Source organism: Gavia stellata, chromosome 6 (assembly GCF_030936135.1).
Source record: "Gavia stellata isolate bGavSte3 chromosome 6, bGavSte3.hap2, whole genome shotgun sequence".
Classification (NCBI taxonomy): domain Eukaryota; kingdom Metazoa; phylum Chordata; class Aves; order Gaviiformes; family Gaviidae; genus Gavia; species Gavia stellata.
Window position 1 is genome coordinate 24554999 of NC_082599.1, and position 576716 is coordinate 25131714.

General features: G+C 39.4%; 1 protein-coding gene across 1 annotated transcript; it reads left to right on the top strand.

Annotated features, from left to right (window-relative positions):
- Nucleotides 1–91548: 91548 nt before the first annotated feature.
- Nucleotides 91549–330035, top strand: ZNF804B (zinc finger protein 804B). Its single transcript, XM_059819058.1, has 4 exons — nucleotides 91549–91955; nucleotides 301897–302040; nucleotides 323611–323741; nucleotides 326348–330035. The coding sequence occupies exons 1-4, from the start codon at nucleotides 91803–91805 to the stop codon at nucleotides 330033–330035; spliced, it is 4116 nt and encodes a 1371-aa protein (XP_059675041.1). The 5' UTR covers nucleotides 91549–91802.
- Nucleotides 330036–576716: the final 246681 nt, after the last annotated feature.

Genomic DNA, 576716 nt, shown 5'->3' on the forward strand with positions numbered 1-576716 from the left:
CCCATTTTAACACACTTAACATGCAAACAGCTAATGGAATATATGAATGTAGTCTCACATAAAACCAGTGGGATTTTTTTACTGTTTCTTGAACATATATGTAATACATGAGGTAGATACGGAGAAGTTGTTCTAATGCTAGACATGAGAAGTCTGGATTTGCTTTTGAAAATAATTGTTTCTTGAAGGAACTGCAGCATGTATAGATTTATCTGAAAATTAATAGAAACATTCCAGAATGCAGATAACTGAAACACCGTTAATTTTCTACTGATTGGGAAAACCAGTTAGCTATCTTTCCACTTAATACTTGTTATAACATGATTTCTTCTTAGAAATGAGCTGAAACATTTCAATGAAGTGCAGCTCCTACTAAGCATCGGCGTGCTTGCAGAAGAACAGAATCATTTGCGGTAGAAAAGATGCCTCTTGGGTCATCTCTGTCCATCAGCCTGAATCATTGGTGGATGGATTTCATTATTCTTAAAATAGCTTTGGCTATCTTCAGTGATGGAAATGCTGTAACCTTCACTGGCAGGTTGTTCCATTATATAACTGTTCCTCTAGCTATAAATTTTCTCTGCTGCTTTTTAATCTAGTTATTAGTATTTCTTGATCAACCTCATTGACAAATGAGACTAATTGATCCTTATTCTCTTTATAGTGTTCTGTTAAGTACTTGTACATTCTTTGTCTCTCTTCAGCCTACTTCTCCTTAGTTTTACATACCCATTTCTTTTAATCTTTCTCACATGCCTGATTATCCATCTTTTCTCATACACATTTGTATACTCTTTTAATCCCTCCCTTTTTGGGGGGCTTTTTTTATTAAAATAAAACTGAAGAAGAACTCCTGCGGAGACTGTAATAGTGTGGAATTCAGTAACGCGGCACAAATCATTTAGTCTGGATATATGGTATATTTAATAAAAGCAGCTCAAGGCATAGGACTGGAGGGACTCCTGGGAGTCAGTGAACCAAACAATTCCGTAGTCTTTTATGGGATGGGTAATCTTATTCGTAAGTTTATCGAGAACCATCTTAAAACCACGTATGTTTCTTGCACTCCTACTGAAAAGCTGCTTCATCATTTCTGAAACAGAAAACTTTGAAAAATTTCCATTCCTGGGTGGTTTATATCCATTTGTTCTCCTGCCAGCATTACCCCATATTTTAAATATCTTTTTGCTTTGCTCTATCCTCCTTCCTCCATCCCTTCCAAATCCCTTCCTGCTTATTTCCCGCATATACATACAGAAAAACCCCATGTCCTGGTTTTAAACTCCCCTTTTACTGAGGTCTTTCAGCCTTGTACTGCAAGTTGGTCTGCCCATTCACCCAGTGGTCCTAGCAGCCCTCCTTTCTGCGATTGCAACTGCATTCAATTTCCCTTGAGTACAGGCAATGGGAGGTGTGTTCCACATTCGCGATGAGATCGCACTGGTTCTTGTGCAATAATTCTCTCACCTGGTAGAAGGACCTCGCTCAGTGCTTCCTGGGATCACTGCTTGTATTTCATGGCCCCTCTGTAGTGAGGGGTCACTGTGATCTTGGCTCTCCCTAGTGCCGGTCTTTCACTTCCTCCATTATTTCTGGAGGATAAGCTTCTCCCGTATTTCAGAAATTCTTGCTCTTAGGTCTTGGTGCATGATCTTGTGCTGCATGCTGTTAATTTCACCTCACTCCACATATTCCAGTCCTGAAGGTCTCTTTATATTTCAGGCACAAGGTTTGGTATGAGATGGCAGGTGACTGAGGTCTGCTACCTGCTTGCAAAACAATTCAGTAATTTTCAGTCCCCTTATCTTCCTGCAGGGATGTGCTCTGCAGCAACAGCTGCATAGGTATGGTGGGTTGACCTTGGCTGGCTGCCAGATGCCCACTGAGCTGCTCTTTCACTCCCTCTCCTCAGCAAGACAGAAGGAAAAAATTAGATGAAAAAGCTTGTGGGTCAAGATAAGGACAGGGAGATCACTCACCAGTTATCGTCATGGGCAAAACAGACTCAGCTTGGGGAAGATTAACTTAATTTATTGCCAATTAAAAATAGAGATAGTGAGAAACAGAAACAAAATTAAAACCACCTTCTCCCCATGCCTCTCTCCCCAGGCTCAACTTCACTCCCAACTCCTCTACCTCTTCCGCCTCCTCCCTGCTGAGCCGTGCAGGGTGATGGGGAATGGGGGTTGCAGTCAGTTCATAACACTTTGTCTCTGCTGCTCCTTCCTCCTCACGCTCTTCCCCTGTTCCAGTGTAAGGTCCCACCCACAGTATACAGTCCTTCATGAACTTCTCCAACGTGGGTCCTTCACATGGGCTGCAGTTCTTCAAGAACTGGTCTATGGGTCCCCCATGGGCTACACGTCTTGCCAGAAATCCTGATCCTGCCTGGGCTCCTCTCCATGGACCGCAGCTCCTGCCAGGAGCCTGCTCCAGCATGGGCTGTCCACAGGCTTCAGTTTCCTTCACGACACGTCCACCTGCTGTGGTGTGGGGTCCTCCGTGGGCTGCAGGGGACAACCTGTGTCACCATGGTCTTCACCACAGGCTGCAGAGGAATCTGCTCCAGTGACTGGCGCACCTCCTGCCCATTTTTTTTCACTGACCTTGGTGTCTGCATAGTTTCTCTCACTTTTTTCTCGCTTCTCTCTCTCACAGCTGCTGTGTAGCATTTTTTACCCTTTCTTAACCAGGTTATCAACAAGGTGCCACCAGCGTCACTGATGAGCTCAGCTTTGGGCAGCGGTGGGTGTGTTTTGGAGCTGGCTGGCACTGGCTCTGTCCAATACAGCGGCAGCTTCTGGTGTCTTCTCACAGAGGCCACCCCTGCAGCACCCCCCACTACCAAAACATGGCCATGTAAACCCTGTACAGTAGGGAATGCTCCTGGCTCTTGCAGTGGATCTGCCTGCAGCCTTTGGTTGAGGTCCCCTAAGCAAACTGGCCTAACAGCTTTTTTCCCTCCTCTAATTCCTGTGATTCAGGTACACGGTCACTTCAGCAATTTGCACACTATGAGCGAGGTTAGTCCCAGCCTGATACATACCAGCCACAGCAGTTCCGCTGAGCACCCTGAACACCCTCTGTTGTGCTTGCTGGGCTCTGAGGGTTTATTGCAATCAAGCACAAATATCTTCATAAGAGGAATCAGTGATTCCAGCACTGATTGTGGTTTATGCTGAGAGGCATGAAGATGTGAAAACTCGTATGTCATGTAGCCCTCATTGCTTTCTGGTTTTAATACTGCATTTGCAACCCTCCTGGAAGGGACAGCTGATGCACAAGATGCTTTCCCGCACCCTTTGCTGGGATGCTGAGTGCCCCTTCCCTTGTCGTGATTTCTGTTTTGATCCCGCGTGCAGGTGTTTGGGGCATACTTGGTGGGGTGCCCTGTGTGGGAGGAGGCCATGAGCTGCTCTGGGCCAGTTGCAGATGGTTCCAAATGGCTCCAAAATGGTGGAAAACCCCACTGTCCACCAAAACTGGAGCCGGGCAGGGGAGCCTGCAGCAGCTCTGCATGGACATGCTTAGGAAAGGATGTTAACTGCTGGGGCAAGAGACACCAGAGGACACCTGTGAGGAGGCACAAAAGGAGATGCAAAACGGGAGAAGGCACAAGAAGGAGGCATGTGAGGAGGCACAGGAGGACACACAAAAAGGGGACAGATGAGGAGAAATATGAGGGGACACATTTGGAAAAACAAAATGGAGATGTGGAACGGGACATTGTTGGGGACATGGCTGGAGGCATACTCATGGAAGGAGGTGCTCCATCCTGGAGGAGGTACAGCTCTGAGAGGACTGGGGCTGTAGGCAACCCATGCAGGGACAGGAACACCCCTGAGGGAGTGTGGCCTGTGGGTGAGCCACACTGGAGCTGAGAGCAATAACAAGTGAGGAGAAGGTAAAGAGAAGAGTGAGCAACAGAGAGTGGCAGAAGAAACCATTATGCACTGACACCAATCGCCTGCACTGCCTATCACCTCGCCAATGGGATTGGGAAGGACTAAGCAAAAAGTAGTGAAAATAAGGCTATGGAATGGGGAGTAGGTGTGTTGGACTGAAGTCAAACCTGGGGAAGGGGGTTGAAAGGTGATTTCCTTTGTTGTTTGTTTAATTGTCTATGTATTCTTTGTTTCTCAATATCTAAATCAGTAAAGAAAAGATTATGTTAACAGGAAATAAATTAGCTGAAATTCCCTGGGTTGAGACCATTTTGCCCGCAACAGCAGGTCAGAGTATTAAGGTTTGCCAAAGGGTGTAATGAGCACATTATGATACATCGTGTATCCCGTCACATAAAAGGACAGCCCTGCTCTTCTGTATTTTCTCTGGGGGACCATCCCTTTGCAATTTTTCTCCTTTCCGGTTCTTGAGGACGTGAGGCTCGTGAGTATTAGTTTGTAATATAGGAGTTACTTGTTTGTCTGTTTGTTATTTAATCTTTGCATTTTCATTGATAGTACTGTGCTTAGCTTAATTAAACATTCCTAGAAGGAGCTCATTGCTGAAAGAGCCTACAGTTAGAAAAGGCCACATGTTGCTTCTACTGTGGCTACACAAGGTCCTTTGTTGTGTCACCGGAGAAGAGGAGAGCTTGGGGACATCTGACACACCACAAAAAGAAAAGGATATCCTGGAGCAGTGTGCAGCTGCAGTGTTGTCAACAGTGTTGAGGTAAGTCCAAAGCTGCTTTTGAACACAGAAACACAGTAAGGAGGATTCATTCTGCTCATTTCCAGCTATGCATTAACTCCTACTGAAGCAGCTGCTTATATCCCTCAGTGGGATGTAGGTTGTAGTAACTTTTCCAAGTTTGCTTTTCAGCTTGTAGAATTTAGCCAGTCTAGATGTGACTTCGATCTCATTCATGCTATTTCCTAATTGTCAGGAAAGCATTTAGAATGATGAAAGGCTGTTTGGATGTCTGGAAGAAGAAGATCACTGCTCTTTATTTCAGAATAAAGCCTTCCCAAATAACTGCTGAAATCACACTGAGATGTTCAAAACACTTTTTGGCTCTAAATTTTTTAATAAAATACTAACATTAATAGATGAACTACATCGGGTGTATTTTAAAGTACTTGTTAACTTCCCAATAGTGGTTGTGAGTGCGAGCTATTGTGTCAGCAGATAAAACTTAGATCAAATGGCAAGACTTCTCTATTCTTTCCTTTCAAAAGGGAATATCTCAGTGCTCATTCTTCTGTAAAGAAATAACCTTCTCCTGTGGCTGGGAGGTAATTTGGTAGAGGACCACATTAGCAGAATTCATCCTGCCCAGCTGTGCTGGGGCTTAACAAAAGGCAAGGCATTTACAGAATAGCTGTGCAGCATTTTTGATACTCAGCTCACGGTTTGGAAGGGCCTTTTTAAAATAATGCGCAGGCTGGCTTTTGTCTTCTGCATCATAAAGTTGTGTGGTTTGTTTCTTCCCTGTGGTCAAATACCCTGGGGATCAAATGTCCTGCTGTCACTCTAGACATGTCCTTACAGCACTGAACCTATTACAAGGTGGACAATCAACTGAAAATACTAAGATTATTACCAAAAAGACTCACATAAAAATATAGTCTGTATTACAAATATTATTTCCTAGTTTCTTAGAAATGCTCCTGTGTTAATATACTATGTCAAGTAAAACATCCTGAATGACATATTTCATTTGAGCTCTCTAAGTAAGCGGGGGAATCAGATGAAACATGGCTTACAGCCTAGTTTTTGAGTTTAGCATCATCTCTTATTCTATCCTTCCAAGTGTTGCAGCCTTCTGAATACATGAAGGCTCAAATAGTTTGTGTAACTAGAGATGTCGCTAGAGATGGACCTCAGCCTCACTGCAGCACTCAGCCAGCAGCAAGTGCCATGAAATTCTCATACAAGTGAGATACCCAAATTACTCTCTAAACAGTTGAATTCATGAGAAGTTCATAATTTATGTGTGCTGTGGGAAAGAGGATGTTGATTGTTGGCTTCTGTTAGTTATAAACAATTTCTGGGGTTTTGTAAATGAAATATATTTGAGGAATCAGTTTTATTATTACTGAGAAAAATCCTATCCTTATCAGTCCGCAAATCATTGTAGAAAAGTAGACTGGCAAAACTGTCTGAATGAACTTATCCAATTAACCCAGAATATTTTATTCCTTCGTTGTATTCTGTTATTCATCTGACAGTTTTGCGGCTCCTCTGATCCAGTTGAGGATTTTTGGCAAGCATCACAGTGTTATAAATTTTGAAAATGTGAACCAAACCTGGCTCACAGCACTTGCTTCAAATCAAGAGGAGAGCTGAACTTTCATTTACTTCTTGAACTGACAGATGAGTTTTCATGAGAAACGTTGACTTCTGTTTAGCTTGTATATTGTGGTGGGTTGACCTTGGCTGGACACCAGGTGCCATTAAGCTACTCTATCACTCCCATCCTCAACAGGACATGGGGGGAGAAAATAAGATGGAAAAAACCTTGTGGGCCAAGATAAAGGCAGTTTGATACAGCAAAAGTGAAGGCTGCACATAGAAGCAAAGGAAAACAAAAGATTTATTCTCTACTTCCCATCAGCAGGCTATGTCCAGCCACTTTCTGGGAAGTAGGGCTTTAGTCCACGTAGTGGTTGCTCCAGAAGACAAACGTCATAATAACGAATATACCCTCCCAAGATCTTGCCCACTCCCAGCCTGCTGGTGACGGGAGAATGTTGGAGAGACAGCCTTGATGCTGCGTGAGCACTGCTCAGCAGCAGCTAAAACACTGGTGTGTTATCAACACCTTTCTAGCTACCAATACAAAGCACAGCACTATGAGGGCTGCTATTGGGAAAATAAACTCCACCTCAGCCAGACCAAATACAATCTGAAAATATATTTATTTATGTATTTATGAATACACATATATATATTTAATCTTCCTTGATCATGTTATAAATGCTTGTTTCTTCCTCAGAGTTTATTTTTATCTGGTTTTATTAATGGGGAAATCACTTCATGATGAAAATAAAAACTAATGGCAGTTCTGGCTTTTAAATTTGTAAGTGTCAAAACACGACACTTCAGTCTTCCACTCAGCAAACTGGGGGTTTATGACTAGGCTATGATAAGCCAACCAATTTTTCTGGGTCAGAGGATGGCAGGCATGAAAAGAGCAGTATTCATCCCTTCTCTGAGAAAATCAGGTAGAAATGAAAGTTTTAACCTGTTCCAGGCTGCTTTTCTAGTATTATATGGTGTTTGCAAGTTCAGTGGCTCCACAGATGTAGAGGTTTTCCTATGAGATGAGCCTCTAATGTCCTCTATGTTTTCTAGAAAGAAATGCTGGCAGATCCTCTGGCGCTCCTTCCACAGCCCCCTTCCTTCTCTGACTCCTGTAGCTTATACAGAAACAGTTGGAAGAGAGTGAGGTATTGCTTCAAATGCCTTTTGAGGTGAGGTGGATCCCTGTCCACCCCTAGCTGCAAACCCCACACAGGCTCCAGGCTGATGGCAGCAGGAGCATCATGCCTCTACTCAGGAGCAGAGGTCCAAGCCAGCACTGTGGGCAGGTCTCCCCTGTGCCTCTCAGCCCCACACAGACCCTCCGCCTGCCGGAGCCCACCCTGGGACTGCAGTGCTTGCCTGGCATCCAGCAGATGAGTCCTAGGAACCCCTGGCTTCATGTGTCTCGCAGCACTATGGGGACTGGCCCCAGCTGCAGTCTGAGACTAGCTGGCATCCATCAGGTCTTTGATGGCTGGCTTTGGCAGAAAACCAGGCTCCTTATCTTCCTTTTATCCTGAAATTCATTTGAGGCAGAAACCATTATTTTGTGTGATACAGCACCAATACATTGTTAAGGTTTATCAAACACTGATGTTATTCCTCTGTAAGTATTTACCTGTCACTGTGTTCTAGAAATGTATTAGTAAGCTACTCAGTGAAGCTGGTTGTAATAGCTACTGTGTAATAATGACTATGAGTATGTCTGTTACCTCTCACCTTCTCTGATTTTACTTAATAGACAGAAACTTGAGTAACTCTACTTCTCACGTCTGGCTGTACAAATCAACGGCTATAAAAGATTTAAATACAGATTACAGCTATGTGAAAAACATCCCCCCTGTTTTTTTTCCTGAATCCCAGTCCCTAAGACACCACAGAGGCAAGGCTGATCTGCTGTACGATGTTTAGGAAAGCAGCTGGTAGTTGAGCCATGGAGTTGGGCAGTCCCTAGTATTAGCCCAGAGCAAGTGGTTTTACAGGCATCTTTCACTAAGTGAAAGCCTTTGGTCTTTGTAGTAAGTATATTTAATACACTACCGCTTCTCCATGAAAATGCATCCATTATTTTGACACAAAGAGGAGACTTCCCTAAGAGACTCAGTGTCTGTTTCAGCGGAAAACATACATTTGTCAAACCCTCTAAAACAACAGAGAAGCTGGTGAAAACTCACATCTCCTGCCACAAGGGGAAAGTTACAAAGAAGAGGATGTATATTTTAATTAAGTAATTGCCACAGAGCTCTGTTACTGATGGTGTTAATGAGAATGGATTGTGTTAATGTACAATAATGTACAATAATTTTTATGTTGTCAGCAGTGTGGAGGAGACCTTCCACAAATTTTCAGAGTGATACCAGCTTCTAATTAGTAGTGACCTCAGAGAAAAGCTCCAGAAGTTTGCCACCAAGAAAGATAAACACTGTTAATTGCCATATTCAAAAGCACTTAGTATTGCTTTAGAACTAGTCTGTTATGAGGCTTATTGGAGTTTTACCAATGATTTCAGTGGAAAAAGGTTAGGACCAACAGCAAAAGTTAAAAGAATACAATTATAAACTAGTTTTCTGAAAGACATTCTTTCTAAACAAGAAATGAGGATGACTTCAAGCACATTTGCACAAGCTGGCTTTTCTAATCAGTGTATTCTTTTAGAAGGCTATTTCCTTTTTAAAAATAATCCAACCATAAGGAGCCACTGACTTTTTACTAGCTGTATTTTCTTAAAAGTTTTCGATTATCTATATTCTGAACAAGTAAAACGAATTAATTTTTAGGGCTGAGATGTTCTCATTGTTGGTATACAAATGCACATCTCAAGTTTAGTGCTTCTTGGTATATCCACATCTGTAATCAATATTTGAGGTGCTCCATCTTAGTGCTTAGATATTTATATCTATTAAAAGATAATCAGATATTCAATTTGAAGTGAAAAAATAGAGAACAGACAGATTAGGTTATGGCAACCTTTTCTCCATCTGCTTTAATCTGAAGTTTGCTAAACCTACTAGTGAACTTTCCTGCATTTTAAAAAGAGTTGCTAACTTAGAAACTGCAGATTCTCTGACGTGACACCTTCAGTTCTGGTTAGAAATAAGAGTTACAATTTATCTTTATGAAGTGGTTGTTTGAATTGGGGAGGAGGAGGAGGTTTCCTCAGAGGCTGAATATTGGAAGACTGCACTCTGCAGCACCTGTTTCATTATAAATGCAAAGGCTAAGGGTAGATTAGCAGAATTCATTAGACTTTGCTGGTCTATGTGGAGCAAGACTGAGCTTGAGGACAACAACATAGTTTGAGTAGCAACATACTTTTTTCTCCTTATCAGTCAGAATAAGTAGGTGTCAGTGTCAGACAGAAGAGCTGTGTATTGGCGAAAAGCAAAATAAACTATGGGAGGAGTGGCTGATTTGCCAGCAGGTTGTGCTGCCATCCGTACGGACCTTGACAGGCAAAGTCCTGCACCTGGGCAGGAAAAACCCCAGGCACCAAGATACGCTGGGGGCCACGCAGCTGGAAAACAGCTTGGCATAAAAGGACCTCAGGGTCTTGGTGGACACCAAGTTGAACATGAGCCAGCAGTGTGCCCTTGCAGGAAAGAAGGCAAATGGTATCCTTAGCTGCATTAGACAAAATATTGTTAGCAGGTCAAGGGAGGTGATCCTTCTCCTCCACTTAGCACTGGTGAGGCCACACCTGGAGTACTGTGACCAGTTCTGGGCTTCCCAGTACAAAAGAGACATGGACATACTGGAGATTGTCCAATGAAGGGCCACAAAGATGATTAAGGGAGTGGAGCATCTCTTCTATGAGGAAAGGCTGAGAGAGCTGAGACTGTTTAGCCTGAAGAAGAGAAGGCTCAGGGGGGATCTTTCAATATATATAAGCACCTGAAGGGAGGGTGCAAAGGGGATGGAGCCAGGCTCTTTTCAGTGGTGCCCAGTGACAGGATAAGAGGCAATAGACACAAACAGAAATACAGGAGGTTCCATCTGAACATCAGGAAACACTGTTTTTACTGTGAGCATGAAGGAGCACTGGCACAGGTTGCCCAGGGAGGTTGTGGAATCTCCATCCTTGGAGATATTCAAAAGCCGTACATGGTCCTGGGCAACTGGCTCTAGGTGGCCCTGCTTGAGCAGGGCGGTTGGACCAGAAGATCTCTAGAGCTCCCTTCCAACCTCAACTATTCTGTGATTCTGTGAAGATGATGGTAAAGGATTTTATACAAGACATGTCAGCCATGCAGTGGGCACAAGAAGTTGGGAAGTGGCTGTGGAAAGCCTCGGTCATCCTACACAAGTAGCAATCACGCTACATTAGTCCCAGCGCTCAGGGCAGACTGACCGTATAAAGTATTTCAAAGCAGCTGTGTCATGGCTTGAGACCTATACTGAAAACACAGTGGGAGAAGTTATACTGTGGAGAACAAGCTACTCCTTTGGAAACTTGACTGGAAGATATCATACCTACCCATTGCTCCTGCAAGCATGAGGTCTGGTCCTGTATCACATGCATAGGTAAGGATTCAACTCTCCTAACATTAATCACCTCTACACTAAGCACCACCTTCAAGCCAGACATCAAGGTTCCTCCTGTAATCAACACAAAGAGATAAACTGCCCCAATCTGTCCTCAGAAGGGTGTTTGAGGCAGGTAGGATAGATGGATCTGGTAGTGACCATCAGACATTTAAGGCAAGTAAGCTGGATTGTACTCTCAGTCTCCAGCCAGCAATTCCTGTCCCTTACTTCTCAAGTGGGCCAGTACAGCTGTATCTTTGGCAGCCCTACATTACCTTCCACTGATTACTTTCGGTTCAGTGCTGCTTACCATTTTAAAACAGATGTTTAAAGAGTCTTTTCCAGACTTGTCACTGTTTTTTGGAAACTTTCTTTCCAAACAGAACTCATGATCATGGAGCAAAACATTTATAGCTGGATAAATACACAAACTGTTCAGTTTAAAGCTGTGTAAATCATCTTGGCTTCAGTTAAGTTTATTCCATCTGCTTTTATCATCTGTTGTTACAATAATTTATAATTCCCTCATAATATTAAAATGTCAGTGAATCAAAAAAAGAAACACATCTATGGACCTCTAGTAGCTAATGGCATTGCATTCAGCAAGAGAACCAAGTTATATAATTAATCATATTTCATCACCATAGATGCTTGTAATTGTGTAATTAACTTGTATTTGCATAATCACATAATGAGATCTTTATGATTCATGCTTTATGATAATCTGGATGCACAAATTTCTATCTCAGAATTGTAACCACTTGCAAAGCTGTTACCGTTGTTTCTTTTTTTCTCATTGAAGAAATATAAGGACCCAATGAACGATCTGGTCTTGCTATCTCAGGCCTCTTCTGTGAGTTATCCATAGAAACAGCTTACCATGCTTACTAGTTACTTACAAAGAAGTTTCTAATGATAAAAAAGTTATCAAATATTTGAGTGGACAAATCTATTACTTATATTAGGAAAACATATAATGTAATTTTACGGAGTTTCTGAATTTTTATTAACGAACTTATCTGTTTTCAGTCTTTTTCAATAATTGAAGAGAGGATTTTCTTTGTAGATGAAGTTTGTTGGAAAGGAATGTGTGTATTGTAAAACTACAGACTTCTGTCCAGCTTGGTAAAAATGATTTTTTATTAACTTACTGAGAGCTTTTTATTGAATTTAACATTCAATTCACAGTGCTTAATTACATCTCATTCCAGACAAGATGAGCCAATCTGGGAAGCTGGGTGGTATTCAAATAAATGTAACGACCTTAAAATATCTTTTTTTTCCCAAGATATTGTTTGTCAGGATTCAACCCCAAAAAATGTATTTTTAAAGCAATGTTTAAAAGAGACAAAATATGCTCAGCTTTTAGAGATATTTTATACAGCTATAAACTTTTGTATTTATAAATAATCCAAGTTGCTAAGCAGAATAAAAAAAGTGGTATAAATCATGATTATGATCACTACTTTATTCCTCAACAACTTAGACCAAGCAAAGATCTATGGACACCTGTGTGGTGACCATGCAGTCAGGAGCAGTAAAGACGACAGTATCTCTAAGCATTTACAAAGGTTGACGTTATGTGTTAATGACAAACCTGTTCAAAATTGTAAAAGAACGTAAACAAACTCAGAGCTGGACTTGGATGTTAACGCTGGCCTCCCTGTGCATGGCTCCAATGTCCATGCACTTCAGAGGGAGATTTATTACGACAGCCAGGAACCACACAGATTGGCCCTGTTACCTTACAGCTTTGAACATCAATTTTGTTCTTGCCTACTCTACTTTTGAAGGTCTTTTGAGTTTTGTTTCAAACACTGGAGTTTTTGGTTTCTTTGCACTCAGGAGCTTCATTTTCAACCTGATACATGGTTCAGGCCAGTGGTTTTTATACCACCTGTTTGTTGAGACAATGACACAAAAACCAAGGACAGAAGTTTTTGAGAGGGGCTGCAGATTGCCAGTGTGAGAGAAATGGGGTGTCCCTACACTTAGCTGTGCATAACACCAAAATGAACCAAACCCAAGGAGCTTCAAAAGCTGCAACAGTGATTTGAATGGTTTAGATTCTAATAGCAAGGTATTAAAACTCTTTGGCTCATTCATAATGAGTATTTTGCTTCTCTTCACAAGGGCATTGTCCAAATAGAATTCACATTTTAAACAATGTCCCTAAGAATAGCTAATATAATGAAGGATAATTAAAAGAACTGCAAAATCTGATTTTCCCAAATCTCCTATACACTACTCAATTATTACTCACATTTGATTTCAGTCCTGCCAGCTACTGCAGTCAGATTATCTTTTGTTTACTCTGTCACTCCATCCCGAATCTCTGTCATTTGTACAATATTTCAGAGGTAAATTATAAAATACATTTCTGCTCATTAAGGTCCTGAAAAGACTCCTCTTAAAATCAGTGGAATTATACCAGCTGACATCAGGAGCAGGCATCATGTCTCCTAACTTTGGTCAAGCCAAAACTTTAATTATGGGGTTAGGCAAAAATTCTAATAGTGACATTTTGACCCACTTTTCATTTTTATTACAGTGTTACATTACATACCTAAAAAATTTACTTTGGCAAAAGCTGTGTGACCATTATTTAAAACAGAACAAGATGGGAAAACTTTGAGAAGGCAATGCTTTTATTTGGGAATAAAGTGGAGATAAATTTACATGCCAAAACAGGTTTTTTTGCTGCATCACAGATGTACTGTTTTACTCTTTTTTTTTTGGTTGTTCTATCTCCAGGCTGTTAGTGGGTCACTTCCTAGAAAAAATAAAAAAGCAGCACACATCAAATCCTTCAGTGAAAAGTCAGATGACTGAACCACTGAAGATTCTGGGGACTTAATACACAAATCTGTCAAGCCCTGTACTCACAGCCTAGCAAAGATTCATCTTTCTTTGGCACCTTTTTTGATAAGCTACCAGACCTACATTTATTTAACCCTGACACAGTCACAGTTGGAAGCCCATTTTACACACAGAGAAATTAGACAAGCAATAACTCTGCTAAAGCTCAGAAAGCCTCAGGCTCAGATGGGTACGACTGACTTTTGTATAACAGCCAGACTTCTTCTCATGATACCATGCAATCCTCAAACTCCTGCTCCTTCAGTTCCGTCTCTCATAATATCTTCTATCTAAGACAAAGCAAAACAGATTTTCTAGCAAATATTTATCATTTCTCATCTGTAGATGTGAAAGCAATTTATAAAGTAGATAAGTATCACCCTCCTTTACTCTTGTGATAAATCCGGGGGCAGCTGGCATCATGAGCTCTTAAAGAAATTAAGCTGCCTGTGGGAGAGAGGTAAGTCATATTATTGATTAACAACAAGTTAACAGGTAAGAAACAAAGAGAAGAAATAAATGGTTGGGCTTTACCATGGAGGGAAGCCATAGATCACAGGGATCTTTGTTGAGTCTGTAGAGCATATAGAAATGAAAAAGGATGGAGAACGAGGAGACTAATGATGATGCCAAATTATTGAGGGTAATAAAAATGAAAGCTGGTTGCAAAGAGCTGGGGAGAAATGTCATGGTACCAAGCAGGCAATAGGATGACAGATGAAATTCTATGTAATAAATGTGAAGTGATGCACAAAGGGAAAAACAATCCATGACAATGGGTTCTAAACTACCTATTTGCATTCAGGAAAGAGAAACTTTGGTTATAATAATAGATATTTTCAAACATCAGGACAATTCTCAATAGTGGACAAAAAACCAATGTGTATTGTAGCAATTACTGGGAAAGAAATAGAAAACAAAGCAGAAAAAAATTCTTATGCTATTAATCCATGTTGTGATTACATTGAAATGCGATGTAGAACTGGTCCTCTTCATCTCAAATGGACCTTAGTGGTGCTAGAAGAAGCTCACAGAGGAGAAATAAAGTCAAAGGTTTGGAGCACTTCTTTATGAGCAATGAAACTAAGCAGGGAGCTGTGATAGGAATCCACAACATTACAGATGACATGGGTAAGTGGAGAAGGAACAGTTACTCACTGATTCTTGTTACCTCAAAAACAAAAAAGGCAGAATCAAATTAAATGGAGAGATTATATGTTCAAAATAATCAACAGGAGGCATTTTTTTCATGCTGCTTCTATTTAAACCATGTATCTCCCCACCCCAAGATGTGGTAACACAAAGTGGACTTGACAAATTCGTGGAAGAAACATCCATCAACAGCTATTAAGAACAACCATACCACATCTGACTCAGAAACCCCTTACTTACAGGTCACTGGAACCTGGGAATGTGTCATGGCATTTTTCTGGCTCATACACTGCCCGTTACTACTGGCCATTGTCAGAGGCAGGACAGATAGACTTTTAGTTTATTCTAATGAACTGTCCTTCGAAGCCTTATGTTTCCAGAAGGATGATGGTTTAGACCAACAAGCAAAATCTTTGTGAAACGCAGGACTGGCAGCGCAAACCTTCACACTGCCTCTTGCAGCTGGGTGGGAGACAACGGTTTTCCTGAAGATACTGATATTCATCCTAGCTGGCAGGTTCTGCAAAAAGTGGTTTGTACACCCTGCCGTCTCTTGATCTTTCATTTTTAGAAAACCAACAGTAAAGAATATATAGCTTTGCTCAATCAAACAGCAGTAAAGCTTATGGGTAAGAGGTAAAACCAAATACAAAAAGCTAAGGCTTTAGTTACATAGTCCTAGAAGTCTGTCCCCTCGGAAAAAAAAAAAAAAGGAACACAACAAAAACAAAATAGGAAAAAACCCCACAAATCCAAAATAATGATCAAAAGCAGTTCTAGACTATACTTCACGAAGCATTGCTTCTTTAGCTGCTTTAGAGCACTGGTGAACAGACAGCTGTAATATATGCCCCCTTCCCCCCTTCCCCACACGCCCCGCCCCCCCCCCCCCCCCGCCCCGCCATGGTGGCTTACGGTTCTCCTCAGTTTTCTGAAACTAAAACTCCTCAAAAAGGGGTCTCCTAAGCATTTCTGGCTTTATTTTGCAACTTCATTTTTCATTATTACTTTATTCACTAAGCATTTACTTTTGATAATGCTTTGTTTTCTTACAACTGTCTATTAAATATGGCTAGAATAGCTTCAATTCCTTTCATTCTCTTGCTCTTTGCAGTTGGATTTCTTTCTCCAGCCCTCTTTTTACGTAAATGAAGCCTCTACTGGCAGATTGTAGAAGCAATGAAGTACAAATCTTTATTTGTACTTCAAGCATTCAAGGTTGTCCCATAGGGGAACATGACAGTGTCTTCAAGGCTGTTGTAACAGGGTATGTGCCACTTAAGAAGAATTCACTATATGAACATCTTACCAAAACAGCTGATAGCTGGCAATTAGTTCTTCAAGAACCACATATAAAATACTAATAATACAATTTATGGGTCTGAAAAATCCCCATCCTGCCTCCATATTTGGTCAAGTTTAAACATTTTAACCATTCTTACAGAACTCCACTTAAAAATGGAGAAATGAAGGCATAGAAAATTAAGTGAGCTGCCCTGGTTGTGCCAGAGACATGGGCTGTAATTCTCCTGTCTTCTGGTACTTTTTCAGGATCCCATTCTGGGTGAAGCTTGCATCTTAGTCTCAATTTTATAAGGTTTTATTTTCCATTAAAAACCAAAACACAAAAATACTTTTTTTCCATAATGGTAGATGCCAAATCAGCTGTTTGTGTCCATGAGAAAGGTGCCGATGATGGTAAAGTACCTGATTTATGTCAGCATTTGAGTACTTCACTATCCAAATGACCCAAACTTCAAAATTGTTATGGGGTAAAATGATCCCAGCAATTAATGGTACCTAGAATGACTGCAGGCACAATGTTTGTGAAAACACAGCTTTTCTATATTTCTCTTCAGGTGAATCTATTTTTCCCCTTTTATATTTTTAAAACCTCTATATTTTTCTAGGCACTTTTACCTTTACTGCAAGCACTTTAGTGGTAACTTCTTTCAGCTGTTTCCACATCCAAGCCCTCAATATCAAGATCACAATCAAGGTCTGTTCTTACATTCTAGCTCTTGTGAATATATTCAAGGCCCTCATAATCTCTACATCACTATTCTGTCTAGTCTAGCAGACTAGGATTTCTTCCAGAAATGCCTCATTCTAATATGTAGTTTAGTGTCTCACACTAGGAAAAATGCTGTGTAAAAAGGATTTTTCAGGATTAGCTCCTTCAAATGGAATGTTCTTAATCTATGGAATGTGTCCGGCTGCTTTAGGAAGCAGCAAATGCAATATACTGCAGTCGTCATTAAAACCAAAAAGAGGAATTACAGCATAACTGAAAACATATGAAAATACTAGAATTTCCTCTACCACTTTAAAATTATACTCACTCTTTTCATTGCACTGTGCTGCAAGGATACACATTCCTTCTGCTGACAGATAAAAGCCTTTTATATTTTCCTCGGGTGTAATGCAGACTGCACATTGAATGAGTGAGATGATAGAGAATCATCAATTACTGCAAATAAAGAGATTTATGGAATGTTTTTTAATAAATTCAAGTGTCAGACTATTTCTAATTAAAAGAACAGATCCCCTAAGTACTGCCTGGTGATGTTAGTCATCTTTACTAGTTCCAGCAACACACCTAAAATGTTTCAGAGGTATTTTGTTGTACAATTACTTAGTATACAAGGTACCACAGCCAGTAACATGGTCTTCTTTCCCTCCTTAGTTACATCACTGTGTTCTAGGCTTTAGTGTTAAATCACAGGAGTTAAACAAGTGTCAGAGAAAGAGAGCAAAATAAGATTTGTAAATTAGACTTTGGACACAGTCATGACCAAACAGGGAGATGAAGGCAAAATTCAGACTGAACTTTCAAACTGCACACAGGATTTTAGTCAAACAACATCCATTAAAGCCAACACAAATCACAGAACTTAAATCATCCAAAGCTCTCTGAGGGCCAGATTCAAGTCTGTGCCAAGGTCCACCCATCTGAGGAACATAAAGGGACCTTGAAGCAGCCTTTAATGTGCAGCGGAGGATTGCTCTAGAATGGAGAAATCTGCAGCTGGCATAAAACTGATGTTGCTATCTCTTCATCAGTCCCTCTGGCCCACAACATATAAGAGGCATGTCAAGGACAAAAGGGAGAGCAGCCAGAATATATTGTGCACTGCAGAGTCTTGCCAGCATAATGGGAATTTTGGATATCAGGCACTAAAGAAGCACAGACAGGTGTTATGATGGAAGTTCTCTCGTTCCCCATATTTCTCCCTTTAAGAAACACCTCAGCTTCCAAAATGGCCCCTGCCACTTGCTGGGGAGAAATAGTTTAAGGGTTTGCAACAGGAGAAGGAGTGCCACCAAAAATCTCAAAGGTTAAATAACAGAGGTTTATAGCTGTTAAAAAACAACAACTTGTAACCTTGTAGACATCTTTCACTATATAAAAGTCAGGATCATTTTTGTTTCTGCTACGGCTGTTTTCCAGCTGATCATTCAGACAAATTAATGAGCCTACTGCTATGTAAAACAGCTTTCTAGCAAAGTGAGTTTGGCTGCAGCTGGCCCGGTGGTGGGGGTCAGGATGGGCTGGCGAATTTGGCTCTGTGTAGAGTCAATGGGGAGTTCATCCTTCATTCTTCTGAGAGTGTGCCGAAGTCAAACGGCAGTACTGAAGGCCTTGGTTTATTAACACTCTCAGGCCTCCTGGCAAGACAGACTGGATTCAGATCAAGTGCCAGTCTCTGATTGTATTTCTGTCAAATTAACCATAACACATCATGTTGTTTATGTCAGCCGGTTGCATAAAGATGGATGATGCCTGATACAGCATGGAATGAGATCTATTTTGATAAAAGATACTTGCCCACCACAAATCTCTGGGTTAAAGCTATCTTTCACGATTTTTTAAACTCATTTTAAGTGGAAGAAGGTGATTTCATTACTTTCACTCAGGTGACTGTGCTTAGTCTTGTGTGTGTAGGTACCCTAAAACTAGACGTACTATCTCTAGGAACCACAGGGTAAGTATAAGTGGAGCTGACTGATGGCACCTTAAATAAAAGGTCATTTCCCACCTAGAAAGCCCTGTTGTGCAGGGTAACAGGTCATAAGGATCATATGTGTATCTCAATGTATACGATAACATTAATCTTCCACCAGCAGCAAAACCAGTGAAAACATGTTCTCCTCTTGCCCCATGATTTCTGAACACTGCTCCCAAGCCACTCCACTCCCTCAATTATGGCAGTGCAACCACCTGACTGTAGCCCTGTATCCATGAACACTGAAAAATAGAAAAAACCTCTATTTTCTCACTGATGCAGCACAAACAACGGCTTCATCATCTAAAGGAGTCAGGAAAATCTGCACAAGAATAGGAATGGTTAGCCAGGCCAGGTGAGGGTGAAAATGCCTTAGACTAGTTTTGCCGCTAAATAAAACATATTTTTGAAGTGTTCCCTGAGGCACTCAAGTGCAGCCAAGCTTGCTTTGTCTTAGAGCCCTTTAAAAATTGCCATGCTGTTTTCAAGGCATTGAAAAAAAATTGGTAGGTGAGTAGCCAGAATCACAGATTCTGATGACACGATTATGTTGTTTTAGTGTGCAAAGACACTGAGGTACATGAAGGTAGTATACCCAGAAACTGCTACTTGAGGGCTTTTTGGTTACACAGAACAAATAAGATAGACAAATAGACAGATCTGCAGATTCACAAATCCGTAAGTAAACAATAAGCCAGAAAAAAGTTTGATTTGCTTAGTCTGAGACTTCTGTTGTGTTTTCCTCAAGGATCTAGCTCTACTTCTGCTAATAATTTAGATGTAAGCTAGAGTACAGTACAGTATTTTAGCAATAATCATTGTGATAAAACTAACAAGGGGTTCACTTCACCTAACATTAGCTGTAAGGCATTACATCCCCAGTTGGAGCTGGTTATCAAGACTCCTCCTTCACATAGCAGAGAGAGAAAGACACATCCAGCATGAGTCATTCCATCCCAAGACACCTGATAGGAAGAGAGATAGCATGAATATCCTCTGGAGGTGTCTCCATCTCTTCATTGACTGTAGAGGGAGGCTAGACAAATACCTTAGACTAAGATGTAAATGTTGGACAAACAGCTTAGAGTAACTTTAAATGGTGGAAGTTAGGAAAGATAAATCCTACTCTTCACACTTTCCCTTTGTCGTCTTTTTGTCATACAATGATTTCATTGGGTGTCTTTTCAGCACAAATTCTTTAAATCAAAGCACTGAAACTCATTAATGATGGATGCCTGTAATTACAGCCATATCTGCATGGCACAAATATGCACGCAGCAGTCATCCAAATCCCCAGAGCCCTTTCCAGTTCTGAACCAGGAGGGAGTCCTTTAGCTCTGGAGGCTTCTTGTGAGCAGGGAAGACACCTTGGGGGAACAGGCTGTGGCCGATATTTCCAATACGTATTTTAATTCAGATGGTTTGCTGTTGCCCAAAACGAAAGCCCTAAAAGGTGTTATTCAGAAGCTAAAGCCAGCACTTAATGTGTTTGGCTGCTTAGTGCGCAGGTCGTTAGTGTATATAACTTCTCTTTCTGCTGTGCACAGTCACAGGCTTGTAGCTCCCTCAGTAGTGCTGCACTGACCAGTGCTAATACAACATTGCCACTGAAACCATTTTCGCTGAAAACAACTCTTTAGATCATAAAAATGGCTTTCTGATGGACACTTGTGTGGTGGTCTTCAATTTATTGCTTTTGAGTAGATTCTTTAAAATCTGGAGGTGAAAATATTCTTTTTAGACTTTTAAGAATATTTTTATTTGATACCTATAGCTTCTTGTATTTCTTGAATTCTTTTTTACTGAAAATGGTTTTGAAAACACAGTATCTTTTAAATTCAGAAAACGTTTCCAAGAAATGGAAACAGAAAGGATAAAGAAACCTCCTTTTTTGTGAATTGCTATGAAAAATAGGGCAAGATTTCTGTTTAAGCCAGTTTTAAGATCTGCGATTAATAAAAAGAATAGAAAAAATGATTGTGAGATGCTATTTTCACATTAGGGCTACTAAAATGTCATAAAATATCCCCCCTTTCCAGAAATCCTTTCCAGTGATGTATAAAAAATAGTAAATTTTATGTATTATGATCATTATCACATAAAGTAATTTATGTAATGGCTACAAGAAAAGGTAAATACATTTCCAGCTAAGGAAATGGAGGGAAATTCATTCTGCTGCTGCCAGTAGAGCACCGTCTAGATAACTGGAGCTCTGCTGCCCTCCTCAAGATAACAAGCACCAAGTGAGAAAGGATGTTCCATAAACTTAGAAAAAAATATGAAATATGGTGATTTCTTCAGAAATCTGAATAAATAACAATTTTTGGAACGTGTACACTAGAGCTCTCACCTCTGCTGTAATATATCACTACCTCTTTCAGAATAAGGTTATGATTTTCTTTGTTTCCTTCTTCAGCACTGTGACAACTTTTGTTCCCCTTTGATGTCAATCAGCTGAAACTCACTTCAGATTCCATTAGAAAATCAATACTGTTAGTGAATTGAATCAAAAAAGGTCACAATTCCAGTGTTTTTACTTTCCAATGAATACATCAATGACAAATTCTTTCTGTCCGGCACATGTGGGAGATAAAAATTAAAAAGCAGAGCTGCACGCTGATACATGGGTAGACTGAACACGTGTAATGAGCTGCGACTGCTAGCTTTTAGCTATTCCACTGCTACCAGATTTCACTCAGTGCAGATGAGGTGTAGGGTCAGGTTCACCGTGCTACACAAGCGCAGATGTGGGGTGACTCCAAATTTGTGTTTTTCTCTCACATTTGTAGAGTGCCTATTACTGTAATAGTGAAGCACTCACTGGCAGCAGAATTTTAATGCATTTAATGAAACATGGAAATCAATAACAAGAACTTCAGTGAGAATATTTTTCTGTCAATAGATTTCTTACAGATTCCTGGGATGCGTAATGTGGCTTGCACTTCCAAAGGCTTACTTTGGAAAGTTAAAAGTTACTGAACACATTAAGTTCCTAGTCTTATCTGCACTGAAATTATTTCCAAGATGTCATTGATTCTCATCTGTTATGCTTACCTGGAAGTTCTGAAGTAATTTTCTCCCTCTGTCCCCCAGTACGTATCAAGAAAACACAGTTATTTGCATGATAAAGTACAATATGCAATTAAATTTGACTAGTTTAAAGAATTAGTGTAGTTTTAATGTAAATTCAAAGAGGTCTTGCTATATTGCCTACAACTGTAGAAGTCCAGCACATTTATTTGCAGAGGCATTTGATTAATTCTCTTCCTGGAGGCTAATTCTGCTCTCAGCACTTACTTATGATTGCCCATCTAGCAACATCTTTAGACAAAAGCATATACTTTCTAATTTGCACAAAGCCGATCCTTTCCTAGGTTGGAAATTGGCTCTGATTTCACAGTAACTTGGAGCAACACAGAGGACAAACTGCAGCGACCACTGTTTCCACATGGGAATTTATATTGGTTACAAGCTGCAGCTGGGGTCAAACTCCAGCCTAGACAAGACCTTAGCAGAGTATCTGCTGACCGGGCTAAAGCCTCTGCATATGCACAGAAACTCTTCTTTGTGATTTAACCCCAAATTCCCTCAAAGGCCTCTTGTCCCTGTATAATGTGCTCTTTGCCCTGTACTCCCTGAAATCTCCCTCACTGTTGAAAATCTCATGCCATGTTTCAGTGTGAATTAGGATGTTGTGGTCTAAAACCATCACAAAGATTTTGGTGGTGCTATTCCCATCTGCCTTCGCTTTTTTCTCCTCTTTAAACATAGATTTTAGCTCCTTTTCCCTCCCTCTGTGTGTTACCAACTGGCTTCCTGAGTCCAAGCAAGCAAAATGTTCTCTTCTCATTTTCTCCCTTCTCCATTACTGGCAAAAAGAAAGCGTAAAAGCTGCAACTCCAAGTGCAGGGCAGAAGATCTCATTGCCTGAGGAAAAGGAAAGGCTGCAGGGAAAGCTTGGTCCCTGCCAGGCAGTGAGAAAAGAGGTCCTTCTGTATGAAAAAATTCTGCCTGATTGTCCTTCACAGGAAGAAGAAAAAGACAGGCAGGCAACACAGATTGGACCATTTTCCTTGCGGAGAGGCCTGAAAGCCTCCAGCCAAAGTGAGAGCCCTACAGTGCTGGCAGCCCTCTACCTCCCACCGGTCTCTCAGTAAAATGCACTCACGTAACTGAGGGGTGAACTGACATCCTTTGAAAGACATGGGTATCTCAGGGCAGCAGATGCTTTTCCTTAGCGATGGTGCATCACAAAGGTGATATAAATCCAAATTCAAAATCTGTATCCATAAAACCTACCTAGGCAAAAGCTCCAGTCTTTCTAACAGGAACTTTGAATGAGTAAAGCTGGTATTGTTAGGACTAATACAGCCAGTCACGCAGAGAGCAAATCAAAGCTTCCAATCTACTCTTTTAGTAACTCTAGGACCTGTAAGGCAAACCATGAACTTCTACTGGAAGAAACTCATTTGATTTTCATGAATTTCCTACCCTTGAAATCCAATTTCTGAGGTTTCTTACATGTTAAGAATGGTCACTTCTGTCTCTGCTAGTACTGTGGGCTTGATTACCCTGGCAAGCTTCATTGCCTACAAGGAGGAAGGTATGAGATAGTGTGGTTGTATGCATGAGACTCACTTAATAATTTAGTGGAATTGCTAATTGATCTTATTCAGTTAATGCTGGAAGGCTTGTGAAATCTGGTTTAATTTCCCTGCTCCCTGGATTCAAATTGGTAGGAACGTTTTTTATTGCCAAGAATCATCAATGTTTACAGACTTGTATATTCACAAATATCTGAAAGGTTTTAGCTTCAGCATCCTTCCGCTCTGTTGTTTGGTCTTTCATCTCCCCTCAAACATGGACAGAATGATTGATGTTTGGTCTGTAGAGACTAAAAATAAGATATGTATCGCATTCAAGTCTCATTCTGGAAGTTAAATACAATTTTGACTGTTAAAGTGCCCTTCAAGGAAAAAATAAAATTCAGTTCCTATCTTTGTGTGAAACCAAAAATTCACAACAAATATATATTAGCTTGATTGTTTTCGCCTATGCTCCAGTCTCTTTCTATTGTAAGTAGTACCTATATGCAGGCTCACACATAGGCAGTTTTAAGAGTTTCCTTTCTTTTGTCCTTGTGGTTTGTACACAATATACATTTTAGACTTTTTTGAGTGCTCAGCTGTTAAACCTCAATGCAGGCTTGATGAGCAGAACATATAATAATATCATCTGCACTAGAAGTCAAAATATATGAAGCATGTTATAAGTAGGTTAGACTAATGAAGACAAATTCAGGAATACTTGTGTAAATTCTAGATGAGGGGGAAGTTGTTAAGGTATGACGTTGGTTGCTATATTATTATTTTTTCCTTTTACTCTTATTTCCACCCAGGCAAAACTCTCAGAGACTGTCTGAACACAAGGAACTATTGTCTTAATAGCCAGTGCCCCACATAAGGAGAATCACTCTCAGCAACAGGGTGACCAAACAATTGCAGTTTAATTGTTCTTTTCACCTGTGAACTCAGGGAGTGACAACTGCATTTCTGGTGTACTAGAATGAAGGGACTTTGGTGATGAACAAGGAAGGAAATTCCCTGCAAAAGCATGAGAAAATCATATTTAAGCCCAAACTGTGCTTTTTCTTTTCTTCTTTTTTTTTTTTTTTAAGAAAGAAGAGGTAATAGTTGCACGCTTCATAAAGAGATGAGGAATAGAGAAGAGCCTTTGTAAATACACTTGAAAGAATGGTTTCTGTGAGAATCCACTCTGTGAATGTGTCAATGAAAAGAAATTCATATGCATGGAAAAAATGCATTGCATTTATTGGACTCCAGCACAGCCTGAATCTAAGTTGTGGCAGTTAGGAAAATATTCTAAAACCTCTCTGTTTTGTACATAAGTAGATATGAGTATATGCGTCGGTTCAAATGACCTTGCATTTACCCCAGGTAAGAACATATATATGGGCAATTACTATGAAGTAGCTGATGAAAACTACTGACTACCAGCAAACTCTCACCGCATGGTAAATGCACGGTAATTTGAAGAAGATCATACCAGACAGCTGACCTTGCACACTGAACCAGTAAATACAAGAATGACTTTCTACCATGCTCCTTTGTCTCAAATGTTTGTAAGCTCCTCTGTAGTAAGAGCAGGACAAGAGGAGCATCTTATGACAGAGAAAAATGTGCCCAAGCTTTACTAGCTTCTGCTGCTGAAAGTCCTTGATGAGCAGGATGCAACAGAAATGAATGGAAGGAGCTTCAGCAAGTGAATGAGGGGATGGAGTTCAAAGAGAGATTCCCTCGACAAAGCTTGTTTGTAAGCATAATAGCTGCTTAGCTGTGAGTTCTTTACATCTGCATCTGTCTTATATGCGTGTTAAAGATCATTCACAATGAGATTTCACTCAGAGCTTCCTCTTGGAAAGGGAGAGATCACGTTTTATCCTGATGTATACAGACATATCAAAGACAGTTCTTTTCTCTCTCTATGTATTATTTTATGCTTATTTATGTTAAATTTAATTTCATATTATTTCAATTATCTTTTCACAATTTTTAGACTCTCTCTAAGTTCCTCACTGTCTTCCATTGTTTTGACTGCCACAAATACTTTAGTCAAGAATTTATGTCACCTAGTAGTATAAGCCTAATAATGACACAGCTCCATGGCAAAGTTATCTTACACAGTTGAGAAACAGAATTTGGCAGTTTTTTTTTTCTTCCTGCTATGTAGAAAACACCTAATGATTCTATCTAGAAAGCCCACATTTAGATAGATAAATGACTGTTTAATCAGTTGAGAAATGTTTCAGTGTGAGTGAGATCTTCACAATCAATCATTTTTTAATTTTGAGATGCTGCAGAATTACCTCATATCTCTCATAAATTTTGGTGTAACTGTTGTGTTCCAGAGTAACCATTGCAGTGTAGCTCACCAACAGTAACCACGTACAAAATCTTGCTATGTTATATTTTCAATAACCTGAACAACAATAGTTTCCTATTGAAAATCCTGTTTTCAAGATTAGTATATAATGTTACTACCCTTTTTGAATGAATGTGGTAAAGGTACATTGTCCTAGAGCAAGACAGAGAGCAGCATCTGATGACAGCAGATCCTGGGCTAGCTTTGATCTGGCTTGTTCATGAACTGATGGTTCATGCACCATCTCCTGCTGGGGCAAGAGAGAGCTCAAGGCAGACTCTAGGATCCTAGACATCGTTTGGATCCTACTGTGGCCAGTATGCTGCCCATGCTACGGTGCCCAAGATAGTTTAGATTTAATGAGCGTAGTGGTTCTCTTGGACCCCAGTGTGAGCACACGCTTTGTGCAGCCAGCTTCTCTGGTCGGTTAGTAACAAAATGCAGAGATGACTGTACACATTCTTCCTCTCTATTTCCCCTCCTGTTTGCTTACAGGACAAGACAATAGAAAGGGACTTGACAGGATTTAAGCACTGTAGAAGTGGGAAGGCACTGCTGCACTCCATCCCACCAGGGACTGGGCATCCTTAACTTCCACCGATATGAAGCTGAAGCTCATGAAAAACCTAAAGCTGGTGCTTCACGCTTTCCTGGTCCTAGATGCTTTTCCTGTCTCCTTTTATCAGGTCACATATTTGGAGACAATGGGTTTCCTAATTAATGTTGACAGCTAAATTTAGAATAGTTAATTAGTGGAGGCACCAGACTCACAGCCTGGGCACAGGTTCAAGGTTTGGAGGACATTGGTGTAGTCTGATTACAGTGTTCCCATCAGGCAATAATGCCTGCTGCTGTGGGCAGAAATATGAGAGAGAAATTGATTGTGAGGTGGACTGTGTACTCTGAGCTGAAAGAGAAAGTGAACGATGTCAATAAGGTCAATAATCTCCCCATAAAGTAACAATGAGGGAACTGATTCTTAGAGCTGCCCAAAATTTCCTCAGTAGTCAGTGGGATTTGGGGTGTTAGGTGCTTCTGAAAATCAGGCCATTTCAGCTGGTTTTTTAAACCTTATTTTTATTTATCTTCTCAACAGAAATGAAATCCACTCAAACAGTCATATTATACAATTGACTGTATAATTTATCTGTATTATATATACAGCAATATTTTTTTCCTCCTATTAACAAGCTTAACATTAAAGAAATGAATTCCCCAGGGAGAATAAATTAAAACAAAAACATCTATAAAAAGCAGATGGTACCACATATAAAATGCTGTCAATTTTTATGCATCTGTATAAAAAGGCTGAGATGTTCCCAGCCTTGACATAAATTCTACCCATCAACCCCATCAAGATATCACAACTGTATTAATGATTGCAACAAATGATTTTCTACTCACCAATCCAAAAACATCACACTCACCTCAGCAAAGAGACTAGGAGGGATTGTGCATACTCATATCTAACAGTAAGCCTTCAGTGGACCCTATAGCTCTTTACATCAGATGTAAGCTTTTAAATTCATGACTTTGCTCATGTTTTCTACCTCTATGGTCACTGAAATTTCTCCCATGTATCTGATTTTTATTTGGGAACCAGTGGTTCAAGCAGGTTGAGCAAAGAGGAAGAACCCCTAATGATTACCCCTGGGTTCAGTTTAACGATGAATCTTTAAGAAGCTTTTGCCATTCACCTTCCAATTCATTTTTTTCAAAAGCCATCTGTCACAGTCTGGACCCTAGATTCCCTCTTTCTCAGTTCAGTGTTTTAATCACAGAAAAAATTAACGTAATTAGCTTGGGCAGAAGAATATATTAACACATTAAATATGTGGCCAAACCCAGGTTCACGTACCCCCAGACCAGAATTAGCACATGAGACTGAATTCCAGTGTGCCCGGAACAGTTCCAGTGCTCAAAATCACATTCTTCTACATCAAAACGAGGAGTTGATGGAGCTGATATACCTTGCCATCCATCCATCCCAAAATTAGCACTGCTAGGCTATATCTTAGCATGACTTTAAAAGCATTTAAAACTGAAATCTCCAGTAAACACTAAAGAGAAAGATGCTCATGGCTTTAGAATTAACAGTTAATGACAACTTGCTCCCAGAGATAGAGCTTGTTAAAGAAAATAGACTACAGCATTTAAGCATAAAATTAACAGCATGGAAAATAAAATATGCACATAGGTTCTGCAAAAGTAGAGTTTCTAAGTGTGAACTCCAAAATCTTAATGGGAAAGATAATTTTCAAGCAACTGGACACCATGGGGGTTACACTAACCTTTCTCAGTTACGACTTGGGTCAGTAATAACTTTATAACTCTTAGAGGAGAGTATGGCTCAGTTCATCGGGTACGATTTGTGGACACCATTAGCTTAAAACCAATGAAAAGAAAACTTTCTTCTATTGTTTCCTTATTATCATAGAATCATAGAAAGTTTTGGGTTGGAAGGGACCTTGAAGATCATCTAGTTCCAACCCCCCTGCCATGGGCAGGGACACCTTCCACTAGACCAGGTTGCTCAAAGCCCCATCCAGCCTGGCCTTGAACACTTCCAGGGTTGGGGCATCCACAACTTCTCTGGGCAACCTGTTCCAGTGCCTCACCACCCTCATGGTGAAGAATTTCTTCCTCATATCTCATCTAAATCTACCCTCTTTCAGCTTAAAGCCATTACCCCTTCTCCTATCACTACATGCCCTTGTAAAAAGTCCCTGTCCAGCTTTCTTGTAGGCTTCAGGTACTGGAAGGCTGCTGTAAAGTCTCCCCAGAGCCTTCTCTTCTCCAGGCTGATATTCTTAGCTACAGCAATTTTACAGTACTTTGCATATAGTCAGCTTCACTTGTGCCCTGTACAGTAAGGTATTTCTGTTATTACTGTGATTCAAAGCCTTGTAGTAGAACTAAACACCTTTTAAAGAGTATGGCCAGCCACAACTGAAGCTGAAGATACATATAGTGCATATACTTTATATTTAGACTTTCAAAAGACAGGGAAAGCCCTCCTGTATCATCAAACCTTTTTTTTTCTTTCTGTAGTGATGATGTCATCAACTTAATTTATTTTGTTACCAAGTTCTGCTGCACACAGGTGTTTTTTCAGGTATCTGGGGGTTTCTTTCTCTCTATAAATTGAAAACAAACTTGGATCTCATGAAAACCTAGTAAGAATAATCAGATACTCATCTCTTTTTAACAGAAGGAGGAACTGCAAAGTACCTAAGCAGGGATGCTCCATGAAAAAATGGAAACATTTCAAATGAAAGTTGACAATAGGTATTTAATATCTCAGTCTGTCCAGGTGATTGGATTTTTCTGCAACCTATGTAGGGGGCCAAGTCCTGGATTTTTACTCAGTTTTGATTCAGGTGAACTCACACTGAACTGAGATGAATAACTGGCCATTTTCGTATGTCAATTTAACCTCCATCATGCATTACATGTGCAAACAGGAGTACATGTTCACATGCCTAGTTGCATGTCTGACCTTTTGAAAACTTGTCCTTAAACAATTTGCCCAAGGACACAGAATGAATCAGTGATTTGTGTAAATCATAATTTACTGCCATTTCCATTTTGGTAATTCAGCTTTTTTGTACGCAATACTCCAGTCATAGTACAGTAACAGCAACCTAACATGTTAGATTAGAGTACACCTAATTTTATTTTCTGTCGTCTGTCATCCATCTGTGAGGTTTTAATGTCTTATTTTCATCACATTTAAACCAGAAAACTTACATCTCTTTCTATACTGTAATTATAGTTCTCTTATCATTCCCTCCAGTATAATGTCACAAGGAATTTTCTTCTGCTTCATGTACAATTTAATTTCCTTTTTGATTGGCATTGTGTAGTATTGTGTTTGTCAGGAATATCCACATTTGCATTTTTATACCTGCATATATTTTCAGAGCAAGAAAAATTAGAAGCCAGCAAAGTGATTAATGCAAATATTGTTTGACTGGGAGATCTTTAGGTCTCAGACTCTGTCTCTCCATACAGGACTATTGTATCTGCCTGACCTCAAAAACCTAAAAAAACCCATGACCCTGGCTCTTTCCTCAGCAGGCATATGGTGAATTAGACCTGCCTCACTTTCTTTTCTGCACTGGCTGAGTGAACCACAACCTAGTACCATATCTCAGATAGTCTTGATAAACTGTCTTTATATTAAGTAAGTTTTTTATCCAAGTTAATCTATATATAGGAGGCAAAATTCAAAACATACTGAGTTAAAATCTGCTAAACTCCAGATGTAGTAGTGTTTCATATTCAACACAAGATGATGCATCTTCTACTATTGCAAAACTCAAACAAAACCATGGAGATCGGTCTTGGATACCATGTTTCACTCAAAAAAGCCATTTGATTGTCTTTGCCTGCCAGTGAAAACTTTGCAGAGCAAAAGATACTTCTTCAAAAGGACATTAAGGATCCTTTCTTTCCAGCTCACTTCTAGGGTTTCACATAATTTTAGCTGCCATCATGATACGGTGGAGCTTGAATTGCTAAAAGTGAGGGGTTCCCAGGGCTGGCTTAAGCCTTGTCTCTCTCAGGTGTTCAGTGGAGGCCTGGGTCTGGCTCCATGGGCTGAACAGCTGATGGGGGGACACCTGATATCATGACAGAGTGTTTAAAGCCCCGTTCACAAATCACAAATTTGATACCTATTTCCTTAATTCTGCAGTTTCAAGCGAAGCCATCGTGTCCCATGAGGACCATAGCTTGAGACAGTCAGGAAACTGGAGTGAAAACATAGCTAACTTCCCACAGTTACAAGCAACAGGGACAGGAATCAGCAGAGTCAGTATTTTAAGAATTTGCCTTTTGACTAAAGGCACCTTATTTGGCAATGAGACAACGAAGTCTTTGGCTGAGCATCAGCATCCAAGAGGCAGAGGGCTGTCTTTTGTGTCTGGTTCCGTCTGGGAGTGAATAGCAGTCACAGGGGCTTCTGGGTTCAAAAAAGACTCTTTGTCTGGGATGCTTTAAAGACACTTTCTCCATCATCATACACACTCTCATGATCCCATGGTTATTATTCTTATTTATATTTTACCTCAGAAGTCTGGTTTCAGAGTAGTGATCTTTTGTATGTTATTTAAAAAATGCAAACATAGAAGAAAAGCAGTAAAAAGTAAAACACAGAAACAAACTTCTGTCAACAGGTTCTCTAGCTGAAGCATGACCATTGACCTTTGGGTCATATCTGGGGGCTAATGTGTAATGCTAGTTTTTGAGTGAACAAAGAAATCTGCAATCTGTTTTTAACCCAGATAAAATGGAAAGCAAGAATAATAATGTTGTCTACAGCTCCATAAAAGTATGAGGTAATTAAGGTAAGTTCTGTTTAATTAACATACCTATTGAGTTTTTAATTTTATTTTGTTTGCTAGTCAGGTGAGGCACTAGATTTGAGTAGAACACCTACAGCTGGTAAGAGAGAAGAAAATGAGAGAACCTATTCTGATTAGTGAAATGCAACTCATTGAACTAAATAATGCAGTGCAGTCTGATTTCTTAGTCCAGAACATCATCTTGTGTAAAATCTGAAACCCATCCAACTTCCATTTTGGAACTGAATACATGTGTTAATTGTAGGTTGCAGATTTTATAACTGGATGAAATTCCAGTATATTCATTTGGAAAAACAAAATATTGATATTCTATACTTAAAAATGTAATTAGTTTTCTATAACCTAAAGAAAAGCATACTTATATAAATAATGAAAGATTTAAGTTCCTGGGGTCAAATTTATAATGTGGTGGGTGTGTGTATTTGCATGCAACTGTAACTAAAAATCTGTCTTACTGAGGATAAGTAAGAGGGTTTTGATTATTTTCAAACTAAAACCCAATTAGTACCAGGGAAAAAATAGAAGAGATCTTATTTATTATTAAGTTTCTTCTATGGAAGACGTTAATAACAAGAAGTTCTCTTTTAAAATAATGATGCTGGAAATGGTAATTTAAGAGTGAGCACATCATTTCCTTATGCATTAAAGTATAAAATAATTTAAAAACTCCTAGTCAAACGCGTTAAAGTGGCAGTGTGGCAGCAGTATAATCCATGGTCCAAAAACTAATTACATTGACTCTCAATTTTCCCCAAAGGCAGAGAACTTCTGGGTGACCTGGTACTGCTGCTGTGACCCTTTACCACATCTACACTCACAGAGTTCTCTGTGTGTTTTGGGTAGATAAAAATGGGTTATTATATCAGTATGCATTTATCTGTTGATCACTGTGTAAAGGCTCCTGGCAATGAGGATAAATTAGCATAAGCTTTTGGCCCTTCTGTTTTGTGAATGCAACTGTACCAAGACTGCATGTCTCAACAGCAGGAGGACGCACAGGGCACATCGTCTCTTATTCTTGCTTTGCCTTACCTGGAGTCTAGATCAGGACCAAAGACTGAAAATGTCACACAACATGCAATGTGATGGCCCCGCTGTAAGGAAGGAGAAGCAGATCACAGACTTGCACCTGAAGGCACCTGGCGAGTACTACTCTTCAAGGGATCAGGACCAAATCCTTTGCTCAGTATATCTCTTGCAAACACTAGAGAGAGATCAGTGGTAAGTCTGGGGTTAATAGAGGAGGGGGCTCTGGAAAGTGATCTTTCTTTTGGTCTCTCAGCTCCAAGATATGGCTATGTGGGAGATGTGTTGGTCTAGTTTAATTAAACATGCTGTGGGAACTATGTGATTACTGGACCATTAACTGATGTTATCTCCATGTAGCAGAGATCAGTTTCAGGGCTAGACAGGTCTTCTTCCCCTTACGATTTCTTCGCATTCCCACTTCACTGCTCATCAAATTTAGCATGGGGACAGAAACCAAACATAAGAGAGCAGGGGGAAGATGCCTGGAATCCAGCCCTTGTGCTGAGATCCACTGGGAATTTCTCTTTCTCTTCCCTCAACTTTTCCTAACGTCCTGTTTGCCTCAAACTGAAAAGTTCCTATTCCTAATTAGGTGAGGACAAATCCCTGTAGTTCTCTGACCCTTGTCACTCTCCTCCTGGCGTTGAACTTCCTATGATCCAAGGCCAACTCCGATTCAGCACAGCTGCATAACCGCAGCTTATACTCCTAAGCAGTCTGCTGGGTTGTGAGAGAACTGAGAGAAAGCACGTAGCCTGAAGCCATGCGAGATAAGAAAGGTAAAACTGCAGACAGAGGTAAGATTGTTGAGGTGGGGACAGGCAGCCGTTCAAAGATTCAAGAGGAAAAATGTTGACATGAAAAGGTATAAAATCCTAAGGGACAAAACAAAGAATAGGAAGCTGCCAGCTCAGCAACATCAAGGGTCAGCCCATTCCAAGGAGCATTGGAGACCAACCCTTCTCCATCTGGCTGACGACTGCTTGTCCAGCAAAGACTCACTGGGTGTGGTGAGCCTATTAATGCCTAGCCTAGTAGTCCTCATCAGTCCTAGCTATTTGTTATGTCTATTAAGAAACAAATAACTGTGGAGTCTCTTTGCATGTGGCAAAAGTTGCCTGATCAAACCTGGGAGGGTCACGGAGGAGGTTTATCCCCAGCTTCATCTTCAGTTTCCCCCAAAGCTCTCTTGCTAGAGCTACTTATTTGTCAAAAGTCTGCTTTCCTCCTGCAAACACAGATTGCTCATTTGGGTTTGAGCAACAGACTTTGATTCTTCAGTTACACTTAAGGAGAAGTAAGGCATCATTTTGCCTTCCTAGCCCCTTGACCAGCACCTTTCCTTGTTTTTATGAACTTCAGGCATGATTATGATTTAAGTATTTCTATTTGATCCCTTAGTTAAAACGGTACTGGAAAATACTCAAGCTACAACCTGGGTAATAGTGCCAAAACTGAGATGAAATAATGTTTTCTATTTCAATATATATCCAAAGATTTCCCGTCTTCATTTCCCACCTATGTTTTTAAATGACACATTTACAGAGAAGCTGCAAAACAAGGTCAGTCTATTCGCTAGATTTTCACAGCAGAGGAAACTTAGCACTGACACACTCAACAGTTTCTACCTGATTTTTTTTTTAGACAACATAATATCATTTTGTTAATGTGAATTTAGCAGTGAATGTCATTCAGGCTGGTATTCCAGTGATCGAGAATGATCACAGATGTCAGGTTGTTGATGCAGATAAACATGAATATTACATACACTTCAGGTACCTGAAGCAGTTGAATCTGATTTTTAGTTAATATAACAAGTCCACTCAGTATTTATTGGAGTAGGAAAAGCATGAAGAAGGGAACATGTCTGATGTCAGTCCTATCACTTGTCAGTGAGTAAAATAAGTACACACTTGTCACTTCACTTGCTGGGGGAAGGCATAATCCTTGCTTGTTAATGGATTACTGAAGAGTGCCCCTTCTGCTTTGCAGCCTTTATGCTTCATTCATCTGTCAAAATGAGAATGCTAACAGTAGATAGGTGCACAGCCTATGGAGTTGCTCTCATCCATCTTATTCTTTAATGAATGAGCAACAAAATATACATACAAGATGTACACAGTATTGTGTTCAAAATACTGTATCATTTGCAAAAGTGCACCTGATAAGGCACGGAACATGTTATAAATGACTGCTGAAGGCATGTGAATAGATGGGCCTGCAGGGATTTGTGATAGCTTTCCTCCTCTACTTCTTTTCATGATAAATAGTGTATATAATCTAAATCCCTGAGAATACGTTCTTTGCAGGCCGTTGTCAGCAGTCCTGAGGAATCTGCGGATTTGAATAGTGACCTTGAAAAGTGCCTTTGGAAAGCACACCATTAAAAGCCAGTTGAGACTATACAGGATTCTCACTAATCAAATCAGGATTTCTTAGCCTTCATGGGAAGGTGTCATCTGCTTATGTGGATACAGAATGAGGAATTTAAATGTTATTGTACACATTCAGCTGCCAACAGTATTTAAAGAAAAATACGTAGGATAATTACTTGGTACTATTTATTCTGGAGACTTCATTCAGACTGGTAACTATCATTCACATTTCTAAGAGAAGAATTAAAGTACAGCCTAGCTTCTTTACTTTCTTTTTGAAATCATTAGTTTTTAAAATTACTTTCCAGTGAAGTACCAAGGAGAAGCCTCCTTTAGTTAAAGAGGAAAATTTCTGGTGTATTGGATACTCAGTCAAAATGTTAGAAATCTAGGGTTTGTATCAGGTTATCTTAGACAGTGACATCCTTCACAAAACAAAAACTACAAACACAACAAAATGAAAAAACAAACCCCAAACCTCACCAAATACACAGTGAGCTATCTTATGAACTTGATCCAAAGCCTTCACTGAAGACAACAAAGACGTCCTAATTCATGGTATTTCTACATGACTTTTGCAGACAGACCTGCATCCTGAGCTCCTCTTCCAAAAGCAATTTAGCTACTTGGGCTTAGAGGTAATAAACCCACCGATAATACATTGACCTGGCTTCTGGTTTAGAGGTGGCCTACACAAAACCAACTCGGAGCCTGGTCAGCTTTGTATTCTGGATATATATAAAAAAGCATCTGACCTAACTTTGAAACACTTGAAACCAGGATTCCTGATATAAAACCACAGGTATAATATTGATAAAATCACAGGTATAATCTTTCTCCTGCTTTAAGCAGGGCAGCAACACACCTACTCTGCAGAAGGTGTTGGTTATACACTGTATAATAGAACACAGGTGTTGGTAGTCTTTAATACCTTCCCACAGCTCCCACTAGTACTATGTTTTTTCACCTTTGCACTTCTTGATTATTCTTTTCCATGATCATTTTCCAGTTTACCTTTCAGATATTCTCAACAGCTGTATTTCTAACTAGAATTTGAAGCAACAGATGCCTGGAGATGCCATCTAGAAAAGCCAACACTTACATGTCTAGCTGTTACACATGGAAACTAGTTCTTTGGGAGATTGCTGAGATGAAGCCAATCGGTATATCTTGAGCAGGTGTGTCTAAAGATCAGCAGACTACTGGATGGGGGAAGTATTTCTATGTAGTAATGTTGGGTAAGGAATAATCTCAGTTCTGCTAATTGAGAGAAGCTAGAAATTATTGGAACTACTTTCACTTTCCACCCTGGCTAGGGTATACTGCAAGGTCAGCACATGCTAGAGAAAATGGTGAGCCTGTGATCAGTGTTTACAAGTTACTGTGATAATGTTACTCAAAGTCTGTAGCTGCTGTACAGGAAACTATTCAGTAACACAATCTTTCCAGGGTTTTTGTCCTTTTAATTTTTTTTAAAAATTTTTTTCCCCTCTTAATACTGAAAAGAGATGGTCGTCACTGAAAGTTGAGAGTTTCAACAGCATGCTAGTATTAGGTTGTGGTTATGTATGACTTTCTACCAACACAGCTAACCAGAGACATCTATAATTCATTGGTTTAGGCACCTTTTACCTTCACATCTAAAAGCAGATCTACCAATATGCTAATATATACCTTACACTAATGTAACTAACTGATATGAAGAACTACGTTGTACTTCTACAACTGTACCAGAAGAGTGAAACTACTAAAAACTTCTCAGTGACTTTAAATTAAAATTTAAAGTACAATTTTCTCAAGCAGTTCTGATGTTTGAAAAAAGTTGTCTGAGCTTCTTATACAAAGGAAGACAAGAAGAAAAAACTTGGTCATTTGCGTACTACGTTTTTGATTGTGAATGCGTAAAGATGGGTTGGAAGAATGTTTTCCTTTGAAACTTTCTCTAGCCTTTTGCTGGGGAAAGAAGAAGAAACTCCCACAGGTATTTCACAGCATGTAAAAATGTCTCGGAAACTCCAAAACTCCAAACTACATGAATCCAAGTTGCTGAGACAAGAGCTTAGGCATACTTACAGCTTTAAAAGAGACAAGGACCTCTGGGTCAGGCATGTTATGTTCATCTATAGGAATTTATAGCTCTAATCTGAGTTGGGAAAAAGAGACATGGCCACAGTCTAAAAACAGAATCTTCTTTTAGCTTTGACATTGTGCTATTCACGGTGTTCAATGAATAATTCTAATGAAGATTTTGATCAAGTCAGAGTATTCAGAAAGTCAACAACAATTATAGAACTCAATTGCTTCTACTAAATCTTCAAAAATCACTGTGGCAATATCATATCAGGTGGTCATATAGACAGCTACTTAATTGTCTCTAGTTAAATTTTGAGGCAACATTTTGGTTTTTTAGTGGAAAAATCCTTCTTTCTATGGGTATATATGGGAATGTGGTTGTTGGACTTTGAAATAAAGAACACAGGTTTTAAATGTTAAGAATTTTTTTTTTTAACTAACATTGCCATTGTCTTTAGCACAGTGAATGTCAATTCTATGTTTTAAAACAAACTTATTGTTAGGTTTGTTCTGAAAGTCTTTTACCTGAAATTGGGAATTAACAAACAGCCCAGCTATAATCAAGTGTCCAGAGGGATTGATTTGTTCCAGTGAGTACATTGCAAACTTCCAAAATTTTAAAACACTTCTTCAGGAAGAGTTGGTGGAAATTCAGAAAGGGAATGTAAGGTAGCAGAAATCAGGCATGGCAAATACGGGGAAGAGAAATAATGATTCTTGGTCAATTCTGTGCATGCTGGATCTGTAAAAATCAGACACTCAGGAGCACTGAGGGTCTGAAGGGACTGGTGATCAGGTGGACGATAAAGTAATTGGTTCTAGAGCAACTGATTTTGCTAAAACCTTAGTCTATGTGTAAAACTTAGAATTAGGAACAAGAAGAATTGTCTAACAATAAACTAGTAGATGGCAATGACTGACATCCTGAAGAGCGTAGAAGACCCCAGTGTGGTCAGGATGCTATTCTTCAGGTTATATCATTTGATTGTCGCTTCTCCTACAACAGAGAGTCCTGAAAAGACCATGTTGCTGTCTGTAAGAGCTTCTTCTAGCCTGTGTCTTCATGCAACTGTGACATACTGCCTCTTTGTCTCCCTTTCTTGGCTACAATTCATATGTATGTTAATGCCATAATCTATCTGGAACCAATTTCAAGCTATTAAATCTGAGTGCTGTGTATATGGCACTGCTTTCACTCTTTTTGGAGATGTCACACCAGTTGGTGGTTTGGAGGTGAATATCTATGACTAGCTGTAGCTCAGCATGTCTCCTTTGTCCAGGTCTGGATATCTAGAAGGCATGTATAGCCTTCAGATTCATAAATGTATTCTTACCTCTAAATTAGTAAATTTCATCCTTCAACTCAGATCACCTTGGTTTTTGTCTTGGGAATTGTAAATGAAATCCCCATGCATAATCTGACTGATTATTGTTATGTTTCAGTCTGGAAAATTTCCTTGTATCTATGTTCTGTTCTGTGCCTGCCATTCTTGCTTGTTTGGCAAGTTTTGTGCCATTAAGTTGGGAAAGTTAACATGAGAAGTTCTTAAATTCCATTCTTTGAGACAAATTTTGCAAAGTGCTGAATGACCTAACCCGTATTTAGCATGGCCCTAAATGATAGCACTTTGAAAGCACAAGATGTACAAGAAACAACTTTTCTGTAAGTGCCTTTCTGGTAATAGTGCTCAGTGTCAGCATTTTAGCTTCACAAGGTCCCTATTTCAAAAGGAGTTAAAGAATTTTTGCAATGGCTTGTCAGCTCTATTTAGCCTTAAGAGTTTCAATTTCTCTGTCTATCAATATATTACCTCCCTGTTGATATATCATCACCTTATGAAGGGTCTCACTGTGATGCACTTAACACTTCAAATGATGACTGAAGGCAGTGGAAGTTGGTGACAAATGACATTTTTCAGGATCTATATCGGAGAGAAAGGAGCAAGAGAAGAATGACTTGAAACAGTTATTCTCAGGATGACACTATATATACCAGTGCATGTGTAGGTATAGACAGATAGATGCATACACATGTTATATACCTTTTAATATATTTATATTGTCATGTAAGGGATCATTGGTTAAATATATGTAGATAAAAGTGTGTTAAACACATTAAAAAAATACAATTTCATGTTTTGGAATAAGAAGTGTATGTACCTTGTATTCTCTTCAACTCAAAAAATTTAGTATAAAATTGAAGTCTGTGATAATTTGAATGTTTGATGGGCTGATGATGTAGTATGAATTTAATCAAGCAACAGTATAAAGAGGGTTGCGTAACTTGGCTCTCAACTCATGTAGGCTGTTACTAATATCTTCTTCTGATTCCTTTCCTCTCTTTACCAATTACACCAACAATTTGGCATGCATAGTAAGAAGTTATTATGGATTCTGCAGCAGCCTTCCTGTTGCATGGTGCAGATAACACAAATCTTGTTAAGAGTCTGACAAAATATAAATGGCTTCATAATAAACTGCCACCCTTTTAATATCTCAACAACTTCAGAAATGTTATTTGGCAACAGCAGGGGGCTAAAGTTATGCTTTCAGAAGGCTGAATTTTAGCACCATACTTTTATATATCGCCCCCTTGCCAAAAATGTTTTTCATAGCACAAAGCAGTCATTAAACTTAATCTTCTGTATCAAACACAGGCATGTCCATCCATTTAATTATGGTTATGTGGGGAATGTGGTAAAGCATGGCTTTTAAAACTGATAATATTTTACAGTTTTTAGAGGAATCAGCAAAACTCAAACTGCTTCTAATTCTCCATACTTTTGTGACTAACGGTGTTGAAATAATCTCACAATCTTATGCACATCTTGCCAGTGTATACCCTATTGTAAGGTGCCCTCATCAGGCAGGTCTGGGTCCCCCCAGGCACAGGCAGGGTGTAGGAAAGCTGCAGGCTGGGGCTCACAGGCATGCTCATGTGGGGGAAGAGCAGGGAGCATCTCATGAAACTACTCTCTAGAGAGGAAAGAGAGGAAATCTGTACTGGGAGAGAAGACAAAACATATTCTCAAACGGTAGTAATGCGTAGATGTAGGCTCTTTGTGTGTGGTCACTCTCTGACTGCTAGAGAGGTAAGCAGGACCAGCTGGAGGTAGAGAGGACTGGGAAGTGAGGCTGCAGGAGCTATGGGACAGGGAGGCAGATACTGAGAAAAGGGGTTTATAAGCTGCTTCTCCAATTCCAGAAAGAGGAAAACAAGATTAGAGATATCAACAAACACTCACAATTTCATTTACTTGGCTCCAAATTATAAAGTCAAAAATATTCCCAAAGTGCAAAACTGACTTTTCCTTAATAGTACCTTTTTATATGCAAAGTATCTTTTTATATGCAAACTATTTTGCCCCTAGGAAGAAGGAGACTGAAGTCTTTGCAGTGAGGATTTTGGGTAGGGAATGAATGTTGAAGTAAGAAAGAGGTTGCAGATGCCCCACTCCTCTTCAGCATCGGACCCTGGATTTCATTCACCATAAAATGAGATTTTTCAACAGGTTACATCTCAAATTCTGTCATTTCCTCACTTGCATCCTTTGTTTAATGTTTCTAGTTTCATATAAACTTTAAGTATGGCAGAAGGTGACATTGGTGCTTTAAGGATTGTTGTCTCTTGGGAAAAAAAAGGAAGGATAACAGAGCTTGTGATGTTATTTATGGCAGACGAATGTTCTATGAATGTACAAAGTTTTGCTGCTGCATGGAGACTGCTTACAAAATGAGACTGACATTCTGAAAAAAAAAACGTCCTTAGGTATTTACCACAGAGCTTGAGTGGCTGAATTTTGCAGGCAGTCTACAGGTTTTTCTGATTTGGGCTAGATTCTATGGCTTTAACTGGTGGAGTAATGCTTTATTTTGAATTGTCCCACTGAGGTCAATAGAGCTGTTCATGAGATATTACTCATCCTAAGCAGGAGTGCCAGAATCTACTGACATTTTAGTTTTGGCACATGACTGGCCATCTAATTTCCAGGCATTTTTTCTTAAAATGCGTGATGGCAACTTTTAGAACATGAGAATAAGAATAAGCGAATAACAAGAAATAGCAACTATTCTTGCTCTGAGTGAATACCCTTGTTTCCTTCTGAGTGGAGGTATTCATATGAAAAATAGCCCTTCAGCAAGCATTTGTGTGAACAAAAAGCCTGTTTGTATGAATGCTCATAAATAAAAATTCGTAAGAGTTGTAAACATGGTTGAACCGAATGGTCACTTGGCATTCAAATGAGTGTTAGCAAACACTGAGCAAAGGGGAAGCTGCCCTAAGAGTTTTCTTGCTCAGGGAATTTCTCAGCAAGCATAGAAGGTATTTCAGGGTAGGTTGTGAGGACAGAGTAGTCTTCTTTGAGAAGTGTATAAAGCACTGTAGACTTCTGACCTTGAATGACTCGGATGCTCCTATTCCCTTCTTCTACTGCACACTGGTAGAAAATTCACAGTCCCATCTGAAGTCATCAGCAGTGGCTAACCAGCTCCAGGAACTGGACACTAGTCAAAGAGGGTTCTGACTGTGAGGAATCTATGGGGTGTTTATGTAGTAAGTATGACTTGTGTCCATTTCTGTGCACCTGTACTACAGCTTTGGAGTTGTTGCTGAGGAAATGGGATGATAATTGTGTCACTTTAGGAGATGCCTTGATCAAAAGGTAATGTTGGGTGTTTTGGTTCTCCTCTAAGAAAGTAACATCTCTGGTAATTGTGTTGCCTTTAGATCAAAAGTGAGGTAGAATATTTCTGACTTGGTTTCCAAGGAGACAAATACATTTCAGGCTAGGAGAATGACAAATAGTATGCCGGAACTAAATGTTGGTTTTGACTCTTAGCAAAGAAACTTCATTTACTTTGCAAGCCCTGCTAGATGGGAAACCTCATGTGTTGAGCACGTAACACAAGCTTGCCAGACTTCTCAGAATTCCTTTGGTTTCAACAGGCCATGGTTCTGCCCAGTTCTCCTGAGCTACATTGATACTGGTGAACCAGCAAGCCAAAGGACAAAATAGTGACACAATTGCCTATACAATTAATTATTGGCACATTCTTCACCACAGTTCTGATCTAGGCCAATCAGCAGTCATCCAGCCATTGAACCTTGAACCTCAGTTCAAGTGCATTAATACAGTCTGGGAATCATTTCCAATAGGAAAATGTGTATGAATTGGACTTGGAGAAATATGTCAACAAAGACTGTCCCATGTCACTTATTTTCAAGGCCAGAGGATGAATAGGCCTTAGTGTGATTTATTTATTAGTATTAAAATAGCTTTTAGAAATAGTCCCTAAGTATTTCTTTTCCTGCTAGTTCAATTCCCAAATTCTCCCCACTGGAGTTCACACAAACTATTCTAACTGGTATCTGGCCAACAGCAGTCCCAGCAAGTCTACAGGTGACTTCAAGACAAGCATGAAGCAATGGCCTCTGTCCTCAGCAACGTCCCCTGAGAAAACTTCCAGCCTATAACAATTGACCTAACCATAGTAAAGACCATGTAGTTCTGTGCTTTTGATATGCAATTCCACTAAACACCATTTCTGTTTAGAACAGAACTAAACTTGCAGTTTTTAAGGAGCTGGACTGGGTTTGTTCTTTAGGTTAACTGCTGCAGGCACAGAAGCAGTGTAAGCTTCTAAGAAGAAGGAGCAAATATCAGTAGTGTTTTTTATACTAGAATTTATACTAGATGAAGTTGGAGAAGTTTTATTTTCTGGGAAAAAATTTTGATTAAAAATGTTTGTCAATGTTTTGCAAAAGGAAGTGACCCACTGTTATTTTTCTTCATCTCTTAGCAGGTGAACAAATAGCTTCCATTTCCAGCAAAAAAACCCTGTGTATATGCAAAATAGCTGTCTGGTGATGGTTTTGAACCAGCACATATACTACGTGCATTCTGCAATTATTGCAGAATGCTAGATTAAAGTGTCGGTTGTGTTGTGAGTAAGCAAGTAGTGATGCTACTTTGCTTTACCAATAAATTCAAACAGTCTTGGAGATTGACCTGTTTACTCAAGGTGTTGAGAGAAAATATTGCCTAAGAGTTTTCCTTTATCTCTTCCAGCAATGGTTACATATTAACAACTCCTCAGTCAGCAATGAGAAATGAAAGACCGCTGCCTGTAAATTAATCTCTTCATGTGGCTTTTTACTGAGCTGGCTGATCATGGGAGCGGTTTTTGAGGTGTCTCAGGAACAGCCTGTAAATGCATCAGCCTTGGTAATGCCGATGCATTTACAGGCATCGGTAGGGTTTTCCTCAGAAAGGTGCTGGGGTGATCTTCATCTGCAGAGGTTGTCCACAAGGGCAGATAAAGCATGTGGAGGCGGGCGGGCAGGAGTAGCTTGGGCAACAGGAGAGCAAGCCTTTGGGCTCATGTTGGTGAGCAGGTTGCTCTTGGTGTCCCTGGGAAAAGCTGTCTCGCAGCTGGTGGCTTCCAGTGGCTTCTACTGGATGAACAATGGGCAGCCAGGAAGTTTAGCCTCCTGGCCATGTCTTCATCTCTGTGTAAAGATAGTGACTGTTTCCTCTTGGGTTCAGCATCTGCTCCATACCTTCCTCCCTCTGTCCCAACCCACAGGTTTTGCCTATATTTTCAAAAAAGGCCTTTGTACAACAACGAAATTTACTTGAAGCAGAAATGGTTCTGCCTCGCACTTCACGTGCTTCAGAATATGAACCTGTCCGCAGCCAAAATAAAATGTTTATAGACTTACTTGTCTTGTTTAGGGAAGACAAGCAGTTTCTGGAATATTCTAGATGCTAATGAGAAAGGCATATCATCAATTTACCAGGGATATTCTATTACAAAATTACCAATTATGTGAACAGGTATTTTTGTGGGTAGAGAGAGCGAGTGAAATTTTAGATAAATTGAAGTTGTGACTAAATAATTCCAGCCCTTTCTAGGTACTTGTTAATGAGATGACTCCAATCCAGTTTTAGCTCGCTAAAGTTTGGGTTTCTGTTAAAAATTCAAATAGAAAGAATCACCTTCTGAGGCTACTTATCCCTTTCCATTTTAAGAAGCCTACGTCATTTCATTTAGACAGCTAATGTACCCAAGATGGATCTCACTCTGTCATATCTAACCCCTTGGACTGGAAAGATTGGCAAGCTTATGTGTTTTTTCCAACTATTGAGTAGCATTTTACTATAACATTTTTATAGATTACTGTCTTGCATAATTAACTTCTTGATCTAGAGGTTATTAAAAAGGTATTTGTGCATGCACAACAAGATGAGGTCCTTGAAATAATGAAAGTTAGCCTAAAACTACTTGCTACAATTTATTGCTACTGCTGAATATATCCTGAGAATATGAATGCTACAACTGGAAAGCAGTTGTCTGATGCCTGTTGTGCTAAGTCACTTTTGCTATTTAATTAACTACTGTAATTAAATAGGAAAACAGGCCCATGGAAAAGATTTTCTTCCAAACCAGTATGTAGCATGTGGTTAACATCACTTTAAAGCCAACGATCTAGGATATGAGAGCTACCAAATGAGAAAACACCTTGTTTTCCTATAAAGATGTTTCTTGCTCTGCGTTATTAGACCCCAGGCAAAACTGTGAAATGAGGGGTAATCTACAGATTTAGTTTAATATGTAAAAATACGGAAAACAGTCTGTTTTCTGATCAAACTTGCAAAGGCAGCTTTAAATATCCGCAATCTCAAAAAAAGAAAACACTGCATGGGCACAAATGTGATGCACAAAGACAACCAGTTTAAAAACTATGCATTAGTTCTCAGTATTTAAAACTAAATACTTCCTAGATTCAAATTACTGATATCAGATTTTCATTTAGGACACCAGGGAAAAAAAATAACAAACAACAAAACCACTCAAATTATCTTTTGGCTAAGTTATCTATTCACAGAAATAAAAAAGGATCCTGCTTTCCTGACGCGAAATTATACTGCATCATGAATCATTCAGCATTAAAACAAATCAGGCATTGGATAAAAGTTAAACTTCATGCTGGCCTCTAATGGAGGAGGAGTACTCAAAACCAAATCTCCTTAAATTGCCCTTCTGTTAGACACAAAAAAGTAATTCCTGCACTTGTGCAGACATGATAGATGATGTTGCCTGCAAATATCTGGGGTTTTTAGTAAAACATCTGAGGTTTAAAGCTTTTCATCCTTAGCTCTCTACATGATACAACCTTGTTTTACAAACTTCTATTTTTTTTTAAGTCAATCAGATGCAGAACTCTTTAGAAAGCTGCCAGTATTATTCCAATATTGTTATGGTTTTTAGCCTTCAAGCTAAAGTGTAATTTCAGCAAATATCTTATTGATAGTGATTTATCTTTGTTGTGATAACACACTCTGGAGGTCTTGTCTGAAGGCACTTCCTAAAGTCTCTGCCCCAGTGAGCTCACAGGGTCTAAAAGATACAGGAAAAGGTGAATATATAGTTGGGTTGGAGAAAGGTTAGAGCACATTAAATGTGTCTATGATAGGTAAACCTGCCAAAATACTGCTCTCAATGGTCACAAGCTTATTTTGTAATGGAAATCAAATAGGATTTTGTCAGGAAAAATATACTAGCAGTGCTGATACTAAATTATTGAAAAACTGCAGGGGAAAAATAAAATCCAAGGCTATAATATATTTTTAAGCTACTTTTGGCTGCAGAGAAACAAAAGGCAAAGATTGCAACCATGGGACCTGGCAAATTTCCTCCTGCTTTCACTGAATTTGGTAGCAAACTCCACTGGTCTAGTGGGAACATCATTTAATCCCTGGATATTGGATCTTTGTGCCTGAATTTGGTTTGCTTCACAAAACATTGCTGGTGATCAGATAAGTCCTGAGGTTTTTTATTGATCTAAAGCCAAGCTAATTGCTGGCGGTCATATTGGCAACTCGATTTTCTTCAGCAGAGTTTAAGAGCTAAGCCTTCTGATCACATACTTTCCCTTTTTTGATGATTTAAGTATGATTGTAGCCAAGAGAAGTCTTTATATACAGTGATCTTCTGTGTGGAGCACTTCCAGAGAACTGGCAGAGCCTCTTACTCCTACTTCATGAGCTATATCATTGGCACATCCTTCTGTGTAATAGTTGCAAAAGAATAACACAGCTTTATTAGCTAAACATAATTGCAATTCACTGTATCTTAAACTCTGGCTCAGATTGCTGGCTGTATCTCAGAAACATAGAATAAACCCAAGAAGAGGCTCTGGACCACTTTTATTTGTTTCTGTGCAGGCAAGAACCAGTCTTGCCCATTTTATCTGGCCATGACACTGTTATTCTCCCCATATGCAGCTTCCTGGTTATGTTCTCTTCTTGGCTACAAGCATACAGAAGAGCAAATTTGAATCCAGGCTTCCAAGTCTTATTTCTTTGTGGAAAAATGTAACAGAAGGGACAACATTCACCAGTATGTGCACATGCAGGGCCAGGGTAAAGAAGGAGTGCTCAAGCCAGGCCTTAGCCTGCCAGAGGAATATGCACAGTAGTAGAGAGAGGTTGGAGTTTCTCCTTTGAACTAATGCTTGTCAGCTGCCTGGGGCAATTAAGGTTTACAGCCAGTAATCTGGGCTGTAGTCGCTCACCTGGCCTCCTAAAGAGCTAAGGGCAAGATAAACCTAACTCACTGGCCAGCAAGACTACTGAGGGTGGGGGGTTCTCCCTTGGCTTGGCTGCTCACTGCGTGTTTACCTGAGCTGGTGCTCTGGGGCTTGCTGCTGCCTTGCCCTGTCCCAGACCTGACTTATTCCTTCTGATGAGTCTGCCTGGCATTTTTCCCAATGCCATGATACAGTCTGGGGTGAGCATTAGGCACCAGAAACAATCAGACATCTATTGCTGGGTTCATCTGCAACATGATGAGCATTGAAATAGCATTAGTGACTTGATACCCGAAAGGAACACAGAAAAGTAGCTTTTGCAGAAACTCAAGAATATTACCCTATTAGAAAGAAATACTCTTTTCATGAATACGCCAGAGGGAAATTTTAGCTTTTCACAAGCCGGATAACTTAGCAAATCTCCAAGTGTTATTGTCAATGGTTCTGTGGGTAAAAGAGAAAAATATGTACTTTTATTTGTGAAGTCTCTTACGTATATGCATTACTGCCCGGAAATATTTTATCTTCCCAGTTAAACTGTGTCAGTAAAATTCTCCTGTTGTGATAAACACTAACATTCCTTCAAACGGGAATTAGAAACTGTAAAAAGAGTATTTTCAATAAATTTTCAATCTGCAGACCTGATGGTACTACAGACAGAAAGCCTTCTTAGAATGGGAAAGTGACTGCTTATAGAGATGTGTCATTTTTCTGCACTTATCTATTTGATTAACATGGTCTACATCATTAAAATTCTCATAGAGTCCCATAGCAAAGGAATTGAATAAATGCAGAGATATTAGCATGGTTATATTAAATTGCAGACATTTCCCATTTTGCTTTTATTGAATGTTTTATTAATTACAATGATATCATTAATTTTTTGTGTTGAGGCCAGTCTGTACTGTGTGCTTTTCTCCATCAAGCGGAACTTGGGAATGCTGTTCTTTATTGTTTGACATGAGCAAAGCTGTAAAAGCATAAATGTTTGATACAGCTCTGCTGGGAAATATATTTCTACTTAGCTGGTTTTTCAAAGTTATAATGGAAGAGCAATTCCCTGTTAAGTTATTCTTTTTTGTCACAAACACCAAACATAAGCTTCCATTACCATTCCATTAACAGCATGGTTAAAATGATTAGCCAGGTTGCTCTGTTTTTTTTCCTACTCTGACCTATTTTCCCCTGCTTAGACCTGGTTGGTAGCACTTGTATTTTGTTTAGGTGTTTTGCAAATAGAACACTTATTTGCCTACCTGCAGTCCTTGTCTAGAAGCAGTGTGGAGGAGGTGAAGTGTTCATGCAAAGTACTTGAGTAAGAGAACTGGAAACAAAAGCTCTCTTCCCACCTCCCGTTCCAATATGAAAAGATTAGCAAAAAAATTTAAAGTATTACTCTGCCTTTCTTTGGGAAACTCTAACAGCAAGTGATAAAACTAGCCTTCTTGCAGGCATTTTTTTTGATTAATTTCATTTTGTTGTTTGAAAAGGCGACTCCGTTCTCTTCAGTAGCGCTAGCTGTCTTTACAGCTACAGGATCCTTCCCTTTAGCCTTGCAGTCTTATAAGGCAATTGATTCAAGCTTGTCTCCGTCAGGAATCTTTCATGGTAAATCACATCAGTTAGTGAACCTTGGAGGAAAGGGCTGCTAAGATAAGTTGGGATCTTTTTCAGGCTGTCAGACAACCAGCTAATTGGTGCTAACCACAGCAATGAACTCTCCTTACCAACAGCAGCTGCACTCTTACTGCTCTTTTTGTTACCTTAGGGAGAGCAACCTCAGAAGAACAGTCTCCGATCTTCTGTTGTTCTCCATGCATTGTTGAACATCACAAACCTAGACCAGCTCTTCTACATCAGGTTTTTACCCTTCTCTGCTCCTACTAAGGACTGAAAGAATGTTTTCCCAAACCATTGCTGACACGTGGTCTTCCCACTGCAAAGCAGGAGGGGAGAAAAATTTCTCCTTTTCATAGATAGGGAATCTGAGTCAAATAAGCCATTAACATTTCCTTAGCATTTGTGGTCAGATTTGCAACAATTGTCCCTAAATTACAACTGATGCAATAAGAAACTGCAGACACTGTTTTTCTGTACAAATTTATCTTGATTTACTCTGACCCATAAAAAGAGAGTCACTTATATTTGGCAAAATGATCTCTTTATGATATTCCTGAATGCTGGTCTCTTTCTCTTAGAGTTGAGAGAAGCATGCAAGCTTCAGATGAGAAATCGGGGAGTAGACTCTGCAGTCCTTATTCAAGGGAAAGCAATCGAAACTTAATAATGTATTCTACCACGGACTGCATGCAGTCCCCAGTCCCCAGGAATCAGTCAGTCGCTCCAGTTGGCTCTGTTAGCCATATGAGGATGGCAATTTCATTTCTGTGGAAAAACAAACGCAAACAATTCTTCAGCCATCTTCTGCTGATTGAAATGTTGCCCTTGACTAACCCAGTGGGGCTCCTCCTGCACTGAATAGGAGCTGTAAAATTATTGGAGGGAAGAATTTCTACCTCTGAATTGAAGGAATTAACTTTAACTGTTTTCCATACTGATTCTGCACCAAGTTGTGCTGCCTCTGTTCTTACCAACCCCACTGAAGTAACTGAAGTAACTGCTGTGAGGAGAGAGCTGTGAGTTTGAATACCAGTTTGACATGCTGTTTAGACATTTTGGGGTTCTGTAAAACATAATGTTTTATTAATAATGCATTATTACCATCATATGAGGCACTAGTCCTGCTCTTTATAAGTTAGTGGATAAGACTAGGATTGGACCCATCATGTCTTATTTTTATGTTAGCTTTTGATCTAAAAAAAAAAAAAAAAAGAGATGTCAAAATGGTTTTCTGCTTTTGTGTTCCCCTGTATTAATGTATTGCGTGTTGACTTCTAAGTTGTTGTCTTATGGACTCCATTGATCTCTCTTCTTTTGTACCTCAAAAATAAAGGCCCTTAAAATAAAACAAATAACTTCTGTATTTTGTATATGATATTTCGAAGGTGAAATATTCCCCTACAATAGTGCCAAACACCTTAATAACTGACTAGTGTTAAAGAATAATCAATACCCCATGGAAACTTCAGTGCATCCAGTGACCAACACTGAAGAACACTAATCAGCAGAGAGTGGGAAAACACTGCTCACATATTTTGGTCTGTTTTGAACAGGCTACCTGTTGCACTTAATCGCTCCAAGTTACAATACCTAGAGAACATAGTCCTGCAGATGGTAGTCATCTAAATCTAATTTTGTTATCCTCAGGCAAGAGGAAAAACTGATGCCCCTCAGATTGTAAGAAGCCCCAAGAATACCCCTACCAGCTGGAGGAAAAGGACAGAAGATTGGAAAGCTGTCTTTTGCATCCTATCCCATTCCTTTAAGACAGAAGTAGCTAACCTCTTCCCAACTGAGCTGCCAGCACACTTGTTGTATGCCCCGTACTGGGGCTGCTGAAGGAGCAGCTTTGGAGCCACATTGCTTTGGGGGCTCTTGGGTAGTAAGAGCCTCCAGAGAAGCCAGAACTGCTGGATGGGGCTAGGATTCAACAGCACTGCCAGCCTAGACTCATGTCACAACAGAGTTGTGATGCCATTGCTCTAACAGTGTCCCTGCTGAGAGATGTACCCCTGATCTCCCACCTGCTAAGCTCTCTGTGATGCACAGTTTGTGTCCTGAGGCTCTGTGGAGAATTTTAGTGCCCTGGGCTTAGGAAAGGTGGCCTCTACTGCTCTAAAATTGTGCTAAGAAAAGGTCTTTGCCATTTCGTTTGTTGCTCATCTCTGGAGATAAAGGACAGTCCTTTATGCTGTACTTTGCCCAGATCTTTAACTGCTGTGAGGGAAGAAGTTGTTGAAAGTTCTCTGTGTGACATTTTTGGGTTGTACTCTGCCAGTGTGTATGGGTGGGGGGGAAGAGGTAAAGAACAAGAGCAAGAAAGAATAAAAACATTGAAAAGAGTATGTTGCAGCCTCAGTACACAGGCTTGACCATTTTGCCAGCATGTATCTTTTAAGTCATTCAAGACTTGAGCCAGGATTGGTTTCCTCCAAGCCCTCAGGAAAACCAGCTGCATAAAATAACATGTAACATCATGTGCAAAGTGGAAAAGGCAGTACGAAGAACCACTGCAGCATTTGAAGAGTCAAAACTACGAAGTAGGTGGCTTTGTCCTTTTGTCATGGCTTTCTAGCCAGTGAATTCTCTAGTGCAATGGTTTTCTAATGGAAAATGTGACTGAAGCACATTCAAAATCTTCATTAGGGAAAATGTTGACACCAAAAGACAGCCTTCCTATTTTTAATGGAGGACATTGAAGTAAAACATTTGATTTGTTGTGGGCTAGGCTCAAATGGGAATGCACTGATGAACTGGCCTGCGGTGTTATTTTAAACATACTGTTGCACTGCTTTCCAAAAGCTGCTTCATAGGATTCTGTTTTCTGTTATTGGCCAAGTTCCTCAGATGATTAAATTTCACAAAATTTCTACAAACTTCCCTCTGTTTAAGCTCCAGGATTGGCCATGGTGATGGCACCCAAACCACAGAGGCTCAGGCTGCTGAAGACATAACAGTGCCAGTTTGGAAAGTGACTTGAAATGGGACATTAAGCTGAATTCAGGGAACTCGACTTGAGGAACGCAGAAGCAGCTGATCTGGGGTTTCCACAGCAAGCCTTGATTTTCTGTGAAGAGCTGTGCAAAATCCAGACCCTCAGCCCATCATGGGGTGGCAGCAAAATGCGCCTGATGTGCTGTGAGCAGGGTAAGTGTCGAAGGCCTGGAGCAGGTGTCAGCACAGGCTGAAGGTTTGTCATGGTAGGGAAGAAAACTAATTGATCTTACTGCCCTATTGAGAAGAGTGGCGGAGGAAACAAAGCACTTTCCTTCTGCATGAGCAATTGGAGAGCCAAGAGCCAGCAGCTTGTGTGACAGCTGGTGCTGCTAGTTGTCCTGAAGGGCAATGCCAGCCTCCTCCTCTCCTCCCCCCTGCTCTGGACTAAGCTCTAATTAACTGGGCAAAAAAGAGCTCTGAGCAACAGTCTGGAAAACACCCCAAGACCCAAATGTTGAAATAATTTTATTATAAGTGGCTAAATTAAAACTATCATGTGTTCTTTGTGAAAGCAATGATGATGCGTTTTCTGTGAACAGTTATAATAAGGGACCAAAATGTTGCTCTCCTTGTCAGTGTCCATGGTTAAATTACTTATTTGCTTTCACTTTTTTTCCACTGGTGTGTTCAGTTGGTCTTGGTATAACTTGGTTTTAATAGTTAATCTAGTTGCCCATGTTAAAATTACAACCACAGGTGAAAACAAGAAAATTAAATATGTGCTGCAAGAAAGGAAAAAGAAAAAACCTCCAATGCTGTTTGATACTCTCATTTGTAACTGCATATACTATTTTATCAAAAAGTAAATATTTGAGCAAAGTGAAAAGAAGAACTTGCTAGTTATAACCTTCACTTTTGCTATTCTAAGAGGTTTAGGATATTCCTAAAAGTAATCTTTTCAAAATTTAAAATATCTGGTTTGAGGCATGTACTCTGTATGATTGGATATATATTCATAGTACAAATACAGGACAAAAGGAGGGAAAAAAAGTAGTAGAGTGAATGCATCTTCCCACAAATTTAAGAAATAAAGTATTCTTGATATTGTTAAAATGTGAACACAAAAATCTCTTTTACTGAGGCATAATAAGGTCAAAATCGGTTTGCTTTAGCATGGCTAAATCTTCCCAAAGGGAAATGTAGTATTGATGACGTTAAAGCTCAAATAGGTAGAACACCCTTGACTTCATTAAACTTAAGTCAGTTGGGTTTTCTTCATCCCACGTACGCAAAGGGAGAGAAACCATCGTGCCTGCTGCTAAAACTGTTTATCGGGGCCTATAGTAATAACTCTTTTTGTGCTGGTTTTTAAAGTTAGGATTGGGGTTTTACCCTAAAAACCAACTGACCCCACCAAAAAAGAAGTTCATTATAGAAGCTTAATTTGTTATACAAGTCTTTAAATGGACCCAGGCCTTTTACTTTCCTAAAAACTTCAAGGTGGCATCGTGCAACTTCCATGAATATTAATGCAGATTGCAAACTGAGGATATTATTCCTTGTTTAGTTTTCCTAGTTAGCTTGGTGTTTCACAGCCTTTTGCTTTATGACTGCAGATACAGTTAACATTTCACTAGAGAGAGAAATGTCTGCAGATCACTCATGGACTTAATAAAAGTTTTGAGGAGGCATTCTTCATAACTGAAAGAACCTGCTTTGCTAGGACAAGGGGGCATACCTTAGGGACTTACTGACTAGCTTGGGAGGGGTGTTGAAGAAATCCTGCTGGAATTAGATGACCCTCCCTAGAAGAACAGACCTTGCCAGAAAAGACTGTGGCAGAGGAAATTTTTACTATGTCAGCCTTTTCTGTCTCCTTCATCACTGTTCCCTCCATTCAGCAGTCGTCAAAATTTTCCTTGGTCTTCCTTTTGTTGCTGACATAGCTATCAAAAGTCCTTCTTGCTGCCCTTCACATTCCTTTTCAATTTCAGCTGAGCTTTAACTCCATCCCTGCATGCTGAGGCAATGTCACTACATTAATCTTGGCTACCTGTCCCTGCTTCTGCAGTCCATGCTTGGGCGCAGTCCGGAGTTTCCAGCTGAGGCAACCCCATCTCCTGCCTTGTCTGCTTGACTTCCTGCATATTGAGATGGATTTTTTTTCATGCTTTGAGGAGACTGTCCTTCAGCATCAACCAACTCTCCTAAGACTTATGGCACTTTGGGACTATTGCTGACAGGATCCTACCTACTTGTCCCCTGAACAAGCAAAAGTCTGCTTGCCTGAACTCCAAGGTGTTTATTCTGATACTTGTCTTCCTTGCTACTCTCAGGATTCTCCACCCAGGACTACTCTACCACCTCATAAATAGTCATTGCAGCCAACATGGCTGCTGATTATCACATCTTTGACCAGTTCTTTATTTGCAAACTGCCTCGTTTTATTAGCCTGTTCTGCACTTACACTGAAAACCGGTCCCCAACCCACACTGGAGATATCCAATATTGCTTGTACCCAAAAAAATATCAGTGTGGTTAGATGGTCCCATGAGCACTAAGGCTTGCATTCTATTTTTTTTTTTTTCTAAATGGCCATGTCCATTGTTTGTGCTTGATTTGATGATCTGTAGCAGATGCCTGCCAAGATGTTCTGTTTGTTGACGTCCTGGATCAGACGATTTTTACTCAGTGACTATTGACAGTCATGTCACCCATCCCATAATAGAGTTCAGCATTTGAGTCACTCTTTTGCACAGAGTATACCTGCCCCACTCATCTTCCCTGCCTGGCCTTCCTGAAAAGCCTCTATCCATCCATCCATCACAACACTCCGGTTTCATGCTGTCTCACACTGTATCTCTGAATTTGCATTCATATCACTGCTCTGCATCTGCATACAGATGTTTGTTTTCTGTGCTGTGTGCATTTGTATACAGCCATGTGAGACGGGCCGCTGATCATCCTGCTTTCTCCTTGTGATTGTACCCCCCACTACATGCTCTTCCACCTCATCACCTCTTGCTCTGTTATCTGTAGGCTTTAATCTCCGTCTCCCAATGAAGCCAGAAGAAGCTGTTGATTGGGGCAGAATCGGTCCAGTTGGTTTCCTGTTGGTCATATTTGAACTGTCAGGTAATTTTACATGGGGGACCAGGACATTATTTTGAAGTATCACACTGAAACCTGGGGGGAACAAAGCTATACTATAATCTGAAGAACAGGAAATTGGGAAGACCTGATCAAAAGATGGCAAAATAATTGTATCACAGCACCAATTTTTCTGCAGAGACTAGAATGGAAGCAGAAATTTTAGTCTACTGTTTCCTTATCTTCAGCAAAAAATTCCTGCTATCTTTGCTATTAATAAAATATTTGTCATCCCTGTAGTTCTGGTTCACATACAAACTGTAAAACAGGGATTGCAGTGAATTACTATGTTTCCCATGGCTTAAATGAGAGAAGTGTGTACAGTGGTTCTCAGAGTTTAATCTGCTGATGATACGTACGTGTCAGTGTGAGGCCACATGGTGGAGTTAAAGCCATGTTCAGTTTGCAGGCTTGTGCATGCAAGAGCCCCAAGAAGCTGAAGCTGTCTTTGCAGAGCTGTCCTTGCAAATGCAGTCTGGTAACTTTTTAATATAGATGGTCATTATGGAGACGTTATGGGCTTCTTGTTGCTGTTGTTATTATTAATTATTATTAAGAGCAAAACTCACAAACACTCCCCTCCCACTTTTGGCTGGCGTGAATGAATCTGTATTCAAAAACCTGTGAATGGATCAAATTTAACACTTCTTTGTCCCAAGCAAATAGAAAGTCATAACTGTTTTGGGTTGAATCAAACAGCTGAATTCCAAATTAACTTTGGAATTAATTTTTCTCTAAAAAGCCAAAACTGTGGAAGTAAAGAACTAGTCAAAAAAAGGTTGTGATTCAGCTCTCCTCCAGCAGGCTTGATGGTTTCCCTGATGGGAGAGCCTTGAGCACTTTTGGTGATGGGGGAGCCCCGAGTAGTTCAGTTCTTTCTGCCTGAGGGGATCCAAACTATCCCCTACTGTAATATAGTTAAGTGCTTTAAGCCCTAGCCTGTAGTCTCAGGTTGAATGAATGGTTAAATGCCTCTTAAGTGGAATATAAATAATTGATTCTTGCTAACACACATATGTATCTCCAACTTTGTGATTTAAGCCTTTTCTTGTCGTTCATTTCCAGTCTCCTTCATTTCAGGAATACTAGGATGAAAGAAAGATATCTGCTTGTGTTCATTGTGTATTATCAATGAATAATTAATTGTAAACAAAACCAGTGTGGCTAAATATTACATCCAAATATTAATTTAACTCATCAAGACTCCCAGCAGGACTTAGTGACTCCTTAGAGAGAAACTTCATGAAAAGTTACAGGTTCAGTCTGAGGGGAAAAAAGACCTCCATTTTTAGAAGGGGCTGGGAGAGAGCAGGTGGGGATTTGAAGAAGTATGGGGGGGAAAAGGGATGAAGAAGGTTAAAAAGGAGCTCTGAACACATTTACACACAAGACATTTCTTACACACAGGCTTAAAGCTTTGCTCCATGAGCTTTCACAGCTGCTTACTGTTGTTTACAGTGTGTTTACAGGAGTGATGCTTTATTCATCATCAGAAAATCCCCATAAATTCTTATTAAAATAATGGAAATCAACAAAATCCCTATAAATCTATAGTGCCAGATAATCACAGTATACACCCAGAAATCCTATTATTTTTCCAAAAGAAAACATGGAGTCACAACTCTTCCAAAGATATTTTGAAAGGAACTTTCACATACAAAAATTATATTACTTAAATATCTACCAGGATTTATAATAAAGATTACTGTAGTTCCTGATGGATTTTTCCATCTTTAATAAAATACTAGGGCTTTGACGAAGAAGTAGCGATTTGTTTCAAAAGCACTCATTTTTTTAAAAAAAATTTTTTTTTTGCTATTTTGAATTAATTTATTTCATTCTGGACCATAACTACCTACCATTAATGTCTCCTGGTGTCTGGATTGCAACCTAGAACTGAAGTACCTAATGAGTGTCTAATTTCTTTGTGAAACTACAAATACACCAAACTCCTGAGAAGTTTAATTTGGCTCTGGATCCAGATTTCAACATCAGGATGCGAGGCATTGCTAATAGTGAAAGATTGCAAGTTAAAACAGAATAGTTCTGGGTACCTTACAAAGGTCACTGTTATCAAATATTTTCAGAATATCCCACCTCCCTTGTGTAGTATCCCGAAACTTGCCAATTAGTCTGTTAAACCTGAAGTTGTTAGGTTCTCAGAACTGTTTTGATCCTCCCCCGTGCTATTTTTTTTACCTTTTTAGCACACCCCAGCAACATTTTAAGGAATTTGAAAGAGATACTGTAGTGTAGTTACTTTTTGCAGGGTCTGGACTAAGCAAGTAAACAGGTGTCTTCCATTTCAACCTCTGCAGTTCTACCTATATATATATGTGTGTGTGTGTGTGTGTATTGGGTTTGCATGGCAAAGTTTTGGTAGCGGGGGGGAGCTACAGGGGTGGCTTCTGTGAGAAGCTGCTAGAAGCTTCCCCTATGTCCGACAAAGCCAATGGCAGCCGGCTCCAGGATGGACCCCCCACTGGCCGAGGCCGAGCCCATCAGCGACAGTGGTAGCACCTCTGGGATAACATATTTAAAAAGGGGGGAAAAAATGCTGCACAACAGCAGCCAGAGAAGAGAGGAGTGAGAATATGTGAGAGAAACAACTCTGCAGACACCAAGGTCAGTGAAGAAGGAGGGGGAGGAGGTGCTCCAGGCGCTGGAGCAGAGATTCCCCTGCAGCCCGTGGTGAAGACCATGGTGAGGCAGGCTGTGCCATTGCAGTCCATGGAGGTCCATGGTGGAGCAGATATCCACCTGCAGCCCGTGGAGGACCCCATGCTGGAGCAGGTGGATGCCTGAAGGAGGCTGTGATCCTGTGGGAAGCCCATGCTGGAGCAGGCTCCTGGCAGGACCTGTGGACCCGTGGAGAGAGGAGCCCACGCTGGAGCAGGTTTGCTGGCAGGACTTGTGACCCCATGGGGGACCCACGGTGGAGCAGTCTGTTCCTGAAGGACTGCACCATGTGGAAAAGACCCATGCTGGAGCAGTTCTTGAAGAACTGCAGCCCATGGGAAGGACTAATGTTGGACAAGTTCATGGAGAACTGTCTCCCATGGGAGGGACCCCACGCTGGAGCAGGGGAAGAGTGTGAGGAGGAAGGAGTGGCAGAAACGACGTGTGATGAACTGACCGCAACCCCCATTCCCCGTCCCCCTGTGCCACTGTCAGGGAGGAGGTAAAGAATTTGGCAGTAAAGTTGAGCCTGGGAAGAAGGAAAGAGTGGGGGAAGGTGTTTTTAAGATTTAGGTTTTATTTCTCATTATCCTACTCTGATTTGATTGGTAATAAATTAAACTAATTTCCCCAAGTCAAGTTTGTTTTGTCCATTATAGCAATTGATGAATCATCTCTCCCTGTCTTTATCTTGACCCGTGAGCCTTTCGTTATATTTTCTCTCCCCTGTGCAGCTGAGGAGGGGAGTGACAGAGCAGCTTTGGTGGGCACCTGGTGTCCAGACGGGGTCAACCCACCACAGTGTGTTTGTATCTAAATATATGTATATAGTATATACAACCACATATACATAAAGTCAAACTTTCTTACACTTAGGTTAATCAAAATAAATTTTATCATATTATTTTCTTTTAAATAAAATATAAAACATTGTGTTAGCTTTTTTATAATTTTCATTCTTAGAAACAATTATTCCTGTGTTTATTAAAAAATATGTTAAATAAATATTTGTCTTTGCAAAAATCTTATAATGAAGTTAACAGTTTGTAACTTCTTCTAGATAATAAGCAATAAAGAGTGCCTTAAAATACAACCTGGTCATGCCACTGATTTTTTCCCCTTTGATCCATATCAAAAATTAAATGTCATTTTCATGCTTCAGCTGACTTCCCCCAAAGAGCTGAAAGTGTGATTAAAGCAAACATGCTTAGTATAAAGTTTTTTTAAATTAAACTGACAAAGTTCTTACTGGAACTTGAAGAAATTACATCTATTCTTATATGCAAAACACATGAAAGATTAATTATTTAAGCAGTCTACTTTCTTAAAGGTTTTAGCTGTAACATCTGCTTTCAGAAAGAAGAGTATTAAGTAGGTTTAATCTTAGACGTGACAAAGTATAATCCTGCTGGTTGCTTTTATCTGATAGTGCATTCAGTTGGCTGAGTGATGGCCCAGTGAAAACCACTGACATTCACGGCCTTGCCCCTGGCTTCTGTTGTTTGACTTTTGTCAGTCACATATTCCCCGGGTCAGCAAAACACTCTCACCATACTTCCAAGTTGTAAATTTATATTTCTTATGTGTATGAAAGGAAAAAAATGCCCATCTTCTAACAACACTGTTAATTGAATGATTGTTCAACTGAAGTGTTGGTGGTATGTTGATGTCAATTGTTAACTGAAGCATAGATACAATGAATGCAACACTTTAACACCATTTTTGTCTCGATCCCATTTTAATCTCTCAACGTTGCTTGACTCAGACTCCAGACTATTACTGCAAAGAGCTCAGTCTCTAAAAATAAACTGTCATGAATTAAAAGGGAAAAAGAGACAGTTATAGGCAATCTAATGAACCACACCATTATTTAGAGATTTATAAGTATGTGTATGTGTGTTCAGACATACATGTATATACACACAAATAATAGATCACATTTCTGTATGTACTCTATGTGAAAAAAAGTCTTTTCCTGTTTCAACATCCTTTGGCAAAATAATATTATAATTGTTAATATCATATTTTGAGGGACTGCTTTTGGGGAAAGAGTAGAAGTACATGCTATTGTTCCAGACATTGTACTTGCAGTTAGCCTTGTATTTTGTGGACTATATTCTGTTAAGCAGCAAATCCAATACAGAAGAGAATTTTACAGGGTGTGGGAATTTTTGTCATAACAGACGAGAGATGTTAATCACATGCCTGCTAATGATTCATCATGCTAAAGATCAGCAGAAGGATAGCAAATAATTTTGGATCAAGAACCAACTTAAGCAGAAAATGTTCTTTTTAGTAGGACTGTCCTTGCCATTTAAAACCTTGATTTATGTAACATGATAATCATGTTAGCCAAGAGGCTGATCTACCACAGGACTATAAAAGCCACCTAGGAAGCATGAGAAGTGTATGGGAGCTTGCAGGACCACCTCTACAGATGCTGTCGGATTGCTGCTAGTACCTTAGCTAGCCAGTATGTCCACATATTTCCCTACTGTTTTGCGCTCCCTGTAGTGGATGTTTCTGAACTCTTTTGTACGGTGAATAAGAGACACGTTTTCAGGGATTCCCAATGAGACAGAATTTTAAAACTAATTTGGAAGTCCCCCTTGCAGCTTCCAAGTACAATTACGCCAAAAGCTGGAAAAAGAAAGCATCAAGCTCCACAAGGAAGAGAAACCCTCCAGCATAGAAATTAGTCTCTTCTGACAATGAAGATAGGAAGAGACAAATTATAGCTCAACAGGGAATGGCACAAATGAGATCAGGATATGCTGATGCCTTTTTTTTGCTTGCATAATGAGTTTCCTTCCCAGCTGACTTTTTCTCCATCAGTTTGAGAAAGGAAAAGAAGGTTTTGATGTATGGTTTGGTTTTCCACAGTCTTAACGACTGTGAAAAACTAAAAGGCAAAGGCAGCAAAACAGGAGGGAACTGGAAACGATTAATGATGCTACCAATACATTTAAATTAAGACTATGTTTTGGGGTATCTGCATTTTGGGTATTTTTTTCTTGAAGCATGTGGTTGACCAGCATTTGCCTAGCACATGACATGTTCCTTAAGCTTAATAATTCACTCTACTGTGTACGATAAACGGCTCATCTGATCACTCATGTTGTTTCTTACTGAAGTACAGAAGTAGGATGCTGCCCTAGGTTAATAGATGACAACCAGTCCCATTGATTTAGTCAGTAAGTGCTACTTAAAAAATGATTTATGTTGATGGCATTAGCATGTGAACTGTGTTTCTCTGAGTGTTCACGTATGTAATTGAAGTTCATAATAATAATGAGGAAAAGACTGCTATGGATCTTAAAGCCAGCATTCTGGAAATATGAATCCCTTAAAAGTTTTAGGCAAGGTTTTGGGTTATATTTCGTTGTATGCTCAAACCCACATTTTTTATTTTCTTATGCTGAATAAACCAAAGTTAATTGCACCTATCTTCTCTTTTTTTTTCACAATGGTTGTGGTGGGTTGACCATGGTTGGCTGCCAGGTGCCTACCAAGCCACTCTCTCACTCCCCCTCCATCAACAGGATGGGAGAGAAAATACAAAAAAAGCTCAAGAGATAAGGACAGAGAGATCACCCAGCAATTACCATCATGGGCAAAACAGATTTGACTCAGGGAAGATTAATACAATTTATTGCCAATTAAACAGAGTAGGATAATGAGAAATAAGAACGAATCTGAAACCACCTTCCCTGCACCGCTGTCTTCTTCCTAGGCTCAGCTTCACTCCCAGCTCTTCTACCTCCTCCACCTAAGCAGTGCAGGGGGTTGGGAAATGGGCACTGCAGTCTCTGCTGCTCCTTCCTCCTCACAGTCCTCCTCTGCTCCAGCATGGGGTCCCTCCCATGGGATACAGTACTCCACAAACTTCTCCAGTGTAGATCCTTCCCATGGGCTGCAGTTCTTCAAGAACTGCTCCAGCATGGGTCTTTTCTATATCGTACAGTCCTTCAGGAATGGACTGTTCCCTTGTGGGTCCCCCACGGGTCCACAGGTCCTGCCAGAAATCCTGCTCTTGTGTCAGTTTTCCACAAGGTCACAGCTTCCTTTGGGGCACATCCACCTGCATGGGGTTGTCCACGGGCTGCAGTGTGGACATCTGCTCCGCCATGGACCTCCATGGGCTGCAGGGGCACAGCCTGCCTCACTATAGTCTTCACCACGGGCTGCAGGGGTGAAGGTGCTCTGGCGCCTGGAGCACCTCATCCCCTCCTCCTTCACTGACCTTGGTGTCTGCAGGGCTGTTTCTTTCACATATTCTCACTCCTCTCTCCCAGTTGCTGTTGTGCAGCATTTTTTCCCCTTTCTTAAATATGTTATCACAGAGGCGCTGCCAGCATTGCTGAGGGGTTCAGCTTTGGCCAGCAGCAAGCCATCTTAGAGCCAGCTGGAATAGGCTCTGCTTGACATGGGGGCAGCTCCTGGTATTTTCTCACAGAAGCCACTCCCACAGCTCCCCTGCTACCAAAACCTTGCCAGGTAAACCCAAGACAATGGTACATGTAATAGGTTAGACAAAAAAAAAAAAAAATCTCTGAGAGGATACAGACAGAAGAACTGATTAAAAGGTCTCACTTTCCTACAAATAACCACCTTTTTGTCCCCTGGACTACTGCAGTTGTAGAGATAGCTTTGCTGATGGCTAAAGTCATATTTAGGTTGATATTTGGTTAGCAGAATTTGCACCAGGGAGTTGCAGCACTTGTCTGGAAATTCTTCACGTGGCCATGGGCTTTGCAGGCAGACAACAACTTTCACAATCAGTAGCAACAGAAACATCTACAACTAGCTGCTTTGCAGCTTTTTTCACTTGTCCTTTTCTCCCAGAAAACAATTAAATTTTGGCTAAGATTGTGTGAAAATGTAGTAAGATATTACCGGTTACATTGGTTGCTACTGCACTGCTGTTGGAAAGACATGTACAGACCCTTCATTCTAACGCTGCCTTTGGAAAATGAATGTTTTATTGCTCATCAAGAGGAACGTTGCAATTAAAGGTATAAGTGGTGTACTTCAGCCTTTATTTTTCACTGGCAAGAAGAGATAAGGGGATTGTGCAGAGCAATGAAGGTGGCTAACATGGTTAATCTTATCTTCAGTTTGGGCAAGGTAGTAATTTATGATGTAGTGGATCACAACTGGTCTTGCTTCCATTACTTACACATATTACTTAGTAGTACAGGGGAACTTTTCATTATTTTACACTGGCATCATATCACCCTTCTGCCTTGTATTTGTGTTCTACGTTGTATCACCTTTTTCCCCACATAGGTCTTTCCCTTTGGTTGTACTTGGTCTGTCTGGGATGGAGTTAATTTTCTCCATTGCAGCCTGTATAGTGCTGTGTTTTGCATTTGTGACTGAAAACTGTTGATAACACACCAGTTTTGGTGAACAGTGCTTGCACAGCATTGAGGCTTTCTATTCTTCCCCCTCAGTGAGTAGGCTGGGGGTGCACAAGAAGTTGGGAGAGGACACAGCTGGGACAGTTGACCCCAATTGACCAAAGGGACCTGAACCACACCACATGATGTCCTGCTCAGCAATAAAAGCTCAAGAAAGAGAGGAGGAAAGGTGGGACATTTGTGGTTTGGTGTTTGTCTTTCCACATAGCCCTTACCAGTGCTGAGGCTCTTGCTTTCAGGAAGTGGCAGGACACCTGCCTGCCAATGGGAAGTAATGAATAAATTCCTCTTTGCACTGCTTACACACGCTGCTTTTGCTTCACCTATTAAATTGTCTTTATCTCAATCCATGAGTCTTCTCACCTTTCTTCTATTTTCTCCCTGTCCCACAGGAGGGGGAAGTGAGCAAGCGGCTGGGTGGTGCCCAGATGCTGGCCAACAACACCTCCCCCATCATTCTGCCTTCAGCCCTCCACAGCTCTCCAGACTCCTCTTTCTTTCTGCATATCAATCTCTCTGCTACCAGCACAATTATAGTTTCCCTTTTCCATCACCACGTGCAAAGGTCAAAGCTTAAAACAAAGAGATAAGAACTGTTCAAGTTCTGTGAAAGCTGCTTCTAGATACCAAAAGGTGAAAGTTTGCTCTTCTTTAATAGATTGTTTATCTCAATGTCAATGGGACTTCGGCAAGTGCTCAAGTGCTTTTCTGAGCCAAGGCTTGCATTCATAATTAAATTTAAAGACATTTGTAGTTGCAAGTTGTTATTTTAGCTTGGAGAACACCTTGATACTTAAACCAAACCTTCAGAAAAACATAACAAAACATGCATTTCATGTAATTAAGCTAACAGAGCCTTTATATCTATAAGTAGACAAAAGGCATTTTAGATCGCCTAATCACATTTCTGCGTGAGCAGAATGAAGTTGCCTGCTGTAATGCATGCAGGTAGATTGATGTTAATGAAAACAGTCATCAAAAAGGGAGGTCTCTTTTAAATGGTTAAAAATAATTTTAGTGACTGTCTACAGCATTTCAGTCAATGTTTGTCAGGACTGTTAATTTATGTTTAGAAATGTTAGTTTCACTGAATAGAACTGCGTGACCCTGTGGTGTTCAGAAATCAGTTGGAATGAATGAGGAATCACCTCTTTCTCCAGGTCAGACAGCAGCAGGTGTAGTCAGCAGGACAAATGGAGCTGGATCACTTTAGTTATTTTTTTAAAGATGACTGGCAGGACATCCTCTGAGATGGCTTCAGACTCTGGAACAAGCTCTTCCACAGGTTGCTCCAAAGCACACTGAATTTCGTGACCTGGGCATGCTGCAAAGAACATCTGTTTGACAGGGCTTTCAGAGGATGTTAAGGGTGAAGGCACTGGACAGACCTTTCTGGATGTGGCTGGCTGGATTCTTGCTGAACTGATCACTTAATTCTGCTGAGATTGTATTTCACTCTTAATTGTGTTAGAGCACCTCAGACCTGAGGTAGGCATCTTCTGGTTTTTTGGTTGCTTTGTTTTGTTTTGTTCTGTTTTGTTTTTTAAAGTGAAGTGAATGGGATTAGCTTGAGTGTTTTGCTGAATAGGAATGAAGATAAATACTGTATCATCTATTACTTTAATGTTATTTTGGTCCTAAATAGAAAAAATTACAGGATTAATTGAGTTTTCTTTTTTACGTGCCCCAGAAAACCTGGTTGTTTTGCAAACTTCAGACTTTGAACAAAAGAACACAAAGAACTTTGTTGTTTACTAAACTGTTGAGGAAATAGGAAAACTTAAAATCTGAAGCTAAGACTTTCAAGACACTATTTGTAATTCAGATGAAAGAAAACACTCAGTACAACATTAAAAAGAGAAAAATTAAGAATGAGAAATCAATATTTTAGGCTTATTAAAAAGCAGAGAACTTGCTCCTCACATATACAGCTAATACCTATTGATATAAAAACACTTGGATAATATTTTTTCTGGTTTTAGTTAATGTCCTTCAGTTTTCCCCTGTATTGTATTATCTGTTCTCATAGGTTGTCCTTGGCCCGGATCTCACATCACTTTGAATTTAAATAGAACACTGCACATTCTTGGTCTAACAATGTTAGTTATAACTTTTTAGAAAAGCTCATTATGTTAACTTGCTAAAGTAAACTTGAAACCTCATAAACGCTCGAAGAGGCTGGTGATGCCCCTCCACTTGAGTGGTGATTCAGAGCAGCCGTAGGTCAGAGCTCTGCAGATGTGAGTACCAGCCCTGACCCACATCCTGCCTTACCTGGAGCCTTTGGTGGGAGAATCCATGCTTACACTAAGCTTGAGAATCCCGGTTTGAAATACATTTTACAAGATCATGTTCCTACAGAAAACTCAGGGGAGAAACAGCTCCTTATTTGGTAGTTATTCACTCTTCTGTTTTCCAAGTGTGTAGGCAAGCCAACGGGGGTGAAGAAATAATACTATGAGACTGTGAAACCTCAGGAGCTGTGAAGTGCAAAGATACTACTACTGCCTTAAGAAATCCCTAAACCACAGATATGTGGGGCTGGAAGATTAGGGGGAAATATTGTTATATCCTTCCTCTCTTTTTATTCCCTGGTCATTCATTATCAGCCATTGTCAGAGACAGGATGCGATGAGATGAACCTTTGATCTGACCAAGTATTGCCATTTTTGTTCAATTGTATTGTGTAAGCAAATGCTCGGTATTGCTCTAATACCAGCATACACTGATGCAACTGAGTAGATTTTGGTCTGGTAACCTTGTTTTGTCATTCCCTATATTGTCATGAACTTACCCTTTAATCAAAATTTGTATGTGTTGCTTGAATACATAGTTGGGCTCATCATATCACTGGGTATATATTTTTCTTCTGTATAAGGCTGTGACTGTTGCAGGTAAGAACGGTATTTTTAGTGCATGCTTTCTTTCAGCCTGTACTGTAGTGTGCCAAGGTCATCTTTATTACAAACACTGCATAATGCTCCTAAAAAAGTCTGTGTACGTTTGTGCATTCATAGTTTTTTTTGTAAAAAGATTGCTCTGCATAAGTCTGTAAAGCATCAGCATGCAACAATCTTTACTTGTGAAATTGCCTTTCCCTTTGCTAGTCATCCTTTTGACACATAAATGATCATTTTAGATTTTTTAATAATTGTGCTGCACCATTTACTTCAGCCTGAACCATTTCACCAAATAATAGTCAACTTTTAGCAGTCTTCAAAGATGATTTATGAAATAATAGTTTGAATGTTCTTTGCATTTTGCAATTTATCCATTAATTCAGAGTATTTTATTTTTATCCATTTTTAGTATTTTTATTTTATTTAGGTTTTGTGCTTTAACCCATTCATTTGCCCACTTTTAGCACATAACAGGCACTTGTTCATTGCCAAGAAAGTAACTACAAACTCTGGGATTTCTAAATACGTATCGGGCCTCAAAAACACACCTGTGACCACAGCTGACTGCTGGGATCCAGTGCCTAGAAGCTACTAACTCTTAGCATCATGTTGACACAGTACATAGGATCTTGTAAGTTTGCAAGGGATTAATGAAGACCCCTAGAGATATCAAATGCCAAAAAGGCCTAAGATATGAACTGACTCATACTTGTAAAGACGCGGACCAAATTTTGCCCTCACACGGTCCTACGTTATAAACTATAAGGCAATCACCTTTCTTTTAGCTGTCCTTGCTTTCAGATTCAAACTCCATGAAGAAAGTGAAGACCATGACTCTAGTTTTAATACAACTGACATTGGTTTTTTTCTACTACTTCAGAATTTAAAAACCCACACCTATTGCTTTAGAAAAAAATAATAGAAAAGGGATTAGAACTGGGTTAATCAGTGATTCACTGCACTCTCCCACTGGTGATAAGGTAATCTTCTGACCTCCTCTTGTTGCTCTGTCTTGTCATCTGTGGCGGTGCAACCTGCTTTGAGAGGGGAAGAGAATATGTGACCAGGACTTACAGCTTGCTTCACAGTGTGCTGAGTCACAATGCTGTGTTTTATAACAGCATTGCCTTTGAGACATTCATTTTTTCATCTGCAGCAGTTTTCATGAATAAATTACTTTAAAAAAAAAAAAAGTGAATTTGTGAAAAGGTCTTTTTGTGCCCTGTAATTATCTCATAGAATTTAATCTGGGAAGGTACTGACTGAAATGTTTAATGCAATGATGTAGAAAATGTTTAACTTATGCTCATTTTTAACAAAATCTGTTTTCTGATATTTACAATAATGATGAGGTGTATTTTTAATATACTGTGTATTGTCCATGCTTAAATAGTCTTTCTCTGACAGGACCATTATTCTACCTAAAACTAGCAGAATGACATTTTTTAACTTGTAAAAAATTGAATTGCTACTTTCTAGTTCCTATACCAAAGGAAAAGACCCTAGAATGTATCACTTTTTAAACAATAGACCTCTGTCTGAATTGAAATTAAAAAGAAACCACCCCTGTGAATTTCTGTCATGTAAATTTTAATTTGGCACTTTAAAGACTGGCTACATAACTTTCATATTATGAAAACTACCTACTTAAAAGATACCTATTTGTATTACAATAAATGCTTAGCAAAGTGAAGGCTGTACTAGCAGTTCTATTAAAGCAACGTATTTTCAGAAAGTTGTAAATTAAGTTTCCTATATCTTTGAGTGTGAGAATGTAACACTCATAATTAATGTCTTTTAAAAGCTGAAACTCATTTAGTTTTGGGGTTTTTTTTATGTAGGTATAATTACTGAAATAATCTTCAGATGCTGTTATGTTCTACCTTCAGACTGAATTCTGCCATGTACCTCTGGAATGTGACATCATCCTTCAGTGTTTTTTGGAAGACTTCATTGGTTGTTGTGGTGATAGTTGATTTCTTTTTCCCTCTGGACAAAGATCATTACAACTATCTTCTCTGAGCTTCTTCATTCTGGGAGGGTTTTGCATTGAAGAAGGATTGATAGAAAGCTGTAACTAAGTTATAGCTGCTATTATGTACATGCTCTTTCACATGCCATTTACCTGTCAGTACCAGAAGGCAGTCCTTCATAGAGTATGGCTCACCTGGGATTTAGTCCACCCAATCTACATTTGGATTTTTTTAGCTTTTGTCTAATTATGAAGACTGCAAGCTGAAGGCAGGATAACCAAAACAGGATCAGTTTTTGCATGGGACAGACACTGCTTGTGTGACTTGAAGACAGAAAAGATCTTGATGATCTTACAGGTCTTTTCCAACCTTAATCATTCTGCAATTCTGTGATTCTGTGAATTTTTCAACATCATCAAAGTTTGGTATTGTAGAGAGGATTTCGCTGTCTCATTAACATCTGCAATGATTAATTCATTGACTACCTTGAAAGATGTGGACATTGGAAATTAATGTCCATAGAGCCTTAAACAAAAAAGCTTTATGGGACTAGTGATAGGCCATATTTTTCGAAACCCAGCCTTCACTTCCACATGCACAGTTCTGCCCATTAAGTCACTACCATGCAGTTATTATCACTAATCTTTGTTTATGCAAGTAATGCATGACTAGCAGCGTGCAAAGCTTGCATGCACCAGTAACTGCATGTGTAAAGTTGTTCATGCACCAACTAAACGGTGAAATCTGTGGGAATCAAATGCACAAACTAACTGCTTCAGACTCATTTTAAGTGAAAACTATGCAAAAATTACATTAGTATAGTAAGCAAATATTAGCAATTATGTTTGAACTTTAATAAAGCTGTAACCTAGTCCACAGAACTGTTGCAACTATTCAGTGGTTTTAGTAATTACGTGTAGTGCACAATGACTTAATATCATCTGTCAAACTCAGCATAGTTGTTTATTCCATTATTGCCTACTCCTGAGCACGTCGCATTATGTGAGGTGATGTGCAAGCACAGAATAAATAAAACTCCTCACTCTAAAGTTCCATCCATTTCTGTATAACACAGCCACACAGGAGAAACTGCAAGGAAACAATGAGATCATGCTGAATGGCAATGATCTTGGCATACCTGCAACTTGATCTAAATAAAGTTATTTTCTTATGCGTTGTGACCAAGTTTAGACAAAAGACTGGGATGTATTCAAGTATTCAGTGACATAGTTCCCTGGAAATTATAGGGAATTGCTATTGTGGCATGAGTGATAACATAAATAAAACCACCAAAGTCTTTTTTGGAAATGCAGGTGGGCACAGTGATTTTTCTTTGGATGCAGAGTTTATTGATCTATAAAGGTAAGCACAAAACTTCAGTAGATATTATGGGAAGAGAAGAAAAAGAGAGAAAGATTAAAGAAATATTGAAAATGTTCATTTGGAATTTTTACGTTAGATTTGGAAGTAGATTTAAGAGACGTTCAGGAAACTGAAGTCTTTGTGCCCAGTAATTACAATGCGTACAATCCTTGTGCTGGCCAAGTCTTTCCTCAATTCACCCCATAGGTAAATGCTCAAGGGGTCATTCTCTTTTTTTTTCTTTCTTTTTTTTCCTTTGTCTAAGAGAGTATTTAACTCTTCTGTGAAAATGCAACTGTGAAACTGAAAGACATCATACCCAGAATATCACGTAGACTAATGGCTAAGTCTTATTCCAGCAATGAGATATGGAAGGGTGAAACTGATTTTCTGTATATGATGGATACTTATATGCTGGAGAAGATTCACAGCTGCTAAACTGCAGAGCCTGCTTTCACTGCTGGGTTTGTAAATACTGTTTAAATTGCCTTGTCAGCTTAGCCTTTTGCTTTATTAAAATGTCTAGTTGGGAACACGCTTTCTTCAATTCAAAATTATTTCCTTCCATTTAAATGTCTTGGTTGTGGGTTTTTTTCTTTAAATTGCTTTGCATCAACCCTAAATTGAAATTAGTTGCCTTCTGTTTGTTTCCCTCACTGAACAGAACAACCAGCTCTTCTTAGAAGTCAACATCTGTATGGTGTTTCTCATCCATGTAAGACATAAACAAGGTAGTGATAATCCATGAGGGCATGAGAAAGGAGGATTTAACTTATGTCTGAGCATGGAGGGGGAGCAGTGGAGGGAAACCAAGAGCTAAAGCTCGGCGAGAAGAAAGGCCTTAATACCAATGTTCCCAGAGGGCATGAGCAAGGCAAAAAGAAAGCCAGAGGAAAGGCCATTGTGGTAATGAGAATCTGGGTGAGATGAGAGTTTAATGGGTGAATAGGAAATGCTGGGCTTAGCGATTATACATAGCGGGAGTGGTCCAGATTTACCTTCAGTCAATGTATAAGGAACATGGGAAAGTTTCAAGCTCCCAGTTATGTGAGGGAAACAGAAGGGGTCTGTTTTCCCTTTCCTCTGTTTATAGGTTGCCCTTGCATGCTACTTAGTTCAGAAGTACAGAAAAATACCAGTGAGTGGAGATTTTCAGAAGCCTCACTGACAGTTTCTGTCCCTGGCTGTTCTTTTTCTGTGAGGCTGTGAATGGCTTTGGTTAGAGGCATGAGAGATGCTTGAATTTTCAAAGCTCTGCAAACTAAACATACAGAGCTGGTAACAGCATTTGTAAATTAAAGATTACTTTAATCTTCAGTGACAGATTTATGAAATATTGCTTTAAATTCTGCTTCATGCTGCGCAGCCAACTGAGTTTATTTTGGAGACAAAAGCAATTTAAAAGAACTCATAGATTGCTTTGGCTACTGAAGAGTATAAATTATCCCTAACTAAATTTTGTCAGTAGAGTATGTTGAGCTATTTAGATAAAATATGCTTTTTGACATTTCTTACAGAATGATCCCATCCCATAGACTGCTAGTCACAAAAGGGGGACATGGGATGAATCATTAAGGGGCTGGTAATCTTTTTGCTGACATAAATGATATTGGTTAAGGATGAAAAAATTAGGCTGTTTTTTCTTTTTTTTTTTACTATGGTACAGTGCTATGCAATCAGACAGCAATGCATTCAAATTCCAATGGTAAAAATACTGCAAACATGTAAAAATGTATCTTGATGTGGCAGATGCTGTTGCTAAATATATATTTACTAGGATGCAGAAGAAATCTTTCTGAGGTAAAAGCAAGAAATCTCTTGCCTAAGTTAAATGCCTAGCAATGAATCTTGCCCCAAATTCTTCACAAGTCAACAGTTTTTGAACGCATAGTCTCAGCAAAACATTGTTTCCAGTCACAGCCTTCTGTGGACATACGTTTTTTAGGGTAGAATTGCGATTTACGCAACTGATATTGCTTTCTCACATAGATATCCTTATTATCCCCAAGACTAGCCACACAAATTAATACAGGGAATAAAATATTTTTCACTAACTAAAATACACCTGTGGCAGCTATCAATAGTATGCACTGCTATGCATATGCCAAGAAACCTGTGAGTGAACCTACCCTGGAGACACGGACTGTTTTGCTTACAAGCTGGCGGGACCAGACTCTCTGCGAGCCACCCTCACGTTTCACATCTAGGCTGCTGGGAATGCATGCCAGGCACGTCCCCCAGCCCTTGCTACAGAGATGGCTCCACCTCCCAATTTATCTCACTCACCCCAGAGTGTCTGGAACAGCTTTCTGGAACACGTGCATACCATCAGTGTCCTATAGGGCCCATCTGTATCTGTCCATATGTTTTGGCTGGAGATAGTAGCTAATCTAGATTTGCTGCTGTCTGGGCTGAAAAAAGAAAACTAATGCACTTAGCAAACTGTTAACAAGCTATTAGCAAATATTTCCCTTTATTTTATTAAATGTAATTACATATCATATTCTTTCTCCTGATCCTCATTCTTTTAGGCTCAAAACAGAAAAAGAAAAAAACAATAACTCCTTAAAAAATATATAAATATACTCCCTTGAGTTCGTGCCTAATGCATGTCTCTGCAAATTGCCAGATGTGAGGGGAGAGAGTAGTTACTGTCTACAAGCTCTACTTTATTTCTGTTTATGCAAATGAGTAGGCAAATAAAGATGGCTTTGGAGTGGGAAAGGAGAAAAATCATTTCCAAATCAAAGCTGTTTCTCTAAGATATGTACAAATCCATACTGTCTCTTACCATGGGTTAGAGAAGACTGAACTGCCCAGTCCACTAAGCTCAAATTTTCAGGGTTCTTCTTGTTTTCAAAGTACAGGTTTAACTGGAGAGCACTGCTTGGTCTCCAACTAAAACAGCATTTCCCCAGTTTCAGTCAAGATTGGCCTTTTAAACAGTAAAGCAATTAAGAAGACTATGGTTTGCTCCTCTGTCCCTTTACTTTCCAGTTTGCCAGGTCTCTTGCTTTTACCATGAGATTTTGAGAGCTGGTGTTCTCTTTGGTCTCTGCCATGTAGCTTTCTTGGTTTGAGGGGGTCTGTTCTTCATAGTGACATATAGAGTAAGTAAGTACATACTCTACCAGCTCTGTCTTTGTATACGTGCAGGTTCCATTACATGTCCACTGCTCTTAGTAGTGGATAACAGCTCTCAAATAGCCCTGGAAGTCCGTAATGTCTGCCTGTACAAGGCAGATGAGGAAGCCTGGATCTTTGATATACTATTTTTACTCAATCACTTTTTTGTTTCATTTTGTTGCTTTACTTCCTTTCCTTGCTTTGTCATTGAGCTATATGTTTTCTTCTTGGAGCTGGAATGGGCCACATGTAAGCAAGAGATGCCTTGGAAGTTGTCCTTCTGAGAGGACCTCCATCACTTGTGTGTGGCATGGTACGGTCATGCTCTGAACCTTGACGGGGGTCTGTATGTGATGCTGTACTATGAATGGAAAATTATAATTTGCTATATTTACTATAAAACATCATCTAGTCATCTGCATGTTGCTAACAAAAGGTGCCAACAATTACCCAACACAGCCCTTCAGGACAATTCATCGGGGGCTTTGGTTAAATCTAACACAGTTTTCAGTAGGAAATTCAGTCCTTTTTCAGTGCAGGCTGTTCCCCTGCTAAATTTATTTCTTCATTCTGGAGCTTCTCTCTTTAATGTCATTCCTTTTTCTGTGCAAGAGGAATCACACATAATACTTCTGTCCTTGATTTTCCAGTTTTGCATAGCACATACAAAAGCCACCTTAATCCCATTAATATTCATATTCATATTTTGTACCTGAAAGAATTGAAGAAAACAGACTAAAGAGTTACTTGGTTACCTTTGAGATTTCTACTTCTTCAGTTTATAAAAATGTGCCCTTTCTAACGACTGGCTGAGTATGTGTAGAAACTCAAATTCTGTACTGTGGAAAAAAAAAGCAATCTAAAGTCCTACCACAATTGCAGAGTAAAATACCATCCTGTGGTACTACTAATATTGCACATGACTTCTTCAGACGGAAGACTTCCTGACGTTGTTCCCTAATTTAAACAAGGATGGTGTCTCATAATTCAATAAGGAAGAACTATTTCTGCTGCAGAACTGCTTCCATTTCAGAAAAAAACCCCACCACCCTCTGCAGGTCTCGTCTTTATTAGCACAGTGCCTGTGAAATCCTCAAAATACTCTTGTATACTGTGAACAACCACTTAATTTTAAAAGCTCATTATAAAGTGTAAATAAATCCATATCCACTGCATAATGATACTTTACTGTCAATTTGAGTAAAGCAGAAATCTAATCTTCACAATCAAACAGTTGTTGAGCTGCCTAACACAGTGGCATCTTGTTCTTGGCAAGGGCTTTGGTCATCTTGGTGGTAAACATAACAGCATTAAGGCTTAACATATGTGCCAAAGGAAAACTGTAGTAATACACAGTTTCTTTTGTGCTAAAATATTTCCTTAACTACTAATAATATTATATAAGCCTTATAAACAATCATGCCCTTTGTTCGTGGAATGTTATTTAGCATATTTTTGTCAAAGGAGTTGCACAAACACTAATTATATTAAGGTTTTCAGCAACTGGTCTTCAAAGAGTGACTTGGGATTTGTTCATTTGCAGTAGGTGAGCTTGGGAGGCCCTCAGCACCTTTCCTTGGAGCCTACGTGCAGCTTATCAAAGCAGTCGTTCACACGTAATATGTTTCGATGGGGGCAGTGCTAGGAGGTCTGCACACGCTTTTCCAACTGCTGTCAGCTGTAGCTCTAGGACACAAAGGTCTCTAAACATGTTCTGCTTTTTTCCTTTGTAACCTTGTGCTCTTTGGGTCTCATCTGGCTTATTCCATAAATAATTTTAACATCAGGCTTTGGATTTCAGACCCAGAATTCTAAGTAACAAACTTTCAAAGAGTTTAGAATCAAAATTCTTCCTGAATTATCTCCCAGATTGACTGATCATCAATACTTTTATTTATCTCATAGGAATGAACAGAATTTTCTGGAAACCTGTGTCAAATGCCGGTCTCATGTTGAATCTATTCCCATGCTAATTCTAAGTGATATTTCGCTGCTGTAACTGCAAAAGAATGTAGAGAAAAGTACCAAATCTTTCTTATCCCGCTTAAGTGAAAAGTAAGTGTGATGGCGTATCTTTTTTCGTGGTGCGTCAGAATAAAGGGATGATACCTGAATTCTATTCTTTCAGAGCTGTGGTAAAGAAAAAATTTTAAAACTATCTACAGATGAAGACATAAATCTCTTGACCTTTAAAAACTGACAAAAACATCAGTGACATGATATTTTAAACTGTGTCTCAAGTTAGTACAAATGTGTACCAATAATAAAAAAGAAATCAATAAAAGAAATCTACAGGATCTATAATTCCATTTTGGATTACAGCTGGTGAAACAACTGGAGCTGGCCAACACACTACAAACATTTGTGTTGAACATCACAAATATTTTCAGCAAAAAGGGGGATATATATCTAAAAAAATAATAAATGTATAATATAATATATATTACGTAATTTTGACCGTTCCCAAACAAAATTATTTGTTTTGCTTTGGACAAAATTCATTTTACAAAGATATAATGTCCCCAAAGAAATGGAACATTTTGTTCAGTTCACAATTAAAGTTTAAGTATCACATCAAAAATCAATTTCTAGATAGGCTGCTGCTCCAATTCGCTACCTAATGTTTTTCATTTTCCTGAAAGTGGACCAATGTTGATTCCTCCTGCTTCATTCTTCCTCAAGCCCTTTTAGGATGAAGTTTGCAGAAACTTCTACTGAAAACTGCATAAAAATGGGAAAGAATGTTAGGATTTAGCTCACTTCTTCAGTCATCAAAACCGTAATTATGTAACTTGTGGTGTTTGATGCTCACCTGTGGTTGCCAGGAGCTGCAATTTACATTAGTGTGTGGGGTTTTTGATGGCAAAGGGGAGGCTGTGCATTTTTTTTCAGAGATGAGCAACTTGTGCAACTCATGAGAAACTGCTGATGCAGACAGCTTAGCAAGCTTCAAGGAAGGGATTGCGTATTTATGCAGAGTAGAAGAATGTTCACATTTGCATTAGGTAGGATACAAATAAATCTGAAGGGCTTGTCTTCCCCTAATTGTATAGCATTTTAACTTTATCAGTAGAATTTAAGTAATATAACCCTCAATTTAGAGTGCATGAAAATCTTGATGCAAAAAATACACAGTACCTATTTCATGGGATAATCAAACCCATAGTAGTCTCCTTCTCAACTATATCCTTGTGCCCATGCATATGGTTTTATAATTTGTTAATTGTCAAGTGACTGTGGATTAACAAGCTACTTGCCGTCTCTGTAACTGACCACATGTATTAAGGTTTTCAGCAGCTTATGAACTTTATGAAATTCAAAAAGGCAAGTGCAGGGTACTGCACCTGGGGCAGAATAACCCCATGCATCAGTACAGGTTAGGGGCTGACCTGCTGGAGAGCAGCTCTGTGGAAAGGGACCTGGGAGTCCTGGTGGACAACAGGATGACCACGAGCCAGCAATGTGCCTGTGGGGCCAAGAAGGCCAAAGGCATCCTGGGGTGCATCAAGAAGAGTGTGGCTAGCAGGTTGAGGGAGGTTATCCTCCCCCTCTACTCTGCCCTGGTGAGGCCGCATCTGGAGTAGTGTGTCCAGTTCTGGGCTCCCCAGTTCAAGAAGGAGAGGGAGCTGCTGGAGAGGGTACAGCAAAGGGCTACAAAGATGATGAGGGGACTGGAACATCTTTCTGATGAGGAAAGGCTGAGGGACTTGGGTCTTCTTAGTCTGGAGAAGACTGAGGGGGGATCTTATTAATGCTTCTAAATACTTAAGGGGTGGGTGCCAGGAGGATGGGGCCAGTCTTTTTTCAGTGGTGCCCAGTGACAGGACAAGAGGTAACAGGCACAAACTTGATCATAGGAACTTAGATCTAGACATGAAGAGGAACTTGTTTACTTTGAGGGTGGCAGAGCACTGGAACAGGCTGCCCAGAGAGGTTGTGGAGTCTCCTTCTCTGGAGATATTCAAAACTCGCCTGGACACATTCCTGTGCAACCTGCTCTGGGTGAACCTGCTCTGGCGGGGGGGTTGGACTAGATGATCTCCAGAGGCCCCTTCCAACCCCTATCCTGTGATTCTGTGATTCTGTGATTTTTGCAGACTACCCAATTGCAGAACACAAAAGTATTAAATTACTTCAGGTCATGATACTGACAGAGTCACAGTCACAAAAAACCAAGTTTTGTCTCCAAATCAGCTGGGTCTTTTTATGAAAATCTTAATATTAGTTGAAGGAGCTGTTACTATATCACAAAGCATGTTCCTGCTGAGCTATGCAGCTGCCGCAGGAGTGGACTTCTTGAGCCTGTTTGACAGTTCAGTGGTGAGGGGCATCTGTATAAACCAAGAAGAGTTTTGGGGAGACACAGTGGTTGTATTCAGCACCTGAACAACTGGCATCCTTGTCTTTGCTACAGATTTCCTCTGATACAAAACATGGACAAAAGGAAATGGCCTGAAGTTGCGCCAGGGGAGGTTCAGGCTGGATATTAGGAAAAAGTTATTTACTGAGAGAGTGGTGAGACACTGGAATAAGCTGCCTAGGGAAGTGGTGGAGTCACCATCCCTGGAGGTGTTCAAGGAACGTGTGGACGAGGCATTGTGGGACATGGTTTAATGGGCATGGTGGTGTTTGTTGGTTGATGGTTGGACTTGATGATCTTGCAGGTCATTTCCAACCGTAGTGATTCTGTGATTCTGTGATGTCCCACTTCACTACTATAAATCCATTTATATGCTATCAGTTTCAGATGAGGAACAACAGCAAATATCTGCAGGTCAAAAATCAGTGTTATGTTTTGCCCTTTCTTCTAAACAACACAAAAAGGAGTCTGCCAACTACTTCCTGAAAAACAAGCAGCAATGTCAAAAATGTAGTGTGTAAAAATCTGCTATGATGAAGAATGGCCTTTTGTAATTAGACAATTATATGGCCTACAATGTTCATCTATTTTTAATATAATTATCTTGCTGTTAACTATGGTTTGTAATTTTAAAGAGAGACTAGAAGCACTTGGATGTAGACCTTTCTGGCTAAGTTTTTTTGGTTATTCTTTGGAAACATTTTTTGAATCAATAAATGCAGATTCCGCCTCAATGAATTACTTTACTAATATTTGTAGGTTGCAAAATTATTCAATTTGTCAGAACATATTTTAATGTGAAATGTTTTGTTGTGATAGCAATGAAGTCTACAGAATTTAATTTGGAAACTCACTTAAAATAAATAGTGAAAAAATAAAAAGACAGTTACTGTCTTGTTTTTATTTTATTTTTTGGAATTAGGAGAAATTAAACCCAATTACTTATGGTATGTGCTAAATCACAAACTTGCTCAGCAACAATCTGTCATTGTGAATAGTACACGTATTACAACTGAAATTCCTGATACATTTTTACTTCTTTATTCCCTAACCATGTGAGTTTCGTCTGCTATACATCTCTGGCAATTTACCTAACATTTTTAAGAATAAATTGAAAATGAAAGATAATGTGGATCCTATAGCAGTTCTATAATGATATATCAAATATTATTTCAATCTATTATGTACACTTGTTTTCTAAAGACCTTCAGCATTCACTATTTTCTCATGTACAATGAGAACTATTTTAGGAACTTCAAATTTAATTCATCCTCACTTGTGAAGCTGTATAGTAATTGTTCTGCCTTCAGATACTGTCTACAACTGTTATACAGTTCCTCCTCACACTCTTATTGTTCCTTTGGCTTTTCGTGCTATGGAAATATACTTTATTTTACATTAGGGGCATATCTACATGCTTTCAGATCTTGAATCATAATTTGTGTAAATTAATCTGACTAAAACCAAGTAAACTGTGGTCGCATGAACTGTGCAACCAGTAGATCATGGGGTGTGGTTGCTCTGAGCAAGAAAGGGATGATGTGCAGATGAAGGCAGTATTTGCATAGTGGGACCTAGAGAGATTGTTTCTCCACGGCTTAGGTGCACACCTAAAGAGATTCACTTCTCTCTATTGTCGTTATTTGTTTAATGCAAACATAGCTTCACTGAACATTAAAAGTACCCAACTGGTACAAAACTATCAAAATTTAGGTCTTCGTAGTGCTCTCCTTTCTGATTGTTTCTATTTCTGTGTTATTGTAACGTAACCGGGACCAACCAATTTCACTTATGTTTCAAATTCTCCTTAAAACAGCAAAATAACCAGTAGCAAAGAAGATGTGAGGGGAAATATGGAGCAGCAGAAAAAAATGTTTAACCTTTTGGCTTTGAAGTTTTAAATAAAAGAAGAAGAAAGCACAGGACAAGAACCTATCCATGTCATAAGACAAAGCTTTTGGAGGAGAGGAAGAGCTCATCTCCATGGTCTGCTGGGCTTGTGCAGAAAGCCTGAATGAGGGGTCCCTTATTTGTCTCTGCTTCAGCAACATTTATTACAAGCAAGTGAACTGTACTATAATCGTGTCTTAATAAGTGGTTTCAAAGCCTTTTGATGGCAAACACCTTCTGATGGAGGTCAGAGTGAATGCCTGTGAGAACAATCAAACCTACATTTGTTACAGACAAAAGCATCCTTTATCACCTCTTTTGGTTGGTACCAAACTCCAGAAGTCTCAGTTTAGGGAAAGATCATCTCAGGATAATGTGTCTGGGAAGGTGGCACCCATCTGACTCTGGCAACCATCACTTTGGATACTTTTGGAAAACTTACATTATCAGTCATCTCCACCTCCAATAGTTACGTGATTCAGAATAGTATCTGCAGCATTCAGTAATTCAAATGCAAATTTGAAGCTGCTGCATTTTGGAATAATGCTGGTTCAGAGACAGTTGGTTGTGTCATTACACATTTTGCTTAAAATATTTTAATAAAATAATATGGCACAGTTGCATACAATTATTTTTGATTACTTTCTTAAATATGTCCATAAAATTTTACAGTGCCCTTTGTACAACACCCACCATTTTCCTGATAGCTTAATGAATGGTTCTGAGCTACAGTACCTCCATCTTGTGGTAAACTTGAGAAACAGATCTTCCTTAATGCTATCTGGCAAAAAACACCTCTGAAAAAATTATGATAATATAGATCTATCCAGATTTGCATTTGGCTTCAGGTCCTTCAGGGAGTTTGTTTTAGTGTGATTTCTCTCTGCCTCCATTTTGCACTTGTCAGCTGGGACAGTCCTCTTTGTCCATGCAGAAACCTTGTTTCTTACAGGCTGACAGCAGGACGAGCTTGTCTTCCCCTAAGGAGTCAGGGAGGTACTGTGCTTCTATGAAGTGAGAGATAATGCTATCAATGAATAGCAGTATTTAGGCATTGAGAATTTTAAAGGTTTGTAAATACCTGTCATGGAGGAAACTTTCAATTATCATCATTCCATTGCAATTGTAAAGGTTTTTTCTTAAGGCTAAAACATCAGAGCAGAAGTTTTCCACTGCCACGGTTGACTAGGAGCATGAACGCGTGCCTCTGTGTGTGTGTGTCTGTATTTTGGGTTTAAAATTAAATTTTATAATATGGATAAATTTAATCTAAAAAAAGAAATGTTTTTCAAGCCCAAGAAAAGATCCTTCATGACTAGTACTGCACAAAACCTAGCTGATGGCTGGTCCCTGTCTGCACTCTTGGTAGCCACTGAGCACAGCTCAGACACCTACACTGAGCTATCAGATGAAAGTCTAATTTCAAAGTCTGTTACTTTTTCTTCTTTGTTTCCATTGGTCTTTCTGGTTTTCTATCACTGAAATGCTGTGTGCTATGAATGCAGAAAGTGAGACATTTAGCAAGCAAGTCAGCTAGATGCCAAATATGAAGTTCCTCCCACTTTGTACCCTGATATTGCAGCAGTGCTCTGTTTTACGGAACAGCTGTAGATAATTAGGGTCAATATACCCAGCTCCCTCACCCTCTCCTTGTGTCTACTGTGCTACAGTCCCATAACTGTCTTGGATTTACTCCAGTGTATCAAATTCTTGCTTATTCTGGGAAGCTCAAACCTGGGCACAGTACTCGGGTGTGGTCTCACAAGTGCAGAGTAGAAGGAATTAATCACATCCATTGACCTGTTGCCTGCAATCTTGCTAGGAGAGAAGTATGCTGTTAGCCTTCATCAGGAACACACTGATGACTCAATTCAGCTTTCCTTGCTAGGACCCTCAGGTCCTTTTCTGGAGAGCTCCTTTTCAGCCTGTTGGTATCCAGTCTGTGCTATTGCATGGGGTTACTGTGTCCTGACTGTGGGAGGTTGTTTTTGCTGCTGTTGAAATTCATGAGGTTTCTATGAGCTCATTTTTCCAGTCTATCAAAGCCACTTTGAATGCCAATTCTACCCAGGATTTAAATAAGGAGTAGTACATCATCTGGACCAGAAATTATAACTTCATTGTAATTTACGAACATAAAAAGTTCTGTGCTGAGCTGTCTAATATCTTCTCTCTGACAACAGTCAGCAGAGAAAAGTACCATAAACCAAGAGAATTTAAACTTGTCCTTGTTCTCCTATGAACTACTACTCTAGCAAGTCAGTATTTTAGGGACTTCTTAACTTTGAATGTGCATTTCAACCTTTCTCTTCAATAGCAGGAAAGGAATCTAGTCCATTTATATTTTTTGCTGACAAATATCTTGTAGCAATGAATTCATAACCTGATGATGGATTATGCAACGAAACTCTGTTTGTTTGTTTTAAGCTTGCTTCCTCATAATGTTTTTGTTATACTTGCATATTGAGAAATTGGAAAGAGCAGCTTGTGCACCATTCCTACTTCTCTAGTCCCAGTCTATTTCACCTTTGCTTTCAGAGCAGAGTGTGTTGAAATGTTTTCTGGTTTGTTCTTCAATGCTTTCCTAGCAGTTTCTAACATTTGACTGGCATTTTTGACTGTTGCTGAGCAATGAGCTGGCATTTTTGGATAATCCTGTCCAGGAACTTTAACATTTCTTCCATGAGTGGCAATAGGTAATTAACCAACATCATGGATGTGTAGTTTGAGTTATTTTTCCCATACATGTTATTTTGTGTTTATTGACATTGAGTTTCATCTGCCATTTTACTGCCCTGTCACCTGTAAGATCCTCCTGCAGCTCTCTGCAGCCAGCTTTTCTTTAGACTACGCTGAGCAATCCTGTATGAGGAAGGGTGTGCCACAGCAAAGCCTTTACAGGCAAAAATTGGTTTGACTGAAACGCACTTCATTCAAAATCATAGGCTGAAAAGATTTTTATCCTTAAACGTAGCTTCCTATCCGTAACTGCATACCATGGTCCCCATTTATACAGCTCCTGTTTGAGTCTCGGGGTCTTGGGGCGATGGAACACAAAACACAGCATTATAATTGGCACATACACTGTCTGTATTTCTGAAAGGTGAAAGCTTCTTGCTTACCTGGATTCAGTGTGGTTCCAGCAACTGCTGCTGGCTTTGGATTGCTCTTGTGTCATCCACACTCATACATGCTTTCTTAGCAGCAACTTCCAAAGGTACAGAGGCTTGTGAGTAATCTAATACATCCACATATCCACGGCCACTCCCGCAGTCACGGATGGCTGGAGCAGAGAAGCTCCTCTCCACATCCCTTTCTGCAGTTCTACATTCCTGGTACCACAGCAATTTTATGCTAAGTCCTGGTCAACTGAACTGACTTGAAATCCAGTTTGTGCTCCTGGAGTGGCCCTCAACAACCACCAGAGTGTGTCAAGAAGGAAGCTGATAATATTTACTAAGCATGAGGTGGGGTGAAATCCAGAAAAGAAGAATGTTCCACAAGCCGTTTCCTAGCTAGACAGGATGCAAGCGTTTTCATGGATTAGCAATAGCAACTGATATTAGACTTGAAGTACCTCTAGCAGTCAGTGGGTGTCTTGCCTTTGTCAGCCATGGCTGTGGCTTTTGAAGTGTTATTTTAAAACTCAGACTCTAGAGGAAATGGATTAAGTATGGTAGCCGGATTTGGACTTTCTGTCAATCAAAAATCACTGCAGCATAAGGACCCTTGGGTTAGGAACACTCCATGAGCACTTAGAGACATGTGAAAAGCAGGTAAGTTGAAGAGAAATTTAGTGTGTTTATTTTTGGAATTAATGCTTACAGGTTTGCAGAATGTATTGAATCAGCTTTCAGAATATTAATTTCTTTAGTTCTGTGCTGAAAACGAAAGAGTGTCATCACAGCAACCTGCTGCTTTATGTTGGGTTGCACACTAGCCGCAGAGCTACTTCCCTCCAGGAACTCCAGTCCTGCAAAATGTTATATACATGTATGTATGTAAAATGTAATGTATCAAAAATGTTGTACATACATGTACATACGTGAACAATCCTGCTCACAAAAGTAGTTTGAAACAAAGCAAAGGGGAAAATGTATGTGTGTGGAATTAGACACTTGGAGAATTTCAAAGATAGCACCTTAGTTCTTCAATTCCTTTCATTTCAACAGGACATACAGAATGATAGAAAGTAGAAACTACTAATCATAAAAGTTAATGGTGATACTGTAATACTTTGTATCTTCTATATGGAGCCCTTTGGCAGTTATTACTTTAGATTAGCACTTGAATGATGACATGTAAACTGCTAATATCTCTATCTGATTTTATGCCTGTGTTACCATTTGCAAATCATATTTTAAAAAATTGCACACCTTTGCCTGCAAGTGAGTGGACTCCAATGACTGGATCTCAATCTCTGCCCATCCATTTTTGTTACCTACACCCAAAAAGGTTCAGTCAGTGCTGGGCCAAAAAAAACACCAAACCCAACTTTGATTATAAAATAAGAATTAATTTCCATGTTACTTCCACCTCTCTTTTTTAAAATCAATTTCCCTAAAATCAGTTTGTTGTATACATAAATCCTTAGTGAATTTTGCATGTCCTTCATAAAATGCTAATATGTTTTCAGGAAAATTGTATGCTTAATTCAGAAAAAAATATTGCCCATCTGCATAAGTTTGACAAAATATTTTATTCCCTTCCATTTTCACCTCAGGTTCACTACCTCTTGCACTTCTAAGTAAAAAAAAAATAAAAATACCAACATTACCATTTCAAATATTACTTAATCTAACACTCTACATATGAAATATGTTTTCTCTTACAGAAGTTAGATTCTAGCATGGGGCATTAAAAAGTAGCACACAGTTTCTTGTCTTAAATTAATTAATCCTTACACTCTGGGTTTGCATAAATTATATATAGAAACCCTACACCACCAAATCTTGGGAGTGTTAAGTATCTGGAATTTATATGGAGGTCAATTAATATTCTAACATTTCTGCCTGCCTGAGAGAAGGATCAGGTCATCAGTCTGGAAAACTCTAGGGTTTTTTTATGTTTTTATATGTGTTTTTATTACATTTTGCTCTCAAAATCTGAAGGTGCAAAGGGAAGTGTGTTGGTGAGGATCATGGGAGGAAAAGCAAAATTATTGATTGTTTTCTCTTATTTACCTAAAAAGACAATACTTTTGGTATTATTCAGCAGTCTTTGGCTTGTTTCCCCCTTATAATTGTATCTGTTTCTCATTGTTAAAGAATTCCTCATCCAAGCTAGTCTATTATTTCTGGAATTTGTAGAAAGGTTAGTGAGTCTCTAGAGTTGTGATTATTTTTCTAGCTGACATTTATTGATCTCATTACCTTCATGCTCATATTTCAAAAACTTTTTTTTTACATTTTGTTACCATTTCAAAGATGACAGAAATGCTGCAGTGCTCACTGTATTAGAACTGTATGTAATTAAAATTTGTATTCTGTGTTTCATCAGAAATTCACTGTCAAAACCTCAGCATGTGTTGTTTACAAATTAGATTGTTATAATTAGAACACAAAATGACTGCATAAATAAAGACTGAATTTATATTTGAAACAAACATCTATTTCATTTCTGTACAGAAAACTGTGACATTTTTGGCTATAAGCAAGTTGCTACAATACCATACATCGGATGAAATCAGATGAAATCCACACCTGTGCAGGTGCCAACAAACCCATGAACCACTTAAGCACATTTTAGGAGATACCAAGGCGGGGCTCGGAGCTGTGCAATTCTTGTGCTAGCTTTTTATTTGGAAGTGAATTTCACCTTTTGATTTTATTGCACATTTTCTTTTTCTATTATTATTTTCACTGAAATTTACATCATTACAACAGTATTCTGAATTTTCTTCAAGGTACAAGGAAAATTTGCAGTGACTTGGATGGAATTTACAAAATGCTTGAAAAGTTTTAACCTATTAAGGAACAAAACTAGGCCATAATACACTCCAAAAACTCTTAGTATACTTGTCTGTTTTAGAGAAACTATGTAGCTGTCAGTCTTAAAAAGAACTATTGTTTCATAGACACCTAATAATGTGAAGGACACCACGTTCACTAAACATCTGAATTCCAGAAGATAACAGCTGACAAATGCTGTTGTCAGTTTGAAATTTCTCCTGTGCCTTTCATATCTTTCTTTGTAAAGTCTTTTTAAAGGTTGCCTGCCGAAGTACTAACATGGACAGATGATGAAATGCTGGCAACAGGTTATATACAGAACTAACAGGGTGATCTTGTGGTAATGCATAATAAGTACTTCCATGGAAACATGCATATCTGAGATAGCTTAGGTAGTACAGTGGTTTAATGGGTGTGAACATCTCAGACTCAAGTTCTGTACCGCTTTGCTGAAGATTCCTAAATCATCTCCCTGTCATTGAGTTTCCTGAAAAAAAAAATAAATTGTCACTTCACTGAAGTGGGTAAAAAGACAAAAACAGCACAGGAAATAAATTGGTATAGGGGTTGTCATTTTAAACATTTAAATATGTATTTCTATACTATTCCATTAATATATGGACACCAGACACATTTACACATATGTAAGAATAATATATATGTGACATGTATATATATTTATATATTTTATATGTATATATTTAAAATACATTTTATTGCTGGCACTTCAACAGACTTTACATTCTTTTACTTCTTCTCAAGTTATACAAGAGAGTTGCTTTCTCCTTGTCATTTTCTATCTGGAGGGGCTTAGTGTACTACCATACTAGGTGGCCCCCTCCATACAGAAACTACCTGTAGTTACTTGTCATTTCTTTCTTATGAACAGAGTATATAGAGTTCCCAGGTCAGTGATCTTTATCTAACTTGTGCGATATCTCAAGCATTCCCCCTCAATCCTCTCTTTTCTCAAGCTGAATTCTCATTCACTTTGTAAAAAGTAATGTGACTTCTTTTCTGACAAACATGACTTGAGAGTCCTTTGTAAACTGTACGTGATCTTACACCAATTAATAAGTCTCACAGGCTGAAGATGTAGCCAGAGGAAAAACAGCGTATCTGTGGTGACAGTGTATGGGTGCCTTATGGCAATGCTAGTGCAAGACAAAAAGAGTGATACTAGCTTGTCAAGCTGAAATTGTCTTATATGTCATTGTTTAACCCCAGCCGGCAACTAAGCACCACACAGCCGCTCTCTCGCTCCCCCCAGGTAGGATGGGGGAGAGAATCAGAAAGGTAAAAGTGAGAGAACTCATGGGTTGAGATAAAGACTGTTTAATAGGTAAAGCAAAAGCCACGCATGCAAGCCAAGCAAAACAAGGAATTAATTCACTGCTTCCCATCAGCAGGCAGGTGTTCAGCTATCTGCAGGAAAGCAGGGCTCCGTCACGCGTAACGGTTACTTGGAAGGACAAAATGTCGTAACTCTAAACATCCCCCCTTCCTTCTTCTTCCCCCAGCTTTTTATTGCTGAGCATGACATCATATGGTATGGAATATCCCTTTGGTCAGTTGGGGTCAGCTGTCCCGGCTGTGTCCCCTCCCAGCTTCTTGCACACCCCCAGCCTACTCACTGGTGGGGTGGTGTAAGAAGCATAAAAAACCTTGACTCTGTGTAAGCACTGCTCAGCAGTAACAAAAACATCTCTGTATTATCAAAACTGTTTTCATCACAAATCCAGAGCATAGTCCCATACTGAATTAACTCTATGCCAGCCAAAACCAGCACATTATGGAAGTCATTGTAGGTGTTGTGTGTATTAGCACACAGCGAGTGCAAGCATGTAAGTATGTTCTTTGAGGCAATGTAAGATAAGCCACCATTGCAGGTAATACCAAGAGAAAGGAGACGCCTTACTCTGCCAATGGAAAAACTTACATGATGGAAGTTGCCTTCATCGTTGCTTTGCAATGGGAGTCCTCTCCTGTTCCTACACTGCTTCATTATGGTTGTCCTTGGAGCACTCCTTGAAACAAATTAGTATGAGTAGGAAAAGGGATTGACAGCTGTGGTTATGTTGGTTATTGAAATTAATATATCTGTGGCTGAAACATATGCGACAGCCACTCTGGCTATCCGTGGATATCACGGCTATCTATGGAGAGCTTAAGCAATGTTTTCCTTCTCTTTACATTCTTTTAAAGTAATTTAAAAATAGCTGTTCTCCAGTTAATATTCAATTCTGGTTCTTAATAATAAAATACAATAACTTTACTCACCTTGTAGATATTAAAACCACTAGCACATACAGTGCTAACCCCAGGAGATCAGCCTGATGACCACTGATGAGCAATGAAAAACATGAATCACCTCTCTTGTGGATGTCCAGCCAGTAGTTAAAGTTTTGGTGGAATTTAGCAGTAAGAAAATGTAAGAAAACTACAAGACTTGAAATGCAAACTATATTCTTCCTTTAGGAAGAGATTGATGTATTAAATATTTATGCAAACATAATAAATTGGCAAGTGTATGAAAACACTGCTACACCTTCATCTCTTTCATATATCATCTTTCTGAAAAAAAGGATTTGCTACTAAAATACAATTGGAGCTCTGATATATAATTTTCATATCAGTGGCTACTTGCCATTATTCTTTCTATGTCCATCCTGATTTAGGTAAGAAGAAACCAATTAATATTATTCCTGAAGAGAAAATGGAAGATATCTTTACATCATTGGACGCATACTCTGGAAGTATTGAGCTCTTGTTAACACAGAGTTAAAGTCCTATTTGTACTACTGACCTATTAATTTAAGTGAATGGCATGTCCAGCAACCTTCTGAAAATAATAAATTTCTTGAATATTTTTAGCTAATCATTAAATCAGCAGTCTTCCCCAATATCACCTAGTAATACTTAGCATTCTCCATTATGGCTCTTGTTACACTATTGGGCAATTCTCACAATAACTGAAGGAAACATTATATTGTCTTTTTTTAGTGATAGAGAAAGTAATGCAGAGAGGTTGCTGAATGTTGCATAAGAGATATATCAAAGAAAAGTTAGAGTAAGGATGAATTATTTGAATGAGATTTTTGTTCAACTATATGACTTTCTTAAAACCAATGGAGCATGAACCTGTAAGAAAAGTAGGCCATGATTTACCACTCTTCACTGATGTATAAACACACACTCAGTTTGATTATCATGAAGACTGCTGTATTTGCTGGCTACAAAATTAATAGCAAGGTGTAGACTATAAAGTGATTGTTCAGCACTTAGACATTCCAAAAAGCTCCAGCCAAAGTAAAATGGTGTCATTGATTCTGCATGGACTAGGGAGTAGAGTAACTTAGCCGTCAATGTTTCAGATATATAAACCTTGACAGATTCAAGTTTTGGGTAGTAGAAAGCTGCTTGCGTAAGTGAGTCACAAGAGGAATGTAACTAGTATTTAGATAAAAAGAGGCAGCCTGGGATTAAAAATGTTTGGATAAGCAGTATTATGTTTACTTCAAATGGAATAAAGTAGGGAAGGACTAAAATAAACTAAATTAATTAAGAAATAAAGACAGATATAATTAAGATTTTACTACTACTTACTTCAGGAAAAAATGTAATTGGTGTCTTTTAAGATTCAGGAAAAAGGACCAGAGATTTGAAGTTGCCATTTCACTGAAAGCAAAACGAAGCTTTATGCAGACCAGCTCACCTTTTATTTTTACATTCACCAGGAACTCTAAATAAGAATCAAACTTTACCAAACGTTCCCCAAAATATATGCTGCACTGAGAAAAACAAATCAAACATTCAGGCTAAAATTTATTCGCATGACCTACAGAAATGTTGACTATTTCTAATATATAGTTCTAATTTTAAAAGATTTAGGACTCTTTTGGGATATTAGGTAATGTCTTCAGGTAGAATAATAGGACAACTAATGTTGTAATAGTATATTCTAGGCTTTTGTAAGAGTTTGTTACCATACGTGAACATATTTAAGAGGTGAAAGTTTCTAGAGAAACTGATTCTGTTGACCTCAAAAACTGTCATTAGTTTTAGTGGGGCAGGACTTCTCTTTTCATGTGAACCCTGAGGAATCAGCTGTAGTTATGGACCACTAGAATGGAGAAGAGTTAGAGGTTGGGTGGATGGGTTAGAGGAACTGAGGGTGGATGAATATGTAGTTTAAGCAGTTATAATCAAAGAACTGCATATATTGCCAGGACTTGATTGATAGCTTTAAAATCTTCATTATGTCTGAAGGTAACATATACTGTAAAGCTGCACTAAGGCATTGATTGCTGTTATGTGTCAGGAACCTGACACATATTATACAATTATACAATTTATACCTGAATTGTCTTGCCAAGATGTTGACCTCACTCACTCACTCACTCAGTACTTTGAGGAAGACCACTTGTAAAAATTATGTCAGTATTAAGGTATGTTCTTACTGTAGAGTTCACTTGGGTTCTTCTGCATTGGAAAACATCTCATGTTAAAGTAACTCAAGTGAGAATAACCAGACTGTGAAACAGTATTCAAGCTGTGTGTCTACACACCCTCTGTTCTTGTTTGATTGCTAAAGTAAAATTTCTAGAGGTGGAGTGCCAGAAGATTCTTTGTACTCTTTGAATTTTCTCATGTCTGGAGGCATGGGGAAGGATGTCTTTGTTCTTTCTGAGCACGGTAAGGGGATTGTGGAAAACGTTTTAGGACTGGGGCCCTTGAGCGGATCCAGCCTGTATCCACACTGAGGAATGGTTATGTTAGCAGACAGCGAATCATGCTAACTGTAGTTTTTACCTACACAGCGGAGAATATCAGTATAATGGACTTCATGTGCAGATGGAATTCATATTAGGAGCAATACCTGAATTACAATTTAAATAAAATTCACAGTGTACACATGGTTTTAAGGGTATGTCTAATGTACTGTCTAACGCCACAAAGAAGCACACGAATTAGCTCAACCATTAAAAGTACTATGACTGCATTAATACGGTTCTCTGCTGCCCGATTTTCAGAGTGTATTTATGTCAGAACTAGGGACTTTAGAGCTAGGCTGGGTATTTCAGTTTGACTCTACATTGTGCAATAAGATTCGCTACAAAGAATAATTAGAAAATGCATACAGACTTTTTTTGGGGGGAATAAATGCTAAGTAATCTTTATTAATGATAAAAACCTGTGTAAACTGAGAGGATAGATGAACTGGAGAACATTTAATTATTCTAATCATCACCTCTTAGTGACAGCTGACCTGCTTCTCCATTTCCTTGCATCTTGAAAAGTCACTAACACTTTGCAAAGAAAGCATGTTCTGAAAGGTAGTATTTTACATCCACTGTGCTCAGCCGAAAATTACTTTATGAGATCTAAGGTAGTGAAGGATTGGACCCAGATGAAACTACTAATAGTTAAGGCTCATATTTCTATGTGGCCTGTGTTGAAAGAGAAGAAGGTGCAGCATCTCCAGATTCTTGGGGGAATATTGAGGGAGTGCTATAATTAATATCTAATCATTCCATTTGACACCTCTTAATCTCATTTTCTCAGGCTTGTGTCCTACAGATTGTTTATAAATTAGATTGGTGGTCATAGTAACTATTCACAACGGAAAAGGCACTGAGACCTCTATGCAAATTGTTGAGATGAGACGTAAATTCTCTTTCTGTTCCGAGAAACAACAGCTGCATCATAGAGAAGCAAAGTTTTGGGAAGTTCATTGCATCACCAGAGAGAAAAGATGCTTGTCTTTACTTCCAGAACTGCATATTCAGTGCAGAGTCAGAAAGTCAAGTTGCAGACCAAAATTCAAGCTGAAGTTAATACTTTTATCTTTAACAGGATTGCAGTGGAATAATTTCAGAAAGAACCTGTAGTTGACAAAGTATATAAATTATATGGCAACAAGAATAAATTTCAAGTCACTCTCACAACTGTGACTTGTAGGAGGAAATCATTATAAAAAGCTCTTTTTTGCCACTGAATTAACAGTGGATAACTTTTTGCAGTATGGTAGTGTAATTTCTCAAAAGCCACTTTCCAATGTAAATTCTTACTTCAGAAAAGTCCTCCCCAGGTCTGTTGTGGGCATTGTATTGCTCTCAGCCCCAAAGTCTGATTTGTGCAGCTCATGTGACTGTTTAATCTATCACCCACAATACCCTTTGGCAAGGAGTCCCACAGCTCAATCACACGTTACGGAGAGAGCCAAGTCCTTTTATTTATTTCACACCTGGGGTTTACCAGCTTTATTTGACCCCCACCCCCCAGTGTTCTACATTGCAAAACACTGTATTATGGTTAACATAAGGGTGTTCTTCAAATGTTACTTCCAGCTTTGGTTATTCCAAGTTTAGATACATTTTGTTTTCTCTGTAACATTATGTATTTGTTAATAAAATATATAATAGATCTGACCATTTGTATATATGTGCATATACGTACATCTAACAAAATTTTATACTATATGTGAAGCATTCTATACAAAGACTGTACAACACTATTTTACATATACAGCCAAAAAAAGGACATTCGGTTTGTCATGACCTTTTTATTCATACCGTTCGGTGGCTTGTGTGAGATTTTCGTTTTAATTTACGTTGGGTTCATAGAAAGATAGTTCTTGAGAGGCTAAAATTAGAATAAGTGTGGCTTATCTGTTTCATTCACTAAATGTCTGAAAACATAGGCTTTTACAGGATTAAATGAAAAATTTGAAAAAAATCTTATTTCCAGTTTAAAGTAATCTACTTAGAAGAAATGAAAGATCTGCAGGTGACTACTAAGGCCGTGTGATTTATTGATTTATTGATTTATTTTTATCGACTTAGTAAGTAACAGAGCAGAGACAATACTTGTGACCTGGTGAAAAGAAGCTGAGCGTGCCCCGCCGGGCCCGGGGCACATCGCGCCTGTCTCTCGCAGAGGGGGAAAAGAGCAACCTGTTTCAGCTATTCAGTGGTGGGAGAATTTCATACCTGCGGTTCTGTGTAGATCATTTAGGTCGTAAATGACACCACACACCTAAATTCACGAGCTTTCAGGGGGGACGATCGAGACAAGCACAGGCACAAGCTGGGGGGTGTCGGGGCAGGCTGGCCAGCCGCGCGCAGCCCTGGCCGCGGTCCTGGGCGAATTTGCGCTTCCAGCCAGCAGCGGAACCGGAGCGGCAACGTTTCCCGTTAACCGGCTCCGCGGCTGGCTGCGGGGGGCCGGTGCCCGCTGACATCCCCGGCACGGCCGCGGGTGGGTGCTCCCCGCCCCGCTCCGCACCCCTGAGGGCGGGGAAGGGCCGCAGTCCCTGCCGGGGGACAGCCTGGGGGACAGCGGAGGGGAGGGGAGAGGAGGAGATGTGATGGAATGCGGGGAGAGGTGGAAGCGCAGCCAGAGGCAGGCGGCGAAGGGACGTTACCTCCCCGCCATCGAAGGCGGGAAAGTTGGGCCAAGAGGAGGAGAAGGGCGGCCAGCGCGCCCCGCCGCCTTCCCGCCTTCCCCCCTTCCCCGGCCCGCTCCGCCCGGGGCTGCCGGCCGCGGCCCGCTCCCCTCCCCGGAGCGGCGAGGGGCAACGTCCTCTCACCCGCCGCCACCGCCCCCCCGGCCGGCTGCCGCCCCCGCTCCGGCCCTACCTCTCCTCCGCCCCCCTCGCACCACGCGCCGCCCCCCCCCGCCGGCGGAGGTGAGGCGAGGCGCGGCGCCGACTGCAGCGGCGGCACGGGAGGACCGGGGCGGCGAGGGCTCTCCGCGGCGGCCGGCTGCATCCACCACCCAGCCCAGCGGAGGGAAGAGCCATGGGGAGCAGCCGCCGCTGGAGCTGCCGCGGAGAAACTCCCCTCCGGATGTCTGCTGCCGGTGGCCTGGTCTGAGGAGGAGGGAGGGAAGGGGCCGTAGCAGCGGCGGACTGTGCAAGTTGCGCTCTGCCCTTCTTCTTCCCGGGCCCGTCTCCTACCCGCGGAGCAGCATGCGGACTGGCCTCCGCGCTCCCTCAGATGCGCTCTGGCTGCCGCCGCTGCTGCCGCCTTCAGTGCATCCTGCTGCTGGCAGCGCTAACCCGGGCGCTGGATGAGACGGGAGGGGGGAGATCGCTGCTGCGGTTCCGCCCGCTCCTTCATGCGGGCTTCTGCTCCGGCGGGGGTAGCACCGCCGCCGCCGCCGCCGCCGCCGAGGAGGAGCCGGCCTGCCTTCCCCCCCGCCACCCGCCGGGCTGGGGCGCTCCCCGCGCTCGCCCGCCCGGGGGGCCCGCATGGCGTGCTACCTGGTCATCAGCTCCCGGCACCTCAGCAACGGGCACTACCGCGGCATCAAAGGCGTCTTCAGGGGACCGCTCTGCAAGAAGGGCGCCCGCTCGCCGGTAACTGCCACCTCCTCGCTCCCTCCCTCACTTGCCCCCCGCACGGTAGGAGCGGTGCGGGCGGACGGGTGCGCGCGGGGCCGTGGGTGCCCACGCGGCGGGATGGCCGGCGCGGGGCGGCCCGCGGGGGGCGGCGTTGGCCCGCCGGGCTCGCGGTGCGTGGGTCCCGCTCTGCGGCTTGGTCCCGCTCTGCGGGGCGGCCGGCGTGGGCGCTTCCTCGCCGGGCGGCTCGGAAAAGTTTCTCCGCCGGCGGCTGCCTGCGTGGGGCCGAGGGGACGGGGCTGGGGAGGCGGTGCTGGCGCTTTGCGGTGGGGCAGAGGGGTTGCCCTTTGGTCGCGGTTCTCCGTGGACCGCGTCTCGGGCTCATGCCGAGGGAAAGGTTAATTTCTGACGCTCTGCTGGAAAGTTGGAGGCTGCTAGATGGGAAGGCGCGGTGTCGCCGTCGGCTCCAGGTGTCGCGGTTTAGTCCCTTGTCCAAGGTTTTGACGCTGCGGAGGACGGGGATCCACCGACCTTCTGTTTTCGGCTGCAAAAAAAGGAACTCGCGCGTTTGGCTGCGGCGTGTTGTGAACTACCTGTCGAGACCGACATCTAGGCAGAACACGCGTGAAGTTTGGGGAGGTCCTGCGGAGACCAGAGGCCCGTCGAGCTACCGTAGACGGTCTCTGTGAGTCGCTAAAGGCGTTTCGTGGGGGCGAGCGGGTGTCCGGCTGCGGGCGGGTCTCCGCCGTGCCGCTGCCGCCGCCGGGGCGAGGGCAGCGGGGTGCCCGGGGGCAGCCGCCGTGCGGAGGGCGCCCGGGCAGCGCCGGAGCGTTGTAGCCTCTCCTCCGCCTGTCGATGGTGGTAGTGGTATTGTAAGGGCTTCGGTAGCCGCGAATGGACTTTCCCTGTCAAGGTGTCCGATCTCAACATGTGAAATACTGAGGGGTACCGACCTGCCGTCCTCCGTACTGGACTTGCGCAGGTACCACCAGGAGCGACTTGGTCCCACTGGTGGGACTCGCTCCGCCTGCAGCAGTGTCGGGCTGTGCCCCGTAACACACCTGCACCCCGAACACCTTTTGGAAACTGCATGCGATGACAAAGCCTCTGCTTTCTATTTCTTGACTTTCAATGACGAAAGTGACAAATATTTCGTTATGTTTCCAAAATCCCTCCTGTGTTGTACACCAGCACTCTGATACAGCACCTACAGGTTCTTCTCTTGTACTGCTGTATCTTTCACGTGCAATGTAACACAGCTGCACTGTAGGTATCATCGATCAGACGTTGGCTGAGCTGTGTTTATGTTCTCTGACCCGTGGAGCTGATCCATCCTTGCGTGTTGAACCTCCCAAAATGCAGGAGATTTTAACTGAGATTTCTGTACAAAATTATAGAGATAAAAAGGAAAAGACCTCAAGGATCTAAAGTGGGAAGAAGCTTGATTGTAAATACGTTGTATTTAGTAGAACTTTAACAACTGATGTTCAAGTCGAGGAATATCAGAAGTATCAGAAAATATTACCCTCCAAATACTGTTATGTTCCAAATCCTTCACTTTCCAACTTCTTTCCCTTTCTTTCTAGCTACCTATTGAGTATGCGTACCACTCCTCTCAGTCTAAATACTTAATGAAATAAATGTAATTGTCTGACTCCATTAACAAATCATCATTTTTAATATAGTTTTGCTACCAGCTGGGAGTAATTTTTTTTTTAAAAAATGGAAATATCAGAGAAAAAGACCAACAAACAATTGTATTGAGATGTTTCTTATTGCTTAAAGGCCGTATTTTTTTTTTTTTAAAAAGGATTTTGCTTTAAATTGAAGCATCTTAGTCTGAAGCCAACTATCTAGAGTTTAGTGGAAAAGGGGAAAAAATTACAAAGTTGAAAATAACCTCAGGTTTCTTTCACTACATAGAAGCATTCTTTCATGTGAGCTTTCCAGAGTTTGAAACAAGTAGCAAGAACACTTTGTATTGCTTTTCGCTAGGGTAGAACCTCTTGTTTCTGAGGTTCACAGGACCAGGAGTTGGGATGCTTTGGGACCATTTCTATAGAAAGGACCGAATTTTAGCAATCCTTAGCTTTCACTCTGAATTCTTGAGGGAGAACTTTCACTTCTCCACACACATTTCTTTTTTTTTCTTTATTTCCTTTTGCTTTTTTTTTTCTTTATTTCCTTTTGCTTTTTTTAGTGGCTACTCTTTGAAGCTAGTCAGGCTTTTGCGGTGATAGGCTAAGCCCTGTGGAGAGGGAGTGGTGGGCATCTCATGGAAATAAAGGTACATGATAAATTAATGTTTTATTAATGCTGGATAATTGTAGCTCTAGAACTCTCTTACTTTTATGTGTTTGATATTTAGCATTTACTACTGGTTTATATTTGCTGTTTTCATATTTTCATATGGGAGTCCAGATTTTAGGACAAAAATAAGGGATGCTTAGTTAGCAAAATAGATAATAGTTTGCTATTAAATACTGAAAGCAGTGATTGTCTAGAGTAATCTGCATGTGCCTGCAAACTTGTAACTTTCCAGACCGTATCCTTGCTCATCAGTGTGTATGAAGTTGGGAACAGTGAACAGCAAACACCACCACCTGGATTCGTTTTTGTATTATGGATGTGGGAGTCATGCACATTGAGATTTAGTATTGACTGAGCTAATAAGATTGTTTTAAGCATGAAAAAAAGCCTCACACAATGCAAACCAACCCTCCAACTATTTGTATTTTCAGTAAGCTATCACTTGAACTTGGGACCACTTCTTATACTTAAGAAGGAAGTCTTAAGCAAGTGACATTTATATGTATTCCCTGTGCTGTGTTTGTGCTTTTATTTAATACCTCTTGATTATAACTTTGAAAGATACAGGTTATGTATTGTAGTAATTTTTAAAATGCTGAGCTTGGAAGCAGCCTTGAAGATTCGATTTTATAGTTTGTACCATTAAACAATCTTATATTTGTACACTGTAAGCTATCCTATGCATGAGTCTACATAGTCTTTAATGGATAACATGTACCTTTCTATATTTGAAGTGTTCTGTATTAACAGCCCATGAAATGTCAGTAGACTTAAGGCTATGCTTTAAGAAATGAGAACAGTGGTGAATATTTTAAATACCTTTATCAAATTTCATGGCTATATGAACAAGGATTTTTCAGTCTGGATGTTTCTGTGGTATTTATTTACCATACTTTGCTATTATTGTATCAGAAACAATTCTGGTCCTTCTTCCTGGTATGCAGAGAGACCTTTAGCTGTAGTAGTACTAAGAAGAACAAGATGTGGAGGACTACAAAGATAATGCACTGCATTCGTGCATGTCAATGTGCGGTGACATTGTCATAAAATCTTTTAAAAATTCTACTTTTCCTTTGCCCACTTTCACATGTTGGAAAATGGACTAGCTATGAATGCGCTGAAGCTGGGATATGAAGTTAGTGGTAATGAATTCAGAAAGAGTGGAATTAGAAGCAGTCACCAGTGAATCATATATCAATGGAGTTGTGATAGACTTGACGGGGAAGGGAATGCTGAGTTTGAACGTGGTGACAACATTACTCAGGATAATGGACAGTAAGATGAAGAAGAAAGCTGCTTATTTTAGAGACCTGATTCTGTGCTTTAAGCTTTTTTATTTTACCTGGAAAGTTATGTTTATGAACATATTACGAGCAAGTTTTCTGCCTCTGAAAATTTCTGTTTAATGAAATGCATTATGATACAGAGATACTGAATATACTTCAGACTGATGATACTGTCTACAGGATTTTTGAGTCCTGAATAGATTACATTGATCAGCAGACTGTTTTTAGTTTTTGCAGTCATGGTAGATATGCTGTAATAATCACCTGCAGCGAAACCTGCTCAGAGGTTTACTGCCACACCTCACAGGCCTAGCAAAGCTGGCACTGAAAAGGACTCGGCTGTGAAACTTTCAAAGAAAATCTTCCGGGATACTGGAGAAAATGGTACTGGGAATTCAGCAGATGGCCCCCTTGCTTCTGAATAATTTCTGAGCCAAGGTTATTAGGGTGCACTGTTCTGCTTGTGGCTTTTTAAGGTGAGATATAAACAGAGTCTCATTTACTACTTGTTATTTAAAGATCCCTTTGTCTTTTGAAGGAAATAGAAGGCTTGGAAGACCCAGTGCCTCAGCCAATTTCTGACTTGGCTAATTATTTTTCTTCCGTTGTTCCCTGCAGCTTCAGCTGAATACAGTATTTTTCACGTACTTCTCTAAGCTATTTTCTAATAAGGCTGTCAAACAGCTGCTCTGTTGCATTTAGTGCTTGCCTAATTTCTTTGGGGTGTGGGGGTGTGGGAAATGCTTCTCTGTTACACTGAGCTACCTTTCAAAAAGCACAGCTCTCACCCCATGTCCAGAGGCTCCAGTAGTTCTAAATAAGTACATTGCAGATACTTAGAAATAATGACTATTTAGTTGATACCGAGCCACAAGCATGCTGTTCCAGCACTAAAGCAAGAGTAACCAGGACTGAGTAGCACCTTGTTGCTCTCTGTAGCAGATAACAACACTGGGCACTTGGAAATCTAAGCGTGTTTGAGGACTGAGGGACCATAAATAGAGAACAGGAGGGCCATGGCATGAGCAGCTCTCTCCATCTGCCTGAGCCTAATGGGGAAATGCTAGCACAACCAAGTCTGCCACAAAGAATGCCAGTTTTGTGTTTGCCACCAGTGAGGAGAGACGTGTGCCAAGCACAGTTGTCAGAAAGCAATTTAAAGGCTAGACATGGTGAATGTGTATCATGTGATATGTAGTCTAGGTGGCAGCAGGTTAAAAGGGATGCACCATATATATGGGTGATTAGATGGAAGACCAAATAACTCATGAGTTTCTGATCATAAGCAACTCATCCCTCAGCACTGTGGCTGTACCCTCAACAGCACTGGAAGCAGAGAGGAAGGGTATGCTCTAGGCATTACCAAAGAAAATGCATGGGAAGTAAAATTTCAGTTAAGAAATATAGTATAAAAGGACCAATAATGAACCAGCAGCTCCAATAAATAATCTGGTTTGCGTAGTTCCTATGAAAGGAAAGGGAGAAACCCCCCCAACTGTACTAACAAAATAATGCAGAAAGAAAAGGAGGGAGAAATAGGAAAGAAAATGGAAAGTGGTACTTTCACTTTTCTGTGCCAAAAGTCTCTGGCAGCTGCCTCCAGCAGAAGTGGCCACCTGCCAGGGGGAATCCTGTGGGCTCTGCTGAAAGCGTGGAGCTGGCTTATCAAGGTACCTGCCTTACACAAACTAAGGGAAGGCACTCCTGCTTAACTATTTCTAATCTCATTGATTCCAGGCACTTCATGTCTCAGAGTGGGCTGAGTGTGTTTCCTACCAACTCTAATGCCTCCACCGTGCTGGAGAATATGAGCATTCATGCAACCCACACTCAACCTTATGGTGACCTTACTTCCTAATTTTGTGGGTCCTATTACTGTGCTCTCTGTGCATTTCTGCAACATGTGAGAGATGGAAAGAACTTTCAGAAAATATGAAAGTGTTTTTAGCCACGTGTAACCTTGCTGCTCATGCCTTGTATTAAACCTAGTTTTATGGTAAGTATCACTTTTGAGCATATTTTTTTTTCTAATTCAGTCAGTGGGTAGCACTTTGCATATAGCACTGCAATTAAATTTAATCATCTTCAACCAATTTCTACTGGGCCCATTTCCTTCGCCCACAATTAGCAGCAATTTTAAACAGGTGCTTTATGTTTGACAGCGCCTTTCCAGCATTCTGATATTTTTATTGGTCCCTCAATTGAGTTCTTAAAACCAGATCGATTTCTCTCTTATTTTGCATGTGGCAATGTTTGTTTGTCCATTACTTCCAGAATTATTGCTGTTACATCCATTTGCACTCTTGCTTTCAGTTCATACACATTTTATTTATCTGAAGTATAGCAGTTTGCGTTTCTTTTTATTCTGCACTGTGTACAAGTCTGAAAATGGATGTGGAGACCTAGTTTTTGTGAAACAGGTGCTCCCTCGGATAGTGGGTTGAGCTGTTAACCAGGCTCTAAGGATTAAAGGCTGTTCCTCTGCCTGTTGCTGCCCTGCTTTTTGGACTCCTGCCCACACGTGCTGCACCACAGTAAGCGCTTGCCTGCCTGTGCTGGGGAGGATGCTCCAGCTCCTTCCTCTGGCTAAATGAACGTTTTGTTTTGACCACTTAATGACTAAATAAAGTGAGTAACTTTGTTTATGGAAATACTTTCATTTGATATTAGATTCCTTGCATAAAAACTGTGGTCAAAAGAATCTCATAATCTGAATCTACTTATTCCCTGCCAAAAAGGGTTTGCAAGAGCTCCCTGGAAAAGGTTGCTAAATGGAGAAGGAAAAGAAAGCTTTTCCTTCTGGAAAGGAAAGACTGGCCAGAGTGTAGGCATTTTTTTCCTATTTGGGTTTCCCTGATGGACTGTATAGCCCTTGGCTACAAGGCTTGGAGCTTTTTTGGTTTGCGTTTTTTTTTTTGACATTTGACACCAAGAACCTTTGTTAAGTCTTTTTATTATATCTCAACTGATTACTTTAGAAGACTTAAGTCATCACTACCTGCAAATGTCATTTTTATCACTTGTATTGGAAATCTGTGGGGTGTATTAAGAAGAGTGTGGAAAAATATTCCCCTGTGGAAAATTTTGACTATTCTGTGGAAAAAAATAGAAATTCAAAATGTTTTTATCTGCCTGCTGAAATACTGTTATTTTAAAATGCCACTGTGGTGCACTGCAAGAGATTTAGTTTTACCATTTTATGTGTCTATCCACTTGTATAAGCCTGGCTTCTTATATGGACACATCTTCCATGATGCCCTCAAGGTCTTCACTCTGGAAGACAGCGCATCACATTTGTTACAACACACAGCAGAAGCTGTAATCCTTCTTTTAGAGCTCAAGATTTAGGATCTTACTGTGAAAGTTTTTTACACCTACAACAGTAAAAAAAAAAAAAATCATGGATTAGGGATAATTTATTTAAAAGGTCAAATTACATTTATTACAGGGTTAAGTCAATGTCAAAGAGATGTACAGATGCATACATGGGCCTGTAGGAACCACAATTCCCAACTTAACGTGCAGCACCATTAAAATCCAGTTTGTCCCTCCAAGGAATTCAGTGGTCTTCACTGGGGAAAACCTGTCATTTTGCAAAGATATGTGCATGCAGCAGTCCATGCATGCAAACATTTCTGAATAGCAATAAGATCCTTTAAAAGAGCTTTTTAGCATTCACATCAACAGTTGCAAACACTGTTTTTTCAAGATTCAACCAGCTCTGTTGTTAGCCTTTGAACCTTCAAAACTCCGAATGAACAGTATTAAAATAACTTGATTTATAATGATAATCTGCATAGGTGATACCAGAGGCAGCTACTGTAATATTAGAGCTAGATATCCAGAGTTCACTCCTGCATTTCTGTATTTTATCTGGGCACATATCACTGCTTGTCTTGTACAATCAACTACTGCACATGAGTAATAAGATTTGTCATGGGGCATGTACACATGCCTGAAAATACTGTTCACTGCTCAGAACGTATTGTTCTGTACCCAGTCCTAAGACACTTTAATGACAGCTTTTTGTTTTTTTATACTAGACTAAATTTATGTGCATACTGGATAAGATGTAAACATCATCATCAAAATTTTGTCCCAGTTTCATAGTTATGCATAATGATAATTGGCAAGCTGGTTCAAGTAAAGAAATAGAACTATTGCTGGGAGATTGCACGCAGCTCTGAAACAATTCATACATTAATCAACTCTAGTTGATATCAATTTTTCAATTGATGTTTTCCCTGGAACACATTCTAAAATATATTTAGTGCATTTGTGTCAACAGAAATATTCTATCTATATTCTGCTCAGACTGAACTGGAGAGATGTATTTGATGCTGTTGAGAAAATTCTCAGTTGTAATCGGCTGTAAATCTGCAGCCTGCATTTCCAACTTAGATTGTAACACGTTAGGGAGGCTTGTGAAACTAGATTGGAAAGTGTAAGGACAGAACTTCCTAAAATACACCCTTTGATAGCAAAATATTCAGTAGATGGGATTTTTGGGTTAAAATTGTAAATGAAATCTGTACGAATACTATGATCAGAGGGTCTGCTAGAAATGCAAACTCATAGTTATTAAGCTGTTCTATGTATTTTTTATTTTCAAAGAAAATTTTTCATATTCTGATTTTTATAATTCTAATTTTAGTATTTTTTTGTGCATTTCAGAAGTGATCAGTACAAATTATTTGTCTGTACTATTCTTCATTTTTCTATGCTAATCATTACAACTTCAGTGGAAGTATGACTTTCTGTGAGGTGTGAAAAGCCCTGACCACTGATTTTTTTTTTTTTTGGGGGGGAGGGGTGAGTCTAAGAAGAAGCAAAAGGTGTATATTCATGCCGCCCTATTTTAGACACTGGAAAACTGAGTTCAGATTTTGATATTTTGAGCCTGTTCTTGAGCCCTTGTCTATGATTACAAGAAGCTTCTGGTGATGTGTTACAGGTTGACAGGGAAAGAATCTGCCATGATACTTGCATCGGTTGCTTGGTGAATATTGTGGTCCAAATGCTGGCTAAGGCAGGCGATAAGTGGACTGGATAATAATAAGGATTTCTCTGTGTGGGAAAGGCACTGCTTATTTCCAGATGCTGCTCTGACTGCCCCACTGTGCTGGAAGGCATTACGGTGTAGGAACAGAATATCCAGGATGGCCACAACCTTCATGGCCACAGGTCTCTGCCAAACAGCAGCCAAGAGGCATACCCATCATCTCAACACAGGGAGTGGCTGCCTGGTCTGATGATCACCAGATCAGAAATTGTCACATAGCTATTGAGAACTTGTTTAGAAAATAAAATTAAAAAGCACAGTCATGTAGGTCCCCACAGACCAAAAGACAAAAACTCACAATGTGATGTGTATGCAAGTAGTTTGTGTGTACCAAATAATAAATACACATCCCGTAAATGTCTCTGAATACTTATGCAGCTTCTCCTACCTGTCTGAATGCTCAACTGCAGTCCTTATAAAGCTGTACTACTGCTCTTCCTTGGTGGAAGTCTAAGGTTAGTATGTTGTATGCATCTACATGAATGGACACTAACATTTCCTTTCTTCCATGTTTCAGTACATGCTTACTTCACTTTAAAGAAAAGATAGCAAAAGCTATGTGAAAAAATAGTCTCGTGAGCCAAAAGAAGAAAGATTACATTGGTACTATACACAAAGATTTCAAATTTTCCTTGGAATGATAAATATATCCTTGGCTATTCAGTGTGGCAAACAGGCAACTTAAGGAAGGATGAGCAATGTTGGAGACAGTGATTTACTCAAAAAAGAAACAGCACTTTAAAACATTCTGTTTCTGGGAGTGAGTGATAATTTTTTGTGATTACTAATAAGCGACAGAAAAATCACAGATGTGTGGTCTTTGATGCAGCCTTGTATTCATATCCTATAAAACAAAAAATGATATTGAAATAAGTGTTGAATATGTAAACTTGCTGGTTTTATATTTTGTTAATCTCTTTCTGCTGAAGACCTGTTTATCAGCAGTGTATTGTATACCAAGTGGAACAGGAGTTTTTTATTGGGTATATGCTGTACAATATGTGTGGTTCATTGCTTAACATTGTAAGTGTATTTTAAAAGTTAAACTTCAAAAAATACATATGTAACATTGTGGTTATTTATCTCAGAAGTTAACACTCCCCTCAACATAAACAAAAAATGGTCTCTAAATTTATTCCCTAGAGGACATGTCTTATTGGAAAATTATAACACTTGGTGGAGAAAGATATGCCTTTCATTTTGGCTAGGTTAATAAATCTGTGCAGCACAGGTTTAGAGCTCTCTTGTTATTATTGGGGAATAAGTTTTCATTCTGTGATATTTAAAAAAAAAGTATTGACAGCATTGGGCTTTTTATTATACAAAGCAGATGTGATGGCTGAAATAGAAGGTTATATCCATGTGCCATGTTATGACTTCTAATGGGGAAAGGAAAACAGCAAATAAATTTGGGTTGGGTTTTGTTGGTTTTTCTTAGTTTCTTTTTTGACAGCTGTCTACTAGTCTGGGTATCTATTCATATTATTATTTCTTCACCTTAAAGAATCACTGACATTGTAGGTGATTGAATTTGATATCTGTGGGTTGTGGGATCCGCCTTTAAATGTTTGGTGTTGATTTGCATACATGACAACTTTCATCAGTAGAGATCATTATAAAGAGCAAATTGGAAGAAGTTAAACAATTTGTTTCCTTGAAAGGGGTTTAAACAAGTTTACAGAATGACTTAACAGAGCCTGCATAATCTTCACAGTCAATAAAACCAAAGGCAGAGAAATGTGCATAAAATCCACAGCAAAAATATTTTGTTTCCACTGTCTGTTCTTGAAGACTCACTCTTTAAGCTATAGCAAATGAGGCTTATTAAGTATGTACATGTAGAAATATTCCAGTAGAAAAACAGTTTTCAAGGCTTTTCTTTTTAAATCTGGAGTTCATCTGTAAACTTAAGTAATAAGGACCTTGAATGCCTTTTCCCTCTATCCAAATACAGTTGCTTAGCCCAAGCTTTTGCCAAAATATGTCTAACTGCAGTAATACTGTCTTCCTGATGCTTTGACTAGTTCTTTGACAAGTACTTGAAATATGTATTTTTATAAACTATTTTAACTACTGCAATTTATCATGGTACCAAGCAATACTATAACTTTGGATAATTCCAAAAAAATCCCAGACCCACCAACACCCCAAACTGACCCAAACCATTTCCCCAAACATAGCAAAATAATCAGAGTTAGCAGGTGAGATTGCCATGAACCTCATGAATCACTCGCAGCCTTTCTTCATATGTCTACTCAGGTAACATTCGGATCTTTACCTTCCGCTTGCCTGGGAGCCGTTATAGAAATCCTAATTGGCTTCCTGATTGACTGTTAAGAATAATAACTGATTAAGTAATTGTAGCACCTTACACTGAAGAATTTTAAAACATCATAGAATCATAGAATGGTTTGGGTTGGAAGGGACCTTAAAGATCATCTAGTTCCAACCCCCCTGCCATGGGCAGGGACACCTTCCACTAGACCAGGCTGCTCAAAGCCACGTCCAGCCTGGCCTTGAACACTTCCAGGGTTGGGGCATCCACAACTTCTCTGGGCAACCTGTTCCAGTGCCTCACCACCCTCATGGTGAAGAATTTCTTCCTCATATCTCATCTAAATCTACCCTCTTTCAGCTTAAAGCCATTTACCCCTTGTCCTATCACTACATGCCCTTGTAAAAAGTCCCTCTCCAGCCTTCCTGTAGGCTCCCTTCAGGTACTGGAAGGCTGCTATGAGGTCTCCCTGGAGCCTTCTCTTCTCCAGGATGAACAACGCCAACTCTCTCAGCCTGTCCTCATAGGAGAGGTGCTCCAGCCCTCTGATCATCTTCATGGCCCTCCTCTGGACTCACTCCAACAGGTCCATGTCCTTCTTATGCTGGGGGCCCCAGAGCTGAACACAGTACTCCAGGTGGGGTCTCAAGAGAGCAGAGTAGTGGGGGAGAATCACCTCCCTCGACCTGCTAGTCACGCTTCTTTTGATGCACCCCAGGATACAGTTGGCTTTCTGGGCTGCAAGTGCGCACTGCCAGCTTATGTTGAGCTTCTTGTCAACCAACACAAGTACATAAATCATTCTGATCTCCTTACAATAGAAGCTATGGCTGCTCATGTTATAAGTTATAAAAGAAACTCTGTTCTTTTCTATCATTGTTATGTACTTACTTAGCTATGTTTATACTTCTAACCTCTGGCTAATAAGGATGGTGACTGTAGGCATTAGGCGTTAGACAGCCTTAAAAAGGCTTTTGGTGCTTTTGATTACAGCATACTATAGGATAAATTGTAGGGTTCAAACCTCTTACAGAGTTAAAATGGATATGTGGTATCTGAAGAAACATAGAGGTGTCAATTTTCTACTTGATAGTGCTAATATATTCGAAAAGATCTGCATATTAAGAATGAACCCTCAAGTACAGTGATTTAGTACTGCAATTTTACACTGTACTTCACAGTGAGTAGAACAAACAATAAAAATGTGAATCCTTGCCTCTACTCTGAAGGACAGTGAACAAAGACATGCAGGCATTACAGCTGGCAGGCATGGAGAGAAGCTGGTTTTCAGAAGTGACTGGGAAGAAGGAAGGGGGATAGCAAATGTGAACAGGGAGAATAATTGCAAAGTAAATGAGTTTGGTACAGAAAGCGCTGAGGCTCAGATCCTCAAAGGCTATGTGTGTATTAGTAAACACCACCAGGGAATACGCCAGGCACTGGAGTTTAATCAGCTAAACTATGAAACTGTGAGCATTGTTTCTAGTATGCTTGTGGTCCCGACCAAGTAGCACTGTCCTGAACATATCTTGGAGAGCGTTTGGGAACTAGGATAGGGAAGGGACCATTACCAGCATGTAGTTTCCATTCCAAGAGAATTTAACAGCACTGACATGAGCTGCTCAGTAAAGGCAGGTAAAAGCCTCCCTTCTTTTTTTATCAGGCTTTGAAATCCCTCCCCTATATGGAACTCCAGACCACCTACCGGGAACATTGCCCATCCACTGTTATTCCCCCAAGTATAACTGGGCATAGAGAGAATGGTGGGTGCCATAAGTCAAAATTGTGCTGGGGAGCATTGTAAAAAAGCCGACGTTGACAGCTGTGTACCAGTGCTTGAGCCCATGTCCTGGCTCTGTTTAGTTACTAGTATGAGTGTAGCCTGGGCTCCAGCTCAATTAAGGGTATGCAGAAGACAGGACTGTATCTTGGAATGTGTTGGGACATCCGAAGATTGAAGGGTGGTGACTGGATCTCCTGACAACAATCTGGTGGGTAGATCAGATGGAGCGGCTGGATTTCCTCACAAATACCATTACAAATATGTCTCGTGCTCCTGACAGGAAGAGTCCCAGTAAGTGTGATATGCATATGCTGACTGAATGAGAGAAAGCTCAGCTTCACCACTTGGGCAACGAACTTCAAAGATAAAGAGCAGGTGAGAGGATACTGGAGAATCATAACGAGCTTCTTGGAGTGTTTTCTGTAGTTCTTACAAGCATCCTTAAAATTCACAGGGAGCAGAAGTGCCCAGTGACTGTCTGTTCAGGGCAGGATTTTAGTTTGTGTGAATCAATGTATTTAATTGATTGCGTTTTCCATGGCTGATTTATGCCAGCATGGGTCTGGTCCTCAGATTTTATTTAGATTTTATTTAGTAAGTAATCTAGCTAAAGTTAGTGAATACTAGTTGCTGGAACCTCCAGAGTTGAGGCATCACTGAGATTCAGTCACAGAATTTCAATTAGAAGGGAAATGCAACTATGCTCCAAAAATGAAACCTTGTATATTTTTGCTGGACTTTATACAGTGACTGTCTTTTCTGTGCTACTGAAACACAAACAATGCTGGTTAATTACAAACAATGCTGCTATAGCGTATATATTCATACAGTAAGTGTAACACCTTTCTTGTTATGGAGCACCGCTTTGATTTGCATACTTCCCTGAGAGCACACAGTTTGACTCAGAACTTGCTTCCACTTTCCTTATCCTCATAGCAGATAGATGTTCATTAAGAAGGACCATTCTGGGGTTATTCACTGTGCGATGGTGTTATACTATACATTTTAGATGCTCATCATAGTAACATCAGTGCCACTTGCTTGCAGGATCCAGATTTCTGGTTGGAATAAATCAGATCTAAGTAAAAGACACATACAAAGCACTTTCTGTCTTTCCAGCAGAGAAAAAGCTCCACAGAAGTCAGTTGCAACTTTTGCTGAATTAGAAATGCAGAGCAGTGCTTTTTTGAAATGTGAATTAGTGATCAGCCTTAATATCCCAATACTAATTAATATTAATCACTAACCTAGTATTATCTTAAGCTAGTATCTTGTTCTCTGCTGTTACAATTTTTGTGCATAAGTGAGTTAGTGACTAGGCCAGTTAACACCAGCTGTTGACGTAGTGAAGTGATTCATTTCCTATGGAGGACAAGTGTCATTTTCAGGTTTCTTTTGGAATCAAATGCACAATATTTTATTAACAGTATAAGATGGATTTTCTGGGTTTGTATGTTTATCTGCCCTATTAGGGATTTCTGTTTGTTTCTTTTCCTCTTAGATTACAGTCTTGCCATGCTGGTAATTTCCTCTAACATAATATGTACCAGAAACTTGCCAACAGTCATTATCTGTAAGGCTGCTCGAGGAGGAATCCTGCTCTTTAATGACTTCAGTGGGACCCTGCCCTGGGATGAAATAGGAGGGCTGGCATTTATTTCCACATAAGATATTCTCTCTTTCACAAGAGCAGAGAGTCACTCTGCTGCTTTGGTTCTGCAGGTGAGTGCACACCAGGGATGCTGTGGGGATCTGGGTGAATGCAGGTCACTGAGTGTGGGGAAACTTTTGAGCTTGGTGCTTTGCTGGACAAAAGGGATTCACCTTCGGGTAGTCTTATTCCTTCATGTTGTTGATGCCACCATTAGGCAAGTGAGAGATGGAGGTATCTTGCTTTATTACCTGGAGCTAGTAAATATTTCCATTATGTTACTAAGTGATGATCTGATGAGTCTGGAAAATTACTACTAGAAAATGAAGTCTGGAAAAACGACATCTATGGGGATGCCAGAGGTTTTGTGAGGCTGCTTCAGTTTCTCTAACTGGGGTGAATATATATGATAACTCTCTGCTGGCCTTCTTCTGGGTATTTCAATAGCAGTGCTACGCTACGTCCACTGCGGTAACTACTCGCTGTCTCTGTCCAAATGTTCAGGAGGAAACTTGCAAGAGAACATGGAAGATGGAGCTCTGAAGGGCTGGATTGTTCATCCTGCCTTTCTGAGATGCGCTTGGAGTTCATCATAGGTCAGCAGGCCAGGGGTGATGTGGAGAACTGCCTCGGGAAGGTGAAAGGGATAGAAAAAAAGGGGAAGCTAAATATGGGAAAATACATGTTTTTTCCATTGGTTTTGTTTTGATGCTGATAGCATGCTAGAGAAAAGGTATTCATCCATGGCCAAAGGTCTGCAACGTGACAGTAGATCTAAAATAATTGACACAATGGAGTAAAAGCTTTGGAAAACAGAATTTTGGCAATTGTGTGTGAGGATATTTTTTCTCTCTGTAGCTGATTAATGAACTAGTCTGTAACTGCAACTGGAAATGGATGCTGGTCCCTCACTGTGATATTTAGTCTGCTGGCACTGGTTTAATCCCATCCTGAAAACAACTGAAACACAGATGGAGGTTACACAGGATTTTAGTTAATTTATGTGTAGTTAGTCTACATGTACGTATGGGTTACAGGCAATGTAATGGAAGAAGGGTTGGTTTTAGTATGCAGATAAGTGAACTGCCTCCCTTGCATGACTGTAATTCCAGTGTTTTTACTAGTGTGTGTAAACTATAAACTGTTGCTCTGTTAGCACACTGAGTGTATTTATCACAAACAGAAAGTCTGAGAAAATGCAGCTTTTGTCAAGAAAAAATGAAGAGTTGCCCTCTTCAGGTACGTTGCGGAGAATGATTTTGCGTAAAGGAGGGAATGAATCAATAGCTTTTTCAGTTGCAAGAGCACAACTTTTCATGGTAGGTACGTCCCTAGGAAGCATAGTTTTAAGGCAGGCATGTGCAATAATTTATGTCTGAGCCATTTGTTAATATTGGCAAAGCGTCACAGGTGCTCTGAGTGCTTATGGCAGGCTGGGGAGAAGAATGCAGCAGCAGGTTGCTGCTTCATCCCTGCACCAAGAGCTGGCATTTGTACACAGCAAGAGGTCGGAAAGGTACATTATTTTCCCCTGTAACTAGTACAGGAATTAATCTGTGCTTCTCATAGTAGTTTCAAGGAGTTTTACTGAGCTCAGCTTTTATGATTTTCGGCAAAATCTCTTGTAAAAATGTTTATAGAAAATCCTGTCTACCATGCAATTACTCTGCCATATGCAGTGGCACATCTTACTCATTCTTTGAACATTTTATGCTCCCAGGGGGATTTAAAAATAAATACTACCACAGAGTACAAAATTAACATATCAAATTAATTTTGTGTTACACACACAGAGTGATAGATAATGTCAATTCAGGGCTTGATCCTGCATATGCTGAAGTTGAGAAGATTTCTTGGTGTTATTTTGGTTTATGATTGGTGCATAAAGGTCTTGATTTTTTTCTAGTTGTATAAAAACCCATGTTATTAAATAAATATATGCATAGCATATTACCAAAATACAATGGTAAATAAAGAATACATTAGGTTCTTCTGTAAGGAACATAATACCAAATTTCTACCAACATTTTTGTTTTTCATGAAGAACAGATACATTTGCAGTCCTATAATCATTTTCTGAAGCAGAAAGATAGTCAGGTTACTTTCAGATCATTATATCAGTTGTGTTAGAAAGTGGTAATCGGGGATTACTGACAGTTTCTATCAGGTTTGGCTTGGCAGCAAACAAGGTTAACCTAGGTGGTCATACAGGTGAGTTCATTTTAAATGATCTTTAAGGTTGAGATGTTAAGATTGAAATGCCTTTAAAGTAAGTTAAACGCTGCTTGTGTTTGGAATGTGATCTGATGTATAATTAGGTTTCTCCTATGGAAAGGTTAGAAGTTGTAATCCAATGTTTAGAATTAACAGCAGAAATGTGTCTTTTTAAAGTTTAGAAATGTATAAAACTTAATATAAGCTGATTTTCCAGATTTATATGCATGTAATGGTGTGGGCATGGAAGATACTGGATTTTAAGCGAAGAAAATTTTGGATTATGCAGGGTATTGTAAGTGATGTGAGTTCACACTCTGGGTGGTGGGGCTGTTAAAGAATGTGGATTTGAGCAGTTGGTATCATATATTAAAAATAAATAAGTAGAGAATTTATCAGGGTGAAGGACTGTGTGAAAGACTTGGGATACCCAATACTATCCATTATACTGCTTTTAAAGCCTGTCATGCCTTTGTTAATATTTTGTCATTTTTCAAAATTGAACAAGCTTAACACATTGCAGAGGCTAGTTAATTAATTTATTTAGAGTTTTTGTGACAAATAACGGGATGTTTCTCTTTCCCCTTAATAAAGAGATTTTTGCACCTAGTTTTTTTTGTTCTCTCAAAAGAAGAAAGGATCAAAATGATGGCAGTGTTAGATAGCTCAAAATTTAGGCCAGCATCTTTTGGTTGTTTTGGAAATACAGTGTTGCTGTGTTCTCTCTTGAAGGAAAAAAAAAGTCTTTTTCACATGCACAATGACTTCCCATGCTAAGTCAGCTTGAATTAAAGTCACTGAATGTTCTATGGCAGAAAGAGCTTTGAATCTAAATTTGATTTTAGCCTTCATCACTGCAGTCTGAGGACAGGAGGAGGAACATGTAGTGTTTTCACAGAATACTGGAAATCTTGTGGACATCTGACCTCCTCCCTTTCCTCCTGTTTTATGCATTAATGTGGTAAAAGTACATTCAGCAAGCCTGCAGAAGGGAAGGACAGAAGAAAAGGAAGGTAGTAATGAATGCTGTATGAAGGAATGCTTTCCTTGCTTCCGTTATGTCTCCCTGGTTGTTCCTAGAAAGCTAGGATGTGCTTTGCTGAAGTATGATGTATGATGGCTCAGTGCAGAGTGTACACACATGGTGAGCCAGCTAAATGGAGAAGGGCAAAGCATAGAAGGTGAGGAAAGGGAGGTACAAGGAGGCAAAGGCGACTGTGGCCTCTCCCTCCAGGAAGCACCCTGTGCAGGCAGGGCTGTGTGATGCAGCAGCAGCAGTTGTGAAGCTCCTCCATCAGTCCTGGGGGGAAGTGGTGCAAGTAAGACGCAAATTGCGGGGGTAGTTTGCTTCCTCATTATGAACTGGTTGCAGAAAGGAAAGGGACAGTCCTTGACGTCAGAGCAGATTAATGCATAGCGCATGTAGACTCTTTATATGATCCAGTTTCTAAGCCACAATATGTAAGTACTGCTGCCATCTTTAAAAGATATGTAAATAGAGAAAGAAAAGTACATTTTCACTAAAGCTGGAGAAGATGGGGTCTAGTATTCTCCTGATAAAATGTGATGCTGTTATTGGAGAGGGAAGGAATGTGTGTGGGGAAATGAATGTGTGAGTTAAAAATGTATATTACATTTCTATAAATTCATTTTATGTTAATATGAACAAGACTAATAATACCTCACATTAATATATGAGAAAAGTGTCAGTAATTTTTTCCTGGGTCCAGTGGCGGCATACCTATATACTTCACTTGACACATCTTGGCTCTGAAAATTTTAATGAGATTTCTTCCTTTTCCAATCTGTGAAGCTCTCTGGGTACTTAAATGCCTAGCTGGTACCTGACTTTAGAAAAAAATAATACTATATTGACCTTGTTAATGAAGGAGAAAATTCTAGCAGAAGTTAGGTGGTAGTCATCTGTATCAAGCTCAGGATAGTCTAAAAATGGCAGGCTGCTGATACCTTTATGTATTATTCAAAATAATTAGTGCGAGCAGTCAGTCTCACATCAGCTGCTTTGAGTTTACAAGGTGAGGCACAGTCCCAGGCTGGGACTATACAGCCTGCCTCAGCACAGGACTGTGCTTGAACTCAGAAGTTGGATTCGCAGGTGGGACTCACTTGTACGAGTGCATTTATCAGTGAGCGTCTTTGAGCAGCTCACTGGCTGAGATAGTATGGAGCCGGTGGCATGTGATTGTTCCTGACCATATAGGCATAATTTTATGTTATTTAAAAAAAAAAAATAAAATCCACTGTCTCTTAATCAATGGGAAAAAGAGAAAGTTAGATTAGATTAGATTGTGTAGTGTTTGCATGAGAATAAATGAGTAAATTTCATTAAGAAAACTCCCTCTAATCAGAAGTACTTCTTTCAAGAAACAATATTAATAAGCGTAAGTAAGAATAACAAAATCTGGGTGTTGGTTTCTAGAACCACAAAGAATACAGATAGTTTTATTTACAGTTTCTGTTTTTGTAAAATCTACCAAAATATTTTTTTTGTTGTGATAGGCTATACTTCATTTCTTCACCAAAACAGTAAAAAAAGAACAAGGAGAATAAATATTAATGGATATTACTACATGTAAATGGATTATGCATGTAATGCTACCTGACACCTATCCTGGAAATGAAGGGACAAGGGTATATTTGCTAGTGTGGTGTCCTTAATTCTGTCATTTATAATGACAGGAAAGGTAATGAAAACTACTTGTTGAAGACAGCTCCCAAAAATGATAAGCGAGAGCAAATAGGTGACACATTGGGAAGAAGAATTCCTGGTGGTTAGAGATGACAGAGGAGGTCTTATGTGTGCTATCTATTGTGGCTCTGTGCCTGCCTCGTGGATAACTTCAGCAATTCAATTAACCGCTATGAGCCTGTGTTTCATCATCTATAAAAGGTAGGTAATACTTACCCACCTCACAGTATCTTAATAATTGATTTGTGTAAAGTGCTTCATGATTCTCAGATGGAAGGCACTATACAAGTGTCAAGTATTATTATTACTGCTACTAGTAGTAGTAACAGTACTTGGCATTTATACTGCTTTTGCCTGTTCACAATGCTTTAACATTAACTAATGCATTCCTGCAGTGCCTCTGTGAAGTAGATCCCTGTATACTTTTAGAGATGAAGCAATTCAACAATCATCTAGTTTTTGCATTTTCATGGTGGTTGTAAGATTTAAAAAAAAAAAAAGGTGAGAAAAATCCTAAAGTACATGCACCTGTGTGATGATTAGAGCACTTGTGGGAGGTTGTAGATTAGGTTTGGAGTTCGATCACGCTTAGAAGGACACAGAACATGGCACTCACAATTTCTGGACAAGTTCTTTTACCACTGAACTCTGTAAAAGCCTTCCTCCTCTAGCTGTGTTTCTGAATGCAAAAGCCTAATCATGTTGCTGTGTGTTTATCAGGCTCTGACCAAGCCTGTTCTTCCAGGCACTTCTGAGGAATTGTACCTGGTTTTGACAAAGCCGGGGAGCTCGGCTGAGAGGTCAGTGCTGGCTAACAGGGAGTCCTGGGCATGTTTAGAACTCTTGGTGCTGCTCTTAGACCTTCTTTCATTTCAAACACAGTTTTGGTATCTCCAGGCTTAGATTGGTCAGGACGTTTTGGATCGTATTTTGGTTGAAAGGCTTAAAATCTCCTAAACTCTGTTTTAGGTGCTTAAGAGTTTGTGTAGGGCTTGGGGTTTTTGCTTGGTTTTAACTTCACTGAAACTGTCTTATAATAATAATCTGAGATTTTAGATTTGTCTTTTTTTCCCTGTCTAACCGCACACGTTTCTTTAATCTGTGATATCTTGGAAAACTGGAACTCTAAATTGCTCACCCATCTTTTTCGGATCAAATTCCACAGTAAGAAATAAATATTTACCCATGGTTCCATTGCTGCTTTTGGTGTGGGCTCAACAGCTACAGATATCATCGTGTCTGGAGGTACTCTCTTCAAAATCAGCTGATTTTCAAGATGGCAAAATGTCTTTGATTCACAGCAGCAACAGGCTCCAAAGCTCAGGCATTCTTTCCAAGTTCAGCAGGTGTCTAAATGTCACTTACTGGAAATGACATGTATCTGTTGCTGCACATATAGGCAGAGATGGTAGGAATGTGTGGTGTGGACTCAAGCAGCAAGCCACAACTTTAATGCACTGAAGATATTACCATAATCAGACATAAACTGTTCACCTTATGTAGGTATAGCATGATTATACTAACACACTGTACAGGGTGCTAAGGTATTCTGGTCTGTGCAGAGACCCCTTTAAGCAAAGAATTGGGATATGTGATCTTTTGTTCAGCAGTGTTTTCCTAATGCTTCACAGGACGAGAGCTGCAGTGTGATCACGGGCTACAGCTTAAGGCCTTATCCCATGGTTTGCCGCTGAGGACTGCGCTGAACCTTTCCCCCTATGGACATGCTCCAGTGGACTTCTACTTGCAACAGAATGAGGTGTAAATAGTTTTCGTTGCAAACAGCTTTCAGGGTTTTTTTGTGCAATCAAAAGCTGAAATCAGATTTGTCAAGAAAACTCCTTATTGGCCACTGTGACCCAGAAGACAAGTTACAGCTCAGAATCGCGTATTTGGAGTATGTGTGGTTTTGGGAGTGGGGAAGACTTGGCTTTGAAAGCAGAAGTTCAATTGTTATTTATACGCAGATAATCTCAATGAATCATTTATATAGCACATGTGTAAATGAGAGCAAAATGTGACTCAGCGTTTTGTGATGAAAAGCAGATACCCAGAGACATCTCGTTTTGTTAAGTGTCACATTCCCAGGCCATCACTAATGAGAGCCTTGGAAATCTGTAAGCAAATGTTTCTTCTTTGTGTCCTAGACATTAATGGTTATCAATAGCAGCAGGCTGCTGAAGTCAGCTTACATGGCAAGAACACTTTTCAGGAAAACAGTAATGGGTAAATACAGATTGAGTTTGAAATTCAGTGCAGGCACATGCTTCAGGTTTGCCTGAGAGGTGAGCTGTCTAGAGACCTCTGCGTGGCTCATGATGGTGAAAAACTGGAAAATGACTAATCACAGAGCTGGTTAAATGTGCAACAGGCAGGCTTGGGTTCTGTATTGAGACAGCCTTTTTGTTTTCTGCAGACTAGCAGTTACAGGGTCCCACTGCCTCCCTCAGTAGAGGGAAGGCTCGAAGAATTAATGAAGTATTATCTACAGAAATCATAATATAGGCATAAACAGCAAGACTGTCTTGTGCCCCATACGTGCTCTGCATCTTCCTGCTTCTGTGCTTTAGCTCGCCAGTGGATCAGCTCCATCATTTGTACTGCCACAGTACTGTGCAGAAAAGGATATTTCTATTACAGGTGATTTTCATATACTGTCTATCCCTAGTTTTAGGGATACTATTTCAAGATCTTATTGCGCCGTTTGAAAATAACATTGAGTCTCGCAAGCATTAACTAAATCAGAGGATTACCTGCACGAATAAAAGTTAAAGCATTACTTAGAAGCACATAATCAATGCAAGAAATCATTAGTTTTGATATTGCTACTTTTAACTTTCTCGATAATTTATTTTTTGGAAAGATTATCCCCTGTCTTCAAATGAGCTATGTGCAAAAATATTTTTTAAACAAACTTTAAAACATCTTTTTTCCATATAGATAAAAATTATCTGAGCTATAAAACATCATGCAAGTGTTCTAACTTAAACGAAATTTCACTTTCAAGCTTGTACAGTAAGAGATTTTAAAATTTTCTGTATATATGGATATACAATGTAAGGGTGTGTCATTAAACTACGGAAAAATTGTGTTTAATATTTTCCTGAGGCCACAAAAGAGGTTTTAAAACTTGTTTAATTATCTTAAACCTCCTTTCAGGTTTAAACTTTTGAGGACTGTTTGGTGCATTAGAAGATCCCATTTTATGGGGTTAGGTGAAACGTAGCTGCACCAGGACATATTTCTATGGTTATATTCTGTGGTGGTTTATATATATTTTTTTTTTAATTTGACCCCTCCTCCATATTATCCAAGCAAGTTAAATTAAGGCACATATTTCTGGGTAATTATTTTTAAAATGTACACCTTGAAGGAAACCTCATGCAGGCAAGATTTTAACATATGAGTGCTGGTAGTCATCTGAACGTTGAATTTTGTATTTTTGGTTTTAAGTCGTGTAAGATTTTGGGGCAGCTTTCAATTTACTATATGATAAAGATAATTTGGCTTTTGCTTGTAATACAATTCCTAACTTAGCTCATCATCTTTCTCTAGCTTAACCAACAGTGTATCTGCCTTATATTGGTGGAGTCTGAGTGCTTCTTAGGAGAAAAAAAAATGTGTCTGTGACGTTTTGTACCTTTTTCCTTTCCAGCAAGATTCTTCTTAGGAGAAAAAAAAATGTGTCTGTGACGTTTTGTACCTTTTTCCTTTCCAGCAAGATTCAAAACAGGGACTCACTCATCATTTAAAAAAATAATTGCTGAACATACAGAATATTGAAGGTTACAAATAAGGAAAGTTCTTTGTTCCAAATGGCCTGGACACTTACAGGCAGGATATTTGGTGGTTAATAGGTTCTTAGAAATGAACAGATGTCTAGATAGAAAATACACATCCAGAATCTCACCTTGGCTCTTCCAGGTTTATACTCATGTAGCCCTGTTGATGTCACTGCTGTTTTTCAACAATATTATTACCGTCTCTTCAGTTTGGAGAGTGTGCCTTGCACCTTACTGATATAACTTACATCAGGGTATTGTCACCTGTCTTTTAATCTGACATACTTATGCCCATGTAGCATATGAAATATGGGGTGATGCTGCTGTACGATCATAGTGGGCATTTTTCCATTTTCATGTAGCTTTAATTTCAGCATCTCAAATTTGAAATATTGTAATCCATGAATGAGGTTTTTTTGGAGATGTTACATCGTTGTGTAAGACAATTGGTATTTAAAATGTAATCTTTAAAGAATTGTAGTGCATTGTGTAACTACGTAAAATAGGTGATTTCTGGGGTCTACATTTGGCTTGCCTCAAGGGTAGCCCATGTGTTGTTTCTATTTTGCTGTAGCTCTGTCCATCCTACAGCTGTGGCCGTGCTTGTAATGACAATCAGGAATTCCATTAAGATGCTTAATTTTTTTCACCCATGACAAAGAATACCTAGAACCCTGAAAAAGTGGCAATAGTCACAGAGCTCCTCAGGACTTAGATATCACATAATGAGTTTATATCAGCTAGTTACATCCATATACACAAAGCACTCCTGATTGTAGATACATTTTCTCTGGGTGTGTGTAAATCTCCTGCACACTATCTGTAACTCTTAGCGGGTACCAGGCAGGAGAAGAGCAATAAGGAGGTACACTAAAGGATTTAAGTTGCTCTGGAGCTGGGAAAGGAGCCTGCTTCTGCCTGTGGACATAATTTGAGAACTGTACAATTTACTTTTACTGATTCTTTGTGAGGCATGAGATGGAGGAAGAATATCCAAACTTTTAAGACAGGGTAACATACCAGGAATCTTCAGGTGATTCAGCCAGAGAATTTTTCCTTGTAGAGTTAAGAGCTGCTCCTCACACTATTTATTGCCAAGGATTTATAACAGATATGATATAACCAATTGGTGTTTTCAAGATGCAGCTTCCACTATTTTAAAAAAATGCACTAGACCCAACAGAGTCATGCATGTAATTAAAAATTACTGTCTGTATTAAATATGTTCTATTAGAAGAAGCAGTTTCAGCTAAGTTTGTCATCATCTGCTAGATGCTGTGTAGTTTACATAAAATGGTATAGTAAGTGCAGGTTGATTCTTGTGGACAAATGCTTAAAGCTCTAGATCAATGTGCAGCATAATTTGTCCTCTGCCTGGAATACTGTTGGGAAGAAAATAAATGGGAATGAGGAGTAAAATCATCTCTCATCTCTATAGGTGGTTCCTAATATTCACATCTTTATTGCTATCTTTTCTGTGGTGGGATAGGCAAATTTCCAGGCTATTCACTGAAATAATTTACATCTGCTTTAAATGCTTACATAGAGGAAATAAAAATGTTGAGGTTAGTTATAAGAATCCATATGCCTAATACAAAGCAATGTAATATTAAAATGCACATAGATCTTTTTTCCTTTTTCTTTTTTTCTTTTCATCCAACTCAAGGGATGTTTATCTGACTTGTTGTTATAAGAATCCATATGCCTAATACAAAGCAATGTACTATTAAAATGCACATAAATCTTTTTTCCTTTTTCTTTTTTTTCTTTTCATCCAACTCAAGGGATGTTTATCTGACTTGTTGCGTATAGACTGATATGAAAAGCTGTAGAAGTTACTTAAGGTCAGTCTGATTTTTTTTTTTTTTTTCCTTCTGTGACTCAACTCTAATTGTTCAAAATCTATCTCTAGTTACATGCTTGAGAACAAGGTTACTAACCAGTGCTTTAGAAGAACCGACTCCAAGACATGTTTAGGGTCATTAGCAATCAAACTCTTAAGTGAACACCTGTCCTTCCTCTCCCCGATGCTCAGTGTAAGCCAAAAATCCAGCCTGCCCCTTCCTAGTCTCCACTTCCCTTATGTTCACTGTGGGTTACTACACTCCGTCCACCCCAGTTCCTCCAGACAGGCAATGGATGGTGCATGAGAAAGGTTGTTGTCATGTGCATAAAGGTCTCTGCCAGCTGATTTTCCCTTCTTACTGGTGGTCCTCTGCCCTGCTGCCCTCATTTGCAGGCCACAGTCCTCTGAGGGTTCCCCACAGGCTGCGTCAAGGTCCCTCAGGGGTGGTTCTGCTCCTTTATCATGGAGCGCCTCCTTCCAAGACTGCATCTCCAGCTGTGCCCTTGTGGGTCTTCTCTGCAGCATGTCTCCTGCCCCCAGCAGCTGCTGCCTGAGCAGAGCTGCTGTGTGCTCCCCTGACCGGTTGCAGTTTTGGTGTGTGAGGGGAATTGTGTGTCTGCCATTGGTTTTTATTGGCACATGGCAGTTCATGGCCTCCTCTCACACATCACCACTGCAGCACTCTGCTAATTAAATGCTGCCATTTATGCCCAGTAGAGTGACATACCTCAAATTCCTTCTTAAATAAGTATCTTTCAGAAATAAACTGTACGGTTAAGTCCGTATCGGACTTCCCATCCCTTCCCTTGCAGAAGGCATGGCTATTGCAGTGTCTGGCAGCATTGTTCAAGGTAAAACAGAAACCTGCACCTGGACTGTTGCAAGGTGCTTGGTTGGCAAACACGTCTTGTTGAGGCTGCGGTATTTGGTGTCTGTTTGGGTGCTATAAATTGCTTTTTCCATGGAATAAAATAAAGCAGATTTGAGAATTTTTCATTAATTTCTTTGGTTGGTAAAGTCATTGTAACCATGTTTTCCCAAAAGCATAGTGTTTTTTGTTGTTTTGGGTTTTTTTTTTTAACCACCCCCACCACCCCCACCCCCGCCTTTTTTTGCTAGATCTCAAATGTATTTGTGTGGTGAATGAAGCTCTAGCTTTGCCTGATCCTATCTTCCTTTCCTCCCTTCTCCTCCACGTCCACCCTGGCTTGCTGAATGAATTAATTGTTTATGGTGAGTGGGATAGTTCCCACAGACAGAGGAATAGAGATACAGACTCCACTTGGGATACTTAGCTGTGGAGTGACAGATGCCATTTGCTCTAAACCCGGTAGGGTTTTCAAGGATGTGCAGCCTTTTAAGACTGAGCCATTAGCTTTTCTAGAAGGTGTCTTTTTAAAAAAATATATTTTACCATGGAACAAATTCATAGTCTTGTTTTGGAGCACTGAAAAAAAATATGCAAGATTCTTCTTTCTGTGTCTTTATCTATTTTTCGTGTCTGGTAAGTCCCATGATCATTATGAAATCACATATGTTTTCAGTTTGGTATGTTGTACTTTCTTTACATTTTTAAAAATTCTTCCAAGTGATCCCATTATACACCTGTAGACAGAGTTAAGCTCTATGTTATTTGCTAGCAAACCAAGAAATTGAAGTGGGATGAAATCAGAATAACATGAGTTTAAAGTTTATGTATTAAAATAAATAGGAAACATTTTTTGTCTATTAGGCCGATGGCAGAAGTAAAATTAAATTCAGCCACAGAGTACAGAAGAGCAAGATTAAATCTGTGATGCACTGTGGTTTGTGAGTGGAAAAGAATGATTCCAGCATACGTTTTACAACATCTGAGTGGAAACACTGATTCTGCAGCTTGGGATAGGAAATACAATCAGTGCAGCTGAAGCCAGCATCTATTTATCTTAAATTAATCATTCTCCAAGTAGGCAGTTGATATCCTAGTACTGTGTGCCATCTTTTTTACATTCATGCAGCACACATTAAACCAAAGAACTGTTATTGTAGGAGCTGAAATATATTGCAGCACACAGATTGTAAATGTTTAAAAACACACTAACTCTTTCCTGTATGTTCAGTTGACAATTAAGCTGTATTAATAATTTTTCTTTTAATACTTGCAATTATTAGACACTGGGAAACAGATATACTTACAAAATTCTTACAGTTTTTACAAATATAAAAATTGGTTTTATGATCTTTAAATACAGGAGAAGAAAAAGAAGCTACAGGTAGATTTCAGGCTAGAATATTTTTTAGTTTATTTGAGGTTTTTAATTCAATTAGGTTTATTTCTGATTTTCTCCAATATGGAGACAAGCAAAAATCTCAGTGTTGTTTCTAGTTGCTTTTGAATTTACAGGGAATTTGATAGGTCAGGTCTGAATCTCACAATCTGGATTGAATAACAGGAGGAAAGTTACTATTTTTTGCATTTCAGTTCGGATACATATAGTTGAATTCAAGAACAGAAGAATTCAGGCGATAGCAACACTAAAGAGAGACCTGCCTTTGGGGCACAGATTCTCCAAGGCATTTAAGTGTTTCATTTCATTCTAGGACAGAGCTTGAGGTTTTGTTGGATTTGACCTCAAATGTCATAAGAGCAATGAAATAAAAAGATAATTTACTGTTTCTTTCTGAAGAAGTAGTAATTAGAAGAAACTAAAAGGAAAAGGAGGGTCAGTCATTACGCAAAAAGCAGGAAATGAAGCAGGTAAAATTTTCTCTTATAGCCATAATTTTTTTCTCCTAAGAATTGATGAAGTCTGACAGTAATTGCCTGTCCACCCAAGTACTGCAACTGGAATCTTAATTTATTTATTTTTGTTGATTCTCATATTATCACATCTTTTCTTAATTCTTCCTCCTCCAAGTATTCTTTGTTTCTGGTTTTAAATCAAAGCTACTTTAAAATAAAAAAAAAGATAGTAGGATTTAGAAATCCTATATTGCAACTTTTTAATGTTGTTTTAGCTTTTAATGTTTCCAGCAGCCTTTGTTTTATCTGTAGTGACATGCAGTATGTATACAGACAAATACCAGCTTTACAGCAAAGTTTGCATTTGGACTCTGTAAACTGGTATAGACTATTCACTCTCTTCATATGCTGATCACTCTTCAGACACACCATGCTAAAGCAGTTGTGAAGGACTTGCCACCCTCACCCTTAAGCTGGGCTATGAAATGACTTCTTGTCTGCTGTGATGTGGTGGTTCAAACTAAATTGACATCCCGTGTACTGAAGTGTGGGTAAGAGTGCATTCCCTATCTGTAACCGTAGCTTAACTTCGAGGGGTGACAACATGCAAGTGGTGGGCAGTCACATCTTAAATCACTATTTCTGAAGCAGATAGTTTGACCCTAATGCTTCCCCAGGACAAATGCTAGATGCCAGTACAGAACCAGGAGGAATTCATTTCTGCTTAATCGAAATAGCAAAAAAAATCACTTAGACTCACCGTAAGGTGTTCAGGGTGCCAGTCTGGCATCTGGCATACATGAGAAGAGGCTCGCTGGCACTTACCCCAGGCACAAACCCTGTGCTAGCAGTGCCAAGGACTGCTGTGTGGTCACTGTGGTTGCTCTGAGCTACCTGAGGTTTCCTGTCTGCAGAGAAGCCCTCCTGCTGCAATGCTGTGGTAGTTCTGTCTATTTTCAGAACTCAATTTATACAGTACAAATGCTTAGTTATTTCCTTCGTATATGGTGAACTGGCAGCTAGATGAACAATGGCAAGAACAATCCTAAACAGAGAAAACAATAACATTATTTCAAATTCATCATTGTATTGGTCAACTTTTAAAAAAAATCTGCCTGGTTACCTTCTTAAATCAAGAGACAGGCTTTTAATTTAATGAGCTGATTTTTAACCTTCCAGGTGAGGTTTAGACTGGACATTAGGAAGCATTTCTGTACTGAGAGGGTGGTCAAACACTGGAACAGGGTTCCTAGAGAGGTGGTCAATGCCCCAAGCCTGTCAGTGGTTAAGAGGCATTTGGACATTGCCCTTAATAACATGCTTTAACTTTTGGTCAACCCTGAAGTGGTCAGGCAGTTGGACTAGATGATCGTTGTAGGTCCCTCCCAACTGAAGAATATTCTGTTCTGTTCTATTCTATTCTATTCTATTCTATTCTATTCTATTCTATTCTATTCTGATGTTAAGTATCCAGAGTTTGGAAGTAAGTGGAGCTATAAGTGGAACTACTCTATCTTCAAAGTATTTGACAAAATAGGTTGTTTAGAGTTTGATGAAAAACCTAATTAAGCCAATGAGGTAGGTGCCTTTATTTTGACTGCTGGGTTTACATCAAGAGGATGTTGTTGAAGAAACTGAATAGGGACAAAAGGAGTACAAATTCCCATTTGTTAGGAGCAGGTGCCAAGGAAGCCACCCTTTGGAAGAGGACAAGTCTACGCTGGAATTGTATCATCCAGACAACAGGCAGGAGAAGTAGGACTGAAAGCACAAAGCCACTTAAAGCCTGTCATTCTGTAACTGCTCACTGTGGTATTTCGTGTGCTTATGTTGGAGGCCACTGTCAGAAAAGGTAGAAAACTGCACCCATCATCGGGCTGGTCTGCTCTGGTTCTGCTACCTATATGAAGACTCCATATAGTTGATTGAGGCAGAGCACAAAATCTAGATGTACTCAAATTATTATTGCAATGGCCAAGTACACTTACAGTTGTTGTGAATGAGAGGTTTAGGCCACTTAAAGAATCACTATCAAGGGTATTGGCAAAAGTGATTTTAATGGAAGTTTATAAAAATGCGGCTTAACAGAATTCGATGGCAAGGTTCACTCTATTACTTACTAGAACACACAAAGGAAAATTGAATTAGGATTGAATCAGAATGATTTCTACAGAGAGACTGGAGAAAGAAAAAGGTAAAGAGGATCCTCCCGTTGAGTCATGAGGTTTAGTATGGATTCCCTTGCTTTCTAAACTTCTCAAAGAGGAGTTCAGGTGCAGCTGAATCCAGGCTTAGTCTCAGACTTGGTCAACGGTTCATGTCTAAGGGAACGGAGAGGGTACAAGGAACGAAAAAAATCCTCCTGTTGAGTCACGAGGTTCAGAGAAGACCGGCTAGGTCCACTCCTAGACCCAGTCTTGGAGAGCAGTTTATGTCTGGTGAAAGAAATACCAAGGCTAGGGGATACCCTCCCATTGAGTCATGAGGTTCAAAGTAGACTCCCTTGCTTTCTAAACTTCTCAGAGAAGAGTTTAGGTGGGCTAGGTCCAATCCTAGTCTCAGACTTGGTCAACGGTTTATAACTAAAGGCTTATATGTATTTAGCAGCGGTCTAAGGTTCATTCACAGTTTAAGGCGGATCAAAAGATTTTAGCAACTCCTAATCATTGGTTAGTTTAACATTTGCAAAGTGAGTTAATAGAATTTACTACAATCACAACAGTGGCTGGGTTACAGATTTGAAATGATAGTACTATACTTGCTATCGAGTACTCCAATTGATTCACACACTCAAGCACACAGACACAAAGATAAATCTATATGTACAAAGGTATACGTCTTAAAAATTCCTCTCAAGTTCTGTGAAATATTCACTTCAAATGTATCTGCATTTCTCAACAGATGAGGGTTGAGCCTTGAGGAGGAGAGGGTTTTAGCCCAGGTCCCGTCGCCAGGTTTCGGCAGTGGTTCTCCAACTTTCGCAAACTGGAGAGTTTGCGAACTCTGAGAGGCATCCCACTGAGAGGAAGATGCTGGTCACAGCCCTCTGTGGGCTTATTGCACCACCCAACTCATTACACAAAGGCCAAGGCCTAGGTGGAATTCCTGAGATTGTAGAATGGCCCGGGGTGGGGGGGAAGGAATGTACTATCGTTAAGATACAAGAGGTCTGATTTATAAAGATCTACTTGCTCAAAAGAAAGTAATAATGAAAACCCTTTTACCAGACTTGAGACTTTCGAAAACAGACTTAAATGGAAATGCTGACAGACTTAACTATAGCAGGCTTGAGTGGACCTACTAAGAAATAACGTGTTTCAGAAGTCTGTAAGGGGTTATTATGAACAGTGATCCAAAGAACAAACTTTTATTTTCCGTCTCAAGGAAATTCTTTATCCATTGTTAGAATGAAAATCACTTAGTTTTTCATGTCCCTAGAAGCAAACTTTGTTTTGGTGATGAAAACATAGATTGAATGTGTCTTGCTTAACACTGGCACTTAGAAAGCAAAGGTAAATGTTTAGAAGTACTTTTTACTAGTAAGAATACCCTTGCCTGTGTGTGCATTGCACTGTATATAATGAAAGATTTATACCTCCATGCTGTTTGGTGCATACAGGACATAATGTACATAGAAGACTGCAATACGTCAAAGCAAGACAAAGTTCTGCAAGACTAGGGAGCTTAGATAGCTCAAGTTAGAGTAACTGCATGGCCACAGGCAAGTCTTACATTTCCAGGGCAACTGCTTATGAAGTTATAGCAGAAGTCAATATATTAATTGAAGACTTTTTCCTTGTAAGTCACTGAAGTATAAGTAAAGGCCTGTGCTATCAACAGATGGAAATGAAAGCTTACACAAATTTACTTCCTCAAGTGTTCATTTCAACTGTAACACTCATTTGTAATTTTACATCTGAAGGGGAGGCAAGACAGGTTTATTTTGAAAGCACCATATTTACTTTTTGTCCTCTACTATGTACCTTTTAGGCAAGCACTAGGTAAGGCTTTATACATCCACAGCCCAATTTTCAGAACCAGTGAGCACTGTAGATTCCTGTGGTAACATCTGGAGCTGTATATCTTAACACCTCTGAAAAATCAGGCCTTCAGACATTATTGCTTCATTTCCCCAGGCAAATTGTCTCACAGTACCTGACAAAATGAATGAGAAGTGCAGAGTGCTGCAGTTCAATTTATACTAACATTTATAGCTTTTGAATGTCAGGATGGCTTTTTAAATGTTTCCTCATAAAACTAAGTCCACTGTCAACAGTATTCCTCACTCTGATTAGAGGAAGTACTCTACAGCTTAATAAAATCCTAAACCAAGCAGAGAGCTGCCAGAGTTTTGGAAGAAAACACATGAAGCCAGCTCAGCCTTTCTCTGAGCTACAGAAAAGGCATGGAGTGGTTAGGCATGTAGGTGAGGGCTGTCCTTTTGTTCACCTTGATGTGCAAAACAGCATTTCATGATACATATGCATGTTTTCCTCTCTCACCACCTGTGGACAGGAAAGGGCAGATGGAGCTTTCTTCGCTAAATCTTTGTGATGCTTGAGTGGAGCGTTTTCCTAATTTTCACAATTTCTGTTTCTCCTCCTCCTTGTTTGATCCTTCTGATATTCCATGGCGGGTTTTTTGTTGTTGTTTGTTTGTTTGTTTGTCTGTTTATTTGTTTTGAGAAAGCAGTAAAGGGATTCTTCATGAATAATTGTTCCTGTAATTTCTTCCTAGTCCAGGTTCTTTCAGAAGAACAAACTCTTTCCTCAAACAGCGTAAAATGCTTCAGGAGATGTCAGGCTCTCCAGCTGTCCTAAGCTTGTGATTCCCTGAAGAAGGATGAGAAGTTCTGACTTCTGCATCCTGCTCAAGTCAGTGCCACCCATGCAGTGATGGACGCTTTTACTTATATAAGCCCTCTGCCTTCTGCTAAGGGGAAAAGAAAAGTAACAGAAGTCCCCAAATCCCTGTGAAATATCTTTCTGAAAGATTAGGATTTACCAGTTTACTTACTTGCGCTTGCTTTGACGGTGACTTTACTGCACAGAAAAGCTCTTCTTGGGTGGCATTTACATTTTCCTGTCTGGTGGCCCAGCTTTACTTGAAACGATACGGGAAATAATGTCTTTGTGGTCGTTACTCCAAGTATGGTTTTCATCCCAAGTATGTCACAGCCTTTGGTACAGAAACTTCAATGTCATGGTGTAAACACGCCCCTATCCTGGGATCATCTCACACTGTAATATTGTATTGTGTAGGTTACAGTCAGTCTGCTATTGTCTGACTGTTGTCTGGAAAACAACTTTTTCCATTAAATGATCAGTGTAATAGCTGTTTCCATTCTCTCTCTTTCTTTCAAATGAGTACTTTCTGTTATGGTACCCTTTTCTGTTGAAAGTCTTCCACTTCTCATTCACCAAGTTCCCTCTTCTTCTGCATGGTCCTGTTCAGAGCCCCTTTTGAGAACACTTCCAGTCCTGGTATCAGCATCAGTAATACTGCCATTGCTTCTGATGCTGCTTCTGCACTGCACTAATTTTTTCAGAGTTGCAGGGTATTCTAGGTATTACACTTAAGTGGTCTGCAAAGACTCAGGGACACTTTGGCGCTGTACCAATAATCATTGTAATGGTAACAGTCACTTCGTTCTGTTAAGTTTCTCTGTTTATTTATTCCTTTCCATGTGTGATATAGTCACTATACATCAAGCACTGTAGCAAAACTCTTGTTGTTTGCAACATTCAGTTTATAATACACTTATTTTCAGGCTTGAATCCGGAAATACATGCCTATGTTTTTGTATGTATATACCTGTATTGTCATATATATAGACATAGACTATGTATTTGCTAAGGGTAGAGAGGGAAGAGCACTAGAGCAGTAGAGCGGAGATGAAAATGCTGCTGTTGTTTATATGACTGAGCATAATGTACTCCAACTTATGAGACTATGTTACTCTGCTTGTGGCAGAGAATGTGTAATGAATATAATGCAAATATTGTATGAAGGAAAAACTGTACAACAGTACAATGGTACAACTCCTGTACAACAGTAAGGAGCCACTGTACTTACAGCTGAATAAAACAGCCAGAAAGAATTATTCTCTGGTAAATCAGTGCCTGTGCAAGGGCAAAATGAGCAGCGTTAGGGAGAGAGGGAGAAAGCTCACACCCTTTGTGAGCTTCTCTGGCAAGGTAAATACCAGACTATGATTTATCTTGTCAAACAGGAGTAAGGTTCAGCCTGAAAAATGTCAAAAACATGATCACAGTTCACATCAACTTAAGAGAAATAAAGAAACATGGTAAAGATCGTACTAATCAGTTTATGAGGTGGGAAAAAGCAGATAATGTTGCTGGTTGGGGTCTTGGGGGGAGGTCTGTCTTGAATGTCTTCTGCTGACAAATCTAAGGCATAACGTAGATTTAGACAATGGGGCAACTAGAAAAAACAAAATCTCCATCATCTGGCCAGTCAAGTGAACTCACCAGAGACTTATTTCTTAGGTAAGGTCTCCAAAAAATAGTAAGTGTTCCTTTCTTGTAACATGTGGTTGTGTAGGTTAATATGTGTATGGCACTGAGTCCTTTAGGAGTCTCTGTGACTCTCTACATACGTAAAAGAACATTTATTTGTTCATGCAAAATCTAAGATGGCAGGTTGAAGAAGGTGGATGCAGTTATTTTTCCAGGTGCTATCTGTGTTCTGCACTGTTAGCAGTAAGGGATTGCTGACTCTGGTTAGGTTGCCTCCATTTAAACTATCTATTGTAATACTGAATTATAAAGAAAAAAGTATGCAGATCTATCCCACCTTTTGAAAATACGATTTTAAATTATAATTGCTTGAATTATCTGAAAGTCTCATATGAGGCAAAAAGATTAACTTAGGGGATAGAGACGTAGAATTGAAATACCCACCTGTCAAGTCTCATGAGGCATAACAGTTAGTGGTAGTGCACACTGTGATGCCTTCAGGGTGAATGGCTGCACAGAAAGATTCGGTCCCATAAAATGGGCCTATACTGCATGTACCAAAGATATTCCTCTGCCCAGATGCTCAAAAGCATTCCCTGGATTTTGGTTTGTTTTTTTTTTTTTCCTCCCACGTACTGTTTAAGGAATTGAAACATACGCTGCAAAACGGTAGCATACAGGAGGTGGAAAAGGGACAGGATTCAAAAGAGGAGTATAGAAAGATTGTCCAGGCATATAGGAGGATTTTAGGAAAGGCAACACTCAACTGGAATTGAGACTTGTCAAGGGCAGTGAGCAGAGCTTCTACTGCTATATTAATAATAAAGGACTAAGTAAGGACAATGTGGGCCTGTTGCTAAATGGGGTGGGTGAGTTAAAAACAGCAGACAGTCTCAGTCCTCACCAACTCAGTGCTAGTGAAATCTAACTAACTTGACTTTGATAAATGAAAGTTCAGAGTGCAGCTGATGTGAAAGGGTTTTCTACTGTGAAGAAGCTCCTACTTTCAGAAGTCACTGTTAGTTGGTAGCTCACACTTACCTCTTTAATAGTGGTGTTTTGGTGGATTTTTGTTATAAAGTTATTGGCAGATCATGGGAATATCCAAATGCTTCAGAAACTGGCACACCTGCCAAGGATGTACTCAAAGAAAAAAGCTTTGATTGTTGAAATCTACCATGATCCACTAACCAGAGTATTAGCAGTTTGAGTCCTTAGCATAGATTCTCTGTATGATTATTAACACTGTTCTTCTACTTCATGCTCAGCCTAATGTACTACTAAGTAAACATGTATTTCTGTTATTCTTTATGGAGCATGATAAGCAATGCACTTGACGTTTTAATAGGTATCGAAGAGGTATGTCTTCCAGACACCAATGGCATGTGGTATGTCCTCCAAATGCCTAACTGAATCCAGTCTGAGGACCAACAATGTGAATTTGTTGGCATAGCTGTGGAGTTAACTCACTTTAGAGACATGTGATTTTTGTTCTTTATTGGAGGTCACTGATTCAGTCCCAGATTTTCTGATCACAGTGATTGCTGTCGCAAATACACAGAAGAATGAATAGACTCATAGAGCCTACTGGGTAAATCAAGTACAAATGATTCAGCTTCGGCACATATGATACATATATAGAGGGTTAAAAACCACTTCACAGAAGTAGTGAGCTCTCAGAAAAGATTGAGTTGAAAAGACAGATCATTTGCAGGAAAAAAGCATTTTCAAGTAAAAGAAAAAATACAGGGAAAGAGGCATTAAAATCACAACATAAGGAAGAAACAGGAAAAAAGATATTAGGAATACACAGAAATGTAAAAATAGCAGAAGAAAAGAGCAGAGACTTTGGAAGGAGCAAAGCTGCTGTAGGAAGCGCTGTGATGAAAACACTCACCTCATACGTGTGCACGGCTTTTTCTAATTTGAATGGCTTGCTGAGCTTGGTGTTAAAAGCAAGAACTTTTGTACTGAGTTTTCAACAGCAAAGGGAAGTTTTTCTGTTCATATAGGTAAGGCTTTGAGGATTAATAGTTCAGGAAGTCCTCTGAAAGGTGAATGCAGATGTTTTACAAGATGTGGGTCAATGCCTGTTTTAGAACTTGAAATCCTGAAATCTGCTGTTAGGCTCAAACATAGCAAAACACAGGAAAAAATACAATTACTTTTTCTTAATGCCCCACAAAGTTTTCAATGGATTTGTTCAATTTGCTTTATGTTTTTAAAAATTAAATGGAGCCTACTCTTGTGATAGTTTTGTAGTTTGCATAGGAGTCATTAATAACTTATGCACCTTCCAGCCTAACTTCTTTGTCTGACACCTATTCAGCTGTAACTATGACAAATTACTCACACACAAAGGCTTTCCAGTCTCTGGAAGTGAAGATTGAAGTTGAAACCATTAATTTTTCAGAAAATTTAAACTGACTACTTGGTCATTGCCAGATGTATTTTGTCAGGAAGGCTTTTTGCATGACAAGTCTAGTCTTACTTGTTCCTTTTTTGCTTCTAGAGTGCTTTTTAGCACCTACGTTACTGGGCTGATGCTAAAAAAAATAAGGGAATTTTTTATTTCTTTCTGTAAAGTATTTAATAAAAAAATCTTTCTGAATGTGTCTCATTCTTTGCTGACGGTATTATTTGGCAGAGGAGTGTCGCTCCAAGGTCTAAACATTATTCTGAATCCATCTTGTCTTCAGGTTTGACCTAAACTATTACAAAAGATGAAATGGTCAAAAATACAGCAGCATCAGCACTGATATAATAATTTCTCCCATTCCTTTTCCCTCTGGCAAAGAATTGTATAAAATGACCACCCCGTTGTTCAGGTCTTGAAAAGACCTGGAGCCTCGTTTTCTGCTTCAAAATCTTTTTTCCCTTGAAAACTTCTGATACTTACTTTTGACTACTTCTTTTTATTGTTGGTCAAGAAATCTTTAAATTTAGGATTAGAGGCTGTAAAGCTGAAATATCTCAGAAAGAACAAGTGCAGGATCATTTCAAAACCTGTTGACCATGAATGATACCTTAAGAAATAAACAAGGATATCTCCTTTCTCCTTTCTTTGATGTGATTTACAAAGGTCTCCAGAAAACCTTTATATTGCTCTGCAGCTCAGAAAGTATATTAAAAAAATATTTTTTCTAATAACAAAGTTTGTACTTCATTTAAGTTCACTTTTTCTCCACTTTTTAAAGTTACTTTCCACTTCAAAGGTTTTCCCATGTTGTAATTAGTCTTAGAATAAAAAGGTAAGATGATGTCAAATACTGATTTTTCAGAATTACTACTTTAACACTTTTCTTATGTTAACTGTTGTGTCAACCCCTTTGAAAAGGGATAATTTTGTGAACTTTGCACTAACTCTCCATAAGCTTTACTTAGCAAATTACTGTACGTGTCATAATTTCCCTTACTTATATCTTGATTTCAAAGACTATGAAGTTGAATCCACTTTAGAACAGTGCTGATGTTCTGTGGTACTCTGTGGACTAGCACTGCATGATGTGTTTAGGTGGTTTGGTTCAAAAGAGGCTAGAAATAAAATATTGCAGTAATCTCAAAACTTTAACTGCTGGGTGACAGAGATTAAATCGAGTTTTGGTTGGGGAAGTGTTGAAAAGCAATGCCCAAATGTGTCTTAATAGAGTTGATCCTCACCATGTTCTGATGAAACAGATATCACTTTTTGGTTTTATTTTTTAGGGGTTCCTCCCTCCCCGCCCCAAGTTTTGGCTGACTGCATGAGATGTCCCAACCCTACGTTTTGATAGTCAGAAGTAAAATAGTCCATTTAAAGTTTTAAATGCTAGATTATATATTCAAGAACAAGCTGGTCTTGGAGGGGTCTTTTTGTTTATTTCTTCTTTTTTTCCTAAAATCTTCTGAATTTTTACTAAGAACACATACAGTCCTTTTATTTAAACATAGGGTATGATTTGTACTTTCTCTAGGCTTTTGACCTTCCCCCACAGCCATCTTAACCAAGTCCTGTATGTCTTTTTTTTTTTTTTAATAATGTCAGCCTCAGCACATATTGGGTGGTGCCAGGGTTAGAGAGATGTGCCAGGTGAAAACAGCAAAGCTGTGCTTATCTTACTGTCCCGTGGAAAGGCTTCTCACATGTGTTAAGTCAGAAGAGCAGGCTAGGGGAGTAATTGCCTAAAAGCATCTCAACTATCATCTAGACTTGATCAGAAAAAAAAGCTACTGAAATGCTACTCTGTCTGTCCTGCTGAGATCTGAAAATCTGTGAGGAAAAACCTGTGGTCAAGGCCTCAGAACCCAGAAAGAGTTCTGATAAATCTTCTGCATTAATTCACTGCAAAAGGAAGCCACTGACCAAAGGGATCAGCATGGTCTTTGAACTGAAGAGTTACAAATCAGATCAACTTGGAATCAGTGAAATCTTAAAATTGTAACTTTCTCAGTGTTCCTATCTCTGGAAAAGGGAGAAAAAAAATCAGAATTACAGCCTCAGAAATATTTCTGAAGTGTTAGCAAAATAGGCGCTTTAGTCTAAATACACCAGTGCTTAATAGAAGCCGTAGGAATGATTGGCATAGGGCTTTTTGTTTAAAAAGCTCATAAAAATATAAAAGAAATAAGGGTACCATGTCAGGATATAAATCCTCTTTAAAATAGGGAGGAAGGTACACCAAATATTAACATTTTTTTTAAAAAAAAATCTTCCAGTGCACAAGGGACTTTTGTTTTTTTTTTCTTTTCCTTTTTTTTTCACATTACCATAGTTATCAAGTAATGCCAGAGATTAGTATCTCATTCAAAGGCAAGCAAGACAGGATTCAAGTAATTCTGGGGCAAATTATGACGATAATGCTTTTCAAAGTTGTCTAATTTTTCAAATGCACTTATTTTATCAATGCTGTAATTCATTATTTAAAGGTTATTCAAGCAAATGAACACTTTTAATACTCAATTTGGCTCCTCCTTCTGAAACTTTTGAAATATTTCAACAGTGGCAGTATACAGTGGAAGTAATGACATGAAAACAGTTCTACAGTAGCACTGTAAAACAACATATAAAATATCATTTTGCTCTTAGAAGGCAATACAACATAGCTGTGACTAAGAAATACAAAACATCAAACTTGTATGTAAAAAGAAACTGTATCCTTGAGAAGCAGTATACCTTGGTGTGCCAAACTATGTGTGAAGATACCTCTAAAAAACACTTAGTTTCTTAAAGAGCATTCCACCCAGTGTTCACTTGGTATCTCGCAGGGCTCAGTCCTGGATAACAAAGAAATGAAGCTGAAAATAATGGGCAGAGCAGAGTTCAGAGGAACTTGGCCAGACACTAATGATGCTGCTCAACAAGTAAGAGCAGTGAGGTTTGCATACAAGAGAAAGACCTGATTTGCCTGCAGGAGCTTAGAATCCCTCTAAGACATTTGTCTGCTTAGATGCATCCTGCTCATGTTGTAACCACTGCTTGACAGGTAATGAGTGGGAATGCAAGAAACCCAAGGCACTCTCGGTGCAGAGAAATATGGCTGGGGCTCATCCCCTTCGGGCTCGCCCTGAGCTTGAAACCACATCTTCACTGGCGCCTAACAACTTTGTTGCCTTTTTGGTTGGTAGGACCGCAGTCTAAAAGTAATAAGAGAATGGCTTGCTCTTCAGTGCTTTCCATTACTTTTCACACAGATCTCTTTAAATATTACATAGGTACTTTAGATAGATAGGAATCTTCAATATAAAAAGTAATGGAATCCAGTTTCTAGCGAGAACACTAAGGGTGAAAAGGAAATGAACTCAATTGTTTAGAATTAAGTATTTTGTCTGAGAGTTGTATTTTTGACCTAATACAAGGAAAGAAGAAATAAAAGACCCGTTTAAACTTTTAGGATGTAAAGCTTAAACAGAAATCTCAATAAATTTAAAAATTTTTGATTTAAAAAATAATGAATAAATGTAAATAAAGCCAAAGCTATAGTTCATGTAAAAAGTACTTGAAATCTGTTTGCATACATACAACTGATTTCTTGTTGAAATATTCAAACTGTGAAAAGTGTCACGTTTACGATTTTACTTGTCTGATGCAACTGTACTGTGATGAAAGTATAATAACAAGAATATTCAGCAATGAAGCAAGTGAGAATTTGCTTATATAGAAAAAGACCTATGCTCATATATGTATCATATGTATTTATTTCTACACTATACATGTATCACACGACAAAGTTAGTATGACCTTGAAGAGGTCTGAGGAACAATTCTGGTAGTGTGATAGAAGAACTAGTGTAATTTGATTTACTGCTTTTACTTTTTATGGCTGTAGGGACATCTGCCTTGTCTGTGTAGTTCTCAATGTGGCTTTTAGTGGCAAAATAAGTAATAAAATTAACGTCCCCCTCAGGACAGTGCTGCTTAGTGCGTTGTGCAGAAAAGCACTTCAAGGCAGATCCACCTTTTCATTTTGACTATCTCTTTCTTATACTTTTGAACATCACATCTCTGGTGGCATGTTAATTCTATTTGTAGCTTCTAGACTGCTTTTCCACAGCATCTACATGTGTGGGGCAGCGTGCACAGTGATCCTGTTACTAATTCTGTAGGTAGTGTGGCTTCTGTTATGGCAGTACCTATGCACCCTCATCATGGGTTCTGTCTGTACTGGATATTATACAGACATCGCCCTGATTTAGCCACTAGTTTGATACCATTGCTAATGCTCATGGAAGTGTATGTATAGAAAGTAGGAATTGGATGAAAGATAAGAATATCATACATTTCTTGTCAGATTGAGGAAATTAAAGATTAATGAATTTTCGGGTGCATCCTTTATTTTTTTCCTTTAAGAGGCAAGAGTAAAAATATATGTGCTTTGTCCTTTTGTGCCTGTTGAACATAGGTACTTCAATTACAGCTTTTTCTAGTAAAATAAGTGAGTAAATGGAAGCTTACTTTTTTGACTTAGCTCTGTCAGCATGGCTGTACTTGATACTATGTAAATTCAACATCAGATCACTAAGTGATTTTCCTGGATTAGTAATGCGAGTTTATGCTATGCTTTTACCAGAGCAATTGGGGAAGAATTGATATAAGAGGCCCAATGTTAAAGGGTCAAATGAGTGAGATAAAAAATAAGCTTCTGGCAAATGTGGAATTATTTAGTGCACTTTGTTGCATGAGAAATATGCCAAAGGCTGTAATTTTTGGTGTTGCCAAAATATGTGAAATCTTAAATCACTACTCGTAAGTCAGAATCATCTTACTAGCCAAAATCTTTGAAGCCAAACAAAAGACCTGCAAGTTCAAGCTACATCAAAAACTGACAGTTTCTTCCTAAGCATCTTAAAATAGTGAAATAGATTCTAAATAAACTGTTGTGCTAGGACAATTTTGTCAATATTAAGGGCTTTCAGTGTAATCTCAAATGGTTATTGTTCCAGGTTACTTTAGGGATGGTGTTTGATACACCAAATATATTATATTCACTGTGAAATGTCTGTCTGTTCCATTTGTTTATTAAGAATCAATGGCTGTGGCAGACCCTGTTACTCATACCTATGTTGAATTGTATTTAAAATTTATGAATTTATTTATTTGTTGTATTTATTATATTTAAAAAACTTTATTTAAAATTTATTTATTTCACTTGCCCAGCATTTTCTGTCAAAAATTTTTTTTTTTTTTTTGACAATTTTTAAACATACAGAAAGAAAATCATCTTGCTCAGGTTTGGAAATCACTGCTACAATATGACAAAAAATTGCTCCCAAATCTATAATCATATCTGATAAAGTTTAGCTATTTTAATAGTTCTCATAAACATTCAAGCTTCATGCCTAACACTATGTACTCGTTGGGTACATTTTCAACTTCTTGCATCATCCTTCCATCAAGGGACATGTTCATACTTTGTGTATTGTACCAATTGTGGTACATATTTTGCCAAAACTAGGGGAACTGAATTTCCCTTATAATGAAATTAGCAGATAATTATATATTGTGATACTGACTCTGTTATGACTTTCATTTATGAAAGGGATCATATACTGTCTGTTTGTGCTGAAAGAAGTGTCTGCCAGAATCTTTTCTTTCAAATGATTAGGTATTAATGCTTTTTTTTTCACATCTACTCTTATCCACTAGGCTCATGACATGTAGATACTAACATTTATTCTTTTTAGAAAAAGTACCAGCATAAAATCTGATCTCCTTCTAACTTCACTCAGCAGAACTTCAATAGTCACATGTTGTTTGTTTTCCTAAGAAGTAGGTAGCAGGGAGTCATCTTGTGTAGTTTGTTACCTTGCTGATAGCATTGCATCATACACTTGAAACTTGCATTAATGCAAGGCCTTTAAAGTATGAAGAAAGCGTAATAAGAAAGGTTTTTCCTCTTCAAGCTTATTATTAAGCCACTGAAGCCATTTGTGCTTTCAGTTCAAATTTCAGCACAAACAGAAAAGTAGGGTTCTCTTCAAAGCTGTTGAAATAGCACCTTCTTGGCTTTTTAACTCTTCTTTGCAAAATTAAAAATTGTTGTTCAAATTCTGGATGACACTTTTCCTGCTCCTTACTCCTTATTTGTTAGACATTGTTCCTGTCTTACTTTGTCCCATTGCATTCTGAAGTTCACACTGACATGGTAAGCAAGGCCAGCAATCTCTTGAAGTATTTGAAAGCATTAAACTGCTTTAGATTTGTTTTCAGTTCAGGTGGGATAAAACCTTTCTGTACCTTCTCCACAATTAGCCCTCATCCTTGGGCACTGTGCTCAGTAGCATTGTTGATATCGAAACCCAATGGACATGTTCATTCGGATCTGGGATTATCCTTTATTCATGTTATGCCTTCTCATGTACTGTCATGTCAATAAATTACAATGCTATCTTACAGTATAATATTTTTCTCTTTCATGGGAGAAATTTGTCTTTCACTAACAGCGCCTTTCCACAATGCTTTTTGTTCCAGCCAGGACTGCCCTAATATTTCTGTTAAGCTTATACTAGCTGCCTTCAGGTCTCTATCAGTAATTTTAATACCTACATTTTGTTGCCTTTGCCTTTCAGCAGTTCAGTTACTTCCTTTAGGAACTAGTGGATCTAGCCTTCTTTTAGACTGTGCAGGCTAGACTGACATGTTCCTTTCATTATCTGTTTTGATTGCATATTTACTGTTCTCATCAACATTAATATTTTCATTCCCCTTATTGTACTTTCAAATTTTCTCTGATAATCATTCTTCTACTGTCGTATTCTTACCTACTCATTTTCTTCTTCCTGTAAACTACAGCCATGCACAGACCTTTGTCTGCTTTCAGAGCTTCATCTGTTTTCCTTTTTTCCACCACACTGAATAACCGAGCTAATGCAAATGAGTCAAATCTCCTTCTGACTTCCCCCTGTAATTCTTAATTTAAAACTCATCTCATCAACCATGCTAGCATTCGTCTCAGCTTGATTCACACTTCTCTGGAGCCCATTCATAGAGCAGATACCCATTTGATCACGAGTAGTCATTCTAATGCTTTCCTATCCAATGCTGTATTTTTCCCACAGCACTAATTCTTGATCTTCATTATTTTGCTGTGCTTTTTCCTTCTTTTGAGAAAAATGACAAGAATTTCAATGAAAATTGCCCAAGATTCCTTTTCTCTGAGATCTTCAGAGGCATCATCCATAGTCCCTTTCACGTGAGTTTTATGTTGTCAGCTTTGCTGATATGAGGGATGGTCAGTGGGGTCTTCCTGACTCTCATGAGGGTGTTTTTCAGACTCCCATCCTCCTCTCACAGCCCTGTTTTTGTCAGACAAAACATCCTTCTTTCTTCTAGGTGCATTATAATGACAGACCCACTTATTCCTCCTTGTAATTAGGCAGAGCAGAAAACTGATTGTTTTACCTTATTTTTTTAACCAACCTCCTAGTCTTTTAATCATATTGTTCTTCTTGACTTCCTAAAACTCAGGGGCTCATTCTTGTTTCCCCACACACGCGTTGTCCTTTCCAGTTCTATTTCCAAGGCAGGGATTTGGGCAGGAACATGTTAAAATATTGTCTGTCTGGTATATCTTAGAAATTAGATGTTTTCAGTTGTTCTTCAAGAGAAGAAAAGGAAAGGGAGGATTTAATTAATGACAGAGGCATTTTTATGATTCGCGTTCATTCTATAGAATGTCGTATTTGTGCCATAGTCTTCATTAGGAGCCACAGAAACCCTTTGTAGGGAATGGGTTGTTTTCCAAAGGAATAACTGAAGAGTTAAAAAAGATGTAAAATCCACATCTTTATCAGCTTTATGAAAAGGTTTGCCTGACACTGCAACTGCAGCAGCAGCTGATTAAGAAGACGTTATTTCAAGTTAAATAAGTATTTTTCCATTTACAGACCTTCTTATTTTATTTTTTATTTTGATTTGATTTGATTTTATAAATGATTTTATTTTATTTTATTCTATTCTATTTATTTTTATTTCTTCCACACTCAATAGCTGAACAAACAGTAAACACGCCTTCTCCTGTAAGTAATGCTCCAGTATGGCAAATTGCAGAAAACCAAGATGTTTCTTTTGGTCTTTACCAAACATACAAATCATATTAAGTTTAGTGGGAGATATGCTTATATATCTTAGCATTTTGGTAAAAAAACACCCATAGGAAAACTGATTTATTGTGTAAAGTACTTTTAAACTCGATACAAACCCAAAGATGTTTTCTTTATCAATCAAAAAATTTTAAAACAGAATATTTCTTGAGGTGAGGCAGACAGTGCAAAAATGTGAAGAGAGATTAGTATTTATACTCCAGCATTGATGTCGGTAAAATTTTGGAAGGTGAAATTTCCTCTCTCATGCTTTTTGTTACAGATGGTGTTTAAGTGTACGATTACATAAAAATTGTTCAGTTGCTGGTGTTTTTTCAGTTTTGACAGAAAGGAGTCACTGCTTTTACATTTTTTTCCATTCTTTTAACTTAATCGTTACATGTATTTGCATAGAACTTGTAGCTACAGCACCTAGCAATTTCAAAACCCAGAAAATGCCATGTAGCGTGTGCAGTATATGATATTATTCATTATCTTGGTGGCTGAAGATTTTCCAAACTTCACATCTCAAGAAAAATCTAGCATTTGATGACCCATTTGAGGTGCTGATTTAGAGAGGGAACTGCAGCTAATGTAGTATGAGTGTGATGAAGAGATTGTAGAGGAAGATTTCAAAGTGGCTGGCCAAGTTAAGAGAAACAAACTGCAGGAATAGTGTCCCCTGATTCCCAGTTGTCAGGAAAACTTTATTCCTTTAAGGTACAGAGATTTTCTGCCATTTCATGCTTGGAATATTGCTTTGGGCTTGTTCTTCTGAAGTGTAATTTTTTTTTCATTTTTATCTGGTTGGCTAGGCAGAAAGCGCAAAAATCCAATTTTCAATGGATGAGAGTAATGTTGTACAAGTAGAAAGTTATACCTGCTTCATTAGAGGAGTAAGGACTAAGTTTTTTATTTGTATCCTTTGGGAGAGAGAATCACACAGTGAGTGTTTCTTGTCCTTGTTTAGGGTCCTGTTCTTATTCAGGCTCCATCTGTAGTCTGGGGAGAGGGATGTCATTTGGGATGGAGGGAATGAACACCTCTGCCGATGTGACTGTCTCCCTTCAATAATGCTTACGATTCTAAACAGCTACACTTCAGGGAGGTGATTCTCAGACTTGGTGCTTAACTTAGTGACTGCCCCTAAACACCCAAATCTGCTCTGGAGCATGACAGAGCTGTGTTTTCTGCTGTATGCTTCAAAACGACTTTTGGTGTCAAGATATTACGGCAAACATGTCAGGACCCTCAGCTGAGTGTGAATTCAACTTGGCATAAGCATTGCAAGGAGAAGGAGCCAAAGAAATGTTCTTATATATACATAGAGATGATGTTTTTTTACCTGAACATCGAGCAAGCACACAGTAGAGACTCAATTGTTCTGTCATTTACTTAATATTATTTACCTCCTCTGCATTATCAGCAAATCAACAAATCTAAGGATTGGCAAGACATCTGTTCTTACCCCATAAGAATTGATTACCATCTGCTTAGAGAGGGTACCAGATCACGAAGTTGGGATCTTCTGTAACATGCTGGTGTGAAAACTGCTGGAATATGTATGCGCACTTCCTTATCCACCAACAGGTATCGTTAAGAGAGTGGACAGACAGAACTGAAAGGAAAAAAGCAAAAACTGCAAATGTATAGTTTGGCTAATTAATGAGTAATGGCAATATGACAGCCACCTAGAGAAACAAGAATGATGTGAGTACCTGGGAGGTAGCAAAAGTGTAGTTAAATTCTTTGCATTGATTAGGGTAAGACTCTCTTGGTACTGCATGTAAAATGTACCAAAGGGAATGTGTCTGGGTTTAATGGGATATAATTTAGTAAAGAGACAGTTTAGATCAACAAGACAACTACCTGACATGGAGATCTATACAATTGTGGAAGAGCTTTCTTAAAGAAATTTTAAAAGCTTCATCCTTTAAGACATTTAAAATTAGAGTAGGAAACATTGGGGAAAATATCTATTTTGACAGATGTCTCTTTCTCTCACTTTCTTTTCTAAAGCACCCACAAGTACTGCTGTAATACTTGGGTGCTTCAAGATGGACTAATGGGACTTTTATCTGTAATTTGTATGATTATCTGATATGTTCAGTCCTCTGAGTAGCCTGAGTACTTTTGTGATATGGCCTATCGATAATGGGTTTTGTCCATCACTTCCTAAGTGAACCCTATCTTGGGAGCTACAACAGTATGTTTTCATAATTTTATATCAGTGTATTTTCTTGATAAAATTTATAGTTTATGTGTTGTTTTAATTTGTTGCCAGATTTATTTTTGTAAGCATGTCAGTTTTGCACTTACAAGCACTGTGAAAAACAGTCATCTTCCTTTCTTCTTTTTCTTTCTTTTTTTTTTTTCTTTTTATATGTCGGGGTCTAGTACATGTAAGTTAGTAATGTTTAAATGTCAGCATGAACTACCATTTACTGAAAGGTAATAATTTACAACAGTCTTATCTTAGGAAGAACTGAAATGTGCAGAGTATTGGTACTATGAGGTTAATGGTTGGACTCGATGATCTTAAGGGTCTTTTCCATCCTAAATGATTCTATGATTCTATGGAAAAGTAAGAGGAGGGACAACTTCTGTTTATTTCCACTAGGTTTGAGAAAATGAATAAATAAGTTTATATCCTGAGTTTGTTTGGTATTACTGTGTTTTCATGCATCTCTGACAACTTGCCTTCCTTTGGAGATACTGACAATTGAAAATAAATCCCCAGGTAACTCTCATTTCCAGAAAACATGAAGAAAACCAGAAGCAGACATAAGGAGAACTTGAACATAAGAGGACTGATGATATGGAAGGAAGGCAATGGCAGCATGAAGCGAGGGGCTTGGGAGGGGGATAACAAATGTTCTGGGGAAATCTCCCCTTGTGTTAATGATGCATGCATACAATCCAAACCGCTGCTTAATCAAAGGATGTTTTTAATACAAATGAAAATATGGTAATGTTATGACTTCTGTAAACACTGGAAACTTCCAAAGTACGAGGTTTAAACTCAGGTTGGGCCGTTCCATCTTAGCAAACAAGGCTTGCATCCACCCCCGGAACAGTTCCACCGCTCTGAGCTTCAGCAGGCAGTGGAGCAGCCTGCCTCCTTCCCGGCCCTTGGGTCTCACGCCTCAGCAATCCGCTCGCTCTCAAGCCATGCTTGCAGCCATCTTCTTCTTGTTTCCGTGTTCAGCAACTTTTCCTTCCAGCCACTCTTGCTCCTTGGCCAGGTGGTTATCACAGTAAATTGTGCCTCTGTCTCTCTTCCTTCTGTTCAGTCCCTGTCCAGCCCCTTCAGCCTGTTGAAAGGGCGACAGCAATTCTGTTCTCCTTTTCAAAAACACATAATGCCACTTCTTCCTTGGTTCTTAAATCCTACCCAGATGATCAGAATATTGCAAGGATTCCTTATACGGTAGTAAACAGTATACTTTCTCAAATATTCTTAGGAGGATTAGATTTAGTATGGGAACTCTATTAAGCTCTGAAGAAAGGTGGAGAGAGCTCACTAGTTAGTGTAATGATTATAAAACATGTAGTTTAGAAAAATACAGGTTAACAAAATTCAGTTTTTTCATTTCACTTTCTGCCTTTGTTAAAAAATCTTGATTTTGCTGCTGCTTCTTTTTTTTGTTGTTGTTTGTTTGGTTTTTTTGTAGTTTTTCTTCTGGCATAGACTTCATCTAGGTTACTGCTACCTGAAGAGTGAAAGGAGAACGTGTCTGTAATTTCTGAGTCTTAACCTTGAGTCCTAATACTGTTCTGCCTGGTCTGTGCAGCATTATTTCTAACATTGCAATAATCTCACTATGATTAGGTAATCAAAGAAATGGTGTACACTTGACATACTGTGTTATTATTTTATGCAGTAACACTACCATATCTTCTGATTCACTCCTGCTTGTGGAATCCAATTCTCCATTACTTATTTTTTTATTTTGTTTGCTCATCTAAAGGTCCTAACATTTTCTTCTAGCTATGTTTATGTGTATCTTCTTGGACTTAAGATATATCATTGCCTACTGTATGTTTTCTATGTTTCATTTCTTTGGCTTAGGTTTTGTGTTCTGTCTTCCTTCATTAAGCTCTCTACTGTGGGTGCCTTGTAGCTTGCTTTGGATCTGAATGTATTTCTGTTTCAGTAATATAATATTTTTTATTTTGATGCTACTAAAGTTAACTGCAGATATTTTCTATAGAATGGTTAATATGCCTGTCTACTTGGTCTAAAGATTTAATTCCCTCCTAGAATAGGATGTTTAGAGAAAATCAGGATTTCCTGCTTGCTAGCCATTTTGTTTAACCTTTACACTATTAAGGCAGAATGTTGTTTATCTAGTATTAATAAGGTGTGTTTGGTTTTCAGTTGATAATAAATTATTGATCAAATTAGAAGCACAAATTGAAGAAAGAAGTTGAAACTTTATGACTTTTAATTAGAGCTCAGCAAATATTGATACTATAATTAGATATGAACAGATTTCTAACTCATGGTAATGCAAGTCAGGCCCTGGGTTTGCATGTTTGCTTTATAAGCTTTTACAAAACCTGTGTCTAGGAGTACTTTGTTAACTCACAATTTTATATTTGTTTGAAACCCATGGATTTACTAACCCACAGAGACGACCTTTTATTTTCCTTTTGTTCTGTCTGCGAAATCTCTAGCGTGTCTTAACAGAAAGTCCTGTTGGAAGGATTTACTGATAACTAGCAATGAACAAAGCTCTGATCAGTTATTCCAGCTAAGATCTGGTCTATACTCTGCTGTCCAGTAGGCAGATTTTTTATTACACCTCTAAAAAAGAAGTATGACATGGAAAGAGCAGCTGAACATTTTTCTCTTTTCCTGTTTCTGTGGTTCTTTCAAGGGACAGCAAGGGCTGAGGAGTAGAAATTCTGTCATAAAACTTGCTTTTTTTTTCTCTCCTACATAGAAATACCTTTGCAGCTTCATGGTGAGAACTGTTGAATGTATTTTATACTCTGTATTTTTATTATTTTTCAATAATACAGGGCAAAATATTTTTTTAAAGATAAAACTATCTGTACACTGTAATGTTTCACTGTTTTCATCTATTTATGAAATTTGAGCCTACCCAAATTTAATCATAAGGAGGTCTTTTTTGTTGCTGGAGGGATTTTTTTATCTTGGTTTGTTGTTTTTCTAAAAAGCAACTTTAGTATATCGCCATTCTAACTGAGCATCACCGATGTTGGTTGTAAAACTTTTCACAGCATTGTCAAGGTTGGAGAGGCCTATTGATTTTAAAAGTTTCAGTCTGTTGTCCAAGCAAAAATGTTTAATAAGCTTCATTTTTTTTATCCTTTTGAATCCATTTGCTTTAAAAGCTTAGCTTTTTCAAAGCTAAGGCTTTCAGAGGTATGTAAAATAATTTGCATCAACTCTTCAGTTGAATTCATTGTCAGCTTTTTAAGTGCAAGGTACATGATCACTACACACAGTTTTCTGTGCTATTTTCAGTGAATGGTTAATTCAGTCCCTAATAGACTAGCGAAACAGCTACTAATATCTTTAAGGGCACTGTCATTTACATAAATACTTAGAGGATAGCTGAACCAGTACTGGCATAGGTTTTTAAGAAAGAAAGAAACCAGAACAAACAAACCATGATCAAATTATAAAATTAATGGAGGAAAGGAGTACAATAGAGACAATGTATTTACATTTTAATAGAACATTTGATGGTGTCTTTCGCAAAAGCTTGTTTTAAAAGAGTTCATTTCAGTCTCCCTCCTGCATTTAAACCTAGGAGTGTGGAAATACATTGTCGGTTGTTAATGAATTGAAGGGAAGTGTTAATGAATTGAAGATGAGTGCCACAGGGCCTTGTGTTGGGTTTATTTTCACCTGCTCTCTGTATTGGCTCTTTGAAAAGAGGGAGACGATGCCCTAGGGACTGCGGAGAGAGCAGAAGTCATATTGCAGTGCAGTGCTTACTGTGTTAGCAAGCGGCTCCCCTGCCCTGCTCCGGAACCGGAGAAGGGAGAGCATTCTGTGCCACATCCAGACGGTCCAGCGGATGTTGGGGGCTCCTGGCTGGTACAGAGCTGCTGTCTCCCTGGCAAGGCAGGAGAGGAAAAGAAAGGAAACCAGAGCAGCGCTTCGGGCTATGGCAGAGCAGCGCTGTGTATGAAGGTAACAGGCTGAAGGCATGAACATTAGGACAGGCTTTGGAGGACAGACAGGTCAAAGGCAGCCTGAGTGTTGGGTATGAAGACCAGGGAGCTGGGCAGGGAGCGGACTATTGCTGACAGCAGCGGAAGGAGGATGCTGGCAGTCCTTTGCAGAGCCTATGATTAGGCTCTGCTAGTGAGACAGAGGAGGAAGGAGCTCTCTTGAGTTCACAGAGTCTGTAAATGGGCCTGAGCTTAATGGAACAATAAATAAGCTATGGCAGATGCTTTATACATGGCAGATTACCCTGGGAAAATAGCAGTGTATTACCTGACTCTCAGTGCTTATAAAAAGTTAGTAAAAGGCATACATAGTCAACCTAGCCCTCAGGGTATGGTTTGCAGTGTGATTGTTGCCAGCTGATGGGTGTTCAGCACGCAGGAGTTGTTCTGTCCAGATAATCCGAGTGAGCAACCCCAAAAAGCTGCACTTAGGGGCAGATCTATAATTGGCCTCTAAACAGGGAAATGAGGGATCAGAAGAGGAAACTAGGTATTAGAAAAAGAATGCTAGTTGGATATGAATGTCTGGTAACTAGTACTGTAAATGCTGGTAGGAGTTACATCAATAATCACTTCTTATTTTCTTGCTTTACTTGCTATTATCTCACATTTAAGTCTGAGACAATTGGTCTCAGGTGCCAAGAGGTCAAAGTAGGTGAAACATACTTCAAGTCCCATTCAAGATCTATGTAAAGTATCCCAGGCCTTCCCCACAAAACTTCAGGTCAGCATCAGCACCTGGGAGGAGTAAATGATAAATTCAGAGTTTTAAAGCAGAGGTGCCAAATGCAGCTGGATAAACAGCCAAGAACATTTTCTATTTATTGTGATCTAGCCTGTAGTTGACAAGTGTCAGAAAGCAGAGAGAGGCCATTTCAGAGAGAATTTTTATAGTCATCTGAAAATGAAACATATCTGGTACTTACACTTTTTCTCCGAGTACCTGTAAAATCAAATGGAATTAAAAATCCCTGGAATATTTATTGATACACAAGACAGCTGGAACCTGTGGTATGGACAAGAGCTGATCATCACATAGGTGCTATTCCTTTCCTTTTGTCCATCCAAAAGGGGCAAGACTGGAAACATCAAACTTCAGAGAGCTGGAGAATAGAATACTTGGAGGGAAGCCAGGATTTCCAGAGAGCTATCTTTCCTAAGTGAATTCAAGTTCAAAGTTTTATAAGCTTGAAAGTAATAAGAGATTCTTTTCTAAAATTTTATTTCTCTTATAGTCTATCACTCTGTAATTCTTGGCTATTTTTCAAAGAGGCAGCAGCTTTGTGTTGTGTACAAAGACTTTATAATTGCACTGGTTTGCTGATAGAGCTTCAGTTCTTTTTTAGCAAAGCTGGACCTGTGATTTTTTCAAAAAAACTGAACTTAACTACATTGTCCATATTTTACTACAGATAGAAAATGCAGAATGTGGCCTAAAGCAAAAATTGGAATTGAGATGACGACAACTTTTCTATGGCAATGCCATAGAAAGACTGTGATGTTGAGTTTTTTAAATTTATGTGAAAGCACATAAATATTATAATCACAAACAACTAAAATATAATTGAAGTAATTGTATATAATATGAACTTTTTACTTCTAACATTGATCATGTATTTCCGAAATGGGTTAGTAAAAATAAACATTCTGGAAAAATCTTCAAGTGGGAAGTGAAAGGCAAAAACGATTTAAAAAGTGCTATAGGGTTCATCGCAAGGCATCATTGATGTAGATATCTACTAGCTGAGCTCATCATCTTGGGTTGCCTTTTTAGTTGTTGGAAAGGAAGAACAACTTTAAGGGCCTATATCCACCTGATTTGTTTAACTCCTACATGAAAGGAATTTCATCTTAGATAACATGATTTTATTTACTAGGTCTTCAATGACTACAAAGGATGCCTTGGGGTGACAGGGTAAGATAGATATCTGGACTGTAGAAACCTACTCTTCACTGACCCACTGCACTTTAGATATTATTTATAGAATTTGTTCAAAGCCAACATAAAGTGCTACTGTTCATACTTGGGCACAGTCTTACTGTCTGTAAATTTGAGCAAGATTTGTCTGGGGATCTCTGAAAGTTGGCTTAGAGACCTGTAAGATATTATTTGAGCTTTTTATCTAGTGCCTCTATTCAGAAGGTACACATGAAACTTAGATACAGAATGCCCCACATTTATACATATATATTATTTTCCCCCCAAGCAGATAATCTGCTGTTTTGAGTTCAAATCTTGTGGATTGCTCAAGATTTGTGTCACGAGACTTAGCCAAGCAATCTTATTTTTTCTTTTTGCATTACTTTTGAGTTCTCTACTACTTTGTTTTTTCACAACTGCTTTTCTGTTAATATAAATTATTCTAAGTAGGGGAACGTAGCTGGCTGACAACCTCAGAATAACCTTCCTTTGAGGATCAGCTTAATGAAATGAAGGGGAACAAAGTCACACTTTTCTAACATTTTGTAATAAGAAAATACATTACTGAACATTACTGGATATAGTATATTAATTTCTAATTTTGTCTTAAATTTTTCTTGTAGGTCAGTTGTTTCATATATAACAATTCCCACGCAACATAAAAGTACTTCATATAGTGATGTTTTTAATGTTTTCCCTGGAAAATTGTCTTGCTTTTGAATTAGCAGTTATAATTTGCATGTGTCTTTCCATTTATCAGAGAAACAGTCTGCTTTGTCATGCTGATAAACTTCAAAAAATTTACACCTCCATGAAACTCCAGACAGTAATTTTCTTTTGCTTTTAGAGTCAGAATACATTTTAAAATACTGATGTTTAATATAAATTGGTCACTTATGATGGAGGTAAAACAGATTTCAGTCAACCTGATTTACCTTACATCTGTAACTTAAAAATTGCTGTTAAAGTCTAAAGAGACACAGGCATGTAAAAATGGAATACATGGGCAGAGGCTCATGCATCATTCAGTGAAATAATCTGATTTTGAGTCCTAGTGTTTGTGGATAAGGGTGTAGGTTCCTGATCATACATTTCCTGGAAAAGCCAACAAAACCAAACTTGAATATGTTAAGAACTACTTCATGTGGTCTCCAGTTCTCATGGTTGGTGATAGAACCTGAAAGTTTTCACTAGGACTGTTCATTTGTCATTAATACTGTCACACTGAAACGTCCCATTTCTCCCGCACCATACGTCTTCCAGAGTTTAGTAAAGCCTCAGCCCCTGGCCTGCAGCACAGATCCATTGAGACTTCTACAGTGACAGTTCCCAGCTGTCAATGAGGACAGTATAAATGACAACCTTTGTGGTTTTTTCTCTGTGTTTTATGGTACAGTGCTGAGGTTACTATTAAAAGGTAGATATTTGTTTGCAGCTGTGATTGCACAGTAGCATTATAGATATCCTAACCATTTCCTGTACTAAATTTGGGGAAACAATATGGTTTCATTTAGTGTGTTGCAATTTTAGGTAAAAGGCTTTAGTGCTGTCATTTTAGCATGCTTATGTTTGGGGGTCTGTACACATATATGTGTAAAATTAGTTAAATATGCTTTTAAAAATATTTAAAAAGTTTATTAGTTTCCCCATTTAAAAAGTGTATTATATACATCTTTTGAGTCCTTGAACACCAGGTTTCTGCCAAAGGCAAGATTTTATGGTTAAGTTATAATATGCTGAAATGGGAGACTGCAATGGAAATGCATATGCATGCTTATCAGTTGTGGCCAGAAGGTGCACACACAATTAATTAACAAACCAAGAAAAAAGAAAAATAAGGTCACTGACTAAACAACACCTAATCTATGTAACTGAGCCCTGTTGCTCATTGCTAGCTGAGCTGGTCACTTGTTAAACTGGCCATATTGTTCCTTGGGTGGTAAATTGTACAGATCCCCTTGGCTTAGTGGTTCAAAAAATATGTTTGGAAGGGTTAGCCTGTGATAAGCACACTCGATCCATCTAGATAGGGGAAATTAATCCTGAATTTTAAAAATATGTTTGGAAGTTAGTTATGAAAATTGAACATCTAACATTTGTAACTTTTTATTCAAAGACCAGTAAAATACACGATTTGAAAGTAATTGTTCTTGAGGTAATAATTGCTACAAATTTGGTTCAATATCTTACAATATTTCTGTCTAAAATAATTTATCAAAAATCCCATACCATCTTTTACATGTAAATGACATATTGCAAGTGTCCGCTTGAAAAACCTAAGCCTACAAAATGACAGACAACAGATCTGTGTGAAAATTGCAACTCCATCCCCAATTTGAGACAGTATAAGAGAAGTGATGATCAGGTGCCTTTTCCTAAGGTCTCTTTCCCAACAGGCAGAATTCCATTCCTCCATTCCCCTCCTTCTCCTTCCCTCCATTCCTGTCCTTCTTCTTCCTGTCTCCCCCCATTCCTCCATTCCCAGCATCACAGCTGACGATACAAATATACAACTCTAAACTATATTTCTCCTGGCTATGAAGTGTGGAAGCGCACAGATTCTGCAAAAGGCATGACCCCAGGAGTAATATCTCTGCTTGCTGTCTTTCCTCCCAAGTAACCTCCACATTGAACTCCCAGGACGAATGCCCTAAAGAAAGGGGCTAGTTCTACACATGTGGTGTTGACCTTCTTGCCCTACAGAGGATAGACCACTCTAAACTAATAGCCGTTATACCTGCAGTGCTGCATACTAAGTGTGTACAGAGGTATTTCCTCATGGCCATGCTGCTGCAAGAGTCCTTCCAGTAAGGGTGTGTATAATTGAGTCATATATCATGATGAAATGATGAGGGGGAGATATTAGTTCTTGGGGAAGACGCAGTGTATTCCCTTGAAAAAGCCCGTCTGGTTACATCTCCAAGGATGTGAGGTAGGTGGGTGATGTGTAAGAAATCTAGGTGTATACCACATTCTGTGTTACCTGCTCTCGCAATATTATATATCAATATGCAGTGTTTCTCCTAGAGCTCCAGCTATGGAATCAGGTTATTTTCTGAGAAGCCAAACTTCCCTAGAAAACAAATTACCCTTGCTATTGTGGAAAAAGCTTGGAAGTAAGAATTGTAAGCTCTTTCTTGAGAAGACAAAGGATAGAATTTATTATTATCTTTAAAACTCATTATATTTAGGCCTATTTTTTAGGAACTGCAGGGGACTTGATAATATTTTTGAGCACAGGGGACTGGTAATGTTGCAGTCCCTTGATTCTTGAGGGTCTCTTGAGGTCTGTAGAGAGGTAATATTGTATTACTTCTGCAGAAGCAGAAGTTTTTAAGCTCTGTGTCATAATCCATGTCGATGTTTGAGGTTTAGTGATATATATTGTTGTGGTGTTGTACAAGATTTATTGGGAGCTATTCTGTGAAGCCTGCTTTACCCCTGTCTAATGCATAGTACAAAATACAGTTACTTCAAAATGGCACAAATGAACTTGTATGCAGTTGGTCTGGGGGTATTCAGCATTATATGCTATTTGGGTTTTTTATTAATCACCTACTAATAATACAGCATAAATGAGTAACAGCACTTTCTAAAATAACAAGAGTTTTCAAGAAAGCTAGACTTTTGTCACTTGTAGTTTTAATAATGAGATTTTTCACTGAGATTATTGTTCCATCAGCTAAATAGAAATAAGAAAGAAAATTTAGTGTTCTTCCTTTCGACTACCTGAAATTCTTTATATTGTTTTCTGGCTGCATTGGTAAAAGAAAAACTACTTTCTACTAGAGGGGTAATGCACTGGAATAAATGGTCTAACTAGTTTTAATAGTTCAGATGTCACAGAAGAGCCTACTTTGCTGTGTGCAATAGTTGGACACTGACTGTGAAATGTACACTTCATGTCTTTACACTCTGAGATAAAAATAGCTGTTCAAGTCAACTTGCTTGTACCTTAGAAAGAGATGAAACTCTGAGCAGCATCATGTTGTGCAGTACCAGTGACAATGACAGGGGCAAATTAGGTAGAAATTAGCTAGTAACTGCATATTATTGCTAATTTGTTAGCTGCACTAACAAATCTTGAACTTACTTTGGTTACCCAAAGAAGGAGGAGTTGGGAACAGGGTAGGAGGAAAGAGGCTGTGGAGTGGAAGTTCCCAGTAGAACGAAATGTTTCAACTTAAAATAGTAGAGTCTTTAACCAGCATAACGCTAACATTATACATCAGTCTCACCAAAAAGTCTGCTGTGTGCCCTAGCAGCTTTTTAAGGCTGAATGTCGCATGCTTGTATTGTAACTAAATATGTATCTCTTTACAACTTGTACGCAGATAGTCAATGGTGGTGTACTGCTTAGCTCTTCGTATAATGTTGTATTTCAGTATCCTGCTTTGTGTAGACTTACTAAATAAGAATTCCTGGATGTATTCTTACGACTTTATTTGGACTTCCTATGTTATTTCTCCCAAGGTGGAAGGGAAATGAAATTTTCCTAGAAGAGCTGTGGAGTGTCATCTGGGGTCTTTAAGAACAGTTTCCACAACCACCCCCTTTTCCCCCCATGCTCTGTAGGTTTAAACATCCTGCCCATCTTAAACTCAGCCTGCACTGCCAACTTTATATTTGTGGGCTGAAATTTTTACTGCACTTCATTTTTCCTTCCTCACCCCCTTGACCCTCCACAGCTTTTGAGAGGGTTTTATACCGGCATCATGGTTAGGTCTTGGGAGAGGCAGAGAAACTGGTTGTCCCTTGACAGTGCTGTTTGTATCCTAAACAGTAGCCATTGCGGTGGCACAGGCATTCTTATGGTTAGGTTGTTGTTCTGCTCACTCTGTGCTATGGACCTCTTGTAAAGACTAAAACACCTCCCTAACCCCTTTTCACTCTGCTGCTGCTGGAGACACATTTGTATTTCTACAAAACTGGTGACTAACCTCCATGGACTCTGCCCAATTTCTGTGCTGCTGCTTCCTGGGCAAGGTTGTACAATCCCTAAACCATTGATTTTTCAAGGTTTGCACACCTTTCTAGAGAACAGGAGCTGAATGAAGATTGTATTGGACCTGGCTGTGAGTAATTCTTATAGCACTGCCAGATGTCAGCATATTAATTTTCCTGCCCATGTAAATTTTAACTCATGCAAGTCAGCTGTATGTTTTGGAAATTATTCCAAGCTTATTTTTATCATCTGGCCTAGTGGTTAGTTGAATGTGTAATGTTCACGTGCAGTCCTGCAGCTTCTTGAATCCCTTTGTCCCTGATCCTTTTGCAAACCAGTGAAAATATGCACCTGTGTGGGCCAAATCCTGCCCACGTGAGCAATGAATGTATATAGACTAGCCTTGAGTGAGCTTCAATCATTAAGATTCCTCCCCGATCATCTACATGATATGTAAATCACAGTGAAAATAGGGTCTGATATTTAAAAGGCCAGACATGCAAATGTGCATGCAAAGATGTATGTGAATTTGCTTTTGTAACTTAATGATATTTTGCTAAGGATCTGCTGCACAAATGATCGATTTGATAAATGAATGGTTGGTTGACTGCAATCATGGACATTGTGTATGCAAGGTAAGCGTATAAATATGTGTACATTTTCTGTCCATACATTTTCTGCCAAACATTATGGAAACCAGAAAATTTTATTTCTCTCATATTCAGATTTCTATTTCTGGTCTTGAAGCAGTTTCTCCCTTGCAATTCAAGACACTTATAAAGGAGGTTATAAAATTTTAAAGAGCATAAAAAAACTATTATAATGGCATGAAATAGAATTAGAACAATTGATTGAAAAAGTTATTTTCTTATGTCTTCTACTTCACCATTAACAGCATTACTCGTATTATCTGTTAAAAATGGACAAAGGTTGTTATGCATCTTTAAACAGTGGAAAAGATGTTCTGAATCTTACTTATTTTTACTTTTGAGAAGTTAAGGTCTGACTGCAGATCGGTGTGTAGATTTCACTGAACTAGCTTTCCTCCTTTGTAGGAATGTAGGTAAGTGAATAAAAGCAAGCTCTAAGCGATGAGCAAACAAAGTCTAATATTCTGTAGGTTGTAATAGGACTATTTTTATGTAAAAATCAGGGTCAGGTAAAGTTGATCTCTCAGGAATGGCATTTCTGTTAGACTACAAGTGTTTCTTCTTTTTCCCATTCCATATTTCTTTATCAGTTGGATATCCCATACATCAGGTGAAGATCATAGAAGAATTTTTAGAATAATATAGAATGAGCTCCAGACATTGCTTATGTTCTAATATATCTTTTGGAGAATGAATCAGATTTACATATTTGCTCAAATATTGTTTCCAGTAGTTAGTGTTCCTGTAGGAGTATGTCTAGACTTCTTGATGTATAGGATTTATTTGTATAGGACTTATATTTAAATACATTTGCATATTGTCAAGATACGTTGGGTCATGCTATCTGGCATGATTTTTCATCCAGTACAGCTGTGTAAATTGAAGTCAGTAAGAAGCAAAGGGGATAAAGTTCTTATTTTCTTTTCCTATGTCTGCATTTTTTTTAAAAGTCTGATTAGAACTGGAGAGTTTTTTTCAGTGACTAAGAAATTCAAAGAAGCAAAAATTACATAATGACCTAGATTTGTCTAAACATGAAGCAAGACATTTTATTCATGTCAAATGAAATCCTACAAGTTTACTCCTAAATAATTTTTGCAGGGTGTAGAGTATTTTAGTTAAAAACCTTTGGAAACATCTGTTTTGATTCTAAATTTTTGCCCTGAATTTTTCTTTCACAAGTGAACGAGAAGAACATTGTTTGCCAAGCTATAACCTGATCCTCTTCTGGTTATTGCAGATAAGCCAGACTAGAAAGCCCTCAAAAACTGCTTAACCAAATTTTATAATCTGGAGTCTATTTTTTTACTTTTTTGCCTTGCCAAAACGTGCCACTCTACATATTTGAATGCACCCTTGCTAGCTTTGTTAATTTTTACATAGCAAAAGTGATCAGATATGATTTGAGCCAATAAACATGTGAGAGCCAAATGTACGAAAACCAGTGATGGTCCACAGCGTAAAAATTTGGTTATTTTATTACAGAACTATCACATGAATCATAACCTTTTTTTCTTGTCCATCCAAAAAATGTTATATAATGGTGTGTATTCAGATGTAGAATTTAAATTGAAGATGATTTCTATCACAGAATCATAGAATATCTGGAGTTGGAAGGGACCCATTAAGGATCATTGAGTCCAACTCCCTGCTCCTCTCAGGACTATGTAAAACTATGAGCTGGTTTTGAGAACTATCAGTTAATTCTAAGGTAAAAAAGGAAGTAGAGACAATTAACTTTACACCTCTTGAGTTACTGAGTTTCATCAGTCTACCTGAAAATATCCATTTTATTTTATTGGTAACTATGACTTCATATATTAATTTGTTTACTGAATTTGACATAACACCTTATGGGAAACCCACATTATCTTTTCTCTGGCTGATGTATCTGATACTTGATAGAAATAGTTGCCTTTCCTTTTATCCTCATAAAACTAATAAAAAACTTTTGCATGTTTTGATATGATGTGGCACTTTCACTTTCCTCTTCATTTTCAAAATTTTTGTTTGTGGAGCTACGAACAACTGAAGCTGCTTTGAGAAATCCAGCTAGGAACTGATGGTGAGCAGCACTGGGGAAGTGGACCAGACCACATGAAGCACAGAGTCCTGCAATATGAAGTGAAGAAATAATAAGCATCTGAATATAATCTAGTCTCTTAAAGCTTGTGAAGAATGCTTAGGAGTTTAAACTGAACAAGCTGGTGAAGACAATGAAGTTCTCAGATTTGTATAACAGATGATGGAAAGGTTTGTGTCATTTAAGTCAAGTTCCTCTGAGCTGTCTGTGTTTGCAGTTTTGATCAATAAAATTATGATATTCTTCTATAATAAAGGTAGTTGTGTATGCATCTGTCTTGACCCATTCTGAACAACAAACCCCACTAGTTTTGTCCTCACAGATGGTCTAGTTGAGGAAAAACTGGATCTTCAGGAAGTATTGCATGATCAGTCCTCGGATGCCATTCCTTATGCATTAGTATTCATGAAAAGGACTGAACACAGTTGTGTTAAATGAAACAAGTGGTGGAGAAATCAGCATTTGGATGCATTGATGATCGAGCTTATATGCTGTACATGATTCACTGAGTATATTTTATATACATAATTAGATACCATGAATAAAGCTGGCCTGTAACTTCAGCTTCATTGTCTTCATAGCTTCTTAGCTTTTGTCTTGTGCTATTTTCAAATTTTCAGTATTCTTTCTGAAAAGAATATTAGGCATTTGGCTGTTAAAGTTATGTTTAAAATTTCAAATTTAAGGTGTTATAATTGTTTGTTCATTGGATCTGAAAAATAATAATGCAATAATAACTATTGTCTTCATTGTTTGATGTATTTAGGAATGCCCTTATATGATACTTTTGAAAATAACTAAACACATATGTTAAGTGCCTTTTTAGTTTTGCATTGTGCATCAGGTAGGTGAAACTGTAACTTACAACTTTTGAGTAGAATACCAAAGAAAGTAGCTGGCTCTTTTTCAGATCTTGGTGTTCACTAATGACTTAAAATTAATCTACTGCTATAATCAATTGCTTTATCAAGTTGCAAATCCTGTCATTACGTACTCTAATCTAGATGTGGTCTCCCAGGATGCTTCCTCTTCTTTAATTTGTTGTTTGCTCCTCTGTTCAGATATGCTTCGGCTTTGTTTGCTTTTGAAGCTTTTAACATTGTCCACTGTCAGCACCTTGATTCTTTTTTCAAATCAGTTTTCATGAGCATGTTTATCTCTAAGGCGTAGTTCCTCTTGCCGTTTGTTCATCCAATCCTTGTCTACTTATATTGTGTACATTAAATGCATAAATGAACATAATATAGTCACCCATTCTTCGTTACCATTTCTGGACCTTTTAAGATATGTTTCTCACCTGCTTGGTCCTCAGTAGTTTAACTGGTTGCAGACATAAATATCCAAGTGTATTTTCTCTCTATCTGCAGGCTACTGAATGTATATATTTTTCCTATGTCAGTTCATAAGTTACCTACCAAATCTTTCAGTTAATTGAGAAGAAATATAAAAAGCAGTAGTCACAATTAAACCATTCTGAACAAGTCCATCAAAGAAGAGCTAATATTATATTATAATTACAATTCTGTCAAAATTTGTTATTATTGTAGAATGTATGAAAGAGCTGTTTTTTCTTTGTGAGGTAATAGTACAAACATTAGAGAATCATCCTTTCAGAGTTAAGGAAAAGGATTTATCAGTTCATAAGCTGTGAAATGCTAAGTGTTCTTTCTTCAGTGTGAATGAAAAGGAAAAGCTATCAACTGTCAGGGCTCAGTCTACTCTCTTTGCTTTCAAGTTTTACTGCCATGTGAAAAAATTATGCTCTCAGTCCTTGGGTCTGAAAGCCAGCTATAAAGGGACGGAGCAACCGTTTCACCTTGTGTTTCCGTTCCTCCAGATCAAACTAGCTCAAAATGTCAGTGCCTTCAAAATAAGCCAGTCTGTTCCTGGTTCTTAAAAAGACATCCCATTCAAGGGATGATCGGTTCACCTGAGTCCTGAAGATAAGAAAATGTTTCAGGAATTGGAGATTTAGCATTTAAGATTTATACGAAAGCCAGCGTTAACAAGCTGCAGAAAATCAGTGATAATATTGGAAAATTATGCACCCATCACACAGTTTCAATGAAGACATTTTAATTCCAGATTAAAGTAAGCAAACTGTTAAAGACACTTTTTTCATGTACTTTATACATGTGACAACAATGCTAGATTGAATTATGATTGTTTGCGTATCTGAACTATTTTTTTTTCATTTTAAATACTTGATTTATTTTTTTTTAGTGTTGGTTTTGTGTATATATTAGATTTTCCCCAGTATATAATACCTGAGCCTGAGATGATTTGATTGTCCTACTGCCACCCTTGAAGATCAGAAAATTTCCTGACAGAAAACTGCATTAAAATGAAGTTAGGAATGTTTGCCTTACATCTATAAAAAGCTAAAACTGCAAGCAGAATGATACTCTGTGGTACTTGTAATGATTTGAAGATGTGAGGTATCTAACTGCAATGAGGGTTCTATGAAATGTTAATTTTGAAGCCCATCTGCACCTCAGCAAGAGAAAATGCCACACTACAGCAGCCTGGTGCACTGTGTTTATGAGGTGCTTTGCAACCCCAGTGGAACGCAAAATAAGGCCAGTGTATGGTGACCGTCTTTTTTTAATTTACAGTTGTGTCACTGTCTCTGAGCATCATCACTTTGCCAAAAGGGAGCTGATGGAGGAAACGCAGTCCCCGAGTCCAGGTACCTCAGTCCTCTAGGGGCTGTTCTTGCACTTTGTGAGGTGGCCTGGCCAGGCTGGAGCTTGGGGAGCAGCGCCCGGCGGAGTCCTGTGGCTGCTCTCCTCCCGGACCCCTGCAGCACAACACAAGCCTTCTTCAAACTGTCCATGTACCGCAACGGAGAGAGTGGTTGGAAGAACGTTTCTGTGGAAAAGGCATGAATGAGGTTGTCTTTGACACCACGTAGCTCTACTTAAACCACCTGAACTACTGGCTTGAACTGCTGCAACGTATCTGGTCTTGATACGGTCCTTCTAAATAACTTCATTTACTTGGGGTCGCACTTCTTCATATACAGTCTCTAAGTTTTCAGTTAATACAAATATACAGTTATAACTGCATCGTTACAATAATTAGGGCTCTGCTGACATAAGTTGGTTTTAAATGTATATGTTTAAACACATTATTTTTACACTGTTTTGATCTTTTTTACCTCCGTGTCTCTTTTCATGACACTTGTAGGAGGTTAATAGCTTTGACACCTTTACCACTGTGTCAAATTCTGTTGAACTTGATCTCTGAGTTCAATTTTGTTGCTAACAGACAAAAAGTGATATGACAGCGTAAGTTTGCCTCCTGTAGGAAGCTGAACTAAAAATCCATGTTGAAAATACATTCAGGTTGTAAAAAGAGGCACTCAGAGCAAGGACATCGTGGTACTAAGGTTGTTGGGGAATCTGCAGAAGGAGCTGGATGTTTTATTCAGTCATTCAAATCTGGCCCTCTTTTAATGTAATAATAGGATGAAGAAAAGTGGATGCCTCACCAAAAGCGAGTCTTTCAAAGGGATAGTGTTATAAGAAAAGCCTTTTCAAATACAGTTCTGTATCATTCCTGTTGATACCTTTCCATAACTAACATTCTCAAATGTGTAGAAAGATTCTGAAATGCGATTATATTTTCCTTCAATTATTGTCTCTTTACTATCAATATTTTAATAAAAAATCCCATATTTTGGGAAGAAAATATATCTATTCAACAATATATGTGTTTGTGGTAATTTATTTTATTCTTTGGTGGAAAAATTCCATGTGCATTTTAGCAAAGCCCAAAACATCAACTGCATAGTCAGAGATCATGTATTTAGTCACCTGTATTCAATAGATTGTTCTATTTTTGCTAAATCTTAAGTGAAAATGGGGAAGCATAAAATGAAAAATACCGCTTTCTTTTCACTTTTTGCCTCACATGGATTTCACCCCCTTTGAAGAGGCCAAATCTTCCCCAGGGAGACTCAGATAATAGTATGAGAAATGTTATTTATTAGCTGCAGCCTTCTGTCTTTTACATATGGTGTAAATAAACAATAATGGTATTTATAACAGTTTTAGGAAAGACTTTACAAATTAACCTGTTAGCTGCAGAATGGATTTTTCTGTTTCAATGTAAAAGTATAAGTTACATGGAAATTGGTTTTGTTTTGACAGAGCATTTCTCCCAGTGTTAGACCAGATCCCCAGCACCACAAACACCTGCTCATACTTGATTTCACACACATTAGGCTCATGTCTTTGAGACCACCTGTCTGCATAAACTTAAGCATATGTGTAATTGTTTGCACTTTTGCGTGTAAGTGATCTTTTGAAAATAGTTTAATTCTAAAATATTCCTGCATTTTTCTTTACCTCTGATTAATGTTTCACTGAGTCCAAAACCAGCAAAATATGAAGCAGAGAAAGATGTTGGGATTAAACTTTGCAGCTGCGGTACAAAGTTATACACTTTGTATTTAGTCTTTGTTGCAAGTTTCTTTACTGTTGCTGAACGTTAAGTTTCCTGGAGGAAATTTTAAAGGAAATTAAGCCTGTGGCCACGAAAAGGGATGATACGTTCTCTCAGAACTTCTAGGATTGTTGGAGGACCTCTGGGGACACTGTGAAGCACTTTCTAGTGACTCCTATATCCAAAGGTACCCACAGGAGGCTTTGACTTCTAGCAAAAGCTCTGTCAGCTCTAAGGAGCTCTGTCAGCTGTCCCTGATCAGAGTGTGTTTGAGGTTTTTGTTCCAGCTGCCTCCTGATTAGGGAGGGTGGAGTGCACTTGCAGACGGTGCTGGGGAGCAGCCAATATAAGAGCCACGACTTGAGGGCAGCTCCTAGTACCCATCTGGCAGATGCAGGAGTGTGTACAGGAGGGGGTTTGAAACTGGTCCTCTACTTGGTGGTGATGCACCACAGGGCAGGGTCCCCAGCACCCATGGAGTGACTTAGCCTGGCACAGCAGAGGCCTTGACCCAGACTGAGCTCTGGAGGGAGGATGCAGCCCTGCAGGTCTGAGGCTGTGGGGATGCCTGATCCCTTGGGCTGGGCTGGGAAGATGGGCTCCTTGCCTGCAGGAGGTGTGTGCCTGGGGGGAAGTCTGTGTTGCCAAGCATGGTGCTGCAGAAGGTTAGCAGCCTGTGTGGCAGTGGGCGTGTTGAAAAGGAGATTGACTGGATCTTCTATGAGATCCTGCAGGTTCAAAACCTTGACACCCCTCACCCTCCAGATGTACTGAAGGAGGTGTAGACAGAGCCTGTGCTTATGTTGGGAAATGGAGACTCCCCTGATGGTGAAGGCTGGGAGCTTGTGACTCCTGGTGATGGAGGACAGTTCTCGTCTGCCTGTGGATCTGTGTCTACAGAGCAGATTCAGTACTCTGGTTGCAGGTGAGGGGCTGGGAGCTGTATGGCATCAGGAAGAAGTGGCAAGGGTAGTTGTGGGTGATTCCCTGCTGTGCAGGATGGAGGCCCACACTGGCTGACTTGATCTGCTGTCTAGGGAAGTTTGCTGCTTGCCTGGGACTCAGACCAGGATGTTGTGGAGAGACTGCACAGGTTTGTTTGAGCCACGGACTATTACCCCTGCTGGTCTTCCATGGGGCCACAAGTGATGCTGCCAGAAAAGACCTGGACTGTATAAAGCATGACTACATGGCTCTAGAGTGGTTTTCAAGGGCATGGGTGCCCAGGTGGTCTCTCCTTGATCCTGTTGGTGGGGAGCAAGGGTTTCAGATCTTGAAAGCTAGTAACTGGCTGCACAGCTGCTGCTGACAACAAATATTTGGGGTTTATAACCGTGGGACCATCTTTGAGGATCAAGGACTGCTATGAAGAGACAGGACTGATAATCTTAGGTCATAGTGACTGAGGGAGGCTTCTGGGGAATCAAAGAAAGTAAGTGTCGCTCATTCAAGACAGGCAACTGGGACCTACAAGCCAGTCAGCCTCACTTGACCTCTGGGAAGCTGATGGAGCAAATAATCCTGGAAACCATTTCCAAGCACATGAAAGACAGGAAGGTGATTGGGAGCAGTGAGCATGAATTTATAAAGGGCAAATCATGCTTAACCAACCTGATAGCCTTCCATGATGAGGTGACTGGCTTGATGGATGAGGGAAGAGTAGTGGATGTTTTTTTATCTTGACTTCGGCTAGACTTTTATCATCCTCATAGACAAGCTGATGAAGTACAGGCTAGAGAAATGGATAATGTTTCTATGTATTTAGTTCAGGTAAATATGAGCAAGTAGAAACACTGTGATACCTTGACAATATTGAAATTGTATGTGTGGAACCTGAATTTCCAGTGATCCTGCACCATCTTGTATAGCTAGATTTGCTTTAATGTTAGAAATTGCAGGAATACAAATGGATCCTGTAGTATTTTATGCTATTTCCTTTGGATTGACTTATTCTCCAATATGTTCACTACTCTAAGTTGTGCCTGAGGAATATTGCTGAGTTCAGTCCTCATACAGGATCAAGTATGGAGCAGAATTCTACCCTTGCCTGAAGACATGTACACGGTGACGTGTGACAGCTTCGCCTACCTTATTTGTGCTCTGCATCCTGTATTTTTGATATACTGACACTAGCCTTGATACTTCTGACTGTATGGTATTAATACATGACCAGCAGACACATATTTCATCTTAACAGTCAGCTGTGGAAATGAGTATGCTTAACCATTCCACCCCAGTAAGAAAAGACCAGGATTTATGGTTTGATAGACATAGAGATCTTCATGTTATCTGGAGAAAACTCATAGACATATTCCAAGAAATGTGGGGTTTTTCAGTCATAAAGGATTATCATTGCATTGCATTCTCATTGCTGGAGATATGGTGTCATTGTGGAAGTCTTTAGAGTATATGTCTGAAGATGATAGCAATTTTGACTTCTCTTCAAAGATAAGGGAGTTTTCCATTATTAGTCTTTAATGTGAATGTCCACTTATTTTCAATAAGTGATGCTCAAAATACTTATGTTGTTGACGTGCTGAATTCAGTCAAAGTATTTAAGCACAGAAACTACTAATTCACTGTGTAAACTCTACCATTAGCTTGTCTTTCTATCTGTTACCGTTGAAAGTTGAAAACTACAGGGTTCTGTGGTTCTGAATTACAAAACACATTTCCTTTTTGGCCTGGTGTCGCTCATTTAAACAAAGCCATCATCAGCTGCAGTAGAGAACTTTGTCTTTTGCAACATACTGACAGAGGCCAACAACAATACATTTCTTTGGTTATCACTTAATTTGCCATGTCCCTAGTTGCTTTTTCTTACCTGCATTTGTTCCTTCAGATAACTGTTGTTGTCTGTTTGCAAAATTCTTCAGAGAGAACATGGAGAGTCTCAGGTGGCCTCATGGAATCCCTTCAATGTGAGAACTGCAAGATCTCCAGGAATTCCCCTCCCAGTTGGGCTGGACAGAGTTGTGATACCAGTTTGGGTGGGGGTGCCTGCAGGGTTTGGGGTTTTCCTGAGGTTTCTTTTTTCTCCCTGCTTTTTATCAGCTTGTTACTTGAAATCACAAAAGGTATCATTGTTGGAGAGTACAGATTACAGAATTTACTTAACAATAAGAGTAAGCCAAGGGTATCTTCTCAAATATTCTCATAAGCTGAATGCTATTTAGCTGACTTGAGTCAATTGCCTCTTACTTGCATTTAAGTCTAGGTGCCTGAGAGTGTACTGGATTTTCAATATTAAGCCTTCCTTTGGATTCTGCTCTTCTTAGGGTCACAAATGATTTTGTATTGCTTTTGATTGGGTTTAATGAATCATTCTGGTGATTTGGTTCCTTGTGTTTTTAATATGACTAAGCACAGAAAGTTGTTTCGACAACATAGAGAGGTTGCCTGGTGGTGTTCCAGGGTCCACTTAGTAGTCAGTTGATAGTGATGGATAATTCCATCAGCAGCTGTGAAGTGTCCTACCCACTTGTGGATTTTGATTTAAAATAGGTGGTATCAGCAATGATATTTATATGAATTCCAGTTCTGAATTTATTGTTGTGGAAGAGACTGAAATCTTCCCTGTATCAAGCCGTCTTTAATACAAGCTTCAAAGTACAGTCCAATTCCTTTCAGTTGCCATTGTGCATCTGCAACATTCAGAAGAAACAACAGACTGACTGTTCAGTTTGCTTTCCATGGCGAATGCCAGGCTGGGCCACAGAACACTCTGCATCTGAATCACTACCAGCTTTGCGTGTATGTATGCGTGGGGAAATGCAGCTCTGGCTTGCACATTTGGTGAAACCAGCAGGGCTTCTTTCATCCAGATCTATGCTCTGCCTTTCTTCTGCCTCTGCATAGGATTCCTCACTTAAGCCTGCTTTTAGGCTGGTCACTTGCCAGCCTGAAAGGACTCAGATTTGTGCTTGAACTGCTTGTCTGGTACTAATCTTTTGAGTTTAGTGCCCTTGTGAACAAACTTCAAAATTGTGGGGGTCTCATATGGATAAGCAGCCAGAAAGTTTGATGCTCTAGCCAGGCTTTGGAGATTTCTTTGATCTCTTCACATGCCCTTCATTTTTTTGTAGCACGCCCAAATCCCTTTAGTGACTTTGGACCCAATTTTTTTTCTTCCTTTTTACAGATAGTTCCTTCCTTTCCTCCAAGAGCAACCAGCTTTCATCATCTGGTCACAGAATTGCTCTCTGCCTCTGTTGGAGGCAAGATGTTCAGGGATCTCCTGCTTTTCCCTCTGGAGAAAAGAAAACATGAGAGGGTAGATGTTCTGTAGTAACCAAAGATGGCAGTTAACCTGAAAGTCTCCAGCAACCCTGACAGCCAGTGTGCCAGCTGTCACAATGATGTGTACCTTTGATCATACTTTATTTACATTCTTCTTTAATTGGTTTTTGAGTCCATATAGTTTGGAAAGACTGAAATTTATAATTCTGAGTCACAGTGAGGAATGTCTTACTGGGTGGATGATTGGACCAATTTTAGACTTTGTCTCTTGGCTATATTTAGAAATAATTCCAGTGCTGGATTCTGTGACCTGTGGTATGGAAGACAGGAGCCAGAGGATCATTCAGTGGCCTTTAATCAGAATGTCAAACTAGATTATCTAAGAATTCCTTCTGCATTTAAAATGAAAGGGAGGAGTAACCTCTAGTCCTATAGAAATGTAAAACTTTTTTCTGGATGCATCTTAAATCATTCTGTTTCAGTACATACTTTTGCAATGCCACTGCAGTGAAAGATGCTGGTGTAGTCCAAATGAGAGCAAAATTTTACCTTGCATTCATTGCTTAACTCGATTGCAATTCAGTCTCCACCCTCTGTGTATGGTCTCTGTCACATCTAATGCATTAGTGTCGCATGTGTTACATTAGTATTCTAGAAGTCAAATAATTCTTGTTAGATTTTTCAAGCTAACCTCTTGCAGCAGTGCTCATTTTATGTCAACAGGGCAGAGGATTTAATAAGAATTCTGGCACTTTGACTAATACAGTTTTTATTTCTTTCCACTAGTTTAATGAAGACAACCATTGTAGCCTTTTAGCAGACATGCTCAGCCTTAGGTGACCTTAAAAGTATGAGTAGATTGTCAAGTATGAAACCAAAGAGGGGAAAAGAGTTTGCATATTTGGCTTGCAAATCGGGAAGATTGGACAGTGCTTTGAATAAGCATCCATAATATCTGTGCAACAAAGAAATAGATGGGCAAGAGAAAAGATCAGTGTCTACTCAAAGTTGTGTCCAGCTTTCATGGTTGGAAGCTATAGAGAAAGAACTGGGATTGCAGAGAGGTCTAACATAGCTGCAGAAGGTAGCCATTTGAAGCAGACAGAGAAGTGTGTAAGTCCAATTTCCTCCCCAGCACCTACAGTCATGGTGGTTGATGACAGTTCATTTAGACAGATTCCTTTGAATTTCAGCAGTCCTTTGCCTAGCAAAAGTCAAATCTTAAGGATACAGTCTTATGGTAGGACTAAATCCATTTAGAGGGAAAGCATTCAGTAGAGTAGAGCACCACTGTTGAAAGAAGTAGTGGGAAGTAATGCTAATGGTTGCACAGTGATGAAAAACAATCTGCTAAACTTAAACATATATATGGAACAGGTGTTAAATCACAAAGTTTCTTTAAATGTCCAAATTCCTCTGAAGCTGTGGCTTGGGTGGCAAGATGAAATTTTTGAGTCTGACTGTGAGGGATTTTTTTTATAGAAACACTGACTTTCAAGTTCAAGATCATGGAGTTGGCTCAGGTTAAAAATAACTTTTTTTTTTTGCCAGGTCCAATTCAACTACGATTCAATCCTTGATCACAGCACAGCTTCACAAATGCTTGTGCCAGCACAAAAGAGAAGGGCATATAAGGTGGGAGAACGCTGAGAGAGGAGTTGATGCCATACACTTGCAGGGATGTTGCAGGCTTTGTGCCCTCCAGGCATCACCTCACATGCAAATCTCAAGCCACAAATGGCTGGAGTAAGTGCTTTACTGGGCTGGCTTGTGCCTATATGACCTCAGACTTGTCCAGATTCCATATAGGAAGAGGAATGCTTTTCTGCATCTCACAGGATTTCTCATAGAACCTTGTCTTACAGCCTCAAGTGAGGGAATTCACACTGTCCAGCTCTGAAGATCACCTAAGTGTCTACAGCAGCCTAAAAGGTATGATGTGTTATGTCTCAAAGCACCACTTACATTAAAAAATAATATGGAGGGCCAACAACATTACAAACATGATAAAACAAGTGGTCACAAAATGATTGTTATTGTAATGCTTCTGTACATCAGAACAGAATTAAGACTATATTCAACTTCAGGCATTTTCTGACTGTGGGATTTAACTGTGCATCCAGCAGTGGAGTGCAGTTGGTATGCTCCAGTATGACTCATCAGTGTAGAAAAATACCCAAAGAAAGGATCAAACTGGTTTTTATTTTAATGTCTATTTGCATTTTCCTAGAATGGAAATGAATACTTAAGGATTCACTGCCTTCATTGTAATAAACCATTTTTCATTACAACTTATACTGTCAAGAAATTGATGTTATTGATTCCTGGTTATTGTCTCCAACAGCAGGTAATATGGCATGTATTTAAAATGATAGGTTTTCAGTTATTTATCCCTGAAAACCTAAAACAAATATTAAACATGAAGCTAATTTGTTATGAAAAGTCTTGCATTTCTAGTTGTCTGCAACTATAGAATGGAAAAAACCCCAGACAATATAAAAAAATTTTCCAGAGCTTTTGCTATTCAGTCACAGTGCAGTAGTTCTTAAGCTGAATTATTGCATACAGCTTTCAAATAACTCTGGGTTTTTATCAACAGTATCTGTTTAACTTGGCTTTTTATTGTGCCTTGAAATTCTGAGCACATACAGATCATTTTGCAAAATAAGACATAATAACAATGCATTTGACAGAGTACTTCCATTCATACTATGGTTCTCATGGTCTAGGATCCATCTGAAATGATAGTAGAAAACTCCTTTTAGAGGGTAAGAAAATGTTGATTGTACTAGTGCCAGCTGAAGACAACCAGCTGCAATAAACAAGTTATGTCAGTTTGCAATGGGATTTCTTATGTGACAAGATTGCTTAGGTGCATAGGACATCTCCTGTGAAGCCATAAATATTTGCATTTTAAAATGAAACCATGATTAGAAGTGCTCTTCAACAAGTCAGCAATAACACATTTGTTTCTAGATGGGCTTTGTCTGATACATCAGGCTTTTGTTGTGAGATTTTGGGTATTTTAATACAGTGATTTCACAGGCATGTAGCTGTAGTCCACAGGAAATGACTAAATGGCCCAAACTTTGAAAAATAAGGCATTATGTACCCTAATGATTAAAAGATTTTTGAGGTAGAGCTAATGAAATGAAAATGATTGCTAAATAAACTTTTTCCTTCCTGAATTAAATATATCTGTTTGAAGAAGAATGACCTTAAGCCATAGATCATCTTAGAATAGGTTAACTTGATTAACCAAGATATTTCAAAATGCCATTTATTCCTGTAACAGCCAAAAATCTTTAGAATTTAAGGTTAGATTTTCCAACACAAAAGGCCTAAGCTATTCATGAAGTATCAAAAGGAAAATAAGTGGTGGTGTACATGGTAATTTATAATATAATCAACCCTCCAAACTTGCATATGCAAGAAGAACTGGCATGACTGGACATTTAAAGATCATCTGGTCCAACCCCCTGCCATGGACAGGGTCATCTTTCACTAGATCAGGTTACTTCAAAGCCCCATCCAGCCTGACCTTGAACACTTCCAGGGATGGGGCATCTAAAACTTCTCTGGGGAGCCTGTTCCAGTGTCTCACCACCCTCATCATAAAAATTTCTTCTTTATGTCCAATCTAACTCTACCCTCTTTCAGTTCAAAACCATTGCCCCTTGTCACAGCTTTTTTGGTGCTTTGTTTTGTTCTTCTGGCTGGTCTTACAAAGGATTCTAGGAATGAAGGAGTGCACCATCTGTTCTTGCGTGTGCTTTCCTTCTGTACAAGTTCCCCAGATTTCAGAGATTCTGCTTTCCAAGTCGAGGTTCAAATGCCTGGATGCTTTTGAGGGGGATTTTAAACCTTGCAGGTTTCAACCACTTTGATCAAAGTTGGACAAATCTAGTCTCAAATACAACATGATCATGTTATCTTAAGTTTTTCCTATTTGAATGGATAATCATTAATATTTAATGGACTTTGCTTATTCCAGCCCTTGAAGATATGTGACACTGGATGGCCTGTGATTGACATGTGCAATGAGGCACTAAGTGACACAATTTCTTTGAGAACAACTAAAATTCAGAAGGTGAACAAATAAAATGTTGTAAATTCTGATAGAAAGCAGGCACCTAATATTTGAGGCAATTTCTAATAATAGGAAGAAAAAACATTAAAATTAGGTCAAATGAAACAAGTCTCACAGCTTTTCTTCAGTGTAACTAGTAATGGGAAATTAAAGAGAAAGCATTAGATGTAGTCCATTTTAAATTTCAGTTAAGAAGACAATACTGTGGCACATAGGATTAAAATAATTGGTTAATGACAACTAGGAAAAAAAACATATCCCAGGACCAAATGGATTCATAAAAAGAAGCCCACACATAGAACAGTTATTTATTATTTGTGTCATGGTATTGTTAAATGCTCAAGTGCTGAGTTAGTGCTGAACACTGTACAACATAATGAACAAAAATAATTCAAGTCCCCGAATACTTACATCTGGTGGTTTCCAAGGTGTCCCAGCCATCATTATTCCATGTGACTGATGCCTCACTGCATATCTTCTTTTTACCACAGTTTTCTGGTTAAGCTACTAGTGGGAATATAGCAGTATCACATATAAATGTATTTATATATAGTCTTATGTATGTATTTGTGTAACAATGTTTCTGTTGGCTGAAAGGGAAAAAAATCTTTGAGGAGAAAGAAAGTAGGGAGAGTAAAAGGAGAGCAAGTGATGAGATGGAGGAACTTAAAACAGAGAATGAAGGTAAAGAGGCAGTATGGTTAGTACTTAAAACCATATAAATTTTACTCAGAAGACCTACTTTTATTTGCTACCAGCAGTTTGTGTAAACAAAGTTTCCTTGTACTTCTGTTTGCCAGTTTGTAAACTGGAAATACTTAGTGACCACCTTTGAAATCTACTGATTAAAAAAAGTTCATAACGTCTTGTTCATAAAAAAAACATTTCTTTATGAGGAGAAATTAAATGACAGCGCATAGGACCTATAGGAAGATGGCTAATGAGTTAAGTGAGTAGGAATAGATAAGTGGTACTAGAGAGACATGGAGAACAAGATCATAAAACAGGCAAGAGAAAATGAGGAAAACAAAAGAAAAAAGAGATGAGAAAAACTGGGAAATAGAAACAGATAGAAGATGCAGAGAGGAGACTGAACAAGGAAAACAAAGGAGGGAGTAGGGAAAGGTCAAAATACATCTTCCCAGCTGGTTTATTTTATTTAGACTATTCACATTTGTTCTAGTCTGCCTTCCTGGGCTGCTTTCAGGAAGTGATTTATTGTACACTCTTGTATTTTTAACAGTTTTTCTATTCACTTTCCGAGTAGCAAAGCTTCTAAAAATGCTTCACCTCTAAAGATCCAGTGCACTAAAGGCTAGCCTTGTCCTCTGAAACATGCCATGAGAGCAGGACTGAGTAATGCTGTAGAGAGATTCTCAGCCCTGTGGCCTGTTTGAGGCATGTTAGCTTGTGAAATTTGCATAAACACAGTCTGCAAGAATTTCATGTTCTATAATAGTAGTAGGGTTTTCAAGAAAAATAAAACATTAGAAGAAGTAAAAATTATTTTTTCTCACATGAAAATATTGGGTGGGTCAAAAAATATTTCCTATTAGTAAAAATTTCTCTTCATGCTTTCATCAGTTCAAACATCATGTTGGGTGGCACGGGATTTACTCTGTGGCATTTACACTTCCTTAAATATGTAGAGATGTGTCACCCTCAACATCCCACTGTTGCTGTCATTCAGTCTTTGTGAGGTTAGCAAATCCAGTCTTTCTTCATAAATTAATCCTGCTAGCTCTGTAATGTCTTCTGGATGCTTTTTATCAACAACTTTCTTGGAAGGGTATATTCATTCCCAGCCCTGTGGCTTCATCTTCCTTGCCCTAATAGCTCTCTTTGGGGTAACATCATATTTCAGATTTAAATCTGAATCAGCTGGATACTGTTTGATCTGTTTATTGCATGGTTGCCTTCACATTGTCACTGTCCCCTGTACCTGCCCTTTTTCATTTTCTTCATGGAGTTTAACTTTTTTTCTATCATCAGAATAGGCTTTTTCAAATCTCTACTCTTGAAAACAGAGATTTTTTTTTTTTTCAGTATTACCATGATTACCCCTGGCCTCTCGTCTTCCTGAATCCCAATTTCTGTTAGTCAGCCACAAGGCCCTCAAGGCTTCCCTCTCTGTATCACATACATATATTTTCTCATTTATCATGCACCTTGCACTTAGATATTGAAATTCCAGTAAATTGTAGTCCTATATTTAATTGGCTGCTTTTAATTTGCATGTGGAAAGTCAGGCTAGCATATAGTGTGTCAGGCAATGTGTCATCCACTCTGTTTGTAGTTCATTAAGGTTCTCCCTTGTCCTTTAGCTATACTACTTCCGTATCTTTTCATGGACACAAATGTCAAATTCACCTGTCTTTCCCTACTGAATCCTCAATGTGTTTTCACGGCAAAGTTTTGAATCACAAGGAGTTCCTTGTATGTTAAGCAGCCAGACCAACTGGTTAAAAGCCAGTAAGTCTCTTTCAAAGAGTCTAATTCTGCAAAGGAGCTGAGCAATATTAGGCTGTAGTGGAGGTACTGGGAACTATGGTTCTCAGGACCTCTGGGCATATGTTCAGTATCCTGCAAGGTCATCTAAATATTTCAAGATCTGTCATGAAAAATGCAACCTGTCAAGTGTTGTAGGATGTTGGTATGAGCTTCTAAACCACTTTTGATCAGTTGGATCAAATTCTCTACGATATCTTTTACTTAGTTGGAACATTGTTAATAGATGAGAACTCAGTAGCATGAGGCACAGCACAGACCCAGAGCAAGCCCTACCTGGATGACTTACATGTGAAGACAACGGTAATGAGGACAGATGAGAAGTACCAGGAGGCAAGAGATGGATGCTGAGCAGCATGAGAAACAGCAGCCTTGGTGTGACAATGGCCCAGTCACTGTCGGCATTTGGTGGCATCCTTGTCAAAGGAGAGTGGGTGCTGCTGCACTGCTTTGTGTGCGTGGGTCCATCAGCCTTATGCAGCACGTGGCAGGGTGTCTGGCCACTACACGGTGGCAGTTGGCCTCTCCATACCCAGTGACAGATGACCAGGTAACATGTGTTTATTGTGGTAGAGACAGAGGAGGTTATGGAGCCATACAGTGGCCTTACATTTTTCCATGATAATGGAGAAAAGAGCTACATGAGGATGGGAGAGAACACTAAGCAGTCAGCTCCAGCCTTGCAAGTTTTAATTGTCAGCGAGGCAGTCAAAAGGAAATACCAGAGAGTGTGGGCCTTGGACAGATACAGACCTGTCCCATAAAGAAAGTTGCCTCTGTGAATTGTCTGCCCAGAAATCAACTTAATGCACTTAATTTCACAGTGAACACATGAAGTAGAGCCAGAAAAACAAGCGTCTCCTTCCATGTAGCATTATTCAGATTCTCAAGAACTCTGATGTGACACCATGCTGAATAAATGTCATTTTTTTTTCCTCAAATCATTTGGCTGGTATTAAGGCCCCAGGGTATGTGTCCATGGCACAATACCATGCCTTGTGAGGTATGGGAAACAGCTGTCCATGGATGAGGCTGAGTGCTGGAATGAGCTTGTTGCTCTATGCGGCTGCTGGGGCTTTGCTGAGCACAGCAGTCAGGTGGCCCTTCTGCCTCTGCTAGCCCAGCTAGCGTCTGCAGAGCCAGCTGTGTACCTTTACAGCATAGCATTGCATTGCTGTCACCTCCAACACAATCCTGTGTATTTGTGAGAGCAGAGGTGGGCCAAGAGGTAGCTCAAAAGAGGAAAAGTAGGCCAAGTCTAGTCAGTACCATTGCTGCACCTATGTGAAAGTGAGCAATCACACATGAACGTCTCAGGCAAATGAAAACATAGGCTGGAGGGTTTTGGGTTATGTGATGTTTCTTTGTAGAGGCTGATGCTGGAAAAAAAAAATATTTTCTTACACATAGTTGGCATCTTTAACTAACGTTGCTGTCGCTCACAATCCTGCACATGGGGAGAAAATCTCAATAGAAGTACAAAATGCATACACAACAAAGGGAAAACTAAACTATTGATTTTTCATCAGGGAAAATGCTTCAGAAGGATACTTGATGCAAATAAGATACATCTCTGTCACAGGCAACTATTTTTTTTTTCATCATAACATTTTCCTGCTAGAAGACCATGAAAACAGATAAGTTATAAAACTTCTGTTTAAAAAAAAAAAAAAATCCAAAATTTCATTAAGACCTTGCTGTTTTAGATGGCTGGATGAAAGAGCTTTTATATATTTTTCCAAGGTATATGTTTCCACTAAAGTCCAGATGTGAGAAAGTGTGCATGTTGCCACATATGTAAAAATGTGACTAATATTCTTGCATAACAGTATCTTGGCAGCCAGTGAGATATTATCCAATTTCTTACGCATTGTCCTTTACAAATGCTGCAGGAAATTCCAGATTTTTTCCTTGGTTCACCTAGAAATTTAATTTTGTATCTCTATTTGGTTCTCTATTTGCAAATGTTTCAAATTGGAGGGGAAAAAAGCATCATTGGAGATTTGCATTTTCTAAGGGCACCTTTTCTATTCCAGACCTGTAATTGTTCATCATTCATCTAGAGGGCACTCACAGGGCATGTGCAGGACAGCCAATGGATCAGGCCAAGCCAGCATGGGTTAATGAAAAGCAGGTCCTGCTTGACCAACCTGATCTCCTTCTGCACTCTATACATTTCTATACTCTTCGCTGGGTAAAAAACTGGCTGGACGGCTGAGCCCAGATTGTCATGGTGAATGGAGTTAAATCCAGTCGGTGGCCGGTCACAAGCAGAGTCCCCCAGGCCTCAGTACTGGGACCGGTCTTATTTAGTATATTTATCGATGACCTGGATGAGGGGAGTAAGTGCACCTTCAATAAGTTGAAGATGACACCAAGTTGGGCAGGAGTGTTGGTCTGCTTGAGGGTAGGAAGGCACTGCAGAGGGATCTGGACAGGCTGGATTGATGGGCCGAGGCCAATTGTATGAGGTTCAACAAGGCCAAGTGCCGGGTCCTGCACTTTGGTCACAACAACCCCATGCAACGCTACAGGCTTGGGGACGAGTGGCTGGAAAGCTGCCCTGCAGAAAAGGACCTGGGGGTGTTGATTGACAGCCGGCTGAAGATGAGCCAGCAGTGTGCCCAGGTGGCCAAGAAGGCCAACGGCATCCTGGCCTGTATCAGAAACAGTGTGGCCAGCAGGAGTAGGGAGGTGATCGTGCCCCTGTACTCGGCGCTGTTGAGGCCGCACCTCGAATCCTGTGTTCAGTTTTGGGCCCCTCACTACAAGAAGGCCATTGAGGTGCTGGAGCGTGTCCAGAGAAGGGCGACGAAGCTGGTGAGGGGTCTGGAGCACAAGTCTTATGAGGAGTGGCTGAGGGAAGTGGGGTTGTTCAGCTTGGAGAAGAGGAGGCTGAGGGGAGACCTGATCGCCCTCTACAATTACCTGAAAGGAGGTTGCAGAGAGGTGGGTGTTGGTCTCTTCTCCCAAGTGACAAATGATAGGACAAGAAGAAATGGCCTCAAGTTGCGCCAGGGGAGGTTCAGGTTGGATATTAGGAAAAATTTCTTTACTGAGAGAGTGGTGAAGCATTGGAACAGGCTGCCCAGGGAGGTGGTGGAGTCACCATCCCTGGAGGTGTTCAAGGAACGTGTGGATGTGGCACTGCGGGACATGGTTTATTGGGCATGGTGGTGTTGGGTTGATGGTTGGACTTGATGATCTTACAGGTCTTCTCCAACCTTAATGATTGTGTGATTCCTAATTACAGATTGTAAATTATATGAATAACTACCTATTTTATTCACAAAATCACATGTTCTGTTCAACTGAAATGCACATTTTTGGGACTGAACCCCACATCTATAAATGAATGTAATTTTGCATACTGAATAACTTGGTTTTCTTGTTGAGATTTTGATTCTCCTCACAAAATACTCATGTAGTCTATACTGAAGCTTTTAATTGAGTGTGAGACATCCTCTACCAACTGTGTAGAATATTTGGAAGATATATTCCTTGAAAGAAGAGCTGTACCTTAAATTCATACGTTTTGAGCTGTATGTAGGAACCAGAGTTCTTTTTTAAAGCTTCATCTAACATTGCAGCAGTTTGAGATTTCTGATGGCTCTTCAGATCAACAAGGTATAGGTTTAAAAAAATCCATTTCAGAGCAACAAGATTACCCCAAAAATTTGCTTTAGGTTTAGAGCTGTAGCTTTCCCTTTGATCTAAGTATCTGAGACTTGGTGTATGAGGGAACACAGATGCTGCTTGAATATTTTTGAAGTGAAATACTTAGTGGATTAGGAAAGGAACCAAGTTGTGGCACCAAAATTAGCAGTGTAATGTACATTTAAATAAACTGTGAGCTAAATTCAACAGGGAGAGACATTTATCAAGTCGCTTTTTTGTTAAATTGGGCTAGTTTAGAAAAATGAAACAACACACAATTTTCATCAAGGAGTAGTGAGGGAAAAGGCACTTGTCTTTCCCAGGCCAGTAGCTGTTAATTATTGCGCCTTTCTATAGTATGTTTATAAAATGTACTCTGGGCAAATGCAAGCTCTCTTTGAGCTGGCCTGAAGTTGTGCAATTGCCAAGATTAATCTAATAATTACTGCCAGGAGAGTTTATCTCAGTTTATTGGCTTGAGTTTGGAGTTGCATTACAGTGGTTGCATGGGCTTTTTTTGGCTCACGACCAATTCAGATAAGGTAGTGACCCCCTTGGTGGGCAATGACATCAGATGTTCTACCTTGGCGGTGTGCGTATGCACCAAGAAACTTTTAAAATCTCTGAAATAATGACATGTGCTGCAGGAAAACAGAATCAGCTTTCATTGCTAGCATCTTTGAATGCTGTGTTTACATGATTGTAATGCTAAACTAAACATAATATAGTGAACATATAAAACCATAAGAGGACATGATCCTAAATGTAACCTCCCCTTTTCGAGGGCATTAGCCGTCCCTACAGGTAGCAGTGAGACTGGAGCTATGGGGATGAAATTAAGCAAGCCTCTGCTTAAGCCCTGGGACTGTGCTGCTGCAGCACTGAGCATCTGCTTTGTGGGCACAGGAGAGGCACCTACCACGTGCAGGAGATGTTGGATCCCATCCTGCAGGAGGGAGCCGACCACCGGGCTGGGGGTGTGACACAAAAGCCCTCGCTGGCTTCACACCGCTCTGTGATCAAGTAGTGCTGCCTGAATACTTGTTTGTAAGAAGTGGAGGTGAAACCTGACGTGACCCTTTTTATGTATTTGCAGATATGGCTCACACAAAAGTAGAGAACTAGGCTTTTTGAAAATCCTCACTTCTTGAAAACTTACTGTATTGGTTACACTGTATTGATGATTATTATGTCTCTCTAACGTGAATATAATTTATTAGACGTATGCTTTGACACTGCATATTGTAAAGCCCAGCTTTTAGGAAATCAGGATCAGATGTTGTTTAGGTCAAAGTTTTGACCAGGTCATTAGGAAAAGCATCACAATTTTCCAAACGACAGATAATCCTTGTCTGGAAGTTGTCACCTAAATTTGCCATATCTAACATTGTCATATGAGATTGATAGAATGAATGTGTTTGGGTAATAAATTTTATAAAGATATTGCTCTAATTTTACTAGTAATTGGTGCTAATTTATTTATTAAATAAATTCAGTAGCATAATGGTGAAAAAAATGAAGAAAATTAATTATGATTGTTTTCATTCATGTAATCTCATTGCTTTCTTTAATGCTGAGGACTAAAGAATGATATGGTGAGTCTCACAATCAAACCAGCCCAAAAATGATGGCAGAATTTTATCTGGTTTTAGCTTAGAATTATTTCATTTTTGAAGCCTTGAGTCTTCCACCAGTGAGAAAAGAATATAATGTGTACCATCCTGCCATTATTTGCTATGGCCTGTCTCTCAGACAGCCAAAATTCCATGTTAATGTGTCTGTAATGCTGAAATGTCAGCTTAGATGTGTTTTTCTTCTGCCTTATGTCCCTTGAATAATAAAAATATTGGTATTAATATAATGGTATCACTAAAAGTGCCATCCCTTTTAGCTGACTAAAATGAGTTACTGATTTTTCTTTTATACACTGGACATCATATAGCTCTAGAGATCAGCTTACATGACAAATTAGTTGTCATTCGAGTAAAAATAAATCTTGCCAGAAATACCTTCCATGCTCTTATCCATGTTGACAAATAATATGACAGAGATGACGGATAATGTGGGTTCCCATTAGATTTTGATGATGTAGTTGTATCTTATCTTTGGACTTTCTTGGGTAATTTTATCCTGTATTCAAATCAGGTTTTACTGTCTCTTCAATATCTGCAGCTGCCTGGCTTCAGTCCCTGAGGTCCAAGAGGAGAGTCAAGAATTACTGGCAACTTAAGCTAAATGCTAAACTTCATAGTAAAATTGCATCTGGCTTTACCCAAGACATAGGAAGTGAAGACCTGAGCTCCTATAGGCGGGATAGCAACTTTGTGCATGAAAATTGCAGTAGGGCAGTACTGCTCTCTGTGAAAGAAATGCTGAGGTGTGGCTACAGCTTCCCCACAGCTTCCAGACTTTATTCTGGGGTGAACAGAGCTTCGCTGGCCTTCCTTGTCTGGATTATATTTATCTTTCTATAGTGAATTTCACTCAACAATATTAAACGGTGTCAGGATGAGAGCACTGAGAAAAATATGTCCTTTAACAGCCAGAAATCATTGGTCAGATGGCAAGATACCCTCCCTATCAGCGTGGTACAGGAATCGGCAGAGAACAGACCTGTATGTAGCAGTGGTGGACAAACCAATGTCAGAGGTTTCCATTATGATGATATGGTTGAGGTATGGACAGAGATCCCTCAAGCCTGGCCTTGATCCATCTGTTTTACCTGGGCTGTAGGAGAAATGGCCAGCACTCAATCTGAAGTTTAACTTGTTATCTAGAGATAAAGTGGAACAGATCATCGATTAAAATTATTTATCTTTAAGAAAGAGGAATAAAAAACTAAATCTTGTAAGGCACAGGCCAGAAGATGTAGTTAAAGTACTAGAACAAACAATGAGGTGGACATTCTGCAAGTTTTTAAAAGAGATTAATGCAAAAAGGTGGTATGGATTCACAAAAATAAATCATGTCAAGCTAACTTGGTTTCTGCCTTTGATGAGATAATAAGCTTCATATAAAAGTGGAATAAAGGGGACATATCTCTTGACTTCAGCAAAGCATTTGACATTACTCCACATCAGAAAAAAAGTGCTGTGGTTAATGCTTTTGAAATTGTTAGACAGATGGCTGACTAACCACAATTGAAGAGTAATTATTAATGCAGCTCAGGCAAACTGCAAAGTTCACTCACATCATAGAAGGACTGGTGCTTTATCTAGCATTAAACAGATACAGATATTCACCATATCCCCACAAAAATGGCTGTAAAATGTGCTAGTATGGGCCAGAGATTTTATGCCATGCTGTATGTCCGGTCAAGTCCAGTCTGTATGGCAGCATGCTGCTTGGCATGGCAGAGGCAGTGGAGGGCAGGTTAGTGAGAAAGAACTAATTAATTACTAACATAATTACCAACTAATATTTCCTAAGTTGCAGGAGACTATGGTACAAATTACTATAGATTCCCTTGGCAGCAGTCCTAAATCACTCTTCTGGTTTGCCTATCAACTCGCTTTAGTCTGCTCTTCTGCCTTACCTGTTATCTCAGACCCACCATGAGTTCCCATGAGTTCCTCTCCTTTCCTTGCTGTATCACCATATATTGTACGTTCTTTCCTCACCCTTCACTAACCTACCATATTCTTCCATCCTAACTTTGTTTGCACTTAGTCCTCCCGAAATTCTTCTGTTCCATGGATTCACACCATCGGTGGTATGCAAGCCTCCCTGCTGCTCCAGTGTGTCCTTATGCTCATGCCTTTCCAGCTCCATTTCCCTTCATTATCTCTGGCACTCCTGAATCTCCACATGGCTGAAACATGGGTCAGTGCCTCGTGCCTTCAAGTAATGTTTCTTTTACCTGTCCATGTAATCACTTTATATTATGATCCCCACTCTTACACCCTGTAAGGCTTTAGGACCAGGAAAACTGTTTTTCTGGCATCTGTTGTGGTTGAACCCCAGCCAGCAATTAAGCATCACACAGCCACTTGCTCACTTCCCCCAGGTAGGATGGGGGAGAGAATCAGAAGGGTAAATGTGAGAACACTCATGGGTTGAGATAAAGACAGTTTAAAAGGTAAAGCAAAAGCCATGCAAGGAAGCAAAGCAAAACAAGGAATTCATTCACTGCTTCCCATCGGCAGGCAGATGTTCAGCCATCCCCAGGAAAGCAGGGCTCCGTCACGCGTAATGGTTATTTGGGAAGACCAACGCCATCACTCCGAACGTCGCCCCCTTCCTTCTTCTTCTCCCAGCTTTTATTGTGAAGCAATGACATCATATGGTATGGGATATCCCTCTGGTCAGTTGGGGTCAGCTGTCCCGGCTGTGTCCCCTCCCAACTTCTTGTGCACCCCCAGCCTACTCGCTGGTGGGGCGGTGTGAGAAGCAGAAAAAGCCTTGACTCTGTGTAAGCACTGCTCAGTAGTAACTAAAACATCTCTGTGTGATCAACACTGTTTTCATCACAAATCCAAAACATAGCCCCATACTAGCTACTATAAAGAAAATTTAATTCTATCCCAGCCAAAACCAGAACATATCCCACCTCTTTTTTACCTTAAGTCAATCTGTCATTTTATTCTCATAACACATAGAACATCTCCCCCATAAAATATCTCAATTAAAGGGTAGGAAGTTTTAATCCTCATCAACAGATACTTTTCCCTGAACACATAAAAAGGTCAAATATCAAAGATTCTTTTCATAAGCCTCTCTTTATTGTTCATTTTTATACAACTCTTTATAATTAAATATTTTTCCCCAGTAATACAGCACTACGATATTGTTTTACTTTTTGTATTCTCCCTCATCTCCTGTTATTTCCTGCACCTCAGCTGTAAATTCATTAAAATAACTGGATATGCAGTGATATAAATTTGTACTTTTTCCCCTGTAGGAGTCTTTTTCATGCCACTGCCCTCCTGAAGATCCAATTTACATACTTATGTTACAGCATTAGATTTTGATTGAAATGATTGATTCACACATATTCCAAGACAGATAGCTGAAAGACTAAGAGTTGGAGAGCAATATTGAAGAAGAAGTCAACCTTAATTAAATCCTCTGGACCTTTACACCTATGCAGTTATCAGACAAGAGAGATGTGTGCAGGAATGATGTGGTGCTCAACAGATACTCTAAATAGCTGTTCTGCAGCTGTGAAGGAGGCAAATAGCTTCTGTGTGTCTGTGAACTGAACCCACCAGAGATTAAGAGAAAAACATAATCTATGCACTTAGACAATCCTGTAGGCACAACAGCTCTGTGGTAGAGGAGCAAAGGTTCCTTATATTCTGGTAATATGTCAAATACAGACTCTGTATTCCTGTTATCACTGACAGTTGAAGAGATATTTGGCTCTTGGATCAGATTTGAGAAGAATATGTTTTTAAACGTATTAAAAAATAAAAACCTGTTCATGTTCTGTGAAAATATTGCCCTATCAACAACAGCATGAATAAATTTGTATAAAGAATTATGTAATGGGTTTTGTTTAAAGATTATTTGTAAGTATTCCCAGTATTCTATGCAAGTTTTCAATGTATTTTCATTGATTAACATAATTTCATTATGCTTTATCAATAAACTGCTCATCGCTGAATGTTGATCCTTCTGCTTGCAATACCCTTGAGATTTAGCCCTCTGAAAAGGATTTATGAAATTACATGACTTTATAGAACTTGTTCTGTGCATTAGCTAATTTAAGCTAGTTTAAACTGAATTCAGGATTGAAAAGGGACTAGAATTTCACATAGTATTATCTTGATTCTCTTTTTACTCATTTTGCCAGAACTTACAGGCTTGTATTCTCCTGCCTGAAGCATGTGTCTTCTTTCTCATCTGTTTTAAGTAAGAGATATTTACCGTATCATTTTTTATGGAAGTATCTTTAAACAAACATTCGATAGAGCAGCTCATATAGCTTTTATAATTTTTTGTCCTTTGCTGATGAAGTTTTCCCCAAATAAGAAAATCTTTTTAAGGGTAAATGCTTACTATTCCACCAACTGTGCTGGCGTCATTCAAGAAAGGCTTTTGTTGCCTGAACCAAATTCAGCTTGCTAGATGAAGTGCTAAAGTAGACAATTGCTTCCTGGGATATTGGTTGATTACCGCTTTGAGAATTTGTCACTTGTCAAAGTAACTTGATTGACAGACCAAATATTTGAACAGCACTTAAACACCCTATGTCCGAAGTTTCATAATGCTCACGTATCCAACTGTCATATAGCAAAGTAGCAATTTATGTTTTTACTTTGTGCTTAGGATCATATTATTGATTTATGTTCAATTCTTCACTAACTGCCTAGTAGCAAATGAAATATGGGAATTTTAATGTAGTAAAAACTGCATTTTAAACATTTCTTGAGAGTTCAATTCACCTTAACTCAAATGCATTTATTGGAAACTTTGGGAATGCTCAGACCTTGTAAAAAGATTGAACTGTCATTCATGTGATAGTTGCAGTTCAGCTTCACATTTTCTGCCCACAAACAAGTAGCCACTGGCATGAACAACATTATTTTCTGAGAAAACTGTCATTTCAGTATTATCAAGGCAAATCAAATTATTATTAATTATATTAAATATTAAAATATTTATTAAATTATAACATGTAATTTCAAAGATGCAAGACAAATAAGGACATGGAAACTTAGATAGATGAGGTTATTACTTAGATTAATACAATCAATTTGATAACGTCTGCATGGTAAACTCTGGTGAGAAAGGCTTAACAGTTAAGGTTCCTGGCAAAATAGGTCACAGATGACCATTTCCACCAGGAAAGTTCAGAAAATTTTCTTTTTAATTGTTGTAATTTATTTTAAACAGTTAGTCTTATATATTGCTTTTGCATGTAACAACTAAGTAAAATACCCTAAGAGAGATACAGCAAGAGAGTAATAAGTGCTTCAGCTCAGAGAAAGGAGAGATGGTCAAATATCTGACCTTTTTCTGAAATCCATTTGTCCAGGTTACAATATTGTCAACCCACTTCCCTGTGAGCTAGTCCTCTTTCTTTGTTCAAAATGAGAAGTTAATTAGGAGCAGAACTTCTAATCAAGATACGATATCTAGGGGAGCTTGGAGAAAAGCAAGGATTGAAGCTGACTGAAGTTCCTTCTGATTCATCCTGCCCTATTGCAAGTGGCACAGACAGGAACAGGTCAGCCACTTGCAACTTCAAAAATGGATTGCAGCCTTAGCTTCCTGGACCACACACAAAAACTGATGACAGGGAGAGGGAAATTTGAGGATGCTGAAGGGGAAGCCTGGCCAGGGACTAGGCCATGCCAGCGTCATGCCGGGTCCTGGCCAGAGAGAAGATTGAGGTGGTGGAGCAGTTGACAGAGGGACTCACTTAAGAGAGGCCTGGGTTTGCTGGCCACAGATCTCAGCTTGTGGGACAAGAACCAGCAGTTTAAACACCTTCTTACAGTGCCTCCTCCCTACCCCAACATCTCCTCTACCCACTTGTCCTGAGCCTTCCCTCCTGCCCGGCACTTTCCCTCCTTTGCTCCCTGCTCCGTTGTAGGCAGGGCAGAGTAAGGACTGTGTGACCACTTGGGAAGCACGATATTTCTATTGTATTACATTTCCCTACCCTGGCCTAAAGAGTACAGTGAGATTTCAGGAATTATGGGTGTTTGGCAAATAAGACTAAGGAGGCTTATAAAAGATAGAGGGTGGCTGGGATTATAGGGTGAAAAAGACAAGATGGAATTGGATCCTGATCTCCAGAGAATTTAAACTTACTCCTTGTAGCCATCAATGATTCAAGCCTGTTTTTCTGTCTCAGTAGCAGAGCAATGGGAGAAATGTTCTGGGGAACATTTAAATTTTTTTCCTTGTCACATATGAATACATTGATTTTATATTTGAGTCTGATTTGATTAAATTCTTCTTAATGCTTAACTACACCGCCTGAACTGTACTGAGGAGAGAAGCTGATCTCTTCCTGTGATTATAAACTACAACTCTGTAGCATCCTTTTCGCACCATTAAATTCTGGCTGGTGACTGGTGCTTTTCCATCTTAGTCCCAGTACCTGTACTGTCATTTATTTTTACCACTTACTGTTTTTTTCACAGAATGATGTATGTGGATGATTTTGTTTTGATATGAAGTCAGAAGACTGCAGTCTCTGTTCAACCAAGTAGGTTGCTCCCTTTATTTGAAGAACTGGAAGTTGCTGAATACAGACTTATTTGTCGGATAACATATTTGCTGTCTGTACATACAGTTAAAAAAAATCTGGGGCCTTTGCAATAGTAATTTTTTATTTCAGCCCAGTAATTCCTTTCCAGATGCATGTATTATTATCACAGCCAGAAACAGACCCATTTTCATTTAATCTCTCTCTAACCGTACATTATCTTAGCCTGGAATAAATCAATTTCATATAGTTTTCCCTAAAGCAATGCAGAAATGAGACCCTCGCTTCCTGCTTTTGGGTTCTGCACTACACCTTGCAGCACAAAGAGAAGAAGAACGTTAAAATTATTACTATAGTCAAAACTATGAAAATGAGGAATTGGGGGTAAAAGCTATCATCTCATCTATTCATGAGAACTGCAATGTGTGTTCCAGTTTCCATATATTGGGAAAGAAGCTGGAAATACATAATCTTATAACTTACATCCCACTCTGAGTCTCTAATTCCACAAGTGCATCCAGTCCTGGTTTCTAAAACACCTCTTCTTCTGGCCATTTATTCTCTTGGTAGAACGCAGCCACCATTGGAGAAAAAGCACAGAAAATGTGAACATTATGTCATGGAGGTTTGAGAGCCAAGTCAAACCACGCAAGGGCAGATCTTGCTTAAGGTTACCTTCAGGTCTGTCTATGAGGATGAATCCTGTTTTCCAACAGATCATTAGCTTCCTTCAGGGTTTAAGCATCTAACCTAACCTTTGCACAGCTATATGCTGTGTCTACGTTAGCAAGCAGTGAAACCAATGGGAGTGGATTAGTAGAGTAAAACCGTTGGTACTAAGGACACAATGTCCACACTACATATATTTCAGGAATTTTAAGGCAAAACCCCCATAGTCTGGTCCAGTAGACTGGTGTTCACCCACTACACGTTGGAGTACAATGCAGGCACTCCTGGAGAGTGTCTTCAGGTCCATGTGCTTTAAGACTATAACATGAACCAAAGCTCATTAAGTGACCAGGAGATTTGTTTCAAAAATGCACTCCTGATCTGAATGAAAATGCTAACGTAGATGCACGGTATGAAATCTTCTACCAGGTCATGAGCCTCATAAAGTTTGAGGGCTAATGACATCCCAGTATTTTGGGTTGATGGTGTAGTCTATAATATAGAAGAAATTGAGAATATACCTTAAATCATGCCACCTCATGGGTTTCAAGAGCACTTTAAAAGCTGTACAGTTCATAAGATGTATTTTGTATTGTGCTATATTTTAAGGCCTCATCCATTTCTCCATGGGCGATTTTTAAGCAGGCAGGGTAATTATGCTAAAGTGCTAGTAGTATTTGAATCACACACTAGACATTTTCATGTTTTTATGCAAATACAGATCACTGCTTATCTCTATAATTTAGAAAACTGTTTTCTTTGCCAGAGTGGTTTGGAAATCTGTGACTCCTAACGGTACATTTTGTTTGTAATTTGCATTGGGTGTGTATTGCATTTTCAAGCTGAAGAAAGAGGGAAGCACAATGCTGAGGGCCATCTGAAAAGCTGCTCATTTGTGCATATGTTCACATCAGAAGCGTGCCCACCCCCTCTTCCCTGGTAGGTGAAGGCGCACAGCTTATTCCTCTAACACAGGAACTAACACTGTTATGACTCTAGTATTTTCTTGTTTAGAGTGCAAATGTGTTATATTTACAGGTGGTCTCTCCCCAGCAGTTTATACCAAGTAGCTTTTATTTCCAAAGCCCTCTGTGAGCCAACTACCATTCTTCCCTTGCACCTCAGCCACTCTCACAGCCAGTATTTGGATTTTCTTTTATTCCTATTCATGGGGTGAGGACTGTGGGAGGTCAGTCATGAAGGTCAGTCATCAAGCTCAGTCATGCTAAAGTCTGTGAACTGCACAATTTAAAATCAGGAGCAAGGCCTGGAGGGCACAGGGCTTTTCAGAGCTGTAAGGCACATGGAGGGGATGTGTCGGTTCATGCACTTAGGAGCCACAGCGATTGCTTCCTCTCATGGCCCCATGCTCAGCGCTAGCAGACACGGCTACCAGTTGAATCCCAGTGCCAGAGATAAGGTGTGTAGGGTCGTGGAAGAAATGCTGAGGGGCATGTGTGTTGGGTATTGAGAACAGTTTTCACCCGGGACTGTTACACTTTAAATGTTTGTAATGAATCATGTGATGTTTTTCCTTCTGGGAAGCCAGTGAGCCTGCGTCTGGGTGGGTGCAGGTTTGGTTCTGCACTGCATGTATTGATGGTGAAGAGGGGAAGGATAAGGTACATGAAGCATCCTTTCAGGAGACGTGTTAGTTTCATGGTAGATGCATGAGACTTGTCTGCTAATGTAAAGTCTTTTCAGCCTATGTCGGTTTTAAGATTTCTCTTCTGGCTGGTTCCGGTGTTGGATGAGTTTAGGAGATGTTTCCCTCTATTCTTCAATGAGTCAGTAGCAATATCCCATATTTCCTCTTCTTTCAGTCCAGAACATTTCAACCTCTGCTATGACAAGGATAAGAGGGGGAACATTTCTTGTTCCCTATTCCATGTTTCACATTCTATTGTGGGCATTTGTACTTGGGGTGCAGTGTGAGCTATGGTCCTTTAAGCCTTGTCTTTGATGAAAATGCATTCTGCCTTACACTGAGAATTCCTGTCTTTCCTCACACTGTTACCCAGTGCTGTATGGATTTTGCTTTTTTTGCATTTATAGCTAAGATAATAATGTGAGTTTTTCTGTCAAATACATTACTGCTGCACAATTCCACCCAGTAACCTCAAACTTAGATACAATGGGATTTGAGCACTTCAATGATAACTTGATTGCTGTAGTTATTCCTGTCCTTGAGCCTCCAAAATTGTGTTTTTCTTTCCAACCATGACCTTGAGGCTCAAAAGGATGTTGAAGATAGTTTTCTTGCTGTTAGGAGAAGGTTTTCTGGAGAGGGTTATTTTTCAAGTTTTTCATGCCATGCTACTATTTTGAGGTTTTGTCTACATTGACCACTGTGACTGTTTATTTCCAGTGGTGCTCTGTTACAGCAGAAGACACATCCTAGTTTGATAAGTTTTTCCAGCTTTGTGTGTGAACTATCATAGCTTTATGTGAAAGCTTATGTAGCTTTCATGTGTTATTTTGGCTGAATGGGGAGCTTTTGCTGGGACTGAGGAAAAAAAGGAGAGTTTATCACCTTGGGAAGAAGGGGCAGGCAACTGAAGAAGAGTACAAGGACCTCGTTAGGTCATGCAGAGAGGGAATTAGAAAGGCAAAAGCCCAGCTAGAGCTCAATCTGGACACGGTCGTAAGGCATAACAAAAAATGTTTTTACAAATACATTAACAACAACAAGAGAGCCAAGGAGAATCTCCATCCTTTACTGGATGCAGGAGGGAACATTGTCACCAAGGGTGAGGAAAAGGCTGAGGTACTTAATGCCTTCTTTGCCTCAGTCTTTGATAGCCAGACCAGGTATCCTCAGGGAATCCAGCTCCCTGAGCTGGAAGACAAGGATGGAGAGCAAAATAAACTCCCCATGATCCAGGAGGAAGCAGTTAACGACCTGCTGTGCCACCTGGACACTCACAAGTCTATGGGACCTGATGGCATCCACCCAAGGGTGCTGAGGGAGCTGGCAGAGGAGCTTGCCAAGCCACTCTCCATCATTTACCAACAGTCCTGGTTAACAGGGGAGGTCCCAGATGACTGGAGGCTTGCCAACGTGACGCCCATCTACAAGAAGGGCTGGAAGGAGGATCCGGGGAACTACAGGCCTGTCAGCCTGACCTCGGTGCCGGGGAAGATTATGGAGAGGTTCATCTTGAGGGCGTTCACAGGCCACGTGCAGGACAACCAAGGGATCAGGCCCAGCCAGCACAGGGTCATGAAAGGCAGGTCCTGCTTGACCAACCTGATGTCCTTCCATGACCAGGTGACCCACTTAGTGGATGAGGGAAAGGCTGTGGATGTTGTCTACCTGGACTTTAGTAAAGCCTTCGATACTGTCTCCCACGGTATTCTCCTGGAGAAGCTGGCAAATCATGGCTTAGACAGGTGCACTCTTTGCTGGGTAAAAAAACTGGCTGGACGGCCGAGCCCAGAGAGTTGTGGTGAATGGAGTTAAATCCAGTTGGTGGCCGGTCACAAGCGGAGTCCTGCAGGGCTCAGTTTTGGGGCCGGTCTTGTTTAATATATTTATCAATGATCTGGATGAGGGGATTGAGTGCTCCCTCAGCAAGTTTGCAGATGACACCAAGTTGGGAGGGAGTGTTGATCTGCTCGGGGGTAGGAAGACTCTGCAGAGGGATCTGGACAGGCTGGATCGATGGGCTGAGGTCAATTGTATGAGGTTCAACAAGGCCAAGTGCCAGGTCCTGCACTTTGGCCACAACAACCCCATGCAATGCTACAGGCTTGGGGACGAGTGACTGGAAAGCTGCCCTGCAGAAAAGGACCTGGGGGTGTTGATTGACAGCCGGCTGAAGATGAGCCAGCAGTGTGCCCAGGTGGCCAAGAAGGCCAACGGCATCCTGGCCTGTATCAGAAACAGTGTGGCCAGCAGGAGCAGGGAGGTGATTGTGCCCCTGTACTCGGCAGTGGTGAGGCCGCACCTCGAATCCTGTGTTCAGTTTTGGGCCCCTCACTACAAGAAGGACATTGAGGTGCTGGAGCATGTCCAGAGAAGGGCGACAAAGCTGGTGAGGGGTCTGGAACACAAGTCTTATGAGGAGCGGCTGAGGGAACTGGGGTTGTTCAGCCTGGAGAAGAGGAGGCTGAGGGGAGACCTTATCACTCTCTACAATTACCTGAAAGGAGGTTGCAGAGAAGTGGGTGTTGGTCTCTTCTCCCAAGTGACAAGTGACAGGACAAGAAGAAATGGCCTCAAGTTGCGTTAGGGGAGGTTTAGGTTGGATATTAGGAAAAATTTCTTTACTGAGAGAGTGGTCAAGCATTGGAACAGGCTGCCCAGGGAGGTGGTGGAGTCACCATCCCTGGAGGTGTTCAAGGAACGTGTGGATGAGGCATTGTGGGACATGGTTGTGTTGGTTGATGGTTAGACTTGATGATCTTACAGGTCTTTTCCAATCTTAGTGATTCTGTGATTCTGTGATTTAGTTGGTTGATTTCACATATCTTGACCAGTATTAAGCTTTTCCAGACACTTCAGGAACAGAACATTTGAAACTGGGCTCAACAATTCTGATTCATACGTGCCTTTGCTAAAAAGATTTTTGTTTTGTATTGTGATACTCTATGGATAGTACTTACTAATTTTGATGTTGCTTAACTATGTCAGGCAAATTAAGGCTTGGGAAGATGCATGTAAAGGTATCACAGGCTTCTAAATTCTTAGGGTAAAGCCTTTTGTGTGTAAGACAGAGTAACCCTGACTGCTGACATAGCACCAGGTTCTTTTGCAGTGTGTTATTGCCCAAGATGATTTTCAGCTTCTAAGGTAAGCAAAAAATGTTGAAAAGCTCTTCAGAAAATTACCTCAGAATTTGCTCTTTTATGGCCACATTATCCAATGAAAAAGTAACACTCTTTGCAATCTATTTTGGAGACATAATAATGATAATTGATGGTCTCTAATTGTGGTCCATTCATTCCACAGTGTAGCTTATAAAAAGAGAAAACCACCCTATTCTGGTTCATTTTATTTGCAGTCTTTTAAGATTCAGTCCTGAAGAAAATGAAAAGGACAACACAGTGAACGGGACTGTGTAGAGTGAACACAGCTAGGCCTTTTTTTTTTTCAGGTATTCAGATTTAGGTCAGGTGAAATGTTTTGGAAATGTACGCTTTGGCAAATTGTTTTGATTTAAATAGCCCAAATATTTTGTTAAAGTATTTTCTAAATAAAATGCTTGTATTTTACTGTTAAGAAATATTTTATGCTTTAAAAGTAACTGCTGAATAATGCTGACATGCACTAGAAAGTGTAAACATTGAAAATGCAGTGTTTTGGGTAAGGTAAATTGTTTCCTTTGACTTGATTGTGTTTTAAAATTGTCAGCTAATCAAAGTAATATTCATTGGTCAACCAGAAACAAATTGTTTTTATTATTTCCCCTCCTTGTTCAAAATGGTGTTGTTCAATTCCGGGTTAAAGAAGAGACCTGAGTGCTGTTGAACAAGACATATAATTTCTTTTCATCACTTCTTTCTTCTGTTTTTAAGAGGGAAAATTCCAAGAATCCCTAACTGTCAAGAATATTGAACACAGTAATCTCTTAATTCTGTTAACATTTTGAGATTCTTAGCTATTAAATCAAGCGGTAGTATATAATACCCAAAGAAATGCTTTACTCTGCAAACTACAGTCTATGCTATTTGAGTGAGGTAAAAAAAAACAATTAAAACGCATTTGCTTATTTGGCCTTCAGGAAGATTACATTACTTCTAGGAGAAAAGGAGTTCACAAAATGACATGCAGAGAGGAGAAAGATGGTAATAATAACACTGGGACATTCTTTTAAAGGCAGTGGGAAAGCTTCTACATTTTTTCCCCAAGAACAGAGTTTCAAGTGCTTTCTTTCATACCCAGTACTGGATCTGATATTGTTCTTATTTATTTGAACTAGTTTTATCAGAGAAGGTTGATGAGATACAGATAATCCAGAAGACTGTGTGATGATGTCTACTGTTTGCCCTTTTGCATAGCTACACTGCCATCTCTTCTGCCCTTCCTTTCCCATTGCCCAGGAGAAGCACTGAAACCATCTGAGGAAGAAATAGATGGAAGTTGTGATCATGGTGAAAAGTGTCCTGGGAGGCTGCTACTCATGCTTGGTTATGCCTCAGATACTTCAGCACCATGCTCAAAACATGTCAGTTTTTCTCCATCTATTGTAGAATATTGATATACTTCCAAAACACCTCTTTTGTTTATGTATCCAGGAATACATGTGACAGATCTTCCCTGAAGAGGATTTTTCTTTTGCTTTTAGTTGTGTCAAAGAGTAAAATCAATAAGCCTTATTGCTCCCAAAATCGATGGATGCTGGCCCCTACTGCTTTGTGGAACCCTAATGCTGCTGGTGTTATTGCTGCCCTTGTGACTTCAGGAGCTCTCTACCAGCAGGATATTGACTGCCCTTCCCAGTGTGAAGAGCAGGAGAGCCTTGCTAATTAAACCTGGAAGCTTATTCTGAAAAATTTTCTGTTGATGTAAAATATATATTTTTTTTTTACTGAAAAATTCTGCAAAAAGTTTCATCCCTCCCTCCATCTAGATTTTTCCATTGGAAGTAACATTATTAGCTTTAAAGTTCTCTTGCTCCCTCAGCCCTTGGTTTTCCCCACTTTCATTAAATAAAACAGAATTCATATATTTGAGGTGGAGTTTTCATTTTCATAATCACCACTTTTTTAGCTTTGTCATTCTCGGGCTTTCTTTGCTACTGGAAAGAACACAAGACTTTCAACATATCTTATTTTATTCTGTATTATTCCTCAAGTTCTCAAAATCGAGGAATTCTTAAAAGTTGGTAATACAGCAAGGGAGGGAATTAGCTGGGCCAATGAGTTCATTCCCTGTCAATCACAGAATCGTAGAATGGTTTGGGTTGGAAGGGACCTTAAAGATGATTTAGTTCCAAGCCCCCTGCCATGGGCAGGGACACCTTCCACTAGACCAGGCTGCTCAAAGCCACGTCCAGCCTGGCCTTGAACACTTCCAGGGTTGGGGCATCCACAACTTCTCTGGGCAGCCTGTTTCAGTGCCTCACCACCCTCATGGTGAAGAATTTCTTCCTCATATCTAATCTAAATCTACCCTCTTTCAGCTTAAAGCCATTACCCCTTGTCCTATCACCACATGCCCTTGTAAAAAGTCCCTCTCCAGCCTTCTTGAAGGCCCCCTTCAGGTACTGGAAGGCTGCTATGAGGTTTCCCCAGAGCCTTCTCTTCTCCAGGATGAACAACCCCAACTCTCTCAGCCTGTCTTCATAGGTAACTGTGCAAGAAGGGTCTAGTCCAGAAGGGGCTGCAGGGTGTAATGTGCCACCAGCTACACTGTAGTGAAAGGAAAATGAAGGAATGATGGTGAAATCATCCTATAAGGACATTGTCCAGCCTTTTATGTCACTCATTAGCAAAGAGATGTAAAAAAGGATCAGGGTTTCCATGAATGAAAGGAAAAAATTAATTTGAGGTTTATTTCCTGAATAATTTTAAAAGCGTAGGATGTTTTTTTCTTAATCTCAGGCTTTTCTTGAATTTACTTTAGGTTTTGCTTCAAAGTTACCATGATCTGGCTTGAGCTACAGTATCACTGTGCAAGCTGGGCAGGGTTTAAAGCACTTTGAGTCTCGTGTAAGGTGCTTTCCCATGTGTTCCATAAGGACATGAGGTCTGGGTAACCGCTCTATTAATTGGGCAGTGAGCATTGCAGAACACTTCCAATCCTTCCAAGGCTGAGTCATGACAGCAGGAAAGGGAATAAGGATCCTGTCCCCATTAGTCAGAAGGCAGAAGTCTTGAGATGAATTATGACTGCAAGGAAAAAATGTGTACTTGCAATGTAAACTGCGAAGCTGATGTCCTGCTGGGAAATGTGAATGCCATTACAATGCTACCTTCTGTACATAATACATAAATTAATGGATTAATTTAATTATTTATCTTTCAACATTTTCTCACTTGGCAGAATGGAAATGCTGGTAGAAGCTTTGATAAGCACAAAAAAATCTATGCTACTGTTCCGTTATTAATTATTTTAGTCACTGGAAAGTCTCAGACTATTAGAATATACAGACTTCTCTTAATAAGAGACAAGACAGGAACACATGGGATTGTTATCCATTCATTGGCTCAGTCTAAGGCTGAAACAGGGTCTCACATGAAATTACTGCTAAGACTGATTTCTGTTTGAGCTTTCTAGAAATGTTGCTACAATTTTCTCCTTTCCACTATATTGGGAAAATTGCAAGGTACCAGAAATAACCAATGACACAAGGAAAAAAAAAAAAAAACCAAACCCATTATGGTTCTGTTCATTTGTTGGAGATTTTGATTGCTGTTTTTCATTTACCCATTCTCCCTCTGCACGTTGCAAATCTTGGAGTCATTACTCAGTCATTCAGTCGTCCATTGACTCCTAATGGGGTAATTAGCCAGTGTAAAAGGACTTTGGACACAAACTAACTTGGATGGTGATCTCATTGTGTCAAATTAATAATGGTCTATTGTCATTTCTCAGGCATACTCTGAAGGTTTCCACCAGAGTTAAAATCTAAAGGGTATTTTTTGTTCATTTCTTCTGCATGACCATGACTTTGTTAATATTCTATGCAGTATGCAATATCCAATAACTGTCTTGGACTGTATAAATAATGGAAGGCATTTGCATGCTGACCTGCAGTTATGTCTGTTTAGAGCAGACAGTGAACTTGCTTGCTTGCCTTGTTAATATTCTAGTTCCCTAGCAATCAATCTGCTTTGATATTTATGTGACCCAGTAAAGTATATTTTTCTTGGGGTTTAAATTATGTTGTTTCATCTCCCTTTATATGTCTAAAATTCAGTCTGGCTTGATTGCCATTTGAACCATAATATGTGGATAGTATGCCTTTACCTAGCCCCTGTAGTCACTTGACTCTGCAGGCATGGAGGTCTTGCTTTGCTTTTGCAGGCACTGCAGAGATGGTTAATCATTACACAAATACAATCTGCTGTCCTCCATGTATCCCTTGGGTTTGTCTTTCTAAGGATACTTTTCCCTTCTTTGTATTTATAGAATTTAAAGATCAGTTCCTATATAGAGAAATTAACATTTTGATATAAAAATGCTGCTGTTATAAAAAAATACCTCTGCTACTATGAAACAAACAGAGAAAAAGAGTAAACATACTGAGTCAGAGGAAGCTGATAAAGTGCAGACACTGCCTTAGGCTATCTTTGCACAGTGCAAACTTAACTACACATCAGCTTCAGCTTTATCTCCTTCCCCCCCCAAGCCCTTTTTTTTTTTTTACGAGGTCACTAAAGACATTCTCTGTGTCTAAAGGTAATTTTTGGTCACCAGTGATAAGCAGAGTATTTTTTCCCAGTATTTCTGGTAGTTTGGGACTTTAACTTGAGGTGGTAGGATGAAGCGAGCAGACCAGACCCGCTCCTGCTCACTGAGTGGCAAACCACTGCCTTTCCATGGTCTGTAAGCTCATGAGCAGGTGAGGAGGATCCCTTTCCAGATCTTGTACTTTTAATAGTTCCGGAAGGTGCTTGAGTAACTGTCTTCCTGTCTGTTAGATGAGATAAATGCTGTGTTTATCTCATTGCAATGTCATCTGTGTTTATAATAAGTATTTAAACGTGCCAACAGCACCAAAGAATAGGTTGGAGAGATGTACTACTGTGATGCAAAAAACATTTGTATCATATATTGAAGCATCTTATTAAGTGTTTTAGACTAGGACAACAGGTTGCAAATTGTCCCTGCTGCCCATCTGAGGCCTGTGTAATGCTCCTCCTGCACCTCCTCTGCAGTTACAGACAGCCTTTCCAGGGATGCTTGCTTCTGTCACCCTGGGGCTTTGAAAGGGAAGGTCCTTGGTTTGATCCAGTCTCAGACTTTTCACCTTTCTTCTCTTCAGTGCACAAGTGTGTGCAGGGGATTAAGCAACAGCAGAGACACCTCTACAGACGGGCTGTGTTGGTGGCCATGGTGGGAACACTCATCTGGGCTGGGCACTCCTTGGAGCTCGTGCTTTTGTGCAGCAAGCAGCTTCTGCCCTTCATGCCTCATAGAGCCAGTCACAGGCCTGCTGTGTCTAGTGTCTCGGGCTGAGAGGTAGCTACTCGGAAAACATACGAGACAGAGGAGCTAGTGAGCTTGAGGTGGGATGAAAATGGGCACCCCATCAACATGAGGAAAATGCATTTGTGGAAGAGACGAAGCAGGTCTGCAGGTCGTCACAATGCTGACAATATTGTCCAGGGTCCTCCCAGCCCCCTCTGTACCATCATCTATCAGGCCACCTGTGATTCTTCAGCAGGAAACCAAGTCATTGCAGCCTTTCTGGGTCTTGCTTCCCCATTTTCCAGGCTTGTATTGCAAATTGGCAATAGACGAGGCATTGGGGAACTGTTGCTGTCTTAAACAGAATTTTCTAAAAGTTGTTTTGATCTCCTTTGGACAACTTCAGGAGGATTTATTCTTCCTTTTATACCCATCCAGAGTTATATATCACACCTTCTCTCAGAGAATTTCTGCTTCCCATTTTTTTTTTAAACTTTTTTTTTTAGCTGTGGAATGACTGAACTGCCATTAAAATCAATGAAAAGTTCCCCCAGCAGTTTACTAGAGCAAGGTACGGTCCTTAGCATCTATTCAAAGACCACAGAAATCACTGATGTCAGTAAAAAGCCTCCTACTTGCATTGCTTAGCCCCTAAACCCCTCCTGGAGAGGAGGGACTGGACACTCAGCTAACGTGTATGTAGCCTGTCAGGGAAGAAAAGGTTGTCATAGCATTACAGTTTTCCCTCTTTTTCATGCCGACTCATTAATTTGCTAAACCAGATGCTTCTGAGCCTGGCAGATCTATTAATCTGTATATTTTCCAGTTTGCCAAACATTAAATTACCAGAAAAGTAAATGAAAACTCTCATTTACTTCTAGTGCTTAAGATCTCCTAACATAATCTAAAAGTGCTTCAAGCAAGAAGCAAAAGGGAATAACCAAAGCCTACATCATCCTTGAGCTTCCATTCATCTCCCTGTAAGGGAGCAGCCTTCCTCTTCTGGAGGAGCTCTGTGCACATGTATTAGAGTAATTGCCTCCGACAGTTCTCCTGATAGAGAGGGATATTCCTCCAGTTATCGTATCTCCAGAGGCATCCCTGCATAAAAAGCATGTCTGCACTATTAGAGGAATCATGTTAATGGGCCTAAAATGTTTCAGTCAGGGAACTGAAAAATTTAGTGAGAATATTACAGTGAAGAAGCGTTTTGTTGTTGGGATGTGGGCTATTGACTCATCTGTATTTAACTTCTCACAGCCTTTGACTTGACCTTTCACTTGACTCCCTTTCCTGTCATTTTCTTGGTATGAAAAATTTTAGCCTTCCGTTTGACCTCTGTGAACTCATAAATTCTGGGTGCTCACACATGTAATCACAGAGCCAACAAAGCAGATGGAAAAAAGCTCCTGCTGAAGGAAGCAAAGTTGTTACAGTGCAGCCAGAGGAGACTCTGCAGCATCCTGCTCCACTCCTGCCAACTCTCATTTCTCTCACAAATACTTTTACACTATGTGGTATGCCAGGTGTAGCTTGAAACAGGCCATGAGCTCCCAGTAACTTGGTCAATACTTGAGTATGTCCCATTTTAGCCATTTTAGACTGAAATATCTCTGGGAAAGCTGCTGGGAGTTCATTCATCTTTGTGGGTCCTGTTCTACATCCATACCCTAGATGAAAACCCAGGAAAATCACTCTTTAAGAAGACATTAGTGGGTCTGGTGCCTTCTTAATTCTTAAAATAGAAAGCTATCCTCTTATTCTGAATTCACTTTTCCTACCTAATGAAATTTTATACAGTCAGGAGCAAAAAATTTTTGCATAAAGGATTCACAAAGGTTCAGAAACAACTTTTAGAAAAGCTGGTTGGGTTTTCTTCTGGTCAGAAAATTCAGCTTGACCGTACTGGATAGGGCTAGTTCAGTCATGCTGACAGGAAAGAATTTCTAGGTTCCAAAAAGGGATTTCTGGAGAAATGCAGTGTGGTCCATACTTGTCACTCTCATAATATCTTACATTTTTAAGTACCAACTTATATTATGAGTAGCCTTACTACTGCTCTTTCCTTTAAAAGAAATTGGTAGCTTCTCACTCTTCCAAATACTTCAGTTGTCAGTGTCTCAAAAACAATCCTTACAATTAGCACTTTTGAACTCTCAGCAGATGATTGCTCTCTCATCCTAAGGGTGGCATATTCTCCTCATGGTGATAATTTCCCCTATTTCTGTATTGCATTTCTGCATTGCATGTCTTACATGCATTGCATTTCTTCAGACACAGAGGGGTCTAAAAGTCAAAACTGTCATTGTGGTATCTGTGTGATCACTGAACTTATTGGAAACTTATAGGTGAAAAGAAGTTCCAGGAAGTATTTGTAGCTACCTGCTTAACTTCCAGCTTTTTTTATGACCCTTTTAAATGACAGTTTGAAACTTTGGTTATTTCTGCACCTACAGAAATGACTTTCCTTTGAAAGTAACACTTCAGACAGGTGTAAATGGAAGGGTTGGTATATTCAGACCATAAAAATATTCTTATCATAAATTAAAAATCAAAAGCCCCTTCCCTTTTTTTAAAAAAAAAAAAAAGTGGAAAAAATACGCTGACTAATGGACTCTTCATTCTTGTATCTCTGCTGCCCAAAATAATAACTAAGATTAGACTAGGCTTTGTGTATTGGTTGTCTTGAACTTGCTTGGCAAGGATGGAAACTTGGGATTCATATAACAAGAAAACTGATTCTGGGTCCATCATTTGTATTATGTTGTTGATGTTCATTCTATAAAAGCAGAAGGCTCATGAACTGTGCAACACTGGTCAGAAAAATTATGGCAGGACTGCCTTGACCACCTAGTGGTAGTGAAGTGAATGGAGATATGGAGAATTCAGTTTAGCATGCACCTTGCTCTTTTTCTGAATGAGGCTGCTGGTAAGGACACAAGATTAGTTTTGGCTGTTGCTCTGTAAAATATGCGGATGTCGAAGCCTTAACTTACAATGGGCATTACTGGTTAATTAAGGAGATTCATTGATTTATTCTTAGCAAAGGACTGTTAGCCAGTGTTCACTGCTAGGCAATTATTGGGTTCAGACAGAGCATAAGTTAGGTGAGAAGAAATAATTTTCTTCCCTAGAATAATGTTCTGTCTGATTCAAAAAATAGGAATTATATATATCTTCTGTTGTTAAATTAATATAATTTCTAAATTATTGTAATCTTTAAATAACTGGCTGCAATTTTATAGCAAAAATATTAATTACCAGATTTAATAAAGCATTTATCATTGCTTAACAAAATATTACTGAAATTTGGGTTTGGAAGTAAGAAGTTCAAAGATGAGAGTTCAATAGATTTGGATCTTGCCTGAGGAATTCTTTTTAAAGTAATGCTTGGCATTTATTTGACAGCTTGCCATTAAATGTATGCTTTCGAATCATCTGCTGGTGGCATGGATTTTCAGATCACATTGTAACAACACAAGTGCCTGGAACCCTAACCCTCCTGATGCAAAGATTCAAAAATAGAGCCGATGCTATTTATACTACCTATTTGGCTATGCATGAAATGATATTGAATAAAAGGCTTGTGTAGAAATCTCTTTCACATTTTCATAGCAAATAATGAGCATACATTAAGAACAAATTACATGTATCTGAACTTAATGGGTGAGGTGTCCCAGACTTCTGCAAATGAATACTAATGGAAGGAAGCTGTAATAGTACTGAACATTTAATTAACTTTTGGGGCAAGACTGTCAGTGCATGACACAGTGGCAGCACGTGTAAGAAAAGCAAACAAATAAATAACCCCCCAACTTGTATTTACAAGTACAGTTCCAGAATGGGAAGCAAGAGACACTTTAGCAGCAGTTTTTCTGCAGAAGAATCCTGATGCCTCCATGCTGCAGTGGCTGGTACACATGGAAGGAATCCAAATGGGAGAGATCAAATTCAGTCATCAAATTAAGGAGTCCTCCTTTGGCCCCTGCTTGTGTGGCTTTCTGTTTTCTTTTTCACTAGCATTCGAGTGAACTATGATTGAGATGGCCATGGGTTTACTGTGCTGTGTCAGAAACAAAATTGAAGTGTCTGTAATTGGTGCGTGATCGGGGTCTCTGTGCACGTGCATGTATGTGTGTGCAGCCAGAGTGAACCTACATGCAGCGGCCCGAGGTTTTGTAAACCTGCACTGACTGCTGATATGTGGCTGATATTTTCATCCTGTACAAGTTGGTATCACCTGTAAACAGAGGAGAACTGGAGTTCTGTGTTTGCAGTTCCCCTAAATCACTGTGAATATGTTACATTATCACATTAAGAAATGTATATAAAATAGAACTTTGGTCAACGCATTTGACTTTCTGGAAAAACTGCCAAAATATTTGTATCTCAGTGAAATCAGAGTAATAGCAGGAAATAATCAGCTAGGCTATTTTCTCATCGGCTAGGATATTTCCTCATCATACAAACAGTTCCTGGCAAAATCAACTACTGCAGGCTATGACAATTCAGTCTGAGAAATTTCTTTGTGTTGTGAGCAGCACATTAAGATATAGTATATATGTAGTGATGCTAGTGATCCTTGTAGTCTTTGCTAGGATGCTATTAAACAGCTTTTAGTCAGATAATTACAAAGTAGAGAAGGTGCTGCTTATGTGATTGTTATTCAAGAGGTTTCTTTTACAGTCCATGCAATATTTGGCTTAACTACCATTTTTAGAGTTCATTGGTGCAGTAGTGAAATAGTACCATGTGTTTCTAAGGAACTGTGAAGATGTGAGAGACCAAATAGACTGATTACTCTGTATCAAAGCTGAGTTAATCTCCGGATGTTTAGTTGGTGTACAGCTGAGAGTTGATCAGCTGGGGAACTGCAAACAAATGATAAATAGCATCTATTCCTAGGAGCTAAATTTCCTCTCCATGTTGAATTTTGTGAGTAGGATTGCTTTCGCCATGAGTAGCTGTCGATTGCATCTTGGCTCATTTTGCTACATTTGGGAGCTCTGATTCGTGATTTGGGAGAACAGCTACATTTTGTCAAGCATTTCTGAGTGTATGGATTTCTGGTATACAGTTTGACCTTTGAATGTAGGGTAAATTTCCCATTAAGTGTAAGCGCGGTGTTTGTTGTCACTGAATACACATTTTTGCTCAAAGAGATTTTTGTCGTTTGGGCTCAAAATACCGTGTTTTTTGGTTGTGATGACTCTGACTTACTGCTAATTCATCAGTAAGTCCTATGTCTCACCCAGCCACATCCTGGCCCCCCTCCATCTCCTGTAGAAATGCTGTGGAGGTGTGGGGACAGAGAGGCACAGCAAGGCTCTCCAGCCTCCAAGGTCCTGTGTCCTTCGAGGTCACCTGGTACTTCAAGGACTTGCAGATTTTGGGTATCTGACCCTTTGCCCTGTTGAGGCTGAGGAGAGCCAAGCCTAGCTTTCTGCACTTGTTCCGCTTTGCAAACACAAGCACCAATGCATGCACACACAATCACATACCACCACTCTTTCCAGTTGCTGCATAGGGAATAATTGGACCAGGGACAAATTGCTCTTAACAATCGCTTTTACGTCTGTATGTAATCTACCTAGCCTTCTCTCTTGCCCAAAGTGCAGTTACCTGGATTCACTTTGTGATGTCTGGAGCTTGAGCTGAATCTCAGGAAATGTTCACCTCTACTGTTCACATACCCCAGACATGGCAGGTGCCATGGCAGGTCACTGTGGGAAGCAATCTCCTCCCCCAGAGCAGCGCTTTCTGCCTAGAAATGTGTGTTTGGGTTTGACACAGTTGTAAGCCTGGACAGTTGCTGGTTCTCTGTTCTCCTAACTCAAAAAACAAAGAAAGGTTTTACTTTCTGGTGTTAACCAAAACAAGTCAGAGATGGGATAATACTCTTCAGATTTTGCCTGGGGTAGGGGAAGGAGCTAGTAATTTGCTGAAACAGCGTTATTCTCACCATCAGAAACAAGCCTCTACATACCAGTACAGGAGCTGGCCTCATCATTTTCCCATTAGCACATGAGTGTTTGATGGAGGCGGAGAGGGAGAGTTTCAGAGAGAGCAAAGGGAATGTTACAGCTGAAGGAGATCACAGCCTCACCACCCAAAAGGTGAATTACATCTTATCAAACTGTCAGAAAAGCCAGCAAGTAGTAAGTCGCATCCTGTTTTATTTAGCTGGCAGGCAATAAACAGTGGTCAACCTGCTTCCTCGTATCACTCACTTTCCTCAAGATCTGTGGCTTGACTGCCTTTTATTACCCACTGGCGTTTCTGCTGGTTCCATAAAATGTGATTTTAAGAGCTTGCACGACCTCCTTAATTCATCTTGCAGTGCTTGTGGGTTTCAGGGACTTCACTATGTATATGTGATCTAACTTGATCAAATACAATGAACTGTAGATGCTGTGGCACTTGTGAAGTGTGTAGAAAAACAAATATTGAATGGAAAAGAAGGTAAATCAAGAAGCCCCGGCTAAACCGACAAGGGAGTACAGAAAGGAAAGAGAAGAAAAACAGTAAAAGGTCACTAAAAATGCAAAACTTACATTTATAATCTGCCACAGAGGTCAAGAGAGCAATGATATTTTGATGTGTAAAAATACACAAAAAATTATAGCATAGAAGCTTATGTATTTTAGATAACCTTGTACATGTTACTCTGGCCAACACACTGGTAGGAAGATTTCTCTGTCAGCAAATCTTCTGCAGTTACCAGCTGTGCACAGAAGTCGGTGCCGGTCCCCGGGAGAGGCTGGACCTGCCGGGCTGTGTGGGCTGCTGGAAATGGTGAGGAGTGGAGCCCAAAGGACCAAAATAAGCCCAGGGTTGTACTGGGGCTGCTCCCTTTGTCTTCACTGTGAATTAAATCAAGTTTTGCTGCTAGGTTCAATTGGGTCAAGGCTGGATTTTTCTCTTTTCAAAATAAATATTTTCCACCTACAGGTATGCCAGATACTGGCTTACAAATGTTTCCAGTCAGAAAAACCACAGGATAGATTAGGAGAGAAAGTATAACAGTGCTGAGGGAGAAAAAATTTGAAATAATTGAGTTCTTTCTGCGTTTCGAAAGCTGTTTTTTCTTCCAATTTAACTCAGTTATACTATGATTAGGTGCTTTTGGTTTGCTCCCTCACTGTGAATGTAGAATTCAGCCATTTTTCTCTTTCATACAAAAAGCATCCATTAAGATAAATTCCAGTTTGGCTCTGTAACACGACTATTGACTGTCACGGGAGATGCCTAATTGTATTCATGTCATCAAGGATTTTTTTTACAAAGTATTTGCCTAAAATGGTTATGTCAGAAACATTAAGAAAAATTTTTATCATTACATCTGAAATATAAAACCAAACCAAATAGTATCAAATACGGAAAATATTTACCTTACTGTATTGAATCATTTGATGTAATATAATTACACTGTATGTTGGTTTCCCATAATCATCATGTTCTGAAAGGAAAACTAAGTATGAACTAAAAGGAACATACACAGATTACTCTGTATAATTTCAACTAGTCTCTTATGGAGATTTCTGGATTTTTGTTGTTGTTGTTGAGTCTTATTCTACTGTGTGAAAGTTTGGCTTCAAATGGCTGGAAATGATAAAATTGGTCAGGGTTCATTTTTCATATTTGAAAGCTATTTTCAGCCCCACTAATAAAATGCTGTAGCCACTAGGAGCTATGGTATGGGGTAATGAACAGTCTCAGGAAACAAGTATCTAATTTTGGAGGTAGATGGTGGTGGAAATCTGGCTAAATGAAAGCTTTTCCAAGCAGAACTGTTGAGAAGAAACCATTGCTCTCGCTGACGAGGTCCCATCCGTGGAACAGAGCTTTTCATAGCGGACTACTGATGCCACCGACAGCCACTTACAAATCATGGAAATAATGATTGATGGGGCACCATCGAAACAGGCTCCACAAGCTGGAATTTATAAGCATCACCCCAGAAAGGCAGGTGCAGCCCGGCAGTTAGCAGAGCAGCAGCAGCAGAAGAGGGGTGGCTTTGTGCTCCAAACCAAAGGGGGCCCCATGGTCCCTGAGTCCCTGCCCTTCCTATGGCTCATGCACGCCCCAGCTCCCCAGGGGCGTCTTCTGCAGTTTGAGGTACTCACCCTGCGACTGCACGCACTGCATATGCTGCCACATGTGCTGCTCTGTATGTTTCTGATTCAGTCATTTAACCTGTTGGTTTGAAACAGACTTGTGCATGTCTAATCTTAAAATTTCTGGAAGAAGCTTTATTCTCCATTTCAATATTGTAAATCCAGGGTAATGTCAGAGTTACAACATATAACCGGTGAAGATGGGATTCTCAGAAGTGCTCGGTATTGGTTTCTCCATAACTATGGAAATCATATACATTTAATGTTTTTAAGTAAACAGTGGGTGTAGACTAAACCTGAACACATTTGAGAATCTCAGACGTGTTCTGGGAGACAATATGTTCACAGCTTATACCTAAGGTTAGACTCAGAAGTAACTATTTAGAAAATTAATGAAAACTGGCTTGACTTTTCAGAGGCATTACAAACCTATGGTGTCTATTAACTCTAGAGGTTGTGAACTCCTGAAAGCAGAGGTATATAAAAACAGAACCCTAATTTGAGGCAACTGAATTGGAAGAATATTGTCTCAGAACTGTGCAATAAAACGGAAAAGCTTTTGTTCCAGTAATCTCAAATGAATGGCAGCTTTGGTACATACCAGACAATCTTTAAAAAAGACGGCAATAAAATAATGGAAAATAACTTTGGCCTATAGGTTAAATTCTGCACACTAAATAAAACTGGTCAGATTCAAGAAAATGGTGCAGAAAAGAGGGAATTTCTTCTTTGTTGGATTAGTAGAGGGTATATCTTGAAGATTTTCTTTCTCAGATTGAGACTAATTTGCGGGTTATCAAATGGTAATATCTGAGTCTTTCTGCAAAACATGGCCCTTCTGCACCACATTTTTAACATATCAGGTTGCTACTGGACACCTAATGAAATAGCAAAGAGCTTGCAAGATACTGTATGGTGTAGCTAAGTTTTTTCAATCATGTAGAAAGTGATTCCCAAATTCAAAATGCTCATCTGTAGTGTCTGACTTCTGTCACAGGATATCAAATTTGGAACCCTCTGCATAAAAGGCACTCAAGTCCTTAATAAGCTACCCTTGTTTTGACAAATGTGCTGCTTCTACCTGCTGCTATTTCTGTGTGAAGGGAAAGGTGACAAAATGTCAAGTTAGATGACAAAAATATCTTTCGTACTGTTCGGTAACCTCCACGCACCTGGTCTCCATGGTGCTGTGGGATGGGGAGGCCAAGAGGCAGGCAGCTTTAGTTATCAGTCTCCTCAGCATGCCCCTCTGTGCAGAGGTGGGGCAGGCAGAGGTTAAGCAGCAAAATTTCTGCTGTTAGACCAACAGCATCTCCTCTAACTTTACTGTGTGCTCAGGTACAACTGAAGAAAAATAAGGAAAAACCCCACCAGCAACACTCTAGAGGCCTTGCTGTTCACTTGCAAAGATAGGAAAAGAATCTGCATTTCATTTTGCAAAACTTCCATAAGAAGAACCAAACCTTAGAAAAAATCCTTCGTTTTTCACCCCTGTCTGTAGATTAACTGGAGGAAGGAGAACAGAGGGGGTTCCTGTGCTTTTTTGCTCCTTTTGCACATACACATTGTGTGCACACTCCTGCATCATACACCATGGCCACAGACCCTCTCCCCTCTACTCCTCTCCCTTGTCCCAGGGTCCGGAGCGGTATTTCGGGAGCAGCTGGAGTACATCGTGAAATCAGGGGACACCCCGGAGGAACTTACCTGTACCAGGTTCAGGTTGTATGACAGCAGTTGCGCAAAACGGAGCCTTGCCATAAGCCACACTCCTCCACTCTCATACCAGCTTCTGTGCAGTACTGCAGGAGCTCCCAGGAAGGCGAGCCTTGCAGGTGGTCTTCTCCAACAGGCAGAAACCCCAGCAGTATCTAGGGGCTGGAGCCGGTCCCGGTCCCAGCTCTGCAGTGCTCAGCAGCTGCCTTGCTCAGTGGCGACTCTCATGAGCAAGGTGATGCCAGCCAACCTGGCCATGATGACATTTGTCTCTTCTCAGTCCACTTTCACATTAAAAATTTATACTTTAGTTTCCCTATAAGATTTTTTTTTTTTAAAGGGCCTAATAGACTGTTGTCAATCTGAAATGAAAAGCCTAATATTTACCATTCTGGGGGAAACAGCTAGGGCATATGTGGAAGTCATTATTCTCCAGAGGCACTGGTGGCAGCGGCCGGTGCTGAGCCCCCGGCTCTGCTGCGCTGTGGGGCAGACTTGGGCACAGCAGATGCTGCTGCAGAAAAGTCTTTCCGGCACAAAAGCCATCTGCACAATCCTTCACCAGACTCTTTCAAACTGCTCGGAAGAAAGACATTATTGTGGGTTGAGCGAAAAAAGTTACCTATTTTCTTCCTGAGAAAATTCATTTAAGTTTGGGGCATTTTAATAAAAGTCCAGGAAACAGGGATGCATTATTCAATGTTATTAGAAGAAGTCTGATGAGATTTAAAGCAGCAATATTTTGGTTTAGGTCATTGTTGGTTGTTTTTCAAATAAGAAGGAGCGTTGTTTCTGTCATTCACTGAAAATGCGAGAAGCCACCAGCAGATGTAAAACAGATCTTCTGTAAGCCCATCTTTGTATCCTGACTCCCAGTAAATGCCTAAAGCTGTCTGATTTGCTTGACTCCAAAAGGGGTTAAAAAGCTGGTGAGAAATATGCAGAGAAATACTGACTGGCGTCTCAGTACTGTCTCCGGTGCAGAATTGTAGGTGCTGAGTGAAGTGGACCTGAAGAAGGACACGTCCCCAGCAAAGAGCATCCCTGCTGCAGCCATGCTGCACGCCATAGCCTTCTACTCTCCAAAAAAGAATTCAGCCTGTGCAGCAACCCTAAATTGAATTGTAATTGTAATGTGTTGCAATTACTACATGTTAAAACACATTTTGCTTTGTGTTCTTATTCTGCCTTTAGTTATATTTGCACAACTCCCAAACCGCAGGGGTACCTGAGGGAAGAATGCAGGGTAGGTTAATGAACAGATATTTTTACCGTAGGGAAGGATGCATCAATAGATTATGCAGCTCTGCCAGTGCTAGCCACTGCTTTACTTCCCAAACCTGGTCAGTGGCTTGGGAAGTCAACTGTGACATTTACAATTCAGTAGAGTCTATGCTTCTGTCTGCTGAGCCCCTACATCAGCCAGATTTAACCTGCTTTTCTTTTTAGTAAGTCAGCTCCTTTTATTCCGTAAGCTACATGTACAATATGAAGAACTCCCAAATGGAGCTGTTTTCTTTATTACATGGGTTATGCTACAAAGTTATTCCTGTCTTCTCAAATTAAACAGAAGGATTGTATGGCCTTTTAAAGAAAAGTAGAACAAACATAATTCTGTTTTGTGTGGGTGATTTCCATGGAAGTCAGCTTACTTTGCATTGGGCTGCATTTGGCAGTGTGACAACGTCTGTGTGGGGAAATTGGCATATATTACCTTTCTATTCACTGGATTTTATTTATAAAAGGAAAAAAGCAAGTCCAAAATCTTCTTAAAAATGTCAGCCCAGTAGACAGACCGAAGTTGCAGAGATGGTTTAGTTTATTTTAGAGAAGATTCTGTTACAAACTCACATTCAAGTTTGGGTTGACATAATATTGTTATATGTTTGCACCATATGTTTATAATTTTAAACAGCTTGGGGGAAAACAAACAAAAACTATGCCTCCTGCTAGAGGGACCTATTGGCAATATAATCCTGGGCAGAAAATTCAGATGGTGTATTGGGCCTCTCAGAACATCAGTCAAACCTTGTCAGCAAAGAATGAGTAAACAATGCTTTTATTAAACTGAATTTAGTCACTGATAGAGTGTTAGTTTCTTAAAAAGAAGAATTCATTTGAGAAACAGGTCACCAAATAAATTGCCTTCTTTTTTCTCTAATAGCACACTTTCTTACCACAATTTACACTTCTATTAAGGTTGTGGTTTTTTTTAATGTGTCATTCTATGCATAGTCCATAATGGGGAACTTATTTTAATTTAAAACACAATATGGTATCTCTCACCTGCCCAAGGAGATCAAAGGAAATAATTTGTATCATTATTTAGTAATGGAAATATAATGACAAAAAGGAGATTTCTTAATTCCTAGTGTTATAACATGGTTGATGAGGAAAGTAATGCTTTTGCACTGACATCTGCCTCTCCTTCCACAGTACAACAATGTCATTGTTTCCATAGGGAAAGATTATCTGAGAACACAGAATGACCAAAATGTGAGGGTATTTTTTATTTCCATTTACATACAGCTTTTAGAGGCATATAGAAGAAGGGATAGGAAATGTGATTCTTTGATTATCAGGCTATTTCTTGCAGAAAGCACCACCTCCAGGCTAATGCCTGTCCCCCCCAGTCACTGGAATTAATTTTCTTCAGGGGATGATGACTTTTGGGTGGGAAAAAAGAAAAAATCGCCACCCTTTTCATCCCCAAACTGTAAACTTTCATGTGAAAGTGCTCAGTTTAGAAATTACTGTCCTGAGAAACACCACGCTGTTTTTCAGCTGCGCCGCCTCTGTAGCCTTATCTGCAGATGGGACTCTTGGCCAGCCCATCTCATGCCATGTGTCACTGGCTCTCACTTGTGGAGCTGCTGTGGTTGGTCCTCATAGAAGTCATGGTGTTAGCCCACACCAGAATCACCAGGCAGCTAAACTACATCTTTTCATTACAGTAAGGCAGCATTTCCAATATGAAACTTCTGCAATTTTATTCTGATACTTTTAATGAAAAACATGCTTGCTTGAAATACTCACACCTATAATTTTCCATCAGCTCAGAATGATGAGGGTAAATTGCATTGATCTACAGAACCCATTCTTGCGAAGCTGCTGCGGAGCTTCCAAGTATACTCTTTGCATCCCTGTCTGCTCACAAAGGCAGAACTTTTGCACATTGTGTTATTTTTAATGTCATGTAGATCTTATCTTGCTACTAGAGTTGGTGATGGAAATAGCTTCTTTCTTCACTAGTCGGGTTACTGATGGATGTTTTCTGAGAGTGGGAAAACAGAGCTTCAGTGCAGTGGGTGCAGTGGGATCTGAAGCTGTGAGAACAGAGGAAACCTTCTTGCAGGAGGGTTTCCACTGAACTCAGATTACATTTTCAGTCATTACATTTTCAGGCAGAGAGAGTGGTTTTGCCACCAACTTCTTAGTATCTCACTTTAACATCATTCACATTGCATTAGTATCTAGAAACCATGTCTGTAAAAATACAGAGAATTAGGCTTTAGCTAGGAAAGCACCAGTCTCCAAGGCAGGTGCTTAAATGCTTTGCAGAATTGGGTCCATGCAGGAAAAAACATATATATAAATATATGGATTATATATATATTTAGAGCTGGAAGCTCTGTCTGGCTTGTACTTGGCACTAAACACTAATTAACTACAATTACTTACACCTATATTTGGGAAACACATACAAATATGAGCCATACAATATTAGATGTCTGCCCTCTTGACAGACTGTTTCAAATAATATTAGCTGCTCATATTAATGGCAATCAAATGTAATAATTAGTGATTCAGAGAAAATTGTGGGAAAAATCAGAGTTACTCAGAGCATTAGTAGGGAAAGAATACAGCTCTAAGACGGGCGAATTGCATTTGATGAATACCGCAGGTGCAACACTTTTCAATACACCTTTGCTGGGCTAATAGCAATAAATGAGGCTCTGAGCTCAGTGAGGGGTGCCAGGCATTCTTCTAATAACAGTAATTTCAAAATAGTAGGTGAGTATGAGGTTAGACGTGAAAAAGGGAAATCAAAATACTGTTTCAGTCTTGTTGAAAAAAGCTTTTAACGTCTTTTACTTTCTAACAAAAAAAACCCACAAAAGCCAACCCTGAATTATACAACTTCTTGCTGTATAACTTTTACCATTCCAGCAGTGTCATAAATGTATTACAAAACAAGCCTTGGAGGACTGTGGACTTTGAATCAAACCTGAGAGAGGATATAAGTGTAATAAATTAGTGAGGAAGGCCAGAAGTATGGGGTAAGATAAAGGTCCTGCAGATCCTCAGTGAGGAGCAGACAGGTTTTGATGGCTGTTCTGTCTTATCTAGCCACTCAAACCTGCCTGTTTTCCCAACTTCCCCTTCATATGTGTCAGCAGCAGAATTGAGCTTTGCGGAAGGCTGGAAGGAAGGGGAGGATCACAGAGGTAGCACTCCTGTGAGAAGCAAAGGGGATTTAAAGCATCAGGAGCACTTGGTGCTGGATCCAAGATCTGGATCTTGGAAATACTTACACCCAACTAGTTACGACCTGTGCTATCTATTTACTTGGCTTTAACAGCAAATTTTGAGTGACCAGCTACCACATATGGGGGGATTTACAGCCAGATTTTTGCAATTTAAACATTCCTAGCTGAAACATTTATGTTCTACCATTGTACTACTACTAATTTATCCAGAGCTGTTGCAAATGTGATAAAGAGATGTGGAGGACAGCAACATGTTTCACCTAGCAATATGATAAATAACTTGGCTGCTTTTGGATACTGTGATTGGCCACATTTCGTCTTTAGATTAGTTATTTAAATTGTTGAGTATAAAATATCTATTCTGCTAGTAAAGAAAAACTTTCATCTAGCTGAAAATAGTTGGTATTGTCACACATTTGAAACAGAAAAAGGGATGAAAAGCTGGGAATTGATGCAGTGGGAACTTGCGGCTGTAGCTGCTTTTCAGCTGCAGGTGCAGCACAGGGCTGCCCAGACCGACTGTGACAAGACAAGGAAGAGCTGTTATTTTGATCATCTACTCTGACTTTCTACTCCAGGCTTCTGAGTTTCACATGATCATTCTTTCAGCAAGCCCATGACTTCCCACAGGGCTGGAGCATCGCTCTGGATCCAGACTCAAGGCTCACACAGTATTACCTGGTTCCCCTTACGCTGCTCACTTGGGGAATGCTGCTGCTCCCAGTTGCTGCCAGTTGGGGTAATGGGGTTTCTATTGTGTGGGTAGCTGCCTACAGAATCTGTGCATGTACCCCTTATTTACTTTACAGACTTCGCTTTTGTTGAGTACGGCCTCCTCTCTCTGACTGCTTTTGAGTGAAATAGTGCAGGATTTTAAAAAATGTTTTGCTATTGTCCTTGTCAAAATGAACTTGTTTGGGAAAGTAACTACACCATATTCAGAAGACACTTTTTCAATGTTTTTTTTCTCCAACTGTTTGAAAGCAATGATTTACACAGCTATAGTGGAATGGCCAATGTAGATAAGGAAACCAGTCTCCAGGCTCTTGCCATCTGTAATATAAATGCCATTTAATGCAAATGTTGACAATTTGTTAGATCTTTAATACCTGCCTGCACAATAACAAAAAAAAGTCAGATGGAACTTCATTAAAACTACTTTTCAAGTTAAAATAAAGTAGTTCATCTCTTATAGCTCATCTCTTGCACAGAGGGACTTTCCTTCAATAACCTGGCTGTCTTCCAAGTTATGGTTCTGAGGCTTTTACAACTACATTGGGATGAAGAGGTGGTTGTGAAGTACTGACAGCAGGTGCCAAGTGCAGAAATCTCAGGTGGAAGGTATTGGCAGATGTTCCCCAGCTTGTCCCTCTTTGCTGTCTCCTGGGATACAATACGCCTTCTGCAAACACGTGGCTGATGTTGGGAGGAGAATGAATAAGCTGCTCCAGAGCTGATTTTTCTGGTAGGAGGTGATAGTCTTTCTGGCTACCTCTCTGCAAGAACTTCACTCGTAGCCTTCTCCCACTGCTTTTCCGTACAGAGAGCACTGCTGACCCAGCAGCTCGAGAATGATGCAGGATATCTAGGTTTGGGCTGCTGCAGACTCTCTCAGAAAAATATCCATATTGGGTGTAACAGAAGTACCTCCATAGTTCAACGCTTCCTGGCCATGCCAGCAGGTGCTGCCCCAAATCAGAGTTACTGTCCCTCAAAGGCACAGGCTTACAAAGTGAGCTGAGAGCGGTCTGTCTCTTCAGCAGTGTGGCTGCTGCTATGTGCATTGCCATTTTGGTCAATCAGGTAGTTTGGGAAAACAACAAATAAGAAATCTGGATATTGTCCCCTGTGCTCTCAAAGGCATTCTGTGTAATCTGGAAGCTCTGGGTATATGGCTTTGTCTCAGATACAGAGGAGGGACAGGTAAGTGAGATTACTGGAAAGAAAAGTGAGTGTATTGAATTAATTTGCTTAGCACATATAGGTATGTTGTCACAGCTAAGTTTCATTTCCACATTTTATCCCATGGTTACATGTTTAAGCATGAAACTATTCTTCTCAACTGGAAAATCCTCTGTTCAAAAACTCACTCTCTCCAAATCTGAAGGCTTAAGTAGAGCATCAGCCACGAGTAGCTCCCATGTCTGCTGTAATCATGACTATTTAAAACCTACATGCTAAAATTAAGATATCAAACTCAGTCTGTGCAACAACCAGCAGGTAATGAACTCATAGTATGGAGCAAGCTGGTAGGCACCTTATTTTCTGTTAACTGCTAACAGTTGCTGTGGCTCATTCATACTTATCGCATGCAATGGAGCGGACAAGTTGGCAGTATTTTGTGGCATGCCCTGCAGCACTCCATCCATGCTGTCAAATGTGGCATGAAACCAAGCCCCTAGTTTCAGCTGGAAGAAGGAAAAGCAGCAGATATTCCTAAAAGAGAGGCTTATTTGTTCTTTATTCTTGTCTTTTGAGGACTGTGGTCACACCTGACTACTGAGACTGTACACTGCATATGCTGTAGAAATGGTTTTCAGCTTATTAACTCCAAAAACATCAGAATGTATAGTTGAATTTGCCAGTTTAGAGATATGGTTTTAATTACAATCTGAGTGCATTACAGAATTGAATGCAGATTGATGTTGCAGAAGGAGGCTACAACGGCAGACAGAGATGGTCTGACTCCCTTGCTTGGTAGCTGTTTGATGGGAGGTAACTCAAGGGCCGGCTTTGGTTTGTCACCAGCGTGTGCTGCGTTGCTGCTAACACTCAGCCAGATGGGCTCTGGCGGTGTGGTGCAGATGAGGGTGCCAGCAAGCAGCCCCCCCCCGCCATGCATGTGCCCAGGAGAGCTCCTGAACTCCTGAGCGCTCACCCACTCGCTGCAAGATAAAAAGCGAATTCAATTGTTTTATCCGGAGTCTGGGAAGAGGATGTGTGACATCAAAGTCAAAAACATCGCCTTGAAGTCGTGCCTTGAAGATTTCCCTCACTTGCAGCTGAAGTTACTCCCTTCCTAGACCTGTGGGGAGTCTCAGAAATGGGGAGTAACTTTTGCCTGCGCGGTATTGAGAAAACTGAACCTGCTAAAAACATGCAGGTGTTCTTGGGGCCAGGGCATAGGGAAAACTGCTCTTTCCTTACTCAGGTCAGAAGAAACCTGATGGGCCTTTCTGAGTGGTGTGCTGGCCCTGGGGACCCCGGTCACCAAAGCACCCCTGTGCCACCTGCCCTCAGCCACTCTCTGGCCATGCGGGGATGGGGAGCAGTCAGGTCATGCACAGCTTTCATCTGCCGTCCCCTATGGTGTGAGCTGCCATCACTGCTCAATGGCTGGTTTTGAAAACAGTGACATGTTTCATGAAAACGGCAGCAGATTTGGGCATTTCTTTACTTACTTACTTAGACACGGCAAAGATAATTAGAAATCATAACCATGCATTTAATCTCTGAGGAGGTTAAAAGTCCAGTACACTAAGTTAGATTTTGCAAGAGATGAATGTACAAAAAATGCAACAGGTGTACAAAAAACGAACAGTGAGTTTCTATAGAATATTTTTAGCAGGCACTAGGTATTATGCACGTGTGTCTATTTTCTTACTTTCTTCAATAACTAATCTGTTTTGGAGACAGCATGTGTAACATGGTTTCCTATTGCCTCAATACATTAAAAAATATTTGTTTTTTGCAAAACTTGGCTGCATATGATTAAAACACTAATGACTGTGATTTTCATGCTTCTTTTTTGAAGTTTGTATTTGATGCCGTAACTTGACACCAAAGAAAAAATTGTCAATGTTATGCATTAAAAAATACTTTACATATTTGTGTGAAAGAAATCTATGAGTTAACAGTATTGTAATAGGTTTACTTATGAGAATATGCTTATTAGCTACAATAAGCCAGTGTTTCACAATAGGATGATGAGGGGAGAGCATTTTCATGAGTCCTACCACAGTTAGGAGTGTCTTTGTTCTGCATTGTCAAGAGAAAAATAACATTATTTTTTTCTCTCTTCAATAACACATGCACAAAAAAGGGTTTCCTAATAATACCATAATAAGTCCATGAAAAACAGTTGTGATATATTACAAATTATTTATGAAGGGAACCTTGGAGAAATGCTCTGAATATAAAATTTTCTGCTTTTCTATACTTTTGTTAAATAACACAGTTGTCTTGGTTTGAAGATAAAATTCTCCTTTTCTGCCACACAAACATGCACACAGGTAGATTCACCTTTTCAATGGATAATTGAAGGCTTTTTAATCTAGCAAACAGCAAAAAATAAACCAATGCCTGGAAGCTGTGGCTTGTGAAATTCAAACGTAAAATAAGTCTTTTTAGCATTTTTAAAGAACAAAGATAAGTAGTGGTGCAGTTTCCTCAGAGAAGTGCTAGATTTTCCACTGAAGATATACTCCCAATACAAAGAAATGTAATTACAAGTGTTGGACTTTATGTAGGAATTATGGAGGAACTGGAGAGATTCTCTGTTATTACAGTGTTATGCCTAGTGCATAAGGTTATGCAAACAGAGCAGGTGACAAATTACTTTGGCTACTACTTTTGCATTCAAATCTATTAATTTACTCTGACTACTCAAAACACCAAAAAATCCTTGTGCTGTCTGGTTCTGCTCCACATTCTTCTTTTGTCTGAGCTCTCTAAAGTTGTTAATTGGGCTTTTTGAGTTTTCCAGGATGCAGTGGACTATATAGTATCCCCAGCAGAATAGTCAGCCTGGGGAATACTGTAAGGCAGCTGTTCTTCAGTAGTCAGTGGGTCTTCTCTTTGGTTTACTACTTAATGCTCCTGTTTTATATTCCATAGGAACAGGTCTACTCAACGTTGAAGAACAGCTAGCTGTTTTTCTTCAAAGCAGTCTAAATGCCATTCTCTAGTGTGATCAGTGGCAGTCTGAATGTCCCTGGCTTGTTGCATTAGGAGTACCCAAGCATGAGCAGCAAGGCAAGAGAGCTGTTGGTGGCTACTTTGAGCTTGGAAAAATAAATACACAGCAGAACAAGTGCTAGTTGAGCAACTGGGAAATTTAATGCCTGGTTCGATGTCCTTCAGTTCATTAAACATCTCAGTGACTAATGGTGTATGTGAGATGGTAAATGGTATGTGTGCTTTTGAATTTTTTTTCCCAGAAACAGACACTTTTATCAAGTGCATTATAACAAGAAAGAATACGAGTCACTAATAAATAACCCCTAAATATAAGCAAGGAATAAAGGATGCAGTAATAGCTTAACATAGATAAACTGGCGGAACATGACTGTAACATTAGTTGTTTTCATTAAATATTGAATTTGGTTAGTTTTGTGTGATTGCAGAGAAAACTGGTTGCTCTTGAAAAGTTGAAGGATTCTTAAATATTGCCTTGTTGAGAGATAAAGTACACAGGTACAGGTACAAAAGCTAAAGTTGAATGCTCTGCAGTTGAATCTTTTCTCTACCATAAATAATTGCCCTTCCCTAGGACAGCTGCTATCTCCAGGCCTGAATTATGCCTGGGATCTGCTGCCTGTGCTGAGGACAGGGGAAGGTTGCACCGCTCAGTTTGTCGTGGTCACAGGCTGTGTCCCCCTGCACTGCCCGCAGAACTTCTTCTCCTCCTCCTACCCTCCTGTGCTGTGTGTCCTCACGTCCCTTCCTGAGCTCCTGCGTGGGCTGTTATGGGGGCACGGAGACACCGGTCACAGCCAGAGTCAGTGGCGGCCAAGCTGTCTGGAAAAAGTCTGTGTGGGACTTTTGGGCATGTACCTAGGAGTCTCACACCAATTTCTCTAAGAAAAAATATTTCAATTTTTTCTGGGGAAAAAAAGAACTTTTTTTCTAACAGAAAACTTTAAAGGGACACGTAACAGTGAGGTGGAAAAAAGCCCTAAAATCCAAAATTTGTGACCAGTTCTAATGAATGGTCCATTAGAATGGTCTGTTCATTCTCTATTTTTTCACAAGGGCTACTGACATGTTTTAAGAGATTTCAATGGCTATTTCAATAGATCAGGTCTTGACTACGTATGATTCCTTTTTACGCCATTATAGTCCTTTCTCATATTCTTTTATAGAATATAGATCACCAATAGATCACTGTATCATCAGTGCCTGGGATCTCATGTGTGTGGAAATGTCAGATTCATAAAATGCCATGCTAAACCCGAATTCATAAATCAATCACAAAGGAGTTTCATTAAGCTCACAGTGTTAAAGGAAGGCAAAAGCTTTAGAAGATCCATAATGTAAAACTAATTGGAAAGTATTTGTATGAAAGGCGATTAAAAGTCAGTATTTCTTCACAACAGTGCAAACAGATTTGTAGAAAGCTGAGAAGTCCATAATTTCTTTTTGTTTTTTTAGACCTCATATAGAAAGCATCTAGTTCTGTTTGCAAGCAGCACTCTTCATTTGCCAGGCAGAGTAGCCTGGGATACTTCTTGGCAGGACCAAAAGAAGACTTCAGGAAGAAAGTAGTGTGGTGTTATCTAGATGGCCATGGCTGCTGAAGTAAAAATATTTCATTCTCCATTCATACCACCCGCAGAGTGAAGGATGCTACAGAGCTATATACAGCTCTGTGTAGCTCCCCAGCGCTGAGACACGGAGAATCATGATCAGAGACATGTATGTGCTTGAAGACCTGCCAACCTGCGCAAGCTGTAGCCTATCCTCTGGGAACATCCCAGGTTACTGTTTTCTTTTGCCAGTTCCCTGGCGTCTGTGGGAGCGGCAGGGCCTTGCTGGTGCTGGTCTCTGTGTGAGCCTGTGGGGCTGCAGATGAGGGGTAGCTGCTTTGTGGTACCAGATGTTTAAGCTGCTTTTCTCAGCTTTGCTGGGGACTTTCTCTTGCCTAGTATCCTCATGGCACTTGGATGAGTACCAGTATCTCCTTGTAAGCTGTATCCTAGGCAAAGCTGTCTCAGGGGCCACACTAGATCTTGAAAACTGTTCCCATGCTGATCCAATGAAGACTGCTCAGGAGCTGCTGCCCTCAGGCTGGAGAGGGCATTACTGGAGAGAGCAGGCACAAATACAGCCCCATGCCTGTGGTGCCTGACCAGCTGCTCTCCATGCCACCTCTTGCTCTGGGTCAGCATCTGAATTTGGCTCTGTAAAGATGTCTTTCTAGACAACATATTAATTTAGAGTAACGCCTTATGATAATGTTTGCAGCTGTTGATGTATGGGTAAAGCCTGATAATGTGCATTTGTAGTTAAAATGATGCAAGTTGTTCACACTGCGGGATGTGCCAGATGCCACAGCCCTGCCCTAGGAAGAGACAGACTCACTGACCTGATGCTCTGGGTCTCTTACATATCTGAGTTACATGGTTCAGTTTTATTGCATCTAGGGGGTTAGGTTAGGGTCAGATTGTTATCTGGGCCATGTCATCTACCTTCAGTTACACAAAACTAAGCAGGCCCGAGAAATTTTCTCCTGACATTATTATTCTATATTTTAAGGCATTCCACTGTAAGCAGCTCTGAATGTAGCAGTGACCCCTTTATGCTTTCAAAATGAAAGATCTCTCAAGCCATAGGGTTTTTTTTTAAAAAAAAAGTACAGAGCTGAAATTAAATTCCCTAAGCACAGCCAGTGTCTCCTGTGGTCCTTTGCACTATTTTCCATTTTGGGTACAAAATAAAAAGCGTATCTTGGCTGTGTATAATTAATGTCATGGAACTGTGATCCTGGCATGACACAATCTGTATCACTGAGAGCAGAAGGTAAGAAGAAATCATGATTGCTCAGCAATTTACACAGGAGGTTGAAGAGGAAAGGCATTTTAAATTAATGGTTCTAAGGCCTTGATGTTGCCCTGCCACATTTCATAAATCTTTTCTGAGCAATATCTCCTGTGAAGGGGGACTTCACAGTCGCTTAGGGAATACCAAACAGGCACCTTTTTCAGTAGGAACCTTTTTACATTTTGCTTCAAAATGCACCCCGTGGAAGGAAGTAGCGTTTCAGCTTATAGAGTAACACTGACTGCAAAGAAGAGTCCTTCTCAAAGCCATTTATCTTGAAAACAACACCTGTCCCCTTTGATAAAATGTTGAGCTCTCCCCACCGTGCTTCAGCGCGGCAGCGGAGGGCTGTTGTAAGGCTGGTCCCACGCCAGCAAGGTAGAAATGTCCCTCACCATCTCAGAGCCCAGCTGTGAGCTCAGACCCCAGCACTCCATGACCCTCAGCGCATGGGTGGTTCTGCCTTGTAGAGAGCTCTGCATGCCCTGTAAAATCAGTTACTTCATGCAAGCACCGCAGCACATTTAAACCTTTCTTTAAAACAACTGGGGAGCAGGTTTGGGTACTTCTAAAGCTTTGGGAACAGAGCAGGGGTGGGAAATCCCAATGCACATGGTATTTGCAGCACTGATCTTGCATTTGGAGCATTTCAGCAGCAGCACTGTTTGGCAGCGGGCAGTGCTTCTCCCTGACATTTGCCCCCTCACAAGGCTTTCTGGATCTTTTGGCAGAGCTGGCAACATGCATCTGTTGTAGGTAGCGGGTAACCTCATATGTTATATATGTTCCTCTCAAAAACTTCAGTGAGGGAGCAGATCAGTCTTCATGTGAGCTGATTGCATTAATTGGCATTTATAACACCATAGTTAGTACATAGTGAGAGAAGGATAGATGACCTGCCTTAATATATTCAGTGGCTGTTTATGTTTCTTATAGTACAGCTTCCAATGCACAAAAAAATTTTACCTCACATTGCCTGCTCTTGGGTACTAAAAGCACTTGAGTGATAGCACAAGTGACTCCCTTATGACAGTTATTTCCCCAAAATAATTCCTTATGCCTCCCTCATGGCTGTCATTTGCTACAAAATCATTTCCACTATGATCCGTACAGAGCCACTAATGCATTTTGTGACTAAAAGCAACCACTGCTTAGCATTGGAATCCCAAAAAGATTGCAGAATGAAAACAAACAGGAAAAAAATTGCACCATGTGTGCACAGGCAAAGGCACAGGGAAGTGATTGGAAGTGGAGGCTGAACTTTCCCCTGAGCTGGCAGGGCTGTCAGCAGCTGTCCGGAGGGTCATGGTGCAAGGACCAGGTGCCTCTGTGCCCTGATGGTCACAACCAGCCACAGGAGCTACAGGTCCTCAGGGTCGTATGTAGGAGGAGCAAGATGATGCCCAGAGAGAAGAGGGAAGGGGTTGCTGAGGGGTTTGATTAGCATTGTCCTGGTAAGCCTGGGTAGAAATGGCACGTATCTAGCTCTGTACAGCACACTTGCAGGAGAGCACAGCCCCACGTGTCAGTCAGTGCTGCATCCAGCCATGCCCAGCAGCTCCATTTCACCTTTCCACCCTGCAAGCTGGGCAGCTGGTGCAGGCACCACACTGGCGCTGCCCCAGCTGCTGCTTCCATTTTGTAGAAGCGTGGTGGTAAGCTGAGCTTCTCGTTTTTTAATGAATGAACAACATTTTCTAGAGCATACAGAGAAGGTGCTGAGTCCAACCTTTACATGGGCACAGATGCAGCGATCATTCAGGAAACTGCCAATTAAGCAAAATACTGGAGAAAAACCCTTCTCTTTGTTTCGCACAATCCTGGCGTTTATCATGTTATAGGAAGTATCATGCCATAGAGACAGAAATGTAGTCTGCGAGACATAAGACAGACTCTTTCTGTCCCAGAGAACTTGAAAACATGACTTTGGAAGAAAGATGGAAAGAACAGGGTTTTAGCCTAAAAAAGAGAAGGTACATGTTAAAAGCCCATAAAAACAGCTACAGAAAAAGCTTCCATAATCAGGGCAAGGAATAATCTGGTGCCCATGTTAATGGTGGATAGACAAGAACAAATGCCCTAAAATCGCACTATGACTGGAATTAAATACTAGGAAAATCCTTATAATGATAAAGATATAGTGATTTTGGAACATGGGGAAGTTGTGGGGTCTCCATCACTGGCAGTCTTTAGTAACATGTTATCAGGCTGGACTGAAATGATGTAAGTGTGGCTGATCCTGCCTTGAGATGGGAGACAGGCCATATGGCCTCTTTAGGTCCCTTCCAACTATAGCACTCCAAATGTGTTTGCAGACACAATAGAAAAATTATTAATTCTCACTTTATTTGATTGCAGATAAATAAAGTATTTGTTGACTAGTGGCCAATTTGCTCAGTGAATGTTTAATGCTTTATATTCGATTGAATCTACATATTATTTAATACCCCCCATTTCTGTTCTTGTCAGACAGCTTTCAGCAATGGCGAGAAAGCTTTCTGCATTTCAGCAGACTGCATAATAACAGTTTTGAGTAGAGTGATCTGTTACTTGGATAATATACTCATTACGGGTGGAAATTAGGAAGCTTATCTGAGAAATGTGAAGTGCATTAAAATAAAATGAACTCCCAAATGAGATTTGGGCTACATGTAAAAAAATCCTTTCTTAAAAGGTCAGAATTTACAAAGATGTAGGGATTGTAAAAGTTTGGAATGAGAAGCATGACTTTTTCAAACATGTGATATCAGCAGGGCTGATTTCAGATGACTGATTGGGAAGGCGCTTATGCCTGGAGAAAAAAAAAATGCAAAAAACCTAATGCAGGGAATCCCAGGGAACCTTTATTTTTCGCTTAAGTGCAAGGGACACTTTGAACCTATGTTGTCTCTAGTAATAACTTCAATGACAGCAGCTAAAAATAAGCACTGTGCAAACACAACAGAATTCAGCAGTGTGAGAAGGCATTTGACTGCAGCACAGTCTTTGTAAATTTGGATTCTGATCTGCTACCAAAATAACTCTCCTCTGTGGTTAGAAGTGCTGTCCCATAATGTATAAGTCAAATAGATCCGGGGGTCAGTCACTGCCTCTTCCTGAATCTTAACAGAAATGGTCTTAGCAATTCAATGTCTGCAAGGCTGTATCATAAGATCTTAAGATTTTGCATTGAATATGTAGGGTTTTCCATCAATGCAGAGTTAAGACTTACTTAAAAATAACCCTTTTTCTGAAGAGTTGAAATTGGACATGATTTGGGGATAGTAAAAATGGGGAGCAAGAAACATCTTGTGGGAATTACTGTCCAAAATCATAATCATCTGGCTGAGAAAAGGTGAATGTGTCAAGACTATCATACGATGATGTTTTTTAACTTGTGATGGCATTTTTGCAAAGGGAAATTTTTAACAGAATCGCAATGAAGCTGCTGAAAAGGCAACATGGAAATTACTCTAGAAGTTGCTTTTGAAGACCAAATCTGAATGAGGGTACGGACTTGGCCGCTCAAATTCCAGTGCCTCCTGCCCCATTCAGGACTGTTTTTACTGTTCTGCATCACTCTTCTGAACCCTCTGCAGGTCAGTTAGCGCTTCTCATGAGCCTGGAACTTCAGCTGTGTTGGCTATATCTGGTTACAGGTGAGTTTCTGACTGCATGAGTCTAATAAGCATGGCTCGCAAATCCATGTGGCTACAGTCCAAAAAGGGCCCTGCCCGTGCATCTGGCTGACTTTGGAAATGAGCTCTGAAACCTCACCAGGGTGTACAGCAACTGGCTTGGTGCAGAAGTGAGGGCAAATATTCCTCATAGGTACTGGAATGAAATGGAGGCAGTTGTTTTAAGAAGTGTGACCTCCAGGGGATGCAGTAGCATTTTGAGGAATTTTATTCACCACCTGTGATTTCAAGAAGCGATTTTATTTGTTGAACTCCAGCTTCTGTGGAAAAGATAAAATGGATCTTAAAAAATGACTATAAAACATATCTATATGGGAAAATAGAATCTGACACAAGCACCTTGTTAGTAATTAGGAGACTAGGTTGAGTCGTTAGATCTACCACCATGTTATCTAAGAACCTGGTAATGGTTGATTTTTAAAAGGTTTTCTTTTACCTTCAGTAAAATGGAGACAATAATGTTCCTGTCCTCACATTCTTAGTTGGCTTTCTTTACTGCCTCTGCAGGAGAACTATGTTTCTTAACTAATTACTAGTACCAGAAGAATAGAAGCCCTCAGCACTATCACTGTGATAAAATAATTTATAAAAATAATAGATCAGATGCTTCCTAACTTGCATAAAGTGAGTTAGTATAGTCTAACATGAAAAAGAATAATGCTGAAAGGCAAGTCTCCAGAAGAAGCTGGCTGAATAATTCATACTTAAATTGAATCTGATAAATTTTGCTCCTTTTCTCCATTGATAGAAAGCTTGTATGCAGTTGACTGTTTCTGCAGATTTGTTCTGTTATTCTATGACTCATGTGCTCTACAGATCTCTTTTGGAGTATTGTCTGTATCATTTAACTGTGACTGGTGGCGTAAGGCACACGATGTTGTTTCTCCTTCTTGACAGTGCGGTGCTAATGCTAACAACCAGGACTCTGGTACTAATGTTTATGGAAAACATAAAATTCACTTTCTATAAATATTTGAGCATAAAAACTTAGTACTTTCTTTACATGAATATTGATAATAATAAAATACAGTGTTACGATTTTTCCAAATGTTCATGGAAAGTTAAACAAGGTTGAAGGCAGACTGTTTGAAGGTGTGACTGAATAGTTATACTGTTTTTTCCTGGTTTCAGAGCTCTGACACAATTCTAAGCTGTGCAGTTGTCAATAGGATCCTTTTCTTCTTTCCTCACCCTAATTTATGTGTCTTATATGTGAATTCTGAATGGGTTTACAAATGGGAAACTCCAGCTATTAGCACTGATGGTGTAAGGTGCGTGCTAAGGACACCCAGAGCACTACAGCATTAGTTTAGATCCTTAGAGCTTATTTTAAGGAGCTGCATGAAGTCCCTGATGGCAGCCTAGCTGGCATGCATGCTCCCAACAAATGGCTGCTGGCAGGTCAGTTGGGAGGACACAACCCCACAACCTTATTCATTTTTTAAGATAACCACTCAAATACCTGCAGTGAGTCACTGGAAGGCACATTGTGTCTGAGTTCACTCTGTCTGTCAGAGTGCCAGGAAGCCCAGATAAGCTGTTCTTAAAATGAGACCATGCAACCAGATTTTTCTAAGTCCCCAAATAGCAAAGCAATTTCAGGAATACAGCAAGATAAACAAGGAGAAAAATATGAAAGCAAAACAGTAAGTGCAGGCTGGGTATTCTCTTGAAACACCAAGTGTTAATCACAGACTGCAGCAAGGAAAGGGGAACATGGGAAAAATACTGAGTAGTGACATTTTGTAATTGCAAATGGTACAGTGAGTACCAATAACCTTCATCATACTCAGAAACCTTAGAAACACTGTCTGTGAGTGATGCTTGAGAAAATAAGAAAAAACTCTCTTCTTGTCAAAGAGAGTTATTCTCCCTCTTGGTACTCCGCTTCTGCATGAATAGGCTGATGGTGGAGTAGAAGATACCTTTTGTGATTCTATTTTAGCTCCTGTGTTGCTGATATCATGAAGCAACATGGTCCATCTGGCAGCTCACGGGCTGAATCTCATGTGCAGGACTCGTTCCACAAGTACCCCTTTTCGTCAGTGCACTCAGGAACCAGCGCTTCAACTGCTTTAACAACTGCCCCCACTGCTTGTGCCCTCACCCACAAACAGACTGTGCTTAGAGCCTGAGCTGGTGCTTCTGTAGCTCTGTGTGTGTGTGTGTGCGCGTGTGTGCATGCGTGCGGTACAGAGGACAGAGAAGCTTGAGGCACACATGTCCACCTGGCAACACAAGGGAACTGCCTCCCCTGCATGGGTCTGTCCTGCCTGGCTCCCAAAACTGGGGTCCGGTCCAGTCCCTCTAGATACCAAGGTCAGATCACATTTGTTCACACGCAGTATTTCCCCATACAGACTTAAGGAGGGAAAATGTTGGCTCTAGGCACTTAAAAAAATAATAAAATTAAGCTGGTGGTTTATTTTTTGACCTGTGTTATTGGATCAGTTGTTTTTGAGACGTTGTTTGTGGAAACAGAAGTAGAAGGTGGAGGACCTGACATTTCAAGGATGCCTTTTCTACACAGAAGAAATCGAGTATAAATACATTTTGGATTCATGAATTTCTGTGTTTGTGCTGAGATATCTTTCTGATTGAAATACAAGGATTGCAGCTATATGGACCCTATGTTGAAATGCAAGATACACTTTCTGCTGGTGAAGAGCATGTGCTTTTTCCTGGCAAAACACCTACAGCTTTAGTATGTATAGAATTACTGCTCATATTCTGCTCTTAGGTTCTTGTGCAAAAGCAGCATGCATGTAAGTTAGCATCCTATTTTAATGAAATAATTCTCTGTGAATAATGGCAGGGTTACCGGCTCCCTTCTCTAGTTATGGAAATTCTTCCACATTCAAGATAGGAGCTTTTCTAGCTGATATTAATACATCAATCTAATTATAACAGCCTTAGATAAATGAGAAAAACAAACGGATTTCATTCTGCCCTGCCTCACAGTCACAAGAACATTTCTTTTCAGTTCACATATCTTTGCGTTGCAGGTCATCTATCTCATAAACTTTCAAAATAAAGCCTGCTTATTACTAATTACATTTGCTCTCTGCAGTGCCATCAAATTAATTTTCTGCTATGACACTGTTACAAATATTCCATTTTGTTGCTAGCAATGAACATCCCTATAAAATCTTTGTCAGCTTGTTACTACAGTAACATGTGGCTTATAACAAGATGTCTTTTATATTAATTTTAACATTTTAAAATATCAAGTTGCCTTTACTTTGCTCTATGTAATAGACTACTGAATGTGCAGGAGAAGGTTAATGTAATAGGCAAAATAAATCAATTTCGAGTTTCAACTAATAGCCTTAATAGTTGGGCAAATCTTATCAAAGTTTTCTGTTTGAGGCTAATTTGATAGCAGGCCTAACATCAAGAAACAATTACTGGCTTTAAAGCGGTTCTTGTCTTTATCTCCCATTTTAAGACACATCATATGAAATTTAGAAGAAGCAAGGGAGAGGAAATGTTATGGTTAACATTAAAGTTCTGAGCATGTGAGTTAAGTTCGTTTTACTTGCATAGCTTGAGATGTCAATGAAATGCCAGGGCTAGGACCCGACCTCTTTGCATTGTACTTTGCAATTACAGCTTATGGGAATTCACGTGACTGTTCAGAGCAAGGATGCTCTTGGATATCTATCTGAGTGAGTTTCTTTGCACTTGTTCTAATGTTTTTTACTGAAGCCATAGCTGCCAGCACCTGTGTTCCTAGCTGGGGGCTCAAAGCAAGGAGCTTGTCTAAAGTGAAATACAATGATATCACACTCCTGGCTCCATCAAGAAGCTTGTTAGTAGCTGATGCTTTGTTCGGATGAGCATGGTCACCTGGCAGGCTGCAGTCCATGGATACAAAGATGAATTAATTCAGAAATGAACAGAATGAATGTGTAAGAGGTATTGATTTTACTCTGAGACCTGTGCCTCTTCAGACCAAGTCAGGTGAAAGTCCCAGGTCCTAGTGCTAGGTGTCCTTACTTTAACGACTTTCCAACTTAGCATTAATTTTCTGCTAAAATGGGTTTTGGAAGCTGAATAATGCATAAACAGAAACATACACAGAGCTATTTCAGGATCGCCAAACTGGCATGCCTTCAGTCAAATGATAAGCATCTAGCTGTGTCTGTGAAGCTAGGCACATCAAAATGTCCTTGTGCTGTCGTAAATTCTTAACTTCAAACTAAAAGAACGCAAATATTTTATTCAAAAATTCAAAAGCCTGGCCTCAGTTTATTGACAACTTGTGTCCTGTATCATATCACTTGCCATATGTAGGCAGCAAATATGTCCACTTGGTCAAGATTTCAAAAGAGCATGTAGCAGCAGATTAGATCTTTCCTTGAATCCCAGTATTTGGATGAATAGTCAATACAGGACTGTTCCTAGAACATATGCATTTTCTGGCACCAATGAAAAATGTGATGTTCTTGCAATAAATTTAACTTGACATATACCAAGTATCGAAATCTATTACTTCTGGACAACGTCATGGCACATTTTTTGACTTGAAGTGATATGATGAGCCACTGACATTCTTTGGGAGATTTTGTAAAGCGTTTCATTCTAGAATAGAATAGCCTTACAGTCTAAGTCCAGATTTTAAAGCTACTAATTAAGACCGTAGAAAAAGCTGGAGGGATACAAATGAAAAAAAGGAGTATAACTACTGATCTTGAAAGCACAGAAAGAAATAGCGTACCAAGTAGAAGAATCAAAAGGAAAACAAGAATAATACAAGACACAGACCAAAGCTGACCCGGAACCGACAATATTCTGGTGACAAGCATAATAGTGTGTCTATTGCTGTTGATAAGTATTTCCTGCAGCAGGAAAGTGTTATTTACAGTTCCCATAGGAAAAGGATAGCATGAGGTACCATTTTAAGAAATTTCTTTGGTCAGTTTCTCTGGCACAGGTTAAGCAGCAGATCACACTGGGTGACGAACATAATACCTTTCTGGCCTTAAAATCTGCAAAAGGTCAAGAAAATGTAGTTAAAAAAATAAAATCAAAGAATTATGTGTAGAATGTTATTACTACAGTTTTAGTGACTGCTACCCAGTTCCATACATACTTCTGAAATCTAATTTGTAACAGGCTTTATTTTAACTACATAACTGTCCGTCTAGGAGCCTGAATCCAACATTTAGATAATTAAAATTCTCACCACTTGACCTTACAAGTGTCTAAAATGTGTAGTGGTCTATAACCTGGTACATCTATAGGACACAGTGCAGTACTGCCCTGAAGGCAGTTAGATTAATATGGAAGTCACATTGCACCTCAACTAAATATGCTGCAGGATTTTTAAAGGTGGCTTTGTCAGGCCTGTCTCAAGGATTTCTGCACCACCTCTGCCACAGATACTCATGAAATAAGATTTACCTGTCACTGATTTGTCCCTGCAGGTGTGTGTGACTAAATCAGAAAAAGTTTAGAAGTGAGTGAGAATATAGATACTTCCTATTTTTTTCTTTCAGCTATTGCTGTTCTTGTGGTTTTGTATTGTCAGTATTCATGATGTACATCATCAAGGCCCATTTGTAAACTCTCAGCTTTAATTCTTACATCAAGTTTTCAAAAGAAGGATTTCAGCAATGGAAACAAAAGAAATATTACACCAATCAAAACTGCTCTTTCCATTCAGCACAAATCAACAGTTGAGAACTATTTAAAATATGTGTATATATTCATATATTTTCAGGGTTTGTATAAACAGGGAAATCTAGTGTGTATTTACTATAAGTTTGAAAGTTTAGTAATTATCACCAGAAGCCATCATTAAGCCTCGAGATAAACAATGGAATGTCACTTGGTTTGACAATGCAATAGGAAAAATTTCTACTAATTATTCCTGTGATGAATTTGGATCATTAGCTTTTACTAGAAGAAAAGGAAACTGAAAAATCAATATTTCAGTTCAGTCTTTTTTTTTTCTGCATCACCTGGGAATTTTGCACAGTAATAAAGGGAAACACAGGCATTTTAAGCTGGGGAATTGCTTTGGTTGGAAGCATTGGTCAGCTGGGCTTTCCGCTTATACTGCAATTCGATTAACTGTGATGCCACAGAAGATGTCAGGATGTGGTGTGCCAGCAGCAAGTCACCAGATGGTCTGTGATCTTTAGGGGATCTATAAGGCTCAATGAAAACATCTACTCAATCTAGGATGCATCGCATGCTATTCACATTAATGAAGAAAAGAATCAGTCTTGTTGAAGACTAGAACTGATCAGAAACTTTCTGACTGAATATTTTGCCCTCTGAAGATCCTGATCTGTCACAGTGAAATTTTCCTGTGGTGTGTGGCACCTGGGGGAAGCCCAGCTTGTTCTCCAACTGGACACCTATCCCGGCCTCTACCACACTGGTGCTGCCCGGAATCCCACTTTTGAGCACCGGAGGCTCCAAAACTTTGACAAAGAGAACCTCAGAGGTGATTAGAGAAAGTCAAAGAATAGGATTGATCTCAAACTATTTTGGTCATCTAAAGAAAGATGACCACATGTGGGTTATGTCTAGCACTCTTTGTAGTCATTGCAGAAAATGGGTAAACCAGAGAACGGTTTCATCTGTTCTTTTTTAAGGTGCTGTACTTCAGTTGAAAGGGATCATCCTCTGGGAATGCCTGCTTCCCTCCATTGTTCAGAAAGCCTAAATTAGTTTTCAATGGAAAACTTTTAGACAGGAAAGCTGGGACAGAAGAATCCTTCCCAAAATGACATGTAAAATCAAATTTATGTTTAAAGTTATAGTTACAGTTATAGTTGTGAATATGTATATATGTATGCATATCTAAACATATATACAGATACATATAGATTAATTCCAATTCTGCAAGAAATTTTAGTTATTGATTTTTCTTTTTTTAAAGCATATAGTTTTGAAATTGGGGACTTTCTTGAGAATGGCAGTTCCAGCTTTCAAAGAAATCTGTGTATGTATAACAAATATCTTGCTTTGTCTTTTCTGTAGATGATGAAATCTGAAGTCTGCTAACCACAGATGTGAATGATGTAGCATTCTAACAGAGTTTCAGAGAAAATAGAGCATAAAAATCAGAGTATTCCTGCAGTTCTTATAGGAAAATAAAAATATTTTTTTCAATGTTGAAAAAGAGTATTTTCAGGAGTCACACCTAACTGGGTATATTCAAATGCTTTTCATCAAAAGAGTGCACACATGTAGAATAAAATGATCTAAATGCAAGACATATTTTTCAGTCTCTCAATATGGCTATCATATTATGAAAAGAGAGGTACACTAATTTACCATTGCTGGTTGAGCTGTTTCAGCGTGGCAATGAGTAATTGGCCAATAGGTTCTGAAACAGATGTAAGGTGGCAGTGCAATATTTCCAGTGGGGTTATTATAAAATACTTGCTTTCTTAGTTTCCAGTATAGAGGGCTTTGGACCATAAAATCCATCAAAGAAATTGGTAACTAAATGAAATCCTTATTCTACCTAGAAATAAACTTCTATTTATTTAGAAGGTTCTTTTACTGTACTATCTGAGCACTTCACAGGTCTTACAGTAGCTTCACTTATATATAAGTAGGAAACGGAGACCCCCTGAGTGACTTGTCCAACCTCATCAGAAAGGTCTGTGACAGAGTGGTGTTGGGCACTCAAGTCTGCCCACCTTCAGGCTAATGGTCTAACTGCAAGCTCCTTTGTCTTTTCTCCCAGCAGAAAAAGTATAGCTGCATGCAACCTAAAATTGTAAAGGAACTAGATATAGAAAACTGTAGGAGAGATAAAAGAATCAGTAAATTCAAAAATTGAGGTTATATCTGGGCTGAACATCTTTATGACAGCAGAGAAAATAACTAGCTGCAAGAGGCTAAAGGACATTCTGCAGTTTCAGATATGTATGCTGCTCCTGTTCACATTTCCAAGGTTCTTTACTATTATGGCACCATGGCTTGTGATAACAAGTCATCTCATATAATGCTACTGACATTTCAGTGCATGTCAGATATGTTTTAGTGCTGCATGAAAACATGAGATTTTTAAACAACGTATGTCTCAATGTATTCCATTGCATTTCAAACATACAGCAAGAGCAGCATTGGAAATGTGTCTTTGATACCTTTTAAGAAACAGAAGGCTGAATTCCATGGTTACACCCCAGCATCTGCAGAGTTTTGTCAGCAATTCTGAGCAAAACTGGGAATAGAACATTTTAAAGCATTTCTCCATAATTGGACTATTGTAAGGGTTTGGAGCATTACTGGAGCATACAGAATATTTAATGTTTGTGACTGACTTTGAATGCAACCTCTGTCTATTCCTGTGATTATGAGCATGGTGAAAAATATGACTGGATAGGAAAAAAGCATGTATATGGCTGGTGCTATTAGTTTTGCACTTTTGTTGAGTGCTTGTTTACCTGGTTACAATTTATACAATACATAACAATAGAATGTGTAGGAATGGCCCATAAGTCCATCTGAACTTCTTTAGGTTGTGATGATCAGGTAAATTAAATTGCATTTTCAGTTACTCTCCCAGAATCTCTGAAGTAAAAATCTGGGTAAAGAAAGAGGATGATTTTGGTTTACCTCAAAACTGACATCTGAAAAGTGTTGAGAACAAAAATGTCATCTTTTGTTGTAATGGTGATAGAAAATTTCTTGTTGTTTTCAATTGTCTGAATCACATCCACTAGCAGCACTCAGGAAAATGTGCAGAATGCAGAATATTATTAGATCCCAAAGAGCATGTGGTACATATTTTATTTCAGAACATCAGTTACGCTACTGAAGTAGGATACTGAAGCTGCCAGCTTATCAGACAATTATGTGTAATTCAAAATTTCCGGAGACTTGAGTCTCAGGCTTTTTAGTTAGTTGTTCAGACACTAAATTTTGAGATCACTGCCCCTAGTTTGGTGCCTAGTTTTGGTACAGTGCTTCAGGAGACATAAATGTCTCATAATGAGATTTGCAAACTGTGCTGAGCTACTTAAGCTATCCAGTAGGAACTATTATGGACAGAGGTGGTCTTAAGCTGTCCTCCAGTACTTACAACTTTAGCCCCAGTGGGACTCGCAACACTGAAGCTCTACTGTATAAGGTGCTGTTATTCATTTCTCACAAAATACATCTGGAGAAGCAAATGGTGATCCTTCCCTAACCTTTTATCCAATAACTCATGATTAAAGTACTCACCCAGGTCACAGGAAAGGCAGATTCAATTGTCTCCTCTACTTAATGGGATTCAACCCACCCTCCCATGTCCCAGAAGAGCATCATAATGGCCAGACTATAGGCTATTCTGAGCAAAGGCTTTCTCAGTCCCATGAAAGCTGTTTCATGCTGTCTGAAATAATTGAAACTAGTGGTAGTGCTCTTGTAGCTGTAATGGTCTAAGAATAATAAGAGAAGAAAAGCTTGGTGGGAAAAGGTAATGTCTCCTATAAGCACATCTGATGTAGCTGAAAGAAAAGGACAAGCTCAGGGTCATCTAAGACATTCCCCAGATCTACAGTAAAAAATTAATTTCACAATAATACATTTAATGTAAAAGATGTAGGGCCAAAGAGAGAATTGTTATGACACTTGGGAATGTGGGCTTCATTCCTACTCAGATGAGTACTTAATATACATAACTTATTCATGGGATGAGGACACAGCATTTAGGTAGCTAAGTTAGATGGTTCTAGCTCCATTGTTATTTTATCCATTCACCATGTAAGAATAGATAAAACAGGACATGCAGCTGGAAGTTGTAAACTATTATATTTTTTCTAGCACAGTTTTCCAGTACTGTTAATCAGTGTCAGTGAACACAGCTTTATGTCCTAGTAGCTTGGGAAAGATATCCTCATCAAAGGCAATATCTCAGGTTTTGCACGTGTTCAGTGAGTTATTTCGGACTGTCCGACCTACGTTTTATGTGGAACACTGTCTCTTTCATGAAATTTCTCACACCAAGTGTCCACTTCCTGCAGAAAACACTTGTTTTTTGTCAGAGCTGCTTGAAAACAGTTTCCCATTCCAGGCTGAGTGTTCTGGGGTCTGCCTTTCCAGATACTCCCCTCCATGGTGGACACTTGCAGGGCTGTGCACACGTGGGGTCCACCAATGTGCCTGCAAGGACAGGGTGGCCCTGTCTCCCAGCTTGGTTGGTCTGACTTCAGCTCAGTGACAGCCTTAATTTTCATGGGAACATTACTCTCCTGTAAAGTCAGAGGCCATATATGGTCTCCATGAGAGAATAAGTCAAGGGGTATTAGCTGCAGTTTGGAGAATGCATTTTTATTGTTTTTCACAATTACATGCAGAATGCCAGTTAAACAATGTCCATCAGCCAGAATAACATCCCAGAGGTCCAAGAGTACAGCTGTACTATTTTCCGGACCACCAATCCCCCATTTACTGTTAACAATCTTGTCAACATTGCTAAAAAAATTAACATTTTCTTCTCATTTATCTTGCAGAATTGAGTGCTGGCAGCTGTAGCCCTTAAATGTTAGTGTAATGCATAAAAACAGAGAGCTAATTCATTATTTTTTTTAATATTTTCTCTAAGATTGTTTCATATTTCAGCTCTCACTTTTAGCTTGAGAATTTGAGTTATATTTTCATTATACCCTTCCTTCCTGACCTGTCCCCTTTTTCCTGTCATAAATAGAAAGAGCTGTACTATAGGAAAGACATGAGGTGGGGGGAATAAAATAGGATAAAGCATCAGGACAAAAAGTAAAAATGCTAATTCAGATTCTTTTGGCTAATCAGGCACAAAAGTTCAGTTAAACAATAAGGCCATATAGGGAGTCTTTGGCTCGAAATTCTCTATTGTAACCCTTTAATAATATGTAGAAAGTATAAAAATCAATCACACCAAGGCTTAGATCTAATTTGAAGAAGAGTCAGCCTTGGAGGTCTCAATTTTCTTGTTACTTGTGCAATAACGTTTGTTATATAAATATTTGTCATAAATGGTAAGCATTAAAATCAAAAGAAAATCTCCATGGATTGATCAAAAGGTCAGGTAAGATATGTTTATACAAAGTCCAAAGAAGCAAAGAATGCATTTCTTCTTGGCATTGCAGTGTCATTAACAAGGTCAAAATTCTGCACAGAGTCCTCTCACTGCTGCTACAGGACAGCGGTAAAGGAGGAACTTGTTGATCTGCACTTAGCATTTTCTAAAGTCAGAAACACTTTTGGGCCATTGGAAGTCTTGTACTACTCACTTCTCAAAATAATGATGTTTCTTATGCAGAGTGTGATTTCCAGCTAACAGAGACGGCAGATCCAAAAGCATTGCAACAGCTTGTGGAAGCAGTTAGAGCTGACATACACCAAATGGAGTTTTACTGAGACAGTACCATTCCCCAAAGACTGGGTGGGAAGATGGCATAGCAGCTGCTATCCACATAAAAAAGAGGCCTACCATGAGCTATAAAAAAAAACTTTAGAAGAGAAATGGGGAAATTTTGCACTTAAAAATACAGTTTTGTTTGAGTTTTTTTGATTTTGTTAAAATTTTCAAACAAGTGTTGAAACTAATGCTCTCTGTTCTTCAGAACGTGTAGTAAAGAAAAACTATTTCGCTATGACATAATTTTTCCACTTAATTTAGTTTTATTCTAGTTGCTACATCAGGAATGCTACTCACTTATGTGGACCTGTTTTCACATTGTCAGACTGCACTGTTCATCTCTATTATAATTTATATTATTTGAATATTTTGTATTTTTCCAGTGCTATTGAAATGCTTTTAACTTTCTGAGACAACATATTTTGACATTAGCAAAATGTGACAATTTGACATTATCAAAACAAACAATTCAATATTTCTGATTCTACATTTCTTGGAGTTTCCATTCTGTGGAAATTGACGACATTTTGACATTCCTCTCTGATTTACAATGAAACCACATTTTTATTTGTAAAAATTTTTCATCAATAGGAAACTCCATTTATGGATTAGACTCTGTTGTGACTCTGATACTATGGGGAGGCAGCTAGCCATCATTTAGGAGAAGCAGGCACCTCCAGAAGGTAATTCATTCAGTTCTAAAACAGGTGTTTTGGAGAGTTGGGGTAAATCGTCCTCTAGGGAATTACCCATTCCCCTGCACTGATTAGAAAATGTGTTTAGGTAACTAGTTTGAAGGAGGTTAAGGCCCCTGAGTGTGTCCAGATGAGGGCAACAAAGCTGGTGAAAGGGCTGGAAGGAATGTCCTATGAGGAGCGGCTAAGGACTTTGGGCTTGCCTAGTTCGGAGAAAAGGAGGCTGAGGGGCAACCTCATTGCTCTCTACAGCTTCCTGAGGAGGGGAAGTGGAGAGGGAAGTGCTGAGCTCTTCTCCCTGGTATCCAGTGATAGGACGTGTGGGAATAGTCCAAAGCTGCACCAGGGGAGGTGTAGACTGGACATTAGGAAGCATTTCTGTACCGAGAGGGTGGTCAAACACTGGAACAGGCTTCCTAGAGAGGTGGTCAATGCCCTAAGCCTGTCAGTGTTTAAGAGGCATTTGGACAATGCCCTTAATAACATGCTTTAACTTTTGGTCAGCCCTGAAGCAGTCAGGCAGTTGGACTAGATGATAGTTGTAGGTCCCTTCCAACTGAAATATTCTATTCTATTCTGTTCTAGACTTTGGCAAAAAAATGTTAATGTCTGAAGTGGGAAAGGAGTCCCATCCAAAATGAACCCAAATTCAGAGATAATTTACCTATTACCACTGCAAGTAAGGGACTCTAAGCAGTTACAATTAATGCACCACCCATGAGATAAGCTTAGGTTTGAGTAAATGGTGGGAAGGAAGGATTATTTTAATTTATACTACCTTTAAGTTTCCTGGTAAGGTTTCTTTCGTTTGCTTCCCTGCTAAATTTCTTCTATTGCACTCCTCTTGGCTCGTAGGTTATAAAATCTAAAAACTCTGGCTCCCCTGAATCCATGTTTGCATCGCTTCTGAATTTGGCCTAATGTCTTTAGCCACATGAGTCAACTAATTATTTAAATCCAATCAATTGCTTGACCTGCAGCAGACACAGAGAGTAAGAATTCTGATCAGCTGGCAAGGATGTTAGCTTACCTCCTTGCAGGATACTCTGTAAGAGTGGATTATGTTTTAAAAAGTAAACAAAGTATGGGGAGACTAAGCTTTAGAAAAACACTCTTCCTGATCAGTTACTCTTTTCCCAGGAGCCACATATCATAGATGTCTTTTTTCTTGAGCTGTAAAAACAAAATGCCCTTATCCTCGTTCTGTGGTCTCTGAGTCCATTCAGAAAACTGCGCTCTCAGAGTATAATTGGGACCCCTGATGCCATGTTATACTCCAAAGAATTACAGCAAGAAGCAAACTTGTGATTTGTATTGTTCTGCACACAGACTGCATTATGCAGGGCTATGGTCAGAGTAAGACAGCAAAACTTGGAGGTTTTACCAATTATTTTCTTTCCCTATTAAGACTCTTGAGTGATCTGAGCTCTGCTGAATTAAAGAAAAGATTCCTGCTAGTGCTGGTGACTCAGTCCATGCAGAACAGTCCCTTCTGCCTTTTTCACATGAGCAAAACCACACAGCTTCAAACCTTGCAGAAGTTTGAACACTTACTTTAGGACATCACTAAGATATTCTCCTTGACTCAGCTATGCCATCAGCAGTCTATGCTTCATAAGCAGAGTGCATCCAAGATTTCATGTATTTTGCCTCAGAACACCCAGGGAAAGCAGGAAACTCCTTTTATCTGCATTTTTGCCAATGTGAACTGAAACACAGAAAAGCTAAAGCTTCTCTATGCAGTGAAAACAGATATACAGCCACCTTGCTCCAAAGCCAGCCCTGAGCCAGGCATGGTCCCAAAGCCATACAGCTGCATTCAAGTAGCTGGGAGCCATCAGCAGGGCCCAGCTGAGAGGAGGATGTGTCTGGTAACTGGCTGCTTTCCTGGCTGCCAGACCGCAGCTGTGTTGTGGCCCTCAAGGACAAAATACGGACAGAGAAAGGCCTTGACTGCCCAGCCTTGGGACGGCAGCTTGTCCGTCTGGGATTTCCCAGCCACCCAGGCAGCCTGTGGAGGATCTGGGACTCAGGCAAGCCTTGTGCTTTGTAAGGTAACAGTATGCCCACTAAGTCTAGGGACCGCATTTTTTTAAAAACAATTTTTAAAAAGTGCTCAGCAACTGTACAAACTGTGAGTTGTTGCAGCATGCATTTCTGAAAGACGTCCTATAAAACAGATATCCTGTAAATGCCCTGATTTATTACGTAAAGCTATAAAGAGCCAGTAATGTCAGACGTGAGTCAAAGCTTGTAGGCATTATATAGTCCATTAAACAAAGACTGAGGACACTGGCTCACCATGGTTATTGCATGAACTATGCAATACTTGAGAAGTTCAATGTGAATTAGTGGAACCAAATAGAATTATTTAGCACTCCTCATTAGTGGAATCATCTGGTATGAAAAAGACAATTGTGGGGTTTCTTCCTCAGTTTGCTTGCTTTTTTACCATTCCTGTGATAGTTTGCAAACTTTTTGCTTAAGCAACCAATTTACTCATTTTGTTTCTCAAGGTGTGTTTCTAAAATTGAGGGCGTACCTGCAGAACACTCGATTACTCCTGTGGAGAGCACAAGTTTCCCTGTGGCACTGGGTGCCTTGTTGATTCAAAGAGTTGCAGTGGTTTGCCTTTTCTTGGTTTGGCTTCAGAGACTTGCATTACGTGGGGCTATAATTGAGCTTTTCGTTGCAGTGGATTATAGGACCACTGTGTTGTGAGGGTGTGTGTGTAACCATGGCTACTACCATTTTTCAGTCCATTTTTCCTTGTATGTAGCTGCAGTCATACTTTTGGGGTTACATTATTTGTGTCTCATTTTTGAACAGGACCCTTTGAAATAGAAGTCTTCTCTGATACAGAGTTGTCCACTGTCTCCAGTCTTCTGGACTTTGTGAAAAGAGGTTAGAGCAAAATCATTCAACTTAGACTTTGCAATTTGGCTGAACCTGTTAAAAGCTGATCACTTCTAGGCAAGTCTGCAAGCTCACACTTGCTATTGACAGTGAGAGCTGGTGTTCGTGACACCCTTCAGGGAAAGCATCTTTCCTTGAGATAAAGCCCAGCAAAACAAACCGCGCACCTTTCATCACAGTGGGAGTAGGTCCTGAGCCAAAGTCTGCTCACATCAGTTGAATCTTTTCATTTACTTCAGTGTTACTGTTCAGGCCCTACCGTAAAGTGAATCTTTTCCACGGCTAAGCAGCAAGCAGGAGATCTGAGCAGTGGTAATGCAGAAGTATGGGGACAGAGTGCGGTGCTGTGAGGTCTGTCAGTATATTCAGAGGGTGTGTCACTCAGGAGACCCTATCTGAGGGGTAGAATTGGTCTCTTAAAACCTGTTTTTCTGCCTTAGATGTAAAAGGCACTGTCACTTATCTTAACAAAAAAATGAGGAATTTAAGCAAAAACAGTTTTTGCAACCAGCCAAGCAGCAAAGCTAGCTAACCTCTGACAGAAAAATACTGAAAGCACTAAAGAAAACTCTGCTGGTATGACGACTGCCACTGTTTCCTTCAGGTTGTTTAAATGAGAATGAGACTGTGTGTAAACACCAGAGCAAAGCAGTATAAGCCTACAAAAACCAGTAGAGCTCTTCCGACTGTGAATCTGGCCCCAAAGGCACACTTCGAAACAAAGCGATAACTAATTTTTTTCAGGCTGGCTATTAAGAACAGTCCATGACAACAATGTCTAATGGAAACAGCAAGCTCCAAAATGTAGAGCTAATGCATTGCCTTCAAAAGAAACGGAGTTAATCGGTTATTACCGCTAGCTGCCCTGCTTGGGTACAGCTTCTGCTGGAATGTGCTGTCTGTTTGGATTCATAGAGTGTATCCGGTAGACCACAGTGTTAAGTAGATTTTAGCACCAGTTTTCATCCTGCTTTTGGAGGGCATTACTTTTTAATTTATATATACATAGGTGTATTTTTTTGGCCCTTCCTTTTCACAGGAGATATGTCAGTCAGTAGCTGACTGTTAAAAAACCATTAAAATATTAGACCAGTATGTGAGGTGGGATGATAATGCAGCTTATATTGCCTAGCTGTTATACCAGCTTCCTGGCCAGGGACTTGCAAGGATTTCTTGAAGAATAATAATTCTAAATTTGCCATACTCATGAGTGCAATTAACTGAGAACAGACTTCAGGGAATAAGGAGTCTGCTGCTGCTGGCTAAGAAGTGATTAGTAACTGGCATAAAACTTCACTGTTTGGGTAAATACTAAAACGAGATATTAAATATGCTAGAACCATCTAAGCTCTCCTTATCACTACTTATGACTACTGACAACAGGCGTGTTTGTGATATGACATGAAGACAGAATTAGCTTTACATATAGAATTTTCTATTCTGCTCACACTCCGTGGAAACAGTACTGCTGTCTGAGTGATTGGTTACGAGTGCAGCTTTTTGCTTTGATGCACTCTTCTCAAGTCACATTTGCTTTTCACACAGGCTATTTTCTCACAGTTCATGCTACCCTCATTAGTATTTTAATCAATGCTCCAAAGAACTGTGGAGGAAACTGCTGGTTAGCTAAAGCTAACATTCAAACTTCCAGACCCTGGAGCCATGGTGAATCTGCTTCTGCTGTCTCCTGAGACCTACCCTGAGAGCTGATTCCCCAACTGTATAGACACCTCAGGCAGCAGCCCAGATGCCTGGCCCCACTGGGCCGGTACCCCGTGTGCACACGTACACTCGGTCTCCCTGTACCTCCCCACACCACATCCCCAGAGGCTGTTGAAGGCAGTCTGTGAAGCAGCCGTGGGGATGGAGGTGAAGGTGCACACTGTGCCCTTCCCTCTGCTCCAGACTGCTCTTTAGCAATGGTGTGGATATAACCAAGTAATCTTCTAACCTATAGGTCTGTGCCTCTCACTCCTCCCAAACTAAACAAATCCTTCATTTTATGTCTATTTTCAGTCCCAGAATGGTGCACCACCTAAGCTGCTATTTTATCTGATTTTCTTAAGTATGCTGTCTGGGTATGTTGTTCTGGTCACACCTTAATTCCTGATTGTGTGCCTTTCAACCATAACCCCCTTTCCTTTCTGTCTTGTTGAGTATCCCATCCGTGACTCTTCTTGTATTCCACATATTTTTTTCTCAAACATATTTCTCTCCCTTCTTCTAAGAATAGATTCTTGACTTTCCAGGTACTCAAGCCTTGCCCCTTCCCCAGGGTATTTCTCAGTATTTTTACCACCATGAAACTTTCCTTTCAACTTTCTCTTGCGCTACAGAGACAATGTCTGATGTTTTTCTCCCAAAGCTTTCTCCCCATCCAAGGCTAGCTAGACTTTATTATCCAATGAAAGAATATTAAATGTTGTGATATCAGAGGGTGGATTGTAATGTAAGTTTTGAGAAAGCTGTGTCTTCCAAGCCCAGACTGAGTGGACAATGAGGTGCTGGAGCGTGTCCAGAGAAGGGCGACGAAGCTGGTGAGGGGTCTGGAGCACAAGTCTTCTGAGGAGCGGCTGAGGGAACTGGGGTTGTTCAGTCTGGAGAAGAGGAGGCTCAGGGGAGACCTCATCGCTCTCTACAGTTACCTGAAAGGAGGTTGCAGGGAGGTGGGTGTTGGTCTCTTCTCCCAAGTGACTAGTGATAGAACGAGAGGAAATGTCCTTAAGTTGCGCCAGGGGAGGTTCAGGCTGGATATTAGGAAAAACTTCTTTCCTGAGAGAGTGGTGAAACACTGGAATAAGCTGCCCAGGGAGGTGGTGGAGTCACCATCACTGGAGGCGTTCAAAGAACATGTGGACATGGCATTGTGGGACATGGTTTAATGGGCATGGTGGTGTTAGTTGATGGTTGGACTTGATGATCTTACAGGTCATTTCCAACCTTAGTGATTCTGTGATTCTGTGAATAAGCACCAAACTGTGCAGTTTCCTTAAGTGCAAAATGTTTCTGCTCAGGCATATGGGAGAATTATTGTTGAAAGAAATCGTGCTTGAAGCTCTAACCACCGAAGTTAGTTCATGGCCTGATAAATCAACAAGTAGAAAAGTGGGGAGTTCAGGCAAGTTTAAGATCAGCCTACCATTTCAAAGTACAACCTTTTGAATGTGACTCTGTGCTTTCTGAAACAGTGTAGAAAGAGTTATGGATGATCCTAGCTAACTAATGTAGCCCTGCTGATCTTGAACTTGTGCCAACTGCTTCCTTGCCATGGACTTAATAACTCAGCTTCTGACATTCCCTCCGTCCCTGCTACCACACACACATTTTCTAACTAGAAAGTAGCCAGGTAGGGCTTGTAGTGTTGAATGGGAAATTCATTTAGAGCATGACTAATCTGTGGGTCTGTGCAAAAGCTTTGCTGAGAAGCATAACTCATTCAGAGTCCTGGTGGTTTTAGATACTTGCCAGCTGCATGAATAAATCTGTGTCCATATGATTTAAGAGCATATCCCCTTCCCAGTCTTTTCCCCTGCCACCCTTCTTCCCAGGCACAGCAAATAAGTGATTTCCTAAGCTGCCAGGCTAAGTACTGATTCTGTCCAGGTTACCAGCTGCTTCACAGAGAGAAGACATTTATTGAGGTCAAGCTGCCCATCTACCTCAGACAAGTTCCTGTTGATGTGCAGAAAATTTTCAGGAGGTAATCACTTCCTTTGGTAAACCAAGAGGAGGGGTCAGGCCCTAAGCTTTAATGACAGTGGCAGGTCACAAATCTTAGTCTGCCATTCCCACCAGAGCGTGGCCAGAGGTTGGGACAGCAAGGACAAGGTAAGCAGGCAAGGAATCACAGAGATGGGGAGCTGCGACAGGTCCTTCCCCCATGGGAGGTGGTGGCAGCTCAGAGGGGGAAAGGGTTCTGCAGGAAACAGCCTCGCAAACACTGGACTCGCGGTGGGAGAGCTGCCACCTGTACCAACCACTCCTGAAAAGTCTGTTGGCAGACCGCCTAGGCTTAAGATATTTCTCACTGGCAAATATATTTTTTTTTTCCTAATTCATTAACTATTTAACTATTTTTTGGTGCTTTGCAGTTTGCTTAAAAAGGCATCAGTTTCAGAACACTACTATTACACACGTCTTAAATATCAGCCTGTGTCATTTAATCTCACCTATTCACATAAGTTGGAGAACTAAAGAAAAGGTTGAACTGGTACAGTTCTTTCCCTAGTAGTCAACAGCTCTGTATTATTGTCAATCTATTAATTACCTTACTATCTTATTAATAGAATCCAAATGTTTTTTCTAATCTTTCATGCTTTTTAAAGGGAAAGGTCCAAGGAAGATTAAAAATCATTGGAGTTCCACTGAAATTAATAGAGCTGTACCAGCCATGACCAGAGAAAGAACTAAAAGACTGCCTGCTCCTTTTAGTTCTACAGTATGTCATCGAACTTTAAACCTGTTGGGAATACCTGTAGGATGACAGAATGTTTTTATATAGGAAGACACAAAGTATGTACAAAGATATTTTCACACATAAGTCCAACTTAAATCGATGGGAGACAGCTGTCAAAGTCTTTTGTGGATCTCGGCTGTAGGCTCAGATCCTGAAATTGTTCCTGAGCTAATTTTCTCCTTTCTTAAGGTAATTTATTTTCCCTGAGTAGGTACTAAATAAGGGGGGAAAAAACCCCTGATAAATATTTGTACAAACTGGGGGATTGTTTTCATAACCCTTAAATTCAGTTTCATTCCTGCTGACTTTACAGGAGATTTGATAGGAAAGGATCTCTGTATTAAACCCTAACAAATACATCTTCAGATTTAGATATAAGTGGCAATTTAAGCTCTGTGGCACAGGTAAAAATCTGTAGTATCTTCACTAAATCCTACTGAATTCTTCTGAATTTCAACTTTGTATAGCAAGTCACAATTTGGCAAGTAAGTTTTAGTCACTAAATCCTACTGAATTCTTCTGAATTTTAACTTTGTACAGCAAGTCACAATTTGGCAAGTAAGTTTTAGTAACTGCTTTCCTTGAAGAAAACCTAATTATGCAGGGAAAAAATCACATCTAGAAAGATACAGATTTTTCAAATTAGTGTTTATGTAATTTAGTTTATTTATTAGGGGTTTTGATTAATAGTCATTTTAAAAGGGACTAACAACATCTTCTAAAGAAATTCAGGGTCAGACTCATATTGTTGGAAGTGGGGGATTTTGTGTTATTGCTGCTTTTCAACATCACAGAAATAACAGGAGAACAAACCCTTTCCATATCTGAAGGCTACTGGTGGAGTATATATTTACCATTGACCCATCCCCTCCTCTCATGTGGCTGCAAATTACTTCACATGTGTTTATTCACTCAGCTGGTTTGGAATAGAGTGATTTACCTTTCTTAAGGCGTAGACACACACTCATTTAACAAACAGCTAGAGATTTTGAAGTTGAAGTGTTTATCAGCATACTGGTTTTGGCTAGGATACAGTTAATTTTCTTCATAGTAGCTAGTATGCCGCTATGCTCTGGATTTGTGCTGGAAACAGCGTTGATAAAGCAGGGATGTTTTAGTTACTGCCAAGCAGTGCTTACACAGAGTCAAGGCCTTTTCTGCTTCTCACACCACCCCACCAGCGAGTAGGCTGGGGGTGTGCAAGAAGCTGGGAGGGGACACAGGTGGGACAGCTGACCCCAGCTGACCAAAGGGATACCCCAGACCATTTGACCTTGTGCTTAATAATAAAAGCTGGGGGAAGAAGAAGGAAGGGGGGATGTTTGGAGTGATGGCATTTGTCTTCCCAAGTAACCATTACACATGATGGAGCCCTGCTTTCCTGGGGATGGCTGAACACCTGCCTGCTGATGGGAAGCAGTGAATGAATTCCTTGTTTTGTTTTGCTTGTGCACACGGTTTTTGCTTTACCTATTAAACCGTCTTTATCTCAACCCAATAGTTTTCTCACTTTTACCCTTCTGATTCTTTCCCCCATCCCATTGCAGGGTGAGTGAGTGAGCAGCTGCATGGTTAAACCCCTACAACTGGTTTCAGCACAAAGTTCCAGGGCTTGATTTCATCTACTAAGGGAAGAGGTTTGCCTAAAGCCATGAGACTTTGAAGCATTGTGGCTGGAGAGCAGACAGATCCTGTTCTGCTTTGTCTGTGAAAGCAATAACCACTAGTGTTGGATCAACTAGTGTGGGGTCTGTGGGGTCAGTAACATTTACTCCCTCTATCTGTTTGGTCAGTGAATGTACATCTAATATAAATCATTACATTTGGATATACGCATAGAGTACATGTGTTCATAAAACAAGATGTTAGTATTTCAGAATCTCTCATAACTTGACCCTTTAGATATATACCTGGGTAAATGAGAGCTTGTGTAATACCGAATATTGGAGATGAATCTTGGTATAGATATAAAAGAAAGAAATTCAAAGTCAGCAAATGCCTTTTATATGGATTTTCTTGGCCAGAAAATCCTGCTGTGCAGTGTAAAATGTGACAATGCACTCATTTGTGGCAGCTGCAGCAAAGATAGTGGTGTTGTGGATCCAAGAACTGCACTCAAGCAGCCACACTGGTACTTTTTGCAAGGTTTTGTTACAACTGCTCTGTGTGAATTGCTGATCTGAGGCACATGCTGTTGCCAGAGGTGAGGCCAAACACCTCTGTGCATGCTGTGCAATGTATAGAACATTCCATTAGTAGTCTATGTAGCAAAGGCAACCTGGACCTTAACATTTTATTTTTCCACAAAATCCCCCTTATGAAAGGCTCAGTGGACTCCTGTGGCTGGAATAACAGAGATAATCAACTCTGAGGGTAATAATCCAGGTGGGGTTTCCATACAGAAAGGGTAAGTATATGTTTCATCTGAAGAGCTTAGCAACGTGAAGAAGGCACAGGGGATGAGCTATGCTCATCTCCATGAGCTCAGGTTTTTTTTTACTCTGCATTCCACAGTAATGGGGTGAAGTCTGTATTTCAGCAAGGTGCAAAAGTACACAAGTGCACCACACCTTTAATCTTTTGACACCTCATGTTCAACTGTTTAATAAGCAATTGGGCTAAACCATCGAATACCTGGCTTGTCCCGTTCTGTATGTTGTGCTGCAGTGTTCTGGACCTCAGTGCAGAGTGGGGTCGGTAGGACATCTGCACTACTGCTCCGTGCCATGCAGGGGCTTTCAGCCTGTTGTGAAAGAGTGGGGTATCACAACCAAATGATGTGGCTTAATAGATTTAGAATAAACAAATGTGTAAATAAGTGTTATGAGTGCTATGTCTCTGTACACAAAAAAAGTATAAAGTATTTGGTGTACGTGACAGTGGTAAGGAGATATTTCCTTTAAGATACTTCTGTCTCTGGCAGTACCACACACCGTCATCTCTTGTTTCTGATAGGAGCAGCTGTGTTCCAGGTAGAAAAGCTGAGTTTGTATGACATTTTTGTCCAAGCAATGCCCAGAGAGATGCCAGCCCTTTCACTCTGTCATCCCTACAGATCTGCCTGGAAAAAAAGGCACAAGTCCTTCAAAGCCAGGCATTATGATTGAATGATTTTAGCACATAAAACAACCTTCTGTTGTCCAAGGGCTCAGTCTTGCTTGTCCTAAGGAGCAGCATGGTTTTGCATGAGGATGAGTGCTAATATATTGCTGAAACTTCAGAAACAGCTATAGAATAGGAATAAGCAAAGATTTTTAGAGTCACATCATCTCTAAGGGTTAAACCCACCTAATAATTTTGATACTTACCTGTCAAATAGAATTTGCCATCTCCCACTAGAGCCTAGGCTCTCCTCACAATACCTGGAAAGAGCTGGATGACTGGTGAGGAGATTCTTAGAAGTAAGTGAGTTTAGCTCACCAACAGAAAATGCTGTTGAGAGGAATGTGACTTGTGTCCTATCCTCTTTAGGGAGGCAGGGCTGTATCTGAGTGATATTATGGGGACAAAATGACACCTTCTTCCATCTGAGGTTCACTGTTCTGTCCTCTTCCTTGAGTTAGGTGCCTAAGTAATTTCTTTTAACAGAAACCTAAGGAAGCAAAGGAATTTTTCCCATATAACATGGTGACTTGCACCTTTCCTTAAGCAGGATACTTAGGATCAGGTCCTCAATCAGTCTAATTTAGAGAATGGGTTTGACCCCAGGTGCCTCATTTCCCATTGAGCACTCTCCCCCTCTGCTGCCTTCTCCTCCATTATTTGAGGACAGGTCTTCCCTGTTCTATGTTGTAAATGCAAAGTTAAAAAGTGCTGGAATTATTTTCACAGTGTCTGAGTCCTGACTTTCTACTATGTACCTCTTACTGGCTTGTGTAAATGTTTCCCAGCTCCACAGATGTCCTGCTTAGAGTGTAAAGTGGGAGCAATGTGTTTAATTTAGGACTGTGAATTTTTAAATTAAGTTCTCTTGTGAATCCAAGAGTCAATCCTTGGCTCTAACATGCTCAAGGTACAAAGTTGTTAAGTTCAGGCCTCATATTAGTGAGAAACATACAATTAAACAACACCCAATTTGGTCTAACTATGCAAATGTCAATAAAGAAACCCTGCCTGTGGCTGCATTTAGATCTGTTTCTGCCTTCATGAAAACTGGGATTAAGGTCTCCTTGCTTTTTTCTGCCTTTCAGACAGACAGCTCTGAAACAGTCCATTCGGTGAGCAGATTTTGAAAAAAGCTAAACTTAGCTTCTGCTAAAGATCTGAAACCTGATTTAGAAATAAATAAATAAAATCTAACTACCTCTGCACGCAGATTTATTCAGTTTTAGAAGGAGATAATAGCTATGGTTACAATAAGGAAATTATGTCCTCCTATGTTTTTAAATAAGAAACTTTTGCTGTCTAGCATTTATGTTCATTTTGCATGTGAAAGCAAAGACAGCTTCTCCTTGCCATTTTTTTTGACCCCTAGCCATTTTCTGAAGTATGGCACAGTATCCAAAGCAGCATCAAGTTATGCTTCGATATTGAATCCTAGTTCAGGCAACCAAAACTCACAGACCAAACAAGTTAATCCTCTATCATAAAAGGAATGCATCATTTCTTTCTCGTCAGTCTGTATACTAACATCAGATTATTCTAAAGCAGTGCTGTTCAGATTCTGACATGCAGACTACTAAGTCTAAGGACAATTTCTAAATAATCTGTGGAGGACATAAAAAAGAAACAAACCTATTATTATTAGGCTTATGTTCTGTACTCAGCAGCCCATTTCTTTATTGTAATATTCTTGGAAATACATATAAAAATTTTTTTTTATAATAAATAAATTTTATTAAATTTTATTTATTTTTATTAATTTTATAAAATTTTTCCAGTCACTTAATCTATGTGTACCGTCAAATCTAAAAGACCTTATACCCATTTGCACAGAAGCCCTGAGAAATGTAAATCAGACATTTTGGCTGTGCTTGTATCAGTACAGCAAATAGCATCAGGAAACACCCACAAGCACTGGATCACAATCGTCTCTGCTATTAAATTTTAGAATGATTCCTGGCACACATTTGGGCCCAGGCCTGCTTGCAATTTCCTGTACAGTTCCTGAGCACGTTTGGAGAGTTATTGGAAGGAGGAGACAAGGTTGTCTCTGCCTTGGAGAATAAGATAGTTAATGGTATGGGTATGGGCTGTTTCAAGCCAGTTGATTTCAGTGCCAGAGAATGTTCCTACTACGTTGAATGTAATATAGATAGATAGCACTTGTGCAGATGTCTCACTTTACTCCAGTTTGAGTAAAGTATCCAGTTCCCATCCTAAATTGTTTATGAGTGTTTGTATGTATAATTGAATACCTACCTTGGTTTTGCCCCAGAGGTGGCTCTGTCCACAGGGCAGCAGAGATTACAGTTAGGAAAGAGATGTAAATATCATAGTGTTTTTCAGTTTCTATCTCCTTCTGCAAAAAGATCTTGCTTGTACTTGCTTTAGTTTTCTTATGTGTGGGTCAGATCTGGTATTTATATTGTACATGCTACTTTGGTTTAGTTTTTTGTTCAGAGGACACTCTTTTTTCTCCATTCTTTCAGGAGTGAGTAATAAACAAATCTCAATTGATAAGGAGACATTTTTACAGCGCTTACATGTTCAGTGTCTTCAGTATTCATGCAATTTGTGCTCTGGTCTTAAAGCCACCTGCATATTACCTCTCACTTCTGAACTGTGTTTCCTTTGTGAAATATCAATAAAACACCAGCTTGTGTCCTCAATACATAATACAATCCCTGTTTGAAAGATGCCACAAGTTGCTACATTTAATGAGAAATACCAAGCCATTTTTTAAAAATACTTTTAATAAAGTTTTCAATTTGAAAATAGTATATCAAATTTTGACAATCAAGACTGTAAAGCATGGAAATGTCAGGCTTGGGCTCTTAGAAAAATATAAATTTGAAAGATTCCTGCAATACAAGAAATTGTTGTTCCTGAAAGGTCACACGAATAGAGGAGTGGGAGTGGGAGCATAGTGGAGCAGAGGGGAAAGGGAAAGGGAAAGGGAAAGGGAAAGGGAAAGGGAAAGGGAAAGGGAAAGGGAAAGGGAAAGGGAAAGGGAAAGGGAAAGGGAAAGGGAAAGGGAAAGGGAAAGGGAAAGGGAAAGGGAAAGGGAAAGGGAAAGGGAAAGGGAAAGGGAGTTATTTGCCCTGCATAACAGGATAGCTGTTTCTCCTAAGGTTCTTGAAGACTGCAGATTGCACACAGATCTCTTGCTGTTTCTCTTCCATACTTCATGCTAGGGATGTGTTTAATGACCAGCTTTAGAAGAAAAAAATTAAGTAACAGCAGCTGCACAAAAAATGTAAAAATGTGCTGGTGAATATAAGACTGTTTCATTTCAGCTTTTTGATAAGATTTTTCCCAATCAAAGATCAACATGAGATACTTTACATATGTTGTTGTTTAGAGGTTTGCAAGCAGTTGCTGCATAGTTGAAACGCAAATATGTTCATGCTCAAACCAAAACACAGTAGAGTACAGCCTGTGTGACTGAAGTTGTTACAGTCTATGCCACAGAAAGGAAAGACATTAAATTTCATTTGAACAAGAAATAAAATTAATGAGTTAATAAAATTAATTTGTTGTGAAATTCAGCCCATATGAAGGAGCTAAAATAAGTCTTCCTTTAGTGGTGTACAAGCAGTACATGGGACTCCTGTAGAAAGCAATCTTCATGCCTTTGCAGAAATCAAAGCACTTCGTAAAGGTCAATATTATTAATTTCTATTGGTGTTACAAAGAAGTTACAAAGAGTGTTGAAATATGTGAAGGCATTGTTGTGCCAGATCTAAGAGATCCAACCAAGGAAACAGTACTATGTGCCATCAGTAGCAAACTCTTGGTAAACAGTGAACCTGCAGCTCAAAAAATGTTTGTACAAACTGAACTGTAGAATTTCACATAATGAAAACATTGATAAAAGCAAACCTGTTGGCTGTTTGCAAATAATGCACAAAAAAAGAATTTTCTCAAAATGTTTAAAATCGATACTTTGCCTGGATTTGTCAAAGAGAGTTTCCTCTGCAGCATTATAAATATGTCAGTGATCTATTTTTATATTTTTAACTCTTCAGAGATGCACAATAGTTGTAAGATGTATAGGTACATGAATAGCAAAACTTTGTGTAGTGATTCTGCAAACACCTTTTTTTTATCTGAAAGCACAAGAAATATGTAGGTCCACAGAAAATAAACTCCAGATGTACTTGCAGGCCATTCTTTGTATTTTGAATTTTTGATTGGGTTCTCTGGGAAAATGCAGTCTCCATCTAGACAGCTTATTGCACACCTAGAAAATTTTGGACCTTTTTTAGTTCTCCCTGTTTACATAATCTGCACAGTGTTTCTGAAAGGAAGGTTTTGTTGTCACGTCTCAGCTTTTGTTCTGCTGGGGAAATCTCCATTTCGCAAACCCCTTCCTAAGAAGTGGCAAACCAGGTCCTCCTTGGCCTAGAAATTTCTTTAACATATTTGTAGCTATTCAAAATGAAATTCTTAAACACTGTTCATTTTTCTAGACTAGTGGGTAAATATAATTACTGACTGCAAAAGGAGATAGAGAGAGACATTTCATGATACAGTCATTTTCAGAGTAGTGACTTCAGAGTCCCCAAAATTTTAACGTATACATGTAAAAGTTTCCTAGCTACAAGAATAACTCAGTATCTTCTATTTATGTAGAAAAATGAAGGTAACTTCTTTAAACTTCTCAGAGGATAAGATGACTTTGTTCTTCTGCTGAAGTACATGGAAAACTTTGTTAATTTTTGTGCAGAATTAATTTAATCTACAGTAGAAGAGAGACTTAGGACTTCTAGTTTTTGGTTCCCAACTGCATACATCAAATGATTACTGCATTCGTCCTATCCTGTTACGTAAACAGTTTTGTATGGAAAATCAATGCCATGTGCCACACCAGTAACAGTCGTAACTTTGTATTAGCAGAACTGGTTTATCTGTGATAGTCTCAGGACATAAAGAAAAGGGCAAGTTTTGTAGGAAATGTTAATCTTTTTTAAATATAAACTTGGAAAAAACAGATAAGCTTTTGGATGCATGAGCCCTTCTTCTGGTATCCTTTATGTTTATACAGAGAATAATATATTAAGGAGTCAACTTTCAAGAAATAAGGCATGTTATTCCACTTGTATTAGAAAAGCTTTTCTTGTCTTACACAAGTGCACACAATATGTGATAATTGGTAACAACGTACTCAGTCATAAATTATTATTAATTACTTCTATAGTGCCATAGGTGTGTATGGCATTGTACAGACAAATAAAAACTGACAGCTCCTTACCTCAAGGAGCATGCGATCCAAATTGCACATAACATAGCAAGGGATGGCAATAAACAAAGACAGAAAGTGGGAGAATGCAGAAGGCAAAACTTCCATGATTGTGAGAGATGCATTTCATTGGATACGTATCGTGTTTTTTCTTTTTTCTTTGCTGTCATTTAAAATGAATGTATGTGACACAGGAAAATGCATGAACAGTGTCTGGAGTGGCAGCACACTGAAGCCATTTGTGTTTGAGTTGAAGGATTTGGAGGAAGATATATGAGATGGTCTTCCCTGTAAAAAAGGGCAGATAACTTCTGTCCTGGATGTTCTGAGCTGCTCAGAGGAGAGTTGTGTTCTGCATGAGATCATGTGCTTGCAACACCATCTACACAAGGCTTCTTATCATATGCTTGAGTTAAGAGCTGAGTTGCTCTGGTGCTGAGGACAGGGATAGACCATCCAAGCTCAAGAATGGTCAAGCAGGAAGTCCAGCAAAGTTGCAGGGAGCCTGCAGGTTTGAATAAGGAGCTCCTGACTAAACTGAAACATAAAAAAGAATCATACAAATGTGGCAGTAGGATCATGTCAGCTGGAAGGAAGATAGAGACACTGTCCAAGCATGAAGGAATGGCGTTAGGAAAGACAAAGAGCATCTCTTCTATGAGGAAAGGTTGAGAGAGCTGGGACTGTTCAGCCTGGAGAAGAGGAGGCTCAGGGGAGATCTTGTCAATACCTGAATATACCTGAAGGCAGGGTGCAAAGAAGACAGAGCCAGGCTCTTTTCAGTGGTTCCCAGTGCCGGGGCAAGAGGCAATCGGCACAAACTGAAACACAGGAAGTTCTGTCTGAACATTAAGAAACACTTTTTTTACTGTGAGGGTGACTGAGTATTGGCACAGGTTGCTCAGAGATGTTATGGACTCTCCATCCCTGGACATATTGAAAACCTGACTGAACACAGCCCTGAGCATCCTGCTCCAGCTGTCCCTGCCCAGAGAAGAACATTAAACTGGATGGTCTGCAGTGGAGTCTCCTGGCTTCAGCCATTCTGTGATAGACCAGGCCATTATAAGGAGAAGCCTGGCAGCTGCTCTGGGTTACTCTTTGCACCAAGAAGTTCACATCCTGGATTTCAGTAGCGTTTTCATTTTCATGTAGGTAAAATCACAGAGTTTTATTTGACACCACTTTTGGAAAATACTCACCTGTGTGAAGACAAAAACCAGCATAAGTATGTTTACTGTTGTAATTATCTGTAGAGATAAGATATTATATTATTTGCATAATTAATTTTATGTACAGATGCATCAAAGGCAATTCAGTATGAAGCATTTTATTAGGTTCTGTCAATAGTGATGAAGAGGGTTTTTTTTCATTTCACTGTAGTTCAAAAATACTCCTAAGGGTGCTGTTTCTAATTTCCTGTTTGGGGAACCAATTGTGCTATTAGCAAAACAAAATCCTCTACTGTTTTTAGCAGCAGTACCCAGTTTTTATAATTATTTCCTGGGAGATTTTTGCAGACATTGAAATGGCATAGATAAGTCAAGTGACATATAAATCTTTAGAATTAAATCCTGAAAGCATGTTCAATGTGATGTTTGCTGTGACACATGGTTTATTGGTGTTCCTAACCTTGTGACACTCTTTTAGTTGCATTTATAATTAACTATGATTTCAGCCATATTTCTAGCAGCATTTTACTTAGAAAGTATCCAATGAAAATAGTACTTTCGTAGAAAATATAACAGCTCTCCTATCAACACAGAGTAATACTGATATAATATAAATGTAATTATTTTTGTTAATTAAATGCTAAGGTTGAGAGAGAGAATGACCAAGACATTCTCAAGATTGGTGTAATTGTCTGGACCACAAAAGAATGGAATTGAACCCAACATTTCATCAAAGCGGAAAATTGTTTCTTCTGTCTATTTTCTACTGTGTAGATTAAATGAGTGTACTAAAATAACACATTAACATTTGCATACAAGGTAAACAGGACATATGTTATATGTATGATGTAGTCAATTTAACAGTGCAGTACACATATACCAGATATCTATCTGATTAGACATTTAAATAATGTTTGGTTTTATTTCTGGTACAGTTCTTAAGAGCTAAGTGCACTCAATTGAAGTTTATTTGCTGCTTGAGTATCTCTAAACAGAATAATTTCTTAGAGAGTGCCTATGAGCTACCCATGCAAAAAGAAAACATTAGTCAGCTTCAGAAAATATTACATGGTAGAGTGTTATTTGTCTAACAACTATGTTGGTGTTTATTCTGGGTGTGTTGCTTGTATTTAGTTTATGTTTTGTGTTTATTACAAGTTTTTGTCCTCATGACTGTTTTGCTTTATAATCTGTTCAGGCAAGAATCTTTCAAAGACCATTAAGAAAGCTGCCAGTTTAGTTCAATACCATTTCATTCATAAGAATTTCTTATTCTACAATGTCACTTCAATGTCTTCTAAAAGCTGATGAATTTTTTATTGACCTCATGATTATTCAAGTTGTGTATACCTTTCATTTTGTCATAGTAGCATAGTGTCTTTTTAAGTGGAGAGGAAATGAACAGTAAATTGTCTCCCTCTGCCTCTTGCCTCCTTTTTTTCTTCTTCCATTCTGACCCTTCAGGACAGCAATGAAGGACGTATTTAAGCATGAATATATGCCAGGGTCCTGTGGAATCCATGAGTTGTGTATGTGTCTCAGTGCTTGTCTAAAGCACAGTTAATATAAACCAGGTTAAAAAAAGACACTCAAAGCTGATCTTACCATAAAATACTCCTAAAAAAGATTGCTAAATGGTCAACATTTGCAGCCTTTCAAATACACATCCTATGAACAGAATGATGGGCTTGATGTTCATACCTGTCTAGAAGATCTGAACTTGTGGCACCAAGTCATCTCAGAAACATATCTCACATTTGGAGGTTCTGTTTTGCCCAGGTGCTAATAAAACTAAGTAAAATCACATAATACTTTGAACAAAAAAGCTGACTATTTTTCTCCTTCTTGCATTGCTGATGTTTCTCATTTGGGCATAAATTTTCCAAAGGAAAAGTTTTTTGAAAAAATGATTCTGCTTTGTGTTTCTGAAGGCTTGTGGGATTGAGTCATGAAAGACATGATTGGGACAAGCAAAAGTGTTTCAAGCTTCTTTCGGTTTTATTAGGAGTATGTTACACACCTTGTATAAAAAAAATTTTTTTTGCTGGTGTTCATATCAAATCGATTAGGACTTTCACAGGAACCATCTGTTTTAGGACAATCCTCAGCCTCCAAGAAGAAAAAAAAAGAGAAAAAAGAAATTAACTAAGACGTCAGGAATATTCCCTGCCTACTCTGCTAAACAAAGACAGAGTAAGGAATACTCTCTCACAAGACTTGCAGTATTCAAAGCTCTAGTTTGACAGACGTGGAATATTCCTAATGACAGCGGATAAAAACAGTTTCAAGGGGGCGATGCAAGCTTAAAGACCAAAGGAAAGAGACAGGGCAAGAAATAATAGTTTGGGGGAAGTATCTTATGGCAGAACCCTGAGGATGCTTGGTAATAGAGAAAGTCTAGAGAGATGTTCAGCTGATGGATGTTGAAGGGTTTTCGCCTGTCAGGAAAACTCAGAAAAATAACCAAAATGAAATTTTCTGTTTCATACTCCAAAGTTGGAGCTCACAGATCCTAACTCCCAGTCTTACACTCTCCAAAGTCTCACATTACTTTTTTGCTCCAAAGTCACATGGGCACAAGAATATAGGAGAAAAAGTAGTAGAAATGGGAGTAATTGAGCAAAAGAGATGTGATCTCTCTCGGCTCATTTAGAAAAACGTATTATTTTAATTGCGAGTCTGACACATCTTTATAGAGTGCATGAAAATATAGGCCTGGAGATTTTTTTTTAAAGTTGGCCTACAGGGGTTCATTCAAATCTTTGCTGAACAGCTCACTGAAGCTGTAATTGAAACATTTAATTTGGTACTCCATAAAAATACCTCAAAATACATTTTATCACAGTACCAGTAAATATTAAATGTTACTTATTACAAGGAGGGAAAAATGATCCTGTGAAAAATTGATTTTTGCTCAGAGGTGCCAGAAGGAAGCTTATTAACAAAATGCACACTACATACATGAAGTAAGTCAGTTTTGATTATACAGTGAGATTTTCAGTGTGAAAGGACAGTGTATTTTTTCATTGTTTTTTAATTCTCTTTTAAGTAGCATGTGGGAGGATCTGTACATATCTACATCTACATAATATTGTGCACTCTTCAGATAGCAGGTATTCATTTAAAACACAAACAAAGGAATCAAGGACAACTGTACCATAAATCAAGGACAGATTGATGAAAACTGAAGCTATATAAAATCTCTCTCCTTTTTTTTTTTCTTTTTCTTTTTGTGTGTAACAAAATGTCTTTTGAAGAAATTCTCAGTTATGTCTGACATTTCTACTGATGAATGCTGGTGTTCACTGGGGAAAACAAGGAAGAAATGAATGTCTTGAAGTAAAATGAGGGTCATTTTAAAGGTATGCATAGAGGAATCTTAGTCACTAATAAATGCAGCCTGTGTAACCCAAGGTTGATAAGATGAAGCGCCGTATGTCTGTGAAAGAATCTGCAGAAGTTAAATCCTTCTCCTGCATGAAAATCTCTGGCTACTTTTCATCTCTCCTAAAATTGCCGCAAAAAGTCAGGTACTGTTCTTTCTCAAACTGCTTCGCAGTTTGCTATGAGCCCAAGAGAGAAATTTAAATAAGGCATGAGTCCTGAAGGCAGTGGGAGTGTGGGGCACTGTAAGGACATGGGTCACCACTTGAAGGTGGTACACAGGAAAGCCACCATGGAAGTTGTCTGGAAGATATCCTGGAGATGGGTCAGGAGGAATGAATGCAACTCACTCAGCAGCTTACTCCATCAAACCACTTCATTGGCAGTATTGTCCTGTGGAGTAGTGGTGGCTCAGTTATTCTTGGGGAAAATATGTTTTCATTCTTTTTTCATTATAGCAAATTACTAGTTTTCCTTTGTTAGAATTAACAGGTAATCAATGACATAGAGATATTTTCATTCTGCTGTTGCATTTACGAAGATTTACTTAATCAAGCATTAATTTCCTGTGGGTTTTAACCAATTAAAAGAATAAATAATGTTTGACCAATTGATGAGCCATTATTCAAGAAAAACAAGAAAGGAACCTCATCCTGAATTGTTTACTAAAAGTCATCAACTTATCAACTGGTTGATGGTTGGACTTGATGATCTTACACGTCTTTTCCACAGTGATTCTGTGATTCTGTGAAGCAGAAGGAAGCTGCAATAGTATATTTTATCAGTATTACAAAACTGCTTGGCTTAAAATAAACCTAGTGACTCTGTTTAAAAGGTGAACGTAAAAAAAAAAAAAATAAAAATTCCATTCCAAATTGAAAATAACAAGCAAAATGTCAAATGCCCAGAAAATATTGACTTGGACTATAGAACTGGTTTTGTATAAATTGTTACATAATTTTGATATGGTCAGGAATACTCCTGAGTCTTCAAAACTCATAATCTTGCTATTACTATGCTTGAATTTATCTCAAGTTTTCGGTGAGAGCAATGTTTATTCTCTGGTTTAATATAAGAAATAAAATGAAGCAGAAAGAGGAGATTGTGATCAAAAGACATAAAATTAATTCATGCATTAAAACTTAAACATTAAGAATGCCAGATTTTTTTTGTTATTTTTACATAGTTTCTTTTAGTCAGCACCAAAGAAGTAAGCCTTAATAGGGAAAATACTGGGGAAAGTATAGAAGGTAGGGCATTAGTTAAATCAAGCTGTTCTGTGGGCAGGGGAATCATGGGGGAATAGATAGATAGATAGATAGATAGATAGATAAAGAGGGCTGAGACAAATGAAAATCTGGGGGTCACATTCTTTGTTAAATGTGAAACTGAAATATATGTTACACTGTTGTAAGCAATCCAGTCTTGAAAAAAGTTGAATGTACTGAAATAGGTCCTAAAATTCAAGCAGTAAAAGGAACCAGTAACACTACAATAGCACGAGGCAGGAGAAGAAGTAGAAACTGTCAAGACATCTAAAATCCGAAGGATGGGGCTATTTTTAACAAAATAAAAGATCATTTAGTCTTGGAGAAGTTAGAGAGAGAAAGAAGTGCCTGATCCTGGTCAGATCAAACCCTGACCCTGGTCAGATCATACCATCCATTCTTTTGTGCCCAGCTCACGTCAAGATAATAGATCAAGATAAAGGCACTTGAGGTTTTAAGACTGTCCTTTTAGAAATACTTTCACCTTTGAAGGTCTCCAGTATCAAATGCCACTTCTCTTTATACTGATGAAAATCTTTTACTGTACTCTAGAATTATAAATTTCCTAAGATAAGTGTAAATCAAAATGATGGAAGAAAGCATCTACTGTAAACGTAAATATTTATAATTATTTTTTCCAGTTGATCTCAAGATCCTACAGTGATTCTATTTTTATTGGGAAACATTAACTTCCAAAAAATAATCCATTATCATTTACATTTCTTAGTACAATAAATGGCTTTTCATTTTAAGTTCAGTAATAAAATGATGTGCAGAGGACACTACACAGAACCAAAGACCACACAAAGTAAAAATGTGTGCCTCAATAAGTCAATATAGCAACTCTGAAACAAATAAGAAGTTAAGATTGCTTAAAGGTTTCCTGAAAGAGGAAATCTGATGTTGGTAATGTTCAAATATAGAATCATAGAATCATGGAACCATAGAATCATAGAATCATTTACGTTGGAAAAGACCCTTAAGATCATCGAGTCCAACCGTTAACCTAACCCTGCTAAGTCCATGACTAAACCATGGCCCTAAACGCCTCATTCACAGGTCTTTCAAATACCTCCAGGGATTGTGACTTAACCACTTCCCTGGGCAGCCTGTTCCAGTGCTTGATAACCCTTTCAGTGAAGAAATCTTTCCTAATATCCAATCTAAACATCCCTTGGCACAACTTGAGGCCATTTCCTCTTGTCCTATCACTTGTTACTTATGAGAAGAGATGGACACCTACCTTGCTACAACCTCCTTTCCGGCAGTTGTAGAGCGTGGTAAGGTCTCCCCGAGTCTTTTTTTTTCCAGGCTAAACAATCCCAATTCCCTCAACCACTCGTCATAAGACTTGTGCTCTAGACCCTTCGTTGCTCTTTGGACGCACTCCAGCACCTCAATGTCTTTCTTGTAGTGAGGGGCCCAAAACCGAACACAGTATTTGAGGTCTCACGGTCTCACCAGTGCCAAGTACAAAGGGACAATCACTTCTCTAGTCCTGCTAACCACACTATTTCTGATGATATGATAGAGCTCAGTAATGTGGAGTTTGGTACCAGGATCTGTCAAAATGATACTGGAGCCCACAAGTAAGGAAATATTTTTCCAGATTATTCTGATCAATACTGTTAATCAAGCTCTTCAGCTGAAAACTCTTATGCTCTTTAAATTAAAACCAGGTAGGTTGCTTTCAGTCCACAGTAAGTCGATGGACCATTTGGAACATGTAAGAATAAGAGTTGGGGGAGATCTACATGGGGAAAAACTGAAAATGTTTTGTTTCTTTTTTTTCTGCAGAAGAGAAGACTGATATAATTCTTTAAATATTTTAAATACTTTAAAAACCTTTAAAAGTTTGCTCTAGCAAGGAGAGTAACAAACTGTTTCTTGTTTGTGTTTGTATGTAAGAAAAATAATGATCTTAAATTGTCACAAATGAAATATGAGGGAAAAGCATTCTAAAATGAGTAAGCATTGAAAAAAGTTTGTTGAAAGAGGTGCAATCAGCAATATTGAAGTTTTTTTAATTGCATTAGATAAAACATTTCAGGCATAGCTGGCCTTGTCTACTAAAAGGTATGTGTTCAGTGTTTATGGTTTGTCTAGTTTCCCTCTACAGTCAATGGTAGAGAAAGGGAAACTCAGAGAACAATTCATCCCACCCGAAAATATGTGCCTAAGACAGGCAGGATGAAACAATATTTGGAGAGCCTGTTTCCCTGCATGGAATAAAGGAGGAGTCTAAATGAGTGGCTTAGATTAGACACCTAGTTTTAGATGTCCAAAGGAAGGTGAGATGCATCCTTCATTTAATCAGCAATATTGAAGTGCTTCACAGTATTTGGCTTGTTTTCTGGCCCCTGGACTTCTCTTAGTAAATTATTGAAAAACGTTGAGTATCTTCACACTCTCTGAAGTCTGGACACAGAACTGTGCTTGGGGGTCTTAACAGTGCTGTGGGAGAAGAAATCATAACTTTCTTATTCCATCTTCTTATCGCCCTATTTAATATATCTGAGAGTTGTACAAAATCTTTTCATGTTAGCATTGTTCTGGCAACTCCTGAAGAGGTGATCATGCACAGCAGCCCTCTGTCACAGGATGGCATAGAACTGGATGAACTTTCTGAAACACTGTCTTCTCACTGAAACACTGTGTTGTCACAGAGCCTGTGTCAATGTTGTGTAACCCAGCCTATAAACCACTCCAACTTAAAAAAGAGTTGTTTTGTTCTCCCACTGCTGTTAGTTGATTGCTCCATCATTCTCCTATTCTAAAATAAGGCTTCTTAGCATCAATATCTAACTTTTTTCCCGCACAACCAGTTTATACCCATTTAGTAGTCTTCTAGCATTGTCCTTTAGTTCAAATAGTTCTTACCTTCCCTGGTGATATAAAATAGAGAGAAGTCCTAATGACCCTCAGCTATCACTTTGCAATGCAGTGCTAACTACCTCATTTTCTTCCTTGTGGCAACTGAAATGGCAAACTTTAATTGTATCATTCCAGCGAGACACCTTGAGGCAGGCAGAGCCTGGCTTCAGGTCCAGGTGGGCTCACCAATGTACAGTAATATAATACTTGACTAGGTCAGCTGAAAATTTTTGCCTGTTCCATTTTTTTTTATGTTATCACACCCAAACTGGTGACTCAAACATAATTTGTGACTATTATTAAACTCAGGCCTTTGTCTTGCTCCATTGATCCCAAGCTGCTTTGTAGCACAGCAGCTTTTGTTTTTCATCCCCTTTCCAGCCGTCCCATCCTCAGAATGGTCCAACTGTACCATCTGGATATATATTGCGTATGATTCGCATATATGGTTGCACCTGTTACATATGAATGACTTCCAGTTTGCCTTAGCACACTGTTACCTTTTGTGCCGTAGTCTTTAGTGGAAATGTCTAACAAGACTGGGTATTCAACTGGTCCTTCCTGTCCAGGCCCTGAGGACACCAACAGGCCCAATGTCCCTGCCTGGCCTCCCCCGGGGCTTCCCCACACCCTGCCCACGGCCCTGGACCCCATTTCACCCCCCAGGGGCTGTCAGTCCCTGTCCTAGCAACACTGCAGCAGCACCAGTCTCCAGCTCCCCACAGCCCTGCCCTGGGCCTCCAAGCTGGGCCCACCTGTGGGCCCACATCCCAGCCTAGCCTGGGCCCAACACCAGCTCAGTGCCCGATGCCTGGGGCTGGGGCTGCCCCGGCTGTCCCCCAGCTGCCCTGCTCCTGCCTGGGATGGTGGGACGGGCCCAGGCTGTGAGGCCCTGCTCTGCCCCCCTGGGGCACCCCCATGGCCGCTGGCCCCTGGGAATCCCCAGCCCCTGTGGCACCCTGACACTTCCCTAACGCCCTCTCTCTAGCCACGTAATTGCTTTCAGTGCAGCCGTAATGGCTGGTTTACTACCCTCTCATCTCTCTTTTAGCTAATCATTTCTGTAAGCATCTGCAAAGGTATGAGTTTTATAAAGCAGTTTGCTTTGAAGTTTACTTTGGTATAAAACAGTGTGCCACCTTTCTCCCTTCAGAGAATAAATCCTAGCCACCAGCTTTACCCTGGCTAGCTATTAACCACAGAGAAGGAGCGGCTGCAAAAATGAACTTTCACGAAGACATCACGACTAAAGCTTTTGATGCCAAAGAGCTGCCACAATCTTTTCCTGTCAGCAAAAAAATAAGGCGACATTATGTTTGTCAAGAATACGCTCCTGATGCATTTAACTCCTGAGTCTCTCAGAACAGCAGTTCAAAATTGCTGATGTGATTGGCATTTGACAGGCCACTGCTGAACCTTTTGTTATTTCTTGACACCCTTCTCTTCTGGATTATACTACTGAGCCTGGTGGGAGCTGAGGGAACTAAGGTCCTTAATATGAAATATCATTTGATATCCGATATCCAGCAAGAATATTCAGGGTTTGTGCATTCCAGGGACTTGGCAGAAATTCTATGTGCACAACTAAAAAAATGCAAGAAGAGACATAAAAGTCAGTGTTGGCATATTCACACAGAATAGCGGCTATTCCAGCCAGAAAATATTCACTGTCTTAAAAGTTGATACAATCATTATCAGAAAGTTCAGAGACACACAGTTCAATAAGCACTGTCAAGCTAAGTAGAAAAATGACCTGTGAAAGGCCGGCAAATTGGAGTTGGAATAATATGAACATGCTTTCTGCCAGCTTAAAAATCACTTACTCTTTCCAATATGTTCTCTTATCAGTACACCTAAAGTAATTCATGGGCCATCAGAAAGTGTTAGGCAGCATAATTTTATTGATAACATTCAAATGTGAGGTGAAAGTGCTTCCAGTGCAAGGTCCATCTCTTGAGATGTTCATGCACTCATTTATGGGAGGATTTATTTAATCTGGCTGTAGCCATCTAAAAGTTTTCTTTAAGCGTCTTATCTACTGTAACTATATTTGATGGTTAGAGAGCACTCAAGGGAGTCTTCTTCCCAATCATATTAAAAATCAGTCTTAACACTCAAGTGAATGTTTTTAAACAACTGTAAAGGGAGACCACATGAATAATAGCCTGGGTATCTATGCCTTTGTGGGGTAACATGAGGTCAGAAAAATCATGCATCTTGCTGAATATGAAGATGTTCTTTGTTGCCTGTTCTGTGCTGACCCTTTCGTCACTATCACAGTTTATCTGAGACTATGATGGTGACAGTAGCGTAAGTGTGTTTCATGGAAAGAAACATAAAGAATGGCTTAATTACACAAAATGCATAAATGAAGATGTGCAGACCTTTAATAATGCATGACAGAACTGAAATGGGTGCAAAGCATTTAATTTTCTTGAGAATGACTCATCTTTCCAAAAAAGAAAAATCACAACCCCAAACAATATGTTGAAAAGCTTTAGCTATCACAGAATGTTATGGACCATGTATATGATGAACACATTACTATATTTGGGACCTCAGTCATCTCAGCCTCAACAGGCTGTTGCAGTACTAGGGCTATGGTTCAGCAAGGAACTTGAATGAACTGAAGCATTTTTCTCTGTACAGTTTTGTGAAAAAATTAAACGTGTTTTAATCTGTGTTGCATTGAGGCTTCTAGGCAGACAGTATTTCTGACTCTCAGGACAAGCTAAAATAGCTCTTTTTGTCTGTGCCTCTGTGTTAGTTCCTGTCTTGTGTTTGGGATATGGGGGCTGAATTTCAACATTACCTTGCAGTGTGTTCTTAGTACATGATGGGAAATCATAAGCACTGTAGGAATATTAATATTAAAGAATAGAACAGGAAGGAAGTGCAGATCACACTTCAGTTTCTCCAACAAGAATTGGGACCGTCCTCACACACAGGTTTTTCTTGTTTGATGTGAAGGTTAAAAACATTTATAAACATGATGTGTATACTTCAGCCACCTAGTTAGATATGGGATCAGTCTGAAGCCTTTAAAGACATTTGCTTCTCTGTCAGCTATGTGTAGACCTTGAACACTTACTCTAGGAGATCTGATTCATTAACAATAAAGGAAAGTGTGTGCTGCATGGCTAACTCAGGCAGAATACATCAGCCTGAGTTCTGTCTGAGTTTATTTCTTTGTCTTTTTTCCTATGCCCAACACTCCCACAATTTTCTCCTCAAAAGTTCATTGAAAAGTTGGGTTTTTTTGAAAAAAAATACATTGTTCCTACAGCTTGACTGCATAACATTAAAAGTTTGGTTGACTTTCTATTGTCCAGGTTAATGGGGAGCTGAGTGAGATACACTGGTCAGTGGGAAAGCCAGGTAATACTGGTTCTAGGAGCTGAACTCTATAGCTGAGTTATGCAGGCAGCCTTACCACTGGAGCACAGAGAGCACAGTGCAGAGAAATTGAAATGGCTCCACAGGAATCAAATCAGGCATAGAAGTGCAGCACTGAGCCAGAGTTGGTAAGCTTTGCTCGACTTCATTGCAATACATACCTGATTACTTTGGTGTCTCTGTAAATGGGCTTCCTGTCATTTTCTGTACAGAAAAGTTTACTAAATCTACATAGAACCACCTCAGCGCAGACTCCATGCTGCAGAAAATCAGACTTACTCTTTCTGGGCTGAAGCTGGACCTGGAAGTAGTATAGCCAAGTTTTTGCAATGCTGCACTTGAACAGTGCATGATCTTGCAGATCAAACATATATGGAGCTATCACCAATACCTCTCTGTAATATAAACAATAAAACTCCACTGGTATTCCTCTCAGGTTTACATAGCTGCCTACTGCTTAAGAAAATTGCCTTGCTCATTATTCTGACAATGCAGCCAGTTAAATTCCATTTTACAAATATTTCCCATCCTAGATAGCTAACAGACAGGTACAGACGCTATTTCAAAGACACCAAAGACATGTCATTCTCTCCAAAAAGACTTTAGATTCACAAGTGACCATTATTTCACTGATGAATGTTTTTAAAAAGTTTAGTCTAATCTGTTTCACTTGGAATTGCAGTGAAACACCAGGGAAAAAATCTCTTCTCAAGCAAAATGGGATACTTCTAGAATTTGTGGAAGACCAGTATAGGTTTGCTTTCTCTTCTTCTGTGCAAAAAAATGACAATTTACTTCAGAATAAAAGAGTCTGAGCTATGGATGACAATTAGTATTGTGTCAGATTATTTGGCAGAAGGCAGGAAAGATGATCCAAGTAAAGGATCTCATTCTGACATCCATGCAGTCCAATCATCCACTAATAGCTTTATCGGTGTGAGGGACTGCTGCCTGCAGGGTCTTCATTGCTTGGAAGGAAACAGAGTCTGCAGCATCCAGTAAACTTTTCTAGCATGCTGAAATCACATAGCAGCCTGACTTCTACCTGTGAGCTTCGATGATGTCCCCAGCTCCTTTCTGAATGGCAGGTAACTGAAAATGAGTAAGAGAGAAGTCCCTGTTCACAGAAGTCCTCCTTTATAATACAAAATGCTTCTCGCATGCTTATACATACAGACCAGGTACAACCTGATTCTTTGTTGTTTGAGATGAACCTGCTTCAATGCTTTACACGCAGATTGTTCTCCTGTAGATTGCCTCGCTGAGTAAAATAAGAAGGTTCATCCTTGTATTTGAAATATGTTGGAATTGCCGAAGCAGGACAATTTGAGTCTTTTCATTTTAGTTTTAAAATCTATAAGGAATGGACAATCACAAATGGATAAATAAATATTGATCCAGATTTTCAGTCTAAATTTAAACCTTTGTTTATATTTACAAACAATCAGGTAGATGTTGAACTTTCCTCTCTGTTATTGCATGCCCTTAGTTTTTCCTGTGGCCAAGAATGGCCACCCAATAAATACAATGTGATAGTGTGTGCAGACATTTTGTGTTGCATTGGCCCAAATGTGTCCTTAAGAGCCCAGGTTTTTCAAAGAGTTCAGTTCGGATTGAGTAGGCATCTGACCTATTGGATGACACACAAACTTAATCAGCAAGAAAAAAAACAATCTACAAAAGCCCCTGTATAAATAGAACCTTTAATCCTTCTGAGGTAAAACAAAGACAGGGAGCAAATTATCTGTCAAAAAACAGCTGGCACAATAAACCTAAAAAGATCTCTTGTTGACAATAGTCAAATCTCCATAGGGGAAAAAATGCCATGCAACTCTGTGTCAAAAAGACAGAGTACATTTTGATGCATGAAAACTGATGTGACAGAAGCTCAACGAATCCATCCATATTGGGTGATGGTTATTAACAGCATTAAAAAAAATAATAATAATAATAAAAAAAAGACAATAAAAAAACCTGAAAACACCCAGGACCTTTTCAGACATGTCCAAATCAATTTGTGGTCCTTGTGACACTGAACCCTTACCAGTGCCGTTTGAAGTCATTCCCAATTCTTCAGGTTTTGGAAGAGGGATAGTTTTTTCATTAACCAGTTCGGCAAGGTCTGGTGTGTTGCCAATAACTATGATGCTTACCATGTCTGTATCACTAATACAATGGTTGGCTTCTCTTTGAGGAGCAGAATATGCTAATATGTGGAATAACTTCAATTCTGGTACTGCTTTCTTACTGGGAGTTTACCTTGCACCCCAGTCTAAAACAGGTGAGGAATAATCGCCTTCTGGAATGCCCCTCTCTCTACAGGCTGTAAAGAAAACTCAAAACATTTTGTGCAGCTAAAATTTGATCACGTGAGTGCTATCCTACATAGGAAAGTAAAGCAGTATGACAATTTACTTTCTTAAAGGTAAGCATGTCCTGAACTGCTTACTTATAGCCAGCTGCTTCAGCTAGCAATGCAAGTCATTAGGACTGGTTCAGCTGGTGCTCATTAGGAGAGATTCAGTGATATTGATAATGTCATTAAAACACATGAAGCAAGGACAGCATAATGAGGACCGTAGTTTAGCATGGAAATCAAAATCACCATGACTGTAGAAAGTAAGTAATGTGAAGATACAGCCTTATCTTGCTGTCAACATAATCGTAGAAAATAATTCACAACTATGGCCTGATCTTACTGTCACTGAAATTTTGGCAAAAGACCCAATAACTTCCATCACTGGTGGACTGGAACTATAAATCCTCTTTGGTCTCAGCTCTTAGATATTCCTCCCTTGTCCAGATGCTATTCAAACAGTTTCCTATAATTTCTATTGGAAATATCACTGTTAAAGTCATACATATGATCAAATGTGATTTGCAGGCAGCTTAAAGACTGGAGATGCATTTTAAAATGACCTTCTGAAGCACAGTATTAGTTAATAACTTCACTTTCTGTTCATAATTATTTTTATGAGTTTTATCCCCTTGCAGCTTTTTAATTGTTTGAAAAACGTAAACCATAACATTCTTTATTAGAAAAAAAGAAGCAGCAGCTCTTTTATAACATAATTTTACTGTTGGTGTTATTAACATAAAAGGATATATTGAAACATTTTTTAAAACTGTTACAATCTTTAATGAAAGCAATCAACGTTTATATTTCTTTAGTTTTCTGTTTTCTGCATCTCTTTCAGTATAACATCTATCCTTTGTCGTTTATCCTACTTCTGACATTGACAAGAGGAAAAAACCTGTCCATTTCTTTGCTAGAATTAAGTCTTCATATACTTCCATTTATGAAGGAACCTTGTCATGTGCCTAAATTTCAACATGTGAGTAAGAATTTAGATGATTTTCACATATATAATATTTGTTCATCATTTCAGGCTAAAAACAGCCTTAGAAGTGGTACATGTAGTTCAAGTAAATTATCTTAATTCATTAGTTTGAGAAAAAGATGCTACAACATGTGGAGCAGTGAGGGATTTGAGTAAGGAGAAGGGAGAGAGGGTCAATATCTCTTTTTGGGGGCAGAGGGAAGTAGTTATCACTTATGGTACTAAGTGGTGGAATATAAGATAATTGCAGTATGCCAGAAGACCAGTGTCGCTTACTGATTCCATGACATTTAATATTCAGAGGAGTTGTGTCCTTTAACTCCCAAGTATGTCTTACAAGGATATTTTATAGGCTTTACAAGGATATTTTATAGTCTCTCTTTTAGGATTAGGAATGAGAAATTACAGATGGAGTAGTGTAAAATGTTCTGATATGAATAACTTTGTAACTGGTAGCAAGGCCATGGCTAAAAAATGGAAAATAATAATAAATAATGTACATAAATATTTTGCAGCAAGTATGCATAGCTAAATTTTACTCACATCTACATTATTAACATTCCCACATTATATTCCACAGTTTAGTACAATTGCATATTATTTTATCACTGATAGAGAACAGCTTATCCTTGCCATTATTTTGAAAGAAAGTGGGAGATGCTAGGGAAAGTTGACATATGTAGATATGAGAGGGACAAGCTACAAAGATTTTTCATTCTACAAAAGTGTATCTAGAAGCTGCTGGAACACATGTCTGTCTTTGATACTGTCCTCCTTACTTGGTCTACGTAGTATATGGAAAACTCTGTAATATTTGTCTGTGAAACATTATGTCCTTCAGATAAGGGATGTGTTTCTTACCAGAACTCTGCTGACTGTTTGTCTCCAGAGATTTGAATGCTGATGAACAAGATCTGCTAGGCAGTCTGAAAAAACTATGAACAGACCTCTGTAAAGCAGCTGTAAGAATAGACTCAAAGGGAAAAAAAAAAGCTTTCCAAAGGTCATGGCATTATATGGTGGTATCAGTGAGCCACAGAAAATAACTCCTATCCAAGAACAGAGCAAGCAGAATGCTTTGAACAACTCTGGGAATGGAGAATTTGGGAGATAGATACTGTATAGGAAAACAGGAAAAAATATAACACTGCCTACTGATAGTATTAGACACAGATGATGTGATTAAAGTGAGAATAGATGACAGAACTCCCTCAGAAATCTTTCTTGAAGATGCATCGTTCCTTCATTCCCTTTGCTCCTTAGGTGACATGGGAGAAAATAATAATTCCTAGAAATGCCAGATTATTTTTTCTCCTTGCTGGGAGATGGTAAGGACTAAAAAAGTTTTTTTGTTCATATGATGTTACAGAAAGCATTTTATTAAGTGTTTTAGCAAAAATAAATTTATTATTTCTAGTATCATGCAGATTCTTTTTCTAAAATTCTCAACTGACAAATCCCCATCCTGCATTTAAATACTATGTAAAGAAGCAGGATCCCTTCACCTATTTCAAGAAAATAAACAGTTCCTTTCAATAGTTCTTTAAATTACAAATATACAGGGCAGGTGGAGCATTTGAACCATTGATTTACCTAAAATTTAATGTTGTGTCTCACTGACAAACTGCAACATATTCATAGGATTTAGTAAGAAAATATTAGGGTTCTTGCCTATACTGGGTCTCAGAAACATAGTTTTGCACAAAAAACTACAGCATTACTTAGATAGTGCTGTTTGACAAAAAAAACCTCGATGGTGTAGATGGCATTGCTGTCTTCCCTTTAATAAGCCAGTTTGCACCAAAAGAAAATATTTGCTCTCTCACAGTAGCAACTATCAATCTTGTGATTGATGTGATTATGCATGATTCTGAATGTAGTCTATCAGCCCTTGAGAAACTTGTACTCTTTGTCTTTTCAAGGGGTAAATCCAAATTTGTAAATCCTTTCCAAATGAAAATAGATCCAATTATTATTTTACTGACAAATTCAATTTTTTGCATTATTTAATTTGCAAGGGTGGTATAATGACCACCCTAGATTCTAAGGTGTTTTTCAATAATGTTTGTTCAAGAAGAATGAACATTTCTCATTTATTTAAATAATATCATGCATGAAAAATCCTAACTAATTTCTTAACAGATGTTTTTATGGGATAGTTTTCCTTGGATAGCTATTTATGTACCTTATAGTTTACTTTTACGTAGGTGGTTAATAAAAAACACATCCACAGCAATTGTGGAAAGAGATAAACAATACTTGAGGTATCCAGACGAATTTGCAGAGATCATTGTAAGTCACCCAACTAACCGTGTGGCTAACTTCTTACAAATGCTGATGAAGGATTAGCTTAATTTTTCTTAAAGTTCTCAAGTTTAAAAAATCTATAATACTTTTAGTCTTGTGTACATTAGATATCTTCTTGAATTGCAATAATATTTGACAGTCAGAATTTTTCTCTACATTCTTAGGAATTTTGGAAAGATATCTTCAAATCCAGCAATCTTTCATAATTTAATCTACTCAAGACTTTTGTTCACCTCCTGCACTAATTTTTGACAGTTTGACAAGATTTAATAGACTTGTTCTTGGGCTTTATTTTCATGATGTCTATATTTGGTAGCTAATGAGTTGTTGGTCTGTAACATTTGAATTTTGTTTGTAAAGGTTTCTAGACATCTTGTTTCATAGCCCTAAGGACTAGACTTTGATTTTACAAAGCTCTGTATCTCTTGGGCTTGCGGTGCCATGATATCATTTTTGTCCAGCCCAAAGCAAAGATTAAGGAGCAGTAGGCAAATGTGCTTTCTGGTTGTATCAATCGCTCTTCACTGATTAAATATTGTCTGAGACTTGTTACCCAAACCTTTAGATTGCTAACGTTAACAAATATGAATGCTCTTGGCTATGATATTCATCACACAATAATACTGAAATTTTAACAATGGCACAGAGGTCCATAAGATGTATCACCTCACATCATGATTTAGTTGGTTAGTTTAAGTTTTGGTTATGGATTTTGATAAAAGCATGTATTTATTGATTTTAGAGGGATAGGCTTGTTTCCATAGACGAGCTTCTTGAAGATGACAGGTATTAGTGCCTTCAAAATGTTATTCACGTATCTCACATTGGAACACAGAAATCTTTCCCATTTCAGTATTTTTATGCCAGACCTGTTGGCTGCCTGAAAAGACCCTGAAAAAGACTTTGTATAGCACTTTATGAAATAATTACTTTTTCTAACCTAGAGTCTGGCTAAGGGCACCCGCATGTGGAATTGCCTGATGTGTTTTCACACTCAACAGTAAGGAATTGAGAAGGTTTCTAGGCACATCTGGAGACTTCCCATTTGGATATGACCCTGTTGGGTGGAAAGTTCCATTCCTGATAGTGTTAAACAACAAAACGGCAATACTTCTTAGTGAACTGGCTTTATTTTGATCAGCGAAATATTTAACAGCTGAAATTGAATATCTGCTTTGTCAAAGGAGCTGGCAACACACAGTCTCACTAACAGAATACTCCAGTCTTTCATTAATTTAATTCTATATTTATGCCTTTGATGACCCATCCATCTTTTCCACACTTTCAAATATCTCACAAATGCATACATTCTCTACTAGCATCTGAAATTTCAGGAACTGGAGAGTGGAACCCAACATCAGAAGCATGTCATTGATTTTCTGGCCAGGATTGCTGAGACATCTTTTAGATTTGTCTCAATACAATCTGGAATGGCAAAGGTATGAAAATGATAAGTATTGGGAGAACAAATTATCCTGACATTTATTTAGATAGTGCAGATGCGGTTTTGGGTGATATTTTATTCATGATTACTCTTGTTTTATCTGGGTAGATTGAAATGGATGCACTTGACATGTTATTGTGTCTGAATTTTCTCTCTTAATCTCTACAGAATAGTACAAACTATTTTCCTTGTTTCAGAAATGCAGCATTAATACAAGTTTAAGCAGCTCAGCCGTTCATCTGGTTATAGTTGTGGTGCTGAACAAATCTGGATGAGTAACTAAAAACTGAATCTTGACCCATAGGAGTAATTTGTCTGAGAAAAGAACATAGGTGTGTAAGCATGGAGTTATAACATAGATTTTTCCCATGGTGAAAGCACTTAGAGCTGTGGGAAGCAGGGCAAAGTAGAGACAATTTGCTGAAGATGATGGAAACAATACAGATGATGGTCACATATTATAAACACCTAAAAAAGAAGGAAAGCATTTTTACCGTGACCTCTTCCACTCTCATCTAGTAGCATTATTGGTATTATTAATTGTATTGTCTAATATTAATTGTAAAAGACCTTGTAATAAAATTTTCTATGTTCGTGCAAAGTAATCTGTGCTGACTTGTTACCCATGGGGGACACTTTTTCTTTTTCCAAACAAAGGCACAAGTTTGCCTGTTGTGTTTAAGAGGTTTCATTTTCTTTCTAAGTTTTATTTTCTACTGTCTATTATTTTCAAGGTTAATGAACTGGAAATTAGTTTGCCTTTGCAATTCCCAGAATCGAACATTGGTGGAATCTCCTGTTATGTGAAATATTGTGGCAAAGTATAGGTAAAATAGTGGCAATGAGTGAAAAAACACATAGAGCATTTCTGCATGTGGGGGTTTCTAACGTTAGACACAAGTTCAAGGCATTGATTAATACACTTGCAATTGATTCCATTTCCAATTACTTTCTTTCACCAGTAAGACTCAGTTTTAACGACAATAATAGCACGTAACACTGTGGTTAATTGTGTATGTTACGGCTTCTAAAATTGTGTACACAATTCATTTGGAGGTCTTGCAATGTACATGTACAAGCCAAATAAATTAAAAATAAAGGCCTCTTATTTATAATAATTTTTTGACACTTGGCATAGTCTTTTGTGTTGCATGAAAAAATAGACACACAGCTGTTAATTGGCAAGGTAAGTAATAATCCTTTGATTACAGTAGCTAAAGGCTGTCCTTTAATGGATTTTACTTGTCACTTTTAATTCTTTTTAATCTTTGTCTGCATTTCATTAGAATGGATTTATCATTCTGATGTCCCTCCTATCATACTGATTGAGTTAATAGGTTGTCGCCATACCATGGAGCTCCAGTATAAAATATAGTAGTGTTATATTCATAGTCTTCAGGAACATTTTTAAGATGATTGCTTTGCCAATCAGCTTTTCTGGTTTTACGTAACACATTATTGTAAATGGAGTGCTGTGTTTTGCTTCCTCTTGCCTGGTAGGTACTCTGAGCAAAGCTTCTGTCTTAATCTTCCATGACTTAATCTACCTAGAAAATTCAACAGCCAGTTGGTGAGGGAGCTAGAAACAGTCTGTTATAATGTTCTGTCCTGCTCTTCAGCTGCAATTTTGACTTTCTGTTTAAATGCTACATGCCTGCACTGCAGTTTTCCTAACAGATAATACAGGTACTTGAATATAATTCAAAAAGTTACCGGAGGTCTCATAATGCAGCTATTAAAGTGGAGTTGTTACTATCTTGTGTTCTCAACTACAGCTGCACAGCTGAAGGATGTGTGATATTTAGGCCTTTATGCTTCATTTACTTATCTTTCGAAAAACTAGTGTTCAAGGTACTGTATTTTTTCCACGTTATTGAGGAGTCTGATAAAGTGCTAATAATTTTAAAGATAATACCATTTAATGGAAGAAAACCTTGTTAAACAGTTGTAGAACATGTGTTGGGCAGCTCATTATTACTTTTTTTTTATTACTTTTTTTTTAATTATTATTACTTTTGCAATTATATTCTTCAAAAATTATGCTGGTTGCATATAGAACAATGCTTGGGTGGACAAGAATATTTGCCTTTTTAGGTTAAGAGAAGCAATATACTATACAATAAATTATTGTAGAGAATCCATTAATACAGTATTGATGATCATATCTGTGACACAAGTCCAGCTGTGACACCAAGACACGCTGTTATTATTGAACTATATAATACTCTGTTGCAGATCAGATGTGGTTTTGGAAAGTTTCCTAGAGCATGACTTATATGTTTATAACAATGCGCTAACCTTGCCTACGAGCTAGGAAATGAGGAAGATATGTGGAAAATACCTAAATTAATACATTTTTATTTTAAAAATAGTTTCAGTGTAACAATTTCCTTTCTCCCTTTTCTGTAGAGATTTGCTAAAATGGGGTGCAGTTTCCAAAGAACATTAGTACTCATATTTATTGTCTAAAAATTGTTGATGAAGAAGCAGAAATACACTAATAAGGTATTATATCAGTAGGTAAGGTTTTCAGGGGTAGTCTGAGTTGGTAGTGTTAAACAGCATTTTCTTGAAGAGGGCTACTTTTATACCTTGTGTTATTTAAATCTATTAAAATGTTAAGTAGCGTAGAAGAAAAATGTTGTATCTGTTCATATGTATATATTCTTATATACACATATGTTTGCTTACGCTCACTGTTCTTGCAATTAACTGTTTAATTGGAGAGGGGGGAATTTAATATTTGTTTTATTTTAGTCAACGAAACTTGTATTTGAGACACACTTTCATATGCTACATTATTTAGCAGACCTTAAGCATGTAACAGATACATGACTGTGACCTTTCTTCTTTCTGGTTCCACTGTATTAAGTTGAGATGTTAAAGCTTGGTGAATCATGTGCTGCTGCTGCTGCAAAAGAACAGTATTTTGTTGAAATTCCATTTGCAACCACATTTAAATGTTCTAATCAGAGATAGAGGCTCCAGAACAATAACGTCTATGATTTTCTCCTGGAATCCCCAGAGAACATCCTTTGGACTGTCTAGCTTTTATATAATTTCTATTATTATTATTTGCATTCCTGTAGTGCCCAGGAACCCCAGCTGAGAAGGAACTCCATCTGAGTCCTCTTGTGCTATTTCTGCATAAGGACAATCCAGTATGAAATCTTTACAGTACAGACACAGCTCACTTTACAAATCCTGTCCCTTGCAAATCGTTGAGTCCCAGTACAAGATATGTAAGGATTTTTTGATAGTAGCAACCTGTGCACTCTTTGAAAACCTTTCAAATACAAATATTTTCAAAACACTGTACTTAGTGCCCAGGATTTTATCATCTGCTTTCCCTTTTTGGGTTGCTACAACAAAACAGCTCACATCAGCATTAGTTTATTGCTCAGAAGTCCATATAACGGCACTCTGAGGGATGGAGAGATTTTACTGGTTTACAGGCATTCCTAATCTCTTATAGTTTTTAATGGTTTCTAGTATTGTACCTACTGTCTAAGCTGTTTTCCAGTTCCAATATGTCAGCAGTTATATAGATTACTGCTTGACTTGGATGGAAGCAGCCTCTTCTGTTTTCTATACTTACTTAGTTCAGTATAATTGTCTTTATAGTTTGCTTGAAGATTGGTGCATAGATCTGTATTGATTCATATTTCTTTCTCTCCTCTATGAATTTGCATTTGTGGATGTTGCCAAACAAATCCAGCAAATTTATTATGGTATTTTCCTAGCCTCAGTTAAAGGATAGGCAAGAGCAGATGGTGGTTTCATGTGGGACCTATTAAAACACAGTGGTCATAGAACCATAAACATTTACCAGACACCTACAAGGAAATAAAATGGATCCTAGACATGTTTTAGTGTAGATATACTCCATTGAGCTGAATCAGAAGAGAAAAATTCATAAATCTAGAACTGTTTTATGAAGGATTCATTCACTCTCAAGAGGTCTGCTGGACTACTCTTACGCTATATCAATAAATGAGGGCTCGTTGACAGAGGTAGATGAGTGGCAAAATTCAAAAGACAGAAGAAAGACAAAATGGACATTTAGAAGATATTGGTTAGAGAAATGGAAGGAAAAATTGACAGAAAGCAGGGAGGGAGGGGAAAAAAGGATAGAGAGACTAAAACAAAAGAACTTAGAATTAATAAGGGAGAATATATGCAAGTTGAAAACAGCAGGATTTTAATTTCAGCTTATACTGATGATATTTAATGCCCTAAGCCTCTAGATATCCCAGCAATAGTTGGGCTTATCTTTTTCATCTCTCTTTGCTTCAGCACTGCACTAGGGGTTATAATTAAAGCTGGGCTAAGATAGCAACAAAATCGAATAAATTATTCATTGAAAAATGGCAACATTTTCTAAATAATATATTCAATGAATAATATTCAACTAAAAATAGGTACAGTATGCACAGTATTCTGTGCACACTCAGAGTTGGTCCTTGACCCACATTTTATTATAACTTGTTGTTGTGGTTTAAGCCCAGCTGGCAACTAAGCGCCACACAGCCGCTCGTTCGCTCTCCTCTGGTGGGATCGGGGAGAGAATCAGAAGGGTAAAAGTGAGAAAACTCGTGGGTTGAGATAAAGACAGTTTAATAGGTAAAGCAAAAGCTGCACAGGCAAGCAAAGCAAAACAAGGAACTCATTCACCACCTCCCATCGGCAGGCAGGTGTTCAGCCATCCCCAGGAAAGCAGGGCTCCATCATGTGTAACGGTTACTTTGGAAGACAAACACCATCACTCCGAACGTCCCTCCTTTCTTTCTTCTTCCCCCAGCTTTATATGCTGAGCATGATGTCATATGGTATGGAATATCCCTTTGGTCAGTTGGGGTCAGCTGTCCCAGCTGTGTCCCCTCCCAACTTCTTGTGCACCCCCAGCCTACTCGCTGGTGGGGTGGTGTGAGAAGCAGAAAAGGCCTTGACTGTGTAAGCACTGCCCCTGTATTAACAACACTGTTTCCAGCACAAATACAGAACATAGCGGCATACTAGCTACTATGAAGAAAATTAATTCCATCCCAGCCAAAACCAGGACACTGGTAGATTGACTTACTTTCTTTTTCACAGAATCACAGAATCATTAAGGTTGGAAAAGACCTGTAAGATCATCAAGTCCAACCATCAACCCAACACCACCATGTCCACTAAACCATGTCCCGCAGTGCCACGTCCGCACATTCCTTGAACATCTCCAGTGATTTTAGGGGAGGCAAGCAAGAAATACTGCTTTTCTTTCTAGCCTCATAAGACAGGATATGTGAGTGCATTTCACAGTTACAATTTTAAAGTTCATTTTGGTATAGTATTGTAATAAGTAAAAATTAATTAATCCCTCACTGGAACTTAGTGGTGGCCTAGACAACAGTGATGATGATATGAAGAGGAAAATAAAGATAGTTCCAACCAGCTAGATGTATATTTAGTGCTTCAGAAAAGCTAATTTCCAAAACCCAAAGAAAATTAAGAGAAAATTCTGACTAACAGCAAAAAGGTACACAGAAAATTTTGAGTGGAAGTGGGTATGAGAAAGGATTTATGGAACAGACAGAAAGCTGTATTGCCTTACTGAAAAGGACATCTTTTTCTAAAAGTCCATTGCAGCTCAGTGGCCATATAGACTACAGCAATTGCCAATGAAAAGCAATGGGGAGAAAGTTGAAAAAAGGGTACATAAAAATTAACCTATAAACATAGGAGTATAAAATACAGAGTATTTAAAGGAAGATTAAAAAAACATGGAAAAGGCAGTCTGTTGATCTAAGCTCTATGAGCTTCGAAAAAAATGTTATGAATGAAATAAATTTTGTCAGTTATATATCCCATAAGTATCAAAAATCACATTTTGAATACATTCGAAATTTATATCTCTAGATGTAAAAAGATGCAGAGAAGCCAAATATAATCAACACCTATTTGCGTAAAATAAGTATGATGAGCATGAAGCTTATGGAAGTGAGATGAGAAAGTGCTATCTGTTCCTCCTGTTAATCTAAACACTAAACTGTAATCTGCAGAAAATATGTGTCTTTTTTAAACAACCAGGCCTACCCCACTTATTGCTAAAAGCCTTTGGTCTTAGCTGGACCTATGAAATATTTAAATAAACGTTGCGTGATGAGGGATATTCCAGAAAACTGTAGGAGTACTGGTACTATGTCAGTATTCATCAAGGCTGGTAGATGTTCCGCAAAACCATAATTCAACTTCACTTCTAAGCAAAATGATGTAAAAGCCACTGTGGGAAGAGCAGTATCAAGACATGCCAATACCCAAAGCATCTGCCTCCACAGATATTCTTCTCTTCTTCCTTGGTCTCTTTGCAGGAGCAAACATTACGTTGTCCTGCTTATTCTATCACTACAGATCTGCAGCCTTTCTTTGTGGTTGCCTGTGCAAAGGAAGGAGGACTGGTGGGACATATTTTTCTCTTGGTGCTCCTATCAATAGGACATTTGTGGTGGGAACCCATCTTGCTTCCCTTGTTAGAGCTCTGGTTAGAGAAAACAATAAATTTAATACAGTGGTTTGGTTAATTAGTTTTTTATCAAGATTTTTAGGAAAGCATCTCATGTCAACCAAATATTTCTTGGCCAAAGGCATTTTTACATGAGTGGACATGGAAAACATGCAAAGGAAAAATATTATCTATTCTTTCTTTATAGTTTCCTCATTTTAATCCTAAAAAAATACGTTTCTCTTTACTACATAGGCATGAAAAATCATGTAGAGCTATTTGTCAGTTCTGAACTCTCAGTGTAATGCAGTTGAGATACATTAAGTCATGTTTCATATTATATTTTCATAAATTAGAATGTTAAATGGATATAGAACTGTCCCTCTTCCTCTGTTTCTTAAGAAGTTGGACCTGTTATAATTAGCTTTACATTATTTACACTTACAGTACATTACATAAACATGTTGTTTAGTTTTACATTAAATAAATACATATTTTAAAGCCACTGTCAAAATAATCTTGTTGAGAAGTGGGATGATGAAGGAGTTATTGACAGAACACTGGATTTTATTGTCAAGTGAGATAAATTGAATAAATTTTTTGTGGCTTTATCACACAAAAGCATAGTTGCCATTCTGTACAGAAGTCATCACCACCCCACTTGTCAGGACTTTCTAAAATAAAAGCTATTAAGAACAGGAACATGGAAAGCAATTTAGGGGAAAATATCTGTGTTTTGGCTCATTCAAACTGCTCTTATTAAAGCATTTAAAATAAAAATTTATCAAAAGTTTCTTGTTCAACCACAATCACTGTAATCTGCGTTCATTATAATACTGTGCATTGTAGTCCTTTGACAGCAGAGATAAGCAGTCAATATGCTCCTTTTTAGGAGCTGTACCAATCTCATAAGGTTAATAGTTGAGACAGATGCACTGTATAAGAATGTCACAATTGTACCAGATGCATGTTGGCCTTTTACAAGTTGTGTTTTAAGCAAGTGCTTAAAACAATACCTACTACAATAACTTCTTGCTGAGCTTTTAGAATAATTTAAATGGAAGAGCTAAATTCCATATTTTAAATCTAGAAGAAAAAGTGGTTGTAGTTTAAAATACATACAAAAAAATTATTATATAAAACCAGCAGTCAAAGACTCTAAAATGTCGGAATATGCAAATACATAGCTAAGATACCCAAACAAACTTAACTTTATGTAGGCCATAAAGAAGACAAAGAGCCATACTATATACAGCCCACGCTTCTAAGTGATATAAACTTTCTTTTACTTAGCCATATATCTATCTAACTACATTTGTTCGTCTCTTGTAAATCATTTTCTTTGAAGTTTACTTGTCTTTTGTATTTAGAATAATGTCTCATTGAATGTATAAAAATGTCAGATAATAATTAAGTCTACATAATACATCTGCTTAATGCCACAGTGGTGTTAGGCAAAGAATCAAAGCCCAAGATGCCCTGAAGTGGCAGTTAAACAATTCTGTACATGATATGTAGGATTCAAATATTTATATGAGTTTTGAGGAGTTTTATATTTGATAAATTTCATAGTGTTTCTAATTTGTGCGTATGAAGGATGACATCACAGAATCATAGAACCACAGGGTAATTCAGGATGGAAGACACCTCAGGAGGTCTCCAGTCCAACCTCCTGCTCAAGCATTGCTGTGGCTATGAAGTAGCAACAATAGGTTTGTCTCTCCCTTAGTTACTGGAAGGACTGTATAAAATTAAAAAATAGGAAGGACTGTATAAAAGCTCTCTTTTCCAAAGGATCTTCTTAACTTCTTGGCTAATGTTTTAACTTTTTTTTCCTGATGTCTTTAAAAAATGGCATTATATAATTAGCATTGGAAAATTCAATGAAATCTATTATTTTTCTGTTAGAATAATTCAGTGAAGATAGTCATAATTACCATATCATATGTCTGTTATGGCAAATTTCACTGAAATTTACTCTTTGCATAGACCGAATTTATCTTCACTTAGTTACCCTTGAAAATATTCTTTGCCTGCATGAACATAAGAGTTTTTTGTCTGCCACAGAATCCAAATTTTTAAAGGCTTTTCAGTTTAACTTTGACATTTGTTGTTATAATTTTAATCCTAGAGGTGCCAAAGGCAGTCTTTGCAAAACAAATATGGAAGAATGATAGGCTGGACTGAACTTTAGCTGACTGCATTTGGGCACAAATTTGTGACTAGAGAAAGACCTAAAAAGTCATTGGATTTCTCAAATTCTCCTGATTAGGAAGAAGTTTCTGTAGTCATTATTCTCTCTTCATAAAACTTACCTAAGCTTTCTTATGCAACAACAACCTGTTCATCTGTGTTTATGCCAGATTTTGATTAGGACTTTTGGGTACTACTGCAATACAAATAATTAATAATTAGAATTATGCTAATAGTAGAAGGTTTGAATGCACAGGGAAGGGAACATTTGTATTCAATTTACTGGTGATCTGACTAGCAATCATACTTTCTGGAAACAACAGCACAATGATAACTAAAATCAATGTCATTCTTTTGGCAAAACAGTTTGTGATTTTTCATTATTCCTGCCCTCATTTGGAAAGAAGCTGTCAAAATGCTTATTATTTATAAGGCTGCATTTTTTCTGATATGGCAGCTTCATGCAGGATGAGCAATAGGTTTATGATGTCATTAAAGCCTAGCACCACAAACGGGCAAAAATTGTCTATTTTTTTTTTACTATTTGACTTGCTCTTCAATGTGTCATTTAGTACTTACAACCAAAATATTTGTTCATCTAATTTGGTTTGGCAGTTGCACGGAGTACAGATTATATAACAAAATAGAAAGTTAGAGTGTTGCCAGTTTAGTAAACACTTTTCATGAGAAGTTTCAAAACCTTAATAAAATAATAATGACAGAAACACAAAACACTACTAAAACCAAAACCGCAAAATTGAAACTTTGGGCTATAGCAATAGACAAACTACACGTGGTAATAAGAGAATCAATGTAGAATTTTTCCCTGTCGAGAATTCCTACAGAGAAAAAATATCTGCAGTTATTGACATGGATTAAATATTTATTTAAAACAGTGTCTTGGAATCAGTCACTTTATAAATTTTCCTAAAACCACTGGGTACAGTAAGCTATTAAAAAATTGTTACAGTGTGTTTTAGTTGGTTTCAGAGAAGCTATTCATTCTGCTGGAGAATTTATTGCTTTACTAACATATTGGAGCTATGTTTTTGGCCAACCTGCTCATTAATTTCTCAGCTTTCATGCACCTTGTTCTTAAATATGGAAATATTGATCAGAATTTTCAATGGAAAATGGGCATTTACATGTAATTGGTACAGGATACCCTGATGACAAGCTCATTCCAGCTCATAATTAGTGGAAATAAACATTCCTGGAATTTCAGAGGTTGCAAATGAGTTTGCCACTGCAATCATCTTCCATTTGCTCCAGCACGATAAGGGATGAACAAACAGCCAGTTATGAACAACTTCAAGAAAGGCAAGCAGTAAGCTATATAGCTCTCCAATTATTATTAATCTTCTTCCTAACATGCAGACTGTTTTAAGGAATATCTTCGCTATACAACTGAAATTTTAAGTACTTATCAATGTTTTGTTTACCATTTAATCAAAGAACCAGTCCTCATAGACCTACATTCCAAAAAATTACTCATTCTTGTGATTATTTTTACAATAAATTAATTCACGGGAAAGTTATATTCTCTAATGCAGGATGTTGCATATGCACCCTGCTTGATATCCAGCTCCAAAGCTGCACTGTCCTGAATGGTTTATTCCTCCTTGCTTAGTACTGAAACCTGTGGACTCATCTATGAAGACACTGGCCATATATCAGAATAAACAGGGACATTCGATGTGTTTTGTCTCAGTCTCTACCTACGAAGACCATTAAGTTTCCAAATGATGTGTTTAATTTGTTATCACTGAGCAAAGGAGTATTAAATTATTATACATTATGAGCATTTTTACAATCCTGATATTCAACGTTTATGGACATCAAAGTGTGAAAAGAAATGTTGAGGTGACCTATGCTTTACAATATAACCATCCAGAAAGATCAGTAGAAAACTTTGGGAAAAAAAATCTTTATAGTTGTTTTCACACAGAAAGAAGGTGATATAATTCCTTACAGAGGATCAAAATTAAATACTTATTAGATTGTGGAACTGGTTGTAAGAGTGTCAGGGATATGAAGGTTTACTGAGCTCTAGGGATAAGGTATAATTAAAAGACTCTGCCAGGATTATTAAAAAATAAAATAAACTGACTGAAAAGGCAGGTTTGATAACCGTGTATAAAGTCTAGCCGTGGAGTGGTAAACAAAAAGTCACATTCTCCCCATAGAGTGTGGTAAACAAAAAGTCTTAATCTCCCTACAGGCCACCCTCACAACATGACGTTCAGGAACAGTACTGAAATACTGGCACAGAATCCTATACATCTTTAGTGGAGGGACAAAACAAGGCAAACAACAATCCCAGAAATGTTCAAATCTCATTTAACTTCAGTCATCTAAAATCAGGTGTCTAATTTTTTCATCCCAGGCCCTCAGCATTAAGAACATTTTATCTCATCTATCTTATGACCCTTATGTTACGACGGCCATTGTTCAGGTGAGAATTATTTCTCATTGGCTGTAAAGGAAGTCTGAAGTGAGTAGTCCTGTCTAAGACCAAAGCTAATTTTTAGATGGTTGAATCAGGGTGGGTAAATATATCACAATTCGCTGGTAGTAAAGCAACATGTTGAATTAATTTTCACCATGGATGTAAAGATGTACCATTGAGGGCTAGTTTCAGGACTCAGCAGTTTTCATTAAGATATGCACGTAATAGGTCTACCTTTGTAGGGATTCATATTATAATATAATAGAGAAATGTCTGCAGTGGTGCAGAAGCTGAATATCTGGGCTGGAGTAGTAAATTGCTGTAACACCTGAGCCTCAGGAAATATGTGCATGTGTATCTGTGTGTGTGTCTGTGTGTGTATGTACATGTAAATTTTCAGATAGTCACCCCATCTGTCACTCATTATGCAAAGTGTAGACTCGGGAAAGGGCATAAAAATGTTGTAGAGTCCTTGTCACCTCAGAGTATTTCTCTTGACAGAAAAGCCTGATGAGTGCCAAGGAAGAGGAGTGCACCCTGCATGTGGGGTTTAGAGCTGATGCCCTGGGGAATTATGAGATTATCTTTATTGTTTGTATTACAGTCCCATCTGGGACTACTAGGCTTGGAGCTGGAGCCTTCTGTGGCAAGTAACATGCAAACAGCCAGAAGGTATCCACCCTGGATTTGTTATAATTTAAATGAAAATACAAAGGACAACAGATAGATATAGACAGAAGGCGGGGGGGTGGGGGGGTGGGGGGGGGGTGGGGGGTGGGGAGGGAACAGTGAGACAATACGACATCAGTAGCCAAAACACCTTCTAGTTTTGTGTTACAGCAAAGGAGAGGCTTGCCAAGCAAAGGGAAGGAGAGTAACATCATGACTTGCTGGATGTCCATAGGTAACTGTCCCCCAATATATGGGAAAGTAAATGTGAAGAAATTTTAAAAACCAAGCAACCAAGAGATACACATTGATGAGGTCAGATTGCGGGTTTAAAGTAAGGAAGAATGAGATCTCCTGAGAGACGATAGGTAACATGAGCATAAGCTGTGCTGAGCTTTGACAGTGACAAGAGATATTCCATGAGCTTCATTCAACTGGACAGAGACTATGTTAGCCAATATTCAACCAAATGTGTTTCTTGCCACATAATTATAATTACAATTATTTCTTGCCTTTCAGTTGCAAAAAGAAGAAATCTTCAATACCTTTTTTTTGTAATTGCTAACATGCAACAGGAATGGATTTATAAAAACCTAAAACCTTTAAAGCAATTCAGTTTGTTCATGACTTGTACAATTACCAGTTATCATGCTCTGAAACTTGTTTTGGAGAAATGGTTGCATAATTGAAGGATAATTAACTGGGCCCACTGCAACAGCTTCCTTACAAAACAAGAGTGAAAACATTAACGCTCCTTCAAAAGTTACTGACTACCTGTTCTGGGCTTCAGGTTTTTTTTTTAGAAAGCCTGACCATCTGAGAATCCATTTAATAACTTTGAATTTGAAGTTGCTCCATCACTGCTAGATTTTGTGCTATTTATTCAGTTATATCCTCAAGAACATCCTGCAACACAAGTGACACAAGGTAATTCAAAGCTGTTAGATAAGGGGATCCACAGCATTAAAAGCCTGGGGCTGAATTTTTAAAACATGCCTCTCCTATGTGCTTGGGCAATTTTGACACACACAGCTATGCACGGCCAAAAAAAAGGGAATACACTAAAGACCCTTCAGAAAACTATAACATGAAGCATTGCTCCTGAGGGGTGAGCTCCTGATCTTAGCTCTGTAAGTAAAGCATTAGATTAACATAAAATATCTAATATCAAATAGAATTTAAGGAATTACCTGCTCCATTATCAATGGCTTTAGTACAACTGAGATAGGCCAATTGTAAATGAACTGAGATAGGCCAGTTTTAGAGAAAGGTCAATCTTTAATAAAATCATAAAGAAAAATTATTTCCATTGTCTTTCTCCCTTGTATTTACCTCTAAATTCTTTAGCCTTTATTAATGGGGGCAGAAGAGAAATAGTCAGGGGTGTAAGATTAGATGTCTTTAAAATGTTAATATAGAGTGAAATTTCTTTATTTATTTATTAAAATTCTTCACTGATTGTTAAAACTGTGAACAAACATGTAAATAAAGAAGCAGTGGCTGAAATAGCAATGTCCATTTAGAAGATTGCCATTTGCTCAGTCTGAACTTCCACAGCTATTTTAAGATACTGTGTGCTGCTGAAATCTGTAAAGTATGATGAAATGTGACTTAATTGACAAGGGTTTGATTAATAAAACTGAAATGTCAAGTTATTTAAGATTAATACGTGACTTACCTTTCACTGGCATTATCAACAGTAGTTCAAACAGTGAAAGTGCTGGAATTTGTTTTAGGGATATTTGTCTTCATTTTAAACTGAAAAGCATATTAAATTAATATTGTGTTGGGTAGTGCAGTTATCTTTCACAACTGAGCAAGGAAGGAAGATGAAATAAGGAATTTAACAAAGGCAATGAAGACTAACAAAAGCAATGAAGACATACTTGGCTCTGGTGTAAACAGAGTATGTGACTACCTAGTTTTGCTGTATCTGAATTTCCAGGAAGAAGCAGATGAGGTCTATGGGCTTGCTGTTGATCAAAGAGCAGAATAAAATGTACCTTTTGAAGACCTGGTGTAATTTGGTGTATGTTCACACAACCGTGAAATTGCAAGCAATTGAATTAGTCATCTTAAGGACTTTCCGCCTGCCAACACAGATGCAGCAATGGACACGCATTGGACAGCCCATCCAAATAGTAAAGCAAAAATTAGGTTTCAGGGCAAGGATGGGCAGATGTTTATGCCTATGATCTCCATCCTGAGGATTCCAGTTACTGTGGTTTACAGCTGTCGGTAGCACCAACATTACTGAACAGTGGATGGTGAGGGGACTGCTATATACAAAGGTCATATTCAAGACTGGATGCATTTCAAGATGAGGACACAGTACTTAGCATTACTCCTTAGCACTTTGTAGAGACTGTGGAGTCCAGGAGTGCTGCACAGGGAGCCCTCCTTGGTGCCCTGCCATCATTTGGCTGTCACAGTGCTGTGGGGCTTGAGGGTACACTGTGAGGTGACTTTCTTCTGTGGCTGTTGAGAAGACAAGAAGACATACACGATGGAAAATCAACTGATTATTCAAAATTTACTTGTTCTTTTACCTTGTATTTATAGGTTTGATGTTAAATCTTCAGAAATAAAAGGAAGTTATGAAATACAGGCTAAATAACAGAAAAATGCACTAGACTAAAAACTCACATTTTATTTCTTTAAAAATATTGAACTACACAAACAACAAATGCTAGCATAATCAATTTGATAATATAGTCATATAGATCAATGTCTTTACTTGCCATTTAGTATCACTTATTGATTTGCCACCATTGTCTTCACAGGCAGTTCTTAACACTCATCTAGTTATAAATAAACACACACTGTGGCAAAACTATAAACTTCGCATATTCTTTGTAATATGTATTATAGAAAATTGCTGGGTGGAGGATTGCTGGGGCAGCAGAAAAAAATGGTTTCTATGGCAGCATTTTATCCCTGCTGGTAGATAGTTGGACAAGATTTGGCTTTGAAGTAATAGCAGGTATAAGACTTGCTAGACCTATTTAATTTTCCTTATTGGATACAGCAGAGGTACCTGAATGGGGAAGCATTGAACCGGTGAAAACAAAAAGATTCAACGAGCCAGTGTGGCCATATTATCACTAGGTCTGCAGCTTCAGCAATTTCCAACCACAGCTAGTGCCTTATATCTTTTACTTGATTGGAAAGCAGGCTTTTAACTTCTGGGGTTTTGACTTTGCACTTACACAGCAGTAGCATCAGTGTTGTCCGGTGTTTTAGCATGTAGGAACTTCCACGGTGCCATTTTGATTGTATCGATGTGTTCAAGGTGCACCTAGAAGCAGAATAGGAGTGCCTCTGAAGCAGACTGTGAAGTGATGTTTATAAATGGAGATTTTCCCTTTTATTGGCTGAGACCCAAGGTTCCTTAAATCCCAAAAAACTTCTGACAAACTATAATTGTATTGCATATGTGTATAATAGAAGTGGAGCATTACTGTAAGGCTTGACATTTTCTTAGATGTTAGAGAAGAACACTAAAATGGGGCTCACTTTCTGCAGCCCACAAAACATAGGGTACACGGACGTGTTAGAAGCACGACAACAGCACTCTGAGTGTGTGCGTGCGCCCACCCTTAGTTTTTCTCAGGGACGTATTCAGAGCTGGTTCCTCTGGCACACCAGCAACAGCTGCATGGAGCCCTGGTGTTTATTTCACATTTTGGCTTTGGAAACTATTTTCTTCTTCTTAACACTCTTGTGCTTGGTCATTCATCTAGATTCAGACTGGTACCTTGTGACAGTTTGGTAAGCATTGTGGAACAGACAGGATAAGATACAATTTGGCGTTGTATTTTTTTGAAGGCAAATATTGCTGCTCAGAAAAAAAGTTACAGTTCGGAAATGCTGGAAGTTTTGCAAACTTTATGGCTCAAAACCAAGCAATCTAATATGCGTGTCAGCAGGCAAGTACTTCAGTGCCTTTATAGTGCTCTGATTCAAGCATTTTCAGTATTTTCTAAGGTTGTACAGGAACAAATGATAGCAATCACTACGTATTATCATGTATTTTATGCTAAAACCAACAGAGATGGTCTGGTGTACAGCACAGGCAGTCCTATTTTGAAAAATGTAACAACACAGAAGCATTCGGTTTATTGATCCTGTCTCTTCATTAGTTCCTGTCTCATCTGTCTTCTTTCTCAGCATCACAAGCAGTGAAGCAGATAAAGACACAGTGCTGGAAACATTCCTAGTAACTCTGAGACCAAATTGCACATAACAGAAGAGCTATTGCCAGTCATATTTTTTTTTTCTTCTGAAATAAGAGCATTTTTAATTGCGATCTTTGGATCAAGCTGATCTTCATGTAATTATGCAATAACAGATACAGTCCTACAAGAGTTTTTTACCAGCAAGACCAGTGAGTCTTTCCTTTCCTCTAACCTCCCATAAGTGTAATGCTCAATCCAGTGATGTAGGGGAAGAGACAGAACACACTGTCAGCAGCCTGGATGAATTCTCCTTTTGTCTTTCACGTATGTTTTTACAATTAAGTCTACTTCACTGGATTTGTGAACCAGAAAGTGGAACAGGTTCTTCACCGAGCTCTCCCAAGCTACATAGCAGTTCTGCAGTCTGCTGTTGAAAATATGCTTGCATTTACACAAAGTTAACCCAGGTCAACTAAACAGAGCTGTGAAGTATTAAGAAAGTATAAAAATTAGGGCATAACAGCAAGGAAGTGCTCTAGAGAAGCCTCTGAGAAGAACTGCCCGAGTCACAATGTAGTGGCAGAATATTCCTGTTTTGGCATCATCCTGAGGGAAAAATGGAACCTCATGAGAAAGGTAGAAAAACTCCTCCTTGAAAGTGCCAGGATCACAAAGGATTAAATTAAAAAGCATAAAAATATTCAGAAGCTTAATGAAATGACTGACCCAGTAACAGTCCATTTCTTTGGACCTTCTGGCACATTTAATTCACTCCCTTTTTAAAATTAGATTATTTGTATTCTCTCCAGATTCAGTAATTCTCCAGCTATTTTATCACTGAATTACATTATGTTTTCTAACTCTGCCTTTTTTCCCCAGGATGTGACATTTACCCTTTTTTGTCCCCAATAGAGCTTTTTATATTGAAATTTTGTTCTTGCCTCTTGGTATTCATTTTTGGTGTTTTACATAATCTTTCTAACGTTCCATAAATGCTTATATGTAGTATTTCTATAGCTACTAGAAATGAGTCTTAGGCCCAGCAAATTAGCACAGCTAATGAATAATTGTAAAAGCTTACTAGAACTGTATTTGCCATAGACCACAGAAAAGCTCAGACAAAAGGTTTGTCAGTGTTTAATGCCTTTTGGGGAACCAATTTCACAAATGCTGAAGCCAGTGGTACCTCACAGGTTGCAAGCCTCAATTCTTAATTGAAGCCACAGGATGAAGACATCTTAGCTTCTCTGACTACTTCTAAGTCCATGAACAGAATGCTTGCTTTTAGTCAGAGGTTCTAAGAAGGAGAGGTTACTTTTATTCAGATGGCAGCCATATAAAGTTAGAGAGCACTAGAGATAGCATGTCTAGTAGTGATCTCTACAGTAGTGGAGGGACCTCTATTTTCTTAACATTTTACATTTTCAAAAGTAGACTTATCTTTTTGTGTTGCCCACCAGTCTGTATGAAAAGAAAGAAACCATTCGGGAATTTGTTTGAACAAAATATTTAACACTATCTGAGTGAGAACAGAATTTTAAAAAAACACTTTTTTCCTTATTATTATAAAAGAAAATTTGATAAGGTCTTTTTGAGCAGTCTCACAGTCAAGGTGGCTAAGACTTCAGTGGTCTGTGTAGACTTCTGAAGGAGTAATGCATATTAAATTGATTTTATCTAGGCTATTGTACGTAGTAACTGAAAATTGCCTACCTAAAGTGTAATCACAATTTTCATTTCTGCAATGCTTGCAAGTATTCATAGGGAAAAACTGCAGGTATGCTGTGTTATTGTATAACACACATGGAACTCTGGCATCCCCCAAACAGTCCAACAGACCTTGATGAAATATCAGCAAAAACTATAATTTGTTAAAAGTCCATTCTCTTCTTTTAACCAAAATACCCTGTGGCTAGAGTGTAACTACACAAACAGATTTATCCTTACAGACAAAAAATTCTGAAGAGTCTCTTTCTAATACCATTTACTTTACAGTGATAGCACATTACAAACCCCTACTCTCCCTGTATTAACAGGAGTAGTTCTGGATTTTTTTACTTTATGGTGAAAAATAACGTGCAGAAGCAGGTTTTCACATTATTTGAACACTGATAGGGGTCACACTGGTCACCCTCCTTTTAATCTAATATAAAAGAGAATTACATGTGGTAGACCAGCTGCAGAATAAGTGCCGTCCCTCACTCATTGTTCAGTTGACAGTTCCACCGTCCCCAAGGAGAAGGGCTGTCAAGGGACATCCTGCCTGTGAAGACATGCTTGGTCTCTACTGATGCTGGAAAATTCAAAGTAATAAATGAGAATTTTTAAAAAAATGGTTTTTTCTCTGTTCAGTGGATAGTCAGTGAAGTTAATAGGACAGTGCAAGAACAGTTTTTACTAACATACTTTATTAGGGATACAAGCTCCTCCAACATAACCCAGAACAGTTTTTGAATTTATTAAAGCTTGGGAGTAAAAAAAATAAATGTCTCCAAATTCATGTGCTAATCTGTCAAGATTGACCTCTTCCCCGTGTCAGCTGTAGGTGTCAGCAGAAAAGATTTGAAAAGGTTTCAGTTTCTCCCTTAGCTGTAAGCACTTGATCAACATTCCAAGATAAGACTCATCTCCAGACTGAAACACCTAAGTTCAGGTGTCTAGACACGGGCTATTATCAGGATTCAGTTGCCTGAGCTTCCTCACCTAGTAACATTTCCAATGCCCAAGGATATTCCACCTGCTCCTCAGGTGCGTCTTCTAGGAAGGTGTGAGTCTCAAGTGGGGTCCAGTGCACCAGCCAGCCCTGTGTGTATGTCTTGATATTCAAAATCCTGCACTGAGCCTCTGACCAGCACAGGCCATTTAGTCCACAGAACAGCTCATGTTGCTCTGAAGTAGACCCTTAGTATAGGTTTGGCTGAACCTTCTCTCCCGGCCCACTTGCTCAGCTGACAGGACGTTAGATGCAGTTGGCCTTGTCAGCATCTAGGTTAAAAGCTGCCAAAAGGGTGGGAGATAGGATCTAAAGCAGATTGATGCTCTTACAGAGCAGTACTAAGGACACATCACGTAGCACTGGCTGTGTGTAGGCAGCAGAACCAAACCGCAGCACTCAACTGACTGTAATAGGAGAGCCTAGACAGTGCACATTTAAACACCCATCCTTAGGTGTTTTAGTTGTGAAATGAATACCCTTCTAAATGCCTGCACTAATGACTACATGGGTTTGTGCTCAGTATGACTATCTTGTTAAAGTCATCTTCTGTTACTCAGTTGTATAAAATGCTTTGGCAGTCCATGGGAGCAAGCATCTTTACAGTGCTTTCTGCCTCACTGCTCTTAGAAAAACTTTTCTTGGAGCTGATAATGAGAACACCCTCCAGGATAATGGAAAGCGGAATGTGAAAATGCTCTGTGGGTGCCGAAGGTCAGCATCTGTTTTCTAGCTTTTCTTGCCCTGGTATTGAATCTGTAGTTGGATCTTTTTGTGCCTAGACTGAAAGAGTTAATGGAACTGTGCAAGCTTACTACCATGCACACATAGCAGGGGTCTCAACAGCCTGATCATGTACTGTAGTATGCTTCTTGGTGGCCTCAGATAAATCTGAGAATACAATACAAAGTTGATGATGGCATTTTATTGGTATTTTTTTATAAATAGATAGGTGTTGTTATAGCTATATCAATTCTATACCATATCACCTACCCATGGTGTGTATGGTACATCATTATTTACATTGGAATTCACCCTGTGCAAAACCATAACCAGTGAAAGTCCATTCCTATAACTAGGGTAAAATTAGTCCTATACTGGAAATCAAATGACTACTACAGAACTGCCCCAAGTAAGAAAACATTGCAGGGATGGACAGGAAACTTAAAAAAACCCAATAAATTCTCTTTTACTATAGTTTAATGCTGCATATAGCATATATAGCATATTTAACATATACTAACTGTGTATACTGTAAAGCAAACAAAGAAGACAGAAAGCATAATTTGGTTAATGAGGATTCTGCCTCGAAACCATTCTTTGTCGTGAATCACTTCAAAATCCACCTGGCAGTATATATTTCCTGACTGCCTCCAAGCCAGATTGCCAGCTTTGGACTGCAGGCAAGTGCCTGCCCATACAAAGCCAAAGTGTACTCCTCCATACAGACATCCTGTGCTGGGGAGATTAAGCGCCAGAGGAAGATCTTTCTAACAGTTCTAAAAATACCATCTTTCTTCTTATTCTTCTCTGTCAAAACAAATTACTAATATTTGCCCTATGTAAAAACTCCAATAGCATTGCTATTCAGAACTCAGCTGCCCTGAGACTGAAAATCCACCAATAAATCCAATAAAAAAGCACAGAGGAGCAAAAAAGAGGGTATTTTTCCAGTACACTTCAGGTACATGAGCATGCAACTGTCATGCAGTTACAGGGAGATGGACAAGATGACCTCGACTATATGTCTTTTCTTCTCTAACAAAAATTATTATGATTCTATAATTAGATCAAACAGAGTCATGCTTTCTTCAGCCTGCAAGTGGTGCCAGGTGTTATCAGTATGGAAAGGCAGGACATTTAAACCACTCAGGCAGGTGAAGTCACTGTCACTGATATTATTTTCCTGAGTGCTGATAACAGCTGTTCAGCTAATCCAGTTCATAGACTGCTTTGCTATATTGTAATGATATCTGCACCCCTGGAAGACAGCCACATGCTATTGAAATTATGCTTGATAATGTTTCTGTATCAGTTCTGCTTCAGTTGACCTGACTGCAGTGTTATCAAAATGTTCAGTTTATAGAACCTAAGCTATATTTGGTGCCTCCTTGATGGAAAAGAAAAATCACTCCCTAAACATAGTCACCTCAATGCATAAGTTATAGTTGACACTTTTCTTGAACGCAAGAGGGAGAAATTTCACTTCAGGCGCTCACTTTATTGTCACTGCTATTTTAAAGCTACAGGTCGCTAATGGACTGTCCTTCACTTCTACACAGAGCAACCCTGGTGTTTGACCCCATCTCCTTGGTGATGTTCTGAATACAGGCTAATGGGTGGGCTATGGAGTGAGTTTGTATTAACATAACTCAGAAAGCTACTGTTCCCATTTTTAACATAAAACCCTCAAACCCAGAAAGATATAGAGAAACCTAACAACCCAGCTGTCGACCAAGGAATTGCTGTATAATACAGTATGCTGACAAATGGCCTACTGATGTGTAGCAAAACCTTTGTGCTTTATTGAGTTCAGGTGAATCAGGGCCAAATTTGATAGAACACCTGTTAGGGGAAGTTGCAAAAAGGGGATATTAGTCTGCTCTGACTAGCATGTAACCAGTCCTTGTCTACATTAACAAATAATTCAGTATAGTAAGAGTGGATACATGATTTGAAACAGTTGGGTTTGAGATACCTACATCGACCTTGTTGTTCAGAGATTTTGCTTTGGACAAGATTTAGGCTGCTCATGTGGAGCAGTTGTCTCCACCACACATGTGGCTCAAAGTTGTCTGCAGGATAATTCATTAGTTTAGACCTTTATGTTTCCATTAGTGGTTGGAGCACATTTGGCATGCATCCAGGGGCAGGTCTTCTCCTGTAGTTTCCCTTGAAAGAAAGCAGAACTAGGAAAGTGATCATCCCCTTGTACTTGGCACTGGTGAGACCGCACCTCAACTACTGTGTTCAGTTTTGCGCCCCTCACTACAAGAAAGACATTGACATGCTGGAGCACGTCCAAAGAAGAGCAACAAAGCTGGTGAAGGGTCTAAAGAACAAGTCTTATGAGGAGTGGCTGAGGGAACTGGGGTTGTTCGGTCTGCAGAAGAGGAGGCTGAGGGGAGACCTTATCACACTCTACAACTACCTGAAAGGAGGTTGTAGCAAGGTGGGTGTTGGTCTCTTCTCACAAGTAACAAGCAATAGGACAAGTGGAAATGGCCTCAAGTTGCTCCAGGGGAGGTTTAGATTGGATATTAGGAAAAATTTCTTCACCAAAAGGGTTATCAAGCACTGGAACAGGCTGCCCAGGGAAGTGGTTGAGTCACCATCCCTGGAGGTATTTAAAAGATGTGTAGATGCGGCACTTAGCGCCGTGGTTTAGTGGTGGACTTGGCAGTGCTAGGTTAACGGTTGGACTCAATGATCTCAAAAGTCTTTTCCAACCTAAATGATTCTATGATTCTGTGAACCAAAGCTACTCCATGAACCAAGCCAATGTGCAGGAAATGGAGAAGGCTTTTAGGTTTGCTTCAAAAGCTCGCTACTGCTTTGATCCAAAATACTAATGCAGAGACAGCCACACTCTCTGAAGAACCCCTGCTTGAGGCCTGATTTTTATATTTAGTATAAATAAGGAAAAAATTAAATAAAACACTCCTCAAACTTAGCTATTTTAAGTTTATCATCTCTGCACTGCAAGTAATTCCTTTTGCTTTAAGATTCTAGAATCTCTTGTATGAGGTACCCTGGCTGAAATGATTTGACTACAGAAGCTGTTATACCAGAGCAGTGATTACACTGTACTTAAACACAAGGTTCCAGAATGTGATAAGAGCACGTCAGCAGCTTCTGGCATCCTAGAGCCCAACAGCCCTTGGCAACTCAAGAGAATAGAAGACACAAGTCTTATTTCAATGAAAGCAAGATGAACACAAACATGGGGGGCCACTGTTGTGCATGAGAATACTAACTCAAAAGTCCATCTTCTTGTTTTGCTAGAGTTTGCAAACAAAGGGAAAAATATGCTTAAATTCCACTTAAGACTGTGGCACAATGAGACAATATGCAGCCCTTGCCCTTCATCCAATAACTTTGAAAACCTTCTTCATAATCTGCACACTGACACTCATTGTAAATGGAATTTATCCCAGTGCAGACCGCTAGTCAAGCTCCTGCTTTTTGCTCAAGGGAGTGCAGAGAATCATAAGCAGGTTTTCTACACAGGGTTGAGTTTAATCCAAAATTAGATGCCAGTGTCACACCATTACATTTCAGGGCAATACAACTAATTATCAAATGCAGGATCTGAGGAGAAATGAGGTGGTTTCAGAAAATGTTTTGGTGAGCAATTAGTGTAAAAAAGGAAAAAGATGTTTTTGTTCGATATATGATAAATTGGTGGGCAGGAGTATAATTTCTGAATAAAGTAATATGCAAAATGGACTGGGTTTGTGCTTGTTGTATGAATATCTTGTTTGCTTTGTCACTTCAGTTTTCCATTATTTTATTGTATCCAGACTCCTTTTTTATTTATGGGAAATATAAGCATGACATTAATTTCATTATCCTATTCTGCATGCAAGCATGTATTACATTTGCAAATGAAGAAGTGGCAAGGAGAAGCAAATTCAGCAAGAGGGTTTATTATGCATGCATAACCAAGCAAGTGCTTGTTTTAGAACAGTACATCTTGAACTGTTGCGATAAGGATTGCCAGGATTTAAGTATGAGTTTTATGAATAGAAATTTTAAAAAAGTAACTACTATAGAAATTACTCTGGTTCATTGACTTCTGCATGTTTTATCTTGAGTAGCACCACAATTTGTGATATTCATTATTAGACTTAGTTAAAATCTGAAACAGAGAAACAATGGACAAATGTGAGTATTATTAAAATACGTAACTTGTCATAAACTCTCGTTATTTTAAGTAGCCTCCTCTTTTATGACATCTTAAATAAAAATGAAGAAAACTGCAAAAAGATGTTTTTCAGCACTAACCGTAAAAGCAAAAATCTTGAGAACAAGAATTTTGTACATTCATACTAATCTAAAATACTTCTTCCATTAAAATCTACACTTTGTTGTAAATTCCAAGATATGAATACCATGCATGAAGTGATGGAACCATAGGTTTACTTGAAGTGATTCGTGAAAATGCAGCTCATTAGCAGAGCCAAGTTGGTAATAGAGATAGTAGTAACACTATTTCTCCTTATGGCATAACATAATGTTGTAAAATTATTTAGATTTAGTGATGCCAACTTCTGTTTCTTGTAAAGTCACACTTATGTATCTGAGCTCCATTTTTAGTTCATAATGCAGGTAGCCTATCCTAAGTGAGACAATGCTATATGAAGGATACTAATGTAGAAATTAATAATAAAATTTTTAATACAGAAACTTGGATGTGTAATGGAATATTGTGACTTGAAACATCAGTAGCCATTTCACACAATATATTTCTACATTATATTACCGTTATATATTATAATATCATATAATAATTTAAAATATTAACAATATAGTAAAACCAATACTGGTAATATTATATTTTTTATATTATATTAATATTAACATTAACTTGGTATTATATATAGCATTTTTTATTATATTACTGTACTGATGATGTAATAGTGTAATAATGTATGTAAAATGTATAATATATTAGATGGAATTATAGTATAGTTTCATAGTTATAGTATATATACTATACTACATAAACTATACATACTATATAAACTAAACAGACAGAAAGGTTGAAGCATGTATATAAATACATTGGGGTTTTTTTTTCACCTAGGTAATTAGTATAAAGTTTTTCTTTCTTTTATCTTCCATGGTTATATTTTCTCCTTCTTCATTTTCTCCTGTGCCTTGTCATTTGTTCCTTTATTTTCTAACCATCTTCATCACCTTTGTCATATTTTTCCGTGCTTTCTAGATATCCTCCCTCTCTAAAATTATTGAAGATGTAGTCATGCAGTTCACTGGGCTAAGGTTGGAACCTGGGGTGTTATTTCTGGCACAATCACATACCTGCACACAAATCTTATTCACATCATCTCACTGCTTGGTTACACTTTTTCTAGAAGCATATAGTGTTGTACTGAGCTCCTCTATCATCCTAGTGATTAGAAAAGGGACGTGAATACAAGCAGTTCCACATTCCCAACTCGATCAGAAAGTTCACCTTGTGTGGGCAAGACATGAAAGAGGGGCCAACAAATTTGTGAGGAATTGCTTAGCTATTTAACTTCAGGAAGGCATCCAAATCCCTGAAAGAAGGACACATAAAGCTCCATTTTTTCTCTTGGTATTTCCTAATACTGTCTCATTAAACATGCTGGATTTATGCTGGGCTCACAATAGGCAGCTGTGATGCCTAATTCAACTCTACAGGTTCCAGTATGCAGCAAGGCGCATACAAGTTCAGTGCTGCAAAGTTGAGTATGGTGAGGCCAAGTCCTAGCACTGCATTCAGTGTGGGAGTCAGTCAGGCTTCAGAACGATGTTTTGAATATTAAACATAAGCTTACACAACCATATGACAAATAGACTTAGAGATGAAGACAGAGATGACCATATAAATCACATATGTGATAGCTGCTTTTTTATTTCCCTATATAAAATGTATACAGTAATTCCAGCAAAACTTGTTCACAGTTATTCTACTAGAACAGAATAGGTTATTTTGAATATATAAAAATATCTTGTACTGAATTCATAACTGGAATTTACTACCACCGAGTATGGTTGTGTGTCCAGCATTTAAGAGCTGTGTTCCTCTCAAATGGGGAAAAAGAAAATTTGCAGGACAGCAATAACTGCTAATATGAAGTTTGACTCACACCTGGTCACCCCTGTCATGATGCAAATGAAGGCCTGATTGTTTCTAAATCACTGTAGACTTGCTTCCCAAATGGTCTAGTCATAGCCTTAATGAATCAAGTCAGAACTTCTGCTTTAGTAATTTCATACAGCATAGTACTTGTGTTAAAAAGGGAGGACTGTATCTCCAATACAGGCAATGAGACCTCACAAAAATATTATTCCCTGGACATTTCTAAAGTGCACTTGTGTTATTCCCCACAAGCGTGGGGGACGGTCGTGAATGTTTGCACTACTGAGAGTGCACGTCCCGTCAGATAGCTATTGATACTAGTGTGAGCCAGCTCGGAAGAATCCAGCTTCACATTAACACATCAAATCTCGTAATGGCCAATTTTCTGTTGGGTTTTCCTGACAGTATATTGACAGTGTAAAGGAAAGTTGCTCAGGGATGAAAGTTAGACCAAAAACGACTGGTGTTGGAAATGTACCTGAGTAAGTTACTTTAAAACAAAATGTAAGCACTGAAGTGCCAAGGGAATGTATACAAAATAATGACATTTAGAGACTGAGGCAGTAGAAAGTTTGTGCAGAAGGTAAGTAATTAACAGAAGAAATAGCTCCCCTAAACTTATTACTATACTTGTTATGCAGATTTTTTTTTCTGCCCATCCACATTAACTCTTTGTTAAACTTGTAATTCATATTGTAAGTACCAACTGAGTCTGAGATATCCAATAGTTTAGAAATTACATTCATATTGATTATGGGCATATGCATGACGTTACACAACTGAGTGTGGCCCCTGGACCCTCTCACGCTGTAGCCATTCAGTGAGGTCTCAGTGCACTACAGGACTACGTTGCTGCTAGAATTATAGAATCATGGAGTATCTCGAATTGGAAGGGACCAATAAGGATCATCGAGTCCAAGTCCCTGCTCCTTGCAGGACTACCTAAAACTAAACCATATGACTAAGAGCATCACCCAGATGAAAGTTACAGTTCGTTTGCTTCTGCTTTCATATGTACAGTTACGTAACCAAATAGTATTCTAGTGAAGCCAGCAGCAAGCCAGTGAGATTATAAGCAGGTTTTTTGCTTGTTGTATTTTATTCAAGAACAGGCAGTTTACTATGTAGGTTTTAAATACTGGGAGGAAATGTCTCATCATTAATTCATTGAGTTGTCTATTTTAATTAAATCAAGAGTTAGAGAGCTCACACACTTGTATTCATATTCATTAAGGAAATGCACCATCAGATCTGTTATTTGATAAGATTGTGCACCATATTATAACACAGGTGGTTGTGCTAGCAGGTTATCTAAAATCAAAGTTACAAAGTACTTCTGTTCACTTATGTAGCATTAAAATTATTAAACATTCAATACAGAATCATGGTTCAAAAATAAAGATGAATCCAGAGAATCCATAATGGATATAAATTCAGTCAATTTTTAAGAAGAAACACTCTTAAGAAATGTGACACAGTAAGGCAGGAAATTTAATGATGGTACTCTTGGAGTTGAGAACTCCCCATCTGTATTTATAATAGGTGATGGTGAAGCCAGAAATACTCTTTTAAGTTGAGAGACACCAATCTAGCTCATTTTTCTCAAATCAAGAACCTCTAATGTTGCACTATGTTCTGTAAGTTCATGGGATTAATTGACACCCCAGGAGGCCTCATGAACCAGCATCAAGCTGCAATCAGCTGCGTGAGTTGCTGTTTCAGTAAGCCTCAGGTCTCCGTGGCAGCACTAGAAGTGCTTGTTAAGTCTGGGTAATGTATTCCCAACCAGGTACTTGTGACAGAATTAGCTCTATGTTATACAGTTTACTCATTCGAGGGGACATGAGGATGGATCATCTTTTACTTGTTCAACAAAGTATTTATTTAAGATCTTTTGTGCCTCAGACACTGACATATTTATTTTAAATTGCATATTGTATTCCACAATGTTATTCCTAGTACCAACAATCATGTATGGTGAATTCAAGAGCACAATAGATGTTTGCTATCAATCTGGTACCATATTAGTCTGTTTACTCAAAAATATCATAGCAGAAAAAATGTAGTCTTTGATTATAAACAGGTATTCTTTTCCTTTTCCACATCTTGGGTTTTTTTCAAATCTGCCTCTGAAAGAATATGCTCATCCTCCCTCTTAATAATTTTAATAATCTCAGGAAATCCCCCTGGATCTAAATTTTATCTTCTTTTTTGTTTCTTTTGGTTTTCCACTTATTATGCTTGTTATAGCTGGATCTTATGCTCCCATTGCAATCAGTAGCAAAACTTCCATTGACTCCAGCCACGCTGGACTGTGCTAGACCCTGGGTTGGAGACGGAGGTGTCTGCATCTCTGGTTTGTTGTTACCCAGTTTCTGGGGAGGGACCTCACCAAGAGGTGAGGATTGGGTAGAGCATTTTAAGCAAACATTTTAGATAGCCCTTCGTGCTCTTTTGCAATATGTCCTTACCCTGGGTGAGAGAACAGCAAGAGGAGTTGGTAAACTGGCACCAAGATGTCCCAACCGACCATGAGTGTGGGGCTTTCTCCACAGTCTCATGAGGGCCAGGAATTTGCACCAATGATCTATTCTGACTAAAATTTCTTTCTTTTCTATGAATAAGTAATCAAACACATTGCAGACTCGTAGCTGATTAATTAACATCACTACTGACTATACTGCCTGGTAAACACAGAAACTGGCAGGTAGGACCAGGGTTCTGTTTCTGCTATGGGTTGTAAGTTGAAGGAAAGGGGGAACCAAAAAAAAAAAAAAAGGAGGGAAGTGAAGCCACAAAGTCACGCAGGATCAGCTGTAAGTTGAGCAAGATACCATGGGCTGAGAGTATTCTGCTGCATGCCCCTGGAGTTGATGTACACTGAGCACGGCAACTGTGAAGAAAACCGCTTGGCACTTGAGTCCCATTCACCTACAGCAGTGCACAGCATTGCTGCTGAGCCATCTCTTCTTGTGTATCTCCACTCATTTCACTAATGCATTCACCCCTCCGTTCTGAGGAGACCTCCTCATGCTGAGAATAAAAACTAACATTTATCTTGAAAAGTCCCTCCTAGATGAAGGTTGGAACTGAAGATGTGATGCAAGAATGTAGACATTGCACAGTTTTAAGATTAGTTAATGTTAATTCAATTTTAAGTCTAAAGGTGCTGGACAGACACTGAATTAATGTCTTCGGTAAATAATTGTTTTCTACAGTCAACAATCAAGTATTTATGTTAATTCTTTAGATATGTCAGTAACTACTGTCTTTTGCTTGTGGAGATATTCCTCCATCATCACACAGATTGTTTCCCTTCGGGTGCAGTAGATACTACCGGGCAATTATTCCTGTGTGATGGCTTTTGAGCATGGGATGGCAACAGCTTTACTCTGGAAATTGCCATAATGTTGCCATTAATCTGCAAGTTGAGTGCCCAGTTGTATTTAGAAATTAAATTACTTTTAACTGCCAGGTGTGCTGCAGGGTGGGTTTTAAGCTGTAAGCATATGGATAAAAAAGAGCTAGGAAAGTATTCCTTCCTTTCACCCTTCTACCCTTCCTTCTATCTTGCCTTCCTTCCACCCTCTGTTCCACCCTTCCTTTTACCCTCCCTTCCTTCCTATCTTCCTTCCTCTCTCCCTCCCATGCATTTTTTTTTTCAATCAGAATGCAATATTATATTTTCATTTGGCAGGTGAATGAATTTTTTTGCTTTGGTTCAGATCAGTGGAATTGTAGCATGTATAAAACTGCAGAGTTAATAAAAAAAAGGTATATAGAATTTTGCAACTCACATGAATGCATTTGAGGAGGAGCAGAGGAAGAGGGGTATATGTGTGTGTAAATAACCTTCCTTTTTCCATTTAGACTTACAGAGCAATTTGGAATTCTTTCGTTTCCTCTTGGATAACCTTAAGGGCTGAGGAAAGCCAAAGCTTTCATAAATCAATGTTTTGGGCTTCTGTTGAAAAAAAAAATGCAAAAAGGGATGCATGAAAATCTAATGGGCAGAAATACCTTGGTTTCTGGTTAAAAACATGTCATCAAATGCTACACAATGCAATGATGAGGCAGTATTTTATGGGGAAGTTTTAAGAGAAGGTGGAGAGTATAGATACAATTCAAATGTATGATTAATGCTTCCCTGTAAGACATTTTTCTGAAGCAGATTGCAAATATACATAATATAAGAAAATAAATTGACCAGTCTAGATTTACTAGAAGTTTATTAATATTTTATCATAAAATTAACAATTATTCTCTGTTGCTATAAGCAATAGAATTCCACTGATATTACACATCATATTGCATCATTTATGATATTGAATTAGTCTACATGAACTGGCTTTAATATTATGGTATCTGCAAAGAAAAAGTCAAACAATATTAAAAGAGAGAGGATATAAATGTTTAATGTTATTGGTATTAAAGACTATAAAAAACTATCTGATATGATTAGCCTGTATTTTATGAAAAAGACACTTAATTAGAAAAGGGTTCTAACAGCCACAGATGAGTTATGTGATAACTATTCCTATGCCCATAACAAATGCTGTATTTTCCTACACAGTTACTGCATGATCAATATCATTATTGTAAAGTGCTTTTAGCTAACTCAAATATGAAATACGCTGCATATAAGTGAAATTCTATTGTGTTCTATAGAACGAGGTTTTAGGTCAAAATGTACAAAGATCTTAATTATGTCAAGTAGGTTTCATCTGAAAAGAGGTGTCAGACAAAGAAATACAACATCACACAATCTATTCAATGCAGTGCTGGAACATGCATTGTGCTCTAAAAATTGCAACTGGAAAAACGAGAATGGTAAGAGATAAATGGAGAACTAACTCTTCAGATTAATTGATAATACTTCACTCATATGAAAAGAGATAAAAGAAATGATCACTTGAGAGGAGGAGAGAGAAAGTAGTATGAAATAGTGAACAAATTGAAGGAATTGACTTTAAATGGAAGGCAGACAATAATGTCACAATCAGATTCACTGAAGGACTCACATTTGTGCAGAGAAGCAGGACTATAAGGAAAAAGTGAGTGATGTATTTTTTTCCTTCTTCTGTGTAACAGGAACAGTTCTTCTGTCCAACTTAGAAAAAACATTTCTATTCTATCTACATTTTAAGATAGTCATATTGAAATACAATTTCACTGAAGCTTTAGTAGGGAGTCTAGATTTACAGCAGTCATACCAGTCACCATATCTGCAGAGTAGCTGGAAACACTCTGAGATCCTCTGTAATTTTCTATCTATCTTTTGAGTCTCACCCACGAGTCTCTTAGAATTTGTTTTTCAATGCCTAGAATGGAATCCTAACAGTAATAAAACCACATTCATTTCCACCGTTATCCCAGAAATCGTTTCAGCCTCTACAACTGTGTTGCAACCCTGACAGGTCTTATGCCCTTTGTGTTCTCAGGTTGTCCTTGAATCACATCCCTTCATCTTTTTGGGGCTGTTACTCTAGTTACAGAATGGAAACTTTTTTTTTTTTTTTTTTAATGACAGAGTTAGTATTTGGAAATTGTTATTTAATTACCTCATACCTAGAAAATACTTTGAAAATAATAAGTCAAATGCTAATCATAGCACTAATATAGGACATAGATTAACAATGAAGCTCAGAGATAAAAATCAGGCAGCATCACATATCATTAAGCAGATTTAGTATAACTCTAGATTTTCCTAAATCTTCAAATCAAATTTAGTTTTTTATTAGTGTAGTCAACCAAACCACATCATATATTCCCCTTCATAAATGCATCATACTCCATCTTAAAATGACACCCCCTACTTCAGTGTGAAGGTTGTTCTTAAGTCTGTTCCATTGATGATGAGAAACCTTCTGGATTCCAGCCTAAAAATAGTGAAGGCTTCATGTACCATTTGGTCTTTACACTTGAGTGTATTTCCCTGTCTCTTCTGGAAATTCCTCACTTGCTGTATTCAAATATTATATTTTTTTTTTTTACATCTGCATCTCACTTGTGGGTTAATACATGGGAGCAGATCCTTCATCAACTTCTGTTTCAACCGGGGGTTGCCCCGACCCGGGTGCAGGACCTTGAACTTGGCCTTGTTGAACTTCATGATCTTCCCATGGACCCACTTCTTGAGCTTGTCCAGGCCCCTCTGAATGGTATCCTGTCCCTCAGGCATGTCAACCACACCACTCAGCTTGGTGTCATCTGCAAACTGCTGAGGGTGCACTCGATTCCGCTGGCTAGGTCATTGATGAAGATATTAAACTGTACTGGTCTAAATATGGACCCCTGAGGGACACCGCTCATCACTGATCTCCACTTTATCCCTTCATTTTCTGAAATTGGTGATTTAGCTTTATTTCCTATTTATGTTATTTCCAGTCTAGTTCTAATATCCTCTTTGAGCTGGTTATTTATCCTAGAAGTCTTGTTTCTGCACTGTATGTCATTCCAGGCAATTTTGTTCACTTAAAGAAATTACATTTTGCTAATTACTTCCCATAAGCTCTTTAAATATATCTTTGCAATGAAAAATTACCTAAAGTCTCAAATTCACTTTAATATATATATCTTTTAAAATTAAACTGAACACATACAATTTTGTACGTAACTTTCAGTTAGGTACCTAATTCCCTTTGCAGGTCAACTCTTGACCACATTTTCAGAAAATCTAAGAGATGCAGCTGCTTAAGTTGCACTGATTTCTGAAAATGAGGTGAAAAATGTTGAATCATGTTGAGATGTTTGAAAAATGCCCACTATATCCACAGCAAAGATTTTTAGTGGTTATATGCTCCATTTATAAAGCTGAAAAAGTGTTTAGAAAGTCTCAAAGCACAAACTTATAAAGTTACCAGAAACAGCAATGTTTCTTAGAATATAAAAGATTTGCTGAAGATCTGAATAGCCCTGCTGGTGTTTTTCTTTGAATTCATATGTTCTATAAGGCTGATTCCAATCAGCACTGATGATTTTGATAGTAAATAAGTTAGAAATAGGTTTATGACTCCTTAAAGTCATAAGCTCTCTATCTGTCCTATTAGTTCCAGCAGGTTTGTACTCTGAAAGGCATATAGAACCTGCTAAAAGCATTGCACTTCTCAGGGCTCACCATTCTAGTAGCAAATGGAAGTGCATGTAATTGAAAATGCTGCAGTAATTGGCTGAGTGTGAAAAATATGAAGATGTATTTTTTTGCAGAAGTTAGGAACTGCCCTCTATAAGTCAGCTGAGAATAACAGTATTTACTGCTTTTGAAGAAGAAAAAATCCCTTTGCAGTAGGCAACCCTGTAATTCCTCACTGTAGATCCCACACTGGCGGAAACTATACAGAGGGTTTTCAAGGTGGAGAACGGCAGAACATGTGTGAGGTAAATGAAAACATTCTGTATTGCTGGCTATTGCAGCTGAACAAAATTACTTGCTTTTTATTCTATCTCCACAGCTAAACTTCCCTAGCAAATACTTTAGGTAAGACAGCAGTCTTCTCCAGGGAAAAAAAGAGAGCATACAGGGAAAAGTTCATTAATTCAACCATCCTTGATGTTCAGTTGTGTATCCTAGTATCAGGACATTTGTGTGGTTCACAAGTTTCACACTGCACGCAAGTACTTTGATTACTTCCTGCATTCTATCACCTATCTACTGAGTTTTAGAGATTTTTTAAAATCTGTTTTGCTGTAGCTGCAGAAGAAAAGATATAAGGGCATAACAATTATGTGCAGTTATCCCAAGAACTGGTGAATGAGGAAGAAGTGGTGAATGAGCATTCAAAATGAAAGTTCTACAATTGGTGTCTCTACCCATCCATGTGCAGGTCCTGACTACCTAGAGATGTTCTGTACCAGCTCAGGCAGTTCTACAGATTTCCCTCAAAAAAGATTATTTACAAGTGCTCACATGAATGATCCAATGAAAATATGAATTACAGATTGAAATCTAGTTTGCCTAACTTAAGTATATAAGTCACTTTTAAACCTCTTATCCCTACTGTCCTGCTCGAGAACCTCCCAAGTACATCTATACCTTTCTCAAATTGTGGGAACCAAACTCAAAGGCTACATCTACATTTTGATCTGCCCTAACAAGCAGGACTAGTCTCTCAGGCCCAGTGATGTAGAAAAAACTGTCAGCCACACTGCATCCCAGGGCAAACAGGTTATGTCCACACTTGGCCTAAGTCTCCTCAGATCTGTGTGGTACCCTTAGGTATAATAGTTGTGTTTGTTTTTATTTCAGTCTGTCTGAAAAAGTCTGAAGGCTGTGTTAAAATACTGCCTGGGTAGGTCTTCTGTGGCCCAACACATGATGCTGCATGTGTTTTTATGGCATGCAAGTGTTGCTTGCCTTGGGGAAGGCCATGAGATGGGGATGCCTGGGGGAATGCAGTTTGATGGTTGTTGGAAAACTATCCAGGGCATGGAGAGCCTGGTGAAGTCTCATCCTTGCTGCCTGCAGAGTGTGGTCCCTGAACTGAATGTTATTCTAGAACTGCACTCATTTTTATCTCGAAGGGAACTAGCAAGTTTGGTCCGAAATGAAAGCCTGAGAATGAATTATCACACAAGGAGTGAGGACGATGGAGAGCCACATTCCAGGAGCCAAGTTATTTGCTGGTGTATATGTACCCAATAGTATTTTACAGCTGACATTTCACCAATACTGAATCAAGTGGAATCATTACCCTCAGCATCTTACATATAACACTACTATTAACATGTCAGAATGTGATTTGCCTTTACTTTCATTGTTGACTTTCATTTAATTTCTTTTCCACTATAACCTCTCGGACCTTTTCCCTTTGCATTTGTGTTTACTCAGCTATTCACAATCTAGTATTGGTGAATGTGATTTCCCCCTCCAAAGTGCAGCACTTGACATACATCTTACTGAATTTTGTCTTGCTGATTTCAGACCATATCTCAAGACTGTTACAGTAATTTTGAATCCTGATCTTGGTCCCTAAAGCATTTGTATGACCTGTGCTGTTAGTAAGTATAATTCATAGATTTCATACATAATCACAGTTCATTTTGTCACCTAAGTCACTAATGAAAATGTACTTAAAATTCTTAGATGTAGCATGTAATTCTGTTGCTTATTCATGTGCTTATATTTGTCCTACTTCTCCTTTAACCTCTAGTCTGAGAATCCCCAAGACACACCTCAGTAGTTCCATCAGTATTTAATACTTGCACTTATATCTAATCTGGTTCACAGAATTATATTTAAGTTACCAAGATCTAACAACTGTGATTGCTTATGTCCCCAAAGAGGGAGCAGTCTGTCACTTACTGAGCTCTGCATTAATGTGAGTTAGTTGTTCTGTCACTAATTTTGCATTCCAATTTAGACATGGGTGACCAAAAGTGGGCTAATGATTTCATATTCTTCTCATGTTCTATTTACAAGCACTATGCATTTATGCCACTGTATTTGTGGAAATCCACAGGTTTATAGAAAATTGCCTCTGAAAGTTTTACTGTATCAAGTGACCTACTTTTCACCTTAGTCTATTTGAACATAGCAGATATATTTACTATCAGTTACTGAGGCAGGCAGTGTGGTATTGCTTTGTCTAGATCAGCATACTTTAATGGCCATGCACTCTATTAAAAGTCTCTTACAGACTCTGGATTTAATAAATGATTTCTAATTGACTAGATGTCAGTGGCAACATTCTAGAAAACTCAGTTACATGGGATTTTTCATTGATTTTCCCTATATTAGAAAATGAAATGTCAGATACCATTAATTGCATTTTCACAATAAGAAGCATACTGCAAAAGTAGCTGCTAAGTGAAAGCACTTCGAGTCTAACGCGCAATAGAAGTATTCTTTTTAAATGAATCCAATATATAAACATTTATTACAGTTATGTGCCTCTGTGGGCCAAATTGATGTGAATGTAATTACAATCTATAATATGGAACCATTTTGCAGGCTTCTAGGAAAAAAAAGCATTCAGGTATATTCTGCATTCATTTATCCTTATACAGTATACTGTCTGCATCCAGCAACATAGAAAGTGGTTAACCCATGGTTTCTAGGACTTCTTACCTACAACGACTGTATCATCCCCGAGATCAGCTTGCACTTACTGTCATCCATGGCTCAAAGACAGAACTGCTAACTTGTTATCTTATAAGTATACATGTTTACCCAGGCTATATGTCATTTGTAAATAGTGTATAATCCAGAATAAAGTTTATGAGACTGTGACACACTTATTCATTACCATTGGTGGTCCCCAGTTCAGAATAAATTAATGCATCTTTCCTGCTTTCTTGTGTCTGCATTGGTGTAAGTCAGATGTTCATGATCACATATGTTTTCTACAGATGTAATTCTACAGATTTTCTTTCACATGATCGCATTTATTATGCCAGAATTGACCACTGGTCTCTATAGTCCTAGGGGGATGATATGAGCAGTCTAGATGTGAAAATTCATTTGACTATGCAGAATTTACTGTAGTGCTAGAAGTTCTTATGCCTTGGTAGAGAAAGAAAAATCCATGACTTTCCTAAAGTATGTGATGTAGCATTCAATTTCCCTGCATCTGATCGATAAGCAAGCAGGAAATTATATCTTTTGCCATGGTAGACAAGCATAATTAAGCAATAAGGCAATGGAGGCAATTGTGATTATCTTAGGATGCACCTGGGAGCTGCCTTGTTGCTATTTTAAAACATCTTTATTCTAAGGGAACTGTATTAATTTCTGTTGAGAAAGATAAAGTTGGCAGTTTGGAATGTTCATGAGCAGCAGTTTCAGTTGTGCTTCATAGAGAGTAATGTGGTGTGTTTACTCCAAACAATTAGGCTTCTCCTTCAGCAGAAGCAAAGATGGAGCAGGCTATAAACATTTAATTGACAGTTCAGACCCAGAAAAAAACCCAAAACAACAAAACAAAATTATGCTTTGGCTGGCTGCCAATGAGTGCAAAACTTACATTTTTACCAGTTTAGAATAAAAATATGTTGCCCCCAACACTTGACTTCCAGGGAAGACATTCCTGCATAATTAATGCTATTGCATCCACATTCTAATTTATGCATTTTAATTATACCAAAGGCCCGGTGAATAATTAATGCTAGCAAAACAATGGGTCTGAAGCATAAGCTGAAAAGTATCACTTTTTAATGGGCTTTGTAGATTTAAATAACTAATGAAAGCTATTTAAGTATTTGGTTGCAAGAATATTTCCCCCAATACAATCAAGTATTAACTATCATTATCGAGCTGCCTCTCAAGTGGAGAAATGTTAGCTCAGGCTATCTGTTTTCACAATTGGCCAATCTGAGTATACCACACTAACCCACCTGAGCCATATGCATGCAGGGAAGAGATTTATTTGGATGTTTGCCCTGTGGGAGGGACTGACACGTCATTGGCATCATCTGTCAAATGTGAAATCAAAATTCCAGGCACAAAATTCCTCTTTGACCTCCTGTCTTCAAGCAAGTCAGTTCATGCAAGTTTCATGGGGAGATTTAGAATTGAATAGAAAGAAATACAATATAGAATTCATTATCCCCGAGTTCAGCAATCTAAGAATTAAGGATGTACGCCAGGTGAGTAATTTAGAGTCTTGCAGTGGTCAACGGAGAGAGATAGAACCTCTGGAGAGTTTCATCTCATCCTAAAATAGGTTTTTGAAATAGATGGGATTAATCACCTTTTGGCAGCGGCTATCGTTTTTCTATTTCTTACAGAGGAAGCTTAGGATACTGCCTTAGATCATACACCTAACTTCTAGACAGGCTAGTTTAGGTGAAGTTAACTTCACTAGCAATGGCAGCCTCTAAACTACCATGTGAGAAAGACCTACTGTCACCAACCTGATGGCGTAAAAACCAGGGTAGAGCAGAAAGATTCACAGCACAGAGCTGTCCGAAGTTCAATGTGTCACATTGACAACCAGCACCCCTGCTGCTTGGTCAAGTCTCAGACTCAAAACATGTGACGCTCATTAAGAAAGTCCTTCCCTCTCTGAAAGGCTCAAAATGTGCATTCATGATGATCTGCTGTGCCCAAAGGCTTGCCTCTACCCTGGCGTGGTCCCTGGAGCAATGCTGGGCAGTGTGATGTGCTAGGAGCAGGGCGTCCCAGATGTGCAGTATGTCCTGGGTTTGGTGTACTCTGAGTTTGTCATGCAAAGAGTGGTGAAAGCATGTAGACAGCAGACGGCACTGACTGCATAGCATGGAAAGCCTGTTGGCAGAATGTCCCCTTTTCTTTAGGTGAGTAAAATGATACAGTAAATGATGAATTACTGCAATCCCTGGCAATATATTACATACACTCAAGTAATATCAACTTGTCAATACAAATATAAAATTAATTGCATTTACCTACTTTTTTGTTCATGTTTTCCATGTCAGAAGTTTGCTCTTTAAATTCTAATGTAAAATGTTTAAGAAAGTGTTGTAATAATAGCAATATAACGAAGACCTTGTAAAAAGAATACGATCGGCAAAGGCTGCTGCCAAATTTGAATGTTAGACTCCTTGTTTAAGTGTATTATTTGGAGCTCAGTAACTTTTGGCTCCTATGTTTTAAGTTTTCCCTTTTACCTAATATTATACAATGAATCAAGAACTTGATTCTCCAGAGTACCCACCTGAGTCATTAGGGAGACATGGAGGGGGACTACGTAGGAGCTAATTGTGTTTTCCCTGTGTTTGGCTGTGTTTGCCTGAGCCTGGACATGACCTCATGCTCTTGTCAGTGGTTGTGGTCTGTGTTGGGTGGGTGACAGTTACATTCAGTTTGGGTGGGCTGGATGGCGTGCCCCCTCATGCAGACATGGGGAAGGGACAGGGTGGCACAGAAAAGGCTCTGCTGAGGTGGCTCTGCTCCGGGGAAATCTCAGCCAGCCGTAGCCAGCTGCTGCCTGACCCTGCCGAATATTTCATAGAAGGTAGAAAGCAGAACACAAAAGAAAATTTGTCTTAGTATCAGACTAAAACTAGTTTCTTTCTTCTGAGCAATAATACCTGAAAAGGCAGACACGTGTTGGTGCAAACTGGGACAGTGCTGTAACAGTTAACAGACTAACCCTGCATACATCCGCCTGGTGGCTTATGTCTTCCTCACTGCTCAGCTCTCCTGCCCAGGAGCTAGGCAGTGTCCTGACCGTATTCCTCTACATCCCATTCCTCTCTACTTTTCTTACTACAGTACCTACAACAAGTAGTAAGAATAATTATTCAAGAAATACAACTATTGTATTAAACCCAACTTAAGACCAAAACCTCCTTACCACGTACTTTGATACTAGGATGGAGCCCGGTGATCTAGCAGTCCTAGTCAGTCTAATGTTTTTAATGTGGATGACAAAAATAGCTGCTGAAGCATGAGCTCACAATCTGTAGCAAAGTGTCTCCCTTTGCTTCTGCCTTTGCAGGACTATGCTGAGAAGGAGAAAGCTGCAGCCAAGGCTCTGGAGGATGTGAAGGCTAACTTCTACTGTGAACTATGTGACAAGCAGTACCACAAACACCAGGAATTTGACAACCACATCAATTCTTATGACCATGCTCACAAGCAGGTAAACCTGACAAATGTCCGTGCGTGTTACAGTAGTCCATCTTCCTTCCTCATTAATTGTGGTAGGTTTCTAAATTCACTCAAGTAGAAGACAATTTAACACTTGATGTTTTTGACTTCAACATGCTATTTTTCATTAAATAAATCAAATGTAAAATATTCATAGTTTTAATCTTCACCACAATTTCTTTTAAGCCCCTTTGACTGAAAGATCTCTGTCTATAGTTTTAGATAGGTGCTCAATACCAATATCCACGCTGAATTTGATATATTTAAATGTGGAATTACTTACAAACTAGAGGGAGGGGGAAGGATCACTTTCTCAAATATCCAGGTCCCTCTTTTGGATGCAGAAGGCATATGACCATGCTGTTTCAAGCTGGTCATGCTGTTTCAAGGGCAGAAAAGCTATTTATTTTTTTAAAAAAGCATATGTTTCTGAAGTTGAAATCTATGTCTCATAATGTTTCTCAGGCTGGAATACATTTTGCTTTGCATGCAGGACATAATATAGAATAACAGCTACTTTTGAACAACAAGATATTTGATTCTTGGGAAAAGATAATAGATGCTAATTGTTTGTCATTGGTTTAGCATCAGCTTTATCAGATCTTTATGTGGTAGGTATATCCTACCCATATATGCCTATTATCCTTCTATGTCTGCTTCCTGCATCCTAGCTTTCCTCTGATCTTAGCACAATCCATATTTCGCTTGGCATTATGGAAGGAAAATACAATTAAATCACATAAACACTTCAGAATTCAAAGAAAATGGTTTGCAGAGTACAGGAATGAGCATTTCTGAACCTCTGATGAACAGATCATATCTGCTAATCTAAGATGCAAGAAGTTAGAACGTTTAACAGGATTCCATAGATGTTTTTCTACTAGCACTTATATGCATCACACAGTTCAGGTTCTCATGTATTGTGTGCATTCAAGCTGGCAAGGTATTAGTGTCTTCTGGGTGATCACACTTCTGGGTGCACGGGGGTCAGGAGCTACCTTGCAAATATATGAATCATTTAGAAGCTGCTGGTATTTCTGACTAGAAATAATAAATGTTGAGTAAAACAAACAGCACTAAAGGCAAAACTCCTCACTCTCACTGCAAGCAATCTTATTGTCTTTTGCAGTATTATAGAGGATGTAAATCAGCCCAGAATTTTCTGTGTGCATCTATCACAGCACTGCATTAACAAACTGCCTAGCCTCTGCCCACCCATCATGCTGAACCATCCCGCTGAATTCAAGCAGCCCAAAGTCAGCTATCCATGGGTATTAATGGGACTGTTTTGGCCCACCACTCACAAAACAGAGCTAGATTCATCTAATGTATTTATGTATTAAATCAAAAGCAATTCCTCACATCATCATTCCATTAATTAATCCATAAAAATGGTTATAATAATGCAAACCAAATGCTTTTCCAGATCCTAAACATGTGACTCTAATCCCTATAACTCCCCATTTGCCGCACAATTTTTTCACCCTTCTGCTGTTTTTTTAACTCATCAGAAATGTGTCTGAACGCAAATGGATCCATTTGTGCCCTTCCCTCTTCACACACTCCCCCTGTGGAGAGCAACTTATAAAACAGCCTGGTGACGCACTATCTACGACTCCGTTGTTGGGCAGGGAAATTTTTGGCAGCTTTCTGTTATAAAAGGAAATGTTTAAGCAATAAAACTCTCCGTAATTTTTAGGTAAATTTAGCGCTTTAAAAGCTACCAGACATGGTACTAGGAACTAAGCGTCTGCATAGAAATGCACGACACATACAGAATATCAACTGGCAGTACCAGCTCACCCCATCCTGCCCTTTCGGATGTAGTTCAGAAGCTCAGTTAGCGCAGGATTAGCTAGCTATCCTCCTGATGTGACAGGGTAATTCAGCCTCTTCTCTCCTCTCACTTCTTGACTGCTCAGCCAAGTCTGGGAACAGCATTAGTTTGCCTCTAGGAATAGTGTGGATGCGCCCTTTCCTCTGACTTTTGTAGTTAGTCACGGAAAAGCCTTTACTCTTCTTACTTTTATCACAGTAATCTTCAAAGAAAACAAGTTAATTTGTGGTTTCCTGTGGTTTTAGTTAGCTTAGTTTCAACATGTTTGTTCTGGGAGGGCTAGTAGCCACCAGAAAAGCTTCTTTCTCCTAAGGTATGTTTTCTGTTTCCCAGCAGAAATTTGAGGGTACTTTTAGTAATCTGCAAGGATATGTTCTAAGCATCATTCTTCTAATGGAGACTAAATTAAAATGAGGGACTCTTCACGTCTCAGTAACAATACAGTGTAGTCCTCCCATGTGATTTCCCATCTAAATGCTACTACTTAGAAATTTGTATTAAAGTGGCAATACTGTTTAGAGAGGATATAAAGGCAGAAAAAAGGATATTGCAGTGAGTACTTTGTCATAAGCCTTTTGTTTCTCTTCCAGAGGAAACAGATTTTATTCAAAGAATTATGACTCTAATCTCCCAATATTATGGTTTTATAAAATTAATTTTGTGATCCATTTTCTTACCTGTGATTTCAATCAGTTGTTAAAGCAGAAAGTACTGAGTCTTGAACCTAGCAGTTGGCATGAAAGGCATTGCCTTCCCTGTCCTCAGAGGACTGCAAAATGTTATGATGATAATCTGGACTTGTTTGCATAACTGGTCATTCTGCTGTGTTAGGTTATTCTAAAGCACTATACTCAGACAGACTTTCTCTCTCTGCACGCTACATACATAGATACTTATATATAGAAATACTATGTATGTATGTGTACATAAATACACCCATATGCATACAAAGAAAACTTTGACAGAACATCAAAGATCTCCCCTGCCTATATCTTCATCATCTTCTAATACTATCATGATCCTGGAGGAGTCTAATATGATTTATATATTTTGGATTAATATTGTCTGAGTATTAAGCAGCTCTTATTTCTTTGGTTGTCTTGACAGAATGAGTCCTAATTAATGTTGCCAACATCTTTCCTGTTGCACTACTCTATAATTTTTCATTTATGTTACGTGTTATTGGAAATTAATTTCTTTCAGTACAAGGCTGCATAAAGTGAACTCAGAAAATCTGCTTGAGCGGAAGGCTGCTCTCCCACCCAGCTTTACCTGAGCTCTCTGTTGTTAAGCCTGATACTTAACAAGGCTGGGGCAAGAGTGTGGGTGACTTTTTTGGGAGTACCTGATCTTTCATCACTGTACAGCCCTGTGCATACACGTCTCATTGGCCCAGAACATACCAGCTAACCAACATGAAATCATCAGCTTTTTTCCTTTGTGTTTTTCCTTTGCTACGAAATCTATGACTTTATAAAGTCCTGGGCAGCAGTTACGGGCAGTAGCACATTTGACAAATCTGCAGTATCTGTCATCAAGCATCAAGGTGAACGATGCTTGCTATCACTTGCTCGCCGTGTTATCTGCAACAAAAGTTAACTGCATCAGAACTGATTACCTTGGCACTGTCAAAACTATCTGAACACTGAAAAGGATAAGGGTACTGGTGTGAATTCACTCAAAAGTGGTTAGTATGTAGATAATCAACATAGGCTGCTGCCTGAAAGTATAATATATGAGGATGTATGTCACATGCTAAACTGAAAATAATATCAAAGTATAGATTTTTTACCAGAGCTGTTAAGTCACATGCATCTATAAAAGGAAGGCAAATTTGAGCAGAGATGTCTATTTGCTTAACGTTATGAAATGGAATCTTTTAATACTTCCAGGTCATGCATAGCATTCATCCATTCACTTAATGTAGTTGGAGCTTTCAATTTTTGTATAAATAATCCTTAGCAATCAGCAAGGCTTTTAGATGTCAGCAAAGGAGAAAATCACAAATCTGTTCCATGTACTGCAATATAATAATTGTGATTATAATATTAATAATAGAAATAAGCAGCAAAGAAAAAGAAGGCTGTATTGCCATCTTGGGGTTTCTGATGACAAAACAGGTCTTTTAGTTTTGTTGTCAAAATTTAGCCATGCAGTTAAATACATCACATTCTTTCATATGAAAAAAATATCTAAATTTTAATGTTCTTGAAGCCCTCAGTACTGTATAAGTAGATGAACAGAACTTTCAGTCTACACTAGTTCACATGCACATACCTGTATCTTAGTACTTAAATCCATGCATACTACCACTTGGGTATATTTTTTACGTGGAAGTCTGATTTAGTATGTACAGCTGTGGGCACTTGCCTTTAAGCTTTTATGGTTCTTGTGGATTTAAACTCTAACTCAGGCAGAGATTTAGCTCCTGTTAAACATCAAAGCTAGCAAATATGCTTACATTTCAGCTAGCATTGCCTCTACCACCTAGAAAATGCACAGATAAGTGAACACAGAGAAAGCTCCAGGAATGAGTATAATACTGAGATTTTGTTTGTTCATCTTTAGGGTGTTTTTCCAGCATCTGCATGTTTATTGGAGGAAAAATACCATGTTTTGGCTCTCAGGTACACCTCTCCTATTATGCAAAGTATTTTCATTTGGAGGAAAGGAAACTGGTTTGGCAATATCTGAGAGATTTCACCCTGGGATCTGGGAAATTAGGCAAACACACCAACACCAGGAAACCTTCTTCTGGACAAAGAATCATATATCTAGCTGTAGGAACACACTAATCAAACAGAAAGGGCTGCACCAGCATGAAGGTCCACTACTATGTGTGTTTGCGTAGTCTCTGCTTTTTTCCCTCAATACATAGGTGGACTAACTGTCCCTCTTGTACTCCCACATCGACAAGGCTAACGTCCTTCCCTACAGCCCCTGCTTCTGTTTGTCTGGATCAGGACACCGGCCGTTAAGAAATGCCTGCTTTTTTGAGTGCCAGGTTGTGGACATGAGGTCTGTACTCTCTGTGGCCACCTCAGAAAATAACCTGAATGGCAAAAGACCTAGGTATTTTTTGCTCTCAGTTAGCAAGAGGTGCTGTCTGCAGCCATCAGCATTCTGCTCCTATAACCTCACAAAAATCACCTTGGTTTGATGCTTGTTAAGAAATACATGTATGCTTCTAATAAAATCTTCACATTTGTCACACCCCTAGTAAGAAAGCCAGAACCAGAATTGTATTAAAGAGAAAAGAAAAGGTGTTAAGCAAGAAAAACGGTAATATGATGTTAGATTCCCTCAAACAGCTGGTTTATAAGTGGACTTGAAGTGATAAAGGAATTTTGTATGTGTGGTAGTTATTGTTCTCCTATTTTTAGGTACCGATAGATTTCTATGCTCAAAAGCAACTATCACATGCACAAATTGTTATGTGTGTGCACATATTAGGGCCAGTCCTGAAAACAATTGTGAACTTTCTAAGATGTATGCCTATAAGCAACCCCACAAAAATAAATGAAAATATTCAAATGCATAAAATGGAGGATGCTCAGATGTTTTACAAGAGATGGGTTTTAGAGATGAAGGTTATTATTTATTATTTATTTTTTCCATCTTCAGAACATTTACTGTAAGTATCTCTAATCAGATTAGATGCTTCTGACACATAAATCAAAATACTGATTGTATGATTCAATATGGTCAGCGGTTTCTCAGATTTTTCCACAAATTATTTTTAATTTCAGTGAAATGTCCATTTATTTTAGCTTTAGCCAAGTCTATTACCACTTTATGTTTTAACTATCACCATTAGACAATTATTTAGAATGATCATCTATGCCTGTATACCATTTGTCAGATGCTTCTGCTTCATCACAATATATATTTTCTCTTGAATTTTTGGGGTTTTCATGCTGAGAAATTCTTAACTGTTATTTTATTCATTATTCTACAATACACATACCAATTCAATTTTCCCTGCTCTTTCCTTTTAAGCACATCATTCTCTTCCCTTGGAAACAGTATACTCTCTATGTTTCTGGCATAAGTTTTGTTTTCTTTTATGTGAAAACCAAAGCTAAAAGAAAGAATTCATTTCTATAGTCTATCCTATCATTTCAGTATCTTTTTGTCTTAAAGACACACTGTTCTCTTGCTCATTCTGAAACCAGTGATTTTCTTATTGTTGCTTATGCCTATGCCATTTATTACATTCTCTAATTTTTGTTATAGATCCACACTTTCTTAGCTTTTCATCATACATTGATTTTGCAGTGTGTGTTCTTGTTCATACTCTCAAAAATTACTTCCACTCTGTCTGTAACTGTTCCCAAAGAGCAGGTTTTTGATAATTTCTTGCTGAATAGTTTTCATTTTCTCACACTGCCTTTTCCATAATTGACTTCAAAAGTTCTTCTCATTCTTTCAGAATTTGTTCTTGTAAATTAACTCCTTTCACTCTTCCCTTTTGTCCTTAATTAGTTTTGATTACAAACTAGATTACCCCATGGTTTCTATTGGATTGTTACATACAGAACTGTCTGTGAAGCTTAGAATTAGGGTTTCCAAACACTTTGTATTTTAAGACCCAGGTTTCTGTTGCTCTCAGAGCTTGGGCTGAAATTTTCTTTCTGAATCCCAAGCTTTAGTAAATTACTGTAAAAAATATATAGTATTTGCAAAGTCAAGCATAAGGAAGTGATAAGGCACCAGAATCAACACTGTTTGAACCTCATCTTGAGGTTCTTGAACTTCATGCATCTGCTCCTTAATAAAATCTTTAATGGCAGGTTGCATGTTGTTTTCCATAAGGAAAACTCCCTGACTCAGTACTGAAGACAGACTGTACTTGAGGGGATGAAGCTGTTGGCTATAAAAGACCTGATGATGTGAAATGAGGGGGAAACACAAGGAGAAGAAGTGGATTTAGGAAGTAATTATGGGAATAGGTGTAGTGGACAGTGAGAGACAGAAATGGCAAGAACAAAAAGGCATGGAAGCATCACTCTGAAATTAGAAACCAAAATGAAACGTGTGTACAAGGAAGGGAGAAAAGGAAGTAACAAGAGGAAGGACCTGGATAAATAATGCATAAATAAGGGAGAGTATCAGGATAAAGCACAGGAGGAGACGGTCAATGTCAGCCACTTAGAGTCACCAATGTCTAAGCCATTCCACTTAGAGCTGAGGAACTGAGTGAATAAACCAGATCGGCTATATGAAAACCACATTTCACAAAGCTAATTCTGTTAACAAGAATACCACAGATATTATATTGGCACAAAATGTTGTTTTGTGTATTGAAAATAATACAAAGGACTTACATGAAATAAAAAATGGCTGGGGTCTGAAAAAAAGCAAAGAATGAAATGCTGTTGCTCATACACAATTCCATCTTTTACCACTGGTCCATAATATAAAAGACCAAAATACTCTGTTTTCTTGGCCTGAATACTTCTTTCTGTTATTTAGAAATAGAGAAATCCTGCCTTTCTAAAAGCATGTTGCATCACAGCTGCATCTTTGAAATGCTGAAGTAGCAGTGCAGTGAAACAGACAATCAGGTTGTGCCACATCACAGAAACTGATGTAAATGAAGGTAACATAAAGCAATACAGGATGTCATCGGCATTTAAGCAAAGGAGTAGTGTACAGCATGGATGTAAACAATACAATGATTCTATGGCATCACTGTACTAAGAACATTTATTTTGCCAGTTTGAAATGATCTTAAAGTGAATGATTAGTTTATAATACCATGCAATATTTTCTTAAATGTTATGAGGGGAGGTTTGTATTTATAGCTATGCTGCACAGAGATGATTCAATTGCACACTACAGCAAGTGAATGTACCAGAGTAGCTCCAGAGCAGCAGAAGCAACATTATCAAATACCACTGAGCACACTCTGGTGACTGGGCATGACTCGAGGCAACAGATTCCAAAGAAATGTCACCAGAAACGATTCTTTATTTTAAACTTACGAATCTGTGCAGGTCAGTGGGCCTTATTAAGAACTGCTGAACCTGCTGCCCTGCCAATGCTTTGCTGCTTTCTTATTACTCAGTGATAAAGTAAATAAATTGGCAGTATTCATCCTATTTAAATTGCATGTTGCTTAGAATAATGAGATTCTTTTCATCATTAGCCTTCAGAAAAACTTATTGCAAATAATGCAGAGCTTCTTTTAAATTTAATGTCTTGATAAGCTAAATTGTTAAATGCTAGATGCTATGGAATTACATTTGGTGTTCTTTAGAATGAATGCTAATTAACATGTAAATTAGCAATTTAACCCTCTTTAAATTGGAAAAAAACCCCATGGGACACCTAATTTCATAGTTTTTAATGATGGTCCAATGACTGTAAGATATTTCTTAAGTATTTCATTATATAAGGAATTACAGAAGTGTATTATCAGATTTTGGCATTTAAAACATAGCAATAACCAGAATGTCAGTTAGAGGAAGTGCTCTTCGTTAATGCCTGTCTTATTGTCATTTCCATTCTTCTCAGAGGGTACACTTTTTAATTACTAAAGTTTTACAACTAATTTTTCAAGCAGGAGGAATGATCGATGCAGTGTAATGGATGGCTTATTCAAATAAGCAAGGAATTGGAAGGATTAGATTTGTAAAAAAACAGATGATGCCAAACCGCAGACAAATAAGAAATTCTGCCCCAAAACATCAGTTTGGGGTTTAATTTTATACAATAATTCCCCACCCAGAACATGAAGAAACATATTTGTATTTAATTAAATTTAGACAAAAAGTGTGGTAAGTCTGGTTGAAACTCAGCATCTCTGGTTCAAGGAATATTCCTTTGTTTCAAACTTTGCTTCCATTTCAAATATGGATAAGGAAAAAAATTCTCAAAAACAAATTAATTAAAACATTCTGTTAGGAACTGATTTAACATGATAATTATATATCAATGAAACAAAAGACTTTCTGAAACACTCCATTCAAATAAAAAGTGGTTTTGAGCCAGTCATACTTCTTTTTCATACTGTGTAAAAAGGAGTTATTAACATCAACATATTCCTTTTTGGTTCTCAGTTCTGAAATACTAATACATGCAGGACATAGGATATTACTTAAGAAAATGGGATAGATATGGAGAACCTAAATATTTATGTTTAAATTATTATTCCCATTTTCAGTTAACCTTTAGGGCAGTCAGGCTGGAGTTGTTCCTGTATTGTTTAATGAACAAGATAAATTATACTGGGCGTTGCTGTCCTTTTTTTAAAAGTCTGTATTCAGATGTCTTTTCCACTTTTTAAATGCCAGTAATAAGGACAGAAGAAGCAGAATATACAGCATGTTTTCTACCTACTTCTATGTAAAATGTTACCTTTCGTGCAAAAATGTCTGTGTTCTAACAAGAACTAGGCAAGACTGAACACAGATGTACACTGTATTTCAAGTGCCAGCTTCAAAAGAGTGGCAAACATTCGGTAATGTGGCTTATAGGCCACATACTTTGCACATTTTTTTTTTGTTAAATCAGTAGATCTGGAGTAACTGGTGTCACCTTAAGGTCAGGCTCTACAAGTCTTGCTTCAAACAGTGAGGTGATAAGGACAAAGCACTGCCAGATGCTATGATTGTCTTTGATTACTGTCTGTTCACAATTCACATTTGTGGAGTGTCTTGTAGAATAAGGTACTATTCAGCCAGATTAAGGAACCTATTGTGCAAGTTACAACACGTCTGTACATTTTACCTGGGGCAATTCTGTGCCATAGTCAGCCTTTTGGAAATACTGGGCAATTAGCTTTGCTAGCAAAATGTTGTACCCTCAAATGTTCACAGAAAAATTACGTTTCTGCTGGCTTCTGCATAACATTTGAACAGTGCTCTCTTGCTCATGTGTTTCTCTCCACTGGAAAAATAGTAATTCTTCTAATCCCATAGGCATCCACAAAGTACATCTGGCCCTACGAACATCTGTCTAGAATCTGCATCTATTATAGTTCTGTTCCTTTTTGACCGTCTGCACCTCCCACGCAGTAATTAATGTGTAAGAATGTAGCTGAGCAATGGATTCCTTCGGAGCTTTAAAGTCATGCTAATCAACTATGTTGGTGCTCGAGGAAATGTACAACGGGCCTTGTATGTCTTTAAGGGGCATTCACAGCAGAAATAAATAGTTAAAAGCCAAACAGAAACATATCTGTGCATCACCAAGACAGCAATAAAAATGGTGAGATTAGTCATTTATTACCCTTACTTAGTTGAAAGCATTAATTCACATCTTTTAACATGTCTCTAAGGGAAAAATAAAGGAGGTAACCCAGACTAATTATCATTTCACAGCTTTTGCAATTTCATAATAATTAGGCTCCACCAGGAACCATTAAAAAGATGAGGGCTTTTTAAGCACCTTCTCAGATTAAATTGCAAGGGAATATCTAGAGAAATATAGGTGACATTCATGTGAATACCAAACAAATATATTATAACAGGTGATGGGACAGTAAACTCCAAATTTTTTCTGACCAAAAAAATTGGCAACTGAACACTTTTTTATCAGGAAATGTTATTTTTAGAGTAGAATGGTTTTGCAGGAATGTGAGAAGATTAAAACCATTTTTCATTTCAAAGGTTTACATCATTTAGTTTCAATCAGGTTGAAATGGTTCATGAAGATTGAAATACTTTGCTTCAACAGTCTTACTATAAAAAATACTTTTTAAAAGTATTCTTACGAAGTATTTAAAAATACTTTAAAAATATTAATTGTAACATGCACCCATTATATTTACTATTCTTGAGATAAAGAAATTATGAAAATTACAACTTTAAGGTATTATGCTTCATTGCTATTTAGATGCATTGACATCAAGTCACTTGGAAGCACTTGAAATTTTCATTTTTTTAATGTTTTCAAAATTTTACTTCTTCTAGTAAGACTAAAAAGTAAAGAAATCCCAAATGTCAAAATTTCCTGCAGAGCAGAAATTCTCGTTCTTTAAACAAGTGTGTAAGTATAGAGGAATTGACAGAAACTCTCTGGAACCCAGTAGGATACTTTCTGTTTGTAGTTATCATTTCTCTGCTTGTTTTCAGCCCTTAGCATGTTGATGGATGCTTAGCACTGATTCTTTCAAAACAGACACTTAAATACTGGTGCTTAAAAGTGCAAGTGCAGTCACATTCCATTGCTCTGTATTTACACTTTCCATTTAGGATTTGTGGGATTCAGCAAAGTAATAAATCATCTCCAGCAGAAGTGATATTCTATTGCTTGTATTCTGAACCTGCCCTGGATCTCCAGGCTTAGATAAGGATCTGATTGTGTGAATACCAAATCATAATTAGTTGAGAAATTATTGCGTAAAGTAATATCATGTTGAAGGGTAAAGTAATACAATTTATTAAATCACATAGTTACCAATATTTGTATACAAAAATATTGCCTAAAAGGTACAATATAATTTTTACCTTTTAAAAGGAACCCAGGATATTCAGATTAACCTCATCATGTTCTTCACCTCAAAGCGAATTTCAGTCTTCATCAGCTCCTAATGAACACCTTTTCTGAGTTCTGGATTACTTTTATATCATTTGAGCCTGGGTTACACTAAACATTCAATTCATTGACATAATTATGGCTCTCTAGCCCACGTCAGATTCTGATTTCCTTCCCGTTTTGAAATTTAGCACAGCATAATATCCCCTTTGCTTGGCTAAAAAAGAAAATGAAGATTCTGGCCTTCAATTTGAAAATAATAATAAATTGGACCTGTACACATGCAAAACAGCAAGTCATAGCCTAATAAATCTGAACATGGAGCAAGTGAGAAGTGTACAATAGTTGTTATAGCAATTTTCTGTTATTTCTAGGAAATCAACACAATATTTTATATAATTCCTTATTTATTTTTGCACAAAGTCTTTCTAAAAGTTAAACCAATAATACCTGGAAAAACAATGGAATATTTTTTCAGAAATTAAAATGATAAGGTATGACCCAGTTGCCCTACTTCTCCTTGTCTCCAGAATAATTTACAGAATCCTTTTAACTCACCTAGTCCAAAGAATATAAAGTCACTATCACCATATTGTATCTGTGTTGGTGCATATTTTAAGAGGATTGTTGTTCCATTTGAGTACATAAACTCACACTCTTTATTTTTTTGCAAGAAATAATTAAAATTCAGGGGTGTAGAAAAGTATGGATTACTAGAATAAGAAGCCACAGTATAAATAAAAGATCAGCTTCAAGTTTTACAAGAATAAAAGTTTCCTGGGAGGGAGTAGTAGAATAAAGCTTGCTTAAAAGGTTGTTTGTGTCAAGTGACAGGCAAAGAATTTGAGAAGTGACGTAAAGTATTTCAGAAGCAGTGAGTGATAGATCAACTTTATAATATTAAAAATGTCCATGTTTACATGAAAAAGCAGTTTCTAGAACAGTATTAAATTAATTTTAAATTATGAAAGCACAGCTGACGGGTGTCAAGTTGCAGCTCAGTGATAAGTTACGCACCACTGGGCTGGACTGCGTATCTTGACCATGTGCTTGCTTTTAGCTCCCTTTCTTAGCGAAAGCCTCAGGCACTGCAGGTTGCAAGAGCAGTGTGTTCAAAGGGGACCAAGTACAAATAACAAATTGCAAATAAATAATATTTTAAGCACGTGGCAATAAAAAGGGTGCTAGATAGGCCAAAATATTGTTGCCTTTATAAACCAGAAAATTAAGACATCATTCACTCTGCACAATTTGGTCATCTTTTTCTATGACACTGAATTTTCTTAGGAAGCACCTTATTGCTTTTGTTATTTCAGAGGGAAATGCTGCTGAACTGGGAAGTGAGGTGGAGAAGTCAAGTAGAGGGAAGAAATGACACTAAAGTCAAAGGAGACCACACATAATGTGAGACAAATTTGGAAAAGAATTAAATAAAAGAAAAAACATATAATCAAAATAACACTGAGATGTGTTCTCAGAAGATTGTCTCAGATAATCAAAGGCTAAACCAGGCTATTGCAGGAGTGAATTACCCTGGAAAAAAATGGGACATCTGTTCATCCCCTCCTGTAAATAAACCACAGACTGGAACATAAACTGCTACTCCAATCCCATGCATGAAGAAATGAAAATTAACAGATTATCCATCTGAATTTGCTGCCTCTGCGGGCCTCCCTTCTGTCCAAGAATAGCACAAAAATACTTCATCCACATATGGGTCTAAAAAGATGATCTTTAATCTATACATTATTAGCATTGTGGTGATCAACACAGGAATACAGGAAATTTAAAAAGCCAAGTGATTGTATTTAGTAAATGCAAATAAAATATTTGCATATATTTGTATAAAAAACCAAACTGTAACATACAGTTCTTCAAGGAATCTAGTTTCCTAAAGGTGAATGAGCGTGCCAAATGGACTGGGAGGAGGAATTCAAATGGAAAGATGTGAGAGAGACCTAGGAAATTTTAAAGAGCACTTGGCAGATGGTTTAAGAACCCAAATCCCACAACTGAAAAAGACCAAATAGGCTATAAACAGCTAATCTCGTTTAGAAGGAAAGTCAATTCTCTGTGGCTTAAATTTATAATAAAGGAGAGAAAGGAAAAATGGATGGTAAAGATCATAAATCAGAAGTGAAGAAATTGGAAAAAAGTGATGGAGGAAGTAAAAAGGGCAAAAGGAAAATCTGTAGTCATGAGAGGAGAGGGCAAGAAGGTTTCTGAAAGTATATTGAGGACATAAAAAATCTTCTGCTCCAAATAGAAATGATTTACTTGTTAGCAGTGATGTAAAAAGGACTATTCAATACAGATTTCTGTTGTATACTTGGGGCAAAGCCAGATGATTTAGTCACATCTATGATGTTTATGATGATTGTGAAGTACCACTCTACTAATAGCTAAGAAGGATATTAAACAACATAATCTAGAGCTAAATATTTTTGTATCAGCATGTTCAGGTGACCAACATTTAAGTATTTGGAAGGAGATGGCCATAAACACTCCTAATCATTAATGCTGATTTTTAATAAGTCTCAGAGCTCTAAAGGAAAATGCATCAAGCTAGAAGCTAGATAATGCTATGCTAGTATTTAAAGACAACAAACAAGAAAATCTGTCATCCTGACATTAGTGCCAGGGAAAATACTGGCATGACTGATACAGGACTCCATAAAAAATTAATGAATGATAATGTAATTAATTTTATTTAATGTGGTTTACATAAAATAGATCTTGTCAAAGTAGCTTGTTTTTATCAATTTATCTGTTAAAAGATAGCAAATCAGAATGACCTCTGTTTTGTGTTATTGAAAAGTTTTGATCAGGTGATTACGTAAGTCCTTTGTCAACTTTTTTATTGACAAAAGCTGCAAGGAAATGTAATTTATTAAATCTCCTTTAGTCTGAGCAGGCATGTGGTTATACTATTATTGCTACATTCCTGGTTACCTTTAACTCTCGTACTCCAGAAGAGATCAGTCTACTTTAAGCAAATACAAGAGAAAGAATATTTTGGTTTTCACTGAATAATAAAAAAACCCCACAACCTAAAATGCTTTTTATGGATAGCTATTACATCCTATTAGAAATAGCAATATTTTACTTCCTTGAGATATTTGATGAGGCTTCTGCTTATAGCTCCTTCTAATATCCTTCATGCACATATTATTTTTCATCTAAAGTGCAGTGAGAGGTACCTATAAACAACACTACATTTATCTCAAGTGCATATTAAAATGACTCTTTTTAGCGATGAACTTGTTCTCTGGTACAGCACTTCAAAGTTGCTGTGTAGTGGTCTGCTTATTCAGCTTTCCTTTATGTAAACCTATGGACATAGCACAACAGTTTGTAACAGGTTTATTCTTTCATGCTTTATTGTCATTCCCTCAGCACTATCATAATTATCAAGAATCAACTGATTATACAGCTAAATCAAATTTAGGCTTAATTCAGATGTCTGGCATATTTCCTCTTGTTTCGATGGGCTTATAAAGAGTTAGATGTGCTAGTTAAACATATATCTGTAAGTGCTGATTCAGCGTCCTCCCTGCTCCTTTCAGAAATCGCTCCATTCCTCTTTGCCTTCAGTTCTTTATTTGTAAAATGATATAATGGTAAAAATAACCTGTTTCATAGGAAGCCTGAGACCTGCCTGTGGAAAGTGCTGCGTAAAATGTATGTACGATCATTTCTACTATCATTTTTGTTACTCTGAAAGTCTGATGACCACACTGAAGAAAGTTTGAGGCCAGGCTTTGGACTCATCTGTTGAATTCTTGGATAATTCAGACTCTAGCTCTTTTCCTTAAAATGTAGGTGATTTTGTATTCTGCCTGCTACAGTTAGAACAAAGAACAATGTGGTGAGACACGCTTCAAAAAGATGTGGAAAAGGCTTAAATATTTTTTAAATAAGACTACAAGCAATACTGAAAGTTTTGGAAGGAGCTAGTCTTGCACAGGGTCTGTAATATCAGCTTCTTCTCTTTAAGCTGCTTAAATGAGAAGGAGAAAGAAATAAAATATATGAGATGATGTCTTTTCTCTGGCTAAGAAAGAAAGCCTGACACTCACATGAGCAAGCTAATATATGGAGATGCAGTGAAGGTACAGTCCCTGCCCCAACTTTCTTACCATTCAAATGTGTTGCTTTTAATAGGTAAATTACTCTGTGTTCCAAAATGGCACTGAATATGTCTAATCAAATTGTGCAGTGCACAGCCAGCCTGTTGGAGCAAAGGACAATAAATTCACTGGAAATAATATAAACGTGGGTGGCCAAGTGGAGCATATGCTGGACCCACAAATAGCTCAGGCCTTCAGACGAGCAAATTGGTATCACAAAGTGGCCATTCTGTCCTCTCCCCTGTGGAGATGGCCCCCATAAAATCCATCTGTTTTAACTTTACTTGGGGGATTCTCATGAGCAGTGCAAATGCACCCTGAAATTCATTTGTCCAGCCTCATACTTTGGGCAATGCATGAAATCAGTTTGATTAGCAGGAATATTTGCGGATCTGGTTGACCAGTAAAAAGCTCCCACAGAAAAGACATAGGTAAACACTAGCAGGTCTTGATGCTTTCTGGCATGGAGACCCAATGTACAAGATAAGACTGTCTTTCTACAAAGACTTAACAGGAGTGTCTATGAAGACATGCAAAAACAAGCCCTCCAAACAGCCATCTGTAATTTAACCTTCTGTTTGGATCTGTGATCAACATCTCATTCATTGATAGATGGATTCTCTAGGGCATGTCTGAGGACTGGCTTTCCCCCCCTCCTGCTGCCATCTCATTCCCTAACCCAATCATGCCAGGATATTTTCTTTCAGTCTTCCCATTCAATCCTGCTAACAATATTGAATCTGTTAGGAGTGACTATAACATAATCTACTCCAAAAAATGATCACTATTATACATTTCAAAGTGATCTATGGTTATTTATGGGTAAAACAAACAAAAAATTATCAGGTAGTTTTTGAGCTTCATATCTCATGGTTGATTTCTGTATGTAATAGCCTTTCCAATTTATTTTTAGGATTTCATTTACCATAGTAAAAGCAAATTCCTTTGTTGCTGTTTCCTCCCTTTCACTTAGAGAGCTAATACCGTAAGCTCCAGATATGAAGTCTAATTATATTTTCTAGTAACTATCATTCACATTTGATGGTCTGCAGTGTGAATTCATTTTACAAATAATGTAATTGGTTCCAACGTTGGGTTTACAGGCAAGAGAATAATTACTGAAAGTCGCGTTCCTTTTTTTCCTCATTTAATCCTTCTATGGTGAATTTGTTTAGAACTTAATTAAGGAGCTTTTCAGCAAAGTGCAAATCAATCTTTAAAGACAATCAGGCACTCAAACACTCACATTAGTTTATGGACTTTGATTCAGAGAAGGCTCTCTACACATGACAGGAGACATGTACCTAATGCTGACTGAAGAAAGCAGAGGTACATACTACATTTTTATCTGGGGCTGCAATGCATTACGGAATGATGAATATTTTGGAGGATGCGTTGTGAATGATATTCTGAAAAAATAGTCTGAATGTGAATGAAAAAAAATTGTTTAACTCATTCTAACCAGCCATTTTTTAACTTAATGCATGGTATTTTTTTTTTCCCCAAAGCTGCCTTCTATTTACAACAATGAAGTTACACTACTGTGAATAAGAACACGGCTTGCTTCTCAGTGTACTTGCAGCAACAGTTATTTGCCCCAGCATCTGAAATACAGTTATACTGAGAACCCCAGGTAGATCTATATAATGAGATGAGCGTGGCCCCTGGCAAAATGCTCAAAAGAAGAAGTAATGCTGTCCCCCAGTTCTGTGTTCCCTCTGGTCCTCAAACTGATTGAGAGAGCAATATAGAAAAAATGGTTCCTGAAGCCAGAGATGCCCTGGAGAGTGAGGGGTGGCAAATCTGGAAGGGAAATGCAGATTATGAAAACCTTCTCTGTATTCTTGTCAACGGTTTATAAACCCCCCCCAAATATCTTCCTCAATTTTCTTTCTGTTACATGTGCCAAAAGCCCACTATTGTAAAGTACTCTTTTATGCAACCTGTAGACATGAACACTGCCTGTAGCAATGAAAATGTACCCATAGCACCCATTTCCTCTGTCTATCAAAAGTCTATGTCTGAGACAGACACCCTTAATGGGTATTGTCTGCAGACAATGAAAAAAAAGAGGTACTTTTACATCTCACTTTATCCCACTTGTTTCAGCTGCTTTAAGAAGAGGTGATTAGGTCCCTAAAAGTGCTTATTACTTTCCAGTGGTTATAAAGAAAATCTAAGCAACTACTGTAGGCATCTAAATTTGATTAGATGAATAGCAATCCAGTGAAACATTCACCTGCACAGGGAGGAATAGAAATCAGGATCATAACTCTGGAAAGAAAGTAATCTCAGTACTGCAAATGCAGCCAGTGGTAAGTATGCTACAGGTGCTTGTAGGTCAGTGAAAAGCAAGTACTGGCCACAATAAAGAAACAATTTTAAAAAAACAACCCAACATTAAGAATGGGGAGAAATTGCTAAAGTACAGCTATTTGGCCACTGATATTTCATGTCTAGCAAAAGTAGGTAGTGAAGATACAGCTCCATTTAGTCATTTGGATCTCCTGATCATTCATACCAGAGTTCAGGAGGAAAAGAAGAGATTCAACAGTTTTTGAGTAGGTCTTAGACAGAGGACCCACCATGACTCAGGCCTGGTTGTATAAGTAAATCTTTCCACAACAGTGACTATTATTTTGTAGTCTTTTAATATTCTGTGTGGGCTTTTATGAAGAAGGGATGGGTTACTTTTGGATATGGCAATGTCCACACACAAATATACTTGAAAACCAGAGGAAGAATAGAACATGAGTCTAAAGATGAAATACAACTCCGTGGCAATGATATTTGTAGCAGGTGAAGGACAGAACACAAGATTGCTATTAAATAAATCATAATTTATTACATGTGCCTGTATTTGGATGCCCAGTTAAGTACCTAATTACATGAAAAATGCAATTGCCGTGTAAAGTGGTGTTAATTTTCAAGCACACCTGCTGAGCTTAGGGTTGTCATTCAGTTACCTGCTCAGTTGCGTGCTGTTGTGCACCACCTGTAGAAAATATTTGTGTGCCTGTCAGGAGGCTGGCACAGGTTATTAGTGAGGAAAACCATGGCTTTGCAGGTTCAGCAGGCAGTCCCATGGTCTATCCAACACAGCTGACAAATTTCATTATGATTCCTAACCAGAGCTCTGGCAGTGCAGCTTTTTTTGTTTTGATGAGGGGATGTGCAGGGAGAGCCGCCTTTTCTCTACTTCCTTGACACATGCTACATGCCATTAGAGAGCAAAAAATACTGCTAGAACTTCTATTCTTAGTGTTGGTCCATTTGCTTTGTTGATTATCATCCTAACTGTCAAAGAAGTGAAATGGCACTTCTTTGCAGTATCTGCACTGCATAGTACTAGCTTTCACATTGTTCTTTGTTTCCTTGACAGGTAGAAACTGTTTCTGTTTTTCCTCATGAATGCTTTATGTGTGATACCAAACAGCTCACGGTGACAGCTGAAACATAGCAAGCGGCACTAAAGGACATTTCTCAAATGTGTTTCTTTGCCCTTTCTTCACATTGAAGATGTTAATAAGCATCAAGACTACCTATATTTTTCTGTGGAGGATAGGATCTTTACTGCTTAAATATCTTTACACTCTTGTAAATATAACTTGGGTGACAGAAAGTGTGGATTCGTTCTGGGAAGGTTCTCTGGTTTCTTTTACAGCTTCAGCTTTAACATATTATTTAAAAAAGATTCTTTCTTGGACCAAAAGTAACATCATCTTACATATTCATCCATTTTACTGTAAATTGCAGGGAATGAGGTTGAGGGAATGGAGCACTATATGACTGGCCTGGCAAGGGGCAAATGAACAATGAGGGAGGGCATGTAAAGGGACGAGAAAAAGCTAAAAATGTGGTGGAGCAACCATTTCTTTCCAAGGGACTGAAGCCTAAGAGCTTTAAAGAGGACTTTGCAGCTGTCCTCCTTCAGAGTCTAGTTTGGTGAAGCGCTAGATGTTGGAGCTGATAGAAACTTTCTGAAGAAACATACAGATTTGACAGACTGTAAATATTTCTGATGAATACAGTTAAACTTTCAACAGGCACCAGGCGACAAGACAGTTCTTGCTGCTTTGGAGCTGCACCAGTTCCCAGAGCAACTGCATCTCTGGCCTTCTCCTCCTCATCCAAGGGAGTTTGCCTGTGCAGAGACATCAGGGTGGTTGAGAGGCAGCTCTTAAGCACCCTGAGCATCTGATTTATGGGCAGCCCAGCTCTCCCTACCTCCTCCAGATCAGTGCTCAGAGGCACATGTCTTGGGGTCCAGAAGTCTGAGAGCAAACAAGAAACTTCTGCTCTTAGTCTCCCAGCATTTATTTATTTTTCTCTCACAGGTGTTATCTGGCTTTTTAAAAAATACTGTACTTGAAGGACAGCTGATATGACAATGGTGGGAGATACCCACTACAGCTTTCCAGCACTCTTCACAGAACACAATCATGGACCCTGTAAGGCCTGTTTCCACCAAGGGCTCCTCCATGCCCCTCTGTTGTATTATGTCATCGCCACTAACTGGATGACTTCATTTTAGCTGGAGAAAAAAGAAGCTGCCACCTCTTTAGATCGTATAAAGCAACCACACAGTGTTTTTCACCTATTCGCTTTGTCTTCATCTACTGACAAAAGCTAGAGCTCTCTCCAGAAAGCAGTTCTCTCTCATGCGTTCATCATTTTCTTGACCCCTACAAGTTGAGGACTCTCTGCTTTCAGCCCTGTTTTGCAAACACAGATGCCTGTTGGCCTGTGCAGAGCTCTGCACCATGTGTAGACTGCTCCATATACCTGAGCTGCAGAAAGAAATATTTGCTGCTACGATTCTGGGTCAGCCTCCAATTTATCCTACTGATGCATGTTGCACTTTTGGCCTTGCAACCTGCATGTTGGAAAACAACAGCATGAGATGATGGCAGTGATTAGGATGTTGATCTTTAGGTGCTGGTGTACAGGCAAGTAGGCATAGATGTTGGCGGCTGAGCAGCAGTTTAAAAATTACTGTGATACCAAAGCCTTTCTTCAAGTCTAGCTTGCAAAAACAGCTTTCTGGGCTCCAAGGAAAATTTAGCATTTCCTGGTGTTGATACTATAGTTCTGAAGTTAATGGAAGAGCACAGGGCTACCTCCAAACCAAGGGGCAAGTGGATGCAGCAGTTTAGTTCTCAGTCCTGGTCCTCAAAGTTTCCAGACTGGGCATCTGGCTGAATGCACCAGAGATCCCTTCTGGCTTGTCAACCTGCCTTCCCCAAACACCACAGCACTGGAGAGGTGGTGAAGGGAGGAAGGCATTTCTGCCATGGAGCGTGGAAGCACAGACTTGAACTGGGAAGTTGCAAGGTTGGACATGACCTGCTGTATCCTAGAGAGCACAGTGAACTCAAAGGCAAGATAGCACCATTTTTTTTGCAGAGGATGTTTTTGACACTTTTTGGTTTGTGTCTTCTTCTCCTTCACTTTTCTTTATACTATCAGCAGTGCAAAACCAGGTAATAAAAAATGTAAAAAAGGCGAAGAATTTTGCTCCCTCCAACAGAAATTACCTGATTTATAGATATTCGAGGAGATGAAAAAAAATTGTGAAAGTAACCATAAGTTTCCTGATCAAATATTTCAGAAAGTAGTTCTCTCCTTTGAAAAACAAATGCAGTCTTAAAAAGCTACAAAACCAACACAGAAGCACACATACATCCATGCATACATTTGCAAGTGTAGAGATGTAAAATATATATTACACACACAAGCTCAGCTTTATTCCAGTATATGCCTATGGATTAAATTCCAACTGACTGAATTAAATAGGAAGATTTCAACTACATTAAATGGAGTCTAGTTTTGTGTATGTATTTGTACACAACAGAAGATTTGTGTATTCATAAGAATCTAAAAACCTATCACTCATGTGTAGGTACATATCAGCTAAATAGCAATGGCCCAGTCATGTTGTTTAGTTAGGCAAAAATAGCATTTTCAATCTCTTTTTGGGATGATAACTTTTTAAGTATATTTTTACTCTCCATATACATACTAACTTCACCAAAAGCAAGTAAATTGAGTAAGAGGAAATGCATCTGCTCTGTACATATTTAATCCCTTCTCTTTTGTTCTTTTCACACAGAGATTGAAAGATTTAAAACAAAGGGAATTTGCTCGAAATGTGGCTTCAAAGTCATGGAAAGATGAGAAGAAACAGGAAAAAGCACTCAAGCGGCTCCACCAGCTCGCAGAGTTACGGAAGCAGTCAGAATGGCAAGTATTTAAAATTTATATTACGTTTTAATGCCCTCTTCCCTCAGTCCCAGAAGAAATTTCCATATTTTTACTCCTACACTCTGTACAGAGATTGTGTGTACTGTAACCTGTTTTCAGCTGTCCCCAACTCCAAATGTTCCTGTTCTGCAAACCATAAAATTGAAAGCCCCTGAATTAATTACTTGCTATTTGAAGGTTTGTGTTTTTCTCTCCTGTAGCTAGTTAATCTCATCTCTTCTGAACTGAGTGGTTTGAAGATGCTTTTATAATATCACCTGAATAGACTAGTATAACTGTCTTATCATTTGATAGTAAGTGAAGAGGAGAGGAAAAACAACTTTTAGAGCATTTGTACTTAGTCTGTGAATCATTTTTGCTACCTCTAGTATACTGAGATTATTTTCACATTTGCTCTGTAGAGTAATGGAAGTATCATTATGTGAATGAAAAACAAGTAATTAACTGAGTTAAGTTTGCCCAATACTGTTAGCTCTATTGATGAATATTAAGGTACAGTACAACATTTGCACTAATAAGCCTTTATGTTTGAGAAATCTCCTTTGTTTAATGACATTGAATGCTTCAGTAGAATGGATTGACACTAGACCAATTGTTTATGTTAACCTACGACCATAATGAGTTAAGTAGATAATTAAACTGGCATTCTTTTAAATTCATATCAAGCTTACTGTACCCTGGAAATAATAACATTCAGAGTTTAATATATACTCATTTTGGCCTATGTAATTGCTTTTGAGTAATCTGCTGAAATACAGCAGTTTAGCACTAATGTATCACTTTTATGGTTACAACTCCATTTTCATACAAATCTACTGAAAGAAATGTAACTGCCTGTGGGAAGATGCCTTCATGCCCATGCACTTGAAGATGTAGTCTCAGATAGACCGATAAGGTCGGAAAGCCAGAGTGAGACTGGGAGGGAAAAAGTGGGTTTGCTTTTAGAAAGAGGCAGGAGCCCATAATCCTTTATGAAGAGCCTGGAAAGACAGTGCTTGCTATTCCTGTTCATAATGACTAATAGGTTCAAGGGTGGCTGAGAGCTGTGATCTTGGTGCAGGGGTAGCATTTCCAGTTGCTCAGGCAAGACAGAAAGTCAGCCTTTCTAAGCAAAAGTCTACACAACACACAATTGTTATTGTCCCTCAGTACTATGACTCGGGTTCCAACAGAGTTCCTTACAACAAGCTAATAAAATTTGACAACAAAATTACTGTTAATCTTGTGCACAGAAAAGCTGAAAATGCAAGTTTATTTTCCTGTTCCAAGGAGACTTTGAAAAGGATCTCTTTACATGTCTTCTCCAAGAGATAATTCCTTCTTGATGTACAAATAGGGGTGAATTTGTATCTCCTGATGCAAAATTTGTGGCAAATGCAAATATATTCTCAGAAATGCATACATATTCTCATACTCCAAGCTGACCCTACTCCAGAGAGTTTTTATGTCATTCCCACTGCTGAAGATCAATACATTTTTATAGCATTTATAAACCATGCTAGCCTATTTATAGATAGCTGTTATGCAGATCTGGCAGTCATAATTTACTTACATTTAATTAAAATATTATGTAATTTTTAATCAAACTCTTTACTGAAGCTGGTTCCAAAATTTTTTTCATGTAAGTGTACTGTACTACTGCATTGATAGCAAACGTAGATAATTGGTCTAATGAAATGCATGTTTAAAATATTACTCGGAATAACATTTGTATGGTGGGTATATATGTCTCATCTCTAATGGAAAATGGCAACAGACATTCCAATCTCAGTTAATTATATATTGCAAGAAATCAATGATTTACCATGTTTGGTATGGTCTTCTTAGAATAGTTTGGGTTTTTTTAAAGTACAAGAAAACTAAACCACAGGTTTTGGGCAGGGGAAAAATGTAATTAATGAAAGTAGAATATAGAAAGAGAAAATATGGCAAAGCAAGTCAAATGGTGGTTGATGATGAGAGCAATGAAGTTGCCGTTAATATTAATGGAAATCCACATTGTGTCCTTTTCCCCACCAATGTTTGGTGATAGTTTTAGCATTAATATCTCTTTGAATATTTCACAAAGTCATTTATTGTAGAAAAATTTAAAGATAAAATAAAAATCTACTCTTAAAAAAATCATACATGCACCCCCCCCCAAGCAAGCAGAATGCTGCCTTTTCTCTTACAGAGTTTGAGTCTGCATCTGCAAGTGTCTCATTTTGAACAAGGCACAATTTCCTTTGCAGTGGCCTTTCACAAAACCAAGACTTACCACAGACCAGAATGTCGTTGATGTAAATACAGAGTAAAGACAATACTGTTTATTCTGGATATACATGGGCATAACTCTGAACAAGAGCATTCATGTGTTGACTTCGAATCATATAATTTCCTGTATGTGAAGACTGTCTTGCCCATATAGAAACCCAAACTCAGGGCTAGACTGCACGTTTACCCTTTAGAAACTTTAGAAACTTAGTTTTCCCTCGTAACAGCATGAATGACACCCTTCTTTACCAGACAGACATTGTCAAATATGAGTTCTGTCTTAACTTGGTTGCTTAATACAGCTTTCTTTTTTCTTATTTATTACCTTACAGCATCACTGGGAGTGGACCATTGCTTAAAGCCCCCAGATTAGTCATGGAAAAGCAGCAATCGCCAGATGGCATTTTCCTGTACAAGGGCGGCAGTTTCACAGCCAGTTCTCAAAGAACTGCCATGCAAGGACAAGGTTTCTCCAGCAGCGTACTAGAGAAACAGCAGCTTATCATAAACAGGCACCAGTCCCCTACTGAAAGACCCCATGCACTTGGAAATCAAGTCTCACAAGTGTTCCCAGATAGCACTAATGCTTCTCAAAGGGTGGGAGTGTCTTTCTCGTTCTCTAAAAAATTCCCTTTGAAACTTGAGTCCTCCGCATCAGTCTTCAGTGAGAACTCCGAAGAAGGAAACGATTGTAGTGAATCCCCCAACCATAAAACAAAGCAAGCTCTTGAGGACTATTGTTCTGGCACACTTTTGGAGGAGGATGTAAAAGGAAGCTTGGATAAAGGGCCACCTATTACACAAGACCAAATGGGTTTGGATAACAGTGCATCAAGTCACATAGCTGCAAAACCTAAAATGCTAAAGGAAAATTGTAAAAGCAGTGGTAGAGAACTAGAAGAAAAGGTCAGTGCTCATCCTTCATTTTACAAAGTCAAAATGCAGCTTTCAAATTTGGATTTTTCTGGTTCACTCAGAGAGACAGAGCAAGAGTGCAAATTGAATGAGTCTGAGCAATTGTTGGAAACTCTCATTTCACCTTCTTACCGAGCTAGCAATTTTTGTACACAGCTGAACACCTACAAGCACAGCAATGCCCACCTGCCTGACCAGTTACCTGAGCTCCCACAACAGCCAGAACCTCAGCTGGCATGCGCAAGCAACATTAATGACAGTCCTGGGGTGGTAAAAAGAGAAAGATCTTTGGAGAGTTCAGAAACCACAAATGGGAATACAGAAATGCTTCCAAGGGAGATCATGGTTGAAGAGGTTAAACCCCAGTCATTGCCCTTCCTCCATGTAGTGAGCAAAGATGGCACCACTGCTCTTCAGTGGCCCACAGAATTACTTTTGTTTACAAAAACTGAGCCCTGTATTTCATATGGCTGTAATCCACTGTATTTTGACTTCAGACTCTCTTTAAATCACAGAGATGGTAAACAGCATGAAACAAACAAAGAAAGCTGTAAAGAGCACTCTATAAATAAGACTGCAGATGAAAATGAAGTCTCAGGTTTAATAAAACACAAGCAAATGTCCAATGAACAAGATAATCAGTTGTTGAAACCAAAGAAGATGAAAGGTTCCCTAAATCCAAGAAAGGCCAAGCAAAAAGCTGAGTCAGACATAGGGAAAGAAATGAATGAAAAAGGTCAAAAATACTTTGCAGATTATTTGAATGAAAATATACCCAAAGTGCCTGCTTACCTTGATGTCTCACAAAAGGATTATGTGACAGAAAAAAGTCTTCATACAACAACACTGAGAAGATCTTTAAAGCATCATTTTCATAGCTGTGAAAGAAAAAAAGAGAACATTAGAAATGAAAGCATTTCCTTTTCTGCTTTTATGTCTAGGATTAAAAAGTCTAAAGCTGCAAAATACCATTTAATTTATTCTGAGGAAAAATGTGAAAACCAAAATGACCGCACATCCATTCAAGATGTGCCCAGCTGCAGCAGTGACATAAGTGACAGTGGAAAAGACTCTAGTGGAAGTTTCCTTAGCTATAAATCCAGTTCAAACAGCAGGTATTCAGAAAATGAAGGTTGTGGAAGTTACACAAGATGCTGGAGATTCCCCTCTCCTCAAAAGTCCTCCTCTGACAGACATTCCAGTTATTCTGACACTTCAGTTAGCAGTACTGGTAGCTACATGAGCTACATGAATCCCACATCGAACAATCACAGCAGAAATCATTTGCTTTTTTGTTGTAAAAGAAAAAGCAAGACAGCTGAAAGGCACAAATGTAAACACAGAAAGCACAAGTGTATTTTCACTTCTGATGATACAGACGAGGATTATCTTTGTTGTAGTAGAAGTCACAGAATCAGAAACTGTACACAGAGGGGCACAATTAGATATCGAAGATGTTCAAGACATAAAGTTTTACAGCACAGAGACAGATCTAAACACAGCAGACGTAGACACCAGCATTTTGGCAAAGTGCACAGTAGAAGTAGAAGCTACCATAGCTCCAAAAGTTGTTCCACCAGAGATTCAAGAAACAGCGGAAGATCCTCTAGTAGCAGAATATCAAGAGGTAGCAGTTCAGGATCCTTCTCAAAAGAGATTGACAACTGTGACAACAAAACAAAAGAGGACACAGAAAGAGGTTCTAACACCAAACTGGGAAAAGCTGAAACTGCACATTATGACTCTTTGAATGTGAATGGTCAGTCAAAAAACCTTGCCAACCGCTCTTCTGAAACCCTGGCAAAAGACACATGTGGAAAAATAAAGTCACTGACAGCCAAGTTACTTTTAGAAAGAATGCAGTCCAAGAAAATCCAGGAACAAATGCACGATTCAGAGAAATTTTCAAACACGTGTGGGGTAGAACTGCAGGATCACTTGCAAAGTCACTTTGCTCTTCAGTTTTCACCATCGGTAGATGACATTGCAATGTTACCTTTGCCAGAGAAACTGCTAAGCATAGGTAAAAATGACACAGGGCATAATGAAATCAGTTCGTTGGAAACCAGTGTGAAGAAAAACAACTTTGGAGCATCAGAGATAACTAATGTTGCTCTTTCAACAGGCACTGATTATGATCATTGTCTTTTTAAAGACATCGTTCAAATAGGAACAGGCTATCAGAGCCCGAGCACAAAAAGGAACACAGCAATAAAGGAACAATCCAATCTCTTCATTAGTGAAGTGCAACCCTTTATACAAAGCTGTGACCCAGTACCAAATGATTTCCCTGGTGCTTTTCCCTCTCAAAGATATTCTGCTGTTGCTAATTCAACAGACACCAAAGAAGAACTACATGATATAGACATGGACTCAAACCAAGCAGAAGGCAGTTCAGACTCTCTTTGTGACAATGCTATGCAGAAGTATGGTGACACAGTAAATGACCCAGAAGTGTACAGTAAATCCACCTCCCCTCCTTTAACGCAGCAGCCAATCACGTTTTCACCAGAGGAAGCAGACAAATACAGGTTGCTGCAGCTGCAAGCCCAGCAGCATATGCAGAAACAACTTCTGGCAAAACACCTAAAAATTTTGCCTGCCCCAGGACCAGCTGCCTTGTCTGCAACACCAGCAGTTCCGGCCCTCCCTGTTCAACAGCATGCTACTGTCACCACCATCCACCACACTCTGCTGCAACGCTTTGCTATCTCGGCATCTGTACATCCCCACGGCAGCCATCTCTCCCTGGCACACCTCCACCCCCTCTCTCAGGCACCTTTCGCCCCCATATCACTTTCCCCATTAGCACCAGCCCTCATTCCCACCCACCCTGCTCTGCTGACAGGACACCCATTGCACTTGGTCTCCACCACCCCCCTCCAACCTTCCCTGCTGACCTTCCCCGCACTGCCACACACTGCATATATCCCAGCCTTATTTACACCACACCTGAATGCAGCCACACCTTCTGCTATAAATCCAAATCCCTTGGTTCATCCATTATTCCAAGGGCGAGAGCCCCATCACCATTCTTGCTCTAGCCAGACCCAACAGCTACCGACAATAAAAGATGTTTTCAGTGTTTCTAGCTATTTAAACTAGCCCAAAAGATTACACCATGGCTCCAAACCCAAATTTGAATAAAATAAATTACTCAGTGTTCAATCACATGTCTGAGGGGAAATCTACTGTTTTGCTGAGAGCACAATGGCAAATATTTTAAAGTCCACATTCTGGCTGACAGCATATGAATGCTGATTTAGTTCTCATATTACTCAGTAAAAGCTGTTTTAAAGCCTTTTATGACACTATCACAAGGAGGACAGGGTCCAGCTCGTGTCATTCTACAGAAGGTTTGGAAAGAATAGCCTGAAGTGAAGTCTGTGAGTCTCAAGTAGGAACAGTACCACAGCACCCAGACACAACATGACCAAGAATGTCAACACTGATGAGTGCTTTAAAGTAGCGCAATTTAAGGTACAGCAATCTTGACACACCTTAGAGGTTTGCTTTTCTGAGTGTGTATATGTATTGGCATAGTACTTGGTCTGGTTAAGGTATTTCAGACTGAGCAGAAAAGAAGGTATCTGGGACCACAAGTCCCTGGTTCTGTCTCCTGGACAAAATAAATTGGGGAGCCTCAGAGTGAGGGGTGATGAGTTAACACTGGAAGAACAGGGTCACAACAACATCTCAAAGATACTTTAGTGATTTTATCCCTGGGATATGTTGCTTGGACAGTGTAAAGGGCCACAGTCTGGCCACAGGTACATAACAAAAATTTCCCTTAGTGTAGGGGACTCTGTGCTGGCACAAGCAGGCTGCTACTTTTCTCCCTGAGCCAAGCATCCAAGAAGGCAAGGGAAAGAAGGGGATGAAGCCAAGTTCTTTGGCATTGCCTGCCTGTGGCTGTAGCATAGGGTATGACGGGGGTGGGCTGCAGCAGCCCAGAGTTGCCAAGCAGCTAGTGCTGTCCTTGAACCTCAGAGGTCCTTGGCCAAGACTGCAACACTTCTTTCCTACCAAACAGAGCTCTGATGTGTGGGAGAATCTTGCCCAAAGAATGTGTAAATATGTTTCATCCCTTTCACAAACAACACAAACAATTGGCTGGTCCTATAAAATCGTGCTGATATTCATAAAAATGCAGAAGCAAAATTCTGAGCGGAAACTGGCTCTGCAGGTCAAGTCTCATAGACAACCACGCCACAGTTCTCAGCATTTCAAGGTATATTGAATCTAAACAAATAAGTCTAGATTCTCGCATGGCTTCCCAAACTCTTAATATACAAATTGAAGCTCTGAATCTGCAACGTTTGAATGCATGTATCCAACCTTCAGGGTAATGCGTGGTTGAAATTGCTAGTAATAACTGTGTATCTGGAAATAGATGACGGCTTCAGCATCTCTTTGAATGGCACATTTTGACTATTTTTATAATGTTTCTAACTCAACATGGGATATTTAGCATGAAATTGAGTTCATATTTGTGGTTAGACTGCAGGCATGCTTCCCAATATAATTGGACAGTGAAGTGTCCGACAAACAGTATCTGTTTGTTTGGATTAGAAACATTTGAAATAATTTCAGTTCATTTGAAATAATTTCAATTCATTTGCAATAATGTAGTGCACAATTAATAATGTATCTTTCAAAATCGATATAAAACACATTAAAAAACCTGTGGATGATTTTATTCCATTATATTAGGCTATCTGAAGAAACTGAAAAATCTAACTGCAATTAAGTTGAGTATTTAAAATACAACTTAGCACCAATTTTCTAACAGTTTTAATCAAATTAGATTTATCCATTGCAATAAAATGCAATTGCCTTAATTTCTAAAAGCAACTGCTTCAGCATAAACTGGTATTATGCCAAACTTTTCAAATGGCTTTACAAGTTGTGACTGCTTGTCTTGCAGTTGATTTTCAAAGTTAAAGTTTCTTTCAATACTTAACATTTTAGCCATCAAATAAAAGCTGTCAGGAAAAAATCTGGAGACTGAGCAGAAGCAAAACATTTTTGTATTGAAAAAGGTTGGTGAAACCAGCACTCTCAAATATTGTTTGGTTTTATTCCCAGATGATTTATTCATTTCATTAACAAAATGGATTCATGCCATTTTGGAGTTACTTATCTTTATGGTTTAATTTTCTCATTTTAATTGCAGGAAACTTCTTTAATTGAAATTATTGCTTCAGAATTAAGGAAGTGTTGGGAATTTGGGAATTTGGGAAAGTTGTTAAAAATAAATATTTCCACAGTTTTAAAATTCTTCCTTTCATTTTTGGCTGAAAATCTTCCCAAAATTAGATCTGAATTTACATATAATTTCTATACTTCTGAAACTTTATTTTCTGCGAATCAAACATATTTCACTGAATTAACACTTAACTTGTGACTTAACACCTCTGAAAATTAGTACTTGCTTGCTCAGATGGAGGTCCCTCACTCAGTGGACCTCTTGGAAACATTAGTTGTAATTCTGCAGGAACACTCTGAATTGGATGTTTTAAAGGAGTGGGTCAACCTGTGCCCAAGAAGAGGCTGACTGAGCTGCACAGCCACTACCGCCAGTTCAGTGCCAATACCAGCCTAAATTATTCATTTCCAGCCCTACCAACTTCTAAATTTATGGGCCCAGTTCCATTCCTATTAAAAAAAAACCTGCTGTTCTCATTGTATATAAGAGTTAATTTGAATCCTAAGTAGATAACATCATGAGAAAGAAGTGGAACAGAAGAAATGACAGGCTAATCTCAGCTTTAATGCGTACACGCACATTTTGTATCCTTCCTTCTTACAGGCAATGTTAATATTGTAGAAATTCCTATGGCAAGAAACTTGACCAATTGAAACTTGACAACATCCTACTATGTAAACCGTTTCTGGGAAACAGTTATATACATTTCCCTTAATGTATGCACAATACAATGGGATTCTAGGAAGGAACCAAATCATAGGATGGCCGTGCACCATTGTATGTACCAACAAGGATGATCTGGTAAGGCAAATGAATAGACAATAAAGATTAAATTTAATTCTTGGAACTATGGGAATTAGGATTTTGAGAGGTATTGATGTAAAAAAGAGAGATTAAGAAGGAACAGAAACAGCACAATAGCAAAACAGCAATCATTGACTACCAACAAAGGGAATGTCCAATATCATTCTTAGTACACTGAAGGGATTTACTTGGAAAAATGTAATAAAATTATCAGCACAGCTGAGGTTATATATTTGCTCTACTTCCTGCCATATTCATTTTTCATCAGTAATGTACTTTAAATATTTATCATTATTATTATTAAATGCATAATTGAGCCTGATATATGGAGCCGTGCTACAATTTTCATTTTATTTAGACTGATTTTTAAAAGAATTACAGTATCTTGGTGGCAGCAATATATAGACTCCAAGTTAGTAATCCATTTTAGCTTGATTGTATATTCTTAATACATAATCCGAGGAAACAGATCATCCACACTGTAAAATTCCAGTAACAAAAGTTTCCTGAGTTTCACAATGATAAATTTTTCTCTCTTTTTTTTTTTTTTTTTTTTTTTTTTGGTAACTGAGGCACTTCTGGAACACATTTAACATATATATTTGTTGTGCAGATTTGCATAAAAATGCCATTTGACCAGACTGATTTTAAAAATGTTAAGTTTATATTTAAAATTGGATAATACTCTGGCTAGTATAATATGTAAACTAGTAATTTTGTTTTGTATTCTCTGTATAAAGTGTTTTATATTATACAGTAGCTAAGTGAATTGCACTATTGTACATGCACTGCGGCTTTTTTTTTAGGTTATTCAAGGAATTCCTGGGAATGTAGTTTAATGCAATAATATTTTTTTTTCAATAAAAAGGCTTACTGGTATAAAGAGTGTCAGTCATGTATTTTTAATGTAAAGCATACCAAAAGGCAGCAACATAATAAAATGCAGAATGATGCAAGCATATTCTGTATTTTAATCTGCAGAACTGAAATGCATTTAATTCATCCCTGTGGTTACAATCCTGAAATTTCTTAGAATGTTTCCTAAAGATTTTAGTATGTGTTACAAAAGTGGGTTGTTTAAATGGAACTGAAAATAAATATTCCTTAAAAAATGTAATCTATCTATGTGGTTTTTGTAAGTACTTTTGATGGATCCCGCATATTTTTATGCACTAATCAGTTTATTTAGAATTACACTTATAACTCACTTGTCAGGTTCCCCAAATAATGTCTCTGAGCTATGATTCCTAATGCCTGTGTAGAAGGTCCTTTGGTAAAGAAGCTAACAGTAGGATCCACAAATATATTATTTATTTACTTTTTAAACATTCTTTAAAACTTACCTTAGTCATGATAAGTATCTCTTTATCCCATGTTTTCCCTTTCACCTTGTATTTTTCTAGTTTGTTTATTGTATCCTTTTCTATCTTTCATTTATATTGTAAGCTTTCTGACACAAGGCTTTCGGTTTTGTCATATAGGTACTCAGCTTTGAAGGTCCTAGGCATTGCTGCTATACTAATAGTAATTGTAAGGCAAGTTATAGCCATCAGTAGACAGTTTCAGAAGTTTCATGTCTCCAGGTGAGCACAAAAACTGAAGTAATGTAAGACAAGTGTCTGCATGGGTACATGTAATAGATAAAACTGTCTTTTGAGGTGTGGTGTGACAGAGGTCATATTCTGTTAGGTCTATCTGCATAGCTGGAAATACTTTGGCCAATCTCTGGGACCAAATTAATCTACCATGCACTGACATCTCATGACTCAGGCATTTTATAAAGTCTTGAAATCACAGCAAATCGAGACATAATCGACAGTGTATCTAATTCCATTCAATTGTGATTCTTCATTAAGTTGTCTCATAATAAAAACAAAATTCAGAATTGGACAAACTTAAATAAAAAGTGTGGCGTGTCTGAAGGAAATCCCCTGCGAATTAATATCTATACCATTAACTATTAACTATAGTAGGCTTCCAGTTGAGATCAGATCTCACCTGTTTGTTGTTGAACAAACAGTGATACTGTTTTGGCTAGGAGGTAATATCTGAAGAAATGAACCACCTCGCTAGGAACCACCTCTCTAAGAAGCTTGTTCCAGTGTTTGACCACCCTCTTGGTAAAGAAATGATTCCTAATGTCCAGTCTACACCTCCCTGGACTCAACTTTGAACCATTCCCACGTGTCCTATCACTGGATACCAGGGAGAAGAGCTCAGCACCTCCCTCTCCACTTCCCCTCCTCAGGAAGCTGTAGAGAGTAATGAGGTTGCCCCTCAGCCTCCTTTTCTGCAAACTAGACAAGCCCAAAGTCCTTAGCCGCTCCTCATAGGGCATTCCTTCCAGCCCTTTCACCAGCTTTGTGGCCCTCCTCTGGACACATTCAAGGACCTTCACATCCTTCTTAAATTGTGGGGCCCAGAACTGCACACAGTACTCCAGGTGAGGCCGCACCATTGCTGAATACAGTGGGATAATCACCTCTTTTGACCAGCTGGTTATGCTGTGGTTGAGGCACCCCAGGATGCGGTTTGCCCTCTTGGCTGCCGGGGCACACTGCTGACTCCTGTTGAGCCTGCCGTCAGCCACCCCAGGTCCCTTTCTGCAGGGCTGATCTCCAGCCACTCCTCTCCCAAGGTACACTTGTGCCCGGCGTTACTCTGTCCTAGGTGCAGAATCCAGCATTTCAACTTGTTAAACTTCATCCCACTAATCATAGCCCAATGCTCCAATCTATCTAGATCCTTCTGCAAGGCCTCCTGTCCCTCAAGAGAGTCAACAGCACCTCCCAGTTTGGTATCATCAGTGAACTTGCTAATGGTGCATTCAACTCCCGCATCCAGAAATAATCTAATAGTTTATTTGGCTACAGCCAACCCACTCAGGATCCAGGCACACAAGGTTGAGTTAAAGATGTTCCATCCCTTCCTCAACCACCAGGCACAGGTTTCAACGCCCATATTGAAGTGAGTTTTGCTTTCTCTTTTCTCTTTTCTTTTTTCTTTTCTTTTTTCTCCCTACTGTGTTCTGCTTCACTGTTTAGTCCCACAATCAATCACATCAGCAGAGCCAAAGAGGGGAATGAGACTCAGCCAGAACAGGAAAAGAGAGAGAGAGAACAGCATAGGAAGGGAGGCTGGAAACATATTAGGCCAATTTTCTTCAGAGATGATGTTTGAGTACTTGTGTCCCCATGCAATGCCAGCAAAATCTTTCCTACACTCTGGTGGGAAGTGTTTCACTTCAGTGCATAACCTTATTATGCAAAGTAAGCATCTTAATATAAACTTTATATAGAAATATAAAGAATCATTAGGAATGTGGCTCATTACCTTGCTCTTTCTAGACACTAGGCACAATGATAACAACGTGTGTGGTCATAACAGGAATCTGCAAGTCAGTGAACTGCACTGCTGCCTTGCTGAGATTGGGACACACAGTTGCAATGTGCTTGAATGTTTCTCTGCCCCAGGGCTAAGGGGCATTAACTCATTTACATTTCGGTTCAGGGAAATACTCTTACTGTCTTCAGGACCATCAGGCTGAGCCTTAAGTCAACACCTTACTTGTCTATAAAGCACACAACACTTTTAAAATACTTTTTATTATTCTTCAATAAACACATTATTTCCTTTAACAGAAAACACAGAAGAAGACAAATAGCCAATTGCAGAATTTATAGACAGAAATAAATCTACAGTTACAGTAAAGGGTATTTATTCTAAACATCTACTGCTTAACAGTGACCAATCTGTTTTGTGAATGTGCTTAAAAGTGCTCTTGACTGAGATGTCAAGCAGTAGATACACGACTGTCTTAAAAGAAGACTCAGCCCAAACTCATTTTTTATGACCTAGCTATAAACCCCTCAAAATAAAGATAAGGTTGAAAAGCTTGATAGACTTCCACCAAGCAGTGTAAGCAGTTCTGCTGCCTCTACTTAAGTGCACATCTAAAACTTATATTACACACAAAAATCAATATTTCATTCTTATGAACCAATAAACTTCTTAGACCAAATAAATTTGTCATTTGCAAATCAATAAACTAAATGTATTTATCAATTTTATACATAAAACTGTTCTGTGTACTCCAAGCTGTGCATGTGTGCAAATCAGCAACATGAATAAATAAATCATTGTGAATGGAATGAACCAATTAGTCTCAGACAGCTATAAACGAACTATTTCTATATAAAGCAATATGTTCTATACAAAAATGGTTGAGTTATAATTTGCTTTCTTCTTTTTTGCAAGTAATTTATGGGCTGTTTTCTGCCAGCCCCACTGAGTAACCCTAGAATTTAACAGAAATAGTTATGTGTGTGCGTGTTGGGGAGGGGGTGTGTGTCTTCTTAAGGACGTACAATTGCATTTAACAGAAACTTATACCCCTGACATAGAATTCTGCATGTAAATCAGAAAAGGAAAGATGTACAGGTAGAAAATATCTTTAACCAATTTTTGCATATCTTCATGGGTGAAATACTGCAGAGTTCCAGAAACAGATTCTTTTTTCCCCTGTCCCTCATGCTTAGAAGGGGTAAGTTGCTGAGGAAATTCTTATCTGTCAGCTGTCCAGATTGTTATGAAGTGAAAGGTCCTGCCTTCATCAGAGAAGGTGAAAACACTAGAAATGTTTGCTCCTTGCTTGTTCCAGGATTTCTCTGAAAAGATTCCAGTCCTCTTGAGAATGCACTCCATTTCCACGTGAGTTTGCTTTCTCTAGAGGCCTGGAGCACCTACACGTTTGAAGGTGGCGATTCAGCTAGTCTCTTCTGCTTAAATATTGATCCTGTTAATTTAGGCTCCTTACGCTCTCTGATTATGTGCTACTGACTTCTCATGAACTTGGTCAGCAAGACTGATGCGCTCCAGAAGCTCAGTGATACATTATGGGACACCCGTGCCACTGTGCAAAGGCTGAAATGCAGTGGCCAATGAACTGCCCCAGTATTTGTGTCTGCTTCCCTCTACCTTCATAAACCAGTGCTTAGAGTTTTCCAGACCAGAAGCCAAGGCGCACTCTTGCCTCCTGTATGTGTGATAGATGGATACGCCCCAGTGCTCAAGTGACATATTGCATTAACAGATCTGCCAATGAAAGCTCTCTGTGTTACGGAAATGACACAAGACCAGCTCACTGCATACAGCATGCAAGAAACCGCCCATCTAAATGGGACGGCATAAAATGTAGACGTCTGCTCCTCCCTGTATTCCCCATATACTGAAGAGCCCTTACCGTGGGCTCATCCCACTTTCCTCAGGATCACTAGAATCACCCTTGCTAGGTGCTTACCTCTCCCCACTGAGCTTACGAGGTGCCTACATGGCAGCTCAAGCTACATTTTAGAGTTCAGAGTAGATCAGCAGTGTGAGATACATATTGCTATGTTTTGGATGTCTGGAAATTTTGGAAACTCAAAATTGGAGTCACTACAGCTAAGTCAATTCATCATGATAGAGGTACAGCTCCTGCTTAAGGAGCAGAAAAGGAAAGCAAGATAGAAAGCACAACAAATCTTTGGTTTCAGCTATCTATAAGGGGATGCCTGTTAAATGCCTGCCCTGACTGAAGTCAAAAGGGGGCTGACATTTCGAATACGGGTAGGTTTAGCACCAGTGCTTTACAAGAGTTTTCCAGAATTATTTACCAAAATATTTTGTGAATAATATATGATGACAAGTATATTTTTAAGCAGCTGATGACTGATTTATGAAATGAAAAACTTTAAATTTAAATAGGTTATTTGCTTCGTGTTATTTGCTCAGCTCAAATGATAATTCAATTAAATTCTTACATAGGTTTGCACACAGTACCATGCTTTTAATTTTTGCATTTATCTTCTTTCTCCCCATGAAGATAGAGTTACTTTTCTCATCATCAGATTTGTTGACTTTCAGTGCTAGTTTGCTATTAGCTGGTATTAAACAGTCAGTCATTAGTATTCTGTATGTCACATAAACATTCAGCACAGTGTCTGTTTTTCATCAACTTCAGCTGCTAGAAATGAATGAAAGATGCAGCAATGGAACATTTCAAAAGGTTTTGTCAAAGAAATGTGTGGGACTATCCTTGATGCGAGTTCAAAAAAATCTGTAGTAACAAGCGTAGATAAAATGATAACCACAGAAAGAAAATGACAGGGCAAAAAAGAGAGCCTTCAAAGACTCTTCTTTTGATAAGATGCAATTACTACAGGAAATTAGATTATTCAGATCATGGTCTTTACTGTCTGACAGACCATTAAAACATCTGCTACAAACCCTGAGCAAAGGACATGCCAAAGCATGATAGTCATAAATAAACCAAACATGTTGATACATCATGTTCTTCTTCCATGAATCAACGCACAACAAATCTATGGCCCAAACAACACTGCAAAGGACATTTCTCAACCCAAGTGGGTCAACTCTGTACTCTTACTGATGTATTTCAGACCCCAAGGAATAAAGGGAAATAAAGACCTGCTATGATGTCTCGTAACCTTCACGGGGGAATGGATGGTTTTAGAAAATGTGAAGGCAGGGGAGCAGAATTCCTGGAAGTGAGCTACTAGCCCTGTGGCAGTGGAAGCTGGGGAAAGCTCCCAGATTGCAGCCAACAAGAAGAATGTGCTAATGGGGGCAGCTGCTCTGCTCTACTTGCATGGGAAAAGGCTTTAAATGCTGAGCCTGGCCCAGCTGAGAAAAACACAGCATGGAGATAACCAAGCAGTCTACAAAAGCAAATTGCCCTTCAAAAGATAGATGGCTCATTTTAACCCTCTTTAGTTAATGTGAGCTGCTGTGCTTAAATGAACATGAAGACACAATCTAAGGGAAGGGCAGCTCTCACATACACATAAATTCCCATGGTGGAGGATGCATGCAATCAGGGCTGGTTGCCATAAAGACTGTGCTTTATGGGAGATGCCGTTCTTTCTATACAGACTTTCTATTGTATGGACCCATTCAATCCCATTTTCTGACCTGAAAATGTTACTTTGAGAGCTAAATGACTAGAGGTTTACCTTTAAATTGTGACATTGGTGTATATAAAAAGCCATTTAAGCAACCTAAAGAGCTGCTTATAAACTGAGTACAGCTGTAGTAGGTGGCACTGATGCCAAGGTGGAGAGAACCTTCATATACAGTTCAGGGGATTCATTATGCCTTTCTTGGAAGAACAGAAACAGTGGTTGGATATGGCAGTTAGCTATCTTCAAAGCATAAGCTGCCAAGCCATTACAGTTAGTACCTGAAGATTAAAATTTCTCAGGTAGCTCCCATTAGGACCCAACAATTCATTGCAATGTGCTCAGAGCATATATTACACCACATGAGCTGGCTATTTATCTCCAAATAAGGATATAAACTGCTGGAGATGTGGCAGAGGAAATGCAGGGCATTCATTGTATGCAAAATTGCTCTTTCCCATTGTAGTCCTTAAAATAATTGACAGTCTTGTGCCATTCATTCCAGCTTGTATGTACCCAATTCCATGCAATAAACCTAGGGATTATATTACCTGCCTGGGTCTTCCAAAGATCTCAGAGTAGTAATATTTTGAAGAAAATAATGTGAAGTCCTGTGCTTTGAAATAAGTAAGCAGGATCATTTCCAGGCTGCTGATGCAAAGACATGTAGGCATGATGATGATTTCTAAAATAAGGTGCAAACAATAGGTGTGCAACAGACTCCATGTAATTTCCATGAAATTATTCCAATTACACTTGTGAGTCCAGAGAATGTAAGCACTCACAAATTTCACTGTTCACAGTATATATAGATACATCTGTGCAGCAGGTGAGGCAGATTTCTGTCCTCACCCTGATCTCATATTTTGAATTACTTGATCATCGAAGTCCATCCCCAGTCATCTGACTAAATCTATACTTGTCACGCATTGGGGAGGTGTTGATGTTTTAGCCATATTATAGATGCCTTTGTCCAAATGCAATGGGGAGGACTTATCTACTCTAGTATTTAAGGGCTCTATAGCTCTTGGAAAGATCCAGGCTCATACACTGTGTCACTTGCATGTTGGCAGCTGGGTCTGCTTTTCCTGCCTCTATAGGTGTGCAGAACAGACTTGCTCAGAATCTAACAATGCTTGAAATCTAAGATCAGATCCAAATTTTGCAGCTCTAGTTCAGTTCTATTCTTACTGTGGTGATTCATCTTAACCAGTTGAGATCTCTGCCCTCCTTGCTGAGTCCCTCAGGAGATCTTGGTTTCCACCTGAGCAACCTTTCAACATAGACATCCTCATGTGCCATCGCTCACTTCCCAATGTAAGTTGACATAATGCAGAAGTATACAGCATTTTAGATCTATGCTCAAAATATAAAATATCAGCTTCTCTCACATTGAGGCCCCAAGCCTTTTTTAAGATTGAGCTACTGCTGCCAGAAATAGGACGCTGCAATTGAATTTGTGATTCTGTGAAATATTTAGAGTTTTATGGTTTCATATTCTGCACTATACCAGGCTTCCTAGTCAGGCATGTGTGCATGTACAGTTGATGACCTCTGATGTGTGCACACAGCTAATATAAAATTTGCATGATGTTAATTGATTACATGCAGGCTCTGGTGAGCTCCTTTCCTTCTGCTAAGCTCCATATATCTTAGTGAACTTCTGCATCGATTCACATATCATTGCACATCCTGGATCAGATTGATGCACGCATCTTATATCTATGGGTAAGTACAATTATACACTTTTCTACAACATCAACAATAAATCAGCTGATGTGTGATAGCTAAAATATCTCTGGTTTATAGAAGCTGCCAGACGAACAGAATGGTTTCCATTGCTTTTTTATTTCATTTTCAATCTCAATTAAACATAGATTATTCAAGTTAATCCATATTATGTCAGGGATTGGAAGTGTCTTAACAATCATGTTGTTTTACACTATGTGTTTAAGGGTATTTGTGCTAAAAAGAACAGTACAGATTGGCAGGAAAAAACTCACTGACCTAGTTTTAATGTATTATAAGGAAGCTTTGCTGTTCAGTGACATTAAACAATATGTACAAGAAACTCCAGAATTAAGAATTCTTATTTAAAAGAAGGAAAACAAGCTTAACTTGTCAGAAGAGCCTTGTTGATTTTCCTCCTACCTTTAGGTAATCATTTGAGGGTTTGCCTATGTACAGACACCAAGTGAGCTCTGAACTTACTGCTTAAAGAAAGCAAAGGATCTTCCTTAGATTCTGCAAAAGAATGAAGAATTAAGTGACATGTTTCTGGTACGATAAGTAAAACTGTAATGAAATTAAGGGAAATGATAGATTTTATCATCTTACGTAAAGTTCACTGATGAGCGTCTGGGTTTTGCTGGCATACTGATTACTGATGGTCCAAACATACTAAGTTTTTCAGTCTCCTTGTTCACAGAATTAAAGCAGCACAGCAGAAGGAAGAAAAAAGAGCACTAAAATTATTTTCTATTGTGTTACTGAAATGTTTTATGAATACTTATGTCTTACGGGCAGATGGAATGATTCAAATTACTTATTTTAAAAGTATCTCTTTTTTTTTTTCCATTGCTTCTGAAAACTCCCTACCTTTCACAACTAGTCAGCAAAGAAAGATTTTGTCACGTGCTGTGAACTACTGAGGTTGATTCCCAAGCAGCAGAGGAAGATAGAAATGTAAACACTTCACAAAGGCAATGTCTTGATGGTACTTCTGACTTTCTTTCATAGTTTCAGATGTCACATGTGAACTGAAGTTTCACACAAGGCACTTTTAACATTTTTTTTTTTTAAAACCTAACACATAGAAATGTACTGAAAGTTAATCATCTTAACAATCCATGTTTTTTTAAGTAAGCAACTCTGTTCAAGGAAAGGCCAACAAGTTATATCCAGAGCTGCCCAAAGATCGCACTCATCATCTTTGAGTATTTTCTCAAATATATCACACTATTTTCTCATTTCTTAATTTAAAAAAAATGATGACTGACAATCCATGACCATCTGAAAATCTTCAATCATCTCTCTCAAGGTCATGGCTAAACCTTGATTTTTTTTTTTCTAATTTCCAGTAGATATCCTGCTCAAGTGACTGAGACATGGCAAACAATACTCCTGAATGCAGCTGATTGAAGGATGGATTCCTGAAACATGAAAATGACTGACCCAAAGACAAGGAGGAGCCCAGGAAAGTATGCTGCAGGTCAGAAACAGCACTGAGACCCCATGGCAGTGAAAAGTTTCTCTTATAGAAAAGGCTCCTCACCCAAAGAGATACTGTCTCTTCCCTTCCATTATTTCAGCCCTAAAAGCTGATTTTATTCTATTTTCCTGATATCAGTGTCCCTCTCTTCTATTCTAAACTATGAATCTTCTCTCCCTTGTTATTTCTGATTCCATTACTCTATACTTTATGCTATATCTTTTCATTCTCTTTACTTTTCCACCAAAATAGTATGACACCAGACACAAGGCCTCACAGGGATTAAACTATCTTCTCTAGAGAGGTCTTCATGGGTGAAGCAATTGAGCAGATGAGCAGGTATTGAAAAAGCAGTGGTGTATATAAGCAAGAAAATCCCTGGCATGGTAGTAGAAAGATCATAGGAACACATCTCAAGCACTGGTGTTTGGATACCCAGGAGTCCCATTTTTTTTCCTGCATCAGCAGCCAACCCAGCCACACGTCCCTAGTTTGGGGCTTCTGCTTTTCTCATACCTGGACTTACGACTTGATAGGTGAGAGGATAATCTTTCTGCATTTAGTTTATTCTGATCCATTCTACCATCTCCTGGAAAAAAAATTCACTGGGTGGTGTATGTGCCTTAAAAGAAAAGGATGAGAAGAGGGACAGAATGAAAGAACTTACTTCTTGAAAAAGAAGAGAGTAATAAGAATATATTTTCTGTCTCAATTTCTTTCCCACCAATGGCACATTGTATGAAACTATGGTTATTTCTGTTTCCTTATTTAGCTAGCACAGGAGTGCATTGAGCTGTTCCATGTCACACTGGAGTGTGCTGTACCTGTAGGATGGCACCACAGAATATGATTCAAGGTGGCATTTTTAGCTAGGTTCACTGATAGTGTTTCAGACAAGCATGCAATAATCACAGAATATTTAAGCTTTACGCATATGTAGTGCAGCCTTTAAAGTAACGAGGAAAAGAGTAGTGAGAAAGCAGTGAGGAAAAAATCTCTTTAAGACACTACCAACATCTGTCTTCTTTAAATTTGGATGGTCAGTTGGACAGCTTTCTATATGTTGATGTTCATACAGTTTTCCAGTTTCCTAGAAAATAGCTTATTGCAGAACAAGATGCCACAGACCAAATCCACAGAAGTCTGTCCAAAGCTGCAAGACTTTCTGGGATACTGCCGTGATACACAGGCCAGTGCTGTGGCTCTTCTACTTGAATGGACAGCGGCAACACAGTTCTTACAATCCCTCTGAAGGAAACTGGAAATGTTATCTCCTGATTTTCAAATCATTTCTTTCTCCATTTTGGACAGGTAGCTTAAGAATTGACTTTAAAACTGCTCTAAAGAACGATATTTACAGCAGACACTCCTAGGTAGCAATTCTATTCAAGCACAAAAGCCATATCAAGTCCTTGGATATGAATTTAAACCTGCAAATTTCTCAGTTTATACCTCAATGCTTGCAGCTTGCCCACAAAGGTAGTCTTAGGGCACAGGAATCCTCCAGTGACAATTCTAGAATTCCCTGTTTATACTTTCCGGACTGCTTTGTAATCCTTCCATGCATAACTGGAGAGAGACCTAGAAGACCCATAGCAATCTGCCTACTGACTCCCAGAAGGTGTCTCCCAAAGAACAATATGGATGACCTTTGTGGAGGTTATGATGTACATTATGATTTTGACAGAATGCAAAAATATACATGGTTCAAGAAGACTGATCTTAAATGACAGTGGGAGCATATCTGGAGGTTGTGGTGGAGCGAAGCATCATGGCATGTGTGGTTCTGTTGGTTTCTTTTCTAGAAGTATAAAGGGATCAGAAGTGGAGAAACTTTCTGAGTTCTGTCAAGCTTCTCAACACTTCTGTAGTGGCTGTTCAGAGCCTGAAACAGACTGAGGCTGTTGAGAGTGCAACAAAAAAAAAAAAAATAAATGTGTAAAAATCACAGAATAGGCCTGAGACCGGTGTTTTATCCACTAACATCACACTGGGTCTGGCTGAGATGGAGTTAATTTTCCCCATAGCAGCCATCATAGTGCTATGCTTTGTATTGGCAGCTAGAAAAGTGTTGATAACACACCAGTGTTTTGGCTACTGCTGAGCAGTGCTCACACAGCATCAAGGCTGTGTCTCCAACATTCCCTCCTCACCAGTAGGCTGGGGGTGGGCAAGATCTTGGGAGGGGACATAGCCAGGACAGCTAACCCAAATTGACCAAAGGGATATTCCATACCATATGATATCTGCTCAGCAATAAAAGCTAAGAGAAAGGAGGAGGAAAGGGGCATTTGTTATTACGACATTTATCTTCTGGAGAAACCACTACGTGGACTGAAGCCCTACTTCGTGGGAAGTGGCTGGACATTGCCTGCTGATGGGAAGTAGAGAATAAATCTTTTGTTTTCCTTTGCTTCCACGCACAGCCTTTGCTTTTGCTTTATTAAACTGCCTTTATCTTGACCCATGAGGTTTTTTCCATCTATTTTCTCCCCCCTCCCCATCCTGCTGAGGAGGTGAGTGATAGAGTGGCGTGTGGGGCACCTGGCATCCAGCCAAGGTCAACCCACCACAAAAAATATGCCCTATTGCCACATAAGCTAAAAAGGATTGCCTAAGCTGGTGCTAGCCCACATTATTTTCTAAAGGAAATGAAGCTTACTTGGCATAGATATTTTCCTTAGCATTCATTATTTTTTCTGACTTCTTATAACAGATCTGGAGCAATATAAAAACTATAATATTGCATGTCAGGAAAGAAAAAGATAGGGTTTTTTCCATCATATGGATACCCTTGTATTAAAAACAACTACACAGATTGTTGTTCATTCTGTGTGACACAATTCATTTGCCTCAATTAAATAAGCTATATAATTACTAACACTTTTGCCAATGTGTAAGCATTACAGACATAGAACTACAAAATGTACTTTTACAGCAATAAAATTTTCTATGTCACATAGAACTACTAGGAATCATTAGGAGAAACATTAGTAATTTGCCATTCAGCTATAGAGATGTGCAGTCTCCTTCCTAATGAAGCAAATATTTATTATTACTAAACATTTACAATTTTCCAACTCTAATGAATACAAGCAGATATTTAGACATAGCCAGAATGATGTGGGATGTACTTTTAGGACAATTGTTCTTTGCAGAAGTATCTGTGGAGGTTATGGAGGTACCTGGCAAAGACTTTAAGGACAACCTGAAATCCCAAATTACTTTTTAGCTTATTAAGTCAAGTGGGGAAAAAAATCACTTTGGAACAAGACTTCTGGAAATAAAGCCATAATTATGCTCTTGAGACAAAGTACACAGCCAAGATGGAGGTCAAGATTGCGATCAATAAAATCAACTGGGACTTACAAGTATCAAAAATATCTATCCTTTATTGTGTTATGGTGTCTATTTCTCACAGATGGAGCTTTGCGCTCAATAGGGAACACAGATACAGTGAAAACTGTGCAAATAGCTACACCACAAAGAAGCAATGACCATCCATGGCCTGATGACCATATCTGGACATACAAATCAGTGTAACACAAGGCCAATAAGTAAGTTATCCTCTAAAGCTTTGGATATCTTTAAAGAAAAGAGAATCAACTTTGCAAATCTTCGTAATACTAATTATCTTCCTATTTTTTGATGCTTTATTCTCCATTGAAAACGTTCATGGTATTTTGATGGTCACCTTTCAGCCATAACATTAATAGCCTAGTAAAAGAAAGGTAGACAGAAATGATTCCATGATATGTAGACCGCCTCTTGACTTTCACTATCATTGCGTTACTTTTCATTGAGTTCTTCATTACTTTTTATGACTGTGACAAGGACAAGAGGCATGTGGTTTTCAAGGCACAGTGGCTACTCACACCTCCAGTTAATTTCATTCAGGTGCAAAAGCGGATGGGTGCGCAAAGAGAAAATGTCCAGTGAGCCTTTCTGCACTAAATGGCTAGAGGTTGGCTGCCTGTAAGCTCAAGGCTGGACTCCAAAATGCTGGAAGTGTTGTCTTCTCAGAAGAGCTAATGTTTTAGGAAACAAGTAACAGCCTGTGGATTTTCTTGGTTTTATCAAAACAGTTCTACTTGCTACTACTCACTGCTCAACGTACAAGTGATTCCACCAAACACACTCTGACTTTTTTTCTCTCTCATTCTCCATGCAGTCATGGGATAGGAGCTATTTACTTCATCTATCACTTATGAACCTTCTACAGCGATTCCACCAAACGTGGAGACTTTGAAAAGTTAATGAGAAAGTCCTAGGGAAGATACATCAGGGAGCTGAGTGCATCAGGTGGAGTCACCAGTTTTGTTTTCCAGCCCTTCCTGACAGCAAAGTCGTGTATCTTTAAATTAGAAAAAAGAAAATTGTAAGCAGGGCAGAAAGCAGCAGGTAAGCAAACTGTTGCCATTGGAACACCCCTCCAGATTTAGGTGTGTTTTGAGGTGGAATGTATTTCAGTACAGCACAATAAGACCACTGCTACTCAGCAGTCCAGAGCCACCATTTGAAAGAGCTGCATTTTGATTATGTACATTGCAGCAAATATTTCCCTATTTTCAAATATAGATTCCTTATCCAAAGCCACAACATTTGTTATGTTAAAATGTTAAACATTATGAAGTGAGGTCATAAATTTTCCCTTCAAAATCCTTTATGTCAGCCCTTGAACTTTGCCCCTAGGAAGCCAGGATGAGAGTGTCCCATCTGGCCTTGCTGGGGTGAGTCATCCAGCATGTTCTGCAGCTTTCTGGAGAGTGCTAATACACCTAGTCACATTCTTCTGCTGAAAGCAAACATTTTTCTTATATGAAAAACATATAAATCATTCACAGGTTCACATATAAGAATAAACAAGCAATGAGAATATGAGCTCTGTTTGCAACCTAAAGGAGTCATCCTGGGCAAGTCACTGATACACCTTGCAGAGATCCTGAAGCAGCCTCCAAGCAGGACATCTCGGTGCTGCAACATAGCGCAAGGCAGCGACACCGCCTTGGATTCAGAAGAGAACAGATCTCATTGCTCACTCCATTTACACTAAATGTACTACAGCTAAAAGAAGAGGCGTGGCAGGAGGGAAATAAGGCTTGCTTTTTAACAAGCATTTTTAAATAAAGCTGTAGAAGCCAAGGTGCTTGGTTGAACCCCTGACCTCCCTGTGCCTTAGGTTAGCTAGGTCATCTAATTCCTCTGGGCCAGCCCACGATGCTATTGCTAGTAAGAAGTTTAAATATGATCATTTGAACTTGAAGAGACCAGACAACAGACTGTCTGTGATGGCAAAGGTTAATTTAACAGAATATGTGAGGGATGTGGGTCAGTGATGTCATAATTACTCAAACGATTACCCTTCTGTTCACCTCTAGGTTGTCTGTCCAATCTTGGATGATGAAATCAGAGTTCCTTTCCTTAGCTAATTATTTTTGTTTAATTATCACTCATTACAGAGTCGATGCATACACTGAACCTGTTTTCCCACACCTGTTTTGACCCCTGGCACACACCTGCAAGGCAGGCAGCCAAGCAACACAGGCGAATCAAAGTAGCACATACTGTCATGCTGAAGTCATTTGCTCCTGAGACCGCTTCTGTCTCACGGAGGCTGGGAACTCAGGCACGTTCCCATGCAGTCCCCTGCCACCATCCCTTTGGTCCACCTCCTCTGGACTCCAAACCGTGTATGGGGGCTTCTCTTTGAGAACCCATTCCCACTGCATTTTGGGAAGAAAGTGCCCTGTTTGCATGTGTCATGGATGGAAGTGATAGAGAGAGCACTTCACTCATAAAAGAGAAGCAACAATATACTTTATTGATATAAAACAGGGAGTTAACAAAGTTCAATGGTAAATGCGACAGTGGTTTAACAAGATTCAATGACAAGGTACACCTGGATTATTTACTGCATAGAGGACAGGGTCAGACAGAACTGTCAGGGGAACTTTCCCATTGGGTCATGAGGTTCAGAAAGGACCCGGCTGGGTTCTAAACTCTCTCTGAGAGAGGAGTCTAGGTGCAGCTGGATCCAGACTTAGTCCCAGACTTGGTCAACGGTTTATGTCTGAAGGATTATATATGCGCAACCAATCCTTTATATCACTTAGCTAAGGTTTCAAAGTTTAGCATGCTAGTAAGTCACTTACTGAGAATATGTTGTGGCAAGGAATCTCTTAACCTTGAGGAGTAACCCTGAGAGGTGTCCCTACTCAAGGGGAGATCCTGGCATGCAGCCTGCTGTCATTTCAGGAGAGCTCAATGGGCCCTGGGCTGTCCACTATTTACAGAGTAAGATGATTATAGTCATATTTGCATACCAGCAAGACATCTGGTCACTACTTCAGACAGCCCTTAGCTACTGGGTTGCCATCCCCAAAGTCCAACTCAAGCTGGATGCAGCCATCACACACCCCCCACCTTGTGGTTATGGCTTAAGCGAGGGGTGGGTGAGGGGAGCACACCACCACAGCATGCCATCTGGTTCGGTGTCTGGTTTTATGGCTATGACAACTACTAGAGGCACATGATCTTCTAGGGACAGCAGCTAGTCACACCTCCAGTTAATTGCACTCAGAGCTGCAAGAGTGGGTGAGAGTACGAAGAGTAAAGGTCCAGTGACCCTTTCTGCACTAAATGGCTGGAGGTTGGCTGCCTGCAAGCTTGAGACGAAATAAATTATATATACAGTCCTCTACCTGGAAATGAACATAAGTGGCATATTTGCTACATGCTGTTGCCTTCTCGATTTTCAAGCTGTTGTTTCTGAGGTTGCCAGGTAGAACACATTTCGTGTATGACTCACCGTCATTCATACAGTTTTAGATCAGTTTGGTTTCTGTGAAAACTTCCTCTTTCCTACTGCACTGATCCTCTGTCCTCTGGGCTATGACATATTGGGCACTGTCATTTCAATGCTCACTGCCACCAGGGTAACAAAGCAGGTTCTCTCACTTCTCCACTAAAACAGTCTGCTAGAAAGCCAGGTGTCTCGTCTAGTGCTCGCAAGAGTGAAGCACTCAAAGCACACAGCATCTGAAGCTGGAATTAACTGGGCAGCGTGGAAGACACCTGGCATCAAGTGGAAGCGCAGAAGTAAAATCTAATGACCACAGAGTCAGAAACTCAGTGATACAATGGTATTCTCCAAGTGCTCAGCGTATTGCGGGTGGGTAATTGTTATTATAAAGACACGGATAACACTTTTTTTCCTACAACAAAAAATAATTACTTTGATTCAAAACACTGGCTGTCTGACAATAGAATACCTACTGCAACACCTGCAGACCAGGAATGGACAGCTGTATTTTCCTTGTAGCACTGCTAATCAGGTTCCTGCAACTGCCAGGTCTTTGATTGAGGTTGAGGTGACAGGTTGCCATCATGTTTTTAAAGTATTTTTTCTTCTTTACCTACTGCTTTAGTCTCAGTTCCTCCCTCACCTTTTCCTACTTCAAAATACGTTGTTGGCAGTGACAGCAAATGCAGAGAAGAGAAACTGCCAGATAGTCAACTGATATAAATGAGTGCATTATTATAGTCAGTGGAGCTATATTGATACATGTGAGATGAAAATTAACCCCAAATCTGCTCAAATGCTAATTAGTATTTGATATTATCTGCAATGATTATGCGAGACACTAAACCCACAAAGGAAATTGCAGAGTAGGCAAGTCTATTATCCTCAGGTTAGCAGTTGTCAGCTTCCCAGTCTCCCTTCTCAGCTAAGATAGACATTTAAACATGCGCTTCTTTCTGATTGTGTTCACTTTATTTTCAAGCATAACAAAAATACAGACCATTACCTTTTATAAACTGGGTGGAAATGATGCAGGAAAAAAACCATCACTTTCTTCTGCAGAACCTATCTGCTGTACTGAAAGATTTTATAATATAAAAAATTGGACCAACATCAAGGGCAAAAATAATCTCACCTTAATCAATACAGTGACAAGCTAAATTCAATGGCAATAGCCACACAGAGCCTGTCCTCCAAATGAACGGCAAGTTTTCTCTAAAGGCCCTGTGGAAGTGTAGGGTTATTCAGTGTACATAATTGTTTCCCCTAGAATAGAAATCTCCAGAGATGGTTAGTTTTATCTACTGTACACACAGCTCTATTGGCTTATGTCACTTCTTCTACAGATTGATGGAGTGCTGTTTAAATTCATGTAGTTGGCTCCTATAGTATGATGCTGAATCATGCTTCTAAATAAGCATAAGAATCAGTAAGGACAGGCAATATGTATTTTCAGTTAATCCTAATTATAAAAATGTTTCCCTTATAAAAGACTTGCCAACTTGAATGATTTTTATTGTTTTAAAATTCAGTATGGATCAAGATTAGAAGACAGCCAGCCAAATAATCATTTGTAGGGAACTGAAGAGGAACCTTGAAGAGTCAGTTAAGATTTGCTGCAGAGCACAATGAAATTATGAATTTATTAAAGTTAAGTTGCATTTCTCAACATCCTAGACATTGCAAAAAGACAGATACAACACTAGAAATGTGGTTTAACTAGGTGGCAATTACATTACAGGAAAACACATATTTATTACTTGCCCTGTGCTCTTCTATTCTGTTTTCTTTCTTACCCAGGTGCCTCCAAAACTTTGAGGCCATGGATCTCCATCATGTAAGGTTGAGGGTGAAGAACAGGTGGTTCTTCATTGTGGGTCTAATGTGGTTGTCATCCACTTTAGAGGACTTACTTCCCTCATTCTGTTCTGAGGTCTAATCCGGTATAGAACAAAATCCTCTGTGGCATCACACTTTGAATGGGGCGTGCTTTAACCTAAACTGGCCCCTGGGATTATGTTGCACAGAAATAAAGAGACACAAGTTTAATCATCCCTCCTCCCCATTACAAATCACTTTAAAACCAATTCATAGAGCACATTACCGCTGTGTGACCCTTGGGATATTTTCCTTGTTTCTCATTTCCTTGTCATTATATTCTTTTATAATTACAGCAGGAAGTTGCCACTACTGCTCAACATCAGCTCTCCATAAGAAATGTGAAATGTGGCCCAACCACGGAGGTGAGCGACAGAGATTCTGACAGGTGTTCATGTACATATACTTTTTAAAGGCGTGTTTTGGTGCACCCATGGGTATCTCAGTGTAAGGGAAGGACTTGTGCAACAAACAGGAAAGCTATGACTTCATCCCTCTGTTTTCAGCCGGGTCTCCTGAAGACTGTCTGGTGTGTTCAGGTCCGTCTCCATATCCCCCACAGGGAGGTTGGGAGCAATAGGGAAAACCAGAGAGGGACACAGGTAACATAAAGTCAGCAAGCATATGGCTCACCTGGACGTAGACATTAGGCTTTCCAGCTGAAATATTTCAGTCATGACTTAAGGGGGAAAAGACAAAACTTCAGGAAGCTTACAGAACCAAAACCCTGCAGTATTTCCATTAAGAACCACTGAAATACAGTGAGTGAATGTGTGGAATGGGTTTCAAATCCTGGGCTGCTAATGAGACTAAACCACCTAAATTCAGGACTCTCAAAGCAGGTGTTCTCTGGGAGTTAGGTGTCTAACCTTCCGCTGTAGCTGAGGCAGAGCATGATGCAGCTGGGGAGCTGCTGGGGACTCAGCTGAGGTGCTGAAACGTAGGTGCCTGGTGAGATGTTAACACTGCAGCAGGATGACCAGGTGAGTCAGGTGACGACTAAGCTGAGCCGTCGTTGTCCACCTTGAGGTGTGAGCTGCTCCCCAGGCCATGCAATCAGTCATCACCAGAGATGCAATTCAGGTGTCTGGTGCCATTTCAGATGCTCAAGGGAAATCGTCCTCATCTCCAGCTACCACCCAAAGGACACATAGCTGCTGCAGGTACTGCGTTGTGTCTGACAGGGCTCTGCAGGTGTCTTGGATACCAAGAAGATCTCAGCTAGAACAAGGCACCTAAGTTTTGAGAATTGAATCCTCCCCTAGCACTCCACAGACCGTAACGCGAGTGTGGCTGCCTGAAGCACAACCGTGCTCAAACTTCCTAAAATCTAGGTAAGCAAAACATGATGCCTATCTTAGTCCTTGTTTTTCACTAGCGGCAATAAGGAATGGCACTAACAAAACCTATTAATTTGAGTCTGCTTTTTTGTGATAGGAAATAACATGCTGGCATTATGAACATGCTGAATGCTCCATAATGGAAGACCCTAGGGCTTCAAAAGCCATTCGGTTCCTCAGGCTCAGGGACAAGTTTCCCAGGCTGTGCTTGAGAGAATTCAGATGGAGAAGCTCCCAGCTGTAAGGAAAGGAGCCTGAAAACCATGCGATCCCCATTCAGTATCACTTTGTTGCCACAGATCCAGAAGCTTAATTCTGAAAACCTGACCTCAGCCTTAAACTTTCGGAGGCTGATGCCTTGGGCACCGTGTCTCAGGCTGTGGTAGCTGAACAGATGTGGAAATCAGATGGTCTGGGCTTCCTCACCTAGGACTATTGTGCAGAGTAGTCGTCCCAGACCTTGGAAACGAAGTGATTCAGAGGTTGTCCTCATAGCTGTGCAACTGCAGAGGCAGATACGCATGTCGCGCAAGCCTAGTCAAAACTGAAAACCTGCCTAACCCACAAGTTGTGAAGTACAATTGTTCCCATTAGATTTGCCAAAAGAAACAATTTCATGGAAACGCTTTGCTTTTTGTAGATCTCAGCCTTCCCATTAAAAAATCCCATTTCTCTGTAAAAGGTCTAATGAGGCCCAGTGTAATACCCTGATTAGAGATCAGGAGAGAAAAGAAAATCTCATTTCCACTTGCAAACAGTGGGATGAATGGCTCAGCTATCTAAGTTGCAGCTCAGAATATCTGGGTCAAAGTTACCCATGGGAAACATACATTTTAATTAATAGAATGTGTTACATGTAATGATGGAACCCAAAACCAGATTTACAAGCTAACAAATATTTCAGTATGCTTCTAAATTAACAACAGTCTTGCTTATAATCCCTTCCCACAATATTTTGTTTTATTTAAATCAAGGTAGGTACCTAGGAATGTACAAATGGTGATATCATTGCCACATTATTTAGTTATATAAGGATATTCATTTTGGGTTTAGACCTAGTGATAAAACAATTAATTTGTTGCAGAAAATTTAGAGTTTTAGGGAAATACGAAAACATCAGAAGACTAAAGCTAAGGAAGCAAATATTTTGATTCAAAATGGAGCTGTGATTGTCTTGCCTTTCTCTTCTCCTCCACAGGCCAAGTTCTTCATTTCGTATAGGTGATGATCAGAGATATTCTTCTTCTGGCTAGAAACTTGGGAAAAGGATTTATACTTTTTGAGTGAGCATCCCTTTGGTTCTTCATACATCACTTCTTTATGAAACACGGATTCCACCAAGCTGTGATGTGATCAAGGAAAATCATCAGATAATTTATGAAGCAGCCTTTGAAATTCATCAGATAACATATTTGAGAAATAGGCTCTTCTAAGATAAGGCTAATGTTAGCCAAATAATGCTTCTTCCAAAGACTACTGGGTAACAGAAGATATCAAACATTTTTCTGGGATGGTATAAATTTGCTATCTCACTTCAGTTTACAGATATTATCACTGGAATGGGTAGAAGTTTTGGTATGGGGATTTGAATAGCCTGCCTTTTGAATCACCAGCTATTTGAAATTCACAAATTGAGTCAACATCAGGTAGCTTCCTCACTCCTGCCAGCAGACAAGGAGATCTGCAGGAGGCCTGAAACTCTGGAAAGGCTGAGAAAGGCAAACGTTTTGCTCAAGTTGTCCACACAAAACCCCAATACTGAACAGGCTTAAAATAAGGATTTTTAACCACAGCACATCCAACTGATTGGTGTCCAATAAACTTTCCTACTCCTGCCTATCTATACCACCCACCTTTTAGAAGCAAGTTCTCTGGCCCATGGCTTCTCAGTTTTCTCACCAGCTATTTGCACAGAGATTGTCTGAAAGGATATGGTTTAAGGTGCTTCAGTGCCACATGGATGTGTGCAGAGAAATTTTGCACCACTGAAAAGCCAGTGCAGACATCTCACTGAGAGCAGCAGGTACAGACTGAAGTCAAAATCATGTACTGCAGCTGAGCCTGACCAGAATAAGGCCACTAGGTGCTGTCAGTAAAAACACAGACAAATAATAACTTTTCTGAAGTAGCTAATATATGCTGGGAGAGAACAGAATAGAATAGATTTACCAAGACTCACAAAGCCCCTCCGATTGTTTTTGCTGCATATTGAAGAAGGCAAAGTTCAGGCACTGGTGACGCTGTAACTGGATCTGAAAATAATTTTCTGGTCAACGATGCTCATGATTAGATGGAATGTCACAAAGCAAAGTTTTGAAACGTTGAGTAATATTGAAGAATATGTAGAAAAATGCTAAGTATTCAAAAGCATTTTCTTTCACTTTCAGTGCTTTCCTTATTTTAATTTTGTAGTTTTACATAAAAGACCTTCTCTGGAGTAGAGCTACAGGAATAATGGTGGGTTTTGCTGTTTATAGTTCCAGCGATGTAAAATTATACACTCAGAACAGTCTGAAAAGTCAAAAATTCTGCTTCTTTTCTTTTTTCTTTTCTTTTCTTTTTTCTTTTCTTTTCTTTTTTCTTTTCTTTTCTCTTTTCTTTTCTTTTCTTTTCTTTTCTTTTCTTTTCTTTTCTTTTCTTTTCTTTTCTTTTCTTTTCTTTTCTTTTCTTTTCTTTTCTTTTCTTTTCTTTTCTTTTCTTTTCTTTTCTTTTCTTTTCTTTTCTTTTCTTTTCTTTTCTTTTCTTTTCTTTTCTTTTCTTTTCTTTTCTTTTCTTTTCTTTTCTTTTCTTTTCTTTTCTTTTCTTTTCTTTTCTTTTCTTTTCTTTTCTTTCTTTTTAAAATTGGATATAGGTGGAGTACAAAGGGAAAGGACCACGTAGTGACCAGAGTCTAATGCCATCCCTAAATTAAGTTTCCTAGTTCCACTGTCGGAGGCAGAGCACTCTTAGGGGTGGATCGAGGTCTACTGCAATAGGCCATTATTTATGTTCTTAAGTTTAGGATAGGTCTCATCTCATCCCTAACTCCTGTTTTGCTGCAATGGACAGACAGCCACCTAATTTTTCTTATTTTCATTGATTTGTGAGAATGCAGTGCAATATGGTCAGTTGGAATATCCAGTGATGAAGGCAATCAAATACAAAATGAAAATGCTAATAAATTCCAAAAAACATTGTCAAGCATAGTCCTATGGATCAAACTGCTCTTTAAGAACCTTCATAATCTCTTCAAATACCAGCCTATCATATGTCAGAAAGGTTCTTTAAAAAGAACTCTCTGCCTTTGATGTGGTAACAAAGGGAGAAATGACAGTAGATATGAAAAAAATGGTGGGACAGTCAGGAATTGTAGAGCATGTCTGTGAAAGTGGTATAAAAGAATGGCTGATGAGTTTAGCTGGGAAACTACAAATAATATTTTAATTGTACAATAACATGAACAATAACAAGGAAAAAAAAAAAAAAGGAAAATCCCATCCCACAGCAGCAAATATCAGCTGAGCCGCTGTGAAAATGAGCAATTACTTGTGCTATGTAGGAAAGGAAAATCACAGACTTGAAGTCTTCTCTTCTAACTAGGAAGAACAAATGTCTTTCATCTGAAAGACACTGGGAGAAACAGTTGTGAGAAAATAATCAGGCAAGACAGAAAAGTCTGTTTAGGAGAAATCATGACCATCCTTATAAGGTTCTTAAGGTGGGAGAGGAACAGGGAATTAAAAAATGTGCACATATTCAAATCTAGTTTTATGTCGGAAAGGATACCTCTAGGCATAGGTCTGGAGCTCACTGGCAGGAAGGTATCCAAGTGAACAGAAAAGATTCCTACTCCCATGGGGAAATATTTAACCTGGGTAACATTAGCTTAAGTAGGTTTTTCATCTGCTCTCTCTGCAAAGAGTAAGTGACAGGGCGTGGAGGAAATCATACTCTGCACAAACTTTAATTGCCAGAGGAGTGCCTCTGGATGGGAGTGCACTACAGGACAGCTTTGAGCCTTCTCCACCTCTCCAGACTAACCAGGAAATCAGCCCTTGGAGTAAAGTGTACTCTTCATCCAAAGCTTTACAGACAAAAATAAAACTATAAAGGAGCTTGTACTAATAGCACATGATCAGATAGTTCTAATCACCAATATAAAATGAAAAGCATTCATTCACCATTTAAAATTATGGGGCCAAGATTCCAACATGGGGAAAGGTTGATAGTCAAGTTGTAAACCTTGGAAAATATGATGATGCTATCAAAACAAAAATAAAGGATCTTCAACTATTGAAACACAAACATTTCTGCTATAATTACAAATATCAGGAATTATAAGAGACTGTATCAAGTGAAGAACTAGGAGAACAGGTATTACAACTCCTGCTGTTTCTGCAAACATTTTTTATTAGCTAGAGGAGCAATGGAATTAGACCAAAGGGATTGAGTTTCTGGAAGCTATTTACAACTATAAACTAGAAAAGGAACAGAGAATTCTAGTTACACTGCAAGCTATTAAAGTTGTTTTTTCTCATTCCCTTTTTTCCCCCAAATGGCTGTTCAATATGAAAAATGACTCTCTGTCAGCAGAGACTCTTTGTAACCTACCCTGATCAGCAACCTTCATTGCTTTATTGAGATAAACTGGCAGTATGCAACCAAAATATTTCATGTAAATGGAGTTAAAAACTCAGAAACAAGGTTTTGTCATGTGAGAACAGAAACTAAAGAACAAATCTGGATCCACCCTGTCAAACAAATTAGCAATTAGCAGCCAGTTCTGAACTATCCCTTGATTCAATTCCTCTCAGGTGAAGTTGTGCAAAATGATTTATTGACTAAAAAACTTTTCAATGTCTTTGCCCAGTATTTATTGTTATTATGAACACTAGCTATTCCTACATTTCTCTAGTGTAAACACTATTTCTCGATTACATATGATAAACAGAGAATGGCAATCATCTTTTTTATGTTCTATTTTCCTCTCATGAAGAAAGAGGTATAAAAGCTTATTCTCCTAATTTAATCCTTATTAAATACACATTCTGCAAACATTTTTGATAGATTAATTCTTTTATTGGAAAACAAGATTTTCTCAAAACTGAAACATTTTACAATATCTCATCAAATGTTACAAAATGTGTGAATCAAAATAATGTGACATGTGGTTTATTCCAACGTTTTTCTTTGGTTTATATTTTCTAATTTAAACACAAAAAATTCATACATTGCCCATGATATTTTGTTTCCTCAAAAGAAAGACTTCAATAGCTCATATCCTATCCAATTCCTGAATTAAAATTTGTTAGAATATCTTTCCATGACATTTAAACAGCTTAATCTTTCAGGGATAGCCAATCACTGTCTCCATCATAAGTCTCTAAATCACTCAGAGCTCTGGCATTGAAGCGATGTCAACAGATTCCCAAACCCTCACTGTCCGAGATAGGACCCATTATACCTCTGACTTTCCACTTTCTTTCTTAATTTAACCAGTTCCTTTAAAAAGTATTAAAAACTAATAAATGTTTTGCTTAAACCATTGCTTTGAGTCAGGCAGAATAACTTTGAATCTGGGTTCCCAGCTTCCAGCACAATGATGCGATCTGCCCTATACACGCTGAGCACAGTCCTTCTCCACGCGGCTGCAGGCAGCTGATGGGGATTCAGCTTTTCTCAGAGGCCAGTGAATTGTTGGCCTCCGACCTCTGCACACTCTGGTTTCATCATTGAGCCACTGAATAAATACACACCCTTCTACCCTTGCTACCATTTTTTAGCTCAAACCTTCTTGAACACCATTAGTAGGCACTGTAAGGTCTAAGCTTTTTCTTTTCTTTGTCAACAGCCATCTTACTTTTTGTATCTTGTTATTCCTTTTGGATGTTTTTAAATGCAATTTTCTTCTCTCCCCATAATCAGTTAAAAATTTCATGTCGGATTAAATGCTTGGTGGGAGGGGTTGTTTCAGAAAAAGGAAAATCAGAAAGTTTTATAGTCTCTTTGAGTCTATTTTTTCCCCTCAAATGAACAGAAAAATCAATTATTAGCTAGCATTATACAGTAATTCATGCTTCTGTAATGATCCAGGCTCTCCATAGACAAAGAAAAAATAAGCTGCTAAGCTACACACAGTAGAGCTAACCTGTAATCATTAGCTGCAAAAGCACTGGATCTTCCCAACTGGGCTAAATGGAGAATCTCCATTAGTTGTCACTGGGGAGGTTTATATTCTCTTTGCAGGACAGCAAATGCAAATGGAATAGCCACAAAAACACAAGCAGACTGAAACTGCATGCAGAGAAAGGTCTGCACGAGGCTGAGTCTGCTTTCCAGCCTCCTTATTTCCTATCTTCCCATTAGGGACTTTTGTTAAAGTATATGTATTCTGGATGGAAAAAAGTCCTTTTCACCCTGTGGGAAGATTGCAGCAGAAATGATTCCTGTCAGCTTGCTGTCAAAGCCTTCTTACCAGAGCCCTTCTTCCACTAACTAGTTTCCCCACAGACCAAAGTTTTCCAGTCCGCTATTAACGATGGGAGAGAATGGCCATGAACGTTTATGCCTGCATGTAAATTCACTTTTTCTAATATCAGGCAGACAGAAATACAGAAAAATACATATCTTTCATAAGAAAAGCATCTTTTTATCCCTTCAAAAAACAGTGCTACACTGGATTGAAGGTTTTCCTTTTGCCAACCATATCCTGGGCTGCATCAAAAGAAGCGTGGCCGGCAGGTTGAGGGAGGTGATTCTCCCCTGCTACTCTGCTCTCATGAGAACCCACGTGGAGTACTGTGTTCAGCTCTGGGGCCCCCAACATAAGAAGGACATGGAGCTGTTGGAGTGAGTCCAGAGGAGGGCCATGAAGATGATCAGAGGGCTGGAGCACCTCTCCTATGAGGACAGGCTGAGAGAGTTGGGGTTGTTCATCCTGGAGAAGAGAAGGCTCCGGGGAGACCTCATAGCAGCCTTCCAGTACCTGAAGGGGCCTCCAAGAAAGCTGGAGAGGGACTTTTTACAAGGGCATGTAGTGACAGTACAAGGGGTAATGGCTTTAAGCTGAAAGAGGGTAGATTCAGTGTGCTGGTTTTGGCTGGGATAGAGTTAACTTTCTTCATAGCAGCTAGTATGGGGCTGTGTTTTGTATTTGTGCTGAAAACAGTGTTGATAAGGCAGGGATGTTTTAGTTACTGCCAAGCAGTGCTTACACAGAGTCAAGGCCTTTTCTGCTTCTCACACTGCCCCACCAGCAAGTGGGCTGGGGGTGCACAAGAGGTTGGGAGGGGACACAGCCGGGACAGCTGACCCCAACTGACCAAAGGGATATTCCATACCAGATGATGTCATGCTCAGCATATAAAGCTGGGGGAGGAAGAAGGAAAGGGGGGACATTCGGAGTAATGGCGTTCGTCTTCCCAAGTAACCACTACACGTGATGGAGCCCTGCTTTCCTGGAGATGGCTGAACACCTGCCTGCCAATGGGAAGTAGCGAATGAATTCCTTGTTTTGCTTTGCTTCCTTGCGTGGCTTTTGCTATACCTATTAAACTGTTTTTATCTCAACCCACAAGTTTTCTCACTTTTACTCTTCTGATTCTCTCCCCCATCCTGCTGGGGCAGGGGGGAGTGAGCAAGAGGCTGTGTGGTGCTTAGTTGCCAGCTGGGCTTAAACCACAACATTTAGATTAGGCATGAGGAAGAAATTCTTCACCATGAGAGTGGTGAGGCACTGGAAATAGGTTGCCCAGAGAAGTTGTGGATGCCCCAACCTTGCAAGTGTTCAAGGCCAAGTTGGACAGGGCTTTGAGCAACCTGGTCTAGTGGAAGGTGTCCCTGCCCATGGCAGGGCAGTTGGAACTAGATCATCTTTAAGGTCCCTTCCAACCCAAACCATATGACAGGAGGAAATGGCCTCAAGTTGCACCAGGGGAGGTTTAGACTGGATATTAGGAAAAATTTCTTCACTGGAAGGGTTGTCAGACACTGGAACTGGCTGCCCAGGGAGGTTATTGAGTCACCATCCCTGGAGGTTTTAAAAAGATGAGGCGCTTATGGACATGGTTTAGTGGTGGACTTAGCAGTGTTAGGTGTACGGTTGGACTTGATGATCTTACAGGTCTTTTCCAACCTAAATGATTCTATGATTCTATTCCATGATTCTATGATTCCCTTATTAAGACCTTTTACTTAATGAGATTTGCTATGTCATAACCAGTGAAATAACACCAGTGTTGGTATGCCATATACAATGAAATAATATTCCTGCCCAGCTTAATCAGTGTGAAGGTGAGAACAGCTAGCCCTCAGAAGGAAAGAAATGTCAAGATACCAAATGTGTTATGCTGTTGTCTCTAATGGCACATCGCATCCCGTGCAGGTGGGCACAGCCCATTGCACCTCTCCCCACCAAGTCTCACCCCTGCTGCCCTGCCCCTTCCTCTCCAGGTCCTGGCTCCAACCTCTGCCCTGGTCCCTGCTGAGCCATCCCTGCCCCAGCGCTTCCCTTTGCCCCCTCCTCATGCCACCACTCACCATCCAGCCTCTTCTTCCCTGCCATGACCTTCCTCCCTGCCTCCATTTCTGTTCCCCAAAGTCTCAGGTTTCTTCTCTGAGTCCTCCTCCATTCTCTTCCCCACACACGAACATGGGTTTTATATTTTTGGCACACCAATGGCAAAACCCCATTTTTTTCACCAGAAATCAGTTCATCATAGATTATAAGTATAGCATCAAAGCACATTATTCAATAAAGCATGCAAGTTCTGGCTGCTTTCCAGCACAGAAAAATAAAAATTTCCAGTGAATTCTATACACTTGTATACACTTGTATGAAAGTTACAACACCCTGTTGGGAATCCAACATGGATTGTCTCTATAACATTTTTTTTCCCCTGCCCACAATGTATTGCATTATGTGAAAAAATATGAAGGTCTCAGGTATTTTGATGTATATCTATCTGAAGAAAGTTAATACACATCTGACAACATGTATACCAGCTGCATATAGCTACAGAACTATTTCCATTTTGGGTTAAAAAAAGCAAAGTTAAAGAGATTAAAACTGAGTGGTTACTTGCTAGTTATTAATAAGAACGGGAATTAAAATTACATCGGTAAATAAACAGGCCACAACTTTAATTATATTCTTCCAGATTTATTTGTGCTTGTTTATTTTGTAACATTTTATGCAAGAAATGTAATATTTTGACAGATGCAAATGGTTATGGGATGACCTGCAGAAGTGAGATGGGTGAAGGCTTTTGCTGATTTTAGTATACACAGTTTCAGCCTTCGTGTTTTGCTGACCTTTATTTTTATCATCTACTGCTGCTGCTGATAAGCAAACTTGTGTTACCTTTACTTCAATTCCAGCAACCAAATCCATTAAGAGTCACAAACATTGTCAGAAATATAAGCCTTCCAGAACAATTTCAGGTGTGGGAGTTAGCTAACCTGAGTACTCTGCTAATAGAAGTCACTGCTTCTGTCTAGCTATAGTTTACATGTTTTCTGTTTTGTGTTGATGGGGAAATAAGATATGAAATTTGCTAGCAACAGCACCTGTTATTAACAGGAACATCTCTCTGGAAGATATTGGCACGTTTACTATCAGCACCTTCTCACACAGGTATCCCCAGTGAAGGACTCTCTAGTACACTCTGCTGTTAAGCACACTGTAAATTGCTGCAATTTTATTCTTGGGACCATTCTTAAATGTCAGGATTTTCCATAGCTTTATTGCAAACTTTACTGTGATAACCTCATTGTCTTTAAAATCCTCTGGGATAAGGAATTAGACACAGCAGTCCTTCACAGTTTCCAGGTCTCTCCTCTCCCCCATGCCAATACAAACCTACCCTGCATTATTAAAGACACAGTCATGCCTGCTTAAGCCACAGCAGCTAACTGTGTCAGTTGATTAAAACTCCTTGGGTAAAAGGTCAGAGAAATGAGATCTTCACAGCTGCAGGATGACAAGCTGAAAGTGATGAAAAAGAAGACAAAACCAGCATTTTTCCCAGTTCCTGCTTCCTCCATCTTGACAAGATGTGGTATAAGGTATAAGGTCCACAGGGCTGTTTTCCACTCTTGTCTTGGGGACCCATTGAAATTCCTTTCACTTCATTGGGAAAAAAATTTGTCCTTGGCCAATCTGTGATGCCCTGTGGTTAAATTTTTTTGTTCAGCCTCACACTCTCTCTCTTCCCTCAGCTAATATCTTAGAAATTGTTCTCAGTCAAAGTCACAGAGGAGCTCTCTATACATAGCGTGGGTGAAGCATTCAGTCTTGCCCACCTCTACATAAGTAAGCTCCTCCCACAATTAGCCAGGTGGACTACCCCCAATGGGACTGTACTGGTTTCAGTAACAGCTTCCGCACAGTGCTGCATTTTGCCATATAGATATACCCTCAGTGCTGGTGAATGATTAATATGTGATAAAAAGGAGCACATCCCTATGGGAATTATTTTCCTTGAAAACATGAAATCATTTAATAATGCTTTGACAAGGCTCTATCGTAAGCACTTCACATCTCTCTCCTAATAATGTCAGTGGGAAAAGCAAGCCACAAACATTCTGACAAAGTTTCTCAGCTCAGAAATGCCAGTTCCAGCCTGACCAGGCAGACACACTGGTCTGCTGTAGGTGGAGATGTAGGTGCTGGTCTGACAGCGTCTGTGGAGTCATGCCCTGCCTCGCCAGTGGGCTTCCTGCCACTTCCCCTGCTTGCCGGGTGGCCTCTGAGGCAGGCAGGTACCAAGCCCCATCCCAGAAACCAGGCTGAGAAGCGCAGAGCTGCCAGGTGCTCTTCAGATGCGCCATAGCCAAGTGGTCCCAAGCCCACTGCCCCATAGCAGCCCACCTGACAGCAGGACTCCCGGGCACTCCTTGACACAGGGGTTTCCCTACCCAAAGAGGGGAGCAGATGGGGCTTCCCACCACGCATTCAGCCAGCCTGGGAGTCTGGGCTTTTACTGGGAGTTTGTCTTGTCCTTCCTAGGGGTGGGCCCTGACTAGGAGCAACCCCAGCAGACTGAAGACCTGGCAGAAAGAGGAGACACTGATTGTTCCTGAACCATGTTATTCCCTTTTGACAAAAACAGCAATTACTCTGTTTTGAAATGAAACAGTATCTTGAATGCTTGGATATTCTTGCAGAAGAGAAGCTGGGTTTTCACCATTCTCTGTAACAAGAGAGCATAATAGCAAATTGAGGTCTCACACCTATGATGGGCTGACTGAAAAGTGTTTTGGCAAAATGATATTCAAGGGAAACACTTTTTTCTTTTCTTTCTAAATAAAATTGGTGTTTTCTTTAGAAAAGTCAAACACCCAAAATATTTCTAGTTTTGCCTCTGCATAATCAGGTTGCCTGGATCATGTGTTTCATTTGCTTCTCCTCTTCCTGAGCTGGGCCTCCCCTTCCATGTCTCCCATGCTTTTGACCAAAAGTTTAAGTACCTGTGGGGCCTGGGCAGGTGCTCTCCATGCAGGGAAACCAAACACTGTTGGCACTTATTCACATGCCTCATGTCATCAACATTCAAAATATGAAGTTATTATGCTGCAAAATCACTTTTGATACCATGGTTGCTGCCATGGTAAATGGAGATGCTGGCCACATGATTCATATGCAATCATATGAACACCTGTCCATAGGGGTTGTGCTGTCCGTTACCACCAGACATCTTTAGCAGCTTTACTGTATTAGCTTCTCATCAAGAAGATGAGGTTGATGCCAGCTTAGAAAATGTTGTCAGGCTTATCATGGCTTGCTGTGCATTTACCAGTCCATGCAAAGGGGAAGGTTACCCTGCCAGTCCAGGTGCTCCAGCTAGGCTGGACACTGCCATGGCCCTTGCCTGGCCCATGGCTAGAGATAGCAGGGAAGGAAGGCTATGAATCAGGCCATCTGTATCTACCTCAGCAAGATTGCCTGGTACCCAAGCACTTTGATTATTTAAATCTCTGCTTTTGGCTCCCCTAAGACACTTAAATCTTTACGCCCTTTCCTTTTCTACTTCAAGCAATCATCTCCTCCATTTTGTCCTCCAGTCTTATAGCCAACTTACTTTGCTAGCCACTACCAAATGCCAGATTGTCCTGTCACCTTTTATCGTAAACATTAATTATTCAGGAAAAACAAAGCAAAAGAAGAAGCCAGTCTTCCTCCTGGGATGAAGTCAGAATACACAGAGTCTATAGTGAGGCATTATCTTCAAAGAGGCCACCCATGTTTTCCAGGATAAGCTTGGTACCGTCACAGGGCACTGAGAGAATGCTGACAAGGAACGGTACAAAACCCTTCAGAGTCCACTCAGAATAAAAGTATTTTTAAAGAGCTTTTCTTAGGGCTGCCCTGGCACTGATGGCTCAGAGAAATATCATTAAAAAAACAGCTGAAAAAGTTGTTGTTACAGTAAACATGAATTAAATTTAATAGCCTTCTGCCCTCCATTTCAGGCCTCAAGTGCTCTCAAGAGGTCAGTAAAACATTCCCTTTATTATAGTCTGTCAAATAATGCAGACAATGCAGGTGAAAGGTTCTCAAATAAGTAAAGAGAAATGTTGTGCTAAGCAAATAGACGAGAACAAACCAAAGGCACATGTCCATATGTGCTCCTGAGAGTCTTTCCTTCCCAGCAAAGAGCTGCTGTGGTTCCTCCTGCCCTGATGATGGGGTTGCCCTCTCAGACTGTTCCTCACACCTACAAACTGCACAGCTGGGCTCCCCGTCACGTTCACAGGCCAGTGGGAGCACTGCTGAGGCAATGTCTGTGGCTATCGATCATGTTGGCACTTAAAGGAGTCCTTGAGCTATCTGTGGTTGGGGCAGTTTCGCAGGATCACAGGATAATTCAGGCTGAAAGGGGCTGGAAGGAAGCCTGTAGTCCAACCTCCTGCTCAAAGCAGGGTCAGGTATGAGATCAGACCAAGCTGCTCTGGGCTTTATCCAGTCAAGTCTTGAAAACTTCCATGGGCAGAGACAACACAACCTCTCTGGGCAACCTCTTCCTTGCCCCAGCTGTTTTCATGGGGAACAAGTTTCTCCATATATCCATTCTGAACATCTCTTGTTTAAGTGTATGCCAATTGTAACCGTGTGACCCTGTAATACGGTAACAAGCCATTGCCAGCAGCAAGCCATAAGCTTTGTACTGAGTTTGCAAGGCCTCAGGACTGAGGCTGTTGTGCTTGCTCTCTCTGAACTTTCGTTGACATGCTTGCAGTTTTCTTTTATTTGGTTTAGCTGTTAGAGCAGTTTTTTTCTCATTGATCAGGAGTCTGTGGCTAATTTGTTTTAGTTTTGTTTGTATTTCTACAGTACCACCATGGTTTTATGACTTTAACAGAATGCTTTAGTGTAGGGAAATACAGGCCTGGTGTGATAGTGGAGGACTTAAGACGTGGAGAGACTGGATGCAGCATAGAGGAGCAGAGGCATGGCATTACAACAAACGGGGCATGGGGTAGCTCTGGAGACCCCATGGCTATAGACAGCACACCCATGGTCAGTTAAAGAAATGCAGACCTGGAGCTGCACAAAACTGGTTTTAGGGGAAACAAAGAAAATAAAGAAATAGTATCTAGCATATGTAAAAAGCATGATATATAACAAATTTGAATTTAACATGGAGCTACAGACCAATGAAGAATGGGTAAAGGTATAAAAGCATGTTAGCAACTATATAAGAAAGACCCCAAGTTGATCCTAGACTGAGGAAGAAGAAACTGTCAACATGTACATCATATTCCTCCCAGGGAAGGACTCCACGTGCTGATGACGCGCAGTAATATGACCCACAACCATCACCAAAGTGAAACTACCAGCCTCAAGACCCTGAGGATCAGGGGAAGGGCGAGCATAACATGAGAAAAAGGGGTAGAAACTAGGTAGTGTGTGTACAACAATTTTAACTGAATTATTATGATTATTAAAACCTGCTTTGGCTATTCTTTATTTTTCTGTAATAAGAGATCTAGGCTAGTAATGATTAGCCCATTAAGATTTCAATTATACTAACAATAAATTCTTGGCTTTATAAGTATAAGGTGTGGTTTCTCTTTGCCTGTAAACAAGATTTTGAGTGTAACACCATCGTCTGTCATCCTCCTACCATGCAACACTGTGAAGAACCTCTCGCCATCTTCAGAGTAACCTCTTTGTAGGTTCTGGGTAGCTGCTACTAGCTTCCCCTGAATAGTTCCCTTCCCGAGGCTGAGCAAACCTTGGACTCTCAGCCTCTCCTCACAGGTCAAGTGCTCCAGCCCCCGGCCATCTTGGGTCCCCTTTTTTGAATGGAGTTTGTTGGTGCCTGCCTGGTACTGAAGGGCCCTCAACTACTTCAGTAGTTGAGATGTGGTCTAATGAGTGCTGAGCAGAGTGGGGTGATAACTTCCCTGGATGTAGTAGTACCTGTGCTCCTCTTTATGCAGCCCATGGCACTGTTGACCCTCGCTGCTGCCAGGGTCATAGGGGCTCTTGTGCAGTTGCTCTCTGCCACATCCTCCAGGGCTGTGTCTGCAGAGCTGTCCCTGGGCAGTCATCCCAAGTGTGTAGCATTGTGGTGGGTGTGGGAGGCTTAGTCCCGGCTGCTGGACTTTGCGTTTGTCCATGCTGAATTGCGTGAAGTTTCCATCAGGCTATTCTTCCAAGTGCCCCTCTTCTCCCCCACTTCAGGTTGTTGATAAAGGTGTTTAACAGGACAGGTCCCGGGATACACCCCTGTAGTACTTCACTTCTAACTGACCCTTTAACTACTTAGCCCGATTACTCGAACAGGTTTTTACCAAGATACTTTTCCACCCATTCAGACTGTAAAGTCTTAGTTTGGATACAAAAAATACTGTGAAAGACTCTGTTGAAAGCCTTACTAATGTCAAGGTAAATGACATTCACTGTTCTCCCCTTGTCTACGAATCCAGTCACTTTACCATAGAAGGCAGTTGGGCTGATCAGGCAAGGTCTACGCTTGGCACATCTGTGCTGACTGTTCCCAAGAAAAACTGCCTTCATGCACTCAGAAATGTGCTCCAAGAGGACACACTCCATGATTTTCCCAAGAATCAAAAGGAGGGTGACAAATTTTGATTGGTCACTGGATTGTCTTTTTGGCCTGTTTTGAAGATGGGAATATTTGCCCAGTTTTCAGGGTCTCCCAACCCTTCTCAATAATGATTGAGAGGAGCTTTGCAGTGACAGCAGCCAGCACTCCCAGTGGCTTCGCCCAGTTTGGAGATGTGCGATGGACTTCTAGAGCTCTTGGTGAAGCTAACGGATGCAGTCTCAGTCTCCACTTCTAAGGGGCTTTCAGTGCCACCAGTCCTTATGTTCCTGCAGGTTTTATGAAAGCAGTACAAAATGTTGCTGCATTTGCCTCAGGAACCCCTCCTACAGGAGTTCTTGTTCAGAGATCAGCCACATTGAACCTGAACAGCATGAACAATTGCAGAGGAGTCATAAGAAATGTAAAGGGGGCAAGAAAAGATGGAAACCACTGCAAGGGTCTCTGATCTCCATCTGGGATGATTATAGGGAGAAAATACTGGTGTTGTACTTGAATGGCCAGAGGGTCATACCCGATTTACATGCATACAATTGCTGGGCAAACAAGGTTTGCTTGCAGAGAACAAATTTCACAAGTGCTCATTGAGTGGTGGTTATGACTTTATCACACCTGAATGTTATGTCCCTAAGCTTTGGTTAAGGGATGACGAGAGGGGGAAGGGAGAAAAGTGACAGCGCTGCTGATACAATTGGCTCCGAGCTCATTTCTGGGAGGAGGTTTTGCCCTGTCCACTCTTGGGAAATTGGTATCTCCAAGCTGTTCCACACAGAATCTCTCTGGATCCCTCAGCTGAGATTTTCTCCATCCAAACACTGCTAAGCTTGTTAGTATATTGCTTGTAAGAGTCTGTGTAGATCTAATAAAAATACAAGAAAAGTAACAGTGATTAAATCCTTCCACTTAGGCCTCATTGGTATTGCTTTGGAGATTATTTTCTTTTAAGTTTGTTGCGTAAGGTTCTATTTGATATTATTATTTCACAGAGACTTGTAGTTTTGTTTCAATTTGATAAACTGGAAAACTACTTCTTGAAAATTATATCCAAGAAGTTTTTCATCAGACTGATTCTAGCAGGTTTGTATTAGGAAACAGTAGAAAAAAAGAGATCTTACAAAGTAGAGCATGTCATAAAATCATGAATTTGAATGGCTTTGAAGGAATTAATAGACTATGTCAACCCAAGCAGTGGTAGAATGATAAATGAGGAAAAAAATCAAATAGCAGCTTTAGAAAAAATTATGTAACAATATTATGCTTTAAACTGTACATAGGATAATAAATGTGCACTTGAAGCCCCTGTGGAAATTCAGCCTCTGCTTTATGACAGTACAGTATTTCCAAACATTCCTGTGCTCGTGAAAAGGGATTTTTCCGAATTACTGCATGACTGACTCCTGGGTATGTGTAAAAGCCCCTGTGATTCAGCAGAAGTGTGCAGGCAATACAAGAGTAAATGTAACAGAAAGATGACTTTCATCTAGCAGGTCTTCTGCTTTGATTTTGCCATAAACTGGAACTCCGTTCAAGTAGAAACTCCCTTCTTCTGCCTCTTCCTCTGATATTGTTGTCTGACAGGGCAGGTTATCCAAGGACTTAGTCTCAAGGAATGATACTTTCAAAAGTTTCAGATTATCTGAGTTGTGGTTTTTATGCATGGAAACACAATGATTACTTCAAGGGAAATTAGTTCCTCCATATAGTGCTAGAGTAGTTATACTATATTGTCAGCTGGAGTGAGCTGTATGCTGATTTACACCTGCTGAGTCCTTCATTTGCCAAAATACTCATGTCATCATGCCCAGAAGCCCCACAGACTTTTTAAAAACTGATGTAAACTAATCCCAAAATAGTTACTTTTCCTGCCACAGTCCTCTCTGGGTGTCACCAACACACTGCTCTTTCTATACAACAGAGACCATCTGCAGGACAAACTTTTCCCAGGAGCCCGGGCTTTTTCTCTGCTCAACGGACTAGTGCCGTGCAGATGTTGCAGATGCTTTTCACTATTTTCTCTTCCATAACATCATTGTACTTTGGCAAATAAAAGCTATTGAAAGAGTAATCAAAGATCATATGAAGGATGAAATGTGGAATCAAACTAAGAACAAAGGCAGAACCTATTTAATTGCATTAGCAGGCAATAGAACAGAAGATATATTAGTTTCTGAATTACCCAGGACAGGGAAAGCTCCTAGGCTTCTACCCTGTAAAATCCTGTGAAATTTACCATTTTTATTAAGAGATTCCATCCGTACATTTGAAAAACAGGTGAGGTTGCGTAGCCAAAGCTATGAGTGTCCTTCAAGCCATTCTGTCAACAATTATCAAAGCAGAGCTGTACAAATTCCTTTCTTGACTGGTCCTCTCTCTCTGTACAATGAACATTTCAAGACACATGCCCATATAAAACTAGGCAAGGCAGCACATATATTAGAATGATCATGAATTGAAACACATGCATCTGCCAGACCCTCCTCTTAGTATTTTTCTACAGAAGAGAACAAAGAGTTTGCGTAATTTAAATGACTTGAAGCCGGGATGATCCTGGTGATCTGTCAGACTCACAAGAGAGGTAAATTGAATCGGGTGATACCTATAACTCAAGGGTCACCATAACGTAGTTCCAAGAAATCTCCCACATAGAGGTTTCTTCAATGCAGTTAACATCAGCAGAAACTGTCAGGCAAGACTTCAAGGGAAAATACTTTATTTTTTCCTAACCCTTTGAAGCAATGGACCTGAGTAATTATACTAGAGGCTCACAAAATACTAAACCACTTAATCTGCTAGGCTGGAAAACACGGAAAATATACAGAATCATTCACTTTCCTGAAAAAAAAAAAGCATATTTGTGCCAAAATACTAGTTTCAAAGATAGTTTTCTCAGGAGTTTTTAAAAAATATATATCATACAATCTAAAGTTAACAGAGACGGAGCCAAATTGGAAATGCTAATAGGCAGAATACTTCTTTTTATCTCCCCACAGAACACAACTGACCTATGCAAACAATTGAACTGTCTGACTTCTTGACATATATAGCATTAAGACTTTAGGGTTACCAAGATCTCCCAAAGACTGGAATGTTTCCACAGATGGAAAGAAAATCTGGTTAAACTGACCAAAAAAACAAAACAAAAGAACTGAATGGATATATAAATTTCCCACTGTAAGACAAAGCTAGTAAAAATTGTATAAGGTTAGGGAGAAAGCTACTCAGCAAAAACATTTCTCTTCTTTGATTGTCCCATATGTTCATTGATCTGCTCTGAAGCATCTAGTGTTTGTCATTATTGGAGACAGAATGCCAGCCTGGATGGTCTATGTTCTCATCTGTACTTAAATTCTTATGTACATTCAAATATTTCATGACTTTTTTTCTATAGGGACATTAAAACTTTACAGCAATTTTTATTAACAAAGCTTTTTGACAAGCTACTTGGTAATACAGGATGAAAAGTGAGAAATGCTTCCTACTAATGTCAGGATGACTTCATGTGATGCATTGAATGAATCAACACATACATATTTTAATCTTGTATTGCAAAAAAAGCTTATTAATAAAAATTAGTTTGTCATCTCAATAACAAACTAGGATAGCTCAATTAACTGGCTACTGCATTCCTCTTAAATTAGTTCTGCAAACTGAAATACATCAAAACACTTGTAACTGGAAAATCCTTTTGTTACTGCTCACTGGGTGACTGCAACCACCGAAGAAACACATGTCACTACATCTCAATCTGAAATCTCAGCAGACAATCCATTGCCCATACCACTGGGAATAAAACAGTGCAGCTGGATTAATGTCATCAGGTACTGCAGCTGTCTCTAGTATGTAGAGTCTCCTAAGTGACTGCAGCATAAATTCTCATAAGGGAAGAGAAGCAAAATACATCTTTCACAAGAAAAGGTTCATAAGATTTTGACTTCAGTGCTGACAGAAGGTATTTCAGTAATGAAGAGATATGTTTTCCTCTGTGTGCTACAATCATCCATATGGTCTACTCTTTGGTACTTGATTCTCAGATTGAGATGATTCACTCAAAGGTGCCTATGCTTTGCATCCAAACTCAATTAGATCAGTCCCCTACTTTCACAGAACCCATTTCATGTTCCCTATCTCAAAAAGATGTCAAGTTTATTCTTAAAAAGCAGTTTTAGCTCCTCCTACTCCCATTAGATACCTCATCTAAAACCTGAGTGTAATAATAGGTAAAAGCATCCTATCAGTTGCAAGCCAAATTCTTTCATGACCATTTGATATCGTTCTAGCAGGGAGCTGAATGGTACCCTGGAAGTGGTGATTGCAACAAGGGCACACCCAACTCTGTGCCAGTGTGACTGTGAGTACCACCAAAGCTAGCAGAACAAGCTGGGGTAAGGAAATGAGCTTAGAAGAATCACTCTATCTTCCAGATTTGCCCCACGTGTAATCATGAGCATGGTCTTGATGAAAATGATATAACAGAATAAAAGCTGGAAGGTTGATGAGATTGTGTACAATGGATGCTTCTAATGACACTTGATTTCTACAATATTACCATCTTTTTTAAAAAACATGATTTTTTTTTGTTTTAACAAAGCCTAAGACTAGTAAGAATGAGCCAATTAAGCACAAAAATACAAGTATTATTCAAAGAAATGCTGAGGAAGGGGAAAATAAGAGTTCCACATAGCACATAGAGAGCAGATACTCAGTACAAGAGACCAAGGTAGCAAGTCAAAGAAGAAAGGAGGAAGGAGAAGGAGGAACTTTCTACCCTGTTAGATAAAACTTTCTTCTCCAGTCAATCCTTTTTTATCATTGTTGCTTTTTACAAAATGACTTTTTAACATAGAAATGCAAACGCTAGTTTGTGTATCCCATTTACACAACTGCGGTCTCTTGCCTCAGTGTCTTGGGCTCATGGTCACTCTGGTTCTTGCTCAGGCACTGTCTTTGGACCTGAAAAACCTTTAGCAATTTCATGCAAAAGGAGACTGATTTAAGAGGCTAGATTAGGAGCAGTCTTGTATTTTAATGTACTTCCCCTTGGGAATGGGGAATCTGGGTTCGACTTTCCTTGGGCAAAGAGGAAAGTGATCATCTGTTACATTCTGAATCCTACAGGAAAGTGTAAAGAAACTAGACTTCCATGGACAAACTAGGAAGGTCCTTTTATAGATTATTTTTAACTGGAGAAAACAAGTGTAAATTAAGAGAAATTAGAACACAAGTCTAGTCTGAAACCTGGACTGTATGAATTGATCATCAAACAGAGTCTGTAAAGAGTTGTCTGAGTTTATCAGCATATTTATTAACTGGTATCACCAGTGTAAAATAACCCTGTTTGCACAAGACTGGCCTCAATTAGCTATCACTAGGCAGGAAAGAAATCCTAAAATCATTGTTTTCTGAAATCTGCCCCCATTAACTAATGCTCAGTCGCTGGTAAAAAAGAGAGTAGGAATGATTAAGAAATGCATAGAGAATGGAACAGAAAGCATCATTGTGTTACTGCATAAATCCACAACGTGCCCACATCTTAAATGTTGCATGAAGTTCTTGGCAAACATCTTCTAAAAACTTTATAGTGGAGTTAGAAAAGGACAGAGAAAGGCAACAAATGCTATTAGATATGTGGAATACATTCCAGATTAGATAAGACTGTAAAGAAGAGGACTTTATGGCTTAAAAAAGCCAGTGAAGAGGATATGATGTTACTTAATAGAATTAGGAATTCTAGGGAGAAGGACATTTATTGTTTCTCAGAGTACATGGAATAAATGGAAATCAGCCCTTGCAAAATCATGAGGTAGCACATTTACAATAAGAACTACATTTTTCATATGGATCTATTTAAATTGGAAACTCATTGCCACAGAATTGCCACAGAATTTCAGAGGCTAGTAGGATAAATGGTTTCAAAATACATAAAACAAATTCACAGAAGTTAAGGTCATTAGTAGCTTTTGAAAACAATGTTCTAAATGCTAACTCAAGCTCAAGCAGGCCTTTAACAGCTGATTGCCATAAATACATTTTTAAAACATGTAAAGGTCACCTCATTATTATTAGAGTGGCCTGATCTGATACATGTGCTATAAAAACGCTTGTTTTATTGATCTTAGCATTTCAGAGATATGTATTAATCACCAAGTCATGACAAGACTGAGTTACTTCTGAGCATACACAGGTACCTGAAAAACTTCAATGTGAAAAAGGGAGACAGCTCCTCAATTAAACAGTATTTTATTTGCTAAGCCTCCTCATACACTCATTTTAAGTGCCCTAGTTGTATGTTAGGTATCACAGGTCCTTTTAATAGTGAGGTTCAGGGAACAGATTTTAGTTTAAAAGAAATCTGTAAATTCTCCATGAGAAAAAAAAAAGGAAAACAGCTCACTCCAAAGAGCACAAAGAAAAAGGTCACAATCTTAGATATTTTTGTGGAATAAGCTAACCATATACACAGTTTTACATTTTTTTGTGCAGAGATCACAGTTTTTTTACCAGAATGTTAAGTACAGCAACAGCCATTAATGCCGGCTTCATAAGAGTTTTCTTTGCTCCACTTTTCACTGACCCCACCTCTGTAATGAACTTCTTACAAAACCTTCTTACAGCATTCTGAAACACATTTTAAACACATGCTCATCCAGAAAACCAAATGTTTATTGGAAGCAAGCTTTGTGTATTTTATTAAAAGAAAAGACAACACAGAATCACAGAATCACAGAATGGTTGAGGTTGGAAGGCATGTCTGGAGACTGGTTAGTACAACCCTCTGCTCAAGTAGAGCTGGTTGCCCAGGACTGTGTTCAGACAGGTTTTTAGTATCTCCACGGATGGAGACTCTACTGCCTTTCTGGGCAACACGTGCCAGTGCTTGATCACTCTCACAGTAACAAAAGTTTTGTCTTACGTTTAATCATTCTCCTTTGTTTCAGTTTGTGCCCATTGCCTCTTGTCCTGTCACTGGGCACGACTGGGCAGAGCCTGTCCTTATCTTCTTTACTGTCCTCCATCAGGTATTTATACAGATGGTTAAGACCCCCCTGAGCCTTCTATTCTCCATGCTGAACAGTCCTGCTCTCTCACCCTCTCCTCATATGACAGATGCTTCGGTCCCTGGATCATCTTTGTGGCCCTTTGCTGAACTTGTTTCAGTGTGTCCATGTCTTTCTGGTACTGAGGAGCCGAGAACTGGAGCCAGCACTCCAGCTGTGTCTCACCAATGCTGAGCAGATGGAAGGATCACCTTCCTTGACAGCTAGTGACGCTCTTCTTAACGCAGCCCAGGAGGCTACTGGCTGTCTTTGCTGCAAAGGCACATTCCTTGCTCATGTTCAACTTGGTGTCCACCAGGAACTCCAGGGCTTCTTCTGCAAAGCTGCCTTTCAGCTGGCTGGCCCCAGCCTGTACTGATATGTGGGGTTATACTTCCCCATGTGCAGGACTTGGCATTTCCCTTTGTTGAATTTCATGAGAGACATGAAGTTCACGTAGAGCAGAGGCAGTTTAGCAAAATGGCTATTTATCATACACAGAAAATATGTTTCTGTTTATCTTCTGTTGTATATCCCCGTGGTTAACAAGTTGATAGCAAATTTAAGAGCAATTTTCTGATTACTGTTGTTTGAGATCATCAAGATTGGGGGCACAGAGGGACAAAAAAGAAAAATGTGAAGCATCATAGATTGAAAATCAGTTCCTTTGATGGGTCTTGAATTATTATTTCTTGATTATGGCAGTTGTAAAGCTTGAAAGATGTTTATGAATATGTAATGATCAAATACCTTGTCAGTCAAGCTTTTCAAATTCCCTGTTGTAAAAGACAGCACAACAGAATACTAATCATTCTCAAAATCTTTTCTTTTTTTTTTTTTTTTTTAAGCCTAAACAGGTGGTGGTGAAAGTGCCCAAGGAGACAAATTACCTGCATCAGAAATACCAACGTGGAAAGACATATCCCAGTCTTCAGTCTCAAAGGGAGAGAGAAATGCAGGAAAGATTTTCTGTTAAGGTGCCTTGATGAGAGGTAATTGCTATTCTCTCACCAACAAAGAGCTCATTTTGCATTTTAGAATGTTTTCATATTTGTTCCTAATCAGCAGAAAGAAAGAATCAAATTACTGTTGACAGTTCTCATATTAATACAGCTTTTTACCTTAAATCTGTTTGATGTATAAAGTTACAACTTTCAGTTGAAACTTCTTCTGTAGGACTGAGTTATGCGGTTGCCTTCAAAAGTCAGTAGCTCACTCACCGCTAAGCTTCTCCCTCTTCCAGTCTGAGATTATATGATGTAGGGACTGTATTTTCATTGACTCACATTATAAGGTTGGCTAGAAAATTGAATTTCAAGAGAAAGTGGAAAGAGGTAAGGAGAAATGGTAATGAAGCGAGGAGGGAGAGAGGAAGGGAGGGAAGAAGGAAGGATAAAGTCAACACAATCTTGTTCAATTTCCCTTCTGAAATACAAAACACAGCAATTATTCTTCTTCCTGGATGTTCACCATTTTTGATCTAACTATGCATCTCACACAATTAATTTCTTACCAAGTGAGGTAGTGCATTCCTTCCCCTCCGTCTCCCCTGGACCACTCTACGATCTTAGAAATTCCAGCTAGGCCCTGGCCTTTGTGTAACGAGTTGGACGGTTAAGCGTCCCTTGACTGTACCAGCATCTCTTGCATGACTAAGGCAGAGAACAGCACTGATCATACCAGGCACTCCTGTTACCTGACCAAGGCGGGTAACGAAAGCAAGAATAATGGAATAATGAGTCATTTCCCGACAACCCTGGGACATTCCTTATCTGGATTGTAGCTCGAGTGGAACGACACCATGGTTACTGAAATTCCATCATTTTACTAATGACTAAAGCCAATCATCTTGCGAACCTATAAACAGTGGTCCAAAGGGAGACTATTTGAGCTCTCCTGGACCACAGCGGGCTGTGACCAGCATCTCTCTCTGAGTGGGATGCCTCTAAGAATTTCACAAACTCTCCAGTTTGTGAAATTTTGGAAGACCACAACCTGGACTAAAACTCTCTCCTCCGCAAGACTCAACCCTGGCCCGTTGAGGAATGCCGAGACATTTGAAGTGAGCATTTTCACAGAACTCGAGGGGAATTTTTAACAGGCATACCTTTGTATATATCTATACCTTTATGTCTGTCTGCATGCTTTGTAAATCAATCTGTAATCAAGCTATTGTTGTGATTAGCTCGCTTTGTAAATCTTAAAACTAATCCGTGATTAAGTGCTGCTAAAATCTTATTATTTACCTCAAACCATAAATGAACCTCAAATTGCTGCTAAATAACCATAATCCTTTAGATAATACCTGTTGACCAAGTCTGGGACTAGGATTAGACCTAGCCACACCTAGACTCCTCTCTGAGAAGGAGTTTAGAAAGCAAGGGGGTCTATTCCAAGCCTCGTGACTCAACAGGAAGATTCCTTTATCCCTTGTACCCTCTCTTTTCCTTTAGACATGAATCATTGACCAAGTCTGAGACTAAGTCTGGATTCAGCCACAGCTAAACTCCCCTTTGAGAAGTTTAGAAAGCAAGGGAGTCCATTTTGAACATCATGACCCAACGGGAAGGTCTTCCCTACTCCTTACCCCTTTTGTTTCTCTGCTCTCTTTCACTCTTTATTTATAAATCAATCTGAGTTATTCTAATCTGATTTTTCTTTGTATGTTTTAGTAAGTAATAGAGTGGACCTTGCTATCAAATTCTGTTAAGTCGCCTTTTTATAAACTTCTATTAAAATCACATTTGCTAATACCCTTGACGGTGATTCTTTAAGCAGCCTAAACCACTCATTTGCGACACCAAGTTCTGCTTTATTTATCTATTTCTGGATGTTTTATTTTGTTTTCTCAAATCATGTCCGCCTGCTACTCATTCATTTCTCGTTCACTATTTCTTCTTCCACTGCATTTCCCTGCTGGCTCCATTTTCTCCTCTGAGCTGCAGACTGAATTCTGTGATTTCCATCACCTCTAATAGTTTTCCTTCCTCTGCTTTTTCACCCTCATTGATTCTAACGTATAGTAGCACTTGTCCATGTCTCTCTGTCCCTTAACGTGATGCCTTGTAAATGGACATTCCATCTCCAAAATATCTCCAATCTAGGTTATTCATTAAAATGCATTTAAAAAAAAAAAAAATAAATAAAAAATCTAAGACTGGTTTGGCTAGGAAGAAGTTATTAGTGTTCTATTTCTCTTTCTCTTTCTTTCTTTCTGTCTGACTGTAGGTAACAATGACTATAAACATCTCCAAAGTATTTGATCCTCTCACAGTTTCCTCCAGCTGTACATGTCCTTGTGTTTCTTCAGCTCCTCTAATCATTTCCTCAATGTGTTAGGCCCAGGACTGCCCTTTTCGCCACCTAGTTCTGTGGGGTGAAGTGAAGCAAGAAGGATCTATTATAGGTCTGTTTCTTTTCTTCAGACCTGACCCCTGTGTCCACACGAGCTATGTCTCCAAACCATCCAGCTATCTGCTGACAAGCAATCCGAATGTTTAACTTTCTCTCCACCAGCCTCTGGTCTTTCTTCTTTCTTGATCACTTTTGACAGCACTTTCATCTTGCTATTGACAGATAACCTAGTCATGTTTTTCTCTTGGCCCTCTCCTCACAACTTTACACCAAAAGTTTTTCTAAATCTTAATGGCTGACTCTTTTAAAATACGTGTATCTGAAATACAGTTCTAAAATAATAGAAAATAATGTAGCAAAAGAGCTCATTTTAACCCACTATTTTAGTTATGGTGCCCATCTCGCAGCCATCCTCTAATGACCTCCCTTCTACTCGTTCTGCACTAAAAATAACTCGCCTTTACTTAGTTTTATCTTACTCCTACGTCTCAGCTCCATCCTACACTTACAAAGTTTTTAGGTAAATGCCTTTGAACTCCCCACAAACTCCCCACAAACAACCACAAAATGACCTTGTTGTTCTCTCAAATCATTCCCTGAAACTGTCCTTTGCAAGGATGCTTACAAGAAATAGACTTGGCAACAGTTAAATGTCTGATAAACAGAGATTGCTGCCTGCCATCTTTTTGATACTGTCTGTTCCTTGCACCTCCCAGCTCTCTTTTACATCCACCCAGTGCCTTAAACCAGAAGGGAATGGCTTTAGGAAAGAATCTTGTCTTTTGGCTTTTGGTTAGGGCAGCATCTAACAGAGAGTGATCTTTGCTGTAACAGAAACTTCTAGACGCTATCAGAGGACATACATTACACAGGATATTGCTGCATATAGAAGCATGATAGACAATTTTCTGCCAACAATCTTGTGGAAACCTGACAGGACCTGGGCACAGAGTGTCTTGCAGTCAAACTGTAGGTCATAATGTCTGCTGGTGAAAAGAATAAATTCCAAAAACTTCCAACAAGTTTTACCATGAGACAACTAAGCTTTGTTTCCATTTTATTCCTTTGCTTAATACAAGCATTCTGGAAAGCAGAATATTTCCAATATTATGAAAAAAATGTGAATTAATTAAGTTATAGCTTCATTAATACCAATGCTCATCCTCCTGACTGAAAAAAGCCCCATGAAGGTGACCAGCTATAAGACGGTCAGGGAGCCAGCAATCTGAGACACAGAGGGTGGGAAATCATTTATCTAAAGCCACACAATAATTCTATTCAGAAGATGAAGACAGACTCTTAGAAGTTCTTTCTTGATGTGAAAAATAACAAAATAAGTTAAGGTGATATGAAATTATTCAGTCATACAGACTTGTCTGCAATCTGAGTCTCATCCATATGAATCTTTTGAATTTATATGAATCTTATGTTAGCAAATGTTCAAATACAGCAAGCTAACACACTGGGTCTGATCACAACTGGGATGTAAAGCCAGGTTTTAATAGAGTGGCATATATCTGTGGGAGATCCAGTTGTGTCAGAGAACAGTCCTGCAAATGCTACTGTATCCAGAATATTACATCTCATCACGTTTGAAAAATTATCTGTGGAGAGTTTCTTAATCATGCACAGCTATATACTATTTTTTTTTCTAATTTGGTTTCTTCATTTCTTTTTTTTTTTTTTTTTTTTTTTTAATGGACTCAGGCATAGGAAACACACTGAAATTTGGGAGATAGAAGTACAAGGTTATATGTAATTCAGAATACAATGGATGAAATGTTTGAAATCTCTCACTTAAGATTGTAAGTGGCTTATACAGAAATTGAAAAAAATTTAGATAACACTTGATGGACATGATGCTATCCATGTGATGGTTCTCAGATCGCTATCTAAGAAACGAAGCTGATGACCTGGAAATAAGTTCACATTAGAAAACATAATATTGGTTCTGGTTCCTGAAGACAAAATAACCAGAGAGGTTGAAATATAATCTGCTGTAAAATATTGTGGATGGGCCAGGCACAGATAAGTTTGAAATTCATTTACAGTATTTCTTGGCTTGTCAGATTTTTTTCTTATGAATAACAATTATACAAGATCTCAAACAATATTGGAGGATCTCAGTTTGAAGAGAGGTTTTGAGAGATATAAAAAATCAAAATCTAGTCTGCAAGGGTCATGAGTCACATTTTGCTTTGATGATTTTGGTAATAAATATGGATTAAGTAAAAATTAGGCTTTGAGAAATTAGGATAGGGAGAATGATAATTATGCCTAATATTCTTTTAACTCTGAACTTTGTGTAAATCTGGGTAATCATATAAAATATTAAGCTTCTGCTGGAACTCCTATGCCTATCACTAGTGCTCATTGTTATCACTACTTCTGTAAATCCTTCCAGTATTATTTGTACTGTGACACTTCATCTCTCAGCTACATGTGGCTACAGCAATCTGCACCTGCCCTTTACTGTAGAAGCAAGCATATCTAACCCCACTTATGCTCTGCCTCTCTTCTATACACCACACTCAGTGTACCATGCCTTGAACCTGGCACTGTGCAGGTGAAAATGGATCATGTCTTCCTGGTCATCTGTATGACTTCATACAAATGCCCTCAGCACTATGGGGTCCCAATTCCAATCAGTGCTTTTTGGGTCTCAAATGTATTTAGAGGTTTTTGTCAAAACACAAAGAATTTTAGAAAACTTCATTATTTACTAAGCTCCTCCTTGCCGCCCAGAACCCTGAAGTTAAAATAATTTATAACATTGACATTTCACCATCCATAATTTTGTAGTCAATTTCCATTTGCCCTTTGCATTGCACTTATGAATAGTTGGATTAAGTTTGGTTCTTGCCTACTCCACTAACTGCATGAGCAAAACTGTGTTGAGCTGTAATTTGACTCACTGTTAATTGCTGACATATGGCATATTGAATAAGAAGGGGAGGTAAAAGTACTCCTGGGGGGTAAGTGATTAGCAGTCTAAACATGAGAATTACTGACATTCTGTGATTTTACATTTTCTGACTGTTCGTTCTAAAATCCTGGCTCTCAGAATGTGCTGCTTCTCTGTTTATTTGGAAAGGAAGGTGCAGGAGATGCTATGGTGAATTATTTTATAAGAGAGAAGTCAAAAAACTCATAAATCTTGCAAGTAAAGCAATCTGCCAGAGATGATCATGCATATTTAAAACGATTTACAAATGGGGCAAAGCATGAGCAGCTGCATCCAGTACTAAAAGCTCTCAGATAGAGAACAGATCATTTACAAATACCAATGAGCATTGCCTGAGAAACTTGCTGTATGTACACAGTGGACACCCAAAGGAGAAACTCCTCATTTTCCACTCACACTTTCTCTAATGGAGAGGTTATTTGGAAATGAGAAAATAATATATCACCTATATTCTCATAATCAAAAAGATTCTGTTTGAAATATCCGCCCACTAGTAGTCAAATGAAGAGTGCAATAATGTGAAACACAGAAGAGCAATTCTTCACTTAATCAAGAGCTGGTAGCTAGAATATTTTAAGAAATGACTATTTGTTCAGACACTGCTTATATTTTTTGGTGATACAGTTTAAATGCTAAAAAATAGAAGAAACCTTACAAACTACTGATACACCTTGAGCAAGACAGTCTTTAATAGATGGGCTAGATCAGTTCAGGAAGGATCAGATTTACTTGTATTCAGGCAAGGATAGGTGTTTTACCACTAAATTCATCACCTGTAACTGTCTGAGTAGAAACCAAAATAGATTATCCTCTGACATAATTAAACTGTCCCAGAAATTAACAGTACTAAAGCATTATTAGAGTTTTTCTTTTAAATAAATTTATCCCCAGTGCTAAGAACAGGGAATTTCCTCATCTCTGTAATGGCTTCTAATCTAAATTCTATGGCCCCCAATTTTGATTCCTGTTGCATGAAGCTGTCCCTGCCCTGGGATATCATAACTCCTTATTGCCCTTTCCTTTCCGTAGTCTGAGGAAAACAATGATCTCAGCATGTAGGAGAGGAAAAAGTGCATCTGCAGGTGTGAGGAATGGACTTTCACATCTACAGGTAGGCTCAACTAAATTTCATTAGATTTAGTTCAAAAGGGGTGATAAGAAGCAGCAAACTGTTCATCCAAAACCAAGAAGCTGGTCCTGCAGGGGTGTGGTAACAGGTAAAGCTCCTTGTCAGACAGAGACTTCAGAAAATGTCAAGGTATGAAAAGAGGTTTTGATATTAAATTCATCTGGACATACGAAGGAAATGAAAAACAAAGGAAAAAAAGCAAAATAGTTACAAATAGAGAAATACATGAAGTTTATATAAGGCAGTCGTGAAAGGCTCCTTACACTTATAAAGTGACACGTTTTTGTCTTAGTTTAACAAAATCAGTAGGACATGAACACAGGCAGCCTTCTGGGAACTTCACAGATCCTCCCAGAACAGCATTTCTAAAAACTCCAAGAAAAACGTATTGCCAGACTTGTCCCTGTTCAGCTGTTCTATCAAAAAAGAATTGATGAAAGAACCTGTCCCCATTAAAATATATTGCTTGGTGAGCTGCAGTCCTACAGCCTGCAGATGGGGACAGACACCATTGTGATCTAAATGTAGGGGACCTGCAGTCACTTTGCTGAAATCAGACCAATAAGGAAGAGTATATGCTAGGCCAGTTATTGGAAGATGAACTCATCCTTAGCCCAAATAATAAATCTGTGCCTATGAATGACTACAGAGCAGAACAGAGCTTATGGAGGAAATGCAAACATATACACATATATATAAATCTCTGTGCAATTCCTCAAAATTTCAGAGAAAAATCTGCTTTCCCCTGGAAGATTGAAGATGTTTTAGGACTGAGTCTTATTTCCTGGACTAAAAATTATTTCTAACCAAACCATTGCTCAAATTTCATAGAATTATAGAATTATAGAATGGTTTGGGTTGGAAGGGACCTTAAAATCATCTAGGTCCAACCCCCCTGCCATGGGCAGGGACACCTTCCACTAGACCAGGTTGCTCAGAGCCCCGTCCAACCTGGCCTTGAACGCTTGCAAGGTTGGGGCATCCACAACTTCTCTGGGCAACCTGTTCCAGTGCCTCACCACCCTCATGGTGAAGAATTTCTTCCTCATATCTTATCTAAGCCTACCCTCTTTCAGTTTAAAGCCATTACCCCTTGTCCTATCACTACATGCCCTACATTTGCTATTTCCTTATGGAACATCTGAACTATTCCAAAGACTCCAAACACAAATTTATAATACCTTGGTCTCACAAATACTGTTGTTCAATTTAAAAACCACAATAATATAAAAGCTATGCCTTTAACTTAAAAATGTCATTTGTTTGAAGGAATCTGCATAGGATCGCAGATGTTTAGGGTTTGTTTGTTGCATTCTGTCCCAAGCCACAACATAGCATGCTGGTAGTCTTGTCAAGAAAGCACCAGTCAGCTGCAGGGCTTGTAGGCAAAGCTTGTGCCATGCTGGAGCTCAAGCAAGGTATCACTAGTGAAGGCACAAAAGAGCTAGAGAAGGTGCTATAGCCTCAACCCATGTAAGCTAGCTGAGCATATTTCTGGGAAGGCATCTGGCAAGCCATGTGTTACAAGACCTATACACTGGGCTTCATAAGTCATTTTGCCTTCTGGAGACAGCCTGCGTGCTTCACCCAGCGTCAACTATTTCTACCTATTATCCTTTAAGCCATAATTTGGGAATATGGAGATAAACTGCTGTGTTTTGCAAGGTGTGGATCCCCTTAGTCATGCTAAAAATACGTTATTCAGTTAAGAGGATTCATCATCAGTAAACCAGAGTATAACCCTATTCTGACTGGAATTCAACTGGAAAAAACAAACTTACTCCTACCTGTTTAACACAGCTTGAGGTGGATTTATGTGCCCTTTCAGCCCAAAAGCTACATCCAACACATATAATCATGTGACTATCTCTGTTTTGAGCCTTCAGATGCAAAACATGAGTTCCTGCTCAGTGGCTTGCTTACATACAGACATGGAAAAAAAAGGGGAGGTCTGCATGTAACCCACTGTAGAGCAGAACCTTTTTCTTTCAACCAATAACAGAGTAAACCAGAAGGCAATATTGGGGGGGGGCCAATAAAGCAAAACAGCCAAATAAATGTCCCAGATCTACTTAAATAAGCAACTGAGAGGAAACAAGCTATCTGAAAGGAGATAAAGGCAATGGTAACTCTGACAGCTCTGTCTAAGCCTGTGCCAGCTACAGTCAAACTAAAACACCATTCCCATCCTTCTTGGATTGCAATAAAGGACCCAGATGCTGCGCTTTGAAACTTATTTCTCTAGCAGCAGGATCTGACTCACTGGCAGACTTGTCAAACAGTTTAGCTGACAGCCTTGAAGCTCCCTCTGTGCAGTAACACGCAGCTCAGGGCAGGCTTATTTCCCTGTATGCTAATTCCTTGGACAATGGTTGTTCTTTCTCATGAAGATAAAGGATAAACTCGTTTACAGTTTTGGATCTTTTCATGACAATAAAAGCTATTCTTTTGTTAAAGTATTTTTAAAAAAATAGACATGATTTTTTTTCCAGTTTCCTCACAAGTCATCATATATGCCGTCTTGAGTTGTACACATAGTCAGTGACATACCATGTACAGCAGCCTTGAACATAAAGTAAACACTACAAAGTGTTGTTCTTTAACATTATTCTGGTAACAATCAATAAAGGATGCAAGTAAGCTTTGTGTCAGCTGCAAACTGCACATAGAGCAACTTCAAGCAAATCCATTACTTTTTTACTTACTGGAAACAAGTACAAGTGTGTATTATATCATGACAGGTGTCCCCAAATAGCACTGTAGGTCTAATTTACTTAGTTATTTTTCTAACATCTAAGCAAATATTTAGTCTTATGAAGACAAAGAGTGCTGCTGATTTGAGTTTGCCAGAAGCGTGAGTTTGCAAAGAGAAAAACATGCAATCAGCAAAACAATTGCAGGCTTGTCTGTTCTTTGACTGTGATCAGAGTTGAAGTTACTCCTCACAAAAAAAACATTTGGCAATTCCTTTATAATTCTGTTTACATAGTGTAGTGTAGAACACAGATGTAAAGAAAGTAAATTCCATTTTGAATATATCAGTGCTGTTTCTTGTGTCTCCTGTGCTACAAAGCTGCACTGGCAGACTCTAAACATTCTACACAGGATTAATTGCAGAACGTCATAGCTGGCTAAAAGCTAATTGCCTAGTCTAAACTGGACAGTCAGTCTAGTTATCTCTGCTCCCCATAGAGTTATCAGACAGCTACGTATCTGAGTGCAATTCATCTGTCTCTCAAATGCTTAACCTGACATGGAGTGCCTGTTTCTCACTGGTGACTGTAGAGGAAGCCTACGTAACTTAGGACAGACACCTACATTTTAGGCAATCCAAGTTAGATGAGAAGGCCACCAGCTTCCTCCCATGTGGTGAGCTCACTGGGATGCTGATATCAAAGGTACCAGTTACAAGAGCCTCGCTCAGTTACCAGGCCATGTAGGAGGAAAGAGAGTGCTTCTCTCCACGAGGTTGGACATTTCCCATTGCAAAAGCCTGTCTCGGTTGTCTGCCGTTTTATGAAGTACTAAGTATTTGAAGTGACCACTACTAGGTTGCCTCAGGCTGGTTGGTTAGTTGATTTCGGAAACAAAAGACAGCTGTACTGCCTATTTCCAAAAGCAGAGAAAAACCTGCATGCGGTTGGGACAGACAGGCGTTCATCCATGGGTTTGGGCAGGGATCAAGCCCTTCTTTTGTCAGATTTTAAAACCTATAATTCACTCACTACTAGTTAGTATACTCTTTCCTGTTGCACTTCTTCCAAACACCTCCAAATGGCTCAGCCAGTCACAGCCCACGAGGCAGACACTCCGAACAGCCCTGTGAGTCGGGCTGCTGCAGAAACCCTCCTATAGGGCTGGTAGGCTAAGCAGAGGCTTCATAATCCTCAACATTGGTTGCTAACACCCATCTAGGAGCAGGCTACAGGCATTATTATGTGCCCTAAGTTTCTATTTGTTTAATTTCCTTTGCAGTTTGGGCTCAGGTCTGCTATCAAACCGTGAATTCCTTACAAAACCAAATTTTAGAGGGAAGCTTCTACGTAGCTGAAATCTACTGTTACACTGAGCACTGGCTCCATTACCAAAACAATGCAATCACCACCTGAAACAGGAGGGCATTCAACAACAGTAATTTCATAATGTCATTCTTTGAATAAATTGGTTTTAGAAAAAGAAATCGTTAAAGGATTCTGGAACAAAAGCCAAAGGTGAAGCAGCATCCTCCAACAAAAATAAGAAACAAGATGGCCTCAAGACCATGGCCAAAAGATAGACTGGAAAAAAGAAACAAAAACAGGCAAGCAAACACAGAGAATAAGGGTGAGAAAAACAATTTCCACCCAACTTTTCACTTTGTCCTGCAAGAATTTTCTCCTGGACTGGCACACCTGGCTAGAATCTGTGCTTTAAGGTAATGGTTCGTCCACCAGATAAAAAGCATCAGGAGAATTAATAGTTTCTCCTCGTCTTGAACAAGAATCAGCAGAGATTGTGGGAAAAATCTCTAAGTAGTGAAGTACTTCTTCCAACTTTACAAAATCATCAATAAAAAAGTAAGCATGAAGTCTAAACTGTAGTAGAATCCCAGGTGATTAACAACCTGAATAACCCAAATCAGCCCGGTAACAGGAAGATATTTCTGCAATGAAAAAGGGTAGAATTAAAATGGATCATTTGGATAAAGAAATACAGATTTTGAAAACGCCTCTCTGCTTCAGAGAAAATAGGTTATCCTGTAGTAGATTTCTTGGACAGAGGATGTATCTGTATTCAATGGCTTCAAGAACCTTCACTGGAAGGTGAAGGTAAAATTTTGCTGCTTTGACAGGAAAACCTGCACAGTGGTTGGGAACTGTCCAGACTGTCATAGCATGGGGGATTTGCAATATGTTATGCAGCATCTATGGAAGACTTTAATTTGAAATAGGTCACCCCCAAATATAAAAAGGAAAGCAAGAGCCTATGCAACTGAATTTTCACTGAACCCAGTACATGAACACAGTATACTTCTGGACCTATTGCTACTCTTTAATTTCTTGAAACAGTCACTGTAAGTTATGTTATATAAAAACTATAAGGGTTTTTTATGTTTTAGTTTTTCTCATTGCTCATGAACAGAACCTTTAAAAGCCATCCCAAACTAAATGCAGACATGTTTATATTTCAAAAGGAACACTGATTTTAACCATCCTATACAGCTACTCTTTCCACAAGTGTGTTTGTTCCCTGGGTGAAGTGCCAGTATTGCTGTTCATTTGGCACACACTCTGCACCTCAACTGGAACTGTCAAAAGGAAGCATTTAAAGCTGGGAACTAAACAAAACTGCAAGTCAGCTTTGAAGATATTAAGAGATGTTCTTAAAAACACCAACAATTAAACTATCTTACCATCAGTCATTCAGGATTCCCAATTTCAAGCTCTTTTCCCAGTAAGAAGGAATAAAAACATTGTGATGCTGAAAATGAAATCCGAGACCGGCATGTTATCACTTGGCTCCAGAAGCTTTTAGGAGAGCGCTGAATACAAGAAAACTCTTGATAAAATCATGAGAGTTTGCAATATTGACAGTGAACCTGCAGCCCCTTGAATGTGGGGCTGCTCTTTGATAACAGGGTAAGTGAGATGTCTCAAGCCTCTCTCTGCAGGAAAGAAATTATCAGCTTTGGCCCTTGCAGAGTAGAGATGCATTAGCTGCTGAGGAGCCTTGCAGTGACTCCAGTATGTTTTGATTTGAACAGGACTGCAGTAATAATGTTCCTAACTCCCTTGTGAGATTGCCTGTCCTGTCTTCCTACATCACCTTGCTGCCCTCATGCTCCAACTTTAGAGGGACAACACAGAGAAATAATTCTTGTTTCCAGGTTCAAATATTTGGTCACCTTATAACCATTTGTCTCAAGACAAACTATATGTGTTGAGAATGTGAAATGGGAAAAGAAAACAATTTGAAGGGTATTCCCCCTGTTTTAAAGCTGTGTCTTCCCCAGGCTTTCGGACATGACGTGAGATTTGGAGATGTGAGGCACATGCTGTTCTGGTGCTGCAGAATTAACTCTTTTGGTCCGTTTACATTTCCTGCTTGCTCAGCCGCTCTGCAGTGCAGAATTAACCTACAGCCTGGCTAGTTTGCAGCTAGAGGGTGAAGAAACTTAGGTTTCTTTATTCACATAGCAAATACGTGTCAACCAATTCTAGTAGTTGGTGCAGAGGTTTGCTGCCATGCCAGAGACATTCAGCTATTTTGGTAGTGAAGTCAGGACCTTTGCTTTTCTAGCTGGCAGGAACAGAGCAAATTGGTAGGTGATATACTTTCTAGCCAGACAGGGACAATTATGGTCATCAATCATTGCTCCGTCAGACCAGCTCCTACCGAATCTTCTGCTGTGCCAGCCACGGAGAAAAATTAGCTGACTGTTTTGTTGCAAGCAATGGATGCTGTGAAACAAAGATGCCAGGTGGCAAAGTGGTTTAATGCACAATGGCTATTAATGGAGTTCAGCTGACATTATGGCATTAGTAAAAGGAGTGGAATTATATGAACTCAGCAAAAGTGAAAGAACAAAACACATTCGCCAATGACATTATAACATGAAGAAGCATTTAAAAATAAAAATAAACAAAATCTCTCAGGCCTCAAAGAAGTGAGAGAAAAATCTCATTTGCCATTCCTTCCAAAATAAATCTGCTTCCTTATTGATAAAAGAACTGCATTCTTTTTTTTTAGTTAGAGGTACCTCTTTATCTTCTGTTGAATTCAAAGCAGTAGAATGATTCCCCAGTCTCCAATAGGAAATTTTATATCAAAAATCTCTCATCCTTACTGCAGCAAGAATCATCAGGCATCAGGCACAGCAGTTATCCTCACTTTGGAAAAGAGGACTATTTTCTGCTACACCTGCCAGTTACACATCCTCCACATTACCCCAAACACCAGCAATTAAATAGAAATATCACCACCTTTGTTTATAGATATATATACTACCACACATCTTGTTATTTATTGAATCACAAATAAAATTTCTGCTCTTGGATTCTTCAACCAGTGAGACTTGAGCTGAAAAATTGGTCAGCTGACTAAGAAATTTTGTTTATAAAACACAGCCTACCAAATCATAAATATTTCTGCAGAGATAGGCTAGAGCAGGCAGTACAAATTGCACTGCTTGTTTCAAGTCAGTTGTTTTGGGATTCTGCCCATTCACACTTACCCACCTGCAGGTTAGGGTTCTAGGTTAAGCGTCATTGTAGCAGTTGTATGGGCCAGGATCGCAACAAATCAAGGCTTGCAAACATTTTTTTAATTAGACCAACTTTTTGCCTTCTGCTTTACTTCCTTTTTATTGATTCTAAAATCCAAACCTTGCCTAGTCCAAGTTGATCACCTTGACTGTTTTCATGACTGGAGATAGACTCACCCTAAACCATCATACTGGTCTTAGACACCTGAGGGAGGGAGAGATAAACTGTCCTCCTAAACCATCTTGCTCTTGACCTAAACTCTTCTACTGTTGACTGGAGAAAAAGCATAGACCTAGCTTAGACTGCAATCCAAATTTTAATTTGTTAAAGGAGGCACGATACACCCTACCTGCTGTTGCAACCTGCTTCAATCTGGTTTGAGTAGCGACTTTAAAACTGGGAGTTATGTTGAGGGAGGGGGTAGGAACAGGGCTAGAAAGGAAGCAAAAAGCATTGATGGTGGACTGGCTCTTGAGTCTGCTAAGGGGCTGGCTTGAAGAAAAACAAAAAAACAACCTTCTCTCCTTCCCCCCCATCCCACCAGAGTTAAATTATTCATGAACAGTCTTGAGTTAAGTTATTAAAAACATGTCTATCGAGGAGGGCAGCATATGGTAACATAATTAAATATGCCTGGAGTTCACCAGAGGTGGTACATGCAGGAAGAAGAATTACTTAGTACAGGAGAGCCTCTGTTATGTTATTTTTCATTTCAGACTTACTCTGAACTGGCAAAATATTTATAGTTACAGCCTCCTTTCTGGTTCAGTGAATCTGCACCACTTTGTCAGCTGAGGATCTGACCCATGCTGAGTTATTTTCCTTAGGCAGTCAGGCAGACAAACTTACCATACTCAGTACCATAATGTGCAGTGCTTGGTTATTTTGTGTCAGATCCGTTTAGCCTGCTCTTTGTCTTCTATTTCATCTCAACAACCACACAAAGAAAAGGATTGTATTTGATGTCCTATGGTGCACGACCTTGTACAACAGAAACTTTGAGGAAACCACATTAAAAAAAACAAATCACACACAGTTACTTTACTTCCAAAAAACATGCATCCTTGCGTGTAGGTATGCCATTTCTTCTGTATTGCTTAACCTGTCATGGCCACAGTATCAGTCAGTATTAGAAAAACATGGATGTAATCGTCATAGACTGCCAGCAATAATTTCCTGCTTGGGTCTAATTCTCATTTGTCAGCATAGCCAATCTCACCATAGATACACTCACATAGGTTACCTGAAGTCAAGCATCTAATCTAAGCCTAGACTCCCTTGACAGGAAAGGGTGACTGACACCTCCAGTACTGTCTAAAATGGGTGGAAATTGAGTTACACAGGTGCCTGTGCATCTGCCTTTTGAGTGCAGAGGGAACACAGCAGACAGCAGTCTTTAAGGCAGTTAATGGCAGGGTGATGGACTCCATGCATGGAGACTTACTAACAGACAGGTATTTGTCAGGAATACGGCATGTGAGGATTGGTAATTTAGTTCTGACATCTCTCTTTCTGCTGCTACATGTAAATCCCATAGCTTTTCCCTGTAGTCCCCTGCTGCATTGCCAGCTGGTAAGATGGAACATTCCCCTGGACTGCTGCCTCTGCAGTAAAAAAAGCCTTCGAAACTCATCTTCATTTAGCCAGTATTTGAGTAAGAGTTAGCTATCATTTTATAACCATTTTCTCTTACCCTGATGCAAATTGTGTTATCCTTTTTCAGCTCTCCTCCCACAGTTCTTTCTTGTTTTCCTTGTGATCTTTTTGTGATGTTCTTACAGAACTGTAACTGTATATCATATCAGTGCAATTTAGCAGACTGAATATTCTGCATAAAACACAATTGCTGAGTTCTGCCTAAGTAATAAAGATAACTGATTTATTTAAGATATAATTTTAGGTTATATATTAATAAAAAATAGCACTGTAATGTGTAAAATCAGTGTATAACTGTCATTTACAGAAGTTTTTCATACACAAGTAAAAGTATTGAAATTATAACTGTCTCACACCCTGACCTTTTTTAGAAGGTGAGAGGAAGTCCTTTATTTCAAACAGCCACTATTTCAGTAGAGGACAAATAATGTTTTTAAAAAATTATTATAAGGAACAACAGTTTTTCTGCTGCTTATGAACCTAAAAACTAGATGGCAGCAAGAGAGAGAAAGAGACTTGTGAAAAATAAGCTTGGCCATTTTGGCATCATCCTTCAAGTTGCAGTTCTCACAACAAAGACTTAAAACATAATTTGGGATGTTACAGTGTGGAATGAGAAAGAAGTATTACCCACTCAATAAAGCCAAGACAAGTCTCTTGAGTTCTCTACTGGCTCTGCTAAAACATTAATTTCAGTCATCTATGACTTTCTGTTTAAAAGCTCACTGTTAGAAAGGCTGGTGCATCTTGAGAGGTTTTGATGAGATTATAAATGTGGCTGGTAGAATGGACAGCAATGATATCTAAGGCTTCTCTGGGGCACGTGGTTTGGTACCATGCAAATGTTTTGATCAAGAAATTAGGGAAACACACAATCAGCAGGCCAAACATTAAATGGGTTAGAAACTGATTAATTGGGCTCAAAGTATAGTTGTGAATTATTATCAAGCATGAAGACTGTAGGAGACAACCACGGTAATTTTTCTTTTCTTCTTTTTACTAGGAAGAAAATCATAGCATGTTAGGATCATACAGGTTGGAAAGGACCACAGTAGGTCACCTACTCCAGTTTTCTTCTCAGAGCACTGTCAGCTATGAAGTCAGAAATATTGCTACTGATGAAGATTGGACAATTAAGCAGAAATTGAAGGTATGTAAAGAATGAGGGGAACAGCTTACTTAGATCTATTTAAATATGTCTGTCTAGATGGAAGAAAAATTAAGTGGAGTTTTGAATCATTAAGTATTAAGTGAAACTGGAGGAACAGACATCAAATGGGAGATTTTGTGCTCTTAAATACAATTATGTGCTATTATATAATAATAAAAACATTTTATTATATAGAAGATTCAGCAGAGGATTGTAGCCAGTTCTTTCGTATTTATAATCTCTTACTCCAGTACTTAAGAAACTAAGCTCTTATTAATTTTTAGATAACTAGCTAAGCAGGTATTGAAAACTATTTTTGTAGATGATTTGGAGTTAGTTCTTCTGTTCCACAACAAATTCTGAAATTTCATATTGCACAGAAAAAATTTGAAAATAAATAAACATCTGAGAAGAATTTGATTAATTAACAAAAGGCAGGAATGTAGACAGGATCTGAAGCTGATGTGGAGGCAACAGGTGAACCTGGTCTGCAATTGCTCTCAGTGCAAGATTAGCCAGACAGGCTGATCTTCACCTCACAAGTGTAGACAGAAGAATATCGAGTATTACAAACACTATTTGCTACCAAGATAGCAAGTGCTCTGCTGACTTCTGGTGTCTGTAATTCAGAAAAGGTTTGATGAAATAGAAAAAAATTCCAAGAACAGCATTTAGGAGAAAGCTGAAGTTGTTAATAACAAAAGAGCCAAGGATCTCAGTCTATTTGGTTTAACAAAGGGAAAGTTAAACGATGACATAATACCAGTCCATAATGCTGACATGAAGAATAGAATTTTTTTCAATCTAACAGACAAAATCAGAACAAAACACAGTGGCTGGAGATTGAGGGAAACTAGATTTGGATTGGCGACGAGGCACAGATTTGCAACATTGAAAGTAATTAATCTTTGGGGCAACATAGCGTAATTTGTAGTGGTTTTGCAATGTTAAAACACATTCTAAGCACTAGGCTTTTGCTAAAACAGGAATTGCTTGAGTGACATTTTATTATATAAAGGACTCAACTAGAGGATTGTAGCCAGTTCTTTCAGATTTATAATCTATTACTCCAGTGTTTAAGAAACTGAGCTCTTATTAATTTTTAAATCAACTAGCTCAGCAGGTATTAAAAGCTATTTCTGCACATGATTTGGAATCAGTTTTTTCATTGCACAAGGAATTCCGAAATTTCTTATTGTTCAGTAAAAAACTGAAGACAAACAAACATCTCAGAAGAATTCAATTAATTAACAGCCTTTCATTTCAATATTATCAAAGTATCTCAGACTTCAGCATTCTGGTTCATTTTGCTTAAACTCTTTATTGAAATGATAAAGAGAATATATTATCTTTACTAAGTAAGTCAAATCAAACTGACATAAATGTTTCAACACTATCAAAGCAAAACGTTAGACATTCCTATTCTCCCATCACAGCAGTCCCATGAAACGTTAGATTTCAACAGAACTGTATTGTTCTGGAGAAAGCTGTTCTTCTTCAATCCTGTCTGATGCAGTTAGTTAGCAGCATCTTTTATTCTTGCCCAGATAATACTTTCCAAATCTAATCATTGTTACTGAAGGAAGAGACCCTAAGTCCAAGAATAAATTGCAACATCAACAGGACAACAGAAAAACAGTACACTAAACAATGAATAAAGTGAACTGAGTAATTCTAATCTCACTTTGTCATTTTCCCTATTTCCCCATTTTGCCTTTTTCCATTTTCTAATATTTTTCTTTAATCTGTATCTTTTCCTATTTGCCATTTGTCTATTCTCTAATTATACACTCAGTCCTAATACAACCTATATTTTTGTCCTGCCTTCCTCTCTTCTCCAAACACCATCCCCATTCCACTTTTCCCAATTCTTGCTAGTCTCCTGCCTTCCCCCAACCTTCCTCATTGTCATTCCAGCATTTTACTTAGTTCCTTTCATCTCCTACTGTCATCGCACAGGCTCAGATGGCACTCGATGGGTTTCCATGCCAGCTGGCTTCTTTTTTCCTTGCCAGTTTCTAGAAGAACAAGCTTGACTCTCATGCTGGGCAGCAGCATATTAGCAAAAGAAGATGCATATAACACAGCTGGTCAGTGACTAGGATAAATAAAGTGCTCCCGGAGCACAACTGCCTGCACTGATCTGGTGCACATTTATAAGCTGCAGACCAGCGCAGGGCAGAAAGACAAACGGCCTCTCTTCAGTACCATTAGACAACACCTTTTTTTAATACGGGGTTGAATGTGAGCACTGTCTTTGCTGTGCAATTGTCACTTGTACCCCCATCCACAAGAACTTGCATAGCAGCATGGGAAGGGCAGCATGAGCTGAGCTCATATCAGATGGCTGTGAGGAGGACATGTCGTGTAAAGTTGCTGAGTAGTTTCAGTTCTGAAAGCAAGTCTCAAAACACAACATGTTTGTTAATCGAAGAGTTTCTTCCACCTCCCACTCACCCCCCATTACAGGCAACTAATGTTACTTAGGAAAACTTTCACTACAAAGAAAATATAAAAAAAAAAAAGGATCACAGAGGATTGCATTGAATTCAAAATGTCAACCCAGCATACCATTAATCATAAAATATCAGTTCTCTTAAGCTTTTGCAATTTGTTCCTTTTTCTATGTAATATCGTATCTAATGCAGTGTACTCGTATTTCAGACAGAAATAAACACTGAAGAAAGTTGATAAATGATATTCTGCAAAAAGGTATTCATTTACAAGATCCTAGAAATACTTTGTTAGTGAAGGCAATGGATGCAAATATGATACCATTATCTGTAGTTCCTAGCTGATACTGCTTTCCACAGTTTAGGTAGCATCTTTTATCCAACTTAGTTTCTTTTCTGTAAATAGTTAGATTATTTCTCATAGACTAGGTACAAAATATCTGTATTAATCTTACTCTTTGCTATTAGGTTGCTCTATTGCACTAACTTTTCAAAAGGTCAATTAAAACAAAATGTGAAATGAATTGGCCTGCTGGAGAGAAATCTCAGTATAGATACCCACAGCTTTAGGCATCCTTAGAAGACAAGGTCAAGAAAATTGAAAGCTGTTCACCTGCTTCCCTTTTTGCAGTCTTGATCCAGATGGCCTCTGTTAATCAAGAAATTGAATTTAGCAATAGAAAAGCTATTATTCACATTTCTGAAACAAAGCACATCATACTGATGGATCTTTATAATCTGGAGTAGTGCTCTAGGCTGTATTCATGGACCCAGCTAAGGCCAAAGGAGAGCATCGTGTTCTGTGTGTACAGGTTGTAGAATTTTTTTCAAGAATCAAAATTAAAACGTATCCTTTAGAAAGCAGTCGAAGAAAACAAAGCCAAACCAACAAAGCTAAAAACCTCTTCCCTTCTTTTAATGTTTAAACTCACCCATTCTTTTGGCTAAAATTTTCCAATACTTAATTTTTAACGGCCAATCACATATTTCAAAATGTGATCAATCATATTAAAATTTTCAGTCAGTGAAATCAGTCATAATCTCCTGCGGAGAGCTGAAAAGTCTTTTTCAAGTCACATTTCTTTTCTCTATGCAGCAACTATATGTGTTACATATAGTTACATCAGTCATATCCAGTCAGCTTCCAGCATCTTTTCGGCAAACTGAATAGGCTGAAGTCTGTAAACTTCACAAGCCATCACAAGGCTTGTTTTCCTGGTCCTCGATCCTTTCTTTATCTGACTATTTACTGAGTGTTCTCCAGTATTTCTGTATCTTTCTAAAGTGCTGGTAAAATTTTGTCTTGTTAGGGTTGGGTACAAGAGGGATGAATCTCTTCAGAACTGAATGCCATATTGTGTCATGGGAGTTTGCAGGGCTAATACTGCAAGCCAGTCTTTCTGGTTGGATACTGTAACGATGCAAATTTTTTCTCTCCTTTGAATCAAGAGTATGACACAGTCCAGTATTCATATTATTGTTGACCTACATTATGTGATTAGAGAAAAAAAAGCATCCAGAAATCCAGCTTCAAATCTCAGGAGGCCACATTCAGGCATGGTGGTGTTCAAGTTTGATGTTCAGCTGGCTGAAAACTAGGCTATTTGATGATCTTCAGCCAAACACAAAATTTTTGTTCTGGAATTTTTAAATGCTGAATTTTAATGGCAACATTGCAAGCACAATGTACCATCAAAATTTTTAGATTTTTTTGATCCAATTCTAAAAGTTTAATACTTTTTTAAAATTTTTTTTCTCTCAACAAAACAAGACAAATACCAGACATTTTCTTCTGAATGAAGGTGCTGATTTCTGTTTATGGCTGGTTCCAACCAAATATAGTTTAAAGTGACAGCCACAGTAAATGGTATGCCCTGCACTTTACACAGAATGTTCTTTACAGCTGGGATGAAGCAGCACTCCTTTGGACAACAGGTGCAGGAAAGCCACAGTATCAACGGACACAGAGACTGAATTATCATTCTGCCTCCAGAGACCCCACAAAAAGTCAAAGCTGAAGCATATGGTAGATACTGTGCATAGAAATTCATGTTCTCTGCTTGCTCTATACCTATTCCAGTGGAAAAACAGACGACCTCAGATTTCAGAACTCTCAGTGTATTGCGTTGCTATTAAATTCACTCTTAAAAAGGGAATAAAACGCGTAAAGATGGTCCAGTCTCTGTGACAGCAATATCAAACTAATGTCATGCACTTCTTTACACATGATCACACCTGTTAAGACTTACATACCTAAGAGGGCATTTAAAGAGCAGTGTAGAAAAGGATCCAAGAGAGCATCTGAAGCGGGTACTGAAGAACAGCTAAAGTAGATTGCCTGGGGATTTTGTAAGAACACGAGTAATGAAAGCTGTATCAGGGTGTGTCAATAACACAGGAATGTGTGTACAAGCAAACAAGCAATATCGCTAGCCCACAAAAATAAAAATTTGTACCTTTAATTTTGACAATGATTTGTTTAATTGGAGAGTTAGACCAACAACCAGAGGTCAAAATACAAAGTTATCCGACTATTTGGCATTCGATGATATTCCAGAAGAACAAATAAAAGTGGTGAAAAGAGACAAAAGAGTGAGCGCACATAATCATTGCCTTTGTTTTTTTCTCAATATGCTCCACTCCCCAAAAGGATTACACTGAAGAGGAAGCAAGTACTCCAAGGTGTCTGGAAGGAAAAGCTGTAGCTGTTCATTAAGGTAAAATTTAGCCATGTGATGTAATTGATCAAAAATATTATTTGGATTAAAGCACTGCAAACTGCATAATCTTTCTACTACTGCTTAGATCTAGCAACAGCTTATGTCTACAAGAAGACTAACTCAGTGGTGACCAGATTTCTCTCTTTCTTCACTCCTTCTTTTAATAGACTCCATCTATTTGTGTATTCCCAGGAAGAGGAACATCCCGTACACCCAATTCTCTGACACAAACTGATATACAGCAACCACAAGCCTACTGTTGGGTAAAACCATACAGGCCACACTTCTAAAAGCACTCAAGTTGTAATATAACATTTATATGGCACTATATAACACACATTACCAGTGTGCAAGCAGAATCCCCCATATAGAACAGACACTATACACCTGACGACAAGCATGAAGCTGTTGAGTTATTTGCACATAGACAATATTTCAGTTCTCCTTATGCCATCAAAGGGCATCCTGAGCACATGGTTGGATGCATCAGATGAGGATGCTACAGTTTAAACAAGTCACACAATCATAGAGTCATAGAATCGTTTAGGTTGGAAAAGACCTTTAAGATCATCAACGCTGCCTAGTCCACCACTAAACTGTGTCCTGAAAAAAAAAGGATGAGATTGTCAGTCTCTTCCCAGATATCCTTGAGATAGAGCTGTCTGATCAAAACTGGAGCTCCTTCATCACCAGACTTAACGGTCTAAATTGATAAACCCATTAATTACTTTATTTTTGCTAACAGCATCATAATTTTCATTTAAAAAAAAAACATATTATCTAATAAACAAAATAATAGTACTGTTATCATATAAATAAGACTATGCCTTCTGGCATCTGCTTGGTTTAAAAAAGAAATACAAATTCTCCTGTGTCCTTCTGGGTATGTGTAATGTAACCTCTATTTCATTGTTTAGGATTCTCATCTCCACGGAATCTATCAAAACTTGAAAGCCACTTCCCATTTTTAAAGTAAGTTTTCCACAAGTACAAAACACAAGAATTATTGTTCAGGGCTTTTAAAGTCAGAAAGTTTTTCATTCAGCAGATATATTAGAGGTCTTCATCAAGATAAAACCAGAAGCACTGACGCTTAATCTGCACAGATTGCTCCTCTTCAGTAGCTTACCATGCGTTGCGCAAGAGTTATTCCACTAACATCAGGCAGGGCTGCAACTGATATTCTCCCACTCTGTTAACAGCGCATTTCAGGGCAAAAATCAGACCTACAGCTTCTTCTTTATTCAAAAGCAACATTAATATAACAGAAAGTGAACTTGCTTTTCCTGTTTCAGCTTAGGCAGCAGTAGTGTTATTACCATTCACTATTTGCTAAAAATTTTTGTTAGCTTTTATTTAAAGTTTCAATGTTTGCATGATTTTCATTTTCTCCAATTGCAAGCTTTGCCCAGTTGTGTTTTGCTTGGCCTATTTTCTAGGGCATCCCCCATCCTGGATCACAAACGTCCAGGATAAAATCCTTGAGGGGGTAGCGGGGTGGGCAGGAGAGAAAGCTGGCTGGGGAAAAGCAGCCCCACAGCCTTCTGAGTACCAGCATTTCCAAATCCTTTCTGCACATTTTCAATGGAAAGCATTGTGTTCCTTTGTTACAAAAACCACAGGGAAGAGAAAAAGATAAATTAAGACCAGTCACCAAAGAGCATACTGGCATATCCATGTTCCCTGGCACCGGCTCTGGAATTGTACTCTATGTTGTGCCAACCTACCCAGCTATCCTCATTTTACATCTGGTAGATCTGGCCAATGTTGGATGTCTTCAGGTGAGAAAGGTTGTTTCCACAGCAAAGACCCAGTCCTACCTCTCTTGTGCCTATCTCACCTCCAGCCTGGAGAAAACGTTCCCCCAGAAAATTCTTCCCCAGGTCACACTGGTTGTCTCAGTTTAAAGCAACCTGCAGGTACTTGCCCTGTGCAGGGAAGCAATGAGATCAGAGGACTAAAGTCACACAGTAACCATCTTCATATCTCTGCTCTCTGCTGTGATGAGCTTTGGCAAGTTCTCTGCTAAGCCCATTCCCCTTAGCTGAATGACCGGAAGTGTGATGTCCATAAATTCACAAAGATCAGATCACAACCATGCACAGATCTGGAAGTAAGTGAGAAAATTAAGCCATACAGTCATGCAAATCATTTGATGAATGCAATCTGGACAGCATCCTTACAGTTTAGAGGAAAAATGTATTCTGGATTTGATATCTGCTGCTCTCTGGCTCTCCTTTGAAGTTAAAGAAGATTTTCAAAAGGCTGTTACATGAAAGTTAACCTCAAATGCTGTGTTCTGTGAAAAGAAATTTTATTCACACAGGGGCATTTTATTTAATTTGTCCAACTAAAATTCTATTCACATATTAGAAATACAGTTTTATCAATATTTACAAACCAGAAACATTTTTATAGTAGTGTGGTTTCAGTGATTTAAAATGAGGGAATTCATACAAGAATTCACGTACATATCATAGTATTTAATCCTACCACATTTCATACCCTGACAAGCTTTTCCCAGCATAAATTGAAAAGAGCAGGGGAAAGGAATGTAAAATAGATAAACTGAGTTTTAAAAAGGCTATTAAACAGCCAGTTTACACTCCGGAGTTCAAATGCTCATGCAGCTATCCCATATTTCCCCCTGAGGAGAGAAGGAGACAGAAGAGCTGGGCTGACTTTGTTGCTGTCCTGTCCAGGTGTGGGACAGGAAGTCAGGACACATCCCTGGGATCAGGTCTCTGGTCCATGGCAGGCAGAGCCAGCGCAGGGAATAACGATGTTCAAAGTGGGCCACACTGAGGGTCTCAAACAATCAAAAAAACCCTAAATACCAGTCTCTGGCACATCACTTCTCACAGCGCAGAAACAGAAACCAATTCATTTGGCAGTTTCTGTGGACCTAGATGTGCCTTACCTGACTGTGGCCATGAGGGTCTGCTGGAGCAGTCTGCTGGGCTCGGCCCGGCACACTGGGTTCTCACCACTGGGACTGGGCTGCACGCAATTATTGCAGCTTTTATCATCTGATGAGGGAAATAAAATATGGAGAATTCTTCACAGTACATTTTAAAATACAGCAAGTGAAGGCAGCACTTCAATTTAGGATAGTATATATCCAGCTTTTTAATATCTGGTTTTCAGCCCACTGAGACACATAGAAGCTTTTGATTTGTAAACAAGCAGCATAAAAAAAGAAGAGATTAATTCAAACTTCCATTTCAAAAAGAACTAAAAAACCTTGTTTTAAATGCAGACAGTATATGTAAAGGAAGGTCTCATCTATTTATGGTTCTTGACCTTTAAGCTCAGCTACTATTTTGGTTTAAAAAATCTTATAATAATGATGATAAAATAGCCAGCAATTTCAAAGAAATTATTCAAACATTGGCAATATAAAACCTTTTTTTCATACAGAATTTTCAGAATAGCAGCGTTTCGCAATAAGGTTTGTCTTATACATTATTATGCCATCCATCATGTTTGGTTTTCATTAGTTACCTTAGTCATTTATACTTAAGAACTAGCCTTGAATTGCTTGCAGTTTTATCTCTGGCATTTTTACTGAGAGAGAAGAACAAAGTTACTCCGATTACTTATATACATGTAAGCAGACTCATAGAATCATAAGATAATGCAATAATGATTATAAACACTTTAATGGCTGCTAAGATGTGCTTTTCATGTACCAATTGATGAAAAATTGATAGTGATTGATAGTCAACAGTGACTTGTTTATAAACTAAGGAAGATAATATCTCCAGAAATCCACCATTGTTTCCCCACGTTGCATTGGTGTTGTATGTAAACACTACAGTGTCCTTCCTCATTGCAAAGAATGATGAAAAATAAAATCTCAGTACACATGCTCTCATTATTCGACCAAACACTCAGTTACAGAACAAATGCTTCTCCGGTTTACTCCAAGATTAAGGGCCCGCTAGGGCAAGTTCTCCGTGCTCAGAACACCCATCTATTTCAATGGCAACTCCACACACAAAGCATTTCCAGGATTAGCCCTTCATTATTTATCAAAACCATGCCCTGGAGCCCTGAGTGAATTGCAAAGACAAATGGAAGGATTTAAGCAATAGATAACAGGGTGCATTTTTCTGTCTTCACAAAATATGCAGATGCTTTTGTATAAGCAACTCACCAACAACCTGGTGAATAAGTTTATTGCTGAATGATTGACCTGGACAGGATGGAAGCGCGGGCGAGCAAGAACAGTATGAAGTTTAACAAAGACACGTGCAAAGTCCTGCACCTGGGACAAAACAACCAAAGACCCCTGTACAGGCTAGGATCTGTGTGGCTGGGGAGCGGCCTCGCTGAAAGGGAACTGGGGGTACTGGTGGACAACAAGCTGAACATTAGTCAGCAGTGCAGGGCTCCAGCAGCAAAGGCAAATTGGAACCTGGGCTGCATCCACAGGGGCAATACTAGCAGGGATAGAGATGTGATCAACCCACTCTACCCAGCACTTGTACCCAGGCTGCACCTGGAGTACTGTGTCCAGTTCTGGTCCCCACAATTCAAGAAAGATGTGGACAGACTGGAGAGGGCCACAAAGATGATCAAAGGGATGGTGAACCTGCCCTATGAGGAAACACTGAAGGCAACAGGTCTTTTCTGCTTGCAGAAGAAAAGGCTCGGCGGGAACTCATCACAGTATTTCAGTACCTGAAGGGTAGCTACAAAGAGGACGGAGGCTCTCTCTTCACAAGGAGCCATATGGAGAAGACAAGGGTCCAAGTTGCACCAGGAGAGGTTTTGTCTCAACATAAGAAAGACATTTTTTACAGTAAGAACAATCATTCACTGGAACAACCTCCCCAGGGATGTGGTAGAATCCCCAACACCAGATGTTTTCAAGATGCAGTTGGACAGGATGCTAGATAATCTCATCTAGGCTCCTTTCCCACAAAAGTTTGGACCAGATGATCTTTCAAGGTCTTTTCCAGCCTGGGCTATCCTATGAGTCTATGAAGTTTATTGCTGAATATGAAAAAGACAGTAATATGCCAGACACTTGAAGATGTCAGTCAAGGTTCATACCTCCCTCCAAAGTGTTTGCAGTGATAAAGCAGGTGCTATTAATATTTTAAATTCCACAACTGTTTTTTTACTCTTCATTAAATGCCCTGCTGGAACATCATTTAAAGTAACAGGACAGGCAGGAATATTTCAAGTAGGGTTTCAATGTTATCATGCTATAAAAAATTCGTATCTATTCCTTGGCTATTTGGTGGTGTAGGGTAGATGAAACCTAAACCTCTCAAAACTTTCCAACTGGACCTAACTGAATCCTAGGCTAGGATGAATTTGCTAAATATCTACTCTCATTTTTGACACTTGCCTCCAGCTGCTGCACCAGAAAAGAAGAGGTTTCTTGCAGACCCTGTGTTGTACCTGTCAGCTCCACACAGGCATCTGGGATACTGTAGTGCATCTCAGTCTGAATCACATGTCCATAGCCCATGTTCTACTTACTCTGCTTCAGATTTCCTGTATCATCTTCAGCAAGTCACTTAAGCTACATGTAAACTGCTAGACATGGGATTGCTGCAGAGCTCCCAGACTTAGGCATTCATGCTGGCCACATCCCAGGCCTATACCAACGTAAGAATTAAAGCACATCAGTTCCTTCTCTTTTGTGGGAAGAAAACCCCATTGCACCAGCTGGACGGAAGGCTTACTGCGCTCCAGCCAGGCTGCCGAGGATGCAGGGGCCATGCTGTGGAGCAATGTTCCCCTCAGCAGAGATGCAGCATGCCTTTTTCTCAGCCTCCCCACCTCACAAATGGCATTACAACACTTCCCTCTCTCACAAGTGTGTTGTAAAGATAAACACTTTGAAGCCTGTAAAGTGCTCAGATGCTCAGGTCATATGGCAGCCAGACATTACCCAAGACAGACATTTCTCTGTGGAATTTTCCACACCTTTTTAATAACAGATTATGAGAATCCCAAAGCCAGTCAGTAAAAAGCCTGCTATAGAATGAGCTTCAAACCTGACCACCTAAGGAAACTGTAAACATATATAAGTTTTGCATGTAAAACGTGTGGTTTGCCATGTAACCAGGTATAAAGTTACATGCTGCTGCAAGCTGAAAAAAGCTGTTTTCCCCAAAGCTTTTGATGTGGCTATAAAGCTCTGGTACAAGTGGTAGACAAAAATTAAAAAAAATCAATCATAAGAGGGGGAAAAAAGGGTAATCTGCTGGCAACTACCATTTGAAGAGCAAGGTATACATACTATAGTCAAGGTGATCTTCTCTGGAGGGAAGCTAGAGCTATGGAACAAGATTTAATTTTACAGATTCCTACAACCACAACAAGGCCAGGAATTGAAGACACTGAAAGAAGAGCTGAAGGGAAGAATTCTTCATCCTTTCCCTCCTCTGAGTTTTTACAGCAACTATTGGTAATATTTTAGGCTTTGCTAAAACAGATTAAACTGATTCTCGAGCTAGTAACTCACAAAATTATGCTACTAGTAGTAAAAAAGGTAAGAATGGTAATCCTGGGTCAACTATCAAACTCTTCTCTATTCAGCAGCAGGAAAAATATCTCTTATGATAATTGACAGCTGCAGCCATGGTGCAGTGGGAAGTGCTTTATTTTTATTAATGAGGGTGTCAGTATAAGGCCAGGTCTTGGTAAGCAAGAAGGGACATTTCCTCCCACCCCTGGGGCTGACTCCTCTTCTCACAGAGTGGTTTCTTAGGAGAGCAAGAAGCTGGCACCTCTGATTCATGGATCTTGTATTTCTTTCAGAAATAAATAGGCTGGGGTCCAAGAGCTGTCGATCCATGTCCTTTGGCAAGTGTTAAATTCACTTTTGAGATAGGAATGTATCTAAAGGAACATGCTAATTTATGCTAATTCCTCTAGGGGCACTGCTGAGGGATAAGTTTCCTGAGGAAACAGATAATAAACTATGCTGACTGCAGAAGGTCCAGGTTTTACAGGGTAGCACTGGCAGACCCTATTCTTCCCTCCACCTCCCAACTGTTCATTACTATCCCTACAGTGCCAACAGCATTTTCCAAGCCTCAGGTCTCCTAGTATAATTTTCCATACGATTACTCTCTATATTTTCTCCAAAATGGTTTCAGGTTGGACTGTTTTGGGGGGTTTTTTTAAGAAAAAAACAAACACTAAGAAAGGCCGGTTGTAAAATGACTCAGCCCATTTTGCAGGAAAAGGCTAGAGAACAGTAACGTCACCAGTTAAACCAGATGATAAAGGGAAATACTGGCTCTGGTGAGAGGCAAAGGCAGTGGTATGTGGACAGAGAAGAATTTTCACTACTCAGATCAGTTGCAGTTCAAATATTTCATTAGCTACCCCAGAGGTGGGGAAAACAGCTGCAAATGCAACTTAGACAAACTTTGCCTTTCCAAAGTGTTTAAACAAGACACAATGGTACTATGAGGTCTGCCGTCAGGATTTGTGTGTCTGTAATACAAGCTAAGAACCTCTTGTACTGAATAAGTGCTTTCAGTTTAGTTTAAAATAGTGTCTTTCCTTAATGAATACATGGGCATGCAAATTATATAGGTTTTAATGCCTTGAGTCTCTTTGGTTTCCATAGAACTTGAGAGTATTTAGAAGAGCACACAAGTCACCAGCACTAGACAGGACTGGGTCACTAGCACCCAGTGACCAAAGGCCATTAGAATCATAGAATCATAGAATTGCTTAGGTTGGAAAAGACCTTTAAGATCATCAAGTCCAACTGTTAACCTAACACTGCTAAGTCCACCACTAAACCATGTCTCTAAGCACCTTATCCACATGTCTTTTAAATACCTCCAAGGATGGTGATTCAACCACCTCCCTGGGCAGCCTGTTCCAATGCCTGACAACCCTTTCAGTGAAGACATTTTTCCTAATATCCAATCCAAACCTCCCCTGACATAACTTGAGGCCATTTCCTCTTGTCCAATCACTTGTCACTTGGGAGAAGAGACCAGCACCCATCTCTCTACAACCTCCTTTCAGGTAGTTGTAGAGAGCAACAGTCACTGGATCTACTTTGGAGCAATGATAGAATTGTCTGCATCTTTTGGTGGTTAAATATGTCAGAGAAAGCAATTTAAAATCTTTTGCACCCTGCACTTTTTATGATTCATTTGCAGGACTTATGTATAGTTAGAGGTGTACATGCTAAAGCACTGGCTTGCTGTATTGCAAGAGACAGCAGAGAATCCCCAGGGGTCTTCTCCACAAAACAACAATAGCAGTAGACAGAACTGCATAGCCAAGGTGTGGAAAACAAAACAGCATTTCCAGCTGTCCATCATGCTAGACATGGGCTCTTTAATGTTTATGAAAAGTACAGTGTGTTCAGTTCACTTGTCTCACAAGAACAATTATTTGTCAATGCACAGTGGCCAGATCAGCTGTGTCTCACTTCACTGAACTATACATTTTAAACAGAGAATACCGACTTTTGTTTATACCTTATCTTTACTTTACTAGACCAGGACATAGAGTGGGTAGCACTAACCCATGGATGCTGACATACTATGCATCAGCATAGTAATACACCCTTCTTTATTTAGTCATTTGAGAAGAAATCAGCCCTCACAAGGGAGCAATTTATGGGTCTGTATCTTCAGAATTGCAAAGACCTTCCTTTCTAGACAGGAGAATTTCAACTTCAGTTTGCTAACTCAGGCCAAACTCTTTTCTTGCTTATTTTGTTGAATCTCAGTGCACATCCACAGAGGACATTCTGGTTCCTCCTCTGTGTGTGCTTTCTCAAAGATGTTTTCCTCTCTGACATTAGCTCTGGTAGATTTTTTTTTTATAGTCAGACTCTTTTGGAGTCAGGCTAATCTCTCTAGGTTATCATGCACTTCATCAAGTCAGGCCGACATGAAGTCCTGCATTCCCATTTATGTCTCTAGATGTGGCCCCAGTCAAAATGTACATGAAGTAAAAGGAAAGCTCTAATTTGCCTTCCATAGGTACTGGATCAGGGCCCACCTACAGTGCTTCACTTTTCCAGCAAAGGTCACTGAGCTCAAAGAGGCTACAGAAGCTACAAAATGTCAGGTCAGATTACTTGTGCAGAACCATTTAGGATCCTGCTACTGCTACTTTTAATTTATTTATTTATTTATTTATTTATTTAAGTCAGCACCTATAGCTTTCTTAGCCAAAGGAAGAAAAATATCCATGTGCTCCATTCCCCAGGGACTTCTTGAAAACTCTACGCTTTACTCATTAACAGCAGCAAGGGCAGTTAACATTTACTTGATACAAGCAAGTTGGAAAGCAGTGGCATAAAGAAACTAGTCTTAGGATGTTTTTCTGCTAGAGTTAGAGAGGGGTTTGCGTGGGTGAGCATGTGCACATGTGTCAGGAGTTGCAATATAATACAACCAACAAATGGTTTTGAATAGCCTTATATTCTTCATTTATCTCAATGGATCAGTAGCAAAGTGATCAGCTGTAGGACTAGAAAACTGCCCTTATGGTCAGAGGAGCTAGCAGTGTGTTGGTTCAGCAATTAAAGCAATTAATTCTAACATAGATCTCATAAGAACAGAAACCAAAGCCTTATAAATTACTCATCCAGCTTCTGTGTAACAGAAAGCCATCACCAGAGTTTGATTCTGTTTCTCTATCAATAGTTTCATGCAGAGAAGGACCACAGAAATGTAAAAATTTAGGCAAGGTCTGTGGGTAAGTTTTGCAGCTATCTCCCATGTTATTCTAATGCCAGCATAAACCAAACAGCAAATTCAGAGCAATAGCCTATGCCTTTTCTATGGTTAATCAAATATTTTTGCAAGACGTTAAATCACGTGGAAACAATTTTCAGGTCCCTTGTGATACAATCCGTTTGTTGTCCCATAGCCAAATCCTGCAAGATGTTAAAAAAACCACCAGTCCTTTGATACAAATTTTACTCACTGGACTTGGATTTTTCCTCCCAGAAACCAGCCCTGTCTCAGGAAAAATCACAGGTTGGGCTTGTCTTGGAAGGGACAGCTCTCTCTGGGAATACCCTCCCTTCACGCACTGAAGATTTTGGGCCCAAGAGCTGCAGCTGAGCGCATCTTTTTTTACACTTCTCCAAAAATGGCAGTATGGCCTGAAGACAATTTACTTTGCATCTTGTCCTCTTTAGAATTTTTTCCCTGTAAACCACAGAAGAGGCTGAAACCTCAGAAAATTGCTGTCTGCAGGGCTCCCCTTAGGTTTCAGTGCAGTAGCAGAGATCCTCAGATACCGTCTGCCAGCAGCAAATCCTCAGCCTGTGTTAAAAAAAAAAATCATTTTGTTGTTTTCTCAGGGGAGGAGGGAAGGAGAAGATTAGATAAGTATAGACATGTTATGTTTAGTTGCAAAGTACAAGGAGGGGAAAACATAGAAAAAGGTAAGAGAGTGATGGTAGACTAATAAAGCATTATTCTAACACCAAATTGCCACACCAAAACCACTGCATGCTAAATATTAATTTTTAAATGGAGTGGGTATGGACTTCATCTGTTATCTCTGCCATTTATACTAAATGAGGCAGACATTTTGAAACTGAACAGTCTCTATTAGAAGGAGACATCACTGAAGAGATTCTGTTAAGCCCTGTGGAATCATAACACTTATGCCCCAAATACAACACTGGAAGTTCTGAAGGAAAAACAGAAAGAATAGAAAAAAAATTATTTCTTTCTAGGTCTCGGAAGAATTTGAATTAATTCTGGGGAGAATGAGGATGTTTTCTGAGTAGCATGCTATCCTGAAAATCATTTTCTTAAATAACTGGTGGGTAAATCACTACTCAGCCCAAGTAAGAATGATTCTGGTATGAATTAGGTGATTTTAATGACAAATAGATGTTACTGAATTAGATATGCTGGTAAAACAATGCAAATGAAACTAGGGAAAACCCATGTAAGATTAAAAAAAAGACTGTGGCCTCAAGGCAACCTACGTTGGAGGGATACAGGCATCCTCTTGCAAAATAGGCTGCTGTGGTTTCAGGTGCTCCTGTCCTTAGACACTTGCCTCACCTCCCTATCAGAAGCTGGTTCCTGACCCCAGGGAAGGTGGCGGCTGGGTTCTACATCTATCTGTGTCCGTGTATTCTCCTACATTTCCTCTATAGGGCTTTTATGCCAATATGGGGAATGATGAACTAAAGAGGTTACAAAGGATGCCAGGCTGGACTAGGGAAGCTGCAAAGACAGAGACACTTCGTTCCTGCTGAGTTTGCGGAGTAGCACTGCTTTGGGCAGAGGGATGGGTTGGGCAGCTGCAGGGAATAACGTGTTAAACAACTTCACACACATTCACCAGATTCCCTCTGCTCATGATCCCCTGCTTGCTTGCCTGCCTGGTCAGCAACTGTGCTCTCCATGAGTAACCAGAACCATTATTTTAATGGCAAAACTTCTGTCACCTCCTAATGAAAATGTACCTGGATTTCCAACAATGAGCACATTTTAGCAGCAGTTCACTGATGGCTAATACAAGTAAAAATACAGTAACCAGTTTCACGGTGATCCAGTGTTCTGCAATTGTTGTCCTAACTACATAACGAAGCATCCCTTTAAATCCCTGCTTTGAGAATGGTCTATTTCCCATTCCCAAAAAGAACAGGAGAGAAATACCATAGGACTTAGTATTCACCTGAAAAAAAGGTGCAGCCAGAAACACTCAAATGAAACTGATACCATTTGGGATGGGGGGGCTGGAGTGAAAGCAGGGGCAGCATCCAAAAGTAAAGATTAGTGACCAGAAAAGCAGAATAAGAAAAAAAAACTCTAAAAGAGCTAGTGGACCTTGGTCAGAACTGTGACAACTCTGCCTCTATTCAAATGAATTGAGAACTACCTAGAGAAAATTGAATGCACCATACACATGTATTTGCAACACCCAAAATATAAATTCTTTTTAGATTACAAAAGCAGGTAATGTAAAAGATAACCACCACCATCACCACTGCCACCCCTGCCCACCCCCCCCCCCCCTCACCCCCCCACTCCCACCCCTCCCAAATTAGGGTTATCTGTGCAATGTCTGTTTCACTCTTTGCCTGCCTAGGAAAACTGCAGCCCCTATAATTAAAGATTGACAAAACAAATCACAGATGTGAACTAATCAAAATAAAATTAAACTAAGGCAGGTTAACTGATCTCTGAGGTTTAAGGTCAGGAAGAGATTTCCTCCCAGTGCAGACTGACATGTTTCTTTAGGATTGTTCATCCCTCCCTGCAGCACAGGTTGTGAAGAAACTGCTACAAATCCTGTCATTTCAAGGCTTTGAACCCATGTGATGCATCCCCCATTACATCTGTTTATCCTTCTAGCACTACTTAATCTAACCTGGTGATAAACAGATGAATGGATAAAGGCCGTGGGATATATACAGGGCCTGACCATAAAGCTGTGCTATTCCCTGTCTTAGATATTTCACTGGTTGTATCTGAAAGTGTTGATCCAAAAATGAGAGGGACTCTGTGGCAATAAGCAAAAGCTCCCATCGAGGACTAAAACATAATTTCAAAATCAAAAGATTTTCTGTTTTAATCATTAACATTGGTTTATCGGGATTGGCCTTTGTCTTTGTCTCCTCCTCCCACAATTTGCTTTCAGAAGCAATTTTGGTAGAAGACATTTGACCAACCAGTCTCTAGACTGACACTTTCATCAGTGAGAACTCTTTTTTCCCAAGGCTTTCACATTTCACTTCTGCTTCCTGGTATCTACTATTGAGCGATGAAAAGACGCTCAGGTCTTACTTCACACACACAGAGCATTTTCCTACCATAGTCAATGCACCCTGCTTGTGAAAGGCTAAAATTTTTAAATTTTAAGCTAGAGTGCCTCAGGACACTGGATGGTTGGAAAATGTTGGTCTCACTGAACAGCCACCTTTCATGGATTTTTTTTTCCAAGGCTTTTTGTATATTTTTCCCTGGGCAAATTAAGAAACAGATTTTTCCCTCCCAGAACAGATGATTATCTAGAAGCAAGAACACTCATGTGGGATGCAGAAGCCTCATGCCCATTAATAGCAGACCAAGCAAAGGTTCAAACTTGGCTCACCTACATCACAGCAGCCCCTTAAGCATCAGAGCATTAATCATCCCCAAGAAGGCTGTATTATCCACAAGCAAGCTGATATTGTCCACTCATTATATTATCCAGCAAGCTTATATTATCCACAGATCGAAGAAAAGGTTGTGGTTTTGTGCCATACTGGAAGAGAAACTGATGATAACATCTCAACATTTTGTGGAAAACAGTAGGTTGGGACGGTTCATAACATTGCAGCTCCCGCCTGCCCATCCAACCCCACCCTGAGCAGCTGAATCCACTGTTCATCAGAGGTTACGCTGCCTTTCAAGCTAGAACAAAGCCACAAGCAGTTTGTTACAAAAGACCCTACCACAGTGAGCCAACACAGCAGGTACAGACCTCTCCAAAACAGACACGGCTGCTTTATACCACTGCCTCTACAACTGGCTTGGGCTTTGAGCTGGCAACTGGGACATTTAACTTGGTTCAGCCCTTCCTTTTTATTCACAGACCTGATTTCTAAAGACAGCATTTAGGTTTCTTCCTTTTAGCGTTTCCTTGTAAATAAGATTCAATGCACAGGACTCCAATTTTCTGTCCACTCACTCCAAAGCACTGAATGCTCCAGAGGAAGCCACATGATTTATCTGGCACTTCTGAGCACGTTCTTCAAGACTGTAACATTTTAATTATAACACTGGAAAAAGCATCCATAAGAGGAAGCTGCTTTGCCAGCATTGTGAGGTATCAGAGGAACAATTTCTTTAAATGCCCCTCTCAATTTAAAATAGGAAAATTAAATTCCTGATGTCAATTTTATCCACAACATGCCAACATAGTTATGCATGCATACACATGTGCATGAGTGCACACGTATTTATGTGTACATATGTTTATATGTTTATACATGCCATTATATATGTATATTTATAAAGATGTGTTTTATATTTATGTGTACACACACATAATTATATGCATGCTTATAGTGAGCCTGTTAAGGATGGTATCTATTTCTGCCCAGCCACCTCCTTCAGAAAAATGTATACAGCTGTGGGCTTCATTCCCTGACATATGCATATATTTTGTGCTGCGTGGCAGGACAGGACAGTACAGTCCCCCACATCCCACATGGCTTTTGTGGTGGGGATTCCACATCCAGTAGCTGTCGAGAGCTGTTAGAGAGGGCACAAAATCTATGCTGCATCTGACAGCACAGCAGTCTCCAGATAGCTGGAATTGCAATCGATAGCTAACAAATGGCCATTCCGCTTACGGTATAATGAGCCCCGTCTGAGCCTGCTTTTCCCACAGAGATGCAGGCACTAATTCTAACACCATTAGCTCCTTTAGCTGGTTGTAATGACAGTTAAAACATGTAAGAACACTTAAAACACAGACTGTAATTTCTTTTTCTCTGTTCAGAATTTGTACTTGGCCAGCAAACAGCTTAATGAACCGGTTTTGGAGACTTTTCTAATTACCAGCTGTCCCTAGAGGATTTTTTTTGTTTGATTTTATTATGCAAAAAGTCACTAGAGTAGCATCTATTTTGCCTGCTCTCAGAAACATTCTTCCTCCTAGTTGAAAGAGACTGCATCTCACACTAGGTACTAAGGCAGCACTCTCAACAGATTCCAAGTCACTCTCACTACCTTTCTCATAAGTCTCTGCAGCTATGTCAGAGTGGAGTTGAGTCAGTTCACTAGGCTGAACTAATTGTTTTTCTTCAGTAGTATTTTAGTTCTGGGTCAGACTTGCAATCTCCAGTTTCTCCGGTTTCAACTACAGACCTTTAAATTCATGGAGAGAGAGGAAATGGTACATATGGTACATTAGCTCTATTTTAAACCTAACTCCCTTCCCAGGGTCAGGCTCAACCCTGGCTTTTAATCTGAATGTATTTTTTTGTCAAGTTTGGTTGCTGGTTTTCCATCACATGTAACATGTAAAAATTAAAATCTGAATCTTCCTGTGACTAGTTTCTAATTACTCTCCTATTATAAGAGAGGGAGCAATGTTTCTTTCTTTCTTTTTTTTTCATTTCCAGCTTGTTGTTGACAATCTGCTGCCTCTTGGCATGCAGGCTCTGCTCCTCTTAGGCTGCAGAGGGCTGGCGCACAGATTTCCCTCTTCATCGTGCCCACTCATGGCTGTAGCTCCTAGTCATGGTTTCTACAAGCCAGGAGATGCAACAGCTCATGTGGGATGCAACACAGAAAGGGGCCAGAAGCTGAGGATGGTGTACACATGCCCAGCAATGGTTCCCCAACACCCACAGGGGCAGCTACCCCGGCACAGCAGAAGCCTGAACCCAGACCGAGCTCCAGAGCGAGGATGCAGCCCTGCAGGTCTGGGACTGCTGGGACACCCGGCACACCTCACTGGGCCTGGGGCCAGGGAGATGGGCTCCTTGCCTGCAGGAGGGGTGTGCTGGGGGAGAGTCTGTGTGGCCAGACATAGGAGCTGCAGGGGGTCAGCAGGTTTGCACAGCAGCAGGGATGCCAAAAAGGAGATTGGATCTTCTCTGAGACCCTGCAGCTTCAACAGCCCAAAACCCAAGGTGTACTAAAGGAGGGGCAGGCAGAGCCTGTGCTTATCAGGTTGGGAACTGGAGACTTCACTGATGGTGAAGGCTGGGAGCTCGTGAGTTCTGGCACCAGAGGATGCATGGGGAAGGAACAGGAGGGTTTAGAGGTCTGCATGCAGTTACGGGGCTGCGATCTCATTGAGATCACAGAGGCGTGCTGGGATAGCTCACACAACAGGATTGCTGCCATGGATGGATATAGGCTCTTTAGGAAGGACAGGCCAGCATGGTGAATAGGGTGAGTTGCCCTTTACACGAGCGAGCAGAGGGGATGCATGGAGCTCGGCCCTGGGACTGGTGATGAGCCAGATGAGAGTCATCCCATTGTTGTGGGTGTCTGCTACAGACCTCCTGATTTGGAATAAGTAGATAAGGCCTTCTTCAGACAGCTGGAGGAAGCCTCTTGCTCACAGGCCCTGGTTCTCGCGGGGAACTTTAACCACTCCAATATCAGCTGGAAGGGCAGCACAGCAGGGCACAGGCAACCCAGAAGGTCTCTGGAGTGCGTTGATGGTAACTTCCTAACACAGGTGATTAAGAAGCTGATGAGGGGAGATGTTCTGCTAAACCTCATACTTACAAACAAGGAAGAACTGGTCGGAGATGTAGAGGCTGGGGTTGGCCTTGGCTGCAGTGACCATGAGATGGTGGAGTTCAGGATCCTAAGAGCAAAGAACAGAGCAAAAAGGAGAATCACAGCTCTGGACTTCAGGAGAGCAGACTTCATGGATCTTCTTGGAAGAATACCATGATATACAGTCTGCTACTTACATTTCAGACCTATAAAAGTATGGCCCAAACAGCTTGCTTTTTGCCAGTTGTATGTATTGATCTAATAAAAGATTAAATTTCTCATTAGAAACACGGAGTCATTTTTAGATTCTTAGGGAGTCATGGCTAGAAAGACCTCTTGGTTTTATCAAAGCAGCTGCATTCTTCATGCTACTCTGAATCCTCTTTACTTCTCAAATTAAACTTTCCTTACCCTCTTGTATTAATTCTTGCCTAAATCCACTCATTGGGGAGCGGAGCTGTAAAAAGAGCTCTGCCAGAATGACTGGGCTTGGAAAGCGGGATCTCAATGAGGCAAGAAACAATGGCTTCCTCTTTGCTAAGTGCTCTTCATAACTTTTGAACATCCCAAACAGTTTTGGTCAAAATTAAATTAAGGTGGACATTGCAAATGTACTGAACTTTGCACATTTTGTGAAAGCTGGAAGGGGAACTGGTCTTCAGCTGAGTGTCACACTGAAGGCCAGGCAGTTGTGAATCTCTGTTTCCAGAAGCAGCAGCCATCTGGCACGGGCTCCTGTTTGCGGGATTAAATATGCAGAGCACATGGAAGGATCTAGGAGACCTGGAATAAAGGCAATGGAAATAAGTTGGAGGACTTGCAGCAAAAACCCAGGAGAATTTGTTGGCCATGTGGGCAGAAGCAGCAGATTTTCATCACGGGATCTTTTCTCCTGACTGCCAATGGCTGCTCTGTGCAGCCACACTGGCACATGCATGTCCCAAGCAGTACACCTGGCCCAGAAAGGCTTCTTTAGCCCTGCCTGTGCCAAGAAACATTGTGAAGCCAGTATTTTACAGTCTGATAAATCATTTATGACCAGGACATGCGTTTTGTAGTTGTTTCTGACTTTGAGCTTGCATTTTGATTGACAGACCACTGTGTGAGCTTGGAGAATGGCTTGTATTAGCCAGTGTTAATAATTATAAAAGAAGAAGAATCAGACTAGACAGGTACAATCTTGCCTTCAAGCAATTGTCTTGTGGTAATAAAGAAGAAAGATGTCAGGAAGGTCGAGAGAGATTCCACAAATTCTGATACTTTCAGATTATTTTCAATAGGACAGTTTATTTATGTCTTTTGATCTTTGTTTGGAGGGCCAAATTTTTTAAAAGGTATGGAATTTCCTTTTTATTCATGGTCTCTACTCTTGGGTGAAGCTGCAGCTGGGTACCTGCAATCTAACAGGCATAAATTTAAAGACAGTATTTAGAAGCCTGTAAAAAGGTGGCCCTGAGACTCTCTCATGACCCATGAATAACAAGTTAGTGTTTGCACCATATTTAATATGAAGATTGTGACCAAACCGTTAACCTTTAGTAGCGGCCACTGAATAAATGTGTCACATAGTACAGAAGGCACAGTAAATCTGTGCACAGTGCACAGTATGTGGAGTGGCTTCTCAGCTGCCAGCTAAGATAAATGAAATCTTATTTATCAGTGCTATCTCAATTCCTCCTAAGTTTGGAGCTTTATAAAGCACAATTTCTGAACCCTATCTCTTATCTTTACCCTGACAATGGCTTTTCTTTATTTTTTGATTCACGACATTTTATATCAAATGGTGCACTGCTGTGGTTTTTTTATCATTAAATTTTATCTTCATTACATTTCTGTTAATTCCATGTAATCATAATGGCTATCACTCAAGTACTGACTGTTGTTGAAAAGCATACTACCATAGAGATGAAAATTAAGAACTTAATATGCAAATATCTATTCTAACACCTTGGCCTAGGAAATCTGGTGTTACGTGGTTTGATGTCCAGCTCCCATAGTCCCTTCTCTCTCAGACTGTTATGTATATTTACAAACTTTTTATTCACACTTCTGTTTCTAAACTGAGGTCTGCAGGCAGCCTCAGGTCCAGGTTTCTTTTAAATGTATAGGGTACCAATTTCATTGACAAGATAATCAGCCAGATTAAGTACTGAATACTTCCATGTGACCAACCATTTTCAAAGATTTAGGAAACAGGTTCAAAAACGTAACACTGAAATTCAGCTGTGTTATTCTGAGACTCAAATTTGCATCACAGAAAATGTAGAAAAAGTGTCCTCTTGTAGTCTATAGACAGGTCTGAAACATTTCCTTTTTTAGTGTCCAGTTAAGTTCCCTCCATGTCAACGTTTGAAATATTTTTCTTCTTCAAAAGGGATTAATTCATGTATTTCCTAAATGTATTAATTCACTTAAATGAGCAAGTTACAATGCTGAATTGCAGGCTTTATAATTTCATACGTTGCTGCAACATTGTGTTTCTACTTCACCTATTATCAGGAAGCAGACAGATCACTGCTCCTTCTTTTTTTGAATCTTTTGCTTACATTCCTCAAAGGCCACTTAGCAACATGGCATTTGTTAAACACAAAAGTCAGTTTCAACTGTGACTTCTGAGGGGAGACCTTATCGCTCTCTACAATTACCTGAAAGCAGAGAGGTGGGTGTTGGCCTCTTCTCCCAAGTGACTAATGACAGGACAAGAGGAAATGGCCTCAAGTTGCACCAGGGGAGGTTCAGGCTGGATATTAGGACAAATGTCTTTACTGAGAGAGTGGTGAAACACTGGAACAGGCTGCCCAGGGAAGTGGTGGAGTCACCATCCCTGGAGGTGTTCAAGGAATGTGTGGACGTGGCATTGTGGGACATGGTGGTGTTGGGTTGATGGTTGGACCTGGTGATCTTACAGGTCTTTTCCAACCTTAGTGATTCTGTGATTCTGTGTTACTTTTGTTCATAAAAGGATGGGAAACCTTTTACAACTGTACTTAGTTATAGTAAACCTTGAACACATCATCATAGACAAGATACTTTAACTGGAAAAGGTGAAGTCAACATATTTGGAGAGAAATAAGTTATGTTCACATGTGGAAGGACACTCCTATGTTTACCAGCATTAAACAAAAGGATAACAATGCTCTGGCTCATCAAATGTTTTCACTGCCTGTGACACTTTTCTAAAGGTGTCAGTATGATTTAAGAGACTTTGAGTTACAGAGCAGGCTTTTCTCTGATGTTTTTCAGCTTCCAGGGTGACTCTCAGCAGACACATCTCTGGTTAGAAACAGGCAGCTTCGCTGTTAGACAAGATCCTGTGCACAACATCTTCTGCATATGTACTTTCCTGTATTTCCTCCATTAGGTCACTCTGATCAAAACCTAGAACTATAGAAAGACCTACATATTTCAAATCTGAGCTTTTGCTGACACTGTATCTCATAAAATCCGTAGCACCAAACTACGCCACTAAGCATATATAGGACTTAAAACAGGATGCATATAAGCACATATATAAACTAAGAGACATGTAAACTACTTATTAGGAAGAAAGTTGTGGCCGACGTGCCAAACAATCTTTGTGATTCTTTTCTTGGTCTGCACCTCAGGGAAACACCTTTGCAAAATCCAGATTCACAGATCCGGCCAATTAATCTCACAAAGATCTTTCCTTGCTCTCACCTGGGAAGCAACAGCTTCTTTCTAGCCCTTGCTCAAGTCAGTCTAATGTATTTCAAATTTTACAAATCTAATTTTTCATGCTAGAAATGCAGACCACAGTTGCTATGGTATGAAGTTCAAATGATGCAATTCAGAACACTTGGGATGAGCGATCAGAGGATGATTTAGCATCAGGTAATGGTCTGGGTCATCCCTTCTCTCCGGGGTTTCAAGACACAATGGAGAGGGTGTTCATGTAGCAGCAGTTGTGCTACCACAGTTTAAAGCTTGTTGCGTTAAGAGAAAGCCTCATCAGTGCGCTGATTTATTTTAATATGGTAGGCGATATACTGCATAAATTTAAGAGTTTCCCCGCAAATGGGTGAGGTGCATTTGCAAAAGTGGCAAGAAGCCTAGTGATAGGCCTAGTAGCAAGACATGAGAGCTAGACAAGACAAACACATTCCTTTCTGTAAGTCACAGTCCTCAAATTTTAGGCATTAATTTGTCATATGCCCATTATTTTTCAACCGTTCCTAAAGGAACCCAAATTTCCCAAATTCACACACATGCCTACTGCAAGATTTTGTTGCTGTTTTCCCTTACAGGATTGTTATTTTTTATATTTACTAGGACTGAATAGCTGCTTAATTTGGTTTTCTAGTCTCATTAAGGTGACAGAAATATTATGGATACAGCCAGCTCCCATCATCTGTAATAGTAATTTTATCATCTTCTTCATATCTCCCCAGGCAGACTTTCCTGTATATCTTCTCTGTATTAATTTTCCTTTATTTATAACTTACAAACTTCTCATGCTCAGGATTAACGGTTAAAATAATCACCCTGAATGTGATTGGAATCAACAACGTTTTTAGGCAGAATGCGCTAATGTATGTATTAAAGTAGAGGTGAGCAACCTATCCATAGGGAATATCCAAACTGCCACATGTGAGGGATTTACCTATTTTATAAGGTGTTTGTTAACATATTCTTATTCTTCCTAAAATATGTTCATTACCACAAATTGTTCAAGTGCATGTTGTTACATTTGAAGTTGGTTTTTCATTATTTTATTCTGTATTTAGCTATTTGCTATTTTGTAATTTTTATTCTTTTTCATTCAAGCTAGTGGCAAATGATCCTATTACCAAAGTCCTGCATTCCAGGAATTTTATCATGACATTTAGATTCCATTTCCTGCAAACTGTATGGGAACCTGAGACACATAAATCTACCTCATACAACAGGCCTATGCAAAAACTGGGATTTGAATAGAATATTTTGTACCTAGAGTGGATCTACAGCTAAGAATACTGCAAAATCCACATGACCCCATTTGAATTTCTTCAAAATTCATATAAGATTATACAATTTGAAAATGCAAAAATAAAAATTCCACACCTCACCTAGTGTGAATGCTCAGCTGAGAATGCTTGTAAAAGAGCAAGCAGTGTTAGAAGATCAATTGTAATACAGAAAGATCGGAAAAAAAAGATAAAACAGGCATCTGGACTTTCTAAAGTGGTTCATTAAAACAATAGAAGGTAAAAGAATGAAAGAAATGTCATGAGATATACTTGCCTAGATTTCATACTCTACTACCATTTGATACAATCTAAATGCCACAAATTCATTTTGTGAGATCAAATTGAGTTGGTGGTGACCAGGAGACAAAAATGACTAATGAAAAGTCCCCACGTTAAATGTAAATAATTAAGGAAGACCTTGACCTGAGGACAGATAGAACCTGACATAAAAAAATTATACAAACTGGATCATAACTTAAAAGGTACCTTTAATAGATATTCATCATGGGTAATTGTTGTAGATAGGAATACCACAATTATTCGTAATGTCATGAAAGTGATTTCTTAAAATATGTTCCACCTTTTATCAAGACAAAATGTATTACCATTGTACAACCTGACTAGGTAAAAATTACCCACTGGGAAGCAGTAGGCTAAAACTATAAAAATAGCCATATGTGGCCAGATAGAACATCTACTGTCCAGAGACACAGGTTTACCAAAAAGTAGTACTAGACAACCATATGCTGGACATTCCCTGATGTGTCATCCCACCATCCAGCAATGTCAGGTTTCAGATGTCCCTGATCTGAAGATTCAATCTGGATGCAATCTAGACATTTACTTTTAATAGACCTTTGTGAACTTGCTTCATTCCTTTCTGAGCTCATGTAAATATTCAATATCCAAAACTTTGAGTTCATCTGCTTAATGATGTTTTATGTGGAAAAATACTCCTTTTCTGCTTGTTTCTAATAAGCCTACTAGCTGATAATTTCACACAGTGCCATCTTCTGAATACCTTCACCTCCATGCTATTAATCTCTTTTCAAAGCCAAAAAATTTGAGTCTGTTTAGTCTTTCCTTGCTCCATGCTTCTGATCACATTTTCCATGTTCAGGTGCTGTGACTAGAACTACATAGACCACAATGTGGGTATACCATGTAGTATGCCAAAAGTTGTTTAATAAATTTTTCTAGGTTTGTCCCACCCATTCCTTTCCCATCTCACTATTAAATCCCTTTTCCAGCTAATTTGTGAATACAGCAAACAGTGAAGGCTCCAACAATGGATCCTGAGAGCAGTTGCAACCTCCCTGCCCTGAGAATGTCACCACTTATATTGTTTTCCCGTGTTGGTTACCCAATTTTTACCCAGAAGCGGGCAGTCTCTCTTGTCTCCTTACAGCTTAATTTCCTTAAGACTTTGGTGAATTAAAAGATTATTTTAAATCCAGATCTCCTGAATTCCTCCCCTTTAACTAATTCCTTACATCAAATAGTGCTAGGGTTCATGAATAAATGACTTCTTTTTAGGAAAAAAAGCAGGTTCTCAATTATATAATTTCTCTGTGTTTCTTCTATTCTCTCTGTTTTCTGCTATAATTTGTTTTATAGCTTCAAATTTTTTTTCAGTGTTGAAACAGATCTTATACAGAGTCAGAAGTGTCTTTTTTGTCAAAAAAAAAAGAAGCATCTTACATTTGCCAATTCTATTCCTCTAGATCAAGTTATACCATAATAATAACTTCAGAAATTTCTTATTTCAGTTTCCTTAGAACTCTTCAGGAAAAAGCATCTGGCCATGCAGTTTATCATCCATTTTATCAATTTGCATTTAAGACTCCTCTACTGAAACTTCAACTTGAAACAATTCCTTAAATTCAACTCCCATGAAGAGGGGTTTCAGTGTGGGAACCTCCCTTGAGCTCTTTTGTAGCAAATGCTGGCACAAGGGATTCATTTAGCTTTTTTTGCTATGACCTTACTTCTGTGTTTCTTTATACCTCAACTAGCAATCAGCAGTACAAGCTGGGAAAAATTCCTGCATTTGTTTTTTTCTGAGAAACATTTTATTACTTGTTAGTGGTTTTAGCCATTTCTACTTCAAAATCATTTTTGGCCAGCCCTATTATAGCCTTATGTGTAACTAGAGAGTATTTCTTCTCCTTTCTAATTTTCTCATTTGGACAAGTGTTTCTTTTTTTTTCTTAAGCATGCCTTTTACTTCTAACAGCCTCTGTGGTTAATGATGATAGAATTTTGGTTATAATTTTGATTTTATGTGGTCCTTTCAGAATCTTTTCTTTTGATATTTATATATCAAACTCATACTTACTCAACACTTTCACTGTGATGGTCTGAAAAAGTCTTCATGCCACCTACAAGAATTTCGTCCTTTTCCACACTCTTATTAAGTCCCTTCTAACCAAATCTTTTTTTTTTTTTCTCTTCCTATAAGGCTTTTGAAATTGAGTATGCTTTTATACTAACATTAGAGAAACTTTTTTATGATTATGCCTTCAACTTTGTTCTACCTGTTGTTCAGGACTTAATCACAAGTAGCTTTTCTTTTGTAGCTTTTTGAAATAATTGTTCCAAGAAACAGTTGTTTATGGTTCCTAAAATTGTTCTCTATGGCACACTCCATTGTGATAAGCATACCACCTACGCACGCATTAAATGAAATTTCCTGCTATTAGTGGGGTTTTTTCCTCTCATAAGCACACAGTTTTCCTTTAGCATACCATAAGTATTGCCCCTATTACATTTGGGTTATCCCAACTAATACCATAGACTAATACCATATTCATTCTCCTTAGGCCGGTAAATTCCATCCTGGCAATTCAGTCTGTAAGGATTCTGCAGCTCTCATTATGTCACTCAGCTTTGTTTTCTTTAAGTTATAACACCTCTCTGTCATCAGTATGATTTATTTTATCATTAGCTCAAAAGGTTTAAAACAACCAGTCAGATATAGTAAGTAATTGCAACGTATAAAACTCAAGATCAGAGCTGATCTGGATATTTTAAGTATTATTTCTAGTATAAACTGCAATTTTTTTGACATTGAATTAGTTTGCTAGCATTTTCAATGAACTGTTTATCAAAAGAATGTTCTCAATTTCTAAACTTCTGACTAGATCTAGATGAAAAAAGTAAAATGCTAGTTCACAATGATCAAGACAAGCACGTACAACTGGCTATGATAAGCCTTGCTGTATCTAATAAATCTCACTATGTCTACTTCAGACCCAAGTCATACATTTTGGTGTACTGTAACTCACATATGTGTCTACATTTCACCTTTTGGCTCTTCCATTGCACCTCTCTATAGAACAGGGAGAAAATGAAATGTCAAAAGATGGTAGTACCTGAAAATTGGTTCTTTCTTTGGTCTTTCCAGGGTTTGATTCCCAGCTATGCTGCTGACTCTCTATGCCATTTTCCTGTGTCTCTGACTTTACAGGGCTTTGAATTAGACCCTTTATATATGAGGTAGGGAGAGCAGGAAATTGCCTAGATTGTTGTAGTGAATAATAAATAGCATGAGTCACATGAACTGTCATCTTAACACCCTACATTACTGGGGAGATTTTTGGAGGTTGGCCTAATAAACTTAACTACTCATCACTGTAATGGAAGGTGGTGGAAATATTTACTTGGGCAAAATGAAGTTCTGTTCTATTGCTTGTATATGACTCATATAGGTGTTAATAATATTCATCCCCTCATTTTTGCAGGTGATCTCTTTTACAAAATATTTTAGTACCTCAATGTGCATTAAGAAAAATATTTCTGTAATTTATTCCTCCCATGAAAAACACAATACAGCTTAGTCATTGTCCTAAATTTTCTCCAGACATTTTGAATTACTGCAAAATAAGTGTAAAATGTACTTCAGTCAGAATTAACTCTACCCTGCATTTGCTTTGTACTAAGGGCACCGTCAATTTTTTTTCTTGACTGGAAATTCAGAGAAGCAAATGGAATTGGTATTGACAAATCTAGGAGGGTTTTGTGAGTCAGTGTTGCTGAGTGGTACAAGGACTTCATGGATTAAACCAGGAAAGGTCAAGATTGTCTGGAGCCTGAAATCAGATTTTTGAAAGGAGAGATGGTGGTCAACATGAAACACCTGCTCCAATCACTGATTCTACTGTGTGAATCATCAAACTGATTCTGGGAGTCTGATGCTATTTAAAATGTAACATTTAACACAGGCACAGAAGAGGATCAAAATTGCTTTTTAAATATTTCCTTAGAATAGTTTGCAATGTGGTTGTTTTGTAAGCTCTGCCTAAAGTCTTTTTCACTATAATAAATTAAAATACGGTAGAATAAGGTTCATTTCAGCTAATAATATGTCATTAATACGACACAGTTAATTCTTTACATGAACTCTAAATCAGCAAGTTGTGTAAGTGTGGTTCTGTATACATACCCATTCAGGAAAATTCTTGAGCATATGCTTAGCCATAAATATGCAGTAAAATCCCCCATATCAGTAGGAAGTGCATATATGCCATATGCTTTCCTGAAAAAGGTTGAATTTCCAAATTTGACCCTATAACATATTACTCAAGATAAATAAGCATCTGGTTCATAAATGGCTATTTAAAAGATGTCAGTGTTGACAAGTAAAAATTGGAGAAGTGAAGGTCACCTGTAATTATCATACTTATTATTAAATTGCATTGTTAGGGAAAAAAAAATTTACGTTATTATCTGGCTTCTATGAAGTGCTCAAAATCCTGTGATATTTAATTTCCTCTTAAGGTCCATTAATCCAAATACAGGAATTATGAAAATTAACTTTAACTTTTGCTCTTCTTAAACCAAGAAATTATAGAGCCAATCTTTCTCTAATATAGCTTTAATCATGAGTCCCCTTCTGTACAGGGTTTTTTTGCTAAAGACACCTGGGGACCAGGTGTGACTATTTTTTAATCTCCTCTGTGTGTATGTCTGGGCAGACCCTCTTCCTGCCCCTCCTGGACAGCGCCTGGTGGGTTTCTGCGTGGGAAGGTGTTGAAGGCTGCCTTCAGACTTGGCTCTCATCTGCAGGCAATCACAGATCTTGTTAAAGCTTTGGAGCATGTTTGGCACCTTTCATTCAGGCTAAAAGGATGAAGCAATTAGGCTCCTTTGTGGAGTAAGATAGCTGGAAGTAGGCTTGGAAATTATGAGCAGGGAAGCCACCTACCATTTTTCCTCCTGCCTCAGGAGAAGCCAGGCCTCTTTTGTACACTCTTTGTAAGTAATCAGCACCAAGAAAAATGCCCGGCTTGTATTATCACTTTCTCTTCCCAAGAAGAACAAGCTGGCAAGAACCCGGCTAGTGACTAGCTACTCAGATCAGAGACATCAGTACACCAATATTATCTTTTGAAAAAAGCTAACTGGGCTCTGTTTCTTCAATTCCCAAATTACAATTCAACAAATTAAAGTGAGATTTAATGATTCATGTTTATGTGCTAAAGTACAGTAATGCCCAAAGAAAAGCTGGCTCCTTGGAGAGAGAAATCGGCTCTGATAGTAAGAAACTTATTCTCCATCTAGTATTTAGCAGTTATGATGGAAAACGCAATAAATTGAGAAGAGAATGAGTACTTGAGAGGCTGTAGTTTTGCAAGATGAAGTTTTTTGATGGCAATACTGGCTTAAAGCGTTCGTGCCATCGTATCTCCCTTTCAGCTATATTGGCACTATGAAATTGATTCGAGAACTGATGTGGCTAAAATTTAAACAGAAAACAAATAATCCTTTTGCATGAGAATTTTCATGCCAGAAATTTTCAGTTCCTCAGTCCAGCTCAAAGAAAGAATCCAGTTTCTGCATACCAGGGGCACACAAAATTGTCGTCTACAGAACGTCAAGTGCAAATTGTAGAGGGATTCACACCAAAAAACCACCTATACTACACTCTAAACTGCTAGTCTAGATGCACTCAGAATGGCTGAGCTTGATCAGCTCTCAGATATCTCCAATCTCATGCAAATCCAAATGGTTTACTATTGTTATCTCATATGTTATTTTGATCAATGAAGAAACTAATGCATGAAATACCTGTATGTATTTTATTACTAAGTGGTTAAGATATATACTGACTACAAAGCTCGGTGTTACTTTGCCTGACGTCCCATGAGACAAAAACATGAGAATAAGAATTCGCATTACATATTAGGAATTATTTTCTGGCAGTACAGGAAGCCTGTGTTAATGTTGTATTCTTCTATATTTTAATGCTTTATATTTTCGATATGTGTTTCGTCATAAGTACTTTATAACACAGAAACCCTGGGAAGAATAAGCTATGGCAACGCCAGTACTGTCAAGGAAGAAATGGTAAATCCCTCTATCTAAACAGGCATCAAGGCACTGCAGTGATTCTTTTTTATTTCAGATTGAAACAATACACCTATTCTTTATAATTTCAGGGACTGCAGTACCAAACAATGTCACACCTGAATTCCGAGAACCCTGCATTTGAAAAATCCGTCAATGTCACTTCTGTCAAATTGCTGACTTGATTTGTTGGTTTGAATTTGGGACAGATTGCAGTGTGAGTAAAGAGAGAACAGCTCCAGCAACAAACAAGCAGAAGAAGAATTAAGGCTTAGAACATTTAAATTGAAAAAAAAGGTATTTTAAAAGGCACCTTGAAAATATGATCCCAGTTGAGCGTCTAAGGTACATTCTGCCGAGTGGCTGGAGATGTGGAAGAGGAGGAGACCAAACCAGTGATCCAGAAGATGGCATTTGTGATCTGATACTCCTCTGCAGTTCTTATAAACATAAAGTTAAGGAGGTCCAGCTGCACTGGGAAATATTATCCAATTTTTGCAATTTCACACTGCAAGCCAGCAAGCAATCGTACTGTAGAAAGGTGGTAGGAAAATGTCAGCCTGTAAGGAGACCACCACCTGGCTCCCATCCCAGCTCCAAGAAAACAAAAATCTTCCACATCCAGAAATTGAATTCAATTGTGCTGGTGGCCTGAAAGCATTTTCTAAGAATTCTGTTAATATTATTGCTAAAAGCCCCCTAAAATGTTGAAGACTAGGCAATTTTTAAGAACTTCAGAGTAGCAACAAGAACAGCATCACCTCTCAGTAAGGTTACTCTGCCCTTTCAGATTCTGCCTTCTATGATATTTGGGCTGCTAGTGCTGCAGTGGGATGGCAGGCTTTTTTTGGACTGAATTATGTTTTATGTTAACATCAAAATGCTTCTACAGCAATCAGTTTTTATCTTTTCTCCTTAAAGAACATAAATTTGGAGGGTAAGATATCTGAAACCAGGAAACTGAACAATACAGACGACTGTCTTCACCAGGGACTCAATGGCTGAAAATGGACATGAATAGACTATTCCATATCTTACAAGTTAATACAAGTTCTTACTTAGCACCAGAATACAGGGTTTATCTTTTAAGAAATGGAACTTGACATGTTTTTGGAAAGCAGGAATCACGTGTAAACAACTTGGCTTTTTGCCACAATTTGAATTTTTATTGTTATCTTTCATAATAAATGTCACTGTTCCAGGGAGCAAAAAATTACTTTTTGCAGAATAGTTTTTTTAACTCAATTTTCTTACACTATTTTGTATATGAACTCTGATCCAAACCAATACATACATAAGCTCTTCAGTGTTTGCAAGAACATAGACAACTCGCTGATGAACAAGTCAGTCATGTGATGACAAAACATTGGAATAAATGGAAGACAGGAAATATGATGATTTATGACTTGGAAATAATACATTTTCACTTATTATTTTCTCTCTCAGTATGCCATACCCCTGAAATCAGAAATACTGATTGTATTTTGCAAGGGAGACTGAAAGATGGGTTTCTTTCTAAGTTGTTCAGGGCTATTATGGGTCCAGACTACAGGAGTAAAATCCATAACGGACATCCTAGAAGGGTATGACTTCTCTGACCAGGGCACAGGACCTGAGCAAGGCAAGCAGAGTGGGTCTGGTGACGGTGACAGGCTCCACCAGCAATCCAGTGACCATCAGGTGAAGGATCAGCAAGCCCGGGAAACAAGCCAGATACACCTACGGTTGCTCTAAGCAGGGCCCTGAGACCACATGTCTAGAACTAGATGTTCCTCAATCCTATCCCACCACCTCAGTCCCATGCAGCCAGCACTCATTCCTGTGCAGCTGGGAGAAAAGGGCAGGGCCTGTGGTGGTGGTTGGAGATGGTTCAGAGGCAACACTTGGACCTGCTTCCAAGCTGAAGAACGGATGGCACTCATAGTCTGAAAGTTCTTGTTGTAGGTCAAAACAGAGCCTAAACTGCACCCACAAGACAGCATAGCTACTCTGTATCAGCAGAGCTCTGAGACTTAACTCACACGCAAGTGTCAGTTGATGCTGCCAATTCTTTATTATTCAGTCACAAAGCTATTATTTCCAAAACAGGGGAAGCAGTGTAAGTGCTGTCACGAAATCTGATCCTGGGAGGTATCAGGAACAGTTCATTGCCCTTAGGTCCCATTGGAAGCTAAAATACCTTTGCCACTTTTGAAGAAAATACTGCAGGACCTCCTGTCTTTCACAGCACAAAGAACTATAGGAAGGCAAAAATCCATTTTCTGTCCAAAACGGGAGGGGAGGGAAAAACAAGCTTTTGCTCATAGCAAGATTTGAGTGGGACTTCGATTTTCTGAGTCTCTGAAGCACTGAAGAGTGAAGTAACTGGGATAACACTGCTACAAGGGCACTCAGCTTCTTGCTTAGTGTGTACTCTGCTGAACTGCCGGGGATTTGATAGGTGACCGGAGTAGCAGGTTGTGTGTCTGGGCTGAACATAAGTGTAACTAGCCACCAATAGTCCATAAATAAGCCCATCTTGATACGGCAGGGTGACTGAAGAATGTGCACTGTACTGTAGCCTATTATTTAAAAGGCCTCTATGTTCTTCCTGCTCCTGGGTCTGGCAGTACCTGAATTCATCTGTGGTGCAACCACAAATTTCCTTGCAGTTTCTTTGACTTTTGTGAGGTTGCTCACAAGCCACAGGATAACAGTTCAATTCATGACTATTTTCTTTTTTTCCATCTGCCTTCTCTAGATGAATCTTCCTCACAAAGCTTGGACCAGCCCCAAACTATGTGTGACTGGAGCCATAGATACTGTCTCCTTTGGTTTCCTTGGCAAATATTACATAGATCCAGGGGAAAAAACCAGACAAAAGCAATTAAAAAAAAAAAAGCCTAATCAAAAATGAAAGTACTCCTTTGTACTGCCTAGAAGGTAAAAAAGGAAGATAAGTCAGAGGTAGGTAGAAAGGAGCGAACAGAGCCAAAACAGTTGCTTTCCAGCCCTTGCATGCAGTCCACAGGTAGAGATGCAAACAGCGCTACGTGACCCAGCTCTTTAATTCCAGCTACTATTCATGCCAGATTATACTGTTTGCAAACACAACACAAACTTAGAAACTATGTGGGAAATAAGGTTGCTACTTACACCCAGAAGAAATCACCAGCTTCCCACTGATAGCTCAAGAGCAGAAATAGAAGCAAAATTTCCTATGAATTTGTCATTTGGCTCCAATTAGCAATACGATGGCATGTCAGTAATGGCTGCTTTGCTCATTTCTGCCAAGGGAATTCCACAATCTGTTCTACACAGGCCTCAGATTGCTCCAGGTTAATCTAATGAATGATCTCCAGTCCGAAAAGCTTAAATACTCACAGCTCTTCTCCCTGAGAAACAAACATATAATCAAATCTCATGCTTCGGGGAATAAGCTGATGGCTGGAGGCTCTGCGGGGAATACTTCCCCTATTTTATGGCTTTGCACAAATTGTGGGGTTTGCCTTTCCTCCGAAGCATGAGGCATTAGCTACTGTTAGATGCAGAATACTAGGCTTAATAAAGCAACGTTCAGAACTAGCAGAGGCTATGTTTTTATGTTTTTGCCAGCAGCACTCTGTTTTTTCCTCTAAATTCTGAGGCAAGGGAGTACTATTAATCAGCAGCACTGTTTGCAATGGTATGTCTGAAAGCAGATGCACTGAAAATGGCATTACCGGTAAAGCAAACATGACTGATTATCTGGAGATCATACCTATGCTTGGAATCTCCTTCAGGATCAGAGGGTCTGCTGCATGTAAATAGAAACACAGCTTTTACGAATGTTTCTCAAATGAGCAGACCTCTTGGAGGATTTGCTATAGGTCTCCAGTTATTATTTTATGGGCCAGTGACCAGGCTGTCCTTATAGCACAGAAACTAATGCAGTTGCTGTTCAGTTTGCAGACATCTGACACAGTACTGCAAGTGAATGCAAAAGGCTTTTCCATGGGAATAGGAATGCAGCTGTAAAAATACCTGTGGCACAGGTGGGATCCCCTCACTGAGGCAGCCAGCCCTCTTTGTCTCACAACTGATGCACGAAAGATAGCAATTCCGACTCATTTTCACAAAATTATGTTTCATTTCAGCATTACCCCTTCCCTATAAATTCTACAGAGTGTCAGGACAAAATGTGGAGCCCAGGAAAGACACTGCAGCTAAATTATCTCAAGCAAGGGAAAAGCCTTGAATATTTTACAGGACTGAGTGGCCCTGCGTATTGCGTTAGTCATAAACAAGCACAATGTGAACTCACATCTGGGTTCTCAGCTTCTAAATATATTGAAACTGCCAAGGCAAAAGATGAGATTTTCCCATCAATAGACATTGAGCAGACGGACACTTATTCTGTGATCAATTTTAAACCAAGAAGAAGTAATATGGCCTTGTCACAGGTAAAGTTTGTGATTAGAAATAAACAGCCTCCATTTTATGCCAATCTTCTTAAAGAGGCAAGGCTATTTATGCTGACAGCAACAACAGAAGAGCAGATAAACAGTTTGACCTGCAGGTTCATTTAACAGTTAGGTAAATGTATGGGGTTTTTTTTTGCTAGGAAGCCAGGTTTGTTAAAAGAAGACTGCAGCTGAGCAAATTCAAACTATCTCTTTAGCTGCCTTTAAATTTTTTCTCCTTTTAAATTTTAAATGTTTGGTGCAGTTGATTAATCTTCTAGTTCCCTTTTGGTTGGCATTTTTGTAGGTGGAGCTAGGAACAAAACTGCAGTGGGCCTCTCAGGAGATTACCTAATAATCTTCATTCCCTCTAGGTGATTACTGGAGAACCTCCAAAACTGTGATTGTCAAAAGACACAGCTGAGTGCAAAATGTAGTGGACAATACAAAGTGCCTCGTAAGTCCAGTGTAAGAGTAAGAAAATGTCTAAGAACAAAAAGTATGCTTTTTAATCTCCGAGTTAATAGCTAGGAGGAATTAAGACAGTAGCATACAGAGGATGAAATGCAAGTACAATAGTAGGAACCAGGATGTGAAAAACAAAACCAAATGATTTATGACTCTGATCCTCAAGTGATAAGAATGAACATAATAAAAGTAGGGTAATAAAACTAGTTAGACAGGAGAACAAATCACCTTGATACCAATTTGTAAAATAAATAACTTTTCAATAAAAATTGGAACTGGAAAAAAAGTGCATTTTCACACATAGCTCGGAGATCACATAAATGCCAAGTGACATGACAGTTGCTGAAATAAATGCTCTTTTTATGAACAGCAGAGTAGTAAAGCAAGCAAAATAGATGCATAAAATGGGTAAATTTCCAGTGTATTAGTTATTGCTGCCTCTGAGCTGCAGTAAATTACAAACTCATTTTTACCTTTTTTTGTGTTCATGAATACATTTTTGGGACTCTTTTTCCACCCCTTCTTTCACAACTCCATTTTTTAGAGATTTATATTCTTCTTTAAAGTCTATAAATAAGAAGTATCCAGGTCTTTTCTATACAAGGGAAGAGGGCTGAAAACTCAGACGGAACTATTTATTATGCATTTCTGAACTTTCTTTGCATAAATTCTGTTATTTGTGAACACACCACTTCCATAAATCTTGGGTTTGTCTGGATATTCTTCCCCTTACAAGTGAAATCCAAAGTAAGTTTTCCTCCAAAAATCATGGACCTACCCACCCTGCAGTTTTCCCCTTTATTTTTCTTTTCTTGTTTATAGTACAAAATCACAGTATGTTCTCTTTATTTACTGCTTGCTATACCTATAAATAAAGGATGTAAGATTATCAAGACAGAGTGGACTGGAGTCAAAAAGATGAAAGATTTATTTGAAATACAAGTTGACCATTCCCAGCTGAAAGGAGGAAACTAGTCAGTGACTCTGAAAGTGAATAGAGTAAATAAGTGCCACAGAGAAAATATTCATCTCTGACTCTGATTACATCCTCTACCATCCCCCAAAAAACAAACAAACAAAAAAAACCCCACACCCTGAAAGAAAAAGTAATATTTAAGTTAAGGAACTTTAAGTTCAGATATGTCTTTGTTTTCATCACCTGTGTAGTCATTTATATTGGTGCAAAGGACTACCCTGCTTTGCATCCATGTGGTGCTCATTTTGGCACTGAGATAAATGAGCATGCAGAGAGGCGGGCAAACAGGAACCATAGCCAGAGTTTTTTGGTGCATTTATGAGTTCATACGTACAAATACAAGAGGGTTTAATTACTTACTGTTCTTGTATATACGATATTCCTTAAAATAGCAACACAGGAACGTAAAGATGATAGCTGTCTGAAACCCCTTAGGTGTAACCCAAAAACGCATGCCAATATCTATTCTTATTTTCAAGTCAAGGTGAGGAACCTGAATCCTGTGACACTCCATTAATGCAGAAGAACAGACATCCATTTAACCACCCATCTGTACTTGTTTTCCAGAGCAGATTCCTGATAGAGATTCCTTCAATTCTCATGAGTTCTGTGGCTTCACAGAGATCAAGAAATATTACTCAAACTGGATAAATCTTCTTTTAATTGAATTTCTCAATCACTCCATTCAAGATTTATCCAGAACAGATTAATGCACTATAACTCAAGCCCTGTTTAATCTAGCTGCCTGATTAATGAGTAGTTCTGTGACTTGCACATGAAATTCAAAACAGGCGTTCCAAATTATTCAGCAAGAGAAAATAAGCCCAGCAAAGAGAAAAACATCCTGTTAACTTTCATTAAAAATCTCATTCACATTGGTACAAAATTAATCAAGCAAAATAAGAAATATGTCAAACCTTAAGGACTAGGTTTTTTCCCTCCCCAACCACCTCCCAGTCTTTCTTTACAGTTACTGATCATTAAAGCTGCTAAATGTACTGACAGTCCTCTACCCATGGAGCTGATAAAGTCAAAAAGGAGAATAGCAAAGTATAACAACATTTTTAATCGAAGAGTCACTAGGAACTCTTTGGTGGGTTCTGTAGTGAACACACGTGTCCAAAGGCACCCCAGTCCTGACAGTCAGTGAAGGACATCTGCTTATTTGCTTTTACTTTTCCCAGGTTGTAGAGTCGAAACAGAGCCGAGACTTGATATTAGAGTCACAGGTGGTATCAGTTTTCAGTCACTGTTGATTCAGGCTGACATACATATCTATAACCTATTAAGTGCAAACACTGGGCTCTGTTACTGTATTGGGTTTGCAAGGCAAGGTTTTGGTAGTGGGGGGGGATACAGGGGTGGCTTCTGTGAGCAGCTGCTAGAAGCTTCCCCTATGTCCAATAGAGCCAATGGCAGCCGGCTCCACGAGGCACCCACCACTGGCCAAGGCTGAGCCCATCAGCGACGGTGGTAGCGCCTCTGGGATAACATATTTAAGAAGAGGATCAAAAAAACCTGCGCAACTGCAGCCAAAGAGGGGAGTGAGAATATGTGAGAGAAGCAACTCTGCAGACCCCAAGGTCAGTGAAGAAGGAGGGGGAGGAGGTGCTCCAGGCACTGGAGCAGAGATTCCCCTGCAGCCCGTGGTGAAGACCATGGTGAGGCAGGCTGTGCCATTGCAGTCCATGGAGGTCCATGGTGGAGCAGATATCCACCTGCAGCCCGTGGAAGACCTCACACCAGAGCAGGCGGATGCGCCCGAAGGAGGCTGTGACCCTGTGGGAAGCCCACGCTGGAGCAGGCTCCTGGCAGGACCTGTGGACCCATGGCGAGAGGAGCCCACGCTGGAGCAGATTTGCTGGCAGGACTTGTGACCCCGTGGGGGACCCACGGTGGAGGAGTCTGTTCCTGAAGGACTGCACCCTGGGGAAAGGACCCATGCTGGAGCAGTTCGTGAAGAACTGCAGCCTGTGGGAAGGACCCACATTGGAAATATTCGCAGAAGACTGTCTCCCATGGGAGGGACCCCACACTGCAGCAGGGGAAGAGTGTGAGGAGTCCTCCCCCTGAGGAGGAAGGATCGGCAGAAACAACGTGTGATGAACTGACCACAACTCCCATTCCCCATCCCCCTGTGCCACTTGGGGGGCAGAGGTAGAGAAAATTGGGAGCGCAGTTAAGCCCGGGAAGAAGGGAGGGATGGGAGGAAGGTGTTTTAAGAATTAGTTTTTATTTCTCATTATCCTACTCTGATTTGATTGGTAATAGCCCCAAGTCATCTGGTTTGCCTATGATGGTAACTGGTGAATGATCTCTCCCTGCCCTTACTGCGACTCATGAGCCTTTTGTTATATTTTCTCTCCCCTGTCCAGGTGAGGAGGGGAGGGATAGAGCGCTTTGGTGGGCATCTGGCATCCAGCCAGGGTCAACCCACCACAGTTACCCACATCATTTTAATGCTTAGCAGCTTGAGCTTTTTCTTGCTTGATTATTCCTCCAGTCTTCATTCTAGTTTGTTATGAATTATTAATCTTATAATTGCAAATAAGAAAGCCCATCCAGGAAATTAGGGGCTTTGCCTGGGTGTCATTTGGACTAGGCTTTCAGACTTCACAAGTATGGTTCTGTCTTTCTAAATGGGAAATAAACAACATCGCTGACTGAAATTAATGGCAATGAGACAAAAACAATTTTTTCTTTGTTGTGTGGCTCCAAAAAAGCTTTTATTTTCTCTGGACAGCTGGCTATCAATCATGCATGAGTCATGAAATCTTTTCATCAATATGACTGTCAATCACCAGATAAGCTAGATGCAGGAATCTACAGATCCAGTAAAGTGGATTCCCAGCAGTATTAAATTCATCAAAGGCTTCAAGCACCATTACAATCTATTTTTTAAAAAACCTTTCTTTTTTTTTCCCCTTTTTTTTCCCCAGACCAGACGATTGTTGCCTCCTATATTGTATAAAGAAAATTATGAGAAATTAAAACTTACTTCAACCTCCTTGCTTGTAATGACTTTTTTACGTATTTTAGAGAGTCTGATGATCTTTTAATTAGCTGTCTTTAGTCACATCATGCAGTTCATTCCTCCTCTCTCAAATCCTGAAGTTATATAGCAAAGCAGCTGCTTGATGGGTAGCTTTGTAAAATTCATGATCTGGGATCTACTAATAATGTCTCTCAGGTCATCATTATCAAGATTTACAAGCATCATAAGGTCTTAGAGGTAACTAACTCCACTAGCAAAAAATACAGATATTTTAGCATACATTTGTATGCGAGATGACATCTCCATTCACACTGAAATTCCTGGGCATTAGACAATGTAAAATACTAGCATATATGTGAAATTCAGAGCCTCTGTCTCCATTATCTATTCTCACCATATTTAAAATAATTAAAATGTCTTAGATATTTCATCTACAGTGAAAGAAAAGAAAGGGAGAAGAAACTTTCCAAGTACCAGATTCTACTTCTAGGATGCATAATGAAACTCCAGGTTATCTAAGATTTATGGATCTCTCATTTCAGGAAAATATTCAAAATATAGTTCCTTAAAAAGTTTCAAACTTTATTAATTTATTACTGAGTGATAGTAGATGAACAGAACATAAGAGCTAGTTACGGCAATTGCAAGAGATCAGTTGTGAATAGCATATATTGTTCAGCAATTGGATATTCTTTAGGAGAGAAGGCATCTTCAGTCGTAATTCTATCTTGTCCTGTGAAGTCTTTTAAACCCAAAGTTTGAAATTGAATAAAAATGGCAAGATAGAGCAATTTCAGTACTTCTAGAATAATCTTTTCAAAACCATGTTCTATCTGGTGTGATGCTGCCTGTTTTCAAAAAAAGAAAGAGGAAAAGGAATAAGTGAGAAAAGAATGTGGGTGAAGTGAAAAAACATAATTTTGTTCAATTTCCAGAATATGATTCAATGAAAATGGCAAATTAGATCATCGCATCTCAATGTAATTCCTTATTAGGTGGAACTGCAGTGTCACTGTGAACACTGTAAAGGGAAGCAGAGAAAGACTATCCATAAGTAACAGTAAAGAGAGACTGTGATAGTCATTGGACAGCCATTTCAAAATACCTGAATCCTATGCATTACACATAATCGGATGTCGCTCTCTTTTCATTTTCCTCCATTAGAGACTAGAAACCTGTGCCTAACTCAAATTAGATCTTGATTTACACTTTTAAGATCATGTTCTCCTGTGACCTCCAAAAGTAAACTAGATAAGGGGTATACTTCAGAATTGGTTTGGAACCTGAGCCCAGATCTAACCAGAACTCTGTTCACAGTGATTTGTTGCAATGTACTCTGTGCTGGGATGAAGGTTGTCCAGGCATCGTGTGAAGGAGTGGAAATAATTTTGTTTCCTCCTCATTCCTTTTGTACACATGCAAGTGTCAGTCACAAAAGCAGAGGTGAAGGATGACCAACTAAAGAAAAATAAATAAGCTTTACTCAGCTTTACGCAGGCTTTACTTTTTTTTACTTATTTATATAGTATGAACTTCTGAAGCAATTTCACCTTGTTTTATTTTAGAAATTCAGATCTGGAATTTTAAAGGCTAGAGACCTGGGAAAATGAGATCACAAGAAATGAGAGAAAGAGAAATTAGACCTTCCTTAGCTGAAAGGTTACATTTCTTGTTTTGCATTGACTTTGTCAGCAACTAATGATCTTCAATGAGAGCTTTTTGAAAAAATATTAAAGAGCTAATGCCCTCTACTAGGAGACACTGGAAATCATAAAATACATTCTGTAGGGCCTCCCACAAGCATGACAACAAAGGCACACAATGCAATGACTGACATACTTTTATTTGCAGAGAAGATTATGTGGTGTTTTTCTTCTTCTACTACTTTATCTGTTAAAGGAATCGAAAACCTGAAAGCAAATAAGATTGTCTGAAAATAAGAGTCAGGTTTTCATGCTGAGACAACCTTAACCAGAATGATTCTGGTGGCGTCAGCTCTGGTAAGAGTTTTGTGCAACAGTCATGGCTTCTTATTGACAGTGGAAGGAAGGAGGACAATTGTTAAGAGTGCCCTTCAAGGAAGACATGACAGGCTAGTTTAGGAAAGTTTTAAGAGAAAAGAAAAACAGCTGACAGCCATTGATAGCTCTTAAAAGAGAAACTAAATTAGGCACTCTGAGGAGCAGAAGATACGGACCAAGAGCAAGAGGACCAGGAGACTGACAAGTTGCTTCAGGAAGAACTTGATTTGGCTTAGGCCAGTTTTCAGATGGGGGTAACGAATGTAGTCAGGTAAGTGAGCAATCTCTGCAGAATTTCTGAATGACAAAGCTTGACCACTGGAAGATCTTCAGTTCAGCTTGTCCCAGAGATGCTGATGTGACAGTATGAGAGATCCCTTATTTATTCATGGCCATGCTCATTTGAAAGTGTGTGGCTACCGATCGCTGTTGGCACTTTGGTACTGATAGGTTGCTCATGGAGACAGATGAACTGGTGTGATGGATTAGCCTCAGCTGGCAGCCAAACACCCACCCAGCTGCTCACTCATTTCCCCCAGTAGGATAGGGGGGTTTAAAATAGGATTAATAAGAGAGCAAGAAGACTTGTGGGATGAAATAAAAACAAGGAGATTACTTCCCAGTTACTGTCATGGGCAAAACAGACTCAGCTTGGGAATTTAACTTAATTTATTGCTAATTTATATAAATATTGGAGTACTTATTCAGGTATCAGGGTAAAAAGAGAAACAACACAAAAAAGAAGCAAACATTGAAACACTTAGGAAAAACACACCCCTCCTTCTTTCCCAGGCTCAGCTTGACTTCGGACTCCTCTCCACCCACTTGTTACCGCTGTAGGTTATACTCAGTCCCTTCAGTGATGCAACAAGGGGTGCAGGGGGGCTGTGGTCAGGCCATAACAGTTTATCTCCATTGCTCCTTCTTTCTCTTTTCCTCTGCTCCATTGCCGGTCCTTCACGGGCTGCAGTCCCTTCAAGAACATCTGCTCTGCCATGGAGCACCTCATCCCCCTCCACCTCTCACCTTGTTCCTCCTGCTGTTTCTCAGTCCTTTTTGTTGCCTCCTCATCTCCCCCTCCTCATGTCCCCCTCCAGCATTTTCTTCCCTTTCTTAAGTATGCTTTCACAGCGGCACCACCAGCATCACTGACGGGCTCAGCTGTGTCCTGCGTTGGGTTCATTGCGGAGCCAGCTGTATCCATCTGGAATGTGTTGTGTCCAAACTGGACCCAGCCTCTGGCTTTTTCTCACAGAAGGCATTCCTGCAGCTCTCCCCCCACCAAAACCTGGCGACGTTCACTCAATAAAACTGGTAAAGATGAAGTGATAGAGGTGACAAAAAAAGACAGTGCTATAAACGTCAATAATAACCTGGAGATTATTGCTGGCTTTGGGCTCTGAGTTTATTGGCAGAGAGATTCCAGGTTTCTCTCACCCCCTACCCTCAACTAACCTTGTGTACCACACCTCAGGCTCCATCAACGGAAAATGCTACTTCTTTATATTCTGAAGCCTTTTACTCGGCATCCTGGCCATAGAAAAGAATGCTTTAATAGTTATTTACCTGGGATCAGGCTGACGGTGCCATGACCTTTCAGGACACTGGAAGGTGGACAGAGGATGATGGGAAAGAAATCAGTGGAAGGCTGCAGGTGACAGAGCAGTAACCTTGCCACACAACTGCCTGCAGCAGTCTGCGTGGCCTTGCTGAGAACGAGTACGAAAGAGGAGCTGGTGGAGGAAATTCAGAGATGTGAATGGGTTTTGCTCAAATGGAGTTTTGTAATTCACAGACAACATTAATCAAGCATAAGACCTGATCCTTCACCAATTCTTAAATAAATCATCAGACAAAAGAGGTACGCAGCCGTGTCAAACTCTTTCCACCTAGCTAGATTAGCCAGAATATGATCATAAGGCCCTTGCAGTGTGTGAATATAGCCATATTTTATTTTAAAATTTTAATCACTTTCAAAAAAAGCTGAAAATCAGTTGAATCTCTCTACACTTCAAAAGCTTCATCTGCAATCCAGTAAGTTTTGGGTTGTTTTTACATTACACTGTGAAAAAAACTGCTAGGATTGCAAGCGTTGGATGCTGATTTGTTCCAGAGAAAGATGTTTGCAACAGAATAGGCCATATGAACAAACAGGATTTTTTCCAAGGCTTCTTTTCTTGTTTAGATGTTCTTTTCTGATGCAAGCTTTTCTGTAAGAACTGAAAAGTCTTTGCCTGCTTAGGCTTCATGGAGTAGGTCATGTTATGGTTCACTTTAAAGCTGCATAATATGTATGGCATATTATTAACTCCTTTTCCATCATGCTCATCAACATCCTTGAAACTATAAAAATGCAAAAATAAGACATTTCAAGGACAGGTCGTTTTTAAAAACGTCCAGGATTGTCCAACCATTATAGCGGGTTGTCAAGTCCCTTAATTCACAAATAGTAAGTGATGAAAATTACAGAAGAAATTGCCTGTTTCTTCAATTAAAAGAGGTTGAATGAGAATTACTTTCTGGAAATGGAATGTTACTAATGCATGTGGGTGAAAATAAATGACAAGATGTTCTGCTTTTCTTGGCATTTTTAAGGTCCTGAGAAAAAAGATCAAGGCTTTGAATGCAAATAACTTGTGTTTAAAGTATTTTAAACCACTGAGAAACAATCAGTATTGAATCTGCATTCTACTTACAATTGGAGAAAGCTGCAGAAAAAAAGGTTTTGTAGCAACAAAGAAGTAATATAAGTTTGATACTAAATACATAGACTTTTTAAAGGATTTCAAATCTATTGTTGAATTTTTGACTAAACATTTTTGCATGAAGAAACATGAATTTCTGTGTAAAATGTGTGCAGGTGGCCTGGTGTCCCATTTGCACACACAGTGCCAAGTTGTAAGTGTGAAGTGTGAATCCACCCAGGAAGAACTATAAACAAAATGGCACAAAGTTAGTGAACATTTAAAGTTTAACTTTTACAGTAATTGTAATAATAACTAACAGGTACAGAAGTTTTCAGAAGTTTTTGTGCGTTCATCACTGAATGTATATTTCAGACCCACTCAATACCTGCTTTTCTCTGAGATCAAAATAATAAATTAATCCCAAGTAGAGATTTTAAGACATTCCTCAGAGCACAGTTTGATTTATATTGTCCAAGTAACATCCTATTTCTAGAATGTATTAGAAAAGTTTGCCCAGACCATTGGACATTAATACCTTTCAATACCTGACTGAGAATTGGAGTGCATGGAGTAATTAAAAAGAGACAACATTTGGTGGGACACTTCCTCATATTGTGTTTGATGCAGCAGGAGAAATACAGTACTTCATGAATATTTTTGGCACTTCTCACTGCAGCACTTACTGAATGTTCTCTCTTGCAGGAAAATACTAAGGAAAGAAAATGAATCAAGAGGAAGCAGTACTAGGGAGGGACACAGGAGAAGTGGAAAGGGTTTATGTCCAGGTCTAACTGTTTTTGAAGAACATCCTCCCCATCCAACCATCTCAAAAAGACTGTTACTCTCATATCTGTGCCTTCCTAACTCCCAGTTTTTCTCTCTACATTCCATAAGTGCAGAAATGCTTCTTAAGGACATAAAGATTGAGAGTGAAATCATGGATCCTTTCAAATTCATGACAGAACTCCCACAGATGCACACAACGAGAATTTCAACCCCAGGATATTTTACTAAGGCTACATGCATAACAGAGAACATCATATAAGTAAAGTTGTGAGAGTTATGAATGTTTCCTATCTGCACCATACCAATCCTCTCAATCTTTTCTCTTTTACAAAGAAAAGAAAAAAGAGTTTCTACTTTGCATCAGCTTCAAGGAATTTATGTTTTACAATTTTGTTTCATTTCCTTTTAAAAACTCAATTTCATAGAAAATAAGTCATTCTCAAATTGAAACTGTTTCAAAATTAAAAGTTAAGTTGTTTAATTTAGAAAACATGCAAGCAAGATATTTTTCACTTTCTTTTTCAATCTTCTTATCTACTTACTCATTTTAAGGTCATCTATTCACCAACTTTGCCCAAATGCATAGGTAGTTTTTTCCTTCACTAAGCTGCATTTTTAATAAATTTACTATCTACAAAAGCAAGTCATCCACCCCTAGCAATTTTTCTCTTATCTCAGACTATTACCTCACAAATAAAAATATTGTCTTCTATGTCTTCAAGTATATAAATATGTCTAGAGGTACCTTATGCAGTAGTGAAGATTTGTTGATCAAGTTTTTTGTACTCTAAATTAAAATTGAAGAAGTTCTGATGCAGATCTCAATGACAACTAATAATTTACACCTTAAGGCACAACTCCTCCCCTGCCATATCTTTCACTTATGGTCTTGTTTGTGTTTTTCTATTCTTATGATCAAGTTCATAGAAACATATATGTTCAACACCCACATCAACAGCTCTTCTAAAAACATGTATGTTCGTAAGTGACATATATAGAAGAGAACTTCCACTATTTTGAGATATATCCAGTCAGAATCAGTTTTCCTCAAAGTACACAAACTAGTAATAGCTGAGAAAGTTCAAATTTCCCATGCCAGGTAATTTTTTATTTGTATGAAATCAATGATTTGCTAAAATGACTCATGAAGCTTTATGAAAAATTATACTATATCCTATAAACAGCCAATATGCCATAAAAATACAGTAGAAAGTTCTTATTAAAATTCTAAATTTCTTCTGTGATACCTTGCTGTACAGAGTGATGCATTTGTCCATTGATAAAATGTAATATTTATGTAAAGTAGAGCTAATAGCTGCATAAGACCATAACTCTCCTGCACACATTGATTACACAGCTATATAAACAAGAAAATTTATCTAGATTAAACATCAAGGTTTCACAAACTGGCAAGCTTTAGGTTGTTAAGTCATTAGCGTCCTTCTGTGACAGGATGATTTTTTAAAACAGCACACAAGTGTCAGGATATAATATAACACACTTAGCAAATGTTTTTTTAACAATCTTTAAGGCTGATCAGTAAAACACTATGAAGCATTCTGAAAGACTCTGAAAACATGTATAAAACTGGCTGTAATTAATTAAAGTAACTTAATTCACTGAAATGTATGGTAGCTGTTCAAACAGCATGGTTTGTATAAGGAGAAGCTTTATTTTTGCTAGCAGATTTTTTATTATCTCCTTCCTCTGTTTACTTTCTCCTGCAGTAAAATCAGATTGTCCTCTGCCTCCTCCCTTCCTTGCCTTCTATTTTCCCAAAAAAAAATTAATATTCATTTATTACAGAAGAGTAAGTCATCATGAATCACCAAGCTCTTTTTACCATTCAGCTGTCTGCAGGATGAGATCGATTGAAGGCCCACTGGGGCCAGAATCTTTCTATTCATTTCATGGGGTATTGGATTGAGCCCATTCCTTGTACTGCACAGATACAGTGGCCTAGCACAAATTTGTTTATGCAATTCAGATATGACATGAGGAAGAAACTTAGCTTTTTATCTTTTCATTTTTATTTAACTTCTGCTTTTTATCTTTTCATTTTTATGTAACTTCTGCATGTCCTGTGTAGTTTTATAACCAGGACCAAGTAATTTGTCATGCATGAGGTAGTTTAGAGAAAGAAAACAAAGGGAAGCTAGGTTAGTCATGTCTAATTTAGAGACAGTCACGATTACTGCGAGATACTGAAGTGTTATCCACTGAAGTAGAAAGGTCTCTTTCAAGTATGACCTCTTGGTAAGACACAGAAATGGTCAGTGAGGCACCTGCAATATGCAAACTGAGCCAGATTCTGCAGTTCTAGAAGATGCTGATGCTCATCTTCCAGCCCAGCTCATCTGCATGATGCCATTCAGCATCAGTCTGAACTGGATATTCGTTCAAGTTTGACAAGGTGCTATAGGCTAACAGACCAAAAGAGACATTGCTCACAGTAGCCAGTTTCCTGGCAGTAAAATGTTCATCAGGATGTTCTTAATCAGTTGCCTAAGTATGCCCAAAAGTAGTTTTCCTGGATAACTATTTAAACCAACCAAAACCTTTCTCCTGCTGAGATAAATGTCATCTTTTGGACTATATAGGTCTGTAGCACTATAGCCTAGTACGATCCAGTCTTTAGCATGAAACTTCTGTTTGGAGATGAGTGGAACCTATATGCTGTGACTGTACTCTTCTATATGCTGTGACTGTACTTCCAAGTCCTCGGATTCTACAGCACAATAGTCTCCTGTACTCAATTTGTCCAACCTATTTAACATTTGGTTGGCACAGTCTCCTCCCTAGGTAAGGTGAGACAAAGGGCTTTCAAAGTATCACATCACCAAAGACCTGCCTAGCCCTCCCTGTTCCTAAAAAAACCCAACCAACCAACTTATTCTACTGAAAAGACTGGGATTGAGGTGACATGAGTCTGCAGCTGTCATGTAGAATATAACAAAAAGCAATGATGACCATGTGTGGGTGTGCAAGGAGAAAACGGCACAGGCTGGGAAGAGAGCAGTGGATTGTGTTGAGAAATGGGCGAGCAGGAACACATCCAATCTTTCTGACACAGAATTACTTTTATTACAGTTTCACAAACAATGACCCATTTTAACAAACAAGGCATTGTCAGCATCAGTCTCAGGAATTATAGCTGTTAATTAAAACTTTATTTTCAACTTTAGCCTGTATTTTATGTGCTAACATGGGCCTCAGAAGAACTTTAAAGTATCAGAACCTGCTGTTGCATTCACATGGCTCCTCTGGAAACCTGCAGGCTTATGCACCAAAAAAACTTATTTCTGATCTCACACACACACATAAAATGGGTGCATCTCTCTTCCTTCTAGCTGGAACAAAACACCTCTAAATTATTAAAGCAGTAGTCAAAATGTGCATAGAACATTTGTATAACTTTATATTTGTAAACAGTATGATGAGGAGCATAAACAAGACAAGAAATTGCCTCATCAAAATGATGCACCTTTTACTGTCCTCCTGAGACAATGCTACTTAGCTCTGGAAGATCTTTTCAGCACCAGATTATGGGAAAACTTTACACAATAGGTGCAAATCATAGTATGGGTGTAGGTCTTTAAATCCACTGCATTGCAACTTGAATCCAGTCAATGTTCACAGACATTGCACACTTTGTTTGAATTCAGAACCCTGTTAAAAATAACCTTAGCTCATAATTGTATCAGCTCTCCTCTTCACCATTCTGATTTACATGTGCCTTTTTGGCTCTATTGTGGAATAAGATAGCTACCAGAGATGAATATCCCCTTTAACAGCCACATAAGCTTCTGACTAACCACTGCCTCAGATTTTGCTAACAGGCACCCAAATGTAAATGCAGTAAGCCACAGTGCAACATCAAAATGCAAGATCATAAAAACTTCTCATCTGCCTGGTTCTGTAGGTCAATTTTTAGTCAGTTCACACACAAAATCACTAAGGTTGGAAAAGACCTGTAAGACCATCAAGTCCAACCATCAACCCAACACCACCATGCCCACTAAACCATGTCCCGCAATGCCACGTCCACACGTTCCTTGAACACCTCCAGTGAGGGTGACTCCACCACCTCCCTGGGCAGCCTGTTCCAATGCTTCACCACTCTCTCAGGAAAGAAATTTTTCCTAATATCCAGCCTGAACCTCCCCTGGCGCAACTTGAGGCCATTTCCTCTAGTCCTGTCATTAGTCACTGTGGAATTTGGATAATGAGGTGGGATTCCTGTGCACAAAGAGCTGTTAAGACTGCCCTTGCTATCTCTTGTGCGACCCGGGGGAGTGGAGACTCGCCTGGCTAACACAGGGTGCAGATAAGGAGGAGGTCCTGTGGAGGCAGGACAGCCCTGCTTATGGTCAGCAAAGACAGTAAGATAACAGGAATGTGAGAGGTCCTTTGTTCTTCGAAAAGGCTTCGTGTCCGATAACTGACCTTTGCCTCATTACCTGTGAAATGCATATTACAACTCACACCCCTGCATATGCTAATGAAGATTATAGAGGTCATGCTAAACATATATGACTATAGCACTCGTCTCTCCACCCAAATCATGCTACATGTCACATATGGGGGGGGGGAACCTCGTAGTTTTGGGCATAAAAGACAGAGAAAATGATTGTTAAGGTGGGAGAGAAGAACCTCGATACCTGACAGACCAGTCGAGGGGCTGCGTTCTCTTCCTCCACCCAGGCAGGGATGCCTCTCTGGGTAAGCGCTGTGCCTCTCACCCTCTGGTTGAAAGTTATCCCTGGTTTCTTGTATTACTATCAAGTTTGCTAGCAATATTAACCTTAATTAGTAGCACTATTGTAGTTAGTGAATTTATCAACGGCAATCTCGAATCTGTTTCTGTCGCTTTCAATAAACTGAACTAATTTCGATTTTTGGACATCTGCTCAGTGCAAGTCCTTTTGTTGGGGCTCTGATAAATGGGTCAGTGAAAGTCCTGGGACTCTGACAGACAAATTTCGAAACTGCATTCCTTTTAACGCGACAGTCACTTGGGAGAAGAGACCAACACCCACCTCTCTGCAACCCCCTTTCAGGTAATTGTAGAGAGCGATAAGGTCTCCCCTCAGCCTCCTCTTCTCCAGGCTAAACAACCCATTCCCTCAGCTGCTCCTCATAAGACTTGTGCTCCAGACCCCTCACCAGCTTCGTTGCCCTTCTCTGGACACGCTCCAGCACCTCAGTGGCCTTCTTGTAGTGAGGGGCCCAAAACTGAACACAGGATTCGAGGTGCGGCCTCACCAGTGCCAAGTACAGGGGCACGATCACCTCCCTACTCCTGCTGGCCACACCATTTCTGATACAGGCCAGGATGCCGTTGGCCTTCTTGGCCACCTGCGCACTCTGTCGGCTCATATTCAGCCGGCTGTCAATCAACACCCCCAGGTCCTTTTCTGCCGGGCAGCTTTCCAGCCACTCGTCCCCAGGCCTGTAACGTTGCATGGGGTTGTTGTGACTGAAGTGCAGGACCCGGCACTTGGCCTTTTTGAAACTCATACAATTGGCCTGGGCCCATCGATCCAGCCTGTCCAGATCCCTCTGCAGAGCCTTCCGACCCTCAAGCAGATCAACGCTCACGCCCAACTTGGTGTCATCTGCGAGTTCTTCGTCTGCTTTGGGCAGAGTACAGACACATACAGACCATGAAAGAAACATGCCTTTGGTCCCAGAAGACCACGTTTTAAGTTAGTGTGATGTGTTCAAAATTAGACCCAGAGGTGTTCATGGGACATGATTGCAAACACAGGAATAGTCATAATACCCATACCAGATAGCATCCTTCCAAATAGAAAATTCACACCCCATGGATAAGGAAGAAATACCACAAAGAGTATAGGACTCCTGAGTTTGGGTGTCCCTGGACATGTCCTCTTTTTCCACCCAGAATTTTTTTTTGAAAAATCTGAGAACTCAGTGTTTGCTTCCAGACTCTCTGTAGTAGATGGCACAAGGCAGCAGGATGTCAGGAAGTCTCAAGCATGTCCAGCGTAGACTGTCAAACCAGGACAGGTACAACAAGCTTTGAAGTTGGGGTCACTGTTAACAAATATGGTATCTAAAAAATGCTGGGGAGTAGAATTTTGGCCAGAAATAAAGATATAACCAGGGGATATGGCACAAGAGAAGCTTTCACAGGGAGTACTTTAAGTAAAATAGATTAAGTTCAACTCAACTGAGATGCAAGTACTCTTAAATTGGGTGCTGCCAAACACTATAAGGATATGCATTATTTCCAGCAGTACTGTCTAGATTTTTTGATTTATTCCTTGTCAGCAGGTTGATTTGTATCAACCTGAGGCTTTTTCTTGAGTAATTGTCTGGTTTAAACCCAGACGGCAACTAAGCACCACACAGCCACTCACTCACTCCCCGCCCTGCCCCAGCAGGATGGCGAAGAGAGTTGGAAAAGTAAAAGTGAGAAAGCTCATGGGTTGAGATAAGAACAGTTTAATAAATGAAATGAAGTATAATAATAATAATAATAATAATAATAATAATAATAATAATAGTAATGAAAAGGTCAACAACAACAAAACACAAACCCAAGAAAGACAAGTGATGCAGATGAAAACAATTGCTCACCACCCTCCAACCAATGCCCAGCCTGTCCCCAAGCAGCGGTCCCCCGGCCAGCTTTCCCCCTATTTTATATACTGAGCATGACATCATCTGGTATGGAATACCCCTTTGGTCAGTTGGGGTCAGCTGTCCCAGCTGTGTCCCCTCCCAACTTCTTGCACACCCCCAGCCTACTCACTGGTTGGGCGGTGTGAGGAGCAGAAAAGGCCTTGACTCTGTGTAAGCACTGCTCAGCAGTAACTAAAACATCCCTGCTTTATCAACACTGTTTTCAGCACAAATCCAAAACTCAGCCCCATACTAGCTACTATAAAGAAAATTAACTCTATCCCAGCCAAAACCAGCACAGTAATATTACTATTATTATACCACTTCGGTTGTACAGAGGGATTGTATAGGCTGTCAGCTTTCAAAATTCCATGTAGATGACAGACATTAATGGCTATCAGCAAGTGAGCCATTGATCTTGAGCAAGCACAGGTTTTCTTCAACTTGATAGGTGTCTATGTACGATCCCTAGATGCACTGGGAGGGGCAGTCCCTTTATATAGCCATAAGTAAAAGCGGTGGGAAGAAGCCACTCAAGTCAGCAAATTCCACCTAAATCTAAGCCACACTAACTGAAGTGAGCCGGGAATCTGGCTTAACAATTTGGTAACGCCCATGTGAAAGATGGCAACACACCAGTTCCTGAGCTGTTTCTAATCTCTATGCCAAGTGATTCAGCAGTCCACTGATTTGATATCAACAACCCTGACCTGAAAGTGGCTACCAACACTGGGATTAAGGGATTGCTGGGTTACAGCCATGTGCTGCTGTGCCTGGCAGAAAAAAAGCAGTAGAGAGTGAAAGAACAGTCATGAGGCTGACCCTGACAAGGCAAGGGCAGATGCAACCGTACTGGGAATGTGGGAGCAGAGCAATCGCTACAGCATCACAGGATGGGAACACTCCCACTGCAGCAGTCTAGAAAATGAGGGGGCTATCACCTGCTTAGCTCCCTGATAATTATAATCCTGCAAGCAGCAGAGGCAGTATATACAAAAGACAACCTCGGAAAATGTGCACAAGAAAAGAGTAAACAGCTTCCACTGCATTCAGAAATCCGTGCATAGTCTTTTAAACATAAACAGTTTGTGGCAGAGAATTACTTGACCCAGATCAGCAGTTTCCCTTTCAGCAGAAATAATTCACCATGGTCTCATATATTGCCCAAAAGGTAAGATTTAATGAAAATTATAGGCACAGAAAAAAATAAAATTGCTGCTGGAAGTGTTCTGGTTTGGATAGTATAGAAAAGAGCAGAACCAGAAAAACAGACATCCAGCCCTGCAGTTTTGTTAATTAAGAATGCAAGCACAAAGTGAATACTTTATGAAAGGCAGTACTGAAAACCATGAAACATCTTTGAAGGCTCTTGAAGCAGGAAGAAAAAAAAAGCTACAAAGGTAGGTTTAATAGTCACAGGAGAACACGTAGAACACTGGAAAAGGAATATAATATGTTCTTTTAAAGATACTATACTGTAACTGGCAAATGCTAGTCTAGTGGGGTTTAGTTTAGTGCTGAAGTCACTGGAGATGGGAGCAATGTTTGAGTGGTGTACAGTGTTTGCCCTGAGCAGAGGTGGGAACCACCTCTTGGGAAATAAGTAGCTTGTCAGAGTCTGAATTCTCATGGGAAAGTGTCTTACTGAAAACACTGCTCAGGTTCAGGACTACTTTTTTGGCAAATGAGAGTAAGAATGAAACTTTCCAGATTAACTTACTGGTTTGGACACTTAACTGAGACTGAAACTTAGGACCAAATCCCTTAACTAGGCGCAACAGCAGCTAGTATCTGATCCTCCACACGTTCAGTATTCAGGCCATCCACATCCGGGGCAAATGCTGTAGATTATGAAGCAGGAACCATTCTGGGATGGGATAGGATAAACAGAACCTTAGAGACATTGATAGATAAAACCATCCCATGCTGGGCAGCCTTATACTTCCCTGTACGCAAATGCACATTTATTGAAGGGCAAGAAGAAATTTGTATTAAGAACTCCAAATGAGAACCCCATGGCACTGCCGTCACCTGGTAGTTGTGGCATGGTCACATTTGGCTACCATGCCACCCCCTCACACACACATCCTGGATTTTATTCCTCAGGGAATTGAAGGCACAGCCTGACAGGTGACCACCAAAGTGTTCTGAGAAGCACAGACACAGTCCTTAATTCCCTGTGATTTGGAAATAATCATATGCTGTACAAGGCCCATGTAACTTAATTCCCAGTACATAGGTGATCCACTCTACTGTCCAGCATGCAGTAATTCCTACATTAGCAAGTATTTTGCACAAGCTCCTACATTTACACTGCAAGTAGCTGAGAATATTTCTTCAAATTGCGTTTACTTTGGTCCCCTGTACTGCACTTTCTCTTTCTGTAGTTTATAGACATCCAAGGGACACAGGTACCCACATATACCCAAGAAAGGCTAGAGGACATTTTGGCCTTCACCTGCAGTAGACCTCTAGTTTAGTTTTCCCCAGAATGGATTCTAGTTCATACACAACAAAACCAAGCCAAGACACAGCAGAAGACCAGCAGGGAATATGCTTCAAAATTGGACTACCACTCTGAACCAAAATACCAATATAGATGCAGTCAGTGCTGTCTCCATTAGTTTCATCCAAAGTCAACAAGTCTTATGCTTCCTGAGGCTCCTGACACAGACCTGTTGTCTGTCGAGGTTTGCACGTGTGGTGTCCAAAGCTACTACTTCTCACCTTGGCATAGATGGGGTTAAGCCCAAAACCAGCATGGCACAAATAAAATAGTGATGGAAAAAACTTTTTTTTAAACACAAGGAGTCCAGATTGTGAATAGGGAATCATCAAAAGTGGTTCAGATGATAGCTCAACTAACTGACCAGTAGACAAACATTGTATGAGCCAGACTTACCACCCAGGAAGCCTCTGACCCATAGGGAAGATTACATCCTGAAGTGCAGTAGTAGCTCTTCAAGATAGTCAGCAAATGTTTGACTGAAAACAGCCCTTCTGCTGTGAGATATTTAGACAAAAGCACACATGGAGAGAGCACCACTTTTATGAGCTGCAGCAAAAACAACTCTGCACTCAAATTCAGCAGCCAAACTCCCTTGCAAATTGCTTTAAAATTTTTGTGTGTCCTTGTCTTAGCATTGCCTTCATGCATCGCCTTTCAGCTTCCATCGTCTTCCTCTTCTGTCCAGGAAGGAAAATGTCAGTCTAAGCCATTTGGACTCAAAATCACTTCCAATATTCCTGGTTTCAACAAGCACAATCATTTTCATTATGTTCAAGTGCAACTTCTTCCTGGGAAGGAAATAGGGCATCTCACAACAGGCACAGGGCACATTTAAACTGTAGCACCTGTACTTACTGGAGTTATAACTCACAGGGAGAGAGAAGTATATTCCTCAGGAGAGGAGAGGACACTTTTTCAATACCATTGCCCTTAGGGCTCTACCAAACGTCCACTGCCATGGTCAGGCTGCTTGCTGTCTCTGTTTCCTCACTTAGCCAGGGCTTCCCAGCTGGGGAAGTCACCCCGCACTACTGGAGATACCACTCTATCCCGCTCAAATGCTCTAGAAGATGCAGAAACTTCAGATTATCACCCTCATTTGGCAAAAAAGAAAAAAAGTGTTTTCCAAAGCTCAAGTATGTTCTCTCACCTAAAACCTGTTCATTTGTTGACTTTCTACGTAAAAAAATTTCTGTGGATCCAAAGTCATGATTCAATGGCTTTTTCATCAGCAGTCTTATTTTAGGAACTTACTTTTCCAGAATAGTCACCCTTCAAGAAGTTTTCAGTGAATCCCAGCGACTGAGCACCCGCAGATCTTTTTTATGGCACCATTCCTTCATCATCTCAGATCTTACCTAGAAACTGCAACTGTTCTGAGGATCACATATCCATCTTTTTTTAATAAAAAAAGCCTTTTACCTTTCCCAGTCTGCCATGTCATCCTGGACTGAGAAAATGTGGTAAAGTGACACATGGATCCCTCCCTCCGGATCCATTTCAACCCCAACTGCTGTGGTTGTGACTCTGACAGACAGCATGCCACTCCATTTTCTGGGGCTGGTCTGATGACAGGTTTGTCAGTTTTTCTTAACAAGGAGTCCCCAGTCACACAGATCGGCTTCTTTCTGGTAGCGGTGTGTATCTTCAGTCCTTTCCCTTCTGCTCTGCCTTCTGTCTGCAGATCTTTCTCCCTTCTGTTCCCATCCTCTCACACAGTCTTCTGATCATTGGCCTCATTTCTCCTCAGACTCCTCTCTCTACACTGTCTTGTGTTTTGGGGGGTTTTTTGGTGGGGGATTTATCTTTTTTTTTTCTTACGTAAGTGTTCTTCCCTTCTACCTTTCCACTATAATTTTTCTCCTCATTCTTCAGCAAATCTTTTCATGAACTCTTTCTTTTTCTTTTTTCCCCTTATCACAGGATTTTCCCCACCTCCCCAGGTCACTCGTCCCACCCAGGAACCCGCCTCTCACAGAAAAGTTCCAGCTTCTGGTAGCACTCTCAGAATTACTATTTAGGTACTTCAGACACTGCTATTTATTTTGGAGCTGAGTATTTTCATGCCTCAGTACTGAGATTCATTTCATAATGGGCCAAATCTTGCTTGCTTTATTCTCTTGATACATGCATTTCATTGTTTGCAGGAAGAGCAGTGCAAATTCCAGCAAAATAGTTAAGCATTTGACTCTGTGATATGCATCAATAAACTCTGAAAGTAACACGGACTTCTCCACTTACCCTTTCCAACTTGTAACAGTGCAATTGTATCCCCTGTTTCAAAAGGAAAATCACAGCAGAAAATTTGTCCAAAATAGCCAGCTGTCAGATTGGATATGATGCTGCATTGTGCCTAAAATCAGTGAAAATAGGATTATGCCAAGTTTGAGTGAAAAACATAAAATTTGAGATGTTTCTCTATTCCATTCTGAACATAAGATGACAATCTAGTTTCACTTACAAATCACTGAAATGCTACCAGCTTTTAAATGAAAAGATTTTCTTTTTTTTATACAAAGAAAACAGGTCAATGTTTGCTCATAAACCACTCTAATTTTGAACAAAAACCCCAAGACAATTCTACAGTGCATCAGGAGGAAAAGGGCAAAATCCTCTCCAGCAAGAAAGGTATTCTTGACTGCTGTTTCTATCTAGAAACCCAGGAAGAGCTGAGCACGCATAATACCCTCCTCCTGCAGGCCTCTTTACAAATCAGAGACATAGGCCTCCAGATATGGGAGCAAACAGCACCTGCTTTACCTTCTCCAGCTTCCCAGCCAGAGAGTGCATCTCCACCTGCCTGCACTCAACTGCTAACAGTTTGGTTTTACCCCTGCTTCAGCTCTTGCTTCACATTAAGATTGCAGTGGCCAAGCTGTTCAGGTCCTCTAAGAAGCTGATTCATTTCTACTAACTTCATCAACTATTAGGTGAGATATCTTCAGACATGTAAGACCCCTGTGTTGCCTAAATGACTTTCTCATAGATACACAGCATAGCTATCACAACAACTGAGACACCTAATGCATGAACAACCCTGTCCTGTCTTGGTACAGTTTCCTAAATCTCCGAAGTTTCAATTTTGCCTCATCAGCCAACACAGGACCCTCATTCCTGGTGGAATCCACTCCTGGCAGCTTGGAAATGAAGCTCCTGAAGTAAGAATTTGGCTCTTTTGGCAAATTGTGACTCTTCATTTTGGCTCTTCAGTGCAAAAAAAGAGAAACAGAGAGAGGGAAGGGATTTCAGACAAGGAACGGCTGTTAGAATAGATTAGGTAGGGCCAAGAAACAGACATTAGGCTTAATGGGGTCAGCCCTGAGAGCCATGTGGCTGGGCATAGCATGGGAAGAGACTGAGTTGAGCCTGGATGAAGGATAAGGGAAAGATGGAGAGAAACCTGATTATGAATGGAAACAATATACAAATAGAAAATCAAATACAGAATTCAGTAAAAAATATTTCTTAACTTCATTTGCTAGAACTTAGTATATTAAACAATATGACAGATTCTTATCAGCTTCATAACTCTGTCTTGTGGAGTTCACTCTAGTACTTATAATGCAATTATTATTGCAGATTCATCTCATATTTCCTCACTAACCAAAGCAACTCTAGGTAACAATCTATCAATTCTAAAATAATAAAATATCAAGTCTCCATTTTCTTTTCTAAAGAATAAACCAGATCCTTGTACCAATTTTGCATAATAGACCAGCTTCTTTATAGCAACATATAAAAAATGCAATTCACTTAGGGTTTCTTTTGCATTCCTTTGTACCTTTTGCAAAACTGAAACATCTAGTAGAGTCAACAGAGTATGTATAAAATACTTGCACAGTTCTTCATATGGAAGGAGTGATGCTCAGGCCCCGTAGTTCAGATACCCCAAAGCAGAGCACTTGGATTTCAGTGTTAGACTCAGTAACATCTTTACAATTAATGTAATCCTACACCAGAATACGAAATATGCTAATGACATGGGAACTTCCAAGGAAAGGTAAACTTTTGAGCAGGATGTCCCCACACAGAGGTGAGACATGGACGCCTATGAATCTGGTGAGTCCTGTAAATATTCTGCTACATCCTTCATTAATTAAGCACTAAAAAAATACCATCTGCAGCTATTTGATTTCAATCAAAATGGTGTAGGTAGTTTCAAAATTATCAAAAATCATAGCTGACTTTACATCTACTTGGCTTTACCCTGCTTCAGTTCTGATACAGACCTGCTGCTGAAAAGGTAACCAAACTTTTGTCTTGCTTTGCATGTAGGAACAAGCTATGACAAAATTTTTGGCTCACTTCCTGAGCTATGACAGTTTCATGACACTGCATGCTCTCTAGAAGAAAAACAATTTCTCAGGAATGAGGACTCTGTTATTGCATGGAAGTAGAAAAAAAAGACTTTTACTGAACCAAAGCAATGATAAAAGATTTAGAAAGTCCTGATGCTCTCAGCAGTCACAACCCTGGAATAAATTTGGCCAAGAGAGCTAACCTTGTTCATTTCATTTTTCTGTGGTTATCTGAGTGGAGAAGACAAACTCTTCAAAGAGGACTTCACAGGGCAAATGATCTGAGTTCATATGTAAATGAAAGAGGGAATTTTCGTATAAAACACTTTTGCAAGAATGCCACTAACAAATCTAACTTCAGTTGGTATCAGATATGTATCGTGTCAGCAATTTGGAAGACAGAATGATGCTGTTACTGAGTCTTTTTGAGTTACCCTTGAAGATTCAAGCAGCAGTGGTGTAGCTTTTATAGTTTTGTTTATTTTCATTTCTAATGACAGTAAACTCATGATTTATCTTAGCATCAAAAATATGTAAAAAAGCAACAAGAAAATAGAATAATTACTTTTGGAAGACACATTAGAGTTCAGGATGTATCCAGTGAAAATAGAAAGATTTTTAAAAATGCAGAATTATGGTAATTATGTCTTACTACCTGGTGCGTACTGTGCATAGTGAATTATCTATACTTAAAAATGTGGATTGCCTGGAGCAGCCCTCATTACAAGAGGAAAACTAATCATGAATGTACCAGTATAAATCATAGAAGAGACATACCCATAGTCTCAGGAGTCTGAAAAATTGTGAGATGCCCTTTATTATTCTTTTAAATGAAACAGACATTTTCTACAATGATAGCTTTCTAAACAGGATACTGTGATGTTCACTTCCAGTCATACAGTAAGTTCAGTCAGATCAGCCCAGCTTCACAAGCTGGACTCCCTTGGACCTTAAAGGAAGAACTGGCAAGCCTGGAAACTGTTCCCTGCCATTAACCATCCCCTGAACAGACAGATGAGTGCATATTGCAGGCAACCATAGATCCCCAGCTATGTTCTCACCTGGTGAGACATGACCCCATGTTGATCCAAACCCCACATTACCATGTTACCAGATCATCAGGTCAGAGCTGGCATATTTTGTCCCTCAGCAGAATTTATTATCTCAGCCTGAATACAACCACAGTTCTGCAAATTTTGCTTTTCTGGAGTGCAGCAGAGCAAGCTTGTGTCTGTCTTTCTGGCCACATACACGTATGTAGAACAATGATGCATTTCACACTGGTCATCTAAGGATGTAGCACCTTCTAGCCACAAAGGTATGAGCCCAAGTTTACTAAGAGTAAAAGGTTACAATTGCTTTTTCCCTGATCTAGCCATTGTCTCCTTTTATTTACTGTAATTCCACTATAGCAGTTTCCCTATAACTTGCTGTTTGCCTATACCTTTCATCTTTTTCCAGAAGGAAATCTACCATAGAAAGCTTCACTTTTGCTTCAGTAGATTCCCCTCTTACTTTTTGCACATGTTTATTTCTAATGTTTAAAATGACATCCCACACTCAACATAACTGCAGAATGTGTTCCTCAGCCTTTTGGGGTACTCTCTTGGGCCATCTCCCTCAAACAAGAAAAAGATCCCTCAGTCTTTTCCATTACATCAGGTTCTTCAGAATTATAAAACCATTCTGTTGAGATGTTAACCACTGTCACACAGAGTACTGAATATCAGAGAGATGCCTTCTAGCATCACTTATTCTGTTGATATTCTGATCTCACTACAAGCTGGTTTTAGTTTTCTACAAAACATATAATTGTACCGATTTGTTTCAGGAATTCCCCTCGGGATTCTCTAAGTAGCATGTATTCACAGAAGAAAAAAAAAATTTTTCATTTCTTTGCATTGATTGATGTACATTTATCATCTGCTGCAACCAGTAACTGAATAAGCAAAATGTTTTTGAAGTCTCTGTGCTCTTTCAGTTTCCTGTACCAACATTAGTGGTGATAAATGCTCTGTGTAACTTCTGATCTTGATTCATTTAATCTATGGGGGTGGAATAGGGCAGAGGAACCTGTTACAACTTTGCAGACTCTGAGATCTTCAGCTGTGAAACTGCTCTCTGTTTGGCCAATTGGCCACCTGCCAGTAGAGAATAACCAGAGCACTTTCAGAAGCAAGGCACGTCTATTAGCTTAGTGTGCCCTACAGTGGAGAAATGCCCAGCTAGTCGTCATACAGAATACCATGAAAGAACAGAAAAGACAATGTGCATTTTATTTCCAATTGACTAATGCAAATTGTGCAAATACATGCAAGTATCTAAAGGTATATATTCATTTTGCACATGCATGTGTGTCAGAAAATAAAAATGTGTTGAAATGTTCCCATGTACTCTGAAAGGAAGGCAGAGAAAAAAGGATTTATTAGGACTAACTGCTAATCAGCAATGCAAGTCCTCCTCAAAATTATTCCTTTTTCTTTCTCTTCTCTTTTCTCCTCTACTCTTCTCTTCTTCTCTCTACCACCAACTTACTACACTATTCCAAAATATCTTAAGCCACCAGCAGTGTGTTAAGAGAAACTCTGAAAAATGCATTTTGAGGTTTGATCAGAACACTGTTGTGAAAGTTCATTTCCATGAGGCTTTGCTCTGTGCGAGTGTCCATTTCCCAGGGAGTAAGTCCTCAGGGATTGCTCTTCTCTATTCCTTCCACAAGAAAAGTTCTCTCTGGCTGTTCTAAGCACTGGTCTTTGGTAATATATGAAACAACTTTTTTGACAATATGAAACTTGTTCTCAGGAATGTTTTCTGAACAGCTGCTCTCTTACTGCTCTACAGTATCCCTCCCTTCATCATGTGTTTTGTTTCCCTGTGGATTTGCTTCTGCAATCCTGTAAATAATATTAGGTTTACAAGTAATTCCCATGTTCCTACATAAGCAGCAAATTATAGATGTGAAGTAATGAAGTTCTTGCTATTTACCATAATCCAGAATTCTGCAGTAAACTAATAAAATTACAAAAATACACTAAAATGTGTGAGATCATAAGTTAAATTAATATGCTTATTTCCACATGCAATGGGAAAAGAAATCTACAAAGTCACCCATAGCGTGTGGAGTTAGACAAAATCACAAAAAAAAGGGAAACATCTTAATTTTTCATTTTGTAAAACATTTTCATGATATAAATTCTATTAATCTGATAGATATAAATGTGAAGGTTCATTACAAAGAGAAAACCTTTCATGAGATATTTTCTCTTTTCTACTATTATCATGAATACCTGTCGTGGTTTAAGCCCAGCTGGACTAATCACCACACAGCTGCTCACTCACTCCCCTTCCTCAGCTGGACAGGAGAGAGAAAATATGAGGAAAAGGCTCGTAGGTCGAGATAAGGACATAGGGAGATCACTCACCAACTACCATCATGGGCAAAACAGACTTAACTTGGGGAAATTAGTTTAATTTATTACCAATCAAAATCAGAGTAGGATAATGAGAAGTAAAACCAAATCTTAAAAAAACAACACCTTCCCACAGGATCACAGCCTCCTTCAGGCATCCACCTGCTCCAGCGTGGGGTCCTCCACGGGCTGCAGGTGGATATCTGCTCCACCGTGGACCTCCATGGGCTGCATGGGGACAACCTGCTTCACCATGGTCTTCACCACGGGCTGCAGGGGAATCTCTGCTCCAGCGCCTGGAGCCTCTCCTCCCCCTCCTTCTTCACTGACCTTGGTGTCTGCAGAGTTGTTTCTCTCACATATTCTCACTCCTCTCTTCTCCGGCTGCCTCTTCCTGGTTTTTCATCCCTTCTTAAATATGTTATCACAGAGGCGCTACCACTGTTGCTGATTAGCTCAGCCTTAGCCAGTGGCAGATCCGTCTTGGAGTCGGCTGGCATTGGCTCTATCAGACATAGGAGAAGCTTCTAGCAGCTTCTCGCAGAAGCCACCCCTGTAGCCCCCCCTGCTACCAAAGCGCTGCCACACAAACCCAATACAATACCCTAAAATATAGTCCATCTGTGGTTACAGAAAGTCACAAACAAACAGGCCTTTAAATGGAATGCTAACTTCCACAAGAAAATTGCATTTGTAATTTAAATATAAGCTTTTCACATGAGGCTTATTAGGTGTGTTTTAATCTGCATTAGTCTGGTTAAAATATCCAATTTCCTTTTTTTCTCCTGTGGGCCTACCAGGCTTTCTTTAGCCATTAGCAATAGTAATAGCAATTAGCAACATCACTTCCAGCACACAGTCATTTCAGGCTTAGCTGTGTAGGCTTCATGTTTAATTAATCCGAACATAACTAGGAAGGCATGAAATAGAAAATATAATAATCACAGAGGAATGGCAGCCTCCACGTACTAGTCCACAGTAAATCTTACATGTCCAGTTCTTGGACTGTTCCAACTCTATTTGGCCCATAACTGTAAGTGTGAGGAAAAATAGCATTTAGTTTTCTGTGCTTTTGTTTAATCCTGGGAGAAGTAGGGAATTTCTCTGTAGCCTTTGCCCTGACTTGCCAGCATCCACTACTCCCAGTCAGTCCCTAACAATAGCTCTCAAACAGGTCACCATCACTGGTGCATGCTGTTTTAATTAAGTTCATCCTATTATCTCTGTACACATGTGTATTGGGTGAAGGTGGGCAGGTTTTGGTAGCAGGGGGGCTGCAGAGGTGTCATCCATGAAAAGAGGCCAGGGACTGCCCCATGGCAGACACAGCCAGTTCCAGCAGGCTCCAAGGGACCCACCACAGGGTACAGCAGAAACCATCAGCCAAGCTGGCTGTGCCTCTGTGAAAACATATTTAAGACAGGGCAGAAAATGCCAGTCAAAGAAAGGAGGAGGGAACAAAGAGTGAGAAGCAGCAGAGAGGACACCAAGGTGAGGAGTAGAAGGAGTTGCTCCATGGTGGAGCAGATGTTCCCAGGGGGACTGCAGCCCATGGAGGACCCACGGCAGAGCACAGGAAAAGAGAAGGAAGGAGAGGCAGAGTTAAACAACTAAGTCTTGACTGCAACTCACCCTGCACCACTCATTGCCTCACTGAAGTGACTGAGGGTAACCTGCGGCCTGTACATGACCTCCTTGGTTTTATTTCGACCCACGAGTCTTCTTGCTCACTCATTCTTCTTCTTTTCTCCCCCAGTCCTGCTGGGGGGTGGGGGTGAGCGGCTGGGTGGGAGGTTGGCAACCAGATGGGGCCAACCCACCACAACAAGTCATTGCTCATGGCATGGTGAGTAACCACAAGAGCTCCTTTGATTTGTAAAATGTTTTGCTTTGAATTTTTCTTATGGAAATTACCATGTCACATTCTGTAGCCCCCAGCAGCAATTATTTATGCACTCTGGTATTATCCCAATAAAGTGTACTGCTTGCTTTTTGCTTGAAATTTTGAGGTAGCAAAAAATAGCCTTAAAAATACTCATAAGAATATCATGCATGCCCCAAAACCAGAGAGAACATAATCATGGTCCCTTTGTGCAAATTCTGTTGTGCCACCCTAGAACTCTGTCAGCAGGTGGACACAGTTGTGAAGTCAACATATACATACTTAGAATTTGGCCTTTACTCCTTGATCTTTCTTCTTTCCCCAGGAGGAAAGAGCACTTGATTGTTTTGATCCCCTCTTGTGAGCAATGAAAAGAGAAAGAAAAGCCAGAAGATAAAATGTAAAATTTAAGTAAAATCTTTTAAATGTTTTCCCTCCCTACACACATCATTTCTAGGTAGGGAAGATGGTTCATTTCCCTGAAAGACAGCAGTAACTTTCTGTTATTTGTTAGTTGTGGCCCAAGACCTTCAAGAAATAGGCTCCAGAGCAGCCTTTTGAAGTCCCAGAGCATGGAATCAATCAAGAAACAGTTACAAATATTTTTTGTTGCCACCTCTCTTTCAAAGAAAACACTGAAGGAAAGTTTCGTTGAAAACTGAAGGAGCAGAATGTGCTCTTTCAAGATGTGAACCGATAAAGCTAAGATGTTCTCTTTTTTCCTTCCCCCCCCCTTCTTTTTCCTTTCTAAGGGTGCTACAGACAAAGAGTTATAGAAAAGTAAGCTATTTTTCCAGACATTAACAAACAATAGGTAGGGATGCCATATGTAGGCCATATCAGTATAAAGGAGCAATGCTTAACAAAATAAAAAATAGCTTAAAGAAAGAACATTTTAACCCCAAGTCAAATAACAAATAGAGAAAAATAATTATAAAGGTTGACTAACAACTCACAAGTTTACAGAGAGAGAGAACAAAAGGGAAAGAGAGAAGATTAAAAAAGTGATTTAAAGAAAGACTGTAGTTCTATAGTTAGCTATCATCATCCAACTTAATTAAAATTGGCCAGACTTTGCTTGGACAATGTTTAGTAAACTCCAAGTATAATATAGATTAAGATATCTAATGGAATTAAGGCATGAAAATTACGGGAATAAAAGCTCAACAAATGATCACATATAATACTGAAGTCACATGAACACAAATCCTAACAATGTAATGGTGTGGATGAATCTAGTGATAATAGACATCATGAGATCTGCAATACATGTGTGGGAAGGGAAAGTGACAACAATATGAGTTTGTCATGTTGCTAAATGATGGAAATGAGTGTAAAAGAAATGGTGAGAGGAGTGACAACTCAGAAGCAGCCCTCAAGGCAGTGTGTAACAAGTGCTACCATTTCTTGCCTGCTTGATTCTCCCCACAGTAGACTGTGCAGTAATGCAGATGCTAGGTGCTTGCATGGTTTGTTGCTTGTATATATCTTTCACCTCTCTCTGATCAGAAGTGTGCTCTGGTGCTCTGACTAGCAGATGTTTTTAACTACTTGATTTATTAAAATGGGAGTCTTTCTTTATGACTTGGACCCTCAATTTCACATAAGCTTCACAGTGAAGGATAACTCTCACTAAATCACAACCTATTCAATGGTAAGAACCTGTTTCATAAATAATGGAGTATATTAAAGGAACTAAAGTATGCATAAGAAGTGGAATGTATATTGTCCTCAGGCTACCAATAAAACAAACTTTTACTTTGTCAGATGTATCAGCCACATGCATGTTACACTTAGAGTTATAACTGGTTGATAGAAAAGCCTCTTGAGCAACACCTGGGAGGTATAACATTACTGCAAGATGACATGAGGGCATATGTGTAAGTTTATGTAAAAGAAAAAATTAAAATAAACCTCTCCATAAAAAAACTCTGACGTCATATTCTAAATAGATTCCTAACTACTTCTTCTGAGGAGCTTTTCCATGTGCTGTTCTCCAAGAGCCACTCTGTGTAAATTTGTTACAGCTATCTTTGCAAACATCATCAAACTCCTAGATAATATTCAAAAGAATTTCCTTTTGAAAAGTTATTATCAAATATAAAGTTCATAAACTGCATTTTTTAAAGAAAAGGTTTTTTCATTTTATAAGTAAAATCAGTTATTTACAGGACATGGTTTTCTTCTCCAAATTCCTAGAACTTCATAGTGTAGACTCAGTCACTATGGCACTGTCTGAAGCTGTACAAATGGGCTGAGCTCTGCAGATTGAGACATCTAAGTCTGTGCTGCTAAATGCATTATTAGGTATAAGGTATGAGACCTTGCCCCCTACTACCATCATGTTACCAAGCTCTTCACCCAGCCAGGCTTAACAAAATGCACAGGTTCACAGCACTTCTAAATATCAGATTGTTTAAGCTAAGTCTCTAGACACAGACTATGTAAACCTCAGTAATATTGTTTAGCAAACAGATGTAATTTTAGTTTTTACACTTATTTTCTCAAAGCAACGCTCGAAGTGTGATAGTATGCAATGGTTCCTCTGTCTCAACACTGTTTACATCAGCCAGCACCTACTGCTGTCACAGGCAAAAGAAATACAGTCAAAATGCCAGGGGCAGCTGCCGTGTTGGGGACAGATAAGGTAGAGCTGATCAATGAAGTTATTCCCGCTGAAATCTTGCTGAAGCTGCAGAACAATCTGGGTCCTGAGCCACTGCCTTCCCAAGAGCAAAGTTGCTTCCCAGAGCAATGAGAAAACTTGCTTCATAGCAGCTGCAGGAACTGAGCAGAAGCGGGTTGCTGCTGACTGGCCTCATGCTGCGCGGGACAGAGGCTTCCAGGGAATTCTTGCAGGTATGGGAACCACTGTCTCCTACGCATGGGAACTCTGTCTGCTCCCTCCTCTAAGAGAACATATCCATAGGTAGAAGCCTAGACTCTGGACTTGCCAGATGCTCTTCCTTCACTGGGTGGTAGAAGGAGCAATGAGAACTCCAACTCCCAGAAAACAAGCAGAAAGAAAATTATTAGTTATAATGCCGGGAAAAAAGAAAATTTCTTCCCAGTCTAGAGGGTACTAGAGCAAAGCTAGTTCAGCATAACTTTGGTCTACATGGTAGACAGAAACCACTGTAACTTTGTAGGAAAAAGAATGGGTTTGGTTTGGGTTTTGTTCAGCCAATAATGGCAGCACTTCCTTCAGAGGAATTGGGGCACCATTGGCTAAAAATTATTGAAAGCATCAGCTGCACTGAAACAGCAACAACTCCTAATAAACATCCATCAAAATGTAATGGTCTGCATTATTAAAGTGAAAGCTGCATAGGATGTTTGGTAGCAATCATTAATTTTTGATATAGCAAAACATATATCAACAAACTGAGACTTTCAAGATACTCAGCTTCATTAAAAATATGATCCATCCTTTTCTCTGTCCTCTCCCTCTAACACATTTAGTGATGGAAAGAATATTCAAATACCAAAGTTAATCTTAGATCACTAAAAAGCAGTTCTCAGGCTGGAAGTGTCCAAAAGTTCTGATATTTTGATGGATGCCCTCTTAAAAAAAAAAAAAAAAAAAAAAAAAAAAAAAAAGCCAAAACCAAACCACAAACAAATCACCTCTTTCTATTCACTGGCAATGTGATAAGTAGTCTTAGCACAGCATTCAAGTGTTGGCCAACCCCCAGGAATCAAACTGGTCCTCATTTCTCCTGCCCCATAGTCCTATCACTCAGGGATGTCAGTGGTGGGGCCATGTAATGCAACTTAAGCAGTCATTTTCCATGTTTCTGTAAATAAGAAAAATTTTCCAGCACTGCTGACATTCTACCTTTAAAAAAAATTTCCTTTAGATGAGACATTTTTTAGAAAATTTGAACTTTATGCAATTCTGTCTTTACTTGTCATGTTCTCACATAGGATTTCAGTAAGTGTATCAGAGAAATCAACAGAAAAATCAGATTATGAGTTGAGTCTTCCCACAAGATTTTGGAGTAACCCTTACACTCAGAACAGTAACTCCTTTGAAAGCAAAAGAAACAACTCCACAGTTCATTCCACAAGTGAGTATGGGTTCAAATCCACCCTCAGGAGCACTTTCTGAATCCCATTAAAATTAGAAGAATGGCTCAAGTTTGCATACAGAAAATGACCCTGCTGCTTTTTAAAGTATACAATAGAGAAGTAGAGCCAACAAGAATGGAAATGGCATTCTTTTAACAAGCTGATTATTTAATACAAAGCCTCCTTGGGGAAAATAAGAAAGGCACTGACAAACCTACATTACTGAAATTTTACCAGGGTTTAATGCTGTATAAGCTATTTTTCTTGGGTGTTTTGTTTTTGTTGTTTTTTTTTAATCTGTAAGACAGCCCTCTCAAAGCTGGATAAATGTTGCAGAAGAGGCATTTACTCAGACTCCAAATGACTATTGAAATTTAGCATTTTCGACCCCCTGATATTTATGAGTTTCCATCAACGCCTATAAACTCTCACATACTCTCATCTCTCACGTACACTTTTCACAAAATACCTGTACTGATGAATGACAAAGGGGACATGAGGTCCCTGAGAAGGAACTGGGGAAATGAGGAGAGGTATGAGAACAAGATACTTCACTATTTGTCACATGATCATTTATGCTCTCTTTGAAGGTCTCATTCCTCCAAACAAGAAGTAAGGCCATTGTAAGATATAGATATGCAATCCTACCACACATAAAAGGAGCATCCTTCATAAAGTTCTTATTTATGAAATAGTTTTAGATTTGTCCAAAGCAATAAATATTAGCAGAAGTAGAGGTGGCTTTGCCTGACAATTTGGGCATAAGTAATAATAAGTCCTAATTATGGTAAAATTTCTAATTGCTACAAATACTGAGCAGGTGGCCATGGATATCACACACTGACTCCCAGTTTGAAAATATTTTTAATCAAACTCTTCCTCAACTCTCTCCTCAGTTCCTAGTTGAAAGACAAATCCTGTTAAAAGATTTATTTTAACATTTGGCACAAATAGCATATAAACAATAGCAGATTTTTGCCCAAATTGGAGACTTATGCTGTTGCTGGTTCATGTTATCAGATGTAAACATTTGTTCTCTCCCGAAAGCTTAGGAAACAATAAATTCAATATCTGAGAATAGATCCTCTTTATGCCAGTGGCAGGGTAATAAACTAACATTTTTTTCCAATAATACACACATCTGTACACACACATGCACATATACACATATGCAGAGTAAGAAGCAGATTCTTTGCCTTGCCAAGTCTGCTTGTATTGTTCCAGCACAACAAAGTAGACTGACACCAAACCAAACAAAGAGCACCAGTAGAAAAATACGAGAATTTCCTGGGAAAATTGGACTGAAATAATGATCAGCAGAGGGGTCTGGCTGAGGAAAAGAAGACTGTGACTGTTGTCTTATAAAGTATCCAAAAGAACACTTCCTTCCATTGAAATATAATGTAGATAAACACTGCTTTCGTTCTCCAGCCACACAGTCTGGGCTCATTTATGGATCATTGAGGATGGAGCCTTTGAGAACCAGCTCTTTGGAGGGCAGCGGGTGTGTGCCAACATTCGAAATGCTAGCAAATGCTAAAAGCAATTTGGCGGTGGGGCCTCTCAACGTCAGGCAACCAAAGCATGTTTACAATCTCCTCGGCCATCCCCACTCTAGATCTGCACCAGAAGCAAGTGTGTCCGTCAACTACCACAGAGTATCAAGGCACAAACATTATAGCTGACTTATTTCTCATAAGCCAGAAGAAATTCTTTTTCCATGAAATGAAGTCTACAAATATTTTTTCTTCTAAGTCTGAAGATACTTAATGACTTCCTAAGGTTGAGACTCTGATTCATGGCAATGTTGACCATGCTGGCAAGCTGGCAGTCACTTTCACTATTCCTGTGTGCCACATAGAGACCATAGTAAACTGTAATCATTCACAATGGAGCTTTTTCCCCCTCCTCAAAACTCTGAAGAAACTGCTGACCATTAACCAAAAGATTACTGGAAACTTTATTTCCAAGATAACAGCTGAGACGCTGGTGTCACATGCCCAAAGCAAACCACAGTTTCTTTTCTGTTTCATAGACCAAATAGTAAATCACTGTGAGAATGGCAGGCAAGTCATCTGTGCTGACCATTAATATAGGCTGTGTTAGAGTCTGAACAAAACAGATCAAAGGAAAAACACAGGAAGCCACTCGTGTGGCAGCAGCAATGAACCTGATGTTACAAGTGAGGTGGAAGGACAGAACTCAAGTTTATCCCGTAGTTATAATTGTGGTGTAGCTGGATATCAGGACTGTCCCTGTGTGCACACTCAGTGCACTAAAGTCACTGACTCCCTCGGTGGAGTGGTCCAGGAACTCCTCAGCACGTCCCTGCATAGACAAGACACTCAAGCGGCTTGAGACAATGGACTGGGTTGAGACAATGTGACAGACCCAGCTCATCACCACTTTCACCACAAAGCATTTGACTAACACTTGCAGGAGATCTTCAGGTGGGGATTTCAGACAGTCCTGAAGATTCCCCCCAGGCAGCTCCTGCTATGCCAAGACCAATTTTGTATTTAAAACAACCTGGGTGCAGAATCTGGCCCTCCCAGGTGGTTCTTGCTGTAGAAATGACATCAATAAGATGCTTGTAAATAGTCAGTAGAAACGGTTCCCGCCAATGCAGAAACAGTTAGTTTTGTAAATGGGAGTTGGAGATAATTCAATTCTATGATTCTGTGATAATCTCTAAAGATGGATGATACATATGCTGGAGTGGTCATGTAGGACCACAGTCCGCCTGGGTAATAAGAACTGAACAGAATAACACTTCGGGTGGTCTCATCTGAGACTCTCACAACAGAGACTCTGATTGCCACCCAGACAGCAATGACCATCCTGTTCAAGAGACTTGATTTCCCATGCAAGTATTATTTTATGCCAAGATCCCAATAAATTACGTTTTTTAACAAACACTCTGCCCATGGGTGTCTGTGCAACACTAGTTTTGGTGTAGCCTTGACAAGATGTGGTAGATGAAAACATTCCCAGAGAGACAAATGGGATAGTGGGACAGAAATTGGCTCAAGCAGGATAGGGAACAGTGCAGGCAGAAACCCTACTTCTGACAAGTAACAAAACAAGTGCTGACACTTGAGCAATAAATACAAAAGTATCAGCTCTTTCATGATTTTTTTTCATTCACTTGATTCGTTCATAGCATATTTGGATCCATTAGAAGAGAAATTTATCCTTTTGAAGATGACATTTAAAGGTCTTGGGCAAACCTGAAGCCTGAAGAATGACTTTCCCCCACAATCAAGATACTTACACTGTTGCCATCTACTAGTCTTTTGGACACTAGTGGCTGACATTTTTTCTTTCTGTTCCTACCTTTTGCTTTTCCTCCCCAAACCTCTGTAGGAACTCAATTTCAACAGAAGCTTTAAATCTTGTTTAACAAGATCATTGCTAACGTTCCATGATAATTGCTAGTTATTTTTTGTGTTACAAATTAACTTCAGTGAAAACAAGGCACATAATTCATTAAGGCCTCTTTGGGGAGATGGAAAAAATAACTGACTGATACAGTTAGTTCTGGTGAATGTTCCAAAAAGCATCAGGTTAAGGATCAAGCAAGTTCTGCCCTTTCAGCTTTAAATTATTCTCTATCATTTTTGGTGGATGATGTCTTTCTTATCTTTACTAGTAAATAAAGGGGTTTATGCTGTTACGCAAGGGATCTGACTCCTGATTGCCTCATCTACATGCTTTCATAGATGAGCTTTCAAACCCTGCAGGAATACTGTCACTTTGTACTATGGTAAGGGACAAAATCCTCACTGATTTTTTTTCTAACTTGGCTAGGCATTGGTGATTATGTTGTACAAACTATAAACTAGCAAATCTGTTCCTAAATTTTTGTCATATAAAGCTGCAGCTGCTAATCTGCAAAGAAAGATATTTCTTCCAATTTTCAGATCAGTGAGTAGTCTCTGGACCATGGAAACAAGCACACACTAGTATTACAAATGTTGTTTATCTGTTTGCCCATGTAAAATCTTAAACATCAATGTATGGAGGCTTCTCAAGCACAAAAGCTGCGATAAGATTTTCTTGAAATAGGTGCCAATGGCCTTTTAGCTGCTTTGAAATATTCAGATTCAATTGTTATTAAATCCTAAAGCAATTTCCCTTCCACGCAGAGAAGATGCAGAATTTCTAGCACTCTTTACCACCTTTTCTGTTCTCACCTATCAATGTAACCAGTATGATCCTAAATGGTTTCATGTAATAAATAATTCTTTGCCCAATGGAGAGAGCTGTTTCGGACTAATACAATGAAAAACTGTCTAAATATATTAGGAAACACATGAAGAGGGAACCAAATATTTCATACTTGCATCTAGATATATAGTATGTGCACACATAAGATAGATTTATACAGTTTTTGAACATAAGCAACGTACTTGTTCATCCCTAATTATCTTCTCAGGGACTCAGTAAGTTATCTTCTCAGGGACTAAACAGATTTACATACTACTATTTATATGTTTTAAAGTTTCACCCCAGGCCAAAAGGAAAACTGATCCACTTCAAGAAGCATGTATGATTTAATATGATTGTATCATTGGATTTTATTATGTAAGCTGTTCTAAAGAGAACGTACTAACAGGTATCATAATATTAAATGGGAATAAAATAAATCTTTCATCAAAGCAGCCTTAGAAGGCCAGTTTATTCAGCCTACAGGAGTGCTGTACTATCATAGTAGCTAGAATGAAACAGGCAAGAAAGTTGATTTGAGATCAAAGATTTGAGAAAGAACAAGCCAATTTTGACAAAACTGGGATAGCGAAAGAGCACATTTATATACTTTAAAGAGCTAGAAGTTTGTAATACCATAGAGTAATACAAAATTTTACAGTATCATCCATTTGTCGTGACATCCCGTGACAGCATAACTACCAAAAGTTTCAGGACACACTTTCAATATACAGTTACTTTCCCTTGGAGTTATTACTGACAAGAGTAATTGTTGAATCTGGGTGCAGAAAATTTAATTCAGCCTCTTGGTAACATTTTGTCTGAGTGGGGACCGCTTTCATAGTTCTACCAAAAGGACAGAAAAATAAAATAAATTTTTCTGGTACCACTCACAGGCACACACACAGGCCATACTATCACTTTCATACAATCTTAGTGCAGTGGCTGGACTGTAATAGCTTTCGGACACCTGTGCGTTGCAGTGCAAGATGTAGTACATTATTGTTTGTGACACCCTCAAACACCAATTTACTAGACTACAGATTGCTCTGAGCCAAATAAATCTTTGCAAACCCATCTACAGTGGCTGAGGAACACTTTCCTCCCCCACTTTCTCCCTTCCTTTTGGTAGAGCTGGGGGTTTTTTGTGCAATGTTCTCCCTCAGATTCTGTCAGTCTGGGGTATTGCATTTTTCTGTTGTGTAATGATGGAGAAAGGCCTAGAAAGCTGTTCCAGCTTTGTAACACAATTCACATTGAAAAGAGTCAGTTATTTATGTAGTTAAAAGGAAGAAAGAGAAAATGGTTATCTCACCAGTTAGGTATATTATTATTATCTTATTTTAAATGCTGTGAAAGCTGTAAAGTAAAGCCAGTTCCTAGGGACAGATGGCTTTTATTCTCACTTCAGTTTCTGCCTGCAGAAGACTGTGGCAAGCAGCTGGAGCGTCACCTATCCCTAAGTGGGAGCGACGTGTGCGCTGCAGTGTGTTCTCTTTAAGACAGACAAGATCAAGAGAGATGTTCTGGCTGTGTCTACACAGACACTCCCATCAAACAGCTCTCCAGCTAAATTTCAGTTTTCAGGCATCCTAAATTTGCATCTGCACCGCTGAGTTTATTGCACATTAAGCTCAGCCAGGCAGCAGGCAATTTTTTAGGGCTAACAACAGTATTTTGCTGTTGATACGCACAAATGCTATACTAACCGAAGCTATCAACCCTGGGTTTACGGGGGGCAGGGGGGAGAGGGGGGAGAAGAAAAAGAAAATATGACCTCCATTGCTGTGAGATTCTCTGAATTTTCTAATCACTCCAAGCAATTACTTTTGCACGGTTTTGACTAACAGGTGCAGAAACTGTACCATTCCCTCCTCTGTCTCACTACGTATGTTTGATTATTTTTATACTGCTTTCCCAGAAGTTATTGACAACATGCTGACAGTGGGGAATACACAACACCTCACACAGACGCTCTGGGAGCACGTGTATGAGAACACATTTTCCACATCGTGCTCAGTGAATTTACAGCCCAAGGTACTGAGAACAAACAGCAATCTGCCACTCAGCAACAGAGACCTCAAGATCCATCCTTCAGAGAAATGTCTTAAAAGCAGATAACTTCTGTAATTTTAGGTTCTGCTTCAGGCAGGCAAATGATGAGAACAAGCTGGCAATAGCTGTACAGAGACTGAAAGAATCAGCTAAACTACAGAAAACCTCTGGAGGCAAAGTTGGTAATCTGACTCATTTACAAGGCCGGGGAGGAAGGCAAGAGGTTTAGTTTTGGGGTTTTTTCAGTTTGTTTAGGTAAGTATGGCTTTCAGGACTGACTTGTACATCAGTGGAATAAAAAAAATAAGAAAAAAGCCAACCAAACTCCAAACTGAAAGCAGGTTCAGTTGTCCAGGAAGGCAAAACATTTTTGTGAATGCTAGAAATCTGTCTTCTCACTGAACTTGGGATTGGTGGTACTAACAAAAAAATAGTTACTGTTCGAACTCATGAATCCCAGCCTTGCTTTATTCAACTGTTTCCAGCTCTAATCTCCCAAAGCCAACATATCTCACCTACTAAAATTAACCTCTCTCCTTTCTATGAGCACATTAGCCATGTTCACACAAATTAGTCAGCGGTAACTAGCCTGCAGGCACTTCTAGCCACATAGTGAGACTTGATTTCTCTTTAGATGACGGAAAGAAGTCAGATCTAAGAAGATAAATTTTAAAGGTAAGTTTAAGAGATCACCTATGTTGAGGTAGGAGGCATTGATTTAGAGTTCTTCTTGTCACTATTCGGTTGAGTTGCACCCAAATACGAACAGCCAGTTCCAAGCCCAACTATAGTTAATTGTTCCTCTTCAGGGAAACTTCTTCCAAAGTTCATTGCTGAAGCATTGGTAGAGACTAGTCCAAACTCTAGAGTTGTTTACAATGAGTAATTTGCCCACACAGCACAAGGAGGGATAGATATGTAGTGAAACATTGGAATAGGCTGCCCAGGGAGGTGGTAGAGTCACCCTCCCTGGAGGTATTCAAGGAGCATGTGGATGTGGCATTGTGGGATGTAGCTTGATGGACATGGTGCTGTGTGGTGTTGGGTGGGTTGTGGCTTGTTGTTGTTGTGTGGCGTGGGTTTTGTGTTTTTTTTTGTTTTGTTTTGGTTTGGTTTTTTTTTCCAGGTTGGACTCGATGATCTTACAGGTCTTTTCCAACCGTACTGATTCTGTGATTCTGTGATTCTGTGAGAGGTAGAGAAACGTTTCCTATTTCTGCATCGCAAAGAGGGGCAAAATGCTAAAAATATTATGACCTCCTCCTTAGCATCTGATTATCTTCTTTCCTTATGAGCAATGAGACAGCAAAATTAAAATTAAAAATAAAAAGAGGTAAGAGACCTGACATAACCAAGAATGTTTATCTGAAGTGCAATGGAAGCCTAAAAACTCCATAAGTATTTTCAGGAAAGGATGCTTCCGTATGCACAGGAGTCCCTTGTTAGAGGCTTAGAGAACTTTGGAGCCCAAATCGGGGATATTTTCATTGACTTCCAAAGGGTAAGTAATGCCAGGGACTAGAGAATCTGAATTGTTCTTTAAGACAGAGACACCTAAAATCACCTTAATTTGGGAGCTGGCTGAAGTTCAGGCAGCATGAAACTGCCTTTAAGTACTCTTTAAGATCAAGCATAAGACATCAGTCTCTTGGTCAACATAGTTGAGGGTTTTTGCAACATGTAGAAAAAAATCAGTTGCCAACGTTGTCGAACGCAGTTGTTGGGAGAGGGTGGTATATCTCATCTGTCTTCTTTTACAAGCACAAAAGAAATTGAAGAAAGGAAAGAAAAGTCAGTGATGAAATTACAAAGACTTTTTTTAAAAAAGAGGAAGACTTCAATGTCTTTTTATTTTCTTTTTTCTGCTGAGATTTTCCAACTATTTCCCATTGCTGAACTCAGGTATCAATTTGTAACTCAAGCCATGTGGGCTGAGTGATGGGGGCTCTGAACCCCTTCAGGCCAGGGCCAGCAGATCTCTGTTCAGACTGTTCAAATTGATTTTTTTGAACACAAAAGCAGACTAGGGAAGGAAGGCACATACTGTGCAGGGTAATCTAAGCAGAATGTACTGAGGGAAAAGAAGAATTCCTGTCATGTATAAAATTCTGACATTTCAGTGTTTGTTTTTGCCCCAGATCTGAATGCAAAAGTTTAAATTTAGAGTTTTGTGGGAGATGAAAATTCCTTATGTCCCCTCAAAGAATCATTTCAAAAAAGAATCAGAGCATTTTCTTTCAAAACTGTCAGAACATTCTGAAGTGATATATATGCATGCTTAGAGTTTATTATATAAAAGAGAAATATAAAAGAGATTGAAACATTATCAAAACAAAACACTTGAAGGCTTTTTCACTAAAAATTGTTAAAATGAAAAATGTTCATATTTCAGAGAAACTGCTTTTTTGGATAAAAACTTTTTCCTTGAAAAATTCTAGTGCTACCTACAAGTCAGTGAGGGAGATTTGCTTTCTACAGTTAACCAAATCTGCAATTAGGCAGAGGTGAATTATCATTCTTTGGGCAGCCTTGGTTTTGTAATACATTCCGTGCATACAGTGCTTCTTACCTGGGGATCTCAAAACAGTTTGCACAGGTGACAGACAGGAGCACACTGCACCTGTACCAACACGAAGTTTGTTTCAGCCTGTTTCACAGCTGGAGCCTCAATCCCCACTCAGCTGCATGGTGTACGTGACAGTTCATATCCAGGCTCCTCTCCAGGGTGAGTTGACCAGTCCCCTTGCCAGGAAAGCCAGCCTAGTGCATACTGGGGTTCTGCCCATCCATATAGGGTGGACATAACCTTGGTGATCTTCTCTGTAATTTGAACCAAGCTGTGTCTGAGAGGGGTTGCCCAGGTGGGCAAAATTGGGTAGAGGCAGTTTGCTGCCCATCTACTTCACACTTACTTGTATCCTATCCATTATTTACACAAGGCAGTGCCAGAGCTGCAGTTTTACAGAACCTCTGTACTAATTTGAATCATGAAAGAAGTGAAAAGCAGTGGAAGCATTGTGTTTCAGAAATCTTGAGGGCTGGGTAGGAGAGCATTCAGAAGGTCTCCTGTCACCTTTGAGATTTTCCATGTCTGCCTGCCCAGGAGGTCAGGTCCACAGGATGACATTGAAATATTTCTGCAGGAATCTTCCTTCCTTCTTTTCCTTTCTGTGGGGAAGAGTTAGAAAGGAAAGGAAGCAAGGAGATATTTTACCCACCCTTTTCTCAGAGAAGAAGGTTTTGCCTTGACTGCCCTGTGGACTCTTTTTTTCCTCTCACAGTTTAATCATTACCCTTTAAAAAGCTTTTGACATTAAAATAACATTCAGGATCATTACTCTTTCTTGCTCCTGTCTAGAGCTGAAAGCCATCATCACAAGGACGAACTCATTGTGGTGACAAGTAGAAGTCATTCTTCTGCTGTGGGATGACATCTTATATATTCCATAAAAGATGTTAATTATAGTTTAATATCTGTCCCAATAAACATGCTACTGACTCTCCCCATAATCCATTGGCTTAGACCAGCCAAAAATACCCCTGCATTTGCCTTCTGAGATCTGTAGCATAGGATCTTGTGCAGTATCTCCTTCTGAGATCATCAGATTCCATCCAGATACTAGTCTACTGAATCTACAACAAACCAGACCACCTATGATTTCATGGTAGGCATATATTAGAGCAATATACTATATTGGAGTGATATTAGGGAGGTATAGAAGAGACTTTCTCTATTGGAAATGAGTATTCCCTTCTTAAGTAGACCACAGCAGCCACAGGAAAAATGCAGATTGCTCTTGCACTAGAAAATTTCATCATGACTAGTCTAAACTTAATCATGAAAATAAACCCCATCACTTTCATCTTTTCTAATCCTCTTCCACCATCACATTCATGTGATTTTCCAAAATGGCAAAGTTTCTCTATAAGGCTGATGGAAAATTCATTGCAATTGAAGGTGTTTGGACCTGCTGCAGTCCAGGCTGCTTATCTAGCACAAAATCCTTCCCAGTCCCGCCTGCCAAGCTTTTGTCAAGTCTATTGTAGACGTGATGTTTCCTCCGCTCTATGACCATAATATTGAGTGTGCCAGCTACTTCTACACAGGCAGCTGAATCCTCATCTGCGCAGAAATCTTGGCCCTGCCAAAGCTGATGATGGCACTGACTCTGAGGATTTCGGTCCAGTCAGTGTTTCACCCCCGGTTTCTGCCACTCCCATTACAGCCTGCCACCTTCTTGTCACAACTGCTGCAAGCAACTGCTATGTGCTTACCTGGCTGGGCTTTATATTGTCACTCACCAAGAAATTATACTCAATATCAGTTGTTAGTTTTTGATGTTTTCTGCCAAAAATAAAAGTAGTTTCTGTATGGATTAATTGGTGATAAACAATCTTCAGTCAGTGTATTTAATTGTCTGGAGTCTGCAAACCAATCTCTCTCAAAAAAGCTGCTTGAAACCAAATCAGCCTGAAAAGATCTTTTCCTTTAAATTACAGTGGTGCTCAGTCTTTCTCAGATATTGTAGCTCAAGTGAATTACTGGAAAGAATGGATACTGAGAACAAAAGAAAAATGATTGGTGAGAATAGAGACTGATAGGATTGAAATAAAAACCTTCCAGTGGGGAGGCCTGAGCATAACTGCATGTCTTTGCATATTTCCCCGAGGAAGAAGGTAACAAATGGTTTTAGCAGGAGGAAGACATTTTAAGGCAGCAAAATAAAAGGGTCATGTATCAAACCAAATTGTGTTGGCTTTGAGATGTATTAAATCTTTACATGATCTTGGTTTTCTTTGCAAAGCTTTTTTTTCTTTTTAAGGAAGCTGAAGATTCGACAGTTGAGTTTCTTTGATAATTATTATACGTTGTATATTTCTGCATATCTGCCTGTACGCATCGTATGTAAGATGATAACAACCCCACAAAAAGCAAACTTCAATTTAAGGAAACATTAAGGTTGCAATACTGCAAAATCAAGCAAAATTCTGAGATGCCAAAATTCTGATTGTTTGTACTTCCTTAATTGAATCTCCCCAAATAAAGCATAAGAAATGGCTTTTATTTGCATACTCACACATACCCACAAACCGATAGTTTCTTTGTCTCATACAGTGAACAAAATGTTTTCCACCAATGGATAGCTTTAGCATCTGGCTAAAATAACACAGAACAGGAATTACTTTGAAGAGGCATCTAGTATCAGGCCCACTGTGGGAGTCAAGCAAACTGATTTTAGAATTCAAAATTTGTAAGAGGAGACAAAAAGAACAACTACACTGAGAAAGCAGGAAAGAAGTGAAATGAAACCATGAAAGAATAGAGAAAAAGGACAGAAAGGGGAGGAAAGGAAGCCTGTGGTAGTATGTGTTACAGAGAGAACTATTTGTTCACTCATGGGAATTGAATGGGATTCAAAAAGCTGAAAAATGGTCAACTGCTTAAGGACTCAAAGAATCCTGGAATCGGCAAAAAAAAAGAAATAGAGTCTCTCAAAAAATTGTTTTTTCACATCTGCAATTTTCACTTGCCCTTTTTTTGTCAGAGCAACATCAGCTGACTACCCAGTATAAATCCTGAAGCATTCCCTCATGCTTAAAGTCTCCAGTTTAGACAAACAACCTAGGGATCATGCAGTTCCCTATCTTTCCCTTTTTAAAATCTGCTGACAGTGTATATTAAGGCAGCAACTTTTCACTGCTCTTGAATAAATTTGTGACACTTTTTCATTCGTTGTTTAAATTCCAGTATCCTACAGTCATGCAGAGCAATGTAAATCTCCTCTTGCCAGCTCATTTAAGAAAGGCTCTGGAGAGGGAAAAAAATAATCCTTCACAAAAAGTAATATTCCATAAGGATTCCAAGCAGAAGGGAAAAAAAAAACAACCAAAAAAAAAAAAAAAAACCCTAAACAATTTTGTATCCTGAGGCCCAGTTTTTCTGGAACATATATAGAGACTTTTCTGTACCTCATGACAGATGATTCGGGACCCCTATATTCCAGTCTTATTTAAATAAAGGAACAAGATACCCAGGAACAGTCTGAAATGTCACCCAGACCTTGATACGTGTGAGCAGCATACAGTCTGCTTTATGTATTTAAAGCATTCTCTTCTACGAGAGTTCATTATTCTCAATGAATATAAGACTTCAACAGTCAGTGATAGGAAAACCACAGGGAATGAACTACTTTTAGGCGTGTATAGAGCAACTGTGTCTAATATCCTCATCAGACTTTCACACTGGAAGAGAACAACAGCTGCCATACGGAGAAATAAGGACCAATCTTCAAGTCACCCTCTGTTCAATGGAAAATTATTTGTGCTATGAAAGGCCCCCTCAGGATATCAGAAGGCTAAGCTGGCACTGTGTACATACGTCCAATTCAGCCATGCACAAAGAAATTCTGACAACTGGCATGACAAGCCCAGCAAAACAAAACAATTAAGCTCTACAGTTGGGATATCTCTGCAATGAGCAATAACTGCAATACTTTTGCTGGCTCAGCTGCAAGCCTCTGGCCCCTCCAGCCCGATGCCTCCCGCTTCCCTTTTTTACACACTTCCAGAAAGTGTTCCCATCCTCTCAGTCCCCTCTGGGGCACAGCAGTCTTTTCATGAGAAGCTCTTGCCAGGACTTTCCAGAAGATTGGAGCGGTTTACATTCATGTGCAAGATGTCCTGGGGAAAGCGGATTAGGGCTGGAACGTTACATGAGTAAAGGCACACGAAGATAAACTGGGGGCAGTGCCTAAACAGAAAGATGAGCTGAGTTTCCTGCCTGATACTGTTTTCTGTCTTCCCTTGCATTTGGAAAAAAACAAAGAGAGAGCATAAGGCAAAATTTTTCATTTTAAACAGACTGATTTGAATATGCCATTCCTGACCAAGCTCTTTCCTTACTGGTTATTTCCCTAACTGAGGGTGATCTGGGTTCAAATCTCTCCTTTAGCCAAGGAAAAAAAAAAAATCTCTTATCACCCAGGTAAGTGTTTTGGTTCTATGGTGAGGCTTTCACACACCTTTCCCTGGATGGTGTTTCATCTTACACAGAATAATTACCATGCTTTGCATAAGCAACAGAGAGAGTCCTAGTCACCCAGGAAGGAGAAGATCAGTTATGCTTAATATTCTCAAGAGATATAGTTCTTAATATGATAGTTTTAAAAAAATGGAGAGCAAATCATTGCTAGATCCACCATTTCAATCAATCTAAATACAGGATTACCCCATGATATTCAAGTGATGGAGAAAGAACACCTTTCAAGGGGATCCCTTGAAGATATTTCTCAGCCTTCTTTTATTTAGCTATGCCTTAGTTCCACAGCACAGCATGGCTCATGACATATACACATTTAACTTTTATTTTATCCAGGGAGCAACATATTATGATTTTTGAATCATTTTTGTACAGCTTGGATGAATGTATTCAATAAATACCATTCAACCCTTAAATAGCTACACAACATCCTTCTACTATTTATTTCTGCAAAATAAACTAGAATACATTTATCTGGGTGTAGCCTATTCATTATCTACAGCTAACAGCCTTCCCCCTCCCACCTTCCCACTTCAAAGGACGGATGCAGTGATCCTGTTTCTCTCCATGTCTTAATTTCCCACCCATCCAGGATATCTCTCTACACTAACAACTGTTGTGCCAATTCCTACATATAGAGATGATGACAGAAACACCCAGGCTTTTCAAAATGTATCAGCACCTACTCTTCAGGCCTTCAGACATGCACTCATTGAGCAGTCTCCAAACACCTAAATAGCTCCCTTTCTCTCCAAAAATCCAACAGAAAGCCTCAGAAGCTAGGGAAACACAATTAACCTCCCAGAATAGCCAATGAAATCACAGGTCAGTTAACATTGTTAACAGGTAGAAGCATCAGTGACTGTAACAGCGAAAGTAGAAAGTAACTAGGGCCCAAGGCCAAACTGGTGCTACTACCCATACTCCATTATCAGTAGTATCTGTAAGGGATTGCTCTTGAAAAAAGGCATTAAGGGTCTTGATATTTGGGTAGAAAGACAACAAACAGTGCCTAGCACTTGTTGTACAATGATGATCTGGGATTGCTGATGGCGTTTGGGCAGGGTAGGAGCAAACTGTTCAGATAGCCAGAAATCCTATAGGTCAAGGTGACCCTAGCTATTTTGTTAATTAGGAAACAGTACTTCAGAATTTTGCCAATAGAATAAGATAGCCCAAATATAATGTGAGGGTATATATGTGCATGTATGTGTGTATATATACATGCATCTTGTATATTTTCAATTTAGGAAGCGAACCTAGAAACAGCAACAAGGATTATGTAGGATTAAGCAGGCCTGATTCAATGTCAGCCTAATCTGACAGTCTGGACGAAGAGACCGTTCCAGTGCCCACGGCAGCCGTGGGATGGCAGCCCTGTAGCACTATGTTGCATTCGGCTATGTGTGCTGGCAACAGGGCCATTGCCAAACCACCCTATGCCACAACAGATAAATCTCCCCTAGGATCAAACCCATGTTCTAGAGAAATATCCTCTTGGCTGAGAAAGTCTTCAGTGTATTGTGGTAACCTGAGCAGCTTTACAATATGTGGAAATCCTAAACCATCACTAGCTCCTGTGCACTCCCTTGTGACCTGGCACAGTAGCCTTCTTCTCATAGCACTGCAGCAAGTACAGATGTGACAACCACATCTGATGTACCAGCAGCCTCATGCTGACATGGGGAATGGAAGCAGCAAGATAAAGAAATCTCTTTGATGGTGATGGCAGCATGTTTCAGGTCCTTTTCTGTTGGTATTCTGGTACCACAGGTCTGGTTGGAACTATATTGAAAAGAAGCCGAAATTATACTCCTGTTCGTCCCCTTCTGATTATCATTTCCATTTTTCACAACAAACTGGAGAGGTGCCATGCCTAGACGTGGCCTAGGAAATGTACTCTGGGCTAAGAATGCATAAGAAAATGTGAAACAACATGCCTATATTCAAAACCTTGCCCAAGATCATTTTAGAAGCCAGGGCTGAGCTCTGATTTAGCCATGGTATTGGTACTGAATATATTCTGATCATCGTTTTCCTGTCACATGAAAGATTAGTGCCATTTAGTTCTTGCATGCTTCCTGAGATTAAAAACAAGAGTGACAAATTAAGCCCTAATGCCAGCAGATGTAACTCTATTTGTGCCAGTGAAGTTTTAGTCACTTCCCCCACAGCTATGCTTGATACAGTGAAGCTATGGGAGCTGACTGCAAAACATCATTTTACTCAGATAATACTTTTTTGTGGAAGCCTGAGAATAAGTATTGTCAGGCTGGTGGAGGCACGAAAGAGATTTCAGGGTTTTGGTTATTTCCATAACTTTAAAACACTGGATTTGGCTAGAATGATAAGAAGCTTTATGATCCATAACAGTTTATGTTGAAACAGCCCTTTAAATACTGCAGTCGGGAATATTCCTATGACCTAACTCCATTACGTAGTTCTTAGTTGTATGCTTGTGCCAGACCCCATTCAATCCTATTAAATGGGTCTTATTGTGGCAACATTTTGTTTAACAACTACAATTAATGTGATGAAGAAGCTGATTTTTCACTGCTCTCCTTATCTTTGTACCAGTCAAGAAAATTGCTTAGGGGGGAAAAAAAAAGGGGAAAAAAAAAAACAAAAAAAAAACAGAAAAAAAACCCCCACAGACTACACACACACAAAAGGATTTTAGAGTTTATCTGAAAGAGAAGGAAGCCCTGGGGAATGAATTTAATACTTTTAGCTTATCTTCTCATCCTGATGTGCTGTGGAAGGTGCTATACTGTCACTGCACTTTGACTAAGCAGAGTGCATGAGAGCATGCACTGGCCAGAAGAATAATCCTTTTGCACGGATATGGTTAACATGTAAGGTAATCATGATACATCAGTCAGCAACCTTGCTAAAATATCATTGTGCTATTGGCATTTGATTTGAAAGCCTGCTTCTTACTGAAAACAAACAAGCAATCAGCCATGCTATAGAATAATATTTTTCCCTATTACCCTGGCACTTTGATTGCAGTCTTCATTTGACACCTGGCCAAAATAATGTTTTAATTTACATTGCTACATTTGGGCTAGCAAATCCTTTTTCTGATGGATTCTCATGCATAAAAAAAGGGAGACATTAACAAATTTTTCAGCAGTAACAGGATGCTTCCAAACTTTCAATGCAATTGTTCTTTCACTCACAGGCACTGAATTTATTTTACACAGACTCAAGAAACACCTCTTCTGCCAAAAGGAAATACTGATTTAAGAAATTGTCCTCTTGCTACTCCAGTGCTTACTTTGTCTTTTTCTGCAGTATAGTTCTTGTTTCACTTTTTATGATCATCCGGGAAAAAGGATCTACATCATTTCTTACCATTGCAGGGACATGTAGTACAAGTGACACATTTACTTTTCTGTTTTCTTCCTGGAGCTTGTTATGGTTTTAGCTTTTGGTCCTCTACTATCATATGAAAAATAGTTACTGAGTGGTTTGTGGCCTGTGCAAATGGTGAAAGGTGGAGTGGATGTTCTGCAGATCTTTCTGAATGCAGTTTTTACTATATGTTGCCTGTAATAACAGGGAAATTGACTTAATAATCTGTCTGGCCAGCTGATCTTTCCCAGTACTATGCACATATGAGGTAGAAACCAAAGGCTTAGGACATAAGAGTATACAATCTAACATGAATTTGTATTACAAACAAACAAGCAAACAAACAAACAAACTCATAGAGGAAAACTCTAGACAAATCTAAAAGAAAACCTGCTTGAGAGAGAACACATGTTGCAGCACTTAATAGCTTGAACACAGCATTGTTATAAAGTGCTCCCATATAAAGTGCTATATGGCTCCCAGTTCAGAGCTGGCTTATGCCAGCCAGCTGACAGCACAGTATAACATGACAGAGATCAAGAAGATCAAATATAGACACTAAAGCAAAAGATTTTGTCTTCTTTAGCTTGGGAAACAAAAGCTGAGTGAAAATATAGTCGTGCCTTATAAATCTAATTGTCAAGATAATACTAGAAGGGCATAAGGCACATCTAAAAATAAGGGACAAGGTTAGCACAAGAATAAATGACCAGTAAAGAGGTGTTTTCTGACCACTAGACTAGTCAGATTTTGAAGTAATAACTGTACAGTCAGGACAAATACCTAAACTAATTTTAAGATAGAGCCAATCAGTTTATGAAAGAGATTGTATGAACTTCTTGTCTCTAATAGCAAGAAACAGGACTTGATGAATGCTGCAGTTCCCTTCCTATCCTGGGTCCTGTTCACTTCATCAAGCCTTCATATTTTAGTTGAGTATGATTTTCACAACAGTTCTGAGTCAGCCTTCCTGAAAATTTTGATTTATCCAGCCATCAGAAGGAAAAGACTTGAAATCACTGCTGACCTGTGATTTACCCCTAGAATGAAAGACTTCAGATCCTGCTGAGGAACTCCTTGATCTCAAGATTCTCTCTTTTGAATGCATCACTTCTTTTTTATCCCCTTTCATCTTAAACAACTACACTTTATTCATCGATATTTCAAAACCATCCTCACTCATTCTCTCTGCTGCACTAACAAGATATTAACTCCTAATTTTTAAGTTGCCAATATAGCATATGCAGTACTTGCCTTTCAACAAAAAAATTACAAATTAGAGTGTAGGGATGATTAAAACATGAACAGAATGCAATGCATCTGTCAGAGCGTCCTCTCTTATAGGTAACAACCTGTCTAACATCTCTTTAAGGAACGTAGTTGGTTTCCAAAGGTCTCAAGTCGAGTACATTGCCTTAGAAAGTAGCTTTAAAGCAAACCGCAGAGCTCTCTGCTTGGTAATTTAAATGACTGACCATTCAATTTATGAGCATTCTCAGCAATAAAATTCAGCCTGAACTTAATAATAGCACATTTTATGTGACAACGATGACAATTACAATCTATAGTTACTGCAGTCGCCCTTTGGTCTAGGAAGAGATGACAGTATTAATTACACACACTTGCCATTTGTCAGACTTAACTTGGCAGGCGATTGAGCTCTGAACCATCGTCAGCTTGACTTCTACATTTTCCATTTTCTAATCCACTGGAACGAAGATAATTAGAACAGAAAAAAATGAGAGGCTTTCTTTTTTCTGACTTGTTTAAAGATGTACCAAACCTCTACCACATGTTAGTGGCATATTCAGTAACACCACAGTCACATTAAGGCTGTGCCACTCCAGTTAAGAATCTGTCGGCATTTACTTCACAAAAACTATGCTACAGAGGTACTGGATATCTCATTCATTTTAATTTGTATTGGATGAAACACAACATTGAAAGTCTCTCAGCCCATATGTAACTTTCACATAATTCTAACATTTCTTACTATTTCTGTCTGGAATTCTATTTTCCGTGCTTGTTGACATTTCTAGCCTTCTGGGGAATTAAAATATATTGACTTACTTTAAAAATTCTTTGTCAACTGAAAAGAAGATCATTGATTCCAATTGAGGAAACTATCTCTGTTTAGGAGAATAGCTAAGTACTTGCTTGTTCTGTACTTAAGGATGCAATTCCATGTAAGGATTCAAGGTCAAAATCTAAAGTAGAGATGAATTTAAGCATATGCATTAACGTTTTCCTGAGCTGGTATATCCATCTAAACAATCCTTCCAAACAATCAGTTTCCCCAGTACTTACCTATCTGTGGAAAAGAAAAAAAAACAGACAGACATTCGTGGTTTTCCCCAACAAACCCAACTCTTCCCAAGTAGACTTTTAAAAGGAAGAACTTCAAAGCATGAGACTTAAGTCAACAAGTTTGGGTCATTTGAGGCTCGCAATAAATGGCTAAAACAGAGAAATGAGAAGGAAATAACACATTTCAAAGTTGAAAGACCTTCTTAAGAAATGGCTGTTCTTGTCTTTCTTTCACAAAGATCCTGTGATGCTCACAGCTGCAGCAATAAGGCTCAGGTAGAAACCCCACATTAAATGCTTTTCCACATCTTCATGGCAAGGTATAGCACATGCAAAAGTTTGCTCTTCAGCTTTACACACTGAATGGCAATTCACACATCAGTGCTAGAGTTTTTGCCTGGCCATCATCTAAGCTTCTAATATTGCTGTTTCACATTGTCATGTGTAACTGCTTAAAAAAAAAAGCCCAATATTAGAGATGGTAAAAGTTTCACAGTTATTCTCTGTACTTAAAGGTGAAAATATGGCTTGAACTAGTAATATTTAAAGAAATATTGTTTATGCTGAATAGACTGTTTTAAGTACATACATCAGTTTTAAGCATTCTATCATGAACACTATTTATTGCGGATTACATCTTCTTTCTCAATTTGAAGATAAAGGATTGCAATACTGGATGCCATTTAAAAATATCTCAAGGCCTTAATATTTTACCCATGCTGTATGTCTAAAAAGAATATTAAGTAAGTGTGTCGGGGAATTGTTGAGGGGTAATAAACCAAAAAGTAATCATTAAAAGTGAATAAATCCAATACTTGAGGCAGAACACTTTCAGAGCAGTCAGATCCATAATCTCAAATACTTCTCAAACACCCATACTCAAATGCCTACACTTAACAATCAGACTGACTGGCATTTTTAAGTACTTAATAACTGCTGTGGCTGTAAATCAAATACACCAAAAATATTTCCTCTTCTTTAATTTAAATCCCCGATTACTGACGCTGCAGTCTTCCACTTGAGACCGTTCCTCTCAGCTTTGGCCATGAACTAGCATTGTTCCACAGAGACACATAAAAAAAGCCATGCCCATACAAACATGTGCATACAAACACTGCACAAAATTTCCCAGTAGGACAGACTGGCCTGAAACATGCCTTTTGCTGCACAGCCAAGGCAAATCGTAAAGCCCCAAAGTTATTGGCTTAGTGGTTATGCACGTGCTAGTTAACAACTCCTCAGCATCCTCTGCAAGCAACACTTCCATGGAGAGTTTGTAGAGTTTTTAAGGGTTCTGGAAAAGATCTTGCTAAAGTTATGTCACAAAGCAAAATGGATCCATGGGGAGATTTTCTTTCTCAGAGGGTATTTACACTTTTATTTGCATACTTTTGTGGGGATAAAAAAGAAAGATGTATAAATATACATAAATATACATATACAGGCAAACACACACACAAAAACACATATACTTGTTTGTTTGTACTGTGCCACTAACAGTAACAGCAGCATTAATAGTTACAATGGATTTAGAGTGAAGCTTTACTGCAGTTTGCACAATTTCCAGTGTTGCTTTACTGTCAACAGAAACTTCCTTTGAAGCTAGCGAAAGTTATGCCTTACTGAAGAACACAGACAATATTTTGAAGCCTGGGTGTTGTGGTTTGTATCTCTCAGAAAAGTGACCACATTCAGCTGCTAGCTGGAAAGGGTTTTTCAGACACGAGTCCAGTGTGTGTGGCTGCCCTGTGCTGCCGCTGCCTGTGGCCAACCTGCAGCCCCTGGGCTCAGGCTGCCGCAGAGCACACCTGACTCCTCAGATCTCAGAGAGGCAATGTGATATTCACACGCTTCCCTTTCCCTCAAGCAGAAAATTTTGCAATGAGGCAGTTTACATTCCTCCATAATCCTTATGAATAACACCTTTACCTGTATTACATGTATTTAGAGGGGGTTTCAGGAGCTCTAGGTGTTTGGATTGCCATGCAGGGAACTATCCCAATTTCTATCTACTTGCAGCTTCAATCCCGTCCATTAGTAGCTCAGCAAAATCCTTCACTTCCAATTTACTTTCAGACGCCTTGACTCTCTTCCTCCTTCATTTTCCTCTCTCCAAAGGAATAAATTGCAGCTGTTCCCTCTTGTCCTAAAGCCAATTGCTCAAAAGACAGGAGCTCACATGAGAACAAGGAGCAATCTTCCTGTCAGCTGCAGTCTTCTAGGTCCATGCAATGTCCTCATGTATACAAACTGCATCTACAAACCACTGTATCTATAGCATGACTGAGATATATCTTCTGTATGTGGGATATCCTGATCTCTTCTACTTTATCCTCCTGAGCTGTATTTTCTGTCGCACTTTGGCTAGAATGAAAAGCCTTTTTCTTATCTTTCTGCTCAGTGAGTGTTCAGGCAGTACCAGTTCACTTTGTAAAAAAATCTGCTGTCAAGTCCAGCACTACTGGATTTGTTTCAGACTTCTTAACCTGCATTTAGCAGTCTTTGTAGTGATATTGGCATTTTCTACCAGACATTCTGTTGAGAAGATTTGGGACTCGATATGTTTTGAAATCTAGACTCTCATACAAATCCTTTAAACAACATCAGATAAAATTTACAGGATTCTATGTTCAGGAAATACAAATTTAATAGACACCATATTGTATTCTAAATAAGATGCGCAATCTCAGAGAAAAGCGAATAAATCAACATTTAAATGTAGTCCTTGCAAGCATGTACACTTGTCTCCATACCTCCTCTGACATCCTGATTTATTCAACATTTCCTTTACGTTTGTTCATGCGCAACTGACCTTTAGATACTCTCTTAAGCAAACTAAGTATTTGCCATTTTTTAGACTCATTATTGGCTCATTGTTCACAGTAAATAAACAGATCCACTTTTTCTTACAAGTTTCAGTACAAGTTCATGTAATACTTGAACAGAAATTATGTCTTCTCTGTGAGCCCTCAGTTGTAGTGGTTCTTGTTCTATGTATTTATGTTTCTTAGTCCAATATTCTACAATATTTTCAGATGTAACATTTACCCAAGCATTAACTCCCAGTTAATAATTGACAACAGTTCCACCAATCTCCACTGAAGAAGTACATTTCACTCCATCAACTTTTGCACTTTGCCTCTATATAGAATTGTTCTTCATTCCTGTTTGCATTGCCATCCTGATAAATATACATCAGGCACTGTTGAAGTGCTTGCTGGTTGGCCTTTTTTAATTTTTCTGGTTCTGATTGCATACTCTTGCAAAACACTAATATACCTTGCAATTGTTATAATGTTTTCCAGTGGTGGACGTATGTTTGGATCCATACACCTTTCTCATCTCATACACTTGTTACAATTTTGTTGGTGTCTGCTCTGTAGTGTTTCTCTGATATATGCAGCTTCCTCACATCTTTCCGCCTTCTGGTTTCATGTTTCCTTAGTCAACGACTAGATGCCTTTTGTAGATGCCTTTTGCTTTCTAGAATTTTTAAGTGTTTTTTAACATTTTCATTTTCTCCTGAGTGATTTCTGCAAGGTCTGAGAGAATTTCCCAGGTTTGATCTATTGTTTTAGATCTTTGATACCAATCAAAATCAAATCTCTGATAATGAAATCTGCCTAAGTAGCATGATTTCGTGCCAGACTCACTAAGTTAATGTCAGTCAAGCCTTCCAAAGGACTTCCCTTCCTTTTGCAGTCTCTTTCGTAACCTGTATGTTTCAATTGTTCTGCTTTGCTTGAGAATACGGTATTCTTCGCTCTGACTAATTCATCCTGGCTTAGATGCAGACTGTTAAATACACCTGTAGCTCCAGATCCAGCAATAGTAGAAGAAATGGTAACTTTTCTACATCTGCTTTCTCAAAGAGTCCATCTGCCCACATCTAGATGTCACATCCTTACCTTACTCTTTTTCCAGGACTCTGCTACATTGTTTCAGATGAAGGTTGGTTTTTTTTTTAATGTTCCCACATCCCTTTTAGTTTGCTTTCTCTCATGTCTGTTCTTCACTTTGGATACTTATGCTTTTCCAAGTATCACCTCTGGTACTATGCAGTATTTATGATTTTTAAGAAGGAGACTTTGGCTTGACATACAGTGTAAAAAGTTACATACAACTGTCTGCCACATGCCACTGACGTTGGCAGGCTGGTTGAGCAACCCTGACACACACCACCGCAGCCTGCTCTGCTTTTAAAAGGCAGTAGTGACACATTCCCTTATAGTGACAGCCTAAAATTAGTCTCTTCAGGACATGATGGTTACCCAGAAACCTTGCTGAAGTCAGCAAGGCACAATTCAACACCACACTGAAGCTGTCTGAGTGTGAGCACTCCCTGAAACAGGTTGAGGAGATATTGGTTGATCAAGCTAGGAAACCAGGCTAAGAGAGTTCAGAGTTTCTTGTTAGGATTATTAAAAATTTCCACAAGTTATGTCCTTCTCTTCTTTCACTGTAGAAAAAGTCCTCAACTATGAATTGAGATCCTAAGGAAGAAAAGGTAACATCTATCTTCTCAAGAAACATTGTTCTAGGGATACTATAGTTCTTGGAGCAACTTGTTGAGAAGAGGTGATAAACGTATAAAATTTGCCATATAAGACTTTTAATTGCTATTTTACCTTTGCATCTATAGTTTTTCATATTGTTAGTCGACAAGTCATGAAGTAACATAATTAGGTAATGATAACAGGTCTGTAATTTTTTTTTTCATAAACAAAGTGACAAAGGCGTGGAACAACAGGTACTTTCACTAAAAAAATTCTCCTTCTGTCCAAGTTCTCTAGCAGATTTGAAAAACACAAAAAAGAAGAAAATATGTAAACATTATTTCACTCTAGGGAAAGTCTTGAGGTAAAAGCCTGGTTAAGAAGCTGAATAATTTTTCATTAATTCTTATTTGCAGCTTGTAGAGAAAAAGTAGGAAAGTGAAGGGAAGGGAGTTGAACATTTATATATCATTGACGGTAGACTTCAGAAGAGCTGGATCTAAAACAATGTAAGTTATAATTTGATTGTAAGCTGCACTTTGTCAGACAAAGCAGATGATGTTCAGACGTTAAGCTTTCTCTGCAGTTAAATAAAGAGATGGTTAAGCGGGTGAAGGTGATGTCCCAGACGTGAAGGTCTGAAGGTCTTATGACTCATAGCTGCCCAATTTTCATATGCTCTTTTCTTATGTACAGTTAACTTCAAATTCTGGGTTTTTTCATACACTTTCTCCTGGACATCTTTGAACCAACTCCGCAATTTCATGAGCATTGAAACCAAACTTGGAGCTCTACAGTTACTACAGCTTGTTCCACAAATGTCCTGACCACAGCGACTTTCACATCTTCTATCATCTTTACTTAAAGAAGTATTGTCGAAAAAGGATCCCAAAGTTATTATTTTTGTCTTGGTGGTTAAAGATCACTTTATGGGAATCAGATGCCTAAATATCTTTTCAGACTACAGTAGCCTCCTACCAAAGATAATTTTAAATTTCTGAACTTTAATATTTACTTATTTCTAACTTCATATTGTTCAGTGATTTGTCATATGTTCTCTTAGAAATATACAGCAGCATATTATTTATTCAAAAAGGTCAATAAGGACTTGATTCAAAACCCACTGAATTCAAAGGAAAGATTCCCACTTTTTTCAGTTGTGCATTGGATCAGATACTGATCTACTTTGTTAGGTCTCACCAAAAAAAAAAACCCCATTACATTAATTTACAATAGCAAAAACATTGACTAGCAAGTAGAATACAGTGCAGATCCAACAGCTGGCTGTTGCCAAAAGTGATTGTCTTGTCATTTGTAGCCAGGGCCCTTGAGAGCACAAGCATCAGATGACAAAAGAAGCCTTGACAATACAGGCACAGGACGATTCTGGATCACCTGGAGGTACAAACACAAAGCACAGCTGTGACTTGATGGTCATTATGGGAATGCAACCTTGAGAGCTGGGCAGAGCCAGGTGCAGTATGTAACCATATCCAAGATGTGTGAAACCTCCCAGACATGGTGAGAATAGAGAAGGGAGAACAGGAAAGTGCAGTCACAGCCCCACAAGCCCAGGGACGATGGAGGAACAGCCAGGAATCACTCACGCTTCAGCTCTCCCCATTATGGATGCCAAGCCTCATCTGCACCTCTGCCCTCCCAGAACAGGTCCCTCTTCATTTGTCAGACCCCACATTTCTTCTGCTGCAGCAATTGTATGTAAAGTGCTTTCTTTTCCTATACAGTTGGATCAAGTAAATTGGAATTACAAAGAACAACACATGTCTATCTGTCTTTTCTGCTCCAACCTTCTTGCACAGCAAGATGACTGACACCCCAGGAACGAGCCAGGGTGAACTCAGATGCAACATCTTCCTACACCCTCCTGCTTCCCTCCCGGCCCTCTCATGTCCCCACTCCCCCCTACAGCACCTTGCTCACCCACCCTGCGTCAGCCCTGGCCTTACTTTGGCTCCCTTGGGAGTGGGTTTCAGCTCACCACCTCAGCAAAACAAGGATCAGATTAATGAACTGAATTAGCTCAAGGGCCAGATGCATGCCTGCAGGAATGCAAGCAAGAGGAATACCTGCCTGAGCAGGGGATGGACCAAAGGAGGGAAGCAATGAGGTGGGGAGGAGCAGGATCACAACTCTCCGTTGCAAGCAGCTGTTAGATCAGCTCAGCTCTTTTCAGCCATCCCATCCCCAGTGACCGTTCTCAGCACTGAATCCTCCTGACAGCTTCCCAGCACTAAAAATACCATTCTTAGTCATTTTGTTGCAGCAATGAGTATTTAGTGGATTTGATATTCAATACAAAGCCTATTTCTGTAACAGAAAATTTTTAGACATCCAGAAAGGAAGAAAGTTTTTCACCAAGCTTTTAAACCAATTATGATAAGAAATTTTCAATTAGAAAGCTTTGATAAATTATTTAACAGATGACACAAAGACAAATTAAGAGTTAAACTACTTTGAAGTTGTATTTTTAGCTGAGTTTTTTTCCTTTCAAAATAATATATTGCTGTTAGAAATGCTCCTATCATACTTCAAAAACACAGGCTATTTCAGCTGTATCTGTAACAATAGTCTCGCATGGTAGCACCCATAACACTCACTTAAAGGTTTTTTTTTTAAGGTTTTCATGACAACTAGCCAATTTACTGCTTAAATTTTGACCTCTGCATTGTCAGAAGCCTTGATCATTCAAATAGTCTTTATTATCAAGGCAAATCCTAACATTTCTCCCCACCTTCCCTTTGAAGACAATGAGACTAGATTGGCATTGACTCCAAATGGAACTCATTTTAAATATATATATATGCACAGGCAATATTACTAGCATTACAAAATACTAGGCAGAGTACACTTGGCCTCATGAAATGTTTCTAAGACAGATCTTGACTGTAACTGCAATGTTCAGCTTCTCTAGCAAAACTCTCCATTTACTTGAGAACTGTAATCAGTCTCTCTGTTCTGCAGGCTTCACTCTTAGAGGGTCTCCCAGAACAATAATAATTTTGATCTTTCTTAGAGGTTTTGCTTCAACAACTATGGACTGCACCAGGAATAAAGATTTTTTGTTCCTTATAGAATGGTGGTGATAAACACATCTATTGTCACAATATATAAAAACAAATTTTTTTACATTGTTGCCTGTGCCAACGGGTATTGGATTTAACGACCCAGGATTTCTCTTTTAATCCAGTGATTACAACAGTAGTCTGAGAAAGACTCTCACATGATCTTGTACAAATGGATACTACTAAAGGAATAAAAAATTATTTAAAAGGGACTTTTCAATAAATCACATTACATAGAATTGTTCTAATAGGTTGTCTCTTTAAAAAGCAGATCTAGAAATCCATTTTTAAAAATATGGGTCCTCTAAGGCTAGAGATCTATATATCTCTACAGACTAGCCATTAACCATTAAGAAATGCCCAGTCTGTTGCATGGAGGAGAATAGATCTTATTGAATAGTATATACTGTAGCCTAATCTGATTAATTTTAATGGGTGAATTACATACTAGTTGTGTCTTAAGCATGTGTCTTTTCTGGGGCAGACATGTTAATACATGTCCTATGGACAATATAGTAGAAATATGCTGTTTATAAGGGAAAATAAAAAGGTGATATCTTGTCCTGAACTGATGGGCAGATGTCAGCTGTTTTCAAGCTGGTATTTGCTAGGATTTTGAAAAACCATAGGGAATATGACTCATTGCATTGGAATAGTAAATGCATAGTTGACAACAGCTGAAACCTCAAGGAGCACAGACCTGCCTGAAGTGAGACTGTATGAGAGAAAAGGATCTTAAAGAAGAGGTTCCAACAACATTCCACTACAAGAGCAGTATGTTCTACCTGGGGATAAAACTTTTGCTAGAATTGGTCTGGCCAGTCTGACTCACAGACCTCACCTTTTTGTAATATGTTACTAGTAAATTTAGGTATGCTTTCATAAAGCTAGCTACTTGTAACTTTTTCATCTGCTGCCCAACTGCTTAGTCAGCATTCAGAATTAACAGAAGAATCCCTATAAGAGCCAGGAAAAAACAAACAATTAATGACCTGGATGACTGGGCAGAGTGTGCCCTCAGTAAGTTTGCAGATGACACAAAACTGGAGGAGTGGCTCATAGGTCAGAGGGTTGTGCTGCCTTCCAGAGGGACCTCAACAGGCTTGAGAAATGGGCCAGTAGGAACCTCATAAAGTTCAACAACTGCAAGTGCAAAGTCCTGCATCTGTGGAGGAACAACCTCAGGCACCAATATATGCTGGGGGTCACCTAGCTGGAAAGCAGCTTGGCAGAAAAGGAGCTGCTGGTCCTGATGGACACCAAGTTGAACATGAGCCAGCAATGTGGCCTTGTGGTAAAGAAGGTGAATGGTATCCTGGGCTTCATTAGGAGGCATGTTGCCAGCAGTTTGAGGGACTTGACATCCTTCCCCTATACTCAGCACTGGTGTGTCCAGTTCTCGTCTCCCCAAGAGAGACATGGACTTACTGGAGAGAGTCCAGCAAAAGGACTGGAGCATTTATCAAATGAGGAAAGGCTCAGAGACCTGGGACAGTTTAGCCTAGAGAAAAGTCTCAGGGAATATCTCATCAATGTGTATAAATGCCTGAAGGGAGGGTGCAAAGAGGATGGAGCCAGGCTCTTTTCAGTGGTGCCCAGTGACAGGACCAGAGACAATAGGCACAAATTGAACTACAGGATGTTCCCTAAGAACATCAGAAAACACTTTTTTACTGTGAGGGTGACCAAGCACTGGCGCAGTTTGCCCAGAGAGGCTGTGGAGTCTCCATCCTTGGAGAGATTCAAAAGCCATCTGGACATGGTCCTAGGCCGCCGTCTCTAGGTGGCCCTACTTCAGCAGCTGTGTTGGACCAAATGACCTCCAGAGGTCACTTCTAACCTCAACCCTTCTGTCATTCTGTGTGATCTAGGGACCAATTCAGAAATTAGGGAGGTTTCTTTCTCATGCAAAACCACTTTAATACAGGCTAATATGTTTAGAGACTGTAACGACTGGGAGGAACTGCCAGCAGTCAATCTTATGGGTAAAGCTGTAAAGTCTAACTGGAAGTTGTGGTACTAAGCCACAGAGTAAATTAAACACTGCTGTTGCATGAACTTTCATGTAGTGCCATGCCTCGTCTATTTTCTCTTTCTTGCTGTTTAATATCTTTAGCTGTGCTGCTCTGAGATTCTTGTTGTTTTACTTCCTTTTATTGCCATACCCCGTGTCCTGGGGTGCATCAAGCACAGCATAGCTAGCCAGTCAAGGGAGGTGATTGTCCCAGTCTACACTGCACTGGTGCAGCCCCGCCTCGAGTACTGTGTGCAGTTTTGGGCACCTCAATATGAGGAGGACATCAAACTATTAGACTATGTCCATAGGACGGCAACCAAGGGCAAAACTTACGAGGAGCAGCTGAGGTCACTTGGTTTGTTCAGCTTAGAGAAGAGAAGGCTGAGGGGAGACCTCATTGCAGACTACACCTTCCTGAAGGGGGGGCAGCGGAGGGCATGAGGAAATGGTATGAAGTGGGTGACCAGTGATAGGACGTGAGGAAATGGTATGAAGCTGCATCAGGGGAAATTCGGATTGGACATTAGGAAAAGGTTCTTCAGTGAGAGGGTGGTCGGTCACTGGAACTGGCTCCTCAGGGAAGTGGTCATGGCACCAAGCCTGTCAGAGTTCAAGGAGCATCAGGATGATGCTCTTAGTCATACGTTTTAGTTTTCGGTAGCCCTGCAAGAAGCAGAGAGTTGGACTCAATGACCCTTATGGGTCCCTTCCAACATGAGATATTCTATGATTTTATAGATCACAAATGTTTGATGGCAGAATAAATTAGGGAGTTAATTATTCCTTCTCTGCCACCTTGTCAGCTGGTGTGTGGCCATCATGCCAAGACACTTCTTCCCCCACACATGAGATAAGTACTATGCTGAGCCAGGTGAAGAGATGGTATCTGGTACACTGGGTTAGAAAACAGAAGGAGGAACTATGGGGCCAGACTGGGGCAGGGGTACTTGTTCACTAGGAAAGGGGTCATCTGGTACCTAGCACCCCTCTGCAGGCTGGATAGCATCCGTCTGGATTTTAGTTTCTACAGACTGGGACGTAATAACATACTCAGTAACTAAGCTTATTACATTATGATGTATTTGGAATAATCTTCTAAAATCAAGGATTCACATCTTTGAAACTGAGAGACATTTGGCTCTGTGTTTTGGAAACCCAAGTAATAGATTTAAACTGTGGTAGTGTATAGCCATTAGCTAGCAGAAGCAAGTAGTCTCATAAATTAGTTATCTTCTGTATGGGAAGCTGCCTCAACAGACTATTCTAGTTATAGCTCCTTATGCCACTTTTAAAATAATTGGAAGGTGTCATGTATGGCAGGACTTCTTAAATAAATAAGTTCTGTTTTTTCAATCCCTCTCTGCCACACTTGGAAGTGATTTCTTTTTTAAGTCAGAAAAAAAAATATGATAAAGCTGTTGGCTCTGGGAATTGAATTGACTTCATGGAGGATTGAACATACTGCGTGAAGCTGATTAAAATATAAAAATGCAAGAGGAAAGCTGCTCTGCGTCTAAAAGAACATGTGGCTTTGGAAGTCTTTGGTTGTTTTTTTTTAATCTTAGCTGTAATGTGTTTGATGGATCAAATTCTGAAAGTCTGATAATAGCTAGATCAATTTAGTTTTGCTCTCTGGCTGATAGTTCTATGGGGCATTCACTGGACATATGCATGCAACTTGCTGTTCTTGAATGTTTATATTGTGAATGAAAGCCTGGGAACTGCAGCTTCTGAACTTTTGAGCGATAGGTATATATATTTTATCTTCATTGTTGGCAGAAGATAAAATTATGACAGATTTGCCTGCAACTTGCAAAGAGGATGAAGCCTCTAAAAAGGTCCTTCAACATTCGTATTTAAAGGTATCTGAAGTTGCCTGTAAATTTAGGGTGCTGGTAGGAGGACATGTGGGAGGAATGTCATTCTGGATATGAAAAGCTTAACCGAAGTCTTTGGACTCTCGTATTGCTGTGAATAAGAAATGTTTAGAAGTTCAGGCTGTTCTTTAGGTTCTCATTAATGAGACATTTGGTTAAATGTTTTCCTTTCACTTGAAATAGAAATTCAGAGCTACAAAATGAACCCTATCCCCCACGCCCCGCCCCCCCCCCCCCCCCCCCAAGTTATTTAGTTTAGTAAATGGATGCTAAACTGGAATATTTGGTAATTTCCATTCTCTTCAGATTAAGAATTCTTCTGTCTGGGCAGAGATATCATATTCACAGATGCCTTAGCACAGAGTAGAAATCAAATAAAAATAGCTAGGAGAGCAGAAAACTCTCTTTGTGAATGGGGAATCACATTCTGCTTCATACCCCAATGTAACCATTGGCTATACAGCAAGAGTCCCTTAACATATTTTTAAATAAATAGTAGATCCATAATAAATACAGAAGAGGGAACAAATTGTTTTTATCTATTTCAGTACCGCACAAGCAATTTCACATACAACCTTTGAGACTACGAACTGAAAGAGAGTAATTTCTAGAATATAGCCCTTCAAGTTACTTCAGCAACGTGTTTTAGGGAGAAGACTGCAATAGATTAAGCAGCTGTTTTCTCCTTTTCAAGGACAAAGAAAAGCAGATCTTCAGCTATACCACACCACCCTTTTTTTTTCTTTGGGGGAACAGCGCCATTTGGGTTGGCTGAACCCCTGTGAACACTGCGACCAGCCAGGCTGTGAAACAGCTATCTTAGACTAGGACAAGTTGAATCCTTGTCCCATGTACAAAAGCAAGAGTTTCTGCTCCCACTGAACTCATGAGGAAGGCAAAACAGCACTGATCACCTCTGCTCCTGGGACATATTGGGGTTCTGGTTTCCATATGAGTGGGCTGACACTAGAAGGCTACAGGAAGAAGCTGTAGACCTCAGGATGATGAAAGGACCGAACAACTGAAGTACAGCACAGCCAGGGAGTACTGAGAAGCTGCGTGGGGTGGGACAGGTTTTGCTGGAGCCTCATTTGCAGTGCCCTGCAACCCTGCAGGCTCTGCTGGCCATGGGAAAGGACGGTCTGAAGCAATTAAAGACGGCAATGTGCCCTGGCCAAGTCTTGCCAGATGTCTGCGTTGTCTTGTCCATCCACAAGGGAGCTGTTCCAGATGGTGAGTGATCTTTTCACAGCCCTGAGGAATATGTTATCTTTGTACAGTACCCCTACACGGGTTATTGTGGAAGTATTGCTTATTGTGAATAACCTTTTCAAAGGCCCAATGGATTTTGGCTCCTAATGCCCTTGTACCTCTGTTTTTTCTATAACACCACAACGAAACATGACTTGGAACACATAGTTTTCATCAGGATTCGATGTACTGTATTGAACACTGTACAGTTGTTCACAGGAGCTTGCAATAGTGCTAATGTACAACTTGTTCAATTATTTTCATTTTAAAAAGCCATTATATCCCCAGCGGTCAGAGGGACTAACAGGACTCAGCCTCCCTGTTAAGTCCAGGGAACTTGCATCTAAAGAAAATCTATTTACAGGGTTCAAATGCCAGTTTCCACAAAATGAAACAATATTTCTATACAAATCATACATCTAAGATAGGATGTTGCTCCTTCAAGGGGCAACAAACACCTTTTCAAAAATATAATGACTTATTCTGGGGATTAGCCTGGCAGTGTAAATAACTGGACAGGATTTCTTTCTTACTTTGAGTAGAAAAAGCTTAAAATAATCAAGAGCTAAGCACCCACAGCAATACAGAAGTAATAAAAAATCACTTATTTTTGTTCACAGTATGTAACATTTAAAAATCAACATTTTGCAGTATATTATAAATTATCTCCTCTTTCAAGCATTTGTGTGGGAGTAAGGGAAAGTGGTCTTTCATCTGCCACATTTATCTGTTAAGTGCTGACTTTTTAATAGCAACCAATGGAACCACCTCTAGCATGGTCTGAGCTTCACTCCTCCAACCTTGGAAAAGCAGCAAACCATATGTTATTTCTTAGGAGGCGCTGGTGTGTATGCACATATGTATGTGTGTCTTTGTGACTAAGACTAGGTGCACGTGTGTGTGTATATATGCGTGTGTGTATATATCACTAACTTTTTAGCTGTGTGACTTTTCGTTTCTCAGGATGACTAATCCATAGCCCAATTAAGGCAACAAAGTTCTTATTGATAATATGTATGCATTTATTTCAGAGCTTTCAAGGCCAAATTTCTTGACTAGCTACTCTGCCCAGGGCATGCAGCACCTTCTGGGTTATCTGATTAGTACCTCAGTTGATAGACCTTAAAGTGGCTTTTCTGGGACCCTTTAGGATGCCTTCGTATAGGGGTGGCTGTTCTTCTATGTACCACCCCCCACATCTAACAATGTACTATCCACACCACCACATGGTATGACCCTTGCCAACACTGTCATATTCTACTACCTTCATGCACAGCCTCCATAGTCAAAATTTTCACAGAATAGCTAAGACATTCTTTTCCAGTACTATGTTCCTTGCCAAGAATCCAGGAAAATTCTGGGATAGCTTGTCCTAGGAGAAAGCCTTAGCCACCTCTCTGTACAGGCAGACCATAGAAAGGCCAGTAAGTACACCAGGATCTCTCAATTCATCAGCTGTGTGAGAAGAAAGCTTACTTGGTCCAGAAGGTTACATGCAGCTGGGCTACCAGTGCTAGACAGATGTTCCTGGAGTGATAGCAGGAAAAGAAAGAGAAATATCATATTGGGCCAGACTAATGATCTATCCAGGCCAGTATTCCCTCTCATGCTGTCAGAGTTTCCCCCAAAGGCTGCCCAGCCTCTGCAGTCCAATTCTCTTCCCAGCATGCATAGTTGCTGGACTAGGGATGTTAGAGGGCACATCTCTGAAGTGTTCTTTTAGTGTCTGCTTAGGGACCTCTTGTCCATGAATTTGTCCAATTACTTTTTCATAGGAACCTTGGGGATCTGCTGATACTTGTCTACCTCCACAGTCTCCTGCAAACAGAGCAGTGTCCAGTTGGAGGCTAAACACCAGCTATGCACCGCAGGGATCAATACTAGGGCCATTACTGTTTAATATCTTCATTAGCGACCTGGATAGTGGACAGAAGTGCACTCTCAACAATTTTGCAGATAATAAAGCTGGGAGGAGTGATTGATACACCAGATGCTCGTGCTGCCATTTAGAGGCACCCTGACAGGCAGGAAATGCAAAGTCCTGTGCCTGGGGAGAAATAGCCCCATGCACCAGCATATGTTGCGGGCCACCCAGCTGGAGAACAGCTTGGCAGAAAAAGACCTGGGGATCCTAGTGACACCAGATTGAACACAAGCCAGCAATGTGCCCTTGCAGCAAGAGCCTCCTGGGCTGCATCAAGAATAACATTGCCAGCAGGTTGAGAGTGGTGATCCTTCCCCTCTGCTCAGCACTGGTGAGACACACCTGGATTACTATGTCCAGTTCTGGGCTCCCCAGTGCAACAAAGACATGGACATACTGACACAAGTCCAGCAAACGGTCATGAAGACCATTATGAGACTGGACCATTTCTCATACAAGGAGAGGCTGAGAGAGCTGGGCCTATTCAGCCTGTTGAAGAGAAGGCTCAGGGGGGCTCTTAGCCATCTGTATAAATACCTGATGGTGGTCAGCAAAGGAGATGGAGCCAGACTCTTCTCAGTGGTAACCAGTGACAGGACAAGAAGCAACGGGCACAAATTGAAACACAGGAAATTCCATTTAAGCATAAGAAAAAAATTTTTTAGTATGAGGGTGATCAAGAACTGGCACACATTGCCCAGAGAGTTTGTGGAGTCTCAGTCTGTGGAGATAGTCAACGCAAATGGACACAGCCCTGAGCATCCAGCTCTAGTTGCCCCTGCTCTGAGCTGGACTAGATGGTCTCCAGAAGCCCCTTCCAACCTCAGCAATTTGGTGAGATGTCATTCTGTGAAGTTCGCAAAGTCCACAACCGAGTGTGTGGAGAAGTACTTCATTTTTTTTAAACTGATCTACTAGTTTCATCGTGTCCATCCTAATTCTGGTCATGCGGGATTTGGTGAATAATGGTTCTGTATTCCCTGTATCCACTCCCTTCACGGAAACTCCCAGTCTTTTCAGTCTCTCTGCATAAAGCATTGCCCCACTACCTTGATAATTTTATTTGCCCTTCTCTGTAGGTTCTCTACCTCCACCCTGTCTTTCTTGAGATGCAGAGACTAGACACACAGCACTGAAGACAGGGGTGCACTAAGGTTTCATACCATGGGAAAATGTTGATGTCTGTCTTGTTCTCAATACCCTTTCTGCTGATGTCCAATATTTTGTTGGCTTTTTTAGTTGCTGCTGCACATAGAGACAATGATTTCAGAGATCTGTCAATGATGATTCCAAGATCTCTTTCCCAAACTGTAGCTGCAAAATGGAGCATTAATTCTCCAACTGCCCATTTTACTGAGGATAAAACAGTAACGTCTGAGAGAAGTTGAGGGATGAATGGAAGGGAAAAAACAGGTCTGGTTGAATGTGTAGCAGTTTTCTTGTGGTTTCTCTCTACTAGCACACATCTGTCTATGCTGGGACCTTCTGAGGGGTAAGCACGACTACAGTTGCACAGCTCTGCCGAGACACGTTGCTGGAGGAACACCTCTCTGAGCAGGTCATAGTCTGCAGCACCATCTCCCAACTTCTCTGCCTTCTTTACTTGAAGTTCCCTTGCAGCTGCCCCTGTGAAACAGCACTACCAAGGAAGGGAACCTGATTTCTTTCTGTCGTCTCAATGCTACCTTGGTACAGCTGGTGGTACCACAGTCTGCTCCTGTGTTTTATTATTCTTAGAGTTGTTGTTCAACCTTTTATGATAATTATAAGGCAAATCTTCTCCAAGGCTTGCATATGGCAATTTCATTATTAGCTTTCCATTACTGCCAAGGAAAGTATCTTAATTTAGCAACTGTCTGTTACTGAGAGTGCTACTTGACAGCAGGACTAACATAAATATTTATTGAACTTGCGGGGGAAAAAAATCTACCAAGTAGGATGGAGTATTCATTCATGGTGGAAAATTAACATCTGTTTCACTAACCTGCTTCTCCTATTGACTGCGTTACAGGGAGTACGTGTTCAGGAAATGAATATGCTAAAATGATTGCCACTAGTGCCATAGGGTGAAACCACAGATAACAAAAATAATATTATACTCAAAAATCCAGCACTGCATTACAGGGTTTCTTATCTAAGTACCTGGGAAATGGCCGGATTAAAAGGTGCAGGGAACTTCAGCTTTTGCACTTTATGTAATCACTGTATTTGCTACTCCTGCTATCCAATATTTTCTAAATTTTAAACGTGCTGTCGAAAGGCAGAATAACCATCAGACAGGACATCTTTAAAGGAAAAGAAGTGCTGAGTGGGTGAGCATCCAAAGAACTAAGATTATAGGAATCTGTACAGCAGGAAAAAATAAATGAGCAGAGTTGGACTTTTCCCAGGGTGAAAGAAAAGCATCCATTAAATCCTCCACTGTGCTTTGGGGTAACATCCACAACAAGTCACATTTCCCCTTTCCCCTGGCAGACATTTAATGTAGGAATATTCCAAAAGAGCATCTTCATTAGTTGTTTCTGTCCTCACCAGTGTAGTCTTCCATAGCAGAATATCTGTATACCTCATTCAAGGGACTAAATCCTCCCCTACAGGCTGCAATGGCTTGTGACATCTGATGAACTGATACCAGTAGGGCCCCTTCCCTACTAGGCTGAATTGTTTTGAGCCCGCAGAATACCCCTTGGGGTCCATAGACATTAACCTTCTGGATATCCATTATATCTGATGTGAAAAATTACATACACTAGAGCAATCCACCAAAAGTGAGGCTATGCCCAGACAGTGCCTGAGTACAGATCTAAGGCCAAAAATTTAATCCTCAAAAGCCCTGAATGGCTCCTCAAGCAACTGATATTTTTTTCCAGGGAAATTTAAAAAGTCCTATTTATACAAGCAGACAAAATTGTTATCACCTTAATAAACCTCTGCTCACATCATAGGCAGTGCCTGAGCAGCCTGCTCTTGGTGACCTTGCTTCAGCAAGAGGGTTGGACAAAAGGTCCCTTCCAACCTCAACCTTTCCGTGATTCTGTGATATGAGAGCCCAAGAATGATCCTCAAGGTTATCGCTTCTGTGAGGTAGATTTGGAAATGATATTCAGTAGGTTTTCTCAGAGCAGGCTTAAGAGCTGCTGATAACACTTAACACTGTATGCAAAACAGAGCTCCTTAAGAAATGCAGGGAAGGATGCTGGCTCAGTTTTATTGAGCAGTTCAGTGGTTCATGGGACTTCTTTAGAATATGACAGATTTGCTCTTCCTTCAGCTAAAGGTTCATACCCTCCTGTTTAAACACAGCTGAATCAGTAAAGCAGCAGAAATGCACTTTCTACCCTTCCCTGCAGCATGAAGCCGTGCTGTGAAAAGAAAGACAAGGGTCATTGCATGAAAGAAACAAAGTGCAGGAAATCACCTAGCCCAGGTGACTAGACCTTCATTTTATAAGAAAGAGATATGTGGTTCTGCTTCCCATTCCTAGCCTTCCCTATGCATTATGCCTAAACAGTCGTAAGATATAATGCATAAACAGTCCTGGCAATGGAGTCTGGAAATAAAGGTTTTATTTCAAAATCAAAGCTTCTCCAGCTGTCAATTTTCAAAACAAAACTGAGGCCTCTTCTCCTTTTTGAAGAGGCAGATTCAGAAAATAGTTTCAGGCATGAATCTTCATTTCACTCCATACAACCACACCACACTCATAGCATCATAGAATCATAGAATCATTTAGGTTGGAAAAGACCTTTAAGATCATTAAGTCCAACCATTAACCTAGCACTGCTAAGTCCACCACTAAACCATGGCCCTAAGCACCTTGTCCACACGGCTTTTAAATACCTCCAAGGATGGTGACTCAAACACCTCCCTGGGCAGCCCATTCCAATGTCTGACAACCATTTCAGTGAAGATATTTTTCCTAATATGCAGTCTAAACCTCCCCTGGTGCAAATTGAGGTCATTTCCCCTTGTCCTATCACTTGTCACTTGGGAGAAGAGACCAACACCCACCTCTCTGCAACCTCCTTTCAGGTATTTGTAGAGAGCAATAAGGTCTCCCCTCAGCCTCCTCTTCTCCAGACTGAAAAACTCCAGCTCTCTCAGCCACTCCTCATAAGACTTGTGCCTCAGACCCTTCATCAGCTTTGTTGCCCTTCTCTGGACACGCTCCAGCACCTCAACGGCCTTCCTGTAGTGAGGGGCCCAAACCTGAACACAGGATTCGAGGTGCGGCCTCACCACCGCCGAGTACAGGGGCACGATCACCTCCCTACTCCTGCTGGCCACACTGTTTCTGATACAGGCCAGGATGCCGTTGGCCTTCTTGGCCACCTGGGCACACTGCTGGCTCATATTCAGCCAGCTGTCAGTCAACACCCCCAGGTCCTTTTCTGCGGGGCAGCTTTCCAGCCACTCGTCCCCCAGCCTGTAGCATTGCATGGGGTTGTTGTGACCCAAGTGCAGGACCCGGCACTTGGCCTTGTTGAACCTCAAACAATTGGCCTGGGCCCATGGATCCAGCCTGTCCAGATCCCCCTGCAGAGCCTTCCGACCCTCGAGCAGATAAACACAGCTCTCCAACTTAGTGTCATCTGCAAACTTGCTGAGGGAGCACTCAATCCCCTCATCCAGATCACTGATAAAGATGTTAAACAGAACTGGCCCAAATATTGAGCCCTGGGGAACACCACTTGTGACCGGCTGCCAACTGGATTTAACTCCATTCACCACAACCCTTTGGGCCCAGTCATCCAGCCAGTTTTTTTACCCAGTGAAGAGTGCACCCATCCAAGCCATGAGCAGCCAGTTTCTCCAGGACAATGCTGTGGGAAACAGTGTCAAAGGCTTTACTAAAGTCTAGGTAGACAACAGCTTTTCCCTCATCCACAAAGCAGGTCACCTGATCATAGAAGGAAATAAGGTTAGTCAAGCAGGACTTGTCTTTCACAAACCCATGCTGACTGGGCCTGATCCCTTGGTTGTTCTGTACATACTGCATGACGGCACTCAAGATGATCTGCTCCATAATCTTCCCCGACACCGAGGTCGAGCTGACAGGCCTGTAGTTCCCCGGATCCTCCTTCCGGCCCTTCTTGAAGATGGGCATCACATTTGCTCACTTCCAGTCCACTGGGACCTCCCCGGTTAGCCAGGACTGCTGGTAGATGGAAAGTGGCTTGCTGAGCACTTCTGCCAGCTCCCTCAGTACCCTTGGGTGGATCCCATCCAGTCCCATAGACTTGTGGATGTCTAAGAGGTGTAGCAGGTCACTAACCATTTCCCCTTGGATTGTGGGGGCTTCATTCTGCTCCCCACCGCTATCTTCCAGCTCAGGGGGCTGGGTACCCAGAGAACAACTGGTCTTACTATTAAAGACTGAGGCAAAGAATTCATTAAGTACCTCAGCCTTTTCCTCATCCTTTGTCACTATGTTTCCCCCCACGTCCAGTAAAGGATGAACATTCTCCTTAGCCCTCTTTCTGTTGCTAATGTTATTTATAGAAGCATTTTTTATTGCCTTCTGTGGCAGTTGCCGGGTTAAGTTCTAGTTGGGCTTTGGCCCTTGTAATTTTCTCCCTGCAAATCCTCACGACATCCTTGTAGTCTTCCTGAGTTACCTGCCCCTTTTTCCAAAGGTCATAATCTCTCTCTTTTTCCCTGAGTTCCATCCAAAACTCTCTGTTCAGCCAGGCCAGCCTTCTTCCCTGCCAGCTCGTCTTCCAGCACATGGGGGTAGCCTGCTCCTGTGCCTTTAAGAATTCCTTCTTGAAGAATGTCCAGCCTTCCTGGACTCCTTTGCCTTTCAGAACTGCCTCCCAAGGGACTCTGTCAACCAGGCTCCTAAACAAGCCAGCCTTCTGGAAGTCCAAGATAGCAGTTCTGTTGACCCCCCTCCTTACTTCTCCGAGAATCAAAAACTCTGTCATTTTGTGATCGCTATGCTCAAGACGGCCTCCAACCGTCACATCCCCCACAAGACCTTCTCTGTTCACAAACAACAGGTCCAGTGGGGCACCTTCCCTAGTTGGCTCACGCACCAGCTTTGTCAGGAAGTTATCTTCCACACACTCCAGGAACCTCCGAGACTGTTTGCTCTCTGCTGTACTGTATTTCCAGCAGACATCTGGGAAGTTGAAGTCCCCCACAAGAACAAGGGCTAGGGACTGTGAAACTTCTCCCAGTTGCTTATAGAATATTTCATCTGCTTCCTCGTCCTGGTTGGATGGTCTATAACAGATTCCCACCATGATATCTGCCTTATTGGCCTTCCCCCTGATTCTTACCCACAAACTCTCAACCCTATCACCACCATCATTAACCTCTAGACAATCGAAACACTCCCTGACATACAGGGCTACCCCACAGCCTCGCCTCCCTTGTCCGTCCCTTCTGAAGAGTTTGTAGCCATCCAGTGCAGCACTCCACCTCTGTGAGTCGTCCCACTATGTTTCCATGATGGCCACTATATCATAGTTTTCCTGCTGGACAATGGCTTCCAGCTCCTCCTGTTTGTTGCCCATGCTGCACACACTGGTATAGATGCACTGTAGCTGGGCTATTGATCCTGCCACCTTTTTAGGAGGAGAAGCCCTAATTCCTATGTGACTATTCTCAGGCGCTTTCCTGGTTTCTAGCACATCAACAACCCCTGCATCTTTGCTGCCGCGTGCGTCTCCATCCCCCACCTGCACTGAAATGGCAGACCAAAGGTCCTCGCCAGCACACCACTCCTGAAACACTGGCATGCCACCCCAAGGCTTATCTCCAGTGAGCCTGGTTTTATCCCTTTCTCCCTTCAAGTCACTCATGTGATTGGGTCCCCAAGAGGATTTCAAACCTACTCCTATAGCTGCTCAGTCACATCCTCTGTTTTATGTCATGATTCTGAGACTGTCTCAATTCTCCCAATGCCTTCCTCATCTGCAGCTACACGTTCCAAAATGACAGCATGCAACTGAGTATCACAACACTATATCCTGCAGCAGATCCGCAAGAAAATTCCAGGGTCGAAGTTCTAATCTTCACAGTTTTCCAGCTGCCTTGCTGTCAGGCTTAACTATTGCTTTATGTATTTTGTAAAAAAATATAATACAAATAAAATAATTAAGGGTTACAATATTTAAATTAGCTATCAAATGCAGCAGCTTCAAAATCCTCAGAATTACATCAGGGCATTTTAGTATTTTATAGGTTGTTATTGATGTCTGGATTTAAGTATGATAATGGGGAACACACCTCCCCCAAAACCACAGCAGCAGTTGTTTCTGTAGCAACATAAGCTTGATTTATTTTTAACTGTAAGATGTCTATGATTTACTCTGCAAGCCACAGCCATTATGAAGCACTTAAGGAATTTTCATCCAGTTATCCCATCTGATCACTGGTTTGGATAAACATACCTAACACTATAATTTTGAAGACACTGAATCTTTCTGAGTATGTAACTGATTGCCCTTAGACTATTCATTTTTAATGCATTTTAAGGACTGCATAATTTTATAGTCAAGTCACAATTTTCAAAGTCCACAAAGAGCTACAATGCTGTCCACATCCATCTCTCCTTGCTAGCACTCTCCATGTGAGTTCATTTGCGTACGGCTGAGTATAATACTAAAGAGGTTTTAAAATCTTACTGTGAAAGGAACCAGTTCCTATTTTATCGTTCACTGCAAGAATTGTGACTTCTCAATAGAAGACCCGGTAACAAAGATGGATCTAGCTGAGATAGAAAAGATAGGCAACAATACTATGCAGCTGCTCTCTAGTTCCCTGGGTAATTTGGGGACAGGGACTACAGCCTCCTATGTTCTTTCCATGTTGTATTACACCTGTGTAATGAAAGGTCAGATGCTGAGGTGTTTGTGAAATACAGATGTATTTATTAAAACATAAAATGTCCTTTAAGTAGTGGGAAAATCTCAACACAAGTAGTAAGGCCTTTCTGGTGAAACTAGAGAGAATAGAAAGCACTGATGCTTCTGCAGGATGACACACCTCTAACCTCACTGAACTGTAGAGACACATATATATAAACCTCTGCTATAAAAATAGGCAGCAGTAAAATCCACATCCTAAATCAAAGTCTTTGAGGTTGCAGGATGAAGTATGAGCTCTTTCACAGACAAGGAGCATGCAGGCATCTAGGTAAGGCAAGCTAAACAGAAGTTGATGTCATTAGAAAAAAATATATATAGGACTTATTGGACCTACATTCATCATTTTCATTTAAAGATGGATTTGATTGCCCCTGAGCCCTCAAGGAGCTTGGAATAGGCTGAACTTTGTGGCCAGACCCCATTCATAAATGAAAGTTTGGCTAAATTAGGAGGCTGTGTTAGAGGCAAAAGAGAAAAGAAGCTCACACGTAGGCTTTGTGAAACAGACGTGAGAAGAAAAGGTGTTATTCTTGCTGCAGTTATTGCAGTACATTATTTTTCACCATGGAAAGACACATTTTGCAAAGCTTGTCTGTACAGACATTTTTGCTTCTTCTTTCTTTTAAAAAGAAACTAGACAGAGCTACTTGTCTCAGGATCACAAGCTACTTTCTACTGAATTGGGCTTCAAGGCCTGATGTACATATAAATAAAGACTATAAGAAAAAAGGTTAAAATACCCATAATTTGAAAGCACTGTGCATGTTTAATTCCTGCTCTCCAAATATTTCAACTTACTACTTTAAGGATGGGGATATTGATTTTTTCAGCCTCCTGTTGTGGAAGGCATTTTTCTGTCTCTACACACATTGCAATACACACAGACTATCTGAGTTAAGTGGAATTCTGGCCTTTTCTGCCTCTTTCTCAATATGCAATCCGAGGCCAAGGTACAGAGATTTGATTTCCTCAAAAAGGGGATAATTTCAAGTTTCTTATTCCTAACAGAGACCGAACACAATTGCTTCATAAATCCTGCTAATCTAATTCCTACTTAAAGCCAATGGGATTCTCTCCATTGACTCAAATGGGAATTGAAGCAAATCTAGTGAGACTGGTACATCTATTGATTGGCTCCATTAGGACTAAAATTGCCTCTTAAAATATTGTGGAGTTTTTTGGAGGCTTTTATTTCAACTCAACTCAAAAGTAAAAAACTGTATTTTCAGTGACTTTCTTAAACACATTGAGAACACAGCAATTCTTGGATTTGGTAAGCAAGGAGAATGCAGGGGTATACACCATTCCCACTCAGCTGCTTTGCCACGAATTCTGGCCATCTAAGCTGTTTAACAGAAATCTTCATGATGATGCTCAGAGAGGCTGTTCTGACAAAAAGTGCATAATCCAAGCTCTGAATTTACATAGTTACATATACAAATCCACCCTATCACTAGATGTACTACAGCTATTGTGATGAGAAACTGAAATACGGCACATAGCCCCCCACCAGGAAGGACAATACAATTTCAATTTATGCAACCAGTGCTTTGTAAGCATGAAACAAATATTTCTAATTCGTAAATAATTCTGAGTGATTTTGAATAGTATTGCTACTTATTGTTCATAAATCTCTGTGAACAGAAAAGCAAAACTCTGTCAACTACTTTATATTCATATTTCCTGCAGTTTGAATAGTGATACAGAAAACTGCCAGGACCAGTCCACTGATTTTGTAAGAAGGTAAGATACTGTGGGGTGAGTATCTGTTCTCTGAATTGTTTCTCTGCAATTCTTTTAGCAAAAAACTGATTTACTTTCAATTGGATGAGGAGATTTTATCATTTTTTCTTTTCTTGTGCAAGACGTACTTTGGATTATTTCATTAGACAAACAAATTTGTACATAGTTTTTATTTCAGTCATTTTCGTGCCTAAATTGCAAAGGTACTACTCTCCCCTATTCTGAAATGCCATCAGAACTTAGTGTGAAATATTTGACATTACTGGCATCCAGTATGTTACATAGTCATTGACAACACCACTTAGAGCTACCATGGAAAAATGTTTAAAAGCTTAAAGTTTCAGTCCAAATAAGCCCCTACAAATCTATATGGTTATCCTGACCATATCTATACTTTTCCAAACAATTTAGGCTGCAACTCAATGAAACAAGAGTGGAGCTGGAATTACAGTGTACACGTAACTGCCCTAGACAGCTACCCTTAGCAAAGAAATCCACATTTAGACTGCATTGGGACCTTCTCTGATTTTGAAAGATTTGTTATGTTATGTATCAGGTTGTCCTGGGAATATGGCTGCATAATAATTTTCCTAAATATCATGTTTCTATCCTCATCTTGATGCCCAGAAATAATGGGAACAAATTGAAAATGAAGAAAACAAATCTACTGGGGAGAAAAGTATAATGTTTCTGAGACCTCAAAGAAAATTCGGTTCCAGTTTCTTTCAATAATGTCATAGAAGAACAGTTAATTCAAAAAATATTATTGCCTCTGAGAGAGACATTTTTAGGGTAACTGAAGAATTATCTTTTCAACAGACTTCAAGTAATCTTAGCTATGAACTCCCTACGTGAATACTAACAGTTTTCTAATATGAAAGTCAGTACACTGTTCAAAATTCCCAACCTCAGGTTTGAAAATGTGACCAATAAAAGCTGAGGTCCAAAGACAAACCTAAACTATCATACTGGTCAGCAGCCCAGCTTCCAGTTTTAGATGATGATAGATGTTGTCAAGTAAGTACCTGCAAAAACCACAGCTTGCATAACGAATTTTTTTCCCCAGTCTCTCACTCTTAACATCCACAGAACCACAAGTTTTGGGAGACCTGCCAAATTCACCTAGTATTTGAGCTTTATCAGTTGTGGGGCCAGTCCCAAACTTCAGGGCTGCAGAAAACAGTGGATAATTAAGGTTTCCGAAAACATTTGGTGGAATTTATCAAATGTAGGAGAATGCAAGTCTTACTCCAGTATGTTTGGTTCATTTCTAAGCTTGAGACAACAAAGAAGAGCAATACGTAGTTCACACTGAGTCCACTTCATTCATGATCTTGAGATCAGGGAGATCTGATCTGACACAGTCTTGCAATATACTAAAATGAGGTATTCTTACTAAAGCTGCCGTTGGTGTCAAGACAAGAAAGGAAATGTGTATTCTGAACCAATATTGCTTTCAGGTTATAGGATATTTACTCAGAAATCACCTTTGTAGGAATGGGAGTCACCTAATTAAAGCAGCATTTGCTGAAGCCTTTTTGCTGGCTTCCAGGATTAGCAATCTCATTCTTCAGGCAGCAGAGGAGCATCTCCAAGCATGCATTGGAATGACTGAATGGGCAATTTATGCAAGAAGCAGTGTCACTGAAATTAACGTGCTCACAAATGAAGCAGCAGAGAAAGAGGGTCAGGGTCACACTGAAGGAATATAGCCATGGACACGTTTGTCCTCTGAAAGCTGACAAGGCCTTTTTAGGTACGTGATCCTGGATGCCAGGATTGCTAATCACACATAAGGTTGGAATCAGTTTGACAAGGGCATGATGACATTAGCTATCTGAGCTGACCCTCCTGCTTTTTCCTATGGATTCTTGCAGGACTGCTTCAGAGGCAGCTGAGATGTTTGGCCTCTGGAATACTTTGAGTTTGGATTCTTGGGGTTGCTGTAAATATGAAGAGAAAAATTCATTTCTGAATACGCAGGCATTCTGAGTCTGCAGCTGGCCCAGCTGAATTACACTGAACTGGAAGACCCAGGCAAACTGCCTCTGATGCAGCAGACAGCACACCATGGATTAATTGCTTTTGAAGCCACCAAAGAATGGCCCTCTGTGAGTAACTGCCCCTTGGATTTAAAAATGTGGGAAGGGTTGCACAATGATGCATATTGGAAGGAATTTATGAGGCTGTAAAGCACAAATTTTTGATATATGGAAGCAAATTCTCAAAAAGTATTCATACACCTTTCCAATCACCTATAATTATGATATATCTATCTCTAGTCACTTGCCTCCTGTCCTCAGTGCTCCTATCCTCATCAATGTGAGGGCAGGGAATGACTGTAGCAGAGAATGTGACATGGGCTAGACACTTCTGTTTCAATCCTTCACCAAAACCAGTCTGGCCCATTGGCTGGAGCAGATTAGGTCTGAGACAAGCTAAATTCTAGTCTTTACCCTTAGACACTCTTCCAATCCTTAGCAGTAGAAGGTGCTTTGAGGATCTTTGGGGATCTACAAGCTATTTCTGTCACCCTCTGACTTTCATTTCTTTTCCCCCTCCCTAGAATATAAGCACAGTGAGATATGAAATTTCCATATTCAGAATGGTAAGACAAATTTGTCTAGAATGTCTTGTTTTCTCAGGGGTAAACAAGACAGACTTGGCTGGTGGACCATAGATAGATTCATCCAGTCTAATTTTAGACATTTAGCTGAAGTGCCTAGCTTAGGCTACAAGTTGCTCCAAACTCCTAAAATAGTCAGTTGAGAACAGGAATCTCTTGAGGCTATTTCCATTCCACCTTTGATTACTTACATTTTCCTCCAACTTGGGCAACTTAGTGACAGATCTACAGTTAGGCTGGTTGAATCCAGACCCATGTAGCAGTAGAGAAAGGTGAGACTTTAGGAGAATCCTCTCTTGATAACTTCTACTCCAGTTCACATGGGAAAAAGCCTATGTCCTTGTATGGGCTGAAGAGGGAGTTCCAAATCACTGATTTTATGGCTGGACTCTTGTAACCACGCACTGACGTCTAACTGCCAACTATGTAAGTGTGATTTAGACATTTATTGCCCAGCTGCTTTGTTAAAGCCATAAAGCTGAAGTCCATCACTTAAATCCATTCCTGAGTCAGTCATTTATTCTCCTGCATGTTCTGATCAATACCTCAGAGCTCTTCAATACATGTCACTGTATATAACAGTTTGAAATTACATCCATGTTTTTACTGTCAGGCTGTGAAATACAAACTCATACCCAGGAAGCATAATTCCTTTTAGAAAATTATCAATCAATAGTACAGAAATTCTTGGACATTCCAAGATGTGTGGCAGCTTTTTCTGATTTCCCAGTACCCTATCCCACTGAACACACTTACTGACATTATCAGGAATTGAGGGTGCTCAAAACCTACACCAGCAATCAGTGTTCAAATTTTGCAGACTTGTGTTTTTGTTGAAGACAAGTTACAGATTTACAAGAAGCTTAACGGTGTAGTCATTCTTGGATGAAATGGGTGCAATTTGGATAACAGAAGTTGGTTATCTTCTGTTAGTTGCTCTCTCAATTTTTACAGGTCTTTAAACCTGAGATCTTCAAGCAATTCATTATGAGTCTTCATTATTTGTGCCTGTTATGGCTGTTCTTTTTCAAAAAACCTTTAATTTGTTCCTTCTTTTTCCTACTTTATTTTAGGATTCTTTGGAAAGGCATTGAAAATATCCTTTATTTACTCTAGTTGTAGTTCTCCAAAATATTCTCTCCTAAAATCTAAAACAGTCATATCTTTCTGCACACTTAGCAAGCCCCTTTGATCCATGCTTAGCCATATGGATATCTATGTAAAACACAGCTATGATCTCTCTGTTCTACGGTTTGGTGCATCTAGAGGACAAGCAACAGGAATCGGGGGGAGGCGCTTTTCTCCCTCACTCCTCCTCACAAACTTCCACACTAATTTATTTTAAAGGAACCCTAAGAGTGAAGAAACACATATATTTATTAGATTTCATGATTTTCAGTTAGAAATCTGCAGTTAGTGAGAATGAAGGGTCTATTAAAATTCCCTTTTGAGAATAATGCTAAAAAGCTCTAAAATAAAGCAGAAATAAAGGGCAACCAATTAAAATTCTTCTGAAAATAGTAATTTTAAACTGTTTTCCTAGAATATGTATCTTATGCAACCACTCTCTGTGTCTCTGCCTTCTCCGTTCCCTCCCATTCAGTAATTTGCATTCCCATTGGCTAACTAAAATGAGATTTGGCAAAAGGGCAAAGGTCTCTGAGATATTATCTTCCCAATAGCCTCATGGAAACAGTCTATCAAAAAAAAAAACTTGAGGGAAAGCCTGAGATGTGCACTCAGCTTTTATTAGACACTGCAGAATTGACCCAGGGCCCAGACCAAGCATCTTAATGCTCACAAAACTATTTGTTCATTCCTTGTATCCTTGTTTAAATAATTCGTCCATTTTGCTTTGTAAATATCAAGACACTATAGGGCTGCAAAGTGAAAAACCCAGGGGAAGATCCAGGCTTTGGTGAAGTCTATCAGCATTTTACTGTTGACTTTACTGGGGTCAGGATATGACCAAAAACCCTTCTGTCTAAATGGACAAGGCAGATAAAAAGGTGAGAGGGCAGATCAATATGTCAAATAAATTATTGCCTTCAGATTATTCTTTCAACTTTAATGTATACATACACAACGTCACAATACCTATCCGTGTTTGAGCAAAGAGAAACCCTGTGGTGTCAATGACACCACTGTGTGAAAACTGCCCAAAATATTAATTTGAGAATGAAAGTTTCACGGGGATTTTACTTTGCCTTCCTTTCACCACATCTTTTCAGGGATTGTTAAAAACAAAAGTAGTGATGGTGCACTTTCAAAGGGCATCTGAATGAGCTCATGCCTGTAATAATTGTTTTCAGGCTCAAATGTATTTATTAATAGATTGCCAGTAGAGTAAGAGAAGTTTCAAGACTCATCTTGAATCTCCTTTTTGTACACCGACATCCAGTGACTGGCTTACACAGAGGTGTCCAGCCAATGACCTGCAGGTTAGAGCTAGCCCATGGGACAATTCTCTCTTCTTTACCACCATCTCTACCACCCACAAGTCTGGGACCTCAGGTGAGGGGGAAGGCTCTTACCAACAATGCACAAGCCAAACTACCCAAGAGCTACCCAAAACCTCTGTTGTCTGAGCCCACAGGACAATGACATGCCCCCCTGGGAGGAGGTTGCTGCCACCCTGATATTCCAGAATTATATTTTCATATTGACCTACGGAAGACCTAAAAGTAGCATCCAGCTTCTACCTCTAAAAAGGTACAGCCCCGCTTACTTGCTATCTACAGCAAACGTGCTGCACTTCATTCAGTACCTTTGTCATGAACTCTGACTGGAGTATACAGACTTTACAGAGAAACATTATGCAAGAAGACCGTGGTATCCAAACCTCTACAATAAATACTTGCATCAATTACCTAGTGCTCCTAGGCAACAATAAGAAAAAGGAGAGAAAGCAAAAAGTTTCAGTCTATTTTTTATTGATTTTAGCTTGCTCATTCAGTATGTGTTAAATATCACAATGCAGAATCCATTTTACCAGACGCAAGTGGCAATTACGCTTTTACTTTTCTAGGCAGTAATGGAAAACTGTCTAATTTAGCCATTGTCAGATTTTAAAAATTATTCCTGACTGCAGAACTGGCACAATATAAATGTTTACTGAGTTTGCCTGAAACAAGCTACATTACTTTAGGTTTCGATGTTAAGTCCTGCTTTGTTGAGTATGTGCTCTCTTATGCTGACTTGCCCACTTTAATAGAGGGACATTCTGAGCACAGAAAAAACAGAACAGCTTATAATCAAACTTCCCTTCCCCTTTCCAGTCCTACTAGGAGACTAGCAAAGGGAGATTACTAAGAATTCAGTCATAATCATTGAATTTAGAAGCCAAATAACTAATTCAAGAGATGTTGTTTCTTATATCAATGTGAACAGGACAAAAGTTGCACCCAAAATACAAGGGAAAAAACTTGCACAGCTTTTTAAGGGGAAGGTGACTTACCAAATCTGCCTCTTCAATGTGTCATAGGCTGTGTATTGCGGAATCCTGACAGCAAGTACCTGACAATGTGTGCATGAAATTTGAGTATTTACGTTCCCATTCAAATCATTCTGTTACTTCAGAAAAGAAAGTGCAGCACTGCTAGGTGCTTTAATACAAACTACTGAGAAATGAAAAATCTCTAGTTGTCTAAGCCGTTTGAAGGAGGGAGAAAGTAATGAATAACCAAGTCTGCTAATTCCCCTAAATGAAAAACAAAACTAATGGCCTATGCATATGAGCTTTCATGCAACGGAACTTATGATTTCTAAATAGAAGAGGTGAGGCAATATGGGTGAATTTAGTACTGAAAAAGTCTGAGCAGCATATTCTTATGTCCTCGGTGTTTTTCTACTACTACTATAATTGATGGTATTCCAACAGGTGCCTACAGTGTGCAGGCACATTTATGGCTGTAAAATAGGAAGTCTTGAAGGAAAAATTATTTTGAGATTTATAGACTGGTATAACATATAAGGCAAGGTGGCTTAGTGCGTGCTGAAAACACTGCTGAAAACACATGGCATAGACCATGGCATAAGGCACAGGGGAAAATATATTTAATCTGCTTCTCTACATCCCCAAATTATCACTAAGCTTTGCACTGCTGAGCGGGTACACTGAAAGAAGACTGACACAGCAGGGTTAAATCAGGTCAGAAACTGAGTTGCCTTGGCAGGTAAGACTGTTTGCATGAGCTGCTAGCAATAATTCCTACTCATGCTTTTGGGCAAGCACATCAATCAGCATTTCCCAAATTTGTGAAGACAGAGGGGAATCATAAGGTTTATCTTGGGAAAGGAGAGGTGAGAGCCCACCCTGCAACACATCCCAGAGCCATTCAGGGTTACTGGAGAACGGTGCAGGAAGCTAGAAAGCTGGGCTCACCTGCCTCCCACCCGCTACTGTCCCACCACTGCCAGATATATGCTAACTCTAGCCATGCAGTGGGTGTTCCCTCTATACCTCTCAGAAGGGGTTACCCAAGAGCACTGGTGGGATTCTTCAAGGAACCTTAAGTGAGGGATATGTGGCAAATAAGATTGGGTAATAAGCACAATAAAGAATCTGACTAAGAGCAAGTCAATAGGGCAGATACCACATGCTGAAGTTAAGTGAGCATGTCTTCAAGAGCTTTGCTTGTTCTTCCTCTCACTTAGTCTTGAAAGACATTAAAAGTACTTTGAAATATAATAAATAGTCACTGGTAGGTGGCATTTGCTGTTCTGTTGTTGCAAACTGTATCATTAGGATTTCAGTTTTGCAGAGATAAACTAACTTACTCCTTGTGGAGTCCTTTGCTCCTTCAAAATGCTTTGCTGCCAGTTAGTATTTCCTGATATCTGGAAGCCTGGAAATCCTTGCCATAGTCCAAGATCCCACTACAGAAAGACTCCATACCAAGAACATATAGGGGTAGCTGTGGCCAATTTTCCTCCTTGGTTCAGAGAGATAATTCAATTATTTTTATTTATTAATATCACATCCTACTTATCTACTTGCATTCCTTCTTTGTTCAGCAAAAAGGATTAAAAATGAGTTCTGTTTTCATTTTAAAGCATCCGGGAACTTGAGCTTGCTTTGAGCTGAAATTACCTTCAGAGCCCTCCTGCCTTCAATGAGAGCAGAGCTTGTAACTGCCAGTTTGTTTCAGGGCTTCAAAGGCAAAGGATTGTGACATGACCTAACTGATAAGGTAAATTATGCTGATTCAAAGCATTATAAAATATTAATATCCTTGCCAAAGTTCAGCTCACTGACTGTACTTGTGATCTCACCTGCTGGAAGACTAAGTGCTCAAAGGTTTGATATTTTCTTTCTTTTGACAAAATAAATAACTTCTCTATTCTGTTCTGTTCTGTTCTGTTCTACAAAAAGGCAAATGAACACAGGAAGAAAAATACTGACACATGCTTCTCATCAAGCAATTTCTGAAAGGTATTCTACATCTCTTCTAATAGACAGCTGCTCTCTCCTATGAAAACTCCAGGCCTCTTTGTCGTTAGTAGGATTTTTCCACAAGTAAAGAAAACCAGGTTCAATCCTGCTGAACACAGATTTTTGCATGGGGCTGCTTGTGCAAATTTGAAGAAAGAGGCTGTCATACCCTGTAAAGTATCCCACCCATGGAGTGCTGTGCCCACACAGTACCATAAGGAGCTTGACTACGGCCTAGGCTGTTGCGCCTTCACGACTGGTAACATCTCAGAGCAGAACCTGATCTTACAGACCCTGTGCTAAACTCTCCCCTGAAACTACAGCCTATGCACTTGCTTAGTTTCACATTCATTTCTGTTGGGGAAGAGTGATAATTTGTGAAGAATTTGACCTAAGTCGTTCTCCATTTCCTGACAATTCTTAGTTATGACTTTCTTCCTATATTAAATAAATTATTAATTAAAACCTCTATTTAATTTAACCAAAAGTTTTCTCAGTTCTCCACCTGACTTCATTTAATAACTCATCTATCATATAAAATAGTAGATCACTTCTGGTAATTTTAGAAGACTGGAATATGTGTAAATTTTACATTAGACAGTTCATTTGGATATCAAGGTCAACATAATTGAGTTTCATTTCAATATCAAGGGTGACATAAGTAATTTTCTTATTGACAATGATAAAAAATGTTCATCTATTCTGAGACTCAGACCAAAGAAAGCATTACTTCAGGTATTACTTCAGATGATGGATTAATCTGAATGTTGATATAATTTAGAATAAGATTATTAGGCAAAGTACACTCATGAAAGTGTAATAATAATACTTGGTAATAATATTTTTATTGTAATCTAATGCACAAAATTTGATATAGAATTTATCTATTCTTTTGCACAGTATCCCCAATTATGATACATCAGTCTTTCTGCAACAATGCTCAAAGACAAAAGGAAAAGCAGAACTGGAAGTGCTGCTTTCCAAAGACTGTCCCAGAAGAAAGCTGCTTCAGGTTCCTGCAACAACATGAAATGAACTTCATCTCACAAGAAACTTATTCCTTTCCAACCCAGGATCATGTAGGAGACAGATCCTTACCCCTTAAAACGCAGAGAAATCTCAAGTTTTGTTGAGGGACAATTGGTCCTTCCACAACAGCAGCACTTGACAAGAAAGAATTGATCCTCTAGCGAATAGAAAGATAAGCACAAAAGAAGATGTGCTTCAACTTCAGATCCCAGATTTTTCCGAATTCATAGATACTCTGAAAGACCTTGTTGCAAATAGTGGAAAATAATCTTAAGTGTTCACTTCTTGCTACACAGCTAAATTCCTGAATGCCATAACTATTTTTTCCAAGGCCAAACCTGAAAGAGAAGGTCAAGGCTAGTATTTGCATTTAACCCTGAGAATTAAATACACAATTAATGAAATTATGTACAGCATCGATGTTGTTTTACAGGATACGGCTGCATAGGCCCCAGTCTCATCACTTGCTTCTGGTGTGGTTAGCAGACCTAGAGCATCTCCGTAAGACTGCAGACATCAGTGAAGGTGAGAGCAATGAGGAGTCACTCAAAAACAGTAATGTGTAGAACAGGGATGATGAAGTTGTTCGACTCGCAACAGAAGAGGATTGCAGTACTTTTCATTCTTTTGTTCTTTTGTTTCTTTTACAAAGAAAATTAACACAGGCTCAGCCATGCACTATATAGCATGTCTTGTTTAATGAGGAGATATGTGAAGACTGAGGATACTTCCCAGTATCACAGTATCCACTTCACAGGATCCCATTCTCTCTCTTCTTATTTTTAACAATTTTTCAGATTTGGATAATATCTCTATAACACATGAGAACTTTTCTTGAGAGAAGTTGTCATTAAGTAGTTTTAACAGCAGGCTGATCATGATGAGAATATTTTCAGAAGACTGTTGTCTATTGTCCTTTAAGTTAGGCAAAAGAAGGCTTGAGCTGAATCTAACTCTGGCCGTGGCTACTGCAGAGAGATAACAGACAGGTCAGATATCTGATTAATCACAGCTCAACTTCAATGACTCCAATATTGCTATTGCAATAGCAATAAAAAATCTGAGTTGCATTTTTCCCTACTTTAGTTATGACAGTTGAGGCTAAATTTTATTATGTTAGCCCCACTTACTTTGTCATTGCTATTTTGTGAAGGTTTTAGAAGAAGCTTGCAAACATTTTAGAATCTGTAGAGCAGCACTGCGTCATTCTGAATGTCAACTATATAATATAAAATCCCTGTCTCCCATCTTATAGATGACTTTGGAAATTTTATGGACTATTCTTACAGCTGGTCAAAACTACTTCGGTAGCTGTTCCTTTATCAGAAAATACTATTTTGATCAAAACCACAGCTTCCTTCAGAATGTATTGATTTTTCTGGAAAGAAAGTCATATTTTCAACAAAATGCCTTAATGCTATTTTTACAGATTGTCAATAAAATATTTTGTATTCTAGTCAAATCATTCTTCTAATGACGATGGATTATGTAATCATACATAAAGTCATTAGATTGGAAAAATTTCCAAACTCAGATTTTTAGTCAAATGACTATTTAAAAATATGTTTTGGTAAATTTTGCTTTTCTTGTAATGTGGAATAAAATCTGAAATTTCAACATTTTCCACAGAGCAGAAATCTCTGGCTTTCGGTACTCCTATGTATAATAGCAAAGCCTTCATCTTTAAATTCCAGAAGCAGACCGTTTCTCCTCACCTGATCTTTAACAAGTTGTTTTCTTTCTGGTCTTCACTCGGCATTATGCTGGTCTCTGTGAAATATGCAAAGTGACTGTCTTCTGATGAGCCATGATTCTATTTTCAGTGCTGCAGTTATCATTCAAGTCTGTCAAAACCAAATTGCAACACTTTGCAAAACAAGTACAGGAATATATGCACAATCCTCAACTGCATATGTTATGCTGGCACCACTTTTAATCCAGAAGGTATAGACTGGCTGTAAATTTCAAAACGGTGCAGCAACTCCTGAATCAGATTTGCTGCAGTGCGCTTTTTACCAAAACCTTTAGTGTGTAGTTCTATGCATTTCCTAATGTCTCTCTTGGTTGATTTGCAGATTTGACTGGTTGAAACACTGCCTGATGGCCTGGCTGACGTACTATGTATTTGAATATTGTTTGACTTGTCTTTGGACATATGAAAAACCTCTCCAAGCATCCTGCTTTGGGTTATGCATTACTCTCTTGCCAACATATTCATAAGACTGTGAAATAGCTTTTTACCAAAGACAAACCTGCAAGGAGGAGCAGAGTAATGGAGGTCAGCTTCCGGCCAGCATTTGATGAATGCTTCCCTGGTAACTATGATTCTATGGCAAAAATCAATCCAGAAATTCTCTCTAGTGCAGTTTTATTCCAGTTCTCTGCAGCTGAGGGATTCACTACAGATCAGCTTTTTATTGCCAGTCATTTTAGGCAGCTTTGCTTTCCTTGGAAAACCGAAAGTATGCACAATGAAGACTGATTATGTTCAGTTTAGGCACCCCGTGACCTTTTTCATTCTTAGAAGTGTGTTTCTAATAACTATAGAGAGTGTGACAGGAAAGATGAGCTGCTGCATCTGAAGCATATTTGCTTTACTGTTTTCACCACTAAGGCTCTTTGTTTTCTATCCCTTTTGACACAGGTTCTGGTATTTCTCCCTTAAAATGGTATTGCAGACTGATAGCACCAGCTGTCCACCTTTTGTCCCCCCTGCTGACTCTGGTGTGACAGATGGTGCAAACAGCCTGGCATATAGTTGTTGGATCAATATAAGGGACAAAATACCTGCCAGATTGCTGATGACTGAGATGTTACGTACTCCCGCGCCAATGGACAGCTTAGCAACGATGGCACTAGCCTAAAGGGAAAATAACCAAGATTCATTTTATTTTTCCAGAGTTGTTTCAGGATAACTATTATTTCATTTACAATTTTTTGAAAAAAAAGGCATTGAAAACCTGCTAGAATTTTCACCTTACTACCACAGAATTATAGGAAGATTAAGCCTCGATTCCTTCTCTTTTATTGCAGCTGGCTACCTTGTCATTGCCTCTTGTCAGCTCCACTTCTAGATCTCAGCTATACTTTTAGACTTCCCAACTCTTTTGTGGAGTAACTGTCCACTCTAAGTGTGGCCCAGAATATTTTTCTTTTTCCTCTGAGAATTTAAACAGAAGTCTTGATTCCTTCTTCGTTCAAGCACCGGAGGACTCAAAAGAGGACGTGAATGCTCGGGGGATGTTGGCTTTGTTGGGCTTGGGCTGGGTTTTGTGGATGTTCAGCAGTACAACTGGCAATGCCCAAGTTGGCAGACATGACCTGTTCTGTTCTTGACAGCTATCCAGGTGCTTGGCCACAGATTTGTAACTGCACCTTCAAAGTTTGTGCATCACTGACATAAAGAGATAACAGGTGAAAAGCAAGAGTCCCAGGCTGAGGCTTTTGTGTGTGACTGAAAAGCATATGAAAATCATGAAAAAATAGAAATATGTTTAATGAGGCATTTTCAGTTAAAAAGAGGAAATGAAATGGCACAGACTTGTTAGAGGCATAGGAATGGGGGAGGGGAAGGAACAAGACCCATCAGCAACTGAAAGCAAGCTGTGGAAGAGCATGTGGCATGTTCTCTAGCCTGTCTGCACCTTCCTGAGCACTGCCAGTAAAGCTCACTTCTGTGGGAGTTCAAAGGCAGCTGAAAGTGCCTGGCAATCATGGCATCAGACTCCCAGAAAACCTTCTCAGTATTTATAAGTCAATTAAATATCTTCCCCCTATGGAGGGAAGGAAAAAGATTCCTTCTGAATCCTGAAATCCTGGAATGAACACGCTGTTCACTGCTTTTAACCAATAGATGTGAGTAAGAATCATAGTTAATAATTTTATACTAGAAGGCTACTTTCCTCATTTGCCTCCCATAAACCCTCAGTGAAGTGTCTGGGAATGTCACAGCTTTGTAAGAAAATCCTGGAGAAACTCAGGATCACTGCTGGTGCCCCCTCCCAGTCTCAGGGGTGCATTCACTCCACCCCGTCTGGTGTCTACGATGGACCTAGCTACCACCTCTGATGTCTGAGATCAACTAATGCTTCAGAAGACATACTCTCCCAATCTTTGTCTCCCTATACAGTCAGTAAAAATGATAACATGATACTTAGGCTGGAAGCGTATTGCAGGTCTGAGCCAGCTCCTTTGTTCTCCTGTCTAGGGAGGAAGCCAAGGTATGGCCAGTAGAAGTAAGGGATTGCTTCTATCATCTTCCAGCATTGATTTTATAGCAAACAATCCAAATGCAACCCCTGGGATCACACTGTTTACTACCATGGGATTTTCAAAGCCTTGTTTTCTGTGTGCCTTAGCTGTGGAGACATGAAGTGCAGCAAACTGTGCAGAACTAATGCCAGTGGCTGCAAGGAGGAGCAACCAAGTAGCAGCAGCAGAGGTTGATTTGGGGATTTTAGTGGTCAGTCAGAGGAAAAAGAAAAAGAAAGGAGGTACAGTAAGAGTGAGATGTGTGGAAAGAAAAATAAAGGAGGAAGAAAGGGAAAGGCAGAGAAAGATAAATGAGCAGATGGCAACAAAACCAGCAGGAGAAGAAAGCAAGAAGAAAACAGAAGGCAACAAAGCTTAGGAAAGATAAGAGTGTTGTGGATTTGGATAAAAGTACGAGGTGAGATGCAGTAAGTAAGATGGGGATATATATTGGTGGCAATGGTAAGAACCTGTCATATTTTCCCGTGAGAAGACCCAAACCAGAAACTGGTGAGGGTGATCTAGTCACTCTGATTTTTGTCTCTGATCCAAACCCAATCCCATTTATAACTAGTTCTGAGATACCAGTAGGGTTTTTTCAAACAGAAAAATAATTTTCTTCTAGCCTTTCTCTTTTCATTTATTACATGACTATGCTAAAAATGTCACAGGGTAGCTCATCATTCCCATCAGCATTCTGTGTCACTCAGAAATAAATTGTGTTAATACTGAAAGTAACATGTACAAAGCACAAAGAGGAGATCTGAAAGGGGAAGACTAAGCTTTTCTTGCTTTACTCTCAAGGTTGTCTTGATTACATTTGTGTTCATTGAGTTATTCTTTAGCTTAAACTACTCAGTAAAAAAAAAAATATTATCCAAAATAAAGAAGTCCAAAATTTTCTTAGTTTCCTGAATCATCACCACACAAGACTGTCAGGATGTTCAATGAGTTCTTTTCTCAAGGACATACTGTGCATTCCAGGAGTTCAGCTGTCTTATTTACATCGCACCCATAAAAGTGCTCTTGTGAAGATGCATCATCTCAGAGGAGCGGCAAAGAGCACCTCCACATTAGCCGGGTTTGCAGACTTCACACCCTGCTGCAATCCCACCCTTTGGGGATGCGATTTGTCCCAGACCCTACGGGGCATGCAGGCTGGGAAGGCAGAGCCACAGCTTTTCAACTGCCTCACTGCCCAGGATCTTGCCCTGCTGAAGAGGAAAGCAGCAGAGCCCAGGTGGTGTGTGTGCCAGACTTTTCAAGATCTGACTAATATCAAGATCAAGACTAAGTTTATCCTCCATCCTGGGCATCTGCTAGAGAGCAAAGATGAACTTGACCCCAATTTTGTTACAGGGAGGAAGGAAGTTGTACACACAAAGCTTTCTTGTAACTCATTGGCTAAAAGAAAAAGGCTTGTCCTTTCACTTCTTTCTTGCATTTCAATTTAAAAATATTAGTATTTTTAGATGGAATTATTTTTTCTGTCAAAATGCTGCAGCAGCAATATCACTTGGTTTTTGTGGCTACATGCCCACTTTTAAGATTAAAAAGAAATTTAAGAGCACACTGAGAGAGGGTATATGCTTTACATTTTTTCACTAGAGCATTCTCATTTTTAAATCATTGGCTTAAAAAAAATTATGCATTATAATGCAAAAAAATTTTAGATCTACACAAACTATTAAGAAAAAAATGGTGTAAAACTGTTTCTAACATGTCATTGTGAAGGAAACTTGCAAAGTGTCTTTTTTTTTCTTTTCTTATTTGAAGTTACAAAACTTCCACTCTCCCAAAGCTTTTTCTGTTGAATAGTTACATTGCAAAAAGTATTGCCTCCATAAGAATGACTGATTTTTAAAATCAACTGTTATGATTTTTGCTGGCAGTGTTTATCATGATATTTATTGTTTTCCTTCAAATCCAAATTGCTGGAATTTGTGATTTGAAGAGAATCTGAGCATTAAGTCAGAGTGAAAATGGTAAATTGTCTAATCTCATAGTTACATTAAAAATTTAACGTCTTTCAATCTGAACATTATTTAAAATAGTAGCTAATTTTATTTCTTCCTTTAAATACCATATTTTTAATTTATTGCCATGAGTGAGGAGTTAACTTACCTTTTTTGAAGATTTTATGTTCACTACATCTGTAACTAGGAATCTATAAATAGACCTGGCATAACAATTTCAGGTTTTCAGGAAATTATAACTCTTTGAAAAGTGATATACAACTTCTGATTAAAAATGAAATTTAACTTCAATGAAATTAAATTTTAATTAAAAAATACAGCACATAGGGAAATGTGTAAAAGTTTTTTTCATTTCAAAATTAAATGGAACATTTCTTCATATCTGAGGATGCCAGGCAGAAATGAGAAGAGCCAAAAAACTCCTAAAAAGTGGATTTCTGCTGGAACTGTACCTCCCTGCTTTGGGATCTGCAAGCGCTGGCATCCTTGATGAGACAGCTGGCACATTGCTCTGTGGCTGTGGATGATCTAGCCTCAGAAATTACAGACCAGAAAGGTTTCTGTCCTTGTTTCTAGGGAAGTCTTTCAAAACCAAGCCATTTCCAAGGAACATGCTGACTTTTTACATGGGATATTCCCAGTAAAAAAAATGCTTTTGTATGAAAGATATGCCTGACAGCTTTAACTGTAGCTCTGCCTATGCCATTTTTGTATTTCTACAAAGTGTTTTCTACAGAAATAAGCTAGAAGTTTCAGGGCAGGAAAAGAAGCTACAACCTCACCCATTCTCTATTGGTTCCCATTTTGAAGGACCACACAATCCCTACTGGAATTCCAGCAGCACAGGCAGAGCCCTGTTATTGAACACAAGCATGGATTCAGCTTTTTCATGCAGTGCACATAGACTTCCACCATCCCCATTCCAACACTTCTCAGAACTGTCATTTGCGCATGCAAGGAAATAATTTGGATACATATTTATGGTTTTTTTGTGGTCACAAGCAAGTTCATTGAGCTCCAGACTGAGTTCCAGACTGAGATAATGTTGTGTATCCACACTAGTGCAGACCCCACTAGAGACAAACAAATCCAGATTTCCAGTGTGGTATAAATCCAGATTCAGTGTCATCGAACATAGTTATGCAGATTTTCCATCTTGTAGCAGGGATAAAGTTAATTCACATCCACCTGGAGGACAGCAAGAGCAGACTTCTATCTGCTTACAATATCCACTGTAAATACACCCCAGTCATCATGATATGTAAGAGGTGTTTTAAGTATGAGAGCAGTCTGCTTAAAACTGAATATGTTATTTGAAGAGGCTAATTGAAAACTTTCTTTTACAGAAACATATACCTAGGACATCTAAATGATTCTTCATTACAAATAAATAAAAATGCACTCAAATATCCCTATAAAACGTGTACAGTGTAGTGGCAGAACTGCATCTTTTAACTGCTTTAATAAATACTATCTCCAAGTTTGTCGCTTCTATTTCAGATTTGAAATCTTGTCTTTTTTTTCCCCAGGTGGATCAGCTGGCTTAATTAAAGATACTGCTTTGTTCATATCCTTAATAATCACAATTAACATAACACTTCTATTATAAATATTATACCACCTGATGGTTTTCAGACACCTTTCAGACATCAATAAATTTGCAATGAAGTCATGCATATAGATACGAGAAGACAGCTCTTTAAAGCCAAATGATTCTACAGTAACGCTCCTTCACTCTCCTCTCAAGGTAATGCACTGTGTACATTCTTAATCTTTCTGCTTCTTTTGCTAGTTAACAATGACCTGCTGTCTCTGTGCATAAAGATTAAAACTTGAATTAAATCATTACTCAGGGACTTCAATTACCTGCTATGGATTTGCTGCCCCTGGACTTGACCCACTCCCCCAGCAAAAAATACTTACAGTGAAAAAAAATATCAAGCTGGGACAGGGCTGACCATTTGGTCCCTAATACCATCTGGGAACATAATGACTCAATTCATTTTGCCCTCAGATTAATGGAGCAAGCTCAAGTATTATAAGAAGCGCTTTAATTCCCTCTGATGTTTTCATTATGAATTCCTTTGTGGCAGAACTCATTTGCAATAATGCATATGTAATTTTGGAAACCAAAAGGAAATCCTGTAGCCTTCAGGACATTATTAACCTGCAGAAATGCTGAGGTGCACGTAAAACTCAAATATGCTAGCATGAGCAACCTCTTGAAACATTTTAAGAATAAAATTGGTAAGTAAAACTGCATCTCATTACTTGGAAGTTAAAATGGCTGAATTAATAACTATTAAAACCCTAATGGTATTAGAGACACGCGGTCTGTTCAGATGGTTTCTAAGGATTCAAAGATATACGCTGGAATAATCTAAAAAAGTTCCATGAGTTATTAACTATGGATATTTGGAAGTCAATCGCCTACATCAGTTATAGCCTTCCCCTTACTCTCTTTTTTTTTTTTTGCATGGTCGATGATATGTTTCTTTATGTAACAGTGTTCATCAGCCATAGATAGGAGAGCTGATATTTCTGTGCCGAAGCAAAAAATTCAGTCTTACGTGACTTACGCTTCTTTTAACAATGATAGACACGCTGCTGTATTTTGAAGCCAATGTTAACTCATTTCATGCAATGGGTCCAAGACTATTGTCTCCAGTAGTTTATGGAGTTATATAGTCAGTGTCAGATTTCAGAAAGGATCTGCTTACTTTAAGGTAGTGGCATAACTCTTGGTTTGACTTCTTTACTTCTCTGTAACAGAATAAAATATTTTTCTGTATAAGATTCTCAGTAAATGTAACCAGGGTCATCTGCTAACCAGTGGCTGCAACCCCCACCTGCTGTGTGGCAGGTTGGGAAATAGTAGGGACTACTTCAAGAAACGAGAAGTATCACTAAGGAGTTTATTTTAGTCTGCTTATGTCAACATTTTTTTTAGTAAAAAAATCAATGCATATATCATTTGTGGTTTTGAACTCACAAATTCATCTAGAAAAAGGTATCAATTGTCCTTTGGGATCAAACCCAGAATAAGAACATATGAATTCCTCTACTGTTTCAGAGCAAGAATCCATCTAGCCAAAGGAAATAGCTAGAGAAGAGTAGAAACAAGGAAATCATATAACATTCCTCTCCTAATATTCTCATAGGCTCAAACTAATTTCATTCAGGGTATTTCCTAAGCTTGACATAGCATGTCTGTTTGGTAAATCACAATGGATCTCTTATCTAAGTACTTTTCCACTCATTCTTTAAATCCATACAAGCCTCTTGTGTTCACAATGTCCTTTGCAAGCATTCACACAAGGCTGCTATCTGTTTACTGGAGAATCTCCTGCTTTTGGTTGGTTTGAGCCCAACTCCTACTAGTTTTTATTCCTGTGTTTTGTATTGGACAGGTTAATCTTTCTCTGCCCACTCCATGCCATTCATAATTCTGCAGTCTTCTATGTTACATCACTAAGTCATCTCTGTTCCACACTGAGGAGCCCTAGGCTGCTCAAATATGAGAAACAGGCCACACATTCTATTGTGCTTGTTGCCCTTCTCTTGAGGGTCTTGAGAACTAGCAATGGACCTTGAAAGGATTTGGTGTCAATACACTGCTGTAAATCATTGGTATAGGAGGCTCAGATCGACTTCTGAGTTCTGCAGCTATGATTCAAAACAGTGAATATAGTGTCATTCCTGGCTTCTGAATGTCTGGTACAGCTTGTTTGGTGCTTTGAATAAATCAGTGCAACATGCCTAAATTCACCTGTAATGTAAATGGCTGCTAAATTCATGTGTTAGATGCTGCACTGTTTCAAAAACCTGTCTAAAATCCTTTGGGCATGAAACTACATTAAAATGTAAAGTAAACATTAGAACAGTAGGGCAAGAGACACAAAGACAAAGGAGCAGAACCTCATTAAAATCACTGCATCATTTGTATTTCTGGAGTACTGGCTCTTTCAAAGACTGATGAAAAATAGACAAGACTTAACCTCCAGAGTCTTGTGCTATGATTAGTGATTATCTCTACAAAGATGTAATATAGTTCTGTCCAAAAAGCTGGTGTTCTAGTTCACATAAAACTTCATTTTTCTCAAAAGCCAGTTTAAATCTGACATCTACATGAAATGGAAACCTTCCCAAACTTCCTGTGAACTGAAAGCCCTCCTGGATCACAGCTGCTGAGTCATGCTCAGAAAGCACAGGACCTGGAGTGGCAATCATAGCATCCCACTTCAAGTGCTGGTAGGTCACCCACTCTCTTTACCGCCAGTGGTGAGAAATAAGTCCTGTAAGGCACAGTTCATATATTTTGGGTTTGGGTGACTCATACCCTAAGACCTCCACTGGCTGTAAAGGGAGCTCAGGACAAGTGACTCAGAAGTAAACATCTACTCTGCAAACATGGTCAGCTTGTAACCTGGCTAGATCTGGGCTGCATGGCAGCAGACCTCGAGCCTCTGGCCTGCCTGAACTCATCACAGCAGCCTAAACTGAGGCTGCTTTGCCCAAAAATCCACCTGTGGGCTGGAGCAGCAACATGATGCTTCTTGTAGGCACAGACAGTTAAGCTTAAAGCCATTACCCCTTGTCCTATCACTACGTGCCCTTGTAAAAAGTCCCTCTCCAGCTTTCTCGGAGGCTCCCTTCAGGTACTGGAAGGCTGCTATGAGGTGTGCCCGGAGCCTTCTCTTCTCCAGGACGAACAACCCCAACGCTCTCAGCCTGTCTTCATAGGAGAGGTGCTCCAGCCCTCTGATCATCTTCACGGCACTCCTCTGGACTCACTCCAACAGGTCCACGTCCTTCTTACGTTGGGGGCCCCAGAGCTGAACACAGTACTCCAGTGGGGTCTCACAAGAGCAGAGTAGAGGGGAAGAATCACCTCCCTCGACCTGCTGGTCACGCTTCTCTTGATGCAGCCCAGGATGCAGCTGGCTTTCTGGGCTGCAACCGCTCATTGCCAACTCATGTTGAGCTTCTCATCATCCAACACACCCAAGCCTTTCTCCTCATGGCTGCTCTCAATCCATTCTCCACCCAGCCTGTATTTGTGATTGGGATTGCCCTGACCCACGTGCAGGACCTTGCACTTGGCCTTGTTGAATTTCATGAGGTTTGCAAAGGCCTACCTCTCAAGCCTTTCAAGGTCCCCTTGAATAGCATCCCTTCCCTCCAGTGTGTCGACTGGACCACACAGCTTGGCGTCATCAGCAGACTTGCTGAAGGTGCACTCAATCCCACTGTCCACGTCGCCGACAAAGATGTTAAACAGAGCTGGTCCCAATACCAACCCCTGAGGAACGCCACTCGTCACTGGTCTCCATTTGGACATCAAGCAGCTGACCGCAACTCTTTGAGTGTCACCATCCAGCCAATTCCTTATCCACTGAGTGGTCCATCTGTCAAATCCATGTCTCCAATTTAGAGACAAGGATGTTGTGCAGAACAGCATCAAATGCTTTGCACGTGTCCAGGTAGATGATGTCAGTTCCTCTTCCCTTATCCACCAATGCTGTAACCCTGTCGTAGAAGGCCACCAAATTTGTCAGGCACGATTTGCCCTTAGTGAAAGGTTGGCTGTCACTAATCACCTCCTTGTTTTCCATGTGCCCTAGCATAGTTTCCAGGAGGATCTCCTCCATGATCTTGCTGGGCACAGACGTGAGACTGACTGGCCTGTAGTTCCCCAGGTCTTCCTTTTCTCCCTTTTTAAAAGGGAGTTAATAATGTAGTTAATAGTGATGTAGTTGCTAAGGGTGTAGTTCAGCATCTAGAGGTCACACAATCCTTGGTCTTATCTGGGACAGCCAGTAAAAGTGTCAGTCAGCAGACAGCTGTCCAACAGGAATGGAAATAAATTACCAAATCATTTAGGATTGCTTATTAAAACCATAATTTTCAGTCACAATTAACCTTAGCTAAACTGAAGTTGGTGCCTAAAACCAATCTTCATTGTTTTACTTTACTCCTTTCATTTCAAGCATGAACTTTAAACTGCTTTATCTTAACTCTCTTTTCCACACACTGGTATTTTAGTCTAGCTTTGACCATAACAATAGCTCACATCAATGTCTACTTATTATGATGTTTATTCAGGTTTAGTTCTATATCAATTACTTCAGTCGTCAGGGATGCTGGAGCTGGACTAAAGTCAGTTTTTTAAAGGTCAATGCACAGCCACTCTACAAGTTATTTATACAGAATAGTCACAGCCAATTAATTGCCTAAGTGCATGTACTTTTAGTAAATAATCCATTTTATACTGCTTTGAGAAATGTATAATTGACATGAATATGTCTCTTGATATATTAATGTATTGTATAAATACAGGAAGTCATACCTACTGGCGGTAAAATGGCTGTAATATGGATGGGGAAAATATGCTAAATAAAAAGCTAGTGTGTGAGTGAAATTTAGTTATTCTGCAGAAGTCTCAATCATGGCATTGTAGAAGCCATGCAATCCCTTCTGAATACAGCTAAAATTTAAAAGATGATACTTTTCCCTTCTAATAGTAAAATTATTTTTATCCAACACTTCAGGCTGGCTCCATCTTTGTGTATCAATTTCCTTAATCTTTGGTTTGTCACTTAATATTTATTGGGGAGAAATGGAAAGGCTTTTGTTTTGAGGAAGCACTGTGTGATTATCTGTCACTGGCCTGTTCTCCCACAGAATAATTCTCAGGAGATAAATGGTTTGGGGGATTTAAGTGCATTGCTTTTCCACTTCAGTCACAGGAGGATATTTGAAGTATAAGGAAAAACTTGAAGTGAGGGGAAAACCTCTAGACGTCTATTCACTTTATGCCAGAAAATCTACTCAAGAACTTTCTTCTGTATTCATGTACAATGATAAAGTTTGTAACTGGTTGCTAAACTTCACATAACTGTGTTATTAATATTAAGGCTGCACACTAAATAAAAATCAGGAAACAGAAGAAAGTAGGAGATGGTAGATGTATTGATATATTTTATGTTGGCCAGGCATTGGAGGCCTTATAAGAAAAGGGACAGAACTTGGAGTCATTAGAATGGCAGTAGAGATGGCATTGATACACTTTTTGCTGGGAGGTGATAAGGAGACTTTTGGAGCACCTGATGGAATGCAGAAGGAAGGGTGAGAAAGCAGATGTTATGCAGCAACTGTGAGAGCAGTAGGGAAAGAGAAGATGCTGGATGAAGGCAGAAAGGAGAATGTCAGGCCAGAGGAAAAAGAGGAAGAAAAACACCTCTCTGGGCAACACCACTTCCAGCTGGGCATTTTACCTGTTCTTTCTTCAAGCACTAGGAAAATACTTTCACTGCAAATTATCAATAGTAGAGAAAACGCAACTACCCTGTGCTGATGATATCACACCAGATTTATGAACAGACTATGATTAGAGAAAGTATTCCCCAATCAATCTCCTCCCCTGTTACGTACATGCATCTTCTCCTACAGCGTTATCTCTACTCACTCTAAGAGCAAAGATTGGTTGCATTTACTTACCAGAGGGACCAGGTTTCTCGGACATGGAGGTAAAGCACTCTCCTATGTGCAAGTCGTGCAACCCAGGTACATGGTATATGACAGAAGAAATAACCCCTGTCTGCTGACAAGACCTACAGCAAAGCTCTGCACCATGCCCTATATGGAGCACAAGCCATGCTCTCACTCTTCCAGAATCGAAACCAGGTAACTTAATGGGAATTAGACCTGCTGTGGTTGATGTTTTCTTACAGATATAACTGATTCTAGTAAGTGACATTTGTTGCTAGGGTAGGAGGTTTCCACAGGATTATATGCAAAAATAAAATAGAAAACAGAAGCCTTAGCTACGTGACAGAATCCTTTTCTGACAGATTTGAGATTTCTTTTTTGTTACTGCATAAGCTCAGCAGATTCAGCCTAAGTAGGGCTCATCAGCTTTCTGTTTCTCCTGTCACTGGGCAAGCATATGTCACGATCCACTGAGCACCTCAGAGTCATTTACCAGCCCCTTCTTAAATCAGTTCTGTAACAGGATTTCCACTGGTGATGCTTGCAACTTCACATTATTAGGGCTGCCTGCTGCCTAAGAATCCTGCTCTGGGCCAGGGCAGAGGTATTCACATTTTGCTCCATATGTAAGTATTCACACATGATAGTCTCAGAGCCATAAGGCTGAAAGAAAAAGGAGCTCTCTGTTACTTCCATGAGAAGCAGTTCACTCGAGAAGGCATCATTCATACGAGTTGCAGAAATGCCCCAGGGATGACTCTGAAGCATTACAGAGGGCACTTGGGGACTGACACATGTGTGCCACCCCTGACTATCAGCCACCCTGCCCTCCCCCTGCCCACAGTCACTATGGATGCTAGCAGGACATTGGGCCTGAACCAAAACGCGTGACCCTCAGCAGATACAGGCTCCAGCCTGTATCTGGTCGGGAGCCTCACCAAATAAGCCGCAGCTCTGGGCTGCCTCACTTCTGGCCAGGCAGGAAATGCCAAGCTGTATTTGCAGCTGAAAAAGGTAAAACCTAGTGAAAGGGGTCAACACAACATAGAAAGAAACTTCCTTTGGCTGAATGAGGGGCACATGCCCAGTGCCAGGTGAGGGGCTCAGCCCTACGGCTACTGAAAGACTGAGGTCAGGGATGGTATTTAGGCAGCAGTTCTCCAAAGGGAGTGAGGCGTTTGCAGTCTTGCATGGGGAGTGAGAAGAATACCTAGCTCTGTTTCTTTCCTAAAACATGGGCCTGAGTAAGTTACTAGCTGAAGTCTCAAATAAAATACCATCTTTATTTTTAAAAAGACCTGTAATTGAGTTTAGCCTAATTACTGCTGCTGAAGCTGTAACACACTGGTGTAGAACCTATTGACACATTTTACACTCACTAACTTTTCTTTAATTTGGAAGATGCCTAGGGCATCTTTTCACACAAACAGGATAAATACATTGGGAAGTATATGGTAAATACATAGAAGAAACTACTCAATTAAATTTCTTTTAAGAGAATAATGTATGTAATATTAGTACATAGAGTTGATTTTACTGTGTGGATGGGTAAAGTGTAAAGCCATAGATATTCTCTGTTCATATAATAGAGCTTTTTTTTTTTTGACGCTGCTAAGAAGTCGTAATGTTGCTGACTTCAATACTATAGCAATTATTCATATCATCATACCAATAAACATTGAGCAAGCTTGGTCTGTACATGCACTCCTCAAAGACATGAAACGTGATACAATCAGTTGCACATGATCAAGCAGCTTTTTAGTATGGACTTCAGTGGCAGCTTGCATCTCTAGATGCAAGAAGTCTTTGATCTGTATATCAAAGCACAATGGTAATGAGTGTGCTCACTGCACTATACCTTGGTACTTTACCTTGGTACTTCAGGTACATTTCACTCCCCTGAATCTTGAAGCGATTAAACAGAACTTCAGCAATACTACTAATTAGCAAATTGCTGTCTCAGATTCTCAGCATTTAACTCTTTATTTTATATTAATTCTAGAGCATCACCAACTCTGCTCCGAAACACTGTAAGGTCACAGAATCACAGAATCACAGAATCAGTACGGTTGGAAAAGACCTGTAAGATCATCGAGTCCAACCTGGAAAAAAAAAAAAAAAAAAAAAAAACCAGCAAAAAAAAAACCACAACACCAAAAAACCCACAAAAAAAAAAAAAACACAAAACCCACGCCACACAACAACAATAACAAGCCACAACCCACCCAACACCACACAGCACCATGTCCATCAAGCTACATCCCACAATGCCACATCCACACACTCCTTGAATACCTCCAGGGAGGGTGACTCTACCACCTCCCTGGGCAGCCTATTCCAATGTTTCATGGTCCATTCTGACACATTAATGGTTAGATGTACTGCTCAGACACGGGGTCAGAAAATGAGACAATCTCTTGTTGCTCCATAGTGATCTAGCTAGCACGAGCAAGGACCACTGACAAGTCTGTGGACACTTAATGATGGTGATCAAGCTGGTCAGCGGGACTACTAAGAACCATCTTGTCTTTCCATGGCTCTCAGTCCCATTGCTTAACCACATCTGTATGGCTTATCAGTGCACCATGCCTGCCGAGAGGTTGCAGAAGGCTCTAGAGAGTAAACAAAATAGGACCAAAACATGAGATATCACTGTCAATGTTTTTGAAAATAAAATTTGTATGCTTGCTTCACTGTAGTTCTTATTCCAGTGGAAAGTTAATTTTACACATTGTGAGCAAGCTTACTTACAAAAAAGACTATGTGGCAAAGTTAAGTAGTCCTAAATTCCTCACAGGCCTTGAGAATTTCCTGAAAAAAAAACATTGGTTTTTCAAGCAGACTTGTTGAGGAGGATATATATAAAAGCATTATTGGTAATATTTTCTTGTGGCAGCACTAAAAAATAGTTTGACTTGCAACACCAATCAAACTGATGTAGCATTCTTGACTTCAAGCTAAGACTGATCGTGTGTCCTTAGTGAGTCTGTCCTTCACTTACCCTGCACCACCCAACTTGATGCTAATTTACCATTCTGTAATCCCATTCACACCCAAAATAAAGAGGATTTCTTCAGTATTAATATTCTTCAATATTCTTCTTCACTTCAATATTAATATATGCTCATCAGTTTTTAAGTTCAGAATGATTGTCTTGATGCAAAGTTTTCTTTCTGATACTTTTTTCTGCTTAACAGCATAAACATTTGGAAGTTGCACACTCATCAGAAAGTGTTAGTATGTCTCTGCCGCTGTTTCTTTGCATCTGAAGTTTTACTCTTGAGTTCCTTAGCCTTGCTACCGGAAACTTGAGTGACACAATTCCCTATCATTGAAAAGTCCCACGGTGTTAACAATTTTAAAGGCAGCAGTATCTGAAATGTGAGCCTCAGGATCTTTGACATGAAAAAAGCGTATGAAACACTTCCCACATACTGTTCTATGAACCTAACTTGCTCTTTTCAGTTATGTGCTGATGAAGGCTACTTCTACAAGAAGAAGGATATGCTGTAACAGGTGAAGATTTGTAGTTACAGCACTGTTCTCTAGATTTCAAAAGAAGAGCTTTTCTGCCTCCTGCATTTGAAACCTATACTCAGTGAAAATCGCCAAGATATAAAAATCAGCAAAAAAAAGTTTTCTAGTGAATAGATAACAAGCGTCAGCTATTTCCAAAGGGGAGAAAATTAATTGCAGAGGGCCTCTACTGTAAATCCTTAGCCCTGAAACACAGTAAGAATGAAACTCTCTTTGGACTGTTTCCTGCCGCTTCCAAACACAGAACCCTGCATACTGCATGCATTCTGACTGGAGATCCTCTGCTGGAAGCCAGCAAAAGACAATAACTTCACTAGACAAATAGCTGAGTCTCCATCCAGAATGGGTGGATTGCTTCTAGAAACATGCATCCTGCATGTCCCAGAATGGCTTCTTAATAGGTTTTTCATGTGTTCATACTTCCAATACTGAAAATAAAACAGAGTATTTAGAATATAGTGCAACTAAGCATGAACTTTTAAAGTTGACTTTATAGAGCCTAAATCTGTTGAATGTAATATTGTAAGCTTGATTTCAGAAAAGCATTTGGGGTAATTAATTTTCAGGACAGAAATGTAGTTGGGCAAGACTAATAATGACAGTAAGAAAACCCACAAAGGTGCAAACACAAAGCACTTATTCTCATGCTACAAAAGTTTTCTTTCAAAATTTTAAAGTGAGGAATCAAAAGGTTCTCGGGGTTTTTTTGAGTAATTAGGAGGTTAATAGAGGAATTTAACAACCATGGTCAAAGAAGATGAAGTACTTTAAAAAAGATTTGCTAGAAAAAAGATGTAGCTTCTTGCAAGACACTGTCCAGAAAAATTATTTCTTCCTAGAAGGAAATAATCAAAAAGTTGGAAGTAGACAACATCTTTCTGAGGAACAGTTCAGATACCTGTGCTATAAATACAGAAAGGTATCCAAATATTAAGTTCCTCAAAGAAGACAAATTCTTCCATAAAGTTTCATCATTCTGACTGACTACAGGATTAGGGCAGAATAACCATGTTACAAACACATTTCTCAGATAAAATCTTGTATCAGTTCAAAATCTCTCACTGTCTTCATTGAGACTACAATTTCACATTGGAATTGTAGTATTTTATAGAGAACTACCCAAAATCTTATTGACAGTTTTATTTTTAAGGATATGTCACTGATAATCAGCTCAAGGCCCCTCCAAAATTTCTACTTACTTATTTTTATTGCAATGAGGAATACATTGTACAGGGTGCTCTACAACTCATGTGGGGTAACACAATCCCTGTTCACAGAATCACAGAATCACTAAGGTTGGAAAAGACCTGTAAGATCATCAAGTCCAACCATCAACTAACACCACCATGCCCATTAAACCATGTCCCACAATGCCATGTTGACATGTTCCTTGAACACCTCCAGTGATGGTGACTCCACCACCTCCCTGGGTAGCCTGTTCCAGTGCTTCACCACTCCGCCAGTAAAGAAATTTTTCCTAATATCCAGCCTCCCCTGGTGTAATTTGAGGCCATTTCCTCTTGTCCTGTGGCTTGTCATTTGGGAGAAGAGCAATAAGGTCTCCCCTGAGCCTCCTTTTCTCCAGACTGAAAAACCCCAGTTCCCTCAGCTGCTCCTCATAAGACTTCTTGTGCTCCAGACCCCTCACCAGCTTCGTCGCCCTTCTCTGGACACGCTCCAGCACCTCAACGGCCTTCCTATAGTGAGGGGCCCAAAACTGAACACAGTATTTGAGGTGTGGCTTCACCAGCACCGAGTACAGGGGGACGATCACCTCCCTGCTCCTGCTGGCCACACTATTTCTGATACATGCCAGGATGCTGTTGGCCTTCTTGGCCACCTGGGCACACTGCTGGCTCATATTCAGCCGGCTGTCAGCCAGCACCCCCAGGTCCTTTTCTGCGAGGGAGCCTTCCAGCCACTCTTCCCCAAGCCTGTAGCATTGCATGGGGTTGTTGTGACCCAAGTGCAGGACCCGGCACTTGGCCTTGTTGAAACTCACACAATTGGCCTCGGCCCATCGATCCAGCCTGTCCAGATCCCTCTGCAGAGCCTTCCGACCCTCAAGCAGATCAACACAGCTCTCCAACTTAGTGTAATCTGCAAACTTGCTGAGGGAGCACTCAATCCCCTCATCCAGGTCATTGATAAATATATTAAACAAGACCAGCCCCAAAACTGAGCCCTGGGGGACTCCGCTTGTGACTGGCCGCCAGCTGGATTTCGCTCCATTCACCACAACTCTCTGGGCTCGGCCATCCAGCCAGTTTTTTTACCCAGCGAAGAGTACACCTGTCTCAGCCACGAGCTGCCAGTTTCTCCAGGACAATGCTGTGGGAGACAGGGTCAAAGGCTTTACTAAAGTCCAAGTAGAACATATCGACAGTCTTTCCCTCATCCACTAGGCAGGTCACCTGGTCATAGAAGGAGATCAGGTTGGTCAAGCAGGACCTGCCTTTCATGAACCCGTGCTGGCTGGGCCTGATCCCTTGGTTGTCCTGTACGTGCCCTGTGAGCACCCTCAAGATGAACTTCTCCATAATCTTCCCTGGCACCGAGGTCATGCTGACAGGCCTGTAGTTCCCCGGATCCTCCTTCCAGCCCTTCTTGTAAATGGGTGTCACATTGGCAAGCCTCCAGTCATCTGGGACCTCCCCCGTTAACCAGGACTGTTGATAAATGATGAAGAGTGGCTTAGCAACCTCCTCCGCCAGCTCCCTCAGCACCCTTGGGTGGATGCCATCAGGCCCCATAGACTTGTGAGTGTCCAGGTGGCATAGCAGGTCGTTAACTGCTTCCTCCTGGATCATGGGGAGTTTATTTTGCTCTCCATCCTTGTCTTCCAGCTCAGGGAGCTGGATTCCCTGAGGATAACTGGTCTGGCTATCAAAGACTGAGGCAAAGAAGGCATTAAGCCTTTTCCTCATCCTTCGTGACAATGTTCCCTCCTGCATCCAATAAAGGCTGGAGATTCTCCTTGGCTCTCTTGTTGTTGTTAATATATTTATAAAAACATTTTTTGTTATCCCTTACGACTGTGGCCAGATTGAGCTCTAGCTGGGCTTTTGCCTTTCTAATTCGCTCTCTGCATGACCTAACGAGGTCCTTGTACTCTTCTTCAGTGGCCTGCCCCTTCTTCCAAAGGTGAAAAACTCTCTTTTTTTTCCTGAGTCCCAGCAAAAGCTCCGTGTTCAGCCAGGCTGATCGTCTTCCCCACCAGCTCTTCTTACGGCACATGTCGTAACATAAAGAAAATTAGAAAAGTGACTATATCTTTTATTCTTTAAGGGTATGCTAGTATTTAAAAAAAAAAAATTAGGGTGCATTTTAGTCAATGGATAGTTAAACCATGAATATGAAGAGATAACATTTCAATACGGTGGATTTCTGTGTAGTCAGCCTCTCATTTCTTTGCTTTCTAGTCAGACTTCTAATGAACTAACTGGTACATCCATAAATTATATATAGGATTAAATGTGCTATATATTATAAAAGAGATGTTTTATTGTTTGAGGTGACTGCTGCAAACAAATCTCAGCTTTGTAAAATTCACTTTGAAATTGATTTATTGATCTCATTTTAAAAGTTGCATGAAAAATATCTGCTTATCATCTGCATAGTGTAGCTCTAATAATAGCATATTCAAGTTTGGCACATCCAATATTCAAGTCCAACAAAATGAAGATACGGTGGAAAAAATAGAGAGGAAAGCACTACAGGAAATGAGCTTAACACTTTAATTCCCCAGTTCGCACTCAAAATCTTGCAGTGAAACCACCAACCCATTAAATTATTCGAAGCAGAGGACTGCAAAAGTTTCATGCAACTTGCCCATAGAAGGGCTCTGAGCAAACTAACAGCACAAGCACTCCTAATTAGAGCTGAAATGACATGTTTAGAAAGTAAGAACATCTTCTCCTGCATCTGGCAGATTGACAGAAGAACAGAAAAGCAGTATGAACAATATCTCACACTGTCATTCCTGATTTAGCGCTAAACGTAATTATGATTGTATGTTAAAAAAATATATCCATGCGCAAAGTCCTCGAGCAATCATATATTAAATAAAACTGGTTTGTGGATTTTTAAGTCTGCCTCTTTGCACCACCTTTAAGTACTGTATGAATCCATCATTTTATATTACAGGAATACATTAATTTTATCAACTTATTACACAGAATTGAGAGATATATTGAATGTAGAGTACAAAAGAACAGACTATCCCCTTACTCGGTGTACCACGGGTAAATTACTTCAATTTTTAAATTCGCTGATAATCATTATTATTTCCTTTACATCAATACAGCTGTCGGAATTAGTCAAAGAGGACCAAACTTCTCCAAATGACACGTTAAGTCCAAGAAGAGATTCTAAACCACTGAAATTCTAACTGGCAAAATAATCTGCACACGTCCTCTGATTTGTCTGGTATTTACCAGGAAGTTAAGAATTTTCACCAGACCAGATAATCAAGAGTTCATACAAGCTTATTTATGAGAGAAAGTCTGATACAACTGAATAACGATTAAACAAACTGAAGGAACTAATGATTCTGCCTTTAAGGGCATATATTAGAAGTTGCAAGGTAACTTAGTCAGTTTTTTGTTTGTTTGTTTTTTTTATCCAAGCAGCATGCAGGTGCTACCAGGAGTATACTGCCAGACTGTTCTTTTTCTTCTAATTCCAGAAGGAGCTACCGATTGTTTTGTTTACTGGAAAGGTCAGAGAGGAAATTAGAAGGGATAACAGTGCATAGCTGAACACTTAGTCATTAAGATGAAAGGTGATGTTAGCATTTTCACCATAGCTAAACAGGAAAAAATGCATATAATATTTTTTGGTAAAACTAAAAATTATACATTCTGGTGATATTGCAACACAATCCCTTTCCAATGTGCTCATCTTAACTAGACAGCTGCATTGATGACTGAGGGCACTGTGTTTCACTGCGTGCTGAGTTTCTGTTCTGTTGCATGCACGAGCAAGCAGTTTCTCCTGAAGGTAAAACTACATCTAAGCACTGGGAGAAGTGATTTTGTAAGCCTCCCTCAGAGAAAAGCAAGACTAGTACTGGCCAACATTGTTGGCAAATAGTAGGTCATAAAATAAATGCAGCATAACGTCAGTCTGGATGGAAGGAGCTAGAAATTGCCTTCATTTCACATTTGGAAAATAGCTTCAGTTGAAGACAGTTGAGAAAAGGAGGTATTTTAGAAATGTTGACTCATTCTGTTTTGACATTTCATTTAATGTCAACTTTTATTTTTATTTTTATTTTGAAATGGCATCTTTCATTCCAAAATTGCCTTTTTCTAAAGGGAAGGTTAACAAATATTTCAACTGACATCTCCAAAGATGCATTGGTTTGAGGTTCTTTCCCTAAACAGACTTCAAATTTACTTTTTTTTTTTTTCAACCAAAGCAAAAGGTCTATTACATGACTAGCTTTAATTTAAAGGCTTAGAAGGCCAATGCTTGTGGAGATCTTTGAATTGTCACATCAGAAAATTACTACAAGAGCATGGCATTTTGTTATTAAAAAGAAAAAAATTCATAAAAGGACTACTGTCCTGTCCCTCATCTTTTCCTTCCCTTCAAACCCAGTAACTTTCCTCTTCTATCTCAGATCCATTTCTCAGTTCTGTTTGTAAGCAGTAAGATCTGTCTCCAAGCAGCAGTTTGGTTGATATCTTCCTCCTCTCACAGTAAATTTATTAACTCCTTCCATTTATGTTTGCTCTATTCCAAGCTCTTCTCTACTCTTACTGTCGTTTCATCCTGGTGGATGTCTGGACTCCATGTCTCCCGGATCCAGGTCAAGTCCACAGCCGCTTTCTGAGTGACAGTATGTCCCAGTTCAGCAAGATGTTAATGGTGAACAACGAAAATAAGTAAGCGATCCAAGCATCCATACATGTAACTAATTAGTCTAGGAGAAGCAGGAAGTAGACGGTATGTTCTGAAGAAATTCTATTAATGAAGAATGGTCTGGCAGAGGTGATTCTGATTCTGATTACACCATGGTATGTCTAACTTAATTATGCCAATAGTTTATTTGCACTCTAAATTATCTCCGTCAGCTCAGATACTGAAATCTGGTGGTATCACACATTGCTAGTGAAATCTAATGAGAACATCTCTCTTCCCTGTATGTTTGTTCTGTATGAGCATGAGTGTTGCATTGCTCTGAGTGCTAGGCCGACTGGGAATTCCTTGATGAAAATGCTCTTTGGAGTATTTTCCTTGGGAAAGACCAGTTGATCACAGCAAAGCATTTGCAGGAACATATTTGAGAGACTCCTCTGGAAGGAATGTCTCTAAGTTGTTCCTTCTCTGGAAAGTACTACTGACTTAACTTTGAGTACTTCTAAGGCCATGACCAAAGGATTACCATCTGCAAAAGGAATATTCATCCTTACTCATATATTCTTAACACCAACTACAAGAATAAGCCCTTGCCAAGCAGGGTAGTTCTTGTAGGTGATAGAGCAAGCTCAGTAGGAGGACCAACACAACACCTACTGTACATCACTTAAGACTGGTGGAGAGAAGGTGGATGCAGTATTTGAAAGATTCCTGAAGGCAAGTGATGCTGATGGACAATTAGGGAAGGTAACACAAGCGCCTGAAAAGCTATAATCAATACCAGTGGTTGACTGGAGGATATTGCAAACTGCTAGGCAATAATTAGTCAGAAAATTTGAGTATTCTGATCCATACAAGATGATCAAGGAAAAAGGAAGGACAGTTTCTTGACAATAAACCAGTCAGACCAGACAGTGGGAGATGACTAGCTGCCATGTAACAAATGGTGATGCCAATCTCAGCCATTACAGGTGGACCGTTACCAATTATATACAAAGTGCTTAACTTCATATTGCATTTAAAAAATCTAATTTTGAAATCAGTGTTGTCAAGAAGTAAAAAAAATAACAAAAGCAAAGTCCTTCAGCACATCATAAGGAGCAGGAAGATATAACGCATCTCAAAGGTAAAATAAATTACAGCAGTCACAGCACTGCTGCATTCTGTTCAAGTCACACGTATTCAGAGCCGCATAGCTAAAAGGTGTCATGTCACACTGCACCAGCCAACACTGAAACATCCCAGAAACTGCTAAGAAACATAGACAGACAGTTAAGAAACTCCAGATGAGAGAGATCCCAAAGGCATGTCTAGTCCTGGCAGGTTTATGAGGATTACAGAGCTTCAGTTGCCCACACATACACACCCGAGAGGCCATTTGAGAGGCTTTAGTGTGTTCCAACTGGTCTCCAGCTGCTGCTTGAGGATACACCTGTATCACAGCTGTCAATCCCCTGTAGAGGTGACCCTGGCGTGCTATACTAGGCACCTATGTGAACAATGAATGTAAAGCCTCATAACAAGCTGCAGGTCCCAGAAAGCCTAAAATGGTTGGGATCACCAGGAAAGAGTCCCTTTAGGACCTGCCTTTCCATCGCTTTTTAAGGGAAGACGCATGTACAGAAAGTATTTCCATTTCTGAAGCGAGTAGAAGAACACTGAGACTGGAGGAATCAGTTGAGTTACAATCCTGAGGTGCCTGCAGAGAAGCTGCACCTTCACAGAAAACCAGACTGATGAATATTTCACTGTAGATGGAAGCTCTGCATTCACAGAAAATCAGACTGATGAATATTTAACTGTAGACAGAAGCTCTGCTTTTGAGGTAGGAATGGAGAATGTTACCAGCGCCTTAATAACTGTAAGAAGCATCTTTATGTAGACATTGAAAAGAAGAGCTCTGAATTACATTCTTGTTGAGACACAAGTTAATTTGTCATTCATCCTACACAATCACCCCAGACTTCTACCATTGACTGCCTTGTCTGTAGCAGAGATATATGCCTACTAAGCAGCTGCCCAGTCCCATCTGTCTTCCTGACTCATAGCCTCTGTGGTTGGTAGTCTCAGCTACCAGGAATCTGGTTGATCCTTCTAGAAAATTCTTGTCTGAGATAGAATATCCAAGAAATGCTGCACAACCACCAAAGGTTGTTGGGTCCCAGAAGCCTCCGCCACACCCAGCTGAATGGGAAGGGCTCTGTAGTTCCTGCATTTGGACAGTGGGTGAAAATCACAGTGGTAAAATACCTGCAGCCTAAATGCTTAAAAGATTCAAACTTCTATTCTAAGCATGCGTTAACTGATCAGCATTTTGAAAATTCCCAGTAATTGATTTTTTTCATTAATTTCTATGAGAAGACCTAGATGATCACTACTTATTGTGTCAAAGACCAGGTTGCTTGAGAGGTACACTGGAACATATACACATTTTGAATTCAATTTTCTAAATCAAATTACACAGAGACAGACAGCATGTCACCCTTCAAAATAAACAAGATTAAATTCTTAATAAGCAGATTAACTGCTACCATACAGACAAGAAAAATCAAAAGCCAAACTTTGCTGAAAGACAGGTATTCGGTGACAGGATGGAAAACATTCAGAAACACAATCCCCCAGGTAAAGCCTGGCAGACATATTCAATTCAAAAAAAAAAAAAAACGCAACAAAAAAAAAAAAAAACAGTGAGACTAGAAACAAACAGGGAAACATGAATCCTTTGTATCCGCTGAGCTCTGAGGAGGATGTATCAGGAAGAGAATTATTCTCTTCTCACTGCAGACTTTGTTTGTCATGCAATTTTTTCCTGGTCCTCTAAAAAGTTTGACATACACTTCCAAATAATTCTGCTGTAATTTAAAAAAAGAAGAAGCCATTTCATAGCTTTATATATGTACTAATGTGTCCAGGTATGCATACATATGTATTTATACAGTTCCACCTCCTTAGTTTTGTTATATCTGCTTTTCACTTGGGTACCTAAGTTTTCAAGGCAAGGTTAATGGATATCTGGAGCTATATGTGGGGAGTCAGTAAGCGTTTTGCTGAGGGGAATGAACCATTCAAAGGTTTGACTATACCACTGCACACCAAGACTGTATGTATATGTGTGTATATATATATATATATGTCTTCAGAATCTTTGTTGCTCAGATTGCACCTTCTTACAGGAGATATTTTAGACTTGGTTAAAAATGGCAATGGCAGGAGCATAAGAAAACTCTTCTGGGTTTAGATCTTGTATTTATTTATCTGTGTACCTTATTTCCTTATCTCTGCACAGCCACCTAAAACTAATAATCTGAGTCGATCTGATTAAAAAAAATGGGAATTCACTTGAGGGGAAAACTCTTTGGACTCTCCTTGTTCTGACAATTGTTAGAGCCTTCCTGCTGTGGAGAAGGCACTTGAAAGATAGTGAAGGGAAGGGAAAACTGTCCTTAGCATCAAGGACATGCATTTTTCTTCTCATGCAAAAATTAATCCAAATTTTCATTATCTAGGCCTCCCTCCCCCCCCCAAAAAAAATCAATGTTTGCACAGTCTTAATAAGAATTGGTAGGTAAACTTCAGCAGCTCTTTCTTCTACAGGTTCCACCTTATTAACACATATCTTTCTCTGCCATGCATGTCGCCAGAGAATTCAGGAGTTTTACTTCACAAAGACTGCAAGACATACAGCCAAGGAAATCTAATAAAAACTGACCATTAAGAAGTTCCAGCGTCAAGGCAAGACTCTCTCATTTGCCCGCAGTAGCCATGATATATACTCCTATACTATTTTCCCAAAAGTTTCCCTGTGGACAACAAGACAAATTCACATTCTATAATAATCTTTTGTTTCTAGGATACTTGTCATGTATTGCAGGAGATGGAAGATGTATGGAATGAAAAGGAAAAACAGGTTTAAGGGAGTATAATGGTGTCCTAGGTAACTTCAGTCTACCCAGATTCCTACTACAGATGCCAAGTAATTATTTATCATAAAAACGTTTGGTTGACCACTGTCTTCCATAGATTTTAAGGCTCATTTTTTAGACACTTGAAATCTGGCTTATGGAAGTGTTGAATGCTCACTATTGCAACTGAAATTAATGATAACTAAGTTTTTGGAATAGAAAATATTTTTTTAAATGCTAAATGCTCTGGAGCAGAAAAAAAAAAAAAAAAACCACAAAAAACCTCACAACCACCAGGCCACAAAAACCTCTGTCATTTCTGAAGAAGTCCACGAAGTATTAGTTTTATTGTTTCAATAACAACAAGGAAACATAAGCATGGATTTTGGAAATTTCAAGGGAAGTAATTCAAGTCAGGAGGATTACAGGAAAGTTCAGAATGTTAAAATTCTACTTTAAATCATCACTTTGCAGAGATCAGAAAATGAATTCAAGGACATTGGTCTCATTTTAACTGTTTGTTGTAGGGACTGCTAGAAATGAGTTTAGGGGAATGAATGACTTTCTACAAATGTAAGTCAGTAATGTGAGGCCTATTGAAACCTATGTGTTGCAAACAGACTTGATGATAGTGAAAAAACTCACCCACCCAATATTTGTTGAGGAGCTGGAGCCCAGTACTTTTGTGGCAAAAACACTGACCTCTACTACTTCGCTTCAAGAGAACTCAGTTATCTGAAGCAACAATAAGTTCCTTCGGTGGAATAGTCACCAGAAAGCAATATATCACACTGCTTCATAAAAAAGGAACCAATACACCACACCATCCTAAAAGTATCGCTGTAAACTGAAAAGTTCAGTTGGACAAAAATATGAAAAATGTAATTTCATTTAAAAAAAATAATCAATTTTTTCCACAGGGAAGTTTTTGATTTTTTTTTTCTCCCCTGTTTCAGACAGGGGGAGAAATGCAAATATATTTCTTTTAGGTTTACCTAAATCTAAATATTTCAGTTGTCAAACTACATTGAGGTACTATTTGTCTGCTTTAATATACTACCCATTTTTTTAAGGAATGAAGTCAAGTGTTGATCTGGTAGACCTGTTTTCCTCCTGATGCAATTGGAAGAAAAAAAAAAAAACATACTCTTTGTAAGTAATTGAAAACTTAAATACTGCTATTTTTGAGAAAACATGCACTTACTTGCGAGAAAAATTTATTTGTCATAGAGTTGTATCATTTAGTCTACTGGAATTTTATAATTTTTTTTATATATTTGAGGGACAAATATTTCTTTGTTGGTACTTTATTTAACCAAGTATTAACAATATCACCTAATAGAAAAGCTAATTAGGTTATTATTTTATTTAATGTGGCAAATAGCATGCTATGATTTATCTCTTCCTGTAGTTATAGGAAATACTGCTTTCCACTCTGGGCATACTGTCAACACAAAAAATATTCACCATACACCAAAAATAAAGTATTTGACAAGCACAAGACAGATCTGGTTTTGTTGGCATTTTAATTACATATTTTACGAAAAGTCCACCTTTGTCAACTTGGACTTTCCAAGTCCCTCTTATAAATCATTCCCTTGATGGAAATTACTCAGAGACATACCTGACACAGCATGAAGAGCCTACTTCTCAGCTGTTATAAACCAGTATGGTTCAGAACTGAGGATCATGTCTAGCAGGAAACCTGAAGACTGTGACAGTATCTTTCTCTAACAATTTCTCTCCCGGTCCCCTCTCCATACAACACTATTTTATTACAGCAGCAAACTAGCAGCATAATGTGATCCTTTTCCTCTTTAACAGTAACATTTTGATTTACTGCAGGAATATAGGTGAAAAAATAATAAAAGTAGTGTAAGAAAATTTTACTTTATATTTGCAATGGGTGGCACAGCAGAGCTCTGCAAATGGCTGTGTCCACCTAGAAGATCAGCTTTCCATTCCAGATCAGTATCATCCCCTTTTTTAAATGCAATAAAAGAAAAAGAAGAGAAAAGAAAAGCACGTATTTCTACAAGCACTGCCACTGAAACAGCCTGGTTTCCTATGGATTTAGATCTCACATAATTTTAGATCTCAGAGGCTATGTATGCTGGAAGACAAGTGAGCTCCAAGTTTTGCACTGAAAAACTTGGTCCCTTAGTGCATACATTGGCCACATCTTAGTTAGGATGAAAGTTAGGATGTGACATCAGCTCATAGCATCGCTTCAATACACCAAGGATTGTAGATACAGTTATGCTTCACTGCTCTTGGTATCTACAGCAGTGCACATTCCCACTGTATGCCCCTCACTAGGTCTTCCATCCAGGATTTTCTGGAATCCTGTAACCCGAGTGCTCATACTATAACCCATCCCTCAGCTGAGCCACTTGTAGAGACTTCCTCCTCCCCCAGCTACCCATTTTCATAAAGCTTTGAAAGCTTAATTATCTTTCAGGCTTCTACCTTTTTGCAAAATTTGGCTGAAATATTTGGGAGGGGGCAGCTGTTGGCGAGTGAGAAAGCTGGAGAAAAGGTACTGGCTACACTCATACACACAAAAAGTCCACTTTTAAAAAAAATCTAAAACAAACAAAAAATTCCAACTAAGTTCCACACATAATACGTTACATAAAAGCAGAAATGTATATGCCAAAGAGGTAAACATGCTTTACCATATATTATCAGATAACACGCAGAAGCAAACAAATGCATTATTCATTACAAACTGCAATGATTAATGTGTCTCCAAATTCATATTGCTTTTTCTTATAGGTGTAAAGAGATTAGTTTGTTTAAATGCATGAAGTGTAGCTTCTCAAAGTTTACTAAATAATTTTAAATACCTCTTCAACATTGGAAGAGACAAAATTTCCCCTCAGAACAGCTCCACGCTGAACCCATAAAAGTTTGCTGACCTAAACCAACAGAGAACACTATTTACATGCTCCTGAAAGACACAGTGGGTCATTAAATTCCTACACTTATTTTCAGGCACAAGCATAGAAAATGTTATTTAAACTACCAGCCATTATGTTTTTGTTTCACCTATATTACATAATTATGTACCATAATATATGTTCTTATTATAGGGTACTGCAGACAAAAGAAACAATGTAAAAACGGACCAAGGCATAGACTATCTGAGGCTTTTAGATATCATCAGGGCATTATGACAATAAGTATCTTAGCTTAAAAACATAGATCTTCTAGCAGCCTTTTAACCTCATTAAATGTCTTTCCCCAAGATCACAATCGTGTAATGTCCAAGATGCAGCCCTGCTGAAGCTCTTACTGGTACACACTTCCAAGCCAGCTGTTCTATGTTGTCTCCGCACATCTGTACTGGTCAAAACTTTTAAAGAAGTCTAGCAGATCCTGCATCTTAACTTTTGAGCCTGTAGACTTTTTCCAGAGATAATCCAAAGTCTCTCATCAGCCAACATACTCCTGTGGCTGCAGGTAGTTGTTCAGAAACGTCGCTGTTCCAGTCCTTCACGCAAATATTCCCAAACCCCTGAACGGAACATTTTTTGTTATGCAACCTTCTTTAAAATACACAATTTGTTTTGTTACATCAGTCTGGGATCCGCTGATGTTTCTCCATATTGTGAACACCTAGTGTCTTCAACATGTGTTCTACCCCTGCTCATCAAGGCATATGCACACAGATATACCTTACAACTTCCAAATATGTATCCACAACCTTAATTAAAAAATAAAGTCTATTTTCTTTACCCATAGCAACCTTTTTCCGTTGGACATTTATATTAAATTATATAAAATGCAAGGGCATTGGTTTGCAGTGCTGTTAAGCTAACCCATCTCAGGGTTTCGGAGCTTCTAAGTACTATTCCAGGCACAGATCTTACAGTTTTGTCTTTTTCATTTCTGAAATCAAGGAAAATGTGCAGTTTAATGCCACATAAACTGTATTCTAGCAGTCACAAAGATGTACCACATCTCAAATTATAGTGGGATGTTTATTGGCCTTACAGTTCTGGGGATTTTTTAGCTCTATTTTCATGTATACTGAAAGTTCAGAAAGCGCTGACATTAACACAGTTTGGGTTTTAGCAGAGAATGATAACTCTCCCAATAAAGTACAAAAACAAGTGAAGGCACCATGACTCCTTGTGAGCAACTGCAACATCTGCATTTTGCTTTCAATAGGTGGCATTTTTGTCTATTCAGCATAATTTCTACAAGCTAGAAATCTTCAGATCATTATCATGCCACAAAAAATAATTATTATTCTAGCTGAAACATCTATATGCAACATCAAAAGATGCACCAGGACTTCTGCAACTGGTCATTGTTGCATTGCTTGACCAACCTGATCTCCTTCTAGGTGACCTGCCTAGTGGATGAGGGAAAGGCTGTGGATGTTGTCTACCTGGACTTTAGTAAAGCCTTCAACACTGTCTCCCACAGTATTCTCCTGGAGAAGCTGGCAAATCGTGGCTCAGACAGGGGCACTCTTCGCTGGGTAAAAAAAACTGGCTGGACAGCCGAGCCCAGAGAGTTGTGGTGAATGGAGTGAAATCCAGTTGGTGGCCGGTCACAAGCGGAGTCCCCCAGGGCTCAGTTTTGGGGCCGGTCTTGTTTAATATATTTATCAATGACCTGGATGAGGGGATTGAGTGCTCCCTCAGCAAGTTTGCAGATGACACCAAGTTGGGAGGGAGTGTTGATCTGCTTGAGGGTAGGAAGGCTCTGCAGAGGGATCTGGACAGGCTGGATCCATGGGCCCAGGCTAATTGTATGCAGTTCAACAAGGCCAAGTGCCGGGTCCTCCACTTTGGTCACAACAACCCCATGCAACGCTACAGGCTTGGGGACGAGCGGCTGGAAAGCTGCCCCACAGAAAAGGACCTGGGGGTGCTGACTGACAGCCGGCTGAATATGAGCCAGCAGTGTGCCCAGGTGGCCAAGAAGGCCAATGGCATCCTGGCCTGTATCAGAAACAGTGTGGCCAGCAGGAGAAGGGAGGTGATTGTGCCCCTCTATTTGGCACTGGTGAGGCCGCACCTCGAATCCTGTGTTCCGTGGGCCCCTCACTATAGGAAGGCCGTTGAGGTGCTGGAGCGTGTCCAGAGAAGGGCGACGAAGCTGGTGAGGGGTCTGGAGCACAAGAAGTCTTCTGAGGAGCAGCTGAGGGAACTGGGGTTGTTCAGTCTGCAGAAGAGGAGGCTCAGGGGAGACCTCATTGCTCTCTACAATTACCTGAAAGGGGGTTGCAGAGAGGTGGGTGTTGGTCTCTTCTCCCAAGTGACAAGTGATAGGACAAGAAGAAATGGCCTCAAGTTGCGCCAGGGGAGGTTCAGGCTGGATATTAGGAAAAATTTCTTTACTGAGAGAGTGGTGAAGCACTGGAACAGGCTGCCCAGGGAGGTGGTGGAGTCACCATCACTGGAGGTGTTCAAGGAACGTGTGGACAAGGCATTGTGGGACATGGTTTAATGGGTGTGGTGGTGTTAGTTGATGGTTGGACTTGATGATCTTACAGGTCTTTTCCAACCTTAATGATTCTGTGATTCTGTGTTTGTTAACCAATGTTTTACATGTTATTAGAGGTTCCTCTATCTACCACAGCAAGTATTTTTTATTTAGATACACCCAAAATAAAACGTTCAATATAAGCAATATTGAATACCCCCAGTTCAAGAAAGACAGGTAACTGCTGGAGAGGGTACAGCAAAGGGCTACAAAGATGATTAGGGGACTGGAACATCTTTCTTATGAGGAAAGGCTGAGGGACTTGGGTCTTTTTAGTCTGGAGAAGAGAAGACTGAGGAGGGATCAAGGAAATGAGGAGGGACAAGAGGAAATGGCCTCAGGTTGCGCAGGGGAGGTTCAGGCTGGATATTAGGAAAAATTTCTTTACTGGGAGAGTGGTAACACAGTGGAATAGACTGCCCAGGGAAGTGGTGGAGTCACCCTCCCTGAAGGTATTCAAGGAGCATGTGGACGTGGCATTGTGGGACATGGCTTGATGGGCATGGTGCTGTGTGTTGTGGGTGGTTTTTTGTGTGGTGGTTTTTGTGTGTGGGTGGTTGTGTGGGTTTGGTTTTTTTTTTGTTTTTTTTTTGTAATGGTTGGACTTGATGATCTTACAGGTCTTTTCCAACCTTAGTGATTCTGTGATTCTGTAATGCTTGTAAATACTTAAGGGGTGGGTGCTAGGAGGATGGGGCCAGTCTTTTTTCAGTGGTGCCCAGTGACAGGACAAGAGGTAACAGGCACAAACTTGATCATAGGAAGTTCCATCTAAACATGAGGAGGAACTTCTTTCCTTTGAGGGTGGTAGAGCACTGGAACAAGCTGCCCAGAGAGGTTGTGGTGTCTCCTTCTCTGGAGATATTCAAAACTCGCCTGGATGCATTCCTGTGCAACCTGCTCTGGGTGAACCTGCTCTGGCGGGGGGGTTGGACTAGATGATCTCCAGAGGTCCCTTCCAACCCCTATCATTCTGTGATTCTGTAATATTTACCTCTTTTTCCTCAGTATTGGATATAAAAAAAGAAACCTCTGCCTCAGAATAGTTTCTGCTTTTTTTTTTGAAAGTGTCACTGCATGTGCTATGGCAGACACATCTCCTGAAACCTGCATTTCAATTCCCCATTTCCTTCCCCTACAACTCCTTAATTCTTCAGCTTTCCACTCTCAAAAATAACTAAAGAAAAAAATCTTCCTTCCCATCTCCAGCCCCCTCAGCAGCAATGCAACTAATAGATGCCAAAGAAAAGTCTTTTCCTCTTTCCAAAGATGAACAAAAAGAGACACAATTGATAATTACCTGCTCTCTGAGCCTTCATCATTTAAAGCTAAACTCTTGCTGAGAAAAAGAAGTTTCCTTAAGAAAAATACACAAAGTCCAAGCTAGTTCCAAATGATAACCTTAAATAAATAAGAGGGATTTAAATCAGACTGTTATCTAAACTGCACTAAATATGGTTTCCTGCTCAGAGAAGTTGGACCTGCTAAACTCTGATCTCAGGAAGTTTTCTCACTGATCAGTTAACTGAAACTGCTCTGTGTTTAACAATCTATCTGTTTCAGTGAACTTTGCTAAAACAAGACTGATTGAGCCTTGCCTTCTGGAACTTTCCCAAGAAGCACATATAAGATTACTACCAGGAACTGTTTATCAGGCTGTATCTTAAATCCATACAGAAACTAAAGCCACAACAAAAGGTCTTGGGAAAAAATTATTGTCAAAACATACCTTCATCAGAATCTGCAAGTTAGCTGAAATCCAAATACTTCCTGGCATCGTGCTCAGCTGTATAGAAACCTGCCAAAAGCCTAGAAAATTGGGTGGGTTTCCACTGACAGATGGCTTAGTGTTGTGTCAGGTGATAAAAGTCTGCAAAGGCTTACAGGTAGCCAAGATTTCCAGCTTCATTCACTCCAGACAAGGACTCATTACACTTCTATTTTTTTTTCAGACTGAAGAAGTATCGGTGTTCGAAATCTCAGTCTCCATTAAGTGGACTTAAGCAGTTCCCTTCACAGGACATACCAGTGCTCAAAGCATGATGTCAACTTTGTATTTATGCCCACAGTCTTCCCTCAAATTCCTGCAGCGGCCTCATTTTTGAAAGGGACTCTCTTCCAGAGAGATCCTTCAGGCAAGGCCCCTTGGACACTCACTTTTGGCAACAGATATAAAACATAGACTTACTAGTCCCACGTATTTTCTCACAGAATCACAGAATCATTAAGGTTGGAAAAGACCTGTAAGATCATCAAGTCCAACCATCAACCCAACACCACCATGCCCACTAAACCATGTCCCACAATGCCTTGTCCACACGTTCCTTGAACACCTCCAGTGATGGTGACTCCACCACCTCCCTGGGCAGCTTATTCCAATGCTTCACCACTCCGCCAGTAAAGAAATTTTTCCTAATAACCAGCCTGAACCTCCCCTGCGCAACTTGAGGCCATTTCCTCTTGTCCTGTCGCTAGTCACTTGGGAGAAGAGACCAACACCCACCTCTCTGCAACCCCCTTTCAGGTAATTGTAGAGAGCGATAAGGTCTCCCCTGAGCCTCCTCTTCTGCAGACTGAACAACCCCAGTTCCCTCAGCTGCTCCTCATAAGACTTGTGCTCCAGACCCCTCCAGACCTTCTTGCACCTTGGCTATGCCTCTCTCTCCTCCCTCCACCCTGTGCTCATCAGCTGGTGGTGACACTTGGCATTCCACCTTGCAGCCTCTTCTATAGCCCCCAAATTAGACTTTTTCATCTTCACAATAATGAGTTTAATAGTCAACAGCTGCAAAGCATGATTTCTTACTTGTCCTCACCATTTGAGATCCCTATGGTGCACCTGTTGGCTTTGTGGTGGAATATTGTCACAGCTCCTCACTCTGAGCTAAATGAATCTTATTCAAAGGTTTTGCAAATCACTGGAAGTTTATTCATAGGACTGGGAACAGAAGTACCTTTCAAATCATCTGACCACCTGCAAAACATTCCCTTCATTTGTGTCACTGTGGAACACTGAGTTGCATCCCATGACCTTAAGATGCATTATGAACTACTTTGATAGAGTCCTGTCAGTTATCTAAGAGTTTGGATAGTGGAACAGGATTTTCTTGCATTTCTTTTCACTGTTGTTTTAGAAGTAGATTTCTTGTGCAAAGGAATCCTTGGTATGGACTTACTGAAAATAATCATTTGTGCACCCAGCGCTGGTTTTGTCCCAAAGTTTAAAGTCAAAAAAAATCGGATTAATATGCTGCAACCTTTCTACCATGCACTGAATGGCAGGAACAACGTTCAAATTTGAAAGAGGTGCTAATGAGACATTGATTAAAAACCCCATCCATGATTCTGGAAAAACTGAGCTAAACTTTCTGATGCTCAAGAAGCTAATCTAACATCAATCAGCTGGCTTAACAAAACATATTATATTAAAAAGAGAAAAGAAAACCACCAATAAGGTAGATAAGCTGGGCATTCATCAGTTGTGCATAGAAAAACAGATTACCTCATACCAAAAATATAGCAATTTTACAGTCCTGTCTTGGGGAGGCAATTGCTAAGGCCAGTTGGCTGCTTTTCTTTCCCGCAAAAATGGTTTCCACAGTCCTGAGTAGTAAACCTAAGCTGTCTTACCCTGCCTGGTTCACCATGCTTCTTCCAGCTGAACTAGTAACTTCCACTAGGCATTACTTGCTGCTAAACGCTCTGGTTAATCTCTTCAGCTTTGCTCATGCTAGTTTTTAGCAAAACTGCATGTAACATTGAAGACTATCACAGTATCCTCACTTGCCTGCAACCCATTAACATGTTTTTCTGTTTCTTAGCTAACAAAAAGCCCTTAAGCAGCTCTTCCTACCTCAACAGCTCAATTAAATGTACTCATGCAGACCCTCCAAACGGTTTTTCGTTTTTCAAAGTGCTCTTTTGCAGGTCTGGATGGTGTAAAGGTTAGGACAACCACATCTTTCCTTCAGGACTGCGCACAGCTCCATTTTATTTATCACTTCTCTCTGGCAGAGAAAGCATTTTGGTCACTCCTTTCTCCCCTGGAATACTTAGAGCTGGTTTTGCTTTAACTTAAAGCCTCAGTTACCAATCTTTCACACCAACTATATATACACAAACAAACATAAAAGTAGTCAGCAAGTTGTCTGAATATCACTTTGAAGAGCATTTTAGTCTGATGCGATTTCCCCACCTGAGGTTATAATTATTCAGTGGCTGGCAGGTCAGCAAGTCCTCTAATCAGTACATATCACTTCAGAAGATAGACCAGCTGGTGCAATTTTCACAGCACATGAAATATAAAAGCACATAAATGAGATTATGGGATTATGGCAAAAAAAAGAGAGCAGACATTAAGTTTTTGCAATAATACTGTGCCACAAAAAAAAAAAAAAAAAAACCAAACAAAAACAAAACCACCAAGAAAAGTGACTTAAGGGTCATAGGCCTTGTTTCCAGATACTCAGCACTGAAAAAAGGATGAAAAAAAGACTGCCAGAATAGAGTTTTGGCATTAGGGAATTGTGCCTGCAGTAGGGTCAGCTCTGAATGTGAGTAATACACAGGAACGACAACTCTGAAGTGGAAGGAATTATTTTAAAGTGAAACGTGAGTGATAAATTGTGGGGATGTTGAAGGTTCTGCTCTTAACAAAGGCCAGATCCTGACTGCCACAGCTACGGCAAATAATAAACTAAAGTCATGCCACGAGAAAAAAACCTCTAATCTCAAAAAAATTACTTCAGAACTTCCAGAGTCACAACAAGACAGAGAGACAGAAAAGTAGAGGTTGTGTGTGTCCTGTTGTTGTGTATCTAACCTACAAGGGGATACAAAGGGTGTGGGGGATGAGCCTTTAACAGGTCACGGAGTACTAACCCCCTGGCTGCACGGGCTTGGCACACCATACACTGCAAAGCGTAAGATCTGTCTTTCCTGCACACCCCTCTGCAAGGAGGACACAAGCACAGCACTGCTTTCCTTCCCTTCCACTTGTAGCAGTCAGTCACTTCTCTGGATGAAAAAAGGAAAAAACAGCACAGCGCTTCCTCTCTCCCCAGCACAGGCAAGGCTGCACCTAAGCCCTGCCACGTCCTCTGACCGGCTGATGGCATGCTGCAGCTGCAAACTGCCTTGGGGCAGCTTGTGAGGCTGTGGCATCCTTCGCCTGGGAGCTCACTGCATGTTTTGCTGACTTTCCTGCCAGCAGCAGGAGGTTACACCCATGTGCAGATCAAGGCACAGCTTCAGGCTCCTGCACCCATGTGCAGCCCAGCCCCACCACCTACCCCGTGCCCAGTGCCCAGCTCCAGAGGGATGCCAGGAGCTTTGGCAGCACATGCTGCCCAGCCAGGCCTTCTTCTCTTCCTCTGGGGCAGGGTGGCAGCTGTCAGACAAAACACGCTTATTGGGAAATTAATGATTCACCTGCCAAAGCCAGTAACTCAGCTAAGCTGTCTGGCAGCCACCGCTTCTCTCCTCTGCCAATACTCTCAAGAGAAGCACAAAACAAAAGAGTCTGTGGCCTCGTTAGCATCACAGTGAGAGAAGTTCCTTACATGACTAAAGAAAGTCTTCCACCATCTTTGAAAATACAGGTAATCCATTTACTAATTATGGTGTTGGGTCAGGAGTTACTGCAGGAAGTACAGAGTTATTGTGTAGGAGAGTCACAATCTTAGATGAAGCTTTGCACCTTCAAGTTCTTTTTAGCTTTTTTTGAGCACTTCCTTTGTTGTTTCCCCAGCTCTCACTACTATTGGCAGAAAGCCAATTTTTTTAAAAAAAGTTAATGTTAGATCAATAGCCAGCCTCTGCTAGCAGTGTCTTACTACATATTGTGCTGAATAGACCCAGAGCAACAGGTACTAGAGCTTTTGCATGAAAGCAACTTGCGTAACAAGACTGTTCAAAAGTAGATTATTCCTCTATTTAATCATTAAACTTTAGTTTGGTCTGGGGAACAGTAGAATAAATTTTTTAAAAGGAGCTCAGAGAATTACAGGGGATTTATTCTTGGCTTAAGATAAGATGTTCAGCTCAAACACACTGAAGGAATGCGTGTAGACAGCAAAATGTGAGATGTACAGATAAGCCAACAGTATTGAATAAAATGTAAGAAGGAACACCCCATGGAAGGGATGCAGTGACAGCAGACAGGGTGTCTGGAGACAGCACATCACAGCAATGGCACCACCAGGAGACACAGAACTAGCACAAAGTAGGTTCATGGGAATTCAGGCTTCAGCGTGCCATCACGAGACAGAGGGAGAGAAAGACCTTCTGTACTAAACACAATATATTTCAATCACAAGGAGTAGTATTCCTTGCAAGCATAGGGTATGAGCTTCTTGCCCTTAAAAAAAATATTAAAAAAATAGTGTCAAAACCGAGTTGCTAAATGAAAAATGCAAAAATCTCCTTTGAGATATTAGTTGCTGCCCGTATAAGATACAAGATTAAAAGACAGCATGCTACCCAGTGTCAGGTTACAAAATAACCTGAACTAGCAAGGCTAGATGTGAAAGTCCCACAGTTATCGGAAAAAAAATTAACAGCATGAGGTACATAAAGACTATGGGCAGAATTTTGTGTTCTAGGTGACCACATTAACTCATTTTTCTGGAAAGGCTTGTTTTTCAGAGATGTGAGCATCCATATGTCCATCAACTTAAAGGAGAATCAATCCCCAAAGTCAAGCCACCAGTGCCAGACCTCACACTCCAGTTCTTAATAATTCAGACCTTAAGTATTAGACACTGAAGAGAAAAAAACCAAAACAAACAAACAAAAAAACCCACGCACAACCCTCCCCCCCCCAAAACAGTAAATGAAAATAGTCTGTGGTACAAAATCTTTGTGATTAAGTACATTACGTGTATGATGCATGAAGTATAATACCACCCAAACTCACAATTTCTTTTATTCATAGATTTAAATAGATGTCCTACATACAGATTTGCTAGTTATTTTATCGTGAGTAATCCCATTCAACCCAGTTCCTTGCCAAAATAGAATACATTTCCACACAAGCTAATTGCTGAGTTGTTTTCTGTTACCTTTGTTTCTTCTGTACAGGTTGGATTGCTTCAATGAAAATACCTCAAGTAGCCAAACAATTTAAAAATGCTTCAGAGGTAACCTTTGTGTTCTAGGTAAAGGTAAACTCATGTTAATGTAAGGCAAGTAGATTTTTTATTGATTTTAAAAGCCTTAAATTCTATAGATAGATTGAAAAAGGCTCATGAGGATTCTATTACTGAATGTAACTCGTATTCAGTAGAAGGAGATATACTGAAGCTTTCTATAAACAGTAGCATTTCAACCAGGTGATTAACTTCTGATACTGAAAAAAAAATCCTATGGAGCCTAATGCAAAAGAACCTGAGTACAGTACGCAGAACCAGCCATCTCAAGGAGCTGAGATGACAAACATTTGACTCTTCATTTCAGAGCCAGCCCTGGCTTGCAAGAAACTTTTGTACGAGATCTATACAGTTCCCAAAAATATCGGAACTGTCCCTGCATGGACTGAGCAGGAACAAGAGGCAGTTTGGTGATTAACAACCCACATTTAGGTGTCCAGAAGAGGCTATTATTTGCAAAGTACGCCAGGTGTTTAAGCTCCCGTCCCTGCTGATGGAGATCTAGTCGATACAGTCAGTGGGGGTGCCCGCCCACATAGCTCATGAGATTAAGAGCTTTCTGGTCTCCACTGAATGTACTGATTTCATCTTCAGTGACTACAGCAGGAGCAGAGACACCTGGCTCACATGTTGATACCTCCCTGAAACACCTCAGTGTAGGCCATCCATTTGTAAGCTGAACCCCACCTTAAGTGTCCTTCCTTCAGCTATGATATTTTTCTTCCAGTTGTGACATTTTGCAGCTGGACAAAGATGAAGCACTGAAAAATAGAGTACTTCAACAGTTACTTTCCATATCTAATCTCTATGCGTTCCCTAACTAATTAACTTTTCTTCTCCAGAGCTATCAGGCTGGTACTCTCCATGAACAACACCCCGACTTTCTAAATAAGTCATGATCCTTCTCTACATTGCCTGGAAATGTGAAGTGCTGTTGCATATGACAGAATAGGCACTTCTGTATGCCTCATAGCAATGTGCCTTTGAAATCATGTAGGCCTTAAAGCGGGATTTCTCCACTTTTAAATGAGAAAACCTAGCAGGAGAGCTTAAAAAGCATTTAGTACCCAGCCTCATCACCATCTGCTCAGATCTGATTATTATACAATCGAGCAATCTCCTGCTAGCTGCACCACAGGGGAATTTCTTAAAAGGCCTGTCGTTTACCATTTATAACTGTAGCAGGGAATAAGTGGAATATATGACTAGCGTTTTGTGCCAAAACCGGAGGTGCTTGCTTTGGTTTAGAGACACTGATTATTCCACATCTAAACCAACAGATTTGTGTAGATTAAATAATTTACATAAAGAAAAACAGCAGATTTACAAAGTGTCATTAAGGCACCTGAACCAGATAGAACATTTACACCTGCACTATAAATGGATTACAAGAGCCACCAATGCCAATGTGTGTGAAAAATGGCTTCTTTTAAGAGAACAGATGCTTCATTGTTAATAGGAGTTTCACACATAAAAAATTAAAAGTTGTGTAAGACTGCCTGTTCAGCCCCATATATTCACAATGAATATTAGAAGCTCTTAATTAAGCTCCATCCCATCAACATCAAAACTGGGTTCTTGTAGGAAGCAGAAGTTGCAAAACCACAAAAATAAGACAAAATTTAATCACTAAGGTAAGAATACTATCAGTAATTTTTTTAGGAGAAAACAGCCGTAGACCAATATTTTCACACACGGATAAATAAGAAAAAGAACGCCTGTGAGTATGATGAATCTGGAAAGAAACAGTCATTGGCTACAGCACAGACCAAAAACAAGAACCAAAATACAATGTGCTTCTCACAAACACATAAAATCTTAGAGAACGATGATGCCAATATCACAGTGTATTATTAAACAGATATTTTCTGTCCTAGAGGATGATTTATAGCTTTACATTAAATGAAGTATGGTTCACCTGGGACTGGATGTCTTGTGATAATTTTCTTAATAGTTTCTGAGCTCTATGTTTTCAAGTTTAAAACTTTTGAAACTACATTTTGCTGTCACTTGGAATTACAGCATCTCACACATATCAGTTGTGGTTGTTCCTTTCCTGCACAGAGAGAATCACCCGTGCTAAAGACCAACCAAGTAACTTTCTTGTCCCCTCTTACTTCCACAAACGTCTTAGCTAGAAACATTATTGTGATTTTTGGTTATGGTTATGCAAAGACCTTGCTTTTACCTGCCAAGTTCATCATTTAGTTGTTTCTCAAACAATGTCAATCAGATAAAATCCTAATGATTTATAACAAATCAAAGCCATCTATGTCACAAGTTCATATACAGTAATAGGTTGAATTATTCTCTCCACAGTTCCACAGAACTACGATAAGCCCCAAGATCGGAGGTAACTGCAAATGGTATAGTAGAAACTGATATATATTAGTTCTTAATGGCTTATAGTTCACTTGTTAAAGTGTCAAAAGTATCTAAACACAGAAACCTGAGTCAGAAACCTAAAAAAATTGCCAACTATTTCAGTATTTTTTTAAATTTTATTGCTATTTCTACTAGTTATATATTTCATTGTAATGAAATGAGCTAAATCTTCACATGGTCAGGCACATGTCCAGGCCAACAGTCATGTATGAATGGCATTAGTCAATTTGGGGGCTTACGTTTCTACCATGGGAGCTGAATTCTGGGAGACTAACAGCTGCAGAATAGCTGGACTCTATAGCCCTTGCTAGGCTCCATCTGCAAAGTAGGAGAAACGATGCGGTGATTAGGAATGGTCATGACACTATTCATATTTTTCCAGTTTAATATCAATTCATAGGTAGTTTGGTATTTCTTTCTTTCTTCTTTTTTTTTTCTCCTCTCATACCAGAGGTCTACATGCCAGTCTTGAAAAGAGCAGGTACTGTAATTCCTATTAATATCATTATCTGATTCTGGTACACTTTCAGGGCTATGTGCCTCTGAAGAAGTAAGCAATACTAAGCACTGACTCATTTCTCCCTGTGTTTTGTAATTTCCAGGAAAAGAATCTCAAATGCCAAAATACTTGGAATGCTTAACGTTGCATCATTAATTCTGCAACCCATCCAGGTCTTACTTGTTTTCTCTTTTTTCTCTGGAGACAGCATCAGTGATGTTTCCTGTAAGAACAAAAACAAGAGAGGTCTGTAGCTTAAGAGTCTAGGAGTACTTGTTTCTGTACCCTATCTCCCACAATGTCCAATATCAGAGGCCCAGATGACACACATAGTGAAACTACCATGGTGCCCCCACAGCTTCCAGTGCACTGTGACTGAGGGAATCACAACAGATATCTCTGTATTTAATACCATCTGATAAATTATGCTTTGCATGAGTTGTTCTCTTTGCCTCTTAACCTGCTTGAGCTTTTCTCATCCACATACAGGAAAAAAGGGATTAAAGAAACAGTTCTTTGAAAAAGCCCATCCTTTTGTTCTTCCATAGCTACTTGCTAATTTCATTTGATGCCTCTTTGGCAATTGTATTATAAGGAAAGAGTGAATTACTTTTCCTTACTCAGTTTTTCATGCAACTCAGTTACAGCACAAAGCCAAGAGGTTGTAATGTTGCAATGCTAAATCTAGACGTGAGGTTCTCTCTGAGTGGAAGTGCAAAATGAGGTGGTAGGCTGCATTTGCAGGCCCAGCCAAAAAAAAAGGAGGTAATACCTGAATGGGAAAGGGCAAGAAAGATTATGCATATCAGGAAAATTGTTCAGCTCTCCTGGATATATTCCTGCAACTTTTTGAAAAGATATACCAGAAAAGGGACCTAAAACTGTTATACCTGTTTGGAAAAAAATTGCAAATACTGAAGGTTAGTATCAAAATTCTCAGATTACCAGTAAAAAAATCACGGCAATCAATACAGCTTATCCCACAACAACTGTGAAAGACAAGCAAACAGCAAAGCTTATCTTGCCTGTTAGCATGTGAATGTTCTCAGATAACGTTCTCATCTGAGAACAATTTGAAATACTTTTTATACCAGCTTCTCAGCCTGCACAGGATTTAGGGTCTGACAAATGACATAGTAGTAGAATATTCTGACTAAAGCATTTCTGCACAGGTTAAATGATTTCTCAGTGCATACCTCTCAGAAAATTATGGAATACCTGAATTATAGACTAATCTTTCACTATTTTCTTTTCTTTTAAAACAGATCTTCATAATAAAGATCCTGGAAAAATCTCAACCAATGAGACATTTTCTGAGTAACTTGAAACCATGCTAAAATACCTTCATAGCTTTATGTGGTTCAAATACTAACTGTTAGTGATAAGCAAGTAATTTTTTTTTTTTTAATTTAAATACTTCAAGCTACTGTCCAGTTACATAAACTGGGAAAATAATAGAAAAATCATTATAAGAATTTCTCTTCATTGTGGTTTGTAATTTTTGGTGTATGAATTCTCAAAGCAAGGCTTTTGCCTCCTTGCACACACCTAAATATTCACATGATACCAGAAACACATACTAATTTTGGAAAAAAGTCAGGTCCAGTGGCATACATATTAAATATTAACAAGGTCATCTACTTTTTAACCTTTATTCTCTTCACTGTGTAGCTGACACATCTGTCCTCTTCATACTCCCTGAGAAGGATATCCAGACATCCTTCTCGGAAGACATCAAAACTTAGCACTAGTTTGAGGTTTGGGAAGATCAGTTCTCAGCATGGTTTTAGTCAGGTCAGAAACTTGGTATCTACTGAAGTTTGAAGTGGAATAGACTCATATTCAGAGGTGAGAAGACACAAAGTTGTCTTGGTATGCCAGGGCTGGAAATTATTGTATCTTGTCTGTATATTTTGGGTTGCGAATATATCAGCTATACAGCAGTTCCAGACACTGGAATTTTCTGTAACTGCACTGTGGTGCAGGGACCTAGCTGGAGTATACCATGACTCCATTCCCTTTCATCGCTTTTAAATCAGGCCTTTTCTGCTATTCCTTTTGACCTTACATGAGAAAGCGGCATGCTGAGCATGAAGTGAAAGAGTCTTGAACTATTATATTGAAGAATGTACGCACTGGCAAGCCAAGGGTGAGGAGGATGGTGCAGCCAAAAGCAGGAGGAAAGAGGACATGAACTCCCAGCAGGATGGAAGTTTGTCGCTCCAGCTCCACCTGCAGCCAGCACCTAGAGAAAAGATTCATGGCTCTGCTAAAGGAGGGGGAGCAGAGGGGAGATGTAAGGCAGCATGGCCAAGGTCTTCAGATTGGGACTAGCACTATGAAGAGGACAACCACAGTCAGTGGTTTTCAACTCCAGCATTTGTGGGGAAGATGCACCTATTTTCCATTCAAGAAGGTTTGCTGCACCCACCCCTCTGACTACTCCCCATGTGGGCATCATGAATGGGAGAGAAAACTTGATGACAGGTGGCATGGGAAAGGCCAAAGTACTCAGTGCCTTTTCAGTCTCAGTCAAAACCTGCTCCTAGTCCTCTGCATGCACCAGCATGGTTTCAGGAGAGAGACAGTCAGCACTGGGAGAGCAACAGGTTAGGGAATAATAAAATCTGGATGTGTTTAAAGCCAGAGTGCCATATGGGACACACTCAAGAGTGCTAATAAATGTATGATGTGATTGCAAACTGACTGTTTATGTGAAAAATCATGACAATTACAGGAATTTAACTGAAGTTGACTGAGCATTATCCCAGTCCTCATTTTCTCCCTAAAAACAATACAGCTATTTGCTGAAGAGACAGTATTCAACTGATGACACTTTGAATATATAAATTTTAATTATATAAAATAGAAAATGCTGGCATCTTTTAAACTCTCTGTAATTCCTACATTATCCTTAATCAATAAATCAGTATTCAATAACAGAAAAATCTCCTAACTGCTGCAAGATGTCAAAAATACTTTATTTTCTTAAGCGAATAATCAACATCTCTAAAATAAATACTTAGATATGTTAGAAATATTTCTTTTTAAGTTTTTGATCAATTTACTAGACAACAGATACTGTGCTGTTACTTGATTTACTTTGCTTTACTTTTGAGCTACTTTACAGAAATATCTGTTTTGTGGATTTTCAACTCATAGCAGTTCTTTACCCTAATCACATACAACTGAAAGAGGAGCGGGATTTTTTGCAATCGTCTCAGCTTACTGAATTTTGATGATTTGCAGTTTTTACTGTTATTCTAACTCAGTCTCAGTGTTCTGATTTTTACAAAATAACAGTGCCAAAATGTGAATCCTAAAGATACCCACATATCTCCTTTTTTCTGCATGAATAGTCCTCTTGCTATTATTTTCACAAGTTACAACATTTATATCCAGATTCAACTCCAGACTTTCTCAACTTACAGAGTGATCTGGGTCTTTGCCTTTGTGCTTGTCACGTCTACTTGTACGTGTAGATACTGTCAGACTGTCTAGAAAACGTTTTCCCAGCCCATTAAAAAGTTCAAGAGTTTTCCATCACTGAACACCAAAGCAAATCCAAACATCCTTTAAGACTTTTCATGAGAGATAAGCAGTACTTATTCCCTTAAGGGCAAAGCACTTAACATGCCTACCAAAGTGGATGATCTATCTTAGGATCTGCCTAATCCATACCAAGAATTTTTACCCTAAATTGATCCTACCCAGAGAGTATGGTTTGTTGAATACTTGTTGAACACATCAGAACACTTCTGAAAAGCAGGAGTCATTTTCACCCTGCCTGACTTTAACTAGAAATTACGTGGAAGGATTGCCATTTGCTGTAGAAATAGCTATTTCATCAAAAGTTTCCTGTTGCTCAAACAAATAATACCACAACTAGATTTACATTAATTTAAAAGAATTTAGGATTTCCATCCTTCCCATCCTAGTATCTAAATCAGTTTAATATCTCTAGAAATGCAAAATAACTCCTTAGACAAGCACCTTTTTAGGTGGAATGTAAAAATCAATACTGATGCTCTACTGTTACTTTTCAGCATTTTCAAGAACTGAACACAGATTATATTAACTTTAATGTATCTAATAAACACAAACTAGCTCCAAAACTTCCCGTTTTTACAAAATTGAAAACTGATCTCTTTGAGAACTTCTACATCTCAGGCCCCACTGAGACACTTAATTTGAAAATCTAAGACAATGAAGTTCCTTCCCTGTGTTTTTTCAGTAATCTGTTTCAACAATATCCACCTACAGAAAGAATTTTCCCGTTACACTTTGTTCCTCTATCACTTTTTTAGCAAGCGCTCGTATCTAAAATCAATTTTCCAAAGTAAAATTTGTTACTGATCAATTGAAAGGCATGGCAATTCTGCAGGTTTTCCTATGAATAAGCATACACAAGAAGTGATTACATTCACTTCCCAGTTTGTAAGTGAATTGAAAAACTACATTTAGGATCACAGACATTCAATTGCCTTCAACAGACTGCAGAGTATCAAGGATGAAATTATGAATTCCCCCTGGGTCAGATTCCACTCTGTAGTCCAAGGAAACTACAAAAACTGGTCACTGAAGACAGCTTGGTGACTTACAAGAAGCTAAGTGCACAAGCACAGATTTCATACTGACATTATGTAGTAACAGTTCATCAAATGACAAACATGTATATCTGATTTCTGAGCTTTGTAATGTTGAGTTTTTCTTGGCCCAGTTTGCTGCTCCCAGGTAAAGAGCGGATTAGGGAAAATGCTTGATGAACATTACCACTGGGGTTGTCTTACAATATGAAGAAATAATCACCATAATATTGAAAAATACACTATACTGAAAAAAGAACTCTGATCCATTCTGGACTTTTAACTGAGAGTGAGTAGTATGCAATACACCAAGATAGTTAGGGCTGTGTATTTTCAGTAGTATTCATCCTGTGCAGAGAATGAATATTAAGAGAGGGTTTCTCCCCACCAGAGGTTGTTCCAAAACCAAAGTAATACAGAGCCGAAGAAGATTTCATTTCTTCTTAGGTATTTTAATCAATGGCCCTTCCTAGACAGACATCCCGTAACATATTTTTACTGAAATTTAGCACTGATGAATTTGCTAGAAAGAAATGTTTTCTGATTATAGACTCAGTACAATGTTGGAGACTGGAGTATGTGGTATCCCTACACCACTGTAGCGTCCTTTAAAAGGCAATCGCACTTCTTTACAGACAGTCATTGCTTAAGATAGCAATGATTTAAAAATATCATTTGTAAACCCAAACAGATAGTGTGCTATTTTCAAAATGTTGAAGCAGAGATCAAAATGATGAAAGAGCACTGAAAAAAATCATTATTGTAGACACAGGCAGAAATGGCTGTGAAATTACTCAGGCTGTGCTATTGGTTACCTCATATATTGGAACAGAAGTGAGAATAAAAGGACAGTCCCAACATTATGTCCTAGCAAAGAGAAAGAGAAAAGGTAGATGTGTTTTTGGTTTCCAAGCCAGCCTTAGGAATTACAAAGCATTTCTTACAAGAAATCTCTAAGAATGACCACCAGAATAGCTAGGCTTAGTTCAACACTTGCTACTTTGCAGATTCCAGCTTTGCACAGCCCGTCTGAAATTAACATAGAAGTCACAGATGCGTTTCAGCACAGATCAAGCACAAGATACAATTCTTCCACTACTAAAACCAAGGTACTTGTCTGCCATCAAAAAATAAAACAGCAGCAGAGCAAGATCGATTTTAGCCCATGGCTTATGTTTGTTTCAAACTTAATAATCTTTTTCACTTTGGCCTTGCAAAGGGCAATAGCTCAACACTGACAAACATCACCCACAGAAAAACTCCATGCAACCATGCCTTTTCACAAGTCAACAACACTACCTGGGAGAGGGTATAGAAATGGTGTAAATAGACAATGGCAACCCCTCTGTGCTTTTTGCAAGTTCACAATGACCTATAGATCAAGGATTTCCTGAGCCAGAAATGATACTTTGTACAAAATAATATTCCTGTACTGACTTTTCCCATTAGTTTGTTTATTTGCTTTTTAGAGTTCTGAAAGCTTCCGACATCTACTTTTTAGTGTGGCCAACCACCCCCTGGCTGATCTATGCACGGTGTGAGAAGTTACCATCTTCTGTCTGTTCTGAAACCGAGACCTGATCACTCCCTTCAGTAACTTTTAATTCTTTTACAAGAAGAAAGGACCATGAATCCTCCTAGCTTATTTATCTTCTCTGCTCTGCCTGTCATGTCCCCATCAGTACTAGCTGGGGCAGGTCTAGTCAGTCATTTCCTCATTTGAAAGCTATTTCATACCATTGATCAGCTTTCTTGCCTCCTCAGTACCTTTTCTGGTTCTCCTACATGTTTCTTGTGTTAAGGGAACTATTACTACATACAGGATTTGCAGTTTGGAATACAGATTTGGCCACCAACATCATCATATTTCCTTTCTCTTTCCTTCAGTTCATTTTGTAACAATTCCTGACATTTTGTTTGCTTCATCTGCTACCGAACATTAAGTTTTTGCAGGTACATTACATCTCCAAGATCTCTTTCCAAAGTGGTGATGGCTAGTTCAGAGATCATCACTGTGCCTGTAAAATGAGGATTGTTTGTCTCTCATATACATCATCTTGTGCCTATCAGCACTGACTTTCTAATGTTACTTAATCATGTGCTCACCCAGTGCTGTGAAATTCTTTCCCAGCTCTTTGCTGTCAGCTTTTTGTTTTTCGTCAGCAAACCTGATTTTATCCATCCTTCATACCCAGCTGTCTCATTACTTCATGACCATGTTTAATTTATATTTTACAGCACTTAGTTTTTACAGGCCACCCAGATACGTGTTTATATTAATGTCAACTGTAAATCAACACACTGACACATTGTCATCATCAGTAGGCATTTGCAGCTAGATTATAAAATGCCTGATACTGAGACCACACCACCTAACCAAAAAAATCCTCAGAACTTGATTTTGTAATCTACAATTAATATAAAATCAAAATTTATCATCTTTTGCTCTTTTAGGTAATAAACAAGCTATTAACTATTTCAAAATATCAATCAATCATTCACTTAAGGGAATTATTCAGGTCTATATAGTGAAAAGAATACTATTAGCTTGCTTGTGAAAAAAAAAAAAAAGAAAAAAGAAAAAAAAACCCAAACCAACAAACTCTCAATATGATCAATAATGTTTTAGCTAAAGCATTTTGAAATTCCCAGCTTAGGACAAGTTATATGAATTCAAAATATAAATTCAAAATATTATTTAATTCAGTTGTTACTTTTGCTTATCATTTTAGGGGGGATTTTAAAAGCTGATAGAAAATGGAAATGTATCTTTGAATCTAAATATTCATATGGAAATATAGATTTGGAATTAATATTTTCAGTGAGAAATCTTTTTATTATGTTTTATAATTTTTTCAGTGAAGGATTTCCACAGAATTTTGAGTTAGTTCAAGATGTGTTTTCATACACATCTAGTAAGGTTGTTTTACTTTTAAGACGCCTGTTTCTCTGATGTAAGAGTAAACCCAAATGTTAATTAGCTTTATAGCTGCATTCATGCATTCAGATGTTTTAATCTTTCACTTTAGAGGTATGCAATTTGGCCATTTGAGCTCATAAGCAATAAGTTATCTCTATGAACTTGGAAGATCATAGTAAAAGACAGAGAAAAGACAAATGTAATTTGTCTTTCAAATCTTTCAAAGGTAATATAGTGGAGCCCAAAACCACAAGACCCATTGGGCGTCAGGTCTCAGAAAACTACTTGAACCAATTAATTTTTAAAGGGACTTACTAAGAAAAAAACAGGGGTTGCAGAGCCAGGGCTTGTTTTTCTAAAACAAAATCACATCAAACCTTCTCCAGTACAGTAACAGGGACTGAGTGCACAGGTTCTGAGGACACAGGCAACGGGGACAGAGTGCACATTCGATATCACAGATTGAATAAGGATGTTGTCATTATTTCACACGCCATTGTAAAACAAACTAAGGTCTACATGAAAACACGATAGAGTTTGTGAAAACTGGTTGGAAAAATTGCTCTTGAAGGCTGATTTTCAATAGTTCCTTGCAGAAATTGTAGGAGAGAGCAAATGAAAAAAGGAGAAGGGTGGAAATTTGCCAATACCTCCAAGCTGGTTTGAACAGCCCACACACTGGAGGACAGGCGCAGAATAAAAAATGCTATTGTATAAATAGGAGATATGATCTGCAAAAGATGATGCTGCTTAATAGGGACAAGAGTTCAGTATTGCTCCTCAATAGGTATAATTACCTAAATAAAAAATGGTCTCTGCAGAGGAGGATCTGGAGTCATTGTGGATTGCAAACTGGACGTTAATCTTCCATTTCATGCTGTTGCAAAAGGCATGTGGAACAAGTCTTGTCACTACCCAGGCCTCAACTGCAATACTCTGTCCAGTTTTGACAACCTCTCTTTAAAAAAAGGAGGGCAAACTGTGGTAGAGTTCAGAAGAGACCACTGAGAGTAATCACAGGTCTAAAAAACATGAGGAAAGATGCAATGGCTAAGGAAAACAAGGCTGAGGCAGAAATATTAACTTTCCAGTACATAACAGGCAGCTGTTACAAAGAGCAGAACATTCTCTTCTCTGTACATACCCTGAACAGGAGAAGTACTAATAGGTGTGAAGTGTGACAGTGAAGATTTGGATTACATGTAAGAAAGTGCTTTCTGTAGATGAGCACTGAAAGAGATCACCAGGGAAGATTATGGTTTATCCTCCAACCAAGGTTTCCCAGAACAGGTGAAACAAAGCCCTGTCAGGAATGCCTCGGGGCAGGCAGATGCACTAAACGACAGTATTGGTGCCCTTTCCAAAAGTATGATTATGCAACATATCACTTACAGAATCAAAATAACACTTGGCTAGAATTTGTATGTGGTCATTTAAAGCATGCAGTAATGCACAGTCAAGCCACAGCCTTGAGTCACTTAAGAGCAATTCCACAACTGAAACACAGGTGGGATTCAGGGAAGAGTTTACAAATGCTGTATTCTTGCGTGTGATATCCAACATCCAAACACGAGCACACCTGTTTTATCACCATATTGAGCTAGATGGTTTTAAACAATGGAAGGAGACTATATTAAAAGGTTACCCTTTACAGTATGTGTGCACCTACTCACTCATCAAAAACAAGAAAACAAGCAAAGAAACAAACGAACTCAAAACTGATTTGAAAACCAGTTCTCTCACCAGAACTCACTGGCCATCTGGTGTCTTTAATGAACTGCCAGTAAAAACAAATTTAATTGTTAATTGGACTCTCATATGTATATTTCTTAGCTACTAATAAGCCTGAGATCTTCTCAATGCCATGTGATTACCAGCTTTGAATATTTTCATTAATCCAGTTCACATACCATCTACTAAGCTCCTCGGTCCTTCTTAATGATGTGTATTTTTCCGGGTTTGATCTTTTTTCCCCCTCTGTTCTCACATCTCTTCTCTAATTGCTGCCAATTCAGCAACTATTTTTAGATTGGAAGGAAGAACAACTACTTTCAAGATAGCTTTGGATCGTTAAAAGAAATACGGCCAAATGTGCGTAGCCACCCCTGAAGCTCTTTACAACAGAGAATAAGGAAATATAAATGGCTTTTTAGTCATGTTGTGAATTCTTGAACTTCCTAGAAAGTAGGTTAATATATTAACATTAAATCTGTATGCTAATCTGGGGGACTTACAGTGTTGTCATGTATCTGCTCCATGCTGAAATGTTCTTGCACTTTGGGAAAAGGATTATTATTAAAACATTTAAGAGATGTTCCACCCTTCACTTTTGCAGAAGTTGCTTTTAATCTTCATTTTTAAAATACATTGGAACTTTGAGTAACCTGTGATTTAAGGTGACCTGTGAAGGACCCTATTTTTCACTGGTTTTGACAAATAAGCTTGAGAAACTTACTTTAAAGACAAAAATAATCCCCCAAAGAAACCTGGTTTTAACTTCAAAATAACCAGAATATCATCTGTCTGGGAATCCACGTTGTTCACTGGCACTGTCTCTGGGAATGAGTTTTGTTCAGAGTCAACTGAATAACATTTTTTGACAATTAAAACCAACCTATTCCTTTTGCAGCAAGATCAGGCAGCTGTGCACTGCTACAGAGTGCAGAGGCAAGCTTCTAACAAAGACAGCTTTTCTCCTAAGTGTTTTAGGCCCTTGAATTAGATAACTGAGACAGAAATGTAAGGTCTGTAAGATTATACTGCATAAAATTCTGTCCCAGTTCAGTTGCTGCTTCTTTCCTTTTACCAGAATCATAGAAGTTACAGGGAAGCATGCCATTCACTTCAATTGGTGTAACTGGCCAGCAGCTTAGTCAGTATATCAACAGATGACAGGAGACAGAAATGTCTGAGAAAACAAAAAAGCATAGTTAAAGAAAAGAATCCAGCCTTTTCTGTACCTCAGAAGACTAACAAAAGTGCTGGTTTTTTAACACATGAACTGAGAACTACAGGAAACTTCAGTAAATACAAATTCAGATTTTTTAGAAACAGATGTAGCAGAACTGACAGTAAAATTGGATGCAAGTAACTAGCCCAGATAAAATTACAAGGCTATTCTGCTATACTGCTAGGAAAGTATCGTACTCTCTTAAGTCAATAAAGAAATTTCCATTGGCTGAAGTTATAGTTTCAGGCTCTATCTTCATGTATAACTCTAATGGCAAAAGAAGCAGTTTGCATACAGAAAAGAATAAACCTATTAGTTTGCTTGGCAGGATGTTAAATAAATATCCTCTTTTTAATAAGATATCATGCCATGCAGAGCTGTATTAAATTTCAGTCTATTCTAAAATTTTACGGAATTCTGCGCTGCATATCTATGGCGTTCAGAGCACTGCAGTTAGCGTAGGAGAAGATGCTGTTAGTGTGAAGGTTGCTGTTAAACTAAATACATGAGTAACTAATCTTTAGCTGAGCAAGAAGACTGCCAACAGGTGTTTTAAAAATTGTTTACCTAAACAATAAGAATATTTCTACCTCTACTAGCTCCTAGCTATTGTTCATGCATTGCTACTGATAGCAAAGATATAAGAGCTGTAAGACTCATCTCCACTAAGTTGCCTTCTACTCTTCGGTAATGCTAATGCTTGTACTTACCTTCATTCATGTTATATTTGTTTTATAATCTGCTAAAGAAAAAATGAAAACAACCAAACTATGAATCAGTGAAATAATACATTTACTTCTTTATTTACTAGTCAGTAAATCTAAGCACATTATGTACAAGAGAAACAAACATTGCCACAACTTTATATAGGAAGACCATTAGGAAAAAGCCTGTGTTTTGATGTTTTGCTATTGCTATTTAGTAATTGGTCTTAATCTATGTAAAACCTGTACTCACAGCACAAATAATAACGTCTGAAAATATTTAGGTTGGGCTGTGTGCTGAGATAACTCTCTGTCAAGGTGACCAGAGTTGTCTTATTGCTTCCTTGTATTCTCTTGGCTGTCTTCTATCCATCTGTTTTCTTATACTTGGGGCATGCCAGGTTTAAGCAATCCTGAGTCTGCTTCTCTGATCCTTTAGGCCAGAAATCTGTATCACAACTGTACCAGGGGCTGAACCTGAGCTAATATGCCCTACTGCACCAGGCTGCTTTGTTATACAACAAGCTCCCTGGGAGTGAGGCCATCTCTCTTCTAGACTTGTACAGCACCTAGCACATCAGAGTCCCAGGGTCTAGGAGAAGGGCTCCCAGGTGCTATAAATGTGAAAAGAACAGCCAAAACAGGTGCACTTCATGAAGTGCCATCACCATTTAATTTCCCAGAGGCTTAGCTGATTGGAGAAACTCCATCTCATAGTGCACTTTGCATAATTGTCTTTCTCATGAGCTGCTTCCTCTACCACTGGTCCCATCCCTGGCTAACTTGTTAATTAACCAGGACAGGCTTAGCAAATTCTTTGGTGTCTACAGACAGTAATTTGAAAACTATTTATCATTACGTTTACTACTAGCAGAGAAAAAAATTGTATGCAGCCTTTGAATTCTGGCCTGCTGTAGACAGCAAGATATATATATATATATAAGACACAGGTATAAATAGCTGGCTTTGTCCAAAAAATATTTTTTACTGTGTTTTGTTTTCTTTAAAGTATAAACAGGTTACTTTTTCATTGAAAATCAAAATTCTTAATAGCTAATCCAAATTCCTCAAAAAAAAAAAAAAAAAAAAAATGCCCTCATGGGAAGATGCCTATGTTTTTTTTATCATGGGAAGTCTTATTTTTCTAAAATTTACTTCAAATCTTTCCCAGTAATCCCACTGACAGATTATTGATATGTTTATCATTCTATGTTTTTCTTCACTGTAAGCAATCTTCAGCAAATACTGAATTCTCAGTAGACTATAATGGAAATTAACTATTTCTAAGCTAGACCAAACTTTATATGGGTAGTACTTTGAGATGCAGTGTATTCCCATTCCTATGTGAGGAGTAGGAAGACAAGTAGTAAAAGTTTGTAAAAGCTATAGTAAGGGATTTCTGAGTCAGCTGGATTTCGCTTGCAATGCAATTGATCTTTATAATTCAAATTATTATTCCTTAAACCTTTTGAATCTAATTTTGTTACTTCTCTGCCTTTCATGCATCACTTAATTGCTTTTTGGAGAAAAATAATCAATGTAAAAAAATACATTTCATGACTAATAAAAGTGTAATTCCATAAAGATTGATTAAACTTTTGGGAAATATTCCAGCCTAAAAGTAACATCTTTGGAGAATGATTCTCCACTTGAATGGAAAATGCCACTGCAGTTAGAACCTTGCTATTACTACCAGAAGCCTTCAATACCTGCAACTCCAGCTGAAGTCAGCATGATACACAACTGTTCAATACCTCCAAAAATCAGGCCCATAACCAGCTCCTCCCCTCTCCAGCTCTGCAGTATCACTCAGAAAAGTTTTGCTAATCATCTTACTGAGAGACACAATCAAGAGGAACTCGGTCACACCTTGTTGGGAACAGATGTTGCAGCTGAAATGAAATATAGGTAAACTGAGTTTATTCCCTCCTGATTTGAATAATATATTTCACAGCCATTCTTCAGAGGAATTTAGCCCACTTTTGGTTTTCAGTTAGTGCTCCGTTACTGTTAAGAATGTTTATACTGACCCAGGCCTGTCATACAGACCATTGCCTTATCTGCAGATGGTGACTGGCACTACAGGAGACCAATTCCTCAGTAGCAAAGGAGAGGTTTTCCGACTCCAGATTGTTTAATGGTATCTCAAAACCTGTCTTCCTTCTAGCACTTCCTCTTAGTGTTTACTCTCATAATCCTGACTATTCTTCATATCTGTATCTGTTAAATTATTTTTTGAAATCCAAAAGGAAAATCAGGGTACTGGAGGTAGGGAGGTCATTATAGCAGTTCTGGGAGGGAAGAGGCTGTGCACTATCTCCGCTGGCAAACAGAAGTAAAAAGCAGAAATGTGGGGGTAGGAGTTACCTCCAATAGCTCCCAGTGCTTCCTTCCTTGGGACTCCCAGCCACTAAAGCCAGAGTTTCACTCCGCCCTCTACGCATCCCTCCCAGCTAATGCCAGGACCTTTGAGTGTTCCCAGTGGCCTTGATTTCCCATGATCCAAATCCTCCCCCTGCTCATCCCCATTCCCTAAGGGGCTTACTGCTTTGGCTTTCCATTCCAGAGCTCAGGAAATGGTCAGGGCTCTGTCCAGCTGCCAGGACTGCTACTGGAGCTTCAGAGAGCAAAACCCTCACTGTACTTCTCCCAGTTACTGGAACCACAGAAATCTTCTTATTGACCACCACATGCAGCCTGGCCCAAACCATTCTCTCCCTTCACCCTCCTTTGCAAGTGTGTGCTCTTTCACATAACAAGAATCTACCCAAAAGGCTCTCTGAAGGCAGAAAAATGGCATATACATGGGAAAAGACAGAGGTAAGGCTCTTTGTTCTTGTACAACTCATGGGAACACCTTTGTAAGTCCCATAGTTTAATTCCCCTAAATCTGAAAATGTATTTCCTTTGCAAGTTTTAAATTTGCCATATTTCAGGAAAATATCTCTTTGTTCTTTTTTATGAGGTAGTGAGAGCAGAACTTCTTTATCTGTCATCTCTAAACTTATTTTTTTCATTTTCTCTCCTTGCCCCTTGTACAGGTCTTCCTAAAATAGACATTCCCCATCCTTTCAGCACTGTCATTAGAGAGATTTTCAAACACTTAATCATGCTATGACCTTTTTCTGATTGCCCTTTAATTTAACAATATCCTTCCTAAGATTGGATAACAGGCCCCTGTGCTGTTCATGTGGGAATAATAGTATATATTAATTTCTATTTTCTTCTTTATCCACTTTACTCTCTTGTTTGCTTTTATCACCAGAGGCACTGCGAGCACCACAGGCTGTCCACAAAGTTATGCAGATACCTCTCTGAGTTCACAGGAACAGTGGTCAGGTACAGTGAGAGGGAGTTTAAGGTATCTGACTGATTTCAGAAGCACTCCTCTGCAGCTGTGCCAGAGGTGGCACAGACCTGTCCACTAAAAGGAAGGGGTCAGCATGGCTGGGCTGATCAGACCCGGACAGTCTCTGACCCCTTACTGCAGGCCACTACACTTTTGTCCTTTTTCCCTTCAGTGTATAATTATTTAGCATTTGTTGACCTTGCACTCACTTCACTACATGTTTTATAACTCTGAATTCAACTATTCTAAATAACTGCCTGCCATCTGCAGGTTTGACTAATGACCAAATCTCTTCTCCTTTCTATATATTCCTTATATATAGAACTTAAACAAATGGAGAACTTTGGGGGACCCAGCTGCTAACCTTGTGTCATGATAGAAGTGGACAAAGGTGAGAGGCTAAGATAAAAAAGAGCATCAGATCACTCTGAAGTATCTAATCATGCACCCTTTTAGTTATTCTGATAGTAACACTTAATGACTATTAGGTTCTTTGTCTTGGAAAGATTATCTTTAACAGGAGAAAACATGAAATGAGCTAGAAAGAGACAGTCGCTGATCAGGATGACCTAATTTAGCTGAGGATTTTCCACTGGGCTTTAATGGGACCTGAATTACATTCAGTCTTAATTAGTATTTTATCCCCAAAAAGCACCCATCCAAACCCATGATATCACAAACCATACCTACTCTTGACAACTAGATGTCCTTGATTAAAGAACACATATTCAAAAGTAGGATAAGGTTATCAGAATGAGATTTTTAGTATATGGTTTGTAGGATTAGCTCTGAATAATGTCCTTGACTAAGATTGGTAATATTCCTTTCAGGGTGAGGAGAGAGAATGCCAGACTGACCTCACCAAAGAAAGAAATGGCACTGAGACTGATGCAGGACGAAAGCTCCACATAAATGATTTAGCAGGGCCACAAATAAAAGGAGTCCAAGAAAAGGCTCTATAAGGGTAGGGAAAAAAGCAGCCACCACCGAGGGAGAGAGAATATGCCATTTTCTTATCAGAAAAGGAAAAAAAAATGCAGGCAACTAGGTAACAGGGTTTAAATGCATCAGCTGGTGCAAGAGAGCACAAAAAACGACCAGCTGTTTAGGCTATAGAAGTTTATTGCTGCCAAGGGAAAGGTGAATGGCTTCTGACCTGTCCTTTCTCCCAAAGAGACATGCAAGGAAGAATTCCTATGAAAAGGTTAGTCAGAGCCATGGTGATGTCTTTCTGCTGTTATATTTAGTTTATTTGAAGTACCTCAGATATAGACACTATTTAGTACAATAAAATGAGTCATGATGGACTACAGTTAAGAGATTGAAACCCTTGCCAAGTGCAGAAGAGGGAAAATCAGCTTCCTGTTTGTGTAATCTATTAGCCTGTGGGATAAACTCCCCAGAGCAATCATACTTGCCTGGAGGTACATGGATAACCAGTCTGATTTATGGACAAGTATGCAGTCAGTCAATACTGACTCCGTATTGACCCAGAGAAGTGTAAAGTGGTCTGAAACCCCTACTCCTGCTTCAAACTCCAAGCTTAGACTCCGAGCACTCCTCTGTGAAACAGGGTGTGAACAAACATCTCATCCATTCCAAACCTCTGACAACAGGCACAAATGATTAAAAATAGATGCTCTCTGCACCTTCTTTACATGTTCTTTACATGTTCTAGAGTTCAGAGTCATTTCTTACAGATGTTTAATGACACTATATTCTGGCTAATTCTCAGGAGTAATTCAGATCTAGCTCTCCCTCAACTCTGGGCTTCTTGACGGTAGAGGAATCTTTGACTGTAGATTAGTTAAGAAATTGAAGATGGAAAACTAGGTCCATTAAAGAAGTGTTGGATATTGATTTGTAGTCTCTTAGGCTCCAACTGTATTAGTCCAGCTAAAGTTGTACTATATGGGGGTATTATTTAAGGATTGGCAGGGAAAAAGACATATTAAAACAAACATAAACAAGAAACAAATTTCTAATTCCTTCCCTTTCCAAAACCCTTACTAATTTTGCAAAGAATCCAATTTGATAAGAATAAAATAGCTCACTGAAATTAATAAACAGCATTTTGTTTTGCCTTGCATATATGAATTGCTTTCATTTACAGTTTAATTTGTTAGGAAGACTCCTGATAGAGCCTTACTAAAGGAAAATCCACTCTTGCACTCACTCATTGCATTATTATGTACCAATGTGAACACAAAATATCTCAAGAATGCTTTAGGGGGATACAAGCTTCATTAGAAAGATAATCCACTGCAATATGATAAAACAGAAGGTAGCTATTCACTCTACCATGGCACAGATGAGGACTTTATTTTAAACCCACAGCAGACTGAATTTTTGCATGATGTTTTCTTTAAACTGCCTTGCTTAATCTAGGAATACATTAAAATACTCATCTGCCAGCTGTGCTGGTTTCAGCTGTAGCAAATTGATGATTAGTATCCTCCTGACATTATTTTCTTCACATGGAATAAAAAATGACTGTCACAGGATTACAGAAGACGAAAAAATCTCAAGTTCATTATGTCTTGTCTTTTGGTTTTTATCTTACGCTCGAATTATTTTCATAATTAACAGGTCTGCTACAATTAAGCAGATTTGCAAATATCTCTGGTACAGAAATGTAAAAAGCTATGTTTGCCAAGTTAAAAAAAAAAGCCACTAACATTTCAGTCTCACTGATTTGTAGAAATGCCTTCCACAGCCACCTAAAATGACTGTATTCAGTGTGAAAGCTTGTGATGTTCTGTGTGATACATTGATGGTCGAATCTGGCCTACTGACTTCAGAAGGCAACAAGCATTTTTGACTACATCTGTTCTTCATTCTCAGCCTCCAAGGGCATTTCAAGAACTCCCTATATCAGCTCAAGAACTAGACTGGCTATACTTTATATTTAAAGATACATTTTATCCTGATATACTGTTGACAAGTGCAAAGTATTCAGTCCACTAGGATTCTTTCTTTTCCTTTGAGATAGATGACAGAGGCATCAAAATCACTGAACTAAGTGCAAGCAAAAATATTACTATTTTTCCATATAACTTTTAAGCATATATTGCATACAATTTTTGAGCCTAGGTGCAAAATATAAATCCCATCTTTAGAGGATACCAAAATCCCTTAGTCCAGTTAAGTTACATCTACATTAGCAAGCAATGCAGACCCGCAGAAGTGGCTCTGTAAAGTGAAATAGCTGGTGAGGACCTGGCATCCTTTCTGCTCATATTGCATGGTGTTTTCTACATCGAACTAGCTGTGTTCTGCTTTCAGAGATTGCCTGCCAAGCTTGCCACTGGTGAACTCCTGGAGTGCATCTTCCAGTTAAGTTCCACACAAAGGGAATGCAGCTTATGTGCTCTGAGACTACTCCACAGCACAAACCAAAGCACAGCATGGGAGTACAATTGAGAGGTTCACTGAATTCAGTGGATGATCCATAGATACCCTGTAAGTCTTGATCCCTCCCTCAAAGCTAGAAGCTCCTGGAGTGCTGCTCTGTACGTATTTCTAAGGCCTGGTCCTCCACCATAATAGACCACACTGGGTCCCGTTTTTCTTCTTATCACATTGGGTGGCACTACAAGAAAAAAAGTTATTGTGGCACAGCCCATCAGGATTAGGTTTCTACCAAAACAGATTACAGAAGTCTTTTTAGCCTGTCAGACAATTTTACCTTTCACTTCAGAATGGGTGGGTGGGATTCAGATATCTTATGATGAAAATTACTAATCCCAGGTGAGATCTCAAGCACACATGGCCTCCTGATATGGCTTCTTTTGTCTTAGAGAAGTTACAGGTTGAAGTCCCTCACTCCCTGCGACCACTCCCCCCAAAAGCTCAGTACAGTGATAAGGCACATATATGTCCATCATCACTGACTTCCAGCAGCTGCCAGAAGGAATTTGCAGTAAGTGGAGTCTCCATGCCTATTTTGTCCTTGGCCATTTTGCTGAGGCATCAGTGGCTCTGACAGCAGTTTTGCAATGTGGGTACTTCTCTGTTTGTTCATAGTCCATTGACTCTCTTCACATATATCATCAAAAAGCCATCAGGTTGGGTTGTTGGGGTTTTTTTTTGCTCTTTCACCTAGGGGCAGATCTGAGTCAGCAACCTTGAGTTGAAGGGCTCTATATTTCAGTATCATGCTTCCCAAGAGATGCTGTAACTCAGGCTGCTGAAATACCTAAAGACACAATTTCTCTAGACAGTCACTGAACAAACTTCATTTTAACAGCAAAGTGACACTACTCTGTCTTACCCACACAGACTATCTCTACTTCTAAAGACAGAACTGTGATCTTCACCCAGATCACTGCAAATACTTCTCTTGATGTTATCCATTTCCTTCATACCAGAAAAAGGTCCACCCCAAAGCTTTCTCAAAAGCAGGCATGTGGAGAAAACTGATTTTTCTCCTGTGATTTTAAATAAGGAAAACAAAAGCACGGCTTAGAGTAGCTTGTCATTTTTTATTTTAGATGTGATCATTCCAGCTCTGGGACTAGGGCTAGTTGTAACCCTCCTTGCTTTACTCCAAAGGAGGAATATCAAATATAACAGATGATAGATGCTTTTGTGTTTCATCAGACTGCAAGCTGGCAAATATAATTAAATCCATTGTTACAGTTCCTACTTTTCTACCACTAATCTTGGGGCAATGTCACTGTCATCTGGAGCAATCAGATAATCTGCAAGAGGCAGTCTGTTTGTGGCACTAAGGAAA

Bases quoted from the DNA above. Each gene is read 5' to 3' on its own strand.
- ZNF804B (XM_059819058.1), top strand. From the start codon at position 91,803: ATGGCGTGCTACCTGGTCATCAGCTCCCGGCACCTCAGCAACGGGCAC. The intron at 91,956-301,896 runs GTAGGAGCGGTG...CTGCCTTTGCAG, and splicing joins CCTCACTTGCCCCCCGCACG to GACTATGCTGAGAAGGAGAA. The intron at 302,041-323,610 runs GTAAACCTGACA...CTTTTCACACAG, and splicing joins ATGACCATGCTCACAAGCAG to AGATTGAAAGATTTAAAACA.